The 576,716-nt window shown below is 45.5% G+C and overlaps 3 protein-coding genes across 19 annotated transcripts; all 3 read left to right on the top strand.

Moving 5' to 3' along the window:
• Positions 1 to 340: 340 nt before the first annotated feature.
• Positions 341 to 27,566, top strand: LOC143767873 (uncharacterized). Its single transcript, XM_077256396.1, has 4 exons — positions 341 to 361; positions 3,972 to 4,302; positions 4,556 to 4,798; positions 27,406 to 27,566. Exons 1-4 carry the CDS (start codon positions 341 to 343, stop codon positions 27,564 to 27,566), a joined length of 756 nt encoding a protein of 251 aa, XP_077112511.1.
• A 39,064-nt stretch (positions 27,567 to 66,630) lies between these two features.
• PHLDB1 (pleckstrin homology like domain family B member 1) lies at positions 66,631 to 348,840 on the top strand. 15 transcript variants are annotated; one of them, XM_077250609.1, is made up of 27 exons: positions 66,631 to 66,735; positions 125,772 to 125,939; positions 178,915 to 179,034; positions 181,642 to 181,765; positions 183,131 to 183,301; positions 222,775 to 222,897; positions 224,501 to 225,561; positions 251,354 to 251,632; positions 254,065 to 254,208; positions 256,702 to 256,839; positions 259,314 to 259,442; positions 292,020 to 292,175; positions 294,377 to 294,487; positions 296,410 to 296,499; positions 307,823 to 307,972; positions 310,908 to 311,060; positions 313,274 to 313,390; positions 313,486 to 313,588; positions 313,869 to 313,913; positions 315,887 to 316,163; positions 316,287 to 316,377; positions 316,500 to 316,646; positions 318,501 to 318,720; positions 320,897 to 320,982; positions 321,071 to 321,100; positions 346,314 to 346,352; positions 346,543 to 348,840. In XM_077250609.1, exons 3-27 carry the CDS (start codon positions 178,975 to 178,977, stop codon positions 346,681 to 346,683), a joined length of 4,185 nt encoding a protein of 1,394 aa, XP_077106724.1. In that variant the 5' UTR covers positions 66,631 to 66,735; positions 125,772 to 125,939; positions 178,915 to 178,974; the 3' UTR covers positions 346,684 to 348,840. The 15 variants fall into 15 exon arrangements, with proteins under 15 accessions (XP_077106724.1, XP_077106726.1, XP_077106718.1 ...); XM_077250611.1 differs by lacking the exon at positions 259,314 to 259,442; XM_077250603.1 differs by lacking the exons at positions 66,631 to 66,735; positions 125,772 to 125,939 and adding an exon at positions 166,834 to 166,953.
• Positions 348,841 to 397,653: 48,813 nt separating this feature from the next.
• Positions 397,654 to 428,416, top strand: LOC143764733 (uncharacterized). 3 transcript variants are annotated; one of them, XM_077250621.1, is made up of 4 exons: positions 397,654 to 397,734; positions 399,958 to 401,990; positions 426,034 to 426,236; positions 427,111 to 428,416. In XM_077250621.1, the coding sequence occupies exons 2-4, from the start codon at positions 401,909 to 401,911 to the stop codon at positions 427,222 to 427,224; spliced, it is 399 nt and encodes a 132-aa protein (XP_077106736.1). In that variant the 5' UTR covers positions 397,654 to 397,734; positions 399,958 to 401,908; the 3' UTR covers positions 427,225 to 428,416. The 3 variants fall into 3 exon arrangements, with proteins under 3 accessions (XP_077106736.1, XP_077106735.1, XP_077106734.1); XM_077250620.1 differs by having other exon boundaries at positions 426,034 to 426,162; XM_077250619.1 differs by lacking the exon at positions 427,111 to 428,416 and having other exon boundaries at positions 426,034 to 427,024.
• Positions 428,417 to 576,716: the final 148,300 nt, after the last annotated feature.

Consider the following 576,716-nt stretch of genomic DNA (forward strand, 5'->3'; position numbering starts at 1 on the left):
TCACACAATGAAGGTTCCAATAAAGAGATTTTATGGAGAATACCAAAAATTCTTCTTTTTGGAAAATAACATTTTTCATATTTACAGACTCTAATAAATTGAGCAAAACATCGCAGGGTAAAATTGCTTACTACACTTCTAAATATCTTCCCTGACAAATCTGTTTTTTAAAATGGGCTCTGTTCGGTACTGTTTCACATATTTTGGCAACTCTTAAAGTTGTTGTCCAGTCTAAAATGACAAGTCTGCAGTCACTCTGTGTGACTTGTGAATCCTCCCAGCGCACGCACTGTGCTCTGCAAGAATTTGGTGGTGTCTGTCCAATTAATGGCGGTCTAGTATGCAATATGCATACTCCCAGGTAGATGCTGTCTAGTGGGCGCAGCCTCTCTCCACACAACATCTTGAAGCACTTTTATTGATGTAGCTAGATCACTTGCAGCCAGACTCGCTGTCTCCTGTTAGCCTCAAAATGAAATCCCAGGTGCAATTATGAAGCAGTCAAAATATAGAAAATATTGTCAATGCAGTGGCTCAAACACGCATCCTGTAGAATGTGCATCCAGTTCACTTATTGTTAGGATGAAATTTAATATGAATAATTAAATACAATGCGTTTCGGCTTTACAAATCCTTTGTTGGGTAAACGCAATCTGCTGTAGATGATGAAAAATAGCTTGTATATTCTGTGCTCTTTGCCTAGGAAATCTACCACCTCCAATACACTACAGCTATGGCTGGTAAACTAGGCAACAGGCTATAGAATTAGTAAATCCCTCCGAGCAGTGACGGACTTGGAAACACAGGGCCCGCCAGAGAACATAATTCTGCCCACCATTCATTTACTATAGAAATAAGAAAGCTAAGGGTATGCGCACTATTTTTGCATTTCATGGCAGGAAAAACAGTGTATAATGCGTGTGTTTTTTATGCGGGGTTTTTTTAATGTCTTTTTGATACAGGCTTTTTCCCACTCATTAGTATGCGTATAATCTGCAGCAAAAATGCTGATAGAACTGACATGCTGCAGATTTAAATCTGCAAGTCACAAATAAGCAATGTGGGCATGAGACCTCAGGTCACAAATAAGCATTGTGAGCATGAGACCTCAGGTCACAAATAAGCAATGTGAGCGTGAGACCTCAGGTCACAAATAAGCAGTGTGGGCATGAGAGTTCAGGTCACAAATAAGCAATGTGAGCATGAGACCTCAGGTCACAAATAAGCAATGTTAGCGTGAGACCTCAGGTCACAAATAAGCAATGTGAGCGTAAGACCTCAGGTCACAAATAAGCAATGTGGGCATGAGACCTCAGGTCACAAATAAGCAATGTGAGCGTGAGACCTCAGGTCACAAATAAGCAGTGTGGGCATGAGAGTTCAGGTCACAAATAAGCAATGTGAGCGTAAGACCTCAGGTCACAAATAAGCAATGTGAGCGTAAGACCTCAGGTCACAAATAAGCAATGTGAGCGTAAGACCTCAGGTCACAAATAAGCAATGTGGGCATGAGACCTCAGGTCACAAATAAGCAATGTGAGCGTAAGACCTCAGGTCACAAATAAGCAATGTGGGCATGAGACCTCAGGTCACAAATAAGCAATGTGAGCGTAAGACCTCAGGTCACAAATAAGCAATGTGAGCGTAAGACCTCAGGTCACAAATAAGCAATGTGGGCATGAGACCTCAGGTCACAAATAAGCAATGTGGGCATGAGACCTCAGGTCACAAGCAGTGTGGGCATGAGAGTTCAGGTCACAAATAAGCAATGTGAGCATGAGACCTCAGGTCACAAATAAGCAATGTGAGCATGAGACCTCAGGTCGCAAATAAGCAATGTGGGCATGAGACCTCAGGTCTCAAATAAGCAGTATGGACATGAGACCTCAGGTCACAAATAAGCAATGTGAGCATGAGACATCAGGTCACAAATAAGCAATGTGGGCATGAGACCTCAGGTCACAAATAAGCAGTGTGGGCATGAGAGTTCAGGTCACAAATAAGCAATGTGAGCATGAGACCTCAGGTCACAAATAAGCAATGTGAGCGTGAGACCTCAGGTCACAAATAAGCAATGTGAGCGTGAGACCTCAGGTCACAAATAAGCAATGTGAGCGTGAGACCTCAGGTCACAAATAAGCAATGTGAGCGTGAGACCTCAGGTCACAAATAAGCAATGTGGGCATGAGACCTCAGGTCACAAATAAGCAATGTGGGCATGAGACCTCAGGTCACAAGCACTGTGGGCATGAGAGTTCAGGTCACAAATAAGCAATGTGAGCATGAGACCTCAGGTCACAAATAAGCAATGTGAGCATGAGATCTCCGGTCGCAAATAAGCAATGTGGGCATGAGACCTCAGGTCTCAAATAAGCAGTATGGACATGAGACCTCAGGTCACAAATAAGCAATGTGAGCATGAGACATCAGGTCACAACAAATAAGCAATGTGGGCATGATACCTCAGGTCACAAATAAGTAGTGTGGGCATGAGACCTCAGGTCACAAATAAGTAACGTGGGCATGAGACCTCAGGTCACAAGCAACGTGGGCATGAGACCTCAGGTCACAAATAAGCAACGTGGGCATGAGACCTCAGGTCACAAATAAGCAACGTGGGCATGAGACCTAAGGTCACAAATAAGCAATGTGGGCATGAGACCTCAGGTCACAAATAAGCAATGTGGGCATTAGACCTTAGAAATCTCTTCAGGTTTTGTGACAAATCTGAGCAGAAAAAAGCAACAAAACTGCAACATGTGCACAGGCATTTAAAGTCTGCAACAAAAAGGAGGATAGCTCTGTACATTAATATAAAGTGTGTGAAACTAAATATCAGAGATTTTTCATTTTTTTATCACTGTATAGACTAGATTGGATTTCATGGACTACATTGGACTAACATAAGATCTTGATCACTTTGTAAAAGCAAGAGGTGAAACGCATGTCAGTGTACGGGCTGGTGATCTGCGCCCCCACTATAGGTAAGTGATCTGCTCTACTTGGTGGTGTTTATACACATGCTCACATGGTTTAATTCCTTTTTCTCTGTGTGAACATTGTGAGCTTGGATCTACTGTATATCTGCAGGCCTGCGTTGGCATTTTCACAGACAAATGCATTATTCAGGCATCTTCCATATATCTTTTATGCACTTGGCTTCTCCTCTTATGATCAGTGATTCTGTATAGTTACCCCATGCATGACTTATATATGTCTCTATATAGGTTGCAGCAGATCTGTGTGTATTCATAGGGACTCTTTACATGTATTGATCCGTCCATGCTGTGTACACTAGGGTGACCACAAAAAATCGATGTTGGAATTTTGTCCGTCTGGACCCCACAAAACGATTCCCCTTTCCGGATATTGAGATAGCCAAAATTTGAGCTCGATCAAACGACGTTAACCCGTGCCGCTCGTCGCTCAAAGTTTGAAAAAATCCGAATTTTTGCCCAAAAAGCTGACATATGAAGCCATAACTCCAGAATGGTATATAATAAAAACACGCTTAATATCTCAAAAGAAAGCTAATGTTGTTCTTCAAAATTTATATTTTATACATAATTGTTATTTTAAGTCAAACTGAGTTAAAACATCTTTTAGCCCCAAGAACGTGACCTGGTACCACTAGGAGCATACTTCGTATATTTTGTTATTAAGTGATTCATTTTTTTTTTTTTTGGTATATTTTTGAGTTTAAAGTAGAAATATAATAAAAAAACAAGTAATACTGATAAGTCTAATGACTTTTTTTATTTTAAAATATAAAAATGAGGTATTTAATACATATTTAAATAATATAATATATATAATATAATATATATGATATATATATATATATTATATAATATAATATATATATATATATATATATATATATATATATATATATATATATATATATATATATATATATATATATATATAAAATATAATATATACACATGCATTTCTGTCGGATAACTTAGCATGAGCAAGATGCAATTACTAAGCTGGAAAAAGTTCACGCCGCGTGGAGAAGTCTTCAAAAAGACCGGAAGAAAACATCGGAAACGGCCAAGAACAAATTTAAACAGTTTGTTGAAAGGTTGGATGATCTCTTTGATATTGCTCAACAAGATGCCTTGGCTCTGTTGAAATCGGAAGAAGATAAGGCGTTTCTCGTGAAACAGAGGCAGAAGGGCCGCCCAGGTTCCATGGCTGGAGTGGACATCAAGTTGTGTCAAGCTGAAGAAATCAAGGCGCAAAAGGAACTTGCAAAAATGAACCGACAAATCCAAGAAGAAACTTTTGATATTGGTGAGTTTATTTTATTATTATTATTCTAAAAAGTAGATAAACAAATAAGTAAATAGTTTCAATATAATTGAAAGAAAATTGTACAATGCACATGAAAGTATCATTTGGCATCTTTATGATTGAGTTTATATTCTTAAAATAATACCTATTGATAATTAGAAGTAGGTAATTTAGTACCTATGTATTATTACTATTCTGCTAAAACGACAAGTTTTTATAGTCTTTTTTTTCTCTTTCTTTTGTTACTTCTTAGAGACGGATGATGAAGACAAGCTCGAAGAAGGAAAAGAAGAAGAAGATACTGAAGAGGACAACATCTACCAGGAACTTGAGAGCTTGGAGGAAATGGACAACATCCCTGAAGAAGCTGCAGAAGATCCAGGACCATCTGAGAGCAAGAGGATGAAACTTTCATTTGCAAGGGGCGTTAAAGAGATTTTAAACATGAAATTATCCATTGTGTTAGATCAATGTAAGCTATCCGACAGAAATGCATGTGCATATATTATATTATATATATATATATATATATATATATATATATATATATATATATATATATATTATATTATATTATATTATATTATATTATATTATATTATATATATATATATATATATATATATATATATTATATATAATATATATATTATATTATATATATATATATTATATATATTATATTATATATTATATTATTTAAATATGTATTAAATACCTCATTTTTATATTTTAAAATAAAAAAAGTCATTAGACTTATCAGTATTACTTGTTTTTTTATTATATTTCTACTTTAAACTCAAAAATATACCAAAAAAAAAAAAAAAGTATCACTTAATAACAAAATATACGAAGTATGCTCCTAGTGGTACCAGGTCACGTTCTTGGGGCTAAAAGATGTTTTAACTCAGTTTGACTTAAAATAACAATTATGTATAAAATATAAATTTTGAAGAACAACATTAGCTTTCTTTTGAGATATTAAGCGTGTTTTTATTATTTACCATTCTGGAGTTATGGCTTCATATGTCAGCTTTTTGGGCAAAAAAATCGATTTTTTCAAACTTTGAGCGACGAGCGGCACGGGTTAACGTCGTTTGATCGAGCTCAAATTTTGGCTATCTCAATATCCGGAAAGGGGAATCGTTTTGTGGGGTCCAGACGGACAAGATTCCCACATTTTTTCAAACCCATATAAGATCTGGTCACCCTAGTGTACACTACACTGTTGATGCTCACTTTTCTGTGTATATTAATATCCTAACTGTACCAATTACCACCACTTTATACAATCTCTTTTGGAGATCATACCCTTCAGGTTTTTTTCAACTTGTGTTATTTTTTTCTGACCTACAGAATTTTTTTTTTCGTGCATCAATAAAGCATTCTTATTTTTAATGTATTTTCATTGTTACTCTTGGTGTTTTCATTGTACTCCATTCCTTTTCCGTTTGTCTAATGATTACATAGGAGTACAAGATTACTACTACTACTACTACTATAATGATACATTGTGGGTGACACCATACTAGCCAGGTATGTTCCCAGCCCAACATAATACACTTGTTTGCTCTGGCTTTTTCTTGTTCGCAAGGGATCTAGTTGGTTAATAAAATGATCAGAGGGGATGATGTAGAGTAGTTGTTCTGTTTGCTTTTTGATAGTGTTTTTGTTTTTTTGTAACACTTTATTATAGCATTAGTAATGGAGGTAAATGATAGACAATTTTAACTTATTCTCTCTGTGGCTTAGTGTCAGCCAGCGTTTTGTTGTCTCAATAATGTACCCCTCCTCACTGCTTAATGCACCATCCCCCTGAAACAGAACATCCAATAGTTTGCGCATATGACGGCTGCAAGCCATTATTTGCAGATAAGGAAGGTCTGACCAGCATCTAAGGACCTTACCATCCCAAGAGGATCAGTTTGCCGGTGTTGGTTTTACATTGACTGGTTATGAAATGTTCGGACGCACACAAAAAATGAGCAAATAAATTAGGTTGTTTCACAAGCCAACATTGAAAATGTAACCAGGGGCTCCAGAAGGCAAAAATTACCTGCTTTGAGTCCAAACACATAGAAATAAATGACCTTAGTATAACAGAATACAGGCTGCTCAATGCTGCATAAATGAAGAGTTAGGCCGGGGTCACACATGCGTGTTTTACGGACGTAAGAGCGCAGAAACTACGTCCGTAAAACTCGCATTACATACGGCACAATGATTCTCTGATTCTCAATGGGTCTAGTCCTATCAGGCGTATATTACAGATCCGTAATATACGGTCTTGTACGGGCGTAGAAAATCGCAGCATGCTGCGTTTGTCAGCGTATTGCGCAACAAAAATCGCCAATGAAAGTCTATGGGGGCGAGAAAAATACGGATTCCACACGGACCAGCAGTGTGACTTGCGAGAAATACGCAGCGGTGTTAGTGAAAAGTCAGTAATTCAATTGCCGGCTTTTCATTTCTCCTGCACAAACCCGACAGGATATGAGACATGATTACATACAGTAAACCATCTCATATCCCCATTTTTTTTGCATATTCCACACTACTAATGTTAGTAGTGTGTATGTGCAAAATTTCAGCGCTGTAGCTGCTAAAATAAAGGGTTAAATGGCAGAAAAAATTGGCGTGGGCTCCCGCGCAATTTTCTCCGCCAGAATGGTAAAGCCAGTGACTGACGGCAGATATTAATAGCCTAGAGAGGGTCCATGGTTATTGGCCCCCCCCGTGGCTAAAAACATCTGCCCCCAGCCACCCCAGAAAAGGCACATCTGGAAGATGCGCCTATTCTGGCACTTGGCCACTCTCTTCCCACTCCCTGTAGAGGTGGGATATGGGGTAATGAAGGGTTAAATGCCACCTTGCTATTGTAAGGTGACATTAAGCCAGATTAATAATGGAGAAGCGTCAATTATGACACCTATCCATTATTAATCCAATTGTTTGAAAGGGTTAAAACACACACACACACACACACACACATGATTTAAAAGTATTTTAATGAAATAAACAAACAGGTTGTTTTAATAATTTATTGCTCTCTCAATCCATTTGCAGGCCCTCGCTTGGCAAAATAATAAACGCACAAGATACATACCTTCTGATGTCCTATCACGTCCAACGAGGTAATCCATCTGAAGGGGTTAACTAATATTACAGGCACGAGCTGCGATAAACCACTCGCTCATGCCTGTAATCCCCGGGTGCTGAAAGGAAAGCTGGATCTGTACTTACATTGAGTCGCGGTGATGCGCCCCTGCTGGATGTTCTCATGAACTGCAGCCTGGGAACTTTTTCCCACGCTCCAGGTCATATGAGGACATCCACCAGGGGGCGCATCACCGCGACTGAAGGAAATGTAGGTCAATGACCTACATTTCATTCATTCGCCGGGGAATTACAAGCACGAGCACACAGCTGCATTAGCAGGGCTCCTGCCTGTAAAATATTTTAACCCCTTCAGATGGATTACCTCGTGGGACGTGACGGTTCAGCTGAGGGTATGTATCTTGTGCGTTTATTATTTTGCCAAGCGAGGGCCTGCAAATGGATTGAGAGAGCAATAAATTATTAAAACAACCGCTGTGTTTATTTCATTAAAATACTTTTTAACCGTGTGTGTGTGTTTTTTAACCCTTTCAAACAATTGGATTAATAATGGATAGGTGTCATAATTGACGCTTCTCCATTATTAATCTGGCTTAATGTCACCTTACAATAGCAAGGTGGCATTAACCCTTCATTACCCCATATCCCACCGCTACAGGGAGTGGGAAGAGAGTGGCCAAGTGCCAGAATAGGCGCATCTTCCAGATGTGCCTTTTCTGGGGTGGCTGGGGGCAGATGTTTTTAGCCACGGGGGGGCCAATAACCATGGACCCTCTCCTGGCTATTAATATCTGCCGTCAGTCACTGACTTTACCATTCTGGCAGAGAAAATTGCGCGGGAGCCCACGCCAATTTTTTCCGCCATTTAACCCTTTATTTTAGCAGCTACAGCGCAGAAATTTTGCACATACACACTACTAACATTAGTAGTGTGGAATATGCAAAAAAAAATGGGGATATGAGATGGTTTACTATATGTAAACCATGTCTCATATCCTGTCGGGTTTGTGCAGGAGAAATGAAAAGCCGGCAATTGAATTACCGGCTGTTCACAGATATCGCGCTGAATGAAATCTAAATACAGAATATATATATATGTGTCTCAATGACATATATATATATATATATATATATATATATATATATATATATATATATATATATATATATATACTGTATATATGTTTTCCCGAACATTTGAGCACATAAATCCATTAGATGTCGGTTTTGCAAGCCTGCGCGAAAATCTCGCAGTACGGATGCCATACGGATTACATACGGAGGATGCCATGCGCAAAATACACTGACACACCCTGACTACGGATCAATATTTTTGGGAACATTTCTCCGTATTACGGCCCTAGTAGGGACGTATAATACGTGGCGTATTGTCTTACGCCAAGTGTGACCCCAGCCTTAGAGAAAAAAAATAACATGGAATCCGCTCATTCTACATAACAAAAATAGGTAAAAAATGACAGCAGCTAACTGATACTATCAGGCAAAGCTGGACTGGTCATCTGGCAATTCTGGCAAATGCCAGAAGGGCCTGTCTGGTTGTGGACTGCCTTGTCTGCTACATTATCAGATTCTGAATCCTAAAGACTGCCATACTGTTAACAGTTGTGGCAGAGCACAAAGTCACTGACTCTGTCACTTACCCCAGCAGGCCGTGGGTATCCCTTCTCTCTGTGACCTGCCGGAGGACAGCACCAACAGGGGATGTCGGTGGTACTTTGACATCATTGCATTGTGCCGCCAGCATCAACTGCGAGAACGGATAGAAGAGGAGTCAGACGCTGTGGAGGATGAGGTGTCTGATAGAGTTGAGCGAATTTGTTCTGGTCCTCGCTTATTCAGCGAGCTATAGAGCTTACCGAATAAGCTGCACAGGGAACCCAGATACATGGAGCTCTCCAGCTGATCAGCTGTTCGCCTCCACAGCTGCATGTGTCGCAGCTGTGTCACTGTCACATCACATGCATGGACAGCCCAACACACAGACTCTCCATGCATCTGCTGAGACAGTGACACAGCCGCAACACATGCAGCTGCGGAGGCGAACAGCTAATCAGCCGGCGCGCTCCATATATCCGGGTTCCCTCTGCAGCTTATTCGGTAAGGGCTATAGCTTGCCGAATAAGCAGGGACCTGAACAAATTCGCTCAACTGTAGTGTCTGGTTTAGGTGAGAATAGGGATTTTTTTTGTGAGGTTGTGGGTGACTATCACAGTATATAGGGCGCTCTGAGTTGGATCATCATAGTATATAAGGGGCTGTGGGGTGGACCACAATACTATATAGTGTATACTATATATAGTATACTGTTGGGGGGACCATCATCCTATATGGGGGACTCTGAGGTGGACAGTCATACTATATAGGGGGCTATGAGGTGAACCATCATACTATCTGTGGGGCTGTTGGGGGTACCATGCACCTAAATAGGAGCTGTGAGGTATACCATCATAATATATAAGGAGCTGTATCATATGTACCATCATACTATATTGGTGGGTTTGGGGGACCATCATAATATATTGGGGGCTGTGAGGTGGACCATCATACTATATAGGGGCTATGAGGTGATACATCATAATATAGGCATAGTTGTTGGGGGTACCATAATACTATATAGGGGCTGTGAGGTGTACCATCACAGTATATGGGTGTGTTTTGGGGGACCATCATACTATATAGGGGGCTGTTGGAGGGACCATCTTACTATATGGGGGCTGTGCATGGACAGTCACAGTATTTAGGCTGAGGGATCTTCATAGTGTATGGGGTTTTATTATACTGTGTGGAGACCATCTTACTGTGTAGGGTGGTTGCGGTGGACATTATACTGTCTGGAGGTTATGGGGTACATTATATTATAAATTATACTACGTTGGGGGCTGTGAAGACCACCATACTGTATGGCAGGAACCTTTTTCCGGCCGGGGGCCATTTGGAAATTTCTACCATCATCCGGGGGCCACATAAAAATGATCACCTTGAAAATTACCCCGGTATATTTAGTCAAGGAATTCATTACGATAACTCCCCCTTAATGTGACGGCTGGAGCTGCTTCTCTTTGGTGCAGCTGTGATGTTAGGTGATACTGATCACGTTGCTTCTCACAGCTGCTTTTCCAGGGGTGGCACAAATGTCACAGGGGGGGGCACAAAGATCAAAGGACGGCACATAGGTGGGGGACAGAGATCATGGTTGGGCACATAGCTGGGGGGCACATAGCTGGAGTGGACAGATCACAGGGGCACAGATCACATGGGAGCACAAATATCACACTGGGGTACATAGCTGGGGGGCACAGAAATCACGGGGCATATAGCTGGAGGGCACAGAAATCACGGGGGCATATAGCTGCGGGGGGGCAGAGAGATCGCAGGGGGAACGGATCACTGGGGGCACAGAAATCACAGGAGGGGCACAGATGACATGGGGCACATAGCTGGGAGGCACAGAGATCACGGGGGGCACATAGCTGGGGGCACAGAGATCACGGGGCTTATAGCTGGGGACACAGATCACAGGGGGCATATTGCTTGGGGGGCACAGAAATCACAGGGGCATACAGCTGTGGGGGGCAGAGAGATCACAGGGGGAACAGAGATCACTGAGGGGCACATAAATCACAGGGGGCACATAGCTGGGTTGACAGGGATCACAGGAGGGGCACACAGCTGGGAGTCACAGAGATCACAGAGGGCTTATAGTTGGGGGAGCAAAGAGATCATATTGGGGCACATAGCTGAGGGCAAAGGGATCACAGGAGAGGCACAGAGATGACATGGGGCACATAGCTGGGAGGCACAGAGATCACGGGGCTTATAGTTAGGGGAGTAAAGAGATCATATGGGGCACATAGCAGGGGGGCACAGAGATCACAATGGGCACATAGATTAGCTGAGGGACATAGATCACCCGCAGAGCTGCCAGCACAGAGAGCGAAGTGTACTCTCTGGCTGCAGCAGCTCCTCTTTCGGGATAGGAGATTGGGAGAGCATTTGGCACTAGCCCTGCTCTCCCGTCACTAACTCTGCCCACCCCGATGACACCATTCATGTGCAGGGCAGGCAGCGTTCTGTGATGAACGCTGCGTGCCGTGCACTTGGAGTTAAAGGGCCGGCAGCCAGCAGAATGCGGCTGCCACCCGGACATTGCGGACTCCGGGGACCTTCCCGCAGGCCGCATGAAAAGCCACCGCATGCAGCCTGCGGGACGGAGGTTCCCCACCCCTGCTGTATGTGATGGTTATAGGGTAAAGACAAAAAAAAAAAGGGAGAAGCCAGCACTGCTTAAGGTCAGGACACAATACATAAGGTGCACATGCACATACTAAATTCTATCTGTATTTCAAATATGAGACATTTAGCAAACAATTGATCAATTCTTTGAGCTACCCCGACACTTCACGGCATTCTCATAATGGGGCAGTCCTACTCTACGTGTTTTATTTACATTGTGCCATTACGGCCTCCTACATGTATTAAGAGTCAGAAAAAAAAGGAAAGACCACATTATATAACATACCATAACATGCAAGGTTATAGGGTACATCCTACTGTATGGGGCTGTGGGGTCCTCATATTGTATATTGGGGGCAGCGAAGAATACCATACTGTATGGGAGGCTCAAGGGAGGACAATCCTCCTGTGTGGGGTGCTGTGGGGCATCATACTTTAAGGTTTGTGGGGCAATCATATTGTGTGGGGACATGATACTTTGTTAGGGCTTTATACTCTACAGGGGTCATGAAAGGGGTATCAGTGAGTGAGACCACATTTCCTTCTACGTTTCTTAAAATCTTGGGAAATATGCTCTTCTTTGCCTGTGGGGTGGTAGGAGTTTTTCTATGGTACACCTGTTATTTCTATGTACGCCCCTGCTCAGGAGCATTATTACAATAAAGAGGCACTGAGGGTCATTATTATAACTAGGCACAATGGGGGGATTGTTATCATTTTAATGAAAGCAAAGAATTATTGTTATCTATCTATATAATCGTCTAAGGTCCACTTCCGTGTTTGTCTGTTTGTCTGTCATGGAAATCCTGCATCGCTGATTGGTCGTGGCCAGCTGGGCGCGACCAAAATCAGCGACAGGCACAGTCCGGCCCCTCCCTACTGCCCTCCAGTCAGTGCCCCTCCATACTCCCCTCCAGTCAGTGTCCACATAGCGTTTTAGCAGTCCATTAAACGGACTGCGTTTCACCGTAGCATAACACGGTGTAACACAGTCCATTAACGCTGCCATTAACTGTGTAAGTGTGACCAACTTTTTACTATTGATGCTGGGTATGCAGGTTAATAACGGCAGGTGAATTGCGATTTCACCCGCCGCTATTGCGCGCACATGTCAGCTGTACAAAACAGCTGATATGTCGCGACTTTTATGTGGGCTCACCGCCGGAGCCCACATCAAAGGGGGAGACACGACATGCGCTGTACTAGTACAGGGCATGTCGTGAAGGGGTTAATGACAGGCCAATTTTTCCAGTTCTGACCACTGTCCCTTTATGAGATAACTCTGGAACCCCTCAACGGATCCCGGTGATTCTGAGATTTTTTTTTTTCTCATGACATATTGTACTTCATGATAGTGGTAAAAATTTATTTGATTTGACCTGCGTTTATTTGTGAAAAAAAAAATTGGAAATTTGGCGAAAATTTTGCAATTTTGCAACTTTGAAATTTTGGAGCCCAATTTTTTTTGTTATAGGAAGTTATAAGTTGAACAGCTATTTCTCATTTTTACAACACCATTTTTTTTTTTTTTTGGGGAGGGGACCACATCACATTTGAAGTCACTTTGAGGGGTGTATGTGACATAAGATACCCAAAAGTGACACCATTCTAAAAACTTCACCCCTGGTGGTACTCAAAACCATATTCAAGAAGTTTATTAACCCTTCAGGTGCTTCACAGGAATTTTTTGAATGTTTAAAATTTAACTAAATTAAATTAATTTAATTTTTCTAAGGGCTAATAGGAATTTTTTTTACAACAAGCTGATGTCCATTTTTTTCCTGAGTGTGCCAATACCATACATGTAATCAGGAAATATTTTTCAGGCACAGTGCAAAGCTCAGAAGGCAAGCAGCGCCAAATTTTACTGTTATGGTTTGCAGGTGCCATGACCCACTGGAAGAGCCCATGAGGTGCCAGAACAGCAGAACCCTCATAAGTGACCCCACTTTACGAACAAAACCTCTCAATGAATTAATCTAGGGGTGCAGTGATCATATTGACACCATGGGTGTATCACAGAATTTTATAGCACTGGGCAGTGAAGACAAAATAACTACATTTTTACCAACAAAATTTTGTTTTAGCCAAAGATTTTACATTTTCACACAAGTGGATAAAAATGGCACCAAAATTTGTCTCACAATTTCTACTGAACATGGCAATACCCCATATGTGGCTGTACAGTATTACTTAGCCATACGAATAGACTCGGGAGGAACGGTGTGCTATTTGCCTATTCAAGTGAATGGGTCTGTGCACATGTCAGTGTGTTTTCACGGACCGTGCGTCTGTGGGCAAAACACACTGACATGTCCATTTTTTAATGTCAGCACGTGCCGCAAAACATCCCGCACACGTGCACATGCATAACACACATGAATGTCATCTGTGTCACACGCATCGGCGAGGGGGGAAGAAACGATAGAGTTCCCAGCGCTGGGTGCTGAACACGGCTCTCATCATTCTCCACTGCTCTGCCTGCAATCAGTGCGAGCAGGGGAGAATGATGAGTTATATTTAAGTGATAAAAGAAACAGCAGGTGGCGGCTGATGGGACTATTACTCCCATCAGCCTACCCCTGCTGCTGCTAATAACAGTGACAGCAGTAGCGGCTGATGGGGGTATTCATCAGTCGCCGCCTGCGCTATAAATAAATGAAAAAAACAGCGTGGGTTTCTCTGTATTTTCTATAACCAGCCATGCAAAACTCACAGCTGGGGGCTGTAACCCTCAGCTCTCTACTTCAACAAGGTTGGTTATCAAGAATAGAGCACTCCCTACGCTGTTTTTTTTTTTTTAATTGTTTAAATAAATAATTTAAAAAACGTCAAGGGGTCTAAACCATTTTTGACAGCCAGCCCTGCTAAAGCTACAGCTGGGGGCTGGTATACTCAGGCTGGTAAGGGGCCATGGATATTGACCCCCCAGGCTAAATATAGCAGCCTGCAGCCCCTCAGAAAAGGCACATCTATTAGATGCGCCAATTCTGGTGCTTTGCCCAGCTCTTCCTACTTGCCTTGTAGCCGTGGCAAGTGGGGTTCATATTTGTGGGGTTGATGTCACCTTTGTATTATCTTATGACAAGCCCACAGCTTAGTAATGGATAAGCGTCTATAAGACACTGTAGGGATTTCACTCACTCAGGTGCGACGGCTGACACGTAGGAGGCAGGTTCCAACAAAAGTTCAAAGGTTTATTACCTCATAAACCACATGGCAAAATAACAGCAAACAAAATAGCCTTTAGTTCAGGAAAAGAAAAACAATGTGTCCAGTCCTTCAGGCTCAGTCCTATAGCCTTAACACACACAGGAGGGTTTCACCTCCACACATATCCCCCTGTGTTAAGCATTAGCCTGTCTTATATAAAGCTAACCACACCCAGTAACCCATCACATGATTAGCCATGTGGTCTGACATCACCACAGGTACAGAACACGAATATATACATGGTTATATACAACAAAGAAATAGTCCAGGCTACATTACAGCAACAAGGCACTTATGTGGCACATCCCTCCCATCGACTACACACCCTTTAGCCATGCTACATACCTCCCCCCTCTGCCTAAAGCCGTGGGGCTTGGCACTTTTCCCCACTAAACAAGGGATTCTTGATAGGGCATCCGCATTACCGTGCAGCTTTCCGGCCCTATGTTCCACATGGAAACTGAAGTCCTGCAGGGCTAAGAACCAACGGGTGACCCTAGCATTTCTACCCTTTGTTTCCCTCATCCATCTTATTGGGGCATGGTCAGATATCAGTCTGAATTTACGACCCAGCAGATAGTACCGTAGCGTGTCCACCGCCCACTTTATGGCCAAACACTCTTTTTCCACGACTGAGTAGTTCTTCTCAGATGAGGACAGCTTTCTACTCAGATAGAGCACAGGATGCTCCTCCCCATGTAGCTCTTGGGAAAGAACTGCTCCTACCCCAACATTTGAGGCATCTGTCTGAAGAATAAATTCTTTATTAAAGTCTGGAGCCATCAGAACGGGCTGCTTACATAGAGCGCCTTTCAACTCTTGGAAGGCTGACCCTGTCTCTTCGGACCATTTAACCATCACCGATTTTGTCCCCTTTAACAGATCAGTCAGAGGCGCAGCCACTGTGGCGAAGTTCGGGATGAACCTCCTGTAGTATCCCACGATTCCCAGAAAGGCTTTAACTTGCTTCTTGGAGAGTGGTTTCGGCCATGTTTGGATTGCCTCCACTTTCCTGATTTGGGGCTTTATTTCTCCACGACCCACTATATAGCCTAGGTATTTAGCTTCTTCCTTACCCAAGGCACACTTCTTCGGGTTTATTGTAAACCCCGCCTCTCTTAGAGCATCAAACACCGCTTGGACTTTCTCCAGATGACTCTCCCAGTCCGGGCTATAGATGACGATATCATCTAGGTACGCAGCAGCGTAGGCCTTATGGGGTGCAAGGACTCTATCCATAGCCCTCTGGAAGGTCGCCGGAGCTCCCTGTAGGCCAAACGGCATCCGGACATACTGGAAGCATCCATCAGGTGTCGAAAAGGCCGTCTTTTCCTTGGCTTCCTGTGCCATGGGGATCTGCCAATACCCCTTTGTCAAGTCCAAGGTGGATGTATATCTAGCGTGCCCAAGCCTTTCGATGAGCTCATCAACGCGGGGCATGGGATAAGCGTCAAACTTGGAGACCTCATTCAACTTCCGATAGTCGTTGCAAAACCTCCATTCTCCATCAGGTTTTGGGACCAGGACAATTGGGCTCGACCAACCGCTCTTGGATTCCTCGATGACTCCAAGCTTCAACATACGCTCCACTTCCTTGGAGATAACTTCTCGACGAGCCTCAGGAATACGATAGGGCTTCACATTCACCCGCACATGTGGCTCTGTTAGGACCTCGTGCTCTATGACCTTCGTGTGTCCAGGCAACTCTGAAAACAGGTCCCTGTTTTTCTGGAGTAACTCCCGGCACTGCTGTTTCTGGGACTTCGATAGCATCTCCGCTATAGTAACCGCTCCAACCTCACCTTCTGGGTTGCTTAACAACGATGGAGATACTGTCGGCTCTCTATCTTGCCACAGCTTGATAAGGTTGACATGGTATACTTGGAATGGTTTCCGTCTTCCTGGTTGGTGAATTTTATAATTTACTTCACCAAGTTTCTCGACAACCTCATATGGCCCTTGCCATTTGGCCAAGAACGTGCTCTCCACCGTCGGAACTAACACAAGAACTCGGTCTCCCGGATTGAACTGCCTCACTCTTGCAGACCGGTTGTAGACTCTGGCCTGAGCTTCTTGTGCCTGGAGTAGGTGTTCTTTCACAATAGGCATCACCTCTGCAATCCTCTGCTGCATCAGGGCCACATGCTCAATGACGCTTCTGTGGGGCGTGACTTCGGCTTCCCAGGTTTCCTTGGCTATATCCAGGAGTCCTCGCGGATGTCGGCCATATAGAAGCTCAAACGGTGAGAATCCTGTGGAGGCCTGTGGAACTTCACGAATGGAAAACTGTTGTGATTTTGCTTTTTGCTCCCTCTAGTGGTCATTAGTGATTTGACTCTGGAGCGTCTGTCTTTTCCTATATCCTCACCTGGGCCGTTAGTTCAGGGGCGTTGCTATATAAGCTCCCTGGACCTTCAGTTCAATGCCTGGCATCGTTGAAATCAGAGCTAATCTGTTGTGCTCTTGTCCTCTGATCCTGGTTCCTGTTTTTCAAGCTAAGTCTGCTTTTTTGCTTTTTGCTTTTGTTTTGTTTGGTATTTTTGTCCAGCTTGTTCCTATCTGTATCCTGACCTTTGCTGGAAGCTCTAGGGGGCTGGTGTTCTCCCCCCGGACCGTTAGACGGTTCGGGGGTTCTTGAATCTCCAGCGTGGATTTTTATAGGGTTTTTGTTGACCAGATAAGTTATCTTGCTTTATTCTGCTATTAGTAAGCTGGCCTCTCTTTGCTGAACCTGGTTCATTTCTGTGTTTGTCATTTCCTCTTACCTCACCGTTATTATTTGTGGGGGGCTTGTATCTTGCTTTGGGGTCCCTTTCTCTGGAGGCAAGAGAGGTCTTTGTTTTCTTCTCCTAGGGGTAGTTAGATTCTCCGGCTGGCGCGAGTCATCTAGCGATCACCGTAGGCATGATCCCCGGCTACTTCTAGTGTTGGCGTTAGGAGTAGCTATTTGGTCAACCCAGTTACCACAGCCCTATGAGCTGGATTTTTGTATCTTGCAGACTTACACGTTCCTCTGAGACCCTGTCCACTGGGGTCATAACAGAAAACATCAGGTAGGGTAAGAGACAATCCCAGTCTCTACCATCTTTCTCTATAGCTTTTCTCAGCATGCTCTTCAGTGTCTTGTTAAATCTCTCAACAAGGCCATCTGATTGGGGATGGTACACCGAGGTCCTCAACTGGGAGATTTTCAGGGCTTTGCACAACTCCCTCATCACTTTGCTCATGAAAGGTGTCCCCTGGTCAGTCAGGATCTCCTTCGGCAGACCTGTCCGGGAAAAGACATGGACCAACTCGCGGGCTTTACTCTTTGAGGAGGAATTTCTCAGAGGAATTGCCTCAGGATAGCGTGTGGCATAGTCCAGGATGACTAATATATACTGATGGCCCCGGGCTGATTTAACTAAGGGTCCGACCAAGTCCATGGCAATTTTCTCGAACGGCACCTCAATAATGGGCAGGGGCACAAGGGGGTTCCGGAAATGAGGAGTGGGAGCAGTTAGCTGACATGTAGGGCAGGACCTGCAGTAGTTCACTATTTCCCTGTGACACCCAGGCCAATAGAACCTCTGCACAACCCGTTCCTGCGTTTTTTCCACCCCTAGGTGTCCACCCAAGATGTGTGAATGGGCCATGTCCAACACCTTCCGTCTATATGGACCCGGCACTAACAACTGCTCTACCAACTCCTCCCTTATTTTCGTGACCCGGTACAACAACTCCCCCCTCATCAGAAAATGGGGAAATCTTGTGTCTGCCCCCGGCTCCTGTACCACCCCGTCACTAACTGTGACATTATTAAAGGCTTCCCTCAGAGTGGGGTCCCTATGTTGGGCAGTACCAAAATTTTCACCGGTGACCTCTAACTCCAGAATGTCAGATGCAGGGGATACTTCCTCCTCATCCCCAACCAGCACACAAAAAGGAAACCTGTCTGTCTCTGGGTGTGGTGACACCCTTCCAGGGTTCACTGGTTCCCTACACTTGCTAGGGAGCTCAGAACCTTTTCCCCACAAATCCCAAAACAGACAGAAATCCCGGCCAATAATTATAGGGTGCAACAAGTCCTGCACGACGCCGACTATGTGGGACTCAGTGCCACATGCCGTTTCAATGTCCACCCTGGCCAAAGGGTAGTCCTTGGCATCACCATGTATGCACCGCACGCCGACCTTCTTTCCCGGGAGCAGGTGGAGAGGGAAAGTGGCCCTCACCAGGGTCACTAAGCTCCCTGAGTCTAACAGCGCCGTTGCTGCTCGACCGTTCACCCTTACGGGACACGCTTGAGGTCCCTCGTTGGGCGGAGAGTTCACACTGCAGGCTGGATACGCATAGTATGAACAACGGCGTCCCATGCTGCAGTCCATCTGCTCAGTGGTCTGGGAACAACGGGCAGCTATATGTCCTGGCCCGTGGCACCTCCAGCAAATAATATCACCCGTAGGGACCTTGGGCACCACCTCCCCCACCCTTTGTGACCTTGGACGCGCCACCCCTTTTTGGGCAGCTTTCTGGGACCCCCAGTACGGCACGGGCTGCCTCCCAAAGGAGCCTTCCATCCCTTGGTATCTCTCGACCAGTCCGATCAGTTCGTCGGCATTCTGGGGATCACCCTGGGCAACCCAAGTCTGTATGGACCTCGGGAGGGAATGCACAAACCGATCCATCATCACTCGTTCCACAATCTGTGCAGGTGTACATGACTCTGGCTGCAGCCATTTCTGGACCAGGTGCAACAGATCAAACATTTGAGAGCGAGGCGGTTTGTCCCGGTGATAGGCCCAGCTGTGAACTCGCTGTGCCCTGACAGTCAGTGTCACCCCCAAATGTGCGAGAATCTCGACTTTCAATTTGTGATACTCTTTGGCATCCTGCAAGGTCAAATCATAGTACGCCTTCTGGGGCTCTCCCGTCAGGTATGGCGCCAGTACCTCTGCCCACTGCTGTGGCGGGAGTTTTTCCCTCTCAGCGACCCTCTCAAATACCGTCAGGAAGGCCTCAACATCATCCCCGGGGGTCATTTTCTGCAATGCGCGTCTTACCGTCTTCCGGACGTGGGTGTCATCAGCCAGACCTGGGGTTGGGGCACTCGTCTTGCCCTGGATGGCGGTTGCCAGAAGCTGCATCTGCTCCCGTTGCTCCTGCTGGCTCTGTTGCATCTGCTGCCGTTGCTCCTGCTGGCTCTGTTGCACCTGCTGCATCAACAGCCTGTTGGTCTCTTGCTGCCGTTGCTCCTGCTGTGACTGCAACTGGACCAAGTGTTTCAGCAGGTCCTCCATTTTCCCCGGCTGGCTTACAACAGACTTGACCCAGGACATTCAACACAGACTTTCCTCTCCGCTGGGAACGCTGCCCGCACATCTACCACCAATTGTAGGGATTTCACTCACTCAGGTGCGACGGCTGACACATAGGAGGCAGGTTCCAACAAAAGTTCAAAGGTTTATTACCTCATAAACCACATGGCAAAATAACAGCGAACAAAATAGCCTTTAGTTCAGGAAATGAAAAACAACGTGTCCAGTCCTTCAGGCTCAGTCCTATAGCCTTAACACACACAGGAGGGTTTCACCTCCACACATATCCCCCTGTGTTAAGCATTAGCCTGTCTTATATAAAGCTAACCACACCCAGTAACCCATCACATGATTAGCCATGTGGTCTGACATCACCACAGGTCCTGAACACACATATATACATGGTTATATACAACAAAGAAATAGTCCAGGCTACATTACAGCAACAAGGCACTTATGTGGCACATACCTCCCATCGACTACACACCCTTTAGCCATGCTACAACACCTATCCATTACTAGTCCTATAGTTATATTGTAAATAAAGACACAGCCAGAATAAAATCTTTTATTAGAAATAAAACAAAACACACTTTTCCATTTTTATTTAAAAATAGCAAACAGTTATACTCACCTAATGCCTATTACACCAAAGCTCTCGTTCTCCTGTAATAAAACAAAAATAAAAAACAACCATGTCTCTCACCTGTCAGTCGTTCTGTCCCATGCCGTAATACATGTCTGGGGGATAATTTAGTTTTCAACTTGGACGGTGCCATGATGCGACTGTCCAGGCTGAGAACCACTGGTGAATGAGCTACTTCGAGTGCAGCGTCAATGACCTGCGGTGACGTCATAGAGGTTACCTCTGGTCACTGAGGCTGCATTCCCAGCCGGGCTGAACTACGGTGAGATCCCTGCTAGCACCGTGAGTTCTCACCGCGAGTGCTTACGGTGCTAGCGAGGATCTCACCGCAGTTCATAGGAGAATGATGAGAGCCGTGTTCAGCACCCAGCACCGGGGAACAGCGCTTACTATAATGCTTCTTCCCTGGTGCCCAACCATGTGGCACTGATGCGGTACACACATGCCACACGTGTGCCGCAAGTATCACACACATGGACACTGACATCTCCAGTACTGGAAATATCAGGACGTGTGAAAGAGGCCTTATAGCGGGTTTTTATTTTTGGCTGTTGTCACACTATAAAAGACGTTTTTTATGGAAAAAAATTTTTTTTGCATCACCATGTTTTGAGAGCTATAATTTTTCCATATTTTGGCCAACAGAGTCATGTGAGGTCTTGTTTTTTGCAGGACGAGTTGACGTTTTTATTGGTTCAATTTTCGGGCACATAACTTTATCGCTTTCTTTTCCGATTTTTGGGAGGCAGAATGAACAAAGACCAGCAACTCAGGAATTTTTTTGGGGTGGGGTGCGGTTTATGCTGTTCCGTGTGTGGTAAATTTGATAAGGCAATTTTATTCTACAGATCAGTGCGATTACAGCGATAACTCATTTATATTTTTTTATGTTTTGGCGCTTTTATACAATTAAAACTTTTATAGAAAAATTATTTTTGCATCGCTTTATCGCTTTATTCTGAGAGCTATAACTTTTTTATTTTTCTGCTGATGACGCTGTATTGCAGCTTGTTTTTTGCGGGACAAGATGACATTTACAGTGGTACCAAGTGTATTTATATCCGTCTTTTTGATTGCGTGTTATTCCACTTTTTGTTCGGCGGTATGATGATAAAGCATTGATTTTTGCCTCGTTTTTATATTTTTTTATGGTGCTCACTAAAGGGGTTAACTAGTGGCACAGTTTTATAGGTCGGGTTGCTGCGGACTCGGCGATACCAAATATGTGTACTTTTACTGTTTATATTTTTTTTTTTATTCAAATATTTATTTAGAGAGAATATATTTTTTTTTATTTTTTTACATATTTTTACAATAATTTAAAAAAAAAAGTTTTACCTTTTTTAAACTTTTCTTCTTTGTCCCATTATGGGACAATCATCTTTTGAAGACTGATTGCTTCTATAGCATGGAGATGAAACAGCATCGCCATGCCATAGAAGCTGTCAGCTCTGCACTGACAGAGAGACTTGCTGATCTTGCACTGGGCATGATCAGCAAGTTTGCTAGCTCTGGTGACTCGGATGTCGTCATGATGACATCGGGTCATCATGGCAATGATTGGGACCCCCCCGTCACGTCGCGGGGTCTCCGATTCAAAGGCAGAGGGGCTGTAATCGTGTTCGATCGCAGCATTTCGGGGGTTAAAGCCCCAGGAGCAGTCTGTGACCACTTCTGGCACCTAGTGCTGGGTGTCAGCTATCAGAATCAGCTGATACCCAGCAGCGATCGTCCGCACACCCCGTGTGTGTGGATGATCGCGATGACGTAATGATCCGTCGCTGGTCAAATAGGCCCAGGGCACATGGATGGATCATTACGTCTAATGTCAGAAAGGGGTAAATTAGATTGTAGGAGAAAAATGGTTTTCTAAACTGGATCTCAGGGGAGCGTATAATCTCATTTGTATTAAAGAGGGGATGAGTGGAAAACAGCCTTCAATACGCCTGAGGGACACCATGAGGATCTTGTGATGTCATTTGGGTTGACTTATGCTTCTGCCGACTTTCAGCACTTTGTAAATTACATCTGTAGTCACCTGGTAGGTAGATTTGTTATCTATCCTGATGACATATTAATTTATTCACATCACATACATGTCAGGCAGGTCTTACAGATACTCACAGAAAAATTATTTGCTAAACCAGAGTAATGTTTGTTCTCGGTTGAGGAGATCCCTTTTCTAGGATATGTTTTATCATCTACCGGTTTTCGCATGGATCCGGCGAAAGTCGGGGCAGTACTGGATTGGGATAGTCCTGAGAAATTGAAGGTGTTACAAAGGTTTTTTGTTTCGCTAACTACTACTGTAAGTTCATCAAAATCTTTTCGGTAGTGTCCAAACCTCTGACTGATATGACCAGGAAAGGGATAAACTTTTCCAAATGGTTAAGTCCAGCCAGGGAGGCATTTGAAACCTTGATGGAATGTTTTGCATCTGCACCGATTATCATACAGCTTGACATCACTCAGCCATTTATTGTAGAAGTTGATGCGTCTGAATTGTGGGTGGGGACTGTATTTTTGCAGGATGCGTCTTCTGGTAAATGGCGTCAATGGGCATACTTTTCTAAAAAAAAAACTGTCATCTGCGGAGAAAAATGATGACATTGGTAACAGGGAACTCTTTGTTATCAAGTGGGTCTTTGAAGAGTGGTGTAATTTTCTGGAGGGGGCAGTTCATCCGTTATGGTAATCACGGATCATAAAAATCTGCTATATCTCAAGTTTGCAAAACATCTAACTCCTAGACAGGCAAGATGGGCACTGTTCTTCACCAGATTTAACTTTTTTGTTACATATAGGCTGGGGAACAAGAACAAGGCGGGTGCCTTATATCGTTGTTTTCCTGGCAATGGAGATAATTGTGAACAGGTTCACATACTACTAAAAGGGGTGGTTATTGCGTCTATATGCTCTGATCTTGAGAAAGAGAGTGTTGAGGCTTAGGGGGAAGCCCCTACTGCCTGTCCGGTAGGTAAACTGTTTGTACCTGTGAATCTCCATCTGAGAGATCTTTGTGAACACCATGAGTCAGTCTTGGTTGGACATCCCAGTAATAAAGCCACCACAGATCTTCTTACTCAACGTTTTTGGTGGTCGGGTACATCAGGATGTTCAGGAGTATATAGCCGCCTGCAGTGTCTGTGCGCGTTATAACACCTCTCATACGCGTCGGTCTGGGTCTCTCCAACCATTGGCTATTCCCAATAGACCGTGGATTCATTTATTGATTTGATCACTGATCTACCCTGAAAGAGAGAGATTATTATCCCCAACTGTTGCTCCTCGGTTCCTGAAAAACAAGGACACAACCTGAAGTATAGCTTATATGCCTCAGTGCAAGCAACAAATTTGTCACCCTCCCCCCCCCCAGAGAACTTATCAGGCAAAGTGATCTTGGGCTCCACTAAAGGTTGCCTAGGAGTCATAGTCCCCAAACCTGATTTGTTAGGGTGCTGCAAAACGACAGTGCGTAGTTCTGCCACCTTCAGGATGAGTAGCTGCAGTTGCCCTGTTAAAGCAGATAGGATCCATAATGAACCAAAAAACAGTTTCAGCCAGAGGTAATGTCACGACTCTGTTATTGGGTATCCCCGTACCAGGGGCTCTTTCCCTGTCCCTAATGCTAGGGGTGCCCTAGCTCGCCCTGTTGCCCGGATTACTTCTGATGGAGAAGATGCTGGGGCCATGTACCTTGCCTTAGCTCCTGAATTATCCCTCAGTCTGTACCCTTCCACCACCAAGGGAAGAGGGGGAGTAGTAGTGTATGGTAATACACCAACCAGACTAATAAGGTAATACAAACAGGGTTAAAAGAAAATACCAATCATACAAATATACTCACACAAAAAACAGGCAAACTATGGGGTATCAGGACTCTGAACATTTTGATTACCTTTTGTGCATTACTGCCCTTTTCCAAGATGGCGTCTTTGGTCTCATGTGCACTGTGTCTTCCTGCTATATAACTCCACCCCAGCCTTTAGTCTGTGCTAGAGTATTCTGCCTTGCATCCAGCTCCACCCTGGCGACTCCCTGGCTTTGCATCTGCACCTGCTCCTGTGAACCTGTGTGGAGATCCTGCTACTCAGCTCTGAGTTTCTGCTGCATACATTGGTTTCCAGTAATCCTCCATCTGGCTGCTTGTGTTTGTGTCTGCATTTGCTGGACATGTAAGCTGTTGCTGCTCTGCTTAAACCTGAGACTTTTACCCAGGCCTCCCTGGTTGTGCTAAGATATTATTTGAACTGCCTTATAAGCATATCTATCTGTGTTTGGACTACCAAGGACTTATTTGTGTCAAGTATCCTCAAGAATAATTGTGCTTCATAGACTTTCTGCGTGATTGCACTTTCCTCTGAAGTTTCCTATAGACTGTTAAGCTGCGTTTATATTTACACTAAGTGTTGTGGACTTGAGTTTCTCTCTGCGCCTGTTTGAATCACCGTGTGATAATATAGACTTTACCACTTATAAAACTGTGTCCTGTAGTTGTCTTGTTCCATGCAAAGAGTCTCCTGAGTTATCCCTTATAATCATTACAGGATACTCTAGCCTCAAAAGAGGAGACTGCTGGAACAATGACTGCAGAAAGCAGACTAGAGCAGGTGTTCTCCATAATTAGATCACTGCAGAAAGATGTGGAAGGTCTGCAAAAGAAGTTTGGAAGCTTTGAACACAATCAACAAGTGTTTGGACAAACTTTGCAGTACTTAAGCACCCGCATGGCAGCCCAGGAAAACAAACTTGCTGGCATAGAGTCCCAGTATGGACGGGCTTTTCAGGACATAAGCAGGCAAATGGCTGCACAAGTGACTTTTCCATCTGGGCAACCGCCACCAGCTAGCCCACCTAAGTTGCCCCCATTCAGATTTAATGGTGATCGCGACAAATTTCGTGGCTTTGTGAATCAATGTATGCTATATTTTGATGTGCATGCTGACCGTTTTCCTAATGATAGATCCAAAGTATTGTGCATAATAATGCTGCTGACCGCACGAGCGCTCGCCTGGGCGAATCCGATGATTGAGTCTCGTGACCCACGGTTAAATGATTTGGACAATTTTTTGGCCGCTATGGCATTAATGTTTGATGACCCTAATCGCCGTGCAACCGCTGAATCCGCTTTATTGTCTTTACGCTAGGCTAAACGTTCTGTTATTGAGTATGCTACTGAATTCAGGAGATTAGCGGTAGATACTAACTGGGACAGTTATGCACAATTACCTATTTTTAAAAGGGGTCTGTCTAGCATTGTAAAGGATGAATTAGCTCACTCTGAATCACCACAAGAGCTAGAAACATTTATACAGCATTGTGTGCGCATTGACATTCGCCTTACTGAGCGTAGGCAGGAGACGTTTGCTGCATATAACCGTATTTCTAACTTTTCCCTTCCTTCCAAAGAGCCTGCAGGTAAAACATCGCGAGAGGTAGAGGAGTAGCGCATATAAATTGATTCTGTTCAGAGACGCGAGAGTAATGACCGCCGGGAGCATCGCCTTCGAGAAAGTCTATGTTTCTACTGTGGCCAGTCTGACCACTTTCTAATCAACTGTCCCAAGTGTCCCAAGCGGCCTAACAAGGTGCTAACAGCAGAAGGGGAGTATGACAACTATGATGATGAATCTGACATCTCTGAATGTAGCCTGCCTTTAAACGCTGTATTCCATTCACTTTCTATGACTTCACCAGCCAAGGAGCTAAATGAAAAGAACTCTCACTGTTCTCTCCCAATTAAGATCCTGTGTACAGGACAGTGGATTTCCAGTGCAGCTATGATTGACTCTGGTGCAGGTGGCAATTTCATGGATATCGCATTTGCCAAGGAACATGGTATTGAAATTCAGCAAAGAGCCTCTCCAATTACCATGGAAACAGTGGATGGGTCATCTTTAATCTCCGGGCCTGCGGATCAGGAGACCGCACCCCTTGAGATTTTGTTGGAGCCTAATCATCAAGAGCAACTCTCTTTCTTGTTAATTTCTTCTCCTCATTTTCCTGTGATTTTAGGCATCCCTTGGCTGCATTCTCAGAATACAACTATCAACTGGGAGACCAAGGAGATTATCTTTCCAACAAGGAGCAACTCAGCATTAGCTGAAGCTGTCCCCGAGTCCACATCTACGGAGCCACCCGTACAGGTATTTACTTTACCTTCAGCATATAAAGAGTTCTCTGACATCTGTGACAAGAAGAATGCAGATCAACTTCCTCCACACAGGCATTATGACTGTCCCATTGAGTTGCTTCCTGGGGCAACTATTCCTTTTGGTAACGTATATTCTTTGGCAGCACCTGAGCTTCAAGCCTTAAAGGAGTATATTGATGAAAATATGGCCAAAGGCTTCATATGTCCTTCTTCCTCACCAGCAGGGGCATCTATATTTTTCTTAAAGAAGAAGGATGGGTCCCTGAGACCCTGTGTGGACTATCGAGAGCTCAATAAGGTAACCGTATGGAATCGTTACCCTTTGCCTCTGATTCCCGAATTACTGGAAAGAGTCCGCCATGCTAAGGTGTTCTCTAAACTGGATCTTCGTGGGGCTTATAATTTGGTGCGTATTCATCCAGGGGATGAGTGGAAGACATGGAAGGCACAAAGCAAGAAACAAAGCTATGACTGCACAGCTGCTGCTGGACCACAAACAGTTAACAGTCACTACGACGCTGAACCAGGATCCAGGGTCACGGTCGAGGTGCTCACAGGAATGAGGATGAACAAGCAGCAATGAACAGAAGAATGCGGCACACTCACCGATCCAGATGCAACGCTTTATTGAAGATTCTTATACAGACATCTCAGACACGGTCCGGGACGGTGAAACAGGAAGGAGGTGAGCAGGATGTGACGATGACCGTTTCGCGCTTACGTCAGCGCTTCAATCTTCAATAAAGCGTTGCATCTGGATCGGTGAGTGTGCCGCATTGTTCTGTTCATTGATGAGTGGAAGACAGCATTCCGATGCCGGTATGGACACTTTGAATCTCTTGTGATGCCCTTCGGGCTTTGTAAGGCCCCTGCAACGTTTCAACACCTTGCTAATGACATTTTCAGAGATTTGTTGGACCAGTTTGTGGTGATCTATTTGGACGATATTCTAATCTTTTCTGACTCTCTAGCAGGGGTGGGGAACCTCGGCTCTCCAGCTGTTATAAAACTACAACTCCCAGCATGCCCTAGCAACTTGCAGCAGTTGAGGCATGCTGGGAATTGTAGTTCTCCCACAGCTGGAGGGCCAAGGTTCCTGACCCCTGCGACAGGAACATGAAGAACATGTCAAAGCTGTTTTAAGACGTCTGAAAGAGAACCATCTGTATATCAAGCCGGAGAAATGCGAGTTCCATCGTTCTGAGATACAGTTCTTAGGTTATATAATCTCTCCCCAGGGGCTGAACATGGAATCTGGTAAGATTCAGGCTATCCTTGACTGGCCGGTACCCAAGAACGTTGAGGTGCAACGTTTTATTGTTTTTTTCAAATTTCTACAGACGTTTTATTCAAAATTTTTCTGATATTGTCCGTCCCATTACTTCCTTGACAAAGAAGGAAAAGCCCTTTAAGTGGTCATCACAGGCTCAAGAAGCTTTTGATCGGCTTAAGATCTGTTTCACCTCAGCACCGCTGTTGATGCACCCAGATCCAACACTTTCTTTCATTGTGGAGGTGGACGCTTCTGATAATGCCTTGGGGGCTATTCTCTCCCAAAGAACTGGAGAGAAGGGTCTGCTACATCCTTGTGCTTTCTTTTCCTGTAGACTAACCTCAGCAGAGAAGAATTACGATGTGGGAGACAAGGAATTGCTGGCTATTATTGCGGCTTTCAAGGAATGGAGGCATCATCTGCAAGGAGCTGCACAACAGATCGCAGTGCTTACTGACCATCGCAATTTAGAGATCCTCAGATCCGCTAGATGTCTTTCTCCTCGTCAGGCTCGTTGGAATTTATTTTTAAATCAATTTAATTTTGTTATCTCGTACCGTTCAGGTTCTCATAATGGGAAGGCTGATGCTTTATCCCGAATCCATGCTGCGGGTTCCGTACCTGGAGCCCCGTCCAAGACCATTCTATCTGATGCCAATTTCATTGGAGTTATCCACGATCAGGACTTGTGGAAGAAGTGCAGGGAGGCTTATGACGGTGATGTATTTCTTGCCAACCCACCTGTGGATATTAATCTTGTCTTTAATGGTGGCATGTGGTTCAGAGATCGACGTATCTACGTTCCTGAGGTTGTCCGTCTGCAGATCCTCAAGTTGGTACATGACTCCAAGTTGGCTGGTCACAGGGGGGTACAGAAGACACAAGAGTTCCTAAGCCGATTTTTCTGGTGGCCAACTTGCCTGAAGGATACTAAGGACTATGTTCTCTCTTGCGAGGTATGTGCTCGTTACAAGACTCCTTGTATGGCACCTACGGGTCTCCTGCAACCATTACCTGTTCCGTCCCGACCTTGGGGGTCTATATCAATGGACTTTATTGTGGAGCTGCCTATATCGGTGGGCATGAATACGATCATGGTAGTAGTTGATCGCCTGACTAAAGCCGCTCATTTTGTTCCATGCACCGGCCTCCCCTCAGCTAAGGATACAGTGAACTTGGTTATTCAGAATGTCTTCCGGCTGCATGGGGTCCCGGATGAGATCATCTCTGACCGTGGAGTACAGTTCACTTCAAGATTCTGGAAGGGGTTTTGCTCTGCACTCAATATTAATGTCTGTCTCTCTTCTGCTTACCATCCCCAGACAAATGGTCAGACTGAGCGTACCAACCAGATGTTGGAACAATATCTAAGATGCTATGTTAGCCATCTCCAAGATGATTGGTTGGAATTACTGCCGTTAGCCGAATTTTCATACAACAATTCTCAGAGCGCCTCCACTAAGTTCACTCCTTTCTTTGCCAATCTGGGTTATCATCCATGTATCTTACCTAGGTCTCCGATTAATTCTCCGGTTCCAGCAGTCGAGGAAAGGCTGACTGAGATGAGGCAAAATCTGGAGGTTCTGAAGGAATCCCTGACCACGGCTCAAGAACGTTATAAGAGATCGGCTGATAGATTCCGTAACCCTGCACCCATGTTCAAGGTAGGAGATTCCGTGTGGTTATCAACTAAGAATCTGAAGTTAAACGTTCCTTCACAAAAACTTGGACAGAAATTCATTGGCCCTTTCAAGATCAACGGTATTGTGAGCTCTGTGGCCTGCCGTCTGAAGCTGCCTAGGACTATGAGGGTATGTGCACACGTTGCGGATTTCTTGCAGAAATTTCCTGAAGAAAACCGGAAATTTTCTGCAAGAAATCCGCATTTTTTTTTGCGTTTTTTTTTCCGTTTTTTTCGCGTTTTTTTAGCATTCTGCAAGCGTAATTAGCTTGCAGAATGCTAAAGTTTTCCAAGCGATCTGTAGCATCGCTTGGAAAACTGACTGACAAGTTGGTCACACTTGTCAAACATACTGTTTGACAAGTGTGACCAACTTTTTACTATAGATGCAGCTTATGCAGCATCTATAGTAAAAGATAGAATGTTTAAAAATAATAAAAAAAATAAAAAAAAATGCTTATACTCACCCAGACATCTCATCAGCGGCGTCCGTTCGTCTTCCTATAGCTGGTCTGTGCGCACAGGACCTTCCGTGACGTCACGGTCACGTGAGCGGTCACATGACCGCTCACGACCAATCACAGGACAGTGACGTCATCGGCAAGGTCCTTCGCCGCACATCAGCTACAGGAACCGAAGCGACAGCATGCAGTGGAGGCGGGAAGACATCGAGGGTGAGTATATCGCTATTTTTTATTTTAATTCTTATTTTTTGACCACTTATATGGTGCCCAGTGCGTGGAGGAGAGTCTCCTCTCCTCCACCCTGGGTACCAACCGCACATAATCTGCTTACTTCCCGCATGGTGTGCACAGCCCCGTGCGGGAAGTAAGCAGATCAATGGACCCCTAGGTGTGCGGAATCCCCTGCAATTCCGCATTTTAATGAACATGTTGCTTTTTTTTCCGCGATGCGATTTTTTTGCGGAAAAAAAGGCTACATTTGCACAAAAAATGCGGAATACACTTAAAATAATGGGAGGCATATGTAAGCGTTTTTTTCGCGTTTTTATCACGTTTTTATAGCGAAAAAACGCGAAAAAAACGCGAAAAATACTTAACGTGTGCACATGGCCTGAAGGTACACCCAGTTTTTCATGTATCTTTACTAAAGCCTGTATCTCCTAATACCTTCCAGGCACATGTTGTGCCACCTCCGCAGCCTGTGGTGATTGATGGGCAAGAACAATTTGTGGTGGAGGAAATTATTGATTCCAGGATTCGCAGGAATCGGCTCCAATATCTTATAAGATGGTAGGGTTATTCATCTGAGGAAGACTCTTGGGAACCTGTGGAAAACATCAATGTCCAACAGAAGATCTCTCGTTTTCATCAAAGATTCCCTGAGAAACCAGGTCCAGGATCATCCTGAGGCCGCTTTTAAGGAGGGAGTAATGTCAGGACTCTGAACATTTTGATTACCTTTTGTGCATCACTGCCCTTTTCCAAGATGGCGTCTTTGGTCTCATGTGCACTGTGTCTTCCTGCTATATAACTCCACCCCAGCCTTTAGTCTGTGCTAGAGTATTCTGCCTTGCATCCAGCTCCACCCTGGCGACTCCCTGGCTTTGCACCTGCACCTGCTCCTGTGAACCTGTGTGGAGATCCTGCTACTCAGCTCTGAGTTTCTGCTTCATACATCGGTTTCCAGTAATCCTCCATCTGGCTGCTTGTGTTTGTGTCTGCATTTGCTGGACATGTAAGCTGTTGCTGCTCTGCTTAAGCCTGAGACTTTTACCCAGGCCTCCCTTGTTGTGCTAAGATATTATTTTAACTGCCTTATAAGCATATCTATCTGTGTTTGGACTACCAAGGACTTATTCGTGTCAAGTATCCTCAAGAATAATTGTGCTTCATAGACTTTCTGCATGATTGCACTTTCCTCTGAAGTTTCCTATAGACTTTTAAGTTGCGTTTATTATTTACACCAAGTGTTGTGGACTTGAGTTTCTCTCTGCACCTGTTTGAATCACCGTGTGATAATATAGACTTTACCACTTATAAAACTGTGTCCTGTAGTTGTCTTGTTCCATGCAAAGAGTCTCCTGAGTTATCCCTTATAATCATTACACGGGGAGTGGAGGATGGTGTAAAACCAAAGTAGGAGAAGGGGATTAGCACACACCCAAAACCTAGCAACAGCCTCAGATAAATCCACCAAACGCCTTCTCAAACAACAACCACAAACCACCAACTCCTAACAATGCAAGCAGCATAAGCTAGCCCTGGCATTGAGTGCCAGCTAGGAAAGCTTCTAAGAACTCTCAACTTAGCTGTTAACCCCTGCACTGCTAAAAGAATCCTGCACTGTTTAATATGAAGGGATGAGGAGAAGGGAGCCCAACACTAGGGAAGGGGGAAGTGGGGACCCGTAGGCAAATAATCTATGTCCCTGTCTGCCCTAAATGTCCCTATATAGGTCCTGCACCTATCGCCGAACAGAAACCTAATCCCTGCCTGACCCTAGTGATAAGCCATACTTACAGAATGATGGGGTGTAACTAGTCAATCCCCACTACCACTAAAGACAGCTAGAATAGACGAACAAGGGGAACATGTATCTTGAGTAAACTCATAGATGTAACACAGATGTCCTCCAGCAACACCAAAGCTAAGATAGCTGACTGCTATAGCTGCAAGCCTCCACAGGGGGAATTGAAATATCACCGGCAACAACCAGCAGCAGGCTGGGAATCTATAAACACCCAGGTCCAGGTGTTCATTAGGGCCATAGATAGGTTGCCACTGGGTCAAAGAGTCAGAAGGGTTAAGAAGGTGTCTGCAAGGCCAAACACAGAGCCCTTCTGCAGCTAGATGCAGTGCAACTGTCTGCAGCCTCTGAAACACCCATGACCCACATGGAGAATATTATCAGAGTGGTTACAAAATGTTAGTAAGAGTCAATACTGATGCTATATGAAAGATGCAGCTTAATCCATATATTCACTGGTCACTTCTGAGCTGTGATAGAGGCTATACCAATAGCAGAGGCACCACATGATAACAGATTTAGACTGTTAATCTGTGAGGGCTGTGCTTCTACTTAACCATCTTAAATTTTATTTTTTTCTTAAATCATTGGCCTACCCTTATAACTAACCATCATTTTTAGACAGCTGATTCTCAGTACCCATGACGTTCAGTGGGTGATAGGGCCTTGGCTTCCAACCACCAATGTCTCCTTTATTTTTAACACTGCTTCTGTAGCACAGTGCCATCCATTTAGCAGTGGCTGTGCTTGGTATTGCAACTCAGTACCATTACAGTGGTATGTAAAAGATTGGGCATCCCTGGTCAAAATTACTGTTAGGCCATGTTCACATGTTCCTGATTTCCCTGCTGTTTTTTCTGCACTAAAAACCGCAGCTCTTGGCAGAAAACGCAGGTGCGGTTTTTTGGTGCGTTTTGGTGCGTTTTTTGGTGCGTTTTTTGATGCGGTTTTTAGTGCGGTTTTTTATGCAGTTTTCTCTGCAGATTGTCTGTTTGACACAAATAAAGCTTTAACTGCAGTGGGGAAAAAAAAAGAAAGAAAGGATGTCATTTCCTTGTCCAACCCTTTTCTTCTTCCATCCTCCATTTTGGGACTAAACACCAAAATGAGTGGACGTGTTTTGAATGACAGCGCTCCGCAGAGTGCTGAGCGTAGGCCAGATCACAGCCCGCGGATCCAGCTCTATCCAGCTATTTAAGTGCCACGTATTTAAGTGCCACGTATCACATATTTCAGTGCCACGTATTTAAGTGCAACGTATTTAAGTGCCACGTATCACGTATTTCAGTGCCACGTATTTCAGTGCCACGTATTTCAGTGCCACGTATTTCAGTGCCACGTATCACGTATTTAAGTGCCACGTATTTAAGTGCCACGTATCACGTATTTAAGTGCCACGTATCACGTATTTAAGTGCCACGTATTTAAGTGCCACGTATCACATATTTCAGTGCCACGTATTTAAGTGCAACATATTTAAGTGCCACGTATCACGTATTTCAGTGCCACGTATTTCAGTGCCACGTATTTCAGTGCCACGTATTTCAGTGCCACGTATTTAAGTGCCACGTATTTAAGTGCCACGTATTTAAGTGCCACGTATCACGTATTTAAGTGCCACGTATTTAAGTGCCACGTATTTAAGTGCCACGTATCACGTATTTAAGTGCCACGTATCACGTATTTAAGTGCCACGTATCACGTATTTAAGTGCCACGTATCACGTATTTAAGTGCCACGTATCACGTATTTAAGTGCCACGTATTTCAGTTGCACGTATTTTTGCTATTGTAAGGTGGCATTAATCCCGGTTAATAATGGAGAGGCGTCAATAAGACGCCTATCCATTATTAATGCTGATAAAAAAAAATATAGGGGGACCCCCCCCCCCAAAAAAAAAAAAAAAAAAAATGACATAGGGTCCCCCTATATTTTTAGGCCAGAAAGGCTAGGCAGACTGCTGCAGGCCAATATTTGTGGCCTGGGAAGGGGTTAAAATACCCATGGCTGTTCCCAGGCCATGAATATGAAGCCCACAGCTGTCTGCGTAGCCTTTCTGGCTCAGAAATAAAGGGAGAGGCCCCCCCCAAAAAAAAGTGTTGGGGTCCCCCTATATTTTTAGGCCAGAAAGGCTATGCAGACAGCCGTGGGCTTATATTCATAGCCTAGGAAAGGGGCCATGGATATTTGCCCCCCCCCCTGGCTACAAATATAAGCCCGCAGCCGCCCCAGAAAAGGCGCATCAAAATGATGTGCCAATTCCGGCACTTAGCCCCTCTCTTCCCACTCCCTGTAGCGGTGGGATATGGGGTAATGAGGGGTTAATGCCACCTTGCTATTGTAAGGTGGCATTAAGCCCGGTTAATAATGGAGAGGCGTCAATAAGACGCCTATCCATTATTAATCCAATGAAAGGGTTAAAAAAAAAAACACAAACACTAGAAAAAAAATATTTTGATGAAATAGACACCCACTTTTTGACCATATTTTATTGTACGCTCAATCCGTCCTGAAGACCCTCGACCTGAAAAAGACGCAAAATAAAAAAACAAATTCATACTCCCTGGCCCTGTCCGCAGAAATCCATCGAGGGTCCCACGAAGATCTTCCATGGAGAACAGACACATCCAGAGATATGTCTGCTCTCCACGGCTGCAGCAACACACTGACAGGAGCCATAGTTCCTGTCGGTGTGTCACTGCGCATGCGCGAGCGAGTTTACCAGCGGTCATTGACCCCGGCACTCTCGCTTAACGGCAGTGCTGCGTGGGAAAGTTCAATGCAGCTGTACTGCCGTTAACCGAGACGCCGGAGCCATTGAACTCCGGAACAGTACGCGATACACTGCTAGGAGCTTCGCTCCTGGCAGTGTATCGCCGGAGAGCAGCCGATCGGCGTGGGACACTCGTTTTATGGATTCTGCGGACAGGGAGTATGAATTTGATTTTTTATTTTGGGATTTTTTCTAGGGGATCGAGGGCTTCGCCTACCAGTGTGCTGTTGGTGAGTATATACTCTGTGTTATATGTTGTATGTACTGTGTGTCATGTATGTGTATTGTGTGTGTTTTGTGTAACTTTACAACTGTGCTAAGTCGCCGGACACAGGGACAACTCTCCCATCCTAATACCGGATGGGAGTAGTAGTCCCATACGGCGACTTAGCACAATGGTGGCACTAGCGTCGCATGGGGACACACACACATACACACACACACACACATACCAAATCTATCAATCGATCCCCATGCAAAGGTATGCCTCCATGTCTCTTCGGGATACAGGAACACACTCCGGCCAAGCACTTCCGCCCACGAACTTCCTCCCGCTTCCCCGCACGTCCTGCTGCAGCGGTTTCTCCACCCATAACCGCAATAAAACCTGCAGATATATTTTTGATCTGCGGGTTTTACTGCGGGTTTGACCTCACAATGGAGGTCTATGGGTGCAGAACCGCTGCAGTTCCACACAAAGAAGTGACATGGTCCTTCTTTTTTACCGTAGCTATTCAGCGCGGCTTTTTTAGTGAATTTCAGCATCATGTGCACAGCGTTTCCTGTTTTCCATAGGGTTACATTGTACTGTACCCTGCATGGAAAACAGCTGCGGACCCGCAGCGGCAAAATCGCGGCGGTTCCGCAGTAAAAAACCCATTGTGTGAACATGGCCTTAGGGTACGTTCACACAGGACTTTTTTGCTGTGTATTTTTGCTGCGTTTTTTTATGCTAATTTTCAGCTGCTTTTTACAGTACCAGCAAAGCCTATGAGATTCCAGAAATCTCATGCACACACATTGGGTTTTTGTTTGATCAGTATTTTCTGCTTTGCTGCGTTTTTGGGACATAGGGCATGTCACTTCTTTCAGCGTTTTTGCTGTGTTTTTGCAGCGTTTTTTCACCCATTGACATGAATGGGTGATGGAAAAAACGCTGAAAAAACGCATGTAGCATTATTTGCTGCATTTTTTGTACAGAAAAATCATGGCCAGCAGGAAGTGATCTCACAGCCAAGAGCTTAGGGGTGTGGTTAGTGAGGTGTGAAGAGCCATTCTGAGCCATTGTGAGGTGTGAAGAGCCATTGTGAGGTGTCCTGATTGTGATCTATTGTGAGGGAGTTCCTGGTAGTGAGGTGTGAAGAGCCATTGTAAGCCATTGTGAGGTGTGAAGAGCCATTGTGAGGTGTCCTGATTGTGATCTATTGTGAGGGAGTTTCTGGTAGTGAGGTGTTAGCCATGTCTTGGTATAGGAGGATGAGCATTAATGTTTCCCAACTGATCATGGAGGTAATATTTTTTTAATTTGTGATATATCTATCTATCCGATTGTTTGCAATGGTACACTTTGCGATGCTCATGTGCTGTTATGTACATGTTCATGTGTTCTGCATGTGTATGTTTGTATCTTCCTTGTCATGAATGTTGGCTTCATTTCATCTTGCATTTGGTAATTACTTTTTCATTTATTTTTCCAAGGTGGAAGCAATGCCTGTAATTTGGGATGTAGCTTGCCCAAACTACAGTGATCATCAAAAAAAGGCCGATGCATGGCATGTAATTCGCCGTAAATTGTTCCCCCGCTGGGATGAAGGTGATGCTAAGCTCCACTGGGGTCACTCAACTTTATTATCATGCACAAATAGACAAAAAAACGCACCAAAACCGCACAAAAAACACATCTATAAGCAGCTGAAAATTGGCATAAAAAACGCAGCAAAAATACGCAGCAAAAATACGCAGCAAAAAAGTCCTGTGTGAACTTACCCAAAAAACGCACCAAATACGCACCAAAAAACGCACCTAAATTAGCATAAAAAAACGCAGCAAAAATACGCAGCAAAAAAGTCCTGTGTGAACTTACCCTTATAGTGAGCAGTTAAGCAAGTTGAAGATGACACATTTCCTTTGTATTGTAGGCAAAAAAAAATGTATTTTTTTGTCATTTTTTACATTATAAGAATTATAAAAAGGAAAATGGGCACATTTTTTTAGGCAACACGGTGGCTCAGTGGATAGCATTGCAGCGCTGGGGTCCTGAGTTCTAATCCCACCTTGGACAACATCTGCAAGGATTTTGTATGTTCTCCCCGTGTTTGCGTGGGTTTCCTCCGGGTTCTCAGGTTTCCTCCCACATTCCAAAGACATACTGATAGGGAATTTAGATTGTGAGCCTCATCGGGGACAGCGATGACAATGTGTGCAAACTGTAAAGCGCTGCGGAATATGTTAGCGCTATATAAAAATAAAGATTATTATTAAATGGAAAAAATGACTTTTTTTTGCCTAAAATTAAAAATGAAATGTGTCATCTCTAACTTTAGCCCTTTTAGAGATCATTTCATTTTCAACTTGCTTAACTGTTCACAATAACAGTCATTTCAACCAGGGGTGCACAAACTTTTACATGCCACTGTAGCTTTAATGTTCTGAAACAATAATTCCTGGCACAGCTTCTACTGAAAGTTTGGTGCGGTGATTGGTCAATCATGAGGGGGTGAAGCACTCGACAATACTCCATAGATTCTCTATGGGGTTAAGGTCAGGCGAGTTTGCTGTCCATTCAAGCACCATGATATTGTTGTTTTTAAACCAGGTATTGGTACTTTTGGCAGTGTGGACAGGTGCCATGTCCTGCTAGAGAATAAAATTTCCAGCTCCAAAAAGCTTGTCGGCAGAGGGAAGCATGAAGTGCTCTAAAATTTCCTGGTAGACGGCTGCACTCACTTTGGTCTTGATAAAACACAGTGGACCTACCCCAGCAGATGACATGGCTCCCCAAACCATCACTGATTTTGGAAGCTTCACACTAGACATCAAGCAGCTTGGATTGTGGCCTCTCCACTCTTCCTTCAGACTCTGGGACCTTGATTTCCAAATAAAATGCAAAATTTACTTTCATCTGAAAACAACACCTTGGACCACTGACAACAGTCCAGTTCTTTTTCTCCTTGGCCCAGGTAAGACGCTTCTGGAGTTGTCTATTGGTCATGAGTGGCTTGACACAAGGAATGCAACACTTGTAGCCCATGTAACTCACAATTCGGTCTAACCTGACCAGGCAGCCGAAACAAAGCGATCCAGAAAAGAAGATAAAATTAAAGCTTTATTGTTAACAATATAAATCACATGGCTAAATGCCCAAAGCACCCTGACACCCTTACTTGTAGCCCATGGCCTTGATACATCTGTGCGTGGTGGCTCTTGAAGCAATGACTCCAGTAGCAGTCCACTCCTTGTGAATCTCCCCCAAAATTTTTAAAACGCCTTTTCTTAATAATCTTTTCAAGGTTGCGGTTATCCCGGTTGCTTACAGAATAATGGACCCCATATAATGCTCCGTACAGAATAATGGGCCCCATATATTGCTCCATACAGAATAGTGGCCCCACATAATGCTACATACAGAATAATGGGACAAAAACAAAGCACCAAAAGACAGGGGATGTCCCCTGAGGAAGGAATTCCGAAACGCGCGTCAGGGTGGGCTGTGGACGGCGCAGGGTTTGGAGTCTGTACTGACGGTATGTTTACTATTAATTCCTTTTAGTGATTTTTCTCTTACTGCTGTGTTAGCGCATATGTTCTGATGGTAGCCCATTGTAGGCTGCAATGTGTATTGACCATGTCTGATTTATATCATTATTGGTGGAATTATTTTGATACCTACAGTATTCCTAAGACTAACTTCCTGTGCTGTTAACTGCCCTTGTCTATATGAGCTGCTTTGCTGTGTGACTTTTTCCCGGTATGTCTTTTATCTGTTTGATATACAAATAAAAATAAATTCAATTTTATTCACTTTTTTGGACTATAAAAACTGTCTTTTGGTGCTTTGCTTTTGTCTTATTGAATTATGCAGTTAGTCCTGTATTTGTCCATATATGCACTGGGGACACCATCTAGTTATATCACTTGTTTGATTCCCCTGTGACTTACTATTTCCCAGTCTGCATATAATGTTATCCTTAACTGGTGTTCAATACAGAATAATGGTCCCCATGTAATGCTCCATACAGCATGGGCCCCATATAATGCTTCATACAAAATAATGGGTCCCATATAATGCTCCATACAGAATGGGACCCATATAATATTACATAGAGAATGGGCCCCATATATTTCTTCATACAGAATAATGGGCCCCATATATTGCTCCATACAGAATGTTCCATACAGAATAATGCCATACATATAATGCTCCATATCGAATGGGCTCCATATAATGCTCCATACAGAATGGACCCCATATAATGCGCCATACAGAATGGGCCCCAAATAATGCTCCATACAGAATGGTCCCATATAATGCTCCATATAGAATGGACCCCATATAATGCTCCATATACAATGAGCCCCATATATTGCCCCATACAGAATGGGCCCATATAACTCACCATACATAAAAAATAAATAATCAAATACTTACCTCTCCTCATTCCTTGGTGGCCGCAGCTTTGGTCTCCTCAGGTTCGGTGTCTTCAGCCTTCTGTGGTGATACGCTACCTGAGTGTGTTGGGGGACACTCGCTTGGCACGGGATTTAAGCACTCAGGCACGATTTCTCCACTTAAACAGTCTATTCTGGTTTATTAAACGTCATAAACCATAACACAAACAGTTCATTATTTACATCAACGGAACACATTAACCATCGATAGTCTGTTCCAATGGCAGATTCGTGTCTGCCCGTAACCCCTTGTTACCTGGAGTTACCTTACAGGAGCTCCGGCTCCATATACTGACTCCTGCCAGTGCTGGTTCACAGGGGAAAGCTGCCTCACTTGGATCACCGTCCTTGTGACCAGGGCACTTCAGATAGTCCAGACCCACAGTAGGAACTGTAGCCTCCCTTATACAGAAGCAATCACAGGTTCTGTAGTTGCAGCCTCTCCATGTGCTTTCAGGAAGTCCAAACAAAGGCACTTTCAACACACAGGCCATCAGTCCATGATCTTACCAGGTGCTTGCAGGACTCCAGTCCAACCCAGGACAATCCAACACCCTGACCATTCCAGGACTCTCACTCTTATCAGGTGCTTGCAGGACTCCAGTCCATACCAGGACAATCCAACACCTCGTCCACTAAGTCCACAGTCTCAGGTGCTTCCAGGAAGACTCCACTCACAGGAGCTTCCAACACTGACCGTCCAGGACCTTGCACAGGAACCATGTGACCCACACCCTGGTCACATTACATACCTGTAACCACTCCCCTGGGTGGGAGTGTGGGTGTGTGTGTGGCTAGTCTGACCCTCCCATCTCTCATAACTAGCCCTGCCAATCTCCCATTAAAACTAGACAATTACACGTGGGACTACAGGTCCCAGCACACCAACTTAACTTCAGACTGACAGCGCAGAGTGACCTCCTCTGCGACACACATACCGGCCATTTATAATCCTGCCGGACTTTCTCTCATCACCATTATGCCTCCAAGCGCATCTTGAAGCACACACACAGCGCCCCCTGGCTGTAACATTGGTCACTGCACCACACTTCTCTGTCTCTGCACTGTTGCTATAGTGACGTCTTTCTATAGTGACGTCTTTGCGTCCTCTGCCCTGAGACATCAGAGTCAGAAGATGCAGAAGAGACCGGATCTGTGGAGGAAAAAGGAGAGGTAAGTATTTCAAACAATTTAAAGTATGATGGAGGATGGGGTCATGCGCTCCTTCGATTCATTGGCCCTATAATGTGCCAGTGTCCCTAACGGCAAGTGCCCCCTTTTGCTCAGGGCCCCGGCACTTGTTTGGGTGTGCCGGGTGGTGACTCCGTCCCTGCCACCAATTCCCAGATTTGTCCAATAGGAAAAGACAAAGCTAATGGACAAACTACAGTATTTTGTCTTCACTATCATCTCTACGGTGATGACACCTGATTATAAACCTTTCCCGTGACATCACCCATTACATGGTGATGCTTTACTCCCCTATGTGGTACTGCCATAACTTGTAGGCAGAGTGCTGCTGTCCTGTGGTTATGTTTGACTCCCATCCTTCCGTCACTTACATATTCATGCCACCTGCACCTTACATGCATCTCTAGGACATCTCCTTCTCATACTGTGGAAACTGCCCAACCTCTTATTGTTGCCCCAATTCATTCCGGTCTTGATACTTCAGTTCATTACTAATTGGTCTTCCCCTTACTAAACTCTCCCCCTCTCCAATCCATCCACTATGTGGTCTGTCAGCTCGTTTTTCAATCCAACAGTCACAGAACAGTTTCTACTGTGTGGCCATAAGTCCTCTGCTTGCCCCTCCGCTATTAGTCTTAACCATGAAACTCTGCTTCGCCCTTCATCTCCTTCCTCTTCTCTGTCCATCACCCTACCGGTGCTTTTGCATCTGCATATTTCTATCTGTTCTTTAGCTATATTATAGCAGATCAGCTCCTAGTTTTGAATGGTTATACGTAGTGTTGCTCACCAACAGTTCCTTGCATTCTTTGATTAAGGATCCATCCAAATAATATTCATATATCTTCTTAATATACACTCACCGGCCACTTTATTAGGTACACCATGCTAGTAACGGGTTGGACCCCCTTTTGCCTTCAGAACTGCCTCAATTCTTCGTGGCATAGATTCAACAAGGTGCTGGAAGCATTCCTCAGAGATTTTGGTCCATATTGACATGATGGCATCACACAGTTGCCGCAGATTTGTCGGCTGCACATCCCAAAGATGCTCCATACAAGGCAGGATGGATCCATGCTTTCATGTTGTTTACGCCAAATTCTGACCCTACCATCCGAATGTCGCAGCAGAAATCGAGACTCATCAGACCAAGCAACGTTTTTCCAATCTTCTACTGTTCAATTTCGATGAGCTTGTACAAATTGTAGCCTCAGTTTCCTGTTCTTAGCTGAAAGGAGTGGTACCCGGTGTGGTCTTCTGCTGCTGTAGCCCATCTGCCTCAAAGTTCGACGCACTGTGCGTTCAGAGATGCTCTTAGGCCTACCTTGGTTGTAACGGGTGGCGATTTGAGTCACTGTTGCCTTTCTATCAGCTCGAACCAGTCTGCCCATTCTCCTCTGACCTCTGGCATCAACAAGGCATTTCCGCCCACAGAACTGCCGCTCACTGGATTTTTTTTCTTTTTCGGACCATTCTCTGTAAACCCTAGAGATGGTTGTGCGTGAAAATCCCAGTAGATCAGCAGTTTCTGAAATACTCAGACCAGCCCTTCTGGCACCAACAACCATGCCACGTTCAAAGGCACTCAAATCACCTTTCTTCCCCATACTGATGCTCGGTTTGAACTGCAGGAGATTGTCTTGACCATGTCTACATGCCTAAATGCACTGAGTTGCCGCCATGTGATTGGCTGATTAGAAATTAAGTGTTAACAAGAAGTTGGACAGGTGTACCTAATAAAGTGGCCAGTGAGTGTATACTTACCTTGTAATGTCTTCACAATCTGTTCCGTCCAGATGTGTCCGAATCCCAGAATTCTAAGCGGCAGAAGTTCACCGACCTCCATATTGGGACACCCAAGTGATGGGTGTCTCAATATGGAAACTGCTGGTGGTACCAGCCTCTTGCGCGGTACCACCAGTGGAACACCGTTGCACCACACACACACTATACGCCGTATGCACCACACACACACACACAAATGCACACTGTATATGCCGTACACACCACAGATACACACACACTGTATACGCCATATGCACCACACACACACACTGTATACGCCGTACGCAGCCTCTTGTGCAGTACCACCAGTGGAACACTGTCGCGAACACGCAGCCGCCGAGATCAGCCGAATGATTCACTGACCACCGCCATCTTTGTACAGGAGGAGCGCATGCACAGTTTTAATGTGATCGCTAGGGTTGAGCGACTTTCATTTTTTTAAGATCGAGTCGGGTTTTGTGAAACCCGACTTTGTCCAGAGTCGAGTCGAGTGCAGTCGGCCGATTATCGCTAAAAGTCGGGGATCGACCGAAACGCGAAACCCAATGCAAGTCAATGGGGAAGCATAGTCGGCAGTGAGTGGAGGCCAGGAAAACACCTACAGTGCCCATTTTAATGCCAAAAACATCCATTCTTGTTTCTGAAGCTTGTCAATCTTAATTAACTTTATAATAATAGTTGGGCATAGGAAATTGGGGGTCATTTGGCAAAAGTTGTGGGGGGAGTAGGGCTGGCTCAAGTTTTTCGTGGGCCCAGGAAATGCGGACTACGTCACGGCGGTGTTGCAGGGAGAGGTAAGTATTTCAACGTTGCAAGTGCTGTGATCCTGAGCAAGCAGGGGGGGCCCACTCGTTCGCATTGGCACTGGCACAGGGCCCCTCAAAGTACGGCGGTGTGTTTGCATGGCGGGGGCGCCTCCCACCAGCAGCGACACTTTTGCGTACTCTGAGGGGCCCTGTGCCAGTGACGTCGCCAACGAGTATGCCCCCCCACCTGATGAAGGAACCTGCACTTTCATCTGCACCTTCCTCTTTGTCCCTGTGTAAGGTGGTATAACATGCGGGAAGGGGAACCTTACTTTCAGCAGGGTCAGATTCTGGCTGTGTAGAGTACAAGGGGAATGTAGTGGTCTAGGTCAATGTACCAGCAGACTCATCTAGCAGTGGCTGGGCAATGGGCAGGATGAGGAGGAAACAGATATAGGGCCAAAGAATAAAGTAGGCTAAATGCAGTTCAAAATTGGTAGCAGGACTAAACAGGCGGCATTGCTTTGTTCAGTGGAGTAGCAAACCCAAGAGCAGCAGACACTGTTTCAAGGGCCTAACCACACTAGTAGGCCAAATGCAGTTTAATATCTGATAGTATAGGCCGAAAGCCAGAATGTGGAAGCTCAGCTTTGTTCAGTTGAGGACAACACCAGGCAGGGGCAGACACCTTTAGTAGGCCGGAACAGCCAATTTTTTAAAAAAACAGCAGTTAATAAGAGGCAGAAGGTAGAAGCTCAGCTTTATTCAGTTGAGGACAACACCAGGCAGGGGCAGACACCTTTAGTAGGCCGGAACAGCCAATTTCATTTTTAAAAATCGTAATTTGGAACAGAAGGTTGAAGCACAGCTTTATTCAGTTGAGGACAACACCAGGCAGGGGCAGACACCTTTAGTAGGCCGGAACAGCCAATTTCATTTTTAACAATCGTAATTTGGAACAGAAGGTTGAAGCACAGCTTTATTCAGTTGAGGACAACACCAGGCAGGGGCAGACACCTTTAGTAGGCCGGAACAGCCAATTTTTTTAAAAAACAGCAGTTAATAAGAGGCAGAAGGTAGAAGCTCAGCTTTATTCAGTTGAGGACAACACCAGGCAGGGGCAGACACCTTTAGTAGGCCGGAACAGCCAATTTCATTTTTAAAAATCGTAATTTGGAACAGAAGGTTGAAGCACAGCTTTATTCAGTTGAGGACAACACCAGGCAGGGGCAGACACCTTTAGTAGGCCGGAACAGCCAATTTCATTTTTAAAAATCGTAATTTGGAACAGAAGGTTGAAGCACAGCTTTATTCAGTTGAGGACAACACCAGGCAGGGGCAGACACCTTTAGTAGGCCGGAACAGCCAATTTAAAAAAAAAACAGCAGTTAATAAGAGGCATAAGGTAGAAGCTCAGCTTTATTCAGTTGAGGACAACACCAGGCTGGGGCAGACACCTTTAGTAGGCCGGAACAGCCAATTTTTTTAAAAAACAGCAGTTAATAAGAGGCCGCAGGTAGAAGCTCAGCTTTATTCAGTTGAGGACAACACCAGGCAGGGGCAGACACCTTTAGTAGGCCGGAACAGCCAATTTTTTAAAAAAACAGCAGTTAATAAGAGGCAGAAGGTAGAAGCTCAGCTTTATTCAGTTGCAGCTTCTTGGCAATAATATAAAGAAGACGCGACAGGACAACACTCGGTGGATGCCATATCTGTGTTTTCAATGGAAAAAAACCTTTCAGTTAACTACTTGCAGGAGAAAGTTTTTGTAGCTGGTGGCCAATTTTTTTTAAAAAAAGCAGTTAATAAGAGGCCGAAGGTAGAAGCTCAGCTTTATTCAGTTGCAGCTTCTTGGCAATAATATAAAGAAGACGCGACAGGACAATACTCGGTGGATGCCATATCTGTGTTTTCAATGGAAAAAAACCTTTCAGTTAACTACTTGCAGGAGAAAGTTTTTGTAGCTGGTGGCCAATTTTTTTAAAAAAAAGCAGTTAATAAGAAGCCGAAGGTAGAAGCTCAGCTTTATTCAGTTGCAGCTTCTTGGCAATAATATAAAGAAGACGCGACAGGACAACACTCGGTGGATGCCATATCTGTGTTTTCAATGGAAAAAAACCTTTCAGTTAACTACTTGCAGGAGAAAGTTTTTGTAGCTGGTGGCCAATTTTTTTTAAAAAAAGCAGTTAATAAGAGGCAGAAGGTAGAAGCTCAGCTTTATTCAGTTGCAGCTTCTTGGCAATAATATAAAGAAGACGCGACAGGACAACACTCGGTGGATGCCTTATCTGTGTTTTCAATGGAAAAAAACCTTTCAGTTAACTACTTGCAGGAGAAAGTTTTTGTAGCTGGTGGCCAATTTTTTTTTAAAAAAAAGCAGTTAATAAGAGGCAGAAGGTAGAAGCTCAGCTTTATTCAGTTGCAGCTTCTTGGCAATAATATAAAGAAGACGTGACAGGACAACACTCGGTGGATGCCATATCTGTGTTTTCAATGGAAAAAAACCTTTCAGTTAACTACTTGCAGGAGAAAGTTTTTGTAGCTGGTGGCCAATTTTTTTAAAAAAAAGCAGTTAATAAGAGGCCGAAGGTAGAAGCTCAGCTTTATTCAGTTGCAGCTTCTTGGCAATAATATAAAGAAGACGTGACAGGACAACACTCGGTGGATGCCATATCTGTGTTTTCAATGGAAAAAAACCTTTCAGTTAACTACTTGCAGGAGAAAGTTTTTGTAGCTGGTGGCCAATTTTTGTACCGTACCATTTTTTTGTTGTATGTGTTTTTGTTTTTAATGTTAAAATGTCTGCATTTGATATCTCTCCAGTATTTTCTTTTTTATAAGCAAAATACTGCAGTTTTACATCGGTTACATGGATACACAGGCAGCTTGGTGGTCAGTGGAGGAGTATTTAAAGTAGGGACCGCAGACAGGCTATCAAAGGCCTAAAATAACAAACAATAGGCTCATGGCAGTTTTACATCGGTTACATGGATACACGGGCAGGCAGCTTGGTGGTCAGTGGAGGAGTATTTAAAGTGGGAACGGAAAAAGGCTATCAAAGGCCTAAAATAACAAACAATAGGCTCATGGCAGTTTTACATCGGTTACATGGATACACAGGCAGCTTGGTGGTCAGTGGAGAAGTATTTAAAGTAGGGACCGCAGACAGGCTATCAAAGGCCTAAAATAACAAACAATAGGCTCATGGCAGTTTTACATCGGTTACATGGATACACAGGCAGCATTGTGGTCACTGGAGGAGTATTGCAAGGAGTGTCTGTCCCAGTACTCCCAAAATATAAATAGATGTTAATGTCTCGCAAAACAACCACAAAAAAAAAAAGGTGGCATACTTAGGTACAGGGGTGGGCTCATCTGCTGAGTTTCTGACATAGTAATTTGGCAGTAACTATTTAATGGTGCCAATATAGGACACAGACACAGACTACTTTAAGTTGCATCATAGATGTCTACAAATTTGTATTGTCAGTGCCAGACATTGAATGATGTCAGCGAATAGACTAAAGATTGGTGGAGCTGTGCGACATAATTTTGCACGTGGTAGAGCACAGTTTGAGCTGGGGGAGGGGGGAACTCTCTTGAGGCCGGCGGGACCGCACCAGGGCCCCTCATGTTACAACGGTGTGTCTGACGTTGGGTGCGCACCACCACCGCCAGAGACACTACATTGTACTATGAGGGACCCAGTAGCAATGCCGTCAACCAAAAGCGAGCACACCCACCTCTTCAGATAAACAGCAGTCTCACGGGTGCTTGCGCCAAGTCGCGATACCACGGCCCCGTGTGGGGAGTTTGGCCATTTAGGGAGGTGTAAACATGTCGTATGCTGTACAATCAGCTGCAGCAAATTAGACATTAGAAAAGTAATTCACAGGCAAGAGCTTTTCATAGGAAAGCTAGGTGTCGGTCGGGCAAGGTGGGGCAAAAGATTTTGAAATCCAGTTGTGGTTCATTTTAATGAATGTTAGATCGTCAACATTTTGGGTAGCCAGACGAGTCCTTTTTTCGGTTAATATTGAACCTGCAGCACTGAATACTCTTTCTGATAGGACACTTGCTGCTGGGCAAGCAAGCTCCTGCAATGCATATTCTGCCAATTCTGGCCAGGTGTCTAATTTTGATGCCCAGTAATCAAATGGGAATGACGATTGAGGGAGAACATCGATAAGGGATGAAAAATAGTTAGTAACCATACTGGACAAATGTTGTCTCCTGTCACTTTCAATTGATGCAGCAGTACCTGTCCTGTCTGCGGTCATAGCAAAATCACTCCACAACCTGGTCAGAAAACCACTCTGTCCAACGCCACTTCTGATGTGTGCACCCCTAACACTCCTAGTCTGCTGCCCCCTGGAGCTCGTGTGAGAACGATCATGTGCGCTGTGTGCTGGGAATGCCTGAAGCAAACGGTCAACAAGAGTTGATTGTTTGGTTGCTAATATTAGTTCCAAGTTCTCATGTGGCATAATATTTTGCAATTTGCCTTTATAGCGTGGATCAAGGAGGCAGGCCAACCAGTAATCGTCATTGTTCATCATTTTCGTAATGCGTGTGTCCCTTTTTAGGATACGTAAGGCATAATCCGCCATGTGGGCCAAAGTTCCAGTTGTCAAATCTCCGGTTGTGATTGGTTGAGGGGCAGTTTCAGGCAAATCTACGTCACTTGTGTCCCTCAAAAAACCAGAACCCGGCCTTGCCACGCAACCAATTTCCAGTGCCCCCGGGAAAGCTTCCGCATTAAAAATATACTCATCCCCATCATCCTCCTCGTCCTCCACCTCCTCTTCGCCCGCTACCTCGTCCTGTACACTGCCCTGACCAGACAATGGCTGACTGTCATCAAGGCTTTCCTCTTCCTCTGGTGCAGACGCCTGCTCCTTTATGTGCGTCAAACTTTGCATCAGCAGACGCATTAGGGGGATGCTCATGCTTATTACGGCGTTGTCTGCACTAACCAGCCGTGTGCATTCCTCAAAACACTGAAGGACTTGACACATGTCTTGTATCTTGGACCACTGCACACCTGACAACTCCATTTCTGCCATCCTACTGCCTGCCCGTGTATGTGTATCCTCCCACAAAAACATAACAGCCCGCCTCTGTTGGCACAGTCTCTGAAGCATGTGCAGTGTTGAGTTCCACCTTGTTGCAACGTCTATGATTAGGCGATGCTGGGGAAGGTTCAAAGACCGCTGATAGGTCTGCATACGGCTGGCGTGTACAGGCGAACGTCGGATATGTGAGCAAAGTCCACGCACTTTGAGGAGCAGGTCGGAGAACCCAGGATAAGTTTTCAATAAGCACTGCACCACCAGGTTTAAGGTGTGAGCCAGGCAAGGAATGTGTTTCAGTTGGGAAAGGGAGATGGCAGCCATGAAATTCCTTCCGTTATCACTCACTACCTTGCCTGCCTCAAGATCTACTGTGCCCAGCCACGACTGAGTTTCTTGTTGCAAGAACTCGGACAGAACTTCCGCGGTGTGTCTGTTGTCGCCCAAACACTTCATAGCCAATACAGCCTGCTGACGCTTGCCAGTAGCTGGCCCATAATGGGACAACTGGTGTGCAACAGTGTCATCTGCCGATGGAGTGGTTGGCCGACTGCGGTCTGTGGAAGAGCTGTAGCTTCTGCAGGAGGACGAGGAGGAGGAGGAGGAGGAGGGGGTGCGAACGCCTACAGCCAACTGTTTCCTAGACCGTGGGCTAGGCACAACTGTCCCGAAATTGATGTCCCCTGTGGACCCTGCATCCACCACATTCACCCAGTGTGCCGTGATGGACACATAACGTCCCTGGCCATGCCTACTGGTCCATGCATCTGTAGTCAGGTGCACCTTTGTACTCACAGATTGCCTGAGTGCATGGACGATGCGCTGTTTAACGTGCTGGTGCAGGGCTGGGATGGCTTTTCTTGAAAAAAAGTGTCGACTGGGTAGCTCGTATCGTGATTCAGCGTACTCCATCAGGGCTTTGAAAGCTTCGCTTTCAACTAACCGGTAGGGCATCATCTCTAACGAGATTAGTCTAGCTATGTGGGCGTTAAAACCCTGTGTACGCGGATGCGAGGATAAGTACTTCCTTTTTCTAACCAGAGTCTCATGTAGTGTGAGCTGAACTGGAGAGATGGAGATCGTGGAACTTGCGGGTGTGCCGGTGGACCTGGCAGACTGAGAGACGGTTGGAGACGGTATTGTTTCCGCCGGTGCCCTAGATGCAATATTTCCTCCTACAAAACTGGAGATTCCCTGACCCTGACTGCTTTTGGCTGTCAAAGAAACCTGCACAGATACTGCCGGTGGTGCGGAAAATGGTGGCCTTACAGTGCCGGAAGGGATGTTGCATTGCTGACTAGCTTCATTGGCCGAGGGTGCTACAACCTTAAGGGACGTTTGGTAGTTAGTCCAGGCTTGAAAATGCATGGTGGTTAAGTGTCTATGCATGCAACTAGTATTGAGACTTTTCAGATTCTGACCTCTGCTTAAGCTAGTTGAACATTTTTGACAGATGACTTTGCGCTGATCAATTGGATGTTGTTTAAAAAAATGCCAGACTGCACTCTTCCTAGCATCGGATCCCTTTTCAGGGATTGCAGACTGAGCTTTAACCGGATGGCCACGCTGTCCTCCAACAGGTTTTGGCTTTGACACGCGTTTTGGGCCAGATACGGGCCCGGCAGATGGAACCTGTTGCGATGTTGATGCCTGCTGCGGCCCCTCCTCCACCTCCGCTTCTGAACTACTGCCACCTGCACCCTGTTCCCCCAATGGCTGCCAATCGGGGTCAACAACTGGGTCATCTATTACCTCCTCTTCGAGCTCGTGTGCAACTTCGTCTGTGTCACTGTGTCGGTCGGTGGTATAGCGTTCGTGGCGGGGCAACATAGTCTCATCAGGGTCTGATTGCGGATCAGTACCCTGAGAGGGCAATGTTGTGGTCTCAGTCAATGGAGCAGCATAGTACTCTGGCTGTGGCTGTGCATCAGTGCACTCCATGTCAGAATCTACTTGTAATGGGCATGGCCTGTTAAGTGTTTCACTTTCTAAGCCAGGGACGGTATGTGTAAAGAGCTCCATGGAGTCACCCATTGTGTCGCCTGCTGCATCCTTCTCTCTTGTTGTTGTTTTTGCTGAGGAGGACAAGGAAGCGACTTGTCCCTGACCGTGAACATCCACAAGCGACGCGCTGCTTTTACATTTACCAGTTTCAGAAGAGGAGGCAAAAGAGCTAGAGGCTGAGTCTGCAATGTAAGCCAAAACTTGCTGTTGCTGCTCCGGCTTTAAAAGCGGTTTTCCTACTCCCAGAAAAGAAAGCTTTCGAGGCCTTGTGTAGCCAGACGACGAAACAGCCTCCACAGCTCCAGACTTAGGTGGAATATTTTTATCCCCACGACCACCTGATGCTCCACTACCACTACCATCATTACCAGCTGACAATGAACGCCCACGGCCACGACCTCTTGCACCAGACTTCCTCATTGTTTGAAAAACTTAACCAAATTAACTTTATTTGTTGCTGTCAAACAACTTACACGTTGAGCTATAACTTCAGTATGATTTCAATATCCCTTAACAGGTTGGTGAGACCACAAGGAAAATCAGGCACAATGTTACACACTCTGTTTTCTGTGGCACCAAATCACAGAGATGACACACACGCAGGACTGTCACTCAAGCACAAATGTCAATATTAATCTCCCACCTATTTTATTTTTTTTTTTTCCTCAGGGAGACTTTAGAAACCAAGTAAGATAAAATGTTTTTTTCAGGGAGACGTTAGAAACCAAATAATAAAATTAAATTAAAAAAAAGGCTTTCTATGGCCCACTGAATGAGAGATGGCACACACAGGAGTGGCACACAAGCCCTGACTGAGGCCAATATTTTTCTACCACTGATTGATGTAGTGGTTTTTTTTCAGGTAGATTTTCGAACCCAAATCAAGGAAAAAAATAAATAGGCTTTCTATGGCCCACTGAGTGAGAGATGGCACACACAGGAGTGACACACAAGCCCTGACTGAGGCCAATATTTTTCTCCCACTGATTGATGGAGTGTTTTTTTTTTAAGGTAGCTTTTCGAACCCAAATCAAGGAAAAAAATAAATAGGCTTTCTATGGCCCACAATTTGAGAGAAAGAGGTGGCACACCCAGGAGTCAAGACTGGCACACAAGCTGAAAGGGCAATATTAATCTCCCACTGTTTTTTTTTTTTATTTATTTTTTTTTCAGGGAGACTTTAGAAACCAAATAATAAAAAAAAAAAAAAAAAAAAGGCTTTCTATGGCCCACTGAGTGAGAGATGGCACACACAGGAGTCAGGAGTGGCACACAAGCCCTGACTGAGGCCAATATTTTTCTACCACTGATTGATGTAGTGATTTTTTTAAAGGTAGATTTTAGAACCCAAATCAAGCAAAAAATAAATAGGCTTTCTATGGCCCACTGAGTGAGAGATGGCACACACAGGAGTGGCACACAAGCCCTGACTGAGGCCAATATGTTTCTCCCACTGATTGATGTAGTGTTTTTTTTTAAGGTAGATTTTAGAACCCAAATCAAGCAAAAAAATAAATAGGCTTTCTATGGCCCACTGAGTGAGAGATGGCACACACAGGAGTGACACACAAGCCCTGACTGAGGCCAATATTTTTCTCCCACTGATTGATGGAGTGTTTTTTTTTTAGGTAGATTTTCGAACCCAAATCAAGGAAAAAAATAAATAGGCTTTCTATGGCCCACAATTTGAGAGAGAGAGGTGGCACACCCAGGAGTCAAGACTGGCACACAAGCTGAAAGGGCAATATTAATCTCCCACTGTTTTTTTTTTTATTTTATTTTTTTTTCAGGGAGACTTTAGAAACCAAATAATAATAATAAAAAAAAAAAAGGCTTTCTATGGCCCACTGAATGAGAGATGGCACACACAGGAGTGGCACACAAGCCCTGACTGAGGCCAATATTTTTCTACCACTGATTGATGTAGTGTTTTTTTTTCAGGTAGATTTTCGAACCCAAATCAAGGAAAAAAATAAATAGGCTTTCTATGGCCCACTGAGTGAGAGATGGCACACACAGGGATGGCACTCTAGCAGAAATGCCAATCTTAATCTCCCACAAAAAAAAAAAAAAAAAACAACCGGGACTGTCCTACAATTACTATCTCCCTGCAGTAATCTCAGCCAGGTATGGCAGGCAGCAATAGGAGTGGACTGATGCACAAATTAAATAAAAAGTGTGGAAAAACAAAAAAGATAGCTGTGCAGAAAGGAAGGAACAAGAGGATATGTGCTTTGAAAAAAGCAGTTGGTTTCCACAGTGGCGTACACACAGCAATACAGCTATCACGGAGCCTTCTAGGGCAGCCCAATGAGCTACAGCACTGAGAGAAAAAAAAAAAATTTAGCTTCCACTGTCCCTGCACACCGAAGGTGGTGTTGGACAGTGGAAATCGCTACAGCACAAGCGGTTTGGTGGTTTATGGACCCTGCCTAACGCTCTCCCTGCTTGTGACGAAGCGGCAGCAACCTCTCCCTAAGCTCAGATCAGCAGCAGTGAGATGGCGGTCGGCGGGAACGCCCCTTTATAGCCCCTGTGACGCCGCAGACAGCAAGCCAATCACTGCAATGCCCTTCTCTAAGATGGTGGGGACCAGGACCTATGTCATCACGCTGCCCACACTCTGCGTTCACCTTCATTGGCGCTTTTCGCGTCATTGAAACGCGACTTTGGCGCGAAAGTCGCGTACCGCATGGCCGACAAGCACAGGGGTCGGATCGGGTTTCATGAGACGCCGACTTAGCCAAAAGTCGGCGACTTTTGAAAATGAACGACCCGTTTCGCTCAACCCTAGTGATCGCTGCTATCTGTCTGCACAAAGATGGCGGCAGTCTGATTTACTGCGTGAATTCCGCACAGGTGCAGTGAATCATTTGGCTGATCCCGGCGGCAGATGCGTGACGTGTCTACAGGCAGAGGAAGCTGGTCACATTAAGGGTATGTGCACACGTTGCAGATTCTCTGCGGATCCGCAGCGTTTTTGCAGTGCAGAAACGCTGCAGATCCGCAATTGGTTTACAGTACAATGTAAATCAATGAGAAAAAAAAATGCTGTGCACACTTTGCGGAAAATCCGCTGCGGAAACGCTGCAGTTTAAAAGAAGTAGCATGTCACTTCTTTTTTGTGAATCTGCAGCGTTTTTGTACCCATTCCATTATAGAAAACCGCAGGGGTAAAAAATGCAGCAAATCCGCAAGAAAACCGCAGCAAAAACGCACAAAAAAACGCTGCGGAACCGCACAAAAAACCGCAGGTGCGTTTTCTGCCAGGAGAGACAGAATCCACACCAGAAATTCCTAAGCCTAATCCGCAACGTGTGCACATAGCCTAAAGGGGCTTTCTGACAAACAAAAGTTCATTTTAAAAATTGTCTGTGTCTGACCGTGTACGGAGCATTCCACATCTCCTGGGCAGGGGAGGAAGCAAAAGACAATACTGACATTACAGCAGGGGATCACAGTGGATTCATTTTTTGAGGTAAAATATTTAACTGACGGTTTTTAAAAAATATTTTACCTCACTGAAATGTATCCTCTGCGATCTGCTGTAATGTCAGTATTGTCTTTTGCTTCCTTCCCTGCCCAGGAGCTGTGTGTTCTGTACACGGTCAGACACAGGGGTGAGTGTGTATGACCATGTACGGAGCATTCCACATCTCCTGGGCAGGGGAGGAAGCAAAAGATAATACTGACATTACAGCAGGGCATCACAGAGGATTTCTTTTGTCAGATAAAATATTTCACTGACTGTTTTTAAACAATATTTCACCTCACAAAGTGTATCTTCTGCGATCTCCTTCTGTAATTTCAGTATTGTCTTTTGCTTCCTCCCCTGCCCAGGAGCTGTGGTATGATCTGTACACGGTTGTTGTGAACTCTGTTTTCAGGCTCCCTCTTGTGGTCACAGGTGGTATTGTGTGACTTTTGTTTTGGGCTCCCCCTGGTGGCTTTGTTTGTTATCCTGCAGGTCTGTGGCTGATCAGCTGCCTCGTTATTCACTTGGGAGTTTCCTATTTAGCTCTGTTTCACTTCCACTTGTTGCCGGCTGTCAATGTACTCAGTGCTATTCTGATTACTCCTGATTATCTTCGGTTTCAGTCTCTTCAGGAGAAGCTAAGTTCTGTTTAATTATTTTTTGCTCATCAGTCTGCAATATGATTTCTGTGTATGATGAGTTTAGTCCAGCTTGCTAATATGTGATTTCTTCTGCTGGTTTGCTCTGGGGTACAGAGTTGCTTCCCCGCACCGTTAGTTGGTGCGGGGGCTCGAGCGATCTCTGCGTGGATATTTTGAATAGGGTTTTTAATTGACCGCACAGTTCCCTTTCTATTTTCTGCTTTCTAGTGTTAGCGGGCTTCATTTGCTAAATCTAATTTCATCTCTGCGTTTGTGCTTTCCCCTTAACTCACCGTTAATATTTGTGGGGGGCTATTCTATATCTTTGGGGTCATTTCACTGAGGCAAGTGAGGACTTTCGTTCCCTCTAGGAATAGTCAGTTTCTCAGGCCGTGAAGAGACGTCTAGGATTTTCAGGTAACGTTCCACGGCTGCCTATAGTTGTTTGCGGATAGGATCAGGTTGCGGTCAATTCAGTTACCACTTCCCCAGAGTTTGTAGTCGGTTTAGTTACTTAGCTAGTCCTACTTGCGATCCTTGCCACTAGGATCATAACAGTACAGCCGGCCGGTAAAGTGTTAGTTGCATGGCAGAAGCAGGAGAAAAGAAGCCTTGAGAATTTTTTTTTTTTTTTTTGCCGTGTGTCTAGCTGCTGTGTGTCTAGCTTCTCTCCTCCTCTTAATCTTGGTGTGGCTCTGAACTCAGCTGCTGATATGGATATTCAGAGTTTGGCCTCCAGTGTAGATCATCTTGCTGCAAGGGTACAAAGTATTCAGGATTTTATTGTTCACAGTCCTATGTCAGAGCCTAGAATACCTATTCCGGAGTTGTTTTCTGGAGATAGATCTAGGTTCCTGAATTTTAAGAACAATTGTAAATTGTTTCTTTCTTTGAAACCTCGTTCCTCTGGTGATTCCGTTCAGCAAGTTAAAATTATAATTTCTTTCTTGCGTGGTGACCCTCAAGATTGGGCCTTCGCATTGGCGCCAGGGGATCCGGCATTGCTCAGTGTTGATGCGTTTTTTCTGGCCCTTGGATTGCTCTATGAGGAACCTAATCTTGAGAACCAGGCTGAAAAAGCGTTGTTGGCCCTCTCTCAGGGGCAAGATGAAGCAGAGGTGTACTGCCAGAAATTTCGGAAATGGTCGGTGCTTACTCAGTGGAATGAGTGTGCCCTGGCTGCAAATTTCAGAAAAGGTCTTTCTGAGGCCATTAAGAATGTCATGGTGGGGTTCCCTACGCCTGCAGGTCTGAATGAGTCAATGACTCTGGCCATTCAGATCGATCGGCGTTTGCGGGAGCGCAAACCTGCGCACTATTTGGCGGTGTCTTCTGAACAGACACCTGAGTCTATGCAATGTGATAGAATTCTGACCAGAAGTGAACGGCAAAATTATAGACGGCAAAATGGGTTGTGCTTTTACTGTGGTGACTCAGCTCATGTTATCTCAGCATGCTCTAAGCGCAAAAAAAAGGTTGATAAATCTGTCACCATTGGTACTTTACAGCCTAAGTTCATTTTGTCTGTTACCCTGATTTGTTCCTTGTCATCTTACCCGGTTATGGCTTTTGTAGATTCAGGTGCTGCCCTGAGTCTGATGGACTTGTCATTTGCCAGGCACTGTGGTTTTGTTTTCGAGCCTTTAAAATTCCCTATTCCACTAAGGGGAATTGATGCTACGCCATTGGCTACGAATAAACCTCAGTACTGGACACAAGTGACCATGTGCATGACTCCTGTTCATCAGGAGGTGATTCGCTTTCTTGTGCTGCATAATTTGCATGATGTTGTCGTGTTGGGTCTGCCATGGTTGCAGACTTATAATCCAGTCCTGGATTGGAAAGCAATGTCTGTGTCAAGTTGGGGTTGTCAGGGAATTCATGGCGATGCTCCTGTGGTGTCAATTGCTTCATCCACTCCTTCTGAAGTCCCTGCGTTTTTGTCAGACTACCAGGATGTATTTGATGAGCCCAAACTCAGTTCTCTACCTCCTCATAGGGATTGTGATTGTGCTATAAATTTGATTCCTGGTAGTAAGTTTCCTAAGGGACGACTTTTCAATTTGTCAGTGCCGGAGCATGCTGCCATGCGGAGTTATATAAAGGAGTCTTTGGAGAAAGGACTTATTCGCCCCTCCTCCTCCCCTCTTGGTGCGGGGTTCTTTTTTGTGGCTAAGAAGGATGGTTCTCTGAGACCTTGTATTGATTATCGCCTTCTAAATAAAATCACGGTCAAATTTCAGTATCCTTTGCCATTGTTATCTGATCTGTTTGCTCGCATTAAGGGGTCTAGTTGGTTCACCAAGATAGATCTTCGTGGTGCGTATAACCTTGTGCGTATTAAGCAGGGTGATGAATGGAATACTGCATTTAATACGCCCGAAGGCCATTTTGAGTACTTGGTGATGCCTTTTGGACTTTCTAACGCTCCTTCTGTCTTTCAGTCTTTTATGCACGACATCTTCCGCGAATATCTGGATAAATTTATGATTGTGTATCTGGATGATATTCTGTTTTTTTCTGATGAATGGGAGTCCCATGTTAAGCAGGTCAGGATGGTGTTTCAGGTCCTGCGTGCCAATGCTTTATTTGTGAAGGGCTCAAAATGTCTTTTTGGAGTCCAGAAGGTTTCTTTTTTGGGTTTCATTTTTTCTCCTTCTACTATTGAGATGGACCCAGTCAAGGTTCAGGCTATTCATGACTGGACGCAGCCTACATCTGTTAAGAGTCTTCAGAAGTTCTTGGGTTTTGCTAATTTTTACCGTCGCTTCATCGCTAATTTTTCTGGTGTTGTTAAGCCTTTGACGGATTTGACCAAGAAAGGTTCTGATGTTACTAACTGGTCTCCTGCGGCTGTGGAGGCCTTTCGGGAGCTGAAGCGCCGGTTTTCTTCGGCTCCGGTCTTATGTCAGCCAGATGTCTCTCTTCCTTTCCAGGTCGAGGTTGATGCTTCCGAGATTGGAGCGGGGGCTGTTTGGTCGCAGAGAAGCGCCGATGGCTCTGTGATGAAGCCATGTGCTTTCTTTTCAAGAAAGTTTTCGCCTGCCGAGCGGAATTATGATGTCGGTAATCGGGAGTTGTTGGCTATGAAGTGGGCATTTGAGGAGTGGCGACATTGGCTCGAGGGAGCTAAGCATCGTGTGGTGGTCTTGACTGATCACAAGAATCTGATTTATCTCGAGTCGGCCAAGCGGCTGAATCCTAGACAGGCTCGTTGGTCGTTGTTTTTCTCTCGTTTTGATTTCGTGGTCTCGTACCTGCCTGGTTCGAAGAATGTAAAGGCTGATGCTCTTTCTAGGAGTTTTGTGCCTGACTCTCCTGGAGATTCAGAGCCGGCTGGTATTCTCAGAGAAGGGGTGATTTTGTCTGCCATCTCCCCAGATTTGCGACGAGTGCTGCAGGAGTTTCAGGCGGATAGACCTGACCGTTGTCCACCGGAGAGACTGTTTGTCCCGGATAGATGGACCAGCAGAGTTATTTCCGAGGTTCATTCTTCGGTGTTGGCGGGCCATCCTGGAATATTTGGTACCAGAGATTTGGTGGCCAGGTCCTTTTGGTGGCCTTCCTTGTCGCGGGATGTGCGTTCCTTTGTGCAGTCTTGTGGAATTTGTGCTCGGGCTAAGCCTTGCTGTTCTCATGCCAGTGGTTTGCTGTTACCCTTGCCTGTCCCGAAGAGGCCTTGGATGCACATTTCCATGGATTTTATTTCAGATCTCCCTGTCTCTCAGAGAATGTCTGTCATCTGGGTGGTGTGTGATCATTTTTCTAAGATGGTCCATTTGGTGCCCTTGCCTAAGTTGCCTTCCTCCTCCGAGTTGGTTCCGCTGTTTTTTCAAAATGTGGTTCGTTTGCATGGGATCCCTGAAAATATTGTTTCCGACAGAGGATCCCAGTTTGTGTCTAGATTTTGGCGGACCTTTTGCGCTAAGATCGGCATTGATTTGTCTTTTTCGTCGGCCTTCCATCCTCAAACGAATGGCCAAACCGAACGAACTAATCAGACCTTGGAAACCTATTTGAGATGTTTTGTTTCTGCTGATCAGGACGACTGGGTGACTTTTTTGCCGTTGGCCGAGTTTGCCCTTAATAATCGGGCTAGTTCTGCTACTTTGGTTTCTCCTTTTTTTGTAATTCGGGGTTTCATCCTCGTTTTTCCTCGGGTCAGGTGGAGCCTTCTGACTGTCCTGGAGTGGATGTTGTGGTGGATAGGTTGCATCAGATTTGGAATCATGTTGTGGACAATTTGAAGCTGTCACAAGAGAAGGCTCAGCGCTTTGCCAACCGCCGTCGCTGTGTGGGTCCCCGACTTCGCGTTGGGGACTTGGTGTGGTTGTCTTCTCGCTTTGTTCCTATGAAGGTCTCCTCTCCTAAGTTCAAGCCTCGGTTTATCGGTCCTTATAAGATTTTGGAAGTCCTTAACCCTGTGTCATTTCGTTTGGACCTCCCAGCATCGTTTGCTATTCATAATGTGTTTCATCGGTCGTTGTTGCGGAGGTATGTGGTGCCTGTGGGTCCTCCGGTTGAGCCTCCTGCCCCTGTGCTGGTTGAGGGAGAATTGGAATATGTGGTGGAGAAGATCTTGGATTCTCGTATTTCTAGACGGAGGCTTCAGTATTTGGTTAAATGGAAGGGCTGTGGTCAGGAGGATAATTCCTGGGTTGTCGCCTCTGATGTTAATGCGGCCGATTTGGTTCGTGCCTTCCATGTGGCTCACCCTGATCGCCCTGGGGGTTTTGATGAGGGTTCGGTGACCCCTCCTCAAGGGGGGGGTACTGTTGTGAACTCTGTTTTCAGGCTCCCTCTTGTGGTCACAGGTGGTATTGTGTGACTTTTGTTTTGGGCTCCCCCTGGTGGCTTTGTTTGTTATCCTGCGGGTCTGTGGCTGATCAGCTGCCTCGTTATTCACTTGGGAGTTTCCTATTTAGCTCTGTTTCACTTCCACTTGTTGCCGGCTGTCAATGTACTCAGTGCTATTCTGATTACTCCTGATTATCTTCGGTTTCAGTCTCTTCAGGAGAAGCTAAGTTCTGTTTAATTATTTTTTGCTCATCAGTCTGCAATATGATTTCTGTGTATGATGAGTTTAGTCCAGCTTGCTAATATGTGATTTCTTCTGCTGGTTTGCTCTGGGGTACAGAGTTGCTTCCCCGCACCGTTAGTTGGTGCGGGGGCTCGAGCGATCTCTGCGTGGATATTTTGAATAGGGTTTTTAATTGACCGCACAGTTCCCTTTCTATTTTCTGCTTTCTAGTGTTAGCGGGCCTCATTTGCTAAATCTAATTTCATCTCTGCGTTTGTGCTTTCCCCTTAACTCACCGTTAATATTTGTGGGGGGCTATTCTATATCTTTGGGGTCATTTCACTGAGGCAAGTGAGGACTTTCGTTCCCTCTAGGAATAGTCAGTTTCTCAGGCCGTGAAGAGACGTCTAGGATTTTCAGGTAACGTTCCACGGCTGCCTATAGTTGTTTGCGGATAGGATCAGGTTGCGGTCAATTCAGTTACCACTTCCCCAGAGTTTGTAGTCGGTTTAGTTACTTAGCTAGTCCTACTTGCGATCCTTGCCACTAGGATCATAACACACGGTCAGACACAGCCAATTTTTAAAATTAACTTTCGTTTGAAGGAAAATCCCTTTAAAAAGCAAATATCAACACCATCATGGCTCCTCCTAAAAAGTACGCCAATGTCAAAGAAGAGAGCACAGACAGGAGAAGTGAGCACATGGGGAAAGAGAGAGTGGATAGGTGGGTGAGCACATGGGGGAGGGAGATTCTCAACGATGCAAAGCCTGTCCCCATCGTGACTTTACCGCCCTCCCGATGCGATAGCATCGGACTTCCATCTAGTTAATGCATAAACATATAACTAATAATGAATTGTCTTCTAAAACATGGTATTCAATATCCTGGCTACACACTTGTGTAGCATCAGCATTATTTGCACCATACAAGTTGTATAGTTTATAAGGTTGAAAAGAGACACAGGTTAATCAAATAATAAGGCATAAAAGGCAAATGCCAATTGCCACCATGAGAAACCAAAAAGCCTTTCAAAACCTAGTACCTATAACTTGTACAGTAATATTACATATTTGAAGGACAACATACAAATCCTCCTTGAACTTGATTGTGGCAGAGTTCCTTAGTCTAACTATTCTTACAGGAGAAATTCTTGTATGTGATCATGGAGAACGCTTCTTTCATCTAGGCTAGAGGTACAGGATTCTCCCATAGATATGTGCCTGGGTGTAAACTGTTGATCAATAGCTGTGTTTCCTCTTGTTCTATAAACCACACGCCTGAAGGCATATGCAGGGCTAGTTTTAGACAAAGTGGGGCCCTGGGCAAAAGTTTAAAGTGGGCCCCAAATGCTCACATATTGCACCATCACACAGAAACATTTTTGTTGTATTTACATGCGCTGAGTTCAGGCCGCTAAACCAGCGCGATCGACAATATTGAAGTCGTTGGACACTTGTTTCCCCGCCTCTTTACACAGGCTGATAAAGAATGATGGGTACAGATAGTCCTCGATACAGTATAATGCAGGTCCCATATAGTACATATAGTATAGTGCAGCCTGCCTCAGAGTATGCTGCAGCCCCCTCAGAGTATAATGTAGTACCCTCAGAGTATAATGCAGCCCCCCTCGCAGAGTATAATGCAGCCCCCCTCAGAGTACAATGTAGTCCCCTCAGAGCATAATGCAGCCCCCTCAGAGTACAATGCAGCCCCCTCAGAGTGTAATGCAGCCCCCTCATAGAGTATAATGTAGTCCCCTCATATAGTATAATTTAGTCCCCTCATAGAGTATAATGCAGCCCCACACACATTATAATGCAGTCCCCCCACACAAAGTATAATACAGCCCTCCACAGACACACAGTATAATGCTGCCCCCCACACACACCATATAATGCAGCCCCCTCCATTCACAGTATAATGCAGCCCCTACATACACAGTATAACACAGCTCCCCACACAAAGTGTAGTGCAGCAGACACACATATACACACACACTATAATGCATATACAACCCCTGGCAAAAATTATGGAATCACCGGCCTTGGAGGATGTTCAATCAGTTGTTTAATTTTGCAGAAATAAGCAGATCACAGACATGGCACAAAAGTAAAGTCATTTCAAATGGCAACTTTCTGGCTTTAAGAAACACTAAAAGAAACCAAGAACAAAAAAATGTGGTAATCAGTAAGGCTACGTTCACATTTGCGGCCAGCGCCGCAGCGTCGGGCGCCGCAGCGGCGCCGCATGCGTCATGCGCCCCTATATTTAACATGGGGGCGCATGGACATGCGGCGCACTTGCGTTTTGCGCCGCATGCGTCGCTGCGGCGCCCGCGTCGGGGCGCAGAGGACGCAGCAAGTTGCATTTTTGCTGCGTCCAAATTCAATGAAAAAAACGACGCATGCGGCGCAAAACGCAGCGTTGTGCATGCGTTTTGCTGCGTTTTTGTTTGTGTTGTGCGCTGCGGCGCCGACGCTGCGGCGCACAACGCAAATGTGAACGTAGCCTAATGGTTACTTTTTTAACCAAGCATAGGAGAAAAATTATGGAATCAGTCAATTCTGAGGAAAAAATTATGGATTCACCCTGTAAGTTTTCATACCCAAAAATAACATCTGCATCAAATTAGATCTGCTCGTTAGTCTTCACCTAAAAAGGAGTGATCACACCTTGGAGAGCTGTTGCACCAAGTGGACTGACATGAATCATGGCTCCAACACGAGACATGTCAATTGAAACAAAGGAGAGGATTATCAAACTCTTAAAAGACGGTAAATCATCACGCAATGTTGCAAAAGATGTTGTTTGTTCACAGTCAGCTGTGTCTAAAATCTGGACCAAATACAAACAACATGGGAAGGTTGTTAAAGGCAAACATTCTGGTAGACCAAGGAAGACAAAGCGTCAAGACCGGAAACTTAAAGCAATATGTCTCCAAAACAGGAAATGCACAACAAAACAAATGAGGAACGAATGGGTGGAAACTGGAGTCAACGTCTGTGACCAAACTGCAAGAAACTGCCTAAAGGAAATGGGATTTACATACAGAAAAGCTAAACGAAAGCCATCATTAACACCTAAACAGAAAAAAAACAAGGTTACAATGGGCTAAGGATAAGCAACCATGGACTGTGGATGACTGAATGAATGATGAATCGCGAATCTGCATTGGGCAAGGTGATGATGCTGGAACTTTTGTTTGGTGCCGTTCCAATGAGATTTATAAAGATGACTACATGAAGAGAACATGCAAATTTCCACAGTCATAGATGATATGGGGCTGCAGATCAGGTAAAGGCACTGGGGAGATGGCTGTCATTACATCTTCAAACGCACAAGTTTATGTTGATATTTTGGACACTTTTCTTATCCCATCAATTGAAAGGATGTTTGGGGATGATGAAATCATTTTTCAAGATGATAATGCATCCTGCCATAGAGCAAAAACTGTGAAAACATTCTTGAAAAAAGACACATAAGGTCAATGTCATGGCCTGCAAATAGTCCGGATCTCAATCCAATTAAAAATCTTTGGTGGAAGTTGAAGAAAATGGTCCATGACAAGGCTCCAACCTGCAAAGCTGATCTGGCAACAGCAATGAGAGAAAGTTGGAGCTAGATTGATGAAGAGTACTGTTTGACACTCATTAAGTCCATGCCTCAGAGACTGCAAGCTGTTATAAAAGCCAGAGGTGGTGCAGCAAAATACTAGTGATGTGTTGGAGTGTTTTTTTGTTTGTTTGTTTTTCATGATTCCATAATTTTTTCCTCAGAATTGAGTGATTCCATAATTTTTCCCCTATGCTTGGTTATAAAAAAGTAACCATTACTGACTTCCACATTTTTTTGTTCTTGATTTCTTTTAGTGTTTCTTAAAGCCAGAAAGTTGCCATTTGAAATGACTTTACTTTTGTGAAATGTCTCTGATCTGCTTTATTTCTACAAAATTAAACAACTGAATGAACCCCCTCCGAGGCCGGTGATTCCGTAATTTTTGCCAGGGGTTGTACACACACAAGGTTTACCTTTCCTTCTCGTTCCCCCCTGCTCTGGCTTCTGCAGAGCGTCTCAGCTCCCCTGGCACATGCTGAGTCAGAGGCAGAGGGGGGATGTGATAGGAGAGGGAGCATCATCTGACGCTCTCTACCCAATCATTACTTTCAACTATTTCAGCATGTATGATGCCGATAAGTTGAAAGCGGGTGAGGGGGTGGCGCCGGGCCCCTCTTACTCAAAGCCCCATTGCGGCTGCGTGGTGTGCCACTATTAGCGGGACACCACTGGCTGGGGGCCCCTAGGCAGCTGCCTGGTCTGCCTGCCCCAAACGCCGGCCCTGGCCATACGCTATGTGTAACAGGTGTCCAATCCGCCTGTATAAACAATTGGTGGTGGCAGCTAGTAGCCCCTTTTGTTATTGTGGAGCTGGCAGTGATCATACCAGGGTATATATATTTATTTATATTCCATGTGCTGGAATGGGAGTTGTATATATCACTCACTCACTATGAGTTCTCCAATAACTGGCCTAGTAGTGGAAGCAGCATTGGCCTTGTCCATCACTCAGACAATTGTGGAATTGCCCTGATGATTGGCGGCAGCGGAGTTGCATCCCCTGACACACTGGTGGCAGCGATGGGATCTGTGTGACCTCTCTCCGGTATTCTCCCTGATAAATTTTTTTTTACTTTTTTCTAAGGTGGAGAAACTTGTACAGATTATTATGACTAATTATCAGCACTCTAAGTTCGCAATGGAAGCAAGAAATGTCTTCATGTCAGAAGTATGGGCTGCAGACAGGTACCAGTAAATTTTCAATCATTTTTTATGATTATCCACGTTCTGTAAAAAAATATGTTGGCTGTCTGGGAATTTTTCTTATAAACAGTCCAGAAAAAAAATCTAATTGACAACTGTACTTTAGTGACTTGGAAATATCTTTCCCATTCCTTTCCTCTCCTGCATGTATGTACTTGTAGTGTTCTGACAGCTGACATATTTCTTGTGCATTTGTCTGGCATGCTTTAAACATTGTTTTTCAAAGTGGAACAGAGGAGAGTAAATGTCCCGATAACATCTGCAGACAACTTATTTAAATTCCATAGTAAGGTTGCTGGTTACCAATGTGCAGAATATGGTGACTTGCACAATGTTACAATTCATAGGGCACTGATTATCCTTTAGAAATGAACCATTGTTAGGTGAGTAAAATATACTGGATGATATGGTACTGGTATGTCTTTTGAGAGAACTATGTAGAAAAAGGTGGATCAGTCACCGGTGATGGATATCAGGTCTGAGGATGCACAGATGTCTCACCAACCATGAGAAACCTGCTGAGTATGGCTGGCGTCTGATAAAATATAGAAAGCATGCTACAGCTTAAAGAATAAAGGTCGGCTTAATTTTAATTTTATAAATCAATAATAGACATGAAAATAAGAAACATTGTAAAATATGTTATCAGAGAAATCTGCTTCTTTCTTCAGGACTGATCGGTCGTTCTCAATATTCTCAATTTTGAGGTGAAAGCTGTATTCCAAAAACGTCCCATGTAATTATAACAACAGACAGTTTTATCCACACTCTTTCTTTTATTGGATGGAGGTCGGTCACAGCCATAAAGACGAGCTCAGCATGTAGGTGCCATAACTCTCCAATAAGGCACGATTGGCCAGCTGAATGGGTACGAATCGTTATGTGACAGCCGGACTCCCACCCCAAGTCAGACTCCTACAGGAAAACCATCATGGTAGAACATTCACCACAGCCGTGACTTCAATGTACCAACAATAACAACCAAACACACTGTACACATAAGAAGGAAGGGAGCAAGGGTGGGACAGCGCAGCCTTGGGGTCTCACAGCTGTGAGGAGAGAGACAGGAAAAGGCAGGGCCTACGCTTATAAAGAGGGGAACAAGGGAGGAGAAAACGCACCATTGGGTGAAAAAACAAGAGGGGAGAACATGGGACACAAAACCTTAACCCCTTAAATGGGGCATACAATAAATGATTGACGTGTCCTCCATACTCTGGAGATGACAGTTACTACTGATAGGGTGCTATGTAGAAAGGAGAGAGGAGCTAGAGGCAAAGCTCCTACTTTACTCTCCTTTCTACATAGAATCTCATAAAAACCACCTGCAGACTCCTATTTTTTAATTTTTATTTATTTTACTCACTTCCACAGCACTTTACAGACATCATCACTGTCCCCGATGGGGCTCACAATCTGCATTCTCTATCAGTATGTCTTTGGAGTGTGTGAGGAAACCCACGCAAACACGGGGAGAACATACTTGCAGATGTTGTCCTTGGTGGGATTTGAACCCCAGCGCTGCAATGCTAACCACTGAGCCATCTGTCTGCCTCTTTATGCTATAACCAACCTCCATTCAATAAAAGAAATGAGTTTATGGTTATTTGTGTGTTATTTATTCATGGGAACCTTGTTGGTTTTGGTGTACCTGGGACTCATCAGTCATTACAATATAAACTAAATGAAGCATCCAGTATACGGTTTTCTACTTTCACACTGGGAACGGTCTGAGGATCCACTTTTGACCCCTCAATAAATGTATATTTCCATGTAGACCGTAGGCTACCAGACATGTAACATGTAGACTATGCGCCTGTATTTTCCATCTTCCAGCAGGAAGGACAGTGAATATTTATGTCCTGACTCCAGAATAAACTGCTCCTTGTTCTTGGACTGTGGAGGGCTGAGGGCGGCCTCATGGCCCAGGCTTCAGGCTTGTTATTGGTGAGGCGAGAGCAGCCAGCTGTAGGAGGGACGAGCCCCTCATCCCAGATGGGACAGTGAGTCTTCTGTCTGCACACAGCTGCCTGCATCCCACACTGCATTCTGTGTAGACGTGGTACAGGGAGGGGGAGAGCACAGGAAAGCTGCAAGGCTGAGGATCACAAGGTAAAGGGGAACGCGTCACCTTTGGGGTGCACCTACCATATGGGCATAACACCACATGTAGGACATATGATGGGGGTGAGCGGGATCTTCGCCTATTCACCACTGAGCCATATCTCTGTGGGTTTTCACCTCTTCACTGTTGTTAGAGTAACGTTAAACTTCTAAAGATCAAATCAGATAAAGATACAGGTGCCCACATCTCAGTGAGCCCTACGTGGCCCCCTACAGGTGGGGTGGGATAATGTCAGTGTTTGAAGGTCCTGTCTACTAGAGGGGCTCTCCCCACTAATTCCTCATTGTTAGGGGTGTATATAGGAACATGGGGGGCACCAGCAGCTCCAGGTAATGTGACTGATGAGATTCCAGCTTTTGTGATGGTACACCGTATAACTTTACGTTTCTTTGTACTTTGTGCCACGTTCGCTCTGCTTCATCCACCCAAATTCCTGCTAAACCTTTTTTCCCTGCAAAGTGTCATTAATCTAACGGGTTGGTTAATATTTTCAAGAGTAAATCTACCAAAAAAGAAGAACAGTCTAGCAAACAGTCATGTAACCTGAGATCCAACGCTCATGCTTTTGTCATTTTTTATAAGCAGCAAGTAATCCAGAAAGAATTTGGACTTTGTATTTTACATCTCAGTAACTTTATTGTGTTCTCTTTCTTATGAAGATCACTGAAGTCTAGCTCCAGGTAAAAGAAAATTCTTACTCCATTGTGGTCTTTGATCTTGTCCTCATCCTTTCAGACAATTATATAAACTGAAGGAAAGATCTAAGTAAATATATGTTCATCAAGAAGGCTGACTCCTTTGTCCAGAAAGTGCGGTCTTCTAATAGAGTCTTGTGTTTGTCAGCTCTTCAGATCTTTACCATAGACTTTTGGGGTGGAGTATGAGAGGGAGTTGTGCGGATGGGTCTCCTGTTGCTTCTTTCCATTTCGAGTTATTTCTTATTGATGTTTCTCCTTATTAGTGTTCCTCCTACACATGAAGAAATATGTGACGAGTATTGACCAAGCAGTGACGAAACAGGGAGGACATCTTAAATAAATGTTGTCTTCAGTAGGTTTTTATATCTGAAAGATGCTACAGAGAATAGTTGGTGTTTTTTTTATACGAATACATATTTTACAATTAGAAATGTCACAGCCTGGCTATTATATTTCATTTGGGCTCTTTCCCTGATTAAACTCTTTCCTGGACAATCTTTTGCCAATAACATTTATTTGCTTGGTTTCATGTTGGAGCAGGCGTGCGTCATGTTCTGATTTATTTTAGTTACAGTAATTTTTTTTTTTTTTAGGTAGTGAGGGCAAGTGGGACCTTTGCTATGGGACCCCTTAATTTCTATTTACACCCCCATCTGTTGGACGTTTTATATATTATAAATGTCAGAAATTTTATATTTTTTAAAACTATCATAAATAAGAAACATAACTGGTTTTCTACATTAATGATACAAGTATGCTATGTTTGGTCTTCGGGTGATCGACAGCATGTTCATGGGGGCTGATAATCGGGAACAAGTGTTATTATCAGCCAAAGAGTATGTGCACACAACCTGTTTTAGGTGGTCACTAACGTTCATTTTTAAGTTGAAGACAGCCCTGGAAACTTTTCTTTTCCTTTTTTTAAGTGTTTTCCAAAATTGTTTTTTTTTTACAGTTGTGCTCAAAAGTTTACATACCCCAGGAGAATATTTGTTTTCTTGGCCTTTTTTCAGTCAGAGAATATGAATGATAAAACCAAACTTTTTCTCCACTCATGGTTATTGGTTGGGTGCAGCCATTTATTGTCAAACTACTGTGTTTTCTCTTTTTAAATCATAATGACAACCCAAAACATCCAAATGACCCTGATCAAAAGTTCACATACCCTGGTGATTTTGGCCTGATAACATGCACAGAAGTTGACACAAATGGTTTTGAATGGCTACTAAATGTAACATCCTCACCTGTGACTTGTTTGCTTGTAATCAGTGTGTGTGCATAAAAGCTGAGTGAGTTTCTGGGATCCAGACAGACTCTTGCATCTTTCATCCAGCCACTGACATTTCTGGATTGTGAGTCATGGTGAAAGCAAAAGAATTGTCAACAGATCTATGGGAAAAGGTAGTTGAACTGTATATGGAGCGCCCCCACACCGCCGCAGGGCCGAGGGGTACCCGGAGCCGGGCCTCTGAGTTATCAGTTCTGGGGTTGTCACGGTGGCTAGACCCGGTCCGTGGCCCTGTCTGTCAGTGGGGGACGTCCGGTGCAATAAGTGGTGTTGTAACGGTGCAGTTGTGGGGTGCAGGTCGCGGTAAATAACGAGGACAACAGGTTGCAGTCTCTTTACCTCTTTACTGAAGATCTCTGGGTCCTCAGTCCAGAATACGGTTCACCAGGCTGCGCAAGTCCGGCCGGTCCAATGGCACCTCCAGAGTTCTCTTCACAGGTGGAAATCGGTGCCTTCCTTCTTAGCGCTATGTGTTGTAGTCCTTCCCTGCTATGCTTACGGAAAGTACCCCACAACTGTTGTGTCTGTTTCTTAAGTTCCCTCACAACAACTCAATTAACTGATCTTCTGCTAATCATCCGTCCCTTCCTGATGTCACAGTTAGAACGGCACCCGTTTGTCGGGTAGGCCTGGAGTTCTTCCGGGACCCTAGAGTCGCCCCTCTCCCGCAATTGCCTCCCAAGACTTCATAGGTGATTTAGGTGAGACAGCCCGCCTGAGACTGACTGCCCTGCTGCTGTTTGGAGTATTGCTTGAAGCTGAATGTTATTCCACTCCCTCGGCGTTCCGGCCACCGGTAATGCGCCTCAGTAGGGTGTTGCTCCAGTCTTACAGCATGACCCCTACTGGTATTCTCCTATTGCTTGATCTCGTTTCTCACTCAGCACAATCTATCTCGCTTCTAGTCCTTTCTTGGGTCCCGCCGCTTCCCGGAGCTGGCGCGGACCCGTTACGTTCTTTTTAATGCCAAGCCTCTGTCAGGATCCCACCCCTGACAGAGACCCTACTGTCTCTTCCTCCACAACACCCTCTGCCACCAGGTGTTGCTTCGTCCAATCCAGTCAGCTTTCTGATCTAACTTCCTGCCTGACCCCCAGTTTACCCACTATGGTGGGGAGTGGCCTAATGAATAGAACCCTTAGCTCCCCCCGGAGGCCCAGCTGTGAAATGTATTGGTGTCTGTGATACCTGATCAGATGAACTCCTTCAGTGCCATCGGACGCACCGTAGCTCCCCTTAGTGGCGGAGCCACAGTACTGCAACGACCAGGACTCTGGGGCGCTGCACTCCCCCCTGGTTAAACACAGTACTCCGGGACTGGGAAGAAAACAACAATACAAGTTTAGCAAAAAGACATACAGTTTGACTGAGTGCAATAACAATAAGTATACTTGAACAAGCTTCCCTTTATGGGAGGTGAGGACACTTGAACGTTACAAACATGGTTAACATTATAAATTACAGGCTATAAATAACTCCTGTTACCCAACCGGGTATTCTACTAAGTGCAAAATTGTTGGACAATAATTTAACATCGCCTTTAAGGACATACACTCTTAGTCCACTAAAGACCTTCCTATAATCACATTATAAGGTATTTTAACTTTTTCATTCTCCTTCTTTAAATCTGCAGGACCGCCTGTCCTATCGGCACCAGACCTACTGCCTCTCCTTTCAGTTACAGGACCGCCCCGTTCAGCCAGGGCCTACTGCCTTTTCAACTACTATACACAGTATAGAACATAACATTGCTTTCAGTTTAAGAGCACTGAGTCATCTCTACTTGACTCCTATCAGGACTCAGGGTTTACCTTCTATCCTAACTTTCTATCAGCATTATCAAAACATTTTCTATCAAACATTAAGCCTTCTCATTATCTTTCTTCCTTTCATGCATGCTGGACACCACGTCTATCCCTACGGGTCCACTGCATCCTTCTTCTATCTTTCAGTATTTCTTCACATTTAACTAATTAAACACATATAACTGTCTCGTACAAACATTATCATCATTTTTCTCTCATCAACATTATTGCTACTTGTCTTAAGCAATATCGGCAAATGAACATCCCCTTTAAGAGGGGACCAAGTCTCTGTGAGGTAGCGTATTTTCTCAAGCTACCAGTCCATACTCAGCAAAGGTTCCAGTACGGTATCTTCGCAAAGAGTCTTTCTTTAAGTAAAACCAGTAGGGAGCGCCTTTAATAAGGTGCAAACTATGTACAAGAAGTTCGGATCATGCACTGTTCATGATTTCAGCAGTTCTGTAAACTTTGTGCAAAAACTTGGAAAACAAACAAGAAAACAAAACAATAGGGATCCCAGGTCCATAGAAGGATCCCCTTAAAAGTTAACCCTGAACGGGTTTTGGCAGCAACATAAAAGCAATAAAACAGTAACTATATACATATTAATAAAGCAATTATGCTTACTCGTTCTTTGTGGAACCGGATGGTCTCCGATCTGGCCTCACCAGGCCAACGGATCGCACTGGTGAGCCAGGACGCGGTTCCGGTCCCAGCAGCAATAAGATCCCTCGCCGGGAGGCCCTTCTCACTGGCAGGTGCACACGTCCCTCCGGGGCACGGCGAGGCCGGGCTTCTCGAGGTTCCGCAGGGCCGGGCTCTGCTGCCTCCTTCACGGGATCTTCTTCTTCCGGTGTTCTGGCAGCAGCCTGGAGGGCAATGCATCGCTGTACGCCTCGGGCTATCCAGCCCGTCTCACCAGCTTCCCTCCTCCACCTCGTGTAGGTCACAGCGTCGCCCGGCTCCAGATCACGAGCGAACCTCATGCTGCAGGGCTCCACCTCCTCCCGATCGACACGGACCTGCAGCGGCTCTCCAATCTCCTGGATAACTCCTCTTCCGTGCCGGGAGTTAAAAGACACTACCACACCCCAGTGTGACGGCGGGATCTCTGGAGCTCTGACCAAGTCAATCGGCACTGCAGGCTGGGGCCGGCTCCGCCACGCTGCCATCAGACGCCGTAAATGTTCGGCGTCCGGCGTGATCTTCAGGTCCGGCGTCTGTAACGTACCTCCAGCCGCGGCCAGGTGGGAGGGAACAGGGGACACTGGGGACAACCGGACCTCCGTGGGCTGGCCCAGCCGAGTAAGCACGCGGGCATCAGCCTTCAGCCGGCGGGCTAGCTGTCGGGCCTCGGCTGCAGCCACACACTCCTCAGCCAGCGGAAAAGGGGGTCGGCCCATCGGTGGTTCCGTGAGGGTCAGACCCCGCAGCGTTGGCGCTTCTGGGGCTGTGTCAGGTTGTGCAGCCTCAGGCCGGATCGGGTCAGCCCCATGCGGTGCTCCTGGTGTCGCCATCTTTGCCTTTCCTCCAATGTCTTCTTCCCGCGGTCTCTTTCGTGGGCGGCCCCGTCTCCATGGTCTCCACCCTCCAAACAGGATCAGGAGGCGGACCTCAGCTGTTGACGGACACGTCCTCAGGACACAGAAATATTTGGACTGGGCGGCCATTGCTGTTCGCGCTCTCCAGCTCGCCTACGCCCACTTCACGCCCCTCTTCTCTTCCTGCGCTCTCCTCAGCGCTGCAATGGCGGCGGATTTTGGCGGCAAATGGCGCAGCACACAGTCTTTGCAATAAAATACAGTCCAAGCACAGTAAATCACAGTTCCAAGGCACACATGACCTGATTCTTCAGGCTTAAGTAGATCCTGTTCGTGACGCCAAGTTGGAGCGCCCCCACACCGCCGCAGGGCCGAGGGGTACCCGGAGCCGGGTCTCTGAGTTATCAGTTCTGGGGTTGTCACGGTGGCTAGACCCGGTCCGTGGCCCTGTCTGTCAGTGGGGGACGTCCGGTGCAATAAGTGGTGTTGTAACGGTGCAGTTGTGGGGTGCAGGTCGCGGTAAATAACGAGGACACCAGGTTGCAGTCTCTTTACCTCTTTACTGAAGATCTCTGGGTCCTCAGTCCAGAATACGGTTCACCAGGCTGCGCAAGTCCGGCCGGTCCAATGGCACCTCCAGAGTTCTCTTCACAGGTGGAAATCGGTGCCTTCCTTCTTAGCGCTATGTGTTGTAGTCCTTCCCTGCTATGCTTACGGAAAGTACCCCACAACTGTTGTGTCTGTTTCTTAAGTTCCCTCACAACAACTCAATTAACTGATCTTCTGCTAATCATCCGTCCCTTCCTGATGTCACAGTTAGAACGGCACCCGTTTGTCGGGTAGGCCTGGAGTTCTTCCGGGACCCTAGAGTCGCCCCTCTCCCGCAATTGCCTCCCAAGACTTCATAGGTGATTTAGGTGAGACAGCCCGCCTGAGACTGACTGCCCTGCCGCTGTTTGGAGTATTGCTTGAAGCTGAATGTTATTCCACTCCCTCGGCGTTCCGGCCACCGGTAATGCGCCTCAGTAGGGTGTTGCTCCGGTCTTACAGCATGACCCCTACTGGTATTCTCCTATTGCTTGATCTCGTTTCTCACTCAGCACAATCTATCTCGCTTCTAGTCCTTTCTTGGGTCCCGCCGCTTCCCGGAGCTGGCGCGGACCCGTTACGTTCTTTTTAATGCCAAGCCTCTGTCAGGATCCCACCCCTGACAGGGACCCTACTGTCTCTTCCTCCACAACACCCTCTGCCACCAGGTGTTGCTTCGTCTAATCCAGTCAGCTTTCTGATCTAACTTCCTGCCTGACCCCCAGTTTACCCACTATGGTGGGGAGTGGCCTAATGAATAGAACCCTTAGCTCCCCCCGGAGGCCCAGCTGTGAAATGTATTGGTGTCTGTGATACCTGATCAGATGAACTCCTTCAGTGCCATCGGACGCACCGTAGCTCCCCTTAGTGGCGGAGCCACAGTACTGCAACGACCAGGACTCTGGGGCGCTGCATATACAACAGGAAAGGGATACAAAAAGATATCCAAGGAATTGATAATGCCAGTCAGCAGCGTTCAAACTGTGTACTTGTCACGCTCAGGTACATTGCGGCCCTCGATAGGACCGATTTGCACGGATGTCTGCATGAGACCTTGGATTGAACTCCCTTTAAACCCACCTGATAAAACAAATGCATTTTGTGGGATAGATTGGTGCATAAAGTTAGAGACTTTCTTCTCTTAAACCCAATTAATAAATCAGGTGCAAAAACTGTCACATGCCAATAATAAATTTTGCACATTTTTACACTCACCGAATCCGCACCCACTTTTTTAGTCTCACACACAGGGCCGGTTTTAGGCAAAGTGGGGCCCTAGGCAAAGTTTAAAATGGGGCCCCAAATGCTAACATATTGCACATCACACAGCAGCATTTCGGTTGTATTTACATGCGCTGAGCTCAGGCCGCTAAATGAGTGTGATCGACAATATTGAAGTCGTTCAACGCTTGTTTCCCGGCCTCTTTACTCCGGCTGAAGAATAATGATGGGGGCAGAATGATCACTAGTAGATCACTAACAGATCACCAAACAGTATCATGTTATCAGCAGCACATCTACAGTTTACACCTGCGATGTGCTGCTGAGAACAATGATTTTTGTTCCGGCATAAACAATCCAATCACTCGATGAATATGCAGCATTTTACTTGTTTAGTATAATATACCCCATAGTTCTCCACATATTACAATGTGCCCTATAGTCTTCCATATAGTATAATACACTCATCATAGCCCTCTATATATTAAAATACACTGCTTAGTCCTCCACATAGTATAATACACTCCTCATAGTCCTCCATATAGCATAATACACTTCTCACAGTGCTCCATATAGTATAATGCACCGCCATAGTCATCCATGTAGTACAATTAATTTCCCATAGTATAATGCACCCCATAGTTTTTCATATAGTATAGTGTATTCTCCATAGTCCTCGATACAGTATAATGCAGTCCACATATAGTATAATGCAGCCAACACCCCACAGAGTATAATGCAGCCACCCCATAGAGTATAATGTAATCCCCCCATAGAATATAATGCAGCCCCCTCATATAGTATAATATAACCCCCTCATAGAGTATGATGCAATCACCCCTCATAGAATATAAATATAATACACCCCCATATAATATAATGTAGCCCCGAATAGAATATAATACAGCCCACCTCCCCATAAAATATAATGTAGCCCCATCAAAGAGTATGATGCAAACATCCCTCATAAAATCTAATACAGCCCCACTTAGAATATAATGTAGCCCACCATAGAATATAATACAGCCCACCTCCCCATAGTATATAATGTAGCCCCCATAGAATATAATGCAGCCCCCATAGTATATAACACAGCCTCCTCCATAGAATATAATTTATAATGTACCCCCCAAATATATAATGCAGAAACATAGTATATAACACAGCCTCCCTCATAGAATATAATATACCCCCAATAGTATATAACACAGCCACTTAGTATATAACACAGCCTCCGCCATAGAATATAATATACCCCCCATAGTATATAACACAGCTTCCCCCATAGAATATAATATACCTCCCAATAGTATATAACACAGCTACATAGTATATAACACAGCCTCCTCCTTATAATATAATATACCCCCATAGTATATAGCACAGCCCGCATAGTATATAACAGAGCCCGTATAGTATATAGCAGAGTCCGCATAGTATATAGCACAGCCCGCGTAGTATATAACAGAGCCCACGTAGTATATAACACAGCCCAGGTAGTATATAACACAGCCACATAGTATATAACACAGCCACATAGTATATAACACAGCCCACGTAGTATATAGCACAGCCACGTAGTATATAACACAGCCCACGTAGTATATAGCACAGCCACATAGTATATAGCACAGCCACATAGTATATAACACAGCCCACATAGTATATAACACAGCCCACATAGTATATAGCACAGCCACGTAGTATACAGTATAGCACAGCCATGTAGTATAACACAGCCCACGTAGTATATAACACAGCCACATAGTATATAGCACAGCCACATAGTATATAACAGCCACATAGTATATAACACAGCCCACGTAGTATACAGCACAGCCACGTAGTATAACACAGCCTGCGTAGTATATAGCACAGCCACGTAGTATATAACACAGCCCACGTAGTATATAGCATAGCCACGTAGCATATAACACAGCCCACATAGTATATAGCACAGCCATGTAGCATATAACACAGCCCACATAGTATATAACACAGCCCACATAGTTTATAACACAGCCTGCATCTCTCTCTCCCCCCCGAGAATGTCCCCACAGTCCAGTGAAAAAAAACAAAAAAAACACACTCCTCACCTCTCCTCGTGCCTGCTCTGCTCCCTGCTTCTGTCTCAGCGGCTGCACTGCCGGCTGGCACACAGTGAGTGCATGAGCACCCACAGTGTGTCAGAGGCAGAGCGGGCAATGATGGGAGAGGGAGCATTAGCTGACGCTCTCTCCTGCATCATTGCTTTGAACTGTACCAGCAGATGCCGTATAGTTCAATGCGGCGGGGGAGTCGGCGCTGGCGGCAGGCGGGCCCCCCTGCCTCACAGGGGCCCCATAGCGGCTGCATAATGTGCCACTAGCTGGGGGCCCATGGGTGAGCAGGGGCCCCAGGCAGCTGCCTGATCTGCCTGCCCCTAACGCCACCCCTGCTCACACATCTACTCTTCTTAACATAAATCAATAAGAAAATTTGGCTATAATGATTTGTATATAAAAAGCATCCAATTACCCCAGATTTCTAATGTAAAAGCAAATCTGGGCCTGTGACTAACCCACGGCTAGGCCGTGAATCAGTGCAGTCAGACGTGCAATACCAAAAGATCACATAGTAAACCAAGGAAAAATATGAAGTCGTAAGTCAGGTCACATGACAGGGTCAGAATACCAGAGAAATAGTGGATAAGCAAAGGGGTAATAACAAACGGGTAGTCTGAATACAGTCAAAAGGTCAGCAGCAGAATATCAGATGCAAAGGGGCAATAACAAATGGGTAGTTTGAACACAGTCCAAAGGTCAGCAGCAGAATATCAGATGCCAAGGGGCAATAACAAACGGGTAGTCTGAACACTGTCCAAAGGTCAGCAATGGAATATCAGATGCAAAGGGGCAAATAACAAACTGGTAATCTGAACATGGTCCAAAGGTCAGCAGCAGAAGAAGATCAGAACTTACAGTACAGGTACAGGCGAACACACCAGAGAGCACTAGCTTAGAACAAGCTTAACTAGCAACGATCTGGGCCAGACAGCCCACCTAAATAACAGGGGAATTACTAAGAACATGGAGTACCTGTGGAAATCTCTGCCCCTTCCAGTCAGACTGACAGCATGGTTGACCTATGAAAGCACCAACAGACCAGCACGCCCCAGCACAGGATAGGATGGTAGAGCTGTCCATCACAGAGTCCCAGACATGGTGAGCAGAGGAATCGTGACAGGGCCAATGTGCAATGCTGAGTACTAGACCTGAGCAGGGCTGCCACTAGGAATTTCAAGGCCCCATACTAGCAAAATCTTCAGCCTCCTTGAGATTTCGCCCAGGCTCCACCCCATCTCTGCCTCCACCCCTCGAAACTTCTACAGTCCCACCGCCCACTCTTGGGAAAAATCCTTTTCTGCATCACATCCTCACCAATCACTCATTAACGGTTACCATCAAGATTTTTTAAGCTGCCACCACCACGACAAGGTAGACTCTTTTAGCAGCACCCTACACTACTCTAACCTATTAAACATTTCTTAAAATATCCAATACTCTTTTTAGGTATTATTTTATTTATTTTTCTTTAAGGGAATGAGTCCCATACATTTCTTAAAGTGACCAATAATACCACATACAAGGGACAAATACCGTCACACCATGACCAGGCTATATATTACCACCACATAGTGACCAAATACTACCACATACAAGGGAGAAATACCTCCACACTATGACCAGACCACATATTACAACCACATAGTGACCAAATAATACCATGTACAAGGAACAAATACCATCACATAGTGACCGAACCACATGTTACCACCACATAGTGACCGAATAATATCACATACAATGGACGAATACCACCATAACATGACTAGACCATATATTACCGCCACATAGTGACCGAATAATACCACATACAAGGAACAAGTACCACCACACCATGACCAGACCACATGTTACCACCACATAGTGACTGAATAATACCACATACAAGGGACAAATACCATCATAACATGACCAGACCATATATTACAACCACAGTGACTGAAAAATACCACATACAAGGGACAAATACCGACACATCATGACCAGACCACATATTACCACCACATAGTGACCAAATGCTACAATACTGATCAGTAATAAAAAAAAACACATTACTGCTATTATACGCAGGAGCTCTGTATATACTGTCAGTGTACATGTAATACAGTGATCACCAGTGACATTATACACAGGAGCTATGTACATAGTGTCATTGTACAGATAACACAGTGATCACCAGAGGCATTATTCACAGGAGCTCTGTATATAGTGTCAGTGTACAGATAATACAGTGATCACCAGATACATTATACACAGAAGCTCTGTATATTATGTCAGTGTACACATAATACAGTGATCACTAGTGACACACACAGGAGCTCTGTATATAGTGTCTGTGTACTGGTAATACAGTGATCACCGGTGTCTTTATAAACAGGAGCTCGGTATACAGCGTCTGTGTACAGGTAATACAGTGATCACCAGAGACATTATACAGATAACACACTGACTTACCAGTGATGCCTCTTGTTGAAGTCCTTCATCTTTCTTTTCTTCTTCATCCAGAGCAGACCGCCATCACTTCTTCCAGCCAGGACTCGTCTCTTCATACAGTTATCTAGAGCACAACATCATACAGGGAGCAGGGAAAGGGATTAGTGGTGCCTCAGCGGAATCCAAATGATCACAGGTGCCAGAAACAAGTGGCTGGATACCAATAAGTAGCAATAGCAAAACAGTAAAAAAGTTCCAGCACCAGGCGTCTCTTCATAAAATCTTCAGTATTTTATTCCCATGTCAAGAAAGAAAACATTGTGTTTATATGCCTATAACAAAGAACTTTGTTTGAAACGCGTCAGCATTTAGGGGCTGCGTCCCCACATGATGTTTTCTTTCTTGACATGAGAATAAAATACTGAAGATTTTATGCAGAGACGCCTGGTGCTGGAACTTTTTTCCTTATTTGCTTATCTAGAGCACCACTTCTAGAGCACATTCCCCACTTTTTCCCTCTCTTCTTCTCTACACAGCATCCACAATTAATACATAATTAGCTATTATGCAACCCACCATTCCAAATATAAATTATAATCCTCCACTGTGCCCCCACTAACTATACATAGCCACTTTCCCCACCTAATAAATATATAAATTAAATAGCCCCTGTACTCTTTCCCTCAATTCAATACCAGTCACTACATCCTCAATGGCCCCCACTCTGTACCGCTCCTCCAATTCATTATAGTTATATGCCCCATCTGCCCCAATTCATTGTCATGGTCTTCTCTCTCCAACCCTCACCCTCTTTTCATTATCCACTTCTCTTCCCCACATTCAATACATCATTTACTCCCCCCACCCTCAATTTATCATTCTTTGCTGCCTCACCTCCATCTTCGATTCATCATTTGCAGTCCCTCACCCTCAGTTCATCATTTGCAGTCCCTCGTCCCCTCCTCCACTTCATCATTTGCAGACCCCTCCATCACTTCATCATTTTCAGTCCCCTCCATCACTTCATCATTTGCAGTCAGCCTCCACCTCCCCCATCATCCGCTTAATTCATTTTATAAAGAAAAGAAAAAGTTTTTCATACTTACCTCACTGATGATCCCCTGCAGGCGCAGCTCCTCTTCTGGTGTCCTCGTACAGGACGGCGCATCATCGCGGACGCGCCGTTACCTGACAGGAAGTCCAGAGGGTGGAGGGAGCAGGAGCTGCGCAGCCCGTTCAGGTTAGACGGCCATGGAACTCCAAGGAAGGTCCCACCGCTGAGGTGTGCGCCGCTCACATATCTTCATTGCACGATGGGGCCCGGTGAGCAGAAGCATAAGAGGTGGGGCCCAGGCCAACCTCCATACTGCTGCTCACAGGGCTCCATACAGCAGTAAGGGCAGTAATGCCCTGATGTCGGCCCTGGGCCTGAGCATGACACAGGGATTCAGAGAACTGTAACTAGAGACTCCCTCAGTCGTGCTCCATCCCTGACGTCATGCACAAGGCACAGCAGTGTATCGGCTAGTGTGTTTATTTAGGTAACGGGATCATACAAAGCCATAAAAAACAATTTGGCTCAATGATTGCATAGTCTGTTTATACAAGTGTTGTGGTTATGTGGTGTCATGGAGGTTCTGCCGCTCAAGCAGTCACATGGGAGGCCTGTAACACTACAGTACAGCGATTGTGTCTGCACAGCGCACCTGCAGAACGGTTTCTAATGACCGCAGCACTGTGCTATTTACACAAAGCCATATAGGAATGGGAGGAAGGGTCAGATAGGCTTTCTTTGCTTTGATGCTTGAATACAAAGTGGTCCACATATTTTTCTCATTGACATATTCTCTGCATCAAACAAGCTGCACACCCATAGTTAGATGCAGCTCTGATCTCTTCTGGTGAATGGCAGGACATAAAATGTGCTCGGTCTAGTTGTCACTTCCCGTCTCCCACACTGCCATGAAAAGGATTGGAATTTAGATGACCCATGAGGCGTTCCTGGGCTTTCATCCAGTGTTGTCCAGAGAACGGTCCCATTATCCATACCCATAACCTAGATGACAATTATGTCAGTTCTTGGTTATCTGTTTATTGTTCAGGAAGTTTAGACTGAGATTGAGGACACTAAATTCCATGATGTCTCTATGTTGGTCTCATCAAGTGATATATGTATTCTCTTCAAGAACAACTGTTTATATTTTATGGCCAGACGGATATTTTAATTGTTTCAGGAACATACACTGAGTATACATATGGTTTAGGGTAGACATATAGTTGCAACACTTCTTCAGCAAAGAGCCTTCAACAAAGTTCTTTTCTTGAACATGACATCCATGCTAAGATCTGCTTTCAAGAACTATGCAATGTGCAATAAGGTGAATTGCATTTTCTGATCTAGTCTTATAAGTGATCCAGAAATCTCAAATAAGTGGTCTTGTTCTAAGCCTGCCATACCCCTAATATAAAAGGTGGCTAAAGTCAGACATCCAGCATTTTAAAATTTTGCATGAACTATCATTCTTTGTAGTCAACGACAGTCTACTGTCTACCCAACTCTTGTCAGCTGAAACTAGACACAATCGGATGATCATAGCCATTCATTTACCACTTTGTGCAAGCACAACTTTTTTTTAAGATGTCCCTGATTTTCCAGCTTAGTCATAATTGTTGGACTCTTCACACAAGAACATGTGGCTGCATTCTGGCTTTAGAGGACTCACACAAACATTTAAGAGAATCTGTAATCAAAGCAATGTGGCGGCTCACAAGTTACGCTGCTTGTCAAGGGTTTGTCAGTTGATTTTGATATTGTGTATTGGGGCATCTGGACTATTCCAGAAGAGTCGTGAATGTTGTATGTTGGATACATCATTTCTGAGATGTGTGAGGCAGAAGCTTATTCTAATCTCTGCTAAACCCGGCATTCATGTGTAAGGGGGAAAATGTCAGAGGAATAGTTTTGACTGACAACTATCGAAGATAGATGGCCCTGTGAAGGGGTTTTCCAGTTTTGTTTAAAAAACAGATAAAATGATCTTTACTCACCCTCCCCAGGTCTGGTGCTGAATCTTTGGCACTTCTCCCAGTGTCTGTTATTGTCTGCAGCGCTGATGTCACGTCAACAGTGCTGCGGCCTATCCGTGGGTTTAATGGCTTTGAACTTGGGCAGAGCTGTTCAGTTATTAGATGCAGCACCTGTCGACATGATGTCAGCGCTGCAGACAATATCAGATGGGAGCAGTGGTGGAGACTCAGTGCTTATTCCAGGGAGGGTGAGTAAAGCGCAGTTTGTTTACTTTTTTAAAAAACAAACTACAGCTGAGGGACAGGGGTTTTCCGAAACCGGAAAAACTCATTAAGCGCCGTGCTCCTGAAAGATTTACTAAACGTGTGCAAAGATACACACCTGGTGGTCTCCGGCCTTCTGACCGGCAAACTCATTCTGGAATTACGGTACTAACACAAGCTAATAGAGAGTGGTGGGTACAAGTTTATTCACAGATTCTCTGATTTGGGATGGGGGATAATCTTGGAATAAAACATGCAAATTATGTAATCCAAGTGGAGTCATCTGGAGATTCCTTCTGCCCTGTAGATGACTGGCACATACCCATGAACAGACACATGGCTTGCACATTGCAAGACTGGAACAAAGGAAAGTTTAAAGAGAAAAAACGCAAAGAAAAAAATGAATTGCTGCTGCTTTTAGGTTACAAATATGAGGGATGTCAACCATAAATTAGCAGTGTATGAGACTAATGGACTCATAACCAGCGTCTGTGGTGTCCAGAACCTGTGATTTAAAATAAAGAGAAACTGTGGATGCTTTCAGCAAATCGACACACGGGGAGGGTTTTAGGTAAAATTACAGATTTCTGTAGAAACGCTGAGATAAGTGGTACTGTTATTATTATTATTATTATACTGCTCTGTCAGCATCGTTTTACAGGAACGACTTTTAGTACTCTGGCATATTTTGTGGCCATAAGCAATATCCTAGACTTTGTGTTTTAGTCTGTAAGTATATCTGTTTATGATCGTTGTCCCAATGAACCTAAAAACTTAGGATGGAAGAATGGGGTTAATTAAATAACAATTCTATGTGATTGTTCGGCCAAAATGTTTGTAAATATATATACTAAATATACTATAATTGTGTCTAGTAAAGACTTAGTAAGTCTGAAAGCACCACATTTCCTAATGGCGAATGACAATCTTTAGGTGCATTGATAGTCTACAGTCAGTTAACCCCTTAAGCCCCGAGGGTGGTTTGCACGTTAATGACCGGGCCAATTTTTACAATTCTGACCACTGTCCCTTTATGAGGTTATAACTCTGGAACGCTTCAACGGATCTTGGCGATTCTGACATTGTTTTCTCGTGACATATTGTACTTCATGATAGTGGTAAAATGTCTTTGATATTGCCTGCGTTTATTTGTGAAAAAAATGGAAATTTGGCGAAAAATTTTTTGTGTCACACAAAATACTTAATAATTAACATTTCCCACTTGTCTACTTTACATCAGCACAATTTTTGAAACAATTTTTTTTTTGTTAGGGAGTTATAAGGGTTAAAAGTTGACCAGCAATTTCTCATTTTTACAACAAAATTTACAAAACCATTTATTTTAGGGACCACCTCACATTTGAAGTCACATTTAGGGGTCTATATAGCAAAAAATACCCAAAAGTGACACCATTCTAAAAACTGCACCCCACAAGCTGATCAAAACCACATTCAAGAAGTTTATTAATCCTTCTGGAGCTTCATGAGAGCTAAAGCAATGTTGAAGGAAAAAATGAAAATTTAACTTTTTAGTCATGAAAACGATCTTTTAGCAACAATTTTTTTATTTTCCCAAAGGTAACAGGAGAAATTGGACTGCAAAAGTTGTAGTCCAATTTGTCCTGAGTACAAAAATACCCCATATGTGGGGGGGATCCATTGTTTGGGCGCATGGCAGGGCTCAGAAGGGAAGGAGCGCCATAAGACTTTTTCAAGCTAAAATTAGCTGGAATTGAGATCGGACACCATGTCGTGTTTGGTGAGCCCCTGATGTGCCTAAACAGTGGAAACCCCCCACAAGTGACCCCATTTTGGAAACTAGACCCCCTAAGGAACTTATCTAGATGTGTGGTGAGCACTTTTATCCCCCAAGTGCTTCACAGAAGTTTATACCGCCCATGCGTGAAAATAAAAAAACATATTTTTTCCACAAACATGATCGTTTAGTCCCCAATTTTTTATTTTCACAAGGGTAAATGAAGAAATTAGACCACAAAAGTTGTAGTCCAATTTGTCTTGAGTACGACAATACCCCATATATGGGAGGGAACCACTGTTTGGGCACATGGCAGGGCTCAGAAGGGAAGGAGCACCATAAGAGTTTTTCAAGCTAAAATTGGCTGGAATTGAGATTGGACGCCATGTCGCGTTTGGTGAGCCCCTGATGTGCCTAAACAGTGGAAACCCCCCACAAGTGACCCGATTTTGGAAACTAGACCCCCTAAGGAACTTATCTAGATGTGTGGTGAGCACTTTTATCCCCCAAGTGCTTCACAGAAGTTTATACCGCCCATGCGTGAAAATAAAAAAACGTATTTTTTCCACAAACATGATGGTTTAGTCCCCAATTTTTTATTTTCACAAGGGTAACTGAAGAAATTGGACCACAAAAGTTGTAGTCCAATTTGTCCTGAGTACGCCAATACCCCATATGTGGGGGGAACCACTGTTTAGGCGCATGGCAGGGCTCAGAAGGGAAGGAGCGCCATAAGACTTTTTCAAGCTAAAATTAGCTGGAATTGAGATTGGACGCCATGTCGCGTTTGGTGAGTCCCTGATGTGCCTAAACAGGGGAAACCCCCCACAAGTGACCCCAATTTGGAAACTAGACCCCCTAAGGAACTTGTCTAGATGTGTGGTGAGAACTTTGAACCCCCAAGTGTTTCACTAAAGTTTATAACACCCGGGCGTGAAAATAAAAAAAACTATTTTTTGCCCACAAAAATGATCTTTTAGTCCCCAATTTTTTAATTTCCCAAGGGTAACAGGAGAAATTGGACCACAAAAGTTTTTGTCCAATTTGTCCTGAGTAGGCTGGTACCCATATGTGGGAGAAAACTACTGTTTGGGCACATGTCAAGGCTCGGAAGGGAAGTAGTGACGTTTTGGAACGCAGGCTTTGATGGAATCGTCTGCGGCCGTCACGTTCCGTTTGACGAGCCCCTGATGTGCCTAAACAGTGGAAACCCCCAAGTGACCCCAATTTGGAAACTAGACCCCCTAAGGAACTTGTCTAGATGTGTGGTGAGCACTTTTATCCCCCAAGTGCTTCACAGAAGTTTATACCGCCCATGCGTGAAAATAAAAAAACGTATTTTTTCCACAAACATGATCGTTTAGTCCCCAATTTTTTATTTTCACAAGGGTAACTGAAGAAATTGGACCACAAACGTTGTAGTCCAATTTGTCCTGAGTACTCCAATACCCCATATGTGGGGCGGAACCACTGTTTGGGCGCATGGCAGGGCTCAGAAGGGAAGGAGCGCCATAAGACTTTTTCAAGCTAAAATTAGCTGGAATTGAGATTGGATGCCATGTCGCGTTTGGTGAGCCCCTGATGTGCCTAAACAGTGGAAACCCCCCACAAGTGACCCGATTTTGGAAACTAGACCCCCTAAGGAACTTATCTAGATGTGTGGTGAGCACTTTTATCCCCCAAGTGCTTCACAGAAGTTTATACCGCCCGTGCGTGAAAATAAAAAAAAACGTATTTTTTCCACAAACATGATCGTTTAGTCCCCAATTTTTTATTTTCACAAGGGTAACTGAAGAAATTGGACCACAAAAGTTGTAGTCCAATTTGTCCTGAGTACGCCAATACCCCATATGTGGGGGGGAACCACTGTTTAGGCGCATGGCAGGGCTCAGAAGGGAAGGAGCGCCATAAGACTTTTTCAAGCTAAAATTAGCTGGAATTGAGATTGGACGCCATGTCGCGTTTGGTGAGCCCCTGATGTGCCTAAACAGTGGAAACCCCACACAAGTGACCCCAATTTGGAAACTAGACCCCCTAAGGAACTTGTCTAGATGTGTGGTGAGAACTTTGAACCCCCAAGTGTTTCACTAAAGTTTATAACGCCCGGGCGTGAAAATAAAAAATCCTATTTTTTGCCCACAAAAATGATCTTTTAGTCCCCAATTTTTTAATTTCCCAAGGGTAACAGGAGAAATTGGACCACAAAAGTTTTTGTCCAATTTGTCCTGAGTAGGCTGGTACCCATATGTGGGAGAAAACTACTGTTTGGGCACACGTCAAGGCTCGGAAGGGAAGTAGTGACGTTTTGGAACGCAGGCTTTGATGGAATCGTCTGCGGCCGTCACGTTCCGTTTGACGAGCCCCTGATGTGCCTAAACAGTGGAAACCCCCCACAAGTGACCCCAATTTGGAAACTAGACCCCCTAAGGAACTTTTTTTCTATACGGCACCAGAAATTATTACGGACCCATGTAGGTACAATAACTCATAAATATATCATTTATCAGGAGGACAATGAGTAAATACCAAAAGCAAATGACTCAAGTATAACAATTGTTTTTATTTAATAACAAACTTGTTTACATTCAAAATAAATACATAGGTCTTAATAAAAAATTATGTGAATCACACCAAAGTGTTAGATGTGACACAGGGTGGAACATTCCAGACTAGGGTTACTACATAAATAATGAGGGATCCTTTATGCTTTTTGCTGGGTGCCAATGAGTCCACTGAAAAAGTGCATCACTAATTGTGATTGCACTCCCTCTTACTCATACCACAGTATTCACACCATATGCTGCAAATAACTAAAATAAGTGAATCGCCGGTTGCCAATGCAATCCCTCCTGTTTTTCACATATAACTTATACACCATATGCTGCGGTTAGCTAATCCCTCATCAGTATACAAAAGTAACAACTGTATTTACCCATGATAAAGTCCAATGTCCGACTCCAACCTGTGTCAGGAACCCCACGTTTGGTGAGCCCCTGATGTGCCTAAACAGTGGAAACCCCCCACAAGTGACCCCAATTTGGAAACTAGACCCCCTAAGGAACTTGTCTAGATGTGTGGTGAGAACTTTGAACCCCCAAGTGTTTCACTAAAGTTTATAACGCCCGGGCGTGAAAATAAAAAATCCTATTTTTTGCCCACAAAAATGATCTTTTAGTCCCCAATATTTTAATTTCCCAAGGGTAACAGGAGAAATTGGACCACAAAAGTTGTTGTCCAATTTGCCCTGAGTACGCTGGTACCCCACATGTGGAAAAAAACTGTTTGGGCACACGTTGGGGCTCGAAAGGGAAGTACTGATGTTTTTGAATGCAGACTTTGATGGAATCGTCTGCGGGCGTCATGTTCCGTTTGCAGAGCCCCTGATGTGCCTAAACAGGAAAAAAACCCACAAGTGACAACATTTTGGAAAGTAGACCCCCAGAGAACTTACGTAGATGTGCCAACTTTGGAATTATTCTATTTCCTGTAAAGTAAATTAGTAGTGCATGGAGGTGTGGTACAATTTAAAGCAATCCTTCATACACAGGCCAGGTTTGTCGGGGCAGGTGTCGCATTGATAGATGGTGTCCCTTCGAATTCCTCTTTTGTAGCACACTCGGCACCTTTTTTGCAGCTTACCTTTTTTTTCAGTTGGCGGGACCACCCCAGGAAAATGCTGGCCTGGTACGATACGTGCACCTTCAGTTCCAGAAGTACTGGGGCCCGCTCCTTCCCTCGTGCCAAACATCAGGGCCTTAACCATTACCTCCTGGAAATGAAGGTACGACGTATCGGTGTTGCGTGCACATCGTGACAGCAGGAAAGCGTTGAGCATTGCCATTTGTACGATGTGCACGGACAGCTTTTTGTACCACACCCTGGCCTTTCTCAAAGCACTGTACGGTTGGAGGAGTTGATCGGAGAGATCAACGCCCCCCATGTTTTTGTTGTACCCAAGTACACAGTCCTGTTTGAAGACCTGTGCAGAGGTACCCCGTACAGTGCTGAGGGCGCTGCCATCACCGTGTATGGTGGTCAACAGAAGGACATCCCTTTTGTCCTTGTACTTGACAACCAGCAGGTGGTCGCTACATTGGGCTTTTCTCTCGCCTTTTCTGAGAATCTGCCCAAGTAGCGTCTTCGGGAGGCCTCTCTGATTTTTGTGGACAGTACCGCAGGCTGCGGTACCTCACGCAAAGAGAGATTTGTAGAGTGGGATGCTGGAATAAAAGTTATCGGTATAGAGGTGATAACCTTTATCCAGCAGTGTGTGCACCAAATCCCACACAATTTTCCCACTCACTCCCAGGATAGAAGGACACTCAGGCGGTTCAATCCTGCTGTCCTTCCCTTCGTAGACTCTAAAGCTGTGGGTGTACCCTGAGGTACTCTCACACAGCTTGTAGAGTTTGATTCCGTACCTGGCCCTTTTGCTGGGCAGGTATTGACGGAATCTAAGCCGCCCCTTAAAATGAATTAAGGACTCATCCACGCAGATGTCCCTTTGAGGCACGTACACTTCTGCAAACTTTTTGTTGAAGTGTTCGATGACCGGCCGAACTTTGAACAGACGGTCAAAGTTGGGGTCATCTCGTGCGGGACACCGTGCATTATCGTTGTAATGCAGGAACTTATGGATGGCCTCAAAACGCGTCCGGGTCATGACCATTCTGAATACTGGAGTGTTATATAAAATATCCACACTCCAATATTGCCGAAGTTCAGGCTTCTTCAGGATCCCCATGTGGAGGACCAGGCCCCAAAACTGCATCATTTCAACTGCGTCTACAGGAGACCAGTTAGAATATGATGAACCCGAGTTTTGGTCCAAAAATTGCCGAGCATACAGATTAGTTTGCTCCACCATGAGGTTGACGAAAGCCTCAGAGAAAAAGACTTTGAAAAAGTCTAGTTCTGTGAGGCCGGTGGTGTCAAACTTGATTCCTGATTCTGCCACAAAATCAGGAATCAGTGGCTTGTAATTTTCGGGTGGCGATGTCCATATGGGGTCCGCAGTGGGGTGCGCTGGTTCGTCTTCAGCAATGGTGGGCGCTTCATCTTCATCTTCATCAACGATGGGCCTAGCCTCATCTTCTGTCCTGCGGCGTCTGCGTGGCGGTTCCGCAGGGCCGGAGGAGGAAGATGAGGAGTGGGAAGAGGATGAGGAAGAATCAGAAAAATAAAGAAAAGTGGGATCCTCTCCCTCGCTATCAGTGTCGGAGGCGAGGAAAGAATATGCCTCCTCCGCTGAATAGCGCTGTTGGGACGAACGGGACGAGCGGGACATTTTTTTTGTAAGTGTGGTGCTTGGGTGTACTTTATTGGTAACTATGGGTAAGTGTGGGGGGATAGTGCTTGGTGCAAACTACTCTGAAAAGAAAAAGCTAAAGGAAAAAAAAATACCTGTGAAAGAAAAGTATAAAACAGCAGGCCCTAGCTCTGATAAGTGAACCGCGTCACTTATCAAAGTTTGGCGACTCCTGGGTGTGTGAACGGGGATGTGAAAAAAAAACCGCAGGCACGAGAGCTCTGATAAATGAACCGCGTCACTTATCAAAGTTTAGTGGCTGCTGGGTGTGTGAACGGGGATGTGAAAAAAAAAAACCAGCAGGCACGAGAGCTCTGATAAATGAACCGCGTCACTTACCAAAGTTCAGTTGCTGCTGGGTGTGTGAACGGGGATGTGAAAAAAAAAACGCAGGCACGAGAGCTCTAATAAATGAACCGCGTCACTTATCAAAGTTCAGTGGCTGCTGGGTGTGCGAACGGGGATGTGAAAAAAAAACCGCAGGCACGAGAGCTCTGATAAATGAACCACGTCACTTATCAAAGTTCAGCGGCTGCTGGGTGCGTGCACAGGGATGTGAGAAAAAAAAAAGAAAAGGAAAGCACGGGTTAGACGCGGCGGGGTGAGCGCACGGAGATGTGGGGAAAAAAAAAAAGAAAAGGAAAGCACGGGTTAGACGTGGCGGGGTGAGCGCACGGAGATGTGGGGAAAAAAGAAAAGAAAAGGAAAGCACGGGTTAGACGCGGCGGGGTGAGCGCACGGAGATGTGGGGAAAAAAAAAGGAAAGCACGGGTTAGACGTGGCGGGGTGAGCGCACGGAGATGTGGGGGAAAAAAAAAAAAAAGGAAAGCACGGGTTAGACGCGGCGGGGTGAGCGCACGGAGATGTGGGGAAAAAAAAAAAAGAAAAGGAAAGCACGGGTTAGACGCGGCGGGGTGAGCGCACGGAGATGTGGGGGAAAAAAAAAAAAGGAAAGCACGTGTTAGACGCGGCGGGGTGAGCGCACGGAGATGTGGGGGAAAAAAAAAAAAAAGGAAAGCACGTGTTAGACGCGGCGGGGTGAGCGCACGGAGATGTGGGGAAAAAAAAAAGAAAAGGAGAGCATGGGTTAGACGTGGCGGGGTGAGCGCACGGAGATGTGGGGAAAAAAAAAAAGAAAAGGAAAGCACGGGTTAGACGCGGCGGGGTGAGCGCACGGAGATGTGGGGAAAAAAAAAAAGAAAAGGAAAGCACGGGTTAGACGCGGCGCGGTGAGCGCACGGAGATGTGGGGAAAAAAAAAAAAAGGAAAGCACGTGTTAGACACGGCGGGGTGAGCGCACGGAGATGTGGGGAAAAAAAAAAAGAAAAGGAAAGCATGGGTTAGACGTGGCGGGGTGAGCGCACGGAGATGTGGGGAAAAAAAAAAAGAAAAGGAAAGCACGGGTTAGACGCAGCGGGGTGAGCGCACGGAGATGTGGGGAAAAAAAAAGGAAAGCACGGGTTAGACGCGGCGCGGTGAGCGCACGGAGATGTGGGGAAAAAAAAAAAAAGGAAAGCACGGGTTAGATGCGGCGGGGTGAGCGCACGGAGATGTGGGGGAAAAAAAGAAAAGGAAGGCAAGGGTCAGATGCGGAGGCTGGGTGAGCGCACGGGGATGTGCGGGGGCTTGGTGACCATGGCAACTGCCTAGGATCCCTCCGATCCTAGGCAGGTCACTGCCAGGTCACCAGCAGGGCACACAGCGGTCACAACGTGACCGCCGCTGTGCCCTGTGATTGGCGCGATCGTCGATCGCATCGATCGCGCCAATCAGCTCCTGCAGGCCCTGCTGGGCCTGGACTAGTCACTGGCCTGTGATCGGTGCCATTGCAGCACCGATCCAGGCCGCTACAGCAGGGGACAGCAGGGAGCAAGGCGTACGGTACAGCCGGGCACAGCGCGGTAATACCGCCGCTGTGCCCTGTGATTGGCTTGATCGTCGATCGCATCGATCGCGCCAATCAGCTCCTGCAGGCCCTGCTGGGCCTGCACTAGGCTCTGGCCTACGATCGGTGCTATTGCAGCACCGATCCAGGCCAGTACAGCAGGGCACAGCGGCGGTAATACCGCCGCTGTGCCCTGCGATTGGCGCGATCGATACGATCGGCGATCGCGCCAATCCGGGGGGGTTTTGCCGGTGCCTGGTGTTGCCAGGCACCGGCCCTAGGATCGAGTACATCGGTACTCGATCCTAGCCTGCGACCTCTTTGTTTCAGCCGCTCCGATTGGCTGAAACAATGAGGAACGCTGTGATTGGCTGTTCAGAATTGAACAGCCAATCACAGCGATCCAGAGGCCGGGGGGCGGAGCCAGGCCCGGGGATGTCGGCGCCATCTTCATCCGGGTAAGATGGCGCCGGAAATTTAATGCGATCACTGCGACTTAAGTCGCGATGTCGCATTAAACAGTATGACGTACTATCCCGTCGGTGGGAATTAAGGCCCACCCCACCTCGACGGGATAGTACGTCATATGGGATTAAGGTGTTAACATGTAAATGAAAGATGCCCAAATATTTAACTCAGCGTGTCACGCTTTCATCATCTTCGGACTGTCTGGAAGTTTCATTGTATAGGCAGCAATAGTATAATAGGCCAAACTTACAAGTGTTCGATTACCCTACACTGACCTCAGCTTTATTTGCATTTTTTACAATGTAAGACCCTAAATGTAAGGGGAACACACACAGTGAATCACAGTGGCTGCACAATGCTTTGGCTAAAGGTTTGGCCGGCAACAATCTTTTCCTATGTTTACCCAGCAGAGCAATTCTGTCTTCTCCATCAGAGAGCCTGTGCCAGACTTCCCTGATAGCGGCCTATCTCCTGAAATAGAAAGGAGCGGTAGTTCAAAATTGGCCATGCTTAGGATATTAATGATCAACATGCACCGTTTGTTACCTTTGTAATATTCCAGACGTGATAATGTATAGTAATTATCTGTATTTTATGTTATATTGGATTACGATGGATACAAAGCAAATGTGTGTATGATTTATTCTGCAATTAATAAACGAATTAAAAAAAAAAATTGGCCGTGCTGGATTCTCATCTCCCCAGACATCATGTAGTGGAGACTTGGGAGACCCACACACACACATTAAATTGTTGGCCAGATCTATTGATGTGGACAAGGTTGTCTGACATTAGTCTCATGTGTAAGGGGGTCTTAAGAGACTGAGGTGTAACAATGATCATAGACCCCAATGCAAAAACTGCAATAGGGCCCCTAATTTTTTAACACTGAAGTCTTCGAGACCTGTGAGTGTATTTCACAAAGGTCCAGGAGGAGCAGTCAGTTTAGAAATTCATTCGGGGGGGTCGATCTGTTTCACGTCAGGATGTGCTTGTTTATTCCGCTGAGCTCTGACATGTATATACTGTATATTTTTACCAGGCCACTGGGCATAAATAATGAAAGGAACGTATCGTTCTAACAAATGCTGCTTTGTTACACGCTTGTCATTTTGCCATCTCTGATTCAGTTTTCCTGCAGGAGTGGTGGAAAGGCCGCATTCTAGTCATTTTACTGTCAAGAGGAGAGAATTAGTTTCTTGGATAAACTAAATTAACAGAAGATTACTACACCTAAAGAATTTAGGAATGATTATAGGAAAGAGGTTTTTTTTTACAGTTATCAATTTGGTATACCAAAAGGTGGTAACAGTAGATATAATGACAGGATTTAGAACAGGGGTTCACAACATTTTTTAGACAAGGGGCCACTTTGGTTCAGTATGACAATCCCAAGGGCCACATTATCCACTGTCAATACATTAATACATCACCACAACCAAGTTTTGATTATTTAAAGGGGCTGTCCAATACTAGGATAACCCCTTCTCAACCCTCATGTTTGACCCGTTAAAATGAAAGCTTATACTCACCTCTGGCGCTGGTGCCTTTCCAGCCGTATCGGTGCTCGCGTTCCTGGGGCACCCATGACGTTGCTATGTCGCATGAGCCCAATCATCACTAGTGTCACTGTCCCTGTCCATCACTGTCCTCGAAACTGAGCAGAAACTCGCCATATCCTCCTCATAATCTCTAAACTAATCTCTAAACTATGTCTTGATGATTTTTCAGTTTTTAACAAAGCCATGAAACACATTATAGGTTGCTACGTGTACAAAATCAGAACCACTGTCATTTCATGAATGCAATGCCAGAACCACCATGAGTATATGAAAGCAACACTAGATCAACTGTTAGTACATGAATGCCACTCCAGAACCACCGTCAATACATAAATACAGTGCCAGAACCACCATCTGTACATGAATACAGCACCAGAACCACCATCAGTACACGAATACAGCACCAAGCTTAGGACAGCGATCATTTTGGTCAGCTAAATATACACTTGTTTCACATGAATCTGCCACTCCAGCACGTCAATAATAATGGTAAGGAGATACTGGGAGTTGTTGTTACCAGCCATTATCAGACTGCGGACCATACAAGAACTACAGTAGTGAAGAGACACAGTCAATATCACAAATAATCATCTAAATCCATGTACATTATGGGTGATAGTATTAGATAACACTCTGTGTAACAGTGTCAGTCACAGTGCTCCATGTAGTAGTACCAGTCATAGTGCTCCACGCAATAATGCTGTTCACAGTGCGTCTTGTAATAGGGCCGGTCACAGTGCTTTGTGCAGTAGTGCCAATCACAGTGCACCATGTAATATTGTTGGTCACAGTGCTCCGCATAGTAGTGCCGGTCACTGTGCTCCACATAGTAGTGCCAGTCACAGTGCTCCATGTAGTAGTGCCGGTCATATTTCGGCGTGTAATAGTGACATTCACAGTGCATCTTGTAATAGGACTGGTCACAGAGCTTAGCGTAGTAGTGCCGATCACAGTGCTCCATGTAGTAGTGCCCTGTAGTGCACTGTATAGTAGTGTTGGTCACAGAGCTCCGTGTAGTAGTGCCAGTCACAATACTTTGTGTAGTACTGCCAGTCACAGTGCTTCGTGTCGTAGTTCTGGTCACAGTGCCCATGTAGTGTGGGTCGCAGTGCTCCGTGTAGTAGTGCAGGTCACAGTGCTCTGTGTAGTAGTTCTGGTCACAGTGCCCCATGTAGTAGTGTGGGTCATAGTGCTCTGTGTAGTACAGCTGGTCACAGTGCTCTGTGTAGTAGTGCAGGTCACAGTGCTCTGTGTAGTAGTATTGGTCACAGTGCTCTGTGAAGTTCTGGTCATAGTGCCCCATGTAGTAGTACTGGTCACAGTGCTCCATGTAGTAGTTGTCACAGCTCGTACCTTGCCTTAGCTCATAAATCTGCTCTCAGTCTGTACCCATACCCCACCCAGGGAAGAGAGGAGTAGTAGGGTACTATAATACACCACCCAGACTAACAAGGTAATACAAACAGGGGTAACGGAAAATACCAAACATACAAATATACACACATACAACAGAGGAATGCACCAGGGAGTGGAGGATGGGGTTGAACCAAAGTAGGAGAAGGAGTTATCACACACTCAAAACCAAGCAACTGTCATAGATAAATGCATCAACTGCCTTCTCCTATAATAACCACCAACAACCTCCAGCCATGCAGCATAAGCTATCTCTGACAATGTGTGTTAGTCAGGACCCAGATTATATAGGGGATGGGCGTTGCTAACAGTGCACAGCTAAGAGCCTTAGCTCCAGGAGCTCTCAACAGAGCATATTAACCCCTGCACTGACAAAAGAAATTTACACCGTTTAATAAGGTGAAGTGCTTCTCATCAGTGCAGGAGTAGGAGAAATCAGATGCTGCAGTCTTCTGGCTCCTCTCTGTCACAGTAACCCCGTGACAGTAGTGGGTCACAGTGCTCCGCATAGTAGTGCCGGTCACTGTGCTCCACGTAGTAGTGCCAGTCATAGTGCTCCGTGTAATAGTGCCGGTCATATTGCGCCATGTAAAAGTGACGTTCACAGTGCATCTTGTAATAGGACTGGTCACAGAGCTCCGTGTAGTAGTGCCAGTCACAGTGCTCCGTGTAGCAGTGCCAGTTACAGTGCTCTGTATAGTAGTGCCGGTCACAGAGCTTTGTGTAGTAGTGCTGATCACAGGGCTTTGTGTAGTAGTGCCAGTAACAGTGCTTTGTGTCGTAGTTCTAGTCACAGTGCCCCATGTAGTGTGGGTCGCAGTGCTCCGTGTAGTAGTGCGGGTCACAGTGCTCTGTGTAGTAGTGCCTGTCATAGTGCTCTATGTAGTAGTTCTGGTCACAGTGCCTATTCTGTCCCCGGGGCCTGTGGCTGCAAATATGGCTCTGTGAGCAGCTGAATCTCTTCACCCTACTTACAATTGGCGACGTTCGCAGATAGCTTAACTCAGCTGCAGGCACACATGTTATGGAGAATCCAGAAGAGACTTTGATTTCTTTAAGAATTCTTGTTGAATGCTTACAAACAGCAGCAATTAAAAAATACTTTCTTGAGACAAGCTGAAAGCACATGTGCCTCTAATGAAGCCAAGATGGATACTGAGACACAGGGAGAAGAAGAAGGAAGTGACATGACACCCAGCAGAGGGAGACAGTGAGACAGAAGGGACAAACTTCATGGAAAGGGAGGATATAAGCTATGCAAAACCCAGGAACACATAGCAACAATAAACAATATGAGAAACTGCAATACAGCATGTAAAATGTACAGGACAGTCTGTAAAATGTCTCATTCATGGGACATAACACTCCCAGTCTGAAATCTTTAGATTTCATAATTCTTATGATGTCCTCTGGGGATGTCACTGTAGACCTGAAAAACAAAAGGAAAACAAGCATGCAAGTAACAACAACTACAACAGTTGTAGTCCAATTGGCATGGTCCAATCTTCAGTTGGAGGCATGAAGTCCTCAACAGCGGGATAGTCCGAGTCCAAACGTAAACCCATCTTCGGATTGGGAAAGCTGCAATGTGCAAACACTTCCACCAACCCAACAATCCGCTGGAGAAAGTTCAAATGTTTGAATGTTCCAACACAGCTGGAGGAATATATGGCGGTAGGCTCCCCGCCGTGAGCTGTGTCCATAAACAACGACTTTATGTGATGTTCTCCTTTGGTAAAAGTAGCACAAGCTCAGTGACTGGATGGAAGAAAATACGAGTTGAACCGCCCTTCGTAACCTTGACTTCTACCTTAAAGGATCTTCCAGTCATTGCTTGGTGCAACCTTGGTGATAAGACCCATTGGCCAGTCGTTGCGATTAGCTTCTTTATCTTTAAGCAGGACGAGGTCTCCCTCTTGGAGATTAGGTTTTGCAGTCTGCCATTTATGACGGCTTTGGAGCAAGTGCAGGTATTCAGTTTTCTAGTGGTGCCAAAAGACATTGGACAAGTGTTGTACCTGTTTCCACTGACGTCTGTAAATGTCCCCATCTACAAATTTCCCTGGAGGGATTGCAGCAGCTCCAACCTTCTGAGTAAGAAGTGTAGCAGGAGTAAGGATCATTGGTGCATCAGGGTCTGATGTTACTGGTACCACTTTACTGTCTGTGTAGAAGGTAAATGAATCAATAGCAATGTCCATTTCGTCCTTTATAGCTTCAGCTAACTCCACTGCCAGAACGGCGGCACAAAGTTCGAGTCTTGGAACAGAGTGAGCAGGTTTTGGGTTTAGTTTTGCCTTACCAAGGATGAATCCACAATGCACCTTGTTGTTTTCTTCCAAGGTCTTCAGGTAGGCTACGGCAGCTATAGCCTCTATAGAAGCGTCGGAGAAAATGTGGACTTCTCTTCTGATGGTGGTTGAAAGGGTGCCTTGGGAATAACATTGTGGGACTTGGAAATGCTCTAAGACCTTCAGAGACTTCTTCCATGCCTCCCACCTTTGTTGTTTCTGGGATGGTAGCGCAGTGTCCCAATCCGTACTCTCGGTGGTCAACTGTCTCAACAGTATCTTGCCTTGAATGGTGATGGGTGCGATAAACCCGAGAGGATCATAGATGCTGTTCACAACAGATTGCACTCCTCGTTTAGTGAAAGGTTTATCACAAGCTGACACCTGGAACGTGAACGTGTCCTGCTTAATATCCCAAAGCAGACCGAGGCTGCGTTTCATGGGAGGAACGTTAGAACCCAGAACAAGATCCTTTACACCAGCAGCGTGATCCTCAGATGGAAATGCTTCCATTACGTTTTTACTGTTGGAGATGATCTTGTAGTCTATGACCTTGTTATGGACGTCGTTGTCTTTGTGCCATAGGAATCTGAGGTAGTTTCTGCTGTCTTCTCTCACGATAAAACAGTGAAACATTTGTTGAATGTCGGCCATTACTGCCACAGGTTCTTGCCTGAAACGAATCAGTACACCTATAAGGCTGTTGTTTAGATTAGGCCCAGTGAGCAGCAGTCTATTAAGGGAGATGGCTTCATACTGAGCACTGGAGTCAAACACCACTCTAATTTGGTCGGGTTTGCGAGGATGGTAGACACCAAAGGATGAGAGACACCAGCATTCTTCACCTTCTTTTAGGGGGGGTGCGTATTCTGTGTGACCTCTGTCGAAGATATTCTGCATGAAATCGACAAAATGTTTCCCCATCTCTGGCCTTCTCTTTAAGGTGCGTTTTAGGGATGAAAACCTTGCCGTTGCTTGTTTCAGATTATTAGGTAGCCTTGTTCTTGGAGAACAAAAAGGTAAAGGTGCTACCCAGCTATTTGAATCGTCTTGGGTGAATTCCTTTTCCATAATCTTTATGAACTCTTTGTCCTCCCTTACAGGTGCTAGGTGGTTGTCTTCTCTTGTAGAGTTGAACACTGTTGACCCGAGGTCATCATTGTGGGACAGGAATATGTTGGTGTCATCAGAGGTTTCTTTCTTCCACTTGTTATCGCTTATGTTCTCTTTCACCCAGTAATGATGTGGGCATGGTTAAAAGTAAGTGCTGCAACCATTTGGTAGGACGTGAGTCTTAAATGAGGAAATCTTCGTGGGTCTCTTCATCTTTCCTATACAGACATTGCCTACGATAACTCAGCCTAGGTCAAAGCATTGAGCAAATGGAGCGTCATGTGGCCCGTTGATTTGCTGACGTACCTTGTGTAGTTGCAGAATGTCTCTGCCAAGCAAGAACAGAATGTTTGTGCTGTTGTCGAGAGCTGGTATCTTGCCTGCAAAAGTCTTTAGATGAGGGTGATGGAGTGCAGCCTCTGGAGTTGGCATTTCGTCTCTGTTGGATGGTATCTGGTTGCTTTCAACCAGAGTTGGTAAGGGTATCTCCACATTGTTCTCAAGAGAAGACACCATGAGTCCATTGGCTCTTCTCCCAGAGACCTCCGTAACACCGCTGCAGATGCCCAGGGTGTAGGGGTGAGAGTTTCCCTTTAAGTCAAACATATCAAAGAGTTCTGACCTTGCAAGTGACCGGTTTCTCTGATTGTCCAGGATAACATACACCCTTGCGGTTTTGTCTGGTCGACCCTTGGGATACACATTCACCAGGCATATCTTCGTACACGACTTGTCCCAGAGTCCTTCTCCGCAGACTTCTGTGCATGAAGAAGATGATAGAACTCACTGTTTGAACAGCATCCTTCCCGCCTTGCCTTGTGGTGGGGGAAGGTGTAAGCTGTGCAGTGTTATATTGGGATGGATGGAGCGCTTGCACATGCTCCTCACTGTCGCACTCCAAACACTAAATAGATATTTTACAGTCCTTAGCAAAGCGTTCAGTAGAAGAGCAGCACCTGTACCATATCCCAAAGTTTTTCAGAAGCTCTTTGCGTTCCTGAAGTGATTTCTTTCTGAAGCCGATGCACTTCTTTAAGGGGTGAGGTTTCTTGTGAACGGGACATATATAATTAGGATTCTCAACCTTCTCACCTTTGTTGCTCTTATCTTGTGATACTGAAGGTGTGGGAAGAACATCAGTTTTCTTGACAGACATTGGAGCTCGGTGGTTCCTGTAGTTAAGACGTGGACTCTTGTGTTTAGAAGATGAAACAGGGTCGCTGTGTTCTCCATAGAAAAAACTTGGATCAGTCTTACACTCTGCAGTATTTTCGATGAACTCGCAGAAGTAGGAAAATTGAGGGAAGGAGACTTGGTTTTCCCTTTTGTATTTAGATTCAAGCATGGCCCACTTATTTTGGAAACTATTGGGGTTACCCCATGAGCAGTGTCCAGGTAGCTGAGGCCAGGCTGGTACAGGTCTGCTTTGGCCAGCTGAAGCTTTAACAGACGGTCGCTGAGCTCTTGGAACCTTGTACTGTCCTTACTAGATACCTTTGGAAAATCCTCTCGTCGCTTGAACAGGGCCTTTTCTATGGCCTCAGGACTGCCATAGCTTCTTTCTAGCCTCTTCCATGCAGCGGTGAGACCCTCGATAGGATAACTGATGTGGACGGATTTAAGTCTCTTGACCCGATCTGTGGATTGTGGCCCAAGCCACCTGATTATCAGGTCTAGCTCTTCAGCGGCAGTGATGCCGAGGTCACTGATTGTGGTTTTAAAGGTACACTTCCAACCCCTGTAGTTCTCAGGTTTATCATCAAACTTTATAAGACCAGTCTTAGTTAGATCCCGCCGAATCATGTACCTTGCAAAGCCAGTCATATCGGCATTCTCCGATTTTGGAAGAACCGTTGCTGGCTGGGTAGCATTGCTCATACAGTCTGTGCTTTGACCTCGGAATGCAGGAACATATGGGGCAGCGTAGGCGTTCAGTCCATTAACTTTCTTAATGAGCTTAGTTTCTGCCACACATGGGACTGGAATTGTGTAACTGACCGGAGTTTGGTGACTTGCCTGCATATTGGTCTGCATGTATGTTTCTGTGTATAAGGTTTGGTGCCGTGCAAGTTTCCGGTACATTCCGGTGCACAGAGGAGGATCAGGATGCAGGGTTGGCAGCGTATTGTACTGACCTTGGGTGCAGGATGTGGGTAAACATCCTGTGTCCTGTTGTCTCAGGGGAGCATCTGTGCGGTCAGGAAGGATTGCAGGAGCAGGGGGAGCGCTATATTGGCTTTGTACATAGTCTCTAGTACACTTAAGAGGGTCTTCACTATCAAAATCACTTAAACTGACACTATCTCTTTGGCTCCCACTGATGGCTTGTTCCAGGACCGTTAACCTTGCCATGGCTGTGGCGTGTTCGCATTCCTTCTCTAGGGCCTCTATTTCTGCCTTTCTTTTCTTTTCTAGGGCCTCTGTTTCTGCCTTTCTTTTCTTCTCTAGGGCGTCTGTTTATGCCTTTCTTTTCTTCTCTATGGCCTCTATTTCTGCATTTCTTTTCAACTCTAGGGTCTCTATTTCTGCATTTCTGCGCACTGCTTCAGCTGCCTCTATTTCCATCTTAGTTTTCTTTTGAGCGAAGGTAGCTTGTATTTTAGTGGCCTCAGCTTCTACACATGCTCTTACAAGCTGTTCGCTGAGGGTTGAGGATTTTGAAGAGCGTGACTTAGATGATCACTTTGACTGTCTGGCTGAGCTGGAAATACAAGATGACATCTCGGCTATTAGCGCGATTCTTGCCTCAGTCTTGGCTTTTATCTCACGCACCATGCATTCTCTCTCAGACTTAAGTTATTGGAAAGCTTGCACCTCTTTGCAGGGAGCTGATGGGTTAAGTCTCTGTAAGATGGAGATGTACTGATCTGCCTTTTCTGCATACAGTTGATAATCTGAACACAGTTGTGCGAGGGTTCCCTCTGGTGGTCGTGTGAGAGAAGCAGGCTGAGACAGGCTGTCTATGTGACTCAGCAGTTTTTGCCATAGCTCTGCTATAGCACAGAGAAGATCACGTTTACTAGATTCTAGATTCTCCCTTACTTTCCATGTGGGCTTTGTGGGACGTCTAGCCTTCTCACTAGATGGTGGATCAAGTTCTATGCACTCTTTCTCTAACAATGGGTCTGGCAGAGACCGTGTAGTCATTCCTTCAGCCATCCTGATTCACAGGGAGAAGGGGAGCTGTATAGTCTCTTATATGCTGAGAGCGGATGCTCTGCAGGAAGTTCTGTAGCTTTATAGAAGCTGTTGGTGGCTTTACAGATGAATCTGGTAAGTCTTTTCTACTATTCTGTCCCCGGGGCCTGTGGCTGCAAATATGGCTCTGTGAGATACTGAATCTCTTCACCCTACTTACAATTGGCGACGTTCGCAGATAGCTTATCTCAGCTGCAGGCACACATGTTATGAAGAATTCAGAAGAGACTTTGATTTCTTTAATAATTCATGTTGAATGCATACAAACCGCAGCAGGTAAAAAAGACTTTCTTGAGACAAGCTGAAAGCACATGTGCCTCTAATGAAGCCAAGATGGAGACTGAGACACAGGGAGAAGAAGAAGGAAGTGACATGACACCCAGCAGAGGGAGACAGAAGGGACAAACTTCATGGAAAGGGAGGATATAAGCTATGCAAAACCCAGGAACACATAGCAACAATAAACAATATGAGAAACTGCAATACAGCAAGTAAAATGTACAGGACAGTCTGTAAAATGTCTCAATCATGGGACATAACAGTGCCCCATTTAGTAGTGGTGGTCACAATGCTCTGTGTAGTAGTGTCGGTGACAGTGCTCTGTGTAGTACTGCGGGTCACAGTGCTCTGTGTAGTAGTGTCGGTCACAGTGCTCCGTGTAGTAGTGCCGGTCACAGTGCTCTGTGTAGTAGTGCCGGTCACAGTGCAGTGCTCCGTGTAGTAGTGCGGGTCACATTGCTCCGTGTAGTAGTGCCGGTCACAGTGCTCTATATAGTAGTGCGGGTCACAGTGCTCCGTGTAGTAGTGCGGGTCACAGTGCTCTGTGTAGTAGTGTCGGTCACAGTGCTCCGTGTAGTAGTGTGGGACACAGTGCTCCGTGTAGTACTGCGGGTCACAGTGCTCTGTGTAGTAGTGTCGGTCACAGTGCTCCGTTTAGTAGTGCCGGTCACAGTGCTCTGTGTAGTAGTGCCGGTCACAGTGCTCCGTGTAGTAGTGTGGGTCACATTGCTCCATGTAGTAGTGCCGCTCACAGTGCTCTATGTAGTAGTGCGGGTCACAGTGCTCCGTGTAGTAGTGCCGGTCACATTGCTCCGTGTAGTAGTGCGGGTCAGAGTGCTCTGTGTAGTAGTGCCGGTCACAGTGCTCCGTGTAGTAGTGCGGGTCACAGTGCTCTGTGTAGTAGTGTCGGTCACAGTGCTCCGTGTAGTAGTGCGGGTCACAGTGCTCTGTGTAGTAGTGTCGGTCACAGTGCTGTGTGTAGTAGTGCCGGTCACAGTGCTCCGTGTAGTAGTGCCAGTCACAGTGCTCTGTGTAGTAGTGCCGGTCACAGTGCTCCGTGTAGTAGTGCGGGTCAAAGTGCTCTATATAGTAGTGCCGGTCACAGTGCTCTGTGTAGTAGTGCCAGTCACAGTGCTCTGTGTAGTATTGGAGCGCCCCCGTGTAGGGCTATTGGGTACTCGATACCGGGTCCTTCGGTTCTCGGCAGGGATGTCACGGTGGCTGACCCGGTCCGTAGCCCTAGGGGCGTCCGTTGTAAAATGGGGGAAAGGTCTTTAAAGGGATAATGTTCGTGACGCCACCTGTGGTATTCGGTCAGGGTGACCGACGCTGCTTAGGGGTCCTCTGGGGTGTTGTGATGGCAGCTAGATGGTATACCTTCCCACAGGTGAAGTGTATCCCCAGGGCTTCCCAGAGTGTAGATGGTCGATGGTGTAAGGTGCAGTGAACAACGAGGACACAAGGTTGCAGTCTCTTTACCTTTACTGAAGGCTTGTCAGGACTCTGAACATTTTTTACCTTTTGTGCATTACTGCCCTTTTCCAAGATAGCATCTTTGGTCTCATGTGCACTGTGTCTCCTGCTATAAAACTCCACCACAGCCTTCAGTCTGTGCTAGAGTACTCTGCCTTGCATCCAGCTCCTGACCTCTGATTACTCCCTGGCTATACACCTGCTCCTGTGAACCTGTGTGGTGATCCTGCTACTCTGCTCTGAGTTCCTGCTGCATACACAAGTTTCCAGTAATCCTCCTTCATCTGCTGTTCGTGTTTACTTCCATCTGCATTTGCTGGTCATGTAAGCTGTTGCTGCTTTGCAATAAACTGAGACTATTAACCAGGCCTCCCTGGTTGAGCTAAGATGTGATTTGAACTGCCTAATAAGCATATCTATCTGTGCCTGGACTAAGACAAGGATTTATTCCTGTCAAGTATCCTCAAGAATAACTGTGCTTCATAGACTTTCTGCTTGATTGCATTTTCCTCTGAAGTTTCCTATAGACTGCTAAGCTGCGTTTATTATTTGCACCAAGTGTTGTGGACTTGAGTTTCTCTCTGCACCTGTTTGAATCACCGTGTCATAATATAGACTTTACCACTTATAAAACTGTGTCCTGTAGTTGTCTTGTTCCACGCAAAGAGTCTCCTGAGTTATCCCCTGTCTAATATTAAAAACCTTACCATGTGTCAGAGTTGACCTCAGTATGTGAATAAGGGCAGACAGAAGGAGCGGGTACCAATCTATGTACACCAGTCTGGGGAAGCTTTTAAATGTAATTACCAGCTCAGGAAAGGAAAGCCATACCCCTGCTTGCACAAAATGCAAAAATACAAAGAAAATTCACAACCGATCAGGGTCACCTTGTATTACTAAGAACCCTGAGAACAGTATTACTAAGAACCCTGAGTTATTTAAATGCACTTTTGCTTTTTACTTATTTAGTTACAGCAGGGTTTTTGCTCATTTTGTTTCTTGTAGGTTTTGAGGGCCTTATTACATGTACAGTACAGTTTTATAGTATGTTAACCATTGTGTGCATGTGCGATTGCTAAAAACAAGATGGTCAGATTGTGAGAGACACAGTGACTGGCGTGAGTGCTGCAATCGCTATACAACATCACTAAATATGCCTGTTCAATAAAGTTAATTTCCTCCTGCAGCAGGGCTCTAAGTGCCGATGCGGGGCAGGTTCAGAATGCTAGTAACCTGGAGATTAACCCCATATCTGCAAGTTTATGGCCTTTTTCAGTTGACACGTTCCCTTTAAAGCTTATTAACACATAATGAATACATCAATGAATATTGCATATCTCTTACTGCTCAGCGTCTTCTGTCTGCTCCCTTAGGTGAGGTATGTTTCCAGGTTTCACGCAGCATTCTTGTCTCTTTGCCCTGTTCCCTGGGTCTCACACTGGCTTCACTTTGTTATCTGCTCTCTGAAAATTCCAGACATTTTTTAAAGATTTTGTGATTTACTGAGCAAGAATCAAAGCCTGAAAAGTGGAGGCAGTGAGAATAGACATTGCAGCCGGTACTAGCATAGAGGAAATGTAAGAAAAAAGAAAAGAAAGATTAAAGGTGTAAAAATGCATAGGAGTAAAGGAGATAAAGGTAGGATCATCGCTCCTACACATCTACATGAGGATCTTTGTACCATGTTAGCCAGTAGATAGAGAAATATTTAGAATTGAGAGTCCTCAGTGGTTGATACCTTTTAATGGCTAACTGAAAAGATGGTAACAAATTGCAAGCTTTCCAGACTACTCGGGTCTCTTCATCGGGCATAGACTAATACAAAATGTGAAGAATCACATATTTATACACAACACAGCAGAAAAATAATGCAATAGATAAGACAAATGATGTGAAGCAGAACTATCATTGTGGGAGAGTGATAAACAGTTGTGTTCAAGATTTTTGTCTCCCTGATCACAGCACCATGGACATGAAATTACTTGTATTAAAAGGTAACTTCAAATCCCAGAGAGACAGAAGGGTCTAGCAGTATAAACTCAAGACAGCCTTTGACACACTCAGTGCAGGAATGAATGTGTCGCATGGATTTATGTCTTTTTGCATCAATTAAGGAATTTGCTCCTCAGACCTTGTTGGGGTATCACAACGCAGAACCAGACCCTAGTCAGAGGACAATAAAACTTTCACACTGCTTATCTATGAACTGTTCCAATATTTATGGACACAACTGTTTATTCCTCTCCCATAATGATAGTTCTGCTTTACGTCACTTGTCTTATCTATTGCATTATTTCAGTGCTGTGTTGTGTATAAATATGTGATTCTTCACATTTTGTATTGGTCTATGCCTGATGAAGAGACCTGAGTAGTCTGAGTAGCTTGCAATTTGTTACCATCTTTTCAGTTCAGTTCATTAAAAGATATCAACCACTGAGGACTCTCAATTCTAAATATTTTTCTACATGATGAGTATAATACAGTGAGAACTGTGATCTGATTACCTATTCCAGAGAAATCCACATTTTTCTTATATGTAAATGATCTGTTCGGGTCTATGGGCCAAAGAGAGATAAAGAAACGCTGACAAGGATAGTAGTCCACATATTATTCGACGGTTAATGTTTTTCGGTATGTTATTCTTCTTTCTTCTAGGTTAATTGTATGGAGATTTTCCAACAGTTTAGAAACTCTTTCTTCTTCATAACATATGAAAGACCCATAGGAAGACTTTCAAATAAACAGATTGAAAACATTCCCACATTCTCAGAAATTAATTTCCTTTTTTGTTCTTGGTGATAAGCCAAAATGATTGTCAACTTGATATTGAATTCATCCTGAACAGCTTATCCTAAAATCGCAGACAGCCAACATTTTTACAGACACATCAGCATACCATAATACCATAAATCATTAAGATTTTTAAGAAAAATGCCATATTTTTACAGATTGTCCAGAAATCTCTGAACAGTTGGCATGGAAGAAAAACATTCTATTCTTGGGCTAAGTTCACACTGGGCATTTTTGCTGCATTTTTTCTGCTGCATTTTTTCTGCAGTAAAACCTTAGTACTTGACAGGAAACAAGCTGTGGCAAAAATGCAGGTTTTGCTGTGTTTTCGGTGCGTTTTTTTCATGTGCTTTTTCCATTCAATTCAATTGGGTGAAAAACACTAAAAAACAGCTGAAAGAATTGACCTGCCCTATGTCCAGAAAATGCAGCAAAGCACAAAATACTGATAACAAAAACAAACTGTGTGCATGAGATTTCTGAAATCTCATAGACATAGCTGGTACTGTCAAATGCAGCTGAAAATTAGCATAAAAAAGCTGCAAAAACGCCCAGTGTGAATTTAGCCTAACAGGTCAAGAGGCAACATAATTGGTACATGATAAAGAAAAAATTTAAGTGTATTGACCTGCTGAAGTCTAATTGTAACTTATGGTCGTCCTTCTGTTTCTCACTCGATGACAGTCCCATTTCATCTTGTTTGCCTTGTTATTTTATTCTGCAGAGCACTTTATAATTATTACATTACTACTTCATCTGTGCAGATGTAACAAGGTGGCAGGGGATGGTAGTCATGGGCGAGTCCACTAAGTCACAGTCAGTGAGCACCCCAGCCCCTTGTACATGAAAAGACAAGTGAAGTCCCAGCGTGTGGTACAGTCAGTTACCTTCATTACATGTTCACTTCGGTTGTAGGGATCAGATCTCAGGAAAACACCACAAGCCATAGTCCTGTTCCAACAGTAATAACTTTACTGAACACAGTGCAAACGAGACAATATTTCCTGTACTTTCCCTGCAGCCTCTGTGTGTTACATGTCACCAGTACCTGTCCTGATCTCGAATCCTGTATTTTTTCCTGGGGTCGACCCCACAGAGCCAGTGTTTGTCCATGCTGCCCATCAGCCTAGGGCATCTGTTATTCCCTTGTCTGGGGAATCCTGTGTCCTTGCTATGGTGCATGTCTTGCCATGGACAAGCCTGCCCGGGCTCTGCTTTTAAAGCAGGAAATTCTTATCCTAAGTTTCTGAGGCTTTGCACCTTCCCCCGTTTAACTCCTCCCAACTGTTAACCCTTAATATTCTAGCCCTAAGCTAAGTAACACATTTAATATTAAGTAAATGTCACACCATAATACAGCACATTACACATTGCAGGAACATTAGATAAACCGCATATTACATTTACAGTAACAAATAATAAGATCGAGGGTCCCCACCACCTCCTTACGCTCCTCCCTCCAAAAATGTGGTCGTCCCCGACCATGACAGCACCTGTAACTAAAACTGTTAGAAATTTTAAAACATTTAACATTTTTACAGTTCATGCAGTCTTATAGGTCAACCGTGACCTCGGCTGGAGCCGCGGAACCAAAAAGTTCAATTTCCTTTTAAAGTGAGTCCGACTGACTTCAGTCCTGTGGCTCCTGGGACCTGTCTTCACACAGGTACCACCCATCAGCAGTTCAGAGATACCACATAACATCAGTTCAGGTCCGTAGTCCAGTCCTTTCCTACTCTGGGCATCCGAACATAGGAGTCCAATGATAAAACAAACACACTGGCCCCGTGGCCAATTCAGCAATAGTCCATATAGTCCTGAGCCAGCTCGTTCCTTTAGTCCTACTGCACAGATCTTTCCCTCTCCCTCCTTTTAGTAGCCTACGGGCCCAGTAAAGCACAAATGGGCTGCTTTTAACAGGGGACAGTTCAGGGTTAAAATGGGTAAAGTTCAAGGTTAAAACAATTCAGTTTTGAAAGCAGCCGCACACACAGTTCACATTGATTAACCCCTTTAGAGTCTTCGTCCTGTAATCCAGCAGGGGATGCACAACGGTGCGCAAAGAAAACGTGGATGAGGGGGGAAAAAACAAAACAGTCCTTTTCACGTGTGACCATCCGGGTCACCAATGACACTCAGTCCTGGTGTCACTCAGGGCCTCCGACCCTCGTAGAGACACAGAACAGTCTCTCGTATCCATCAAGTGCAACTGGCACAACATTTTTTTTCTATTGTATACAGAGCCACATCACTTAATGCAGTGTAACCAGGCAGCATAATGAGCTGCATTCGGGCCCTGCAACACAATATATGTGTGTCCTGAAGATCCGCTGGAAGATGATCCTCCACTGGTCCTCCTACTCCTCTTTCCCTCCAGCGGCAGATCCAGAGCAAACGGAGCTCCCAGCTCCCATGATTCGACTGCATCTACAGCCCCCTGGCTGGTCACAGGGTCAGCGACAGCGGCAGTCAGCTGCATATTAGATTGGGCTGCACGTGCCCGTCACTCCTCTGGGCTGGAGACCATCCTGACACCACTGCATATGGCCCCCGAGGTCCCGATTCTTTAATAAAAGTCACACAGTCCAATTCCTGGAGGGGACCCTTACAATCAATGGACCCAGCATTGACATTTACTTTCTCTCTAGTTTCGGCTTCCTGGATAAATCCGTACCTTTTTGAAACGTTAAAGTACTTGATGCGACCGTGGGCTACCCGACTGGACATGGCTCCCCCACCGGGGTGTTGTAACTCCAGCAGAATTCAGCGTTCCCGACGCTTTTTCTTGCTAATCTTTCCTCTAATCCACCGGACTTCCTCCACAGTGGGCACCCAGGATTCCTCCAGGTACGCGCCGATGGTGATGGGCAGGGCCGGTGCAGGCCGCAAGGCCGCAGAGGGTGACAGGACCGGAGAAGATGGTGGAGTCGGGAGAAGCGACAGAGCCGAAGAGGGGGTCGAAGTCGAAAAGGGTGACAAAGCCGAAGAGGGTGACAACACAGGAGTCGACACAGCCACCGAGAAGACCACAGACTCCACACTCACCGATGCCGCATCCGATGATGATCCCCTCACGCAGATGCGTGAGCCAGGGACGACAGTGGTGGTGACTCTTTTCAGCATGGCCTCCAGTGTCTTCCGTACCTCTTTCTGTTTCCCGGGTCGCGCGATACTCAGGCTCCCGGTAAGCTCCTTCTCCCACTGTCCGAAAGTGAACCATTCATCCTGCTCCCTCAGCTGCCAGCTTTTAAATCGTGGGCCCGTCTCTGACCGGGCCACAGGCCGCTCTCAGCCCTGGTGTCCTATCCCTCCTCTACAGTCATTCTCCTTCAGAACATCGCAACAGGTAATGGCGCATTCCCTTCAGATGAGCTGGTCAATCCTGCTGGGTTACACCCATTCATGGGTGGAGTCACGTCCGGAAGTTACACCCATTTTCTCACACTCTGCGGTAAAGGCTGAAACTTCTTCGCCCGCACCCATTTTAGGAGGGTATCAATCACAGTGAGATGTGGCCTCAACTCAGGCCACGGCTCCCTTCCTTTTGGCACCAGATGCTTTCCAGGATGCCCACGAAGGGCGGCACCACCCTACATTTTCGCTCCACCGTCTCCTTCTCGACAGTGTTTAGCACCATCTAGGATCACAACTCAATCATCAGTCCACAAGTCCCGGGAATGTTTTTCACCAGTCCTGTAGCTGCGGGGTTTCTAGATTCAATCATGCTGACTATGCCAAATGTAACAAGGTGGCACGGGGTGGTAGTCTTGGGCGAGTCCACTAAGTCACAGTCAGTGAGTACCCTGACCCCTTGTACATGAAAAGACAAGTGAAGTCCCAGTCCCGTGGTACAGTCAGTTACCTTCATCACACGTTCACTTGGGTTGTAGGGGATCAGATCTCAGGAAAACACCACAAGCCACAGTCCTGTTCCAATGGTAAAAACTTTACTGAATACGGTGCAAATGAGACAATGCTTCCTGTACTTTCCCTGCAGACTCTGTTACATGTGGAACGCACGCCAGGGCCGTGGGATACTCGGTACCGGGTCCTGTTATCGTTAAAGGGGTGGTCACGGTGGCAGCAACCCGGTCCGTGGCCCTGGGCGTCCAAATTAAAGGGAATGCCCTTAAAGGGGTTTTGTATAAAGTTTGTGTTCATGATGCCACCTGTGGATCCACTGGGGTGATGTTATGGCAGTTAAGATGGTATGACTTCAGACAGGTGAGGCTGTGTCCCCAAGGCTCCTGGTGTAGTTGGGGCAGGTGGTATGTGGTATATAAAGAAACGGAGGACACAGGGTTGCAGTCTCTTTAGCTCTTTACTGATGAATTCAGGCAGCCACAGTCCAGGGTACCGGATCACAGGTACAGGTATCGTCCGGCCGGCTAGGAATCGAATCTGGACTCCCCTTTACCAGGGGGGGTTGGAAGCCTTCCTACTAGCACTGTGGTGTAGTCCCTTGCTGCCTTAGGCCTCTCACAAGGTCCTCAGGTTTCTTCTCTGTCCCCCTTGTTAGTAGGACACTACCCGTACGACAGGTAGCTCGAGCCTTTTTACAGGATCTCTATCACCACCCGGGTTCTATCTGCTACTGTGTCCTCGGGTGTCAATGGTGGACAGGTAACTTGCAATCTGCTGTCCGCCAGTTTCTGTCATGGGGCATAGAGTTAATCCCGCAACCTCGGTCTTCCGGCTACCCGTATCTGCGCTCAGCGTGGAGGAAGCCCAGTCGCAGCTTCTCTCTCCAGCTCTTCACTCTCCAGCGCTCCACTTCCCCATTCAGTCTCTTTACAGACTGCTCTGCTTTCCTCTTTGCTCTTCCCAGGAGCTGCAGCACCTCACGTGGCAGCATGGCCCCCTCTTTCACTCTGACTCTCTGTCTGTCTCCTCTCACTCCACTCTCCTTTAACAGACTGGCTATTGATAACTCCTCCTCCATACCAGAATATATATCTATATCTAAGGAAGTTCCCCTGAAACTGGGTTCAGAACTCCCCCTTCTGGCCTGGAGTCAGTACAGTGTTGTATGTGCTCAATATCTGATAAAAGGGATCCTTCCTCACTTCCAAGCGTGACATCACTCTCCCTGTGAGGAGAGCAATGTTGCTGTAACCTGTTCCTGGGGGGTTACACATGTCACCAGCAAATGTCCTGGTCCCGAATTCCGTATTCCTCCTGGGGTTGATCCCATGGAGTCAGTGTTTGTCCACGCTGCCGTCAGCCTAGGGCAGCTGTTTTTCCCTCATCCATGGAATCCTCTGTCCTCACTATGGTGCATGTCTTGCCATGGGCAAGCCTGCCTGGGCTCTGCTTTAAGAGCAGGAAGTCCTTCTCCTAAGTTTCTGAGGCTTTGCACCATCCCCCCTTTAACTCCTCCCAACCGTCAACCCTTAATATGCTATCCGTAAGCTAAGTAACACATTTAATATTAAGTAAATGTCACACCATAATATAGCACATTACACATTACAGGAACATTAGTTAAACCACATATTACATTTACAGTAACAAATAATAAGGTGCCGCACGTGTTACATGTGTACAGTGCCCACAGGAGAGAGAAGGCAGTCGGGGGTCCCCACCACCTCCTTACACTGACATGAAGCTACAGAAGCTCAGCCAGCATCAAAAAATCACAAGTAAAGTTAAATAATATCACAAACAATTTCTTAAACAGGAAAAAAATTAAACCTTTTTTAAGGGGTCCTCTCAGGCTTGTACATTATTCCCTATCCATGGTATAAAGGGGAAATCTTCTCGATCACTGGGACCCAGACATGACCCTGTGGGTCCCAGTGATCGGGAAGATTGAACTGGGAAGGATGGAGGATGACTTGAGAATACCTCTTTAACTCAGAACTACTGGGACAGTAAAGCATGATATTTCCCATAATTATTAACCCTATTTAGTTGACTTATATGAGGGAATGAGAGGTATATATCATATCACCCGCCATCATCCCAAGATAAAACATAACTTTCCCCACTGTGACTCCATCTGTCCTCTTCAGGTATTTGGCATATCGCAGATTACAGGTTGTGGTTATTTATCATAGTTGGTTGAAATCTTCACGGAAGTCAGTAAATTTATGGCCATCAGTGGCAAAAATAACATACTACTATAATATTTCCTTTCAAGTGAAGACAAGAAAGGGAGAAATCTGTAAATAGTTATCTGCTTGCATGCTCGCTCATCTGACAAACATCTGCTGCTGACTGAGCCCCGTATACAGTCTGTAACTGCACAAATGTGTTGTATTCTGCAGGACAAAAATACAGTTTATTTTCCTTGTCAACAATTTTGTTTTTTTTGTGAGACGACGTAGAACAGTATGTAATAAGACCAGATGATGACTATCTAGAGATGCATGGCTGCGAGGAGGAATGCCTACATGTGTTATGTATGTATACATATTACTGATGGAGAGAATAATATGGATCACTGTGTCACTTTTTTAATGCCGAGACCATGAAGGCTTGTTGGATACAAATTACACTGCCATTATGTTTCCTAGAACTTTATTGTTGTGATATTCTTCTGAAATATACCATTAGAAATAATAAGTCAGGATAAGAAGCAAAGTAAATAATGCAGAAGAAGTCATAATTATGCAAAATAACATATAAAGGGGTCTTCAAATGGACAGATGTATATAACATATGAATAAGACATATAATAAATGTAATAATCTGGAGGCATCCAACCACTGAGATCCTCAGCAATATTAAAATCCAGCTGCCAAGTCTTCCTCCAGGTGTAGAGGTGAACATATTTGTTTTCAGATATGCCTGGAAAGAGAGATGAAAATAATGAGGGCATAAAAGACAACCCTGGTTTGTTTTGCTTGGGAAGTAATAGGTTCAGGGGTGGACATTAACAGCCTGGGGCCCAATGCGGAAATGTGTCTGGGCCCCCCTTCTTTTATGGCAACAAAGCTACAGATTATGTATATATATATATATATATATATATATATATATATATATATATATATATTGTAGCATAGCGCCTACTACGTGTCTTGGGGGACACTCGCTTGGCACGGGATTAACGCACTCGGGCACGGTTTTCTATCAAAACAGAGTCTTTTAGGTTTATTTCTCACTACATAAACCACATCCACAGGAACTTAGTAACAGCTTGAACAGTATCTGGACATATTCAACTTTACCACAGTTCGTTTCTCTCTTCCTTTCACTCTGTCCCTGGTCAGGACAACACGGATCTCCATCCGTTACCTGTTGGTGCTGCACAGGTTCTTAGATACCTCTCTTCCTCAGAGGCATCCTTCAAACATTCTCACTCTGTCTTTCCTTTTCTCTGACCCCGGTCAGTACAACACGAATCTCCATTCGTTACCTGCCATTGCTGCACAGGTTCTCGGATACCTCTCTTCATCAGAGGCATCCTTCCGACATTCTCACTCTGACCCCGTTCAGTACAACACGGATGTCCATCTGTTCCACAGCCTGGTCTGTGCGAGGTCCAGAGCCCCGCCATGTGCTCTTCAGGGAGCCGACACTCCCAACACATGGGGCTCTCTCCAGGACCTTCCAGCACAGACCATTCAGGTCCACACTCAGAGCCCATGTGACCATCCCTCAGTTACATTATATAGTACTAACCACTCCCACAGGTGGGAGTGTGGATGTGTGTGTGTGGCTAGTTTGATCCTCCCATCTCTCAGAACTAGCCCTGCCAATCTCCCTAGATAAACAACACCATTCACATGTAGGACTACAGGTCCCAGAACATCCTTGCTTCAGCCCAACAGTGCAGAGTGTCTCCCTCTGCGACACACATACCACCCATTCACCATAACGCCGGACTTTGACTCATCACCACACATATCTGTGGTTGCCATGCATTCCTATGGCCTCCATATGCCTCCATGCGCACTCTGGGAAGCTCATACAGCGCCCCCTACCTATAACATAGGTCACTATACTACAATATATATATATATATATATATATATATATATATATATATATATATATATATATATAGTATATATAGCGACACAAATACATATATATCTTACATAGTCTCCTTTATTATATATATTGCCTTCCCTTATTACACAGTGTGCTGTCTTGTTATGTACAGCTCTGTCCCTTACATATCTGATTAAATAGAGCCACGTTCTTTATTACATACCGCCCTGTCATGTTAGATATATAATGCAATGACTGCTGATGGAGCATGTGAAAGCTTCTTTTCTAATAGAGGAGTGGATGGACTGGTTGTCTGGTCATTGACTACTACATCAGCAGTCATTTTATATCTAAAAAAATAAGACTATGTAATAAAAGAGGGTACTGTGAATAACAAAAATAAGAAGAATACACTATGTAAGAGACAGTGCTGTATGTAACAGCAGAGAAAGCTATAAAATAAGGGACGGCACCATATATAACTAGAGAGGATGGCATGCAATAAGATACGGTGTTATACATAATAAAAGAGCAAACTATGTAACTAAGGATGGTGTTATACATAATAACATGTCTATACTATACATAAAAAGCGAATACACCATATTTTAAGGGACTGTGCTATACATAATAAGTGAGTACACTATATACTAAGGGACTGTGCTATACATAAGTGAGTATACTATATACTAAGGGACTGTGCTATACATAATAAGTGAGTACACTATATACTAAGGGACTGTGCTATACATAAGTGAGTGCACTATATACTAAGGGACTGTGCTATTCATAAAAACTGAGTACATTATATGCTAACCCTTTTCCCCAAAGGGTGGTTTGCACGTTAATGACTGGGCCAATCTTTACAATTCTGACCACTGTCCCTTTGTGAGGTAATAACTCTGGAGCACTTCAATGGATCCTGGTGATTCTGACTTCGTTTTCTCATGACATATTGTACTTCATGATAGTGGTAAAATTTCTTTGATATTTCTTGCGTTTATTTGTGAAAAAAATGGAAATTTGGGGAAAATTTTGCAATTTTCCAGCTTTGAATTTTCATGCCATTAAATCACAGAGATATGTTACACAACATACTTAATAAGTAACGTTTCCCACATGTCTACTTTACATCAGCACAATTTTGGAACCAAAATTATCACATTTGAAGTCACTTTGAGGGGTCTATATGATAGAAAATACCAAAAAGTGACACCATTCTAAAAACTACACCCCTCAAGGTGCTCAAAACCACATTTAAGAAGTTTATTAACCCTTCAGGTGCTTCACAGGAATTTTTGCAATGTTTAAAAAAAAATGAACATTTAACTTTTTTTCACAAAAAATCATTTCAGATCCAGTTTGTTTTATTTTACCAAGGGTAACAAAAGAAATTGGACCACAAAAGATGTTGTATAATTTATCCAGAGTACACCGATACCGCATATGTGGGGGTAAACCACTGTTTGGGCACATGGCAGAGCTCGGAAGGGAAGGAGCGCCATTTGACTTTTCAATGCAAAATTGGCTGGAATTGAGATAGAACGCCATGTCGTGTTTGGAGAGCCCCTGATGTGATTAAACAGTGAAAAGCCCCCACAAGTGACACCATTTTGGAAAGTAGACCAACTAAGGAACTTATCTAGATGTGTGGTGAGCAATTTGAACCCCCAAGTGCTTCACATTAGTTTATAATGTAGAGCCGTAAAAATAAAAAATCTTATTTTTTTCACAAAAATGATATTTCGCCCCCATTTTTTTATTTTCCCAAGGGTAACAGAAGAAATTGGACCCCAAAAGTTGTTGTTCAATTTGTCCTGAGTACGCTGATGTCCCATATGTGGGGGAAAACCACTGTTTGGGCACATGGCAGAGATCGGAAGGGAAGGATCACCATTTGACATTTTCAACTCAGAATTCGCTGGAATTGAGATCAGACACCATGTCGCGTTTGGAGAGCCCCATATGTGCCTAAAAAATGGAAACCACCCACAAGTGACCCCATTTTGGAAACTACACCACCTAAGGAACTTATATAGATGTGTGGTGGGCACTTTGAACCCCCAATTGTTTCACTAACGTATATAATGTAGAGCCGTGAAAATTAACAAATCATTTTTTTTCCTCAAAAATTGTCTTTTAGCCCCCAATTTTGTATTTTCCCAAGGGTATCCGGAAAAATTGAACCCCAAAAGTTGTTGTGCAATTTGTCCTGAGTACGCTGATACCCCTCAATTGGGAGAAAACAACTGTTTGGGCACACGGCGGGGTTCGGAAGGGAAGAAGTGGCGTTTTGGAATGCAGACTTTGATGGAATGGTCTGCGGGTGTCATGCTGTGTTTGCAGAGCCCCTGATGTACCTAAACAGTAGAAACCCCCCTCAAATGACCCCATATTGGAAACTAGACCCCCCAAGGTGTCCACAAAAGATTTTTTCCCACAAAAATGATATTTTAGAGACCAAATTTTTATTTTCCCAAGGGTAACAGGAGAAATTGGACCACAAAAATTGTTGTTCAATTTGTCCTGAGTACACTGATACCCCATATGTGGGGGTAAACCACTATTTGGGCGCATGGCAGAGCTCGGAAGGAGCACCGTTTTACTTTTTCAACACAGAATTGGATGGAATTGAGATCGGATGTCATGTTGCGTTTGCAGAGCCTCTGGTGTGCCTAAACAGTGGAAACACACCCCTAACCCTAATCCCAACCTTAACCATAACCCTAACCACATCCCTAACCCGAACACACCCCTAACCCTAATTCCAACCCCAACTCACCCCTAACCCTAAACACACCCCTAACCCTGACACACCCCTAACCCAACCGTAAGCATAATCCAAACCCTAACCCCAACCCTAACCCTATCTTTAGCCCCAAACCTAACCCTAACTTTAGCCCCAACCCTATCCCTAACTTTAGCCCCAACCCTAACACTAACTTTAGCCCCAACCCTAACCCTAACTTTAGCCCCAACACTAACCCTAACCCTAATGGGAAAATGGAAATAAATATATTTTTTGTATTTTATTATTTTTGCCTAAATTAAGGCGGTGAAAAGGGGGTTTTTTATTTACTATTTATAATGGGTTTTTATAGCGGGTTTTTATGTTTGGCAGCTGTCACACACTAAAAGACGCTTTTTATTGCAAAAAATAGTTTTTGCATCACCACATTTTGAGAGCTATAATTTTTCCATATTTTGGTCCACAGAGTCATATGAGGTCTTGTTTTTTGCGGGACGAGTTAACGTTTTTATTGGTACCATTTTTGGGCACATGACATTTTTTGATTGCTTTTTGTTCTGATTATTGTTGGGCAGAATGAACAAAATCCAGCAATTCATGAATTTCTTTTGGGGGGGCGTTTATACTGTTCCACATTTGGTGAAATTGATAAAGCAGTTTTATTATTTGGGTCAGTACGATTACAGCGATACCTCATTTATATTATTTTTTATGTTTTGGGGCTTTTATACAATAAAAACTATTTTATATAAAAAATAATTATTTTTGCATAGCTTTATTCTGGGGGCTATAACTTTTTTATTCTTTGCTGATGACGCTGTGCGGCTGCTCACTTTTTGCAGGACAAGATGAAGTTTTCAGCGGTACAATGTTTATTTATATCTACCGTCTTTTTGATCGCGTGTTATTCCAGCGATCTGACAGGCAGTGTAGGAGGCTTGCCGGCACCTGCTCTCAGCAGACACTGACAAGCTACCTCCCTGCAGGACCCGGAAGGACCCTGCGGCCATCTTGGATCCGGGGGCCTGTAGGGAGGAGACAAGAGGAGACCCTCGGAATAACGCGATCATATTGCGTTGTACTGAGGGTCTCAGGGAAGCATGCAGGGAGCCCCCTCCCTGCGCAATGCTTTCCTATGTTACCTGAACGCTGCAATCTTGTTTGATCGCAGTGTTCCGGGGTTACAGTGCCGGGAGCGGTCCGTGACTGCTACTGGCACATAGTGCCGGATATCAGCTGTGATAATCAGCTGACACCTGGCCACGATCGGCCGCTCTCACCTCGTGAGTCAGGCTGATCACATATGACGTACTATCTCGTCGATGGTCATAAGGGCCTGGGTCACCTCGACGGGATAGTACGTCTGATGTCAGAAAGGGGCTAAAGAACTGTGCTATACATAATAAGGCTACTTCCCTTTATCTGTGTGCAGTGTCAGTGTGCTGTCCGCGTTTACAGTTGCATTGAGCATGTCCTATTCTGATCCTCAAAATCGGATCAGAAGATGACATTCTCTGACCCTCACAGATCTCATTCGTAGATCAATGAATTTCATATACAGTGCCTTGGGAAAGTATTTGACCTGTTGTGAATTCTATTTTTGGGCTCCCTCTAGTGGTCACAAGCGGTACTGTGTAGTGTTGTCTTTCTGCAGGTTGGCTGCATCAGCTGGTTCGTTATCCTTGGTTGGTTTCCTATTTAGCTCACCTGGAGACTCAGTTCCTTGCCTGCTATCAATGTATTCAGTGCTCTTCAGATTCCTTGTGTCTACCTTGCTCCCAGTCTCTCCAAGACAAGCTAAGTTTTTGTTTGATCATTTTTTGATTATCAGTGTTCATTATGTTTTTTTGTCCAGCTCGCTAAAATGTGATTTCCTCGCTTGCTGGTTGCTCTAGGGGACTGAGTTTCTCCCCCCACACCGTTAGTTGGTGTGGAGGTTCTTGAAATCTCAGAGTGGATATTTTGTAAGGGTTTTTTACTGACCGCATAGATTCTCTTTTCTATTTTCTGCTATCTAGTATTAGTGGACCTCATTTGCTGAATCTGCTTTCACCCCTGTGTATGTGCCTTCCTCTTACCTCACCGTTATTATCTGTTGGGGGCTTCTATATCTTTGGGGATTATTTCTCTGGAGGCAAGAGAGGTCTTTCTTTCTCTCTAGGGGTAGTTAGTTGCTCAGGCTGGCTCGAGACGTCTAGGATTTTTAGGCACGTTCACCGGCTACTTCTAGTGTGTTTGGATAGGTTCAGATTTGCGGTCAGTCCAGTTTGCCACCTCCCTAGAGCTTGTCCTATGTTTGTTACTTAGCTGGAGTAATTTGTGATCCTCAACCACTAAGGAACTTTTCAACCTTTTCCCACATATCATGCTTCAAACATAAAGATACTAAATGTAAATTTTTGGTGAAGAATCAACAACAAGTGTAACACAATTGTGAAGTTGAACGAAATTTATTGCTTATTTAAAATTTTGTGGAAATTCAAAAACTGAGATGTGGGGCATACAATATTATTCGGCCCCTTTACTTTCACTGCAGCAAACTCACTCCAGAAGTTCATTGTGGATCTCTGAATGATCCAATGTTGTCCTAAATGCCTAATGATGATAAATTTAATCCACCTGTGTGTAATCAAGTCTTCGTATAAATGCACCTGCTCTGTGATAGTCTCAGGGTTCTGTTTGAAGCACAGAGCGCATCATGAAGACCAAGGAACACAACAGGCAGGTCCGTGATACTGTTGTGGAGAAGTTTAAAGCCGGATTTGTGTACAAAATGATTTCCAAAACTTTAAACATCCCAAGGAGCACTGTGCAAGCGATCATATTGAAATGGAAGGAGTATCATACCACTGCAAATCTACCAAGACCCGACCGTCTCTCTAAACTTTCATCTCAAACAAGGAGAAGACTGATCAGAGATGTAGCCAAGAGGCCCATGATCACTCTGGATGAACTGAGATCTACAGCTGACGTGGGACAGTCTGTCCATAAGACAATAATCAGTCGTACACTACACAAATCTGGCCTTTATGGAAGAGTGGCAAGAAGAAAACCATTTCTCAAAGATATCCATAAAAAGTGTCGTTTAAACCCTTAATCCCATATGACGTACTATCCCGTCAAGGTGACCTGGGACTTAATTCCCAGTGACGGGATAGTACGTCATATGCGATCGGCCGCGCTCACGGGGGGAGCGCGGCCGATCGCGGCCGGGTGTCAGCTGACTATCGCAGCTGACATCCGGCACTATGTGTCAGGAGCGGTCACGGACCGCCCCCGGCACATTAACCCCCGGCACACTGCGATCAAACATGATCGCAGTGTACCGGCGGTACAGGGAAGCATCGCGCAGGGAGGGGGCTCCCTGCGTGCTTCCCTGAGACGATCCGTACAAGGCGATGTACTTACCTTGTACTGAGCGTCTCCTCCCTGCAGTCCCCGGATCCAAAATGGCCGCGGGGCTGCATCCGGGTACTGCAGGGAGTACTTCCGGGTCCACAGCAGGCGCTGGTAAGCCTGCAGCTCTGTCAGTCAGATCGCTGATCTGACAGAGTGCTGTGCAAACTGCACGAAAATGTTACCAATAAAAACGTCAACTCGTCCCGCAAAAAACAAGACCTCACATGACTCTGTGGACCAAAATGTGGAAAAATTATAGGTCTCAAAATGTGGAGATGCAAAAACTTTTTTGCTATAAAAAGCGTCTTTCAGTGTGTGACAGCTGCCAATCATAAAAATCTGATATAAAAAAACGCTATAAAAGTAAATCAAACCTCCCTTCATCACCCCCTTAGTTAGGGAAAAATAATAAAATTAAAAAAATGTATTTATTTCCATTTTCCCATTAGGGTTAGGGTTAGGGCTAGGGTTAGGGCTAGGGTTAGGGCTAGGGTTAGGGCTAGGGTTGGAGCTAAAGTTAGGGTTAGGGTTGGGGCTAAAGTTAGGGTTAGGGTTGGGGCTAAAGTTAGGGTTAGGGTTTGGATTACATTTACGGTTGGGATTAGGGTTAGGGGTGTGTCAGTTAGGGTTATCATTGGGATTAGGGTTAGGGGTGTGTTTGGATTAGGGTTTCAGGTAGAATTGGGGAGTTTCCACTGTTCAGGCACATCAGTAGCTCTTCAAATGCGACATGGCGTCCGATCTCAATTTCAGCCAATTCTGCGTTGAAAAAGTAAAACAGTGCTCCTTCCCTTCCGAGCTCTCCCGTACGCCCAAACAGGGGTTTACCCCAACATTTGGGGTATTAGCGTACTCGGGACAAATTGGACAACAACTTTTGGGGTCCGAGTTTTCTTGTTATCCTTGGGAAAATAAAAATTTGGGGGGTTAAAAATCATTTTTGTGGGAAAAAAAAATATTTTTTATTTTCACGGCTCTGCGTTGTAAACTGTAGTGAAACACATGGGGGTTCAAAGCTCTCAAAACACATCTAGATAAGTTGCTTAGGGGGTCTACTTTCCAAAATGGTGTCACTTGTGGGGGTTTTTAATGTTTAGGCACATCAGGGGCTCTCCAAACGCGACATGGTGTCCCATCTCAATTCCAGTCAATTTTGCATTGAAAAGTCAAACGGCGCCCCTTCCCTTCCGAGCTCTGCCATGCGCCCAGTCATTTACCCCCACATATGGGGTATCAGCGTACTCAGGACAAATTGCACAACAACTTTGGGCATCCAATTTCTTCTCTTACCCTTGGGAAAATAAATAATTGGGGGCGAAAAGATCATTTTTGTGAAAAAATATGATTTTTTATTTTTACGGCTCTGCATTATAAACTTCTGTGAAGCACTTGGTGGGTCAAAGTGCTCACCACACATCTAGATAAGTTCCTTAGGGGGTCTACTTTCCAAAATGGTGTCACTTGTGGGGGGTTTCAATGTTTACGCACATCAGGGGCTCTCCAAACGCAACATGGCGTCCCATCTCAATTCCAGTCAATTTTGCATTGAAAAGTAAAATGGCACTCCTTTCATTCCGAGCTCTGCCATGCGCTCAAACAGTGGTTTACCCCCACATATGGGGTATCAGCGTACTCAGGACAAATTGTACAACAACTTTTTGGGTCCATTTTCTCCTGTTACCCTTGGTAAAATAAGACAAATTGGAGCTGAAATAAATTTTGTGTGAAAAAAAGTTAAATGTTAATTTTTATTTAAACATTCCAAAAATTCCTGTGAAACACCTGAAGGGTTAATAAACTTCTTGAATGTGGTTTTGAGCACCTTGAGGGGTGCAGTTTTTAGAATGGTGTCACACTTGGGTATTTTCTGTCATATAGACCCCTCAAAATGACTTCAAATGAGATGTGGTCCCTAAAAAAAAATGGTGTTGTAAAAATGAGAAATTGCTGGTCAACTTTTAACCCTTATAACTCCCTAACAAAAAAAAATGTTGGTTCCAAAATTGTGCTGATGTAAAGTAGACATGTGGGCAATGTTACTTATTAAGTATTTTGCATGACATATCTCTGTGATTTAAGGGCATAAAAATTCAAAGTTGGAAAATTGCGAAATTTTCTAAATTTTTGCCAAATTTCCATTTTTTTCACAAATAAACGCTAGTTATATCAAATAAACTTTACCACTATCATGAAGTACAATATGTCACGAGAAAACATTGTCAGAATTGCCAAAATCCGTTGAAGCATTCCAGAGTTATAACCTCATAAAGGGACAGTGGTCAGAATTGTAAAAATTGGCCCGGTCATTACCGTGCAAACCACCCTCGGGGCTTAAGGGGTTAAAGTTTGCAACAAGCCACCTGGGAGACACACCAAACATGTGGAAGGTGCTCTGGTCAGATGAAACTAAAATCGAACTTTTTGGCAACAATGCCAAATGATATGTTTGGTGTAAAGGCAACACAGCTCATCACCCTGAACACACCATCTCCACTGTCAAACATGGTGGTGGCACCATCATGGTTTGGGCCTGCTTGTCTTCAGCAGGGACAGGGAAGATGGTTAAATTAATGGAAATATGGATGGAGCCAAATACAGGACCATTCTTGAAGAAAACCTGTTTGTGTCTGCAAAAGACCTGAGACTGGGACGGAGATTTGTCTTCTAACAAGACAATGATCCCAAACATAAAGCAAAATCTACAATGGAATGGTTCACAAATAAACGTATCCAGGTGTTAGAATGGCCAAGTCAAAGTCCAGACCTCAATAAAATCGAGAATCTGTGGAAAGAGCTGAAAACTGCTGTTCACAAACGATCTCCATCAAACCTCACTGAGCTCGAGCTGTTTGCCAAGGAAGAATGGGCAAGAATTTTAGTCTCTCGATGTACAGAACTGATAGAAACATACCCCAAGCGACTTACAGCTGTAATCGCAGCAAAAGGTGGCGCAACAAAGTATTAAGTTAAAGGGGCCAAATAATATTGCACGCCCCACTTTTTAGTTTTGGAATTTCCACAAAAATTTAAAATAACCAATAAATTTAATTCAACATCACAATTGTGTTCCACTTGTTGCCAATTCTTCACCAAAAATTTACATTTGGTATCTTTATGTTTGAAGCATGATATGTGGGAAAAGGTTGAAAAGTTCCAGGGGGCCGAATACTTTCGCAAGGCACTGTATGTGTGAATGGACCTATAAAACGCTATGAGCCCGTGTGCTATCTGATAAAAAAACCTGGAAGCAGACTGACATGTCACGCAAATGTGACAATGTAGAAAAAGGGACTTTACTAAAAACATTATCACTCCACGTCACACAGTGTGGATACAGAATAATATCCACATCCAAGCACTTACCACTGACGTCTCGTCAGATTAGAGTCATTTTCTGCTGTTTCTTCTCCATCTGGTCAGAACTTCATGTCGACATCTCCCAGCCACGACTCGTTTTGTCACGATGATCATCGCAGCTCTGAAAATAACAAGGTCACATACATTGTATACATACATGTGTCACCCCCCTGAATACAGATATGTACCCGACCATTAATATACTATTAGCCATGCACCATTAAAAATATAAAGTGATAAGCAGCACTGTGACCCCCATTTACTATAATCTCCACCACCCAATAATATAAACTATTCAGTCTGGGACTCTCCCCTTTTGTAAGGAATATATGTAAAGTTTTACACTACAAGCAAAGTGAATGAGATCCCTGAAGTCTCATGCACACGTTGCTTATTTTTTCCTTGCAGATTTGCAGCAGATGAAAATCTGCATAATGTCAAGTCTTCCAGCATATTTCACCTATAGTATTGAGTGGGGAAAATACGTAACAAAAGCATGGGAAAAACGTTGCAAAAAAATAAATGTATTTTACGCAGCGTTCTTCCTGCCAACACATTAGGATATGCAGCAGAATTTTCTTCCGCAAATCCTGAACATGTGCAGATAGCCTTAGTCCCTGTCCTACGTCCCCATCATTCATTATAAGTACTTGATAGCATCATAATGAATTTGAGGGTGGGAGAAGACGCTATCAGGTACTGAGCATCCTCTGCCACCTCCCAATTCAATACAAGTCCCTGACAGCGTCTTCTCCCACCTTTCAATTAATCATAAAGTGTCCTATGCACCTTATCGCCTCCTCTGCCCCAATAAATTTTAAGACCCTGATAGTGTTCTCCTCCATCTCATAATATTATTGTGATGCTATCAGGGGCTTAGCACCCTCCTCCACCACCCTATTTATTTTACAGCCACATCTAAAGTCTTCCCCCTCCACCTGTTAATAAGTCCATTATAAGTCCCCCTTCCTCTCATCTCAATCCCCCAAATCCCTCATTTTCCTCCTCCCCTGTTTCCCATCATTGTCCTCTTCCCCACCTCCATCATTGCTCTCTTCCCCACCTCCATCATTGCCCTCTCCACCACCTCATTCATTGCCCTTTCCACCACTTCCATCATTGTTCTCCCCACCACCCCCATCATTGCCATCTCCACCACCTCCATCCACCACCTCCATCATTGCTCTCTCCACCACATCCATCATTACCCTCTCCCCACTTCCATCATTGCCCTCTCCATCACCCCAATCATTGTTCTCGTCCACCACCTCTATCAGTGCCCTCTCCACCACCCCAATCATTGTTCTCCCCATCACCTCTATAATTGTCCTCTCCACCACCTCTATAATTGCCCTCTCACCACATCCGTCATTGCCCTCTCCACCACCCCAATCATTGTTCTCCCCCACTACCCCAATCATTGTTCTCCCCCACCACCCCTATCATTGCCCTCTCTATCACTTCCATCATTTCCATCTCCACCACCTCCATCATTGCCCTCTCCACCACCTCCATCACTGCCCTCTCCACCATACTAATTATTGTTCTCCCACACCAGCCCTATCATTGCCCTGTCCATCACCTCCATCATTGTCCTCTCCACCACCTCCATCATTGCCCTCTCCACCACTCCAATCATTGGTCTCCCCATCATGCCCATTATTGCCCTCTCCATCAACTCCATCATTGTCCTCCTCGCCACCTTCATCATTGTCCTCTCCACCACCACAATCATTGTTCTAACCCTCTTCCCCCCAATGTATTGTAAAAAAACAAACACCACATGTTCCCCGCAACTGCAGCATCTTTGTCACCGGCAGCTTTCTATCTGATACATTCACGCGCTGAATGCTGATGTCGTCCAGCCGCACGCCTGTGTCATACAGAAAGTGCCTGGCAGGAAGCCGCTGACAGATCCCTGTGCTCCACTCTGCTGCCATTTCCTGCTGTAGGCAGGAGTAGTCTCGAAAGCATGAAATTTGTTACCATGTTTTAAGTTAGCCATCAAAAGATATCAACCACTGAGGACTCTCAAATTTTAATATTTTTTTAAAATGCTCAGCATTGATAATGCCTTTTATAATGTGAAAGCTGTCCATGCCGTAGGCGCTATTGCAACCCCATACCATCAGAGATGCAGGCACTGTGCTGAGAACAACCTGGATGATCCCTCTCCTCTTGAGTCCGCAGGACATCCCGTAAGGGGTTTCAATAAAGAATTTCACATTGTGATTCACCTGATCCAGAACAGGTTTTCATTTTGCCTCAATCCATTATAAATGAGCTTTGTCCCTGAGAATATGGTGTTTCTGGTTTGTGATGATATATGGCTTTTTCGTTGCATAGAGCTTTAACTTAAATTTGTGGATAGTACAGCAAACTATGCTCACAGAAAATAATTTCTGGGGATATTTGTAAGCCCATTAGTGTTTTGGAGGGTTATAGACTTCCTTTAAAAGGAACCTGTCAGTGGGTTCATGCTGCCCAACCCAGCATAAATCAGAGCCCGGCTACACGATTGCATCCCAGTATGTTTTTCTCTGAAACCCTCTGGAAGGGGACCAAATGGAAAGATGTTACTAGTCCAGCGCCCCCACCACATGGGAGAGACCTGTTAATCAACAAGAGCGGTGAGGTCAGAATCTGGCCCAAGGCAACGGCAGTTTAGTTACATCTTTCCCTATATTCCTCGGCCAATTCTTCCACCTATGTTTTCTCTGAAACGCAAGAGCAAACAAAATTCGCTGCAAATGTGCCATCAGTATCCGATTCACGCTGCCCAAGATCTGGGCAGCATGAATCGACTGACAGGTTCCCTTTAGGTAAACCTGGTTACACATGCCATTACCCACAAACTGAATACTCCTATACTATGATGCATCTGCATTTGCACTTCTCCACCAATAGAGGGCAGATAGCTAACATATAAACTTTTCATTACAAACAGACAAAAATGTGGACAAAGAGACGATGAAGGATCCAAAACTTAAAACAAATAAAACCCATTATAAAGAAAATAAAGTATGGACAAAATTCACTATTATTTTACTGTTTTTATTTTATTTTTGCAGGTATTTGGTTTGAGCCATGAGGACTAAACTAGCAGAATGTTTTCCAAGGAGCGTATGAGAAAACTTCCATCCATCCTTCTGGTCACAATCAGATGCCTCTGTCCTATAGAAATCAGAATATAACAATTGCCTGCCTAATGAATCACCTGTAGCTGCGCCAACTAACCTGTAAGTACAATTTCCTGAATAATATTTCTCTCTGCTAGTTTACTCTAATGTTATGTTATAGAGAATTTTCTATATTTTCTTATTATTTCTTATGAACAGTGAAGGTTTGATATTTAAACACTCAATGTCACAGCTACACAAAACTTACCAGAAGTATTTACATAGTCTTGATATTTGAATACACTCCAAAATGAGCTTCCACTCCGGTGCCACCTCTGCTTTCATCTCATTCCATTATGTTCATATGGTGTAATACATCTGAAGTAATAGTGATATATATGGTGTGACAATTGGGCTGATAATAGAGCGGTGCACTGTGGCCCATCAGCTCCATATGAGAAAATACTGAAAAATGAAGATTTATCAGAGGTTCAGACCTTGTTAATAGAATCATTCTCATGATCATACTCTATACACCTCCCTTTGCCAACGTCTGGTCTCTGTCTGCCCAATGAGACTAGCATCTCCTCATCTGCTGCTATAAATCATCTATGACAATAAGTGATCTCCAAGAGAGGCAGTGCCTACATTGCTGGAACGACAGTGGCACCAGAGTTGAGTATGAGTGTGACGAGTTTACCACGACAGAGAGGAGCCAGAATACTTCAGGGTTTGATTTCCCCTACTCCTGCACTGATTAGAAGCACTTTACCTTCATATTAAACTGTTCAGGTTTCCTTTAGCAGTGCAGGGGTTTATCTGCTCAGTGGAGAGCTCCTGGAAGCTTTCCTGCATTAAGGCTCTCATCTGTTCACTGTTATCCACTCCATCTCCTATATAATCTGGGCCCTGGCAAGCACTCATTGCCAGAGCTGATTTTTGCTACATAGCTGGAGGTTGTTGGTTGTTATTTGAGAAGGCGTTTGTGGATTTATCGGTGACAGTTGATAGGTTTTGGGTGTATGATAATTAATCTTCTTCTCCTACTTTGGTTTAACCCCCTCCTCCACTCGCCAGTGCATTCCTCTGTGATATGTGTGAGTATATTTGTATGATTGGTATTTTCCTTTATCCCTGTTCGTATTACCTTGTTAGTCTGATTAATGTATTATGGTACCCTACTACTCCCCTTTTCCCTGGGTGGAGGACCGGTACAGACTAAAGACGGATTCAGGACCTAAGGTGTCATGATTCCCAATGGCAGGGAAACATCAAAACACAAAGATAACGGACGAGCTCTGGGTGATGGAATCTCGAGCTGACCGTGAGCTAAATCTACCACACAACTAATAGTAGCCAGGGAGCATACCTGATTAACCCTAGATGCCACGCGCCAGCCGGAGGACTAACTACCCCTGGTAGAGGAAGGAACAGACCTGGCTTACCTCTAGGGAAATCCCCCAAAAGATGATAGCAGCCCCCCACATGTAATGACGGTGAGTTTAGGGGAAAAGACATACACAGTATGAAGGTAGATTTAGCAAAGAGAGGTCCACTTACTAGATAGCAGAAGGATACAAAAGAGGTCAACTGAAAACCCTATCAAAAAACCATCCTGAAATTACTTTAAGACTCCTGTGTCAACTCATGACACAGGAGTGGCAATTTCAGCCCACAAGAGCTTCCAGCTACAGAGAATAACAAAACTGCAAACTGGACAAAAGATACAAAACAAAAGGACAAAGTCCACTTAGCTGATCAGCAGACTAGTAGCAGGAACATGCAACCGAAGGCTCTGGTTACAATGATGACCGGCAAGGAAATGACTGGAGAGCAAGGCTAAATAGGAAACTCCCAAACACTGATGGGAGCAGGTGAACTGAGACAGCAAAGACACACAAGTCACCAGTACCACCAGCAACCACCAGGGGAGCCCAAAAGCGGATTCACAACAGTACCCCCCCCTTAAGGAGGGGGCACCGAACCCTCACGAGAACCACCAGGACGATCTGGATGAGCCCTATGAAAGGCACGAACCAAATCCGAGGCATGAACATCAGAGGCAGTTACCCAAGAATTATCTTCTTGACCATAGCCCTTCCATTTAACCAGATACTGAAGTCTCCGTCTGGAAATACGGGAGTCCAGGATCTTCTCCACAACGTACTCCAATTCACCCCCTACCAGCACAGGAACAGGAGGTTCAGTAGAAGGAACCACCGGTACCTCATACCTCCGCAACAACGACCGATGGAATACATTATGGATAGCGAAAGATGCCGGGAGGTCCAAACGAAAGGACACAGGGTTAAGAATCTCCAAAATCCCATAAGGACCGATGAACCGGGGCTTAAACTTAGGAGAAGAAACCCTCATAGGGACAAAACGGGAAGACAACCACACCAAGTCCCCAACACGAAGGCGAGGACCAACACGACGCCGGCGGTTAGCAAACTGCTGAGTCCTCTCCTGGGACAACTTCAAATTGTCCACCACTTGTCCCCAAATCCGATGCAACCGATCCACCACAACATCAACTCCCGGACAATCCGAAGATTCCACCTGACCAGATGAAAAACGAGGGTGAAACCCTGAATTGCAAAAGAAAGGGGAAACCAAAGTGGCAGAACTAGCCCGATTATTAAGAGCAAACTCTGCCAACGGCAAAAAGGCAACCCAGTCATCCTGATCCGCAGACACAAAACACCTCAAATAAGTCTCCAAAGTTTGATTAGCTCGCTCCGTCTGGCCATTAGTCTGAGGATGGAATGCAGACGAAAAAGACAAATCAATTCCCAACCTGGAACAGAATGTCCGCCAAAATCTAGACACGAACTGGGTTCCCCTGTCAGAAACGATGTTTTCCGGAATCCCATGCAGGCGAACCACATTTTGAAAAAACAGAGGGACCAATTCAGATGAGGAAGGCAACTTAGGCAATGGCACCAAATGGACCATCTTAGAAAAACGGTCACACACCACCCAGATGACAGACATCTTCTGAGAAACAGGGAGATCAGAAATAAAGTCCATAGAGATGTGCGTCCAAGGCCTCTTCGGAATAGGCAAGGGCAACAATAACCCACTAGCCCTAGAACAACAAGGCTTGGCCCGAGCACAAACATCACAAGACTGCACAAAAACACGCACATCTCGAGACAGGGAAGGCCACCAGAAGGACCTAGCCACCAAATCTCTAGTACCAAAAATTCCAGGATGACCTGCCAGAGTAGAAGAATGAACTTCCGAGATGACTCTACTGGTCCAATCATCAGGAACAAACAGTCTACCAGGTGGACAACGATCAGGTCTATCTGCCTGAAATTCTTGCAAAGCACGTCGCAAGTCTGGGGAGACAGCAGACAAAACCACCCCATCCTTAAGGATACCAGCAGGTTCAGAATCCCCAGGAGAGTCAGGCTCAAAACTCCTAGAAAGAGCATCTGCCTTCACATTTTTAGAACCCGGTAAGTATGAGACCACAAAATCAAACCGAGAAAAAAACAACGACCAGCGTGCCTGTCTAGGATTCAGGCGCCTGGCAGACTCCAGATAAATCAGATTCTTGTTATCAGTCAAAGCCACCACCTGATGTCTGGCACCCTCAAGCCAATGACGCCACTCCTCAAACGCCCACTTCATGGCCAAAAGCTCCCGATTACCAACATCATAGTTTCGCTCGGCGGCCGAAAATTTACGAGAAAAGAACGCACAAGGTCTCATCACTGAGCAATCGGAACTTTTCTGCGACAAAACCGCCCCTGCTCCGATCTCGGAAGCATCGACCTCAACCTGAAAGGGAAGAGAAACATCAGGCTGGCGCAACACAGGAGCAGACGAAAAGCGGCGCTTAAGCTCCCGAAAGGCCTCCACAGCAGCAGGGGACCAATCGGCAACATCAGCACCCTTTCTAGTCAAATCAGTCAAAGGTTTAGCAACGCCAGAAAACCCAGTTATAAATCGACGATAGAAATTAGCAAAGCCCAAGAATTTCTGAAGACTCTTAAGAGAAGTAGGCTGCGTCCAGTCACAAATAGCCCGAACCTTAAAAGGGTCCATCTCAACAGAAGAAGGGGAAAAAATGTACCCCAAAAAAGAAATCTTTTGAACCCCAAAAACACACTTTGAACCCTTTACACACAAAGAACTAGTCCGCAAAACCTGAAAAACCCTCCTGACCTGTTGAACATGAGACTCCCAGTCATCAGAAAAAATCAAAATATCGTCCAAATACACAATCATAAATTTATCCAAATATTCACGGAAAATATCATGCATAAAGGACTGAAAGACCGAAGGTGCATTTGAAAGGCCGAAAGGCATTACTAAATACTCAAAATGGCCCTCAGGCGTATTAAATGCGGTTTTCCACTCATCCCCCTGCTTAATTCGCACCAAATTATACGCCCCACGAAGATCAATCTTAGAGAACCACTTAGCCCCTCTTATGCGAGCAAACAAATCAGTCAACAAAGGCAACGGATACTGATATTTGACTGTAATTTTATTCAGGAGTCGATAATCAATACAAGGCCTCAGAGAGCCATCCTTCTTAGACACAAAGAAAAAACCAGCTCCTAAAGGAGATGAAGAAGGACGAATATGTCCCTTTTCCAGGGACTCCTTAATATACTCTCGCATAGCAGCATGTTCAGGCACAGATAAATTAAACAAACGACCCTTCGGAAATTTACTGCCAGGAATCAGACCTATGGCGCAATCACAATCTCTGTGGGGAGGGAGAGAACCAATCTTAGGCTCTTCAAAAACATCACGATAATCAGACAAAAATACTGGAATCTCAGAGGGAGTAGATGACGAAATGGAAACCAAAGGTACATCCCCATGAGCCCCCCGACATCCCCAGCTTATCACAGACATTGTTTTCCAGTCAAGGACTGGGTTATGAGATTGTAACCATGGTAATCCAAGCACTAAAACATCATGTAAATTGTACAACACAAGGAAGCGAATCACCTCCTGATGGTCTGGAGTCATACGCATAGTCACTTGCGTCCAGAATTGTGGTTTATTACTAGCCAAAGGGGTAGAATCAATACCCTTCAGAGGTATAGGGACTTCCAGTGGCTCTAAATCAAACCCACAGCGCCTGGCAAAGGACCAATCCATAAGACTCAGGGCGGCGCCAGAGTCCACATAGGCATCCACAGTAATAACTGATAATGAACAAATCAAGGTTACAGACAGAATAAATTTAGACTGTAAAGTGCAAATAGACTTGTCAGCCTTCTTTGTGCGTTTAGAGCATGCTGATATAACATGAGCAGAATCACCACAATAGAAACATAACCCATTTTTACACCTGTAATTCTGCCGCTCGCTTCTGGACAGAGTTCTGTCACATTGCATATTCTCTGGCGACTTTTCAGAAGATACCGCCAAATGGTGCACAGGCTTGCGCTCCCGCAAACGCCGATCAATCTGAATAGCCATTGTCATGGACTCATTCAGACCTGTAGGCGCAGGGAACCCGACCATAACATCCTTAACGGCATCAGAGAGGCCCTCTCTGAAATTTGCCGCTAGGGCGCACTCATTCCACTGAGTAAGCACAGACCATTTACGAAATTTTTGGCAGTATATCTCAGCTTCATCTTGCCCTTGAGATAGGGCTATCAAAGCTTTTTCAGCTTGAATCTCCAAATTAGGTTCCTCATAAAGCAAGCCTAAAGCCAGAAAAAAGGCATCCACATTGAGCAACGCAGGATCCCCTGGTGTCAATGAAAATGCCCAGTTTTGAGGGTCACCTCGCAGCAAAGAAATCACAATCTTAACCTGCTGGACAGGATCTCCAGAGGAGTGAGGTCTGAGAGAAAGGAATAATTTACAATTATATTTGAAATTCAGAAACCGAGATCTATCTCCGGAAAACACCTCTGGTGTAGGAATCTTAGGTTCAGACATCGGAGTATGTATAACAAATTCTTGTAAATTTTGAACCTTAGTAGCAAGATTATTTAAACCTGCAGCCAAGCTCTGAGGATCCATCTTTAAACAGGTGAGATCAGAGCCATTCAAGGATTAGAAGGAGAGAAAGGCAAAGGCTGTAATTAGAGCTGAAATACAACTGATCCAACTATGGAGCAAACATAGGAAAAAAAAAAAAAAAAAACTCTACAGACTTCTTTTTCTCTCCTTTCTTCTGCCAGTAACTTTAACACGGGCCGGTCATACTGTCATGATTCCCAATGGCAGGGAAACATCAAAACACAAAGATAACGGACGAGCTCTGGGTGATGGAATCTCGAGCTGACCGTGAGCTAAATCTACCACACAACTAATAGTAGCCAGGGAGCATACCTGATTAACCCTAGATGCCACGCGCCAGCCGGAGGACTAACTACCCCTGGTAGAGGAAGGAACAGACCTGGCTTACCTCTAGGGAAATCCCCCAAAAGATGATAGCAGCCCCCCACATGTAATGACGGTGAGTTTAGGGGAAAAGACATACACAGTATGAAGGTAGATTTAGCAAAGAGAGGTCCACTTACTAGATAGCAGAAGGATACAAAAGAGGACTTCACGGTCAACTGAAAACCCTATCAAAAAACCATCCTGAAATTACTTTAAGACTCCTGTGTCAACTCATGACACAGGAGTGGCAATTTCAGCCCACAAGAGCTTCCAGCTACAGAGAATAACAAAACTGCAAACTGGACAAAAGATACAAAACAAAAGGACAAAGTCCACTTAGCTGATCAGCAGACTAGTAGCAGGAACATGCAACCGAAGGCTCTGGTTACAATGATGACCGGCAGGGAAATGACTGGAGAGCAAGGCTAAATAGGAAACTCCCAAACACTGATGGGAGCAGGTGAACTGAGACAGCAAAGACACACAAGTCACCAGTACCACCAGCAACAACCAGGGGAGCCCAAAAGCGGATTCACAACACTAAGGCAAGGTACTGTATATGACCCCGGCATCTTCACCATAAAAAGTAATCCAGGAAACAGGGCAAATTAGGGCTCCCCTAGCGTTAGGGACACGGTAGGAGCCCCTGGCCCTGGGACACCCGACAACATAATCTTGACAATAGGTGTTATTATTTTACTGGAGGTGAAACTTGGACTTTGAGAAGGGCCTGTCTGAGAGGTGGACAAAACCCTTTCATTAGTCAGAGTACCATATACACTGCTCAAAAAAAATAAAGGGAACACTAAAATCCCACATCCTAGATATCACTGAATGAAATATTCCAGTTGTAAATCTTTATTCATTACATAGTGGAATGTGTTGAGAACAATCAAACCTAAAAATTAACAACGTAAATCACAACTAATATCTAGGGTTGAGCGAAACGGATCGGACAAATTCAAAAATTGCCGACTTTTGGCAAAGTCGGGTTTCATGAAACCCGACCCGATCTTAGTGTGGGATCGGCCATGAGGTCGTCGATCTGTGCGCAAAAGTCGCGTTTCATATGACGCTTTCAGCGCCATTTTTCAGCCAATGAAGGAGGACACAGAGGGTGGGCAGCGTGATGACATAGGTCTCGGTCCCCACCATCTTAGAGAAGGGCATGACAGTGATTGGCTTGCTTTTTGCGGCGTCACAGGGGCTATAAATGGGCGTGCACGCCGACCGCCATCTTACTTCTGCCGATCTTAGCATAGGGAGAGGTTGCTGCAGCTTCATCAGAAGAAGGGATATAGTTAGGGAGGGAAGATTAACCCCCAAACTGCTTGTGCTGTAGCGATTTCCACTGTCCAACACCACCTTTTTTTTTGCAGGGACAGTGGAGGCTATATTTTTGTGCATCAGCTCTGTAGCTTATAAGGCTCCCTGATAGCTGCATTGCTGTTTGCAGGCTGCTGTGCAAACCAACTGCTTTTTTAAAAGCAAAAATCTTGTTGCTCCTTTCTGCACAGTTATCTTGTTTATTTGTCCACACTTTTGTGTGCAGCAGTCCTTTTTATTGCTGCCATACTTGTCCTGAGATCATTGTAGGGAGATTGAAATTGTACTACAGTCCTTGTATTTTTTCATATATCTTCCAGCCACTTTCTGCCACTTACATTGTGTTTTTTTATACACTGGGCCTGAGTTTTGGTTCAGTCTCCCCAAAAAAAAGGGAGATTTAAATTCTCAACAAGTTTATATACACCTTCTACTAGGAAGTCTGGTGGAAGAGCCCATGGGCGGTGGATGCCAGCTGGTACTGATGGTGGTGGTGCATCTGGTGGTAGTGGCAAAAGCACAATAGCACCTAAGGCTGGAGGTGTTGAGCCAGCGTCATCGTCTGGCTGCACAAGGCCTCGAAGGCTCCTTTATCTGGGAGTAGGAAAACCGCTTTTAAAGCCGGAGCAGACAACTGGCCTGAATTGGCAGAATATGCATTACAGGAGCTCGCTTGCCCTGCTGCTAGTGTGCTATCAGTGCTGCTGGTTCAATATTGACCGAAAAAAGGACACGTCTGGCTACCCAAAATCTTGATGATCTAACCTTCATTAAAATGAACCAATCAGGGATTTCAAATTATTTTGCCCCACCTTCCCCTGCTGACACGTAGCTTGCCTGAAAAAGTCTTGCTTTTGGCCTCCTCTTACTGACTTCAATTCCTCCATTTGCGGCTGCTGAATGTCCACCATAGGCCATTTTTATACCTCCCTAAAAGGGCTGACTCCCCCCACAGGGCCATGGTCACCACCTGGCGCAAGCACCCGTGCGAGTGCCGTTTGCCTGGACAGGTGGGTGGGCCCACTCTTCGGCGACGGCACTGGCACAGGGTCCCTCATAGTACAATGAAGTGTCTCTGACGGTGGTGGTGCACAACCAACGTCAGACACACCATCGTAATATGAGGGGCCCTGTGCCAGTACCGCCGCCCACGAGAGAGTGTTCCCCCCAGCTCGAACAGTGCTCTACCACTTGCAATACTTACCTCTCCCTGCTCCGTGTAGTCTGTGCTGTAAAATCTTTCAATGGCACTGCCAATATAAATTTGTTGAAATGATAGATGATAGTTAAAATATACAGGGGCCCTGGCCTCCATTTAGACCAGTTAATACTTTGCGCCTACTACCACTGTCTGCTACTCAGCAGAGGAGCCCCTTGCACTCTACACAGCCAAAATCTGACCCTGCTGAAAATCAGGTTCCCCTTCCCGCATACTATACCACCTTACACGGGGACAAAGAGGAAGGTGCAGATGAAAGTGCAGGTTCCTTCATCAGGTGGGGGGATATTCGTTGGCGACGTCACTGGCACAGGGCCCCTCATAGTACGCAAAAGTGTCTCTGCCAGTGGGAGGCGCCACCCGCCGTCAAACACACCGCCGTACTATAAGGGGCCCTGTGCCAGTGCCAACGAGTGGACCCCCCCTGCTTGCTCAGGATCACAGCACTTGCAAAGTTGAAATACTTACATCTCCCTGCTCCACCGCCATGACTTAGTCCGCGTTTCCTGGGCCCATGAAAATCTTGAGCCAGCCCTACCCCCCACAACTTTAGCCAAATGACCCCCAGTTTTCAATGCCTAACTATTATTATAAAGTAAATTAAGATTGACAAGCTTAAGTAATAAGAATTGATGTTTTTGGCATTAAAATGGGCACTGTAGGTGTTTTTCTGTCATCCACTCACTGCCGACTTTGATTCCCCATTGACTTGCATTGGGTTTCATATTTCAGTCGGCCCCCAACTTTTCGCAATAATCGGCCGATTTCACACGACCCGACTTTTGACAAAGTCGGGTTTCGCGAAACCCGACTCGATCCGAAAAAAGTAAAAGTCGCTCAACTCTACTAATATCCCACGGAGGTCTGGAGTTGGAATGATGCTCAAAATCAAAGTGGAAAATGAAGTTACAGGCTGATCCAACTTCAGTGGAAATGCCTCAAGACAAGGAAATGATGCTCAGTAGTGTATGTGGCCTCCACGTGCCTGTATGACCTCCCTACAACGCCTGGGCATGCTCCTGATAAGGCGGCTGATGGTCTCCCGAGCGATCTCCTCCCAGACCTGGACTAAAGCATTCACCAACCCATGAACAGTATGTGGTGCAACGTGACATTGGTGGATGGTGCGAGACATGATGTCCCAGATGTGTTCAATTGGATTCAGGCCTGGGGAACGGGTGGGCCAGTCCATAGCTTCAATGCCTTCATCTGGCAGGAACTGCTGACACACTCCAGCCACATGCGGTCTGGCATTGTCGTGCATTAGGAGGAACCCAGGGCCAACCGCACCAGAATATGGTCTCACAAGGGGTCTGAGGATCTCATCTCGGTACCTAATGGCAGTCAGGCTACCTCTGGCGAGCACATGGAGGGCTGTGCGGCCCTCCAAAGAAATGCCACCCCACGCCATTACTGATCCACTGCCAAACCGGTCATGCTGAAGGATGTTGCAGGCAGATCGCTCTCCACGGTGTCTCCAGACTCTGTCACGTCTGTCACATGTGCTCAGTGTGAACCTGCTTTCATCTGTGAAGAGCACAGGGTGCCAGTGGCGAATTTGCCAATTCTGGTGTTCTGTGGCAAATGCCAAGCATCTTGCATGGTGTTGGGCTGTGAGCACAACCCCCATCTGTGGACATCGGGCACTCAGACCATCCTCATGGGGGTCAGTTTCTAACTGTTTGTGCAGACACATGCACATTTGTGGCCTGCTGGAGGTCATTTTGCAGGGCTCTGGCAGTACTTCTCTTGTTCCTCCTTGCACAAAGGCTCAGGTAGCGGTCCTGCTGCTGGGTTGTTGCCCTCCTACAGCCCCCTCCACCTCTCCTGGTGTACTGGCCTGTCTCCTGGTAGTGCCTCCAACCTCTGGACACTACGCTGACAGACACAGCAAACCTTCATGCCACAGCTCACATTGATAAGCCATCCTGGATGAGCTGCACTACCTGAGCCACTTGTGTGGTTGTAGAGTCCGTCTCATGCTACTACGAGTGTGAAAGCACAACCAACATTCAAAAGTGACCAAAACATTAGCCAGAAAGCATTGGTACTGAGATGTGGTTTGTGGTCCCCACCTGCAGAACCACTCCTTTATTGAGTGTGTCTTGATAATTGCCAATAATTTCCATCTGTTGTCTATTCCATTTGCACGACAGCATGTGAAATTGATTGTCAAACAGTGTTGCTTCCTAAGTGGACAGTTTGATTTCAGAGAAGTTTGATTTACTTGGAGTTATATTCTGTTGTTTAAGTGTTCCCTTTATTTTTTTGAGCAGTGTATGTTCCCAGCTCCTCATTTGTGCGTGTGCGCGCAGCAGTTTATCCGACTTGAGACTATATGAGATTCTTGAGATGGCACTTATAAGTGGAGTGGGTAGACACTGAGGATGTGAATGTGTGAGCTGTTGAACAGATACAATGCTCACAATTGGGACATGTAGTTTGGAGACGAAGAGGGAAACTCTTGCAGGAAGATAAGGATGAAAACTATGCACTTAGCCTAAGGGAGGTAAAGTACAAATATAAATGTAACAGATAGGTTTGGGGACTCATTTCAAGGACAATCATTTTTTTGTGCCCGCAATACACAAAAACCTGATTTATACAATAGACCATTTTTTGTTCACACTGTGGGCCTGATTCATTAGTACCAGTGTTATTCACGCTGGTCTAGATGTGATATGTTGGAGTCAGAGGCGCCTGATTCATGAAGAGGAGGGTTAGCCTAGTGGTGTGCACCTCAGTATGCATCACAAATCCTACTCCAGTACCTGCATGAATTTGAGGAGCAGCGATCACCACACCCAACTTTGTCGGTGTTGGGTGCAAATGGCATGAGAACGCCAAAAGTTGTAAAATTTTGTCACAGCCTTGAGTTGAGCCAACATCATGCAACGTTTTAATTTTTTTATGAATGAATTGGGCTCATTCTCTTTAAATATCATTATCAGTGATTGGTTAACCTCTTAAGGAGCAATCCAATTTTGGAAGCTTAAAGGGAATTTGTCAGTACGGTCAACTCTCCTAAGACATACACACGGGCATACAGGTAATAGGAAGTTGAAGGCGATGATACCTCGATATCTGTGATCCAATGTTTAATGTTTTTCCATTTTTGGATTTCTTTTATATTTTGAAAATTCTCGTAATTTCTTTTATTTCCCTTATAATTAAGGTTGAACTTAGTTTAGTGATAACATGGTTGCCCTTTCAGGGATGCTGCAAGAAGGAATTTGCCCACAGATGTTGTTTGAACAACTATTCTTACAAGGAGCCTCACATGGAGGTTAGATAGTTACAGAGTCTTACATGAAGACACAAATTGATGATTGCCTAGTCTTACATGGGGCAATGAGCTAGATGGTTTCAACAATATCACAAGATGCAACACCTTAATATGAAGAAAGGTTGACAATTGGATTGTACAACAGTGAGCAGACCCTTGCAACATTTACTGTCTTTTGCACAACACTCACCTGCTGGCAATACCTGCACAGCACCCTTTTATTACTCTGCAACTTTGCAGGATGTGTTTTTTCTCCAAAACGATGCATTGCGACGTTGGCCAAATGACGGAAGTGTGAAAGAGGCCTTAGCAGGCAATGCACTGACAGTAAATATGAGGCATGACAGAGCGTCACCAGCTGAAGATAAGGAAGACACAGTAGCTGCTCCTACGATCGTGACATCTTCTGATTTTCCACTCTATCTCATAATTTCTCTGTCACTAAACAAGAACAAGGTCTAATAAATATTTTAGCATTTCCTGAACCTAATTTATTCCAATTTTTTTTTACGTTTTATTTTTAGAGACATAAGTAGGAAGGAAAAAGAGAAATATTGTAGAATGCAAATCTTCAGAAATTCTCTGAGGATTTTTTTGTGGATTAGCCGGCAGATTTCACCTTCGGCACCAGAGAGTGAAACTCACCATAAAAACCAAGGCTTGCTGATACCTCTGAATAGATTTCCTCATCCTTTGGGGTTTAGAGACCGTCTCCACATGTACTGTAGTGTACTGTGTATTGGTGCAGACTTGTGGTTGAGAGTCCTCAGAGTAAATTCAGAGTAATTCTGCCCCTTCTGTTACTTTGAGGTTACAACACTGGAACATTTCAACGTATCCCACTGATTCCGAGACTGTTTTTTCATGACTTATTGTACTTCACAAAAGTGGTAAAATTTCTTCTATATAACCCGCATTTATTTTTGAAAATATCAGGAATTTGGCAAAAAATTAGAAAATGTTGGAATTTTCAAACTTTTAATTCTTATGCCCTTAAATCAGATGGCAAACAACATAGATAATAAATAACATTTACCACATGTCAACAACAGCACAATTTTTGAAACATAATTTTTTTTTGTTAGGAAGTTATAAGGATTAAAAGTATGACCAGTGATTTCTCCTTTTTCCAACAATTTTTGCAAAACCATTTTTTTAGGGAACACCTCACATTTAAAGGGAACCTGTCACCCCGTTTTTTCCGTATGAGATAAAAATACTGTTAAATAGGGCCTGAGCTGTGCATTACAATAGTGTATTTTGTGGACCCCGATTCCCCACCTATGCTGCCTTAATACGTTACCAAAGTAGCCGTTTTCGCCTGTCAATCAGGCTGGTCTGGTCAGATGGGCATGGTGTCTTCCCCCAGATCTTGCTTAGTTTTCCGTTGGTGGCGTAGTGGTTTGCGCATGCCCAAGTCCAGAATCCACTGCACAGGGGAGGGAAAAGAGCGGGATCTGCGCTATTCCCCTGGTGATCGGTGGGGGCGGCCATCTTCCTGTGGCCGCGCGTGCGCAGATGGAGCGCTCTGCTGCCCGGGACTTCAGGAAAATGGCCGCAGGATGCCGCGCGTGCGCAGATGGAGATCGCGGCGGCCATTTTCCTGAAGCAGAGATGCGAAGTCTGCTTCAGGAAAATGGCCGCCGCGATCTCTATCTGCGCACGCGCGGCATCCCGCGGCCATTTTCCTGAAGCCCCAGACAGCAGAGCGCTCAATCTGCGCACGCGCGGCCACAGGAAGATGGCCGCCCCCACCGATCACCAGGGGAATAGCGCAGATCGCGCTCTTTTCCCTCCCCTGTGCAGTGGATTCTGGACTTGGGCATGCGCAAACCACTATGCCACCAACGGAAAACTAAGCAAGATCTGGGGAAGACACCACGCCCATCTGACCAGACCAGCCTGATTGACAGGCAAAAACGGCTACTTTGGTAACGTATTTCGGCAGCATAGGTGGGGAATCGGGGTCCACAAAATACACTATTGTAATGCACAGCTCAGGCCCTATTTAACAGTATTTTTATCTCATACGGAAAAAACGGGGTGACAGATTCCCTTTAAAGTGACTTTGGGAGTTGGGTCTATATGACAAATTACCCAAAAGTGACACCATTCTAAAAACTCAAAACCACATTCAATAACTTTATTAACCCTTCTGGTGCTTCACAGGAGCTAAAGCAATGTGGAAGGACAAAATGAACATTTCACTTTTTTTTTTTTAATTTACTTTAACTCCAAATTTGTTATTTTCACAAGGGTATCAGGAGAAAATGGACCCTAAAATTTCTCCTTAGTATGCAGATATCCCATATGTGGGGGAGAACCACTGTTTGGGTGCACAGCAGAGCTCGGAAGGGAAGAAGCACTGTTTGACTTTTTGAACGCAAAAACATCTGGAATCGAGAGTGGACGCCATGTCGTGTTCGAAGAGCCCCTGATATGCCTAAACAGTGGAAACCCCCCACAAGTGACACCATTTTGGAAACTAGACTCCTTAGGCTACTTTCACACTTCCGTCTTTTATAAGACGTCGCAATGCGTCGTTCTGTGTAAAAAATGCATCCTGCAAAGTTGCCCACAGGATGCGTTTTTTGCACATAGACTTGTATTACCGATGCATCGCGACGTATGGACACACGTTCCATACGTCGTGCACTGGATGCGTCGGTATTTGGTGCGCCGTCATATCAAAAAAACGTTCAAGGGAACGTTTTTTCATATGTCGGGTCCTGCATTATAAACTGCGCAGGGGCGGCCGGAACTCCACCCCCTCCTCCCTGGGACTTCACAATGGGCAGCGGACGCGTTGCCCACGTTGTGCTAAAAAACTTCAACGTCCGTCGGTACGTGCCTTAGGGAACTTATCTAGATGTGTACTGAGCACATGGAACCCACAGGTGCTTCGCTTCACAGAAGTTTATAATGTAGAGCTGTGAAAATAAAAAAATCACATACTACCAACAAATATGTACTTTTAGGCCAACTTTTTTTAACATTTTTGCAATAGTAACAGGAGAAAATGGACCCCAAAATTTGTTGTATATTTTCTACTGAGTACGTCGCTACCACATATGTGGGGGAATACTACTATTTGGGCTCATGGCAGACCTCGGAAGGGTAGGAGCACCATTTGACTTTTTTAATGCAAAACGTCTGGAATTGAGAGCAGACACCATGTCACGTTTGGAGACCCCCTGATATAGGTAACAGGAGAAAACGGACCAAAAAATTTGTTGTGCAATTTTTCCTGAGTTAGCCAATAACCCATATGTGGAGGAAAACCACTGTTTGGGCGCACGGCAGGGCTCGGAAAGGAAGGAGTGAAGTTTTGGAATGCAGACTTTGATGGAATGGTCTGCATACGTTGTGTTGCGTTTGGAGAGCCCCTGATGTACCTAAACAGTTAAAACCCACCTCAAGTGACCCCATTTTGGAAACTACACCCCTCAAGGATTTTATCCAGGGGTACACTGAATATTTTTAACCCACAGATACTACACAGAATTTGATCAAATTAGCTTTTCATATTGAAAATTTTTATTTTTTTCATGAAAATGTTGTTTTAGCCCCAAATTTGTAATTTTCACAATGGATAATAGCAGAAAGCAGACCCCATAATTTGTTGCACAATTTGTCGCGAACATGATTATACCCCATATGAGGTCATAAACTTCTGTTTGGGCACATGGCAAGGCTAGAATAGGAAAGAGCGCTATTTGCCCGAGATAGATTGTGAATGCTATGTTGCAATTGAAGAGTCCCTGACATGTGAAAACAGCAGAAACCCTCCACAAGTGACCTCATTTTGGAAACTAGACCACTCAAGGAATTCATTTAATGGTTTAGTGAGTATTTTGAACCCATAGGTGCCTCACAAAATTTTAACACATTGAGACATACAACCCCTGGCATAAATTATGGAATCACCGGCCTTGGAGGATGTTCATTCAGTTGTTTAATTTTGTAGAAAAAAATCATATCACAGACATGGCACAAAACTGAAGTCATTTCAAATGGCAACTTTCTGGCTTTAAGAAACACTAAAAGAAATCAAGAAGAAAAAATGTGGTAATCAGTAATGGTTACTTTTTTTAACCAAGCATAGGGTAAAAATTATGGAATCACTCAATTCTGAGAAAAAAATTATGGAATCACTGTGTAAATTTTCCAACCCAAAAATAACACCTGCATCAAATTAGATCTGCTCGTTAGTCTGCATCTAAAAAGGAGTGATTACACCTTGGAGAGCTGTTGCACCAAGTGGACTGACATGAATCATGGCTCCAACATGAGAGATGTCAATTGAAACAAAGGAGAGGATTATCATACTCTTAAAGGGAACCTGTCACCTGAATTTGGTGGGACCTTTTTTCGGTCTGATGGGCGGTGTTTTCGGGTATTTTATTCACCCTTTCCTTTCCCGCTGGTCGCACGCTGGCCGCGATATTGTCTTGAAGTTGATTCGCTTTCCTCCATAGAACACGCCTGCGCAAACGCGCTGAATGCTTTGCCCAACTGCTGGCAAAGCCGAAAAGCATTAGTGTGCATGCGCCGGCGCGCTATGTCCCGGAACAGAGCAAAATACTTCCAGGACATAGTGCGCCGGCGCATGCGCACTAATGCTTTTCGTCTTTGCCCGTAGTTGGGCAAAGCATACTGTGTGTGCGCAAGGCCAGATTGCCTTGCGCAGGCATGTTCTACGGAGAAAAGCGAATCAACTTCAAGACAATATTGCGGCCAGCGTGCGGCCAGCGGGAAAGGAAGGGGTGAATAAAAGACCCGAAAACACCGCCCATCAGACCGAAAAAAGGGCCCGCCAAATTCAGTTGACAGATTCCCTTTAACCCCTTCACCCCCAAGAGTGGTTTGCACGTTATGGACCGGGCCAATTTTTACAATTCTGACCACTGTCCCTTTATGAGGTTATAACTCTGGAACGCTTCAACGGATCCTGGTGATTCTGACAATGTTTTCTAGTGACATATTGTACTTCATGATAGTGGTAAAATTTATTTTATATTACCTGCGTTTATTTGTGAAAAAAATGGAAATTTGGCGAAAATTTTGAAAATTTAGCAATTTTCCAAATTTGAATTTTTATGCAATTAAATCACAGTGATATGTCACACAAAATACTTAATAAGTAACATTTCCCACATGTCTACTTTACATCAGCACCATTTTGGAACCAAAATTTTTTTTTGTTAGGGAGTTATAAGGGTTAAAAGTTGACCATCAATTTCTCATTTTTACAGCACCATTTTTTTTTATGGACCACATCTCATTTGAAGTCATTTTGAGGGGTCTATATGATAGAAAATAACCAAGTGTGACACCATTCTAAAAACTGCACCCCTCAAGGTGCTCAAAACCACATTCAAAAAGTTTATTAACCCTTCAGGTGTTTCACAGGAATTTTTGGAATGTTTAAATAAAAATGAACATTTAACTTTTTTTCACACAAAATTTACTTCAGCTCCAATTTGTTTTATTTTACCAAGGGTAACAGGAAAAAATGGACCCCAAAAGATGTTATACAATTTGTCCTGAGTACGCCGATACTCCATATGTAGGGGTAAACTACTGTTTGGGCGCATGACAGAGCTCGGAAGCGAAGGAGCGCCATTTGACTTTTCAATGCAAAATTGACTGGAATTGAGATGGGACGCCATGTTGCGTTTGGAGAGCCACTGATGTGCCTAAACATTGAAACCCCCCACGGGTGACACGATTTTGGAAAGTAGACCCCCTAAGGAACTTATCTAGATGTGTTGTGAGCACTTTGACCCACCAAGTGCTTCACAGAAGTTTATAATGCAGAACCGTAAAAATAAAAAATCATATTTTTTCACAAAAATGATCTTTTCGCCCCCAATTTATTATTTTCCAAAGGGTAAGAAAAGAAATTGGACCCCAAAAGTTGTTGTACAATTTGTCCTGAGTACGCTGATACCCCATATGTGGGGGTAAACCACTGTTTGGGCGCATGGGAGAGCTCGGAAGGGAAGGAGCGCCGTTTGACTTTTCACTGCAAAATTGACAGGAATTGAGATGGGACGCCATGTTGCGTTTGGAGAGCCACTGATGTGCCTAAACATTGAAACCCCCCCCACAAGTGACACCATTTTGGAAAGTAGACCCCCTAAGGAACTTATCTAGAGGTGTGGTGAGCACTTTGACCCACCAAGTGCTTCACAGAAGTTTATAATGCAGAGCCGTAAAAATAAAACAAATTTTTTTTCCCACAAAAATTATTTTTTAGCCCCCAGTTTTGTATTTTCCCGAGGGTAACAGGAGAAATTGGACCCCAAAAGTTGTTGTCCAATTTGTCCTGAGTACGCTGATACCCCATATGTGGGGAGGAACCACCGTTTGGGCGCATGGGAGGGCTCGGAAGGGATGGCGCGCCATTTGGAATGCAGACTTAGATGGAATGGTCTGCAGGCGTCACATTGCATTTGCAGAGCCCCTAATGTACCTAATCAGTAAAACCCCCCCACAAGTGACACCATTTTGGAAAGTAGACCCCTTAAGGAACTCATCTAGATGTGTTGTGAGAGCTTTGAACCCCCAAGTGTTTCACTACAGTTTATAACGCAGAGCCGTGCAAATAAAAAATATTTTTTTTCCACAAAAATTATTTTTTAGCCCCCAGTTTTGTATTTTTCCAAGGGTAACAGGAGAAATTGGACCCTATATATTGTTGTCCAATTTGTCCTGAGTACGCTGATACCTGATATCTGGGGGGGAACCACCGTTTGAGCGCATGGCAGAGCTCGGAAGGGAAGGATCATCATTTGCAATGCAGACTTAGATGGATTGGTCTACAGGCGTCACATTGCGTTTGCAGAGCCCCTAATGTACCTAAACAGTAGAAACCCCCACAAGTGACCCAATATTGGAAACTAGACCCCCCAAGGAACTTATCTAGTTGTGTTGTGAGAACTTTGAACCCCCAAGTGTTTCACTACAGTTTATAGCGCAGAGCCGTGAAGATAAAAAAAATAAAAAATTTCCCCAAAAAATTATGTTTTAGCCCCCAGTTTTGTATTTTCCCAATGGTAACAGGAGAAATTGGACCCCAAAAGTTGTTGTCCAATTTGTCTTGAGTACGCTGATACCCCATATGTGGGGGGGAACCACCGTTTGGGCGCATGGGAGGGCTCGGAAGGGAAGGAGCGCCATTTGGAATGCAGACTTAGATGGAATGGTCTGCAGGCATCACATTGCGTTTGCAGAGTTCCTAATGTACCTAAACAGTAGAAACCCCCCACGAGTGACACTATTTTGGAAAGTAGAACCCCTAAGGAACTCATCTAGATGTGTTGTGAGAGCTTTGTACCCCCAAGTGTTTCACTACAGTTTATAACGCAGAGACATGCAAATAAAAAAAAAATTTTTTCCACAAAAATTATTTTTTAGCCCCTAGTTTTGTATTTTTCCAAGGGTAACAGGAGAAATTGGACCCCAAAAGTTGTTCTCCAATGTGTTCCGAGTACGCTGATACCCCATATGTTGGGGTAAACCCCTGTTTGGGCGCACGGGAGAGCATGGAAGGGAAGAAGCACTGTTTTACTTTTTCAACGCAGAATTGGCTGGAATTGAAATCGGACGCCATGTCACGTTTGGAGAGCCCCTGATGTGCCTAAACAGTGGAAACCCCCCAATTATAACTGAAACCCTAATCCAAACACACCCCTAACCCTAATCCCAACAGTAACCCTAACCACACCTCTAACCCAGACACACCCCTAACCCTAATCCCAACCCTATTCCCAACCGTAAATGTAATCCATACCCTAACTCTAATTTTAGCCCCAACCCTAGCCCTAACTCTAACCCTAGCCCTAACCCTAACCCTAGCCCTAACCCTAATGGGAAAATGGAAATAAATACATTTTTTACATTTTTTTAATTTTTCCCTAACTAAGCGGGTGATGAAGGGGGGTTTGATTTACTTTTATAGCGGGTTATTTAGCGGATTTTTATGATTGTCAGCCATCACACACTGAAAGACGCTTTTCATTGCAAAAAATATTTTTTGCGTTACCACATTTTGAGAGCTATAATTTTTCCATATTTGAGACCACAGAGTCATGTGAGGTCTTGTTTTTTTGTGGGACGAGTTGACGTTTTTATTGGTAACATGTTCGGGCACGGGATATTTTTTTGATCGCTTTTTATTCCGATTTTTGTGAGGCAGAATAACCAAAAACCAGCTATTCATGAATTTCTTTTGGGGGAGGCGTTTATACCGTTCCGCGTTTGGTAAAATTGATAAAGCAGTTTTATTCTTCGGGTCAGTACGATTACAGCAATACCTCATTTATATCATTTTTTTTTTGTTTTGGCGCTTTTATACAATAAAAGCTATTTTATAGAAAAAATAATTATTTTGGTATCGCTTTATTCTGAGGACTATAACTTTTTTATTTTTTTGCTCATGATGGTGTATGGCGGCTTGTTTTTTGCGGGACAAGATGACGTTTTCAGCGGTACCATGCTTATTTATATCCGTCTTTTTGATCGCGTGTTATTCCACTTTTTGTTTGGCGGTATGAGAATAAAGCGTTGTTTTTTTGCCTCGTTTTTTTTTTTTTTTTTTCGGGGTTCACTGAAGGGGTTAACTAGTGATATAGTTTTATAGGTGGGGTCGTTACGGACGCGGCGATACTAAATATGTGTACTTTTATTGTTTGATTTTTTTTTTATTTAGATAAAGAAATGTATTTATGGGAATAATTTTTTTTTTAAATTTATTTATTTAGGAATTTTTTTTAATTTTTTTTTTACACATGTGGACATTTTTTTTTACTTTTTTACTTTGTCCCAGGGGGGGACATTGCAGATCGATGATCTGATAGTGTGCACAGCACTCTATCAGATCACCGATCTCACTTACATCGGTGCAGGCTTACCAGTGCCTGCTCTGAGCAGGCACTCGGTAAGCCACCTCCCTCCCTGCAGGACCCGGATGCCGCGGCCATCTTGGATCCGGGACCTGCGGCGAGGAGGGAGGTAGGAGACCCTCGGAGCAACGCGATCACATCGCGTTGCTCCGGGGGTCTCAGGGAAGCCCGCAGGGAGCCCCCTCCCTGCGCGATGCTTCCCTATACCGCCGGCACACCGCGATCATGTTTGATCGTGGTGTGCCGGGGGTTAATGTGCCGGGGGCGATCCGTGACCGCTCCTGGCACATAGTGCCGGATGTCAGCTGCGATAGTCAGCTGACACCCGGCCGCGATCGGCCGCGCTCCCCCCGTGAGCGCGGCCGATCGCGTATGACGTACTATTCCGTCCTTGGGAAGTAGGGCCCACCCCACATGGACAGAATAGTACGTCTAATGACAGAAAGGGGTTAAAAGAGGGTAAGTCATCACACAATGTTGCAAAAGATGTTGGTTGTTCACAGTCAGTTGTGTCTAAAATCTGGACCAAATAGAAACAACATGGGAAGGTTGTTAAAGGCAAACATACTGGTAGACCAAGGAAGACATCAAAGGGTCAAGACCGGAAACTTAAAGCAATATGTCTCCAAAACAGGAAATGCACAACAAAACAAATGAGGAACGACTGGGTGGAAACTGGAGTCAATGTCTGTGACCGAACTGTAAGAAACCTGTTTTGAATTCTGTTGTGGGTTCTGCTCTTGGGCTCCCTCCGGTGGTTATAAGTGGTAGTGCTGCTGTTTGTCCTTCACAGCAGTCATCAGGTGCGTCCACGTCGGACGGGGCTATTTAGTCTGGCCTCACCCTTTGGCGAGTGCCAGTTGTTCATTGTTTCTGGAGGATTCACATTCCTTCCTGGTCGCCCCTGCTTGCAGTTCATTTCTTCAAGATAAGTTCTGCTTGTTTTTCTGCCCACATGTTGTGGGCCTCATTGTTCAGTGCATTGCATGTTTTTTCTTGTCCAGCTTAATCTGTGTAAGGATTTATGCAGCCGAGCTGGAATCTCTGGAGAGGCAGATTTACCCTCCAAGTCTTTAGTTAGATTTGGAGTTTTTTTTGTATTATCTGTGGTGGACATTTCTTAGTATTTTTAATACTGACCGCATAGTTCTCTGTCCTATCTTTTCTATCTAGCTAGATTGGCCTCCTTTGCTAAATTCTGTTTTCAGCCTGTGTATGTTCCTTCCTCTCCTCTCACAGTCAATATTTGTGGGGGGCTGCCTATCCTTTGGGAATTTTCTCTGAGGCAAGATAGTTTTCCCTTTTCTATCTATAGGGTTAATTAGTCCTCCGGCTGTGACGAGGTGTCTAGGATTGGTAGGTACATCCCACGGCTACTTCTAGTTGCGGTGTTAAGTCCAGGGTCTGCGGTCAGTACAGTTACCACATTCTCCAGAGTACGTCTCATGCCGCTCTTAGGCCACCAGATCATAACAGTACAACTGGCCAACAATGAGTTAACCGCATCTCAAAAGAAGGGAAAGAAAGTGCTGAGCCATTCTTTTTTCTGTACTCTGTGGTGTTTTTTTTCCCTCTTTACCTCTGGGTGGCTCAAGAGTTAGGCGCTGATATGGATGTTCAGGGACTTGCTTCTCGTGTGCATCAACTTGCTGCTAGAGTACATGGTATTTCTGATTATATCGTGCAGACTCCTGTTTTGGAGCCTAGAATTCCTACCCCTGATCTGTTTTTTGGGGACAGGTCCAAATTTCTGAGCTTTAAAAATAATTGTAAACTGTTTTTTGCTCTGAAGCCCCGTTCCTCTGGTGACCCTATCCAGCAGGTAAAAATTGTCATATCTCTGTTGCGTGGCGACCCTCAGGATTGGGCATTTTCCCTGGAATCTGGGAATCCGGCCTTGCTTAATGTAGACACCTTTTTTCAGGCGCTTGGGTTATTGTATGATGAACCTAATTCTGTGGATCATGCTGAGAAAACCTTGTTGGCCCTGTGTCAGGGTCAAGAAGCGGCAGAATCGTATTGCCAGAAATTTAGAAAATGGTCTGTGCTTCCTAAATGGAATGAGGATGCTTTAGCGGCAATTTTCAGAAAGGGTCTTTCTGAATCTGTTAAAGATGTTATGGTGGGGTTCCCCACGCCTGCAGGTCTGAGTGATTCTATGTCTCTGGCCATTCAAATTGATCGGCGCTTGCGTGAGCGCAGAGTTGTGCACACTATGGCGTTGTCTTCTGAGCGGAGTCCTGAGCCAATGCAGTGTGATAGGATTGTGTCTAGAGCTGAACGCCAAGGATTCAGACGTCAGAATAGGTTGTGCTTTTAGGCTACGTTCACATTTGCGGTCAGCGCCGCAGCGTCGGGCGCCGCAGCGGCGCCGCATGCGTCATGCGCCCCTATATTTAACATGGGGGCGCATGGACATGCGTTGTGCTGCATTTTGCGCCGCATGGCCGCAAGCGTTGGACGCAAGAAACGCATCAAGTTGCATTTTTTTTGCTTCCAACTTTCGGCCAAAAACGACGCATGCGGCGCAAAACGCAGCGTTTTAGCGTGCGTTTTGCCGCGTTTTTGTTTGCATTGTGTGCTGCGGCGCCGACGCTGCGGCGCACAACGCAAATGTGAACGTAGCCTTACTGCGGCGATTCTGCTCATGTTATTTCTGATTGCCCTAAGCGTGCCAAGAGAATCGCTAATTCCGTTACCATCAGTACTGTACAACCTAAATTTCTGTTATCTGTGACCCTGATCTGCTCATTATCGTCATTTTCTGTCATGGCATTTGTGGATTCAGGCGCCGCTTTAAATTTAATGGACTTAGAATTTGCCAGACGTTATGGTTTTCCCTTACAGCCATTGCAGAGTCCTATCCCTTTGAGGGGCATTGATGCTACACCATTGGCTAAAAATAAACCTCAGTTTTGGACACAGTTAACCACGTGCATGGCGCCAGCCCATCAGGAAGATTGTCGTTTCCTGGTGTTGCATAATTTGCATGATGCTATTGTGCTGGGGTTTCCATGGTTACAGGTACATAATCCGGTGTTGGATTGGAAATCTATGTCTGTGACTAGTTGGGGTTGTCAGGGGGTTCATGATGACGTTCCTCTGATGTCAATTTCCTCCTCCCCCTTTTCTGAAATTCCTGAGTTTCTGTCAGATTTCCAGGATGTTTTCGATGAGCCCAAGTCCAGTTCCCTTCCATCGCATAGGGACTGTGATTGTGCTATTGACTTGATTCCAGGCTGTAAGTTCCCTAAGGGCCGACTTTTCAACCTGTCTGTGCCTGAACATGCCGCCATGCGGAGCTATGTAAGGGAGTCTTTGGAGAAGGGGCATTTTCGGCCATCTTCTTCTGCATTGGGAGCAGGTTTTTTTTTTGTTGCCAAGAAGGATGGCTCCTTGAGACCCTGTATTGCTTATCGCCTCTTGAATAAGATCAAGGTCAAATTCCAATACCCTTTGCCTTTGCTTTCTGATTTGTTTGCCAGGATTAAGGGGGCTAGTTGGTTTACTAAGATTTACCTTCGAGGGGCATATAATCTTGTTCGTATTAAGCAGGGTGACGAATGGAAAACTGCGTTTAATACGCCCGAAGGCTATTTTGAATATCTTGTGATGCCATTTGGACTCTCTAATGCCCCATCTGTGTTTCAGTCCTTCATGCATGATATTTTTTGGAATTATCTTGATAAATTCATGATTGTATATTTGGATGATATTTTGATTTTTTCAGATGATTGGGAGTCTCATGTGAAAAAAATCAGGATGGTATTTCAGGTCCTTCGTGATAATGCCTTGTTTGTGAAGGGGTCTAAGTGCCCCTTTGGAGTACAGAAGGTTTCTTTTTTGGGCTTCATTTTTTCTCCATCATCTATAGAAACGGATCCGGTTAAGGTTCAGGCCATTCATGATTGGATCCAGCCCACATCCGTGAAGAGCCTTCAGAAATTTTTGGGCTTTGCTAATTTTTATCGCCGTTTCATTGCCAACTTCTCCAGTGTGGTTAAACCCCTGACCGATTTGACGAGGAAGGGCGCTGATGTAACGAATTGGTCCTCTGTGGCTGTTTCTGCCTTTCAGGAGCTTAAGCGCCGATTTACTTCTGCCCCTGTGTTGCGTCAGCCGGATGTTTCTCTTCCTTTTCAGGTTGAGGTTGACGCTTCTGAGATTGGGGCAGGGGCCGTTTTGTCTCAGAGGAATTCTGATGGTTCCTCGATGAAACCGTGTGCCTTTTTTTCTCGAAAGTTTTCGCCTGCGGAACGCAATTATGATGTCGGCAATCGTGAGTTGTTGGCTATGAAGTGGGCATTTGAGGAGTGGCGACATTGGCTTGAGGGGGCCAAGCACCGTATTGTGGTCTTGACCGATCATAAGAATCTGATTTACCTCGAGTCTGCCAAACGGCTGAATCCTAGACAGGCTCGATGGTCCCTGTTTTTCTCTCGTTTTGATTTTGTTGTCTCGTATCTTCCGGGTTCTAAGAATGTTAAGGCTGATGCCCTCTCTAGGAGTTTTTTGCCTGATTCCCCTGGGGTTCTTGAGCCGGTTGGTATTCTGAAGGAGGGGGTGATTCTTTCCACTATTTCCCCTGATTTGCGACGGGCTCTTCAGGAGTTTCAGGCTGATAAACCTGATCGCTGTCCAGCGGGGAAACTGTTTGTTCCTGACAGATTGACTAGTAAAGTGATTTCTGAGGTTCACTGTTCTGTGTTGCCTGGCCATCCTGGGATTTTTGGTACCAGAGATTTGGTTAGTAGGTCCTTTTGGTGGCCTTCTTTGTCACGGGATGTGCGTTCTTTTGTGCAGTCCTGTGGGACTTGTGCGCGGGCCAAACCTTGCTGCTCCCGCGCCAGTGGGTTGCTTTTGCCTTTGCCGGTCCCTGAGAGGCCTTGGACGCATATTTCTATGGATTTTATTTCGGATCTTCCTGTTTCCCAGAGGATGTCTGTTATCTGGGTGGTCTGTGACCGGTTTTCTAAGATGATTCATTTGGTACCTTTGCCTAAATTGCCTTCCTCTTCTGAGTTGGTTCCGTTGTTTTTTCAGCATGTGGTTCGTTTGCATGGCATTCCGGAGAATATTGTGTCCGATAGAGGTTCCCAGTTTGTTTCTAGGTTTTGGCGGTCCTTTTGTGCTAACCTGGCCATTGATTTGTCTTTTTCTTCCGCATTTCATCCTCAGACAAACGGTCAAACCGAGCGAACTAACCAGACTTTGGAGACTTATTTGAGATGCTTTGTGTCTGCCGATCAGGATGATTGGGTGGCTTTCTTGCCATTGGCCGAGTTTGCCCTTAATAATCGGGCTAGTTCTGCTACCTTGGTTTCACCCTTCTTTTGTAATTCTGGGTTTCATCCTCGTTTTTCTTCAGGGCAGGTTGAGTCTTCTGATTGTCCTGGGGTGGACTCTGTGGTTGACAGGTTGCAGCAAATTTGGGCTCATGTTGTGGACAATTTGGTGTTGTCTCAGGAGGAGGCTCAGCGTTTTGCCAACCGTCGTCGGCGTGTGGGTTCCCGGCTTCGGGTTGGGGATTTGGTCTGGTTGTCTTCCCGTCATGTTCCTATGAAGGTTTCTTCCCCGAAGTTCAAGCCTCGGTTTATTGGTCCTTATAGGATTTCTGAGATTATCAATCCAGTGTCTTTTCGTTTGGCCCTTCCAGCCTCTTTTTCCATCCATAATGTTTTTCATAGATCTTTGTTGCGGAAATATGTGGTGCCCGTGGTTCCCTCTGTTGATCCTCCTTCCCCGGTGTTGATTGGTGGGGAGTTGGAGTATGTGGTGGAGAAGATCTTGGATTCTCGTTTTTCAAGACGGAGGCTTCAGTATCTTGTCAAGTGGAAGGGTTATGGCCAGGAGGATAATTCTTGGGTTGTTGCCTCCGATGTTCATGCTGGCGATTTGGTTCGTGCCTTCCATTTGGCTCGCCTGATCGGCCTGGGGGCTCTGGTGAGGGTTCGGTGACCCCTCCTCAAGGGAGGGGTACTGTTGTGAATTCTGTTGTGGGTTCTGCTCTTGGGCTCCCTCTGGTGGTTATAAGTGGTAGTGCTACTGTTTGTCCTTCACAGCAGTCATCAGGTGCGTCCACGTCGGACGGGGCTATTTAGTCTGGCCTCACCCTTTGGTGAGTGCCAGTTGTTCATTGTTTCTGGAGGATTCACATTCCTTCCTGGTCACCCCTGCTTGCAGTTCATTTCTTCAAGATAAGTTCTGCTTGTTTTTCTGCCCACATGTTGTGGGCCTCATTGTTCAGTGCATTGCATGTTTTTTCTTGTCCAGCTTAATCTGTGTAAGGATTTATGCAGCCGAGCTGGAATCTCTGGAGAGGCAGATTTACCCTCCAAGTCTTTAGTTAGATTTGGAGTGTTTTTTGTATTATCTGTGGTGGACATTTCTTAGTATTTTTAATACTGACCGCATAGTTCTCTGTCCTATCTTTTCTATCTAGCTAGATTGGCCTCCTTTGCTAAATTCTGTTTTCAGCCTGTGTATGTTCCTTCCTCTCCTCTCACAGTCAATATTTGTGGGGGGCTGCCTATCCTTTGGGAATTTTCTCTGAGGCAAGATAGTTTTCCCTTTTCTATCTATAGGGTTAATTAGTCCTCCGGCTGTGACGAGGTGTCTAGGATTGGTAGGTACATCCCACAGCTACTTCTAGTTGCGGTGTTAAGTCCAGGGTCTGCGGTCAGTACAGTTACCACATTCTCCAGAGTACGTCTCATGCCGCTCTTAGGCCACCAGATCATAACAGAAACCGCCTAAAGGAAATGGGATTTACATACAGAAAAGTTAAATGAAAGCCATCATTAACACCTAAACAGAAAAAAACAAGGTTACAATGGGCTAAGGAAAAGCAATCGTGGACTGTGGATGACAGGATGAAAGTCATATTGAGTGATAAATCACGAATCTGCATTGGGCAAGGTGATGATGCTGGAACGTTTGCTTGGTGCCGTTCCAATGAGATTTATAAAGATGACTGCCTAAAGAGAACATGCAAATTTCCACAGTCATTGATGATATGGGGCTGCATGTCAGGTAAAGGCACTGGGGAGACGGCTGTCATTACATCTAATATATAAAGCTGAATGTGTGTGTGTGTATGTGTACATGTCCGGGATTGGCATCTGCACTGTTGCAGCTACAGCCACAAAATTTTGCACAGTCACACATCTGGCCCCCGAGAGCATCATAGGCTATGTTGTGAGGCGAAATTTTAATCGCACGCGTTCCAATTCACCAAACAATGTTGCCTCTACACAATGGGGAAAAAGTGAAAGGAAAAGTGTTGGAGGCAAATTGACAGCTGCCAGATGTGAACAAGGGGGACTTAAAGAAGGAGAGCGATGGCGCCAAAGCGTATATACCGTACAGTTGCTAAGGTGGGGCCCCGACATGGGATACTCACCACACGGGGATATGCACACGCACACAAAACGTGCCACACACTACCACGTGCTTGAACACATATACCACCCTCAGCACACATTTCACCACACATACACCAACCTCGCCACATAAAAGTCAAAACACAAAAGTTGCCGCTCAAAACTCGCCATGCGCAAAATTCACCACATGCAAAACTAGGCTCACACAAAACTAGTCACACGTGCAAAACTCACCTCATGGAAAACTCGCCACACGCAAAACTTGCACACGCGGAAAAATTGCCACATGCACAAAAGTTGCAACACATGCAAAAGTTGCCTCACACAAAACTTACACATACTCAAAATGCACCACACATAAAACTCGCCACGCGCAAAACTCACCATGCGCAAAACTTGCTGCACACAACTTGCTACACTAACTTGTCACATGCAACTTGACACACAAAAAGTTGCTACACGCATGTCGCCACATAAAACTCATCTCACAAAAGTCGCTACATGCATGTCGCCACACGCAACTCAACACACACAACTTGACACATGAAACTCGCCCTAAAACACACACAAGTCTGGTATTATCCTTCAAAAATAAAAATCTGATTAATAAGCAGACAAACTCCAAGGACAACAAATGTACCATATAGGAAATACGGCAGCTGTCAGTCACATGACCTGTCTATTATGTGTATGTGTGAGCTAATATATACTGCCAGGGGGACGGCTTCCTGTTGGCTGGGGATATATCAGGCTGCCAATTTTGCTTACAAATACTGAGGTAAAAATACTGACCAAATAACGTGTGAACGAGGTATAATACAGGAGATGACATACAGGTACTTACTATATACAAGGGAGATGACACACAGGTATATACTATATACAGGAGCAAATGACACAGGTATATACTACAGGTCATTCTCAAAAAATTAGCATATAGTGTTAAATTTCATTATTTACCATAATGTAATGATTACAATTAAACTTTCATATATTATAGATTCATTATCCACCAACTGAAATTTGTCAGGTCTTTTATTGTTTTAATACTGATGATTTTGGCCTACAACTCCTGATAACCCAAAAAAACTGTCTCAATAAATTAGCATATTTCACCCGTCCAATCAAATAAAAGTGTTTTTTAATAACAAACAAAAAAACCATCAAATAATAATGTTCAGTTATGCACTCAATACTTTGTCGGGAATCCTTTGGCAGAAATGACTGCTTCAATGCGGCGTGGCATGGAGGCAATCAGCCTGTGACACTGCTGAGATGTTATGGAGGCCCAGGATGCTTCAATAGCGGCCTTAAGCTCATCCAGAGTGTTGGGTCTTGCGTCTCTCAACTTTCTCTTCACAATATCCCACAGATTCTCTATGGGGTTCAGGTCAGGAGAGTTGGCTGGCCAATTGAGCACAGTAATACCATGGTCAGTAAACCATTTACCAGTGGTTTTGGCACTGTGAGCAGGTGCCAGGTCGTGCTGAAAAATGAAATCTTCATCTCCATAAAGCATTTCAGCCGATGGAAGCATGAAGTGCTCCAAAATCTCCTGATAGCTAGCTGCATTGACCCTGCCCTTGATGAAACACAGTGGACCAACACCAGCAGCTGACATGGCACCCCACACCATCACTGACTGTGGGTACTTGACACTGGACTTCAGGCATTTTGGCATTTCCTTCTCCCCAGTCTTCCTCCAGACTCTGGCACCTTGATTTCCGAATGACATGCAAAATTTGCTTTCATCAGAAAAAAGTACTTGGGACCACTTAGCAACAGTCCAGTGCTGCTTCTCTGTAGCCCAGGTCAGGCGCTTCTGCCGCTGTTTATGGTTCAAAAGTGGCTTTACCTGGGGAATGCGGCACCTGTAGCCCATTTCCTGCACACGCCTTTCCACACCAGACTCAGTCCACTGCTTCCTCAGGTTCCCCAAGGTCTGGAATCGGTCCTTCTCCACAATCTTCCTCAGGGTCCGGTCACCTCTTCTCGTTGTACAGCGTTTTCTGCCACATTGTTTCCTTCCAACAGACTTACCATTGAGGTGCCTTGATACAGCACTCTGGGAACAGCCTATTTGTTGAGAAATTTCTTTCTGGGTCTTACCCTCTTGCTTGAGGGTGTCAATGATGGCCTTCTTGACATCTGTCAGGTCGCTAGTCTTACCCATGATGGGGGTTTTGAGTAATGAACCAGGCAGGGAGTTTTTAAAAGCCTCAGGTATCTTTTGCATGTGTTTAGAGTTAATTAGTTGATTCAGAAGATTAGGGTAATAGGTCATTTAGAGAACCTTTTCTTGATATGCTAATTTATTGAGACAGGTTTTTTGGGTTATCAGGAGTTGTAGGCCAAAATCATCAGTATTAAAACAATAAAAGACCTGACAAATTTCAGTTGGTGGATAATGAATCTATAATATATGAAAGTTTAATTGTAATCATTACATTATGGTAAATAATGAAATTTAACACTATATGCAAATTTTTTGAGAAGGACCTGTATATACAGGAGGAGATGACACACAGGTATATACTATATACAGGAGATGACACACAGGTATATACTATATACAGGAGGAGATGACATACAGGTACATACTATATACAGGAGGAGATGACATACAGGTACATACTATATACAGGAGGAGATTTCATACAGGTATATACTATATAAAAGAGGAGATGACACATAGGTATATACAGGAGATGACATACAGCAGGTATATACTATATACAGGGGAGATGACATACAGGTATCTACTATATACAGGAGATGACATACAGGTATATACTATATATAGGAGGAGATGACATACAGGTATATACTATATACAGAAGAGATGACATACAGGTATATACTATATACAGGAGGAGATGACACATAGGTATATACAATATACAGGAGGAGATGACATACAGCAGGTATATACTATTTACAGGTGTATACTATATGTAAGGGAGATGACAAACATGTATATACTGAGGGGAAAATGAGAGGTGTGAGGTGAAAATGAAAGGTGTGAAGTGAAAATGAGAGGTGTAAGGTGAAAATGAGAGGTGTGAGGTGAAAATGAAAAGGTGTGAGTGCAAAATAAGAGGAGTGAGGGAAAATAGTGGAGTGATCAGAAAATGACAGATGTGAAGTCAAAATGACAAGTGTTAGCAGGGAATGAGAGGAGTGAGGGGGGAATGAGAGGAGTGAGGGGGAAAATAAGAGGAGTGAGGGGGAAAATGAGAGGTGTGATGGGAAAATAAGAGTGAGGTGCTATAACTAACCACAGATATTTACTATGCCCAGGAAATGCCGGGCTCTTCAGCTAGACTTCAATAAATGCACAAGTTTATGTTGATACTTTGGACACATTTCTTATCCCATCAATTGAAAGGATGTTTGGGGATGATGAAATCAATTTTCAAGATGATAATGCATCCTGCCATAGAGCGAAAACTATGAAAACAGTACTTATAAAAAGACACACAAGGTCAATGTCATGGCCTGCAAATTGTCCGGATCTCAATCCAATTGAAAATCTTTGGTGGAAGTTGAAGAAAATGGTCCGTGACAAGGCTCCAACCTGCAAAGCTGATCTGGCAGAGAAGGTTGGAGCCAGATTGATGAAGAGTACTGTGTGACACTCATTAAGTCCATGCCTCAGAGACTGCAAGCTGTTATAAAAGCCGGAGGTGGTGCAACAAAATACTAGTGATGTGTTGGAGTGTTTTTTTGTTTGTTTTTCATGATTCCATAATTTTTTCCTCAGAATTGAGTGATTCCATAATTTTTCCCTATGCTTGGTTAAAAAAAAGTACCGTAACCTTTACTGACTACCACATTTTTTGTTCTTGATTTCTTTTAGTGTTTCTTAAAGCCAGAAAGTTGCCATTTGAAATGACTTTAGTTTTGTGCCATGTCTGTGATCTGCTTTATTTCTACAAAATTAAACAACTGATTGAACATCCTCCAAGGCCGGTGATTCCATGATTTTTGCCAGGGGTTGTAGAAATATGACATTTTAGTAGTAAAACTGAGGTCTAAGGCTACTTTCACACTAGCGTCGTACGACGCACGGCGCAATGCGTCGTATTGGATAAAAAACGCATCGGGCAAAATTGCTTGCAGGATACGTTTTTTCTCCATAGACTAACATTTGTGTTGTGAATTTGGTTTTTGGGCTCCCCCGGTGGTCACTGGTGGTACTGGACTTGTGTGCTTCACTTTCTCTGTTCACCTGTTTCCATCAGGATATGGGAGTATCCTATTTAGCCTTGCTGCTCAGTTATTCTAGTGCCGGCCATCAATGTAACCAGAGCCTTTCTGTTGCATTTTCCTGCTTCTAGACTACTATCAGCTAAGTTGGACTCTTTGTCCTAAGTTTGTTTGCATTTTTGTTCCAGTTCACAGTTATGTTATGTTTCTGTAGCTGGAAGCTCTTGTGGGCCGAAATTACCACTCCGGTGTCATGAGTTGACACATGAGTCTTAAAGTAATTTCTGGATAGTATTTTAATAGGGTTTTCAGCTGACCGTGAAGTTCCCTATTGTATCTTCTTACTATCTAGTATGCGGACCTCGCTTTGCTGAACCTACCTTCATACTGCGTATGTCTTTTCCTCTGAACTCACCGTCAATATATGTGGGGGGCTTCTGTCTCCTTTTTGGGGGAATTTCCCTAGAGGTAAGCCAGGTCTGTTTTTTCCTCTATTAGGGTTAGTTAGTTCTCCGGCTGGCGCTGGGCGTCTAGGGATAAAACGTAGGTACGTCACCTGGCCACTGTTAGTTGTGTGGTAGGTTTAGCTCACGGTCAGCTCGAGATTCCATCACCCAAGAGCTAGTCTGTTATTTAAGTTCTCTGACGTTCCCTTGCCATTGGGAACCATGACAGTATGGCCGGCCAAGGGTTAAAACCGTTGGCAGAAGAAAGGAGAGAAAAAAGAAGTCTGCAGATTTTTTTTTTTTTCTTCTGAGCTTGCTCTATAGTTGACTCAGTTGCATTTCTGCACTAATTGCAGCCTTTGCCTCTCTCTCTCCTTCTAATCCTTGAATGGCTCTGATCTCACCTGATTAAAATGGATCCTCAGAGTTTGGCTACAGGTTTGAATAATCTTACTACGAAGGTTCAAAATTTACAGGATTTTGTTTTTCATGCTCCTATATCTGAACCTAGAATTCCTATACCAGAATTTTTCTCCGGGGATAGATCTCGTTTCCTGAATTTCAAATATAATTGTAAATTATTTCTTTCCCTGAGATCTCGCTCCGCTGGAGATCCCGCACAGCAGGTTAGGATAGTAATTTCCTTGCTGCGGGGTGACCCTCACAATTGGGCATTTGCGTTGGCACCCGGGGATCCTGCGTTGCTCAATGTGGATGCGTTTTTTCTGGCTTTGGGGTTGCTTTATGAGGAACCTAATTTAGAGATTCAGGCTGAAAAAACCTTGATGGCCCTATCTCAAGGGCAAGATGAAGCTGAAATATACTGCCAAAAATTTCGTAAATGGTCTGTGCTTACTCAGTGGAATGAGTGCGCCCTGGCGGCGAATTTCAGAGAGGGTCTCTCTGATGCCATTAAAGATGTTATGGTGGGGTTCCCTGCACCTACAGGTCTGAATGAGTCCATGACAATGGCTATTCAGATTGATCGGCGTTTGCGGGAGCGCAAACCTGTGCACCATTTGGCGGTGTCTTCTGAGAAGGCTCCAGAAAATATGCAATGTGATAGAATTCTGTCCAGAAGCGAACGGCAGAATTTTAGGCGAAAAAATGGGTTGTGCTTCTATTGTGGTGATTCAACTCATGTTATATCAGCATGCTCTAAACGTACAAAAAAGGTTGATAAGTCTATTTCAATTGGCACTTTACAGTCTAAGTTTATTCTGTCTGTGACCTTGATTTGTTCATTATCGTCAATTACCGCGGATGCCTATGTCGACTCTGGTGCCGCTTTGAGTCTTATGGATTGGTCCTTTGCCAGGCGCTGTGGGTTTGATCTAGAGCCTCTGGAAGTTCCTATACCTCTGAAGGGTATTGACTCTACACCATTGGCTAGTAATAAACCACAATACTGGACACAAGTGACTATGCGTATGAATCCAGACCACCAGGAGACGATTCGCTTCCTTGTGTTGTACAATCTACATGATGTTTTGGTGCTCGGATTGCCATGGTTACAATCTCATAACCCAGTTCTTGACTGGAAAGCAATGTCTGTGTTAAGCTGGGGATGTCAGGGGGCTCATGGGGACGTACCTTTGGTTTCCATTTCGTCATCTATTCCCTCTGAGATTCCGGAATTTTTATCTGATTATCGTGATGTTTTTGAGGAGCCTAAGCTTGGTTCACTACCTCCTCACAGAGATTGCGATTGTACCATAGATCTGATTCCGGGCAGTAAATTTCCAAAGGGTCGTTTATTTAATCTATCTGTACCTGAACATGCTGCTATGCGAGAATATATTAAAGAGTCCCTGGAAAAGGGACATATTCGTCCTTCTTCATCTCCCTTAGGAGCCGGTTTTTTCTTTGTATCTAAAAAAGATGGCTCTTTGAGGCCGTGTATTGATTATCGACTCTTGAATAAAATTACAGTCAGATATCAGTATCCTCTGCCACTGCTGACTGATTTGTTTGCTCGAATAAAAGGGGCTAAGTGGTTCTCTAAGACTGATCTCCGTGGGGCGTATAATTTGGTGCGAATTAAGCAGGGGGATGAGTGGAAAACCGCATTTAATACGCCCGAGGGCCATTTTGAGTATTTAGTAATGCCTTTTGGTCTTTCAAATGCCCCTTCAGTCTTTCAGTCCTTTATGCATGACATTTTCCGGGAATATTTGGATAAATTCATGATCGTGTATCTGGATGATATTTTGATTTTTTCGGATGACTGGGATTCTCATGTCCAACAGGTCAGGAGGGTTTTTCAGGTTTTGCGGGCTAATTCCTTGTGTGTGAAGGGTTCTAAGTGTATTTTTGGGGTTCAAAAGATTTCTTTTTTGGGGTACATTTTTTCCCCCTCTTCCATTGAGATGGATCCTGTCAAGGTTCGGGCTATTTGTGATTGGACGCAACCTTCTTCGCTTAAGAGCCTTCAGAAATTTTTGGGCTTTGCTAATTTTTATCGTCGATTTATAACTGGTTTTTCTGATGTTGCTAAACCTTTGACTGATTTGACCAAAAAGGGTGCTGATGTTGCTGATTGGTCCCCTGCTGCTGTGGAGGCCTTTCAGGAGCTTAAGCGCCGCGTTTCTTCCGCCCCTGTGTTGCGTCAGCCTGATGTTACTCTTCCTTTTCAGGTTGAGGTCGATGCTTCCGAGATCGGAGCTGGGGCGGTCTTGTCGCAGAAAAGTTCCGATTGCTCCGTGATGAGACCTTGTGCGTTCTTTTCTCGAAAATTTTCGCCCGCCGAGCGAAATTATGATATTGGTAATCGGGAGCTTTTGGCTATGAAGTGGGCTTTTGAGGAGTGGCGTCATTGGCTTGAGGGGGCTAGACATCAGGTGGTGGTATTGACCGATCACAAGAATTTGATTTATCTTGAGTCTGCCAGGCGCCTGAATCCTAGACAGGCGCGCTGGTCGTTGTTTTTCTCTCGGTTTAATTTTGTGGTCTCATACTTACCAGGTTCTAAAAATGTGAAGGCGGATGCCCTTTCTAGGAGTTTTGAGCCTGATTTCCCTGGTGATTCTGAACCTACAGGTATCCTTAAGGATGGGGTGATATTATCTGCTGTTTCCCCAGACCTGCGACGGGCTTTGCAGGAGTTTCAGGCGGATAGACCTGATCGTTGCCCGCCTGGTAGACTGTTTGTTCCTGATGATTGGACCAGTAGAGTCATCTCGGAGGTTCATTCTTCTGCGTTGGCAGGTCATCCCGGGATCTTTGGTACCAGGGATTTGGTGGCTAGGTCCTTCTGGTGGCCTTCTCTGTCTCGAGATGTACGAGTTTTTGTGCAGTCTTGTGATGTTTGTGCTCGGGCCAAACCTTGTTGTTCTCGGGCTAGCGGATTGTTGTTATCTTTGCCTATTCCAAAGAGGCCTTGGACTCACATCTCTATGGATTTTATTTCTGATCTCCCTGTTTCTCAGAAAATGTCTGTCATCTGGGTGGTGTGTGACCGTTTTTCAAAGATGGTTCATTTGATGCCCTTGCCTAAGTTGCCGTCCTCTTCCGAGTTGGTTCCTCTGTTTTTTCAAAATGTGGTTCGCTTGCATGGTATTCCGGAGAATATCGTTTCTGACAGGGGGACCCAGTTCGTGGCTAGATTTTGGCGGGCGTTCTGTGCTAGGATGGGCATTGATTTGTCTTTTTCGTCTGCGTTCCATCCTCAGACTAATGGCCAGACTGAGCAAACTAATCAGACCTTGGAGACTTATTTGAGGTGTTTTGTGTCTGCGGATCAGGATGACTGGGTTGCCTTTTTGCCGTTGGCGGAGTTTGCCCTCAATAATCGGGCTAGTTCTGCCACTTTGGTTTCTCCTTTCTTTTGCAATTCGGGGTTTCATCCTCGCTTTTCTTCTGGTCAGGTGGAGTCTTCGGATTGTCCTGGAGTGGATACTGTGGTGGATAGGTTGCATCGGATTTGGGGACAGGTGGTGGACAATTTGGAGTTGTCCCAGGAGAAGACTCGGCATTTTGCTAACCGCCGTCGTCGTGTTGGTCCTCGTCTTCATGTTGGGGACTTGGTGTGGTTGTCTTCTCGTTTTGTCCCTATGAGGGTTTCTTCTCCTAAGTTTAAGCCTCGGTTCATCGGCCCGTATAAGATTTTGGAGATTCTTAACCCTGTGTCCTTTCGATTGGACCTCCCGGCATCTTTTTCTATCCATAATGTCTTCCATCGGTCATTATTGCGCAGGTATGAGGTACCGGTTGTGCCTTCCGTTGAGCCTCCCGCTCCGGTGTTGGTGGAGGGTGAATTGGAGTACGTTGTGGAGAAGATCTTGGACTCCCGTGTTTCCAGACGGAAACTTCAGTATCTGGTCAAGTGGAAGGGCTACGGTCAGGAGGATAATTCTTGGGTGACAGCCTCTGATGTTTATGCCTCTGATTTGGTCTGTGCCTTTCATAGGGCTCATCCTGATCGCCCTGGTGGTTCTTGTGAGGGTTCGGTGCCCCCTCCTTGAGGGGGGGTACTGTTGTGAATTCGGTTTTTGGGCTCCCCCGGTGGTCACTGGTGGTACTGGACTTGTGTGCTTCACTTTCTCTGTTCACCTGTTTTCATCAGGATATGGGAGTATCCTATTTAGCCTTGCTGCTCAGTTATTCTAGTGCCGGCCATCAATGTAACCAGAGCCTTTCTGTTGCATTTTCCTGCTTCTAGACTACTATCAGCTAAGTTGGACTCTTTGTCCTAAGTTTGTTTGCATTTTTGTTCCAGTTCACAGTTATGTTATGTTTCTGTAGCTGGAAGCTCTTGTGGGCCGAAATTACTACTCCGGTGTCATGAGTTGACACATGAGTCTTAAAGTAATTTCTGGATGGTATTTTAATAGGGTTTTCAGCTGACCGTGAAGTTCCCTATTGTATCTTCTTACTATCTAGTAAGCGGACCTCGCTTTGCTGAACCTACCTTCATACTGCGTATGTCTTTTCCTCTGAACTCACCGTCAATATATGTGGGGGGCTTCTGTCTCCTTTTTGGGGGAATTTCCCTAGAGGTAAGCCAGGTCTGTTTTTTCCTCTATTAGGGTTAGTTAGTTCTCCGGCTGGCGCTGGGCGTCTAGGGATAAAACGTAGGTACGTCACCCGGCCACTGTTAGTTGTGTGGTAGGTTTAGCTCACGGTCAGCTCGAGATTCCATCACCCAAGAGCTAGTCTGTTATTTAAGTTCTCTGATGTTCCCTTGCCATTGGGAACCATGACACATTTGCAACGCATTTTGACGCATTGCCACACGTCGCAACCGTCGTGCGACGGTTGCGTCGTGTTGCGTTGCACCGTCGGCACAAAAAAACGTTGCATGTAACGTTTTTTGGTGCGTCGTGTCCAGCATTTCCGACCGCGCATGCGCGGCCGGAACTCCGCCCCCTCCTCCCCGGAGCTCACAATGGGGCAGCGGATGCGTTGAAAAACTGCATCCGCTGCCCCCGTTATGCGGCGCTTTCACAGTATGCGTCGGTACGTCGCCACGTCGCATTGCGACGTGCGTCGTACAACGCTAGTGTGAAAGTAGCCTTAGGGGTAAGTTTTCTCCTTGTGGAGAGTGACATACCAGCTCTGGCTTGTCAAGGTAACTACCGTGCAATGCTCCTCTGGGAAATGTAATATGCAGATTGCCTCTTCAGAGAAAAAGAGGACTTGAACTCTATAGCGCCACCTGTTAGAAGTAGCGATCCTACAAGTCCTACAAGGGTTGATTGTGACTTGTAGGATCGCTACTTCCAACAGGTGGCGCTATGGAGTTCAAGTCCTCTTTTTCTCTGAAGAGGCAATTTGCATAGTAGTAAAACTGCAATTTTTGCATTTGCTGCAAATTTGTCAGGTACACAAGGTTAATAGGTGAAACTAGACCCCACAATTTCTTGCACAATTTCTCCCGAATGCGGTGATGCCCCTTAAATTGCCAGAAATTACTTAGGCCACACGTCAGGGCTGAGAAGGAAGGGGCGCTATTTGGCTTTTGGAGCACAGATTTTGCTAGAATAGTTTGCGGGTGACATTTGCGGAGCCCCAAATGTGCCAAAACAGTAGAAAAAAAACAACAAAAGTGACTGCACCTCTCAATGAATTCCTCTACGGCTGAAGTGACCATTTTGTAGCATCCATGCTGTGCTTTATTCTGGAGAATTGCAAATCTGCTAGTCTAGTACCCATACATTGTGCCCCCATACAGTGTAGCGCCACATTGTACCCATCTCGTGCTTCTTGCGATACGCACCCGTAAGTTAAGTGCCTTCTCTCCATTACAGTAATGCCAAAAATATGGCCTCTTACTGTGGTTTAGGCATGGTGGGGCAGAGGAGGGGGCATTTGGACTTGGGAGCGAGAATTTACTGTATTTTATTTGAGGGGTGAGAGCCATGTCACTTTTCCATAGTCTTTGTTCTACCATTAAAGGGGGAACCCCCTGTATTTCTAGTGACGGATAACGGATTTGAGTGGGGGCTGGTTTTGTGCGGGATAAATTATGGATTTTATTGGTAACATTTTGGGGTACATAATATTATTCGATTGCTTCCAGAATAAGGCTGGGATCACTATCTTGTGTTCTATGCTGAGCACTTACGGGAGGTTTTCCACGTAAATCCCACAAAACTGCAATTCAGATGAAACCCTCGAGGGAACCACCCACTATCAGGCAGATGGAGAAGCTTGGTGTCTTCTCCAGTGCTCACCGCTGGAACACAGACCAGTCCAAAGTGACTCCATCTGCATCATAAGTGAGTGGTTCTGTCCGGGTTTTGTATGAATCGCGGTATTGGGGAATTTACATGGAAACCCCGACGTAAGTGATCAGCACAGGATAAATGTGAGCCGAGCCTTATTACGATTTTTGGGAGGTAGAATGAACAAATAGACAGCAGTACAAGAATAGTTCTTATTTTTATTTTTACGCAGCTCACCATGCAGTATAAGTGATGAGGCAGATTTATTCATCGGGTCGGTGCGATTACAGCAATACCAGATTTATATAGCTTTTTTAGGTTTTGCTGCTATCACATAATAAAAATGTTTTTTTTTTATCAAAAGTGGGGTGTTTTTGTCACCAAATTCTGAGAGCTGAAAATTTTTTTTTTTTTGGCAAACAGAGCTGTATGAGGGCTTATTTTTTGTGGGACAAGTTGCAGATTTTTTTTATATCAGTTTGGGGTACATAATATTTTTTTATCGCTTTTTATTCAAATTTTTCAGACACATAATAAACAAAACCAGTAATTCAGTTATTGTTTTTATTTCATTTTTTTTGCGCCGTTCACCATGCGGCAAAAGTGATAAGACCGATTTGTTCGTTAGGTTGCTACGATTACAGCAATAACAGATTTATATAGTTTTTATGATTTGCTATTTTTACACACTAAAAACAATATTTTAGCAAAATGTATTTGTTTTTGTATCTTCCTATTCTGAGAGCTGTTACTTTTTACATTTTTGCCAAATGAGCCATATTAGTGCTCGTTTTTTGTGGCACAGTTTGGCGTTTTCATTTATATCATAAAACAAAACGTGAAAATACAATAATTTTCTGGTAGAAATACTAAATTTTCTGGAACAATTTCAAGGATGCCAACACTTTCAGCCATGACTGTATGTTATTACGGTTTCTGAAGTAAAATACATGTATCATGTACCTCTCAAATCCTTTCCATTGCTTCATAATCTATTGCTTGTTTTTTTTCTCTTTCCTCTATTCTGCATTTCCTGGACATACAATGGACCTCTCCTCCCTCTCTTCCTTTATCCATATCCTGTACGAGTCACAGGGAGAGGCCTGCAGCCAGTCACTGCGGCCAGTCACTGCGGTCAGTCACTGCGGCACTGCGAGTTGTACTCAGATCCCTGGCTAAGGCCACAGGTATGCTGAGAGGCCCATTATCACTATACACCCCACTGGGGGAGATATGGAAAAGTGCTGTGGTTCATTGATTGAGCTATACCGTAGAGTTATTCCTTCCTGCTGGCATCAGGAGGACACCGGACATAAGGTGAGTAAAGTGCGCGGAACCCAAAATGAACTTCTTATAAATGTTATTTTTGGAGCGATAGTTTTACATTCTGTTGACTCATAACAGTTTAAGAAACTCTACAAGGAGATTTATTTAGATAGCACAATGATAGCTGCTGTGTTCAATATTCAGATGTAATATACTGCATCCATGATCACTGGTCCGCTGTGGAGGTTGAATGTAACAGAAGTATTGGAATACATCTACTTAGATCTATAGATTGGAGCTCCAGAGTGTCCAAAATCGCCATCAAGGCTTCTACCCGCCATCTGCAATTTCTTCTCTTCCTCTTAGGTGGATAAGAGTTTCAGGATGTAACTAGGTAAATACTTTTATGCCCAAACTAAGACAAAAGTATTCGAGGAATGTTGTAACTACAAATTGTATACTTCTTATAAGCAACTGATCCGGTTTCAGCCTTGATATGTTTTTCTTTATTCTGAAGATGTATATTTACTGGGGTTGTTAAGGATGAAAGAGGCAGATAAACATACAGTACATGTGAATTAATACTGTGTGATGAAGTGAAACCCTATACTTTGACACACTTAGTGAGAAGGGCTTCAGCTTCCTCCAATAAAAGAGTTGACTTGTGATACTAATTGCAGCCTAGCTGCAGATTGCTCTGTAATTAACTGTTAATTATGGGATAAAACTGGAATAGAGAATAAAAATCTGATTATATAAGTTCCTACGTGACATAATGTTACCTTTTTTAAGAAAGCTATTAAAAAGGGTTATTTGTGTGTATCATTCCTTCTTCTCTCCAGCCAGTTACTGGGGATCTCGGTAATATTATGGCTTATCCTAAGGACGAGCTATTTGCCTGGATAAACATTGAATTTGGAAACTTGCCTTATCTTTTACTTTACATACATAGAACAAATAAAATAAATATTTGTAACCATATACATACATCATTTTCCCTGTATCTATGCGTCATGCTGAGAGGTCAAGAAAGTAGACTGGTGTTCTGTACTCCAGTCTTACTGAATAGAGCAGGTCCTGAGCCCACGAGACCGGTGTTCTGTACTCCAGTCTTACTGAAGAGAGCAGGTCCTGAGCCCACAAGACTGGTGTTCTGTACTCCAGTCTTACCGAAGAGGGCAGGTCCTGAGTCCACAAGACTGGTGTTCTGTACTCCAGTCTTACTGAAGATAGCAGGTCCTGAGTCCACTAGACTGGTGTCCTGTACTCCAGTCTTAAGGTACCTTCACACGAAACGACATTATAACGATATCGCTAGCAATCCGTGACGTTGCAGCGTCCTCGCTAGCGATATCGTTTCGTTTGACACGCAGCAGCGATCAGGATCCTGCTGTGATGTCGCTGGTCGCTGAATAAAGTCCAGAACTTTATTTGGTCGTCCGATCGCTGTGTATCGTTGTGTTTGAAAGCAAAAGCAACGATACCAGCGATATTTTACACTGGTAACCAGGGTAAACATCGGGTTACTAAGCGCAGGGCCGCGCTTAGTTACCCGATGTTTACCCTGGTTACTAGCGTAAAATGTAAAAAAAACAAACAGCACATACTCACATTGCGTCCCCTGCAGTCTGCTTCCTCCTCTGACTCAGCGCCGCAAAGTGAAAGTGAAAGCAGCACAGCGGTGACGTCACCGCTCTGCTCTCACTGTACGGCGCTCAGTCAGTCAGGAAGTGGACGCAGGGGGACGTGAATGTAAGTATGTGCTGTTTGTTTTTTTTAGATTTTACGCTGGTAACCAGGGTAAACATCGGGTTACTAAGCGCGGCCCTGCGCTTAGTTACCCGATGTTTACCCTGGTTACCAGGGGACCTCGGCATAGTTGATCGCTGGAGAGCGGTCTGTGTGACAGCTCTCCAGCGACCAAACAGCGACGCTGCAGCGATCGACATCGTTGTCGCTATCGCTGCAGCGTCGCTTCGTGTGAAGGTACCTTTACTGAAGAGAGCAAGTCCTGAGTCAACAAGACCGGTGTTCTGTACACCAGTCTTACTGAAGAGAGCAAGTCCTGAGTCAACAAGACCGGTGTTCTGTACTCCAGTCTTACTGAAGAGAGGAGGTCCTGAGTCCACGAGACTGGTGTTCTGTACTTCAGTCTTACTGAAGAGAGCAGGTGCTGAGTCAACGAGACTGGTGTTCTGTACTCCAGTCTTACTGAAGATAGCAGGTCTTGAGTCCACAAGACTGGTGTTCTGTACTCCAGTCTTACTGAAGAGAGCAAGTCCTGAGTCCACAAGACCGGTGTTCTGTACTCCAGTCTTACTGAAGAGAGCAGGTCCTGAGTCCACGAGATCGGTGTTCTGTACTCCAGTCTTACTGAAGAGAGCAGGTCCTGAGTCCACGAGACTGGTGTTCTGTACTCCAGTATTACTGAAGAGAGCAGGTCCTGAGTCCACTACTGAAGAGAGCAAGTCCTGAGTCCACAAGACCAGGGTTCTGTACTCCAGTCTTACTGAAGAGAGCAGGTCCTGAGTCCACAAGACTGGTATTCTGTACTCCAGTCTTACTGAAGAGAGGAGGTCCTGAGTCCACGAGACTGGTGTTCTGTACTCTAGTTTTACTGAAGAAAGCAGGTGCTGAGTCAACGAGACTGGTGTTCTGTACTCCAGTTTTACTGAAGAGAGCAGGTCCTGAGTCCACAAGACCAGTGTCCTGTACTCTAGTCTTACTTAAGAATGGATGTATTACTTCAAGCATGTTCAGAGACGTACGCCATTCCTATTACGCCTCTCCTGTGATGTAAATTATGACGAGTTTGGCCACAGCCCTTCTTGTCCGAGCTCTGTCCACTTTTCAGAAAGTTGGTGGACCTGACCAGGGTTGACATAAAATGTTAGAATTCACAAGATTTTTAAGAAACTCTGAGTTGGGCAAATATTTTGCAACATTTTCAGCAATTTTATCCATGAAAATTGGCAAAAACTGCTTGATGAACCAAGGCCTAAGCATGATTTACTCAACAATTCTGATGTGTGAATACCCCAAAATAATCCATTAATTTAGTAGTTACAGGATCAAACACTTACTACAATATCTGAAATGTATCATCCATGGTGCAACAACCCTTAATAAGCATCGGCTTGCAAGTCATTTTTGTGACTACTGACTCACAGACCCATGACAAACAGTGGTCCAGGGTCGTAGGCTGAGACGAATCATGTGTTACCTCTGCCTTACAATATATTGTAGCTTCCCAACATTTTTTCCTATAATCTGAGCCTTCTTAAGAACTGATTTGTACAGAGATTGGGCTATGTAGAATTCAGCGTTAGCAAGTGCAGGTTGCTCACTACTTTAGCATTGATGGCCTATCCTTAGTATTGGTCATCAATATCTGATCTGTTGGGATCTGACACCCGGCACCCCTGCCAATCAGCTGCCGACCGGAAATACTCAGATGCGGAGCTTCTCCGTTTTCTTATAGCGGCCGAGGCTTGGGACTGCACATCAATTCAAATCAATAGGAGGCAGATGTGCGGTATGTATCCACAACCACTATCAGAAGGCAGAGCAGCTCCGCAAATGAACACCGGCCACCGACACCGCGAACAACTGATCGCCGGGGGTGTCGGGTGTCAGACCCCGAAAGATCAGACATTTGATTACCTATCCAAAAGGCAAGTCATCAAGGATAAAGTAGTGGACAACCGCTTTAGGTTTGTCACTTTAGATGTTTTCCGTTATTCCATGATAATATTATTCACAGATGACTGATTATTGTTGGGCAATAACGTATCCACATAAAGGAGCTGACAATTCTACAGGAAATATACATTCGAGTCACTCGGGTTACAGTTGCTTAAAAGTTTCTTTGTAAGCGAACTGTAGATGAACAGGGGGAGTAAGGAGAGAATGCTGTAATTTGGCAGAGGGTAACACAGACACAGTTTCAAGTGTTACAGTATATATAGTAACACAGAGGATGTCATTTGCATTCTGTGACATGTGGCAGGAAATCTGGCCTTGGAACCCGCTCATAGCACATTCCTGTGTTTACAAGGGTGAGATTTCCTCCCTGTGCTGCCTGCATTATACACTCACATACTTCTAGGATGCTATTATTAAAGTCCAACCAAGTCCAGCCTCACCTATTACTATTGCAAAGTTAGTAACACATTTAAAATATCAAGAAACCAGCAAAGCTCAATAAAAAAGTTAGCACAAATGCTTGATGTAAGTGAATTACTACTGAGCCCTGATAAAGGGTTATTCCCATTATTGCATTATTTTTCACAAAGCAAAGTAAATGTATACTTATTGTTAGTATATAGATAAATCCATAAAGTTTATTTTTTGTAACTTTGTGTTTTTTTATCTCTATCTTCTGTTGTGTAGATTCAGCTTCACATAGTGGAATGGGTGATCTTCTTCTCATCTGCTGCACCTACATTTTCCAGCAGCACACTGCTTCTCCTCAGTGCTGCAGACACCTTGCACCCTTCTGTGTGCTCCTGACTAGTTCACCTCTGTGAATGATCATGAAGCCAATCTAAGTGTAAATATCCCCCTATACTTCTGTGCCCTCTCTTATCCTGTGCTGTACCCTGCCTGACTGGTTATATCCCCTTCCATCTATAGTTGTCTTTGTATTTTTACATCATTGTTGGATGATATATATCTGAGTTCAACCCTCCTGCACTTTTCTACTATGTAGAGCCAGTGTCAGTCAGGGCCGGGAGCATGGGTACCGAGACCGCTCTGTATACTCAGAGTGGTGACTGAACCAGCACCACCTCCATGACTGAATACCGAATGCCAGCGGAGATAATGAAGATAATTTTTTCCCCGCTGCATTCGGCTGCGAGCAGGTGCCCAGACACCATCAACTCTGCTACACTAAAACACACACAACTCTGCTGCACGATAACACACCCACTCTTGCCTGTGTCCTGCTCTTCTCTGCTGCCTAGTCACATGACCTGAAAGGGTCACGTGACTTATACGTCCTGGCATTATCTTCAGTCCTGTGGACATAGATGCAGTTGACACTGGGACAGGCCTCGTGGGTCAGTGGGACAGGTCCCCAAAATCAGAAATGTCCCACTGGATCCAGAGAGGTTGAGCTATGTTTGTTGTAGTATTTCTATACTGCTGGGGGGAATATAGGAAGACAATTCTGTATAAATCCCTGTAGAAATTAATAGTAGTAAAAAAGATAGAGTGAACGGCGTGTGTCCAGTGGAATCCGAGGTGCCGACATGCTGTATACCGGCCTAATCCATGCCACATAGCAGGAAAACCCCAGGTGACCTCTGTGTAACACAATACTGCAGGCTTCCTCTCTTCTCCACCATTATTATCTTTTTGTTTTATGTTCTTTGTTTTCTGGTGTAGGAGAAGGATGGGCTAGGTTGGGTTGGATAGAAGTGGATGGAATATCATTTTGTATGTTGTTGGGTTTGTAGCTATAAACTTAGAGATCAGAAAATGCTCTAACCATGTAGAATGCAATGGGAGAATCAGGAATCAGGTCATCTATTGATCTCTACAGATCCCTACTTCTGCATGCCCATGATCAGTAATACTATCCCTTGTTCACCAATCTAATGAAAAAAAAATCAGATGCAGGTCCGAAGTAATCCCCCAAATCCGAATTAGTCCAGAAAACGATACCTGAAAAAAAAAAAAAAAAGACAGAAGAAAACACAAGAGACACTCCCATGATGCTCCGCCGTAGTCCACATTTCCCAAATCTGGCTCCACTAGCTGAGAATAACAGAATAGTGACCATTATTCACAGGTGCCAGGCAGAGCCGCCATCAGGGCACTACTGCCCTTACTGGTGTAAGGGGCCCGGTGAGCAGAAGCAAAGAGGAGGGCCGCAGACTGCCTCAGACCTGCTGCCCCCTTATTTTACTTCTGCTCACCATGCAGTTTAAAATATACACTGCTCAAAAAAATAAAGGGAACACTAAAATTCCACATCCTAGATATAACTTTAAAACCTAAAAATTATCAATGTAAATCACAACTAATATTCCATGGAGTATCCATATATACTGTAGATCAATTGGCCTATGTGTATGACACTTCCATTAATATAACAGAATCCAAAGAGCACCAAATACGGAAGTCCATGTCATATTTTTCCATAAAATAGTAAATTTTATTAGATATATCTTTTTTAAAAAAAATACCAAACAATTAAAACAAATAACTCAAACAATGGAGACAACACATGCAAGTACACCGCCTAGTAACAGTTTCAGCAGCACATATTATATAGGGGATAAGTAGTAAGCTAGTAAGGTGCAAAAGTAATATGCAGCTATATTGCTTAAGTTGTACATGTAGGGATAAATAGTTGACATATAAACACCTGTACCCTTTAGTGGGCCATGCTAAGTAACCCTACAGGAGTATATGTGGCAGTGTGTATGGCCTAATAAAGTGCATAGTGCATTGTGCTTAACTACCACCACCACATAGCCTCCATATAAGCAACCCAGCTGCCTTTGGTAAGCAAATTTTCAATTCATCAACAATCCTATAAATCCCATATATTAGTATGCATAAAGTGTAAAAATAAGTAGTGTTACATAACCTGTGTATGCGGTCCTAGGCTCCAACGCGCGTTTCGCGTTTAGCTTCGTCCGGACGAAGCTAAACGCGAAACGCGCGTTGGGGCTTAGGACCGCGTACACAGGTTATGTAACACTACTTATTTTTACACTTTATGCATACTAATATATGGGATTTATAGGATTGTTGATGAATTGAAAATTTGCTTACCAAAGGCAGCTGGGTTGCTTATATGGAGGCTATGTGGTGGTGGTAGTTAAGCACAATGCACTATGCACTTTATTAGGCCATACACACTGCCACATATACTCCTGTAGGGTTACTTAGCATGGCCCACTAAAGGGTACAGGTGTTTATATGTCAACTATTTATCCCTACATGTACAACTTAAGCAATATAGCTGCATATTACTTTTGCACCTTACTAGCTTACTACTTATCCCCTATATAATATGTGCTGCTGAAACTGTTACTAGGCGGTGTACTTGCATGTGTTGTCTCCATTGTTTGAGTTATTTGTTTTAATTGTTTGGTATTTTTTTTTAAAAGATATATCTAATAAAATTTACTATTTTATGGAAAAATATGACATGGACTTCCGTATTTGGTGCTCTTTGGACTCTAATATTCCATGGAGGTCTGGGGTTGGAATGATGCTCAAAATCAAAGTGGAAGATGAAGTTACAGGCTGATCCAACTTCAGTGGAAATGCCTCAAGACAAGGAAATGATGCTCAGTAGTGTGTGTGGCCTCCACGTGCCTGTATGACCTCCCTACAACGCCTGGGCATGCTCCTGATGAGGCGGCGGATGGTTTCCTGAGGGATCTCCTCCCAGACCTGGACTAAAGCATTCACCAACCCATGAACAGTATGTGGTGCAACGTGACATTGGTGGATGGTGCGAGACATGATGTCCCAGATGTGTTCAATTGGATTCAGGTCTGGGCAACGGGTGGGCCAGTCCATAGCTTCAATGCCTTCATCTTGTAGGAACTACAGCCACATAAGGTCTGGCATTGTCCTGCATTAGGAGGAACCCAGGGCCAACCACACCAGCATATGGTCTCACAAGGGGTCTGAGGATCTCATCTCGGTACCTAATGGCATTCAGGCTACCTCTGGTGAGCACATGCACTCCAAAGAAATGCCACCCCACACCATTGCTGACCCACTGCCAAACCGGTCATGCTGAAGGATGTTGCAGGCAGCAGATCGCTCTCCACGGCGTCTCCAGACTCTGTCACATCTGTCACATGTGCTCAGTGTGAACCTGCTTTCATCTGTGAAGAACACAGGGTGCCAGTGGCGAATTTGCCAATCCTGGTGTTCTGTGGCAAATGCCAAGCATCTTGCACGGTGTTGGGCTATGAGCACAACTCCCATCTATGGACATCGGGCACTCAGACCATCCTCATGGGGTCGGTTTCTAACTGTTTGTGCAGACACATGCACATTTGTGGCCTGCTGGAGGTCATTTTGCAGGTCTCTGGCAGTGCTCCTCCTGTTCCTTCTTGCACAAAGGCTGAGGTAGCGGTCCTGCTGCTGGGTTGTTGCCCTCCTATGGCCCCCACCACGTCTCCTGGTGTACTGGCCTGTCTCCTGGTAGCGCCTCCAGCCTCTGAACACTACGCTGACAGACACAGCAAACCTTTTTGCCACAGCTCGCATTGATGTGCCATCCTGGATGAGCTGCACTACCTGAGCCACTTGTGGATCGCCCCCATTAAGGCCCTGGGGTACTCGGCACCGGGTCCTTCGCTTTGGGGGATGTCACGGTGGCTGACCCGGCCCGTGGCCCTCAGGGGTGTCCAGTTAAAGAGTTCGTACATGGGAAAGGTCTTTAAAGGGGTAGTTTGTGACGCAACCTGTGGTATTCGGTCAGGGTGACCGACGCTGCTTAGGGGTCCGCTGGGGTGATGTTAAGGCAGCAAGATGGTATACCTTCCCACAGGTGAAGTGTATACCCAGGGCTTCCCAGAAGTGTAGATGATGATGTGAAGGTTGTAAGGCGCAGGGAATAACGAGGACACAAGGTTGCAGTCTCTTTACCTTTTACTGAAGGCTTCAGTGTCCACAGTCCAAGGCACTGGATCACAGGGTAGGCAGAGACCGGCCGGTATCAAGGCAAATCCAGAGTCTCCTTATTCAGGTGGAATGCAATAGCCTTCCTATGCGCACAGTAACACAGTAGGTCCTCACTTGGTTAAGCTCTAATGAAGTCCTCACTGTTATTACTCTTCTCTCTGTTCCCCGTGGTCGGATAGAACAAAACCCGTACGACTGATGGCCTGAGGCTTGTTTATAGGGACCCTAGAGACGCCCCGACCCCCACAAGTTGCCACCGTGTCTTCTTAGGTATTTTAGGTCGGGCAGCCAACTTGGAATTGACTGTCCTGCCAGTCTCTGAAGTAATGGCGTAGAGCACTTTACTCCCTCTGTATTCAGGCTACCGGAACACGCACCAGAAGGACGCAGCTCCTTTCGTCTACTATCCTCTCTGGTATCCACTTGTTGCTATGCCTTCGTTTCTCACTCACTAGAACACGCTTCCTTTTAATGTCTCTTTCTTTTGGATGCTGCCGCACATGGGGCAGGCGCAGCTCCGTGGACCCTCGTCCTCCTCAGACCTTAGTCTGGATCTGACTGGACCTTGCTCCAACCAGCTCAGTCTGGAGACCTTTCTCTCTCAGTCTTCAGCCAGGAAACTCTTTCTAACTCACTTTCCCTCCAACTACCAGTTTTACCTAACTGTGAGGAGTGGCCTAATAGATAGAACCTTTGCTCCCCCTGGTGGCTGGAGTGTGAAGTGTGTGGTGTGTTTGTGATATCTGAACAGGAGATCTCCTTTATTGCCATCAGACGTAATATCACTCCCCCTGGTGGGAGAATGACATTACTGCAACGACCAGGACTCTGGGGCGCTGCACTTGTGTGGGTTGTAGAGTCCGTCTCATGCTACTACGAGTGTGAAAGCACAACCAACATTCAAAACTGACCAAAACATCAGCCAGAAAGCATTGGTATTGAGATGTGGTCTGTGGTCCCCACCTGCAGAACCACTCCTTTATTGAGTGTGTCTTGATAATTGCCATTAATTTCCATCTGTTGTCTATTCCATTTGCACAACAGTATGTGAACTTGATTGTCAAACAGTGTTGCTTCCTAAGTGGACAGTTTGATTTCACAGAAGTTTGATTTACTTGGAGTTATATTCTGTTGTTTAAGTGTTTCCTTTATTTTTTTGAGCAGTGTACTTTATTTGTGTACAGCCGGGTACTCAAGACAACGCTCATCATTGAGACCCAGCAGCTCTGTACCAGGGCAATTGAAAAGAGCTGGGCAAAGCGTCAGGGGTGCATCTCATGTGATACGCCAATTGTGCCGGGGCAATCGTGGGATCCACTCGCAATGGGGCCCCCTCCCCATGCTTTAAACAGTTTGAAGTACTTACCTCTCCTCACTCCCCGCTACTCTAGCCACAGGTTCAGTCTCTTTCGCAATTTCTGACTGACATCTCAGGGCAGAGGGCATGATGAAGTCACTATAGCGCAACCTCTGCGCTGAGCAATGCAGCGAGTCATAACACATCTCTGAGGAGACTGGACCTGCATCCAGCAAGGAACGAGGCAAGGTGAGTATTTCATTATTTATTTTTTATATATGGAGCATTATATGGAAGCCATTCTGTGTGGAGCATTATGTGGGGCCCATTCTATATGGAGCATTAAATAGAGCCCTATATGGGGCCCATTCTATATGGAGCATTATATGGGGCCCATTCTGTATGTAGCATTATATGAGGCCCATTCTATATGGACCATTATATGGTGCCCATTCTGTATGTAGCATTATGTGGGGTCCATTCTGTATGGGGCATTATATGGGGTCCATTCTGTATGGAGCATTATGTGGGGTCCATTAGGAGAATTACATGGTTTACATTATTCTGTATGGAGTATTACTGTATATGAGGCCCAATATTCTGTATGGAGCAATATAATGGATCCATTATTCTGTATGGATCATTATATGGGTCCATTATTCTGTATGGAGCAATATATGGGGTTCATTATTCTGTATGAATCATTATATGGGTCCTTTATTTTGTATGGATCATTATATGGGGCCCATTATTCTGTATGGTGTAATATATGGGGCTCATTATACTGAATGAGCAATATATGGGGCCCTTTATACTGAATGGAGCAATATATGGGGCCCATTATTCTATATGGAGAAATATATGGGGCCCAGTATTCTGTATGGAGCAATATATGGGGCCCATCATTTTGTATGGAGCAATATATGGGACCCATTAAACTGTATTGAGCGTTATATGGGGCACATTATACTGAAATGAGCAATATATGGGGCTCATTATTCTGTATGAAGCATCATATGAGGCTCATGATTCTGTATGGAGCAATATATGAGACCCATTATACTGAATGGAGCAATATATGGAGCCCATTATACTGAATGAAGCAATATATGGGGGCCCATTATACTGAATGGAGCAATACATGGGGCCCATTATACTGAATGAAGCAATATATGGGGCTCATGATTCTGTATGAAGCATTATATGGGGCTCATGATTCTGTATGGAGCAATATATGAGACCCATTATACTGAATGGAGCAATATATGGGGCCCATTATGCTGAATGGAGCAATATATGGGGCCCATTATACTGAATGGAGCAATATATGGGGCCCATTATACTGAATGGAGCAATATATGGGGTCCATTATACTTTATGGAGGACTATACTGTTTGGTCTAAAATATAAACTTTTGAATACCCCCCAAGGCAGCACTGTGTATTGTGAGGATTCACCAGTTTCTGAGCTATTGTATAATTTACAATAAATATCACTCATGTAATGTAAGAAGTAAGTGAAATCTTTGGCAATGTACTATCCCTATAGTTCTCCGCCGTATCTGTGCATCATGAATTGTGGTATGTGTCAAAGGGGCCCACTGAGACTCTTTCCCCTGGGCTGACAAAAACCTGGAGTCGGCCCTGTATCAAGCCATGGGGTTGCTGATCTTCCTCTTTGCCTTGATCCTTCTATTCTTCCCACCATGATGTGCTTCTCCAGTGATTGCTCTCTTTGTATGATGTGTCCAAAGTGGGCAAGTCGCAGCTCGGGGATCCTTGCTTCGAGTGACATGTCTGGCTTGATTTGTTCCTTAATTGATTTGTTTGTTCTTCTTGCCATCCATGGTATTGGTGACATCCTTCTCCAGCACCACATTTTGAAGGTATCGATTCTTCTTCTGTCTTGTTTCCCTATACTGTAGTCCAAAAAGTAGAAACCAGTGGCAATGACAGTAACATCAGATGAGCGCATTTACCCGGACCAGAAATAAAGCAGTTATCCTTATGTTACTGACACTTAACTGAGCTTATTCTGGTATTTCTCATCAGAGTGACTTGGAAACAGAATCCCTTCCTGAGACTGAAGCAGAACTAGAATCTGAAGAGGCAATGAAGTCAGTGACAAGAGAGATGGCAAGTCCTTGCCGGAAAACACATGCCGTTGTGCAGGTAATTCAGCAATTTAGTCATAAACAGGTTCACGTGATACATTTAATTATTCAAGGGTCAACTAAACTTTCTTATAGAATGGTTTACTGATAACGATGAATATTTACCTATTATCTATGGAAAGAACAGAATACTAATGGCACCAGAATAAAGTCACCTGAGTCTGCTGATCTTGGCAGGACTGTCCAATGTGTACGGGGCCTCACAAATCTCCCATCTAAGGGCACGTCAACTAGAAGGGATGAGGAAAGCATTATTATAGGATTTGTCCAATAAGACCCAATGAAAACAACAGTATAGGACTGTGGGAAAGAGGAATTCTTAACAGCAATTGTAATGTGCTGTGGATTAATTATTAGAGCTAATTGGATTTATTCTAAGAATGATTTCTTGTAGCATTAAGCTAATCTTATAATTAGATAAGGAATGAGAGCTCAGGAGCAGACACTTGAGGCTTACGGCTTATTGAAGAACAAAACGGAAGACAAAACACAGATTCAAGCCATTCATCCAAAAAAAGGTTCATCCATTGTGTTCAATGTAATGTTAACCTTCAGAATGAATACGTCAGTGGCCAAACTGGGCAATCAGTGTAAAGGTACCGTCACACTCAGCGACGCTGCAGCCATATAGACAACGAGCCGATCGCTGCAGCGTCGCTGTTTAGGTCTCTGGGGAGCTGTCACACAGACAGCTCTCTCCAGCGACCAACGATCAGGGGAACGACTTCGGCATCGTTGAAACTGTCTTCAACGATGCCGAAGTCCCCCTGCAGCACCCGGGTAAATATCGGGTAACTAAGCGCAGGGCCGCGCTTAGTAACCCGATATTTACCCTGGTTACCATTGTAAAAGTAAAAAAAACCCACAACATTACTCACCTTCTGATGTCTGTCACGTCCTCCGGCGTCCACAGGGTTATGCGCTGCTGCTCAGAGCTTCCTGCACTGAATGTGTCAGCGCCGGCAGTAAAGTAGAGCACAGCGGTGATGTCACTGCTGTGCTCTGCTTTACTGCTGGCGCTGACACATTCAGTGCAGGAAGTTCTCGGCAGCAGCGCGTAACCCTGTGGACGCCGGGGGACGTGACAGACATCAGAAGGTGAGTATGTAGTGGTTTTTTTTTACTTTTACAATGGTAACCAGGGTAAATATCGGGTTACTAAGCGCGGCCCTGCGCTTAGTAACCCGATATTTACCCTGGTTACAAGTGAACACATCGCTGGATCGGTGTCACACACACCGATCCAGCAATGACAATGGGTGATCAGCGACGAAATACAGTTCTGGACTTCTAGCTCCGACCAACGATATCACAGCGGGATCCAGATCGCTGCTGCGTGTCAAACACAACGAGATCGCTATCCAGGACGCTGCAACGTCACGGATCGTCGTCATTCTCGCTGCAAAGTCGCTTAGTGTGAAGGTACCTTTAGACCTCAACACAATAGAACATTTGTGGGAAGAGTCGAAGAAAAGCTGTATACATACCCAAGTGAGGCGACCAGTATGATCCAACTCTGGGAACATGTAGGAGAGGCCTGGGACCAGATTTTGGTTGACACATGCTTGAATCTGATTGAAAGCATGCCCAGAAGGATTCAGGCAGTGTTGAAAGCCAGACGTGGATTTACGAAATACTAACAAAATATTACAAATTAAAATTTACAACTTTAGGAGCAAAACAGTGACAATGCAGGGACTTGATAAGAATCTGCATAACTGATCATATGCTAAATAGTTGCAAGTCAGATTTAAAGGGAACCTGTCACCAGGTTTGGCCGATATAATATACGGCTACTGCCTTTCAGGGCTATAATCTTCTATAATGCTGTAGATAAGCCCTCGATCTGACCTGCAAGAGAAGAAAAATAAGTTTTATTATACTCACCTGGGGGCGGTCCGGTCTCATGGGTGTCGCAGGTCCGGCGCCTCCCATCTTCTTATGATCCCTCCTGTTGCTTCATGGCTCCCCGACATTGCGCTCCTGCGCAGGCGTTCTCATCTGCGCTGCTGAGGGCAGAGAAAAGTACTGCAGTGCGCAGGCGCTGGGCCTCTCTGACCTTTCTCGGATCTCATTTCTTTGTATAAATACATGTGTGATCAATACAAAGGACCGGTACATGACTTATTGCTTCCAAAGACCTTACAAAAGACCCGGGGGCACTCATTACGTATGGAGGAAAAGCGATCTTGGCAATTAAGTAGGAAAGGATTCTTTACAGTAAGAGCAGTCAGACTGTGCAATGCCGACCACAAGAGGTAGTAATGACCGACACTGTAACAGCCTTTGTAAAGGGCTAGATGATTTTCGCACAACAAATGGCATTGTGAGTTATAAATACTTTAATCTAGCAATAGAGAATGTAGAACTGGTGGAGACAGATTTAATTTCATGGACTTATGGTTTTTAAACTTATATAACTATGTTGAGCATGGATTTGTATGTTTTAATTAATAATTATAAAAGCCTCATCCTAGCATCAAAGTATTAGTAGAGGAAAACAAGCCGACAATGCAGAATAGAAGTGAAAGCCTCCGATGTCTGCCTGTACCTGGATCCTTTCGTCTGCCTTATGGAATTGTCTGGACCATTTTCTTGCACACAGAGCACTCCTCTGGATCTGATAGACACAGGAAAGAGTCTGAAAGTGCAGGCCGAAAAGCCCCATCTTGTGAGTCTTGGCAGTGGGAGGCTGAGCACCGCCATCACTCTGCTGCCTCTGGAAGAAGGTACCGGCTGCAAATACTTAGCGCAATCCAACCATAATAATATTTATCTTATCTGCAACTTTTCTGTGAATGAACTTTCGTTATAGTTTAGCATTTTAGAATTGCTTCCCCATGACTAATGATAGTTTATCTCACTAAATACAGTGCACATTCCCATACTATTATATACTTCCATAACTTTATGTATTTATATAGTTCACCCATCTTCTGACTCATCTGTTTGCTTCTTTATACTTCATGAAGCGTATGGACCTGTAGCTGTAAGAAGCTGTCCGTGCACATAATTAGCAGACATATACCACAAAATACTGCACAATGTTTAGATGATAGTGTGAATCCAGTGAATGCCATACACACAGATTCATTCCCTATCGTAATGTAGACACACCAGATAAAGTTTTCACAGATTGCCAACACTTGGTTTTCAGGTTTTGGTAATACAGAAAAGACAGTAGAAAACTAATAAGCGATATTGTATCATTAGACCTACAGTATACTTAAATAACCAACCAATGACACACTTTGATAGAGTTCCCAAATACAGATATGACCCTATAAACAACTCATACAGATTTGTGCTGATAGAAAATATAAGAAAAACAATAAACATAAATAAATATAATTTTATTAATTACAATACATAAAGTGGAAGACACAAAAAAATAAAAACAACTCATAAAACAACAAAAAAAAGTATGGGCAATGGTAAATCACATCATGTCAAAAGACTATGATGAATTACAGACCTAATAGCTTAGTAAAAAAAGAAATGGGGAGGGGAAAGTGTAAAAAGTTGCACAAAGTGTAAGTATAATCAGGGAACCAAAGACGTGGCTATATGAAAATATAACACAATAATCAAGATAAAATTCCTAATTCATAGAACGACTAGACACAAAAACTCCAAATAATTAATTGGTATAAATTACAATAAATAAACATAAGGAACCCCTCACAGCTATTAAAGTGCAGTAGTGCAATGACCCCCATACCCACAAGCAAACGCCATCAGAAATGCGCCAGTTAACAGACCGCACTGCCCAGTACCCTGACGCGCGTTTCACATTAGCTTTGGCATGGGGTCTTTCATTTTTGTGTATTGTAATTAATAAAATTATATTTATTTATGCTTATCGTTTTTGGTTATTTTTTATTAGCATAAGTTTTGATGAGTTATTTATAGGTTAAAGACAATAGAAAAGCAGGAGAGACAGTAGAGATCTGTAGTTTTCTCAGACTCCATGCTTCTCATTTCTATGGCTAGCTTTATATGTGACATGTGTAGATGATAAGACAAGTTTGCTTCCAATGTTTGAGGCTATTTTGCTCTTCCTGACCTTTTTTTTTTTTCTTTTTTTACAATAGGAAGGACGACTTTGGGTCACGCATCCAAAGATATTTTCCTAAGGGGCCCGGGTATTGCAGCTGAGCACTGCTTTATTGAGAATACCCATGGCACGCTGACTCTTCATCCATGTGGGAATCCCTGTGCTATCGATGGACTTCCAATAGCTCAACCTACTCGCCTGACACAAGGTACAACATGAGGCCAATACCGTCTGTAACAAACTATGGTTTTATTAGCTAGAGCTCTAAATTCTGATAAGAAAACACTCATTACAGCTCAGACCGGCCCCATGTTACCGGCTGACAATGACATCTGGCTCCTACAAAATGGCCGACCTTGTCCTCCTCTAGTGTGCCAAGCTTTCCTATACAAAAGAGCAGACTGCACAGTGTTGTGCTCTACAATGGCAGCCAATGGGCGGCGTATGACACTATGTCTGTATAGGCTTCCCACCTGCGGTATACGGCAAGGATCATGCATATTATATATGTCTGGGTCGGCCTCTGTGGCTGGATGCATGCAGTGTTCAGAGCATGCACAACCCAGTTTCAGAGACTGTTGTGGCTGTTCTGCAGCTAAAATCCCTTCCACTTCAATCAAAACTGACCTGCAGTACCTGATAATAGCCACAACTCAATGAAAGGCGCTGTGCTGATTCGGCCCTATACACTGTGTACATCTCTGACTGCAGCAGGTGCTGCACACAGCTGATCACTGGAGGTGCTGGTTCTCGGACCCCCACCAATCTGATATTGACATGTCATCAAAGTATAATGTATGCCATGGATTACCCCCTTATTGGAGAGTCTGTGTGTAGGGGGAAAAAAACTGCTGCCTGGTATCTTTAATGACAGTTTATATCCCCTTGAATCCCATTGAAGGTCAGCATGCTGATTCTTTTCCCCCAATATGTCAGTGGAGACTCTGGGTCCCCAACATTGGCCTCTCCCCTTATCAACAATTTTCGTGTTATGTCTTTGGGTTGGGTTGTCGTAGGAGTTCACCCACACTGTATGGACCTGTAATAAGGCACACATACTGTATACATCTATAGGACTCCTTTTGATATTGTACAAAGCATGTATGCCTTTTGTCATTTTGTCATCTGATGGGGCATCATGGAGATATTGTTTTCTACAGTTATTGCACCTAGAGTAGGATATCTGTATGTATTGTACCATACTGAGGCGCATTATGGGAGCACACCGACCCATAGGGACTCCATGTGCCAGCTGCAAGCATTCATGCACACATCTCCTCCAATGGTTGTCCAGGACATTAACTCAATGTGCAGTACTCAGAAGCCGCCACTACGCAATGTATGGCGTTGGTGTGTTCCTCCCCATACATCATTCCATCTGCTTCCAGTACAGTTTTCAGCTTGCTGGTGGGGGTGCTGGGCGACGGACCACACTAGCTTCATATCCTGAAGTCATCAATTGTTAAAGGGGTTATCTAGGCTTGGGGTACAAGTCTGCAGTCACTGTATGTGACTGCAGACTTGTGAATCCTCACAAGCATGCTCACTGCGTGCTGTATTTTCCAGTGCTGGGAGCGGGCGGTCATGTGACAGCAAGTATGTGACTTGCATTCCAACTAGACGTGTCTGGCCTCACTTAGTACACTTGCATTGAGCATGGCCCCGCACGTCTAGTCTGCATGTGATCACATGTATGTACTGTATATCATGTATGCATGCACAATGAGGATTCACAAGTCTGCAGGTACATAGAGTGACAGTAGACTTGTACCCTAAGTCCGGACAACCATCTTAAAGGGATTGAAAACCATCTACTTTTTTTCCTCTTAATAACTGATGTAAACATTTCAAGTTTTTTTAGAGCCATGAAAATGGATGTGTGCCTAGAATAGATGATTACATATGTTTATATGGCTTATCTCTATGGGAATGTTAGAGCAAGAATACCTTTGCTGTGATCTCACCAGGAAAGTCATCATCGAAATTATGCAGAGCAAAGTATTAGCTAGTCTGGACAATTATCAAGACATTGTTTGGTGTGAACGGAAACAAAACATTCAGTCTCCATGTGCTTGTATGGAAAGAACTGCTGCAATAAGTGCAGGGATTGTGCCATGTTAGACATTTCTGACATATCTGCACCTTAGCAATAAATATAGCGTGCACTCTGTCCAATAGACGAGGTGCTGGTGCAACGGACCGAATGGTCACAAATATAAGACAAAATTTACATTCACCGCACTCTCTTGTGGATTATCATGCAAAAAATTATGAATTTACTACAACATAATCTGGGAGCGTAACAGAATGCTGAACAAAGCGACATACAAGAAAACGTTTCGGCTACATGATAATGGTGCAGTCTAAACACATGATCAGTGGGTGCCATGATGTTTTATGCTGCATAGAAGATCATTGTTCTCGGCAGCACATCGTCCTGAGTAAACAATCCTCATGCTGCCGAGAAGAATGGCAGAGTATGCACAGTGAATACTCTGCTGTAGATCTGTTACAGATCGCTCCCTGCACATCTAATATATAAAGCTGAATGTGTGTGTATGTGTGTATGTCGGGGATTGGCATCTGCACCATCGCAGCTACAGCCACAAAATTTTGCACAGTCACACGTCTGGACCCTGAGAGCGTCATAGGCTATGTTGTGAGGCAAAATTTTAACCCCGCGTGTTCCAATTCACCAAACAATTTTGCCCCTATCTACATAATGGGGAAAAAGTGAAAGGAAAAGTGTTGGAGGCGAATTGACAGCTGTCAGATGTGAACAAGGGGGACTTAATGAGTGAGAGCGCTGGCGCCAAAGAGTATATACCGTACAGTTGCTAAGGTGGGGCCCCGACATGGGATACTCACCACACACAGGGATATAAACACACACACAAAATGCGCCACACACTACCACGTGCTTGAACACATATATCACCCTCAGCACACATTTCACCACACATACACCAACCTCGCCACATAAAAGTCGAAACACAAAAGTCGCCGCTCAAAACTCGCCACGCGCAAAACTTGCCACATGCAAAACTAGGCTCACGCAAAACTCGCCACACGTGCAAAACTCACCTCATGGAAAACTCGCCACACGCAAAACTTGCACACGCGGATAAATTGCCACATGCACAAAAGTTGCAACACATGCAAAAGTTGCCTCACACAAAACTTGCACATACTCAAAAGGCACCACACATAAAACTCGCCACGCGCAAAACTCGCCATGCGCAAAACTTGCTGCACACAACTTGCTACACTAACCTGTCACATGCAACTTGACACACAAAAAGTTGCTACACGCATGTCGCCACACAAAACTCATCTCACAAAAGTCGCTACATGCATGTCGCCACACGCAACTCAACACACACAACTTGACACATGAAAGTCGCCCTAAAACACACACAAGTCTGGTATATCCTTCAAAAATAAAAATCTGATTAATAAGCAGACAAACTCCAAGGACAACAAATGTACCATATAGGAAATACGGCAGCTGTCAGTCACATGACCTGTCTATTATGTGTGTGTGTGAGCTAATATATACTGCCAGGGGGGAGGGCTTCCTGATTTATCAGGCTGCCAATTTAGCTTACAAATACTGAGGTAAAAATACTGAGCAAATAACGTGTGAACGAGGTCTCATACAGGAGGAGATGACACACAGATATATACTATATACAGGAGGAGATGACACACAGGTATATACTATATACAGGGGAGATGACACACACATATATACTATATACAGGGGAGATGACACACAGGTATATACTATATACAGGGGAGATGACACACACATGTATACTATATACAGGGGAGATGACACACAGGTATATACTATATACAGGAGGAGATGACATACAGGTATCTATATATATAATTGTCTAAGGGTTTTTCTGTCTGTCTGTCTGTCCTGGAAATCCCGCGTCTCTGATTGCGGCCTCGACCAATCAGCGACGGGCACAGTATCGACGTAGATGTCATAATGGTTGCCATGGCGACGATGATGTCATAAAGGTTGCCTCGACCAATCAGCGACGGGCATAGTCTGCCGCGAATTCTGGAATCATCATTGTCCATATACTACGGGGACATGCATATTCTAGAATACCCGATGCGTTAGAATCGGGCCACAGTCCGCACAGTCTGCCGCGAATTCTGGAATCATCATTGTCCATATACTACGGGGACATGCATAGTACCCCTCACCCATTGCCCATGCTTCGACTGGCACGATTGGTCTGGAGGCAGATAAAGGGAGTTGTTGGCTTTACAGATATTACAGTATAGCTGAAATGCCCCTATGGAAGAATAATGACTTTCCGGCGCTGCTAAATCACCCGTCCACTGATTTTTGGGTGCTACATGGTGTTATCTTGGTGGGAGATTTACATGACCAAGGGACCTTTATGTCCTTTGGACAGTTACAGTCTAAATACGATATTCCAAGATCCCAATTTTTTCGTTTTTTACAATTAAGATCAGCTTTCCAGTCATACATGAGGGGGGCAGGTACAGGCCACACAATTTCGTCTTTACCTCTGATAGGAATCCTCAAATCCCAGGGACCCCAGGGCCTTATTACGAGGGGCGGCCTCGACCAATCAGAGACGCGGGATTTCCATTATGACATCTACGTCGATACTGTGCCCGTCGCTGATTGGTCGAGGCCCAGGCGGCCTCGACCAATCAGAGACGCGGGATTTCCAGGACAGACAGAAAAACCCTTAGACAATTATATATATAGACTAGATTGTGGCCCGATTCTAACGCATCGGGTATTCTAGAATATGCATGTCCCCGTAGTATATGGACAATGATGATTCCAGAATTCGCGGCAGACTGTGCCCGTCGCTGATTGGTCGAGGTAACCTTTATGACATCATCGTCGCCATGGCAACCATTATGACATCTACGTCGATACTGTGCCCGTCGCTGATTGGTCGAGGCCCAGGCGGCCTCGACCAATCAGAGACGCGGGATTTCCAGGACAGACAGAAAAACCCTTAGACAATTATATATATAGATAATATATTGGTCCAAAAGTAGGTGGACAGAAAATAACATTTATTTTGAGTTATTATTTATTTTGAATTTTTATTCTGTAAACCAGAGAGTTATGTGACACAAAATAGTTAATGAATTACATTTCCCACATGTCTACTTTACATCCCTGGCGGCCTCGACCAATCAGCGACGGGCACAGTATCGATGTAGATGTCATAATGGTTGCCATGGCGACGATGATGTCATAAAGGTTGCCTCGACCAATCAGCGACGGGCACAGTCTGCCGCGAATTCTGGAATCATCATTGTCCATATACTACGGGGACATGCATATTCTAGAATACCCGATGCGTTAGAATCGGGCCACAATCTAGTCTATATATATAATTGTCTAAGGGTTTTTCTGTCTGTCCTGGAAATCCCGCGTCTCTGATTGGTCGAGGCCGCCTGGGCCTCGACCAATCAGCGACGGGCACAGTATCGACGTAGATGTCATAATGGAAATCCCGCGTCTCTGATTGGTCGAGGCCGCCAGGCCTCGACCAATCAGCGACGGGCACAGTATCGACGTAGATGTCAAAATGGTTGCCATGGCGACGATGATGTCATAATGGTTGCCTTGACCAATCAGCGACGGGCATAGTCTGCCGCGAATTCTGGAATGATCATTGTCCATATACTACGGGGACATGCATATTCTAGAATACCCGATGCGTTAGAATCGGGCCACAATCTAGTCTACTATATAATTGTCTAAGGGTCACTTCCGTCTTTCTGTCTGTCCTTCTGTCTGTCTGTCTTTCTGTCTGTCACAGATATTCATTGGTCGCGAGACCACTACGTCATCATCTCGCGAGACCGCAATGCACTCTTGGGACCGGAGCGCGCGAGGAGCGTCGGTAACCGCTTCGCCTGGATTCGGGGCCAACGGAAGGTGAGTATATAACTATTTTTTATTTTAATTCCTTTTTTTTAACAGGAATATGATGCCCACATTGCTATATACTGCGTGGGCTGTGCAATATACTACATGGGCTGTGCAATATAATACGTGGGCTGTGGAATATAATACGTGGGCTGTGCAATATACTATGTGGGCTGTGCAATATACTATGTGGGCTGTGCAGTATAATACGTGGGCTGTGCAATGTACTACGTGGGCTGTGCAGTATAATACGTGGGCTGTGCAATATACTACGTGGGCTGTGCAATATACTACGTGGGCTGTGCAGTATAGTACGTGGGCTGTGCAATGTACTACGTGGGCTGTGCAGTATAATATGTGGGCTGTGCAATGTACTACGTGGGCTGTGCAATATAATACGTGGGCTGTGCAATATAATACGTGGGCTGTGCAATATACTACGTGGGCTGTGCAATGTACTGCGTGGCCTGTGCCATGTACAGCGTGGGCTGTGCAATGTACTACGTGGGCTGTGCAATGTACTACGTGGGCTGTGCAATGTACTGCGTGGGCTGTGCAATATACTGCGTGGGCTGTGCAATATACTGCGTGGCTGTGCTATTTACTCCGTGGGCTGTGTTATATACTACGTGGCTGTGCTATGTACTCTGTGGGCTGTGCTATATACTCCGTGGGCTGTGCTATATACTACGTGGCTGTGCTATATACTAAGTGGCTGTGCTATATACTACGTGGCTGTGCTATTTACTACGTGGGCTGTTATATACTACATGGCCGGCCGCGAACAATCAGCAACAGGCGCAGTCCGGGCGCGAATTGGCGCGGGATTTGAATCACGCTTCGCTAATTGGTCGCGGCCTGCCGAATCCTGTGTATTCAATGTATTATTCTAAAATCTTCATAAATAAACTACATACATATTCTAGAATACCCGATGCGTTAGAATCGGGCTACCATCTAGTATACTATATACAGGAGGAGATGACACACACATATATACTATATACAGGGGAGATGACACACAGGTATATACTATATACAGGAGGAGATGACACAGTGGTATATACTATATACAGGGGAGATGACATACAGGTACATACTATATACAGGGGAGATGACACACGGGTATATACTATATACAGTGGAGATGACACACAGTTACTGTGTATACTATATACAGGGGAGATGACACACAGGTATATACTATATACAGGAGGAGATGACACACAGGTATATACTATACACAGGAGGAGATGACATACAGGTACATACTATATACAGGAGGATATGACATACAGGTACATACTATATACAAGGGAGATGACACACAGATATATACTATATACAGGAGGAGATGACACACAGGTATATACTATATACAGGAGGACATGACACACAGGTATATACTATATACAGGGGAGATGACACAAGTATATACTATATACAGGAGGAGATGACACACAGATATATACTATATACAGGAGCAGATGACACACAGGTATATACTATATACAGGAGGAGATGACACACAGGTCTATACTATATACAGGAGGAGATGACATACAGGTACATACTATATACAGGAGGAGATGACAAACAGGTATATACTGTATACAGGAGCAGATGACACACAGGTATATACTACATACAGGAGATGACTTACAGGTATATACTATATACAGGAGGAGATGACACACGTATATACTATATACAGGAGGAGATGACATACAGGTATATACTATATAAAAGAGGAGATGACACATAGGTATATGCTCTATACAGGGGAGATGACATACAGGTATATACTATATACAGGAGATGACATACAGATATATACTATATATAGGAGGAGATGACATCCAGGTATATAGTATATACAGAAGAGATGACATACAGGTATATACTATATACAGGAGGAGATGACACATAGGTATATACAATATACAGGAGGAGATGACATACAGGTATATACTATATACAGGAGATGACATACAGGTGTATACTATATATAAGGGAGATGGCAAACATGTATATACTGAGGGTAAAATGAGAGGTGTGAGGTGAAAATGAGGGGTGTGAGGTGAAAATGAAAAGGTGTGAGTGCAAAATGAGAGGAGTGAGGGAAAATAGTGGAGTGATTGGAAAATGACAGATGTGAGGTCGAAATGACAAGTGTTAGGGGGGAATGAGAGGAGTGAGGGGGAAAATGAGAGGTGTAAGGGAGAAAATGAGAGATGTGAGGGGGAAAATGAGAGGCGTGATGGGAAAATAAGAGAAGTGAGGTGCTATAACTAACCAAAGATATTTACTATGCCCAGGCAACGCCGGGCTCTTCAGCTAGTAGTTTATGAACAGGTTATTAAATGACCACTGACCCGTGACATGCTTGTTGGCAGACAGGGGAGAGCACTACCCAAAATTTCAGGCCGCTGTTCATACGGTGAGGCTGAGTACATCCCGCTTTAGGCATACGTCTTGATGTGGACATAAGGTGACATTAATGGATGGTTTAGAAACCCTCTGTGAAAACACATACAGCATGTTGAATGTCCACATTTTTTCCTTGATACCACTAGCAGCATCCAGTAAAATAAAATATGTGTACAAAAGATGAACTGTGCTAGCCGGGGGTCAGTGTATTGTAATTTGCCACCTGCAGAACTACATTGTGCATTATAAGTCCTACGCTGGTGCTACTGTATGTGTCTATGTACTGTATGAACAGTATGGCGAATGTTTATTCTTCTCGATCTGAGGGAAACATATAATAGGGGCAGAGACCCTGATACCAGCTCAACCACTTTCACCTGAGCCATCTCTGCAGACGTCTCCATATCAAGTGACAAGACGATGTCCCCGACACGGCCATCCTGGAATAAGCCGGGGTCTGCAGCGTCTACACCCTCCTGCTGAAAGCCCAAGCCAGGTGGCTGCACTTGTGGTCAGGAGGCCAGACAGCCATTGCCTAAACACCTGCTGTACAGAGAACTGTCAGGGAAAGTGAACAGTGTGGGGGCAGAGGAAATGGTACAAAGACAGCATCTCTCAAAATCCTGGAGGTCAACTAATGGGAGAAGCTTCCCCTGGACAGTCCAGCTTGGCGAGGCAGGATCACCTCAGGAGCACGTGTAGCTGAAGATAGGAGAGGCAAAAGGAAAGAGAGATGGGTGCAAGCACAAGAGGCATCTACTGTCCTGACCACATCTAGTCACTAATGTCCCTATGTGGGCGAGCCTTCAGGGCCAGGACTGGCCTTATCCATCACCTCAGGACCCTCAGTCACTGATCCTCCTCTAAACCCTGAAGTCATGGACTTCTTTGACTATGAAGGACAAACAACAACATGACTTACTGGGCTTCTTGCTGTAGTTTTGATAACTACCTTATATGCCAGCCTCTATAATGAAGAGCTCAGAGGACTCGCTCACACAAGTATATAACTGGGCCGAGTGTTTTATCACATAGCACATGGGCCAGTGTTATACTATGGGGCAGTGCAGGTCTGTGGTTATCTTCAATAGTAAAGCTGCATGTTTCGGCATGAGAAAACAATCGAAGCATGCTGTGAGTGAGCTGGCAGATCGGATCATGCACCCATACAAATCTATGTGTGTGTTATACATTGCACTGCACTCAGATGTTAACTGAGTGCAGTCCGATTTCTGTGGACAGAGACAGTGGAGAAAATGGAGAAATTAAGTTCCCCGTCTTCTCCGCACCTGTGCTGTGATTTTCTCATGCGACAGTGTATGTATTCAGCAAATCCACAGAAATGCCCAAGTCTAACATTGTGGATTGCGGACTCATTTGGGTTTAAAGGGATGTAACAAAAAAAACCATAACATCTCTTTCCGTGTCTGGCAGCCTGTCTACAGACCACATTTGCATCTTCCCCAACATAAGCTCCAGTAAACCCATCCACCATGGTCTAACCGGTCTCCATATCCTGTAAGACAATGGTGCTGATGTCCGGACGTCACGCTGCCAGCCCCCTGCTAAACATTGTGAATAGCAGGGAGACATCAGGCCACAGCTAACCCATCTGTCCTCTTTTATCATGATAATGGTACTTTAACATATGGATGACACTGTAATGCTCCGGAGTGGCGGGCAGACTGCCAGAAGAGAATCAAACAGAAAACCTCTGCCATTTTAGAAACACATGAAGCTAAATATCAAAGTGCAAATCATAATCAGGCCGGGGTCACACTTGCGAGTTTCTCGCCTCAATACCCGGCACTGCCGCCAGCACTCGGGACCGGAGTGTGCGGCTGCATGTATTTCTATGCAGCTGAATGCTGCGTTCCCGAGTGTTTCGGCGGCAGGGCCGTGTATTGAGGCGAGAGACTTGCGCGAGTTTCTCACATTGCACTTCCAAGTGTGGCCCCGGCCTAAGTGAGAGAGTTCTGGGAATCATTCTGAGCTGACAGGGTAATTAATCGCGATTACTCCCAACGGAAGACAAACAGGCGGAGCAACTCACCCTGTCTGTATGTGAGTGGCCACAACTAATGGTAATGCGGCATAGATATGGGGTCCAGCAGCCACCCCCAAATGGAGACCCCTTCATAGTGATGGCACCGACACGATGCGTGTAGTCACACTGATACAGGGCAGTTGATAAAAAATGGCTTAACAAATAATAAAAAAGAGTGAGCTCAGCCGCTTGGCATAAAAATGTTGCAAATTTGTCCAAAAAAATATGATGCATTCTGGGATCTAACCCCTTCCTTGAGTAAAGACAGACAGGAAACATATAGAATTGGAGCCAGAATATTAGGTTTACATTGGAGTGACATCCTCTCATGGTCCATAGTACATAGTGCTCAGAGTTACACATAAAACACACATATTCACGCCATAAGCTAAAGCAAACCACTGATATCATGCACACAATATATTAATAATGCTGTCAGAGTAGTCAGTGACTTTACCTGCTGTTAGGTGATAGGTGTCTCCCTTCCCACCAGTTACATAGGTCTGCTCCTTTTGCTAGGTGCGACATTCTGCCGTCTCGTTAGTGCATGTGCGCAGGGGGCTCATAGAGGAATGAAATGTGCTGACATATTTTTGCACATCTCAAAGTTCACTAAAGAGATGCTGTATACATCACATAGGATACACTGAGACTCTGCTGTATACATCACATAGGATACACTGAGACTGCTGTATACATCACATAGGATACACTGAGACTGCTGTATACATCCCATGAGATACACTGAGACTCTGCTGTATATATCACATAGGATACAGAGACTCTGCTGTATTCATCACATAGGATACACTGAGACTGCTGTATACATCACATAGGATACACTGAGACTGCTGTATACATCAAATAGGATACACTGAGACTCTGCTGTATACATCACATGGAATACACTGAGACTCTGCTGTATATATCACATAGGATACACTGAGACTCTGCTGTTTATATCGCATAGGCATACTTTACAATATTATGCCTGCGGTTCCCCACACAGTTTGATGTCCCAACACGCCTGCCCCCACATAGTATGATGATTTTAAACTACATAAACTATGAAGCCCTCGACATAGTATTCTCCCACAGCCCCCCGCAGTATGATGACACCAGATACAGTATATCCCCACAACCCCCACACACAGTGTGAAACCCTCATACACTAAATCACCCAATGTATAGTATGATACTCTCCACAGTCCATTACTCCACAGCCGTCAAACTTTATGATGGCCTCACAGCTCCCCCCACACAGTACGATATCTCATATAGTGCCCCACATAGAGTATGATGTCCCCATAATAACCCACACTACACAAAATGACTAAACAACCTCCGCATACAGTATGATACCCCCAAATTACACTCCAACACATAAAGTATGATGTCCCCCGCATAGCACATTCCTTCACAGCCCTCCACATACTGTATGATGCTACACACATAGCACTTTTCCATATAGTATATTTCCCCACATACATTATGATGCTTCACAGTGGCCCCCACAGCCACACAGTATGGTGCCACCTCAGTCCCTCCCACACAGTATGATGACTCCACAGGAGAACCACAACTACCTGTCACTTCCCTGCCTGCTGCTCCTATGTTACTGGTCTCTGCTACAGTCTAGTTTGGCACCTTGCTGGATCTTCAGGCTTTTCCTATATGGAATGGTGGGGCAAGGACCTGTTGGCTCCCTGCACCCCGTTATCTATGCCTCCACAGTTGTACATGTGTTCTGCAGACACAGATGCAGTTGTAGTTGTGACATAGCCCCAACATCCCGGGACAGCTAGCCAAATTGAAGACTGTCCCGCTGGATTCAGGATGGTTAGGATACACTGAGACTCTACATCGGGGCAGCAGCTCTTTGTCACTGATCTACCACTGGCTGCCATTAGATAGGAGTATGAGCAATATGCTGGGACTGGCATCATGGCACATGTAGTCTGTATGTAGTCTGCAGGAATGAAGATGGCGGACAGCCCATACATGATGCATCAACTGAGAGAGGTGTCCACACAATATAAACTACATTATTCTTTACCAATAGATTACACTGCATCATAAAACATTACTGGAGGGCATTTATAAAGACATAACGACAATATTATCCCCTGTGTCTTCACTCGTGAACGTTCTGTAGGCCTCACTCAGTCCAGTAAGGTCAGCGTGTGTAATCTGATAATCCAGGACAGATTCACAGTATTTGTACTGGACGTGGTGATTTCCTCTATGTGTGCAAATATAAACCCTGGAAAATCTCAGTTATGGCTGAGGTCGGGAAACATCACATCTTATGGAACTAGAAAATGTTAGTTTTCTGTGTTTTTCCACATGAGATCTATGTTTGCTGACTATTGTGCTGGGCCTGAGGACGGTGTGGCCGAGGTATTGCAGGCCCAGGGCCATTCTAGAAGGGAAATGATGTTTGCTCTACAGCTGAGGGATTTAGTGATGGTGATATGTTCCGGGTGGAATTACTTGGGAAATGACAGCAGTGATGTGGAATGGCTTGGCAGCTTTTGCATTGGCTTCTAAAACAGTTATAACTGCGGTTCAGGATGGGCAGAGCACGACTAGGACCTGTGGATCAAAATGGGCAGAGGCAACTAGGGCCTGCGCTTCAGGGTGGGCTGAGCACGACTAGGGCCTGCAGTTCAGGGTGGGCAGAGCTAAACTAGGGCCTGCGGATCAGGGTGGGCAGAGCATGACTAGGACCTGTGGATCAAGATGGGCAGAGGCGGACTAGGGCCTGCGCTTCAGGGTGGGCTGAGCACGACTAGGGCCTGCGGATCAGGGTGAGCAGAGCACGACTAGGACCTGTGGATCAAGATGGGCAGAGGCAACTAGGGCCTGCGCTTCAGGGTGGGCTGAGCACGACTAGGGCCTGCGGATCAGGATGGGCAGAGCGCAACTAGGGCCTGCAGTTCAGGGTGGGCAGAGAGCGACCTAAGGCCTGTGGATCAGGGTTGGCAGAGCTCAATTAGGGCCTGTGGATCAGGGTGGGCAGAGCACGACTAGGGCCTGCGGATCAGGGTGGGCAGAACGCGAGTAGGGCCTGTGGATCAGGGTGGGCAGAGCTCGACTAGGGCCTGCGGATCAGGATGGGTAGAACACCACTAGGGCCTGCGGATCAGGGTGGCCAGAGTGTGACTAGGGCCTGCGGATCAGGGTAAGCAGAGCTCGACTAGGGCCTGCGGATCAGGGTGAGCAGAACACGACTAGGGCCTGCGGATCAGGGTGGGCAGAGGCGACTAGGGCCTGTGGTTCAGGGTGGGCTGAGCACCACTAGGGCCTGCAGTTCAGGGTGGGCAGAGGCGACTAGGGCCTGCGGATCAGGGTAGGTAGAGCTCGACTAGGGCCTGCAGATCAGGGTGGCCAGAGCACGACTAGGGCCTGCGGATTAGGGTAAGCAGAGCTCGACTAGGGCTGCGGATTAGGGTGAGCAGAGCACAACTAGGGCCGGCGGGTCAGGGTGGGCAGAGCGCGACTGGGGCATGCAGATCAGGGTGGGCAGAGCTCGACTAGGGCCTGCGGATCAGGGTGGGCAGAGCGCGACTAGGGCCTACGGATCAGAGTGGGCAGAGCGCGACTAGGTCCTGCGGATCAGGGTGGGCAGAGCTCGACTAGGACCTGCGGATCAGGGTGGGCAGAGGCGACTAGGGCATGCGGATCAGGATGGGCAGAGCGCGACTAGGCCCTACGGATCAGGGTGGGCAGACGCGACTAGGGCCTGCGGATCAGGATGGGCAGAGCACGACTAGGACCTGCGGATCAGGGTGGGCAGACTCTTACTAGGACTCTGGGACTCTGACTTGGACTCTTATTGGGTCTCTTACTGGGACTCTTACTAGGACTCTGACTGGGACTCTTAGTGGGACTCTTAATGGGACTCTTATTAGGAGTCTTACTAGGACTCTGACTGGGACTCTTATTGAGACTCTTACTGGGACTCTTACTATGACTCTGACTGTGACTCTGACTGGGACTCTTACTGGGACTCTTAGTGTGACTCTGACTGGGACTCTTATTGGGAGTCTTACTAGGACTCTTACTGGGACTCTAGCTGGGACTCTTGCTGGGACTCTTACTAGGACTCTTACTGGGACTCTAGCTGGGACTCTTACTAGGACTTTTACTGGGACTCTAGCTGGGACTCTTGCTGGTACTCTTACTAGGACTCTGACTGGGACTCTTACTGGGACTCTGACTGGGACTCTTATTGGGACTCTTACTAGGACTCTTACTGGGACTCTAGCTGGGACTCTTACTAGGACTTTTACTGGGACTCTAGCTGGGACTCTTGCTGGTACTCTTACTAGGACTCTGACTGGGACCCTTACTGGGACTCTTAGTATGACTCTGACTGGGACTCTTACTATGACTCTTACTGGGACTCTTACTGGGATTCTTATTGGGACTCTTACATTAATGCAATATACATGACTACAAGGGAAACAATGCTACAACGTGACGTGGACTTTTATATCCTGTATAATAGTGATGTGTACAGGAGCATACATCGTGTCTGACTGTAACTTATACATGAGGCGACGCTGACTCGTCCATGTCTGGCTGTATACTCCACATCTGACTGTATACTCCATATCTGACTGTATACTACACATCTGTCTGTATACTCCACATCTAACTGTATACCGCACATCTGACTCTACCCTCCACACCTGACTGTGTATTCCACATCTGACTGTCTGTATACTCCACATCTGACTGTATACCGCACATCTGACTGTATACTACACATCTGTCTGTATACTCCACATCTGACTGTATACCGCACATCTGACTCTATACTACACATCTGACTCTATACTACACATCTGACTGTCCGTATACTACACATCTGACTGTCTGTATACTCCACATTTGACTGTATACCGCACATCTGACTCTATACTACACATCTGACTGTATACTCCACATCTGACTGTCTGTATACTCCACATCTGACTGTATACTGCACATCTGACTCTATACTACACATCTGACTGTATACTCCACATCTGACTGTATACTATACATCTGACTGTTTGTATACTACACATCTGACTGTCCGTATACTCCACATCTGAATGTATACTCCACATCTCACTGTATACTCCACATCTGTCTGTATATTACACATCTGACTGTATACTCCACATCTGACTCTATACTACACATCTGATCTGACTGTATACTGCACATCTGAATATACTCCACATCTGACTGTGTGTATACTCCACATCTGACAGTATATGCCACATCTGACTCTATACTGCACATCTGACTGTATACTCCACATCTGACTCTATACTGCACATCTGACTGTACCCTCCACATCTGACTGTATACTACACAACTGACTCTATACCACACATCTGACTGTATACTGCACATCTGACTGCATACTCTACATCTGAATATACTCCACATCTGACTGTATACTACACATGTAAATATACTCCACCTCTGACTGTTACTATGACTCTGACTGGGACTCTTACTGGCACTCTTACTAGGACTTTGACTGGGACTCTTACTGGGACTAATACGTCTCTCCTCTGTTAATGATTTCGCTGTAGGATTGACCTCAATGGCAGAGGCGAGGGTCTTCAGCAACTTCTGTCTGCAACCCGTGATCATGTCATGGGGTGGCTGATAGATGCTGGTGCATGTGCAGACACCCGATTACATCATTTAATGCCGCTATCAGGGATCTGACAGGTGAAAGACAGAGATTTTATGTTCACATAGGGCGGATGTGCTATGGATTTTCAATCTGGATTTTATAGATGGAAACAACGCAGCTTATTATTATATCAGCAAAGGGGATAAGATTTTACCAAAAATCTCACATGTCACAAGTCCCTATTTTTGCTGCAACTTCATCAAAAATTCTAAAGTGGGTTTCATCCAACTATATGAAAAGTGAATGTATGTAGTAGATCATATTGGTAATGTTTTGACCCTTGTTCCGGGTCTTTATCAAACCTCGCTTGTACAGTAGACAAAGGGGGGAAGATTCAAGTAAGTTGCAGAACTATAGGAGATGGAAGTCCCAGCCGGGGCTAAAATCCATGTAAGGGGAGCGCTGTCAGAGGTGGTGGACCACCACCTCTGACAGCGCTCCACTAACTCTGACCACCACCTCTGACGGCGCTCCCCTTACCCTGACCACCACCTCTGACGGCGCTCCCCTTACCCTGACCACCACCTCTGACGGCGCTCCCCTTACCCTGACCACCACCTCTGACGGCGCTCCCCTTACCCTGACCACCACCTCTGACGGCGCTACCCTTATCCTGACCACCACCTCTGACGGCGCTCCCCTTACCCTGACCACCACCTCTGACGGCGCTCCCCTTACCCTGACCACCACCTCTGACGGCGCTCCCCTTACCCTGACCACCACCTCTGATGGTGCTCCCCTTACCCTGACCACCTCCTCTGACGGCGCTCCCCTTACCCTGACCACGACCTCTGACAGCGCTCCCCTTACCCTGACCACCACCTCTGATGGCGCTCCCCTTACCCTGACCACCATTTCTGACGGCGCTCCTCATACCCTGACCACCACCTCTGACGGCGCTCCCCTTACCCTGACCACCACCTCTGACAGCTCCCCTTACCCTGACTACCCCCTCTGACAGCGCTCCCCTTACACGGATTTTAGCCCCGGCTGGGACTTCCATCTCCTATATTTCTGTAACTTACTTGAATCTTCCCCCCTTTGTCTACTGTACAAGCGAGGTTTGATAAAGACCCGGAACAAGGGTCGAAACGTTACCTCTGTACTTTTTTTCGGTGGTGTATTATGAATAAAATGTAAACACTTTTTTCAAAATTCAAAGACGTATTGAGTGCGGCTGTTACTTTGCTAGGATATGTTGTCTGGATTCATTCCAGGTCCAGCCTGCATGTAACTTTTCAGACTGAGTGCGCGCCATTTACTTTTTCTCATTGATCATATTGGGGCAGTCTATGATGTTTAAATGGCAATGATTTTCCAAACTAAAGGGCTCTATGGAAACTATAAAAGCTCTATGAAAACCTCAGCCCCTTTGGCACTGCTCAGAGATGTTTGACACTGAAAATCTGACATTCATGCAGAGGATCAATCACTTTTCAATGGCAGTGGTAGAAACCTCTGGCAGTCACATAGGGATGGGAGCGCTTTTTGTCCTGCAATTGGTGGTGTCTGATAGAAGACCCCCTATATGCGGGGGGGGGGGGGGGGCAACACCCTCCTATTCTTGGAATTAGTAGAAGTCTGACCACTGGGAACAATCAATATCCTATAAATATCCATAATGGGAAGCTGACGGCCTGAGACACTGCATTCTCGTGCTGTCAGACCCCGAGCAGGAATCTCGTAGCTGCCGACAAGGGATGTACTTAGTATTTGCTTATGGCTTATGATATGGACCGAATACATTAAACATATATATAGACCGGAGAGCGGTATACAACACCGCCCCAACCTTGTGTCCCCAAAATGTAAATGATCAGGGACAGACTTGCAAACTAACTCTGTTAGTTTTGTGTGTCTGTATTGATTTATGTGAATATATTATATAGATTTACATATTATGTACACACACAACTAATAGAGATGTGTGCGTGTTACTTTTTCTACCCAACTCCTTCCAGAGCTAAGAAAGGCATGTAAGAAATGGGAAGACTTGGGAGAGTGGGAGGAGGGGAAGAAGAAGGAATGTAGGGGGTGGGGGACATTAAAACATGAATGCAATATACATGACTACAGGGGAAACAATGCTACAACGTGACGTGGACTTTTATATCCTGTATAATAGTGATGTGTACAGGAGCATACAGCGTGTCTGACTGTAACTTATACATGAGGCGACGCTGACTCGTCCATGTCTGGCTGTATACTCCACATCTGACTGTATACTCCACATCTGACTGTATACTACACATCTGTCTGTATACTCCACATCTAACTGTATACCGCACATCTGACTCTATACTCCACATCTGACTGTATACTCCACATCTGACTGTATACTACACATCTGTCTGTATACTCCACATCTGACTGTATACCGCACATCTGACTCTATACTACACATCTGACTGTCCATATACTACACATCTGACTGTCCGTATACTCCACATCTGACTGTATACCGCACATCTGACTCTATACTACACATCTGACTGTCCGTATACTACACATCTGACTGTCCGTATACTACACATCTGACTGTCTGTATACTCCACATCTGACTGTATACCGCACATCTGACTCTATACTACACATCTGACTGTATACTCCACATCTGACTGTCTGTATACTCCACATCTGACTGTATACTGCACATCTGACTCTATACTACACATCTGACTGTATACTCCACATCTGACTGTATACTATACATCTGACTGTTTCTATACTACATATCTGACTGTATACCGCACATCTGACTCTATACTACACATCTGACTGTATACTCCACATCTGACTGTCTGTATACTCCACATCTGACTGTATACTATACATCTGACTGTTTCTATACTACACATCTGACTGTCCGTATACTCCACATCTGACTGTATACTCCACATCTGACTGTATACTACACATCTGTCTGTATACTCCACATCTAACTGTATACCGCACATCTGACTCTATACTCCACATCTGACTGTATAGCGCACATCTGACTGTATACTACACATCTGTCTGTATACTCCACATTTGACTGTATACCGCACATCTGACTCTATACTACACATCTGACTGTCCGTATACTACACATCTGACTGTCCATATACTACACATCTGACTGTCCGTATACTCCACATCTGACTCTATACTACACATCTGACTGTATACTCCACATCTGACTGTATACTCCACATCAGCATTACAATGAAACCCTGCAAAGTGCCCTGGAAGAAGCTGCACCTCCTATACATAGAACAACTCGGCACAGACGGCGACAACCGTGGCACACGCTGCAAACACGTTTCCTGCAGCGGTGCTCCAGGTGCGCCGAACGTCTGTGGAGAAAATCTAATCTGCCCGAAGATTTCATCCATTATAAGTTCATGTTAAAAACATACAACTCTGCCCTTCACCTCTCCAAACAAACCTATTTCAACACCCTCATCACCTCGCTGTCCAATAACCCTAAACGTCTCTTTGACACTTTCCGGTCCCTACTCAACCCAAGAGAGCAGGCCCCAACCACAGATCTCCACGCTGACGATCTGGCCAATTACTTCAAAGAAAAAATTGACCACATTCGACAGGAAATCATTTCCCAATCTCTTCATACCAAGCACTGTCCTCCCTCCCCCACTGCATCTAGTTCACTCTCTGACTTTGAACCAGTTACAGAAGAAGAAGTAAGCAGGCTCCTTGCATCTTCTCGCCCGACCACTTGCACCAGCGACCCCATTCCGTCGCATCTCCTCCAGTCCCTTTCCCCGGCTGTCACCTCTCACCTAACAAAAATATTCAACCTTTCCCTCACTTCCGGTATTTTTCCCTCCTCATTTAAGCATGCCATCATACATCCACTACTTAAAAAGCCCTCCCTCGATCAAAATTGTGCCGCTAATTATAGACCTGTCTCTAATCTTCCCTTCATCTCTAAACTCCTCGAACGCCTGGTCCACTCCCGTCTTACCCGCTATCTCTCAGATAATTCTCTTCTCGACCCTCTTCAATCTGGTTTCCGCTCTTTACACTCTACTGAAACTGCCCTCACTAAAGTCTCTAATGACCTACTAACAGCTAAATCTAATGGTCACTATTCCATGCTAATTCTCTTGGATCTCTCCGCAGCATTCGACACTGTGGATCATCAGCTCCTCCTCACTATGCTCCGCTCCATCGGCCTCAAGGACACCGTTCTCTCTTGGTTCTCCTCCTATCTCTCTGGCCGATCCTTCACTGTTTGTTTTGCTGGTTCCTCCTCCTCTCACCTTCCCCTTACTGTTGGGGTTCCTCAAGGATCAGTCCTAGGCCCCCTCCTCTTCTCTTTGTATACTGCCCCTATTGGACAAACAATCAGTAGATTTGGTTTCCAGTACCATCTCTATGCTGACGACACCCAATTATATACCTCTTCTCCTGTTATCACGCCGACCTTTTTAGAAAACACCAGTGATTGTCTTACCGCTGTCTCTAACATCATGTCCTCCCTCTATCTGAAACTGAACCTGTCAAAAACTGAACTCCTCGTGTTCTCTCCCTCTACAAACCTACCTTTGCCCGACATTGCCATCTCTGTGTGCGGTTCCACCATTACTCCAAAGCAACATGCCCGCTGCCTTGGAGTCATCCTTGATTCCGAGCTTTCTTTCACCCCCCACATCCGATCACTGGCTCGCTCTTCTTATCTGCATCTCAAAAACATTTCCAGAATTCGCCCTTTTCTTACTTTCGACTCTGCAAAAACTCTTACTGTCTCACTTATTCACTCTCGTCTGGACTATTGTAACTCTCTACTAATTGGCCTACCTTTTACCAGACTCTCCCCGCTCCAATCTGTCCTGAATGCTGCTGCCAGGATCATATTCCTCGCCAACCGTTACACCGATGCCTCTACCTTGTGCCAGTCATTACACTGGCTACCCATCCATTCCAGAATCCAGTACAAAACTACTACCCTCATCCACAAAGCACTCCATGGCTCAGCACCACCCTACATCTCCTCTCTGGTCTCAGTCTACCAACCTACCCGTGCCCTCCGCTCTGCTAATGACCTCAGGTTAGCATCCTCAATAATCAGAACCTCCCACTCCCGTCTCCAAGACTTTACACGTGCGGTGCCGATTCTTTGGAATGCATTACCTAGGTTAATACAATTAATCCCCAATCCCCACAGTTTTAAGCGTGCACTAAAAACTCATTTGTTCAGATTGGCCTACCGCCTCAACGCATTAACCTAATTATCCCTGTGTGGCCTATTAATAAAAAACAACAACATAATCACGTTCCTCCATCATGTTCTCATACACTTTACGCAGTTAATAGCCTCTGTGTCTGTACTGCTACATACTTAGGCAGTTAACTGGTTCATGCAGCTTTACATGAACACCCGAGCCTTACACTATGGCTGGTCCAAATAACTAAAGCAATTGTTACCATCCACCTCTCGTGTCTCCCCTTTTCCTCATAGATTGTAAGCTTGCGAGCAGCAGGGCCCTCATTCCTCCTGGTATCTGTTTTGAACTGTGATTTCTGTTATGCTGTAATGTCTGTTGTCTGTATAAGTCCCCTCTATAAGTTGTAAAGCGCTGCGGAATATGTTGGCGCTATATAAATAAAATTATTATTATTATTATTATTATCTGACTGTCTGTATACTCCACATCTGACTGTATACTCCACATCTGACTGTATACTATACATCTAACTGTTTCTATACTACACATCTGACTGTCCGTATACTCCACATCTGAATGTATACTGCACATCTGACTGTATACTCCACATCTGTCTGTATACTACACATCTGACTGTATACTCCACATCTGACTCTATACTACACATCTGATCTGACTGTATACTGCACATCTGAATATACTCCACATCTGACAGTATATGCCACATCTGACTCTATACTGCACATCTGACTGTATACTCCACATCTGACTCTATACTGCACATCTGACTGTACCCTCCACATCTGACTGTATACTACACAACTGACTCTATACCACACATCTGACTGTATACTGCACATCTGACTGTATACTCTACATCTGAATATACTCCACATCTGACTGTATACTACACATGTAAATATACTCCACCTCTGACTGTATATTCCACATCTGATTGTATACAACACATCTGAATGTAACCTCCACATCTGACTGTATACTCCACATCTGACTGTACTCTCCACATCTGACTGTGTATTCCACATCTGACTATATACTATAGATCTGGCTGTAGACTACACATCTGAATATACTCCACATCTGACTGTGTGCATACTCCACATCTGACTGTACCCTCCACATCTGACTATACCCTCCACATCTGACTCTATACTACACATCTGACTGTATACTCCACATCTGACTGTATACTCCACATCTGACTATACCCTCCACATCTGACTCTATACTACACATCTGACTCTATACTACACATCTGACTCTATACTACACATCTGGCTATACCCTCCACATCTGACTCTATACTACACATCTGACTCTATACTACACATCTGACTCTATACTACACATCTGACTCTATACTACACATCTGACTATACCCTCCACATCTGACTATACCCTCCACATCTGACTATACCCTCCACATCTGACTCTATACTACACATCTGACTCTATACTACACATCTGACTATACCCTCCACATCTGACTATACCCTCCACATCTGACTCTATACTACACATCTGACTCTAAGCTACACATCTGACGTGACTGTATACTCCATATCTGACTCTATACTACACATCTGGATCTGACTGTATACTGCACATCTGACTATTCTCCACATCTGACTGTGTGCATACTCCACATCTGACTGTATACTCCACATCTGACTGTACCCTCCAGATCTGACTATACCCTCCACATTTGACTGTATACTACACATCTGACTTTATACTACACATGTGACTGTATACTGCACATCTGACAGTATACTCTACATCTGAATATACTCCACATATGACTGTATACTACACATGTAAATATACTCCACATCTGACTGTATTTTACACATCTGATTGTACTCTCCACAACTGACTATATACTCCACATCTGACTGCATACTACACATCTGAATGTACCCTCCACATCTGACTGTATACTCCACACCTGTGTATTCCACATCTGACTGTATACTATAGATCTGGCTGTAGACTACAAATCTGAATATATTCCTCATCTGACTGTGTGCATACTCCACATCTGACTGTACCCTCCACATCTGACACTATACTACTCATCTGACTGTATACTGCACATCTGGCAGTATACTCTACATCTGAATATTCTCCACATCTGACTGTATACTGCACATCTGACTGTATACTACACATGTAAATATACGCCACATCTGACTGTATATTACACATCTGACTGTACCCTCAACTGACTGTATAAATAATAAATAATCTTTATTTTTATATAGTTTTATATAGCGCTAACATATTCTGCAGCGCATTACAGTTTGCACACATTATCATCGCTGTCCCTGATAAGGCTCACAATCTAAATTCCCTATCAGTATGTGTTTGGAATGTGGGAGGAAATCGGAGTGCCCCGGGGGAAACCCACGCAAACACGGGGAGAACATACAAACTCCTTGCAGATGTTGTCCTTGGTGGGATTTGAACCCAGGACTCCAGCGCTGCAATGCTAACCACTGAGCCACCGTGCTGCCCTGATTGTATACTCCACATCTGACTGTATACTACACATCTGAATGTACCTCCACATCTGACTGTACACTGTGTTCCAAATTATTATGCAAATAATATTTCCTCTTATTTTCTCTAAATTACCTACCTGAATTGCAGTCATTGTTATTTTCCAGTCATCTACTATTCTAGTATAATTGCCATGTTTTGGAACAAACTGCCTATGAAGACAGTATCTTTTTAAAAAAAATAAACACTCAAAATGCATGTTCCAAATTATTATGCACAGCAGAGTTTTCAACCTTTTTTATTTTATTTTGAACAAAAAAATGGTCAATTGTGAAGTTATAAGCATTATCAGCTTATTACAAAATGAAATCAAACAGTTTTCAAGTGAAAACTTTATTCTAGGTGATGTTACATTTGCACATAGGACCCTTTGTTCAAAAGAAGCTTCTGAACTCTCTCGTCCATTGAATTTGTCAGTTTTTGGATGGTTTCTGCTTCAATGGTTTTGCATGTGGACAGAATACCCTCCCAGAGCTGTTGCTTAGTTGTGAACTGCCTCCCGCCATCATAGACACTCCTTTTGATGATGCTCCAGAGGTTCTCAATGGGGTTGAGGTCAGGGGAAGATGGTGGCCACACCATAAGTTTGTCCTCTTTTATGCCCATAGCAGCCAGAGATGCAGATGTGTTTTTTGCAGCATGAGACGGGGCATTATCATGCATGAAAATGATCTTGCTGCGGAAAGCACGATTCTTCCTCTTGAACCATGGCAGTAAGTGTTGTTTTAGAAACTCCACATAGATTATGGAGTTCATCTTTACCCCTTCAGGGATCATAAAGGGACCGACAATCTCTCTCCCCATGATTCCAGCCCAAAACATTACTCCACCTCCTCCTTGTTGGCGCCTTAGCCGTGTTTTCATGGGGTGTCCATCAACCAGCCATCCTCCACTCCATCCATCTGGACCATCGAGCGTTGTACGGCACTCATCGGTGAACAAAACAGTTTGGAAGTCAGTCTTCATGTATCATTTTCCCACTGGAGCCGTTTCTGCTTGTGTGCAGTGGATAGAGGTGGTCGACAGGATGGCTTACGCACAGATGCAAACCTCTGAAGGACCCTGCATCTTGTTGTTCTGGGGACGTTGGAGGCACCAGCAGCTTCAACAACTTGTCTGCTGCTATGACAAGGCATTTTTGCAGCTGCTCTTTTAACCTTACGTAATTGCCTGTTGGAAAGAGTCCTCAATTTTTCCTTATCAGCACGCACACGTGTGTGCTGGGAATCAGCTACATACATCTTGATTGTGCGATGATCACGATGAAGTGTCTTGGCAATGTTGATTGTAGTCATGCCTTGACCTAAATACTCCACAATTTGTTGCTTATCAGCAACCGACACATCCTTTTTCTTTCCCATTTTGGCAAAAAATGTAGGCTGCTTAATAATGTGGAACAGCCTTCTTAAGTAGTCTTGCCTTTATTTGGACACACCTGCCAAACTAATGTGTACAGGTATCTGCAATTGCTTTCAGTGATATAAAGAGCCCTGACACACATCACCATCAATGAGTTTAAGGCTGGGGTCACACTTGGCGTAAGACAATACGCCACATATTATACGTCCGTACTACGGCCGTAATACGGAGAAATGTTCCCAAAATAGTGATCCGTAGGCAGGGTGTGTCAGCGTATTTTGCGCATGGCATCCTCCGTATGTAATCCGTATGGCATCCGTACTGCGAGATTTTCGCGCAGGCTTGCAAAACCGACATCTAATAGATTTATGTGCTCAAATGTTCATTAAAACATATATACAGTATATATATATATATATATATATATATATATATATATATATATATATATATGTCATTGAGACACATATATATATATTCTGTATTTAGATTTCATTCAGCGCGATATCTGTGAAAAGTCGGTAATTCAATTGCCGGCTTTTCATTTCTCCTGCACAAACCCGACAGGATATGAGACATGGTTTACATACAGTAAACCATCTCATATCCCCATTTTATTTGCATATTCCACACTACTAATGTTAGTAGTGTGTATGTGCAAAATTTCAGCGCTGTAGCTGCTAAAATAAAGGGTTAAATGGCGGAAAAAATTGGCGTGGGCTCCCGCGCAATTTTCTCCGCCAGAATGGTAAAGCCAGTGACTGAGGGCAGATATTAATAGCCAGGAGAGGGTCCATGGTTATTGGCCCCCCCGTGGCTAAAAACATCTGCCCCCAGCCACCCCAGAAAAGGCACATTTGGAAGATGCGCCTATTCTGGCACTTGGCCACTCTCTTCCCACTCCCCTGTAGTGGTGGGATATGGGGTAATGAAGGGTTAATGTCACCTTGCTATTGTAAGGTGACATTAAGCCAGATTAATAATGGAGAGGCGTCAATTATGACACCTATCCATTATTAATCCAATTGTATGAAAGGGTTAAAAAACACACACACACACACACACACACACACACACACACACACACACACACACACACACACACACACACATGATTTAAAAGTATTTTAATGAAATAAACACAGCGGTTGTTTTAATAATTTATTGCTCTCTCAATCCATCAGCAACACCCTCGCTTGGAAAAATAATAAACGCACAAGATACATACCCTCAGCTGAACCGTCACGTCCCACGAGGTAATCCATCTAAAGGGGTTAAAATATTTTACAGGCAGGAGCCCTGCTAATGCAGCTGTGCTCCGTGCCTGTAATCCCCGGCGAATGAATGAAATGTAGGTCATTGACCTACATTTCCTTCAGTCGCGGTGATGCGCCCCCTGGTGGATGTCCTTATATGACCTGGAGCGTGGGAAAAAGTTCCCAGGCTGCAGTTCATGAGAACATCCAGCAGGGGCGCATCACCGCGACTCAATGTAAGTATAGATCACTGCTTTCCTTTCAGCACCCGGGATTACAGGCACGAGCGAGTGGTTTATCGCAGCTCGTGCCTGTAATATTAGTTAACCCCTTCAGATGGATTACCTCGTTGGACGTGATAGGACATCAGAAGGTATGTATCTTGTGTGTTTATTATTTTTCCAAGCGAGGGTCTGCAAATGGATTGAGAGAGCAATAAATTATTAAAACAACCGCTGTGTTTATTTCATTAAAATACTTTTAAATAACGTGTGTGTTTTTTAACCCTTTCATACAATTGGATTAATAATGGATAGGTGTCATAATTGACGCCTCTCCATTATTAATCTGGCTTAATGTCACCTTACAATAGCAAGGTGGCATTAACCCTTCATTACCCCATATCCCACCGCTACACGGGAGTGGGAAGAGAGAGGCCAAGTGCCAGAATAGGCGCATCTTCCAGATGTGCCTTTTCTGGGGTGGCTGGGGGCAGATGTTTTTAGCCACGGTGGGGCCAATAACCATGGACCCTCTCCTGGCTATTAATATCTGCCCTCAGTCACTGGCTTTACCATTCTGGCGGAGAAAATTGCGCGGGAGCCCACGCCAATTTTTTCCGCCATTTAACCCTTTATTTTAGCAGCTAGAGCGCTGAACTTTTGCACATACACACTACTAACATTAGTAGCGTGGAATATGCAAAAAAAATGGGGATATGAGATGGTTTACTGTATGTAAACCATGTCTCATATCATGTCGGGTTTGTGCAGGAGAAATGAAAAGCCGGCAATTGAATTACCGACTTTTCACTAACAGCGCTGCGTATTTCTCGCAAGTCACACTGCAGGTCCGTGTGGAATCCATATTTTTCTCGCCCCCATAGACTTTCATTGGCGATTTTTTTGCGCAATACGCTGACAAACGCAGCATGCTGCGATTTTGTACGGCCGTAGAAAGACGTATATTACGGATCCGTAATATACGGCTGATAGGAGCAGCCCCATTGAGAATAATTGTGCCGTATGTAATGCGAGTTTTACGGACGTAGTTTCTGCGCTCTTACGTCCGTAAAACTCGCATGTGTGACCCCGGCCTTAATGACAAACAAAAAAATTCTAACCTTATCACTCCTAAACTCTTTGTGCATAATAATTTGGAACACAGTGTATATTCCACATCTGATTATATACTCCACATCTGACTGTGTAGTCCACATCTGACTGTATACTATAGATCTGGCTGTAGACTACACCGCTGAATATACTCCACATCTGACTGTACCCTCCACATCTAACTCTATACTGCAAATCTGACTCTACCCTCCACATCTGACTCTATTCTACACATCTGACAGTATACTCTACATCTGAATATACTGCACAGTTGATTGTGTATTACACATCTGACTGTATACTACACATGTAAATATACTCCACATCTGACTGTATATTACACATCTGAGTGTACCCTCCACAACTGACTGTATACTCCACATGTGACTGTATACTTCACATCTGAATGTACCCTCCACATAGAATCATAGAATGGTAGAGTTGGAAGGGACCTCCTGGGTCATCTGGTCCAACCCCCTGCTCAAAACAGGATTCACTAAATCATCCCAGACAGATGTCTGTCCAGTCTCTGGAGACTTTCATTGATTTCCATTGACATCTAACTGTATACTCCACATCTGACTGTGTATTCCACATCTGACTGTACTTTACATCTGAATATACTCCACATCTGTCTGTATACTGCACATGTGACTGTATACTGCACACATCTGATTGTATCCTCCACATCTGATTGTTCACTCCAAATCTGAGTGTACCCTCCACATCCGTCTGTACACACCCTGTCTGTATACACTCTGTACACACCCTGTCTGTATACACTGTCTGTATACACTGTCTGTATACACTGTCTGTATACACTCCTCGCACAGTCAGATACAGAGGAGGAGTGAGTGAGGTGAGCCGGTGACAGAGCTATGGGTGGGACGGAAGGGGGTAGTGGAGCTGGAGATAAATTATCCCTCCCTTTCCTGCCCCTTCCATGGATGGAAGTAAGCGCGGCTGTGATTGGGTCACCTCCCGGGTGTTACAGCCACAGCTGTGGGGAGGAAAGAAGAAAGAGAGAAGAATGGTGCTGGCACCGGTATGTGCTGTGTGAGCTGGCAGGACCCACTCGGTGCCACATAGCGGGGTGATGACAGCTGTGCTGTGACGTGGGCCAGGCTGCCGTGGACACAGGAAAGTTTGTGGAGTGTTTTCCTCCGGGTAAGTGTCGGCTCACAGAGGGCACAGGGCTAGGCACAGCTTGGCAGGGCAGGCGGGCACCCTGTGTTACATGCAGGCTCCCTGTGTTACATGCAGGCTATTGTTCTCTGTAATCAGGCAGGGAGATGGTGGAATGTGTGCCCTCGGGCACTGCCCTGCCTCCTGCCTGTGTGACTCTACGGAGTCCTGCAGCTTGTACACTGGGATTTACCCTTGTCTCCCTCCCCCATGCTGGCACCCCTCACTCCCCAGATGGGGGACACCCCAGTACACCCCGTCCAGTAAGACTATGGTTTATAATGATTTCTTGGAAGGGGCACATGACTCCCCCGCATATTTGCTGCCCGGGTGCTTCCTCTGGTATCTGCTTTCAGCCATGCCTAAATATACCGGCTCCAAGTATATATAAACTCCTAGAAATAATCGGTGGTCTGATTGGGTTGGCGCTGACTGTCCTGATGATTGATGTGACTGGTCCGGAGCCTGGCACAGCTGCCATAGGGGCGCTCCTTCTCATGGATGACCCCATTGTCCTGTATATGGGGCAGTGCGATGTGCTGCGTCATTATGGAAAGTGAGATAATGGGACGGAGAATCCGGGAGGAGCGTGCCCGCGCTGTAATGACCCGTTATTAGGACCGGCACAATGGGAACCACTGGTCCTATTACTGCACCTGTAGTACTATACCCACACGGGTATTCATGGCCGTCCTACAGAATGGGCATTAATGGAAGATGTCAGCCCTAATAATGAATGATCCTGGTCTGCAGGGGCACCGCTCACAGAATGGGCACTAATGAGCGATGTCAGCCCTCATAATGAATTATCTTGGTCTGTAGGGGCACCGCTCACAGAATGTGGGCACTAATTGAAGATGTCAGCCCTAATAATGAATGATCCTGGTCTGCAGGGGCACCGCTCACAGAATGGGCACTAATGGAAGATGTCAGCCCTCATAATGAATTATCCTGGTCTGTAGGGGCACCGCTCACAGAATGTGGGCACTAATTGAAGATGTCAGCCCTAATAATGAATGATCCTGGTCTGCAGGGGCACCGCTCACAGAATGGGCACTAATGAGCGATGTCAGCCCTCATAATGAATTATCCTGGTCTGTAGGGGCACCGCTCACAGAATGTGGGCACTAATTGAAGATGTCAGCCCTAATAACGAATGATCCTGGTCTGCAGGGGCACCGCTCACAGAATGGGCACTAATGAGCGATGTCAGCCCTCATAATGAATTATCCTGGTCTGTAGGGGCACCGCTCACAGAATGTGGGCACTAATTGAAGATGTCAGCCCTAATAATGAATGATCCTGGTCTGCAGGGGCACCGCTCACAGAATGGGCACTAATGGAAGATGTCAGCCCTAATAATGAATTATCCTGGTCTGCAGGGGCACCGCTCACAGAATGGGCACTAATGGAAGATGTCAGCCCTAATAATGAATTATCCTGGTCTGTAGGGCCACAGCTCACAGAATGGGCACTAATGAGCGATGTCAGCCCTAATAATGAATGATCCTGGTCTGTAGGGCCACAGAGTGGGCACTAATAACAAGCCGTGCCAGCTGAGAAGGCGACATAATGACACCGGTCTGCTGATGGGCCGCTCCGTGTCTGCAGTGGTCTGTGTGATAGGGGCAGCTGGGGCAGTCACCCCAATAATACCATTGTGTGGCTGTCTCTCACCGCCCTGATTATGTGTTCTCCAGATGTTTTCTGAATAGTGGCAAAGCTTTCTTGTCTGAATAGCTGGCAGATATTCTACCATTGTCACATTCCAAACTTGGAAACATTTCTAAAGCAAGTTTTGCAATTGTTCTCCTTCTCCCCAGTGGCTGAGATCCCTGCCCATGTTAAGTAAATAATGACATGGGAGAACCAGTGTGGGCAACGTGTGTGTGTGCAGCCAGTGTGTGTGTGCAGCCAGTGTGTGTGTGCAGCCAGTGTGTATGTGCAGCTAGTCTGTGCAGCCAGTGTGTGTGTGGGCAGCCAGTGTGTGTGGACAGCCAGTGTGTTTGTGCAGCTAGTCTGTGCAGCCAGTGTGTGTGTGGGCAGCTAGTCTGTGCAGCCAGTGTGTGTGTGGGCAGCTAGTCTGTGCAGCCAGTGTGTGTGTGGGCAGCTAGTCTGTGCAGCCAGTGTGTGTGTGGGCCGCCAGTGTGTGTGTGGGCCGCCAGTGTGTGTGTGGGCCGCCAGTGTGTGTGTGGGCCGCCAGTGTGTGTGTGGGCCGCCAGTGTGTGTGTGGGCCGCCAGTGTGTGTGTGGGCGGCCAGTGTGTGTGTGGGCGGCCAGTGTGTGTGTGGGCGGCCAGTGTGTGTGTGGGCGGCCAGTGTGTGTGTGGGCGGCCAGTGTGTGTGTGGGCGGCCAGTGTGTGTGTGTGCCGCCAGTGTGTGTGTGTGCCGCCAGTGTGTGTGTGTGCCGCCAGTGTGTGTGTGGGCAGCCAGTGTGTGTGTGGGCAGCCAGTGTGTGTGGGCAGCCAGTGTGTGTGGGCAGCCAGTGTGTGTGTGTGGGCAGCCAGTGTGTGTGTGTGTGTGTGTGTGTGCAGCCAGTGTGTGTGCAGCTAGTCTGTGCAGCCAGTGTGTGTGTGGGCAGCTAGTCTGTGCAGCCAGTGTGTGTGTGTGTGTGTGTGGGCAGCCAGTGTGTGTGTGTGTGTGTGTGGGCAGCCAGTGTGTGTGTGTGTGTGTGGGCAGCCAGTGTGTGTGTGTGTGTGTGTGTGTGTGTGTGCAGCCAGTGTGTGTGCAGCTAGTCTGTGCAGCCAGTGTGTGTGTGGGCAGCTAGTCTGTGCAGCCAGTGTGTGTGTGTGTGCGCAGCCAGTGTGTGTGCGCAGCCAGTGTGTGCAGCCGGAGGGACCTCCATTGTCCTGAAGCCACACATTTCGGAGGACTCCTGCCTACTAGATGACACTTCAAAGAAGGTAGATGCCAGAGCTGGTAATAAAAGGGAAGATCTCCAAGAGGAGGCAGAATTACTGTTGATTGTAGAAGAATCATAAAAGCAATGGTGAATCACTTCCTGCAGGACATGATGGGAGTTGTAGTTCCACAATAGCTGGAGAGCTGCGGTCGCCATTGAACTCTGGACATCTGTACGCGTTACAGATAATGCTGAGGAAATGAAACAAAATGTATTAGAAAGTTCTGTAGAATTTTACAGAAATGCATTTTCATTTGCATAAAGTCCTGCAGTTTCCACCCGTATGGCCGCGTCTCCCCCCACTCCTGTGTGCCCCCTAAATGCGGCTAGACTAGGGGATGGGATGGGGGGGGCGTCCGGTGTCCTCAGTAGAGTACTGGCATGGTACTTTTTGTGACTTGTGACCCGTTGATCGGGGCTTTATTATGATGTGACGACACCTCCATTCAGTGAGGCTGTACGCGCCATGCTCTCGCTCTTCTTGTCTGAGCAGACTTTTTTCATGGCCCCAGGACAAGGATTTGTTAGGAAATGTTTAAAATAAACAGCGCTGCTGCGGCTGGAAGAGAAGGCGAAGCCCGGCGCTGAGACTCATCTTATAATTATTTCTCACCAACACCCTGCAATCCTGTGTGACGGCCGGGAGGCTCACACCGCAGCCTCTGCTTCACTTACAGGGTTTCTCTACCATTAAATATTAATTTGCTGTGTTATGTCACCCGGATTGTTTGCAATTCCATTTAATTTGAAGAGGAAAGCTTCTTTGTGTAGATATTCCTGATACATGCTCGTTATGGGGTCCCCTAGTGTTCCTCCTAAACGCCCTTAGATTGCCCAGTGATGGAGAGAAGTCACCTTCTTGCTAGGTGGTCCGTACAATGGCAGAAATGTCTGCTGCTCAGAACTAGAGGATCCAGGAGGTTGTGACCACATATTGGGTGAAGGTAAAACCAGCAGACATGTCGCTCAAAGCAAGGGTCACCAAGCTACGACTTGCCTACTTTAGACATATCATACAAAGAGAGCGATCACTGGAGAAGGACATCATGGTGGGAAGAACAGAAGGAAGAAGGCGAAGAGGAAGACCAGCAACCTGATGGCTTGTTACAATCAAGATAGGTCCACCAGGGTCTTCTCCTCTGCTATCTGGGCTTGCACAAGATCGATCATCCGTCACGTCATCATTGCTCGAGATCGAGCTGAAAGTAGTTGAAATAAATAAGCTAAAAGCGAACCCAGAGCATCGGGGCACCATAACCGCTAAGGAATAACCATATCCAGACAAAGGAACGTTTCTCTGAAGTGATTGCAGTTGAAAACTTGTTCTAGTATTATTATTATTATTATTATTATTATTATTTATTTATATAGCACCATTGATTCCATGGTGCTGTACATGAGAAGGGGTTACATACAAGTTACAGATATCACTTACAGTAAACAAACTAACAATGACGGACTGATACAGAGGGGCGAGGACCCTGCCCTTGCGGGCTTACATTCTACAGGATTATGGGGAAGGAGACAGTAGGTTGGGGGTTGCAGGAGCTCCGGCGTTGGTGAGGCGGTAGCTTCGGTAGTGATGAGGAGGCAGCGGGGTCAGTGCAGGCTGTAGACTTCCCTGAAGAGATGAGTTTTCAGGTTCCGTCTGAAGGATCCGAATGTGGTTGATAGTTGGACGTGTTGGGGCAGAGAGTTCCAGAGGATGGGGGATATTCGGGAGAAGTCTTGGAGGCGATTGGATGAGGAGCGAATAAGTGTGGAGGAGAGAAGGAGGTCTTGGGAGGACCGGAGATTACATGAGGGAAGATATTGGGAGATTAGTTCAGAGATATATGGAGGAGACAGGTTATGGATGGCTTTGTAGGTCAGTATTAGTAATTTGAACTGGATACGCTGAGGGAATGGGAGCTAGTGAAGAGATTTGCAGAGGGGGGAAGCGGAGGAGTAGCGAGGAGAGAGATGGATTAGTCAGGCAGCAGAGTTAAGGATGGACTGGAGAGGTGCAAGGGTGTTAGCAGGGAGGCCGCAGAAAAGGATGTTGCAGTAGTCAAGGCGGGAGATGATGAGGGCATGCACAAGCATTTTAGTAGATTGAAGGTTGAGGAAAGGACGGATTCTGGAGATATTTTTGAGCTGGAGGCGACAGGAGGTGGAAAGAGCTTGGATGTGCGGTTTGAAGGACAGGGCAGAGTCGAAGGTTACTCCGAGGCAGCGGACTTCTGGTACGGGGGAAAGCATGATGTCATTGATTGCGATAGATAGGTCAGGTAAGGAAGATCTGTGGGATGGAGGAAAGATGATGAGTTCAGATTTGTCCACATTGAGTTTGAAGAAGCGAGAGGAGAAGGAGGATATGGCTGATAGGCATTCTGGACAGCAGAGCGGTGACGTCTGGGCCAGAGAGGTAGATCTGAGTGTCATCGGCATAGAGGTGGTACTGGAACCCATGGGACTTTGAGTTGTCCCAAGCCAAGTGTATAGATTGAGAAGAGTAGGGGTCCTAGAACAGAGCCTTGAGGGACTCCAACAGAGAGAGGGTGGGATGAGGAGGTAGTGTGGGAGTGGGAGACGCTGAATGTGCGGTTGGAAAGGTACGAGGCGATCCAGGATAGGGCGAGGTCTTTGATGCCAAAGGAGGAGAGGATCTGTAGTAGGAGGCAGTGGTCGACTGTGTCGAAAGCAGAGGACAGGTCTAGAAGGAGTAGTACAGAGTATTGTCCAGTAGCTTTGGCGGTAAGTAGGTCGTTAGTGATTTTGGTCAGGGCAGTCTCAGTTGAGTGATGGGGGCGGAAACCAGATTGTAGATTGTCGAACAACAAGTTAGATGAGAGGTGGGAGGAAAGTTCAGCATGGACGTGCTGCTCCAGGAGTTTGGAAGCGAATGGGAGCAGCGATATTGGGCGATAGCTGGACATAGCAGTTGGATCGAGGGTTGGCTTTTTAAGGATAGGCGTGATTGTGGCATGTTTGAACGCAGAGGGGAAGGTGCCAGAAGTTAGTGATAGGTTGAAGAGGTGGGTTAGGGATGGGATGAGTGTGGTGGTGTGGTTGGGGAGGAGGTGGGATGGGATGGGGTCGAGCGCACAGGTGGTGAGGTGCGATTTGGAGAGGAGACAATTAAGCCCCCCTTCAGTGATGTTGGATCTAGTAATAGATAATATAACATGGGTGGTCCAGGTGACCCCGCTTAGGTGATAACGTTTAGATCAGTGGGGGTCTGACTGCTGAGCCCCTACTGATTGCAGGGCCTTTTCCTGCACATTGTATGGAGTGTCGGTATGCCGCAGGCTGGACTGTTCCTCCATCCATTCCCTATGTGGCCCGCTGCCAGCAGTTCCATAGAGAATGACTGGAACATGGGCACTGCCACACCATCCTAATGTGGAGAAACGTGCCCAGCCCTGACATTTTGGTATTCGGACCCTACTGACCTAAACGCTATCTGCTATCATGTAAGTAGCTGATAATTTGTCCAAGCCTGACGACCCCTTAGGCTTCTTTCACACTACTGTCTTCTGGGGGCCGTTGCAATCCGTCGTTAAGGCAAAAAAACGGATCCTGCAAATGTGCCCGCAGGATCCGTTTTTTTGCCATTGACTTGAACTAACGACGGATTGCGATGGATGGACACACGTCGCATCCGTCGTGCGATGGATGCGCCGTGTTTTTGCGGTCCGTCGATACGAAAAAACGTTCAATGTAACGTTTTTTCGTCCGTCGAATCCGCCAGTTCCGACCGCGTATGTGTGGCTGGTACTCCGCCCCCTCCTCCCCGAAACTCACAATGGGCAGCGGATGCCCAATGGAACAAAAAAGCTGGCGCACCACCAGATAATAATCTAATACATTTCAGGGGGGTGCAGAGAAGTGGCTAATAAAGGACCATCAAAAAAAGAAGAAAAAAAGAGGCCACAACATGATCCGCACACCACCAATGCAATATATGAAAATGGGCAGCGGATGCGTCGTAAGACTGCATCCGCTGCCCATGTTGTGCGCAATTATGCACAACGTCCGTTGGTACATCGGGCCGACTGTTTGTGACGGCCCCGTGCCGATGGAAATGTGAAAGAAGCCTTATATTGGTGGGACCCCCTGTCATTTTATGGACGAAGAACAGATGTTTAAGGTGTATTTGGCCTTAATGGGCTTGAATCATTTAGGCAGGTTATTTGTACCCCAATTTCAATGAACAGGACCACTGGAGCAAGGCGATCCTGATTCATGAAGAGGCTTACCCCCTGTACTAGGTGCATCATAAATCTGGCGTGCGCCTCCCACAGAGGTTATCTTGGGCAGGGGCTGCAGGGCATTTCTGGGACAAGTGACACCATTAACGTAGTGTAACTACGGATGAGTTGGACAGGAGGGCATTGCCACGTCCCGTACCGCCCCAGTTGGGCACACGTTGGTGAAACTGGCTGATTTTGGGGTAAAAATGCCTAAAGCTGCAAAACATATGCACAACTACAAGTTGCACAAAATTCTCATCATATTTGAAGGTACCGGTATTAAATGCTAAAAAAACTGACAATATATATCTTCATAAATTGGGCCCAATGGGCCCCATGCATCAAGACTAGCGTTCATGATGAGGAGCCAGACTGGAGTTGGATGCTCGAGATTCATGAAGAGGCATATGTCTATGATTCAGGAGCGCTGGATGAAAGGCTTGCACCTCTCTGCTCCTCAGCACAAATCCTACTCCGGTCCATGCCGTAGTGAGATTTATGTCCGCTGATTGTAATGAATTTGACTAGTGTTGATCACTATGCCGCTTCCCAGCTCCGTCCATTTTGGCAGAGCTGGGAGACAGTGGCGTGAAGACCCCAGAAGTCACAAAATATAGGTGGAGCTCTGGGTTGTACCTACATTTTGTGACTTTTCAGAGCTTTCAGGCTAGAATTCTGGTGTAAAAGCTTTTGAGGCATTGGGCCCAATGTGTTTTATTCGTAAAAAAAATGACAGATTTAGCGTCTGATTTTGGAATAGATCTAAAGATAAAACTGTCTGCTTCTTCATTTCTAGAAAAAAAAAAGGTTAAAAAAACACCCATAATGCTAAGTGGTGGCAATGAGGCCACGGTAGACATCCAGAAGCTGCTGTCACATTTCTCTCCTGTATAATAATGGTGACACTGCAGATGGAGCGACCGGACATATAGGTGCTGCACTGACCATTAGTTGTTATTATTGGACATCTGAACTTTAGTTTTTGGTGCTGGTAGTGTTCTGTCCCTCTGTTCCTGTCAGTAAATAAGCCTCTGTGACTATGACTGGCGGATGTTGAATATGAACAGTGGAGTCCAGCACCCTATAAAGGCCACGGCGGCCGTGTAACACCCTGTAAACGACAGCTGTCCTTTTACTATTGCTGCTAATGATTTATTTTTAAGTACATTCATATGTTATAAATCTGAAGTAACTGAAATTTGATCTTTTAAGAGCTGTCAGACAACGCCGTTAGTATAAATTCTGTGGCATCTGTCATCTGGGTTGAGGGTAGAGCAGTTCTTGGCTGAGCGCACCTGCCCCTGGGTTTGATGAGGGTTTAACAGACCATCTATTGTGCCCCATAACTACGAGGGTGTCTACGCATGACCTCAAAATCCTAGGGACGCTCACAAAATTCTTCTGGCATGGTATGGTCTGTGAGCAGGGTTGTCCTGCAGCTTCTCTTGGCCCTTCTAAAGGCCCACAATGGTCTACTGTCCGCTGAATCTGCCGATACTGACGGGTTCAGCCTACAGTCTAATGTGTATCAAAGAGGATATCGGAAGAGACAAGGATCCAACATGTCAGATATTGGATTGCTGATCCGTTTGACCTGCAGATAAGCCACCACCAGGGATTCCTGCCAACAACTCTCTGATAGAGAGCACAGGAGCGCTCAGGTGAGACAGCTCAACCATCATTTGGCTGATGACTACCTAAAGTGTCTAGGGGCTAACTGTCCTTCAGGTGACAAATGATGAGTTGGACATGTTTGACTTCTTACGTATCTTGGTCGGGTGAATAGTACATGCCGTTTGACAGGTCGTAGAGATAGATGTGGTCAGCCACAAGACACAACTGGCCATGTATATTAGGTCACTGTGTCCTGAACGCTGTTTTCTCCCCCAAACTCACCGTAAATAAGCACACTTGTTTTATGTGTAAGAAAAATCATGGCTGTAAAGTGTTGTTCACATCTGCCCTAAGGTAGAATCATAAGTCTATAATCATAGAATGATAGAGTTGGAAGAGACCTCCAGGGTCATTGTGTCCAACCCCCTGCTCAAAGCAGGATTCACTAAACCATCTCAGAGAAATGTTTGTCCAGCCTCTGAAGACCTCAATTGAAGAATTCACCAGCTCTCGTGGCAGCCTGTTCCACTCATTGATCTCCCTGTCAGAAGTTTTTTTCTAATATCTAATCTGTATCTTCTCCCTTTCAGTTTCATTCCATTGCTTCTAGTATTTCCATGTACAAATGAGCATAATGATGACCCCCTACACTTTGACATCCCCTCAGATATTTGTAGACTGCTATAAAGTCTCCTCTTCACCTACTTTTTTGCAAGCTAAACATTGCCAGATCCTTTAACCGTTCCTGGTAGGACATAGTTTACTGTCTGCTCACCATCCTGGTGGCTCTTAACTTGCTCCAGTTTTTTTGTCTTTTTGGAAATGTGGTAATCCTGTTTTTTAATTTATATATTTATATTACTCATTTATATAGCATTTTACAGACATAATCACTGCCCCCATTTGGACTCACAATCTAAATTCCCTATCAGTATGTCTTTGGCATGTGAGAGCAAACCGGAGACCCGGAGGAAGCCCACGCAAACATGGGGAGAACCTACAGACTCCTTGCAGATGTTGTCCTTGGTGGAGTTACAATCCAGGACCCCAGCGCTCACGCTAGCACCTAGCTATTACACTGAAGGATGCTAATAGACTGGCCATTTAAACAGATAAGAAAAAAAGATACAAAAGATCTTATGAAGAGCTATCACTAGGACATTTTACTTCTTGCCTCTTCCCCTGGAGGTCCAGATCACCTACTTGGCAATATTTTTCAGTGTTGGGGTGCTTTCACATTGCCTTATGTGTCCCCATCGGGGCATACGTCCAAAATCTCCTGAAAAATGGGGTCCAGACACATGCACCGACAGGATCAATAGACTGTAATGGTGACGGCAGAGCGAGTGAGCTCTGCCGTGCACGGTTTTTGGGAGTGTACGCCTACAGGAGGTGGACACTCGGACTTGGTAGACTTCTCCTGAGTGTCCACCTCCAGTAGGCATGGCATACACTCACGTTTGTTTTTGTTTAATGCTGACAGCATTACAGTCTAGTGACTCCGTTGGTGTATGCGTCTGGACCCCATTTTTCGGGGGATTTTGGACTTATGCCCCAAAGGGGACACAAAATGCGATGTAAAAACACTCTTATTTTTGCAGTGGATGTCATCGGTTCGCCTTCTGTTCCTGTGCAGTGATCTGGGTTTCGGTACTGTGATCTTTTCAGTTGTTGGGAGTTTCTGTAAGGCCGGAGTAATGGCTGCTATTTCCATAATGCTATTCTCCTGTGTGTTGAGTCACAGAAATCCCTCCCTGCCTTTTAGCCAAATTCTGCCAAACTTCTAATGTAGAAAGCAGTCTTGCCTAGAGTCTGATAATCGTGCTGGCCACCGGGTGAGAAACAGTCGCATTGCCACACTTAGGAATAATCTGCAGGAATTGCAAAAAATAATATATAACGTTTCTTCACAGGTTGTATGATCTGCTTGGGCCAGTCGACATTTTTGCGATTTAATCACCCAGCTGAGGCTCTCTGGATGAAAACCATGATTCCTTCCACAGGGAGGAGCTCCTCATCAAGCTTACATGCTGTTGGTAAGAGCTGATCAGACCGCCTGCTGGGGGCTTACCTTGGGGGGCAGACACTTGGGTCCAGGGTTGTATCACTAGTACTTGGCAGTCTGAGAATTGACCTAATGGATTTTTTCTCTTAAAATATAAAAATGGACATGTATTAACAAATGAAAGTTTAGAATGATTGCCATACTTTGGCGGTATGATCTTTTTTGCATTGTTCGTTCTTTGTTAGCTTGGTGTTTTTTGCACAAGTGACACCAGGAATTGCAGCCATTTTTGATGTCCGCTATGATTTAGCTTCTCAAAAGCTAATTATAAATTGCAGGGGTACATTTTCAGGAGTTGAGACACTAGCGCTAGACACAATGAAAAACTACCCAGCTGCCTGCTTTGGTAAACCACTATCACCCATTGCTTGAAAAGTGTATAAAAAGTTAAGTCCAAACGGCGCTTCAGCAGATTCAGGTGTGCACATACAGTATAAGGTAAGACCGGTGATCAGATGAGGTCGCACAAGTAGATTGGTGTAACAGGTGTCATCCACACATAATATATGTAAATATGTTTCACAAGATGTTCTTGGGAAAGGAAGGTTTTTTTACCTGCTGTTTTGTGACTGTTGCGTGAAGTTCGCTGTTTTTGGTCCTTGGGAGCGGTGAAGGAAGTGCCGTGATGCACCAGACCTGCTGCTGTGTCACTCTGTGGGAGATGCGTGAAGTCCATTTTCTCTGATCATGGGAGAAGATCCCGTGGTGCACAGTTCCTAGGAGTTGTTGAATACCGACGGATCGCAGGGTATCAAACTGATCCAGGAGGTGAGAACTTGCTGTCTGGAGTAGATAAGGCGATGAAAGTGCAGCAGCGCAGCCCCGGCCGGTGGCGTGCGCTGAGGGATCACTGTCGGTTGACCTGAGTGGTGATGCACCGCTAACAGATCATGGACAGTGACGTCACTAAAGTCCTGACGCAAAGTCAGGCTGGAAAGAAAGCAATATCCAACGCATTTCAAAAGCTGTGGCTTTCTTCATCAGGATTACCGCTCGGGTCAACCGGCAGTGATCCCTTAGCGCACACCACCATCAGGGGCTTCACTTTGATCGTCTTACCTACTCAGAACAGCAAGTACTCACCTCCTGGACCAGCTTGATACCCTACGAGCCCTTGGTAGCCATCAACAGGATCTGGGCACCACGGCACCTTCTCCTATTGCTCCCAGGATCAGAGATAATGGACTTCATGATCCTCCCACAGAGTGACACAGCAGCAGGTCTGGTGCATCACGGCTCTCAAGAACCAAAGATGGCAAACTTCATACATCTTCTATGCAGTCACTTAACAGCAGGTAAAAAAACCTTCATTTCCCAAGAATATCTTGTGAAACATATTTACAAATATTATGCGTGAATGACACCAGTTATACCAAGCTACTGAGGAATTACTCACCTTATACTGTATGTGCACACCTTAATCTGCCCGAAGCGCTGTTAGGGATACATTTTTCCCAATGTTTTAGCTGATTATTTGGCCAATGTCTTTTGTTTTGTAAGACCCTTTAAATTAATACACAAGTCTTATTCCTAATCCTTATTATTTTCTATCTTTTTTACACTTTTCATTTTAGAAAACTCCACCGCCCTGTTAAATGGCTGCCACGATGGTGGATACCAGTCTAATGTCCCTTCACATACTTCATTGGTGAGCTCTATAGAGAAAAACCTTCAGGACATCATGGATTCTTTGGTTCTGGAAAGGTCCACATCACCAGTCAGGAAATTGTCCCAGTCATCTACTCACAGCCTTTTCTGTTTATCTAATGGAGGAAGCCGGCGCATGCTATCGCCACCTACCAGTCCGCTTTCCTCCAACTCTGGATATGAAAACGCCTTTACTTCTCCACTGTCTTCTCCTGGAAGCATTAGCCTCACGAGCCCTTCTGGCCAGGATGGTGTACCTTCATTAATACCTCCAGTTGTGCCACACCGAACGTCTAGTTTTAGTCACTCCTTGCCACGTCCAACGCCAATTTATGGAGGAAGCAGTTTGGATCTACGTTCCTCACGGGGAATGGGTGGAAATTCTCTTATAAGTCCTCCAAGTCCAGGAGCATCTACCCGAATGGGCGGTTTAAGTGTTCCAAGCAGTCCTCTCCTGGGAAGTAAGTTTCAGCATTCAATTATGGATCGACCTTCAAGTCCCTACAGGCAGCTGGTGGGTGTAGCAAGAAGTTTGCCTCCAGAAAGTCCTAGGCTGGAACGAAAAAATCCGGAGAGTATGAGAAATCTTCCACCTCTAAGTCCTTCTTTATCACGGAGGGCAATATCCGGTTCATCAAATGCTGTCTTAGAGAGTCCATCACGAGTTCCTGATAGTCCTCGAGCTCCAGCTCGCCGCAGGGTGGGCAGTGCAAGTTCTCCTGGTTCTGAAGATAATTTCTCCAGGCCCATAAGGGATCGCAGCCCTTCACCCTCTTCTTTTCAGGAAATTTCTCGACGATTAACTCCAGCCTACAGTCAAGGATCCTTGGTATCTCCAAATCAAAGCCCAAAATCTCAAAGGAAGGCACATATTCTCAGAGAGCGCAAAAATAGCATCAGTGACATCAGCGACAATCAGGAAGATTTACTGGATTACCACCGGAGACAACGGGAAGAGAGGCTAAGAGAACAAGAAATGGAGAGACTGGTAAGTCTGACACAAAACTTAAGCAAGGATGTAAATTGTTCTCCGGCTTAAGTTTTTTCTAAGCAAAAAAAAAAAAATTGCACTTTACTTAGCCTCTCCAAGTCCAGCACTGAGTTTCTGCTGCTGCGCAGAAAGAGTCCTAAAAGAAAAAACCCTTTATCTTTATCTCACAATGACAACACTATAAAGTGTTCTAAAGTCTTAGAATTTTGATTGTGAATGTTTTTTTTATTGTATTAATATTTATTTGCAGACCATTCCATATTTGTTAGGAAACCATTTGACTAATTTGAAGCGTTGTGTCCTGATGACAGGCCCTTGTGCCCTCTTATCTGCCCTGGTAGACTCGTCTGTCCATTCCTTCCATGGTTTCTTGTAATTTGCCTGTATGACACACTAGAAGACACGAGACGGCGTTCTCTCTGCGCTTGAGTTGACGAATAGTCAGGACAACTTGACCTCCTTATAACCTTTTGAAGGCTTCAGTACATTTGGGTTCATGGCTGTAGCTTTCCAGAGCGTTCCCAAGTGCAATCTACACATGGGCTCATAGAATTATCCAGGATAGGTGGAAGCTGAGAACATGGTGATAATTATTACTGTGCCCTTATTCTAGAGTTCTGTATATTATAAAAATAGACTTTTTACTTTCCATAACAATCATCTAACAGTATATAACAAGGTCCCCAGCAAATACAAGTCAATGAGGCGAAGTAAAATGGGAGAGGAGTCTGTCCCTGAGGGCTTACAGCCTCCTGGTCTGAGGTAGTGGCGAGGGCAGAAGCTGTGCTAGCAGCAGGGGATGGTAATAGTAGACTCTAGTGGGTTTCCAGGTGTTCGCCGATTGGTGAGAGAGAGAATGATTGTGGTATTGAACTCCATAGTCGGGGGCACGGCAGAACAGCGCTTAGAGACAGTTGTGACAGAGCAGAGGAGGAGGACCTGTGAGGACTGGAGATTACATGTGGGGAGGTAGCAGGAGGTTATGTGATCCTTCAGACGGAACCTGAAAACCCACCTCTTCAGGAAAGCCTGCAGCCTGTACTGACCCCGCTGCCTCCTCATCACTACCGGAGATACTGCCTCACCAACAGCGAAGCCCCTGCAACCCTCAACCTATTCTATCCATCCCCACCATCCTGTAGCATGTAAGCCCGCAAGGGCAGGTTCCTCGCCCCTCTGTATGTCTGTAATTGTTAGTTTGCTTACTGTTAGTGATATCTGTAATTTGTATGTAACCCCTTCTCATGTACAGCACCATGGAATCAATGGTGCTATATAAATAAATAATAATAATAATGTGACAGATGTATGAAGGAGACACATTTTGGGCACTCATGTCAGTGAATAATGGGTAGCTGAAGGATTTATAAGTAGGAAGTGGGAAGCAGGAGCATAATGTTGGGGTTGAAGGCAAGAGTAACGTGGAGAGGAGGCAGGAGCGTAACGTTGGTGTGGGAGGCAAGAGAGTAACGTTGGGGTGGGAGGCAGGAGCGTAATGGGGTGGGAGGCAAGAGAGTAACGTGGAGGGGAGGCAGGTGCGTAATGTTGGGGTGGGAGGCAGGTGCGTAATGTTGGGGTGGGAGGCAGGTGCGTAATTTTGGGGTGGGAGGCAGGAGCGTAATGTTGGGGTGGGAGGCAGGAGCGTAACGTTGGGGTGGGAGGAAAGAGAGTAACGTTGAGGTGGGAGGAAAGAGAGTAGCGTTGGGGTGGGAGGCAGGAGCGTAACGTTGGGTGGGAGGCAGGAGCGTAACGTTGGGTGGGAGGATAGGTTAACCCTCTCTAGTCCTGCAGGTCTCAAAATCTCAGGATTAAAATTATGAAAATCGTGTATCATGTATGTTTAATCAATATAGGACATGGATATCTAACGCAATACACAAAAGCCAAGATTAAAAGCTTGGACAGAGTCGCGGGCCAACCCCGATATGTATTAATACATGTCTACAATTGAGGATGTTTTTCCTGATCATCAAATATAAGGCTGTGTGCACACGTTGCGGATTTTTCGCGTTTTTTTCACTATAAAAACGCTATAAAATCGCATAAAAAACGCATACATATGCATCCAATCATTTAGAATGCATTCCGCAATTTTTGTGCACATGATACGTTTTTTTCCGTGAAAAAAACCGCAGCATGTTCATTAATTTTGCGGATTTTTTGCGTTTTTCCCGCTATTTAATGCATTGGGAAGCTCTGGAAAAAACGTGCAAAAAAACGCATGCGGATTTCTTGCAGAAAATGTCCTGTTTTGCTCAGGAAATTTCTGCAAGAAATCCTGAACATGTGCACATAGCCTTACAATGAACCTTTTCATATGGAAAGAAACTTAAAGGGGTTGGCCCACTAACAAGGTACATTTTAATTAATAGATCTTAGAAAAAAAATATTGGAATAATATAATGTTATATAAGAGCAGCAAAAAGCCTATAGCCCGATAGCCTAATTTACATATGTAGTTACAGAGGACAAAAACCCTCAAATGCAGATGGAGTATGATGCAAACAAAAGTCTCCCCAAACACCGTATAATTCCTCCATGGTACCCTCCACAGTATGAACCTCCTCCCCTCACCCACCCTCCGTTCCCCAAATGATGAATTGAATGGTGACCCCCCAACTACCAAAGAAGTGTAGACTGCGTCCAGTCCAGGGTGCTGGTAAAACACAAGCACCAGTCACCATACAGACCAAGCCCACCAGCATATAATGCTTACATATACTATCCATCCTCAGTCCCAATCATTACATAAGATGTGTAGCACATGCCAATATACAGCAGGGGAAGATCTCCCCACATACTGTAGAAAGCATGCTTGGTGTATGCCCAGTGTATAGAGCCACCAGTAATGCAGCGGTATCCTTGCCCGGGTTACCAAGGCCCAATCCCATTCTGTCAGGTTATTCTAAATTAATAACTTTGGCACCAAATTGCGCCAGCAGTAACATAAAGAAGGGTGTGTATCATCCCAACCAATCCTCAGAAGGCATCCGATCGCCAAGGCAACAGAAAGCCAATCGTCTTCCAAAACAGTAAGGTCAGCCAATCCTGGCTCAGGCCTTATCACTATGGCAGTGGCGGTGTCCTCACCTCCCATAGATCACACCGGATCAATACACACACTGCAAGAAAATGAAAAAATAAAGAAAAAACCAAGGGGAGGTACAAAAAGGGAGAAGAAAGAGGGAAAATAAAGGGGAACCAAAAACCTACATGGGGAGTTCTTCCCCTGCTGTATACTGGCAGATGTTATTGAGCTTGACTAATTTTTGTGACTGTTTGTGGATGGTTAATGTTTTTAAACATTATATTTTATGCTGGTGCTTGTTTATTAACTACATTATAGAAGTTCACCATGATTTTTTATTATGTGTACTTGAAAAAGACTCACTAGGTCGAAACGTTGAGCTTGATATGGCAAAATAAACTTCATCCTTTTTTCTTTTTTTTTGTATTTAACACCCTGGACTAGACTCTGTCTACACTTCTTTGGTTGCTGTGACATCTCTAGGTGGGTTCCTTTGGTAAATATGGGTGTGCGTCCCACACAGTGAGTGCCACTTTTTTGTTGAGAAGGAATGGTGACTCATCACAGTATGATTCTCCAACTGTAATCCCCACACAGCTCTCCATACAGTATAATGGCCACAAAAAGTGCTCCATACAGCATAATGGTCCCTGCATAGTTCTCCATACAGTATAATGGGGCCCTGCATTGCCTTCCATACAGTATAATGGCCCACATAGTGCTCCATTCAGAACAATGGTCCCTGCATAGTCTTCCATACAGTATAATGGGGCCCTGCATTGCCTACCATCTATATATCTAATTGTCTAAGGGGTACTTCCATCTTTCTGTCGGCAACTTCCGTCACGGATATTCATTCGCTGATTGGTCTCGCCAGCTGCCTGTCATGGCTGCCGCGACCAATCAGCGACGGGTACGGTCCGATTAGTCCCTCCCTACTCCCCTGCAGTCACTGCCCGGCGCCCGCTCCATACTCCCCGCAGTCACGGCTCACACAGGGTTAATGCCAGCGGTAACGGACCGCGTTATGCCGCGGGTAACTCACTCCGTTACCGCCGCTATTAACCCTGTGTGACCAAGTTTTTACTATTGAGGCTGCCTATGCAGCCTCAATAGTAAAAACATCTAATGTTAAAAATACTAAAAAAAAAACAAACAAATCATTATATACTCACCTTCCGCCACCTTTCTGACGCTACGGTGACCGGTCCATGCAAGCGGCAGGTTCCGGTGCTAAGTTTGGTGTGCGACAAGGACCTGCCATGATGTCACAGTCATGTGACCGCAACGTCATCACAGGCCCTGCGCGAGAACAACCTGCCATGACGTCACAGTCATGTGACCGCGACGTCATAGCAGGCCCTGCACGCCTGCGCGAGAAGGACCTGCCGTGCGCGACGTCATCACACCCTCGGACCGGAAGCTGCCGCCTGAACCGAACATAGGCCACAGAACTACAAGGGGCCCCTCGGAAGGTGAGTATATGTTTATTTTTTAACCTGTGACATACGTGGCTGGGCAATATATTACGTGGCTCTGTGCTGTATACTACGTGGCTCTGTGCTGTATACTATGTGGCTCTGTGCTGTATACTATGTCACTGGGCAATATACTACGTCACTGGCAATATACTACGAGGCTGGGCAATATACTACGTAACTGGGCAATATTCTACGTGGCTGTATACTACGTCGCTGTGCAATATACTACGTGGCTCTGTGCTGTATACTACGTAACTGAGCAATATACTACGTCACTGGGCAATATACTACGTCACTGGGCAATATACTACGTCACTGGGCAACATACTACGTCACTGGGCAACATACTACGTCACTGGGCAATATCCTACGTCACTGGGCAATATCCTACGTCACTGGGCAATATCCTACGTCACTGGGCAATATCCTACGTCACTGGGCAATATCCTACGTAACTGGGCAATATCCTACGTAACTGGGCAATATCCTACGTAACTGGGCAATATACTACATCACTGGGCAATATACTACATGGACATGCATATTCTAGAATACCCGATGCGTTAGAATCGGGCCACCATCTAGTACAGTATAATGGCCCACATAGTGCTCCATTCAGAACAATGGTCCCTGCACAGTCCTCCATACAGTATAATGGGGCCCTGCATTGCCTTCCATACAGTATAATGGGCCACATAGTGCTCCGTTCAGAACAATGGTCCCTGCATAGTCTTCCATACAGTATAATGGCCCACATAGTGCTCCATAAAGTATAATGGAGCCCTGCATTGCCTTCCATACAGTATAATGGCCCAGATAGTGCTCCATACAGTATAATGGCCCCCTAAAAAGGTTCCATATGGTATAATGGCCACAAAAAGTGTTCCATACAGTATAGTGGCCCCACATAGTGCTCCATACAGTATAATGGCTCCACATAGTGCTCCCTACTGAATGGGCACCATTTAGTGCTCCATACTGTATAATGGCCCCACATAGTGCTCCATATTGTGTAATGACCCCACATAGTGCTCCATACAGTATAATGGGCCCCACATAGTGCTTCCATACAGTATAATGGGCCCCACATAGTGCTCCATACAGTATAATGGGCCTCACCTCTTTACAAAAAGAACAACTCCCACGTTTAAAATTACCTACTGGCTTAGAGTTATTTAACCGATCACTAGAGACAGATTTAAAGTGCCTCTGTCAGCAGGATTGTGCACAGTAACCTACAGACAGTGTCTGGTTGGCGTCGTTATACTGAGTAAGGAGACCTGGTGATGAAATCCGTCTTGTGGTTGTTGTGTAATCTTTATTTTCAGTTTTGAGCTAATGATATGCTCGTGCTCCGGGCAGGCTTGTGGGGGTCTTCATGTGGTGCTCTGATTACAACCCCTGGCAAAAATGATGGAATCACCGTCCTTGGAGGATGTTCATTCAGTTGTTTAATTTTGTAGAAAAAAAGCAGATCGCAGACATGGCACAAAACTAAAGTCATTTCAAATGGCAACTTTCTGGCTTTAAGAAACACTAAAAGAAATTAAGAACAAAAAATGTGGCAGTCAGTAATGGTTACTTTTTTTTAACCAAGCATAGGGAAAAAATTATGGAATCACTCAATTCTGAGGAAAAAATTATGGAATCACCCTGTAAATTTTCATACCCAAAAATGACACCTGTATCAAATTAGATCTGCTCGTTATTCTGCATCTAACAAGGAGTGATCGCACCTTGGAGAGCTGTTGCATCAAGTGGATTGACATGAATCATGGCTCCAACACGAGAGATATCAATTGAAACAAAGGAGAGGATTATCAAACTCTTAAGAGTTTAAAATTAAAATTAAATTAAAATTAAAAGAAAATGTTTTGGTCAATGTTTCTGTGTGAGGGGTTGTTTCTTGCAATGCGAGACAGTGTTATTATTGATACCATTTTGGGATAGAAATTACATTTTGATTTCTACAGCATTGCGTTATTGCTGCAACCAAAGAATAAGAATGCAATTTTGGTTTGTTGAATTATTTTGTTTTCGGAGTTTACTGATTCGGTTAATTACTTTTACATTTTGATAGCAAGGGAGAATAATTAGATGAGGGTTCTTAAGGATGGGTGTGATATATATACAATATTGTGAAACTTTTAAGCACATGTGGAACAAATGATACAAACTAAGAATTCTTTAAAAAAATACCGGTAGGCGTGTCAATAGTTTGCATTTTGTTAACTGGTAATCCAAGCAGTGTTTGTGTGACTGCCCTTTACCTTCAGAAAGGATCAAAGCGTCACTTCTAGGTTAATTGACCACTGAGTGTGTAGGATCTCGGCACAGGGGTTGTTCTGAACATCTTGGAGAACCAACCACAGATCTGTGTATGAGGCCATGTGCAGACGTTCAGGATTTTTCGTGTTTTTTTCGCGTTTTTTCGCTATAAAAACGCGAAAAAAACGCTTACATATGCCTCCTATTATTTACAGGGTATTCCGCATTTTTTGTGCAAATGTTGCATTTTTTTCCGCGAAAAAATCGCAGCGCGGAAAAAAAAGCAACATGTTCATTAAAATTGCGGAATTGTGGGGATTCCGCACACCTAGGAGTGCATTGATCTGCTTACTTCCCGCACGGGGCTGTGCCCACCATGCGGGAAGTAAGCAGATTATGTGCGGTTGGTACCCAGGGTGAAGGAGAGGAGACTCTCCTCCACGGACTGGGCACCATATAATTGGTAAAAAAAATAGTGATATACTCACCCTCTGATGGCCCCAGGAGTGTTCCCGCCTCTCCGGTGCATGCTGCCGCTTCCGTTCCTATAGATGGTGTGGTGAAGGACCTGCGATGACGTCGCGGTCTTGTGATTGGTCACGTGACCGCTCACGCGACCAATCACAAGCCGCGATGTCATCGAAGGTCCTTCACACACAAACCATCTATAGGAACGGAGTTGTAAAGCGCTCTATAAGTTGTAAAGCGCTGCGGAATATGTTGGCGCTATATAAATAAAAATTATTATTATCGCCTGTCTGCAGGTGAGTATAACCATTTTTTAAAAATTTTTTTATTATTTTTAAACATTCTATATTTTACTATTGATGCTGCATAGGCAGCATCTATAGTAAAAAGTTGGTCACACTTGTCAAACACTATGTTTGACAAGTGTGACCAACCTGTCAATCAGTTTTCCAAGCGATGCTACAGATCGCTTGGAAAACTTTAGCATTCTGCAAGCTAATTACGCTTGCAGAATGCTAAAAAAAACGGAAAAAAAAACGCAAAAAAAAATGCGGATTTCTTGCAGAAAATTTCCGGTTTTCTTCAGGAAATTTCTGCAAGAAATCCGGACGTGTGCACATACCCTGAGGCTTGTGCAAATTATATCTGTTCATATAATCTCATACAGACGCAATGATCTTTGGATCAGGGCTGTGTGCGGCCATATCATCCCTTCCAGGTCTCTTTTTGTTCTTTACGCTTAATATACATCTTAATGACATTAGTTCCAGATTTATAATGCAGAAGGACAATGACCCCAAACATACAACCAATCAATGGCCTCCCTGTTGGATGAATGCTATGTGTAGCAATACAGTGGGGAAAATGACTATTTGATACACTGACGACTTTTGAAAATTTTCCCACCAACAAAGAATGGAGAGGTCTGTAATATTCATCATAGATACTCTACGATGCCATCATTACCTGTATTAATTGCACCTGTTTGAACTCAATCACACTCCAACCTCTCCACCATGGCCAAGACCAAAGAGCTGTCTAAGGACACCAGGGAAACAATTGTAGACATGCACAAGGCTGGGATGGGCTACATGACAATAGGCTAGCACCTTGGTGAGAAGGCAACAACTGTTGGCACAATCATTAGAAAATAGAATAAACACAAGATGACTGTCAATCTGCCTCGATCTGGGGCTTCATGCAGGGTCTAGCCCCATGGGGTAAGAATGCTTTTGAGAGAGTTCAGAAATCAGCTCTTAAGGTACCTTCACATTAAGCGACGCTGCAGCGATAGCGACAACGATGCTGATCGCTGCAGCGTCGCTGTTTGATCGCTGGAGAGCTGTCACATAGACCGCTCTCCAGCGACCAACGATGCCGAGGCCCCCGGGTAACCAGGGTAAACATCGGGTTGCTAAGCGCAGGGCCGCGCTTAGTAACCCGATGTTTACCCTGGTTACCAGCGTAAAATGTAAAAAAAACAAACCGTACATACTTACATTCTCGTCCCCCGGCGTCCGCTTCCTGCACTGACTGAGCGCCGGCCCTAACAGCAGAGCGGTGACGTCACCGCTGTGCTGTACTTTCACTTTCACTTTACGGCGCTCAGTCAGTGTGGGAAGCGGACGCCGGGGGATGCGAAGGTGAGTATGTACCGTTTGTTTTTTTTACATTTTACACTGGTAACCAGGGTAAACATCGGGTTACTAAGCGCGGCCCTGCGCTTAGTAACCCGATGTTTACCCTGGTTACCAGTGTAAAACATCGCTGGTATCGTTGCTTTTGGTGTCAAACACAACGATACACGGCGATCTGACGACCAAATAAAGTTCTGAACTTTGTTCAACGATCAGCGATATCACAGCAGGATCCTGATCGCTGCTGCGTGTCAAACTAAACGATATCGCTAGCCAGGACGCTTCAACGTCACGGATCGCTAGCGATATCGTTTAGTGTGAAGGTACCTTTAGCTACATATGAGGACCTGGTTAATGACCTGAAGAGATATGGACCACAGTCTCTAAACCTTACTGTTAAAGGGCCACTGTCACCCCCTCCAGCCATTATAAACTAAAAGATCCACCTTGTGCAGCAGTAATGCTGCATTCTAACAAGGTGGCTCTTTTAGTTTTTGATTCCGTTATTCCCTCAATAAAGCGTTTTAAAATTTGCCCTAACTACCTGTCTGTAGACCTGGAGGCGGTCCGAAGCCTCCTCTGTGAATCTCCCAACGGCCGTCACTCTTCTCTTCTGGGGATGTGGTCGCCGCCCCCTTCGCGCTGTTTCTTCTTAAATCCGGCGCCTGCGCTGTGCGTGCCTGCCTGTGACAGGCGCAGTCTTCATTGTCCGTCATAGGTCAGATCCAGGGTGCCTGACTGCGCCTGTGCGGGCAGTGCGGCCACCCTGTTGCTGAATCCCCGCCCCGCACTGTGTTATTCATTATGCACAGTGCGGGGCTGGGGTTCCTGGGCATGCGCACTGCGCTGTTCAGACGCTCCCCCGGTCCCCCACCTTCCAGCGTTGCCGTAATATACAGGTTTCCTTGCCAGCATTTGGAATGAAGCAGCCGCAAATAACAACGCTGGAAGGCGGGGGAGCTGGGGGAGCGTCTGAGCTGGGGGAGCGTCTGAACAGCGCAGTGCGCATGCCCAGGAACCCCAGCCCCGCACTGTGCATAATGAATAACACAGTGCGGGGCGGGGATTCAGCAACAGGGTGGCCGCACTGCCCGCACAGGCGCAGTCAGGCACCCTGCATCTGACCTATGACGGACAATGAAGACTGCGCCTGTCCCAGGCACGCACAGCGCAGGCGCCGGATTTAAGAAGAAACAGCGCGAAGGGGGCGGCGACCACATCCCCAGAAGAGAAGAGTGACGGCCTTTGGGAGATTCACAGAGGAGGCTTCGGACCGCCTCCAGGTCTACAGACAGGTAGTTAGGGCAAATTTTAAAACGCTTTATTGAGGGAATAACGGAATCAAAAACTAAAAGAGCCACCTTGTTAGACTGCAGCATTACTGCTGCACAAGGTGGCTCTTTTAGTTTATAACGGCTGGAGGGGGTGACAGTGGCCCTTTAATAACACACTACGCCATCACATGTCCAGGCCTGTTTGAAGTTCGCCAATGACCATCTGGATCATCCAGAGGAGGCATGGGAGAAGGTCATGTGGTCAGATGAGACCAAAATAGAACCTTTTGCTATCAACTCCACTCGCCGCATTTGGAGGAAGAAGGATGAGTACAACCCCAAGAACACTGTCCCAACCGTGATGCATGGTGGGGGAAACGTCATACTTTAGGGGTGCTTTTTCTACAAAGGGGACTGGAGGACTGTACTGTTTTGAAGCAAGGATGGATGGGGTAATGTATCGTGAGATTTTGGCCAACAACCTCCTTCCCTCAGTAAGTGCATTGAAGATGGTTTCACGGGAAGCCTAGGTAGGCAAGAGCTAATAACCAAGGCCCCTGTGATTTCCCTCAACTCTGGGAAACCCTGACTGACCCTTCTCCCAGAGTTTACACTGATGGTGTGCATGTCTGGGCCTCCACCCTCACCCTGTCTCCTGTCTTAACCCTAGGCTGAAACCACCACCCACCACCCAGTGAAGAGACCACACACCAATACCCACAGTTAGCACAGACAAGGATAACGGAAAATATTCACCACGCCGCAGTCACACAGGAATACACTATAAGTGCACAGGGCAAAACAATACAAATAAAGGAAGGAGAAAATATGACAAAGGGAAATACACCACCGAATACGAAACTCCTCCTAGACCACCACTCCAGACCGAGATAACCAAGCACACGACAGAAGCTATAATCGGCGACGCCCAAAGCCCAGCAAAACTATTTAACCCCTTCATGACCTTGGGATTTTCCGTTTTCCCGTGTTCGTTTTTCACTCCCCTCCTTCCCAGAGCCATAACTTTTTTATTTTTCCGTCAATTTGGCCATGTGATGGCTTATTTTTTGCGGGACGTGTTGTACTTTTGAACGACATCATTGGTTTTACCATGTCGTGTACTAGAAAACGGGATTTCACCCGCCGCTATTGTGGGCACATGTCAGCTGTTCAAAACAGCTGACATGTCCCGGCTTTAATGCGGGCTCACCGCGGAGCCCTGCATCAAAGCAGTGGAACTGACCTCGGACGTACTATCCCGTCCGAGGTCAGTAAGGGGTTAAAGGCAGTGGGCGTGACTCAGCCCTCAACCCGAGTACCAGCCAGATTAACCCCGGATAATCTGGATCGAATCTAACCGGCGCCACTGAGCATATAGTGGATGAATGAGGTATTACCGCTGTCTGTCGGACGCCCTAGTGTGAACAGCGTCCGACATGACAGATGGGTCATGGCTGGGTCTTCCATCATGAGAGTGACCCAAAACACAACACACAGCCAGGGCAACTAAGGAGTGGCTCCATAAGAAGCATTCCAAGGTCCTGGAGTGGCCTAGCCAGTCTCCACACCTGAACCTGAAAGAAAATCTTTGGAGGGAGCTGAAACTCAATGTTGTTCAGCGACTGAACCTAAACCTGAAAGATCTGGGGAAGATCTGTATGGAGGAGTGGGCCAAAATCCCTACTGCAGTCACTCAGTCAAGAACTACAGTTAACGCCTGACCTCTGTAATTTCCAACAAAAGTTTATGTACCAAATATTAGGTTCTGTTTTTCTATTACCTTATATCAGATACTTATTTAATGCATTAAAATGCAATTTAATTATTTAAAAATCATACAATGTGATTCTCATTTTTATAGATTCTGTCTGTCACAGTTGAAGTGTACCTACGATAAAAATTACAGACCTCTCCATTTTTTGTAGGTGGGGGAAACTTTCAAAATCATCAGTGCATCAAATTCTTATTTCACCCATGTACATTAAAATGATTGCAATCTGGACAGAGGCTTTAATATAATATTTATAATATATTCATAATACATTGTGCCATAAAGTATCACAAACGTACCATTCAGATGGTTCCCAAACACAAGACGTTCTTGTATCGAGGGCCTCATTGTCGCCTCTGTAGCAGACTTATAAAGCTACGTGGGAGCAATCTCTTCTGTGCTCATGCAGTGTTATCCGGGGTTATTAGGAGGGTCTTCCTGCTGGGACCCCCAGTGATATGAATCCATTATTGCCCTCCAGCTGTGCTCTTTCTACATTTGTAGGTTTATACTTGAACAGAAATTGTAAACCCTTCTTCCTGTGAATGTTTATAGGGTTAATTTCTCCATGACATGTTCTGCAGGGGCTTGTGAACCTATGATGGCTTGTCACACACCAAGCTTGGGGAGGGGTATAGGAAAGACCCCCGGGGCTTTCTTCTCACAGACTCCCAGCTGCTCACTTGTCAGAGCCACATTTAGTAGCATGGCTCTATGGCGGAGACGTTACTCGTGTCCGGTAGCTGCACCCCCGGAAAAACGGGATAATGTCTATTTCTACAGGTTCAGTTTAGAAGAGAGCAGGAGGGCATCGGACATCAGGAGGGAGGTACCGTATAATTCCTGCACTTTTTCATTTTACTGTTGCATCTGTGTTTTGCAGGGGTCGCTGTTTCCTCCTGTCGGACCCGCTTGTATATGTCGAAGCATTGTCCTGTGCCTGCTTTCAGCTACGGTGACTTGTGTGACTGGGCAAGGTGCTTGCTATTTCCCTAGTGGCTTAGTCATCTGCCTGGTGTAAATCTTCCCCTGGTGGGCTAGCACCGCCAATTAGAGGGAATTGGCTAATGCAAATATTGCAGTCGTCAATGCTTTCAGTGGAGTGCGACACATTGGATTACTCAACATATACTGAACATGGAGTCCATGCAATGTCCAACTGCCCAGCAATGAGTAGAGAACAGCTGGGCGCTGGCCTGTAAGGGGCATCCACTGTTCCCTCAGTCACATTACATTTGATCAAACATTTCCAATGATAAAAGTATAAATGATGTGCACTGGATATGGATGTCACGGTCGTGTGCAGCTTTCTGACGGGGGTTGACTTTTGATTAAAGGGAAACTGTCAGCAGGATTTTCTCCAACTAACCGCCTACCGCCATCTGTAACATGACTTAATCTTTCTAAAGTTATTTCCATTATTTAGCTGTAGCAACACTTCTAGCATAAGTACTACTTGGGGAAACTCCAGTTCAATACAAGGCTGTGGAGTCGGTAAGCCAAACCTCCATATCCACAACTCCGACTCCACAGCCCTGGTCATTACTGAGCATGTACATATAGTGCAGCACAGATTCATCTCAGCTAAAAGCCCAGATCCTGAGATCAGGTACAGAACAGACATTTATAGGACATTTCATAACTCCGACCCCACAACTCTGACTCCACAGCCCTGGTGCCATGTACAAATGAAGGCTGTAGCGATCACTGGGCATATACAGACCGCCTAAGCAAGGTTTGTGGAGTCAGTCGGTGTCCATTTTGGTGGAGTCTGACTTCTAAAATACATCATACATTGGGTGCAGTAGTACAATGCAGGATGTGCTGTAAGTGTTTTCATAATAATTTGGGAAAAGTTATGAAATGTCCTATAATTGTCTGTTCTGTTCCTGATCTAAGAATCTGGGCTTTTAGCTGAGATGAATCTGCGCTGCACTTTATCTACATGCTCAGTAGTGACCAGGTCTGTGGGGTCAGAGTTACAAAAATGTCCTATAAATGTCTGTTCTGTTCCTGATCTCAGGATCTGGGCTTTTAGCTGAGATGAACCTGTGCTGCACTTTATATACAGGGTTACTGCCAGCACTGCAGAGCATCTCCTATACTGCACAAGAAGCATATGGTATAGGATTATTTTACAATTGGTCCCTATGGTGTAAAGAGGTCAAGGATCCATCCTGACAGTGATCACTGTTGGGCATCTACCTCCTGAGTGCATGTGCAATGCCAGTGGGCTCAGACCATTGCATACCAAGTCTTAGTCTGCTCAAGTGCTGACCCAGAAGTGGGGGGTATCCCGAAACAGATTGCTCGGCTTCCAGAACAGCAAAAACTTTGTGCTTTTGCCAATTTCCAGTCCAATGTCAAGGATAACCGTATTGAAGCAGGACCCTTAGACGTGGAGTCGGTCAGTCAAATCTCCCACTCAGACTCCTCAATCTCTCTGACTCCAAAACACTCCCTCACTACTGAGCATGCACATAAACACACAGATTCATCTCCACTAAAAGCCGAGACCCTCAGATCAGGAACAGAACAGACATTTACAGGACATTTCATAACTTCGGCTCCACAGCCCTGGTCACTACTGAGCCGGAACATAAAGTGCAGCACAGATTCATCTCAGCTAAGCCAAGATCCTTATATCAGGAACAGAACAGACATTTATAGGACATTTCATACTCTTCTGTTACAAGGTAGCTTCAAATCTAACAGAGATAGAAGAGTATGGGAATATAAACTGATGACGACCTTTGACAGTCTTAGCGCAGAAATGAATGTGTCGCATGGATTTATGTCTTTTTACATCAACTAAGGAACTTGCCCCTCAGACTGAGGGGTCATCACAACAGAGCCATGCATGTAGAAAAGCCGCGGAGACACCATCACGTGTTTCTCAACGCAAGCAATGAATAGCCAGGTCTTTCACCGGGAAGGAACAACCACGGGAAGGGCAGCATCCAATAAAGGAAAACCACCTATGCCAAAACATGGTATCCATCCACAGACAGCTGTTTCGGGGTATTTGCCCCTCATCAGTGTGGAGTAGCAAACTGGCTATTAGGAGCAGTGCCTAGTGAAAAGGCTATGAACATAAGGATGAATGACCTCGGAGAGATCAAAACATCCAACACCGCGGAGACACCATCACGTGTTTCTCAACGCAGTCATCCAAAACACTGCCCCCATCCCTTATAGGAAATATGCAAATGCATGTAGAAAAGCCGCGGAGACACCATCACGCGTTTCTCAACGCAAGCAACGAATAGCCAGGTCTTTCACCGGGAAGGAACAACCACGGGAAGGGCAGCATCCAATAAAGGAAAACCAACTATGCCAAAACATGGTATCCATCCACAGACAGCTGTTTCGGGGACAGCTGTTTTCCTTTATTGGATGCTGCCCTTCCAGTGGTTGTTCCTTCCCGGTGAAAGACCTGGCTATTCATTGCTTGCGTTGAGAAACACGTGATGGTGTCTCCACGACTTTTCTACATGCATTTGCATATTTCCCATAAGGGATGGGGGCAGTGTTCTGGATCACTGCGATGAGAAACACGTGATGGTGTCTCCACGGTGTTGGATGTTTTGATCTCCCCGAGGTCATTCATCCTTATGTTCATCACAACAGAGCCAGACCCCATTCAGAGGACAATAAAACATTCCTTATCTAAGAACTGGTCCAAAATTTATGGACGTAACTGTATATCACTCATGGTAATTCTGCTTCATGTCACCTGTCTTATGCATCGTTTTTTTTTTTTTTGTTTTTTTTTTCTGTGCTATGTTGTGCATAAATATGTGATTCTTCAGAATTTATTTTAGTCTTTGCCTGATGAAACGACCTGTGTAGTCTCGAAAGCTTGCAATTTGTTACCATCTTTTTAGTTCGCCATTAAAAGGTATCAACCACCGAGGACTCAATTCTAAATATTTTTCTTCTTACTATACGGTGATTAACAACCCTAAAATAAACCCCCTTTAAATCAGTCTGTATTCCCAGTTACAGTACTGTAACCCTGCATGGAAGTTAATCCATTGCAAATCTTGCTTTAAGCCGCCGTACACTGTGGATAATTCTCAGTGATTTATTTTATCACATCCATTTTTTATTGACTTTTTTTATAACGTCAGAGATTTGATTTTGGATTTCAAGGCTGAACACCCCCCCCCCCAAAAAAAAAAGCTAGTAATAAATGTATAAAAGTAAAAGGCAAAACTGCGAGCATTGCAAGGGCTGTGCACAATACTTATGTGAGGCTACTTTTTTCTTTTTTTCTTTCCCCAAAATAATTTCTAAACGTCTATTTTTCTTAGAATATTTCATGTCCTGAAATATCCTGATTTAACTTGAAACCTTCCAGCCAGCATAATTCCGAATATTTAATGTTACTCCATATAACAGTCAATGGAGACCAATCCCTTTGTCAAACGTCTTCTTTCGATACATGGGTGTATGTGATGACTCTGGGTCTAATGTGCTGAGTTGTTGCTTTCTCCTGGCATTACAGGCCTGTTTGCTTTGGCCTGAAGGTAAAGATGACAGCAGCATCAGATAATATTGCGTGAGCCCTGAAGGAAGTATGCGAGCGAAACCCCATGTGTCATCCAACATGGAAAAGTGAAGTTGCATCCCATTAATTAAAATCTGTGCACACATATGTTTATCACTCACTAATAATATATCCCTGGAAAGTCCTCGCTCTTAGAAGAGCCTGGATAGCCAAAGGATTTCACATCACTCTCTCCAATTATTCCAGAGGTGTCCATTGTAGAGGCTGAAACTCTCCCTCTAGAGGTGATCCAGGAGGTGTGTTGCAATTTCGGTAGGTTTGTGATCGTTCACAAGCTTCTTTAACTATTGCTTGTGTCTGTGTTCTCCCTCCTTTTGACCTGGTAGTTTTGGACATTCTGGTGACTTTACTGTAGTCCTAGAACCTACTGTAGACCATACGCCCTCCACTGATGCCTGTACGTCATTATTAGCAGCATGGTGTTCTGCATATAACTACGTAGATATTTGGAGATCAAGGTTTCCAGTTGAAAGTCTTCTCCTACTACTCTGCCTCCAATAAATCTGTCTCGTATAGATATGTTCCTGGCCTCCCAAGACTTTCTTCCACTGATATCACATAGTCATGGCCGAAAGTGTTGGCACCCTTGAAATTGTTCCAGAAAATGAAGTATTTCTCCGGTGTTCAATGGGATTTAGCTCCAGACTCATTGCTGGCCACTTCAGAACTCTTCAGCGCTTTGTTTCCATCCGTTTTGGAGTGCTTCTTGAAGTGGGGTCATGGTCCTGCTGGAAGACTCGTGACTTAGGACACAAGCCCAGCTTTCTGACATAGAGCACTACATTGTGATCCAAAATTCTTTGGTAATCTTAAAATTTAATTGTGCATTACACACAATCAAGGCACCCAGTGCCAGAAGCAGCAAAACAACCCTAAAACATAGTTGAACCTCCACCATATTTGACTGTAGGTACTGTGTACTTTTTCTTTGTAGGCCTCATTCCGTTTTCAGCAAACATTAGAATGATGTGCTTTATCAAAAATCTCTGTCTTGGTCTCATCTGTCCACAAGACTATTTCTCAGAAGGATTTTGTCTTGCTCACATATATTTTGGCAAACTACAGTCTAGTTTTTTTTTTTATGTCTCTGTCAGCAGTGGGGTCCTACTGGGTCTCCTGCCATGTTGGTTAATTTTAATTAAATGGAGACAGTCTGCCTTGACACTGATGCACCCTGAGCCTGCAGGACAGCTTGAATTTCTTTGGAACATGATTGGGGCTGCTTATCCACCATCCTGACTGTCCTGCGTTGCTACCTTTTCATCAATTTTTCTCCGCCGTCCACGTCCAAGGATATTATCTAAAGTACTATGGATTGTAAATTTCTTGATTATGTTGCGCACTGTGGACAAAGGAACGTCAAGATCTCTGGAGATGGTCTTGTAACATTGAGATTGTTGATATTATTCCACAATTTTGGTTCTCAGTGCTTCAGAAAGCTCACTTCTCACTTCGTTTTCTCTTCTCCATACTACCCAGAAAACCTGAGATTGCCTTGTTGTTGGCTGCTGGGCATGCATGAATTGGCCAAATTATGTGCTAAGTATCTCCATTTTGTATTACTATCTAGAGCAGTATTGCTATTCATATTTCATATATTACATATTTACATGCTTTAGCACTACAGAGTGCAACTTTATTTGTTTGTTATGTATAGAGATGGCTTCTCGTAGTTTGGACCTTGTTCACACCAGTTTTCTGATTTGGAAGTGCCAGCCAGTCTTTTGTTATTTGTGACTTTTAATTCTAGTCATCCAGGTCCTCTATGATGGGATGCCTAGAAGGCAAATATAAGGGGTGCCTTTATTAATGGCTGCCTGCATAGGAGATGTAATACTGCAGAAACTTTATTTGACTTAACAAATGGAATCTGCTGAGCAGCCGCATATTGATGGTCCTACTGACCTACATGGGCATCTTTGGGTGCACGCTCAATGAGAGTTGTTGGAAAGGACTCTGAAACCTTTGCTACATAAGGAATCGCCAGTTTTGGAATGGGGGATATAAATGGGAGGCTTCTAGCCTTTCTAACTCATTTATAAAATCCCTGTTCCGATGTCCTGGGTCTGTGAAATTCAGAGGGTCTAAAAGGCAATACTCAACCATATGCACACCCATATGCAGATATTAATATTTTAATGTAAATTTAGCATGAAGAAAATACTGCACAACCATTTAAAAACTTGAGAAAAAATGACACAAGATAAATATACCGTAAGTAAGCTCGGTTGGAAGAATTATGACACACACTTATAAACCATATAGAGCAGCAATCCTTTAAGTCCATAGCATTAACAATGGAGAAGCCCAGGATAATTGGCAACACAGCACAAAATCCCGTGGGCATACCCCAACGGGATAGAACAGGAGCAATGATGCTCCAAATAGTGTAAAACATTTATTTATTCAAGACTATTACAAATGTAAACAGAGCAAAATATTCATAAAAGGCAATAAAATCTCAGGTGCACTGCTACGTCAGCTACATACAGTATATGAGGACACATCTCTACAACCTCATGAAGAGGGGTATACTAAGCTCATGACACCAGAAGTTACCATAGTTATCAATGATAATCTAGCAAATGTGAAAATCTGTCAAGAAAATAGACATAACACATAATGTGATGTCCAAAAACTCTGGGAGAGAATAAAAAAGTGAGCATCAAGGGTCAAGTTCCAAAGCCATAGGTGTAGCCTGCTAATGGCTTCATCATTGGCACACTTGTAGTAACTGTAAATCCTGCTTTACCCCTTGTTTACTTTGGTATCCTCATCCTTCCTGCATGATTTTGGGATGTATATTTATTCCATTGGTCTATAGCTTGCTGAGAAGGTCGAGTTCCCTTTACAATACTGGTAAAATCACAAAACCTTATTGTATATCTATATATATATATATGAGGCATCGTGATTTCTCACTAATCCCGCCCCTGCACAGTAGCTCCACCCCCACCACATCACCACACATAATCCCGCCCCCCACCACATCACCACACATAATCCCGCTCCCCACCACCACACATAATTCTCCCCACCACATCACCACACATAATCCCGCCCCCCCAACATACATAATCCCCCCCCACCATACATAATCCCGCCTCCACCACATCACCACACATAATCCCGCCCTTTCACCACTCATAATACTGCCCCCACCACACATAATCCCGCCCCCACCACATCACCACACAAAATCCCGCTCCCCACCACATTACCACACACAATCCCGCCCCCCGACCACATTACCACACATAATCCCGCCCCCCCACATCATCACACATAATCCCGCCCCTCCCACTACATCACTACACATAATCCCGCCCCCCCACCACATTACCACACATAATCTCCCCACCACATTACCACAGATAATCCCGCCCCCCCACCACATCACCACACATAATCCCGCCCCCCACCACATTAGATAGCAATGAGCGTGCCGAGCGTTAGCTGGCTGGAAACAGCTAGTTTATATTATAACGAATTTAAACTTTAAGACAAATATTTATATCCCAAAGTCTTATGTGGGACTACCCAGGCAACTATATAATCACTGGGGTAGATTTATGAAATGTTTTATATTATGCTGTTACATAGTAACATAGTTATTAAGGTTGAAGGAAGACTTTAACTCCATCTAGTTCAACCTTCTACTCTTCTTTTTTGCTTTCCTTATCTCCACCATGTAGGAGGAAGCCATGTAGTAGTGACAGATGTTGGGAACACCTTTTACTCTCCTTATCTCTACCTTGTGGGAGGAAGCCATGTAGTAGTGGCCAAATGTTGGGAACATCTTTACTCTCCTCTCCTTATCTCCACCTTGTTGGAGGAAGCCATGTAGTAGTGACAGATGTTGGGAACACCTTTTACTCTCCTTATCTCTACCTTGTGGGAGGAAGCCATGTAGTCGTGGCCAAATGTTGGGAACATCTTTACTCTCCTCTCCTTATCTCCACCTTGTTGGAGGAAGCCATGTAGTAGTGACAGATGTTGGGAATACCTTTTACTCTGCTTATCTCCACTGTTATGATCCTTAGTGGTTGAGGATCACAAATTACTCCAGCTAAGTAACAAACATAGGACAAGCTCTAGGGAGGTGGCAAACTGAACTGACCGCAAATCTGAACCTATCCAAACACACTAGAAGTAGCCGGTGAACGTGCCTAAAAATCCTAGACGTCTCGAGCCAGCCTGAGGAACTAACTACCCCTAGAGAGAAAGAAAGACCTAACTTGCCTCCAGAGAAATATCCCCAAAGATATAGAAGCCCCCAACAGATAATAACGGTGAGGTAAGAGGAAGGCACATACACAGGGGTGAAAGCAGATTCAGCAAATGAGGCCCACTAATACTAGATAGCAGAAAATAGAAAAGAGAATCTATGCGGTCAGTAAAAAACCCTTACCAAATATCCACTCTGAGATTTCAAGAACCCCCACACCAACTAACGGTGTGGGGGGAGAAACTCAGTCCCCTAGAGCAACCAGCAAGCGAGGAAATCACATTTTAGCCAGCTGGACAAAAAACATAATGAACACTGATAATCAAAAAATGATCAAACAAAAACTTAGCTTGTCTTGGAGAGACTGGGAGCAAGGTAGACACAAGGAATCTGAAGAGCACTGGATACATTGATAGCAGGCCAGGAACTGAGTATCCAGGTGGGCTAAATAGGAAACCAACCAAGGATAACGAACCAGCTGAAGCTGCAACCTGCAGAAAGACAACACTACACAGTACCGCTTGTGACCACTAGAGGGAACCCAAAAATAGAGTTCACAACACTCCACCTTGTGGGAGGAAGCCATGTAGTAGTGGCCAAATGTTGGGAACACCTTTAGGGTATGTGTCCACGTTCAGGATTGCTTCAGGATTTGGTCAGGATTTTATGCAGGTAAAATCCTGACCAAATCTGCACCTGAGGTCACTGGCAGGTCACCTGCGTTGTCCTTGAGTTTTTTCTGCTATGTAAGGACATGCTGCGTTCTTAAAAGACGCGCCGCATGTGAGTTTTCTCGGGTGTGCCGCCATGCGTCTTTTAGTGCATAGTGGAGACAGGATTTCATGAAATCCCCTCCACTATGCTGTAACATCTGGACGCTGCGTTTTTCATGCATGCTGCTCAACGCTGCTTCAAAAACGCAGCGTTTCCTGAACGTGGACACATACCCTTACTCCTCTCCTTATCTCCACCTTGTTGGAGGAAGCTATGTAGTAGTGGCCAGATGTTGGGAACACCTTTACTCGCCTCTCCTTTTCTCCACCTTGTGGGAGGAAGCTATGTAGTAGTGGCCAAATGTTGGGAATACCTTTACTCGCCTCTCCTTTTCTCCACCTTGTGGGAGGAAGCTATGTAGTAGTGGCCAAATGTTGGGAATACCTTTACTCTCCTCTCCTTATCTCCACCGTGTGGGAGGGAGCTATGTAGTAGTGTCCAGATGTTGGGAATACCTTTACTCTCCTCTCCTTATCTTCACCTTGTTGGAGGAAGCTATGTAGTAGTGACAGATGTTGGGAATACCTTTGCTCTCCTCTCCTTATCTCCACCTTGTGGGAGGAAGCTATGTAGTAGTGACAGATGTTGGGAATACCTTTTTACTTTCCTTATCTTAACCTCGTTGGAGGAAGCTATGTAGTAGTGGCCAGATGTTGGGAACACCTTTACTCGCCTCTCCTTTTCTCCACCTTGTGGGAGGAAGCTATGTAGTAGTGGCCAAATGTTGGGAATACCTTTACTCGCCTCTCCTTTTCTCCACCTTGTGGGAGGAAGCTATGTAGTAGTGGCCAAATGTTGGGAATACCTTTACTCTCCTCTCCTTGTGGGAGGAAGCTATGTAGTAGTGGATAAATGTTGGGAGAACCATTACTATCCCTTCTTTAGCTCTACCTTGTGGGAGGGAGCCATATAGTAGTGTCCAGAGGTTGGGAGAACCATTACTATCCACTGCTCATCTTTAAGATGCATATGGGAAAGCAACACTAAATTTTTCTTTTTATTCGCACCTATTACCACTTGTATACAATCCACTTGTATACAATCTGGCTTTCTGCCTTTTCCAACATTTTTGAAACAATGGGTTGTTTTGCAGCACTCACTGATACCAGCGCGGTCCTGGAATTGGAGCCACTATTGTGACATTTCATTTTACGAAATCCCTAAATATTCCCCCATCACCTGTGAGTGATATAATTAAAAATTGAAAGGAACTGCAGTAAATCAGCCACAATATGGAGACCATGTAAAGTTGCAAGTTCCTCATCGCTGAAAAACAAAAATTCTCTGATCTGCAAGTTACTGCGTAACAGCAGTGTGACACCCAATGATTTGATGGAAACTCCCTTTAAAGCTTTATTCATACAAAGCAGTTGAGTTTAGATTAACCCTAGTTTTATCAACATTTTCCGTCATGTAATTGGCGGAGTGAAGGTTAAAGGTGAAATAAATGCGTTTTACTGAAGAAAAATGTTATAAAACTGTGTTGTTTTTTTTTGTTTTTTTTAGATGTGGTTGTGATGTGGTTTTGATTAGTACTCTGCCTGTACATGTGAATAAATCATAGAAACTTGGTCACGCAGTTTCTCTAGACAAACATTGGTGGTAGTATGGGACACACTGAAGAGTTCCATTGTGGTAAAAACCCTCAGGGGGTCTCTGTGGCCACAAGTCCGTTTGCGACTATAGATGGACGGACCCCTGGATGTTTGGCCGAACAGTGGAAAAAAAAAAAAAAAAAGTTTTGGGTACCCAGACCAGTATCGAAACCCGTACTCCATTCACTTGAATGGGGGGGGGGGGGGCCCCTAACAACGGGTGTTTGTCGTGTTGTCATGTACATGACAACTCAGAAAACACTGCTTCTGATTGGCAGTAAAATCATTACCGCCGGTCAGAGAGACGCAATTCTGGCAGCGTGAGCCCGCAACTATGATTGAGATAGTTTACCTCTGGTCACTGGCATCGGCTGATGGAACTACTGCTCTCATCAGCCTACACCTGCTGCTGCTAATAACAGTGAGAGCAGGTAGCGGCCGATGGGAGTATTAATCAGCTGCCGCCTGCGCTCTAAATAAATAATTAAAACAAACAAAAAACTGATAGGTAAAACTCACAGCTGCGGGCTGCACCCCCTCATCTGTCAGCATTAGCAAGGCTGGTTACCAACAATAGAGGGTACCCACTCCATAAATTTTTAAAATTATATAAATAAATACATATTTTTTTTAAAAAAACAGCGTGGAGTCCCCCCCCCCTTCCCATTTTTGACATCCATCCAAGCTAAAGCAGACAGCTGGGGGCTGGATTTCTCAGGCTGGTAAGAGGCCATGGACATTGGCCCCTCCCAGCCTAAACATAGCAGCCCACAGCCACCCAGACTAAGCACATCTTTTAGATCCGCCAATTCTGGTGCTTCGCCCGGCTCTTCCCACTTGCCCTGTAGCAGTGGCAAGTGGGGTTCATATTTGTGGGGTAGTTGTCACCTTTGTGAAAAGTGAGAGAAACCAGCACCAAACAACTTACGGTAAAACATACCTTTTCAAGCTTGCTCGGCAGACCAGCAGTGTATGGCTTGCAAAATCCCAAGTGCAACACCTGAAATGATCAATGTCGTGCAAAGTCCAAGCCAAAAAGTAAAAAATAGGTGGCACTCTGTGATGCAGTAAAACAATCCTTTCTTTATTCAATGCAAGTAGTACATGGATGCAGGAGAGCAGGTGTAGTGAAGGACGACTGTCGTATCGCGTCGATCAGAAGCTTCAACGGGTTCAGCTATACCTGGTCCCGTTGAAGCTCTGATCGACACGAAACAGCCGTCGTCCTTCGCTACACCTGCTCTCCTGCATCCATGTACTACTTGCATTGAATAAGGAAAGGATTGTTTTACTGCATCACAGAGTGCCACCTATATTTTCCCCTTTGGCCTGGACTTCGTTGTCACCTTTGTATTGTCCGGTGGCATCATGCCCACAGCTTAGGAATGGAGAGGCGTCAATAAGACTCCTATCCACTATTAATCCTATAGTTGTATGTATAGTTGTATGGTAGATAAAGGCACAGCCAGAATAAAGTCTTTTATTTGGAATAAAACAAAACACACTTTGTCATTTTTAAATAAAAAAGTAAAGCACAGTTAGGTGAGTATAACGCTTATTCCACCGAAGCCCTTGTGTCCTGTAATTAAATAAATAAAAGCAACCATATCCCTCACCTGTCCGTCGTGCCGTACCCCAACAGTAACACTGACTTCCTGGTGAAGTCCGTGTTCGGTGGCCATGCCCGAACATTAGGTGTTCAGTATGGACGCCAAATTTTACTGTTCGGGTTCGCCCATCTCGATTTGTGACATTTCTGATCTGCTAAATCTTCTTTGGTTACGAGTGGATCGTTCTAAGGCCGGTGTCAAACTTGCAACTGCAATGTGAGAAACTCTCATCAATACCCAGCGCTGCCGCCGCCAGCTGTTTGGACCGGAGCGTTCAGTTGCATAAAAATACATGCAGCCGCAAACTCTAGTCCCGAGTGCTGGTGGCAGGGCCGGGTATTGAGGCGAGAGACTTGCGCGTGTTTCTTGCATTGCAGTTGCAAGTGAGACACCGGCCTAAGAGTAACCACAACTCTCCCTCCATAGCAACAGGTAAAAATGTCAACTGTCCCAACTCACCAAGGTGCCCTGGAGCATTCTACAAACAGCCGATCACCCATCGCTTCACTCCCCACAAAGCTCCAAAGTGAGCAAGAAAGGTGAAGTATTTTCATGGTCTTCAATGTTCACAAATTCCCACAGGCACACTCAAATCTTGGGAAAAGGCTGCTCTGGCCATACAATGAGCCCAGCTTTATAATGATCCCCATAAGTTTAGAGCGGGATGTCTAGTATTCTGTGGGTGTAAAGCTCGGGGGTCTGTGCACTTTTGGCTGTGGTCTATTAGGTGTGTGATAGCTTCTGTAAGCTCAATTTTGGTCTTATTTTGTTCTCTTGTCCTGACATGAATGCTAATAAATATAGCGTAATAAAGTGGAGTATAATAATGCCGTATGGTAACAAGCCTTTATTTTGCCATTTATTTTCTAGTTATTAGATATTCTGGATGATCAGACAGTTGTAGAAAAGCAGAGAGGGTAGGATGCCTTCAGAAGGAAAGTTCAAAGGTTCCTCATAAATCACAGGGTATTTTAGGTGATCTCCTCAGAGTCTCTGCTCCGTGTTTTGTTTCTGGTGTTGGGGTACCTTGTGACGCCTTACATTGGAAGCTCCATCTAATCCCATTATTTCTGTGTCCGCAGGAGCGGCAGAGACTGGAAACTATCCTTAATTTATGTGCTGAGTACAGTAAAACGGATGAATGCACCAGCCCGGCCCGGTTAGAGGAGTTACGGGCCTTCCCTTCTTTGGGTACTAAGCCAGACAGCCCTATATCTTTGGGTACGAGGAGGCCAACCTGGGACAGTGCTAAGGATCGCAGCCTGGAAAACAGCGCCAACCAAAGTAAAGCACAGCAAGAGCTTCATGACGAGGACACACAGAAGGAGGAGAACAGCAGCACTGAGAGCACCCAACATGAGGTAACCAAGGGCCAATATGGAGCCGCTGCCATCCTCCGCCATGTGCATAGAAAGCCACAAGATGTCCTACCAGGGGGCAGTCACATAGGCTCACAGGGTCATTTATACCAATTTCAGGTGTGGTTTTTTTAACTTTTCGGTGTTAGTGGTGCATTTTAGGGGTAAGTACAGTACAATACTATTCCTATATACAGTATATGTATATGGTAGATTTTTAGCTGAGGCTATTCATTTCTATGTCATGCCTATTAGTTTCAGATACACCATAGTTTTTTTGCAGACCTAAATATTTGTTGTATACCAGTGAGGATTAGGGGGCAGGTAACAGTTCGTGATTTTTAGCTTTCCTAGAAAGTGTGACTGCAGGATCAGACTACACCATGTCTGATTGTAGTCTGTTACCATGGCGACACAGTGCTTTTGCACAGGAGCTGTAGAGATTTTTTTTTATACCGTACATGTTATTTGCAAGATTGTTTTATTTTAAATACTCTAAAGCAAAAAAAAAGTAGTAAGGAATAATAGAGTAGCCTTTAAAGTAAGGAATAAATGAAACCTTTCAGAAAAGCGAATTTCAACACATGTAAATATAGGACAATTCATCCTGACCTATCCAGGGCTCGGCTCATTTACTCTAATGTGTTTCTATTTTGGGGGCTATTTTTCTTACTCTGTGGATAAAATAAAATCTATTGCACCTGTTGTCAGAATATAGATCTAGTGTTAAGGCATGGCCAAACCTGAAGCCTCCTCTCGAAGCGTCACTACCCCCGGGGAATGTCAGAACTTGTGTGGGAAAAACATGTTCTCAAGAATCTGAGGGTATTAAAATAAAAACATATAAAAATGCACAAAGTTATACACTTCCAACCATATGTCATACATGGATCCAGGACTGCTTAGGCCAGAGGGAGTCAGTCAAGCCCAATGTCCCAATGTATACAAGCATATAGGGGACTTGGACGCTATAATAATCACACTTGTGTAGATTTTAATTATTTTGTTTTATGCAAAAACAGTTTTATTAAAGATGCAGATAAGTGTTCTTCTACTCCCTCAGGCATGCAGGCTGTGGATTCATCATAGACAGCGCTCCTTTTAGCACTGTTAATCGGGGTGACAGACTCCCTATAAAATCATTTATTACAATTGTACTTGCTGTCCACAGTCCTCTTGGTCCCTCACTTTTCACTGTTGTGGTTGAATTACAGGATAATAATAATGTTTATTTAGTTAGTTTCTTCAAATTCTGCAGTGTATTGAGATTGGATTATGGTGACCATACACATATGATGTCTGTCAACCTGGCTGACCATCTAGTATGTATGGCGGTGACCATACACATATGGATGTCTGCCAACCTGGCCGACCATCTAGTATGTATGGCGGTGACCATACACATATGGATGTCTGCCAACCTGGCCGACCATCTAGTATGTATGGCGGTGACCATACACATATGGATGTCTGCTAACCTGGCCAACCATCTAGACACAGTCAGTGCAGGGAAGCTCTCGGCAGCAGCGCGTGCATTAGCAGCGCTCCTGCCGAAAGCAGTTTTAACCCTGTGGATGCCGGGGGACGTGACAGACATCAGAATGTGAGTATGTACTGTTTTTTTTTTTTTTACTTTTACAATGGTAACCAGGGTAAATATCGGGTTACTAAGCGCGGCCCTGCACTTAGTAACCCGATATTTACCCCGGTTACAAGTGAACACATCGCTGGATCGGCGTCACACACGCCGATCCAGCGATGACAGCGGGTGATCAGCGACCAAAAAATGGTCCTGAAGGTACCGTCACACTCAGCGAAGCTGCAGCGATATAGACAACGAGCCGATCGCTGCAGCGTCGCTGTTTAGGTCGCTGTAGAGACGTCAAACACAGCAGCTCCAGAACGATGCAGGAGCGATCCTGTGACGTAACGGTGACTCACTTATCGTTCTCACAGGTCGTTAGCTCCATATAAAACATTGCTGGCATCGTTGCTTTTGCTGTCAAACACGACGATACACGCCGACCTGACGACCAAATAAAGTTCTGGACTTCTAGCTCCGACCAGCGATATCACAGCGGGATACAGATCGCTGCTGCGTGTCAAACACAACGAGACGCTAACCAGGACGCTGCAACGTCACGGATTGTTGTCGTTCTCGTTGTAAAGTTGCTGAGTGTGAAGGTACCTTCATCATTCCCCAACGACCAGCGATCTCCCAGCAGGGGCCTGATCGTTGGTCGCTGTCACACATAACGAGATCGTTAGTGGGATCGTTGCTACGTCCCCAAAAGCGCGACGTTGCAACGATATCGTTAACGATATTGTTATGTGTGACTCAGCCTTAACACTTTTAGTAACGATCAGGTGAAATGGAGAGTGATCTAAACAGATAAACAAGTAGATAAGAAACCTTTTTTTTCTTTACTTTCCAGCAAGAAGACGCCGTGTCACCCGGAGATGTCACCGGTGAGTTGCTTGGTTTGGAAGACCAGCGCAGGATGACGTTAAGCCGCGTGGATCAGCTGAAGAACAAAGTGACAGAACTTGAACGGCAATTACAGGAGAGCGCACAAGAGGTTAGAGTCCTCCCATACATGCGGTTTACTCCTCAGTCACTCACATTAATAAGTTTATGAAACGGAGATCCTCTTTTTTTTTTTCGGTTTCGTTGTAGGAACGAGGGCAGGTTGTTCCCCATGTTCGGTGGACAAGAATGGTCCGGGCACTCATGTGGAATGAAATGATTTAATCCAGTACACACATGGTAATCCAGTTACAGATGTTTCAGCCCAGCCCAGGCTTTCCACTTCTGTAATTGGATTACCACGTACTGGATTAAATCATTTCATTCCATATGTAAGTGGCGGGACCATTTTAATGTCTCTCCACGAGCACCACAGACATGCGGAGTGCCCACCACCCTCTCTAAAGTTGGGTCTCCATAACCTCTCTCCACGAGCACCACAGCCATGCTGAGTGCCCACCACCTGCTCTAACGTTGGGTCTCCATAACCTCTCTCCACGAGCACCACAGCCATCGGAGAGCCCACCACCCTCTCTAACATTAGGTCTCTATAACCTCTCTCCACGAGCACCACAGCCAGCGGGGGTGCCCACATCCCACTTTAACATTGGGTCTCCATAGCCTCTCTCCACGAGCACCACAGCCATGCTGAGTGCCCACCACCCGCTCTAACGTTGGGACTCCATGCTCACCCTGGACTTTATATCTTACTTTATTATGTTTTCTATAACTTCAATAGTAGTGAATTTTGGGAAAACTTAAAAGGGCCACTGTCACCCCCTCCAGCCGTTATAAACTAAAAGAGCCACCTTGTGCAGCAGTAATGCTGCAGTCTAACAAGGTGGCTCTTTTAGTTTTTGATTCCGTTATTCCCTCAATAAAGCGTTTTAAAATTTGCCCTAACTACCTGTCTGTAGACCTGGAGGTGGTCCGAAACCTCCTCTGTGAATCTCCCAACGGCTGTCACTCTTCTCTTCTGGGGATGTGGTCGCCGCCCCCTTCGCGCTGTTTCTTCTTAAATCCGGTGCCTGCGCTGTGCGTGCCTGCCTGGGACAGGCGCAGTCTTCATTGTCGTCATAGGTCAGATGCAGGGTGCCTGACTGCGCGCCTGTGCGGGCAGTGCGGCCACCCTGTTGCTGAATCCCCGCCCCGCACTGTGTTATTCATTATGCACAGTGCGGGGCTGGGGTTCCTGGGCAGGCGCACTGCGCTGTTCAGACGCTCCCCCAGCTCAGACGCTCCCCCAGCTCCCCCGCCTTCCAGCGTTGTTATTTGCGGCTGCTTCATTCCAAACGCTGGCAAGGAAACCTGTATATTACGGCAACGCTGGAAGGCGGGGGACCGGGGGAGCGTCTGAACAGCACAGTGCGCATGCCCAGGAACCCCAGCCCCGCACTGTGCATAATGAATAACACAGTGCGGGGCGGGGATTCAGCAACAGGGTGGCCGCACTGCCCGCACAGGCGCAGTCAGGCACCCTGGATCTGACCTATGACGGACAATGAAGACTGCGCCTGTCACAGGCAGGCACGCACAGCGCAGGCGCCGGATTTAAGAAGAAACAGCGCGAAGGGGGCGGCGACCACATCCCCAGAAGAGAAGAGTGACGGCCGTTGGGAGATTCACAGAGGAGGCTTCGGACCGCCTCCAGGTCTGCAGACAGGTAGTTAGGGCAAATTTTAAAACGCTTTATTGAGGGAATAACGGAATCAAAAACTAAAAGAGCCACCTTGTTAGAATGCAGCATTACTGCTGCACAAGGTGGCTCTTTTAGTTTATAATGGCTGGAGGGGGTGACAGTGGCCCTTTAATACGTGCCCTAGGTTAGAGAGGCATGGCCGGAGGATTGAGAATTTTTTTTCCATTTGTCATCAATTTTCAATACCTTTTAAAGTATTTATTGGGGTGAAACAAAACTTTGCAGCAAACTAAAGCCAGTTATACTTACCTGCACCCATGTGGATTCAGCTCAGGCCGCTCCATGGTCTGCAGAGACAAAAAGTAGTTATGTCACTGTTCCACCATTGGCCAGACAGCTGATTTACTGCAGCAGTCAGGTGACTTGTGCAGCATGCTATTGGATGTTTTATGAAGTTTTGCTCAAAGTCGATCTCCGCCTGCAGCAGTCAGGCCTGGTGGTGGCACTGTGCCACCACTGCTTCCTGTGTCTGACCAGAACGTGGAGCGGCCAGGGCAGGGTCCACGTGGGTGTCGGGAGGTGAGTGTGACTGAGATATGGGTTTCGTCTCCTATCCTCTCTGTACAGTTTTGCTTTTCTCACACAGCTACTTTAGGGCTGGGGCTCAGCGCTAACATGGTGTTCCTTGTGGTAAAATTGTGCCATCACGGTGTCACTATGGAGAAAAATAAATCTGTAAGTCGCCTTGTAATTGTTTGTAATGCCGGGAAGGTTCTTTCCTTTTCGCAGTGAAGCCTTTTGGAAAGTAAGAACCGTAAATGTCATATTCATGGTATATTGTTAGTGGCGCTGGGCCGCTGTGACGGCACTGATGACGGACCCCTGTGCTTGTCCCCCTATACACAGGCAGAGGTGGAGCGGGCGCTGCTGCAGGGCGAGAAGGAGGCCGAGCTGGCTCAGATGCAGCAGGAGCAGAGGATGGTTCAGCAGCTTCAGGACAGTCTCGGCGCGCTGGAAAGTAACATCCACAAGGAGAAAGAAAAGGTACCAGAAATACCAGCGCAGTTCCCGCCCCTGTACAGTACTACCCTCCTCCTTCCCTCTCTGTCCCTATTTTTCCCACTGCTGATGGCTCTTTTACCTTTCTGACCTTTATGAGTGGGAAGAGAATCTATTATCGGATAAAATAAAGGGACCTTTTTAGTGATGCTGAATAGACGTATAGAGACGTCCCATTATTGGATTCTTCCATTGCCAGAGCGGCCTGACAACACCTCTATAACACTGTGTAGAATAAGCGGCTCCCTGTAGGACCACGGCCTCGTCCTGCTGCACATCTAACCCCATGCATGAAAGGATGACGTGCTCCTAGGGGCTCGCACAGCCCACCGTCCTGCTGGATCTGCTCCCGTATACATCACCATGCCATCCTCCGTGCCATGGAGGAGAGTTGCCAGCATCCGGTAGTGAGGCGCAGTGCTGTCCCGTGCTCACCACCGATGTACAAGAATAGGCAAGGATTGTACCCGCAGAATCTGCCCCTCTGGAGGGTCATCACATCGTGAAGGTGCGGGACATTCCAGAGAATAAATACCCATATATACTATATAGCCTCAGATGGGTCACGTTCCACCAGTTAGTGGATATCAGGTGGAAGGAGGGAAGTCATAAGGGAGGCCGCACATGCCACATACCCGTCATCCTCGGCTAGCGGCCATCACCGTCCTTCTCCACACATGTGGGGCCGAGCATGATGTGTTATCTGGTGGCAGCTGATCTCCAGTAAGGACCAAACGATTGGTATGTGCTCCAGCCTCCAGTCCCCCGACTCGAGACTCCCTTATGCCTCTTACATGGCTGGTCCCACTGACCATGAGGAATATTGCCAGTATAGGCTGAGCTCTCCCCATAGCGTCACATCTATGCTCTGCCATCAGGAATGACTGTGCACAATATACCTTGTGTGCAAGTCTTTAAGTAATAAATGTTCCCTGGTAAGTCTGCGTCCCCCTTCTGGTAGCAATATAGTATCTGTGGGGGCTGTGAATCTCTAGCGTTGGTCAGTGTCTCTGCTGCTTTTCTCCCCCGTGTTAGAATGGCATGGATTGCCAACATAACATCTACCAAGGTAAGGGGCAGCTGGTATGACGTGTGCTAGGGACAAACTACCGGGCACAGACAAGATGGATGCTTAGGCTTCAGTCAACCATTGGGGCCATTGTAAAAGATAATGTGCATCTTATATATTTTTGTGCTGACCCTCGTATATGGGGAGCGCAGTCTTCTACACTCTTCAGTTGCACACATGGTGCACAGACCTGTCACCCAGCGCACACTGGGCCTCCATCTGGTGAATGGAGCCTGTACACAGCACATACTTTGGGCTGATCGACAGCGCGTACACTTACCATAATCTCCTATAAGAACCTCACAGGGGAGACAGTCGCTTACTTTGGCTGCATACAGAAAGTGCTGCCTGATACGGTACATGGTGCCGCCATCAGTAGTTTCCTCTCTTCCTCTCTTGCTGCAATGCTTCATGTTTTTCTCTCTGCCATCTCATGGTTTAGCATTTTATCTGGAGTTTGTGTATTATTTCTCTGGTGACGTTTTTTTCTGAGTAGTGGGAACCACTCATAACTTCAATGTGAAATCTGCGGAGAAGTAAAAGGTTTAGGGTGCAATCAGACGGCCGTATAAATCGGAGTGAGATCAGTGTGCAGTGCCCGGACTGACTGGCAGCTCTCCCGAGCATGATGGCTACATGTATTTCGCTCAGGCCTGGAGAGCCGCCAGCCAGTCCGGACACTGAGTTTCGATCTCGCTCCCATTTATACGTCCGTCTGACTGCGCCCTTACTATGACACCTGTTAATGAGACGAGCTGGGACTTGTGTACAGCGTATACCAGCAGGTGTAAGGGTTAGTCCTGTACATGTGTGTAGTGGGTATGTGAATGTCGGCATATGTCTACTATGTCCAATGTCATCCTATTAACCCGGATTAATTCTACTAATATCCTTCTCACTCTGCATGCTGTAGTTGCTGTAGGTAAGTACTCCTGAGACTGACCGCCTGTATACCAGGAATGAGCATTTCCCAGTCATTCCCACCCACTCGTGTGAGCAGAGGCGAAGCTGTCATGCGCTGGAGGCTGGGAATTGCTGTGATCTCACACTGAAGCTCCGTGCAGCAGAGGTGTGTGTGTCGCTGGTTGTGTTGGCGTCAGTCTTGGGCACAGTCCGCACTTGTAGATGGTGTGCAGATGTGTCTAATCCATGGCAGAGAGCTGTTGCAGTGTCCTCTGGCAGTGAGTACCGAGATGCCCCGTCATCCACTCTTCCTACTTTATATATTGTCTTCTTCTCTTCATATTCCTGATGTTCGCCCTTTCATTCTCCAGTTTTCTGTCCCTCTGACCCTTTATTAAGTCCTACATCTCATGGCTGTGCATGGCTGAGATTACAGTGCAGTGTCCTGTTCCCCATTTTTGTCTTTTGGATAACCCTCGGGATTAAGGTGCGGGAGAAGCTGGAGCAGCAAAGGATGGAAATGCAGAGTGTCCAGCTTTCTCACCATGACCTCCAGAGACAACTCCATAATTGCCCCGAAGCTCTAAGGGAGCAGGTGCAGTGCCAGCTCACGCGGGTCAGTCTGCCGGTAGTGGGCCCTGCCGGCACCACTGTCTGTCTCATGCTGCAGTCTCTCACATGTCTCACCCTCTTGTGTTTGTTGCTGTGTGGACAGGTTTGTGTTGTGCTCCCCTCCCCTGGTCAGGACCGCTCTTACTGCTCGCTGGCTAATGTAGATGTGTCATTCTCTGGCTTATTTATCACAGCGCTGTCCCGCTTCTCTTCCACCATGTTTCCTTTTTTCCATATATCCATGATAATATTCATTCATTCATTCATTCATTCATTCATTCATTCATTGTAAATTAGTAATTTTACAAATACTCCAGATGCTCAGAAATACCTGAAATAACAAACACGCCATGTACTTACCCTCCCAGGCCCAGCATCGGGTCACCACTACTGCTCAGGTCTCAGTGTTGCATTGGTGATATCACATTGACAGCATGTGTCACCGCTGCAGACAATCACTGAGTTCAGCAGCCCTGTCGATGGCACAGTCTGCTGAGCTCAGTGACTGGCTGCGGTGACAATGGGAGCTGTCTAAGGGACGTCCTCACTGCAGCCTAAACACGGAGGCAGGAGCAGCAGTGGTCCTGGCCATGGGAGGGTGAGGACCTGCTTTGCTATTTTACAGCATTTGGATGCACTTTTCTGAAATTTCCACCTTTTTAAGCCCTTGTTACTTTTAGGTCCTATTTTCAGTCCTGATCAGTTTCCTAATGTATCTTGTTATCAATCAGAATTACTTTATTTTAATGCACAGCTCCAGATTCTCTGTGTAAATGGAGGTTTCAAACCTTGTGACTGGCTGCAGCCACCACTAGAGGGCGTGCTGGAGTGGCATGGAGTAGGCTGCTGTGGGCCTGATAGCGGCGGCTGCTGGTAGCCAAAATGTTAGGATTTAAAGGGAATATGTCACCAGGTGTTTGATACCCTATCTGAGAGCAACATGATATAGGGGCAGAGACCCTGAATCCAGTGATGACATTTGACTGGGCTGCTTGCTGTAGTTTTCATAAAAACCATCTCTTTTCTCTGCTCTAGATCTAGCAGCTCTCTGAATCCTGAGCTCTATATAACCCCGCCCACACCACTGATTGGCAGGCTTCTGTGTACACTGTGCATAGGCGGAAAAGTTGCCATCAGTGGTGGGGCATTGTTGGACTACACGCCTGCAGGCCAAGTAGTCGTCTAGTGGTAATCTCCTGCTGATAAAACAGTTGCTTCATAAAAACTGCACTTAGCAGCCCAGTAAGTGACACAGAGCTGGAATCAGTATATCTGCCACTACATTATGCTGCTCTGAGATTAGATAGCAAATACTTGCTGACAGATTATTATTACAAATGTGCCTTTTCAGGGAATTGGGAGGTCTGACCACTAGCCAGGTACATTACGATTTTTTTCAATGTGTTTCCCATTTAGTTGCACTACATGTACTGCACATGGAGTGTCTGCTTTGGCTTCTTACCCAAAACATGTTGCATGTTGAAGGGTCGAGCTGAGTTTTAGGATTGCTACCCCAATAGGTGGCGCTAGAGTTCACGCCCTCTTCCTCTGTGGAGGCATTTCCATATTTATAAGGCCCATGTGCCAATACAAGATGCCAGTCTTGATGAATCGGGGCCAAAGTCTGTTTAATTCATTACCTCGTTACTGTCTGTGCGAGATGGGGCTGAGGATGATACCAGAGCAGACACTGCCATGGGTGAAGGCTTCTAGCTTGGCCCTAAGTGTAGCATAATGTGAGCACGCTGGGCTAAACTGGTCTACAGCCCATAATATAACACGTCTACCTGGTGCAGCAAGTGAGGCATCGAGGCAGAGGAAGCAGCCCACCCCTGCCTTTACTTATGTGGGTGGTCTGGGTCGCAGGACCACCTGATGGCCCAGTTATGTTGTGCACCATTGTGGTGGATCTGTATGCATGAGAAACAATAGAATTGCTGGCACTAACACACCCTCCAGGAATGCATTTAGGCAAACATTCATGCGGATTGCCAGATACCGTACATGTGTCGTGTAAAAGGTTGTGCACCCCTGGTCAAAATTACTGTTATTGTGAACAGCTATGCAAATCAAAGAGTAAATGATGTCTAAAGTGGCTAAAGTTAAGGATGACACATTTCCTTTGTATTTTAGGCAAAAATATATATATTTTTTCATATTTTACATTTTAAAAATGACAAAAAAGAAAATGGGCCAATGCAAAGGTTTGCACACCCTACATGGTTAGTAGCACCCCCTTTTGCAAGTAACACAGCTTGTAAACACTTTTTGTAGTCAGTCAAGAGTCTTTCAATTTTTGAGGGATTTTCATCCATTCTTCCTTGGAAAATTCTTCCAGTCCTGTGAGATTCCTGGGTCGTCTTGCATGTACTGCTATTTTGATGTTTAACCACAGATTTTCAATGATGTTCTGATCAGGGAACTGTTAGGGCCATTGTACAACCTTCAGCTTGTGCCTTTTGAGGTCGTCTATTGTGGATTTTGACGTGTGTTTAGGATCATTATCATTTGTAGAAGCCATCCCCTTTTTCAACTTCAGCTTTTTTACAGATGGTGTTATGTTTGCATCAAGAATTTGTTGACATTTCATTGAATTCATTCTTCCCTCTACCCGTGAAATGTTCCCTGTGCCATTAGCTGCAGCACAACCCCAAAGCATGATTGATCTACCCCCATGCTTAACGGGTGGTGAGATGTTCTTCCTGAAATTCTGTGCCCATTTTTCTCCACACATACCTTTTGATCATTGTGGTCAAAGTGTTCTATATTCACCTCATCAGTCCTCAGGACTTGTTTCAGAAATGCATCAGGCATGTTTAGATCTTGTTTTGCATATGCTTCACACTGAATTTTATGGTGCGGCACATTAGAGGTTTTTTCTGATGGATCTTCCATGAAGGCCATATTTGTGCAGGTGTCTCTGAACAGTAGGTCAATGTACCTCAACTCCAGAGACTGATAAATCTTTCTGAAGTTCTTTTTCAGTCAAGCGGGAGTTCTGATTTGCCTCTCTAGCAATCCTATGAGCAGCTGTTACTGATATTTTGATTGGTCTTCCAAGCATTATCTTGACCTCCACTGTTCCTGTTAGGCTACTTTCACACTAGCGTCGTTTGGAATATGTCGCAATGCGTCGTTTAGGAGAAAAAAACGCATCCTGCAAAGTTGTCTGCAAGATGCGTTTTTTCCCCATAGACTTACATTAGCGACGCATTGCGACGTATGGCCACACGTCGCATCCGTCGTGCGACGGTTGCGTCGTGTTTTGGCGGACCATCAGCACAAAAAAACATTCCATGTAATGTTTTTTTGTGCGTCGAGTCCGCCATTTTCGACCGTGCATGCGCGGCCGAAACTCCGCCCCCTCCTCCCCGCTCATCACACTGGGCAGCGGATGCGTCGTAAGACTGCATCCGCTGCCCACGTTGTGGTTAATTAGCACACTGTCCATTGGTACTTCGTGCCGATGGTTTGCGACGGCCCGTACCGACGGACTAGTGTGAAAGTAGCCTTAACTGCCATTGCTTAATTACATTTTAGAACTAAGGAAAGGGCAACTTGAAAACGCTTTTCTATCTTCTTATAGCCTTCTCCTGTTTTGTGGGCCTCCACCACTTTCAGAGAGACAGGCAGCTGCTTAGAAGAACCCATGGCTGCTGGTTTTGGTACAAGATTAGGATGAGTTTTTATAAAGATATAAAGGATTAGGATTACCTGACCTTTCCTAACGATGATAGAGAACAAGCCATAAGCCTAACGGGCTTATTAAGGTCTGAAATCTTGGTCAAAGTTATCTTAGCACACAAATCTTGAAGTTTTTTGTTTGTTCTTTTTTTTGCGGGGGGGGGGGGGGGGGGGCGCAAGTTGGGCAAAAATGCAAAGGAGATGTGTCAGCTTTAAGTTTAGGCCTTTTAGGTCATTTCATCTTCAACTTGCATAACTGTTCACAATAACAGTAATTTTTACCGGGGGTGCCCAAACTTTTACATGCTACTGTATAGTGGTGCTCAGCATCAGATAATGCAGTACAATTGTGAAGAAAAAAGCATGAAAAGCTAAATGAGAGTGGCACTCACCACCATGACAAAAGCAGCACTATTGATACGTCGTGCACATTACAGTGCTGCCTTTTCTAGTAGTGGTGAGTGCCGCTCTCATTTAGCTTTCTATGCTCACAATTGTTTACATGAGAAAGGAGCTTTTTTGCTAGTGACCATAAATATAACTGTGGACACCCTGTTTTGCGTCTTTATACTTGTTGCATGCATAAACCTCTCTAAACACATTTCTATTAACACAATATTCTAATATGTTATCATCCAATGTATAATAATGTGGTTTAGTGTGAATACGTTATTGGCAATTCTCCTCTTAAGACAGCAGATTGCACCTGCCACGTACGGCGCTGACCTCCCCAGAGGTGCTCAGTCCTCCTCCCTAGAATTCAGACTGAACCAAGTGTGATCCGGATACTTGTACCCGTCATAATGTCCTACATGACGTCTTACTACTGAAATAAGAATAACCTCTTACAATAAAGTCTCGTCTGTCAGCCAAATAATGGCATATACCAATATTTTGCCATGTAGCGCACATTACAAGTATGAGCTCTAGTGATGGCGTGACGTTACAGGCACAATAATACTAAAGGGAATGTGTCAGCAAGATCATGCCCTTTATCTTTCACCGACCTACATGCCTTTAAAAAATTTTTTTTTAAACACATTGGTACCTTTCATATTTGTTGCCTCAATACAGAGAAATGCGTGCTTTTCACAATATGTAAATGAGGTGTTAAGTGCTTTTTCCCTCCCCAGAGCACTTGATGAAACTCTGCTTTCTTAGGTTTTTTCAGTCGTTAGCGCCTCCCTTTCTGATGGATATCTCAACATGTCTGATATGAGGCGCTGGGCAGGAAATCTAGTGCCTGCATGGATCACCGCTCGCCTCGTTCTGCACATGGAGGTGCCCAGCTGAGCGCACTGGCCTCAGCCCAACCACACTGTGCACCAGAAGAAGAGCAGTGAGGACACTTGCCATGTCCTGCTGTACGGCGCGGCAGAGTGGCGCATGCGCCAGTGTTCATGGCTGGGCACCATTGAGCGCGGAAGTGAAGACAGCTGTGACTTACACAGGCACTAGCTTTCGTGGCCGGTGCCTGATGTCACAGCACTTACTAATGGAGAGGGGGGGCGCTGAGGATGGAAGTAACCTGAGGAGGTACAGTTTTATTAAGTGCTCTGGGCAGGGAAAAGCACTTTACACGTTATTTGCATATTGCTGTAAACAGTTTAGTGGGGTTGATCTTACTTACTGATTCCCTTTATTAAAAGTACTAGTTTTACACAGAATATATAATACATAAATCTGCAGGGTTCAAGGATGTCTGTCTGGTTCTTAAGTTTGGATCTATTATATTCTCTTTCATGATAAAGTGTCACTTTGTTCCTTGGCTTGACCAATGCTTTCTGTGGGCCCTGTGGTCACATTTCAGTATGGGAGCCAGGCAGCTACATCTTAATAATGCTTTCTATAGAACAGGACGAGCCCTACTGTTTACAGATGTCTGCCATAAAAATAAGAGAAAACACCACAAAAAGAATCGGCATCCGAAGGAAAATTCTGTGCTCATCTGCTGTCTGTATGTCAGGGGTCCGGTATTCATGAGGAACCCCTCTGGTGGGCCAGCTTATGTATATATGTCTCCAGAAAATGGCCTGATGTGTAAAGCGCCTTTGTGTCCTCACCAATCTGCAAGATGTTTAGAGCGTAACCATCGCTTTCATGCTTATTTCATAAATCTATAGTAGGTAAGATATGTTACTAATTTACATATCAGAGGAGTCTGCTTCTATCTCCTTCAGGACTGATTGTTTTCTCTAGGCCACATTCACACATTCAGTATTTGGTCAGTTTTTTACCTCAGTATTTGTACGCCAAAATCAGGAGTGGAACAGTCAGAGGAAAACCCATAATAGAAACCCGTCACCACTTCTGTATTTATCACCCACTCCTGGTTCTGGCTTACAGATACTGATGTAAAATACTGAGCGTGTGAACATGGCCTAAGGTTACGGAGATCCGAGAAGAACTGTCCTATTATTCTGATCAGAGTGGCATCAGTTTTTCTCAGAGGTGGAAAAAGAGAAAAAAAATGCCTCCATTCTGTCAGTCCGTGAAAATCAAACTGCATGTCATCCCAGTGCCATATGAATTTTTTCACAGACCCATAGACTTGCAGTGCTGATCTGGACTCAACACTCGGATCAAAATCAGACGTGTCCTGTTCTTTCCTCTGACCACTCGGTCTGAGTCAAAAAATCAGATATGTGCACAGCCCACCTAATCAGTGCTGTGAAGTCAGTGAGCCAAACGTCTGAGTCCTCAATTTCCCTGACTCCTGCATGTACATAAAGTGCAGCACAGATTAATCTCGGCTAAAAGCTCAGATCCTGAGATCAGGAACAGACATTTATAGGACATTTCGTAACTCCGACCCCACAGCACTGGTCACTACTGAGCCTATACATAAAGTGCAGCACAGATTCATCTCAGCTAAAAGCTGAGATCCTTAGATCGGGAACAGAACAGACATTTATAGGACATTTCATAACTCAGACTCCACAGCCCTGGTAACTACTGAGCCTGTGCATAAAGTGCAGAACAGATTCATCTCCGCTAAAAGCCCAGATCCTGAGTTCAAGAACAGAACAGACATTTAGGCCAGTATCACATATCCGCGAGATACGTCCGAGTCTCGCAGGTGAAAACCCAGCTCTGGTGCCGGGACTCCGGAGCGGAGCGTGCAGCCGCACAGCAATACATGGAGCTGCACGCTCCACTCCGGAGTGCCGGCACCAGAGCTGGGTTTTCACCTGCGAGACTCAGCCATATCTCGCGTATGTGTGATCCCGGCCTTATAGGACATATCATAACTCCAACTCCACAGCCCTGGTAACTACTGAGCCTGTACATAAAGTGCAGCACAGATTCATCTCAGCTAAAAGCCCAGATCCTTAGATCAGGAACAGAACAGACATTTATAGGACACTAGATGGTGGCCCGATTCTAACGCATCTGGTATTCTAGAATATGCATGTCCACGTAGTATATTGCCCAGCCACGTAGTATATTGCCCAGTTACGTAGTATATTGCCCAGTTACGTAGTATATTGCCCAGTTACGTAGTATATTGCCCAGTGACGTAGTATATTGCCCAGCCACGTAGTATATTGCCCAGTCACGTAGTATATTGCCCAGCCACGTAGTATATTGCCCAGTGACGTAGTATATTGCCCAGTGACGTAGTATATTGCCCAGCCACGTAGTATATTGCCCAGTCACGTAGTATATTGCCCAGCCACGTAGTATATTGCCCAGTTACGTAGTATATTGCCCAGCCACGTAGTATATTGCCCAGTTACGTAGTATATTGCCCAGTGACGTAGTATATTGCCCAGTGACGTAGTATATTGCCCAGCCACGTAGTATATTGCCCAGTCACGTAGTATATTGCCCAGTCACGTAGTATATTGCCCAGCCACGTAGTATATTGCCCAGTTACGTAGTATATTGCCCAGCCACGTAGTATATTGCCCAGTCACGTAGTATATTGCCCAGCCACGTAGTATATTGCCCAGTTACGTAGTATATTGCCCAGCCACGTAGTATATTGCCCAGTTACGTAGTATATTGCCCAGTGACGTAGTATATTGCCCAGTGACGTAGTATATTGCCCAGCCACGTAGTATATTGCCCAGTCACGTAGTATATTGCCCAGCCACGTAGTATATTGCCCAGTTACGTAGTATATTGCCCAGCCACGTAGTATATTGCCCAGTTACGTAGTATATTGCCCAGTGACGTAGTATACAGCACAGAGCCACGTAGTATATTGCACAGCGACGTAGTATACAGCACAGAGCCACGTAGTATATTGCCCAGGCACGTAGTATATTGCCCAGTTACGTAGTATATTGCCCAGTTACGTTGTATATTGCCCAGTTACGTAGCATATTGCCCAGTGACGTAGCATATTGCCCAGTGACGTAGTATATTGCCCAGTTACGTAGTATACAGCACAGAGCCACGTAGTATATTGGCCAGTCACGTAGTATATTGCCCAGCTACGTAGTATATTGCCCAGCCACGTATGTCACAGGTTAAAAAATAAACATATACTCACCTTCCGAGGGTACCCTTGTAGTTCTGTCGCCTGTGTGCGGTGCAAGCGGCAGCTTCCGGTCCCAGGGTGTGATGACGTCGCACAGGCGCGCAGGGCCTGCGATGACGTCGCGGTCACATGACCGTGACGTCATGGAAGGTCCTTCTCGCGCAGGGCCTGTGATGACGTCGCGGTCACATGACCGTGACATCATGGAAGGTCCTTCTCGCAGACCATCCTTAGCACCGGAACCTGCCGCTTGCATGGACCGGTCACCGGAGCGTCGCGAGGAGCGGGAAAGGTGGCGGAAGGTGAGTATGTAATGATTTTTTTTTTATTATTATTATTTTTAACATTAGATGTTTTTACTATTGACGCCGCATAGGCAGCATCAATAGTAAAAAATTGGTCACACAGGGTTAATAGCGGCGGTAACGGAGTGAGTTACCCGCGGCATAACGCGGTCCATTACCGCTGGCATTAACCCTGTGTGAGCGGTGACTGCAGGGAGTGTGGAGCGGGGGCCGGGCACTGACTGCAAGGGAGTAGGGAGGGACTAATCGGACTGTTTCCGTCGCTGATTGGTCGAGGCAGCCATGACAGGCAGCTGGCGAGACCAATCAGAGGCCGCGACCAATGAATATCCGTGACAGACAGACAGAAAGACACAGACAGACAGAAAGACGGAAGTACCTCTTAGACAATTATATAGTAGATTTCATAACTTTCCCAAATTGTTGTGAGAATATTTACACAAGTTGGTCCATTTTATTCTGACTCCGCCATAATGAACACTAACTCCACAGCCCTGCCTATAATATCACATGAGTGCGAGAAAACCACGCATAGCACTCATCAGAGATAATCGGTCGTACGCACGAGCCTTAAGGCAGATTTTCCCATTACTGAAATGGAATTTTATGAGCAGCAACTATAATTTTCTATGGAGATGGAGGGAGGAGCTAGAGAGAGAGAGAGGTGCTAGAGGATGACGCCAGACACCCTGCTGCACGTTCACCTAAAAGGACAATTACACTTTAAAGTAATGAATATAATTTTTAAAAAATCTATTTAATGTTCCCTATCTGTATCTGTAATAGACCCTGAAATCTTGCAGATTACTTTTCAGCAGACATTGCCTATGTATGTATGTTAGTATGTATGTATATATATATATATATATATATATATATATATATATATATATATATATATATATATATATATATATATATATGTATATATATATATATATATATATATGTGTATATATATATATATATATGTATATATATATATATATATATATATATATATATATATATATATATATATATATATATATATAGCATCGTGATTACTCGCTAATCCCGCCCCCTGCACGGTAGCTCCGCCCCCACCACACAATCCCGCCCTCCATCCCATTACCACATACAATCCCACTCCCACCACATTACCACACACAATCCCGCCCCCCACCACATCACCACACACAATCCCGCCCCCACCACATTACCACACAATCCCGCCCCCCCACCCCATTACCACACACAATCCCGCCCCGACCACCACACACAATCCCGCCCCCCACCACATTACCACACACAATCCCGCCCCCCACCACATTACCACACACAATCTCGCCCCCCCACCCCATTACCACACACAATCCCGCCCCCACCACATTACCACACACAATCCTGCCCCCACCACCACACACAATCCCGCCCCCCACCACATGACCACACACAATCACGCCCCCCACCACATTACCACACACAATCGCGCCCCCACCCCATTACCACACACAATCCCGCCCCCCACACATAATGCCCCCCCACAAAACATAATGCCGCCTCCCCAACATCACCACACATAATCCCGCCCCCCCACCACATCACCACACATAGTCCCGCCCCCCCACCACATCACCACACATAATCCTGCCCCCGCACCACATTACCACAATTATTGTTATTAACTTCATTTTAAGTTAATTTACCACCTGTGTAAACGCTATTGAATGTTGTCATTATTTACTTTAGTTTAATCACCAGCAGCGTTAATTAGATTAGCAATGAGCGTGCCGAGCGTTAGCTGGCTGGAAACAGCTAGTGTAATATACAGTGCCTACAAGTAGTATTCAACCCCCTGCAGATTTAGCAGGTTTACACATTTGGAATTAACTTGGCATTGTGACATTTGGACTGTAGATCAGCCTGGAAGTGTGAAATGCACTGCAGCAAAAAAGAATGTTATTTCTTTGTTTATTTTTTTTTTAAATTGTGAAAAGTCTTTTCAGAGGGTCATTTATTATTCAACCCCTCAACCCACCAGAATTCTGTTTGGTTCCCCTAAAGTATTAAGAAGTAGTTCAGGCACAAAGAACAATGAGCTTCACATGTTTGGATTAATGATCTCTTTTTCCAGCCTTTTCTGACTATTTAAGACCCTCCCCAAACTTGTGAACAGCACTCATACATGGTCAACATGGGAAAGACAAAGGAGCATTCCAAGGCCATCAGAGACAAGATCGTGGAGGGTCACAAGGCTGGCAAGGGGTAGAAAACCTTTTCCAAGGAGTTGGGCCTACCTGTCTCCACTGTTGGGAGCATCATCCGGAAGTGGAAGGCTTATGGAACTACTGTTAGCCTTCCACGGCCTGGACAGCCTTTGAAAGTTTCCTCCCGTGCCGAGGCCAGGCTTGTCCGAAGAGTCAAGGCTAACCCAAGGACAACAAGGAAGGAGCTCCGGGAAGATCTCATGGCAGTGGGGACATTGGTTTCAGTCAATACCATAAGTAACGTACTCCACCGCAATGGTCTCCGTTCCAGACGAGCCCGTAAGGTACCTTTACTTTCAAAGCGTCATGTCAAGGCTCGTCTACAGTTTGCTCATGATCACTTGGAGGACTCTGAGACTGACTGGTGCAAGGTTCTCTGGTCTGATGAGACCAAGATCGAGATCTTTGGTGCCAACCACACACGTGACGTTTGGAGACTGGATGGCACTGCATACGACCCCAAGAATACCATCCCTACAGTCAAGCATGGTGGTGGCAGCATCATGCTGTGGGGCTGTTTCTCAGCCAAGGGGCCTGGCCATCTGGTCCGCATCCATGGGAAGATGGATAGCACGGCCTACCTGGAGATTTTGGCCAAGAACCTCCGCTCCTCCATCAAGGATCTTAAGATGGGTCGTCATTTCATCTTCCAACAAGACAACGACCCAAAGCACGCAGCCAAGAAAACCAAGGCCTGGTTCAGGGCCGGACTGGGACCAAAAAGCAGCCCTGGCACAAATAAAAATTCACCAGCCCACATACGAGTGTCGTAGAATCAAATCGTAAAGCACTGACAGGCTGTGCCGACTTTTTTGCTTTATTTGTTAAACCAATCAAATGTGTTATACCACTTTACAAATGTAACCTGCAGTGGCCATAGGGGGAATAGACATGAATTCAACACAGATGGCCTGCAGACTATTATCACATTGCAGAATATGCTAAAAAACACAGCACTGAGCACACACATAACACACACTACAGTGACCTCACACACATGTAACACACACTACAGATACCTCACACACATGTAACACACACTACAGATACCTCACACACATATGTCACACATACACACTACAGATACCGCACACACAAGTAACACACACTACAGTTACCGCACACACATGTAACACACACTACAGATACCTCACACACATGTAACACACACTACAGATACCGCACACACCAGTAACACACACTACAGTTACCGCACACACATGTAACACACACTACAGATACCTCACACACATGTAACACACACTACAGATACCTCACACACATGTAACACACAAACACTACAGATACCGCACACACAAGTAACACACACTACAGTTACCGCACACACATGTAACACACACTACAGATACCTCACACACATGTAACACACACTACAGATACGTCACACACATGTAACACACACTACAGTTACCGCACACACATGTAACACACACTAGTTACCTCACACACATGTAACACACACTACAGATAGAGCACACACATGTAACACACACTAGTTACCGCACACACATGTAACACACACTAGTTACCTCACACACACATGTAACACACACTACAGATACCGCACACACATGTAACACACACTACAGTTACCGCACACACATGTAACACACACTACAGATAGAGCACACACATGTAACACACACTACAGTTACCTCACACACATGTAACACACTACAGATACCTCACACACATGTAACACACACTACAGATACCTCACACACATGTAACACACACTACAGTTACCGCACACACATGTAACACACACTAGTTACCTCACACACATGTAACACACACTATAGATAGAGCACACACATGTAACACACACTAGTTACCGCACACACATGTAACACACACTAGTTACCTCACACACATGTAACACACACTACAGATACCGCACACACATGTAACACACACTACAGTTACCTCACACACATGTAACACACACTACAGATACCTCACACACATGTAACACACACTAAAGATACCTCACACACATGTAACACTACAGATACCTCACACACATGTAACACACACTACAGATACCTCACACACATGTAACACATACACTACAGTTACCGCACACACATGTAACACACACTAGTTACCTCACACACATGTAACACACACTACAGATACCTCACACACATGTAACACATACACTACAGTTACCGCACACACATGTAACACACACTAGTTACCTCACACACATGTAACACACACTACAGATACGTCACACACATGTAACACACACTACAGTTACCGCACACACATGTAACACACACTAGTTACCTCACACACATGTAACACACACTAGTTACTTCACACACATGTAACACACACTACAGTTACCTCACACACATGTAACACACACTACAGTTACCTCACACACATGTAACACAGACTACAGATACCTCACACACATGTAACACACACTACAGATACCGCACACACATGTAACACACACTACAGATACCTCACACACATGTAACACACACTACAGATACCTCACACACATGTAACACACACTACAGATACCTCACACACATGTAACACACACTACAGATACCTCACACACATGTAACACACTACAGTTACCTCACACACATGTAACACATACACACTACAGTTACCTCACACACATGTAACACACACTACAGATACCTCACGCACATGTAACATACACACACATGTGACACATACACACTACAGATAACACACACACACTCTGTGCTGCAGCAGAGGCTGATATACATGTGCATCTCCTTCTGCTCACAGCAAGCACTTTCTCAGCACCTCCCCCGCTCTCTCCTTCTCTGTCGGAGCTGTGGACCAGAGCAGGAGAAGATGTGATGGTGGGGAATTGAGCTGCTTCTCTATCCGTCCCTCGGAGCACACACAGGGAGATATTCCTGACCTTGCAGCTTGATTGCAGGCTCTCTCCCGCAGAGGCGCCCAGTGCAGGGGGACAGGAGCACTGGCCAATCAGCTCTTCTATCAATCTGATGCTCATTGGCCAGTGTTCTTCTCCAGCATGGCACGCCCCTTTTTTGAATGGCTGAACCCGGCGCAGCAAAAAAAAATAAATCAGTGCATAGAAAAATGTTTGCACCCCCTCATGCCCTGTCACCTCACTAGACAGGAAGAAGTGGGCGGTCTGATGTCCTGATCACAGCCTGCAGCGGGAGACATGGCCGGAGCAGCACAGCACAGCGCGGCCCCTCATCCTGTTTCTATGTTACCTCACTGCAGCGCTAGTGATCAGGACATCAGTCCGCCCACTTCCTCCTAATACGGCGCGATCAAGTGTGCAAGGAAAGCAAATGTTGCCCGGCGTGCTGGCTGCTGAAGTGAACTCTGGAACGCCCACTGACAACGCGGAGGGGGCGATATGTCTAGCGGCCCATTACAAGGCCCGGCCCTTCTGGCATTTGCCAGGAATACCCGATGGCCAGTCCGGCCCTGGCCTGGTTCAAGAGGCAAAAAATCAAGGTGTTGCAGTGGCCTAGTCAGTCTCCTGACCTTAACCCAATTGAAAACTTGTGGAAGGAGCTCAAGATTAAAGTCCACATGAGACACCCAAAGAACCTAGATAACTTGGAGAAGATCTGCATGGAGGAGTGGGCCAAGATAACTCCAGAGACCTGTGCCGGCCTGATCAGGTCTTATAAAAGACGATTATTAGCTGTAATTGCAAACAAAGGTTATTCCACAAAATATTAAACCTAGGGGTTGAATAATAATTGACCCACACTTTTATGTTTAAAATTTATAAAAATTGAACTGAGCAACAAAACTTTTTGGTTTGTAAGATTTATGCATCTGTTAATAAATCCTGTTCTTGTTTGAAGTTTGAAGGCTCTAACTTATTTGCATCTTATTAAACCTGCTAAATCTGCAGGGGGTTGAATACTACTTGTAGGCATTGTATATGTATACACTAGACCACTCCTTGGGGAATGGTAACCCCTTTCCCCCTCTCTGTGCACCGATCACAGGGCGTGCCCGGAGCACTCCTATAGGGGTCAGCCATCACCGGGCTGTTCTGCACTATGGCCCATATGTCTGTTGTAGAACATATCTCTATATGTTGACAGCCGCACAGGCAAGTGGGCCCCCTCCATATTCACAGAAATTGAGATAAAAAAAATCTACTATTAGGAAATTAAAAACAATTTGTTAAAACAGTATATGTGATACAAGGAAAGCATCAGAAATAAAGGAAGTCTGTTGGATCCTGTTATGTGTCAGTGAAGTATGTTATGATCTGGATCCAGTGTGAAGCGCGTCCAGCACAGCTTTCATGGTTTTGTTAAACCCTTCACAACATTTTATGTACACATAAATGTCTATATAGGGCTGGTGCCAGCTGTGTTATACAGCCAGCACCTGCCTACAAGTATCACATTCAGATCATTTTCACATTCCCACAGCACATTGAATGTTAAAAAAAAACCAAAAAAAACCCCATTATTGTTTAGATTTTTGGGATTTGGGGATTTTTTTTTTTGTTTTTTTAGTGCATTCTATTGTGAAACTACAACTCATCCCACAAAACAGAAGCCATCATATAGCTACAGTGGCATGTAAACATTTGGGCACCCCTGGTCAAAATTACTGTTATTGTGAACAGTTAAGCAACTTGAAAAGGAAATGTTCTCTAAAAAGCCTAAAGATGACACATTTCATTTGTATTTTAGACAAAAAATATATATAGTAAATATTTTACATTTTAAAAATTAAAAACATGGACATGAGCCAATGCAAAAGTTCAGGCACCCATGGAGATTTGTGTACTCCGATAACTTGGACCAAGGTTTCAGACCTTAATTATCCTGTTAGGGTTATGGATTGTTCACTATCATCGTTGGGAAAGGCCAGGAGATACAGATTTCCCAGCTTTATAAAAACCAAGCCTCCTCTAACCTTGTGCCAAAAAACAGCAGCCATGGGTTCTTCTAAGGAGCTCCCTAGCACTCTGAAAATGAAAATAGTGCAGGCCCAAATGTAATTAATAAATTACAGTTAAGAGGAACAGTGAAGGTCAAGATAGTCTGGAAGAAAAAGCAAAATTTCAGTCAGAGCTGCTCATAGGATTGCTAGAGAGGCAAATCAGAACTCCCGCTTGACTGCAAAAGACCTTCAGAAAGATTTAGCAAACTCTGGAGTTGAGGTACATTATTATTATTATTATTATTATTTATTGTTATAGCGCCATTTATTCCATGGCGCTTTACAAGTGAGGAGGGGTATACATAATAAAAACAAGTACAATAATCTTGAACAATACAAGTCGTAACTGGTACAGGAGGAGTGAGGACCCTGCCCGCGAGGGCTCACAATCTACAAGGGATGGGTGAGAATACAGTAGGTGAGTACATTGACCTACTGTTCAGAGACACCTGCACAAATATGGCCTTCATTGAAGAGTCATCAGAAGAATACCTCTCCTGCGTCCTCAAAAATTCAGTGTCAAAAGTATTCAAAAGAACATCTAAACAAGCCTGATACATTGTGGACAAAAGTCCTGTGGACTGATGAGGTTAAAATAGAACTCGTTGGCCACAATGATCAAAGGTATGTGTGGAGAAAAAAGGGCACAGAATTTCAGGAAAAGATCATCACTCAACCATTAACCCCTTAAGCCCCGAGGGTGGTTTGCACGTTAATGACCGGGCCAATTTTTACAATTCTGACCACTATAACTTGCATTTATTTGTGAAAAAAATGGGAAATTTGGCAAAAATTTTGAAAATGTCGCAATTTTCAAACTTTGAATTTTTATGCCCTTAAATCACAGGGATATGTCACCCAAAATACTTAATAAGTAACATTTCCCACATGTCTATTTTACATCAGCACAATTTTGGAACCAACATTTTTTTTTTGTTAGGGAGTTATAAGGGTTAAAAGTTGACCAGCAATTTCTCATTTTTACAACACCATTTTTTTTTAGGAACCACATCTCATTTGAAGTCATTTTGAGGGGTCTATATGATAGAAAATACCCAAGTGTGACACCATTCTAAAAACTGCACCCCTCAAGGTGCTCAAAACCACATTCAAGAAGTTTATTAACCCTTCAGGTGTTTCACAGGAATTTTTGGAATGTTTAAATAAAAATGAACATTTAACTTTTTTTCACACAAAATTTATTTCAGCTCCAATTTGTCTTATTTTACCAAGGGTAACAGGAGAAAATGGACCCCAAAAGTTGTTGTACAATTTGTCCTGAGTACGCTGATACCCCATATGTGGGGGTAAACGACTGTTTGGGCGCATGGCAGAGCTCGGAAGGAAAGGAGCGCCATTTTACTTTTCAATGCAAAATTGACTGGAATTGAGATGGGACGCCATGTTGCGTTTGGAGAGCCCCTGATGTGCGTAAACATTGAAACCCCCCACAAGTGACACCATTTTGGAAATTAGACTCCCTAAGGGACTTATGTAGATGTGTGGTGAGCACTATGACTCACCAAGTGCTTCACAGAAGTTTATAATGCAGAGCCGTAAAAATAAAAAATCATATTTTTTCACAAAAATGATCTTTTCGCCCCCATTTTTTATTTTCCCAAGGGTAAGAGAAGAAATTGGACCCCAAAAGTTGTTGTGCAATTTGTCCTGAGTACGATGATACCCAATATGTGGGGGTAAACGACTGTTTGGGCGCATGGCAGAGCTCGGAAGGGAAGGAGCGCCGATTGACTTTTCAATGTAAAATTGACTGGAATTGAGATGGGACACCATGTCGCGTTTGGAGAGCCCCTGATGTGCCTAAACATTAAAACCCCCCACAAGTGACACCATTTTGGAAAGTAGACCCCCTAAGGAACTTATCTAGATGTGTTTTGAGAGCTTTGAACCCCCAAGTGTTTCACTACAGTTTATAACGCAGAGCCGTGAAAATAATTTTTTTTTTCCCACAAAAATGATTTTTTAGCCCCCAGTTTTGTATTTTCCCAAGGGTAACAGGAGAAATTGGACCCAAAAAGTTGTTGTCCAATTTGTCCTGAGTACGCTGATACCCCGTATGTGGGGGGAACCACTGTTTGGGCGCATGGCAGAGCTCGGAAGGGAAGGAGCGCCATTTGGAATGCAGACTTAGATGGATTGGTCTGCAGGCGTCACGTTGCATTTGCAGAGCCCCTGATGTACCCAACAGTTGAAACCCCCCACAAGTGACCCCATATTGGAAACTAGACCTCCCAAGGAACTTATCTAGATGTGTTGTGAGAACTTTGAACCCCCAAGTGTTTCACTACAGTTTACAACGCAGAGCCATGAAAATAAAAAATCTTTTTTTCCCCACAAAAATGATTTTTAGCCCCCCAAATTCTTATTTTCCCAAGGATAACAAGAGAACTTGGAACCCAAAAGTTGTTGTCCATTGGGGTAAACCCCTGTTTGGGCGCACGGGAGAGCTCGGAAGGGAAGGAGCACTGTTTTACTTTTTCAACGCAGAATTGGCTGGAATTGAGATTGGACGCCATGTCGCGTTTGGAGAGCCCCTGATGTGCCTGAACAGTGGAAACTCCCCAATTCTACGTGAAACCCTAATCCAAACACACCCCTAACCCTAATCCCAACGGTAACCCTAACCACACCCCTAACCCTCGCCCCCTCTCTGTTGGAGTCCCACAAGGTTCAGTCCTTGGGCCCCTGCTCTTCTCCATTTACACCTTTTACACCTCTATGCTGATGACACACAGATCTACATCTCTGGACCAGATATCACCTCCCTACTAACCAGAATCCCTCAATGTCTGTCCACTATTTCATCCTTCTTCTCCGCTAAATTTCTGAAACTTAACATGGACAAAACAGAATTCATCATCTTTCCCCCATCTCACGTGACCCCCCCAACGAACCTATCCATTACAGTAAATGGCTGCCCACTCTCCCCAGTCCCACAAGCTCGCTGCCTCGGGGTTATCCTTGACGCTGATCTCTCCTTCAAACCACATATCCAAGCCCTTTCCACTTCCTGCCGACTTCAACTCAAAAATATTGCACGAATCCGTTCATTCCTCAACCAAGAATCTGCAAAAACCCTAGTCCATGCCCTCATCATCTCTCGTCTTGACTACTGCAACCTCCTGCTCTGTGGCCTCCCCTCAAACACTCTCGCACCCCTCCAATCTATTCTAAACTCTGCTGCCCGACTAATCCACCTGTCCCCCCGCTATTCTCCGGCCTCTCCCCTCTGTCAATCCCTTCACTGGCTCCCCATTGCCCAGAGACTCCAGTACAAAACCCTAACCATGACGTACAAAGCCATCCACAACCTGTCTCCTCCTTACATCTGTGACCTCATCTCCCGGTACTTTCCTACACGCAACCTCCGATCCTCACAAGATCTCCTTCTCTACTCCCCTCTTATCTCCTCTTCCCACAATCGTATACAAGATTTCTCTCGCGTATCACCCCTACTCTGGAACCCTCTACCACAACACATCAGACTCTCGCCCACCATCGAAACCTTCAAAAAGAATCTGAAGACCCACCTCTTCCGACAAGCCTACAACCTGCAGTAACCACCGATCAACCAACCGCTGCACGATTATTAGGGTTGAACAATTAATAATAATGTTCAATTCTCTAGTTGCCTACTCCTGGCCTAATGGATATTGATCATGTGCACTAAAGAAATACACCAGACACAGTCAGCTGTAACTCTCCCTGATCAATGTGTGGCTCAGCTCCAAGAAGGGAAGTTTATTAGTCAAACACAATGTTATATATCTCCTGTAAGGGGGCTCGGTTAGCTCTAAAATGGGAGTGATCGGATGTATTCCATTGGTTAGTGGGTTGGGCATGAGCAAGTCCATGGGCGGATCCATGAGGTCATCAAGGTGGGTTGGTCCGTGAGGTCATCAAGGTGGGCGTCACTGTGGGTGGATCCATGAGGTCATCAAGGTGGGCGTCACTGTGGATACCAGACCGCACGGCATGCAGATACAGGAAATGGTGGCCATCTTCAGTGTCTTCATTGTTCATCTTGGATACCAGAGCACATGGCTCTGGTAGAGGAGATGGCAGCCATCTTAAGTGTCTTACTTTGTCTGAGGAAAACTTATGTAAGGTTAAACAATACATGTTATAGGTCGCTTCCCTCAATTACCTTATGTGTTGAGGTTAATTAAGTATTTGATCTTATGGCTCTCCTCAACAGTCCCCCCTAAATACTTTATTAACCTTTTCTTTTATCTTGATCCCACCGTGGTTCCCTAACCCACCGATGTTAAGTGTTATTATGACATCAGAGGCTTCATGACAATATGGATGCTATAGACACCAGAAAATGTGTGACCGATTATGGGTATACTGCGGAGGTATATCGGAGCGTGTTACCAGTGTCCTCGGGACTTCCCTACCTGCTGGATCTATTACTCTCCAATCTCCCATCTCCATGGTTACTTAGAGTAAATACACATGTGACTAACCCTGATGTACACATCCTAGATCGGACCGTCTTGCCCGGGAGGGGGAATTGGAGTTTTCACCAGTTTGAGACAAGTTTTCCCTTGTGGAAAACCTCCCTTTGTAGCTGGACTTTGACAAGCAGGTCAGATCCTACTCTGTCCCTAACTGTCTAAACAAGTTTATAATGTGAGAGATGGATCCAGGAGGCGCTCAGCAACCCTGACTGAAGTAGGAGTAGTCAGGAGCACTTGGGTAGGGACCCTTAAATCTCGACTCCAGGAATGTCTTTTCGGATGGACTTCTTTACTAGCATGTAGTCACCAGGTTAGAAAGTATGGGTACCGTCACTGGAATCTGGACCTGGAATGGATGATAAAACTTGTACATGTGTTATTGACAGTTCTTTAGTAACAACAATTGCATAATTTACAAGAGTATCACTTCCTAAGGCTAGCTGTTGTGGAAAATATTGACCCAATCTTGGAGGCCCCCCAATAAGAATCTCGTATGGTGTGAGTTTAGTGGGACCCCTTGGAGTGTTTCTGACTGAGTATAAGGCAATGGGCAAAATGTCTGTCCAAGTCTGACCTCCTAACTGGCTTTCAGTATTTTATTTTTCAAGGTGCCATTCAGTGTTTCTACTTTCCCACTGCTCTGTGGGTGATATGGAGTATGTAAACCCAAATCCGCTCCCACCAATGTCCATAGTTCCTTAGTCAGAGCAGCAGTGAATGCGGGTACTTGGTCACCCTCAATTACCTCTGGGACCCCATATCTGCATACTGCTTCAGTCACCAGTCTCTTAACAGTCACTCTGGCAGTCATGTTGGTTACTGGATAGGCTTCGGGCCATCCTGAGAACATGTCAGTCACTACCAGTACATACTCGTACTTCCCTACTTTTGGCATTCGAATGTGGTCAATCATAAAGGGATAAAGTGGTTTAGCCAAATGTTTCTGAGTAACTTTCTGAGGTGGTGCTGGATTGCATGCTGCACACACAAGGCAGGACTTGCAATATTTTTGGGTAACAGTAGAGATTCCAGGTGCCATATAAATCTTCCAAATCAGGTCATTCATCCGATTCTTGCCTCTGTGGGTGATACCGTGTGCCCATTCTGTCACTGAGGGGTACAGATTACGGGGTAGACAGACCTTTTTGTTCATCCTCCAGACTCCAGCTTCATCCTTTTTAGCTCCTCCTTCTTGCCATGACTTCTTTTCATCATCTGATGTCTTGTCTTGATGTAGATGGATAATCCTCATAAGAGAGGCTTTAGTCCCTTCTTAAGTGTCTTGTGACACGTACACCGCTGCTTTCTCTTTCCTAAATGGATTCGCAGCATAGGTCTTTGCTGTTTTGTCAGCAAAGAAGTTCCCCCTTGCTTCTGGAGAATCCAGTCTCCTGTGAGCTTTGATCTCGATCACTGCAACCTCTGAAGGTAGATTCAGAGCGACCACAAGTTCTTGCATCGTAGCAGCATATTTTACAGGAGTTCCACTGGACGTTAGGTATCCTCTGGCTGCCCAGATGCTGCCGAAGTCATGAGCCACTCCAAAAGCGTATCTTGAATCCGTGTAGATGTTGACCACCTTCTCCGTCGCTTCCTGACAAGCCAACGTCAAAGCCTTAAGTTCCGCTTCTTGTGCAGACGTGCGGTGGTAGGGATCCGGCTGAGATGATCTGGTCATGTGTAACCATGGCATATCCCATGTGGAACCTTCCTGTTTCATCTGCAAATCTGGAACCATCAGTGAAGAACGTCACGTCAGCATGTGGGAGTGGGTCTTCAGACACGTTTTTCTGGGAGGCTACTTCTTCATGCATTTGTTCAAGACAGTCATGATCCTCTGAGTGTGTAGAGACATCTTCTCCGAGAGCATCAGTATCATCCACATCCCCCCTGGAAAGAGGAAGCAGCGTGGACAGTTTGAAGATGCTGCAGCGGACAAGAGTGGCATTATCCGGAACCAAGAGCCAACATTGGAGTCTCATATGATGCTGCACCAACAGATGTTTAGGTTCCAACAATAGCAATTATGTCGTGTGGAGCCATTAAGAGAACTGGATGTCCTGAGATGATATCAGGATTTGGGATTCAAAGAGCTGGTGCAGACTGTATGGCCTGTTTGAGAGCGTAGAAAGCTTCCACGGATTTAGTACATAGTGGAAACGCTGACGTCTTGAGGTCATCGTACAATGGCTGCATCAGCTTTGAGGCATCTGGAAACCTTTGGCAACAATTATAATTGATAGGTCAGCCAACTCATCTGAGGCCCTTGTCTTAGGTTCTTGGCAGAACTCAACACCAGAGTCCCATGTCTCGTCATGCCCCTGTAGAAAGGCATCGGCTGTTTTTCTGGATCTAGAACTTGGTTCAACAGAGTAGCAGCTTGCTGGGGTGTAAACTTGACATAGATGGTGGGCTCCTCAGACATGAGCATTGGCACTGTTGGTGGTGGCACCTGAGGCGGGAGTAGAGATGGCACCGTGAGTGCAGATGTAGTCCCTTGTGTATGAGGAGCCGGAGGAGGTAACAGTCCTGGAATGAGGGGCTCTATTTGGGCAGCTCCAGTATCATGGTGTGGGCTCCAGGTGACGCAGGCAGTCTTAAAAGCTTTAACAGTCCTGTCCTCATTACTAATTAACCTGACTTCAGAATAGGGTCATAAGTAGGGGTCACAGCGTGTATGATCATTCTACACAGGAGACTGCCAGCTTTAGTCACCGCTATGTCCCCAACAGCTATCTGACCACGTGACTCAACAATGATATGACTGTCAGCTTGAATAGTCGCCCCTCCTGCTTCCACTATAGCTCTAGCTACACCTCCATTGTGCTCTAACCGAGAATTGGCAGCATTAACAATAGCGTCTGTCTCCATTGTTATTATGTCACCCTTTCCCACCACTAACAAGGGTCCCTCAGGAAGTTCTTTTTCAAAAATAGGTTGCCAACATTCCCTCCCCTTTGTGCTTCCTGTGCTATTGGTATCCCCCTCCCAGATTGAGCCCCCCCTTGATACAGTCGCCACCGTCCCATACAGGTGTGCGCTTGGCTGCGAGACAGCCTGTGAGGTACTGGGCATAGGGTTATGTAGGCTGCGTGAGAGTGCTGTTGTGGAAGCATTGGGAGGAGAGGCCGCTGCTTGGAGCATCTCATGTGGGTGTGCGGCTAAATTGGCAGTGGAAGTGACAGTAGAAAGGGTAGGTGCTGGGGACGATCCAGGTGGGAGGACTGCTGGATTCACAACAGGAGTGATAGAGGAAAGGGTTGGTGCCCCATTGGAAACAACAGAGATAGGAAACATGGGTAAAGCCTGTTCACTTCCCGAAGGAATATAGTATTGGCCGTTAGTGGTCATTACTGGGTAACAAGGATTTAGCGAAGTGGTGTGTAGCCTTAGTCTGAGATGTTCACCACCAGAACCAGCACATTCGCCATCCACAACATGGCCGCCGTCAGAATTATATTTACCACCAACAAGATGGCCGCCATCAGAATTATATTTACCACCAACAAGATGGCCGCCATCAGAATTATATTTACCACCAACAAAATGGCTGCCGTCAGAATTGTATTTACCACCAACAAGATGGCTGCCATTACATTTACCACATGGCTCTGGGCCACCATTTTGGCTGCTATCACATTTAACACATTCGCCATTAACAAAATGGCTGCCATTACATTTACCACATGGCTCTGGGCCACCATTTTGGCTGCTATCACATTTAACACATTCGCCATTAACAAAATGGCCGCCATTACATTTACCACATGGCTCTGGGCCACCATTTTGGCTGCTATTACATTTAACACATTCACATCAACAAAATGGCCGCCATTACATTTACCACATGGCTCTGGGCCACCATTATACGGTGGTGGCCGCTGACAGGATATATTTTTGTAATACACAACTCAAAACTCTATTCTTTCTATTCCTTTTCTCTTCTACCCAATTTCCATTTTTTTTTTTTTTTTTTTTTATACAGACTTTCAGAGACTCTTTCTCCTGCCCTAGCAATAGACAACAATCCATTATCTTCTAGGATACCTTTTCTTTCTTTCCTTTTTTTTTTTTTTTTTTCTAAGACAAGCTTCCACTCCAGGGGCTGTAACCATCCCCCCTTCTGGCATTCCACACAATTTCCACTAGTGTGCATGAGTCTAACTTGCCATCTGAATTTGGCTTAGTGCCTATACGGCAGAACTGCATTAATTTCTCCATCTTTCTATAGATACACAGTATATATATATCTATCTATCAAGATAACAAACACCAAACAGACAATAAGACGGGGGAGATGACTCAAACCTGAGATTCTAAAGGGAACTGAGTCTGCAGTACTCAGTTCCCATTGCTTCTTGTCACGTGGTCCCTGTCTGACTTCCGTGCTCCGTACTTTACAAACCAATTATTCCCTACTTTGTCAAATTGCTCCCTAACTTACCGGTCCCCGTGCAGAGTCAACTCACTCGATGTCACGGGGCAAAAAAAATAAAAACTATAAATTTAATTGGCCCAAACTGAGCCAATTCGCTCCAAGTTTCAATGAGCCGCTACACAATTTATTATGCCCGAACTGAGCCAATTTGCTCCAAGATTTACCGGGCCCCCCTAGGCCGAGTCAATTCACTCCAGGTCCTAGTCTCTCTTGTACAGAACTGAAAATCTTATCACAGGCGACAACCGTATACCACAGACAAAAATTATTTTATTTTTTCTACACTTGCTTGCTTTCCTAGAAACCCGTCCTGTTCCAAACACAATGCTTCTCTTTAACTAAAAACAAACCTGTTTTTCCTGTTTTTCACTTGCCTCTAGCCCTCTGTAGAGAAAAAAAAAAAACTTGCTTGCTTTTATCTTTTAGTCATCTCCCCTCTTCACAACATGTAACAGGCAGTAGGCAACTAAAACATGTGACGGTTCTTGCAATTAAATGACCAGCAGCGGAGATACCCTTTCTGCCGTCTTTCAGATACCAAGAAAACCGGACACGGTCAGGCAATCTGCACAGGATACCCCGAAGGACACAGGTAAAGACTACAGATTATAACAAATCAGCAGACTTACCGTGCTCTGTTAAGGAGGTGATCAGTCTCCAGATTCGGGGTACTCAGTGCATCCAGCCGTTCCACTCGCCGGTTTTCAGGGTTCAGGGCTCTCCTCTGCTGGCCCCAGGTTGGGCGGCCAAATATTAGGGTTGAACAATTAATAATAATGTTCAATTCTCTAGTTGCCTACTCCTGGCCTAATGGATATTGATCATGTGCACTAAAGAAATACACCAGACACAGTCAGCTGTAACTCTCCCTGATCAATGTGTGGCTCAGCTCCAAGAAGGGAAGTTTATTAGTCAAACACAATGTTATATATCTCCTGTAAGGGGGCTCGGTTAGCTCTAAAATGGGAGTGATCGGATGTATTCCATTGGTTAGTGGGTTGGGCATGAGCAAGTCCATGGGCGGATCCATGAGGTCATCAAGGTGGGTTGGTCCGTGAGGTCATCAAGGTGGGCGTCACTGTGGGTGGATCCATGAGGTCATCAAGGTGGGCGTCACTGTGGATACCAGACCGCACGGCATGCAGATACAGGAAATGGTGGCCATCTTCAGTGTCTTCATTGTTCATCTTGGATACCAGAGCACATGGCTCTGGTAGAGGAGATGGCAGCCATCTTAAGTGTCTTACTTTGTCTGAGGAAAACTTATGTAAGGTTAAACAATACATGTTATAGGTCGCTTCCCTCAATTACCTTATGTGTTGAGGTTAATTAAGTATTTGATCTTATGGCTCTCCTCAACACGATCAGCTCTATCCTCACCTACTGTATTCTCACCCATCCCTTGTAGATTGTGAGCCCTCGCGGGCAGGGTCCTCACTCCTCCTGTACCAGTTATGACTTGTATTGTTCAAGATTATTGTACTTGTTTTTATTATGTATACCCCTCCTCACTTGTAAAGCGCCATGGAATAAATGGCGCTATAACAATAAATAATAATAATAATAATAATAATAACCCTGACACACCCCTAACTCTAATTCCAACCGTAAATGTAATCCGAACCATAACTTTAGCCCTAACCCTAACTTTAGCCCCAACCCTAACTTTAGCCCCAACCCTAACCCTAAGGCTAGGTTCACATTGCGTTAATGTGTGCACGCTAACGGACAGCGTTGCACGGCGAAAATGTCGCAATTAACGCCGTGCAACGGGTCCGTTAGCGCACCCATTGACAGCAATGTGAAATTTCCCTGTAGCGCATCGCTAGCGCGTGCCTTTTTCGGCTCGCGCTAGCGATGTGCCGTTCTTCTGTGGCGCGCCTCGGACGCGACCCCTAACGCGGCCCCTAAATAAACATTGCGTTAGCGCAATCCGCTAGCGCTAAACGGATTGCCCTAACGCAATGTGAACCTAGCCTAACTTTAGCCCCAACCCTAACCCTAACTTTAGCTCCAACCCTTGCCCCAACCCTAACCCTAGCCCAACCCTAGCCTAACCCTAGCCCTAGCCCTAACCCTAGCCCTAATGGGAAAATGGAAGTAAATACATTTTTTAATTTTTTAATTTTTCGCTAACTAAGGGGGTGATGAAGGGGTGTTTGATTTACTTTTATAGCGGGTTTTTTAGCGGATTTTTATGATTGGCAGCCGTCACACACTGAAAGACGCTTTTTATTGCAAAAAATATTTTTTGCGTTACCACATTTTGAGAGCTATAATTTTTCCATATTTTGGTCCACAGAGTCATGTGAGGTCTTGGTTTTTGTGGGACGAGTTGACGTTTTTATTTGTAACATTTTCGGGCGCATGACATTTTTTGATCGCTTTTTATTCCGATTTTTGTGAGGCAGAATGACCAAAAACCAGCTATTCATGAATTTCTTTTGGGGAAGGCGTTTATACCTTTCCACGTTTGGTAAAATGGATAAAGCAGTTTTATTCTTCGGGTTAGTACGATTACAGCGATACCTCATTTATATCATTTTTTTATGTTTTGGTGCTTTTATACGATAAAAAACTATTTTATAGAAAAAATAATTATTTTTGCATCGCTTTATTCTGAGGACTATAACTTTTTTATTTTTTCTTTGATGACGCTGTGTGGTGGCTCGTTTTTTGCGGGACAAGATGACGTTTTCAGCGGTACCATGGTTATTTATACCCGTCTTTTTGATCGCGTGTTATTCCACTTTTGTATTTGGCGGTATGATAATAAAGCGTTGTTTTTTGCCTCGTTTTTTTTTTTTTTTTACGGTGTTCACTGAAGGGGTTAAGTAGTGGGACAGTTTTATAGGTCGGGTCGCTACGGACGCGGCGATACTAAATATGTGTACTTTTTTTTTATTTAGATAAAGAAATGTATTTATAGGAACAATATATATATTTTTTTTTTGCATTTTTTTGGGAATTTATTTATTTTTTTTCATACTATAACATTGCCCCAGGGGGGGGGGCATGATGTTATAGTGTAAGATCACCGATCTGACACTTTGCTGTGCACACGCATCGGCGATCTGACATGCACAGCTCCTGGAGGCTTCCCGGCGCCTGCTCTGAGCAGGCGCAGTGAAGCCACCTCCCTACAGGACCCGGATGCCGCGGCCATCTTGGATCCGGGCCTGCTGCAGGGAGGAGGAGGTAAGAGACCCTCGGAGCAACGCGATTACATCGCGTTGCTCCGGGGGTCTCAGGGAAGCACGCAGGGAGCCCCCTCCCTGCGCGATGCTTCCCTATACCGCCGGAACACTGTGATCATGTTTGATCGCAGTGTGCCTGGGGTTAATGTGCCGGGGGCGGTCCGTGACCGCTCCTGACACATAGTGCCGGATGTCAGCTGCGATAGTCAGCTGACACCCGGCCGCGATCGGCCGCGCTCCCCCCCCGACACAGGCGACAGAACTACAAGGGGCCCTTGGAAGGTGAGTATATGTTTATTTTTTATTTTTTAACCTGTGACATACGTAGCAGGGCAATATACTACGTGGCTCTGTGCTGTATACTACGTCGCTGTGCAATATACTACGTGGCTCTGTGCTGTATACTATGTCGCTGTGCAATATACTACGTGGCTCTGTGCTGTATACTACGTAACTGGGCAATATACTACGTGGCTGGGCAATATGCTACGTCACTGGGCAATATACTTCATGGCTGGGCAATATAGTACGTGGACATGCATATTCTAGAATACCCGATGCGTTAGAATCGGGCCACCATCTAGTATATATATATATATATATATATATATATATATATATATATATATATATATATCATATGAAGCAAGCACACCATCATTTTCTTGCAAAAAAAGCTACCGTAATTTAATAGCCCATTTGTGCGTGACGTTTCGGCTCTGTGTGAGAGCCTTTTTCAAGCCTAGAAAATGGCTCACACGGAGAGCCGAACCGTTGCGCACAAATGGGCTGTTAAAATAGCTTTGATTTTTTTTCTACTATAAGGACTGTCATGTACCTGTGAAGCCCTGTACCCAACTGCTGCCATTGTTCAGGTCCTGCTCTCTGCTATATATATATATATATATATATATATATCTCCTCGTATATACAGTACAGACCAAAAGTTTGGACACACCTTCTCACTTAAAGATTTTTTTTGTATTTTAATGACTATGAAAATTGTACATTCACGCAGAAGGCATCAAAACTATGAATAAACACATGTGGAATTATATACTTAACAAAAAAGTGTGAAACAACTGAAATTATGTGTTATATTCTAGGTTCTTCAAAGTAGCCACTTTTTGCTTTGATGACTGCTTTGCACACTCTTGGCATTCTCTTGATGAGCTTCAAGAGGTAGTCACCGGGAATGGTCTTCCAACAATCTTGAAGGAGTTCCCAGAGATGATTAGCACTTGTTGGCCCTTTTGCCTTCAGTCTGCGGTCAAGCTCACCCCAAACAATCTCGATTGGGTTCAGGTCTGGTGACTGTGGAGGCCTGGTCATATGGCGTAGCACCCCCATCACTCTCCTTCTTGGTCAAATAGCCCTTACGCATCCTGGAGGTGTGTTTGGGTGATTGTCATGTTGAAAAATAAATGATGGTCCAACTAAACACAAACCGCATGGAATAACATGCCGCTGCAAGATGCTGGGGTAGCCATGCTGGTTCAGTATGCCTTCAATTTTGAATAAATCCCCAACAGTGTCACCAGCAAAGCACCATCACACCTCCTCCTCCATGCTTCACGGTGGGAACCAGGCATGTAGAGTCCATCCGTTCACCTTTTCTGCGTAGCACAAAGACACGGTGGTTGGAACCAAAGATCTCAAATTTGGACTCATCAGACCAAAGCACAGATTTCCACTGGTCTAATGTCCATTCCTTGTGTTCTTTAGCCCAAACAAGTCTCTTCTGCTTGTTACCTGTCCTTAGCAGTGGTTTCCTAGCAGCTCTTTTACCATGAAAGCCTGCTGCACAAAGTCTCCTCTTAACAGTTGTTGTAGAGATGTGTCTGCTGCTAGAACTCTGTGTGGCTTTGATCTGGTCTCTAATCTGAGCTGCTGTTAACCTGCGATTTCTGAGGCTGGTGACTCGGATAAACTTATCCTCAGAAGCAGAGGTGGCTCTTGATCTTCCTTTCCTGGGGCGGTCCTCATGTGAGCCAGTTTCTTTGTAGCGTTTGATGGTTTTTGCCACTGCACTTGGGGACACTTTCAAAGTTTGCCCAATTTTTCGGACTGACTGACCTTCATTTCTTAAAGTAATGATGGCCACTCGTTTTTCTTCACTTACCTGCTTTTTTCTTGCCATAATACAAATTCTAACAGTCTATTCAGTAGGACTATCAGCTGTGTATCCACCAGACATCTGCACAACACAACTGATGGTCCCAACCCCATTTATAGGGCAAGAAGTCCCACTTATTAAACCTGACAGGGCACACCTGTGAAGTGAAAACCATTCCCGGTGACTACCTCTTGAAGCTCATCAAGAAAATGCCAAGAGTATGCAAATCAGTCATCAAAGCAAAAGGTGGCTACTTTGAAAACCTAGAATATAAGACATTATTTCAGTTGTTTCACACTTTTTTGTTAAGTATATAATTACACATGTGCTAATTCATAGTTTTGATGCCTTCAGTGTGAATGAACAATTTTAATAGTCATGAAAATACAGAAAAATCTTTAAATGAGAAGGTGTGTCCAAACATTTGCTCTGTACTGTGTGTGTATAATATATATATATATAGCTCTGGCAAAAATGAAGAAACCTCCACATTGAGGTTGAGGTCACAAAAGAATCCACACTTGTATTGTTTGTGTGTGTGTGTGTGTGTGTGTGTATATATGTGTATGTATATATATATATATATATATATATATATATATATATATATATATATATATATATATATATATATATACAATCATATACAGTACAAGTGTGGATTCTTTTTGCAACAGATGATAAGCTGACGGAATTGAGATAGTGATCCCCAATAGTGATGTCTGGAGAGCGCAGCTGAATTACTGGCACTGTGTAGGTGAATTATATATATTATTATATAATATTATTCACTTCTATAGCGTCATTAATTCTGCAGCGCTTTCCAGACATCACTATTGGGGCTCACAACCTAAATTCCTTGTCAGCATATCATCTGTGGGAAAGAGAATCCACACTTGTATTTGAAGGCTCATTCTTTTTTGTTTTGTTTTTAATCCACAGCTTTTGCAGAGTTCTTCCCCTGTCTTTTGAGGATTCCAATTGCTATATAAAGTGTGATATCCTCTGCAAAAAGCTGACAAAACCAATCTTTTCAAATCTTACAACATTTTTCATTTTTACAAATCAAATAAACAAAACCATACTCTCCCTCCTACTGTAAAAGGGGCTTAATATTAGTCTGTGTGAGAAACCGTGGTTTAAAACTTTTTAAAATAATCATTAGCCAATGAAAATGAAAATAATGAGACAGACATTTCTATCCAGACTGTGGGCCAAACTCTGACATTAACAAGAAATCTTACAAAGAAAGGATCATCAATAATTGTATTGCCTTAGAAAAAGTATGTCTTCATTCCTATATAGCTTGTAGTAGCTAGGCACAGTACAGCTTAGCTGTTTTATGCCTGCAGCTGAAAGATCAGTGATGTGAAGCTGCAAATTCCACTCTATTGATGCATATGGCAGAAGGTAATCCAGATAATCCTCTGCCATATGAATCAACAGATCAGCATTTGCAGTTTTGCATCATTGATCTTGAAAGCAGCAGGCAACAAGCACAGCTCAGCCCTGCTTGTCTCAGCTGTGCTGTGCCCAGATATTGAAAGATGCACAGACAGAGCAGAATGAAGTTCAGGACGCTTCCTGCTGCACACCAGCTAACAGAGAAATGGTGTAAAAAGACGCATGATAATGTAGAAGATAAAATAGGACAGGTGTACAGGACCATTCCATGCACAGACTAGAGGGTATTTTAAACATAGATTTAGCTTGTCGAAGTGTCAAACTGTGGTGGATGCAGCTGAGCAGAGCATAGCAGAGCCAACACAGCTCTGAGTCTTCAAGGTGGGCTAGTCAGGAGCACACAGGAAAGGGAGAGAGGGGTCTGTAGCACTGAGGAGAAGCAGGGTGCTGCTGGTAACTGTAGTGTTAGAATAGGACCACTATTCAGCTATATAAAGCTGGATGTACAGAGATGAAAGACACAAAGGTAGAAGAATCTTTTGTGTTGGGCTCAGTCTATATATTAACAATAAGTACGGTATACATTTACTGTGTTTTGTGAAAAATAATATGCATGAGGCCTTTTCAACGGTCATTCCCAAGATCACAAGTGCACAGTGACTGTACGGATGCACTCAGTGCCTGCACCTCACGTGGCCCCATGTGGAGCCCGACATAACGAATGTTTGGAGATATTCTTCCCCAGTTGTAATGCTCAGTAATGCAGTATGTATTGGAGAATGACCCCATCCCCTCTGAGATGTACGGCACAATAGTCGGGCCCTATAACAGCCTTTCAGTGCCACATTATGGCTCCAGCTAAGATTGTAAGGAGCTGTAATGTGCTTCTGTGCATGAGCCTTATGACAATCTTCTATGTAGTGTTTCTTTTTTCTTTATCGCTCGCCTCAATCCTCATCTTTGACTTCCTTTAGTTGGCAGCAAGCATGCGGCCACCTTGTGCTTTGTCTTTCGTTTCTTGTGTCTTTTAGATGTCTGTGGTGTGTTTGCATGGATGTGGTGGTATTGTTGTGTAGCCAGCGTCCTGTGCGCTTAGGACCTTTTCATATAATTTACTTTTATGCATTTTTCATTCTGCTCCATGACTGCTTCCTATGACGCTTTCCTTGCTGGGAATCTAGTGCACTTTCAGTACTAAACAACAGTTTGATTAATATCAGCCACTTACGTCCGTTATGTAGGAATCTGAGCACCTCGAGACACAGATGAAACTGTTTGAAGATCTTGAGTTCCAGCAGCTGGAGAAGGAGAGTCGTCTGGAAGAAGAACGAGAAACTACAAGCCAGCAACTACTGAAGAATAAAGGGGACTGCCAGAGGAGTATCGCTCACAGGAAAGTAAGTGCCTGGCATGTATGTGTGTGTGTATTTAGTGCCCAGCAGAAATCAGTACACCCCCTCTGAAAAGTATGATTTTAAGGCCACGTTCACACGGTCAGTATTTTACCTCAGTATTTGTAAGCCAAGATCAGGAGTGGTATAATCAGAGGGAAAGTATAATAGAAACACGTCACCACTTCTGTATTTATCACCCACTCCTGGTTTTGGTTTACAGATACTGAGGTAAAATACTGACCAGATACTGAATGTGTGACCGTGGCCTTATCCACTTCTCACTGAACACAACAACAATTTCCAATATTTTTTAAAGATTGAGTTTCATAGAACATTTTTTTTTTAACTTATAACATGACCTTAACGTTAATAATGTAACTTTCATTACAAAATCTTCAGTTGTACTCAAATTAGTTGAAGCAAAAATGAGTACACTCACATCAAAAACTACTACATCTAGCAATATGTGTGACCCCATGATTTTTAAGGACTGCACCAATTCTTCTTGGCATAAAATGAACAAGTCGAAGATGTGCGCTTTGATCGTCAGGTTAGATAAGAGCACGTTTACCAATGGCGTGGAGTGATTGCCACAAAAGAGGACTAAAAATCCTCTAAAAAAATCAAAAATACAGCTGAAAAAGGGCATGCCCAGGTCTCTGAACAAATGCACTACAGGATGCAGCCAACCCATGTAGCAAAAATGTTGGCAACAGGGTGCAGCCCGGCATGTTGGGCCTTGTATTCAGGGTTGTTTCCATGGGAAGCTTTGGGAGTGTGCTGGCCAGTCCACCTAATTGAATAGTAAGGGTGTGACTAATAGTCTGTGAACCAGACACTATGCATTATCTGCATGTGAACAGCACCCTATACAGGCCTCTATTGTGCAAATGTATACTAAGCAGTCACCCCCTCAATGAATGGGCAGGTGGTGAGTGGATGTCTATTTAGTGTTTTGCACTTGTGTTTTGCAACATCCTTACTATGGGCTGGCTGCATCCTGTAGTGCATTTGTTCAGAGACTTGGGCAGGTAAGCGGTGCTGCCCTTTTTCAGCTGCATGGAGTTATGGTTGCATCTTCTCTTTCAATATTTGGCAGTAGATCTGAAAATTCATGATCCCGTCAATGAAATGTAGCTCCCAACACGAGCATCGCTCGTGCAGCCCCACATAAGGACGCTGCCTCCACCATGCTTCACTGTATGCAACATGCTTGTCTTTTCTACTCCTCATCTTTGTGACACCATTCAGTTTTGAAGTCATCAGTTCAAAAAACCTTTATCTTGGTCTCATCTCTTCAGAGCAGGAGCAGATAGATGATTGGTGCAATCACAGGGGCCCAAAAGGTAAGGGGGCCACTTCAATCTCCCAAGCAGGTGGAGTTGTGCATTATGATGAGCTATTGGATTGCAAAGAACCCTTATATTGTGCATTGTTCTTGCCTCAGGGCTGCCCCACTTCTCAGTGTGTCTGTCCCTGTTGCAGAATATTGTCCCAGTTGTCTTCACTCTCTCCATTTGCCTTTCTTCTTCTTTAGCTAACTGCAGTGAGGTTGTATATCAATTATTTTTTTTTTTCAAGTCTTCTCATCAGAAGATTCTCCTGTCGGCCTGGATGTCCCTGTGAGATGGTTGCATTACCATTTTCATACCTGTGAGATGGTTGCAGTACCATCTTGATTAAATGTTTGTATCACGTTTTCTACAGTATTCTGACTGATGAGTTAAGCTTTCATGATAATCTCGTAACCTTCACCTTTCTTGTGTAAAGAAATTATTTTATTTCTCAGGTCTTGTAACATTTCTCTTCCATGTGGTGCCATTGCTGACAGCCTGAAATGGGAAGGGGTTTTCTTTTTGTAACGCCCTATATAGTCAACTGTCTGCTAGACACCTGTTTAGTCAATTAGACTTCCATGTGATTGAATTCTTGTTAATTGCATTTTTGTAGTCTAAACTTTTAGCTTGGTGCCCAAGACTTTCATTGGGGTGTACTCCTTTTTACAACATGGTCTTGAATTAATTTTATTAAAAATTTACGTTTTGGGGGTGTACTCATTTATGCTGAGCAGTGTGTGTGTGTGTGTGTGTGTGTGTGTGTGTGTGTGTGTGTGTGTGTGTGTGTGTATATAATTTTTAGTATAAAGTGAATACATGGTATGTCGAACGCCACCCATGTCTGATGTGTATCACTACATCTCTCAGGAACGTCTTGCTGCGTTGGAGCATCAGGCCAATCAGATCCGTCTCCAGGCCGCACAGGATGCGGACCATCTTGGTCAGGAGAGAAGTGCTGCGTTGCTGCAGCTACACAAGGTAACCCGGACACATTGTAATGCTTGTGCCATTTGTATTGTAATGCTAATAAAGAGAAGTGGCTTTATTACAACCCAGATAACGCAGCGTTATGGCTAGAGATTGCTTTTTTCATGGAAAAGAATCAGTTATATATGTTAGTTGTTATCTTCAGTTAATAACCTTGCATTGTGTTTCAGTCTGCAATCTTCATTCCGTCAGTAATTTTCAGTCCCCTTAATATTCAGTTTGCAGCATGATCCAAGTTTCCTACTTCTCCTGTGAGCATGTCTCTCTGTAATACAGGCTGGATGTGAGCTCTGTGTATTCAGGGGGCTGAGGTTTTCAGCTGCTAATATATTATCAATTTCCTCCTTTTCTATAGATGGTTTCTTTGCTCTCCTTGAGATACTTTCCTCACTCTCCATGCTGTTGATATGTGTACAGCCCCTTCTGGGCTTCTGTCTCTGGCTGTATTCACACAATGCTTTTTTTTTGTTGCCATTTTCCAAACACAAGATAAAATTATAGTGATTTCAACATGTTTCTGGAAAATCAAGACAAAAACCAACTCCTGTCCACAGCCTTGCACTGAGAAAATGGCGGGGAGAGCTGTCAGGACTGAGCAGGAGCTCTGTAAGACTTGTAATGTTTTTGCAGAGCGCTCAGCTAGATGAAGGACTTGCAGACACTGCAGCAGCAAAATGGTAGAAAAGGGTTAATGACAACTATTTATAAAGATGCTTAACTTTTCATTTAGGAATCACATGAAGAATAAAATTAATTGTGTGAAGGTGTGCATAGCCTTTAACCCAACACCCACAGTACAAGTATGGTGTATGGAGCGGGCGTACTGGATGAGCTCGGCTCATACCTGGCAGGTAATGTCTGTGTGCTACAGCCAGCACCTGCCTCTGACACGTGGATCGCTGCTCTACCTGTGACTGTTAACCTGTTAAATGCCGCTGTCAAACTCTGACATCGGCAGTAATACATGCAGGGTGTGTCATTCTATGTGCCTGTTGCAGTGATGCGATGGCGGGTCACCGATGGGCTGCTATGACAGGCGGGCGTCTGTCATCACAGAGCTCCCCTGAAACACAGCCTGTGGCCTTCACAGGAGACTTTGGCGTTTATTACGAGCAGCAATACTGTGGTATTGCTTTATATACAGTAGTACAAGCGATCAGACGATCACAGGTTCAAGTCCCCTGTGCAGACTAATGAAGACAGTGAATAGTAAAAAAAATTAAATAGAAAGTTTTAAAAAAATTTTTGTAAACAGCATAAAAGTTAAAATCTCCCACCCAAAAATGACCACACATATGTGGTATTGTCACGTCCAGAAAAGTCCAATCTACCAAAGTGTAAAAATAATAGACCCGACCTGAGAAATCAGCCACTCTGGGACTGCAGAGATGGCCGGTAACCTAAGCAACGAGCTAGAAAATTAAATCTCTCCATTTAAGAAAACAAAGGATTAATAATCAGGGGTAAATTGCACAGTTGATTGTTTAGACAAGCACTTTGCATTTTACTCATTTATGAACATGAGAATTACCCTTGTAACACAGGAAAGAGCTTTAATCGCATCCAATTAGCACCGATGTCACAAACACAGGTCTGGGCTGCGACATAACGATTGTGTGAGGCATCTAAGGATGTCCAACCACCACATAATCGGCACAAAAAAAATCGGCTCCGTTGGATCTTTGTAAGTCCCTCCGAACCTTGCCCCGGCGGAGAGTATCAGAGTCCCAGACCATTGGCCGATGTGTACCCTCAGGGGTGGCGTATCCTCCCAGTGGCAGCGTGTGAGGGCAGCAGCATGGCGAGCCTGTGACATGGGCGCCCAGCTATTGATTGGACAAACCTTCCCTGAAATGAAATGTTCGGTTTGCAGATTATTGCAGGATACATTCACACATTCTGTTTATACACAGGAAAAAGAAAAGTTGGTTCAATTAGATCGGAAATACCAAGCGTTATCGGGACGGCGAGGTTTCCTAACGGGATCATCAGCTCTGCGAGAGGTAAGCGGTATTATCCACGTGTCCGTACTCCAAGGGCATGATGGAGAGCAATTCTCATTGGGTGGGATCTGTGAGCTGGGACCCCTCTCAATACCATCCTGATTTCAGTAGTGGGGGTCTCGTCAACTCTGGCTCTGTCATCCTCTGATACAGACGGATCTTGTTAGAGGAACATAAACCAAAAGAGTGCCAGTGTCTGCTCATTCTAGCAGCTTGCCACAGGGCGCTATGCCCCACAGATCAACACTGCGCTTCATAGGGTATAGGTCACTGAGTTTTGGCATCTAACCTGAGAGCAACATGATGCAGAGACACAGACCCTGATCCAAGCGATGTGTAACTTACTGCGCTGTATTCTGCAGTTATCATGCAATCACTGTTTTATCAGCAGGAGATTATCACTAAAGGACTAGTAAAACTGCTGCTATGTAGTCCTTCATATTTATGAGTTCTGTATAATCCAAGCCCCACCACCGATTGGTGTGGGTGGGATTATACAGAGCTCAGCATCCAGAGAACTGCAGGGAAGCAGCCCAGTAAGGCTACGTTCACATTTGCGTTGTGCGCCGCAGCGCACAACGCAAACAAAAACGCAGCAAAACGCATGCACAACGCTGCGTTTTGCGCCGCATGCGTCCTTTTTTTAATTGAATTTGGACGCAGCAAAAATGCAACTTGCTGCGTCCTCTGCGCCCAGACGCGGGCGCCGCAGCGACGCATGCGGCGCAAAACGCAAGTGCAACGCATGTCCATGCGCCCCCATGTTAAATATAGGGGCGCATGACGCATGCGGCGCCGCTGCGGCGCCCGACGCTGCGGCACCCGCCGCTAATGTGAACGTAGCCTAAGTGACACATCGCTGGAATCCAGGGATTTCCCCTACATCATGCTGCTCTCAGATGGGGTAGCGAAAACCTGGTGGCAGGTTTCCTATAAAGTAATAAGTTAGTTAATTCCTGTGACTGAGTGTGTCTTTTACACTGATGAGTATGGCTGGAGGGAATACAGCAGTTACACCCTGAGATGAAGGAGGTACACTGTGCACATACAGGAGGACCTTGCCATAAATGCTCATGGCTGCCAAATCACCCACACTGCTGCTAGCCATGCTCCCCCTCCTCTGTCATACATTCCCTGCGCTTCTCCTACTTCATGCCACTATGATGCCGGCTTGTCCAAATTCTCCGTACACTTGGTGACACATCAGACCTTGGACCGTGCATCCTGCTGAAATAGAAGTAATGCTCCCTTTACCTCCACATGTAATAACCAGCTGCTAAAAGATGGCAGCGGACCCCTGGGAATGTAGTAACCAGTGAGTGTGCTGTCCGGGAAACATCCTTTCTTCTCTCATACTGACATATTGGGCTGTATTCACACATTGGTATTACCGATCAGTATTTCTGTGCCAAAGCCAGGAGCGTCTCCAAAAAACAGGACGGGTCACCTTCCAATGATGTTATGCAAAAGCCAGGAGCGTCTCCAAAACACAGGATAGGGGTCACCTTCCAATGATTGTATGCCAAAGCCAAGAACATCTCCAAAACACAGGATGGGTCGCCTTCCAATGATTGTATGCCAAAGCCAAGAACATCTCCAAAACACAGGATGGGTCGCCTTCCAATGATTGTATGCCAAAGCCAGGAGAGTCTCCAAAACACAGGACAGGGGTCACCTTTCAATGATGGTATGCGAAAGCCAGGAGCGTCTCCAAAACACAGGACGGGGGTCACCTTCCAATAATGGTATGCCAAAGCCAAGAGCATCTCCAAAACACCGGACAGGGGTCACCTTCCACTGATGGCATACCAAAGCCAAGAGCATCTCCAAAACACAGGACAGGGGTCACCTTCCAATGATGGTATGCCAAAGCCAAGAGCGTCTCCAAAACACTGGACAGGGGTCGCCTTCCAATGATAGTATGCCAAAGCCAAGAGCGTCTCCAAAACACAGGACAGGGGTCGCCTTCAAATGATGGTATGCCAAAGCCAGGAGCGTCTCCAAAACACAGGACAGGGGTTGCCTTCCAACGATGGCATACCAAAGCCAAGAGCATCTCCAAAACACAGGACAGGGGTCACTTTCCAATGATTGTATGCCAAAGCCAGGAGTGTCTCCAAAACACAAGACAGGGGTCACCTTCCAATGATGGTATACCAAAGCCAAGAGCGTCTCCAAAACACAGGACAGGGGTCACCTTCCAATGATGGCATACCAAAGCCAGGAGCGTCTCCAAAACACAGGACAGGGGTTGCCTTCCAATGATGGCATACCAAAGCCAAGAGCATCTACAAAACATAGGACAGGGGTCGCCTTCCAATGATTGTATGCCAAAGCCAGGAGCGTCTCCAAAACACAGGACAGGGGTCACCTTCCAATGATTGCTCCACTCCTGTCACACAAACTCTGATACAGAATGCTGACCCAATATTTGTATGAACGCGGCCTTTCATGTGTTTCCATGTGGCCGCCTGGCCTAGAGGATTGGGAAGCTTATTGTATATAGTAGTGCCTTATTTTGTCCTCTGCTCTCTGCACCTTTTTGTTGTTGTTTGGGTCCTCTTCCGGCTTTTTCCCTTCTCCTGCTTTACTTGCTTTTAGGAATACCTGTGTCTGGCTGATGCTCTCTGCTTGTGCCGCCATCCTCGTCCCTTCCCCTCTCTCACACCGCTCCATGCTGATCCGGAGGTACTCCATTACACCACTGCCGTTATCATTACTGTAGCTGGACAATATACGTGCTGCACCTTATCCAATCACTGATTACCAATTACTGGGCTAAGGTTTATATAATCCCAACCATTGTGCCCAAAACAACCCCTGGCCAAAATCTCCAATAATTGCAACCAGTGAATGATGAACATTGAAGAATTCATAATGATCAGAAGTTTTTTTATATATGAAAGATACATTTTTTTTTTTTTTAATTCGTTTATTGATTACAGCATGAACCATACATACATTTGCTTATATTCATTATTATCCATTAGATACATAGAATTACCACACATAGCCATGTCTGGAATATTGTAAAAGGTTACAAGCAATGCATGTCAATCATTTGTTCATATCCTATTCAAACTTTAACTACATTAACTTCTAATAAAACCTCTAAAACTAACATGCTGCCGCTTAAAGGAGAGTTCTAGATAGATTCTACCCTGTGAGTAGACAATGTCCGCAATCTTACACCTTTTCCTTGTATATTTGTTAAGTTATTTAACCTAAACAGTATGACAGGAGGAGTTCCATCTTCCCCATATCTTCTCAAATTTAGCTGGATTACCTCTATTCTGGTACAGTGTCCGCTCATACGGAATAATGGAATTTACCAAGTCTACCCATGCTCTAAGAGTTGGACAAGAACCACCCATCCATCTCAGAGCCAACACCTTTCGTGCCAAAAACAGCGTCTCCCTCAGAAAAATTCCCGTATGACGATCCCAAGTCTCTGCCTCCCATACTCCAAATAAGCACACCAGGGGTTCAAGTGGGACAGGGATCGACACCAGTGATGCCAATAATGTCGTTACTTCATTCCAATATTGGAAGACAATAGGACATTTCCATATCATGTGGATAAAATCTGCATTGTTAGAATGGCATCTCAAGCAGTCTGATGAGTGTAGATGACCCATTTTAAAAAGACGAATCGGGGTCAAATAGGATTGATATATGATATATAGTTGGGTCATCCTATTATTAACTGATGGGGAGACTTTAGTTGGGGATTCCAAGATTTCATCCCATTCCTCTCCCAGTGTGCCTGGGAGAAGCCGTTCCCATTTCCCCTTAATTGAATCTATGGTAGATCCCTCACCCATGGATAACAGATAGGTATACAAAGAGGAGATAAGTCCCTGGGGACCCTGCGAATTAGGGATACCTATTAACGGTAAATCTGAGATAGCTCGACCCGTACCCACATTCCGCATATGTGACTGGAAGGCTGACCTTAGTTGCAAGTAACGGAAAAATTGAGATTTCGGTATGTTGTAGGTATTTTGTAACTGTTCGAAGGAAACAAAAATCCCCTGATTATATAGATTTCTTACAGTAAGGACACCATACGATATCCAGAATTCAGTGGACGGATGACCTAGTAATACCGGAAAATAACTATTATTCCACAATGGCATTTCAGCTGCTATATCAGCAAATCCCGTTACCTTTTTAATTTGCCTCCATATTGATCGTGCCAACCGAAGCAAAGGTAGTAAATGAGGAACAGTAGTTCTCTCCATCTCCAAAAATCCCAGTGGACAATCAATTTTGGCTGAGTACAGAATATGGTTTTCAGAGTTAGGAAGAGTTTTCCCGGGCATCCACATATTCAACATTTTAGCCTGACCAGCAAGGTAATATAGGTAGAAGTCTGGCAGGGCCGCCCCACCCCCTTGTTTGGGTCTTTGCAGGGTGGATAACTTAAGTTTAGGCCTAGCCTTTCCCCATATGAAAGATGTAGTAAGGGAATTTAAGGTTGTAAAAAAAAATGTAGGTATTATAACCGCACTATGTTGAAAACAGTAGCTCAGCTTTGGGAGCAATATCATCTTTATGAGATTAATACGTCCAGCCACAGATAATGGTAGTTTGTCCCAGGTAGCAAATTTGGATTTAACCACATCTAGTAACGGAAATATATTAAGATGCAAGTCTAGGTGACTACTCTGGGACATATGTATTCCTAGATATTTAAACTTGGAGACAATGGGTAGCAGTGAGAGGGTTTCAAGGCAGGACATTGGAGCATAGGAGAGAGGCATCAGGGCAGATTTTTCCCAATTTATATAAAGGCCAGAAAATTTACTGAATCTATCTATCATCGTTATTACTTTTGGTAATGTGTCCTCCGTTTGATCCATAAACACCACCATATCATCAGCATATAGACCGATGACATCCACCCTATCAGCGATATGTATCCCTTTAATATCTACAGAAGACCTCATTCGTATTGCCAAGGCCTCTATCGCCAAGGCGAATAAAGCTGGGGAGAGAGGGCACCCCTGTCGAGTTCCTCTGTGCAAAGAAAACGGTGCAGACATTAAGCCATTCACCACCATTCGTGCCCTAGGTTTCGCATATAATGTACCTATCCCTCTCAAAAATTTATTCCCAAACCCATATTTCCGTAAACATGCAATCAAGAAGGGCCATTCGAGGGAGTCAAAAGCCTTGGCTGCATCCAGCGAAGCCAATGCCCACTTGTTGTCTGGTTCCAGAGAACTATATTGTATGACCGACTGTACCCGTTTGATGTTGATAGAAGTATTTTTCCCAGGCATAAAACCGGTTTGATCCGGGTGTGTGAGATCTAATATGATCTTATTCAATCTAGTGGCTAGGATTTTAGTGAAAATTTTATAATCTACGTTCACCAAAGAGATTGGTCTATATGATCCACAATCCAGAGGATCCTTCCCCTCCTTCCTGAGTACAACAATATTAGCATCATAAAACGTTTCGGGTACAGATTCCCCCTCCCATATTCCCTTGAGTACCTTCAGCAGTATAGGTGCCAGTTTGTCACGGTATTTCCTATAGAACTCAATGGGAAACCCATCAGGTCCCGGGGCCTTTCCAGCTGCCATATCTGTTATAGCGTGTTCTACCTCCTCCAGGGTAAATTCAGCCTCCATAAGGGCTTGTTGGGATGGGCTCAGTGAGGGGAATGTTATATCCGATAAATAATCTAAGCATTCATCAATACCAGAACCACTGCTAGATTTATATAACGAGGTATAATAGTCATAGAAGACCTGAAGTATTCCTTCAGTAGAGGATACTTAAAAAGCCATCGGACACCCGGATCTGCAATATTGTATTGGAGGTATTGTGTTGGCGTACCAAGAAGGCCAAAAGTGTACTAGCCTGATTTCCCAGTTCAAAATAGGCTTGGTGAGTAAAAAATAATTTGCGCTTTGACTTAACATCTGCATGTTGGGTATATAGTCTCTGGGAAGTAAGCCATTCAATTCTATTACTGCTGGACTGGTTGGCTATGTAAGTGGCCTCTGAGTCTTTTAATCTTTGTTCCATCTCCTCATCCTCTTTCGCCGTTACCCTCTTAATATAGGAGATAGTAGAGGACAGACATCCCCTCAGATATGCCTTCAGGGTGTCCCAAAATAAACCGAGGTTTTGGAGTTCCGAGTGTGTTAGAATGAAACTATTCAGCTGATCAATCGTCCTATCGCTAGCGTCTATTAATTTTAACCAGAAGGGGTTCAATTTCCAGGACTTACTATTATTATTGGATTGTCCAAATTTGAATTTAAGAATAATTGGGCTGTGATCTGAGATCCCCCGACTACCATGTTCAATACTATCCATCCATAATGCCAATCCACTCGACCCAAATATATAGTCTATTCGAGATAGTGACTGTCTAGTAGATGAGTGACAAGTGTACCCTCTGACCCCCGGGTGACCCATTCTCCACAAATCCAGCCATAAACAGTGCCAATTGAGAGGGGGGTTGAGGTAAAGTGTCTCCTGATGCTACGTCATCCAATCTCAATCTATCCATAGATTGATCCATAACTAAGTTAAAGTCTCCCATGCAGATAACATTTGCTTCCGGATATTTTAAGGAGAAGCCTAGAGCCATACGAAGAATTGACGTGTTGGCAGGGGGGGGATTATAGATACATAACAACACATACTCTCGTGAGTTGATGAATGCATGCACAAAGACAAAGCGACCCTCGGGATCACGTCTCGCCTTCTTGGCCTCCCATCTGACCTCCCTGTGTATCAGTAAAGAGACCCCTCTGGAATAACTGGTGTGGAAGGCATGCAAGGCCCATTGTACCCATGGTTTTTGCACACATCTAGCCGTATCTCTTGTTAAATGTGTTTCTATTAGAGCTACAATGTGGGGATGGCACCTTTTTATCTGAGAAAATACCTTAATTTTCTTTCTAGGGGTTTTGATACCTCGTATATTCAATGTCATACATATAATTTCAGCCCCCATGTTTACTTTTAAAGAAAAAGTTAATGCATAACATTATTATTCGGGTGCATTCCAGCAGTATCATACAGGGCAAAGAGTTAGTATCAGCGGCAGTCTTACTTAATAAACAATCAAAACTGGTACATAAAACCAAAAGAAACAAAAAAACTTGAACAGTAGGGGAGAGTATTTCCATTCTCCCACAGTCAGATTGAAAAGGGGATACCCTCACTGGATACAGTGTCCGGTATTGTTGACTTTTTTCCCGCACCCCTACGGAAAGCTCTAGGTGTGTTGCCTTTGATCAAGGAGTCCAGGTTAGGGATCTTCCACATTCGGACCCCCGCGAGACCGCATCCATTCAACTGCCTCCGCTGGGTCCGTGAAGAATAAGGAAGAGCCATTGTGGACGACACGGAGCCGGGCTGGATAGAGCATAGAGTAGACGATGTTCTTATCCCTGAGTTGTTTCTTAACATCCACAAATCGTGCCCGCTGCTTTTGAAGTTCCATGGAAAAATCTGGAAAGATTGATATGGTGGCATTATTGAATTTGATAAGGCCCTTCTGCCGCGCCAAGCGGAGGATGGCATCTCTGTCTCTGCAATTAAGGAGGCGTGCCAGGAGAGGTCGCGGCGGGGCCCCGGGAGGCAAAGACCTCGTCGGTACCCTATGGGCCCTCTCTACCGAAAATGTTGAGGAGAATTCATCCCCCAATGAAGATTTAAGCCATTCCTCTAAGAACTGTTCAGGTCTCTGACCCTCCGACCGCTCCGGAAGACCTATAATTCGGATATTGTTGCGGCGTAGCCTATTTTCCAAATCATCTGCCTTTTGCTTCCATGCATTTACGGATCCAGTAGCTTTAGCCAGTTTAGCCTCCATAGGAGTGATAGTGTCTTCTATGTGGGATACCCTTGTTTCAACCTCAGAAATACGTCCCCTCATAGTTTGCATGTCATGCCGCAGGCGGCCCACCTCCGTATGTACATCCTCTATTTTCTCGGTAAGAGATGATCTAGTGAGGGAGATGGCCTGCATCAATTGCTCCGATGCCTGTTTAAGAGTCAGTTCTTCCTCCTCCCCCTCCCCAGTACCATCAGAGGGGCGACCCCTGCGTTGAGATGATGTAGGGTTGTTTCTAAGGTTGCGTACATTATCATGGGAGTCATCTTTGGCATATTTTTTAAGCTTTTCAGCCGCTGTCGCTCCTCTAGGATGCTGCATGGCGGGTATACGCAAGGGAGGATCCCACAAAGCAACCTCAAAAGTAATTGTAGATAAGCTGTGCTCTAATGTTATGGTGTTAGATGGATCGAACTCCGACCCCAGATCCTATATATATAGTGCTGGACTGCGCTCCAAGTCTCCGTAAACTTGACAAATAATGAAAATCACAGGGTGGTTGTCTGGGTGATTACTTAGGTCCAATATGGCTGAGCAGGCACTCAGTTTATGGATAAAGGGGGAACAGCGGTGAGGGGGTTAATTCCCAATGTTATGGTGCTGTCAATGAGGCGGCTGTATGACGGGGGGCACAGGGCGCAATATTTCAGGGCGCACACCGCGCCACCCCTCTAATTTTTGAATGTTTAATTATCCCCTAAACAGCACCGCAGGTTTGAAATGCACCACTCCCTTTGCTGTTAGGGAGCGCGCTATATTAATGGCCACTGCTCCCCGTGTGCACCGTTATCTCCCTCAGGTCTTCCAGTCTCTGCATACCGGCCCACGTTCTCACCACTGCGGTCCTGTCTCCGTCGGCCCCAGCGAGAGGAAAGTCTGGTCCCAGCAGAAAATGATAGCGCCGCGTCCTGTATTCCGGAACGCGCGCGCCGAAGATGGCCGCCGCTGCACGTGGGCCCTCCTGGTGTCTCTGTCTCCGCAGCTCCCGCCGCTTCAGATTATCGCTGCAGCCGTCCGGAGCGTCAGCCCCCACAGCCCCTGTATGTAGGTACCTCACCGCACCCACTGGTACCGTCCACCGCTGCCTCCTCCGGAATGAGAGGGACCCAGCTCCGGCAAGGAGCAGCGCCGCGCTCCGTATACCCTCCTCGCTCCCGCGTGCAGGTATCTCGCTGCTCTCACCAGCGAGGCCGGTCACCGCCGCTTCTAAGGTGACAGAGGGTCCGGGGCTCCAGCTGGAAGTAGCGCCGCGCTCTGTGTCTCCCGGCGCGCGCTCCAGAAATGGCCGCCGTTACACGCGGGGGGCCTCCTGCCCGCTTCAGCTCCCGCTGCTCCCGGCTCCACAAATATCCGCAGCGGTCTCACGGGAGGTCCACAGGGCTCTCCAATGTATGGGGCTCAGGTTTGGTTTATTTTCGCTCAGCTACGTTCACTATTTTATGGCAAAATCAGTTCAGGATACTTGGAGCTCTCCTTAGGTGCTTCCTGCTTCTTCAGCTACATAGCCACGCCCCCAAAGATACATTTTAATTAGTCATTTATTGTTACTATGTGTTTTTGTATATTGCAATGATTGAAAGCAGCGGCGTTAGAAAAATATGTAATGTGTGTAAATGAGATTTACCAATACCAATGATCACTGCTTGTCATTGTCGTTTTTAGGTGTAAAATTCAGCCTGGATCGATTTTTGTATATATCTTTATAGGAGTTAGAGGTCCATTCTTTGTGGTGGACCCCCCCCCCCCCCCCCAAAAAAAAAAAAAAAAAAAAAGCAAAAAAAACCCCCACAGCTATACCATTATTGTTTTTTTTGGGGGGATGTCATTCGTTGTGCAGTAAAAAAGACTTTGAAATATGTTTTTCCAGGACAGTACAATATGGCAATGTTAAACTTATATAGTTTTTTTAATAGGTTTTTGAATTATTGTTTTATTTTAGTGGTGAAAGACAAATTATGAAACTTTAAAAAGGAAAAAAAATAGTTTTATGCCATCATGTCCTGAGACACCTGTAAAGTTTTTTTCCCTTTCCTGTATGAGGAGTTATTTTTTGGCTCAAGTTTTTATTGGTAACATTTTTGGGTATACACAGTGTTTTGATCCTATTTAATGCATTTTATGTGGATGTACACAGATAAAAAAGGCAATTCTGGTAATGTTTTATATATATATATATATATATATATATATATATATATATATATATATAGTAGTAAAAAGGGAACAGCACTTAGTATAAGTTACTTATCTTCGGGTGCAAGGCCCCAGGCAACCAGTCCAGTGATTACTCCAGGTATATAAAAATGAAAAAAGAGGCAGCACTCCATTGATTCAGTGAAAAGATGTGGAAGGTTTTAATCGACCCACATAGCCGGGCGACGTTTCAGCTCTAACTGAGCCTTTATCAAGCCTTGATAAAGGCTCAGTTAGAGCTGAAACGTCGCCCGGCTATGTGGGTCGATTAAAACCTTCCACATCTTTTCACTGAATCAATGGAGTGCTGCCTCTTTTTTCATTTTACATATATATATATATATATATATATATACGTATTTTTTTTTTTTTTTTCACAAAAGCAGGCAGCACTCCATGATTTTTGAGACAGTGTGTAGGTGTTTATTGAACCCACATCTTCATGCATGAAGATGTGGGTTCAATAAACACCTACACACTGTCTCAAAAATCATGGAGTGCTGCCTGCTTTTGTGAAAAATATCGACAGGAAACAACCAAGGACAGGTTGTCTGGGCTCTGCACCCGAAGATAAGTAGTGAATTTGTGCTGTTCCAATTTTTTTCTTCATTATATATATATATATATATATATATATATATATATATATATATATATATATATTATATATGTGTGTGTATATATACATTTTTTTTTAGAACTTCTATTTTGTAGTCCTCTTAAGACACAAAGTCTCCTATGCCTGGTTTTGACAGGATTGCTAAGATGGCAGCCATGTGAATTGGGCTTCCATCTAGAAAGGGTTAACAGCAGGAGGTCGGCTACAGTCACTGCTGTAAGAGGTGGATCTGGCAGCTGACCTTGGACAGACCAGTTCGTCCTTTGTTGGTAGGAGGGTAACAGACAAGGTGCTGCCTTCAGCCACCAGAGGAGGGCGCTCAGGAGCTGGCTGAATACTGGATTCCTAAGGAGGGCACAGTGTATGACAGTATGCCGCTCTGGGCTCCCGGTAGCCGCTGTGTGCAGCTATTACTAGGCCCAGCATTGGTAGGGGACTCTGTATGTTCCCGTTATTACATGACGTCCGGATACGTTCCTGGATCCTAGTACCTTGTGTGTGGTGTCCCGTTCTTCCTTCCCAGTGTTACATGCAGTGTACTCCTATAAGGTGTCTTGCGTTCTAGGCTTGTGAATGATGGCGTCTTCTCTGCCTGCGCTGTGGAGATTGCGCCGTCGTGTGACGTGTTTGCTGTGTTTCTTCAGTACATCACTTTAGATCAGCTCCATGACTTACTTGAGAACATGACTCCAGCCCCCACTGCCACCCATCCTGCAAACTGTGGAGCTAAGCCTGCCTCTCCTGCTCATCTCTGCTCTTCATCATCCTCCTCTTCTCCCTCCATCTCTCCGGAGGTTTGTTAACCCCATATACGTTGTGTGTGATCTCACTGACTGTATCGGATACACTTGTTAGTCACTGTCTGCAGTCCAGACACAGAGGTGCTCTGTCAGTGCATGTACTCGCCCCATCACGTCGGCCCTCCTTTAGGCATAATAATGGGTATCTTCCCCAGTAGCATGTCCATAATCTCCCAGCTTTTCTTGACGGCTGTGATTTGTCCTCTTGGTGTTTGCATATACAGCTGTGACCTTATATAGTTATAAATGTCATCACATAGTATTACAGAAAATCTCCAGACACATCCAATATCCTCCTAATAAGCCTGAGATCTGAATCTGGTCATACACCATAGCCCTGTCCCCAGCCATATGTGTGCCGTGTTCCCCTTAGCCCTGTCCCCAGCCATATGTGTGCCATGTTCCCCATGGCAATGTCCCCAGCCATATGTGTGCCGTGTTCCCCTTAGCCCTGTGTCCAGCCATATGTGTGCCATGTTCCCCATGCCAATGTCCCTAGCCATATGTGTGCCATGTTCCCTGTAGCTCTGTCCCCAGCCATGTGTGCCGTGTTCCCTCTAGTTGTCCCCAGCCTTATTTGTGCTATCTCCGTAGCCCACAGCCATATGTGTGCCGTGTTCCCCGTAGCCCTGTCCCCAGTCATATGTGTACCGTGTTTTCCGTAGCCCTGTACCCAGCCATATGCGTGCCGTGTTTTCCGTAGCCCTGTACCCAGCCATATGCGTGCCGTGTTTTCCGTTGCCCTGTACCCAGTCATATGTTTTCCATGTTTTCCGTAGCCCTGTACCAAGCCCTATGTCTGCCTTGTTCCCAATGGCCATGTCCCCAGCCACATATGTGCTGTGTTCCCTGTAGCCCTGTCCACAGCCATGTGTGCCGTGTTTCCCTAGTTGTCCCCAGCCTTATTTGTGCCATCATCTCCGTAGCCCACAGCCATATGTGCGCTGTGTTTTCCGTAGCCCTGTACCCAGCCAAATGTGTGCCATGTCCCCTATGGCCATGTCCCCAGCCACATATGTGCCGTGTTCCCTGTAGCTCTGTCCCCAGCCATGTGTGCCGTGTTCTTCCTAGTTGTCCACAGCCATATTTGTGCCTTGTTCTCCGTAGCCCCCAGCCATATGTGTGCCTTATTCCCCGTAGCCTGTCACCAGCCATATGTGTGCCGTATTCGCCGTAGCCCTGTCCCCAGCCACATATGTGCCGTGTTGCCCGTAGCCCTGTTCCCAGCCATATGTGTGCCATGTTCTCCGTAGCCCCCAGCCATATGTGTCCGTTTTCTCCTTAGCCTTGTCCACAGCCATATGTGCCGTGTTCCCCGTAGCCCTGTCCCCAGCCATTTGTGTGCCGTGTTCTATATAGCCCTGTCCCAGCCATATGTGTGCCGTGTTCCCCATGGCCATGTCCCCAGCCACATATGTGCCGTGTTGCCCGTGGCCCTGTTCCCAGCCATATGTGTGCCGTGTTCTCCTTAGCCCTGTCCCCAGCCATATGTGTGCCGTGTTCCCTGTAGCCCTGTTCCCAGCCATATGTGTGCCGTGTTCTCCATAGCCCTGTCCCAGCCATATGTGTGCCGTGTTTCCCGTAGCCCTGTCACCAGCCATTTGTGTGTGGTGTTCCCTGTAGCCCTGTTCCCAGCCATATGTGTGCCGTGTTCCCCATGGCCATGTCCCCAGCCACATATGTGCTGTGTTCCCTGTAGCCTTGTTCCCAGCTATATGTGTGCCGTGTTCTCCGTAGCCCCCAGCCTTGTGTGTCCGTTTTCTCCTTAGCCCTGTCCCCAGCCATATGTGTGCCGTGTTCCCTGTAGCCCTGTCCCCAGCCACATGTGTCGTATTCCCAGTAGTTGTATCCCCAGCCACATGTGTGCCCTGTTCCCAGTAGTTGTCCACAACCACATGTGCCGTATTCCCAGTAGTTGTGTCCCCAAACACGTGTGCCGCGTTCCCCCGTAGTTGTCCCCAGCCACGTGTACCATGTTCCCCGTAGTTGTGTCCCCAGCCACATGTGTGCTGTATTCCCTGTAGTTATCCCCAGCTGCATGTTTGCCGTGTTCCCCGTATGTGTCCCCAGCCACATGTGCCGTATTCCCTGTAGTTGACCTCAGCCACGTGTGCCGTATTCCCAGTAGTTGTGTCTCCAGCCACATGTGTGCCATATTCCCAGTAGTTGTCCCCAGCCATATGTGTGCCGTATTCCCAGTAGTTGTCTCCAGCCACATGTGGGCCGTATTCCCAGTAGTTGTCTCCAGCCATATGTGTGCCGTATTCCCAGTAGTTGTCTCCAGCCACATGTGGGCCGTATTCCCAGTAGTTGTCTCCAGCCACATGTGGGCCGTATTCCCAGTAGTTGTCTCCAGCCATATGTGGGCCGTATTCCCAGTAGTTGTCTCCAGCCATATGTGTGCCGTATTCCCAGTAGTTGTCTCCAGCCATATGTGTGCCGTATTCCCAGTAGTTGTCTCCAGCCACATGTGGGCCGTATTCCCAGTAGTTGTCTCCAGCCACATGTGTGCCCTGTTCGCCGTAGTTGCCCCCAGCCACATGTTCCTCAAACTGTAAAGCCATATAGGGGCACACAGCGCCATTGCACACTATGGAATTTTTCCCTTAGTGGCAGACTTTTACTACACTGCTGGGTGACTAGAGCGCTATGGAAATTTCCATTCAGATAAATCTAACATGTTGGCTATGCAGCCATTCTGGTTTGGAGGTTTGACATAAGTACACCAATATCTTTGGGTCCAAGAGTGCTGTATAATAATGTAAAATCTATTGACTGGACTGCAGTAAAGTTCCCATTTTCCTTTCCTACCCCTCATGTATGGGATTTCCATGTATGTTCCTTTTTCATTCCTCTGGGTAGTCTCTCTGCGTTCTCATCACTTCCCGCCTCCCATGGTCTCCTCATTTCTCCTGCACTCCTTTCTTAGGTGGACGCTCTTTCTGGTGAGGTTCCCTCTGCCGCAGCTGCTTCTGACTTGGAAGAGCGGTACCAGACAGTCTCCTGTGACCCTTCTAGCATTCCTCATCCTTCCCCTCCTCCCCTTCCTGCTAAATGTCACACTTCTCGTAAATCCCAGCAGGTAATCTCTGTCCTGGTGTTAGATGCTTGCAGTTGGGGTCTTCACTCGTGAAGCGCTGAGTGCTTTGCTCTAGATGTGCTGTGTTGTGGTGGTGTCACGCTGCTCCTCTCTGACACATTGGCTGTAAAGTCACCAAATGTCCATTCTGGAGCCATTGTAGGGATTTATTCACATGTGTGCCGAGTCCTCAGCTTCTAACGGTGTGCCGAGTCCATGGTATGACTTGTGTTGGGTTTTGGCATGGTTTTCATCATTTCTGTGCTGCATGCTGCACTTTTCTTTCAATCAAATGGCGCTGCTGACAAAGGCTGGATGGGGAGGTGGTGTGAGCATAGGCTGGAGCTTAGGCTGGGGCTACTATGGCCACCGCACAGGTGAGAAGCCACACATCTGCACATCACGGTGTAATATCAGTGAATGGGGTTGCATCGCGGTTTTCTTTTTGGTGACTGACTTGCTTGTACCCTCAAGGTGGCAATGTGATCCCACTCACTTGTATGGTGCCGCTATGTAGCAGCAACACATGGCGATCTTCATTACACAGGTTGTGCAGCCCCAGTGGCTCTCTAGCCCTAGTTTAATTTAATACTCCACTTCTGGTGCTCCGTAACAGTATGCACAGAGGCTAAAACATTTTTATTATGTTTTTTTTCCATTTCATTTATTTATTTTTATGTAAAGATAAACAATCCTGTAAGCCACCAACAAGCCGATGCTGATGCATCTGTTCTGTAGGATGGTTTATTATGCAGGGATTTAGTAATACTGTCCTGGGACTTCCTCCTGATCGCTTCATTATAGGAAATGTCTAGTTCAATTGATCCAATTAATTGTGATACATCAATATTGGTGAAGAAAGCAGAGTCTCCCCGGGCACAGATGAAGGCTGCCATTCCCATCAATCCATAACCACTGACATACAAAATGGTGTGCTGTCCCATTCCAGAACAGTTCTAGTATCTGAGCTCATGACTAGTGTTGAGCATTCCAATACCGCAAGTATCGGGTATCGGCCGATATTCGCGGTATCGAAATTGCGATACCGAGTTCCGATACTTTCAGTATATCGGATACCGGAATCGGAAGTTCCCATAATTCAAAGAGCCAGAATTCAGCCAATGAGGAATAATTAGAAGTGTGGGCACATCCTGTTCAGCACTTTAGGCATGTAACCACTGGCATGGCTGTGATTGGCTGCTGAAATGATGTCATGATGCACTATAAAAGTTGCCGCCGCCATTTTGGATTCACTCTGCTGTGAATTCAGTTAGGGACAGGATGCTGTGTTCTGACTGAGGGCCAGTTTAGAGATAGCGATTTGCTTCATTGTGCTTTACCCAGGCTAATTTAGCAACTGCTGTGTGAGAACCTTGTTTTTGCTGTTCACAGCTGTTCACAGCTGTCTGCAAGGTCTCTGTGTGGGTGCACATCGCTCTGTAGTCTGTGTGCAGCCACAGCCGGTTGTAGTCAGCTTAAGGTGCGTCACTGCCTCATACTGTTCCATTGTCCGCTTTTCAATTAGTGCAGCCTGCTGCACATTTTTTTAAATGTATCCTATTAGTGGCTTTCCATCCGTATCCTGCTAGATTGTGGAAAAACACTATATAGGAGTACATAGAGGAGCTTTTTTTGGCCTTGCAGCACCGTTCACGGCTGTCCACACGGTCTCTGTGTCTCTGTATGCCTCTCCACCTCCCCCAATACATTCTACATTATTCTTAGTTGTTTTCCTTCATGTAGAATTAACCTACAAGGAAAGAAAGAGTTTATTTTAATTCCGATATTTTTGTCCCATTGACTTGCATTGGTATCAGGTATCGGTATCGGCAATATCCGATATTTTTCGGCCGATCCAATCCGATACGATACTTCTGGATATCGGAAGGTATCGCTCAACACTAATCATGACATGTTCAGACGTAGACACTGTATGTGAAACGGTCAGTGAGCCATAATAAGTTCTGTTACCTGCAAATCAGCTGCTTGTTGATGATTTCCAGGTTTTTTTTCCTTTAAATATATAGTCAATCATTTACGTTTGATTTTTACTTAAGAGCACACAAAGATGGAAGAAGTTGCATTGGCCGTCTGTACAGCCACCATTGGTCAGAGATGGACCTTCTCTTTGATTTGGCATGATAGCATGGCTGACTGTTTTCTCTCCAGTCGTCTGTTCATACAAGTCACGTACACTTACCTTCCTGCCCTTACAGATGTCTCGTTCTCGGACAGAAATTGATGGTGGTGCTACCCTTCCTCGGATGAAGACTGTCTCTCCGTCGTCTTCCCAGTTCTCCATTGCCACCCTGGGCCGCAGTGTTTCTCCTAAGGTAAGTGGCCGCGATGGCGCTCTGCCCTGATCTCTGCTCCTCACCTGATGAGAAGCACATTGTGTGGCTAATATACCAAGCTCTTCCTCTCTTAGAATACAATATTGACACAGAATGGCTCAGGCAGCCTTTCCCACGGATTGGCAATCACACTGCAGGACATCCAGAGCAAGAGGCAACTAGCCCTTCAACAAAAAGGTGACAGACCCTGAGCCACATCGTATAGTAATACTAATCCACCTAAGTGCACCTACTACTCTCCTGCGGCACTCGCCGGTGTGCCTCTTTACCGCTGTGCATCTCGTCTTACCTTACACACTTACAATTCTCCACTGTGATTTACACATTAACCTTGTTACAATTACATGTTCCTGAATGAAATCTTAGGACGCTGGTCCTCCTGTCTCTTCTGTGCACCCCTCTCGCTCATTATGTCTCATCGTTTCAGATTCATGTTCCAATCTGTATGTCTTTTTAGCCGATGACTTGAACGTAGAGAAGCCTTTCCTGTCTGAAGTCGCAGGTAGCCAAGACGTTTGTTGTGTGTCGTCACTGCCTGTGTAGACTGTGACTTGTGTGCTTTGTGCAGACCTTGCACCTGGTGTCACGTACAGTTTAGAGTTTCTTATTTTTTTGTTGTGTCCAGGTAGACGGTAGAGTTTTGGGTAGCAGTGCCCCGATTGTAGCTTTACCTCTTGCATCTTCGAGGACTATCACCTACTGATGTATCTAGGATGACCACATGATTAGTGTACCCCCCAGGACGTCTCCCATGGTACCACTGTGATGGTCTCCTGGCCATACAGTGATCGTTTTCCGTTCTGGTGATCCCACTGGTCATGTTTCTTCTATCAGCAATTCCACTTGTTTGCCATCAGGAGTCGTTCAGATCATAGGGATGATAAGAAATTAGGAATGAAACCTTGCACCTGACCAACCCAGCTCTGTAAGCTCTCTGGACTGGAGCGATTTGCTGTCCGCCCTGATGGCCAACCCTCTGCTCCAACCTGTGAATGGCGCGTGCATCCTGTAGACAGATACCAGTAGAGTGATTGAGGTGAATGGTCTGTGGCCACTTTCTCTTTACCCTCAATGGCCCGACTGGTAGAGAGTTTTCTTACGATTTTCTGAAGAACAAAGCAGTTTGACAACAAAACGTGATTGCTAACATCTTGGTAATAGACCTTTATTATGGGATTGCTACAAGGGATCTTCCCACCTTGGCCGGTGATGGCATATTGCCAGGGTAGGCCTTTACTTAGAGGGGTCATGCACTACTGGACAGCCCCTTCTTAATTCCTACAGTGAAAAGAATAACACACTCCCCTCCTGGACCAGCCATGTTGGCACTGTGACTCCTGGCGCTCAGGGAACATTATGTCACGTGAGTGCTGTAGCCTGTCAGCGGCTCTGATTGGCCTTCACACTCCCGTCAGATGGATCTGTTCTGTGTGACGGAACTGAGGAGGCTGCAGCCCATCAGAAGCTGTTGATAGGCTGCAGCGCTCAATGTTATGGGAGCTCTGGGAGACACAGCGCCAATATCGTTATAATGGCATGGGCCCTGGGTTGGGTGTATGTTGTTTATTGTTTTCTAGGAGCAGCATTTAAGACGGGGGTTGTCCAGGGGTGGTCTGAAATCTTACCAAGGGCGGAAGCAAATGAGCATATGAGCTCTCATCCGAGAGAATAGGGCCGTTTATGCCAATCACACTCTGAACAGACGGTGGTAAGAGTGAGATCACAGTGTGATCTGATTCTCTCGGAAGAGGAGTAGGTAAGGAAGTAAATGTTTGCATCTTCTCCATTTTGTCAATCTGTGGAAATTGGTCTGCACTCAGCTGTCACCCAAGTGCAGTCTGATGTTTTCCACCAACTCATTCACTTGCATGGCTCAGTGCGATCTTAATTTGGGTCAAACGCATGCATGCTGTGATTTTTTTCCTATGACCGATACGGTCCAAGGAAAAAAAACAGACAAGCGCACGGCCCTATAGACTAATATTGGTCTGATTGTGATTTGATGTTTTGTCGGTTCACACTCAGACATTAAATACAGTCATCTGTACCTGCCCTAATCCTAACAATGAAGCTGGAGCGACGTTGCAGTGGAGACCCTGCGGAAGGGATGCAGGCCGTGCCCCGTTCACTCTCGGATTATTCCATTAGAGCATATCCTGACCATATACCATTACTTACTGGAATAGTAGTTCCCCTTTATTTGTAATTGTCTCATATACACCTTTGCTGGAAAGGGAAGATTTCTAATTCAACATCTGGCAATTCATAGCAGACAGCTTCTCCTTTCAGAAGGTATGGCTGTATACCTCAGACTTTTAGGAGGACACTTATGGATTTCTTTTGTGCTATGACACCAAACCTTACTGGATATCCTGTCTTGTAATTGTGTAAGTCACTGTGTACGGTTTGCAGTGAATATTTATGGTTGGTTCTCCACTTGCTCTTGGTCTTTTACATCAGTCCTTTTCTTTGCAGGTCAACAAGTGATAGATGAACAACGCAAACGCCTTGCGGAGCTGAAGCAGAAAGCTGTAGTCGAGGCTCAATCACAATGGCAGTCTCTCCATGGGGCAGCTTCTCAAGGCTACCTTCCAATCATGCACCACTCCATCCTGCACCATCAGAGACCTCTGCACTCTCGGGACGATGACCCTTCACATGGATATGACACACTGAGCCTGGAGAGTTCTGATAGTCTGGACACCAGCGTGTCCACCGGGAATTCCGCCTGCTCCCCGGACAACATGTCCAGGTGGGTTCATCTGCCTGCTCTGTTCACTTTCTTCTTGTACTTGGACTATCCACTTCTTGTTCCTGGATTATTCATTTACTTCTGGTACTCTGCTTTTTCTCATACTCTTATTTTTTCCATTAGTGCCAGTGGCCTAGACATGCTGAAGATTGAGGAAATGGAGAGGATGCTTCTAGAGGCCCATGCAGAGAGAGCGAGACTTGTAGAGTCCAGGGTGAGCCCGTCTACTGCTTCCTAAGATGTGTCCTCCATAAACTCGTGTGACGGGGCACAGAGCAATGGTGCCTCAGTCTGTATATGTATTATTATTTTTCACTGATGCTAACACTATTGCAGGAGCGTGAAGTTGAGGCACGAAAAAGAGCACTGGAAGATGAGAGGAGGAGAAGGAAAGAATTGGAGAAACGTCTTCAGGATGAAACTTCTCATAGGCAAAGGCTGATTGAGAAAGAGGTGAAAATGAGAGAGAAACATTTCTCACAGGTGAGAGCTTCAGCCTTTCTGTTGTCCATACTGTAGCACTTATCTAGAATGGATGCAAAAAGTGTACACCCCTGTTTAAAATGACAGGTTTTTGTCCTCCTGTTAAAAAAAAAAAAAAAATCCATTGAGCAAAAAACTGAAATAATTTTGAAGGGAAAAATTAAAAATAAAACTAAAATGTGGTTAAAAAAGTGTGAACACCCTCTTATGTTCGGGGATGTGGCTGTGTTCAGAATTAGCCAAAACAACGAACATGACAAAATAACTGAAATCTTCAGTGTGCATAACTACTCACACCCCTAAAGTCAGTACTTTGTAGAGCCTCCTTTTGTTGCAATTACAGCTGCAAGTTGCGTTGGATAATTCTGTATGAGTTTTCCACATCTTGCCACCTTGGATTTTTGCCCATTCCTTAAGACAAAACTTCTCCAGCTCCTTCAAGTTAGATGATTTACTGAACCGCAATCTTCAAATCTGACCTCAGATCCTCAATTGGATCAAGGTCTGTGCTTTGACTAGGCCTCTCCAAAACATTTACACGTTTCCCCTTAAACAACTTGAGTGTTGCTTTAGCTGTATGTTTTGGGCAGTGTCTTGTTGGAAGGTGAACGTCTGTCCTAGTCTCAAATTACTGACAGACTGAAACAGGTTTTGCTCAAGAATATCCCTGTATTTCTCACCATCCATTTCCCCTTGACTCAGAACATTTTCCCTGTCCCTGCTGCCGAAAAACATCCCCACAGCATAATGCTGCCACCATCATGTTTCACTGTGGGGTTGGTGTTCTTGGGGTAATGAGCTGTGTTTGGCCCCAGATCTAGTGTTTACCCTGGTAGCCCAAAAGTTTAATTTTAGTCTCCTCTGACCACAGCACATTCCTCCATACATTTTGGAAGTCTCCCACATGTCTTTTGGCAAACTCAAAACGAACCTTACAATTTTTGTGTGTAAGTAAAGGCTTTTTTCTGCCCACTCTTTATTAAAGCCCATCACTATGGAGTGTATGACTTATTGTGATTGTATGGATAGGTACTTCAGTCTCTGCTAGGGAACTCTGCAGCTCCTTTAGGGTTATTTTTGGCCTCTATGCTGCCTCTCTGAATAATGCTTAATTTGTCGGGGCTAAGAGTTTTGGTGGGCGGCCTTCTCTTGGCAGGTTTGTTATGGTACCATGTTTTTTCCATTTGATGATAATGGATATGATGGTGCTTCCGGGGGGTCATCAGAAATTTGGATATTTTTTATAACCCAACCCTCACTTGTATTTCTTAAATACTTTGTCCCTGACTTGTTTGGAGATCTCCTTGGTCTCTTCATGGTGTTGTTTGGATAGTGGTGAATACTTTTGCAAGCCACTGTACCTTCACTCCAGCAAAAGAATTTACTTCACCAGAAGATCAAAGTTTTGGAATGGCCAGACCTGAATCCAAGTGAAAATCTATGGGTTGACCTCGAGAGGGCGCTGTACACAGGAGACACGCTCCTAATCTGACAGATTTTGAGCTACTGTAAGGTAGAATGGGCCTATTCTAGTTTTGCCAAGATGATAGACTTCTACACAAAAATACTGACTGCTGTCATAAATTCAATTGGCACGTGTGTAAGGGTGTGCATATTTGTGAAACCACAGTATTTCAGTTCTTTATTTTTATTTTTGCACCCAAAAAGTTTTGCTGTTTCTCAATAAAGGTGGAAAAAGTTATGAAATGATTCTTCCTGGTTTGATTATTTTTTTTTGCATGACCTAGTAACTTAACTTAACATGGGTGTAGAGACTTTTTTTTAAATCGTCTGTATGAGTTGTGTTTCTGTAGCCATTGCTTTATTAACCTTTACCCCCCATTTGCTTTAAAGGCCCGACCTCTTACCCGTTACCTACCTATTCGAAAAGAGGATTTTGACCTGCGCACTCACGTGGAGTCTTCAGGCCATGTCATTGATGCTTGTTCTCACATCATTCTAACTGAAAAAATGTGTCGAGGCTTTCTCACCAAGATGGGGGGTAAAATCAAGTCCTGGAAGAAGCGCTGGTTTGTGTTTGATCGCCTGAAACGCACACTGTCCTATTATGTGGGTAAGTGGCCTCTTGTAGACGATCTTATGGAAAAATGCCGAATTGTCTACGCAACTCCAAGAAATGATTAACGGGAATAGTGTGGAGACGTATGGCGTCATAAGTAACTCATTCCTGGCCATAAATGATCCCTTCACACCTGACCCCTTTTGTCATCCATTTCCCTCCTATGTTTGGTGTGTATAACACAAAGGGCCAAGCACCTGTGACAGGTCCTTAAATATTAGTAAGTGTAACCCGCCTAGGTCTGGTGCATATATCCATATATACCTGCACTGATGATTACTGGTGGTGACTATGCCTGCTGCCTCTCCTGCCCGACCACAAGCATCCCAGACATGTCCTTCTGGCCACAGTCTATGCGGTACTGACCATGCGCACGTGTTCAGCTGCTTTCCTGGATTATGGTGCACAGAATTAGGTCCCCTGGTTTGTCGCCCTAGAGATACTTTTTCGCACCCGGCCAGGTGCTGTATTTAGCGACTCAGCTGTCTATCCGGATTGCTCATAGCTTATTTAGGATGTCCGTCAAACAACTGGTGTCCTGCCACACGCAGAGGGGCATGCGTGCCAGTCCGGAACCGGGCATTTCTGCTAGTAGAGCGAGTGTCCATGCTGACTTCCACCATTGGGGCTCACTCACACGACCGTACAAACCTGAAGAGTGCAATCCAATAAAAAGGTATTACACCCTGACCAATGTTCTTCAGTGAGGCAGTGCAGGTCTGCGTATTGTTTCTCGGCTCTATTCGGCACGAGAAAAAAATTGCAGCATGCTGAGATTTCAGATGGCATCCAATTTTTACAGATTCATTGCAATTCTGTAAGATGGGAAACTGTAAATGGTCCTGTAAAATATTAATGGCTGCTGAGTAAAAAAAAAAAAAAAAGATTGCATTCGGAATTGTCCAACTTTTCTGGATGAAAATCAGACTGATTTTTAGTTTTTTAACGCTCGTGTGATGTCAGCCTTAGATTGTGACTCTGACCCACTCTGCATAGAAAAGAAAGTTTACTCTGTTAACTTATTCTAAACCAATGATTAACCTAATTCCAACAACATAGATTATAAACGTTAGTCGTTAGTAAAATTTCTCATGTGGACAGGATGAATACTGATTTTATACAAGCAGAAAAAAGACACAAACACAACCTTATCCAGTGTTGGGGCATACAGACATTATGTAGGGGTTCCTCTGCTTGGGACACCGACTCCTTTCAATGAGTCAGAACAGAGCTGCTAACAAAGACTTATGCAGACTCGATTCATCCATCTTTTGTACAATCGGCCATTGATGGTACATGTTCAATTTTGTTGAAGTGCATTGCAGTTTGACAGGGCAGCAGACAGGTAAGCTATGTAAGATATTCAAGCAAGCTTCTTGTTCAGAGAGTCGCTTTGTTTTCTGGTGTCATTTGTAAGGTCCCCTTATTCTTTGGTGTAATTTTTAGGGTTGTCTTGTTCTCTGGTGTCATTTGTGGGGTTGTCCTGTTCTCTGGTGTCATTTGTAGAGGGTCGCTGTGTTCTCTGGTGTCATTTGTAGAGGGTCGCTGTGTTCTCTGGTGTCATTTGTAGAGGGTTGCTGTGTTCTCTGGTGTTATTTGTAGAGGGTCGCTGTGTTCTCTGGTGTCATTTCTACAGGGTCGCTGTGTTATCTGCTGTCATTTGTAGAGGGTCGCTGTATTATCTGGTGTCATTTGTAGAGGTTGGCCATGTTCTCTGTTTTCATTTGTAGGGTCGCTGCGTTCTCTGGTGTCATTTGTAGAGGGTTGCTTTGCTCTTTGGTGTCATTTGTAGATGTTGGCAATGTTCTCTGGTGTCATTTGTGGGGTTGCCGGGTTATCTGAACTCTTAGTGTTGTCTCGTAGTGAATAATAATGTTAGAGCTTATCTTGCAAAATGGGCACAGATTGGAGAGATATGTGAATCTATGATACACCAGTCTCGCCAATCTGTGCACATTTTCCATTGACAGCAGTCTACCATTGAAGCCATTGTATTATGTGGCATACCCTCACCCCCCCGCAAGGTAGCTATCGTTCATAGAAGTGACCAGTCAACGGTGAATATGAAGAAATCGCAATCTACCGTATAATTTCTTTAGTGTGTCTTGCATTTGCTCTGACAGCTCGCTCCTTATTTTTTTTGCTAACCTTACTATTACTCTCCTTGCAGACAAACATGAAGCAAAGCTGAAAGGAGTCATCTACTTCCAGGCTATAGAAGAAGTTTATTATGACCATCTCAGAAGTGCAGCCAAGGTAATGGGGACTGTTCACACTCCGCCATGCTCTCCACTCCGTTGGGCATGAATATAGGGTATAAGTAATGTCTTCTCTATTCCTACAGAAAAGAATTTTTAACCTCAGTCTGGCCTCTGTACGTATACTGCATCCCAAGCCATTCCTGTACTTGTCCACCTGACTGTGCTCCGATAATCCCAATGACAAGTGCACCCTAGAAATAACTCTGACCAGGACTTGTGTTGTTTGTGATGAGGCTTTATAAGCACCTCGCCTTCAGTTCTTAATATTAACCGCATGTGAATTGTTCTGATCACTTGCAGACACTTGTATGTGAGTTGCAGGCTTGTCCTCCGTGCTGCTGACGCTTGCTGCACACACTATATGTATTTCTATGGCACCAGCGATGCATGGATCTGCGGTGTGCTCTAAATGCTGATCTGACCCACGACTCATCGGGGACAAACAACGAATGAATACCCTCTCTTACTGACCTTGGGCTATCGTTATCTGTTAACGTCACATGTCTCTGCAGCCATTTCGGCTACAAGCCCCAGAGCCTTCTCAATGTTAAGTGCCCAATAAGCACTTTTTATGCTATAGGGGAACTTTTGGGGGAAATAAAGTGAAATAACAGGAAAATAATATTTCTGCAATACTAACTGTACTTACCAAGATCCCCCAGATGAATTTCCCCACATAGGACAAATCATAAATAAATATATATATATATATATATATATATATATATATATATATATACATACATACTATATGGTGGCCCGATTCTAACGCATCGGGTATTCTAGAACATGTATGTAGTTTATTTATGAGGTTTTCAGAATAATGCAATTTATACACCGGATTCGGCTGGCTGGGCGTGACCAATTAGCGAAGCGTGGTTCAAATTCCGCGCCAATTCAAGTCCGGACTGCGCCTGTCGCTGATTGGTCATGTCCAGCCGGCCGCGAACAATCAGTGAAGCCAGGGCCGGCTCCAGGTTTTTGAGGGCCCCGGGTGAAAAAGTCTCAGTGGGCCCCCCTCTTTAACACATACCACGATTCATGATGCACAGATACAGCAGAGAAATATACCACAGCCCACGTAGCATATAACACAGCCCACGTAGCATATAGCACAGGCCACGTAGTATATAGCACAGGCCACGCAGTATATAGCACAGCCCACGTAGCATATAGCACAGCCCCCGTAGCATATAGCACAGCCCACGTAGCATATAGCACAGCCCACGTAGTATATAGCACAGCCACGTAGTATGTAGCACAACCACGTAGTATATAGCACAGCCCACGTAGTATATAGCACAGCCGCGTAGCATATAGCACAGCCCACTTAGTATATAGCACAGCCCACTTAGTATATAGCACAGCCCACTTAGTATATAGCACAGCCCACTTAGTATATAGCACAGCCCACGCAGTGTATACCACAGCCCACGCAGTGTATACCACAGGCCACGTGGTATATAACACAGGCCACGTGGTATGTAACACAGGCCACGTGGTATATAACACAGGCCACGTGGTATATAACACAGGCCACTTAGTATATAACACAGCCCACGTAGTATATAGCACAGCCCACGTAGTATATTGCCCAGCCATGTATATTGCACAGCTACGTAGTATATAGCACAGCCACGTAGTATATAGCACAGCCCACACAGTGTATAACACAGCCCACGTAGTATATAGCACAGCCCACGTAGTATATAACACAGGCCGCGCAGTGTATAACACAGCCCACACAGTATATAGCACAGCCCACGCAGTGTATAACAGCCCACGTAGTATATAGCACAGCCCACATAGTGTATAACACAGCCCACGTAGTATATAGCACAGCCCACGTAGTATATAGCACAGCCCACGTAGTATATAGCACAGCCCACGTAGTATATAGCACAGCCCACGTAGTATATAACACAGCCATGTAGTATATAACAGCCACGTAGTATATTGCCCAGCCATGTATATTGCACAGCTACATAGTATATAGCACAGCCCACCTAGTATATAACACAGCCACTTAGTATATAGCACAGCTCACGCAGTATATAACACAGCCCACGTAGTATATAACACAGCCACGTAGTTTATAAAACAGCCACGTAGTATATAACACAGCCCATGTATTATATAGAACAGCTCACGGAGTATATAACACAGCCACGTAGTATATTGCCCAGCCGCGTAATATTTTGCACAGCTACGTAGTATATAGCACAGCCCACGTAGTATATAGCAATGTGGGCACCATATCCCTGTTAAAAAAAGAATTAAATTAAAAAATAGTTATATACTCACCTTCCATCGGCCCCCCCCGGATCCAGCCCAGGCCGTTAGTGATGCTCCTCGTGACGCTCCGGTCCCAAGAATGCATTTTGGTCTCGCAAGATGATGACGTAGCGGTCTCGCGAGACCGCTACGTCATCATCTCACGAGACCGCAATGCATTCTTGGGAGCGGAGCGTCGCGAAGAGCGGGAAAGGCGCCGGAAGGCGAGTATATCATGATTTTTTACTTTTTAAATTATTTTTAACATTAGATCTTTTTACTATTGATGCAGCATAGGCAGCATCACTAGTAAAAAGTTGGTCACACAGGGTTAATAGCAGCGTTAACGGACTGCGTTACACCATGGTGTAATGCGGTGTAACGCAGCCAATAACCCTGTGTGAGCGCTGACTGGAGGGGAGTATGGAGCGGGCACTGACAGAGTAGGAAGGGGCGAATTCGCGGCCGGACTGTGCCCGTCGCTGATTGGTCGCGGCCTGCCGGCCGTGAACAATCAGCGACGCGGGATTTCCGTGACAAACAGACAGGCAAACAGACGGAAGTGCCCCTTAGACGATTATAGGCCCTGCGAGAAGGGCCTTCCATGACGTCACGGTCATGTGACAGCGACGTCATGGAAGGTCCTTCTCGCAGGGCCGGTGATCACGTCGCGGTCACATGACCGTGACGTCATGGAAGGTCCTTCTGGCATACCATCCTGGGACCTGAACCTGCCGCTTGCATGAAGCGGTCACCGTAGCATCGCTAGGAGCTCGAAAGGATGGTGAGTATAGGAGGTGTTTTTTTTATTATTATTTTTAGCATGACATTTTTACTATTGATTCTGCATAGGCAGCATCAATAGTAAATAGTTGGGGACACACAGGGTTAATAGCAGCGGTAATGGAGTGCGTTACACCGCGGCCCGTTACCGCTGCCATTAACCCTGTGTGAGCGGTGACTGGAGGGGAAGGGGATTATGGAGCGGGCGCCGGGCAGTGACTGCAGGGGAGTAGGGAGGGACTATTTGGACTGTGGCCGTCGCTGATTGGTCGCGGCAGCCATGACAGGCAGCTGGCGCGACCAATCAGCGACTTGGATTCCATGACAGACAGAGGCCGCGACCAATGAATATCTGGGACAGACAGACGGAAATACCCCTTAGACAATTATATATATAGATAACAATGCAGACAATAACTCCGCTTTAATATGGTGCCATACGTACGGAAAAATCTGTTAACCGCACATGCATAGAAACATTTGATAGTCTTGTCCCCTTATAGCTAAAAAATATCATGGTCATCAAGTGGCTAGGTTACATTTTACTGACTAGCTCTGTTATAAATTACTTTTATATTCATTTTTTACTTGATATGATATGGAAATTGGCTCTCATCCAGAGGGAAGGAAGATCTCTCCAGTGTCATGGACTGGAGGTTGTCCAAACCTTGAATAAGTGTTGGTATATGACTAATTGATTACAACTCGGTGACGCGCCCTAATACTGGAGGACAACCTCAGCAGATGACCGCACTGTTACTGAAGATAATCTCTATATAACGACCAACATGGATATTACCGCCATATGGTCAGTGGTAGATACCAGCCCTACAGAACATATAAGAGATCACAGCACAGTTACAAATAATGACTTACCGCTGACGTTCTTTCTGATGGAATCATTCATTTTTCCCGTCTTTTCCATCTGGCCCAGACCGACATGACAACTTCTTCCAGCTACAACTCATCTGCAGAGAATACAGCAAAGACACATTTCACTTCTCATATTCCAGCCCCATCACCATCTATTCCCAACCTGCACAAACCCCTCATCCTGCTGATACCCCAAATACTGAGCCGCTGCTACCGTATGTGTCCCTATTACTGCCCCTGATACCCCAATACTGAGCCGCTGCTGCCGTATGTGTCCCTATTACTGCCCCTGATACCCCAATACTGAGCCGCTGCTGCCGTATGTGTCCCTATTACTCCACCTGATACCCCAATACTGAGCCGCTACTGCCGTATGTGTCCCAATTACTGCACCTGATACCCCAATACTGAGCCGCTGCTGCCGTATGTGACCCTATTACTGCACCTGATACCCCAATACTGAGCTGCTTCTGCCGTATGTGTCCCTATTACTGCCCCTGATACCCCAATACTGAGCCGCTGCTGCCGTATGTGTCCCTATTACTGCACCTGATACCACAATACTGAGCCGCTGCTGCCGTATGTGTCCCTATTACTGCACCTGATACCCCAATACTGAGCCGCTGCTGCCATATGTGTCCCTATTACTGCCCCTGATACCCCAATACTGAGCCGTTGCTGCCGTATGTGTCCCTATTACTGCCCCTGATACCCCAATACTGAGCCGCTGCTGCCGTATGTGTCCCTATTACTGCACCTGATACCCCGATACTGAGACGCTGCTGCCGTATGTGTCCCCATTACTGCCCCTGATACCCCAATACTGAGCTGCTGCTGCCGTATGTGTCCCTATTACTGCCCCTGATACCCCAATACTGAGCCACTGCTGCCATATGTGTCCCTATTACTGCCCCTGATACCCCAATACTGAGCCGCTGATGCCGTATGTGTCCCTATTACTGCCCCTGATACCCCAATACTGAGCCGCTGCTGCCATATGTGTCCCTATTACTGCCCCTGATACCCCGATACTGAGCCGCTGCTGCCGTATGTGTCCCTATTACTGCACCTGATACCCCGATACTGAGACGCTGCTGCCGTATGTGTCCCCATTACTGCCCCTGATACCCCAATACTGAGCTGCTGCTGCTGTATGTGTCCCTATTACTGCCCCTGATACCCCAATACTGAGCCACTGCTGCCATATGTGTCCCTATTACTGCCCCTGATACCCCAATACTGAGCCGCTGATGCCGTATGTGTCCCTATTACTGCACCTGCTGTGTGGTTCTCTGTGCCCTCTAAATTCTAAAGCACTCCTCTATAATATAGTAATACTGGGTGCAAGTGCCCTAGAAAACAGTGCCCATATTTTGCCCCCTAGAAAGTAATATTGCCCTGTGTGCCCCCTTTGATAGCCACAGTAACCTGAGTTCCCCTATAACAATAAGGGCCCACTTTACATTTAATAATGTCCCGAGTCTCCCCCTGTACAGCTCCCCTATACACAGTATGATGCTCTCTTATACACAGTATAATGCACCCACACACTATACTGATTCCTTAGTAGCCCCCAAACTGTGTGATGGCTCCAACAATGTATAATGACCCCCACACTGTAATCTCCATACTGTATGATGGCCCCCTAGATAGCCTCCATATACAGTAGCATAATGCACTAAATAGTCCACAATATAGTATAATGCACTCCCCATAGGCAGACTCTATAGCATACGGCAGCCACCATAGGCAGACACTGTAATAAGGCAGTACCCCCATAGTCAGACCCTGTAATAAGGCAGCACCCCTATAGGCAGACCCTGTAATAAGGCAGCACCCCCATAGTCAGACCCTGTAATAAGGCAGCCCCCCCATAGGCAGACCCTGTAATAAGGCAGCCCCCCCATAGGCAGACACTGTAATAAGGCAGCCCCCCATAGGCAGACCCTGTAATAAGGCAGCAGCACCCATTAAAATAAATCAATAGATACTCACCTCTCTTCTTCCTGGTTCCTGCGCTGCTCCCGCTGATCTGGCGCCGGGCAGTGACGTCATCGCGCCCGTGGTCAGTGTCGGCGACGTCAGATGCCGACACTGACAGGGGAATGATGGGAGAAGGAGCGCAGCGCTCCTCCCATCAATGCCATCAGCTGTATCGGCTAAATGCCGGCTGATCTTCCGATGATGGCGGGGGGGCCCACTGCTGGCACCGGGGCCCCCCGCCTGCTCAGTGGCCCCATAGCGGCCGGGCAGCAGAGCAGTGAGATCGATTCTCCCTGCTCTGCCGCAGAAAGTAACTGTAACGGGGTGCTGCGCGCGCCGATACAGTTTACAGTAGCGTAGCTCCGGGTGGGCCCCCTCAGAGCACCGGGCCCTTGGCGCCCGCACCATCTGCCCCCCCGGTAGCTACACTACTGGCGAGGGGCCTTTGATGTTTGTCTATTGGGTTAGTGCGTCCCCTTCTTCCAAGGAACACTCGTTTCCTGATAGTCGTGCAGTGTAAACGGGCTTCCAATCACCAGATGAATGAACAAACGCTTGTTTGTCAGGTGAAATTATTTTTAAGCTGACTTAAACATTATTGCTCTCAGCAGCACTCATCTGTCACAAGAGTGTCACCGATCAGCAAATAAGTCGCCAATCGGCGTTGTTCAATGCCAAAAGTCAGGTGATGTAAACCCTGTGCTTATAGACACCACAGATGCAGCTTTATTTCTTCTGGAGGAAAACCAATTTGCTTATCTATTCTTCCAAGGGAGCATTGTTTAGTCTCAAGTAGATGAAACCGGCACCAAACTTTTAGAATTTCAGCCCACAGAATGTTTTACATTTTTCCTTCAAAGTAGCTGTATGAAATGTTGTATTTTGCAGTGTGAGCTGTAGTTTTTATAGCAGCCGTATTAATCACATAGGCTGTGTGCACACGGTGCGGATTTAGTGCGGATCCGCAGCGGATTTTTCCGCGCAGAAACGCTGCAGATCCGCACTGTGATGTACAGTACAATGTAAAGCAATAGCGAAAAAAAAGCTGTGCACATGGTGCGGAAAAGCTGCGGATTTAAAAGAAGTGCATATTTAGAATTGAGAGTCCTCAGTGGTTGATACCTTTTAATGGCTAACTGAAAAGATGGTAACAAATTGCAAGCTTTTGAGACTACATACGTCTCTTCATCAGGCAAAGACTAAAATGAATTCTGAAGAATCACATATTTATGCACAACATAGTATAGTATACTATGTTGTGCATAAATATGTGATTCTTCAGAATTTGTTTTAGTCTTTGCCTGATGAAGAGACGTATGTAGTCTCGAAAGCTTGCAATTTGTTACCATCTTTTCAGTTAGAAAAATATTTAGAACTAGCTGTACTACCCGGCTTCGCCCGGGTTAATGACTGCTGTTAGCAAAATAGAATGTGTTAACAAAAATTTATTCTGCACACAAAAACCACAAAACAAATAGATAGAAATGTAATTATTAAAAGGCAAAAACTAAGCAAATAGAAGCATTTCACAACATATATTAGCTTTGTTATACTGAGAATGTCTTTGTTGCCTATATTAACCAATCAGAGCTCAGGTTAATTAACTGTAGCAAAATAGAAGCTGAGCTGTGATTGGTTGCTATTGGCAGCCTGATAAATCCCCAGCCAACAGGAAGCCCTCCCCCCTGGCAGTATATATTAGCTCACACATACACATAATAGACAGGTCATGTGACTGACAGCTGCCGTATTTCCTATATGGTACATTTGTTGCTCTTGTAGTTTGCTTATTAATCAGATTTTTATTTTTGAAGGACAATACCAGACTTGTGTGTGTTTTAGGGCGAGTTTTATGTGTCAAGTTGTGTGTGTTGAGTTGCGTGTGGCGACATGCATGTAGCGACTTTTGTGAGATGAGTTTTGTGTGGCGACATGCGTGTAGCAACATTTTGTGTGTTGAGTTGCATGTGACAGGTTAGTGTAGCAAGTTGTGTGCAGCAAGATTTGTGCATGGCGAGTTTTGCGCGTGGCGAGTTTTATGTGTGGTGCATTTTGAGTATGTGCAAGTTTTGTGTGAGGCAACTTTTGCATGTGGTGCAACTTTTGTACATGTGGCAATTTTTCTGTGTGTGCAAGTTTTGCATGAGGTGAGTTTTCCATGAGGTGAGTTTTGCACGTGTGGCGAGTTTTGCGTGAGCCTAGTTTTGCATATGGCGAGTTTTGCATGTAGCGAGTTTTGAGTGGTGACTTTTGTGTTTCGACTTTTATGTGGCGAGGTTGGTGTGTGTGTGTGGTGAAATGTGTGCTGAGGGTGGTATATGTGTTCAAGCACGTGGTAGTGTGTGGCGCATTTTGTGTTTGTGTTCATATCCCCGTGTGTGGTGAGTATCCCATGTCGGGGCCCCACCTTAGCAACTGTACGGTATATACTCTTTGTCGCCATCGCTCTCATTCTTTAAGTCCTCATTGTTCACATCTGGCAGCTGTCAATTTTCCTCCAACACTTTTCCCTTCACTTTTTCCCCATTATGTAGATAGGAGCAAAATTGTTTGGTGAATTGGAACGCGCGGGGTTAAAATTTCACCTCACAACATAGCCTATGACGCTCTCGGGGTCCAGACGTGTGACTGTGCAAAATTTTGTGGCTGTAGCTGCGACGGTACAGATGCCAATCCCGGACATACACACATACATACATACACACATTCAGCTTTATATATTAGATATACCTGTATGTAATCTCCTGTATATAGTATATACCTGTGTGTCATCTCACCTATATATAGTATATATCTGTGTGTCATCTCCTGTATATAGTATATACCTGTATGTCATCTCCTCCTATACATAGCATATACCTGTGTCATCTCCTCCTGTATATACTATATACCTGTAGGTAATCTGCTCCTGTATATAGTATATACCTGTGTGTCATCTCCTCCTGTATATAGTATATACCTGTATGTCATCTCCTCCTGTATGTAGTATGTACCTGTATGTCATCTCCTCCTCTATATAGTATATACCTGTGTGTCATCTCTCCTGTATATAGTATATATCTGTGTGTCATCTCCTCCTGTATATAGTATATACCTGTGTCATCTCCCCTGTAAATAGTATATACCTGTGTGTCATCTCCTGTATATAGTATATAGCTGTATGCCATCTCCTCCTGTATTAGCCCTCGTTCACACGTTATTTGGTCAGTATTTTTACCTCAGTATTTGTAAGCTAAAATGGCAGCCTGATAAATCCCCAGCCAACAGTAAGCCCACCCCCTGGCAGTATATATTAGCTCACACATACACATAATAGACTGGTCATGTGACTGACAGCTGCCGGATTCCTATATGGTACATTTGTTGCTCTTGTAGTTTGTCTGCTTATTAATCAGATTTTTATTTTTGAAGGATACCAGACTTGTGTGTGTTTTAGGGCGAGTTTCGTGTGTCAAGTTGTGTGTGTTGAGTTGCGTGTGGCGACATGCATGTAGGGACTTTTGTGAGATGAGTTTTGTGTGGCGACATGCGTGTAGCAACTTTTTGTGTGTCGAGTTGCATGTGACAGGTTAGTGTAGCAAGTTGTGTGCAGCAAGTTTTGCGCATGGCGAGTTTTGCGCGTGGCGAGTTTTATGTGTGGTGCCTTTTGAGTATGTGCAAGTTTTGTGTGAGGCAACTTTTGCATGTGTTGCAACTTTTGTGCATGTGGCAATTTTTCTGCGTGTGGCAATTTTTCTGCGTGTGCAAGTTTTGCGTGTGGCGAGTTTTGCACGTGTGGCGAGTTTTGCATGTGGAGAGTTTTGCGCGTGGCGAGTTTTGAGCGGCGACTTTTGTGTTTCTACTTTTATGTGGCGAGGTTGGTGTATGTGTGGTGAAATGTGCACTGAGGGTGGTATATGTGTTCGAGCACGTGGTAGTGTGTGGCGCATTTTGTGTGTGTGTTCATATCCCCGTGGTGGTGTGATTATCCCATGTTGGGGCCCCACCTTAGCAACTGTACAGTATATACTCTTTGGTGCCATCGCTGTCATTCTTTAAGTCCCCCTTGTTCACATCTGGCAGCTGTTAATTTGCCTCCAACACTTTTCCTTTCATTTTTTCCCCATTATGTAGATAGGGGCAAAATTGTTTGGTGACTTGGAAAGCGCGGGGTTAAAATTTCACCTCACAATATAGCTTTGACGCTCTCAGGGTCCAGACGTGTGACTGTGCAAAATTTTGTGCCTGTAGCTGCGACGCCTCCAACACTTTTCCTTTCACTTTTTCCCCATTATGTAGATAGGGGCAAAATTGTTTGGTGAATTGGAAAGCGCGGGGTTAAAATTTCACCTCACAACATAGCCTATGACGCTCTCGGGGTCCAGACGTGTGACTGTGCAAAATTTTGTGGCTGTAGCTGCTACGGTTCAGATGCCAATCCCGGACATACATACATACATACATACATACACACACACACACATTCAGCTTTATATATTAGACTAGCTGTACTACCCGGCTTCGCCCGGGTTAATGACTGCTGTTAGCAAAATAGAATGTGTTAACAAAAATTTATTCTGCACACAAAAACCACAAAACAAATAGATAGAAATGTAATTATTAAAAGGCAAAAACTAAGCAAATAGAAGCATTTCACAACATATATTAGCTTTGTTATACTGAGAATGTCTTTGTTGCCTATATTAACCAATCAGAGCTCAGGTTAATTAACTGTAGCAAAATAGAAGCTGAGCTGTGATTGGTTGCTATTGGCAGCCTGATAAATCCCCAGCCAACAGGAAGCCCTCCCCCCTGGCAGTATATATTAGCTCACACATACACATAATAGACAGGTCATGTGACTGACAGCTGCCGTATTTCCTATATGGTACATTTGTTGCTCTTGTAGTTTGCTTATTAATCAGATTTTTATTTTTGAAGGACAATACCAGACTTGTGTGTGTTTTAGGGCGAGTTTTATGTGTCAAGTTGTGTGTGTTGAGTTGCGTGTGGCGACATGCATGTAGCGACTTTTGTGAGATGAGTTTTGTGTGGCGACATGCGTGTAGCAACATTTTGTGTGTTGAGTTGCATGTGACAGGTTAGTGTAGCAAGTTGTGTGCAGCAAGATTTGTGCATGGCGAGTTTTGCGCGTGGCGAGTTTTATGTGTGGTGCATTTTGAGTATGTGCAAGTTTTGTGTGAGGCAACTTTTGCATGTGGTGCAACTTTTGTACATGTGGCAATTTTTCTGTGTGTGCAAGTTTTGCATGAGGTGAGTTTTCCATGAGGTGAGTTTTGCACGTGTGGCGAGTTTTGCGTGAGCCTAGTTTTGCATATGGCGAGTTTTGCATGTAGCGAGTTTTGAGTGGTGACTTTTGTGTTTCGACTTTTATGTGGCGAGGTTGGTGTGTGTGTGTGGTGAAATGTGTGCTGAGGGTGGTATATGTGTTCAAGCACGTGGTAGTGTGTGGCGCATTTTGTGTTTGTGTTCATATCCCCGTGTGTGGTGAGTATCCCATGTCGGGGCCCCACCTTAGCAACTGTACGGTATATACTCTTTGTCGCCATCGCTCTCATTCTTTAAGTCCTCATTGTTCACATCTGGCAGCTGTCAATTTTCCTCCAACACTTTTCCCTTCACTTTTTCCCCATTATGTAGATAGGAGCAAAATTGTTTGGTGAATTGGAACGCGCGGGGTTAAAATTTCACCTCACAACATAGCCTATGACGCTCTCGGGGTCCAGACGTGTGACTGTGCAAAATTTTGTGGCTGTAGCTGCGACGGTACAGATGCCAATCCCGGACATACACACATACATACATACACACATTCAGCTTTATATATTAGATATACCTGTATGTAATCTCCTGTATATAGTATATACCTGTGTGTCATCTCACCTATATATAGTATATATCTGTGTGTCATCTCCTGTATATAGTATATACCTGTATGTCATCTCCTCCTATACATAGCATATACCTGTGTCATCTCCTCCTGTATATACTATATACCTGTAGGTAATCTGCTCCTGTATATAGTATATACCTGTGTGTCATCTCCTCCTGTATATAGTATATACCTGTATGTCATCTCCTCCTGTATGTAGTATGTACCTGTATGTCATCTCCTCCTCTATATAGTATATACCTGTGTGTCATCTCTCCTGTATATAGTATATATCTGTGTGTCATCTCCTCCTGTATATAGTATATACCTGTGTGTCATCTCCCCTGTAAATAGTATATACCTGTGTGTCATCTCCTGTATATAGTATATAGCTGTATGCCATCTCCTCCTGTATTAGCCCTCGTTCACACGTTATTTGGTCAGTATTTTTACCTCAGTATTTGTAAGCTAAAATGGCAGCCTGATAAATCCCCAGCCAACAGTAAGCCCACCCCCTGGCAGTATATATTAGCTCACACATACACATAATAGACTGGTCATGTGACTGACAGCTGCCGGATTCCTATATGGTACATTTGTTGCTCTTGTAGTTTGTCTGCTTATTAATCAGATTTTTATTTTTGAAGGATACCAGACTTGTGTGTGTTTTAGGGCGAGTTTCGTGTGTCAAGTTGTGTGTGTTGAGTTGCGTGTGGCGACATGCATGTAGGGACTTTTGTGAGATGAGTTTTGTGTGGCGACATGCGTGTAGCAACTTTTTGTGTGTCGAGTTGCATGTGACAGGTTAGTGTAGCAAGTTGTGTGCAGCAAGTTTTGCGCATGGCGAGTTTTGCGCGTGGCGAGTTTTATGTGTGGTGCCTTTTGAGTATGTGCAAGTTTTGTGTGAGGCAACTTTTGCATGTGTTGCAACTTTTGTGCATGTGGCAATTTTTCTGCGTGTGGCAATTTTTCTGCGTGTGCAAGTTTTGCGTGTGGCGAGTTTTGCACGTGTGGCGAGTTTTGCATGTGGAGAGTTTTGCGCGTGGCGAGTTTTGAGCGGCGACTTTTGTGTTTCTACTTTTATGTGGCGAGGTTGGTGTATGTGTGGTGAAATGTGCACTGAGGGTGGTATATGTGTTCGAGCACGTGGTAGTGTGTGGCGCATTTTGTGTGTGTGTTCATATCCCCGTGGTGGTGTGATTATCCCATGTTGGGGCCCCACCTTAGCAACTGTACAGTATATACTCTTTGGTGCCATCGCTGTCATTCTTTAAGTCCCCCTTGTTCACATCTGGCAGCTGTTAATTTGCCTCCAACACTTTTCCTTTCATTTTTTCCCCATTATGTAGATAGGGGCAAAATTGTTTGGTGACTTGGAAAGCGCGGGGTTAAAATTTCACCTCACAATATAGCTTTGACGCTCTCAGGGTCCAGACGTGTGACTGTGCAAAATTTTGTGCCTGTAGCTGCGACGCCTCCAACACTTTTCCTTTCACTTTTTCCCCATTATGTAGATAGGGGCAAAATTGTTTGGTGAATTGGAAAGCGCGGGGTTAAAATTTCACCTCACAACATAGCCTATGACGCTCTCGGGGTCCAGACGTGTGACTGTGCAAAATTTTGTGGCTGTAGCTGCGACGGTTCAGATGCCAATCCCGGACATACATACATACATACATACATACACACACACACACATTCAGCTTTATATATTAGATTGAGAGTCCTCAGTGGTTGATACCTTTTAATGGCTAACTGAAAAGATGGTAACAAATTGCAAGCTTTTGAGACTACATACGTCTCTTCATCAGGCAAAGACTAAAATGAATTCTGAAGAATCACATATTTATGCACAACATAGTATAGTATACTATGTTGTGCATAAATATGTGATTCTTCAGAATTTGTTTTAGTCTTTGCCTGATGAAGAGACGTATGTAGTCTCGAAAGCTTGCAATTTGTTACCATCTTTTCAGTTAGCCATTAAAAGGTATCAACCACTGAGGACTCTCAATTCTAAATATTTTTCTATCTACTGGCTAAAACGGTACCAAGATATATTTCTTTCCTGTATCAAAGAAGTGCATGTCACTTCTTTTGTGCGGATCTGCAGCGTTTATGCACCCCTCCATTATAGAAATCCGCAGTGGTAAAAAACGCACAAATTCCGCGGCAAATCTGCACCTGCGGTTTCTGCCAGGAGATGCAGATTTTGTGCAGAAAATTCTGCTCCCCATTCCGCAACGTGTGCACATAGCCATACAGTTAGGTCCAAAATTATTTGGATGTGAGCGAATCTCCATGATTTGGGCTCTGCAGGCCACAACAACTGAGAAGCAATTGAAGTGGAGACTTTCAGGTTTAAGTAAAGGCGTTAACCAAAAATATCCTGTGAAAGGTTTAGGCATTGCAGCCATTTTTCTACAAAGCCTCTTCATTTCATGAGCTCAAAAGTAATTGGCCAATTAATTTTACCACAAATACAATGTTCATTTTACTACTTTGAAGAGAATCCTTTGCAGGCAATGACAGACTGAAGTCTGGAAACCACGCACGTCACTAAACGCCCTGATTCCTTCCTTGTGATGGTTTGCCAGGGCTTTACTACACCTGACTTCTGGTGTTTCTTGTTTGTGGGTCTTCCTGCTTTAAAGGGCCACTGTCACCCCCCCAGCCATTATAAACTAAAAGAGCCACCTTGTGCAGCAGTAATGCTGCAGTCTAACAAGGTGGCTCTTTTAGTTTTTGATTCATTTATTACCTCAAAAAAGCGTTTTAAAAATTGGCCACACATACCAGATATTGTACCAGGAGGCGGTCCGAAGCGTCCTGTATGAATCCCCCAACTGCCGTCACTCTTCTCTTCAGGGGCGATGGTACCCGCCCCCTGAGCGCTGTTATCTTCTGAAATCCGGCGCCTGCGCTGTGCGTGCCTGCCTGGGGCCTGCGCAGTGTTCATTGTCAGTGCGGCCACACTGTTGCTGAATCCCCCGCCCCGCACTGTTATTCATTATGCACAGTGCGGGGCTGGGGTTCCTGGGCATGCGCACTGCGCTGTTTAGACGCTCCCCAGCTCCCCCGCCTTCCCAGGAACCCCAGCCCCGCACTGTGCATAATGAATAACAGTGCGGGGCGGGGGATTCAGCAACAGTGTGGCCGCACTGACAATGAACACTGCGCAGGCCCCAGGCAGGCACGCACAGCGCAGGCGCCGGATTTCAGAAGATAACAGCACTCAGGGGGGCGGGTACCATCGCCCCTGAAGAGAAGAGTGACGGCAGTTGGGGGATTCATACAGGACGCTTCGGACCGCCTCCTGGTACAATATCTGGTATGTGTGGCCAATTTTTAAAACGCTTTTATGAGGTAATAAATGAATCAAAAACTAAAAGAGCCACCTTGTTAGACTGCAGCATTACTGCTGCACAAGGTGGCTCTTTTAGTTTATAACGGCTGGGGGGGGGTGACAGTGGCCCTTTAACTTTTCTTAGATACTGAAACACCTACTTCTTGGAGACTGTTTTTCACTTGGGTGGATGTTGTGATGGGGTTTTTCATCACCGTGGGAAGTATTCTGTGATCATCCAACACTGTTGTCTTCTGTGGATGTTCAGACCTTTTTGAGTTCCCAAGCTCACTAGTTCGCTCGTCGTCTTCTTTTTCTTTTCTTTTTTTTTTTTGCAGAATGTACCATACTGTTGATTTGGCTCTTGTAACATTTCTGCTCTCTCTGTGTTGGATTACTTTTATGGTCTGTTTCTCTTCCATTGAGAGCTCCTTTGATCACATGTTGTGGGTTCACATCAACAGCTTCCATATGCAAATACTACACCTGGAATCGGCTCCAGACCTTTTACCTGCTTAAGTGATGATAGATTATTGGGTTGCATGGGCTATTGCCTCATTAAAGAGCTTTTGAAATAATTGTCCAATTACTTTCACTTCCGTTAAAAAGAGGAAGCTACATATTAAAGAGCTATAATTCCTAAACCTTTTCTCCAATTAGGATGTGAATACCCTCAAATTAAGGCCACGTTCACACGCTCAGTATTTCATCAATATTTTGCATCAGTATTTGTAAGCCAAAATCAGGAGTGGAACAATCAGCGGAAAAGTATAATAGAAACACGTCACCACTTCTGTATTTATCGCCCACTCCTGGTTTTAGCTTACAGATACTGAGGTAAAATACTGGTAAAACCAGGAGTGGGTGATAAATGCAGAAGTGGTGCATATGTTTCTATTATACTTTTCCTCTGATTGTTCCACTCCTGGTTTTAGCTTATAAGTACTGAGGTAAAATACTGACCAAATACTGAGTGTGTGAACATGGCTAAACACTGAGAGTCTGCACTTTAACCCCTTCGCGACATGCGCCGTACTAGAACTGCGCTGCCGGCACTGCATTTGTGCCAGCCGCAGTACTAGTACGGCGCACTGATCACCGCGGTCTCACGCTGAGCGCCGCGGTAATCGGGTGCGGGTGTCAGCTGTATATGACAGCTGACACCCCGCAGCAATGCCCACGATAGGTGCTAGCGCCTATCGCGGGCATTTAACGGGGGCTCCCTGCGCTCTCCCACCGGAGCAACGCGATGAGATCGCATTGCTCCGGTGATCCGGAAGGAGTCCCCGGATCCAAGATGGCCGCGGGACTCCTTCCGGGTCATGAGATGACCTGGCTAGCCGGCGCCTGCTGAGAGCTGCTGAGAGCAGGCGCCGGAAAGCCTCCTAAACTTGCCTGTCAGATCGTTGATCTGACAGAGTGCTATGCACACTGTCAGATCAACGATCTGATCTAATACAGTGATGTCCCACCCTGGGACAATAGTAGAAAGTAAAAAAAAAAAATGTATAAAAAAATAAAATTAAAAATCCCCAAATAAAGGAAAAAAAAAACATTTCCCAGTAATTCCATTTATTTATGTAAATTAAAAAAAAACAATAAAAGTACACATATTTGGTATCGCCGCGTCCGTAACGACCCGCTCTATAAAACTATCCCACTAGTTAACCGCAAAAAAAAAGCCACCATACAGCATCATCAGCAGAAAAATAAAAAAGTTATAGCTCTCAGAATAAAGCGATGCAAAAACAATTATTTGTTTATATAAAAGTTTTTATTGTGTAAAAGCGCCAAAACATAAAAAATTTATATAAATGAGGTATCGCTGTAATCGTACTGACATGAAGAATAAAGCTGCTTTATCAATTTTACCACACGTGGAACGCTATAAACGTCCCCCTAAAAGAATTTCAGGAATTGCTGTTTTTTGTTCATTCCGCCTCCCAAAAATCGGAATAAAAAGCGATCAAAAAAGTCATGTACCCGAAAATGGTACCAATAAAAACGTCGACTCGTCCCGCAAAAAACAAGATCTCACATGACTCTGTGGGCCAAAATATGGATAAATTATAGCTCTCAAAATGTGGTGATGCAAAAACTATTTTTTCCAATAAAAAGCATCTTTTAGTGTGTGACGGCTGCCAATCATAAAAATCCGCCAAAAAAAATGCTATAAAAGTAAATAAAACCCCCCATTCATCACCCCCTTAGTTAGGGAAAAATAATAAAATTTAAAAAAATGTATTTATTTCCATTTTACCGTTAGGGTTGGGGTTAGGGCTAGGGTTAGGGCTGGGGTTAGGGTTTCAGTTAGAATTGGGGGGTTTCCACTGTTTAGGCACATCAGGGGCTCTCCAAACGCGACATGGCGTCCGATCTCAATTCCAGCCAATTCTGCTTTGAACAAGTAAAACAGTGCTCCTTCCCTTCCGATCTCTGCCGTGCGCCCAAACAGTGGTTCCCCCCCATATACGGGGTATCAGCGTACTCGGCACAAATTGGACAACGACTTTTGTTGTCCAATTTCTCCCGTTACCCTTGGGAAAAAAAATGTGAAGGCTAAAATATCATTTTCGTGGAAAAAAAAATATTTTTTATTTTCACGGCTCTGCGTTATAAACTGTAGTGAAACACTTGTTGGTTCAAAGTTCTCACAACACATCTAGATGAGTTCCTTGGGGGGTCTAGTTTCCAATATGGGGTCACTTGTGGGGGGTTTCTACTGTTTAGGTACATCAGGGACTCTGCAAATGCAACATGACACCTGCAGACCAATCCATCTAAAGGTACCTTCACACGAAACGACATCGCTAGCGATCCGTGACGTTGCAGCGTCCTCGCTAGCGATATCGTTTCGTTTGACACGCAGCAGCGATCAGGATCCTGCTGTGATGTCGTTGGTCGCTGAATAAAGTCCAGAACTTTATTTGGTCGTCCGATCGCTGTGCATCGTTGTGTTTGAAAGCAAAAGCAACGATGCCAGCGATGTTTTACACTGGTAACCAGGGTAAACATCGGGTTACCAAGCGCAGGGCCGCGCTTAGTAACCCGATGTTTACCCTGGTTACCAGCGTAAAAGTAAAAAAAACAAACAGTACATGCTCACCTGCGCGTCCCCCAGCCTCTGCTTCCTGACACTGACTGAGCGCCGGCCCTAAAGTGAAAGTGAAAGCACAGCGGTGACGTCACCGCTCTGCTGTTAGGGCCGGAGCTCAGTCAGTGTCAGGAAGCGGACGCTGGGGGACGCGCAGGTGAGCATGTACTGTTTGTTTTTTTTACTTTTACGCTGGTAACCAGGGTAAACATCGGGTTACTAAGCGCGGCCCTGCGCTTAGCAACCCGATGTTTACCCTGGTTACCCGGGGGCCTCGGCATCGTTGGTCGCTGGAGAGCGGTCTGTGTGACAGCTCCCCAGCGATCAAAAAGCGACGCTGCAGCGATCGGGATCGTTGTCGCTATCGCTGCAGCGTCGCTTCGTGTGAAGGTACCTCAAGTCTGCATTTCAATCGGCGCTCCTTCCCTTCCGAGCTCTGCCGTGCGCCTAAACAGTGGTTTCCTCCCATGTATGGGGTATCAGCGTACTCAGGACAAATTGGACAATAACTTTTGTAGTCTAATTTCTCCTGTTACCCTTGGGAAAAAAAATTTGCGGGCTAAAACATCATTTTGTGGAAAGAAAAAATGATTTTTTAATTTTCACGGCGCTACATTCTAAACTTTAGTGAAACAATTGGGGGTTAAAAGTGCTCACCACACATCTAGATAAGTTCCTTAGGGGGTCTTCTTTCCAAAATGGGGTCACTTGTGGGGGGTTTCTACTGTTTAGGCACGTCAGGGGCTCTCCAAACGCGACATGGGTTCCGATCTCAATTCCAGCCAATTTTGCATTGAAAAGTCAAACGGTGCTCCTTCCCTTCCGAGCTCTGCCATGCGCTCAAACAGTGGTTTAACCCCATATATGAAATATCAGCGTACTCAGGACAAATTGCACAACAACTTTTGGGGTCCAATTTATCCTGTTACCCTTGGGAAAATAAAAAATTTGGGGCGAAAAGATCATTTTTGTGAAAATTAATATGACATTTTTTTACGGCTCTACATTATAAACTTCTGTGAAGCACTTGGCGGTTCAAAGTGCTCACCACACATCTAGATAAGTTCCTTAGGGGGTCTACTTTCCAAAATGGTGTCACTTGTGGGGGTTTCCACTGTTTAGGCACGTCAGGGGCTCTCCAATCGCGACATGGGTTCCGATCTCAATTCCAGCAAATCTTGCATTGAAAAGTCAAATGGCGCTCCTTCCCTTCCGAGCTCTGCCATATGCCCAAACATTGGTTTACCCCAACATGTGGGGTATCGGCGTACTCAGGACAAATTGTACAACGACTTTTGTGGTCCAATTTCTCCTGTTACCCTTGGTAAGATAAAACAAATTGGATCTGAAGTTAAAATTTTGTGAAAAAAAAGTTAAATGTTCAATTTTTTTTAAACATTCCAAAAATTCCTCTGAAGCACCTGAAGGGTTAATAAAATTTTTGAATGTGGTTTTGAGTACCTTGAGGGGTGCAGTTTTTAGAATGGTGTCACTTTTGGATATTTTCTGTCATCTAGACCCCTCAAAGTCACTTCAAGTGTGAGGTGGTCCGTTAAAAAAATGGTTTTGCAAATTTTGTTGCAAAAATGAGAAATCGCTGGTCAACTTTTAACCCTTATAACTCCCTAACAAAAAAAATTATGTTTCCAAAATTGTGCTGATGTAAAGCAGACATGTGGGAAATGTTGTTTATTAACTATATTATGTGATATAACTCTCTAATTTAAGGGCATAAAAACGAAAAATTTGAAAATTGCAAAATTTTCATAATTTTCGACAAATTTCTATTTTTTTCACAAATAAATGCAAGTCATATCGAAGAAGTTTTACCACTATCATAAAGTACAATATGTCACGAGAAAACAATGTCAGAATCACCAGGATCCGTTGAAGCGTTTCTGAGTTATGACCTCATAAAGTGACAGTGGTCAGAATAGTAAAAATTGGCCCTGTCACTTAGGTGAAAACAGGCTTCAGGGTGAAGGGGTTAAGCCCACATTGATTATATATCTGTACCTTGAATTTGTTTTGGTAATCGGCTAAAATGCCCAAACTTATGTCAGTGTCCAAATACTTCTGGAGCTAGCTGTACAATGTGCTGAGTGTGTTATGCTAATATGTAAACTTCTACTATACAGTCAAGATAATGTCAAAACTAGTGTTTAATACTCGTATATCTGTAGTATTAACACAAATATAGGTCTCCAATAGTGATGAGCGAATATACTCGTTACTCGAGATTTCCCGAGCACGCTCGGGGGTCCTCCGAGTATTTTTAGTGCTCGGACATTTAGTTTTTGTTGCAGCAGCTGAATGATTTACATCTGTTAGCCAGCTTGATTACATGTGGGGATTCCCTAGCAACCAGGCAACCCCCACATGTACTTATGCTGGCTAACAGATGTAAATCATTCAGCTGCGGCAACAAAAACTAAATGTCCGAGCACTAAAAAATACTCGGAGGACCCCCGAGCATGCTCGAGAAATCTCGAGTAACAAGTATATTCGCTCATCACTAGTCTCCAACATACGTGTGTTTGTCTGTATATATTGTAACTTTGCTCAATATAAACTTATTATATATATAGCAGCATTACAATACCCATAGTATTTTTATTCTACAGTAAACCTAGTTGTATGGGGACTCGTGTTTGGGGGGGATTGAGTAATTTGCTCCATTTTTTGGCACATAGGACTTTTTGTCACTTCTTATTACTGCTTTTGATGAGAGTTGAGGTCCATATGCACAGATATATTGACTTCTAGAAGCATTGTTTCTCTGTACCTGACACATCTGATACAGTATACCACCACTTTTTTTTTAGTTTGAACAAAATTGGAGGCATGAAGAGGTACTGTACAGTAGAGGGACCCTGTGCCAGAATGGGAACCCGGTGCCAGAATGGGAACCCTGCTAAAGCTTCATACTAAACACAAGGTCAATTCTGCCATGTGCCCGAGAATATTAATGTTCTATAAAGCAGTCAGCCTTATACATAAAGTGACTGCGGGCTGTGTACTAATGATTCTGTACCTACATATACATGTCACTTCATGTTGATTCATATTTATCAGTGCACTATTAGCAAGTGTAGGAAGAGGCCATATATTTGCCCTGCAGAATTAGTGTCTGCAGCATTTTCTTGCGGAGGATAGCCGCTCGTTCACAGGACACCTTCACTTGCTGTGTACCAGTGTGAATTTGTCTCCTATACCCCTATTATTATATTCTGCATATGGCTGAACAGAATATACAGTCATGGCCAAAAGTATTCACACCCCTGCAATTCTGTCAGATCATTCTCAGTTTCTTCCTGAAAATGATTGCAAACACAAATTCTTTGGTATTATTATCTTCATTTAATTTGTCTTAAATGAAAAAAACACAAAAAGAATTGTCCTAAAGCCAAAATGGATATAATTCCACACCAAACATAAAAAAGGGGTGGACAAAAGTATTGGCACTGTTCGAAAAATCATGTGATGTTTCACTAATTTGTGTAATTAACAGCACCTGTAACTTACCTGTGGCACCTAACAGGTGTTGGCAATAACTAAATCACACTTGCAGCCAGTTGACATGGATTAAAGTTGACTCAACCTCTGTCCTGTGTCCTTGTGTGTACCACATTGAGCATGGAGAAAAGAAAGAAGACCAAAGAACTGTCTGAGGACTTGAGAAACCAAATTGTGAGGAAGCATGAGCAATGTCAAGGCTACAAGTCCATCTCCAAAGACCTGAATGTTCCTGTGTCTACCGTGCGCAGTGTCAAGAATTTTAAAACCCATGGCACTGTGGCTAACCTCCCTAGATGTGGATGGAAAGGAAAAATTGACAAGAGATTTCAATGCAAGATTGTGCAGATGTTGGATATAGAACCTCGACTAACATCCAAACAAGTTCAAGCTGCCCTCCAGTCCGAGGGTACAACAGTGTCAACCCGTACTATCCGTCGGCATCTGAATGAAAAGGGACTGTATGGTAGGAGACCCAGGAAGACCCCAATTCTTACCCCGAGACATAAAAAAAACCAGGCTGGAGTTTGCCAAAATTTACCTGAAAAAGCCTAAAACGTTTTGGAAGAATGTTCTCTGGTCAGATGAGACAAAAGTAGAGCTTTTTGGGCAAAGGCATCAACATTGAGTTTACAGGAGAAAAAAGAGGCATTCAAAGAAAAGAACACGGTCCCTACAGTCAAATATGGCGGAGGTTCCCTGATGTTTTGGGGTTGCTTTGCTGCCTCTGGCACTGGACTACTTGACCGTGTGCATGGCATTATGAAGTCTGAAGACTACCAACAAATTTTACAGCATAATGTAGGGCCCAGTGTGAGAAAGTTGGGTCTCCCTCAGAGGTCATGGGTCTTCCAGCAGGACAATGACCCAAAACACACTTCAAAAAGCACTAGAAAATGGTTTGAGAGAAAGCACTGGAGACTTCGAAGGTGGCCAGCAATGAGTCCAGACCTGAATCCCATAGAACACCTGTGGAGAGATCTAAAAATGGCATGTTGGAGAAGGCACCCTTCAAATACCAGGGACTTGGAGCAGTTTGCCAAAGAAGAATGGTCTAAAATTCCATAAGAGCATTGTAAGAAACTCATTGATGGTTACCGGAAGCGGTTGGTCGCAGTTATTTTGGCTAAAGGTTGTGCAACCAAGTATTAGGCTGAGGGTGCCAATACTTTTGTCTGGCCCATTTGTGGAGTTTTGTGTGAAATGATCAATGTTTTGCTTTTTGCTTCATTCTCTTTTGTGTTTTTATATTTAAGACAAATTAAATGAAGATAATAATACCAAAGAATTTGTGTTTGCAATCATTTTCAGAAAGAAACTGAGTATTATCTGACAGAATTGCAGGGGTGTGAATACTTTTGGCCATGACTGTATGTAAAGGGCAGGTAGATATCCTGAAAGTCCTTGTATGTAAACCTTTCATCATAAATCTTGATAACTGAATATTGCCTTGACTCTTATATGAACTTTTATTGGTCATCATGTGAAGGCCTGATTTCCTGGTTCCAGGAGGTAGAGGTCGGCAGAGTAAAACCCGCTGTTAGTCCAATTGTTTGACATTGCCTCTTGTCTCAATGAACATTTTTAAGATGCAATGTCACATGTGTGAGTCTGCTGTCATTGATCATCAGACTAGATGTGGGTGTGTTGTTTTGGTGACTGTCACAAGTGGAGTCATTTATGAACCAGACCCTGATGACATTTCTACCTTATTGTTAGAAAAATCTCTAACATTTCATTTGTAGGGTGCACATTTAGCAGGGGCAATAATGCAATTCTCTTTAGATTGTGGTTGGTTGTATTTACTAGTAGGCACACAGGTTACTTTACCAACGTTTTCTGATAACTACGGTTGCGTAGACATAGAAGTCAAGAGAAGACCCTGGTGGACCTACCTAGGCTTGGACGAGATCGATCTTCCTACAGATCGTTCATCCATCAGGTCGCTATTGCTCGAGATCAAGCAGAAGGCCATTAAAAAGAGCACAACAATGCCTAGAAGTCAGTAACTTTTATGGATTTTTTTCTGTTATTCAGTCCTTCCATATCTACCGTGTCTTTTGGACTATAAGACGCAGCGGACCATAAGGCGCACTCCAAATTTTGGGGTGGAAAATAGCAGAAAAAAGAATGGGGGTCCGTCTTATTGTCGAAATTTAAGGTATCTTACCTGAGAGCCGGCGGTGGTACAGCGGGGTCACAGAAGGCATGGTCCCTTCCTCAGGAAGCCGGCGTCGGCAGAAATAGAGCAATGCTGTAGTCCCGGGGTGCGATACTGCGGCCCGGTGTCGGCGGTGAGGCAGAGCTGGAGCAGGGTACCATCCTCAAGATGCCGACAACAGCAGAGGTGTGGCGATGCTGCGGCAGGTGCACCTGAGCAGGGTCTATTTTTCAGGATGCTTGCGGCAGAAATGTGGGGCGCTGCGGCCTGGTGAGCAGAGTGCATCACCGGTTTCCCTGCGGCCATCTTCCTGAAGCTGTGGGCCGCCGGAGGCTTCAGGAAAATGGCCACAGGAGGCTGCGTGTGCACAGATTGAGATCTCGGCGGCCATTTTCCTGAAGCCGAATGCCACCGAGATTTTAATCTGCGCACGCGCGGCCTTTGGAGGCCATTTTCCTGAAGCCTCCGGTGGCCCACAAATTAACCTACCCTTAAGATTATAGACTGTTCATGTCTTTGTCAGTGGGCAAACTTACAAAATCAGCAAGGGATCAAATACTAATTTCCTTCACTGTATCTTCACTACTGGCTTTGAAATGACTTGGGCTCATTTGATGATGTGAAGTATTATTACAGTTACATAGCGAATACGGTTGAAAAAAGACTAAAGATCATCAAGTTCAACCGAGTGATGGGAAATAATAAAGGGACGGCATATAGGTACAATCATAATGCATGATCCAGTCCACCCAACAGTTCTTCTGCCCCTCCTTACTCCAATTGTCAATCCATTGGACCAAACATTCAGAGCTTTACACATTTACATACCGTAATTATTTTTCTTCTAAGAAAATAAGATCTAAGGCCTTTTTTGGAACCATGAATGGTTCCCACTGTGACCAGCTCCTGATGTAGACTCTTCCACAGAATGGTTCTCCTGGTAAAGAAGGCCGGGTCTCCTCTGGAGATTGAACCTTTTTCCATCTCGAGATGGCTTTTGACCATAATTCTTGTACGGACGATTTATGTGCTTGTACAGATTAATCTTCTGCCCCATTACCCATGTTGTTGTAAATGCAAACTGCACATATCAGCATGTACAGTAGCGTTACCAGTACCCGGTGTTGTTGACACCTGTCCATCTGGGCACCAGCAGAGCATGTATGGTTTACTGGACACTATACCGGCTAACACACGCATCCTGAATTCTGCATGTACTGACTGCACTGGGTGTGAGTAACACGAGCACGGTGTATGACACGGGCTGAGCACGGTGCATGATGCGGGCTGAGTCCGGGATGGTTTCATTGTGCTCTGTAGCTTGCATACAGAGGACGTTTCCATGCATTCAGCCTGGTGTGTGACTGTGAAGCATTGGCTCCATACCATTTCTATGCACTGAACTCCTCTCTTGTCCTCTGTAGCAGATATCCGATTTTCTCTCTGTACCCCTGTTGAAGGAGGTGGGTGCGAGTGTGTTCACCGTGTTCTTTGTAGCTTACTGATTCACATTTACAGCTGGATTCTTGTGCAGAACCTTTTATTTCTATTATTACTATTTTTACCATTAACACAATTTGTTTTATCAAGCAATAAAATGTTACAATTTAACACCATAAAATGTAATACGTGTCATTTTTGTTTTTCTTTCAGAGTCCAAACCCAGCTTTAACCTTTTGTGTCAAAACTCATGATCGCCTATATTACATGGTGGCTCCTTCACCGGAGGCCATGCGGATTTGGATGGACGTCATTGTGACGGGAGCGGAGGGATACACACAATTCATGAACTAATTCAGAGAACAGCTTCAGCCTCATTACTGTTACGCTTCTCAGGAACCACAGTGGAATCGAGAAAAAAAAGTAGACAATGTATTGTATTATTAAATGGACTATATATAATAAAACGATTACTTTTTATTGGTTTGTACATTCTTAAAGGAAGGTATTATTCATATTGTCATATATCAGGATGTATCGTCTCACAGCTTGTCTGGAGAATTGTGTGCAGGTGCAGATATATATATATATATATATATATATATATATATATATATATATATATATATATATATATATATATATATATATATATATAATATAATGTGTATATATGTATCTCACAAATGGAAATCTGTTGAGCAAATTTCACAAGACGATGCCAGATTGACTTTCAGGCATGGAACGTTGCAGAGACTTGAGCACAATATACGTGTTACTATTGTATATGATGTGTTGATTTTCTGAAAATGAAGTATTCTTTTTGTGAACTCCATCTCACCGTGGAGTAACGTGGAATCTAGAAATGTATCCCATGTAATATGTAAATGGAAAACTGTTCCTGATCACTTGTATGTGCTAGGATGTGCCAAGGACAGAACGGATGGGCATCCTTCTGTAGATGGTAAAGATCCCCATGGATGTGCCTCTCCGCTGTAAACGGGCAACAAAACGAGCTCTCGTATTGGCTCTGTGGTCCGTTTATACACACTTTGCCATTCTCCTTATTTCAGCTTTTGCCATTTGTTATTATGAAATGAAAAGCAGGGTACAAATATAATGATGTGCCTTCAAGGTAGCAAGGGGAAAAGCCTCAATCAGGACGTGACGGTACCAGCGCTATTCTGTTTCCGTATCAGTGCAGCTGTAGACTGTGTGGTTACTTTTCAGTTGGTTTTATTAATAGAAAAATAGTTTTGATTTTTTTTTTAGGCTTGTACCAATTTAAAGATCTGAATGGGGTTAAAATGACATTTTATATCTGTATATTTTTAATACCTAATTATTTTTTAATCTGAATTCCTGTGTTACAGTAATACAGTCTCTTATATGACAAGCAGACCATGTGGATGACTCATGGCAGCAACAGATGCATATATATATTATATTATTACCAAGGACACCTTTTGTTGTGTTAAACCTTTATACCACTTGTGCCTTTATCTTGTATTCAGTTAAACAGAAACCTTTCAATGTTCTTTGCATATGTAGCATCCAAATCACTAATCACCTGAAAGGGAACCGCTCGCCAGGCTTTTCTGCCCTTTCTGAGGATAACCTAAAGTTGTGCCACACACCCTGAGCCCAGCGCTGGGAGCTTTACAATACTCAGTGGGTGATATGGAATCCCTGATTATCTCCTGCTGCACTAGTCCAGACTTCCCCATTAGGGCTCATTCACACTTCAGATCAGAGTTTGATATACTATGTGAAGAAATTAAAAAAGAAAAAAAAAAGTTTCTCCATTCTGTCAGTTCATGAAAATTGGACTGTACTGTGATGTCATCTGAGTGCAGTCCATGTTCTTTTCATGGGTCCATTGACTTGCATTGATAATGTTGATCTGACCCTCACATGTCAATGCAATTTTCTTTTTGTAAAGAATCACAGACATGTCAATGGCTGCACAGACTATCACAGGTATGAGTGCAATCTGTGAAAATCAGATGGTGCTTGTACATGAAAATCGGACGTCTGAGTGAGCTCTTGGGTGTGTGCACTGTGCAGTCCCCAATATCTATGAGTTTTTTCCCTGTGCAAAGTATAGGAAGAAAGCTGTCAATCAGCAGCGGGAGGTTGGTGGTGTCACACATTGCTCAGCCCCCTCTACAGTAGATAACTGGATTTGTGAATAGTACCACGTTACTGCTTTCTGCCGCCCTCGGATAAGGCAGCGTAACCTGGGGCAGATTTGTTTATCGAGCAAGGCAATATTGCTTTTTTTTGCTTCCTTTTTTTTGTTTATTTTTCTGGTTAGTGTTGGCTCCCTGGTGGGCCGGAGTGATCACAGAATGTCGATACGCAGTATGATGTGTATCGGAGGATGGATATGTGAACACCTGTATCATATTGACAAGTCATCTTCAAAGTGGAATCATTGTATCCCATATTTATGCCCCATCCTAATTATAATCACATTTATTCCTAAATAAAGGGAGGTGACCAAAAGCCTATTGTGATTCGTCATTTTTCTATGTGATAAAAGCAGTCAGCATGTTGTCGCCTTGCTCTTGTGTGTGCCGTCCGCTGTGCCCCATTAACCCCGCATTGCAGCCCCCATTGTAGAGTTTGATAAATGGAGCAGTGAGCAGTGCTAGTATTGCTGATAAACGATGGACTCCCATTCATAGGTCAGTAGGGGTGTATCGTGTAGCTAATCCAACATTGCACTGCAAAAAGAAAGCTGCATTGCAGATGTGAGTAGAGCAGAAAATGTTGCCACGACCTGGCGGTGCGGCCGACTCCAGCGTGCAAGCAAATTGCCACCAACAAATTTCTAGCACAAGATGGAATAAAGCCTATTTACCACCATATTTACCTGCCTTACGTCCGCACTGAATATTATCACCTTGTTCTTTAATCCTTTACAGACAAGGACATTTTTTGTTTTTACATTCACCCTCTTTTAAGAGCCATTACTTTTGTCATTTTTTTCCATCCACATAGATGTGCGGGATTGTTTTTGTGGGACAAATAGCAGTTTTATATGGCACCATTCATTTTGCCATATAATGTATTGTAATACTGGAAAACAATCGAAGGGTGAAAAAATGCAATTCCGCCATTGTCCTTTAGGATTTGTTTTTACAGTGTTCATTCTGCTGTAAGGGACCTGGTAACATGATTGTCCAGGTCAGTCCCATTACATCAGGACCAAGCAGGCATCAACTTTTGTTTCTCTGTTTAAAGAAGCACAAAGTAATTATCCTCTTAACATATTGAAGTCATATTATATGGCACTGCGTACTGTAGCAGAGCCGGGTAAGATTTTATTTATATGCTCCTACCTAGCTTTTTACTAGAACAAAGGCCTATGTTCACTAGGTGTGTCAGTCTGCTGGTTGGAGCCGTGTCGAAGGGGACTGCTGGTGAGTAACCTGAATGGAGGCTGCATGGGTCAGCTAGGAAAGCTGAGCAGTCTGTGTGATGGAGCTGCAGAGGACCATGTGGAAGGTGCAGCCTGTTCACTTCTGCTTGATGCTAGGAGCTGCTCAAGCTCAGGCTGAAGGGGATATTGATACTGGTGGGATTGTGCTTCTATGTATGCGGTTTGGAGTCCATTATGGGAGAATGGACTGTAATCTGTTGGGTGAGCCCACACTGACATATGTGCCCTGCTAAATGAACTGTCTTTTTTTCTGTTATACCTTTGTGCCCAGAAGAGGCTGTGTTTGGTTTTGAATTCCTTGGAGTTTTATGAAAGCTATAAAACGTCACCTGTTTTGACTAAACCACATTGCCTGTGTTAACACTACCTAATGCCTACCTGAGAACGCGAATCCCTACAGTACTTACAATTGCTCATTTTGCCTTTCTACCCAGCTAATTCTTCTATTTTTCCTGCTCTATATAGAAACAGGAAGTCTCTTGTCCCTGCATTTATCATTCCCCTCTTCACCTCCTGACCCAGCTGCTCCCTCCGCCCCTGCCAGGGAGTTTTGCAGTGACTCAGGAGCCATACAGAGAAAATGGACCTCCTGTTTCTACATAGAGCTTAGGACTGAGCTTGTCAGTTATTAATCACGTGATGTCATAGAAATGGAAAAGGGTAGAGTTAGCTGGGTAGTAAGGCAAAATGACCAATTGTAAGTACACAGTGCTATATAATATTAAGATTGCAATATAGTAAGAGGATAAAAAAAATCTGTTAAAAAAATACTTTATTTTTTTGCTTTGTGTCGCTATTTTCGGACACCTGTAACATTTTTATTTTTCTGTTGACTGTACTGAGTGAGGGCTTGCCTTTTGCACAGTGATTTGTCATTTTTATTTTGTGTACATGCAAAGGTTTAATTTCTTATAACATTTTTTTGTGCTGACTTAAAAAACAAGCAATTCTGGCATTTAGATTTTTTTTCTCTTTGTTGCATTAATTCCATCTTTTAATAGATTGGGCTTTTACAAATGTGGCAATAGCAAATATATTTTTTCCCTTACTTTTTAGCAGGGGTAAAGTGGAGAGATTTGAACATTTATTCTTGTTTATTTCTTAGAATATTTTTAAACTTCTTGTACGTGTCAAGAAATGGCAAACACATGTCTATTTCACAGGTTTTTTTATTGCTATTTTTTTTTTATGATCACAGAGGCCTGCTTAAATAAAAAACAAAGAAAAACATTTTAAATTATGTTTATTTTTTCGACTGGGACAGGACTAGAAACAGCAATTTGGTCTGGCATTTTTGTTATTGCTTTTTCTATTTATTTATTTCTTCATTTATTTTTTCACACTGTTCCACCATAAGATCTTTAAAAAAAATTGAAGGGCTTTCTATTAATACAAGATTTTAATTACTGATTGTCCTGTAACTGGGGCAGGTATATTAGCCCCTGTTAGGCTAGGGTCACACCAGCATATATTCTCTCATCTGAGAGCATTAGGTCGATTATGCTAATCACTCTCTGATCACAGTTTGACTATAGTGTGCTGCGATTCTCTCGGAAGAGAAGATGGAGAATTTTTTTTTTTTTACATCTTCATTCTGTCAAAATCGGATGGCACTCAGTCATCTGTCTTCCACAGGCTCGTTGATTTGCATAGCCGAGTGCGATCCAAATATCTATCTGTTTTGTCAGATCACATGCACCAAATATATGGCCATGTGCACAAGCCCTTAGGATGGTAATTCAGCCCCCTGGGTGCATAAGGGTATGTGTCCACGTTCAGGAAACACTGCGTTTTTGACGCAGCGCTGAGCTGCAGCGTCAAAAACGCAGCGTCCAGATGTTACAGCATAGTGGAGGGGATTTAATGAAATCCCGTCTCCACTGTGCATTAAAAAACGCATGCGTTTTTCCTGCAAAAACGCACATGCGTTGCGTTTTTTCAGAACGCAGCATGTTGCTACAATGAGCAAAACACGCAGGAACACCGCAGGTGACCTGCCAGTGACCTCAGGTGCATTTTTGGTCAGGATTTTATCTGCATAAAATCCTGACCAAAGCCTGAAGCAAATCTGAACGTGGACACATACCCTAACAGCTGACTGGGTCTCCTAGAAAGCAGCAGCTCATGATCCCCTCCACACCCTGCGATCACATAATCTCTGGGTCTAGATGAGGAGGCACTATCAGTGTTTTCCAATCTGTATACGATGTGAATACTTTTCTGCCCAATAATGACAGAAGTATTCTAGGAGTGATACCTTTATTGGCTAACCAGAAAATAAAGGTATCACTCCTAGAATACTTCTGTCATCATTGGGCAGAAAAGTATTCACATCGATTTTTCTGGCTAACACGGTACCACAATACAATTTGTTATTGTACATCAATCTGTATACACAATGCTTGTTCAACCTTGTGAACTCAGCAGTTGGGAAGTCAAACATGATAATCATTTCTGTCTTCACTGTGATGAGTCTGGCTGTGTCTGACTGGCTACCCACCTCCACAATCCCTTGCAAGCTGCTTAAAGGGACTCTGTCACCTGAATTTGGCGGGCTATGTAAATGCCCTGTGTCCGGTCCAATGGGCGGTGTTTCCTCTTCTTTCATTCACCCCTTCCTTTCCCGCTGGCCGCAATATTTTCTTGAATTTCAGTAGGTTTCCTCCGTAGATCACGCGTGCGCAATGCAATCTTGCCTTGCGCATGCGCAGTATGCTTTGCCCAACTGCGGGCAAAGCCAAAAAGCATTAGTGCGCATGCGCCGCCACACTATGTCCCGGAAGTATTTTGCTGTGTTCCGGGACATAGTGCGGCGGTGCATGCGCACTAATGCTTTTCGGCTTTGCCTGCAGTTGGGCAAAGCATACTGCGCGTGCGCAAGGCAAGATTGCATTGCGCACACGTGAACTACGGTGGAAACCTACTGAAATTCAAGAAAATATTGCGACCAGCGGGAAAGGAAGGGGTGAATGAAAGAAGAGGAAACACCGCCCATCGGACCGGACACAGGACATTTACATAGCCCGCCAAATTCAGGTGACAGAGTCCCTTGAAAACGTCAGTGCAGAATAAAGTGTGGACAGCCCAGACATTTATCGTTTGTGAGTGGTCTTGAAGTAGTTAAACTCAAGGAACAAGAGTGAAACCCTGTGTCATTCAGCTAGAGTAAAGTGCATCTAGAAGGCAACACCCATTTTATTGCCAAAAAGGAAAATGAACATTATGAATTTAGTAAATATGTGCAAATGAGCGTCCCAATTATATACATTAAATGAAATAAGTATTTTATCCCTTGCTGATTTTGTAAGTTTGCCCACTGATAAAGACATGAAAAGTCTATAATTTTAAGGGTAGGTTAATTTTATCCTTGAGAGATAGAATATCAAAAATAAAATCCAGAAAATCACATTGTATAAATTTTATATAAATTTTGCAGTGAGAAATAAGTATTTGATCCCCTACTAACCATAAAGAGTTCTGGCTCCTAAAGACAAATTAGATGCTCATAATCAACTCGTTACCTGCATTAAAGACAGCTGTCTTACATAATCACCTTTATAAAAGACTCCGATCCACAGACTCAAATCAGTCAGACTCTAACCTCTTTCCCATGTTGTAGACCAAAGAGCTTTATAAGGATGTCAGGGACAAGATCATAGACCTGCACAAAGCTGGAATGAGCTACAAAACCAGAAGTAAGACATTGGGTGAGAAGGAGACAACTGTTGGTGCAATAGTAAGAAAATGGAAGAAATACTAAATGACTCAATCAACATCGATCTGGGGCACCATGCGAAATCTCACCTCGTGGGGTATCCTTGATCATGAGGAAGGTGAGAGATCAGCCTAAAACTACACGGTGGGAACTTGTTAATGATCTCAAGGCAGCTGGGACCGCAGTCAGCAAGAAAACCATTGGTAACACATTACGCCTAAAGGTTTAAAATTCTGCAGTGCCCGCAAGGTCCCCATGCTCAAGAAGGCACATGTGCCAGCCCATCTGAAGTTTGCCAATTAACACCTGGATGATTCTGTGAGTGATTGGGAGAAGGTGCTGTGGTCAGATGAGACAAAAATTGAGGTCTTTGGCATTATCTCAACTCGCCGTGTTTGGAGGAAAAGAAATGCTGCCTATGACCCAAAGAACACCGTCCCCAATGTCGAGCATGGAGGTGCAAACATTATGTTTTGGGGGTGTTTCTCTTCTTAGAGCAGACTACTTCACCGCATCAATGGGAGAATGGATGGAGCCATGTACCGTACAATCCTTAGCGACAACCTCCTTCCCTCCACCAGGACATTAAAAATAGGTCATGGCTCGTTTTTTTAGCAACACAATAACCCAAAACATACAGCCAAGGCAACAAAGGAGTGGCTCAAAAAGAAGCACATTAAGGTCATGGAGTGGCCTAGCCGGTCTCCAGACCTTCATCCCATGCAAAACTTATGGAGGGAGTTGAAGCTCCGAGTTGTCAAGCGACAGCCTCAAAATCTTAATGATTAAGAGATGATCTGCAAAGAGGAGTGGACCAAAATTCCTCCTGACATGTGCGCAAACATCATCAACTATAAAAAACGTCTGACTGCTGTTCTTTCCAACAAGGGTTTTGCCACCAAGTATTAAGTCTTGTTTGCCAGAGAGATCAAATACTTATTTCTCACTGCAAAGATGCAAATAAATTTATATAATTTATACAGTGTGATTTTTCTGGATTTTATTTTTGATATTCTATAAACCTACCCTTAAAATTATAGTCTGTTCATGCCTTTGTCAGTGGGCAAACTTACAAAATCAGCAAAGGATCAAATAATTATTTAATTCACGGTAGAAATATACAATTTTCAGTGTAATAGTGTCCACATGTTATATGACAATAGTTTGAGGTTTCATGGATCACTATAATTTCAGTCTCTTCCTGATTTTCAAGCCGATTAGACCATTTCCACCCAGGGTCGAGACAGCTGAAAGCATCTTAAAGAAAACACAGATAAACAAGTGTTATCAAGGGATGGCAAGTGATTACAATTCTAGTTATGGAAATCTATCAATTTTCTGAAAAATAACAATGATTATTTCTGCAGATCCTCGAAGAATCATATTTTTTTTACATTCTTGGCATCTGACGCAGCCTCATTTTTCATGAAAAGGGTCGGTAAGTTTATGACTAATGAGCAACTTACTAGTGTCCAGAATGACACTCCATCTAAGTTTTTCCAAATCTGGGACTCATGGATAGCACATGCTCATCTGCAGTTGTCAAATACAAGTCTTTATTTTGGCTAATTATATAGCATAAGCCCGCCCAGACATTAGACTAATGACGGCTGAACTCTCTGACTTTGACGGGTTTGGCAGACAGTCTAATCTGTATGGAGGTCTCGGATAACTGATCAGGGGTGATGTCTATTGGGCATCTCTGATTTTGACTTTGTTCACCTGGAGATGAGCCATCGCCAGACGTATCCTGTGATGACTTTCTCGTAGAGAACAGAGGAGTGCTTGCCCGAATGAGATAAGTGCCAGATGAAAGATTGGCTAAAGCATCATTCAGGTGATTTCCGTCTGGGTGTGACTGGCTATAATATATCACAGCTCTATCTACCTCTGGTTTATTTTATTTTCCTCTTTCTTTCTCCTCTCTCACCCTCCTTACAACGTTTCATACATTTTTTTCAGTTATTTTCTTCCACTACCTCCTTATCTATATATATATATATATATATATATATATATATATATATATATATATAATTGTCTAAGGGTCTGTTTGTCAGTAACCGAAATCCCACGTCGCTGATTAGTCGCGCCCGACCGGCCTCGACCAATCAGCGTTCATAAGTAAACTACATACATACACTAGAACGAGAATAAAATGAAGGACAGTCTGTGAGGGAGAGAATAACATCGAGGACAGTCTGTGAGGGCGAAAATAACATGGAGCACAGTCTGTGAGGGAGAGAATAACATGGAGGACAGTCTGTGATGGAGAAAATAACATGGAGGACAGTGTGTGTTTGAGAGAATAACATGGAGGACAGTCTGTGAGGGAGAGAATAACATGGAGGACAGTCTGTGAGGGAGAGAATAACATGGAGGTCAGTCTGTGAGGGCGAGAATAACATGAAGGACAGTCTGTTAGGGAGAAAATAACATGGAGAACAGTCTGAGGGAGAGAATAACATGGAGAACAGTATGTGAGGGAGAGAATAACATGGAGAACAGTGTGAGGGAGAGAATAACATGGAGGTCAGTCTGTGAGGGCGAGAATAACATGGACAAGTCTGTGAGGGAGAAAATAACATGGAGGACAGTGTGTGAGGGAGAGAATAACATGGAGGACAGTCTGTGAGGGAGAGAATAACATGGAGGACAGTCTGTGAGGGAGAATATCATGGAGGACAGTCTGTGAGGGAGAATAACATGGAGGACAGTCTGTGAGGGAGAAAAACATGGAGGACAGTCTGTGAGGGAGAGAATAACATGGAGAATAGTGTGTGAGGGAGAGAATAACATGGAGGACAGTCTGTGAGGGAGAATATCATGGAGGGCAGTCTGTGAGGGAGAATAACATGGAGGACAGTCTGTGAGGGAGAATAACATGGAGGACAGTCTGTGAGGGAGAGAATAACATGGAGGACAGTGTGAGGGAGAGAATAACATGGAGGACAGTCTGAGGGAAAGAATAACATGGAGGACAGTCTGAGGGAGAGAATAACATGGAGGACAGTGTGTGAGGGAGAATAACATGGAGGACAGTCTGTGAGGGAGAGAATAACCTGGAGGACAGTCTGTGAGGGAGAGAATAACCTGGAGGACAGTGTGTGAGGGAGAGAATAACATGGAGGACAGTGTGTGAGGGAGAGAATAACATGGAGGACAGTGTGAGGGAGAGAATAACATGGAGGACAGTCTATGAGGGAGAATAACATGGAGGACAGTCTGTGAGGGAGAATAACATGGAGGACAGTCTGTGAGGGAGAATGACATGGAGGACAGTCTGTGAGGGTGAGAATAACATGGAGGACAGTCTGAGGGAAAGAATAACATGGAGGACAGTCTGAGGGAGAGAATAACATGGAGGACAGTGTGTGAGGGAGAGAATAACATGGAGGACAGTCTGTGAGGGAGAGAATAACACGGAGGACAGTCTGTGAGGAAGAGAATAACATGGAGGATAGTATGTGAGGGAGAGAACAACAAGGAGGACAGTGTGTAAGGGAGAGAATAAAAATTTTCCCCGTTTTTAAGTTTATCATTTGGTAAAATAAATGGTGTCTTTGAAAACTATAAGTCATATTATTATATTATATATTATTATTATATTATTATTATCCTGTAGAAAACAAGCTGTCATACAGCGATAGATGACTAAGGCTACGTTCACATTTGCGGTGTGCGCCGCAGCGTTGTCGCCGCAACGCACAACGCAACAAAAACGCAATAGAAACGCATTGTTTTTTCGACGCATGCGTTCAACGCATGCGTCGAAAAACACTGCGTTTTTTGGAAACGCAGTTGCGTTTTGACCAAAAAACGCTGCGTTTTTCGACGCTTGCGTTTTCCTACAGTGAGTCATTCTTCATCACCCAAAAAAAAAAAAAAAGTGTCTACACACTAGATAAGGACCACCAATGGCTAGAAGAGGGTTGGTGTAATGTAATTGTGTATATATACCCTGGCAGAGATGAATTCCTCCCATTTTGCTGGTATTCATGATGGAGCGTCCCATGGACAGTATCTACATGGATATGGAGATGGAATTTTCCTTGGCTAATGCCTATGCTGTCGCCTGTTTTCATCAAAGGGAAAGGGAAAAACGGAGATGGAGTCGTCGCCGCTTTTGGATACACCCTATCGTGGAAGTCCGGGAGAGCCGTGGAGCATACCATTGCTTGTTTGGCGAACTGAATGACAACCTGGAGAAATATTTCGAATATACCAGGATGTCTCAGGACAGCTTCCACTATCTTCTGCGTCGGGTGGAAGGATCCATTAGCAGGCAGAACACGCAGCTCCGGAGAGCTATTTCCGCAGAGGAACGGCTGCTGGTGACTCTACGGTACGTAGCTGTTTGAATGACTGTGATATGTTCTTCCCTTTTTTTTTTTTTAAATTTTTTTTGGGTTTGGTATGGTCAATGTACTTTTATAAATTGCAATGTACTTTAATGTAATTTCTTTATCTTCTTGGCAGTTTCCTGGCTACCGGAGAGACCTTGAGATCACTTCATTTTCAATTCCGGATTGGAGTCTCCACTCTTTCCGGAATTATTGCTGAGACATGCCGCGCTTTGTGGGATAATCTCCGGGAGGAATTTTTACCCGTCCCTACAAGTGAAATCTGGGAGGCCAAAGCACAGAAATTTGAGCAAGTGTGTTCTTTTCCAAACTGTATTGGCGCAGTGGATGGAAAGCACATTCGGATTACCAAGCCTGCGAAAAGTGGATCCCTTTTCTACAATTATAAAAAATACTTTTCAACTGTGCTCATGGCAATTGCCGGTGCGGACTGCCGTTTTCTCGCAGTGGACATTGGTGCGTTTGGCCGTGCAAATGACTCACGCACATTTAAAGAGTCGGATATGGGCCAAAAATTATATGGCAACAATTTTAATTTCCCCCAGCCACGACCTCTTCCCCACACCGAAGGCCCTGCGATGCCATTTGTTGTGGTTGGGGATGAGGCATTCCAAATGTCTGCCAACCTATTGAAACCCTACTCCAGTCGGGGCTTGGACCATACAAAAAGGGTTTTCAATTACAGACTGTCCAGGGCCAGAAGGACTGTGGAGTGCGCCTTTGGCATCCTTGTCTCCAAATGGCGTATATTAGGATCCGCCATTAATCTTAAAATTGAAACAGTGGATGAGGTGGTGAAGGCTTGTGTGGTTCTCCACAATTACATTATGGCCAAAGAGAGACTGAATGTGGAACTCGATGAACCCATAGCCAACCCATTGCCCGATTACCATGATCATCCTCTGAGGACAAGTGTGGAATTTGCGCAGATGAGGGATCGTTTTGCGGCCTATTTTGTGTCAGATGTTGGCCGTGTGTCATGGCAAGATCAAATGGTGTAGTGTTATGTTACTGTTGGACTGTATTCTGGTTTTAACTACACCAATAAATACCTCTACTGTGACTGTGCTAAAAATATAATATAATAATAAACTAATTCTCCAGTATTATGTGCAATAAATGTAATCCGTTTAGGTTGGTTTGGTTATTTCAAATTTTGCATCTACCTATACTTCACAAATGTAATGTGCCTTATCTAAAAAATTGGAACCCTTTGTTTTTAAAATGTTGTTGTTTAATAAAAAATGTTTCTAAGTTTTCTACCCTGCTTCAAAGAACAAATTTATACCATACCATATAACATATTTATTTGGTTGTCAGATCGCCGTGTATCGTTGTGTTTGACAGCAAAAGCAACGATACCAGTGATGTTTTACAATGGTAACCAGGGTAAATATCGGGTTACTAAGCGTAGTAACCTGATATTTACCCTGGTTACCAGTGTTAAATGTAAAAAAAAAAAACAGTACATATACTCATCTTCGCGTCCCCCGGCGTCCGCTTCCTGCACTGACTGAGCGCCGGCCGTAAAGTGAATGCACAGCACAGCGGTGATGTGACCGCTCTGCTGTTAGGGCCGTCACTCAGTCAGTGCAGGGAAGCGGACGCCGGGGGACGCGAGTGTGAGTATATGTACTGTTGTTTTTTTTTACATTTAACACTGGTAACCAGGGTAAACATCGGAAGCGCGGCCCTGCGCTTAGCAACCCGATGTTTACCCTGGTTACCCGGGGACCTCGGCATCGTTGGTCGCTGGAGAGCTGTCACACAGACAGCTCTCCAGCGACCAAATAGCGATGCTGCAGTGATCTGCATCATTGTCTGTTTCGCTGCAGCATTGTTAAGTGTGAAGGTACCTTTACGGTATGTGTCCACGTTCAGGATTGCATCAGGATTTTGTCAGGATTTTTCATCAGTATTTGTAAGCCAAAACCAGGAGTGGAACAATTAGAGGAAAAGTAGAATAGAAACATATACTCCACTTCTGTATTTATCACCCACTCCTGGTTTTGGGTTACAAATACTGATGTAAAATCCTGACCAAATCCTGATGCAATCCTGAAAGTGGACACATACCCTTAGGGTATGTGTCCACGTTCAGGATTGCATCAGGATTTGGTCAGGATTTTCCATCAGTATTTGTAAGCCAAAACCAGGAGTGGAACAATTAGAGGAAAAGTATAATAGAAACACATGCACCAGTTCTGCATTTATCACCCACTCCTGGTTTTGGCTTACAAATACTGATGTAAAATACTGACCAAATCCTGATGCAATCCTGAACGTGGACACATACCCTTAGTGTTTGTAAACACCTCATACAGCAATGAGAGACACCCAAAAAAAGGCAAAATAAAAATTGTAAAAATACTGTCTGACATTGCATATATGAGGTGTTTGAAGCGCAAAATATGTGTAGACGGCGCACGGCGTGAATTGCCGAGAAGTATACTGGAAAATAAGAACAAATATTGTTGTTTTAAAATGAACTATTTTTATTGGGGGGAAACAGAAAAAAAAAAAGGGGAAATAAACTTAGGGGGTATCAACCTCTGCCACCATGGGGGAATGGTATGTCTCTGGTTGGGAATGGGGAGAGGAAGAGGAGTATGATGAGCCAGAGTCCAGGAGGCTGGATGGCAGGTCCAAACCCTCCGCAGGGTAGACTGGGGAAGAAACCGCCAACTCTGTAGGGGAGGGAGGAGGCAGCACTAGTCTTGGCCTGGTTCTTGAAGGGCCCTGGCTGCTCCTGCTGCGGCTAGAGCCCCGACGCGAGCTTGGTGTCTGTATTGGAGCAGCCAGAGCCTCAGTGTGTGTCCTCCTTTTTCTTTTTTTCTGTCCCGCGGCAGCTCCCACATGACGGCTACGGGAGGATGAGGGCCTGGCAGGAGCAGGAGTCGGCGGCACACTGCTATGGTGCCTGTGGTGGCGTCGCTCCGCACGTGGACCTGGGTGGGTTGGCTGGAGTGGCTCTGCAGCAGGAGTCGGAGTCATGCTAGCCAGCGACGGCACTACGGGCATTGTCGCTGACTGCATGACCCGAGCCTGCTGCAGAGCCCTCACGTAGGCAGTGTTGCAGGCCTGCATCACCGAAATCTGGAGTTCCGGCGTAAGGTGTTCCACCATGCCCTTAGCAATGGTACTAAAAAAATGTTTGGCCGGACTCGAGAGCTCGGATTCCATATTTTCAAGGCGCTGGTCGATATTGGACAGACGACTGTCCATTTTATCGCCCAACGCCTTGAAACAGTTCTGGAAAACCGTGCTCAAATGCAAAAATTTGGGCATGGCTGGCCTGTCCGAGGCCCGCTGGCGCTGTCGGGAACTCCCGAACGAAGGAGCGCCAGAGACCTCGGGCAGGGGAACACCTGATGGACCGGCTGCCGGTTCTCCAGATGGTGGTGCAAGCCTGCTGTCGCTGTGGGAGGGCTGTGACGGGTCAGATGGCGATTCATGAAGGTCCGCTCCTGCGGGGCGAGCTCGCTCGAGGGTGCTGCTGTGTGTCCTGTGAAAAGATAAGGGAAAAATTAGTCTTCAATTAATAACCTATCACATACGCCAACTCCTGTAATAAAATTAACATTACATTACACAACAATACAAATCCTCTGTCTCTCAGTCTGTGTGGCATATAATAAATTGCTGATTGTTATCGCCAGCTGACCGTTATGGCTGACGATAACAATCATGGACATGCCAACGGCAGAAAATGACTGTTCATTTTGACCGCATACCACTGTCATTGGTAAAAAAAAATTTTGTCTAAAACTCTTTCTTGACGCTGCCTATGCCGCAAAAATAGTATAAAATTTAAAGTCAAGATAAAAATAAAATAAAAAAAATAAAAAAAGTGACTTTGCTGATCTGATCGCAGGAACGGCCATGACGTTAGGATCATGTGATCCAGACGTCATCATTATTCCTGCAATCAGAACTACCCTGACTCAGAACGTAACCTGTCATGGACTACAAGGACTCACGCTTAGCCAAAAAAAATTACTAATGGGCTATATACCATTCCACTAGGGAAAAAGTTACGTGGATGGCCAATATGCTACGCTGACTACATGGATGGCCAATACACTATGTGCCTGGGAAATATACTATGTGGATACGTGGCTAGAACGTGTACTATGTGGCTGCGATATAGTGGCCTGGCAATATACTATGTGGATGCACAATGTACGTGGCTGGGCAATGTACTATGTGGCTGTGCAATATGCTATGTGGCTGGGCAATGTACAATGTGGCTGTGCAATATGGTATGTGGACAAAATACTTACTGTCGGCGGCCAAGGATCGGTCTTTGGAACTGTAGTGCCCTGTTATATTTATAGGGCACCGACTTGGCCGCAGCAGCACCACTCCGAGCTTGCTCCTCCTCAGCACGGATCCCCTTATTGAAACGGTCCTTCATGGATCGCCATCTGGTCCGCAACTTTTTAACTGTGAATGCAAAGAAAAAAAAAGGTTACATATTTAGCATTTTAAAAGGATAAAACAACCGTGTGCGATGCAAAGTTTAGGCGTTGATCGCATCACACACGGTTGTGTTTATCCTGGCAAGATGGGTCATAGCAGCGTATCAGCAGGGCGTATCAGCAATACTCACCAAAGTTGCTTTTGTCACTGCTTGAAGCGCTTTCAAAGCCATCCCACAGCGATTTTGCCACCTCAACCCACAAACGCCTCAACACCACCTGGTCCATGTGCCGGGGGTCACGGCTGTCCCACAACGGGCCACGCTCCTGGATGCTGGAGATTAGGAGGTCCACATCTATCCCACGATCTCCTTGGTCCCGTTGTGAAACCTAGAAAAATTAGAAAACATTAAGGTTACAAATATGCAAATATTAACAACCACCAGCACCTGTCATGATATGTACCTTTGCCCTATCCTGTCTGTATGTATATTTCTGGTTTCTACACCTGTATTTAGGAATGTTTTTGTGCAGGGAGTTCAACTATATGTTACCTTCCCCCAATACTTGCTGCCCTTAAAAGCTATAATGTAATTAAGCTTAGAAAACATCCCTAGTGAAAGCAGGATGCTACTCAAATGTAATGTTACTCACAGCAGGATGCTAGTCAAGAAAAAAAATTTAAAAAAAAAAAAAAAATACTCACTTGCCGTCCTGACGCCACACCTTGGCCCCGAGCTCTCTGCTCCCGCTGACTGCCTTCCCCCTCACTTGAAGAAGCCTGTAAAAATTGTATACAAAAATTATTGCCAATGCTACAAATGGCTGCGAAAAATAAGCAACTGGCCATAGTTACTCACCGCACTCCCCCGCGCCGATTGGCTATGTTCAGAGTCACTCGCCATTCTTGCAAGTTTGTTCTGCAATGAAAAAATGAGCAAAAAATCACATCCAAAGCTAACAATGCCACATACAATAAAATAGCCAAAAAAAAAAAAAAACACAATTGACTGTTGACTGATAGGACAATGCAAACTCAACAAGCGACACCACAACGCCATACATTGCAAGAGAATACAATAGAAGATACAACACAAGAATAGACCCAAACAAAATAGACACCTATGTCCAAATTTTTAAAAATAAAAAGTTACAAAAAAAAACCTTTATTTATACAGGAAAAAAAAAGGCACAATGAAATAGCAAACTAATGAACGCCATACTTTACAATTACAACAAGACATGATCCAAAACAACACCATCTGGTGACTTATAACCACAGAAATACATCAGAAAAAGGCGATAAATACCATTCTAGATAATAAGCAATAAACATTACGGGACAACCGCTGCTGTTACAGCAACCCAAAAGATAAACCATAGTCAAATAGAAAAAAAAAACCATGAAACTAAAAAAAAAGGGCCCCACCAAAAAAAAAAAAAAAAAACATCCATTATACTACACACTTGGCAATGCAAACAGACAAGGAAGGAGATATATGCCATACGGAAAACGACGTTAAACCATCAGAGATAAAAAAAATAAAAAAATAAAAAAAATGGAAATAGAATGGCATATAGCCGCACGGAACAATACATGAAACATCATAAATGTAGCCCCCCCACCAGCAAGAAAAGACACTCAAGGAAAGAAAAAAAAATGCCAACAGCATAATAAAACACAGCAAGACATGAGCCAATAAAACGCCATACGGTTACCCCCAACAATAGAAACCAGAAAAAGACATGCACCAGAAATTTAACAATAAAAAATCAGCCAAAAAAAAGACATTAAACAACCGCATGACACCAGAACAACCCAAAATCCATTAAAACCAATCCAAAACCAAGCAAGGCCGGTGACAAGAAACGACATCATATAACGCCAGAAGTACATCAGAACCAGATTAAAAAAAACAATTTTTCAATAACAACCCACAGTGCCATAACCGTACAATAGCACAGATCAAACATTGCACAAATTAAATAAAAATCAAGAAATAAAACACAGAATAAAAAATATGCAAAGAGAAATATATACTTACAGGTTTGGAAAGCAGATTCTCCTCTCAGTCTTGTCTTGTGTGAAAGACAATGCCAACCCCCTTTTTTTTTTTTATATGTATAGTGTTTTTTTAGTGTCTAGACAAAGTCTAGACAATGTTTTGCATTCTTTATTGGAAAACGCATGCGTCGTACAACGCACCACGACGCAAGTACTTGCGTCGTCTGCGTTGTCAATACAAGTCAATGGGGAATAAGGCGCATCGACGACGCAAACACGACGCATGCGTTTTTTAAAAGGTCGGCGCCGCCCGAAAAATGCAACATGTTGCGTTTGCCGCGCCCTGACAGGTGCGCCCTAACGCCGCATGCGGCGTACAACGCAACACAATGCATGACAACGCATGTACATGCGGCCCCATGCGGCGCCAATGTTAAAGATAGGGCCGCACGACGCATGCGTTTTGTTGCGGCGACGACGCTGCGGCGCACACCGCAAATGTGAACGTAGCCTAATAAAGGTTTGACTCTTAAAATAAAGACAGGAGAAAAACAATGGCAGTGTCCAATGGGTTAAAACATAAATGTAAGCACCAATGTTTATATGAATACTAGATGGTGGCCCGATTTTAACGCATCGGGTATCTACTATATAATCGTCTAATTCTGTCTGTTTGTCTATAACGGAAATCCCGCGTCGCTGATTGGTCTCGCCAGCTGCCCACGACCAATCTGCGACAGGCGCAGTCCGGCCGCGAATTGGCCCGGGATTTGAACCACGCTTCGCTGATTGGTCGCGGCCGGCCGGGCGCAACCAATCAGCGATATTGGCGTGGGATTTAAACCCCGCTGCGCTGATTGGTCGCATCCGGCCGTGACCATTCAGCGATATTGGCACGGCATTTAAACACCGCTAAACTGATAATGTATATATTTTACCTGGAAAATCCTGTGTATTCATTGCATTATTCTTAAATCTTCATAAATAAACGACATACATATTCTAGAATACCCGATGCGTTAGAATCGGGCCACCATCTAGTTAATGATAAATGCCATTGTCTTCTCTGTACTTGCTGTAACATGATTTGTGTTAATTGAAGTCATATGTTTTGTATATCAAACTTGAATGTACTCTACTCGTAAAACGAAAAATATTTTAAAGCTCAAAGGCCCGTACTGATAAGAACAGTGAGTCTACATGTAAAATTGAATATCTTAAATGGTAAGGGACATACAACCTGTGTTTAATTATTTTTGTAATCTGATTTGTGTGTGATGCATCAGCACAAAATAGTCTAAATTAAATTTATGGGCTCAAATACAGTAACTAAAAATTGGCAAATACATATGTATTCACCCATTTTGCCATGAAGCCCCTGAAATATTCTGATGCAAGCAAGTGCCTTCATAAGTCACATGCTTAGTGAAAGCAAGTCCACCTGTATGCAATCTAAGTGACCCATGGTCTGTCAGCATATATACTTTACCTTTTCTGAAAGGACACAGAGATTGCAACACCATTAACAAGAGGCACCACTAACTAAACAACATGAAGACCAAGGAGATCTCCAAACAAGTCAGGGACAAAATTGTTCAGAAGTCAGGGCTGGATTATTATAGAAACATACTAATCTCTCTCTCTGATGATCCCCCGGAGCACCATCAAATCTATTATCATCAAATGGAAAAAACATGGTACCAAGACAAACCTACCAAGAGAGAGCTGCCCACCAAAACTCTCAGCCTGAGCAAGAAGGGCATTAATCAGAGAGGCAGCACAGAGAACAAAGGTAACCCTGGAGGAGCTGCAGTGTTCCCAAGCAGAGACTGGAGTATCTGTCCATACGACCACAATAAGCCGCTCATTAGAAGTGGTCTTTATGGAAGAGTGGGCAGAAAAAAGTGTAAGGCTGGTTTTGAGTTTGCCAAAATACATGTTTGAGACCCCCCAAATGCATGCAGGAAGGTGATCAGATGAGACTAAGGCTATGTGCACACGTCCGGAATTGCCGCGGAAATTTCCGCTGCAATTCCTGAACTCCCTGCTGCGGGAAATACGCATACGGAATTGGCATGCGGTTTCCCGCTAAACACTAGTGTTTTGCAAGCGTAACTAGCTTGCAGAATGCTAGCGTTTTCCTAGCGATCTGTAGCATCGCTTGGAAAAACTGATTGACAGGTTGGTCACACTTGTCAAACATAGTGTTTGACAAGTGTGACCAACTTTTTACTATTGATGCTGCCTATGCAGCATCAATAGTAAAAATATCTAATGTTAAAAAAATTAAAAAATGGTTATTCTCACCTTCCGACGGCCCCCGATGATCTCAGCGGTGCACACGGCGGCTTCCATTCCCAGGGGTGCTTTGCGCGAAGGACCTTTGTGACGTCACGGTCGCGTGACCGCGACGTCATCCCAGGTCCTTCGCGCAATGCATCCCTGGGAACGGAAGCCGCCACGTGCACCGCTGAGAGGCGGGAGAACTCCGGGGGCCATCGGAAGGTAAGTATATCACTATTTTTTATTTTAATTATTTTTTTTAACAGGGATATGGTGCCCAGTCCGTGGAGGAGAGTCTCCTCTCCTCCACCCTGGGTACCAACCGCACATGATCCGCTTACTTCCTGCATGGTGGGCATAGCCCCATGCGGAAAGTAGGCGGATCAATGCATTTCTATATGTGCGGAATCGCCGCGTTTCCGTAAAATTAGTGAACATGCGTTTTTTCCGCTCCGGAAAAAATGCAGCATGTGCATAAAAAATGCGGAATGCATTCTAATAATAGGATGCTTAATGTAAGCGTTTTTTTAGCGGTTTTATCTCGTTTTTATAGCGGAAAAGGGCCTAAAAAACGTGGAAAATCCTGAACCTGTGCACACAGCCTAAAATTGGACTTTTTAGCCACCAAAGTATACACTATGTCAAACCAACACTGCTCATGACACCAAAGAACACCATCCCTACAGTGAAATATGGTGGTGCAGCATCATGTTGTGGGGATTTTTTTCAGCTACAGGGACAAGGAAAATGGTCCAAGTCAAGGGGAAGATGCATGGTGCGAAATACAGGGATAATCTTGAGTAAAACCTGTTTCAATCTGTAGGTGATTTGAGACTGGGACGGAGGTTCACCTTCCAACAAGACAATGACCCAAAGCATACTGTTAAAGCAATACTAGAGTATTGCTTTAAACATGTAAATGTTTTAGAGTGGCCTAGTCAAAGCCCAGACCTTAATCCATTGAGAATTGGTGGTCTGACTTGAAGATTGCTGTTCACCAAAGGAAACCATCTAAGGCTACTGTCACACTAGCGTCGTACGACGAATTGCGAAGTACCGACGCAAGCAGTGAAAGCGCCGCACAACGGGGGCAGCGGATGCTGTTTTTCAACGCATCCGCTGCCCCATTGTGAGGTGCGGGGAGGAGGGGGCGGAGTTCCGGCCACGCATGCGCGGTCGGAAATGGCGGACACAACGCACCAAAAGACGTTACATGCAACGTTTTTTGGTGCCGACGGTCCGACGCAACACGACACAACCGTCGCACGACGGTTGCGACGTGTGGCAATGCGTCACAATGCGTCGCTAATGTTAGTCTATGGACAAAAAATGCATGCTGCAAGCAATTTTGCAGGATGCGTTTTTTAGCCACAACGACGCATTGTGACGTGCAGTGCACGACGCAAGTGTGAAAGTAGCCTAACTTGAAAGAGCTGGAGCAGTTTGACTTGAGAAATGGGCAAAAAACCCAGTGGCAAGATGTGAAAAGCTCATAGAGACTTATCCAAAGCAAATTGCAGGTTGCGAGATATCAAAACACGAAAAATCCCAATGGGGTGAATACTTTTCCAAGTCACTGTACATATTAGAAGGTTTCACTCCACTGTCTGAACTTACACCAGACTATACTGTGGTTTTACTGCTATTTAATTTTCAGATGTTCCTAGTACTGTTTCCTTGGAAAACCACATCTTGGTGTTGCGTGTAATGCAGCTCTGATGTAGGGATCTAAGCTCCTGCATGAGTTAGTGTGGGTGAAGGGGTAGTGCACTTTACAAAGCTGAGTGCATACCCTTCTATCAGCTCACCTCCTTTAATAGCACCGATCCTTCTGCTGTACTGCTCCTCCTTCCACACTGTTCATAGATGTGTTCTTGTAAGAAAGTGGACAAGAGAGTAGTAAGTATAGTCGATGCCTTGCTGAGTAACTGCAAAGGAACACAGTCAACTGGTGGTCAAAGGCAAAAGTCAAGGTACAGAAAGAATTACAGTAGTAGGGACGTATTTGTGGGAACCTATGTTCCCAGTGGAACAGATTAAAAATTACACCAGGTCAGGTGACACCTGTGTTGCAGTCATTAATTATGAAAAGCCGGGCCGAAAAAAGCAGTTGGCACCAGAAGCTGTGCCAGGACTGGTTGTGAGGTTTCTAAGTGGGCTTACAGCGAGCAACACCACAGAAAGGTCTGAGAGTGATCAGATGCTGAAGAAGGCCTGAATTGTGAGGATGGTTCATAACCCATGCCATTAGAAGATCCATAATCAGTGCCAGAAGATCATTAAGCAGCGCTAGTAAAAGATCTGTAAGCAGTGCCAGTAGATCAGTAAGCAGTGCCAGTAGAAGATCCATAAACACTGCCAGTAGATCAGTAAGCAGAGCCAATAGAAGATCCGTAACCAAAGCCAGTCGAAGATCCGTAATCAGTGTCAGTAGAAGATCCGTAAGCAGTGCCAGTCGAAGATCAGTAAGCAGCGCCAATAGAAGATCCGTAAGCAGTGCCAGTAGAAGATAAGTAAGCAGTAGGGTTGAGCGAAACGGATCGTTCATTTTCATAAGTCGCTGACTTTTGGCAAAGTCGGCGTCTCATGAAACCGAGCCGATCCCTGTGTGGGGTCTGCCATGCGGTACGCGATTTCGCGCCAAAGTCGCGTTTCAATGACGCTAAAAGCGCCATTTCTCAGCCAATGAAGGTGGACGCAGAGTGTGGGCAGCGTGATGACATAGATCTCAGTCCCCACCATCTTAGAGAAGGGCATTGCAGTGATTGGCTTGCTTTCTGCGGCGTCACAGGGGCTATAAAGGGGCGTTCCCGCCGACCGCCATCTTACTGCTGCTGATCTGAGCGTAGGGAGAGGTTGCTGCCGCTTCTTCAGAAGCAGGGATAGTGATAGGCAGGGTACATAAAGCTACAAACTGCTTGTGCTGTAGCGATTTCCACTGTACAACACCACCTTTTGTTTGCAGGGACAGTGGAAGCTACATTTTTTTTTCCTCAGCGCTGTAGCTCATTGGGCTGCACTAGAAGGCTCCCTGACCCTGATAGCTGCGTTGCTGTGCCTGTGTGTGTACGCCGCTGTGCAAACCAACTGCTTTTTTCAAAGCACAAATCCTGTTTTTCCTTCCTTTCTGCACAGCTATCTTGTGTGTTTGTCCACACTTTTGTGTGCAGCAGTCCTTTTTATAGCTGCCTGCCATACTTTTCTGAGATAACTGCAGGGAGATAAATATTGGCAAGTCTGCCTCCGTGCCATTGCTGTGTGTGGCATCTGTCTCTCATTGTGTGGCACCGAAAACCACTGTGTAATACTTGGCCATTTTTTTTTTTTTTTGGGTACATTCTCCCTTTTAAAAAAAAAATTAGTGGGAGATAAATATTGGCAAGTCTGCCTCCGTGCCATTGCTGTGGGTGGCATCTGTCTCTCATTGTGTGGCACCGAAAACCACTGTGTAATACTTGGCCATTTTTTTGGGGGGGGGGTACATTCTCCCTTTTCAAAAAAAAAATTAGTGGGAGATAAATATTGGCAAGTCTGCCTCCGTGCCATTGCTGTGTGTGGCATCTGTCTCTCATTGTGTGCCACCAAAAACCACTGTGTAATACTTGGCCATTTTTTTTTTTTGGGTACATTCTCCCTTTTCAAAAAAAAATATTAGTGGGAGATAAATATTGGCAAGTCTGCCTCCGTGCCATTGCTGTGGGTGGCATCTGTCTCTCATTGTGTGGCACCGAAAACCACTGTGTAATACTTGGCCATTTTTTTATTTTTGGGTACATTCTCCCTTTTCAAAAAAAAATTAGTGGGAGATAAATATTGGCAAGTCTGCCTCCGTGCCATTGCTGTTGGTGGCATCTGTCTCTCATTGTGTGGCACCGAAAACCACTGTGTAATACTTGGCCATTTTTTTTGGGGGGGGGTACATTCTCCCTTTTCAAAAAAAAAAATTAGTGGGAGATAAATATTGGCAAGTCTGCCTCCGTGCCATTGCTGTGTGTGGCATCTGTCTCTCATTGTGTGCCACCAAAAACCACTGTGTAATACTTGGCCATTTTTTTTTTTTTGGGTACATTCTCCCTTTTCAAAAAAAAATATTAGTGGGAGATAAATATTGGCAAGTCTGCCTCCGTGCCATTGCTGTGGGTGGCATCTGTCTCTCATTGTGTGGCACCGAAAACCACTGTGTAATACTTGGCCATTTTTTTATTTTTGGGTACATTCTCCCTTTTCAAAAAAAAAATAATTAGTGGGAGATAAATATTGGCAACTCTGCCTCTGTGCCAGTCCTGTGTGTGGCATCTGTCTCTCATTGTGTGCCACCGAAAACCACGGTGTAATACTTGGCCATTTTGTTTTTTTGGGTACATTCTCCCTTTTCAAAAAAAAATAATTAGTGGGAGATAAATATTGGCAAGTCTGCCTCCGTGCCATTGTTGTGGGTGGCATCTGTCTCTCATTGTGTGGCACCGAAAACCACTGTGTAATACTTGGCCTTTTTTTTTTTTTTTGGGTACATTCTCCCTTTTCAAAAAAAAAAATTAGTGTGAGATAAATATTGGCAAGTCTGCCTCCGTGCCATTGCTGTGGGTGGCATCTGTCTCTCATTGTGTGGCACCGAAAACCACTGTGTAATACTTGGCAATTTTTTTATTTTTGGGTACATTCTCCCTTTTCAAAAAAAAATAATTAGTGGGAGATAAATATTGGCAACTCTGCCTCTGTGCCAGTCCTGTGTGTGGCATCTGTCTCTCATTGTGTGCCACCGAAAACCACTGTGTAATACTTGGCCATTTTTTTTTTTTTTGTTACATTCTCCCTTTTCAAAAAAAAATAATTAGTGGGAGATAAATATAGGCAAGTCTGCCTCCGTGCCATTGTTGTGGGTGGCATCTGTCTCTCATTGTGTGGCACCGAAAACCACTGTGTAATACTTGGCAATTTTTTTTTTTGGGGGGGGTACATTCTCCCTTTTCAAAAAAAAAAAATTAGTGTGAGATAAATATTGGCAAGTCTGCCTCCATGCCATTGCTGTGTGTGGCGTCTGTCTCTCATTGTGTGCCACCGAAAACCACTGTGTAATACTTGGCCATTTTTTTTTTTTGGGGTACATTCTCCCTTTTCAAAAAAAAATAATTAGTGGGAGATAAATATTGGCAACTCTGCCTCTGTGCCAGTCCTGTGTGTGGCATCTGTCTCTCATTGTGTGCCACCGAAAACCACTGTGTAATACTTGGCCATTTTTTTTTTTGGGTACATTCTCCCTTTTCAAAAAAAAAAATTAGTGGGAGATAAATATTGGCAAGTCTGCCTCCGTGCCATTGCTGTGGGTGGCATCTGTCTCTCATTGTGTGGCACCGAAAACCACTGTGTAATACTTGGCAATTTTTTTATTTTTGGGTACATTCTCCCTTTTCAAAAAAAAATTATTAGTGGGAGATAAATATTGGCAACTCTGCCTCTGTGCCAGTCCTGTGTGTGGCATCTGTCTCTCATTGTGTGCCACCGAAAACCACTGTGTAATACTTGGCCATTTTTTTTTTTTTGGGGTACATTCTCCCTTTTCAAAAAAAAAAATTAGTGGGAGATTAAGATTGGCATTTCTGCTTGAGTGCTGGTCCTGTGTGTGCCATCTGTCTCAAATTATTGGGGCACAGAAAACCTAGTGTGTAACATTGGGCCTGATTTTCCTTTCAGTGTCAGGCACCTATAAAGGTATATATAAATCCTACAGAAGTTTGAGTTCACCTTATAAGTTGTTTTACAGTAACAAATAGCGTTACTTTGGTTACGTTTTGCAAACAATGAGGAAGTCTAGTGGAAGAGGTCGTGGCCGTGGGCGGTCATTGTCAGCTGGTAATGATGGTAGTGGTGGTGGAGCATCAGGTGGTCGTGGTAAAAGCAGTACAGCACCTAAGTCTCGAGTTGTTGAGCCAGGTTCGTTGTCTGGCTACACAAGGCCTCGAACGCTATCTTTTCTGGGAGTAGGAAAACCACTTTTGAAGCCGGAGCAGGAGGAACAAGTATTGGCTTTCATTGCTGACTCTGCCTCTAGCTCTTTCGCCTCCTCCTCGGAAAGTGCCAAATGTCAGAGCAGTGCATCGTCAGTGGATGCTCCCGGTCAGGAACAAGTCGCTTCCTTGTGTCCTTCACCCAGAACAACAGTGAAGGATGCGTCAGTCGACAGAACAGGTTACTCCATGGAGCTCTTTACACATACCGTTCCTGGGTTAGACAGTGAAACAGTTAACAGGCCATGCCCATTCGAAGTTGAATCGGACATGGAGTGCACAGATGCACAGCCACAGCCAGATTACTATGCTGTTCCTTTGACTCAGACCAGAACATTGCCCTCGCAGTGTACTGAGGCAGAATCAAACCCAGCGGAGACTATGGTGCCCCGTCACGAACGCAATACCACCGGCTTACACGGTGACACAGACGAAGTTGCACACGACATAGAAGAGGAGGTCATAGATGACCCAGTTGTTGACCCCGATTGGCAGCCATTGGGGGAACAGGGTGCAGGCGGCAGTAGTTCTGAAGCGGAGGAGGAGGAGCCGCAGCAGGCATCAACATCACAACAGGTTCCATCTGCTGGGCCCGTATCTGGCAAAAAACGCGTGGCAAAACCAAAAGCAGTTGGAGGACAGCGTGGCCATCCGGTTAAAGAAGCTCAGTCTGCAATGCCTGAAAAGGTATCCGATAGTAGAAAGAGTGCAGTCTGGCATTTTTTTAAACAACATCCAAATGATCAGCGCAAAGTCATCTGTCAAAAATGTTCAACTACCTTAAGCAGAGGTCAGAATCTTAAAAGTCTAAATACAAGTTGCATGCATAGACACTTATCCACCATGCATTTGCAAGCCTGGACTAACTACGAAACGTCCCTAAAGGTTGCAACACCCTCGGCCAATGAAGCTAGTCAGCAACGCTACATCCCTTCCGTCACTGTCAACCCACCATTTCCCGCACCACCTGCAGTATCTGTGCAGCTTTCATCGCCAGGCCAAAGCAGTCAGGGAATCACCAGGTTTGCAGTAGGAAACACTGCATGTAGGGCACCGGCAAGAATACCATCTCCAACCCTCTCTCAGTCACCCATGTCCACCGGCACCACCGCTAGTTCCACGATCTCCAGCTCTCCAGTCCAGCTCACCCTACATGAGACTCTTGTTAGGAAAAGGAAGTACTCATCCTCGCATCCGCGTACACAGGGTTTGAACGCCCACATTGCTAGACTAATCTCATTAGAGATGATGCCCTACCGGTTAGTTGAAAGCGAAGCTTTCAAAGCGCTGATGGACTACGCTGTACCACGCTACGAGCTACCCAGTCGGCACTTCTTTTCTAGAAAAGCCATCCCAGCCCTCCAACAGCATGTTAAAGACCGCATCATCCATGCACTCAGGCAGTCTGTGACTACAAAGGTGCACCTGACAACAGATGCATGGATGTTATGACCCCAATGACAGAGGGTCTCAGAAATAATTACTAAGTCTGCAAACACAAAAAACCAGCTCATAGGGCAGTGGTAACTGAGCTGACCATATATCTAAACCTAGCACCACAAATAGCAGCAGCCGGGGAACGTGCCTACGTTGGTTCTAGACGTCTCGCGCCAGCCGGAGAACTAACTAACCCTAGAAGGGAAAAGAAAGACCTTTCTTGCCTCCAGAGAAAAGACCCCAAAAGTTGGATACAAGCCCCCAACAAATAATAACGGTGAGGTAAGAGGAAAAGACAAACGTAGGAATGAGCTAGGTATTTAGCAAAGAGAGGCCCACTAGCTAATAGCAGAATAAGTAAGATGACTTATATGGTCAGCAAAAACCCTATCAAAATATCCACGCTGGATATTCAAGAACCCCCGAACCGTCTAACGGCCCGGGGGAGAACACCAGCCCCCTAGAGCTTCCAGCAAAGTCAGGAATCACATTTAGTACAAGCTGGACAAAAATAAGAGCAAAGCAAATAACCAAAAAACAAGAAGCAGGACTTAGCTTAATTTAGCACGAACCAAGACCAGCAGACAGGAGCAAACAGAAAGGATCTGATTACAACGATGCCAGGCACTGGACTAAGGATCCAGGAAGCTTATATAGCAACACCCCTGGACTAACGACCCAGGTGGGTGCTAAACTGAGGAAAGACAATCCCAGAGTCATATCACAAGTAACCACAAGAGGGAGCCAAAAAGTCTAATTCACAACAGTACCCCCCCTTAAGGAGGGGTCACCGAACCCTCACCAAGACCACCAGGGCGATCAGGATGAGCAGCGTGAAAGGCACGAACTAAATCGGCCGCATGCACATCAGAAGCAACCACCCAGGAATTATCTTCCTGACCATAGCCCTTCCACTTGACCAGATACTGAAGCCTCCGTCTGGAGAGACGAGAATCCAAGATCTTCTCCACCACGTACTCCAACTCGCCCTCAACCAACACCGGAGCAGGAGGCTCAACAGAAGGAACCACAGGTACAACGTACCGCCGCAACAAAGACCTATGGAACACGTTGTGAATGGCAAACGACACCGGAAGATCCAAGCGAAAGGACACAGGATTAAGGATTTCCAATATCTTGTAAGGACCGATGAAGCGAGGCTTAAATTTAGGAGAGGAGACCTTCATAGGAACAAATCGAGAAGACAGCCATACCAAATCCCCAACACGAAATCGGGGACCCACACCGCGGCGGCGGTTGGCAAAACGCTGAGCCTTCTCCTGTGACAACTTTAAGTTGTCCACCACATGATTCCAGATCTGCTGCAACCTATCCACCACAGAATCTACCCCAGGACAGTCAGAAGGCTCCACATGTCCCGAGGAAAAACGAGGATGGAAACCAGAGTTGCAGAAAAATGGCGAAACCAAAGTAGCGGAACTAGCCCGATTATTAAGGGCAAACTCAGCCAACGGCAAGAAGGTCACCCAATCATCCTGATCTGCTGAAACAAAACACCTCAAATAAGCCTCCAGAGTCTGATTAGTTCGCTCCGTTTGTCCATTAGTCTGAGGATGAAAGGCAGACGAAAACGACAAATCAATGCCCATCCTAGCACAAAAGGATCGCCAGAACCTGGAAACAAACTGGGATCCTCTGTCAGACACAATATTCTCAGGAATGCCGTGTAAACGAACCACATTCTGAAAGAACACAGGAACCAGATCGGAAGAGGAAGGCAGCTTAGGCAAAGGCACCAAATGGACCATTTTAGAAAAGCGATCACATACCACCCAGATGACAGACATGCCCTGAGACACCGGGAGATCTGAAATGAAATCCATGGAAATGTGTGTCCAAGGCCTCTTCGGGACAGGCAAGGGCAAGAGCAACCCGCTGGCACGAGAACAGCAAGGCTTAGCCCGAGCACAAGTCCCACAGGACTGCACAAATGACCGCACATCCCGTGACAAGGAAGGCCACGAAAAGGACCTAGCCACCAGATCTCTGGTGCCAAAAATTCCCGGATGCCCTGCCAACACCGAGGAATGAACCTCGGAAATGACTCTGCTGGTCCACTTATCAGGAACAAACAGTCTGTCAGGTGGACAAGAGTCAGGTCTACCAGCCTGAAATCTCTGCAAAACACATCACAGATCAGGAGAAATGGCCGACAAGATAACTCCCTCTTTAAGAATACCAACTGGTTCTGCGACTCCAGGAGAGTCAGGCACAAAGCTCCTTGAAAGAGCATCAGCCTTCACATTCTTTGAACCTGGTAAATACGAGACCACAAAGTCAAAACGGGAGAAAAACAATGACCAGCGGACCTGTCTAGGATTCAGGCGTTTAGCAGACTCGAGATACGTCAAATTTTTGTGATCAGTCAAGACCACCACACGATGCTTAGCACCCTCGAGCCAATGACGCCACTCCTCAAATGCCCACTTCATGGCCAGCAACTCCCGATTGCCAACATCATAATTCCGCTCAGCAGGCGAAAACTTCCTAAAGAAGAAAGCACATGGTCTCATTACCGAGCAACCAGGGCCTCTCTGCGACAAAACGGCCCCTGCCCCAATCTCAGAAGCATCCACTTCGACCTGAAAGGGAAGTGAATAGTGTTGAGCATTCCGATACCGCAAGTATCGGGTATCGGCCGATACTTGCGGGTATCGGAATTCCGATACTGAGATCCGATACTTTTGTGGTATCGGGTATCGGTATCGAAACAACATTAATGTGTAAAAGAAAGAATTAAAATAAAAAATATTGCTATACTCACCTCTCCGACGCAGCCTGCACCTTACCGAGGGAACCGGCAGCGTTCTTTGCTGAAAATTCGCGCTTTTCCTTCCTTCCATGACGTCACGGCTTCTGATTGGTCGCGTGCCGCCCATGTGGCCGCGACGCAACCAATCACAGCAAGCCGTGACGTAATTTTAGGTCCTTCAGTATTTTAAAATTACGTTCCGGCTTTGTGATTGGTCGCGTCGCGGTCACATGGGCGACGCGACCAATCACAAGCCGTGACGTCACGGGAGGCAGGAGACGCGCGCATTTTAAAATGCGCGCGTGTCCAGCCTCCCGTGACGTCACGGCTTGTGATTGGTCGCGTCGCCCATGTGACCGCGACGCGACCAATCACAACGCCGGAATGTAATTTTAAAATACTGAAGGACCTAAAATTACGTCACGGCTTGCTGTGATTGGTCGCGTCGCGGCCACATGGGCGGCGCGCGACCAATCACAAGCCGGGACTTCACGTAAGGAAGTTAAAGCGCGAATTTTAAGCAAACAACGCTGCCGGTTCCCTCGGTAAGGTGCAGGCTGCATCGGAGAGGTGAGTATAGCAATATTTTTTATTTTAATTCTTTATTTTACACATTAATATGGTTCCCAGGGCCTGAAGGAGAGTTTCCTCTCCTTCAGACCCTGGGAACCATCAGGAATACCGTCCGATACATGAGTCCCATTGACTTGTATTGGTATCGGGTATCGGTATCGGATTAGATCCGATACTTTGCCGGTATCGGTCGATACTTTCCGATACCGATACTTTCAAGTATCGGACGGTATCGCTCAACACTAGAAGTGAGACATCAGGCTGGCACAAAACAGGCGCCGAAGTAAACCGGCGCTTCAACTCTTGGAACGCCTCCACTGCTGCAGGAGCCCAGTTAGCAACATCAGAACCTTTCTTGGTCATATCCGTCAAAGGTTTAACAACGCTAGAAAAATTAGCGATAAAACGACGGTAGAAGTTAGCAAAACCCAAGAACTTCTGAAGACTCTTAACTGACGTGGGTTGAGTCCAATTATGAATAGCTCGGACCTTGACTGGGTCCATCTCCACAGCAGAAGGGGAAAAAATAAACCCCAAAAAGGGAACCTTCTGTACTCCAAAGAGACACTTTGAGCCCTTAACAAACAAAGCATTCTCATGCAAAACCTGAAACACCATCCTGACCTGCTCCACATGTGAGACCCAATCTTCAGAGAAAACCAGAATATCATCCAGATAAACAATCATAAATTTATCCAGATACTTCCGGAAAATATCATGCATAAAGGACTGAAACACTGAGGGAGCATTAGAGAGCCCAAAAGGCATCACCAAGTACTCAAAATGACCTTCGGGCGTATTAAATGCTGTCTTCCATTCATCTCCTTGCTTACTGCGCACAAGGTTGTACGCACCACGAAGATCTATCTTGGTGAACCACTTGGCACCTTTAATCTGGGCAAACAAGTCCGACAACAGAGGCAAAGGATACTGAAATTTAACAGTGATTTTATTCAGAAGCCGATAGTCAATACAAGGTCTCAAAGATCCGTCCTTCTTGGCCACAAAAAAGAATCCCGCACCAAGAGGGGAAGAGGATGGACGGATATGCCCCTTCTCCAGAGACTCCTTGATATACGAACGCATTGCGGCATGCTCAGGTACAGACAGATTAAACAGTCTTCCCTTAGGAAATTTACTACCTGGAATCAAATCTATGGCGCAGTCACAGTCCCTATGAGGAGGCAGAGCACTGGACCTGGACTCGCTGAATACATCCTGATAATCAGACAAATACTCAGGAACTTCCGAAGGAGTAGAGGAAGCAATAGACACCGGCGGGGAATCAGCATGAATTCCCTGACAGCCCCAACTTGACACAGACATTGCCTTCCAATCCAAGACTGGATTGTGGGTCTGTAACCATGGCAGACCCAAAACGACCAAATCATGCATTTTATGCAGAACAAGAAAACGAATCACCTCCCGATGTTCAGGAGTCATGCACATGGTTACCTGCGTCCAAAACTGCGGTTTATTTTCCGCCAATGGCGTAGCATCAATACCTCTAAGAGGAATAGGATTTACCAACGGTTCAAGAACAAAACCACAGCGCTTGGCAAATGACAGATCCATAAGACTCAGGGCCGCACCTGAATCCACAAACGCTATAACAGGGTAAGAAGACAATGAGCAAATTAAAGTCACAGACAAAATAAATTTAGGTTGCAAATTACCAATGGCGACAGGACTAACAACCCTTGTTAGGCGTTTAGAGCATGCTGATATAACATGTGTAGAATCACCACAGTAAAAACCCATTCTGACGTCTATGATTTTTCCGCTCATTTCTAGTCTGAATTCTATCACATTGCATTAAATCAGGTGTTTGTTCAGACAACACCACCAGAGGATTAGCGGCTCTGCGCTCCCGCAAACGCCGGTCAATTTGAATAGCCAGCGCCATGGAATCATTCAGACTTGTAGGAATGGGGAAACCCACCATCACATTCTTAATGGCTTCCGAAAGGCCATTTCTGAAATTTGCGGCCAGAGCACACTCATTCCACTGAGTAAGCACGGACCATTTCCGAAATTTTTGGCAATACACTTCAGCTTCATCCTGGCCCTGAGAAATAGCCAGCAAGGCTTTTTCTGCCTGAACTTCAAGATTGGGTTCCTCGTAAAGCAATCCGAGCGCCAGAAAAAACGCATCAATATTTGCCAATGCCGGATCTCCTGGCGCTAGCGAGAAAGCCCAATCCCAAGGGTCGCCCCGTAAAAAAGAGATAACAATTTTAACTTGCTGAGCTGAATCTCCAGATGAACGGGGTCTCAGAGATAGAAACAATTTACAATTATTCCTAAAATTCCTAAACTTAAATCGGTCTCCAGAAAACAGTTCAGGAATAGGTATTTTAGGTTCAGACATTGGACTACTGGTAACAAAATCTTGTATGCCCTGCACACGAGCAGCAAGCTGGTCTACACTTGTAATCAAGGTCTGGACATTCATGTCTGCAGCAAGCACAAGCCACTCAGAGGTAAAGGGGAGGAAGAGAGGAAAAAAAAAAACAAAACTCAGAATTTCCTTTCTTATTATCCCACTTCTGCAATGCATTAAACATTCAATGTTGGCCTGGCATACTGTTATGACCCCAATGGCAGAGGGTCTCAGAAATAATTACTAAGTCTGCAAACACAAAAAACCAGCTCATAGGGCAGTGGTAACTGAGCTGACCATATATCTAAACCTAGCACCACAAATAGCAGCAGCCGGGGAACGTGCCTACGTTGGTTCTAGACGTCTCGCGCCAGCCGGAGAACTAACTAACCCTAGAAGGGAAAAGAAAGACCTTTCTTGCCTCCAGAGAAAAGACCCCAAAAGTTGGATACAAGCCCCCAACAAATAATAACGGTGAGGTAAGAGGAAAAGACAAACGTAGGAATGAGCTAGGTATTTAGCAAAGAGAGGCCCACTAGCTAATAGCAGAATAAGTAAGATGACTTATATGGTCAGCAAAAACCCTATCAAAATATCCACGCTGGATATTCAAGAACCCCCGAACCGTCTAACGGCCCGGGGGGAGAACACCAGCCCCCTAGAGCTTCCAGCAAAGTCAGGAATCACATTTAGTACAAGCTGGACAAAAATAAGAGCAAAGCAAATAACCAAAAAACAAGAAGCAGGACTTAGCTTAATTTAGCACGAACCAAGACCAGCAGACAGGAGCAAACAGAAAGGATCTGATTACAACGATGCCAGGCACTGGACTAAGGATCCAGGAAGCTTATATAGCAACACCCCTGGACTAACGACCCAGGTGGGTGCCAAACTGAGGAAAGACAATCCCAGAGTCATATCACAAGTAACCACAAGAGGGAGCCAAAAAGTCTAATTCACAACACATGGACCAGTAGGCATAGCCAGGGACGTTACGTGTTCATCACGGCACACTGGGTGAATGTGGTGGATGCAGGCTCCACAGGGGACAGCAATATTGGGACAGTTCTGCCTAGCCCACGGTCAAGGAAAGAGTTGGCTGTAGGCGTTCGCCCCCCCTCCTCCTCTTCCTCCTCCTCATGCAGAAGCGAGAGCTCGTCCACAGACCGCAGTCGCACATCCTCTCCATCTGCAGCTGCCACTGTTGCACACCAGGTGTGCCATTATGGGACAGCTAGTGGCAAGCGTCAGCAGGCTGTATTGGCAATGAAGTGTTTGGGCGACAACAGACACACCGCGGAAGTTCTGTCCGAGTTCTTGTAGAATGAAACTCAGTCATGGCTGGGCACTGTACATCTTGAGGCAGGCAAGGTAGTGAGTGATAACGGAAGGAATTTCATGGCTGCCATAGCCCTTTCCCAACTGAAACACATTCCTTGCCTGGCTCACACCTTAAACCTGGTGGTGCAGTGCTTCCTGAAAAGTTACTCGGGGTTACCCGACCTGCTCCTCAAAGTGCGCAGACTTTGCTCGCATATCCGCCGTTCGCCCGTTCACTCCAGCCGTATGCAGAACTATCAGCGGTCTTTGAACCTTCCCCAGCATCGCCTAATCATCGACGTTGCAACAAGGTGGAACTCCACACTGCACATGCTTCAGAGACTGTGCGAACAGAGGCGTGCTGTTATGTTTTTGTGGGAGGATACACATACACGGGCAGGCAGTTGGATGGCAGACATGGAGTTGTCAGGTGTGCAGTGGTCGAAGCTACAAGACCTGTGTCAAGTCCTTCAGTGTTTTGAGGAATGCACACGGCTGGTTAGTGCAGACAACGCCATAATAAGCATGAGCATCCCCCTAATGCGTCTGCTGATGCAAAGTTTGACGCACATAAAGGAGCAGGTGTCTGCAGCCGAGGAAGAGGAAAGCCTTGATGACAGTCAGCCATTGTCTGGTCAGGGCCGTGTAGAGGACGCGGTAGCGGGCAAAGAGGAGGAGGAGGAGGACGAGGAGGATGATGGGGATGAGTACTTTTTGAATGAGGAAGCTTCTCCTGGGCCAACAGAAATTAGTGGCATTGCAAGGCCGGGTTCTGTTTTTTTAAGCGAGACAAGTGACGTAGATTTGCCTGTAACTGCCCCTCCAACCAGCACAACCGCAGATTTGACAACTGGAACTTTGGCCCACATGGCGGATTATGCCTTACGTATCCTCAAAAGGGACACACGCATTATAAAAATGATGAGCGATGATGATTACTGGTTGGCCTGCATCCTTGACCCTCGCTATAAAGGCAAATTGCAAAATATTATGCCACATGAGAACCTCGAACAAATATTAGCAACCAAACAAGCTACTCTTGTAGACCGTTTGATTCAGGCATTCCCAGCACACAGCGCCGGTGATGGTTCTCACACAAGCTGCAGGGGGCTACATGGCAGAGGTGTTAGAGGTGCACAGATCAGAAGTGGCGTTGGACAGAGGGGTTTTCTGACCAGGTTGTGGAGTGATTTCGCAATGACCGCAGACAGGACAGGTACTGCAGCATCTATTCAAAGTGACAGGAGACAACATTTGTCCAGTATGGTTACTAACTATTTTTCATCCCTTATCGATGTTCTCCCTCAACCGTCATTCCCATTTGATTACTGGGCATCCAAATTAGACACCTGGCCTGAATTGGCAGAATATACATTGCAGGAGCTTGCTTGCCCAGCAGCTAGTGTGCTATCAGAAAGAGTATTCAGTGCTGCTGGTTCAATATTAACCGAAAAAAGGACTCGTCTGGCTACCCAAAATGTGGATGATCTCACCTTCATTAAAATGAACCACTCCTGGATTTCAAATTATTTTGCCCCACCTTTCCCGGCTGACACCTAGCTTTCCTATAAAAATTGCTTGCTTGTGGACTGGTCTTACTGAGTGTTCCAATCTCTTAATTTGCAGCAGCTGTTTGTCCAGCATACGACATGTTTACACCTCCCCCAATGGGAGAACTCCCCCCACGGGGCCGTGGTCTCGCCACTTGGCGCAAGCACCCGTTACAGTGCTGTTTGTCTGAAGAGGTGGGTGTGCCCGCTTTTGGTCGACGGCACTGCCACTGGGTCCCTCATAGTACAATGTAGTGTCTCTGGCGGTGGTGGTGCGCACCCAACGTCAGACACACTGTTGTAACATGAGGGGCCCTGGGGCGGTACCGCCGGCCACAAGAGAGTTCCCCCCCCCCCAGCTCAAACTGTGCTCTACCACGTTCAAAATTATCTCGCATAGCTCCACCAATGTTTAGTCTATGCGCTGACATCATTCAATGCCTGGCCCTGACAAACAATACCAATTTGTTGACATCGATGATGCTAGTTAAAGTAGTCTGGGTCAGTGTCCTATATTGACACCAGTAAATAGTAATTTACTGCCAAATTACTTTGTCATAAACTCTGCAGATGAGCCCACCCCTGTACCTAAGCATGCCACCCTTTTTTAATTTATTGTTGTTTTGCGAGACATTAACATCTATTTATTTTTTGGGAGTACTAACTGTGTCAGACACTCCTTGCAATACTCCTCCTCCGCGGACCACAATGCTGCCTGTGTATCCATGTAACCGATTTAAAACTGCCATGAGCCTATTGTTTGTTATTTTAGGCCTTTGATAGCCTGTCTGCGGTCCCTTCTTGCAATACTCCTCCACTGACCACAATGCTGCCTGGAGTGCCTGCCTGTGTATCCATGTAACCAATTTAAAACTGCCATGAGCCTATTGTTTGTTATTTTAGGCCTTTGTTAGCCTGTCTGTGGTCCCTTCTTGCAATACTCCTCCACTGACCACAATGCTGCCTGGAGTGCCTGCCTGTGTATCCATGTAACCAATTTAAAACTGCCATGAGCCTATTGTTTGTTATGTTAGGCCTTCGTTAGCCTGTCTGCGGTCCCTTCTTGCAATACTCCTCCTCCGCTGAACACAAAGCTGCCTGTGTATCCATGTAACCGATTTAAAACTGCCATGAGCCTATTGTTTGTTATTTTAGGCCTTTGTTAGCCTGTCTGCGGTCCCTACTTGCAATACTCCTCCACTAACCACAATGCTGCCTGGAGTGCCTGCCTGTGTATCCATGTAACCAATTTAAAACTGCCATGAGCCTATTGTTTGTTATTTTAGGCCTTTGTTAGCCTGTCTGCGGTCCCTACTTGCAATACTCCTCCACTGACCACAATGCTGCCTGGAGTGCCTGCCTGTGTATCCATGTAACCAATTTAAAACTGCCATGAGCCTATTGTTTGTTATTTTAGGCCTTTGTTAACCTGTCTGCGGTCCCTACTTGCAATACTCCTCCACTGACCACAATGCTGCCTGGAGTGCCTGCCTGTGTATCCATGTAACCGATTTAAAACTGCCATGAGCCTATTGTTTGTTATGTTAGGCCTTCGTTAGCCTGTCTGCGGTCCCTTCTTGCAATACTCCTCCTCCGCTGACCACAAAGCTGCCTGTGTATCCATGTAACCGATTTAAAACTGCCATGAGCCTATTGTTTGTTATGTTAGGCCTTCGTTAGCTTGTCTGCGGTCCCTTCTTGCAATACTCCTTCACTGACCACACCAATGCTGCCCGTGTACCCCTGGAACCTATTTAAAAGTTCATAGAGCCTAGTTATATATTTTATTTACTATTAATAAGGCCATGATGGACTCTGCTGTACCACGCTACAAGCTAACCAGTCGACACTTCTTTTGCGAGAAAAGCCATCCCAACCCTCCACCAGCATGTAAAAGACCGCATTGTCCATGCACTCTGGCAATCTGTGAGTACAAAGGTGCACCTGACAACAGACGCATGGACCTGTAGGCATGGCCACGGAAGATTACGTGTCCATTACGGCGCAATGGGTTAATGTGGTGGATGCATGGTCCACAGGGGACAGCCTACTAAGTCTGTCTGCAGTCCCTAATTCAAATTGTCCTCCACTGTCTAAATCGGAGCTTCAACCTTCTGGCTTTCGGCCTATAGTATCAGAAATTAAACTGCATTTGGCCTTCAACTTTGGTTACGGCCTACTAACGGTGTCTGCCGCTCCCTGGTGTTGTTCTCCACTGTATAAAGCTGAGCTTCAACCTTCTGGCTCTAATTTTTTTTTTTTTTTTAAAGTGCTGGTTGGGGCATAATACCTCTGTTTGCTGCTCCCTGGTGTTGACCTCAACTGAATAAAGCTGAGCTTCAACCTTCTGGCTCTCATTAAGTGCTGTTTTTTAAAAACTTGGTGGTTAGGGCCTACTAACGGTGTCTGCCGCTCCCTGGTGTTTGTCCTCAACTGAATAAAGCTGAGCTTCAACCTTCTGGCTTTCGGCCTATAGTATCAGATATTGAACTGCATTTGGCCTTCAAATTTGGTTACGGCCTACTAACGGTGTCTGCCCCTCCCTGGTGTTGACCTCCACTGTATAAAGCTGAGCTTCAACCTTCTGGCTCTCATTAAGTGCTGTTTTTTAAAAAACTTGGTGGTTACAGCCTACTAACGGTGTCTGCCCCTCCCTGGTGTTTGTCCTCAACTGAATAAAGCTGTGCTTCAACCTTCTGGCTTTCGGCCTATAGTATCAGATATTAAACTGCATTTGGCCTTCAACTTTGGTTACGGCCTACTAACGGTGTCTGCCACTCCCTGGTGTTGTTCTCCACTCTCTAAATCGGAGCTTCAACCTTCTGGCTTTCGGCCTATAGTATCAGATATTAAACTGCATTTGGCCTTCAACTTTGGTTACGGCCTACTAACGGTGTCTGCCGCTCCCTGGTGTTTGTCCTCAACTGAATAAAGCTGAGCTTCAACCTTCTGGCTTTCGGCCTATAGTATCAGATATTAAACTGCATTTGGCCTTCAACTTTGGTTACGGCCTACTAAGGGTGTCTGCCGCTCCCTGGTGTTGTTCTCCACTGTATAAAGCTGAGCTTCAACCTTCTGGCTTTTGGCCTAAAGTATCAGATATTAAACTGCATTTGGCCTATTAGTGTGTTTGGGCCCTTAAAACAGTGTCTGCTCTCCTGGGTTTGCTACTCCACTGAACAAAGCAATGCCGCCTGTTTAGTCCTGTTACCAATTTTGAACTGCATTTAGCCTACTTTATTCTTTGGCCCTATATCTGTTTCCTCCTCATCCTGCCCATTGCCCAGCCACTGCTAGATGAGTCTGCTGGTACATTGACCTAGACCACTACATTCCCCTTGCACTCTACACAGCCAGAATCTGACCCTGCTGAAAGTAAGGTTCCCCTTCCCGCATGTTATACCACCTTACACAGGGACAAAGAGGAAGGTGCAGATGAAAGTGCAGGTTCCTTCATCAGGTGGGGGGGCATACTCGTTGGCGACGTCACTGGCACAGGGCCCCTCAGAGTACGCAAAAGTGTCGCTGCTGGTGGGAGGCGCCCCCGCCATGCAAACACACCGCTGTACTTTGAGGGGCCCTGTGCCAGTGCCAATGCGAACGAGTGGGCCCCCCCTGCTTGCTCAGGATCACAGCACTTGCAGCACTTGCAACGTTGAAATACTTACCTCTCCCTGCTCCACCGCCGTGACGTAGTCCACGATTCCTGGGCCCACTAAAACCTTGAACCAGCCCTAACCCCCACAACTTTAGCCAAATGACCCCCAAGTTCCAATGAACAACTATTATTATAAAGTTAATTAAGATTGACAAGCTTCAGAAACAAGAATGGATGTTTTTGGCATTAAAATGGGCACTATAGGTGTTTTCCTGGCCTCCACTCACTGCCGACTATGCTTCCCCATTGACTTGCATTGGGTTTCGTGTTTCGGTCGATCCCCGACTTTTAGCGATAATCGGCCGACTGCACTCGACTCGACTCTGGGCAAAGTCGGGTTTCACAAAACCCGACTCGATCTTTAAAAAATGAAAGTCGCTCAACCCTAGTAAGCAGCGTCAATAGAAGATCTGTAATCAGTGCCAGTAGAAGATCCGCTCATGTGGGCCATTATTTCCAGCGTAGACGTACTGTACACAGTGTGGGTTGGGTTTATGCTTCAGGGAATGGAGCCAGCCAGTGCAACAAGCACACTGTATACCCAGTGACTCACATATCTAGGACATGCGGACTAGCGGGAAATACTGGTTACCCCCACTAGGGCCAGTGTAACGAAAAGAGCTGTTTATAGAAACAAGGAGACAGCAGCGACTGGCTGGTAAACCAACGCGCCCTGCGGTCAGTGAGCACACCTCAGGGCTAGATCCCACCAGACAGAGAACTGGAGACTCCAACTACTTAGTTCCTGACAGTCCCACTATGTGGGCTGAGTTAAATGAACAAAGGATTTGTTGCTTAATAGATGCCAGAAGTATGTTTCCATCAGTACTTTCCAACTGTTGCCCAATCCAAGGGGGGCCGGATTATATGACTAACGGCAGCCAACCAGCTACCCATCCCAGTAGTTGGGGTGGTATGCATAGAGATACGGGTCTGAGAGCGAAACTTAGGAAAGAAGGGGATCGTTCTTGTGAAAGGCCCTGTCTGGGGTAGACCCATCATGACTTTGGCAATGAATGTGTAGCGCCCCAGAGTCCTGGTCGTTGCAGTATTGTCGCTCTGCCGCTAAGGGGAGTGATGGTACGTCTGATGGCACTTAAGGAGTTCACCTGACCAGGTATCACAGTCACACATTACACTTCACACTCTGGCCACCAGGGGGAGCAAAAGGTTCTATGTATTAGGCCACTCCTCACACTCTGGTAAAACTGGGGGTTGGATAGGAAGTGAGGGAGAAGCTGACTGAGTTTTGCCCAGGTAACATCTAGTGAGAGAAGAGGTTGCTTGGGAAGATTCAGGGGGGTCCCTGTCAGTGGTGGGATCCTGACAGTGGCCTAGCACAGGACAGATCGTTACAGAGCCGTGCCTGCACCTCATTGCGGCGGCATCTTAAGAAAGGACACGAAGCGAAGTATATTGTGGAGAAGTGAGAAACGAGATCACAACACAAAGGCGATAGAACCAGAAGGAGTCGTGCCCCGAGATCGACAACATCCTTCTGAGGCGCGTAGTCGGCGGCCTCGGAACGCCGAGGAAGTAATAGACTCTACGCATTACTTTAAACTACTGCAGGGCAGTTAACTCTAGGTTGGCTGCCTCACCTTTACACCTAATGAAGACAACGGAGGCAATTGTGGGAGAGTGGCGTCTCTAGGGTCCCTATAAAATAACTCCAGGCCTACCCCGTCATACGGGTGCGTCCTATCCAAACCATCTGGGGGACAGAGAGAAAGAACAGAAACATACACGACAGTTGTGAGGACTATCCCGTGGTGCTCAGCAGGGAGGTACTACAACACCCAGGCGCTAGTAGGAAGGCTACTGATTTCCACCTGCAAAGGGAACTCTGGATGTGCCTTCGGACCGGCCGGTCTCAGCCAGCCCTGTTAGCAGTGCTCTGGATTGCGGATGCCAAAGCCTTCAGTAAAGAGGTAAAGAGACTGCAACCCTGTGTCCTCGTCATTTACTGCGACCTACACCATCACCATCTACTCATCAAGGGAAGCCCTGGGGACATACTTCACCTGTGGGAAGTTACAACATCTAGCTACCATTCCATCACCCCAGCGGACCCCTTGCAGCGTCGGTCACCCTGACCGAATACCACAGGTGGCGTCACGAACACTTGACAAACCGTCACCTACATCTTTAATTGGGCGCCCCTTAGCAGGGCCACGGACCGGGTCAGGCCACCGTGACATCCCCAGCACCGAGGGACCCGGTACCGAGTACCCCACTGCCCTGCGTTTGGGGGCCGCTCTAAACTTGGCGTCACGAACAGGATCTACTTAAGCCTGAGAATCAGGTCATGTGTGCCTTGGAACTGTGACTGAATTGTGCTTGAATCGTGATTTATTGCAAAGACTGTATATTGCTATTTGCCGCCAAAAATTCCCGCCAACACCGCTGCCATTACAGCGCAACGAGGAGCGCAGGAGAAGAAGGGCATGGATTTGTGGGCGTGGACAAGCTGAAGAGCGCGAAGAGCAATGGCCTCCCAGTCTAAATATTGCTGTATCCTGAGGACATGTCTGTCAGCAGCCGAGGTCCACCTTCTCATCCTCTATGGAGGGTGGAGACGGGGCCACCCCCGAAAGAGAGTGCGGGGAGAAGATCCAGAGGAGGGGACAAACATGGCGACTTCCAAGCAGCCACGTGGGGACATCCCGGCCCGGCCCGGCGCAGGGCCTCATCTCCGGAAGCGAGCCTGGATCCACCGTTGCTGAGGGGATTGACCGCCGCAGAGCTGCCCCCGGGGAGGCCCAGCAGCCAGTCACCAGATGACTGGGTGGCTGTGGCCGAAGCCCGACAGCTGGCACGCTGCTGAGAAGCCCACCTTCATGTGGGTTCCCGGCTTGGCCACCCTGCGGAGATCCGCCTGTCCCCCGCGTTCTCCTCTTCACCCACTCCGACCGCGGAGGACTCAAGGACCCCACCGCCGGGTCGTGAGCCGTGGGAACGGGATCTGAAGATCCTGCCCTGGATGGAACACCGGCGGCGCCTGGTGGCTGTGTGGAGGGAAGAGACCTGACCCGCCGCCACGATTGATCTGAAGGGCGACGTGGACGCCCCCTCACCGAAATGGGGAGTCGTTGTGGCCTTCAATCCCCGGGAAGGAAAAGGATTGGTGCAAGAGATTGGATTGCTCATGAGTAGTGTTGAGCATTCCGATACCGCAAGTATCGGGTATCGGCCGATACTTGCGGGTATCGGAATTCCGATACCGAGATCCGATACTTTTGTGGTATCGGGTATCGGTATCGAAACAACATTAATGTGTAAAATAAAGAATTAAAATAAAAAATATTGCTATACTCACCTCTCCGACGCAGCCTGGTCCTCACCGAGGGAACCGGCAGCGTTCTTTGCTTAAAATGCGCGCTTTTCCTTCCTTCTGTGACGTCACGGCTTCTGATTGGTCGCGTGCCGCCCATGTGGCCGCGACGCGACCAATCACAGCAAGCCGTGACGTAATTTTCAGGTCCTTCTAGGCATTCAGTATTTTTAAATTAAGTTCCGGCTTTGTGATTGGTCGCGTCGCGGTCACATGGGCAACGCGACCAATCACAAGCCGTGACGTCACGGGAGGCAGGAAACGCGCGCATTTTTAAAATTACGTCACGGCTTGTGATTGGTTGCGTGCCGCCCATGTGACCGCGACGCGACCAATCACAGCAAGCCGTGACGTAATTTCAGGTCCTGAATGCCTATTTCTGCATTCAGGACCTGAAATTACGTCACGGCTTGCTGTGATTGGTCGCGTCGCGGTCACATGGGCGGCACGCAACCAATCACAAGCCGTGACGTAATTTTAAAATGCGCGCGTTTCCTGCCTCCCATGACGTCACGGCTTGTGATTGGTCGCGTCGCCCATGTGACCGCGACGCGACCAATCACAAAGCCGGAACGTAATTTTAAAATACTGAATGCCTAGAAGGACCTGAAAATTACGTCACGGCTTGCTGTGATTGGTCGCGTCGCGGCCACATGGGCGGCACGCGACCAATCAGAAGCCGTGACGTCACGGAAGGAAGGAAAAGCGCGCATTTTAAGCAAAGAACGCTGCCGGTTCCCTCGGTGAGGTCCAGGCTGCATCGGAGAGGTGAGTATAGCAATATTTTTTATTTTAACTCTTTATTTTACACATTAATATGGTTCCCAGGGCCTGAAGGAGAGTTTCCTCTCCTTCAGACCCTGGGAACCATCAGGGATACCGTCCGATACTTGAGTCCCATTGACTTGTATTGGTATCGGGTATCGGTATCGGATTAGATCCGATACTTTGCCGGTATCGGCCGATACTTTCCGATACCGATACTTTCAAGTATCGGACGGTATCGCTCAACACTACTCATGAGAGTCCACGTCGATGGAGACGAGGTGGAACCCTGCTACGGACAGGATGATGCTGACCGCGATCTGCGCCCTGGAGATGCCGTGATCTATGATCGGTATCAGAAGGGGGCTAGCTGGTGGGCTCGGAATGTTCAGCGGTGTGCCGCTCTCCTAGCGATGCCGGAAGCCCAGGAGACCGGGCCTGCAACTGAAGCGACCGCTGTTCCTGACCAAGCTGTGCAGACCCCTGTGCGGAACTCGGACTCCACCCTTTCCCGGCCAGGGAGGATGGTGTGCAGGGTAAGACCTTTGCTATCCCCAGAACAAGAGTAAACCTCGGAACCCCGAGCCATGTAAATAGTTAACTGTTTGCTTTCCTGCTGTTTTGCTGCTTTAAACCCGACCAGGGTTTGTTCTTAAAGGGATCCCTTTGTTGACCCGGGATCCCTATTGTTTTATGTTTTTGCACAAGTTCATCATTGTTCTAAAAGACTGCTGAATCATGGACGGTGAATGATTCACAAACTGTTGCTGTATATAGTTTGCACCTTCTTAAGGGTGCCCCCTACTGGTTTTACAACAAGAAGAGCTTTTTGAAGAGACTGTTCCTGATTACAGCGCAGAAGTTCTTGCTTTAAACAGACTTGCAACTTGAGAGTTTGCACTACCTCAGAAGAGACTTGGTTTCCCTCTTAAAGGGAATGTCTAATTGTTGCACTTAGCTTAACCCATAACGTGCCTTAAATAGTTAGACCGTAATAATGTTTTACATAGTAGTAGTATGTAGTTAGAAAGATAGTGATACGGAATAGAAATGTTGATAATGTTGTTTGAATAAAACTGAAGTTAAAGTGATTACTAGAACTGATGTTAGAAAGCCAAGGAAAGATGCAGTAGGCCCGTGGGGGTAGACAAGAGAGTCCTGCATATGAAGAAGAGAACTAAAGAAAAACGTTGATTTGCACTTTTAGTCGTATAATATACCTTTAGTGGGTACCTGCCCTTATGCCCTTAAAGGAAAAGTTAAATTATTGTTCCAGAAAAGTTTGCACTTAGTAGATAGTAGATAGTAGATAGTAGATAGTATGCCCAGCTGGGTAATGATAGTTATTTATAGCTAGATATTTAATAAGTGTTATTTAAAATCTTCAACACAATGTAAATATGTTTCTGTTTGTAACGTTCAAGTGTTCTCACCTCCCATAAAGGGAAGCACTGTTAAATTTACTTGTTTACAGCATTCTAAAATTTTGTATGTCTTTTGCTAACATGTATTGTTGTTCTTCTTTTCCCAGTCCGGGAGTACTGGATTTAACGGGGGGGAGTGCAGCGCCTCAGAGTCCTGGTCGTTGCAGTATTGTCGCTCTGCCGCTAAGGGGAGTGATGGTATGTCTGGTGGCACTAAAGGAGTTCACCTGACCAGGTATCACAGTCACACATTACATTTCACACTCTGGCCACCAGGGGGAGCAAAAGGTTCTATGTATTAGGCCACTCCTCACACTTTGGTAAAACTGGGGTTTGGATAGGAAGTGAGGGAGAAGCTGACTGGGTTTTGCCCAGGTAACATCTAGTGAGAGAAGAGGTTGCTTGGGAAGATTCAGAGGGATCCCTGTCAGGGGTGGGATCCTGACAGTGGCCTAGCACAGGACAGATCGTTACGGAGCCATGCCTGCACCTCATTGCGGCGGCATCTTAAGAAAGGACACGAAGCGAAGTATATTGTGGAGAAGTGAGAAACGAGATCACAACACAAAGGCGATAGAACCAGAAGGAGTCGTGCCCCGAGATCGACAACATCCTTCTGAGGCGGGTAGCCGGCGGCCGGAACGCCGAGGAAGTAATAGACTCTACGCATTACTTTAAACTACGGCAGGGCAGTTAACTCTAGGTTGGCTGCCTCACCTTTACACCTAATGAAGACAACGGAGGCAATTGTGGGAGAGGGGCGTCTCTAGAGTCCCTATAAAATAACTCCAGGCCTACCCCGTCATACGGGTGCGTCCTATCCAAACCATCTGGGGGACGGAGAGAAAGAACAGAAACATAAAATACAGTTGTGAGGACTATCCCGTGGTGCTCAGCAGGGAGGTACTACAACACCCAGGCGCTAGTAGGAAGGCTACTGATTTCCACCTGCAAAGGGAACTCTGGATGTGCCTTCGGACCGGCCGGTCTCAGCCAGTCCTGTTAGCAGTGCTCTGGATTGCGGATGCCAAAGCCTTCAGTAAAGAGGTAAAGAGACTGCAACCCTGTGTCCTCGTCATTTACTGCAACCTACACCATCACCATCTACTCATCAAGGGAAGCCCTGGGGACATACTTCACCTGTGGGAAGTTACAACATCTAGCTGCCATTCCATCACCCCAGCGGACCCCTAGCAGCGTCGGTCACCCTGACCGAATACCACAGGTGGCGTCACGAACACTTGACAAACCGTCACCTACATCTTTAATTGGGCGCCCCTTAGCAGGGCCACGGACCGGGTCAGGCCACCGTGACATCCCCAGAACCGAGGGACCCGGTACCGAGTACCCCGCTGCCCTACGTTTGGGGGCCGCTCCAAATGTCTGAAGTAAGTAGGAGAATTTCTGGCAATTTCTGGCCATCAAAGGAGCAACTGGAGGTGGATGACATGACAGCTCCCCAGTGGAAGGGCATTCTAATAGCTGATTCAGGCTAGTAAAATCCAAAGGTCGCCAGGCATCTCTAAACTCCTGGAAAAAGTGGTGGTACCCCCTACTACCGCCCAGACTTTTCCACATGGACAGGCAGTGCTCACTTTGCCTGTCCCCTGGAAGAAATGGAAGTGCAAACTGAACCCCAGGGAATGGGAGAAGTAGTAGTGGGGCTGCTGGTCGCACGCACCCTGGTGACTGTGCGGCAGGGACGTGCGTTGGTGAGATGCATTAATTTCAGCAGGGAAAGCATAGGGCTGACTCCCAGGATGGAAGTGGATCGAGTCTATGTGTTCCAGAAAATCTCACCAGACTGGATGCCGTGAACTTACCTCTGTGAATGGAGATCCGTGGACCCAGAAGTGTCATCTGTTCCAAAAAGAAATCAAGTACTTGGGGGCATACTGTCTCCAGTGAAGGTGTGTGCCCGACAAAGGAGAAAGTAGCTGCCTTTCAGAAGTGGCCTACAACCACACCGCTTAGAGAGATAAGGGCATTCCTGGGCCTGTCAGTATATTATAGAAGATTTATCAAGGATTTAGCAAAAACTGCAGCACAACTACATGACCTACTAAGGGAAACGGTAGGAGGCTTCATGAGTCAACCGAATTGAGTGGGGGCCAAGACAAGAAAAGGCCTTTTAGGCGCTGAAGTTCGCATTGACAAATGCCTCTATCCTGGCTTATGCTGGCTTCTCTCAACCCTTTGTGTTATACATGGATGGAAGTCTCTACGGGCTAGGCTCAGTGCTGACGCAGGTTCAAGAAGGACAAGAACGGGTGGTTGCCTACTCTGGTAGATTTCTACAGGATACGGAGAGAAATCCTTAGAGCTATAGCTAATTTGAACTAGAATTATTGGCTTTGCCATAACCAAAAAGTTTACTGAGTATTTGTCGAGGTCTGAAGCCCACGTGCCCACTTAGAAAATGCAAAACAGGCAGCATTGGAGCAATGGGGAGTTGCGAGGATGTTCAAATATTGGTATAAGATGACCTATCGAGCAAAGGCTGAAAACACCCACGCTGACGCACACTACAGAGTGACTCATGAACAACCAGCCCAGGATGTGAACGAAGAGTTGGAAGGTGATCTTCCTCCCCACCATCGCTGAAGGAGAGCTCACTCATCTCTCCAAATTGCACCTCACCACTTGTGCACTTGACCACATCCAATCCCACCTCCTCTCCAACCTTGTCAACACACTTATCTTAGCCCTAACCCATCTTTTCAACCTATTGCTAACAACTGGTACTTTCCCTTCTGCTTTTAAATATGCCACGATCAGATTATCCTAAAGAAGCCATTCCTCAACCTGACCTCTACGTCCAGCTATCCCCCATATCGCTGCTCGGTTTCGCCTCCAAACTCCTTAAACAGCATGTCCATGTTGAATCTTCCTCCCATCTCTCATCTAACTCACTATCTGACAACCTACAATCCAGCTTCCATCCCCACCACTCCATCAAAACTGCTCTGACCAAAATTACTAAAGACTTACTGCCAAAGCTAACAGACATACTCTGCGTTCCTCCTTCAAGACCTGTCCTCTGCCTTTTACACAGTTGACCACTCCTTCCTACTACAAATCTTCTTTTCCCATGGTGTCAAAGACATTACCTTCTCCTGCATTTCCTAACACCTCTGTAACCACACATTTAGCACTCCCATACTGCCTCCTCATGCCACCCTCCCATAGTTGGTGTCTTTCATAACTCATAAAATCCCATGGCTTCCAGTACCACCTATATGCTGATGACACTCAGATCTGTACGTGATCTATCCCAATAAGTGATATCACACTAATATCAGGTCTCAGAGTAACCTTCGACTCTGGCATGTCCTTCAGACAGCACATTCAAGCTTTTGCCGCCTCCAACTCAAAAATATTTCCAGAATCCGTCCTTTCCTCAATTTTACTAAAATTTTAGTGAATGTTCTTATCATCTCCCGCCTTGACTACTGAAATGTCCTCCTATGTGGCCTCATACCTACCAACCGTCCCGGATCCCGCGGGACTGTCCTGATTTTGACAGTCAGCCCCGGGATCCCGGGCGGGACACTAATGTCCCGCACTACGTGCCTAGGGCGGGGACAATGCAGGAGGCGGCACCTGAGTAGCTTAGGTTTGTGGCTGTTTTTTTTTTTCTTATACATGCTGGGTCATTATACAGTATGGAGCATCATGTGCAGTCATTATACAGTATGCAGCATCATGTGCGGTCATTATACAGTATGAAGCATCATGTGCAGCCAGCATACAGTATGGAGCATTATGTGCGGTCATTATACAGTATGGAGCATCATGTGCGGTCATTATACAGTATGGAGCGTCATGTGTGGCCATTATACAGTATGGGGCATCATGTGTGGTCATTATACAGTATGGAGCACTGTGTGGCCATATTTTTTTGTTTATAACTATTGTATATGAAACAGTGTGATCAGCAGTGCTAAATGGGTGTGGTTGGGACGTGGATATGGGTGTGACTAATTATGAATGGGTGTGGTCAGAGGCGTGGCCTAAAATTTGCCGCGGCGCGCAAAGCGCGCCGCAAACTTTGTCCCTCCTTCCCATCTTCAAAAGTTGGGAGGTATGCCTCCCTGCTGACACTATTGCACCTCTCCCGTCTGTCCTTAACTCTGCTGCATGACGAATCCATCTCTTGCCTTGCTAATCCTCTGCTTTTCACCTCTGTAAATCCCTTAATTGGCTCCCAATTCCTCAACGTATCCAGTTCAAACTATTGCCGTTGACCTACAAAGTTGTCCATTGTCTCCATATATCTCTGAACTAATCTCCCATTACCTTCCAACACGTAATCTCTGGTCCTTGCAAGATCTTCTTCACCCCTCCACACTTATACGTTCCTCATCCAGTTGTTTCCAAGACTTCTCCCGAGTATTCTCCATATTCTGGAATTCAGTGCCCAACACGTCTGATTATCCACCAGTTTTGGAACTTTTAGACCAAACTTGAAAACGCATCTCTTCAAGAAAGTTTGCAGCCTGCACTGACCTCACTGCCACCTCACCACCATCGGAGCTGCTGCAAACCCCCCATCCTACTGTTTCTTTCTTGATTATACGGTAGACTGTAAGCCCGGAAGGGCAGGGCCATCTCCCCTCTGTATCAGTCTGTCATTGTTAGTTTGTTCTCTGTAATTAATACTTGTATTTTGTATGTAACTCTCTCTCATGTACAGTCCCATGGAATCAATTGTGCTCTAAAAATAAATAATAATTATCTAGTGTAGATAGAAAAAAATATATTTATTGCCAGTGACAAATCTTTAAGTATTTGGTCATTTTCTGATGGCACATTCCCTTGAGAAAGATTGCTTTTAGTGATGAGCGAGTATACTCGTTGCTCGGGTTTTCCCGAGAAAGCTCAGTGGTCTCAGAGTATTTTGGAGTGCTCGGAGATTTAGTTCTCATCGCCTCAGCTGCATGATTTGTGACTGCTAGACAGGCTGAATACATGTGGGAATTCCCTAACAAACAGGCAACCCCCACATGTATTCAGCCTGTCTAGCAGTCACAAATCATGCAGCTGTGGCGACGAAAACTAAATCTCCGAGCACTGACAAATACTCGGAGACCACCCGAGCATGCTTGGGGATACCCGAGCAACGAGTATACTCCCTCATCACGAATTGCGTTCTTATCTCTGAAAAATAGCTCTAAAGTGCTGTCTGCTAGGGGCCAATACATCAAATTGTTCACTATTTGTGCCAGAAAACTGGTGTAAAACACTTAGAACAGTTACCAAATTTTAGCACAATGCTGAGTTGTGCAAAAAAAAACAAAGAATTTTTGTCATTTTCAGGCCAGTTTCATTCTGCTCTGCCAAAATTGATGTAGCTGGGGAGGGGAGAGGGCATGGCTACACCATTCAAATTTATGGAAAGTTCCAACATTTCTTACCCAAAAAATTTTACTTCAGTCCCGGACTGGAGTAACATTTCTGGTGAGGTGCATAAAGGCGCACAGCACTGAACAAATCCACTGAATACATTAAATGGCGTTGGCTTCTTGATAAATTCACTGCATCTTATTACTGCATGCCCTAATTAAGATTGGAGTGCGAAACTCAGTCTTAATGAATCAGGGCCTAGCTATCTGCCTTCTCTCTAACTTGCTCTCCACTGCCTGTTGTCAGTGTAATCTTTCTTTAACAGCAGAGCCAAGAAGTGTGTAAGTACCACAACTGGAAATCATAAGCCCCATTGAGAACGATGACTGATGTAGACAGCGACAATATCTGTATATTTCTGCTATGTTACAGCTACTTAAATGGGAAATAAATAGTTAACAGAGAGGCAGAAGCAATGCATGGTGGGAAGTGGCGGAAAGGAAGTTCTTCCTAAAGTGCTGGCAGAATGCTAAAGAGAAACAGCGTGGACAGCACGTTACAGAGCATGATCATCTGGACAGCTCCTGGACATACATGATTAGTAAGTGCAAAAAAAAGCAGTTTTCTTTGTTGTTGTGAGGGATTAGGGCAGCAAGATCATACTTTCGTAGGCAAAAGCAGAGGTATGCTTTACATTTTTCCTATACTAAATATTAATTTATGGTTTATATTAATAGCGTCTCTAAGAAAGCATTTCATATATTACATCTTGAATGCACAGCAAAACTAGTGTTATTGTGTTTACTAGTAAAAAATGTGATGCTAAAAAAGATTTGTCACCAGATTTCACAATAAAAAAAGGCACTCATGATTAAATATATACTGAAAGACCTGATGAAGCCAATATATTTACTTTGAAAATCCATGTGAGGCTGCCGTCACACTAGCAGTATTTGGTCAGTATTTTACATCAGTATTTGTAAGCCAAAACCAGGAGTGGAACAATTAGAGGAAAAGTGTAATAGAAACATATGCACCACTTCTGGATTTATCACCCACTCCTGGTTTTGGCTTATAAATACTGACCAAATACTGCTAGTGTGACGGCAGCCTGAGTGTAGCTGTATAATCTTTTTTTGAAGGTTTGAACTAAATTTCTGCCCACTAGGCCTGATTCATAAGCTGCTTAGTGTAAAAAAAACACATACGGTATCTAAATTAGGCTTGTTCCCTAAGGCTTCGTGAAAAAAAAGTTGTGCTTCCTCCTGAGCATAAATATCCACAAAAATTGCATAATTCACCAGCTTCAGTTGGGTTATTTTATGCCGGACCGACACATAAACATCAGGTATATCTCACATTGCTCAGTACAAGTTGCAGCTGTCAGTCAAAACCTGTGGGCAAAGACTGAATACACTTGGAAAAGACAATTAAATAAAAAAAATCATAAAATATTGCAATGTTCTTTTTAGCCACTAAACCTAGTAGGCTGACTTGGCTTTAGCTGGACCCATAAAATGCGTATATAACAAGGCGGGAAAATGTTTAAAAAAGGATTATATGGTCCTTCTGACATTTATTTTTAAAGTGAGTACACCAGCTTCATCAGATCTATTTATGAATGCACTAGAAATAGGCCCAGTGCTATAGAATTCCTCTTCCTCTCTGAAGAGGCAACTTTAGATATTATTACTAAAAGAATTTTAGCTTTATTTTTTTTACATAAAAGTAATTAATATGACATTATGTATTAAAAAAGCACAAATTGAATGCTAATTGCTAAAAGAAAACTTAAAGGACTTTTCCACTTTTAGCCAAGCTCAGCTGAGCATACGTGTGTTCCCAATGGGCAGAGGGAAATTTGGACTCAGATTATCTACCTTTGGAACAAAGGATCTGGCATTAAAACTCACAATCCTGTTTTTTTCCAACATCTGCCAAACACACATAGTTAGAACATTTAATACATGCAGTCGGGATTTTGCTTGACATTAGTGTAAAGTGCAGGCCTTTATATAAGAATTCTGAGTAAAGTGATTAGAATATAAAAATACTAAGGTGGAGCAAAAAGAGTGGCAGAAGCCTGGACTACCAATGTGCTGGACCAGAGCCCTGTGAACCCACCTGAAGGGCCCCCAAGGCCTCTTCTGCTGAGTAGACCTCATGTTGCAGTGTGATACTCTACCTGGCTGCCCCTCAAGAGGTGTTGGGGATATCAGCAGGGAGTAGGAGGTTCGCAGGGCTCTGGTCTGGAAGCCATAGACTACCGATATGACCACTGGACCAGGGTCCTGTGAACCCACCTGAAGGGACCCCAAGGCCTCTTCTGATGAGTAGACCTCATGTTGCAGCGTGATGCTGTACCTGGCTGCACGAGGTGCTGGGGATACTAGCAGGTAGTAGGAGGTTCTCAGGGCTCTGATCTGGAAGCCATAGACTACCCATATGGCCACTCCTGCAAAAAAATAGCTCTCACTCTTATTTCTGAAACAGCGTAAAACTGAATTTAGGTTGCAGGAGCAGGTGATATACTTACTGCTTTCTCTAATAGAGTATTATTAAGACCTTCCAGGGCAGTATGTGACTCAACAGACATTTGGACTTTCCATATCTTCTGGAGTCCTTAGAGATAAGATAAATGAAATAAGATGTGTATTATTCTCAGCTGCTGTGTCCGTCCATGTTGTGACTGTTAATAATGACAATAATTACTTCTAGGCCACAGTTGTCGCATTGCTCTCTTATGTACTCTATGTCCGCACACATGAGCCTCTGTTAGTTTGCTCTTATCTTGCAGACTGATAGAAGTATATTCTGATTGCAGAACGATAACACCATGGAGGAACGGCTTCATCATTCTGGATGACTGGTTCGGCACTCCACCATGTGTTACATACCTGTGCACTTGACTCCAGAATCAGACAGATAAACGTGGCTGTGTGGCAGAACGGTGAAAGGGCAAGCCAGAAGATCTTTTTCAATACCAGTACATTGGAAATACGTTAGACCACTATATGGAGGACCTTGCCCATATTTTCCATTTGTCGATATTTCAATCGCTGTTCCACAGTTCAGCTGTTTGCACACTACGTCACCATCCAGTAAATCCCACATGCCTGCACAGACTGTTCCCCATGCATTGCCATAGAAGATCTCTACACGACCCTCACAAACATCTGGTCCAACCAGGCGCACGGCTGCCTCTGAAAAACACATACATGTAAGCAATCTGATGCATTCTGGAAAAGACTTACATGTCCTAAATACAAAGAAACTGCAACGGAACAAACTCGGGGAACCTGTCAGATGCTTTCACACATAGAGCACTGGGATAGCCATGGAGGTGGCTTGTCCCCAATAAGAATGATAAACTTTTTGTAGAGATACGATGTGTAAGGCTATGTGCACATGTTGCGGATTTTGCTGAGGATCTGCAGCTGCGGGTCCGCAGCAGCTTTCCATGCATTTACAGTACAATGTAAACCTATGGAAAACGCAATCTGCAGTGCCCATGCTGCGGAAAAAAACACGCGGAAACGCTGAGGGTTACATTCCGCAGCATGTCAATTCTTTGTGCGGATTCCGCAGTGGTTCACACCTGCTCCATAATAGGAATCTGCAGGTGTAAAACCGCAGGTGGGATCCGCACAAAATCCGCATAAAAACCGCGGTAAATCCGCAGGTAAAACGCAGTGCCTTTTACTTGCGTATTTCTCAAATCCGCTGCAGAAAAATCTGCAGAGCTCCTTTCTACGTGTGCACATACCCTTAGTCAGGAGAAATTTAGAACAGAAGCTGGATGCTTATCAACACACTTGGACGGCTTCTTCCAATGCTTTGTATATGGCATCTATACTAGATTTGTTATATAAGCTGAATATTGCTCGCATCACTCCAATATGGACACTAAGCCCACATGTAGACGCACCGTCAGAGAAAGCCCAAGGAGTCCACTTGGTAAAATACATTAATAAATCAAATAGACAGTGTCCAAAATTAGGTGAAAAAATCCCCAAAACTTATTTTATTCTGCCATAGATACAATGTTTCGACCTGCTACAGGTCTTTTCCTCAAGCAACTAGATTTCTTATGACTACCACATCAGATCTCTACAAAATGCATCATGTCATTGGGTAACCAGCATCTATCTACACAGCCACCATATTGCTCTTACATGTAAAACTGGCTGAGAGGTTCCCATCAAAGACTACATTCACCTTCTCATCAAGTTTTTTCAATGTAAATGCAACATGAATCTGCAATGCAAAAGTTCTTCACAAAATATTATCATTTTGTTTCTACAGATCACAAACCACAAACATTCTGCTATTTTGTGCCTCTAAAAACTGCACCAAGCAGAATGCCCCCTAGAATAATAATAATGCCCAGATAGTGTTCCAAAAATGTTTCAGTTATGTAGATTCTCTATAAGGTTAAGGTCAGACGAGTTTTCTGCCAATCAAGTACAGTGATACTGTTGTTTGTAAACCAGGTATTGGTACTTTTGGCAGTGTGGACAGGTGCCAAGTCCTGCTGGAGAATGAAATTTCCAACTCCAAAAAGCTTGTCGGCAGAGGGAAGTATGAAGTGCTCTAAAATTTCCTGGTAGATGGCTGCGCTGACTTTGGTCTTGATAAAACACAGTGGACCTACACCAGCAGATGACATGGCTCCCCAAACCATCACTGATTGTGGAAACTTCACACTAGACCTCAAGTAGCTTGGATTGTGGCCTCTCCACTGTTCCTCCAGACTCTGGGACCATGATTTCCAAATGAAATGCAAAATTTACTTTCATCTGAAAACAACACCTTGGACCACTGACAACAGTCCAGTTCTTTTTCTCCTTGGCCCAGGTAAGACGCTTCTGGCGTTGTCTATTGGTCATGAGTGGCTCAACACAAGGAATGCGACACTTGTTTCCCATGTCCTGGATACGTCTGTGTGTGGTGGCTCTTGAAGCAATGACTCCAGCAGCAGTCCACTTCTTGTGAATCTCCCCCAAATTTTTGAATGGGCTTTTCTTAACAATCCTTTCAAGGCTGCGGTTATCCCGGTCGGTTGCTTGTGCACCTTTTTCTACCACACTTTTTCCTTCCACTTGACTTTCCATTAATATGCTTGGATACAGCACTCTGTGAACAGCCAGCTTCTTTAGCAATGACCTTTTGTGGCTTACCCTCTATGTGGAGTGTGTCAATGACTGCCTTCTGGACATCTGTCAAGTCAGCAGTCTTCCCCATGATTGTGGCGCCTACTGAAACAGACTAAGGGACTTTTTGAAAGCTTAGGAAGCCTTTCCATGTGTTATTTGTTAATTATTGTAATTTACTGAGATAATGACTTTTGGGTTTTCATTCGCTGTAAGCCATAATCAGCAACATTAACAGAAATAAACACTTGAAATACAATGAAAGAAAAAATAGGAATGCACTCACCGGTCTGTTGAAGCAAAAAAATTCCTTTTATTGGGACATGTGCAGGAGACGACAAGGAGAACGTGGACAAAACAGGACGACGATCGTTTTGCGCTGCTGCGCTTCTACGGGTCCTATTTATTTTTTCTTTCATTGGATTTCACATTATCTCTGGATCATTGCACCCGAGGGTCTTGATTGTTTAGGCATTTGTGGCAACAGCAGCGACATTAAAGGGCCACTGTCACCCCCTCCAGCCGTTATAAACTAAAAGAGCCACCTTGTGCAGCAGTAATGCTGCAGTCTAACAAGGTGGCTCTTTTAGTTTTTGATTCATTTATTACCTCAATAAAGCGTTTTAAAAATTGGCCACACATACCAGATATTGTACCAGGAGGCGGTCCGAAGCGTCCTGTATGAATCCCCCAACTGCCGTCACTCTTCTCTTCAGGGCCGATGGTACCCGCCCCCTTCGCGTTGTTGCTTCTTAAATCCGGCGCCTGCGCTGTGCGTGCCTGCCTGGGGCCTGCGCAGTGTTCTTTGTCAGTCACATCTCAGATGCCAGGTGCCTGACTGCGCCTGTGCGGGCAGTACGGCCGCCCTGTTACTGAATCCCCGCCCCGCACTATGTTATTCATTATGCACAGTGCGGGGCTGGCATTCCTGGGCATGCGCACTGCGCTGTTCAGGCGCTCCCCCATCTCGGACGCTCTCCCATCTCTGACGCTCCCCCGCCTTCCCAGGAACCCCAGCCCCGCACTGTGCATAATGAATAACAGTGTGGGGCGGGGATTCAGTAACAGGGCGCAGTCAGGCACCCGGCATCTGAGATGTGACTGACAAAGAACACTGCGCCTAGGCCCCAGGCAGGCACGCACAGCGCAGGCGCCGGATTTAAGAAGCAACAACGCGAAGGGGGCGGGTACCATCGGCCCTGAAGAGAAGAGTGACGGCAGTTGGGGGATTCATACAGGACGCTTCGGACCGCCTCCTGGTACAATATCTGGTATGTGTGGCCAATTTTTAAAACGCTTTATTGAGGTAATAAATGAATCAAAAACTAAAAGAGCCACCTTGTTAGACTGCAGCATTACTGCTGCACAAGGTGGCTCTTTTAGTTTATAACGGCTGGAGGGGGTGACAGTGGCCCTTTAAGCGATGGAGGTACTGACCCTGGGTTTCAGCAGTGCCGATTTTTTCTTCTATTAAACACTTGAAATAGATCTCTCTGTTTGTTATGACTGTATATAATATACGAGTTTCACTTTTTGTATTGAAGAACTGAACTAAATTAACTTTTTGATGATATTCTAATTTATTGAGAAGCACTTGTACATGAGCAGATAATGTTGATAGTGGGGGTCTCCCATGTCTGTATAGTTTATGGATGTTTTAGGAGGTGTAATAGAGTTTGCACCATACACAACACAACATGCTTCTCTATACAGATCGGTCACAAGAAATGTTACTAAATGTTTAGCCAGTTACATGATTCCTCATGATTATCCAAGAAAGACTTGCTGTTTCTCCAACCATCTCTTGTGGGCTTGCATTCCTTTAAGAGGTTAATATCCCTGATGTGATGAATACTTGGTTATTTCTAAGGCTACATGTACATATGACTCAGACATCTTCATACTTCCTGACTTATGCAACTCTGCAGAACAAAATGCTCTGTAACACAATTTCAACTGATTTCTTGCACCCGGGCCCATGAGACTCTAGTTACACCACTGTATGCAGTGTCAATATTTCACCAAAAACTCACTAGGGGAACCTTAACCTAACACTATCTGACACCAGAGATATGTGCAGAAATACATATCAAAAAAATCTTTTTTGGACACCTTGTCTCCAGGATTTGTAATTGATATGTGATATGTAAAATCTTACCTATGTTATGCAAAAACATTGCCCATAAAATAGAATCCACAATCATTATGGTTGCTTCTTATTTACAGTTGTTCGCTTTCTGAAATAGAAAATGTACTGTAATGCTCTTCTTCAAATCCTTCTGGTCTTGGAGTGGACCCTGAAACTTTAAAGACACAAAATTATATAAATCATTAGACATACAAAAAGAATGACACCACTAGTCATACTAACACTCTGTGTAATGTTCATTGTACCCAGGGCTATCAACTACATACAAAACCTATAACTGCCTCATAAGGTTAAGTTCCCATGAAGAGTTATGCTGCACATATTTCCTACACGCAGCATCTTACGGTTCCACCAAAGTATATCGGATTTATAGAACTCTCACTCCCTCTGTGCATTTTTTTAAGCTGCATATACTGAGCTGCGGTACGAGTTTGTAATTCACAAGGCTACATTGCCACAGGGAATATCTGGGGAGTTTTTGATGTTGATTTCCTGCACTTTTTAGGTAAATTTAGTTACTTGCATTTTTTTCATTATGTTTTTGAGTGCATTCTTTACTCGCAAGAGAAATTGGCATGTTGGGTTAAGTTCCCATGATGAGTTTTCGACTGTTGCAAACTTGCATTAGATGTGAAAAATGCAAAATGCAAATTTGCAGCATCAAAAATACATTGTGGGAACTTAACCCAACATGTCAATTTCCCTTGTGAGTATGCTGATTTTTTATGATGATTTCCCCCATAGAATTCCATTAAATGCAGAAAATCAGCAGGTAAAAAACACATATGCTGAGGAAGTGCACTAAAAACGAATGTAATTCACACATGGCTACATCAAAAAAGTTTTGTCAAAGCCAAATACCAGGAAGTATTAAAAACAAATCAGCTTTATTTAAAACATGACATTCCAAAAAGAGATAAAAACCACAAATTCAAAAACTCAATAAAAATATGTGTAAACAAGAGCACTCAAAAACGTAATGAAAAACCACAAGTAATCTAATTTACATAACAGGTGCAGAAATACTAGCGGAAATCTGCAACATCAAAAAATCACTCATCGTGAGTACCAAAGGCGTAGCAAGGGGTACACCAAAGGCGTAGCAAGGGGTACAGCTCTGGGGGGTGGGAGGGAGTGGAAACTTCTAAGGCTACGTTCACATTTGCGTTGTGCGCCGCAGCGTCGGCGCCGCAGCGCACAACGCAAACAAAAACGCAGCAAAACGCATGTACAACGCTGCGTTTTGCGCCGCATGCGTCGTTTTTTTCATTGAATTTGGACGCAGCAAAAATGCAACTTGCTGCGTCCTCTGCGCACCGACGCGGGCGCCGCAGCGACGCATGCGGCGCAAAACGCAAGTGCGCCGCATGTCCATGCGCCCCCATGTTAAATATAGGGGCGCATGACGCATGCGGCGCCGCTGCGGCGCCCGACGCTGCGGCGCTGGCCGCAAATGTGAACGTAGCCTAAGAGGTACTTTAACCCAGATAACCATGTTTAAAACTAGGGTTGAGCACCCTAATCGTAAGCATATGGGAACCTCAACAGAATACCATGCTGTTACTAAAATAAGTCTTTATACAAAGACCAAAACTGATATTATCACCATATGTTGACCATATATTAGTAGATACCAGTCCTGAAGAACATATAAGAGATTATATTACAGTTGTAACAGTTGTGTGGAAAAGTGTTTGCCACCTCCCTGATTTCTTATTCTTTTACATATTTGTCACACTTAAATGTTTCAGATTACTAAAATAAATTGAAATATTAGACACAAATAAACACAAAATGCAGTTACATGAAGGTATTTATTATTAAAAGAAAAAGAGATCCAAACCTACAGGGCCCTGTATGAAAAGTGTCCCCCCTTAGAACATAAATTAACTGTGGTTTATCACATCTTTGGGAAGCTGACTTCAAATTCTCTAGCCACAACAAGGACTGATTACTACCTCAACTGTTCTAAATCAAGAAATCACTTAAATAGGCCCTGCCTGACAAAGTGAAGTAGAACAAACCATCCTCAAAAGCTAAACATCATGCCATGATCCAAATAAATTCTAGAACAAGTGAGACAAATTAATTGAGATCTATCAGTTCGGGACTCCAGCAAACAACAGTGAGAGCCATTATCCACAAATGTCGTAAGCATGGAACAGTAGTGAACCTTTCCAGGAGTGTCCGGCCTATCAAAATTACCCCAAGAGCACAGGGGCTACTCATCTAGGAGGTCACAAAAGACCCCACAACAACATCCAAAGAACTGCAGGCTTCAATTGCCTCAGTGAAGGTCAGTGTTTATGACTCCACCATCAGAAAGACTCTGGGCAAAAAATGGCCTCCATCGCAGAGTTCAAAGATGAAAACCACTGCTGGAGGGTCCTCCCTCCTTCTGTACCTGTTAGTGCCTTGTTTTTTGCTCATTTTTTTAAATTTGTCTCTATTTGCCCCCTTTGTCAAATGTAAAGCGCCATGGAATAAATGGCGCTATAAAAAATGTATAATAATAATAAATAATAATAATTATTTCAGAAAAGGAACATCATACTAACAGTAAAATATGGTGGTGGTAGTGTGATGATCTGGAACTGTTTTGCTGCTTCAGAATCTGGAAGACTTACTGTGGTAAATGGAACCATGAATTCAGCTGTCTACCCAAAAATCCTGAAGGAGACTGTCCGGCCATCTGTTTGTGACCTCAAACTGAAGTGCAGTAGTGTTATGCAGCAGGACACTGATCCAAAACACACCAGCAAGTTCACCTCTGAATGGCTTTAGAAAAACAAAATTAAGACTTTTGAGTAGAAGTCCTGACCGTAATCCGACTTTCATGCTGTGGTATGACCTTAAAAAGGCGGTTCATGCTCGGAAACCCTCCAATGTGGCTGAATTGTAGCAATTCTGCAAAGATGAATGGGCCAAAATTCCTCTAGAGCATTGTAAAAGACTCATTGCCAGTTATCGCAAACGCTTGATTGCAGTTGCTGCTGCTCAGGGTGGCTCAACGAGTTATTAGGTTTAGGAGGCAGTCACTTTCTCACACAGGGCCCTGTAGGTTTGGATTTCTTTTTCCCTTAATAAAAAAGACCTTCATTTTGTGTTTACTTATGTTATCTTTGTCTAACACTTAAAGGTTTTAGATCACCAAATAAATTTAAGTGTGACAAACATGCAAAAGAATTTGAAATCAGGAAGGGGCAAACGCTTTTTCACACAACTGTATAGTGACTTCCAAGTAACATTTCTGATGTAGTCATTCTGTTTTCCATCAGTGCCAGACAGCCATGACAACTTCCTCCCAGCCATGTCTCGTCTGCAGAGTTTGCAACAAAGACACACAAGTGTCCTAGAAAACAATGCCCACATTTTGCCCTCTAGACAGAAATAACGCCCCGTATAAGTACCTTTGATAGTCACAATACCCTCAGTGCTCTTATATAAATAATATTTAGTAATGTTCCCTGACTCACCTCACAGCTCCCCTATGCACAGTATGATTGGCCCACAGCTCCACTGTACACAGTATAATGCTCACACAGCTCACTTATACAAAGCATGATGGCCGCACAGTAGTTGCCACACTACGTTTGCCACCTGAGCTGTCACCACACTGGATAATGGCACCAACACTGTATTATGGCGCCCGAACTAACCCCACACACATTCTGTATGCTGGCCTCCTTAGTACTAGGATATCCCTCACTGAATGATGACCCCCAAAGTAGCTCCCAGTCTGCATGATGCCCCCCACAGTAACCCCCACTGTGTATAGTGCCCCTCACACTGTACGATGGCCCCTAAAGTAGCCCCCAAATCTGTATGATGTCTCACTTAGTGGCCGAATTCTGAAAGATGAAAAAACAAAAAAATAATAATAATAAAAAATAAACATCATATATTTGCTTAACCCCAGTGAGTCTATTGGCAGGCAGATATAAAGAGCGGGCAGGCCAAGATGGTGATTTCATTGCGTGGGGGCATGCACATGACGTCAGTGTCCCATTATGATGACGCCATCAAGTTGCAAAGAGAGGGGCTCATCCTGTGCGTCCCCCTGACATTCTGCAGGCCACAGGCATAAAGCAACCTGCAGCCTACAGAATGGAGAGCAGTAGTGCATGAAAATAAAATTAAGGGTGGTGGTGGTTTTGGGTAGGTTGCTCTGGGTGGGCCCCTCCGAGTCAGGAGTTCTGGGAAACTGATGGCAATGCTTACGCTTTTGGTAGGAAGGCAGCTTTAATCTTACAGAATGCAATCCCAAATGCTACATGCTACGTGGACCCGGATTGAGCAATGTGTGTGAGTACTGTGAAAAGGTCACTGGTAAAATACTGAAGGGAAGATATGTGCGTCTCAGGCTGTTAGTCTCAGTGACAGAGGCATATCGAGAAGTGGGCAGCTGGGGCATGTGCGGCGATCCGAAGTGTCTTCCCCGGTGACTGCATTTTGCTTTCCTCCCCAGAATCGGAGTCGTCCGTTCTCTGAGCCGGCTGTCAAGTTGACAGCTATCTCACAGAAGGTGCAGCCCGCAGACTCCCAGTGATCAATTGTAATCGAGTGCGAGTACAATTGAAGCAATGTCAGCAGCGTGATCAGGTCATGTGATCATGCTGCTGACATAATTCACCAGTGCTCAGAAGCGCAAAGAACATTGGCGGTACGTGGAGACGAAGACACCAAAGAATAAATGTAATGGGGGGTGATTTAGAGTGGGAGATATTTACTGTGTGTGGGGGAGATTTAATGTAAGGAGGCTGGGGGAGATTTACTGTGAGTGAGGAGATTTACTGTCTGGGGGTATTTACTGTTTAGTTCATGGAAGTATTTACTGCGTGGGGATATTTACTGTGTGTGTGGGGGAGCTACTATTTAGGGGAGATTTACTATGTGGGAAGATTTAGTGTAACAGGACTCGGAGAGAGTTACTGTGTGTGAGTATTTACTGTGTGTGGGGGTATTTTCTGTGTTGGAGAGATTCAGTGTAACCAGGTCAGGGAGATTTACTGTGTGTGAGGGAGATTTACTGTGTATGAGGGTGATTTACTGTGTAGGGGAGATATAATGTGGTTGGGGGATATTTAGTGTAAGGAGGGGATGATTTGAGGACAAAATTGGTGAGCAAGCATGGGACAGGTGCAGATACAATATGGGGAGCGGGAGAAATTTGAAGACACAATATGAGGAGCATGAGGTGAGATAGGGCATGTATGAGAAATCAGTCAGGGAATGGGTGCAGACACAGTACGGTGAGTGGAAGGATGGGTGCTGACACAGTATGAGGAGCGAGGGGAAAATGTATGAGGACACAGTATGGGGAGAGAGGGTGATGGGATGGGTGTGGACACAGTATGAGGAATCGGGGGATGTGTGAGGAGTCAGTATGGAAAGGTAGAGGCTAAATGTATGAGCAGGGAGGGAAAACGTGTGAGGAGACTATTGAGGGAAATAGTGCAAGGAGACAGTATGGGGGAGAAAAGTGTGAGTGGGCATAGAAAAAAGACTAGTGTGGGAGGGGTAGCATGGGGGGTAGTGTAAGGGCACAGCCACGAAGGGATAGTAAGCCAAAGAGGTGGAGTGTGGAGAGGGGCCATAGTAAAGAGACCGGGCCCTATAGGGGGACACAGTATGACAGGACAGTGTGAAGAGGGGGCCTAATATGGAAAGGAGAGGGCAGTGTGGAGAGCATGTACCATAAGATGAGAGGGACAGTGTGTAGGTCATTTTTTGTGCAGGGAATATATTGAGGGGCAATAATTTATTCAGGGACTCTGCATAGGGCAGATATTTTTATTCAGGAGCATTAGAATGGCACTGCTATTTTTAAGGACATCGTGTGGGATGTAGTTCGCAAAACTAGAGAAAATGAAAGTCTGCAGAAATGAGCTGTGGCTGTAAAAAGTCATAATGGAGTCTGGACAAGATGAAGATGAAAAGACAGAAAATGACCCCAATCAGAGACAGTCATCTTTCAGGTACCTTAGTTACATAGTTACATAGTTATTAAGGTTGAAGGAAGACTTTAAGTCCATCTAGTTCAACCCATAGCCTAACATGCCCTAACATGTTGATCCAGGGGAAGGCAAAAAAACCCCATGTGGTAAGAGTAAGCTCCATCATGGGGAAAAAAATTCCTTCCCGACCCCACATACGGCAATCAGACTAGTTCCCTGGATCAACGCCTTATCAAGGAATCTAATATATATACCCTGTAATATTATACTTTTCCAGAAAGGTATCCAGTCCCCTCTTAAATTGAAGCAATGAGTCACTCATTACAACATCATACGGCAGAGAGTTCCATAGTCTCACTGCTCTTACAGTAAAGAATCCGCGTCTGTTATTATGCTTAAACCTTTTTTCCTCCAGACGTAGAGGATGCCCCCTTATCCCTGTCACCGGTCTATGATTAAAAAGATCAGCAGAAAGGTCTTTGTACTGTCCCCTCATATATTTATACATTAACATAAGATCACCCCTTAGCCTTCGTTTTTCCAAACTAAATAGCCCCAAGTGTAATAACCTATCTTGGTATTGCAGACCCCCCAGTCCTCTAATAACCTTGGTTGCTCTTCTCTGCACCCGCTCCAGTTCAGCTATGTCTTTCTTATACACCGGAGACCAGAACTGTGCACAGTATTCTAAGTGTGGTCGCACTAGTGACTTGTATAGAGGTAAAATTATGTTCTCCTCATGAGTATCTATGCCTCTTTTAATGCATCCCATTATTTTATTTGCCTTTGTAGCAGCTGCCTGACACTGGCCACTGAATATGAGTTTGTCATCCACCCATACACCCAGGTCTTTTTCATTGACGGTTTTGCCCAGAGTTTTAGAATTAAGCACATAGTTATACATCCTATTACTTCTACCCAAGTGCATGACCTTACATTTATCCCCATTAAAGCTCATTTGCCATTTATCAGCCCAAGCTTCTAGCTTACATAAATCAGCCTGTAATATAAAATTGTCCTCCCCTGTATTGATTACCCTGCAGAGTTTAGTGTCATCTGCAAATATTGAAATTCTACTCTGAATGCCCCCTACAAGGTCATTAATAAATATGTTAAAAAGAAGAGGGCCCAATACTGACCCCTGTGGTACCCCACTACTAACCGTGACCCAGTCCGAGTGTGCTCCATTAATAACCACCCTTTGTTTCCTATCCCTGAGCCAACTCTCAACCCACTTGCACATATTTTCCCCTATCCCCATTATTCTCATTTTATGTATCAACCTTTTGTGTGGCACCGTATCAAAAGCTTTTGAAAAGTCCATATACACTACATCCACTGGGCTCCCTTGGTCCAGTCCGGAACTTACCTCTTCATAGAAGCTGATCAAATTAGTCTGACATGATCGGTCCCTAGTAAACCCGCGCTGATACTGGGTCATGAGGTTATTCCTCTTCAGATACTCCAGTATAGCATCCCTTAGAATGCCCTCCAGGATTTTACCCACAGTAGAGGTTAAACTTACTGGCCTATAATTTCCGAGTTCAGTTTTTGTCCCCTTTTTGAATATTGGCACCACATTTGCTATACGCCAGTCCTGTGGTACAGACCCTGTTATTATGGACTCTTTAAAGATTAAAAATAATGGTCTATCAATGACTGTACTTAATTCCTGCAGTACTCGGGGGTGTATCCCATCCGGGCCCGGAGATTTGTCAATTTTTGTGATTTTTAGACGCCACCGTACTTCCTGCTGGGTTGAGCAGGTAACATTAAATTCGGAATTATTATCACTAGTCATATTGGCTGCCATGGGATTTTCTTTTGTAAATACTGATGGAAAAAAGTCATTTAGCATATTGGCTTTTTCCTCATCCTCATCCACCATTTCACCCAGACTATTTTTAAGGGGGCCAACACTATCATTTTTTAGTTTCTTACTATTTATGTAGTTAAAGAATATTTTGGGGTTATTTTTGCTCTCCCTAGCAATGAGTCTCTCTGTCTCAATCTTTGCTGCCTTGATTTGCTTTTTACATAATTTATTTAATTTTCTGTATTTATTTAATGCCTCCTCACTACCTACTTCCTTTAATTCTCTAAATGCTTTCTTTTTGTCACTTATTGCGCCCCTTACAGCTTTATTTAGCCATATTGGTTTCCTCCTATTTCTAGTATGTTTATTCCCATACGGTATATACTGTGCACAGGTCCTATCCAGGATGCTAATAAATGTCTCCCATTTTCTTTGTGCACTTTTATGTCTCAGGATATCGTCCCAGTTAATTCCACCAAGATCCTCTCTCATCCGTTGGAAATTTGCCCTCCTGAAGTTTAGTGTCCTTGTCACCCCTCTACTACACATCTTATTAAAGGAGACATGAAAACTTATTATTTTGTGATCACTATTCCCCAAGTGACCCCCAACCCTTATATTTGATATGCGGTCTGGACTGTTGGTTAATATTAGGTCTAGCAGTGCCCCCCTTCTTGTTGGGTCCTGAACCAGTTGTGAAAGGTAATTGTCTCTCATAGTTGTCAAAAAACGATTACCTTTACTGGAACTGCAGGTTTCTGTTCCCAATCTATTTCAGGGTAGTTGAAGTCCCCCATAATAATGACTTCTCCTTGAGTCGCAGCTTCATCTATTTGCTTTACAAGGATATTCTCCATTGCTTCCATTATTTTTGGATGTAATTTTTTTGTGATACTGACTATATCTCATTCTTTTATTTAAGGCTTCTTTCACACTAGCGTCGGGCTCGGCCCGTCGCGGTGTGTCGGGCCGAGGTCCCCGATGCTAGCGTTGTCTCCGCCGCACAACGGGGGCAGCGGATGCATTTTTCCAGCGCATCCGCTGCCCCATTGTGAGGTGCGGGGAAGTGCGTAGAGGTGGGGGCGGAGTTCCGGCCGCGCATGCGCGGTTGGAAAAAGCGGACCGTCGGGAGCAAAAAACGTTACATGTAACGTTTTTTGGTCCCGACGGTCCACCACAGCACGGTGCAACCGTCGCACGACGGTTGCGACGTGTGTCATTGCGTCGCAAATGCGTCGCTAATGTTAGTCAATGCAGAAAAAATGCATCCTGCAAGCACTTTTGCAGGATGCGTTTTTTCGGCAAAACGACGCATTTGCGACGTAATGCAGTTAACGCTAGTGTAACAGTAGCCTAACTTAGGAGCATTAAAGGGGGTGTGTGTGCTTCCCTCTGCCCCAATGTACGTTTCGTGTATAATTCCTCAGGGGGCTGAAGATTAAGACTGAAAAAAATCATTATAGAAAATCTCTCTGGACTCTATTATATTGAAGAAATAACTGCATTCACCTACTTTTCACAAGAAAAATTCCTCACAACATGGGCCCCCTGGAAATCTTTCCGAACTAGCAGCGAGTACCTGGATGATATAAACAATCTAAATCCTTGCTGAACATAGTAGCTCTCAGACATATCAAAACTAAGGTACTGGAGGTCTCCAGATCTTACCCGTTTACTCTGCAATGACAAGCCGGTTGCCACTCTCCTTCCGCGAGGAGAAATACTCCCTCCCCCGCTACCTCCCAATCTTTTCCTTTCTTTCCTCTTCCTCTGACTGTCCTACAGGCAATAGTTATTTAAAAATCTAGTAACCTCTCTCCCGACCTAGCTGCAATCTTTCGAATACCACTACTGTACTAGAGGAGAGTTTATGTTCGCATCAATAACCTTGTCTGTATTCTTTTGATTGTTTATGTGTTGACTGTTCTATTTGTACGAAATCCAATAAAAAGATGTTTAAAAAAAAAAAAAAATCTCTCTGGAGTGCTGATATTACTCTAATCTAAAATTTTCCTATGATTGCACTTAGGACTGTTTGCTTCTGGCAACAAGGGGACAATAATGGAAATCTCCTCAGTATTGGTTACTAAGTTGCCCTTTGTGGGAATTGTGATACCAATATATATATGGAATTGATTAATCTGTATTCTGTTTTACATTGTAAAGATAAGTATCTAAAGGTGATAATGTATGCCCTCATAGCCTCTTTTTTTCCTGTCTCACCATAGCACATGTCACTTTAACAAGTTTTTATTTATGTGATTTCTTCGTGGTTATAACAAATAAACAAGTAAACACTTATACTTAACTTTATAGATACACCATTTTTTCAGCCATAATCTTTAGTTTTTTGCCTCGCATTAGTCACTTCACAGCACATACCAACGTCACGTCACTTAACAATTATATATTTACACAGTATCCCACACACCTATACACGCAACATTGCAAATTATTTTTTGCACATATTCCCCATTTTTCATACATATATATATACACTCATCTTTATTTCATACACTTTTCTCACAAATCTAGCTGTACGGTAATATATCTGATTTTCTTACTGGATGCGCGATTTGCATGGGTGATGTGCACTCTACCTCTGAGCATGTCCCAGGACTCGGTCGGCTTCCAGTGCAGGGACCCTGCTGGAAGACAATGCTGTCATGGCAATGACTGCACTGCGAGCTTGCGGCCAACTACAGAAGCCGTGAGTCACGTGGCTGTGATGTACCAGTACGATGGCGTGCCAAGATACACTCATTCAAAACCCAGCAACACAGCGTTACCTAATCTCATCACATGATAGGATACCTGGGATCTCATTGGCCAACATGATATTTAAAATACTTGCAATTTCCCCTCTCTAAACACACCCCCTGAGGAAGTGTATACTAAACGTGCATTGGGGCAAAGGGAAGCACAGCCAGACTTGGCTGCAGCTCACCTAACATTCGTTATTATAGACATCAACAGGTAAAATGCTTTTTACAGGGTTAGTTGGGTGTATGTAGTATCTTGCATAGAAACCCTATTTGAAGCCACTTGGTGTCACGATTAGTGTTGAGCATTCCGATACCGCAAGTATCGGGTATCGGCCGATATTTGCTGTATCGGAATTCCGATACCGAGATCCGATACTTTTGTGGTATCGGGTATCGGTATCGAAACAACATTAATGTGTAAAATACAACATTAATGTGTAAAATAAAGAATTAAAATAAAAAATATTGCTATACTCACCTCTCCGACGCAGCCTGGACCTCACCGAGGGAACCGGCAGCGTTCTTTGCTTAAAATGCGCGCTTTTCCTTCCTTCCGTGACGTCACGGCTTCTGATTGGTCCTGATTGGTTGCAGAAATAGGCATCAGGACCTGAAATTACGTCACGGCTTGCAGTGATTGGTCGCGTCGCGGTCACATGGGCGGCACGCAACCAATCACAAGCCGTGACGTAATTTTAAAAATGCGCACGTCTCCTGCCTCCCGTGACGTCACGGCTTGTGATTGGTCGCGTCGCCCATGTGACCGCGACGCGACCAATCACAAAGCCGGAACGTAATTTTAAAATACTGAATGCCTAGAAGGACCTGAAAATTACGTCACGGCTTGCTGTGATTGGTCGCGTCGCGGCCACATGGGCGGCACGCGACCAATCAGAAGCCGTGACGTCACGGAAGGAAGGAAAAGCGCGCATTTTAAGCAAAGAACGCTGCCGGTTCCCTTGGTGAGGTCCATGCTGCGTCGGAGAGGTGAGTATAGCAATATTTTTTATTTTAATTCTTTATTTTACACATTAATATGGTTCCCAGGGCCTGAAGGAGAGTTTCCTCTCCTTCAGACCCTGGGAACCATCAGGAATACCGTCCGATACATGAGTCCCATTGACTTGTATTGGTATCGGGTATCGGTATCGGATTAGATCCGATACTTTGCCGGTATCGGCCGATACTTTCCGATACCGATACTTTCAAGTATCGGACGGTATCGCTCAACACTAGTCACGATAGATGAAGGGTAATGCAATTTATTGGGGTAGCTCAGCTACCATAGACTTGGTTATGTCGTGAGATGAGCGAATTTCTTCGTCTCCCTCCTTATTCAGCAAGCTATAGCACTTACCCAATAAGCTGCAGAAGGAACCCGGCTTCCTGGAGTGCGCCGACTGATCAGCTGTTCGGCTCCGCAGCTGTATGTGTCGCGTCTGTGTGACAGGCACAACACATACATGGACAGCCTGTTTGTTGGGCTCTCCATGCATGTGTCGTGACTGTCACACAACTTAACCCCTTCATGACCTTGCCGTTTTTTGCAATTCTGACCAGTGTCCCTTTATGAGGTAATAACTCAGGAACGCTTCAACGGATCCTAGCGATTCTGAGATTGTTTTTTCGTGACATATTGGGCTTCATGTTAGTGGTAAATTTAGGTCGATAATTTCTGAGTTTATTTGTGAAAAAAACGGAAATTTGGCAAAAATTTTGAAAATTTCGCAATTTTCACATTTTGAATTTTTATTCTGTTAAACCAGAGAGTTATGTGACACAAAATAGTTAATAAATAACATTTCCCACATGTCTACTTTACATCAGCACAATTTTGGAAACAAATTTTTTTTTTGCTAGGAAGTTATAAGGGTTAAAATTTGACCAGTGATTTCTCATTTTTACAACAAAATTTACAAAACCATTTTTTTTAGGGACCACCTCACATTTGAAGTCAGTTTGAGGGTTCTATATGGCTGAAAATACCCAAAAGTGACACCATTCTAAAAACTGCACCCCTCAAGGTGCTCAAAACCACATTCAAGAAGTTTATTAACCCTTCAGGTGTTTCACAGCAGCAGAAGTCACAAAAATGATATTTTAGCGAAAAAATTTTTATTTTCCCAAGGGTAAAAGGAGAAACTGGACCACGGACGTTGTTGTCCAATTTGTCCTGAGTACGCTGATACCTCATATGTGGGGGTAAACCACTGTTTGGGCGCACGGCAGGGCTCGGAAGGGAAGGAGCGCCATTTGACTTTTTCAATGAAAAATTGGCTCCAATCTTTAGCGGACACCATGTCGCGTTTGGAGAGCCCCCGTGTGCCTAAACATTGGAGCTCCCCCACAAGTGACCCCATTTTGGAAACTAGACCCCCCAAGGAACTTATCTAGAAGCATAGTGAGCACTTTAAACCCCCAGGTGCTTCACAAATTGATCCGTAAAAATGAAAAAGTACTTTTTTTTTCACAAAAAAATTATTTTAGCCTCAATTTTTTCATTTTCACATGGGCAACAGGATAAAATGGATCCTAAATTTTGTTGGGCAATTTCTCCTGAGTACACCAATACCTCACATGTGGGGGTAAACCACTGTTTGGGCACATGGTAAGGCTCGGAAGGGAAGGAGCGCCATTTGACTTTTTGAATGAAAAATTATCTCCATCGTTAGCGGACACCATGTCGCGTTTAGAAAGCCCCTGTGTGCCTAAACATTGGAGCTCCTCCACAAGTGACCCCATTTTGGAAACTAGACCCCCCAAGGAACTCATCTAGAGGCATAGTGAGCACTTTAAACCCCCAGGTGCTTCACAAATTGATCCGTAAAAATGAAAAAGTACTTTTTTTTCACACAAAATTTCTTTTAGCCTCAATTCTTTCATTTTCACATGGGCAACAGGATAAAATGGATCCTAAAATTTGTTGGGCAATTTCTCCTGAGTATGCCGATACCTCATATGTGGGAGTAAACCACTGTTTGGGTGCACGGCAAGGCTCGGAAGGGGAGGCGTGCCATTTGACTTTTTGAATGGAAAATTAGCTCCAATCGTTAGCGGACACCATGTTGCGTTTGGAGAGCCCCTGTGTGCCTAAACATTGGAGCTCCCCTACAAGTGACCCCATTTTGGAAACTAGACCCCCCAAGGAACTTATCTAGATGCATAGTGAGCACTTACAACCCCCAGGTGCTTCACAGAAGTTTATAACGCAGAGCCGTGAAAATAAAAAAATAATTTTTCTTTCCTCAAAAATGATTTTTAGCCCAGAATTTTTTATTTTCCCAAGGGTAATAGGAGAAATTGGACCCCAAATGTTGTTGTCCAGTTTGTCCTGAGTACGATGATACCCCATATGTGGGGGTAAACCACTGTTTGGGCGCACGGCAGGGCTCGGAAGGGAAGGCACGCCATTTGGCTTTTTGAATGGAAAATTAGCTCCAATCATTAGCGGACACCATGTCGCGTTTGGAGAGCCCCTGTGTGCCTAAACATTGGAGCTCCCGCACAAGTGACCCCATTTTGGAAACTAGACCTCCCAAGGAACTAATCTAGATGTGTGGTGAGCACTTTGAACCCCCAAGTGCTTCACAGAAGTTTATAACGCAGAGCCATGAAAATAAAAAATAATTTTTCTTTTCTCAAAAATGATTTTTTAGCCCACAATTTTTTATTTTCCCAAGGGTAATAGGAGAAATTGGACCCCAAAAGTTGTTTTCCAGTTTCTCCTGAGTACGATGATACCCCATATGTGGGGGTAAACCACTGTTTTGGCACACGTCGGGGTTCGGAAGGGAAGTAGTGACGTTTTGAAATGCAAACTTTGATGGAATGCTCTGCGGGCATCAGGTTGCGTTTGCAGAGCCCCTGATGTGCCTAAACAGTATGAACTCCCCACAAGTGACTCCATTTTGGAAACTAGACCCCCAAGGGAACTTATCTAGATGTGTGATGAGCACTTTGAACCCCCAAGTGCTTCACAGAAGTTTATAACGCAGAGCCGTGAAAATAATAAATGTGTTTCCTTTCCTCAAAAATATTTTTTTAGCCCAGAATTTTTTATTTTTGCAAGAGTAACAGGAGAAATTGGACCCCAAAAGTTGTTGTCCAGTTTCTCCTGAGTACGCTGATACCCCATATGTGGGGGTAAACCACTGTTTTGGCACACGTCGGGGTTCGGAAGGGAAGTAGTGGCGTTTTGGAATGCAGACTTTGATGGAATGGTCTGCGGGCATCATGTTACGTTTACAGAGCCCCTGATATGCCTAAACAGTAGAAACCCCCCACAAGTGACCCCATTTTGGAAACTAGACCCCCCAAGGAACTTATCTAGATGTGTGGTGAGCACGTTCAACCCCCAAGTGCTTCACAGAAGTTTACAACGCAGAGCCGTGAAAATAAAAAATCATTTTTCTTTCCTCAAAAAAGATGTTTTAGCAAGCAATTTTTTATTTTCACAAGGGTAACAGGAGAATTTGGACCCCAATATTTGTTGCCCAGTTTGTTGTGAGTACGCTGATACCCCATATGTGGGGGTAAACCACTGTTTGGGCACACGTCAGGGCTCGGAAGGGAAGTAGTGACATTTGAAATGCAGACTTTGATGGAATGGTCTGCGGGCGTCACATTGCATTTGCAGAGCCCCTGATGTGCCTAAACAGTAGAAACACCCCACAAGTGACCCCATTTTGGAAACTAGACCCCCGAAGGAACTTATCTAGATGTGTGGTGAGCACTTTCAACCCCCAAGTGCTTCACAGAAGTTTATAACGCAGAGCCGTGAAAATAAAAAATAATTGTTCTTTCCTCAAAAATTATGTTTTAGCAAGTAATTTTTTATTTTTGCAAGGGTAACAGGAGAAATTGGACCCCAACAGTTGTTTCCCAGTTTGTCCTGAGTACGCTGGTACCCCAAATGTGGGGGTAAACCACTGTTTGGGTGCACGTCGGGGCTTGGAAGGGCGGGAGCACCATTTGACTTTTTGAACGCAAGATTGGCTGGAATCAATGGTGGCGCCATGTTGCGTTTGGAGACCCCTGATGTGCCTAAACAGTGGAAACCCCTCAATTCTAACTTCAACACTAACCCCAACACACCCCTAATCCTAATCCCAACTGTAGCCATAACCCCAATCACAACCCTAACCCCAACACACCCCTAACCACAACCCTACCCGCAACACAACCGTAACCCTAATTCCAACCCTAATCCTAACCCTAATCCCAACCGTAACCCTAATCCCAACCCTAACCACAACTGTAACCCCAACACACCCCTAACCCTATCCGTAACCCTAACCACAAGCCTATTCTTAACCCTATTTCCAACCCTAGCCCTAATTCCAACCCTAACCCTAAGGGTATGTGCCCACGTTGCGGATTCGTGTGAGATTTTTCCGCACGATTTTTGAAAAATCTGCAGGTAAAAGGCACTGCGTTTTGCCTGCGGATTTACAGCAGATTTCCAGTGTTTTTTTGTGCGGATTTCACATGCGGATTCCTATTGAGGAACAGGTGTAAAACGCTGCGGAATCCGCACAAAGAATTGACATGCTGCGGAAAATACAATGCAGCGTTTCTGCACGGAATTTTCCGCACCATGGGCACAGCGGATTTGGTTTTCCTTAGGTGTACATGGTACTGTAAACCTGATGGAAAACTGCTTCGAATTCGCAGCGGCCAATCCGCTGCGGATCCGCTGCCGATCCGCTGCGGATCCGCTGCCGATCCGCTGCGGATCCGCGGCCGATCCGCTGCGGATCCGCTGCCGATCCGCGGCCAATCCGCTGCCAATCCGCTGCAGATCCGCGGCCAATCCGCTGCGGATCCGCTGCCGATCCGCTGCGGATCCGCGGCCGATCCGCTGCCAATCCGCTGCAGATCCGCTGCGGATCCGCGGCCGATCCGCTGCCGATCCGCGGCCGATCCGCTGCGGATCCGCGGCCGATCCGCTCTGTGTGCACATGCCATAACCCTACCCCTAACCCTAACCCTACCCGTAACCCTAACCCTACCCCTAACCCTACCCCTAGTTCTAACCCTAACCCTAGTGGAAAAAGAAAAAAAAATATTTTCTTTATTTTATTATTGTCCCTACCTATGGGGGTGATAAAGGGGGGGGTTTATTTATTATTTTTTTATTTTGATCGCTGTGGTAGAACCTACCACAGCGATCAAAATGTACCTGTAACGAATCTGCCAGCCAGCAGATTCGGCGGGCGTACTGAGCATGCGCCCGCCATTTTCCAAGATGGCGGCGCCCAGCGAGGAGACGGCCGGACACCGGGAGGATCGGTAAGTATGAGGGGGTGGTGGGGGGGTGGATCGGAGCACAGGGGGGGGATCGGAGGACGGGGGAGCGGACAGGAGCACGGGGGAGCGGGCAGGAGGACGGGGAAGCGGACAGGAGGACGGAGAGGACCGGGGCACATAACGGACGACTGGGGAGGAGATCGGGGGCGGTGGGGGGGGCCAGAACATGATTTCCAGCCATGGCAGATGCTATTGCAGCATCGGCCATGGCTGGATTGCAATATTTCACCATTTTCATAGGTGAAATATTGCAAATTGCTCTGATTGGCTGTTGCACTTTCAACAGCCAATCAGAGCGATCGTAGCCACGTGGGGGCAAAGCCACCCCCCCTAGGCTGAAGTACAACTCCCCCTCTCCCTGCAGATCGGGTAAAATAGGAATTAACCCTTTCACCCGATCTGCAGGGATGCGATCATTCCATGACGCCGCATAGGCGTCATGGGTCGGGAAGGGGTTAAGGAGGGAACTGAAGATATTTGCTCATCTCTAGTTATGGCTACTTTCACACTAGCGTCGTGCACTGCACGTCGCAATGCGACATGCTGACGCAGCGACGCTAGCGTTGAAAGCGCCGCACAACGGGGGCAGCGGATGCAGTTTTTCAACGCATCCGCTGCCCCATTGTAAGGTCCGGGGAGGAGGGGGCGGAGTTCCGGCCGCGCATGCACGGTCGGAAATGGTGGACACGCCGCACAAAAAAAGTTACATGTAGCGTTTTTTTGTGCTGACGGTCCAACGCAACACGACGCATCCATCGCACGACAGATGCGACATGTGGCAATCCATCGCAATGCGTTGCTAATGCAAGTCAATGGAGAAAAAACACATCCAGCAAGCACTTTTGCAGGATGCGTTTTTTCTCCAAAACGACGCATTGCGACAGAGGCCAAACGACGCTAGTGTGAAAGTAGCCTATGTCCAGTGATATTTAAGCTGTTTATCAGGATGACAGATGAGTATTGATCTGGTAAAATATAAGATTTGCTTAAGAGTCTGCAAGAATAAAAGAAAATTCATAGTTATTCCTGGAAAGAATTCACCAGCTAACAGCTGGAGGGTTAATCATTGAGAGTTTGGGACACTGCGGCTTACGCCGCTGTCCCCTGACTGCTGCGCCTTCCCCCTGTGTTAGAAACAGATCTCCCATCCAGTGAGACCAAAATGGAATATGGGGTTAACTCCCCGTGGAGGGGGCGGAGCTTATCTCCTGCTCTTGGCGCCGGGAAGTGCTGAAGCACATCCGATCCCTGGACCCGGACCTGTTGGGCTGCCGGATCATGGACCCGCTGGAGCATGCGGTGAGGGATAGGATCGGCAGGGAAGGAAGCGCTTGGTTAGCAGCTTTGCTGACTGGGAGCGACTCCTTCCCTGTTATGGTGCAGGCGATGCCGCTGGAGGGTCGGCGCTCTCGCAGAGCCACCCGGCCTCTGACACGGCTGAGCCCGCCATTATATTCAAAGAAGAGCGCGCGCAATTCGCGTGCGCGCGCTTCTTCTGATTCGGGCGCCAGGCGCAGTAGTACGGCGGGAAGCAGCGTCGTACCTCAGGTGGTGGAGGATCAGGGATCGGCGCTGCGCGACACGTGCATTAGTACAGCCCCTGGTGCCCCAGTGACAGGAAGAAGGAGTGCAGGTCTGCAAGTGCCAGCGTTATTACCTGGCTCTGCAATCTTATTTGGAAACAGCATGGGGGGAGCCCAGGGAACGTCTGCTTCCTCACAGGATGCAGGCTCTGCAGAAAAGGAGACTGAGGCTCCGCAGGGGGGCATCCCACCACTTTCTAGGAACATGGGGGAAGTTATGGCCAATACTGACAGGAGCAGGGGTACGGCAGCCCCAGTGCAACATAATGTGGGTTCACCTCACATAATATCAGCGCCCGGACAGCATAGCGCATACTCCCAGTCTAGTATAGGAGGAGAGTCGCAGTTTCCATCCTACCCACTCATCTTTAGTACCCCGTATTCGCAAATACCAGGTGGGCAATTAGCTCCTTCTCAGGCGGCGGTAGCCGAACATCAGAACGCCCCAGCGTCGCTATCGCTGATGGCAACTGGTGTTCATCCCCCAATTCAGGGTGCTGGCACCCCGGCTCTGGATAACAGACAGAGTGCGGGTATCCGCTCCGCGCGCAGATCATCATCGTCATCATCGTCATCCCCCAGAGGGCACCGCAGGAATAGACATAGGAAGCGCGGTCATTCTGACAGCAAGCGGCGTTCGTATCGATCCAGGTCCAGCCAGCGCAGTAGGCGTTCTAGAGCGTCGCGTTGGGGCTCGCCTTCATCATCAGGGAGTTCTTCAAGCAGGTCGCACAGGCAGGAGTCTTCTCGTCGTAGGTCCATACATCGCACGGAGCGTCAAGGTTCGATGAATCCCCGTGGCACGGGACGCAAGCCGTCCGGATGTTGGTGCACCAATTGGTGAGTACCCCTTTGTTGGGGCTTGGGGGGGGGGAAAGAACCAACACCATCCTTTCAGACACTGTAGCCAATGCGGCCACAGGGAATAGGATTTATGTTAACCCAAAAATACTACAATCGTCAGGATCGTGCAGGCAGCCCCTCCCTCCTCGCCCGGACGTTTATAAGGATGGTCTGTTTTGTGGTGTCCCTACGTTAGGGGCTCACTTGGACAGCGCCATCAAGGAACAAATCTGGGCCAATGAGTTCGTCGATATATGGTCCCTGGTTTCCACGGACCAACACTCAATTGATAGAGAGAGACGTTTGGGCGACAAGACATACGAACGAAAACCTAAAGTTGCCAAAACCATTAATAACTGGTTGCAAGCTTTTGCGGTTCTAGGATGTGTTATGGGAGAGAAGCACCCGGAGAGGTGCTCTGAGCTATTTATATACCTGGACAGCATCTATAATTCCTATAAGGCCCACGGGGGATCAGCATGGTGGAAATATGATGAAGATTTCCGCCGTCGTCTGTCCATCAATCCCCAATTAGGCTGGGGTGTGAAAGCCACGGATTCGTGGCTTCGCCTGATGATGGCCAAAAAAACGTCTCAATCCTTTCATGGTCCCGCTGCCGGGTCCAATAGCAACACGGCAGCAGCATCTATTCGTAGGCCAGGTTCGTGCTGGTTATTTAATGAAGGACACTGTAAGTTCTACGGGCTCTGCAAATATAAGCACGAGTGTTCAGCGTGCGGTGGACCCCACTCCGTGGCTAAATGCACACGGCCGCCCCAAAAAGCTAACCCCAGAAAAACCCCTCTACAGGTGAGGTTACCGACGCCAGTGAGCGTAGAAAGAATGGGGCCGTGGCTGGACAAATACCCCAATAAGTCGGCTGCGGCGCAACTGCGGTTCGGTTTTTCCTATGGTTTTTTCATCCCGTTTAATCGGTCCCTCGAGTCGCAGTCAGCCCCAAATTTACAATCAGCTAGGGAGTTACCCAACGTGTTAGCAGAGAAATTGGGCAAGGAAATCGGGTCGGGTCACTTCCGTGGCCCTTTTAAGACACCCCCTTTCCCTAATTTGCATGTTTCACCCCTAGGTATAGTTCCCAAAAAAGAGACAGGCAAGTACCGGTTGATTCACCACCTGTCCTACTCCAAGGGGACGTCGGTCAACGACGGTATACCCAGTGAGGACTCAGCCGTTACTTATATATCCTTCGATAAAGCGGTGGATTTAGTCAGAAATGCCGGTCCGGGGGCCCTTATGGCCAAGTCAGACATAGAATCCGCTTTCCGTCTACTTCCGGTTCACCCGGATTGCTACCACTTACTGGGAGCCAAATTTGAGGATTTTTACTGTTACGACACATGTCTTCCCATGGGGTGCTCAATTTCCTGTTTTTATTTTGAATTATTCAGCACATTTTTAGAATGGGTTGCCCGCGAGATCACCCGGCTAACCGCCATTACTCATTATCTTGATGACTTTTTGATAGTTGGCCCAGCTGATTCAGATGTCTGTTCCACAGCGCTGGCACAATTCAAAGAGGCCATGACATATTTTGGGGTTCCACTTTCCCCCGAGAAGACGACAGGGCCAGTATCAGTGATCACATTCCTTGGGATTGAAATCGACACGGTCGCCATGGAATTTAGATTGCCGAAAGGCAAAATCAACAAATTGCTGGACCTCATTAATGGATGCATTTCGGTTGGCAAAGTCACTTTGACGCAAATGCAGTCACTTCTTGGCTCACTAAATTTTGCATGCAGGATCATGCCAGCGGGCAGGATATTTTCTCGCAGATTGACGATTGCCACTAGAGGAGTGAAACAACGTCATCACAGAATCAGGATCACAGCTCAGTTACGTTCTGATTTAAACACATGGAAGATGTTTCTCAGCAATTACAATGGTAGGACTTGCTTTCAGGAGACGGAATGTTCAAACGTTGATATGGGTTTGTTGTTTGCGGCGTCAGGCCACACGGGTTTCAGTGTTCGTTTCGGCAGCCAAATATGCTCTGCCCTATGGCCCGCTTCCTGGATTGCCAGGGAGTGGAATGGTGATCCAACCTTGATTGACCTTTTTCCCGTTGTGGTTGCCATGGAAATATGGGGCCCACTATTGGCCAACAAGCGAATTCGCTTACACCTTGAAACCGTTGGCGGGGCGCATGCCATCAACTACCTAGCATCTCCTTCTCTTTTGGTTCTGGACCTGATCAGATTCATAGTATTAAAATGTTTGATGTTTAATGTTTGGTTTAAAGCTAATACATCACCTGATAACAATGAGACTGTTCCAGAGTCAGTAACTGGGATTTATTCACAGGACCTACGGGATTTGCGTCTTCAGGAGCGTTTGGAGGAGGTGGATTGCCCACATTCGATCTGGGATGTCCTGGGGACCTGATGCCGTTAATACGCTCATCGGTAGCTCCGTCGACCTGGAGAGCCTATGGTAAGGCGTGGGAGGAGTGGTGTCTTTTAGCAGACGGAAAGCCGGTGGGGTCTTCGGATGATGTTCGGATGCAGGTGACCATGGCATTTCTATCCAAAATGCATGCCAAGGGAGTATCAGGTGCGGTAGCGCGCAACCGTGTGTCTGCGTTAGCATTCCATTTTAAATTGCGAGGGTGGTCAGATTCCACGAAACATTTTTTAGTTAGTCAGCTACTGAAAGGTTGGCGCCGAGTGGATAAGCACTGTGACAACAGGCGTCCTATCTCCTTTGACTTGCTAGTTAGCTTGGTTAAGTCTGCGGTATCAGTTTGCGATTCTAACTATGAAGCTGCACTTACATCAGCGGCTTTTGGCCTGGCGTTTTTTGGGGCTATGCGGGTCAGTGAGATCTTACCCACAGCCCTAAATAAACCGGGTGGACTTAGGCGAGACGATGTTTTAATTTGTGACGATGGTCTCAGGATCAGAATATGTAAATCTAAAACTGATCAGGAGGGCAGGGGGATTTGGTTCCCAATATTTGCCATCAACAAGGATGTTTGCCCATTAACGTTAATTAAGAACTTCATGCGGGTGAGAAAGGATGGTGACCAATTTTTCATGCATGAGAATGGCCTTCCTCTAGTGTCGGGTCAATTCTTAGCCATTTTGAGACGCGCGTTGTCGTTTTTGGGAATGCCCGCAACAGAATTCGGGACTCATTCTTTTCGAATAGGCGCAGCAACTGAAGCCTCCAGGGCGGGTTTATTTGATTCAGAGATTCAAAGGGTGGGTAGATGGAAATCCCGTTGTTTTGCTAGATATATCAGGCCTGACTTATTGTTATAAAAAAAATTTTGGTTGTTTTGTCAAAACAATAATAGAAGCAGCTCCAGGGATGAATCGGAGAAGTTATCGTTAGTGTTTGATTATTGTATGTTGATTAATTGTATTCTTTAATTCCTAGATGGAGTGCGACCCAGCGTCTGGATTGTGGGTCACTCATACATCTATTGGGCAGCTCGTCGTGCTGAATTGTGCCCAGGAGGGCGATCCTTGGGTTTTGATGATGTCGACGTGATATGGCGTGGTATGAGAGGTCTGACGTGGTCCCAAGTGCTGCCAGAGGTCGTTCACATTGCACGGGTGTCTTCATCTCCCGCCATTGTGGTTATCCATGCCGGAGGAAATGACCTGGCTTCGTCTCCACTTGCCGAGCTGCTCACACTTATCAGATCTGATATGGACAAATTCCCGAGTTTTTTCCCGCTGATGCGACTAGTCTGGTCTGAGGTTATCCCAAGACTGGTGTGGCGGGGTGCCAGGGAATTGGATGCTATGGAGAGATCCATACGTACTTTGAACCAGAGGATATCGCGCTTCGTGAGATTTAAGAATGGTGTAGTGGTAAGGCACCACCGTCTGGTGGGAGACAATTCCGGTTTTCTTCTTCCTGACGGAGTTCATTTGAACGAGGCAGGTTTGGATATTTTCCTCAATGGGCTTCGTGAAGGCGTGGTACAGGCTATGCATTCGTTGGGGGGGTCGTAGCTCTCCGTATTCGCTCCTCCTTGGCGGAAGGGTGGAGTTTTTTTGGTGGTGAAGATACCTGCCCGGGAGTCCGGAAGGCAGTTAATCTCCCTACACCCCAATTTGTTCGCAGATATTGCCTGTTTTTCTAAGCTGCGACCAAAATATTTTACCCAAAGTTAAAAGATGGAAATTTTATGTGTAGATTTCCCAATAAAAGTTTTCAATTTTTATATTTGTTTGTGTCACTTAATGGGAGAAAACGGTAATGGGTCGTAGCAGTCTTTGGGACACTGCGGCTTACGCCGCTGTCCCCTGACTGCTGCGCCTTCCCCCTGTGTTAGAAACAGATCTCCCATCCAGTGAGACCAAAATGGAATATGGGGTTAACTCCCCGTGGAGGGGGCGGAGCTTATCTCCTGCTCTTAGCGCCGGGAAGTGCTAAAGCACATCCGATCCCTGGACCCGGACCTGTTTCCCACCCTCCCTCCCTCTTGTATGGTTTGTTTCAGTCGCAGCTGCGGAAGGGTGGAGTTTTGTTGGTGGTGAAGATACCTGCCCGGGAGTCCGGAAGGCAGTTAATCTCCCTACACCCCAATTTGTTGGCAGATATTGCCTGTTTTTCTAAGCTGCGACCAAAATATTTTACCCAAAGTTAAAAGATGGAAATTTTATGTGTAGATTTCCCAATAAAAGTTTTCAATTTTTATATTTGTTTGTGTCACTTAATGGGAGAAAACGGTAATGGGTCGTAGCAGTCTAGCACAATGAGTTGTATAAACCAGCATGGCCTGACAGATGCACAGTGAGTCATATTAAAGGGTCTCCTCATTATTTTAATATTGATGACCTATTGTTATCCTTAGGGTAGGTCATCAATATCAGATCACTCAGAGCACCCCACCTATTAACTGTTATCAACTCCGGCAGTGATTTCAGGCAAACAGTGTATGGAGCCAGAACATCACCGCTCTGTACACTGTTTAGTTGCCAAGAAAAGCAGCTCAGCCCCTAGTCAATCAAGGGTCTATTTTGATGTCATGTCAACGTACATTATGGGGGCAGAAGCAGCTCAGAAATACACTGAAAATGTGCGGGTTCAAACCCACTAAGCTTGCTGAATGCATGCTCTATCTACTGTCACCACTGACCATGAGCGAAGCCACTGGAACTGTTCTGCTATTATAACGACTGCCAGGCCAGGAGGATGTTGTACAGGAAGCCTGGGCAGATAAAGATGCAATAGATTACAGCTATACTGGAAGGATCTGGAGCTAGCTGAGATACCAGCACTACGGAAGCTGGGAGATGTAGTCTATCAATACAAGAAGAATGGACCAATAGTGTAGCATGTCAAAAATGGCCCACATAGCAAAATTGGGCTCCTCTGAGATTAAACAATATTAAAAAGAGAAGGCTTTAGAAGGCTTTATTTCACCATTTCAACCATTGAGGTCAGTGAGTCGTTTAACTTGACAAAACTTTAACATCTCCACTTTTTTTTACCTTGGATGCAATATTTACATTTTGGTGAAGGAAATATAAGCTCCAAATATATTAGACTAACATCATCTGTCTTTTGACCCAATACACTGACTGTTGACCAAACCCATTGATTTTCGTAGATTTTCGTAGATTGCCACTGAAGTATTTTAAAGTAGATAGATTGATGAAAAGCCGGCAATTCAGCATCCACGTAGAGTAAAATCACAGAACATTCTTGTGAATGCTGCGGGGGAGTCAATAGCACCAACAACGGCTGGCACGGTGCTGGTACAAGAAGGTTCAGCTGGACCGGGTGAGGAACAGATGAGCACGGGCAGGTGCGAAATGGACCGTCAGATATACAGATGGGCGCTGGCAGGTGCGACTGAACCGGGTGATGAACAGGAAAGCACTGGCAGATGCAGACTGGACCGGTTGATGTACTGATGAACTGGCACGTCTAATAGACAGGCAGGTGGGCACGGCTGATAGAAAGGCAGGCGGACATGGCTTATAGACAGGCAGGTATACGGAAATACGAGTCCTGGGACCTGAGAACTAACAAGACTGTTTTAGGAACAAACTTACAGCATTGCTCAGGCACCGCCATGCTGCAGGAGGTGATTTAAATAGTGTGAGATCTTCTGGAACACCTGGAGTGGACCCGCAGATCCACGACAACGAACCTCCCAAGGGTGAGCTGACCAGGTAGACCGCCCCCTATACAGGGAGCGTTAGGGGCAGACCCAAAGGAGACTATTGCCGCAGAAGCTGGAACCCGGAGACAGGTAGTACGAGGTACAAAATAGAGAAGCTGGGTGTAGGACGGACAGAGCGGGGTAAGATGAAGAACAGTTTGGTAAGAGCTGAGAACAGGCGAGACCAAAGGAGCACTGGGAAGGGGAAGACACAAAGGTAGCAGGACAGGACAGAGACACCAGACTAACAGAGTATGGAGCGGACACTGGGAAGGCTGGACTGGACGAGGAGACAAGGAAGCCTGGGAAAGGCAGAGGAGCTGAACTGGCTGGACAGAGTGGAGACTCAGAACAGGCAGTGCAAAGACTAAAGTGGACCTGAGTCACAGAAGCACAAATGACAGACAGGCAAGGAGCAGAGGAAGGAATTGCCTTAAATACATGGAGTGCTGAAGGACTTCCGGGTCACGGTCCTCCAGTATCACAGAGAGGAGATATAGAGTGCCTGTAAATCAGAAAGAGGAAGTGCTGGAGTGGGCGGTGCGCACTCGCACCTGATGAGAACCAGGGAGCGGAGAAGAATGAAGGAGAGGACGCGCGCCTGCTGGAGGAGCGCGCCGCAGTATGAGCGGGGGGAGCGGCGGTGGTCCCGGCAGCAGGCACGGCACGGCCGCAGAAGGAGTGACTGTGACAAATAGTTAGTATTCTCCAGCTATTGGCTGGGGACACTTTTAAGAGGACGAACGTGGCCCCTTTAAGAAAGTGGAACAGTGCCCCGCACCCTAAGCACAGTGCCTGGGAACTGCGCACATTGCGTGCACCCCAGGCACCTACAGATCCAGAAAGAGAAAACAGAGCAGGACGGGGTCCACGGTGGTGAGTACGCTGGCGTTTCTGCTGGGGGAGAGGGGCAGAAAGCACAGACGATGGCACTACACTGCATCTAGTGTGTGTCTCCCTTGTCTCTACTCATTGGTTGTCCAAGGAACTGTGATCTCTGCCTCCAGCATTATCAGAAGGGTTATCTTGCTCCATCTCAACTTGCTCCACCTGTAAAGCTTCCTTTATAATTATGAGCAGCAAGCATTTCAGTAGACAGAGAAGCAGGATGGTTACGCTGATTGTGGCATCATCGCCTCTCACCATCTTGGTAGAGTCCTCAGAGTTTTGGAGAACCGCACAGATGTCAGACATCCATGCCCAGTCATCAGCTCTTATGTGCAGAGGCTGACCAGAATATTGATGGGCATGTTGTAGCTGGTATTCAACTACTGCCCTCTGCTGCTCACAAAGCCTTGCCAACATATGTAACGTTGAGTTTCAACATGTGGTGACATTGCACACCAGTCGGTAAGCTGGAAATTGCAAACACTGGTGCAGCACTGCCAGAGTAGCGGCAGCTGTAGCCAACTTGTGGAAATGGGAACACACAAGGAGCACTTTAACAAGTAACTCAGGCAGATCTATGTAGGTTTTGAGAAACTGCTGAACCACTAAGTTGAGAAATTGGGCCAGGCATGGAATGTGTGCAAGGTTGCCAACCTTCAGAGCTGCTACCAGGTTACGGCCATTGTCATGCACGAACATGCTTGGTTGTAGGTTCAGGGGCAAGAGTCACAGATCAGTCTGGTCTGTTAGACTTTTCAACAACTCTGTGGTGGTGTGTGGTTTGTCACCTAAGCAGATTAGCTTCAGCAGAGCCTGTTGCCGCTTGGCTGAGGCAGTGCTACAGTGCTTCCAGCTTGTGACTGATCTTCTTGACATTTCAGAGATAGAGGGTGAGGATGATGTGCAGTAACTGCTGTAGAAGCTAGGGAAAACCCCAATTGAGCCAGGGCCCGCAATCCGCAGTGTGTGCCAATTTGACATGTCACCATCAAACCAGTAAAGGAAAATCTAAACTCCAATACGGTGCTCCTTCCCTTCTGACCTTTGCACTGTGCCTCAAAAGTAGTTTGCGGCCACATATAGGGTATCGGTGTAATCAGGAGACATTGCACAAAAAAATTGGGGGTCCATTAACTCCTGCTATCTTTGTAAAAATGAAAAAAAAATGGGGCTTAAGCAACATTTTTGTGGGATTTTTTTTTTTAATTTTCACAGATCAAAGTTGTAAAATTCTTTGAAGAACCTTTGGGTTCAAGGTGCTCATCACACATCTAAATAATTTCCTTAAGGGTTCTAGTTTCCAAAATGAGGGCACTTGTGTGGGGTTTCCACTGTTTAGGCACATCAGGTGCTCTCGAAACTCAACATGACACTAGCAGACCATTCCATCAAAATGTGTGTTCCAAAACATCACTCCTTTCTTTCTGAGCCGTACTGTGCACCCATACAGTATTTTCCCCCACATATAGGTTATCGATGAACTCAGGAGCAATTGAACAACAGATTTTAGGGTCCATTTTTTACTGTTACCCTTGTGAATATGTAAGGTACTAGTAGGTACGCGGGATGCAGTGACAAGCAGTAGACCGAGCAAGAGTTAGAGGGATTTTTATATAAAGTTATCACAGCAGTAAATACTCCACACAGGGAGTATGGGGATGAAAGTAGATAAAAAACAGAAAGTGTTAACGGTAACAGAGTAATAACAGAGGGTCAAATAATGAGTTAACTTATCAGTCTCTGGTTCCTGGATGGTGGAGGCTGGAAAATCCCACTATGGTGCCGTAGGTGACGAGAGAAGTCTCTGAGCCGGTCCTGGAGAAAAGTGCAGCACTGTCTCTGCACGGCGGCGAAGTATCCTGGCCTTCCTACACATGGTCTTTTGGTCCTGGAACGAGGTGCTGCCCGAAGGGAGGTCTAAAGCACTGCAAGTGGTGTACAAAGTCTCGGCGTGGAGGCCGCAGTCTCACTACTACAATCAGTACCGAAGGATCGGTACTGCGTTGCGTGTCTGAAGTTGTCAGCGGTACAGACCGGTTAGTACTGTTGAGGTCAGAGGGTAGCGTGGAAATGTCCCCTTGAGGTACACAGTCTGTATGCACGGGGACCGGAATGGAATCACGCGGCCCTGCAGGTTAGCGTCGGTCAGCAGAGAGGGAGTCATCTTTCTCTTGTCACACACGCTGGGTACCTGCCAAAAGCCCCATTTTCGTGCGTCAGTTCCTTTTATATCAAATCCGCCACCAACACACAGGTGGAAAGGTCTTCTCCGGTCAGAAAGTCTTTCCCCTGGCAACGATGGTGACAGTGTGAGATCTTTTGGAACTCCTAAAGTGAACCCACAGATCCACGACAATGAACCTCCCAAGGGTGAGCTGACCTGGTGGACCACCCCCAATACAGGGAGCGTTAGGGGCAGGCCCAAGGGAGACTATTGCCGCAGAAGCTGATACCCGGCGACAGAAAGTGGGAGCGGGAAAGAAGCTGGACCGGTTGGGTAAAGAGAGGACACAGAGCAAGCTGGGTATGGTGGGGACACAGGACAGGCAGACTAAGGCGGAGGCACAGAGCAGAATGGCTATGGTGGAGACACCGGGCAGACTGGCTATGGCGGAGACACAGGACAGACTGGCTAAGGCGGAGATACAGGACAGACTGGTTATGGCGGAGACACAGGACAGACTGGTTATGGCGGAGACACAGGACAGACTGGCTATGGCGGAGGCACAGAGCAAGGAGGGACCTGGGTCACATGAAAAGGCAAATGACAATCAGGCATGGAGCAGAGGAAGGAGTCACCTTAAATAGACCGAGTGCTCCAGGACTTCTGGGTCAGGATCCTCCAGAGTCATAGAGTGGAGGAATGGAGCGTCTGCAGACCAGCGAGAGGAAGTGCGACTGCGCAGAAGGAGTAGGAGAGAGAGGTGTGCACGCGCACTCGACGAGAGCCAGGGACCGGCGGCGAGTCTGGAGGAGAAGAGACCGGAATGTGCGCGCACACCGCAGGAGCGCTCCGGGATGGGTAAGTATGTCGGCGAGCAGTGGAGTGAGCGGCAGGCACGGCGGCACGAAAAACGTGTTGTTCCGGGATACATCTGACGAGCTAGAGTTAAAATTTGTAATTTATCTCGGGGGTTATTAAAAAGCCCCATGTACTTGGTGTTTAAATTTATCGTGCGGCTTTTCTTACCCTGACAAAATATGTTTTGTACCAGGTAGAAAATGCTGAGATTTCTGTGGTGCACATACTTGGTAAAGGCTTTTTCTATCTCACAATTTTCACTAGCACTCTCCATGAGATCGTCAACAATAGCCAAATTCACCTTCTCCGGCAGGAATAATTCGTCATCTACGAATGTATTCGGCAGACACTCCACAAATCTGGCGTTGGGAAAAGAGAGAGAGATTTCATCATATAGTTTTTGCCAACACGAATAAAACCAAACAATATTATCAGGTTTCTGAGAAAAATTAGTTTCAATATTATATAGCAGTTGTTTTACAAAATAGCTCTTTCCAGAATTAGACGGTCCTGCTAGAATGCATGAGAATGGGTGTTGCAGGCATGTATCCATCACCATAATATTCAATTAATACCCAAAAGGTAAGGTTGTGAAATCGTCTAATAGTCGTCGCTTTGTATAAACACACTTTTGTGTTTTGCGTAATGGCCTTGTTTCAATATCCCAACACTTTTTATTTCTCACAATGGACGGTTGTTGTACGACAATACGTTTCTGAGTTTCTGTGGCAGAATTGCGCGGGTAGTCCAGAACTAGATCTTTTAGACTGTTGAAATTAATAGATTGAGAGTTACCGACATTTAGTGTTATCCCCTTAACTTTTAAGACAGTTTTACCGGTGTTGAGTTTGTATCCGTAAGATTTGGGCCCCGCGGATACAAATTCTGTGATGTGTGTACCATCGGGTATTTCACTGGTCAGTTCCCCCAGGTAATCGCCTAAAGGCGGCTGCCGCTCACCATCTCGCTGTACAAAAATAACTGAATCTGTGTCGTGATAAAGGCACCTCTCCTGCAGACGGCCCAGCAGCGAATAGAGCTCTAACCGGGCATACGCCGTTGTAAAACACGCTATAAAAATGTTTGTGTTTTTGTTGAGAGTGTGGTGGCCTTTTGCGTATTTCCAATTAATGGTTGCGGTGTCATCATCAAGGAAATGTAACATCGAAATGTCATAGTAAGGCAGGAACAAATACTTAAAAAGCTCATCTTGATCCCTAACAATGCTGGTACATGATAGATTAGATCTCTGAGCAAACTTTCCCCATAAAGAATTTAAGAAAAGCTTGGAGATCTGTCTCTTAGCAGGATTGACAGCTATATTTTCAGGTCGTAATTGGACACCTTCTTTTTCAAGAAAAGAGTCAATGTACTGCCTTTTCTTGTCGTCATCAGTGCACCAGCTAGGATAACCAGAGGCTTCCTGCTTATCCCTAAGATGTAAATTAATGTAGCGAGCAAACAGATCATCAGTGGTTTTAGGAAAATGCCGTATTTCATACCTCGAGCTCTATAGTGCACCAGGTGCCTGTCAGGGCACGTTCTTCATCACTATGAGCACAAATATCTGCCTGGGAATTTACAGCGCATGTGTAGCAAAGGGGAAACATAAATTTTTTGTTGAGTTTTACCATGATGTCTGTTGTGAATTTACCTTTTGGCTCCCTCTAGTGGCTTCTAGTGATTTGACTCTGGGTATGTCATTCATCCCTTGTATGCTCACCTGGGTCGTTAGGTTAGGGGTGTTGCTATATAAGCTCCCTGGACCTTCAGTTCAATGCCTGGCAACGTTGATATCAGAGCTAATCTGTAGTGCTCTTGTCTACTGATCCTGGTTCCTGTTTTATTAAGCTAAGTCTGCTCTCTTGCTTTTTGCTATTTGTTTTTGTTTGCATTTTTGTCCAGCTTGTACATAATCTGTATCCTATCCTTGCTGGAAGCTCTAGGGAGGCTGGAGTTCTCCCCCCGGGCCGTTAGACGGTTCGGGGGTTCTTGAATCTCCAGTGTGGTTTTGTGATAGGGTTTTTGTTGACCATATAAGTTATCTTACTACATTCTGCTATTAGTAAGTGGGCCTCTCTTTGCTAAACCTAGTTCATCTCTGTGTTTGTCATTTCCTCTTGCCTCACCGTTATTATTTGTGGGGGGCTTGTATCCAACTTTTGGGGTCTTTTCTCTGGAGGCAAGAGAGGTCTTTGTTTTCCTCTTCTAGGGGTAGTTAGCTCTCCGGCTGGCGCGAGACATCTAGCGACCAACGTAGGCATGTTCCCCGGCTACTTCTAGTGTTGGCGTTAGGAGTAGATATATGGTCAACCCAGTTACCACTGCCCTATGAGCTGGATTTTTGTACTTCGCAGACTTGCTGATATCTCTGAGACCCTCGCCATTGGGGTCATAACAGTTTGCCAGGCCAGTATTAAATGTTAAATGCATTGCAGAAGCGGGATTATAAGAAAGAAAATTCTGAGGTTTTTTTTCTCTCTCTCATTTTTTTTTCTTTTCCCCTTTACCTCTGAGTGGCTTGTGTTTGCTGCAGACATGAATGTTCAGACCTTGATTACAAGTGTGGACCAGCTTGCTGCTCGTGTGCAGGGCATACAAGATTATGTTACCAGAAATCCTATGTCAGAACCTAAGATACCGATTCCTGAACTGTTTTCCGGAGACCGATTTAAATTTAGAAATTTCAGGAATAATTGTAAATTGTTTTTGTCTCTGAGACCCTGTTCATCTGGAGACTCCGCTCAGCAAGTAAAAATTGTTATTTCTTTTTTACGGGGCGACCCTCAGGATTGGGCCTTCTCGCTGGCGCCAGGAGATCCGGCATTGGCTAACATTGATGCGTTTTTTCTGGCGCTCGGTTTGCTTTATGAGGAACCCAATCTTGAGATTCAGGCAGAAAAAGCCTTGCTGGCTATGTCTCAGGGCCAGGACGAGGCTGAAGTGTATTGCCAAAAATTTCGGAAATGGTCCGTGCTGACCCAGTGGAACGAGTGTGCTTTGGCTGCAAATTTTAGAAATGGCCTTTCTGAAGCCATTAAGAATGTGATGGTGGGTTTTCCCATTCCCACAAGTCTGAATGATTCTATGGCCCTGGCTATTCAAATCGACCGGCGGTTGCGGGAGCGCAAAACCGCAAAGTCCCTCATGGTGTTGTCTGAACAGGCACCTGATTTAATGCAATGTGATAGAATCCTGACTAGAAATGAGCGGAAAATTCATAGACGCCAGAATGGCTTGTGTTACTACTGTGGTGATTCTACACATGTTATCTCAGCATGCTCTAAACGTCTTACTAAGGTTGTTAGTCCGGTCACCATTGGTAATTTGCAACCTAAATTTATTCTATCTGTAACTTTGATTTGCTCACTGTCATCGTATCCTGTCATGGCGTTTGTGGACTCAGGTGCTGCCCTGAGCCTTATGGATCTGTCATTTGCCAAGCGCTGCGGATTTGTTCTTGAGCCATTGGAGAATCCTATCCCTCTTAGGGGTATTGATTCTACGCCGTTGGCAAAAAATAAACCGCAGTTTTGGACACAGGTTACCATGTGCATGACTCCCGAACATCGGGAGGTAATACGTTTTCTTGTTCTGCATAAAATGCATGATTTGGTTGTTTTGGGTTTGCCATGGTTACAGACCCATAATCCAGTCTTGGACTGGAAGGCTATGTCAGTGTCAAGTTGGGGCTGCCATGGAATTCATGGAGATTCCCTGCCCTTGTCTATTGCTTCTTCTACGCCTTTGGAAGTTCCGGCGTATTTGTCTGATTATCAGGATGTCTTCAGCGAGTCTAAGTCCAGTGCACTGCCTCCTCATAGGGAATGTGACTGTGCAATAGATTTGATTCCTGGCAGTAAGTTTCCTAAGGGGAGACTGTTTAATCTGTCGGTACCTGAACATACCGCGATGCGTTCATATATCAAGGAGTCTCTTGAGAAGGGGCATATCCGTCCTTCTTCTTCCCCTCTTGGTGCGGGATTCTTTTTTGTGGCCAAAAAGGACGGATCTTTGAGGCCTTGTATTGACTATCGGCTTTTAAATAAGATCACTGTCAAATTTCAGTATCCTTTGCCGCTGTTGTCAGATTTGTTTGCCCGGATTAAAGGTGCCAAGTGGTTCATCAAGATAGACCTTCGTGGTGCGTACAACCTTGTGCGCATTAGGCAGGGCGATGAATGGAAAACCGCATTCAATACGCCCGAAGGTCATTTTGAGTACTTGGTGATGCCATTTGGGCTCTCTAATGCACCTTCAGTTTTTCAGTCCTTCATGCATGACATTTTCCGGAAGTATCTGGATAAATTTTTGATTGTTTATCTGGATGATATTCTGGTTTTTTCTGATGATTGGGACTCGCATGTGGAGCAGGTCAGGATGGTTTTTGAGATTTTGCGTGAAAATTCTTTGTTTGTAAAAGGCTCAAAGTGTCTCTTTGGTGTACAGAAGGTTCCCTTTTTGGGGTTCATTTTTTCCCCTTCTGCTGTGGAGATGGATCCAGTCAAGGTCCGAGCTATTCATGATTGGACTCAACCCTCGTCAGTTAAGAGTCTTCAGAAATTCTTGGGTTTTGCTAACTTCTACCGTCGTTTTATCGCAAAATTTCTCTAGCGTTGTTAAACCGCTGACGGATATGACCAAGAAAGGCTCTGATGTAGCTAACTGGGCTCCTGCTGCCGTGGAGGCTTTCCAGGAGTTGAAACGCCGGTTTACTTCGGCGCCTGTTTTGTGCCAGCCTGACGTCTCACTTCCCTTTCAGGTTGAGGTGGATGCTTCGGAGATTGGGGCAGGGGCCGTTTTGTCGCAGAGAGGCCCTGGTTGCTCTACTATGAGACCTTGTGCCTTCTTCTCTAGGAAGTTTTCGCCGGCAGAGCGAAATTATGATGTGGGCAATCGGGAGTTGTTGGCCATGAAGTGGGCATTTGAGGAGTGGCGTCATTGGCTCGAGGGTGCTAAGCATCGTGTGGTGGTCTTGACTGATCACAAAAATCTGATGTATCTCGAGTCTGCTAAACGCCTGAATCCTAGACAGGCCCGCTGGTCATTGTTTTTCTCCCGTTTTGACTTTGTGGTCTCGTATTTACCAGGTTCTAAGAATGTGAAGGCCGATGCTCTGTCTAGGAGCTTTGTGCCTGATGCTCCTGGAGTCGCTGAACCTGTGGGTATTCTTAAGGAAGGAGTTATCTTGTCTGCTATTTCTCCAGATCTGCGACGTGTGTTGCAGAGATTTCAGGCTGGTAGGCCTGACTCTTGTCCACCTGACAGATTGTTTGTGCCTGCTAAATGGACCAGCAGAGTCATTTCTGAGGTTCATTCCTCAGTGTTGGCAGGTCACCCGGGAATTTTTGGCACCAGAGATCTGGTGGCCAGGTCCTTTTGGTGGCCTTCCTTGTCAAGGGATGTGCGGTCATTTGTGCAGTCCTGTGGTACTTGTGCTCGAGCTAAGCCTTGCTGTTCTCGTGCCAGCGGGTTGCTTTTGCCCTTGCCTGTCCCGAAGAGACCTTGGACACACATCTCTATGGATTTCATTTCGGATCTTCCGGTGTCTCAGGGCATGTCTGTCATCTGGGTGATATGTGATCGTTTCTCCAAGATGGTCCATCTGGTTCCTTTGCCTAAGCTGCCTTCCTCTTCTGATCTGGTTCCTGTGTTCTTCCAGAACGTGGTTCGTTTGCACGGCATTCCTGAGAATATTGTGTTGGACAGAGGATCCCAGTTTGTTTCCAGGTTCTGGCGATCCTTTTGTGGTAGGATGGGCATTGATTTGTCGTTTTCGTCCGCTTTCCATCCCCAGACTAACGGACAAACGGAGCGAACTAATCAGACTCTGGAGGCTTATTTGAGGTGTTTTGTCTCTTCTGATCAGGATGATTGGGTGACCTTCTTGCCGTTGGCTGAATTTGCCCTTAATAATCGGGCTAGTTCTGCCACCTTGGTTTCGCCATTTTTCTGCAACTCTGGTTTCCATCCTCGTTTTTCCTCGGGACATGTGGAGCCTTCTGACTGTCCTGGGGTGGATTCCGTGGTGGATAGGTTGCAGCGGATCTGGAGTCATGTGGTGGACAACTTGAAGTTGTCACAGGAGAAGGCTCAGCGTTTTGCCAACCGCCGCCGCGGTGTGGGTCCCCGACTTCGCGTTGGGGATTTGGTATGGCTGTCTTCTCGATTTGTTCCTATGAAGGTCTCCTCTCCCAAATTTAAGCCTCGCTTCATTGGTCCTTACAAGATATTGGAAATCATTAATCCTGTATCCTTTCGCCTGGATCTTCCGGTGTCGTTTGCCATTCACAACGTATTTCATAGGTCCTTGTTGCGGCGGTACGTTGTGCCTGTGGTTCCTTCTGCTGAGCCTCCTGCTCCGGTGTTGGTTGAGGGCGAGTTGGAGTACGTGGTGGAGAAGATCTTAGATTCTCGTCTCTCCAGGCGGAGGCTTCAGTACCTGGTCAAGTGGAAGGGCTATGGTCAGGAGGATAATTCCTGGGTGGTTGCCTCTGATGTGCATGCAGCCGATTTAGTTCGTGCCTTTCACGCCGCTCATCCTGATCGCCCTGGTGGTCTTGGTGAGGGTTCGGTGACCCCTCACTAAGGGGGGGGTACTGTTGTGAATTTACCTTTTGGCTCCCTCTAGTGGCTACTAGTGATTTGACTCTGGGTATGTCATTCATCCCTTGTATGCTCACCTGGGTCGTTGGGTCAGGGGTGTTGCTATATAAGCTCCCTGGACCTTCAGTTCAATGCCTGGCAACGTTGATATCAGAGCTAATCTGTAGTGCTCTTGTCTACTGATCCTGGTTCCTGTTTTATTAAGCTAAGTCTGCTCTCTTGCTTTTTGCTATTTGTTTTTGTTTGCATTTTTGTCCAGCTTGTACATAATCTGTATCCTATCCTTGCTGGAAGCTCTAGGGAGGCTGGAGTTCTCCCCCCGGGCCGTTAGACGGTTCGGGGGTTCTTGAATCTCCAGTGTGGTTTTGTGATAGGGTTTTTGTTGACCATATAAGTTATCTTACTACATTCTGCTATTAGTAAGTGGGCCTCTCTTTGCTAAACCTAGTTCATCTCTGTGTTTGTCATTTCCTCTTGCCTCACCGTTATTATTTGTGGGGGGCTTGTATCCAACTTTTGGGGTCTTTTCTCTGGAGGCAAGAGAGGTCTTTGTTTTCCTCTTCTAGGGGTAGTTAGCTCTCCGGCTGGCGCGAGACATCTAGCGACCAACGTAGGCATGTTCCCCGGCTACTTCTAGTGTTGGCGTTAGGAGTAGATATATGGTCAACCCAGTTACCACTGCCCTATGAGCTGGATTTTTGTACTTCGCAGACTTGCTGATATCTCTGAGACCCTCGCCATTGGGGTCATAACAGATGTCTGGATGACCTACAGGGTATGTTTTAGTTTTGTTTACAAAGGGGTACAGACTGGTGAAATCGTAGTAGTGTAAAGTCTCCCCTTCTTCCAGATGGTGATAGAGCTTAATGGCGTTAGTTCGACCACCATAAAGCGCATCACGGGGGTCTAAAGGAACGGGAAATTCCATCTGGCGGAGAAATGTTTGAAGGTTAGAATCATTTTCAACCATTTCATTCCACTCATGCTCCCACATCACCCTTATTGTGTACCCGCAACACTGTAAGTAGCGCTTTTTAGCTAAAAAGGTATAATATAACTGACCGTAGGACGTGTTTGTGACCTTATTCGTGTCATTTTCATTATAGCACACGGGACATCCGTGGTAAAAACAACCCTGAAATTGAAAGGCTATGTGTTGGCCGTTAACATAGGCATAACCATCTAGAAAATATTTCCCGACTTGTTTTTCACCGCCTCTCAAAGCGTGCTGAATGTCGATGTTCTCGGAGTGGGCTACATACATGAGCCATTGTATAGCGGGTGTCGAGTAGCGCTTTTTTGCCTTGTGATAATTATCACCAGGTAAAATGGCGATTGTCTTTTTTGGAAGAAATTTAAACCTGTACATTGCCATACACACCGAGGCCAGGGTGATGAGCTGAAAAGGATCAACACATCTGCTCACTACAATCGTCTGCTTCTGACGCTTACAGTATTTTTTGACATTTTTCTGTGTCATCTGCATAATACGCTCTTTATAGATCTCACAGGCGTGTCTCAAAATGTCAACATCCTGTTTGCAATAAGATTTTAGTTCAGCCTTGAAGTCAAAAGTTGTATTTACCAGTGTCTCATACCACTCCAGGAACTCTGACTTCTCACCAGGTGACATGTACTCTACCCCATAATATTTTACATCAGGTATGGGGCCTACATAGTTTTGGTTTTCTCTGGTCTTAAAAAAGTGTGGAAAATGTCCTTTGCCACCCGAAAAGCCCATGGCCTGTGGTAATTTACTGAGTTTCATGGGGATAAAATTTAGAGAGTCTATGAACCTTATAGACAAATCGGGTAGCGTCACACATAAGAGACGGCCACCTTGGGTTATCAACTGTACTTGTAGTTTTTCAGAAATCAGTTCCTTAACAATAAAGTATGAGTCGTATCTTCCACCATTGTGGGCAATAAATGTATGATCTGAAAATTTACCGCTTGTAAAGAACTGTACAAAGTCATGTGTACAGGTATCACCCTCATACTCCCAGGAGGGGTGACCATACAGCGTTGTAGCATAAATGTAATTCGGGATGTGCGTTCCTGTCTCCTGCATACATTCAAAATCATAAAAGATATAGCAATCTGACTCATCCTGTGCTACATACTTCCGCATGTAACAAAGATGGGCATCGAATTTATTTATATGTCTGCGACATACAGGACAGCGCAAACCATTACATTTATGCTCTGTTTCGCTATTTCTGAAAACAAAACGGTTGCATTTATCACAAAATGTTTTAAGCCTGCAGAATGCTGGGTCGCCTACAGCCAATTGTGTGTGATAATCTAAGCACTCGCTCGAGCGGCAATAAACTCTGCAAACAGGGCACCTGGGCTGCTGGTCGGCAGTGCTTTCTACACAACCCTCTCTCTGACAGGCTTTACAAAAATACTGACAGGAATGATTGTTCTTGTGATGAAACACTGAATTGCAGAGCTCACAAAAGTGCTTAGCACCGATAAAACCCTTCATATTTTTGATACCATAGTAGTGATTATCATGGAACAATATGAATACGGTTTTACCATTAGCTGTATTGCCACTCTGAAAGTAGCGCCAATCACCCTGACTATAGTACAGTACTTTAATGGTGACCCCCAAATATTTTTCAAATGCCGGGATGTCGCTAAAACTCACTAACTGATCATCAGGGATGCCCAGTGCTGTGTGTATGTTTTTAGAACGGCTCAGTAAAACGGCATCAGCGAGATCCGTGTCTGCCATCAGGGCGCACACACTACCAGCCAAACACAGATTTGTCGTGTAATTGTTAAAATCATACAACCATTGCCTCTTTTGTTTAATGATCTGACTGCTCGCTATAGCTTTCAAGCGCCTTTTTACACCGCCGCGTCGGTTTTTAATGATGGTGACGACTAGCTTTAGCGAATTGGATGATATGCATTCAGCGTTACTTTGAAGTGTGCTGGCAACGGCATTTAAAAAAGATTCAGAATTAAAATCTTCCCTGGTTTGTTTTGTAGTGAAAATAGGGTCTAAAGTATCGCTATCTTCAAACCTTAACTGTACAAAGTCGCCAGGTTCAATGTCCCTGATGATTCTATCCAGTAATGCCTGAATACCGTCATGAACAATATTCACACCCTCTTCAAATGATCGTACACGCTCCAAATTTACAAATCTAAAATGATTTGTATGTATATGACCGTTGAAATTGCGGAGGGCCCTTTGATGATGATGGATGCGCTGCAAAATTACTGCATGATCGGGGTACAACACATCACCATCAGCGGCTTTGTCAACGTCTGAGGCTTGTGAATTTTGTGTAGATGTATGCAGGGCATCTGCAGAGTTATCTCGGCTATGTGAATGGTGATCTGACTCTTGTGACGATAACTGTGGAGTCTGTAGAGATATTTCGGGACACGTGCCACCACGACGTCTCCTAGCGCATAGCGAGCGTTTAGCGCTGACCAACAATTTCAGAGCCCTCTTTATAACTCTAGCGCTATTATACCTGGGTAGTGTTGGTTTAGGTGGTTTATGCAGGCCGTAGCCGACCATATTCAGTCATAATGGGCTAGCTGCAGATGTTGTCTCCCCATCCAGCTGCAGATTCCAGAGTGCATATAGTTCGGCCTTATTAGCATGTGTAGGGATTAGTGTTGATAATAATTTTTCAAAAGTATCACAAAAAAACATTATTTTGGGGACCCAGAGATTGTAGTGTAAGTAACGGCTGAACTGTTCCTGAAACACCGCCATTTCAGCGGTGCCCCAGCCGATGGATTCATGCAGCAGATTTGTAGATGCCGCTTGAATCCTTGGCTTTTTACACACCTTAACAGCCGAAGGTAACGACCTCTTTAAACGTTTCTTAACATTAACAGAGTTAGATACACAGACATGAGATGTGCCACCCAAATTAGAGGCTCCTGAGGGGCCGGCCCCAGAGGAATTAGCAGGGACAGTTAGACATGTCACTGACGGTTCCATAGTGTGGGCCACGCGTATAATGAGCGGTTCTACGGATGATTGCTTATCATCAGCGAGCTGATCAATCGCGCGATCAAGCGCTTCACCAGCCATCGGAGCTGCGGTACCCACGGCGCTGGATGTGGTCGGTGGCTCTGTAATATGCTTTGTTTTTCGCTTATGTTTTCAGGGTGGCTCTACCACTTCTGGGCACAGTTGCGGTGGGTCGTTCACACGGCTGATCGATGGCTGTCCAGCACTTGAATGGAGTATTTCACGATGGTCCGCCGGTACAGGGTTTCCTGTGCCCTGCACCACACAGTTCGGTGATAGCGGGGATGTTCTAACAACTCCATTAGCCGACTGTATTGCCGTCCACACTGGTACTGCGCCATTCTCGGCGAGCTGTAGCGGCTGTAGAGGTGCTGGAGGTGTTTTTCTCATGACTTTGCTTTTAGCTGCAGGAAAGATTATACATGTGTCAGATATGTGCGAGAACGTCACATGTCGCTGCGCTTAGCTGCGGGAAAGATTATACATGTGTCAGATATGTGCGAGACCGCCGCATGTCGCTGCGCTTAGCTGCGGGAAAGATTATACATGTGCCAGATATGTGTGGTACCAGGATCTCATTGGAGAAGCACGTGTATCATTGATTGTACAGAGACTGTGCATGTATTTCAAAATATACACTTACGGACTAGCGATGTGGGGTGGATGATTGCCGTGGCGGCTTCTGGAGCTTCTGTGAGGTTCTCCATTAGCAGGTGTATATTCTCTTTTGTGAAAATTCTTCTAGGCTTCAGTTTACAAGCTATAAATAAAGATATAGGACTGAGTAGAGGCGTGGTGGATTTTCTCAGAGCGGTTGTGCAAAAACGCGTTTTCATACGATTGCTACCTTTTCCTTTCTTGCTCGCTGGCCCTCGCGGTTTTTTAGGGGTTCTAGAAACAGGGCTGTTTCTCGGTGTGGGGGCCTGGTACAACAGGTCTTCAGTGGACATCTGATTGTGTTCCGAGGTAACTGGTTCTGGAATCAGGTCCATATCTGTAAAGAATTAATATATATTTACACGTCTAAATACTTAAAAGATATTCAGGCCGACATCTGTAAAGAATTAATATATATTTTCACGTCTAAATACTTAAAAGATATATATATATATATATATATATATATATATACACGCAGACACACAACGCACCAATGATGTCTTGCGCAAAATCCCACACAGCGGCATCAGCTTCATTAGTGTTGCTATACTATCCGGCTGTATCACACCCCAGAGCAGGCACGCTGAAGCTGTTTAAAAAAATCATCGGGCATGGTCCTGATAAATTCATCTTAAACAGGAAAGAATAAAACAATATAAAAATAATATACAAAACAGCCCTTACTTAGAATGGCACACTAACAGATGCATTTATATAAAGCTTGAAACATACCTAATACCGAATCCTCAACTTGGTCGGAAAAATCCAAAAAATTTTGGGATTCCATCTAAAATAAATTATCTGTGTAAATTTTTGTGCTATCTATATTAATTTTGCAACACAGACAAACTCATTTATATACCCCAACAAATAAAATTGTGCCCAGTGTATAAATATGTTTATACTAAGCAAATCATAGGTAATACGGAAAAGTCTTTCTATATTAATTTTACTATAAATACTGGTTATACAGTTAAACTATAATATACAGCGCAACTAAATTTGCACCACTGTATAAATATGTCTGTCATGCAAAACATAGGTAATGAGTAAGAACGCTAGTTAGGGTGTATTAACAGCTATTAACTACTGTATTACACAAATTATGTCATAATAAATGGGCGGTTAAATTATTAAAACAAATAATGCAGCTAACTATCAGTATAATACTAACTTATTAAACAAATAACATCCTTAATTATGGTTTTAGAGATGCATAGTTAAATATAATTAGCCACATGCGAATAATAAGACAAAATAGAATAATGCCGCACTCTGTATATACTTACAATTAGAATAGCTCTGCTGTTAGTCTAGCCTGACTTCTGGTAGATGTCTGGTGTAGGGCAGTGGTACAGACAGCTGTATTTATTCCGAGTGTCAGAAATCAGCCCTTCTGTTATCCCCCAGAAACACACCCAGTTACGCCCTGCCACACGTCTTCTGTTAACACCCAGAACACACCTATACAGACAATTATTACTTGTATTAACTCAAGCATAATATAGCCGGATTAAAACAGGAAATTTTATACATTGAATTTCTGAAAGAAGCAGGCTGTTGATTATCGAGACACAATCATTTATTCAATCATGACGCCTAAAGCGTATGATGACATATTAGAAAGACAATATTTTACAGCTAAGGAGCCCGGATCATTCTGCGGAATTGACAAATTATTTAGAGAGACGAGAGACCGCGGAATAAAGAAATCTGATGTGTCTGTCTGGCTGAATAAGCAAGATGCCTACACTCTACACAAACCTGTTAGAAAACGCTTTTTGACAAATAAAATTTACGTATCGGACATTGATGCGCAGTGGAAAGCGGATCTCGTAAGTTTAATTGACTATTCAAGGGAAAATGATAATGTCAAATACATCCTGACGGTGATTGATACTCTTTCGAGATACGCATGGTGCGTGGCCTTGTGAAACAAGACCGGCGCAAGTGTAGCCAGATCATTCGAATTAATATTTCAAAATGATAAGCGCATACCGAAGAAATTGCAGACGGATCGCGACAAAGAATTTATAAATTCACAACTCAAGCAACTATGTAATATGCATAATATTCACCACTTTTTTTACCAATAATGATCTGAAGGCATCTATGGTAGAGCGCTTTAATCGCACATTAAAAACCCGTATGTGGCGCTATCTTATGCAGCATAATACCTTTAGGTACATTGATATCTTACCGGATTTGGTGCATAGCTACAATCATACTTATCAGTCAACCATACGCTGTAGCCCGGCTGAAGTGAGTTCGCAAAACGCTCTGGAAATCTGGCTAAATATTTACAGTTCTACTATTACTAATAAACCGATTAAACCGTCTTTAAAGGTTGGAGATCATGTCAGAATATCGCGCTATAAGGGAACATTCTGTAAGAGCTATGAGAAAACGTACAGCGAAAAGATTTTTTTAATTACCGCAGTCTCCAATAAATTTCACAAACCTCTTTATAAAATTAGTGATTTAGCCGGCGAGGCTGTAGAGGGGTCATTTTATAAGGAAGAGCTGCAAAAAATACCTATGGATGAGAATCGTGTCTACAGAGTAGAAAAGATTTTGAGAAAAAAACGTGTCGGGGTGTGAGACACTGCTTCGTCAAATGGCTGGGGTACCCCGAAAAATTCAATAGATGGATCCCGGCTTCGGAGTTGACAGATATATAGCCATGGAAGCGGGTTCATTTTTCGTCACATTACCCAGCAATTCCTAAATTAAAATCTACCCCGACAACACCATATCGAATTACAATACCAAGTTAGCGAGGGCCGTTCATCTTTCAGACGCTTATGAAGTGGCGTTAACGGAAATACAGTACCCCCATACGTGGAACACGTTTGAGGCTTTTGAAGGGAACTTCTATGCTGCAAAACACAACGATCCGTTAGAACATTATCACATAAAATCAGGATTTTACTCGAACATTCATAAGCTGGTTGGCGCGGTCAATGCCCGAATAGAGGCGCTGAATTTATCCACGCCTGCCTACAGAATACGGTATGATGAGCTACGCCGAGAGGTGATCCTGCCCGACCCAGCCCCTATACAGTTTGCTGTGGGTACTAAGCTAAAATTTATTTTCGGCCTACAGACCGTCGATGCCTCCCCCGTTGCTTTAATGCCATGGAATCGCCGCTTTTACCCCAATTCAAAGGCTGGTTTTTATTCGCTTTTTGTATACACTGATATAATTCAACATCAGCTTGTAGGCGACAGTTACGTTCAACTGTTGCGAACCGTAGAAGTTAGTGGCGTTGATAATGATATTGTCACGGTGCGCTACACGCGTCCCGATTACATACCGCTGTGCAAACAACACTTTGACTCCATAAACATTACAGTCATGTCGGACCAGGCTACGCCGGTTAAATTCAGATACGGCAAGTGTATAGTGTGATTACATTTTAGACCGCGACAGCATTGACACGATAAAATGGTGTCTCAAAGGGTGTGTGGAGATCCCGCTGTTTATGCCTGCTACTATACAGCCCAGTCGGGGCACGGGCTAGAGGGATTCCGCGGGAGCGAGTACATGTATGGCTCTGGCCTGGCCCGGATATTTAAAGGCTTATTTCGTCGCGCCGTGCCGCTTTTCAGAAAAGGCTTAGAATTAGTAAAACCGCACATAAAGACGGCGGTCCGGAACATCGCGACGGACGCCGTCACGACCGCCTCAACGGCCCTTATGAAACAGATAAATACACAACCACAGCAAGACGGATCTGGGATAATTTATGTCGCTAAAAAAGCACAAAAAAGAAAGAGGCGCGCTTGCCCCCCTTTACCGCCGATGCTCATGAATAAAACTACCACCAAGAGACGCCAACGTCAGAAACGAGTAAGACGCTCTGCGGACGACATCTTCTAATCAGTTATCATGGCTTTCCTGCATGACGCTTCTGTAGAGTGCGCAAAATCTGAACTGGATATTTTTTACGTACCCCCGACACAAACAAGTATAGAGAAATCTCTATTTGTAGAAGTACAACCGGTTGCGGCTCTGTCAGACAATGGACCGTTGGAATTTTTCATAGCTGGGAGCGGCGATTATTATTATGATCTGAACAACACGCTGTTGTACATAAGCTGTCGCATCGTGAAGCATGATGATACGGCTATCGCCGATGGTGCCCGCGTGGCCCTCATAAATTACCCTCTAGCCACTCTTTTTAACCAGGTCGATATTACTCTGGGAGATCGACTTATCTCACAATCGGACAATCTCTACAGCTATAGAGCGTACATAGAGACCCTTTTAAATTACAGCTCGCAGACGCTGTCATCAAAATTTACAGCCGGTTTGTTCTATAAAGACACTGCGGGCCATCATAATGACCGGAGCTTGAATGGCGCAAATGCAGGGTTTATCAAAAGAGCCAATGCAGCTTCTCGCTCAAAGCCCATCGACCTCTTGGGGCCCATTTTTGGGGATATATTTAATCAACCAAAGTTAATATTGAATGGTCTTGACCTTAAGGTTAAGTTAACAAGAAATAAGGATGCTTTCTGCCTCATGTCCGCAGAAGCCGAGCCGCTGAAGGTGCAAATCACGCAAGCGGCTCTCTATGTGAAGAGAGTGCAGGTGTCTCCGGGTGTCCGAATCGGCCACAGCCAGGCCCTCCTATCCACAACCGCCAAGTACGCTATTGACCAAACATGTCTGAAAGTGTACAGCATTGCCGCAGGGACACGGATCACGAACCACGAGAACCTCTTCCTAGGCCAGATACCAAAAACTGTTATATTGGGGTTTGTAGATAATGACGCCTTCAGCGGTTCATACTCGAAAAATTCGTTGCACTTCCACCACTACCACATCAACCACGCCGCTTTATATCTGGATGGCCAGCAGATACCCGCGAGACCATATAATCCTAATTTTAATGATGATTTAGCCATCAGAGAGTATATGGCGCTTGCCCATATATCTGGCAAGCAAAAGGCTGATTGTGCCATGGCGATAGATCGTGAAGAATTTATGGCCGGATTCACTCTATTTGCTTTTGATTTATCGCCTGATCAAGAACCTGGAGGCCATTTCTCGCTCATTAAAACAGGCAACCTACGTGCTGAAGTTCGCTTTGCACTAGCGACACCCCACACGATAAATATGATTGTTTTTGCAGTCAACCACACCATTCTGGAAATTAATAATAGGCGTGAGATCTTGTACGATTTTAATTAAGTAACGATGGACAGTCTGCAGCTTACAGCGATAATGAAGGCCGATAATTATACAGACCGCATATTCGCCGGTGTGTTTCGCTTCCGGAAGAAAGAGTGACTCAGAGACCCGCGGCATATATCGTGAATACAGACCCGGCGAATCAAGCTGGACGCCACTGGGTATTAATCGTACTCTGCGATGATAAGACGGGCATATTTTTGGATAGTTATGGGCTTCGTGCGGACAATATTATCTTCCCACGTGATTTTGTGGCATTCCTGAACAAGAATTGTGACTCGTATTGTTATCAAGACGCCCAAATCCAAGATATGTATAGTCGTGTATGCGGACATTATTGCATATATGTTCTACACCATTTAGCGCTCGGGTTACCATTCAAGAATCTTTTACAACATTTCACTCCTGACTTGCAAAGAAATGATAGAGTCGTATCAGAGTTTGTGGAATCAAAATTAGCAACTTTAAAGAACCGTTATAACACTCGTCATCTTTTTCATCAAAAATGTATGTGTCTTTGTGCGCAGTTGTATTGAGATTTAGCCAACAGTTGTGCACAGCTGTATTGAGATTTAGCTAACTTTGCAGAATCGTATCAATTTAATAAAGCCTTTTAAAACCCATTCAATGATTGTCATCTTTTCATAATATTGAGAATTATACTATCATGCAATGATGAGAAGAGAATTATACTATCATGCAATGATGAGAATTAGCTAACATTGCAAAGTGTTAAGCCGCGTGACTGTGGTTAGCTGTCCGCGCTCTGCATGGGGCATTATCTGTACAGGGTGGGGCGTTATCACACCTAACACAACCCTGGACACTCTGAAATGCTGACGGTGCTTTCATTCTAAATATGTAGCAGTCAGCGGAATTGACAACGAATCTCAGCTAAAACCATACAATGATTGTCATTTTTTCATAATATTGAGAATTATACCGTGGACATTATCTGTACAGGGTGGGGCGTCTCTGTGCTTGTTTATCTGTTAACCGGTGAGATTGTGGTTAGCTCCCCGCGCTTTGCAAGGCCATTATCTGTACAGGGTGGGGTGTTATCACACCTAACACAACCCTGGACATGCTGAAATGCTGGCGCTGCTTTCATTCTGAATATGTCACGGTCAGCGATTACAGAAGCCACAAACAACTGTTTGTGTTAATCTCGCAGCACTTGCAAATAAGAGCAAACTTAATACAATACATATTACAGAGGCCACAAACAAAGGGTCTGATGTGTTATAAAATTCATATAAAACAAATAAATACAATATGTGCTCATTGGTAATAAAAACACAGTGCGCTGATTACAGAATAATCGCATAGCAGCTACATATGAAAATCTAATATAAAAAACAATACTGGGATAATAAGCACTGTATCAAACTATATCAAAGTGTATCAAAAGCGGACAGCCAGACAAGGAGGGACAGCTGGCTGACAGGGAGGGGAGGGGTTACACCCTTTTGATACATCTTGATAGGGGCGGGGCACCTGTCAGATTGAGTTTGATGAGTGGTAGCTCTGATACACTACTCGCGTCTTTCCAGACTGCAGCATGTCAATTTATATATGCAATATCAACCAAACCAAAAACAAAGAATTAAAGACACACTGTAGTGTCATTGTATTGGACAAAAAAACGGACACTCTACCAAAACCTACAACCTATAATAGACATAGAGTGCAAAGTCCAAATATGTAAAAATATATATACATTTTTATTACAAAATTACAAGTAATAACTCACATATGATAAGAAAAGGCGATGGAAAAACTGGCGCACAGTGTCAACAAATTCCCACTGCACAAATCCATACATAACGTATCAGGTATGGGGTAAGAGCCATAAAAACAATATACATAATCAATGATGGTATGATATATAACAGTGCAGATAATGCATATTGATCCACTGCCAATAATCAAGAAATCAGAGTCCTTTATACAACAGACTGCGAAGTATCCACATCATCATAAAGTTATATTGTCACATGTTATAAGTAAAAAAAGGACAGCAAACCCAGAAATATCCACATCATGGAATCAGATCATGGTAGGGATAGTTAACCAAATAAGGGCATCTCACCCATTATAACCTGGGTATGGAAGTGCCAATGGAACCAGCCCCGATGCGCGTTTCGCGTGGGCTTCCTCAGGGGCTGGTTCTATTGGCTCTGATTTCTTGATTATTGGCAGTGGATCAATATGCATTATCTGCACTGTTATATATCATACCATCATTGATTATGTATATTGTTTTTATGGCTCTTACCCCATACCTGATACATTATGTATGGATTTGTGCAGTGGGAATTTGTTGACACTGTGCGCCAGTTTTTCCATCGCCTTTTCTTATCATATGTGAGTTATTACTTGTAATTTTGTAATAAAAATTGATATATATTTTTACATATTTGGACTTTGTACTCTATGTCTAGTATAGGTTGTAGCATGTCAATTTATGTAGCGGAGACGCTCAGTCTCCATTGTGTAAATTACCCATTCACTTTGATTAGATGCGGTAAAACTGCATTATCTTTCTAGTCACATGCGCATTAAGGTTGGGAAGCTTACTAAGCAAGTGTACTAATTTAAGTAAAGGTGTACTTTGTTTTATCCAGAAGTACACCTACACTGCAGTTCTCATGATGAGCTGAGTTGATCACGAGAACTGTAGTGCATGTGACCGCCAGGGATGGGGTTATCTCCGGTCACTAGCCAAGTTCTCACGATAAGCTGAGATTGAGAACTGCAGTGAACATGACCGCCGGGGACCGAGCTATTGCCGATCCACAGCTTCAAGCTCAGCTGTGTTCTGGATGTCAGGCTGAAAGGTGGCATAATGACACTGTTCAGCCAAAGTCGTCCAGATATAACAGAGCTGGACTTGTCGTGGGACAGTATGTACACTGTGTTCCAAATTATTATGCAAATTGGATTTAAGTGTCATAAAGATTTAATTGTTTTGTTTTTCAAATAAACTCATGGATGGTATTGTGTCTCAGGGCTCAATGGATCACTGAAATCAATCTTAAACACATGTGATAATTAGTGTTGAGCGATACCTTCCGATATCGGAAAGTATCGGTATCGGAAAGTATCGGCCGATACCGTCAAAGTATCGCATCTAATCCGATACCGATACCCGATCCCAATGCAAGTCAATGGGACGAAAATATCGGAATTAAAATAAACCCTTTCTTTCCTTGTAGGTTCATTCTACATGAAGGAAAACAACTAAGAATAATGTAGGATGTATTGCGGGAGGTGGCGGAGACATTAAAGGCACAGAGGTTTAGCCCAATCAAATAGAATAGCAGGATTTTTTTTTTTTTATGATGTTCGGCGTTAGAAAGATTTTGACTATCTTAATTTTTTTTTTATTTTGTCAGATATTGATGTTTCACTACTTCCACGCCCTTAACCTTCTTTTTTACTTCTCCCACACTTTCTTCTTCATTATCCTCATCATCAGCTTCTTTGACATCAACTTCTTCACCTTATTCATCTTCTTCTTCATCTTCTACCTATTATTTTTTTTGTTACATTGTTCATATTCTTTTTATTTTACTATTATCTGCTTCATATTCAACTTCTTCATCATATTCTTATTTGTGACAGGCATTCCCGTAGTTGTTATCTATAAAAGTTTGAAGATTACACCTTCCGTTCTGCCTGTCACAAAAGAGTTACATTTGTCCGCGTTCAGTTTGGCCTGCAGCATCAGGCTTTATCCAGGGGCACCACGAGGAGGAACGGACTCACCCCCATACACTGCTTAGTCTTCTTCTGCTTATAATTTATATAATATCTTTTGCTCTGATATTTAGTCTTATGCTTAATGTTCTTCTGCTCTTTGTTCTGCAGCCTCTTGTTCTTCTGCTTCTCGGTCTTCCAGGTCGTCGTCGTCTCCAGGGTCGTCGTCTCCGGGGTCGTCGTCATCGGGGTGGTCTTCAGGGTCATCGTCTCCAGGGTCGTCGTCATCTCAGTGGTTGTCGTCTCTGGTGTCGTCGTCATCTTAGGGGTGGTCTTCCGGGTCATCGTCTTTAGTCTCTTGAACTTGGAAATGTAGCAGAAGGTACAAGAAGGCTGAGAAAATGCCGAGAAACAGCTGATGGAACTGGAACTTGGATGGCTACCCAAATGTCCAAGAGCCAATGGAACTACCGAGGACCAGCTGACATTGCTGGAACCCGGTTACTAAGCAGGAGGTACCCGTGCCTGAAAGCACTACCAAGGACCACCTGACGTTGGTGGAACTCGGATACCCAGAGGGAGGCACCTAAGTCAAAGGCTCTGCCCGTAACCAGCTGACGGTACTGGAACCAGGATGGGGAGCAGAAGGTACAAGAGCAAAAGACACTGCCGAGAACCAGCTGACGGTACTGGAACCCGGATGGGTAGCCGAAGGTCCAAGAGCCAATGGAACTACCGAGGACCAGCTGACGTTACTGGAACCCGGTTACTAAGCAGGAGGTACCCGTGCCTGAAAGCACTACCAAGGACCACCTGACGTTGGTGGAACTCGGATACCCAGAGGGAGGCACCTAAGCCAAAGGCTCTGCCCAGAACCAGCTGACGGTACTGGAACCAGGATGGGGAGCAGAAGGTACAAGAGCAAAAGACACTGCCGAGAACCAGCTGACGGTACTGGAACCCGGATGGGTAGCCGAAGGTCCAAGAGCCAATGGAACTACCGAGGACCAGCTGACGTTACTGGAACCCGGTTACTAAGCAGGAGGTACCCGTGCCTGAAAGCACTACCAAGGACCACCTGACGTTGGTGGAACTCGGATACCCAGAAGGAGGCACCTAAGCCAAAGGCTCTGCCCGGAACCAGCTGACGGTGCTGGAACCAGGATGGGGACCTATTCAAGCTTGTCTTCCTAGAGCCCCAACTAGCAGTGTTGGAGCAAAGGGTCAGCAGGGGGAGCAGAGTGTAGGCCGAAGCCTGCACTGGCGTCAGCTTTGGGTCTGTTGTGTCTGCGTGGCGTTTGCAGGACACGTTGCCGGCTACACAGCAGGGGAACAGCTGGCGGTGCTGAACCCCACTGACAGAGTGGCGTGTGTTTTGCTCTGTGCAGCCAGCACTTCCGGACAGCAACTAGCGGTGTTGGAGCCCGGGCTCTGCAGGTGGAGCAGAGTGTAGGCCGAAGCCTAATTGAACCGATTTTAAAGGTAACCTTTAACCCCCCTCAGGGGTTACAAACTACAAGAGCCACAGCTTGGGCAGCAGTAATGCTGCACAAGTCAAAGGTTGCTCTTTTAATTTTGCTCCTTGCACACGCAGAAAGAAACACGTATAACATTTAGGCCCTTAAGCAGTCAAACTGTTTTGGAGGCGTGAGTTCCCTTTGTAATGAGACGCAGCACAGCTGTCAAAAATCCCACCTTGGTGCTGGGCGCGGCCTCCTGAGCGTCGTTATTTGCTGCACAGGAGTCTGCGCTGTCGTGTTATCCCTTGGCCTTGCGCTGTTAGCGCTGCCCATCTTCTGACATCATTTAATGTTGGCCGGTGCGGTTCGCGATGACCATGAATCCCAGCCCCGCAGTGTCTTTACATTGTTAAAACACTGCGGGGCTGGGATTCATGGCCTGGCGCAGTACATATGTTCGCCTCTCACACTCGGGTCCTTACACCTGCTTCAGACTGTGCGGCGTCAGCTGATCCCTTGTCGCATGCCACGGCCATGAAGCCGCACAGTCTGAAGAAGGCCGAAGGAGATGAGGGACAGGCGAACATATGCACTGCTCATGCCCATCAATCACACCCTCGCAGTCAAAATAAATAAGACACCGAGGGGCGTTGTGTGGGCCAGGGCGGCCGCAGAGGCGCAGCCAGCCAAACAATGATGCCAGAAGACAGGCAGCTCTACCAAGGGGGTTGCAGCGTGTCATTACAAAGGAAAGTCACACCTCAGGGACGGTTTAATGGTCACAGAGGACACATTTTAGACGTGTTCAGTTCCACGTGTGCAAGGGGAATAAGTTTCTGAGCCACCTTGCACACATGCAGCATTACTGCTGTACAAGGTGGCTATGAAACATACAAATGCCTGGGGGAGGGGGGACAGGTTCCCTTCAATTTCAGTTCTTGTGTCTGCGTGGCTGTTGCAGGACACGATGCCGGCTACACAGCAGGGGAACAGCTGGCGGTGCTGAACCCCACTGACACATTGGCGAGGTGTTTGGCTCTGTGCAGCCAGCACTTCTGGGCCCCAACTGGCGTTGTTAGAGCCCAGGGTCAGCAGGAGGAGGAGAGGGAGCGGAGTGTAGGCCGAAGCCTGCACTGGTGGCAGCTTTGTGTCTGCGTGGCTGTTGCAGGACACGATGCCGGCTACACAGCAGGGGAACAGCTGGCGGTGCTGAACCCCACTGACAGAGTGGCGTGTGTTTTGCTCTGTGCAGCCAGCACTTCCGGACAGCAACTAGCAGTGTTGGAGCCCGGGCTCTGCAGGTGGAGCAGAGTGTAGGCCGAAGCCTAATTGAACCTATTTTAAAGGTAACCTTTAACCCCCCCCTCAGGGGTTACAAACTACAAGAGCCACAGCTTGGGCAGCAGTAATGCTGCACAAGTCAAAGGTTGCTCTTTTAATTTTCTTCCTTGCACAAGCTGAATGAAACACGTACAACATTTTGGCCCTTATACAGTCAATCTGTCTTTGAGGCGGGAGTTCCCTTTGTAATGAGACGCAGCACAGCTGGCAAAAATACCACCTTGGTGCTTGGCGCGGCCTCATGAGCATCGCATTTTGATGTACAGGAGTCTGCGTTGTTGCGTTATCCCTTGGCCATGCGCTGCCCGTCTTCTGACATCATTTCATGTCGGCTGGTGCGGTTCGCGATGCCCATGAATCCCAGCCCCGCAGTGTCTTTACAGTGTTTCACACTGCGGGGCTGGGATTCATGGCCTGGCGCAGTACATATGTTCGCCTCTCGCTCGTGTCCTTACACCTGCTACAGACTGTGTGGCGTCAGCTGTTTCCTTATCGCATGCCACGGCCATGAAGCCGCACAGTCTGAAGAAGGCGGAAGGAGCAGAGTGACAGCCTGGTGAAGATATGCACTGCTCATGCCCGTCAATCACACCCTCGCAGTCAAAATAAATAAGACACCGAGGGGCGTTGTGTGGGCCAGGGCGGCCGCAGAGGCGCAGCCAGCCAAACAATGATGCCAGAAGACAGGCAGCTCTACCAAGGGGGTTGCAGCGTGTCATTACAAAGGAAAGTCACACCTCAGGGACGGTTTAATGGTCACAGAGGACACATTTTAGACGTGTTCAGTTCCACGTGTGCAAGGGGAATAAGTTTCTGAGCCACCTTGCACACATGCAGCATTACTGCTGTACAAGGTGGCTATGAAACATACAAATGCCTGGGGGAGGGGGGACAGGTTCCCTTCAATTTCAGTTCTTGTGTCTGCGTGGCTGTTGCAGGACACGATGCCGGCTACACAGCAGGGGAACAGCTGGCGGTGCTGAACCCCACTGACACATTGGCGAGGTGTTTGGCTCTGTGCAGCCAGCACTTCTGGGCCCCAACTGGCGTTGTTAGAGCCCAGGGTCAGCAGGAGGAGGAGAGGGAGCGGAGTGTAGGCCGAAGCCTGCACTGGTGGCAGCTTTGTGTCTGCGTGGCTGTTGCAGGACACGATGCCGGCTACACAGCAGGGGAACAGCTGGCGGTGCTGAACCCCACTGACAGAGTGGCGTGTGTTTTGCTCTGTGCAGCCAGCACTTCCGGACAGCAACTAGCAGTGTTGGAGCCCGGGCTCTGCAGGTGGAGCAGAGTGTAGGCCGAAGCCTAATTGAACCTATTTTAAAGGTAACCTTTAACCCCCCCCTCAGGGGTTACAAACTACAAGAGCCACAGCTTGGGCAGCAGTAATGCTGCACAAGTCAAAGGTTGCTCTTTTAATTTTCTTCCTTGCACAAGCTGAATGAAACACGTACAACATTTTGGCCCTTATACAGTCAATCTGTCTTTGAGGCGGGAGTTCCCTTTGTAATGAGACGCAGCACAGCTGGCAAAAATACCACCTTGGTGCTTGGCGCGGCCTCATGAGCATCGCATTTTGATGTACAGGAGTCTGCGTTGTTGCGTTATCCCTTGGCCATGCGCTGCCCGTCTTCTGACATCATTTCATGTCGGCTGGTGCGGTTCGCGATGCCCATGAATCCCAGCCCCGCAGTGTCTTTACAGTGTTTCACACTGCGGGGCTGGGATTCATGGCCTGGCGCAGTACATATGTTCGCCTCTCGCTCGTGTCCTTACACCTGCTACAGACTGTGTGGCGTCAGCTGTTTCCTTATCGCATGCCACGGCCATGAAGCCGCACAGTCTGAAGAAGGCGGAAGGAGCAGAGTGACAGCCTGGCGAAGATATGCACTGCTCATGCCCGTCAATCACACCCTCGCAGTCAAAATAAATAAGACATCGAGGGGCGTTGTGTCGGGCAGGGCGGCCGCAGAGGCTCAGCCAGCCAAACAATGATGTCAGAAGAAGGGCTTTGCTACCAAGGGGGTTGTTGCGTGTCATTACAAAGGAAAGTCACACCTCAGGGACGTTTTAATGGTCTCAGGGGACACATTGTAGACGTGTTCCGTTCCACGTGTGCAAGGAGAATAAGTTTATGAGCCACCTTGCACACATGCAGCATTACTGCTGTACAAGGTGGCTGTAAAACATACAAACACCTGGGGGAGGGGCGACAGGTTCCCTTCAATTTCAGTTCTTGTGTCTGCGTGGCTTTTGCAGGACACGATGCCGGCTACACAGCGGGGGAACAGCTGGCGGTGCTGAACCCCACTGACACATTGGCTGGTGTTTTTCTCTGTGCAGCTAGCAGTACCGGGCCCCAACTGGCGGTGTTAGAGCCCAGGGTCAGCAGGAGGAGTAGAGGGAGCAGAGTGTAGGCTGAAGCCTGCACTGACGGCAGCTTTAGGTCTGTTGTGTCTGCGTGGCTGTTGCAGGACACGTTGCCGGCTACACAGCAGGGGATACAGCTGGCATTGCTGAACCCCACTGACACATTGGCTGGTGTTTTTCTCTGTGCAGCTAGCACATCTGGGCGCCAACTGGCGGTGTTAGAGCCCAGGGTCAGCAGGAGGAGCATAGTGTAGGCCGAAGCCTGCACTGGAGCAAGTTGAAAGAGAACCTTTAACCCCCCCCCAGGGGTTTGTAGCTGAAAGAGCCATGTTGTACAGCACTAATGCTGGAAAAGGTAAACTTAGCTCTTTTAATTATGGTCCTTGCAAACGCTGAACTTGACACTTATGAAATGTGTCCCCTCACACCGTTAAACCGTCCGGTCGGAGGGACTTTCCTTTGTCATGTGACGCAGCACAGCTGTCATTCTTACCCCCTTGGCACCGTGCGCCGCCTCCTCAGCGTTGTTTGAATCTGTCCCGGAGCCTGCGCTGTTATGTTAGCCCTTGTCCATGCACACAGTTTGCGCAGCCCATCTTCTGACATCATTTGGTGTCAGGCTGGCTGCGCTTGTGCGGCTGCGCTGGCCAAGATCCCGCCTCGCTGTGTCATCTAATGTAATCACTCTGCGGACCTGTGATCCATGGGCATGCGCAGTGCATATCCTTGCCTCTCACTCCCCTCCTTCCAGCTTCTTCAGACTGTGCGGCGTCATGGCCGTGGCATGCTATTAGGGATCAGCTGACGGCGCACAGTCTGAAGAAGGCTGAGGGAGATGAGAGAGAGGCGGAGGTTAAGATATGCACTCCGCATGTCCATGGATCACAGGCCCGCAGTGGGATTAAATCAGAAGACACTACGAGGCGGGATCTCGTCAAGCGCGGCCGCACAGGCGCAGCCAGCCTGACACCAAATGATGTCAGAAGATGGGCAGCGCAAACTGTGTGCATGGACAAGGGCTAACATAACAGCGCAGGCTCCGGGACAGATTCAAACAACGCTGAGGAGGCGGCGCACGGCGCCAAGGGGGTAAGAATGACAGCTGTGCTGCGTCACATGACAATGGAAAGTCCCTCCTACCGGATGGTTTAACGGTGTGAGGGGACACATTTCATTAGTGTCAAGTTCAGCGTGTGCAAGGAGCACCACAAAAAGAGCCACTTTTTCCTTTTGCATCATTATTACTGCTGCACAAGGTGACTCTTTCAGTAACAAACGCCTGGGGGGGGGGTGGCTTCCAGGTTCCCTTAAATTTCAGTTGTTGTGTCTGCGTGGCTTTTGCAGGACACGTTGCCGGCTACACAGCAGGGGAGCAGCAGGCATTACTGAACCCCACTAACACATTGGCGAGGTGTTTGGCTCTGTGCGGACAGCACTTCCGGACAACAACTAGCGGTGTTGGAGCCCAGGGACAGCAGGATGAGGAGGAGGAGGAGGTGGAGGAGATAGGAGGGATTGCCACACACACAGCTGGGGAACAGCTGACGTTACTGAACCCCAATAACAGAGGAGCGACTGTTGACTGTGCGGACAGCACTTCTGGACAACAACTAGCGGTGTTGGAGCCCAGGGACAGCAGGATGAGGAGGAGGAGGTGGAGGAGATAGGAGGGATTGCCACACACACACAGCTGGGGAACAGCTGACGTTACTGAACCCCAATAACAGAGGAGCGACTGTTGACTGTGCGGACAGCACTTCCGGACAACAACTAGCGGTGTTGGAGCCCAGGGACAGCAGGATGAGGAGGAGGAGTTGGAGGAGATAGGAGGGATTGCCACACACACAGCTGGGGAACAGCTGACGTTACTGAACCCCAATAACAGAGGAGCGACTGTTGACTGTGCGGACAGCACTTCTGGACAACAACTAGCGGTGTTGGAGCCCAGGGACAGCAGGATGAGGAGGAGGAGGTGGAGGAGATAGGAGGGATTGCCACACACACACAGCTGGGGAACAGCTGACGTTACTGAACCCCAATAACAGAGGAGCAACTGTTGACTGTGCGGACAGCACTTCTGGACAACTAGCGGTGTTGGAGCCCAGGGACAGCAGGATGAGGAGGAGGAGGTGGAGGAGATAGGAGGGATTGCCACACACACAGCTGGGGAACAGCTGACGTTACTGAACCCCAATAACAGAGGAGCGACTGTTGACTGTGTGGACAGCACTTCCGGACAACAACTAGCGGTGTTGGAGCCCAGGGACAGCAGGATGAGGAGGAGGAGGTGGAGGAGATAGGAGGGATTGCCACACACACAGCTGGGGAACAGCTGACGTTGCTGAACCCCAATAACAGAGGAGCGACTGTTGACTGTGCGGACAGCACTTCCGGACAACTAGCGGTGTTGGAGCCCAGGGACAGCAGGATGAGGAGGAGGAGGTGGAGGAGTTAGGAGGGATTGCCACACAACCAGCTGGGGAACAGCTGACGTTGCTGAACCCCAATAACAGAGGAGCGACTGTTGACTGTGCGGACAGCACTTCCGGACAACTAGCGGTGTTGGAGCCCAGGGACAGCAGGATGAGGTGGAGGAGTTAGGAGGGATTGCCACACAACCAGCTGGGGAACAGCTGACGTTACTGAACCCCAATAACAGAGGAGCGACTGTTGACTGTGCGGACAGCACTTTTGGACAACAACTAGAGGTGTTGGAGCCCAGGGACAGCAGGATGAGGAGGAGGAGGTGGAGGAGATAGGAGGGATTGCCACACACACAGCTGGGGAACAGCTGACGTTACTGAACCCCAATAACAGAGGAGCGACTGTTGACTGTGCGGACAGCACTTCCGGACAACAACTAGCGGTGTTGGAGCCCAGGGACAGCAGGATGAGGAGGAGGAGGTGGAGGAGATAGGAGGGATTGCCACACACACAGCTGGGGAACACCTGAAGTTACTGAACCCCAATAACAGAGGAGCGACTGTTGACTGTGCGGACAGCACTTCTGGACAACAACTAGCGGTGTTGGAGCCCAGGGACAGCAGGATGAGGAGGAGGAGGTGGAGGAGATAGGAGGGATTGCCTCACACACAGCTGGGGAACAGCTGACGTTACTGAACTCCAATAACAGAGGAGCGACTGTTGACTGTGCGGACAGCACTTCTGGACAACAACTAGCGGTGTTGGAGCCCAGGGACAGCAGGATGAGGAGGAGGAGGAGGAGATAGGAGGGATTGCCACACACACAGCTGGGGAACAGCTGACGTTACTGAACCCCAATAACAGAGGAGCGACTGTTGACTGTGCGGACAGCACTTCCGGACAACAACTAGCAGTGTTGGAGCCCAGGTACAGCAGGATGAGGAGGAGGAGGTGGAGGAGATAGGAGGGATTGCCACACACACAGCGGGGGAATAGCTGACGTTACTGAACCCCAATAACAGAGGAGCGACTGTTGACTGTGCGGACAGCACTTCCGGACAACAACTAGCGGTGTTGGAGCCCAGGGACAGCAGGATGAGGAGGAGGAGGTGGAGGAGATAGGAGGGATTGCCACACACACAGCTGGGGAACAGCTGACGTTACTAAACCCCAATAACAGAGGAGCGACTGTTGACTGTGCGGACAGCACTTCTGGACAACAACTAGCGGTGTTGGAGCCCAGGGACAGCAGGATGAGGAGGAGGAGGTGGAGGAGATAGGAGGGATTGCCACACACACAGCTGGGGAACAGCTGACGTTACTGAACCCCAATAACAGAGGAGCGACTGTTGACTGTGCGGACAGCACTTCCGGACAACAACTAGCGGTGTTGGAGCCCAGGGACAGCAGGATGAGGAGGAGGAGGTGGAGGAGATAGGAGGGATTGCCACACATACAGCTGGGGAACAGCTGATGTTACTGAACCCCAATAACAGAGGAGCGACTGTTGACTGTGCGGACAGCACTTCTGGACAACAACTAGCGGTGTTGGAGCCCAGGGACAGCAGGATGAGGAGGAGGAGGTGGAGGAGATAGGAGGGATTGCCACACACACAGCTGGGGAACAGCTGACGTTACTGAACCCCAATAACAGAGGAGCGACTGTTGACTGTGCGGACAGCACTTTTGGACAACAACTAGCGGTGTTGGAGCCCAGGGACAGCAGGATGAGGAGGAGGAGGTGGAGGAGATAGGAGGGATTGCCACACACACAGCTGGGGAACAGCTGACATTACTGAACCCCAATAACAGAGGAGCGACTGTTGACTGTGCGGACAGCACTTCCGGACAACAACTAGCGGTGTTGGAGCCCAGGGACAGCAGGATGAGGAGGAGGAGGTGGAGGAGATAGGAGGGATTGCCACACACACAGCTGGGGAACAGCTGACATTACTGAACCCCAATAACAGAGGAGCGACTGTTGACTGTGCGGACAGCACTTCCGGACAACAACTAGCGGTGTTGGAGCCCAGGGACAGCAGGATGAGGAGGAGGAGGTGGAGGAGATAGGAGGGATTGCCACACACACAGCTGGGGAACAGCTAACGTTACTGAACCCCAATAACAGAGGAGCGACTGTTGACTGTGCGGACAGCACTTTTGGACAACAACTAGCGGTGTTGGAGCCCAGGGACAGCAGGATGAGGAGGAGGAGGTGGAGGAGATAGGAGGGATTGCCACACACACAGCTGGGGAACAGCTGACGTTACTGAACCCCAATAACAGAGGAGCGACTGTTAACTGTGCGGACAGCACTTCCCGGACAACAACTAGCGGTGTTGGAGCCCAGGGACAGCAGGATGAGGAGGAGGAGGTGGAGGAGATAGGAGGGATTGCCACACACACAGCTGGGGAACAGCTGACGTTACTGAACCCCAATAACAGAGGAGCAACTGTTGACTGTGCGGACAGCACTTCTGGACAACAACTAGCGGTGTTGGAGCCCAGGGACAGCAGGATGAGGAGGAGGAGGAGGAGATAGGAGGGATTGCCACACACACAGCTGGGGAACAGCTGACGTTACTGAACCCCAATAACAGAGGAGCGACTGTTGACTGTGCGTACAGCACTTCCGGACAACAACTAGCAGTGTTGGAGCCCAGGGACAGCAGGATGAGGAGGAGGAGGTGGAGGAGATAGGAGGGATTGCCACACACACAGCTGGGGAACAGCTGATGTTACTGAACCACAATAACAGAGGAGCGACTGTTGACTGTGCGGACAGCACTTCCAGACATCAACTAGCGGTGTTGGAGCCCAGGGACAGCAGGATGAGGAGGAGGAGGTGGAGGAGATAGGAGGGATTGCCACACACACAGCTGGGGAACAGCTGACGTTACTAAACCCCAATAACAGAGGAGTGACTGTTGACTGTGCGGACAGCACTTCTGGACAACAACTAGCGGTGTTGGAGCCCAGGGACAGCAGGATGAGGAGGAGGAGGTGGAGGAGATAGGAGGGATTGCCACACACACAGCTGGGGAACAGCTGACATTACTGAACCCCAATAACAGAGGAGCGACTGTTGACTGTGCGGACAGCACTTCCGGACAACTAGCGATGTTGGAGCCCAGGGACAGCAGGATGAGGAGGAGGAGGTGGAGGAGATAGGAGGGATTGCCACACACACAGCTGGGGAACAGCTGATGTTACTGAACCCCAATAACAGAGGAGCGACTGTTGACTGTGCGGACAGCAGTTCTGGACAACAACTAGCGGTGTTGGAGCCCAGGGACAGCAGGAGGAGGAGGTGGAGGAGATAGGAGGGATTGCCACACACACAGCTGGGGAACAGCTGACGTTACTGAACCCCAATAACAGAGGAGTGACTGTTGACTGTGCGGACAGCACTTCCGGACAACAACTAGCGGTGTTGGAGCCCAGGGACAGCAGGATGAGGAGGAGGTGGAGGAGATAGGAGGGATTGCCACACACACAGCTGGGGAACAGCTGACATTACTGAACCCCAATAACAGAGGAGCGACTGTTGACTGTGCGGACAGCACTTCTGGACAACAACTAGCGGTGTTGGAGCCCAGGGACAGCAGGAGGAGCACAGGGACACAGTGTAGGCCGAAGCCCAATTGGAGAAAGTCGAAAGGGAACCTTTACCCCCCCAAGGCGTTTGTAGCTGAAAGAGCCAGCTTGTGCAGCACAAAGGATGCAAAAGGAAAAGGTTGCTCTTTTCATTATGCTCCTTGCAAACACAGAACTAAACACATTATAAAATGTGTCCCCTGATACCGTGAGACTGTCCCGGAGGTGGGACTTTCCTTCGTAATATAACGCAGCACAGCCGTCATTCCTACCCCCTTGGCGCCGTGCGTCGGCTCCTCAGAGTTGTTTAATTCCGTCCCGGAGCCTGCGCTGTTATGTTATCCCTTGGCCAGGCACACTTAGCGCTGCCCATCTTCTGACATCATTTGGTGTCAGTCTGGCTGCGCCTGTGCGGACGCGCTGGCCGAGAGCCCGCCTTGCAGTGTCATCTAATGTAATCCAACCGCGGGCCTGGGATCCGTGGCCATGCGCAGTGCATATCCTCGCCTCTCACTCCCCTCCCTACGGCTTCTTCAGACTGTGCGGCGTCACGGCCGTGGCATGCTATTAGGGATCAGCTGACGGCGCACAGTCTGAAGAAGGCGTAGGGAGATGAGTGAGAGGCGGAGGTTCAGATATGCACTGCGCATGTCCATGGATCTCAGGCCTGCAGTGGGATTAAATCAGAAGACACTGCGAGGCGGGATCTCTGCCAGCGCGGCCGCACAGGCGCAGCCAGCCTGACACCAAATGATGTCAGAAGACGGGCAGCGCTAAGTGTGCCTGGCCAAGGGATAACATAACAGCGCAGGCTTCGAGACAGAATCAAACAACGCTGAGGAGCCGGCGCACGTCGCCGGGGGGGTAAGAATGACGGCTGTGCTGCGTCACATTACGAAGGAAAGTTCCACCTCCGGGACGGTTTTACGGTATCAGTGGACACATTTTATAAGTGTTAAGTTCTGCGCGTGCAAGGAGCAAAACAAAAATAGCTACCTTTTCCTTGTGCAGCATTACTGCTGCACAAGGCGGCTCTTTCAGTAACAAACGCCTTGAGGGGGGGGGACAGGTTCCCTTACATTTAAGTTGTTGTGTCAGCGTGGCGGTCGCAGGACACATTGCCGGCTACACAGCTGGGGATCAGCTGACGTTACTGAAACCCAATAACACTGGGTCGTATGTTTTGACTGTGCAGACGGCACTTCTGAGCCTCAACTGGCGGTGTTGGAGCCCAGGAATTTAAGTTCAGGTGGTAGAAAGATGAACACAACAGGAGACCTGGATACTGTAGACAGTCACCTAATTATTTAATCAGGAAGAGGAGTGGCAAATTCCTGCGAGATCCAGGCCTTGTTCATTTGCAGGAAAGTAAGCCGGTCAACGTTATCGGAGGATAGTCGCATGCGACGGTCAGTTAGTACACCACCTGCAGCACTAAAAATGCGTTCCGATAGTACACTAGCCGCAGGGCAAGCCAGCACCTCCAATGCATACTGGCTTAGCTCTGGCCATGTATCCAGCTTTGAGACCCAAAACTTGAAAGGGGAAGAGCCGTCTGGGAGTACAGCAAGAGGGCAAGACATGTAGTCTGTCACCATCTGACGGAACCGTTGCCTCCTGCTGACTGGAGCCATCTGTGATGGTGTAGACTTTTGTGGCGGGCACACAAAACTGTGCCACAGTTGGGCCATACTGGTCTTGCCTTGGGCAGAGGCACTGCTTCTGCTCCCTCTTTGTGCAGAGCCTCCTCCACTGCCTGGACGCACTGAGCTGCTTTGTAATGCACTAGCAGCACTTCTCTCAGTTGGAATGGAGAAGATGATGGAATTCACCAGTGTCTCTTGGTACTTCAGCATTTTTCGCTCCCGGTTCAACGGTGTGATGAGGCTTTCTACGTTGTCCCGGTAGCGAGGATCGAGGAGGGTGAACACCCAATAATCAGACATGTTGAGAATGTGGGCGATGCGGCGGTCGTTTCTCAGGCACTGTAGCATGTAATCCACCATGTGCTGCAGACTGCCAACTGGCCAAGAAACGCTGTCCCCTGCTGGAGGCGTGATCTCTGCCCGCTCGTCATCACCCCACCCTCGCTGTACACACTGAGTACTGGACAATTGTGTAACTCCCTCCTCTGGACGGATGTCTTCCTCCTCCATTGACTCCTCCTCATCCTCCTCACAAAGTGTCCCCTGCCTACGCGTTTGTGAGGAACCACGTGGTGCTGACTGTCCAGAAGATGATGGAAATGGTGAATCCTCATCCTCCACCTCTTCCACAACATCATCCCTTAGCGCTTGCAGTGATTTTTCAAGCAGGCAGATAAGGGGGACAGTCATGCTGACTAGTGCATCATCTGCACTCGCCATCCGCGTGGAATAATCGAAGGGACGCAAAACCTGGCAGACGTCCTTCCTAGTGGCCCACTCTGTGGTTGTGAAGTCTGAACGGCGCGGAGTGCGACTTCTTTGCGCCTGATGCAGCTGGTACTCCATTACAGCTTGCTGCTGCTCACACAACCGCTCCAACATATGTAACGTGGAATTCCACCTGGTAGGTAGGTCACATATGATGCGATGTTCCGGCAGGCGGTGTCGGCGCTGCAGAGCCGCAATGCGCGATTTTGCCGTGCTGGAACGCTGCAAGTGAGCACACTCTAGGCGGACCTTGTGCAGCAGTGCATCAAGATCCGGATAGTCCCTCAAAAAACTCTGCATGACCAAATTGAGCACATGTGCCAGACATGGGATGTGAGTGAGGTTGCCGAGGCCCAGAGCTGCCACCAGATTTCGGCCATTATCACACACTACCATGCCTGGCTGGAGATTCGCTGGCACAAACCACACATCGCTCTCCTGCTTGATGGCATTCCAGAGCTCCTGCGCTGTGTGGCTTCGATTCCCCAAAGAAATTAATTTCAAGACGGCCTGTTGACGTTTGGCCACGGCTGTGCTCATGTCGGTCGTAACAGGTAAACGTTCATCACGGGTCCATGTGGAGGTGGACTGTGACAGCTCCTGCAGCGATGATTCTGAGGAACTGGTGTAAGAGGAGGAGTCAATGCGTACAGAATGGATTCCTGCAATCCTTGGAGTGGGCAGGACACGTCCTGCGCCACTCGCACGATCTGTACCCGGCTCAACAACATTAACCCAATGGGCAGTGAGGGAAAGGTATCGCCCCTGTCCATGTGGACTGGTCCACGCATCGGTGGTGAGGTGGACCTTGCTACTGACGGCGTTCAGTAGCGCGTGTTTTATGTGTCCCTCCACATGCTTGTGCAGGGCAGGGACGGCTTGCCTGCTGAAGTAAAAGCGGCTGGGCACATTGTTCTGTGGGACTGCCAATGACATCAAGTCACGGAAGCTGTCAGTCTCCACCAGCCTGAATGACAGCATTTCCAGTGACAGAAGTTTGGCAATGCCTGCAGTCAGAGCCTGTGCTCGTGGGTGGTTTGACGAGAAAGGCCGCCTTTTCTCCCATGTCTGTACTACCGATGGCTGTAGACTGGGCTGGGAGTGTGTGGATGACTGGGAACGTGGTGCTGCGGGTGGAATTACAGTGGGTCTCTGGACAACAGGGCCAGAGGTTCTTCCACGGCGATCCTGGGAGGAAGCCGAACCAGCTGTGTGTGAGCTGGAGGAAGAGGCAACACGAGCTGAAGAGGTGGTAGCTGCCGCTGTTGGTTGGCCTAGCTCTTCAGTGTGTTTTTCGAACTCCGCCGCGTGCCTGGTGCGCACATGTTTCCACATGTTGAAGGTATTGAGGTTGCTGACATTTCGACCTCTTTTGACTTTGTGATGACACACCTTGCATTTGACATAGCAAATGTCATCTGCAACTGTGTCAAAAAAGGACCAGGCACTGCAAGTCTTGGGAGCGCCCTTTTTGGCTTTTGGAAGAGACATGCTCCTAACGGGTGCCAAAGCGGAGGCTGCAGGATCCTCAGTCTTCCCCCTCCCTCTCCCTCTTTGGCCCGTTCGGGGAATCTCTTCCTCAGAGCTGCTCCCACCACCTTCCTGTCCCTCACGCCAAGATGGATCAAGGACCTCATCATCTACACTACCCTCTGCCATCAACTGCTCCTCCTGGGTAGTCTCAGCAGCAGAGCATGCACCAGAAAGTGGCACCTGAGTGTCATCAGCGGATGCGTCCTGCGATGTGGTGACCGGAGGCACTGGCCCACCCGCCTCTTCAGACTCAGAGAGAAAAAGCTGTTGGGCATCACTGCACCCTGCCTCTTCTTCCATTTCTCCAATGCTGCTTGGCTGGCCCCCTGTTTCCAAGCCAAGAGATTCAGAGAACAGAAGTAGAGACGGCTCCTGTCCTGGGCTCTCTGTCTGCCTGGGCAATTTGGCAGGTGGTGAAGAGACAGATGGGTGCTCTCCAGTGCTCTGTGTCTGAGAGGATGTGGCACTAATTGAAGTCGATGCATTAGCTGCCATCCATCCGACAACGGCTTCAATTTGTTCTTCACGCAGCAGCGGTGTACGGCGCTCTGCAACAAAGCTGCGCATGAAGGACTGTTCCCTGGTGAAACTGGGTGCTGAGGAGTCACCGGTGTCCACAGCAGGCACAGAATCCCCACGTCCTCTCCCTGCTCCGCGCCCACGTGCCTTACTCCCTGCCTTCTTCATCTTGGTTGACTGATAAAGATAAGCAGAAAAGTACTAACGGCTTTGTGTGCTTATTCCTGAACAGCTCCGAGTCCTAACAGGTATAAGAAACAATAATTTTCTAAAGTGTGGACTAGACTTTAATATGAGCTAATGTGGCCTACAGAAATGTAAAGTGGTGTGTTTGGTGAACGTTATTATTTATTTATTTTTGGGGGGCTGAACTGACAACAGAGAGAGCTGCACTCACACGGAGACCGTGCAGACAGCTGTAAACGGCGCTGCAAGGCCCAAAAACCCTCCTGTACGTTATCCTATGTAGTGTTTTTCCACAAGTTAGCTGGATACGGGTGGAAAGACACTAATAGGAATTTTTTGGAAAAATGTGCAGCAGCCTGCACTACTTAAAACAAAAGGAAAATTGATTTTACGGTATGACGCAGTGAAGAACCCTGAGCTGGATACAACCAGGCTATGGCTGCTCACAGACTACAGGGCGAGCTGCAGTCACACGGAGACCGTGCAGACAGCCGTAAACGGCGCTGCAAGGCCCAAAAACCCTCCTCTACTTTATCCTATGTAGTGTTTTTCCACAAGTTAGCTGGATACGGGAGGAAAGACACTAATAGGAATTTTTTGAAAAAATTTGCAGCAGCCTGCACTACTTAAAACAAAAGGAAAATTGATTTTACGGTATGACGCAGTGAAGAACCCTGAGCTGGATACAACCAGGCTATGGCTGCTCACAGACTACAGGGCGAGCTGCAGTCACACGGAGACCGTGCAGACAGCCGTAAACGGCGCTGCAAGGCCCAAAAACCCTCCTCTACTTTATCCTATGTAGTGTTTTTCCACAAGTTAGCTGGATACGGGTGGAAAGACACTAATAGGAATTTTTTGAAAAAATGTGCAGCAGCCTGCACTACTTAAAACAAAAGGAAAATTGATTTTACGGTATGACGCAGTGAAGAACCCTGAGCTGGATACAACCAGGCTATGGCTGCTCACAGACTACAGGGCGAGCTGCAGTCACACGGAGACCGTGCAGACAGCCGTAAATGGCGCTGCAAGGCCCAAAAAACCTCCTCTACTTTATCCTATGTAGTGTTTTTCCACAAGTTAGCTGGATACGGGTGGAAAGTCACTAATAGGAATTATTAGAAAAAATGAGCAGCAGACTACACTACTTGAAAAAAAAAAAAATAGAACAGTATGAGGCAATGAACCATCCTCCCTGAACTGAATACAACCAGCTATGGCCTATTGGCTGCACACAGACTAGAGAGTGGGCTGCACTCACACACACACACACACACAGACCTTGCAGATCGCTGTGAAAACAGCGCTGCAAGGCAAAAGCAAGGTGATTAGTAGGTGAACACAGCGGTTGCTAAATTAGCCTTGGAAAAGAACAATGAAGCAAATCGCTATCTCTAAACTGGCCCTCAGTCAGCAAACAGCGTCCTGTCACTAACTGAATTCACAGCAGAGTGAGCGCAAAATGGCGCCAGAGACTTTTAAACTGCAGCATGACATCATTTCAGCAGCCAATCACAGCCTTGCCAGTAGTTTCATGCCCTCCATGCTGAACAGGATGTGCCCACACTTGGAATCATTCTCATTGGCTGAATTCGTGCAAATTTGTGCAGTTTGAATCCTGGGAACTTCCGATTCCGGTATCTGATACGCGGCAAGTATCGGATCTCGGTATCGGAATTCCGATACCGCTAAGTATCGGCCGATACCCGATACTTGCGGTATCAGAATGCTCAATACTAGTGATAATTAGTTTTCCAGGTGATTCTAATTAAAGGAAAACTACTTAAAAATTGATGTTCCACATTATTAAGCAGGCCACAGGTTTCAAGCAATATGGGAAATAAAAAGGATCTCTCTGCTGCTGAAAAGCTTCAAATAGTGCAATACCTTGGACAAGGTATGAAAACATTAGATATTTCACTAAAACTTAAGAGTGATCATCATACTATGAAGAGATTTGTGACTGAAACAGAGCACAGACAGAGTTCATGCAGATAAAGGCATAATGAGGAAGGTTTCTGCCAGACAAAATCATTGGATTAAAGGTACCTTCACACTAAGCGACTTTGCAGCGAGAACGTTGACGATCCGTGACGTTGCAGCGTCCTGGATAGCGATCTCGTTGTGTTTGACACGCAGCAGCGATCTGGATCTCGCTGTCATATCGCTGGTCGGAGCTAGAAGTCCAGAACTTTATTTCGTCACTGATCACCCGCTGTCATCACTGGATCGGCGTGCGTGATGCGATCCAGCAATGTGTTCACTTGTAACCAGGGTGAATATCGGCTTACTAAGCGCAGGGCCGCGCTTAGTAACCCGATATTTACCCTGGTTACCATTGTAAAAGTAAAAAAAAAAACAGTACATACTCACATTCTGATGTCTGTCACATCCCCCAGCGTCCACAGGGTTACGCGCTGCTGCCGAGAGCTTCCTGCACTTACTGTGTCAGCGCCGGCCGTAAAGCAGAGCACAGCGGTGACGTCACCGCTGTGCTCTGCTTTACTGCCGGCGCTGACACGTTCAGTGCAGGAAGCTCTGAGTAGCAGCGCGTAACCCTGTGGACGCCGGGGGACGTGACAGACATCAGAATGTGAGTATGTACTGTGTTTTTTTTTTTTTTTACTTTTACAATGGTAACCAGGGTAAATATCGGGTTACTAAGTGCGGCCCTGCACTTAGTAACCCGATGTTTACCCTGGTTACACGAGTGCTGCAGGCGGACTTCGGCATCGTTGAAGACAGTTTCAACGATGCCGAAGTCGTTCCCCTGATCGTTGGTCGCTGGAGAGAGCTGTCTGTGTGACAGCTCCCCAGCGACCACACAATGACTTACCAACGATCACGGCCAGGTCGTATCGCTGGTCGTGATCGTTGGTAAGTCGTTTAGTGTAACGGTACCTTAAGAGAGCAACTGCCAAAATACCATTACAAAGCAGCAGTTATTTGAAACTGCTGGTGCCTCTTGAGTCCCTCGGACCTCAAGGTGTAGGATCCTTCAAAGGCTTGCTGTGGTGCATAAACCTACTATTTGGCCACCTCTAAACAGTGTTCACAAGCAGAAACGGTTGCAGTGAGCCCTGATATACATGAAGACTAATTTTCAAACAGTCTTATTTACTGATGAGTGTCGAGGTGGATGGCCACCATGTCCCAACAAGGCTGCAACATCAAGGAGGTGAAGGAGTCATCCTTTGGGCCGGCATCATGAGGAACAGTTGGTAGGGCCCTTTAAGGTTCCTAAAGGTGTGAAAATGACCTCTGCAAAGTATATAGAGTTTCTGGCTGACAACTTTCTTCCATGGTGTAAAAAGCAGAAACATGCCTTCTGGAGCAAAATCATCTTCATGCTGACAATGCACCATGTCATGCTGCAAAGAATACCTCCGAGTCATTGGCTGTTATGGGCATTAAAGGAGATAAACTCATGGTGTGGCCACCATCTTCCCCTGATCTCAACCCTATAGAGAACCTTTGGAGTATCATCAAGCAAAAGATCTATGAGGGTGGGAGGCAGTTCACATCAAAACAGCAGCTCTGGGAGGCTATTCTGACTTCATGCAAATAAATGCAAGCAGAAACTCTCCAAAAACTCACAAGTTCAATGGATGCAAGAATTGTGAAGGTGATATCAAAGAAGGGTTCTTATGTTAACATGTAACTTGGCCTGTTAGGATGTTTTGGAGTTAAATACAGGGCCGTATTTAGAGTTTCTGCTGCCCTAGGCACTTTTAGTGCTGCCTCCCCCATTGGTGAGTATGACACTATCGCCAGTGACTTTGGCAAGAATCACTGTTGTGAAAATAGCCTTTTGCAGCAGATCGGGCAGTTTTTTAGCATCTGCCGCGTAACAGATCACTTACGGCAACACTGCGTTTGGCTTCATTCATTCCCTATGGGATTTGCGGCACTTGCTGTGATCTGGCAAATGCGGTACCATACCTACCAACTCTTGAAGGGAAAGAGTGCGCCGCGGCAAATTTTATGCCACGCCTCTGACCACACCCATTTCACAACTAGTCACACCCATATCCAAGTCCCAACCACACCCATTTAGCACTGCTGATCACACTGTTTCATATACAATAATTATAACCAAAAAAATATGGCCACACAATGCTCCATACTGTATAATGGCCCCACATGATGCTCAATACTGTATAATTGCCACACATGATGCTCAATACTGTATAATGGCCACACACGATGCTCCATACTTTATAATGGCCACACATGATGCTCCATACTGTATAATGGCCACACAGTGCTCCATATTGTATAATGGCCACACATGATGCTCCATACTGTATAATGACCCCACATGATGTTCAATACTGTATAATGGCCCCACATGATGCTCAATACTGTATAATGACCGCACATGATTCTCCATACTGTATAATGACCACACAGTGCTCCATACTGTATAATGACCACACATGATGCTCCATACTGTATAATGGCCACACATGATGCTCCATACTGTATAATGGCCCCACATGATGTTCAATACTGTATAATGGCCCCACATGATGCTCAATACTGTATAATATGGAAAAACACCGTGTGCACTACTATCAAGTGGTGCAGAGACTAGGTACCCAAATCCTTCTATGAACAGTAAAGAAAGTCTCGCACTCAACTTAAATATTCTTGCAGATTTATTAGTACTGGAGTAGCACTGGAAACGTTTCATGTGCCAACCTTATAATAATGGTCATCTATATATGCCCCCACATTAGCCATTAGGTCCCACAACAGATCAGCGACACTGTGTCTAATTCTTAGTTAGACACCTGACATCGCCGCTATGGTGGAACGCACAGTCTCCCAGTGACACGCACGGCCATTCACTTCCGCCCTGGCCGCAGCTGCGCAACGTCACTCCCGGTCACAGCGCCCTTTCATGACGCATACCTGGCCGCTTATAAACACCGCTCACACTCTCATCCCCCACAAGCGGTGGACACCGCTCCAGAGAGGACCATACACCACAGCGGTTCCCTCCAGGTATGCCAGGACTCAATGGACACTTTACATCAAGCCCAGGAACGGGACATATAACTTTTGATTCTTTACTTAGCCGCCAAATCACATGCCTAGCCGCCCTTGGAGGCCATCACCTCTAAACCCTTGACATTATTAATTAAGGTAAATGGCTCCATACTGGGTTATTTCCATTGCATTTATGTTTAGCTACACAGACAAATATGGGCTTGCACTCCTTCCTTATGGTCCCCATACCTCTATTATTCCACAGTGATAGCATTACCAGCTTCATAGTCATCCTATGCTTCCACAAGACGGCCATTCACTGTGAGTATCACCATTCCTATCTATATCTGCGACACCTATGTCCTAATCGGTATTTGTTTGGAAACCATTACCCTCTTTCTCACACCACCTCAGGTCACACGCACGAACTGCGTTCTAGTGCTAACTGTTGTCGATATACTTCGAAAGACATAACACGGTATGTGTTGTTCACAATATATGTCCTTCCCAATCTTGTGGTCACTTGATAGATAACTTTGGGCGTTGATATTCTACGTGGTATCACTGCAATAAGAGCTTCTATATGAGTTTTCAAGTATGGCTCCCAATGTAAAATTGTATATACTTTTGTTCTTATGATTTTTTAATGTATTTTTTTATGTACTTTTGTTTACACACTGTTTTGGCTCTCCTTTTGGATATTGTAGTGACTGATGAAAGCCTAATTAAGGCTGAAACGTTTCCAGTGCTACTCCAGTACTAATAAATCTGCAAGAATATTTAAGTTGAGTGCGAGACTTTCTTTACTGTCAATACTGTATAATGACCGCACATGATGCTCAGTACTGTATAATGACCACACAGTGCTCCATACTGTATAATTACCACACATGATGCTCCATACTGTATAATGGCCACATGATGCTCCATACTGTATAATGGCCACACAGTGCTCCATACTGTATAATGACCCCACATGATGTTCAATACTGTATAATGGCCCCACATGATGCTCAATACTGTATAATGGCCACACATGATGCTCCATACTGTATAATGGCCACACATGATGCTCCATACTATATAATGACCCCACATGATGTTCAATACTGTATAATGACCCCATATGATGCTCAATAGTGTATAATGCCCCCCTCCCATCTTGTATGCATGGCTCATCTTCCTACCATCCCATATGCATGACTCATATCCCCCCGCGTATGCATGGCTCATAATTCCCCCCCCCGTATGCATGGCTCATATCCCCCTATGCATGGCTAATAATTCCCCCCCACCTCCTGTATGCATGGCTCATAATTCCCCCCGTATGCATGGCTCATATCCACCCCCCCGCCACCCTGTATGCATGGCTCATAACCCCCCCACCTCCTGTATGCATGGCTCATAATTCCCCCCTGTATGCATGGCTCATATCCACCACCCCCTGCCCCCCTGTATGCATGGCTCATATCCACCCCCCCCCCCGCCCCCCTGTATGCATGGCTCATATCCCCCTATGCATGGCTCATAATTCCCCCCCACCTCCTGTATGCATGGCTCATAATTCCACCCCTGTATGCATGGCTCATATCCACCCCCCCCGCCACCCTGTATGCATGGCTCATAAGCCCCCCACCTCTTGTATGCATGACTCATATTCCCCCCTATGCACCTATGCATGGCTCATCACTCCACCCCCCCCATGCATGGCTGATCACTCCACCACTTCCCTCCGCTCTCCGCTCCTTCTCCCATGGCACGGGCGGCTTACCGTCCTCCTTCATCCCCCCTGCCCCTCATACTTACCTGTCAGCTGTCTCACACCGAGCGGGCGCGCCGACATCCCTCCGGCTCTGTCCCGACTCCCGGCGCACAGGCGCAGGCTCGCAGCACCTTCTTCCTGCGTCAGCGGTCACGTGATACCGCTCATTAAGGCTCATGAATGTGCGTATATTCATGAGCCTTAATGAGCGGTACCACGTGACCGCTCACTCAGGATGCGCTACAGAAGCTGAGACCAGGCATCGCTGGAGCAGGGTGAGTATCGTCTTCAAGGAGGGCGGGGGGCGGCGGTCGGAGAGTGGGTGGGAGGCTGGGCCCGGGGGGGGCGCGGGGGGGGCGCGGGGGTTGGGGCGGTCGGGAGGTGAAAAAAAAACAAAAAAAAAACCTTGCTCACTTGCTCAGGTGCCGCCCCCCGCATCGTCCCCGCCCTAGGCACGTGCCCTCGAGTGCCTAGTGGCAAATACGGCCCTGGGTATAGGGTATATTTGTAAGACAATAATGTAATGCTATATATCAAAATAAATGCAATAGGAATTATCACCGCCAAACCTGTAGCAAAGAGGGCAGATGGTTACTGGGTACCATAGAAAATTATGTTAAATACAATGGAATGCATATTCTAAAACAAAATAGGTCATATAAGGGTAAAAAATTCCAAGTATCACAGAAAAAGAGAAAGGAATGCATGTGGTATCCCAAGACAACAACCCTTAAATACAGCCCATACAATTTGAGATGAATACTAATCATAGCCAAGTGTTATATACCATGGAATATAAGGTAATCGCTCTCCACACTGTCCCAACGCTCGTTTTGCCTTGTTGCTTTCTCAAGGGAATGTGCTTAACACAACACTTCTTGTTCCTTAAGTCTTTAGCACAACACAACTTTAGCTCTACCATTTGTTCCTCCTGGACTATCCTTATGCCCACTGGCTCCGTCAGCCCCAGGGATTTCCTGTCCAGTTCCGCAGTGCACCAGGGATCCGCTACCTTCCCTTCACATGGTTCCATGTCCATCCACCTGTGTGCGCCAAAAGACACTGTGCTCCCTTTTAGCCCCCATTCTGGGTCTTCAGCTCCTGATGTTACTGGACTGCCTTAAACGATAGGCACATACTTGCCCTTGACCTTGTTACTGTACTTCCCTATCTGACATCCATCAGGAAATGAGTCCCTTTTCTAACGTTGCTGTCCACCTCCCACTGTGGGCTATTCCTAAATATTAACTATCTTATACCTTGAGCTAATTACAGTTTCTATCCTATAATTGTATGTATTCAGTCTATTCTTATCGTATGCCTTATACCTTATACTTGCACTATCAACATGTCCTATACTGCTTCCATGTCATATAGTATATTAACAGTCTAGTTACAAAATACGTTTTATATATTACACGTTACCATATCACCATATATAAAGACTCCTAACATTGTTCACATTGCACAATAGTGACAAGATTGGTGTCTTCAAGGGTAGGAACACAGCAGGACAGTCCACCAATCTTACATATTCATAAACTAGGGTTTGGGGGCTTTTAGTGTGTATGATCAAAGAGTGTATGAGATATGCTGAGAGGGTTTAGTTAACCAATAAGGAGCACATCAGTAAGCTGAGGAAGGTACACTAATATCAGTTAATGTCCACTCTCTCATCTTTCAGATTGGTGTAGTATTGTATGTCCTTCAGCTGTCTGTGTGATTCTATAATGTAGTCAGTGTTACGCTCACGCCCTGACTGGGTGGCGAGAGCGAGGGGATTGTGGCCCCACTGTGCCACAAACCAGACTACCCTGAAATGGACGTGACAAAGCAGCTACCTTGGTGTTCACTGGAGCCTCTGATGGTGAGGTCAGGCTTGTGCGGCAGGTAGCTGCCAGGTACTGTGGCATCCCAGGAGTCTGGATTGCCACAATGGCATTGCCCTCCTCACGGGGGGTGATGCAAGGAGGGATTCCCTAATCAGGTAACAATTACATACAACACCTTCCTAACTCCAGTCCAGAAGGGGGAGTTCTAAGCCCGGTTTCAGGGTAGCTTTCCTATAAGTTCTGGTCTGGAGGCAGGTTTAGCGAGTTTAGTGTGAGACACTGAAGGGAAAGGAAACAAGAGAGAGGAACCTGGGGTCTGGAGCTGCGATCGATTGGGATCACCCCAAGATAAAGCGCAAAGAGGCCGGACACCGGAGTCCGTGGCAGTAAGAGGATTGCATACCCAGCCACCGAATCCGGAGGGCAGGAGATTCCAAGTCTCCTGGCCCCAACTGACATCCGGAGGCCACACAACAAGTCAGGAGCCTGGGGCTGCCAGTGAGAAGGCAGTGCCCAGTACAGGCTCAGGCTGTCAGCCATGCGGGTGGGAGTACAGACACTGAGAGGACTTGTGCAGAGCTTCAGGCAGCAAGGGTCAGAGAACAAAGTGCAGAAGGAAGGCCTCCGAACCCACCTGGTTAGGTGGATCCCAAGCTGTTTCCAGGCCGCCCGGACCCCATCACCACCTGCTACCTGTACCCTGGACTGTACCTGCATTTCCTCAGTAAAAGGTAAAGGAAACTGCTACCCCTGTGTCCTTTAATTATTTCCTACACCCTTAGTCCTGCCAATACCACCATATTACAATCTAAGTGCCCTGGGACTAAAGCTATGCCTGTGGGGAGCTGTACCAACTCTGCTGCATCACCATCAGCTCCAGCAGTCTCTTCAAGCAGCATCAGCTAACATCTCCTATTTGCCGAATACCACAGGTGGCGTCACAAATTCTCCTTTATAGACTATTCTCCACTTCCACTCATCCCCTTTTACTGGATGCCCAGGGCCACGGACCGGGTCACTGCCACTGTGACCACCCCTTTAAGAACCGCCGGACCCGGTCCAAGTACACCACGGCCCTAGCGAGCGCTCTAGTACCACTCCAGGGTGGTGTCTTGCTGTGGCAGCTGATCCCACTGAGGGATTGAACATTAAGAACAAATGTAGGCAAGTTCAGACGAGCATGACTGGTACTCTGGTGGGCACTGCTGGCACTCTTGGCAGGCAGGCGGGCACAGCTGGCACTCTAGGCAGGTACAGCTGGCACTCAGGCAGGCAGGCACGGCTGGCACTCAAGCAGGCTGGCACTCTTGGCAAGCAGACAGGAATGGCTGGCACTCTTGGCAGGCAGGTGGGCACGGCTGACACTCTTGGCAGGCGGGCACGGCTGGCACTCTAGGCAGGCAGGCGGGCACGACTGGCACCCTAGACAGGCGGGCACAGCTGGAACTGGTTCAGGTAGGACAGGAACATAGGCTGGTACGAGTGGGAAAAGGGAACAGGTAGGTACCAGTTCAGACTGGTGGGACAGGAACTGTTAGGAACCAGTTCAGACTGGAGGGACAGGAACTGTTACAGGAGACACGGGAACACAGGCAAGAATGAGTAGGATAAGGGAGCAGGTAGGAACCAGTTCAGACTAAAGGGGCAGAAACCACAGGGAGTGAAGCGGGAGCAGAGCAGAATCGGAGGATGCGGAGCAAAGCAGAACCGCGGGATGCAGAGTAGAGCAGAACCGCAGGATGCGGTGCAGAGCAGAACCACAGGATGCTGTGCAGAGCAGAACCACAGGATATGGAGCAGAGCAAAGCTGCAGAGTGCGGAGCAGAGAGCAGAGCAAAGCCGCAGAATGTGGAGTAGAGGACAGAGCAGAGCTGCAGGTTGCGGAGCAGTGAGAAGAGCAGAGCCGCAGGTTGCAGAGCAAAGAGCAGAGCCGCAGGTTGCAGAGCAGAGCCGCAGAGTGTGGAGCAGAGAGCAGAGCCGCTGAGGCTAAGAGAGAGCTGCAGGATGCGGAGCAAACAGCAGAGCCGCAGGATGCGGAGCAAAGAGCAGAGCCGCAGGTGGCAAGACGAGAGTGAACACAAGGAAACACACAGCGGGATAGGGAAGAGTACAGATAGGGATACAAACAGATACAGGCACTGTATCAGACTGGGGTGCCAAAGGTTCAACAGGAACATTGACTTTTGGGGTCCACGTTTCACCTGCATACAAATATTACACTACCCTTGTTCTCAAATTTACCTATATCTCTATATAATAATAAACTGGGCAGTTTGGTTAATGAATGATGAGATGCTGCTTTTTCTGTACAGAGTAAATCATGTGAATTATGACATGTACAACCCATATATTGGGGTTGGGGGCCTGTGTCTGCACAGGGGCCCACCGGGGGATTCCCCTGTTCCCCTATGGGCCAGTCCGAGCCTGGATACAGGTATAGGACATAGTTCAGACAGGGCCAGGTACGGGACAAGGCACAGAAACAAGGAATCAGACCAGGGTATGCAGTCCCCCTGGAAGGCAGAAACGAGAGACACAAGACACAGGTACAGGCCAGGTTGCGAAGCCCCCTGGGTGACAGACATGAGAGCTCAAGCAAGACAGGACCTGGCAACTCAGCGGCAAGACACTAACTTAGCAAGTACGCTGCTCAGGCATCGCCCTAGGGGTAGGGAAGCCTTAAGTATCTGAGGCATCTTGGCAATTGGTTGGGGACACCTTAGGAAGGTGCACACAGTCACTATAAGAAACAGGAAGTGCTGGGGCCGCCGCCCTAAGCATACAGCCAGGAAGTATGCAGCTAGCAAGGACATGAGGCCCAGAGCATGTGCAGCGCCCCAGAGTCCTGGTCGTTGCAGTACTGATGCTCCACCGCTAAGGGGGGCTATGGTGCGTCTGATGGCACTGAAGGAGTTCACCTGACCAGGTATCACAGACACCAATACACTTCACAGTCTGGCCTCCAGGGGGAGCTAAGGGTGCTATGTATTAGGCCACTCCTCACAATCTGGTAAAACTGGGGGTTGGATAGGAAGTTAGAGAGAAGCTGACTGGGAATTGAACAGGCAACATCCTGTGGCAGAGGGTGTTGTGGGGAGAGACTCAGGGGGGTCCCTGTCAGGGGTGGGATCCTGACAGAGGCCTAGCGAACAGAGAGAACGTTACGGGACCGCGCCTGCACGAGATAGCGGCGGTGCCCTAAGAAAGGACAAGAAGCGAGGTTTATTGTGCTGAGTGAGAAACGAGATCAACGCAACAAGGAGAAATACCAGTAGGAGTCGTGCTGTAAGACGAGGCAACATCCTACTGAGGCGCGTACCCGGTGGCCGGAACGCCGAGGAAGTACTAGGCTCCAAGCAATACTTCAAACCTACGGCAGGACAGTCAGCTATAGGCGGGCTGTCTCACACAAATCACCTACGAAGACACGGGGGACAACAACAGGAGAAGGGCGACACTAGGGTCCAGGAAGAGCTCTGAGCCTACCCGTCATACGGGTGCATCCTAGCCATATCATCTGGGGGACGAAGAAGAACATCAGAATCGAGTTGTGAGGGAACACGAGAAACAGACACAACAGTTGTGGGGACTATCCCATAAGCACAGCAGGGGAGGATCACAACACACAAGCGCTAGAAGGTAGGCACAGATTTCCACCTGCAAAGGGAACTCTGGAGGTGCCATCGGACCGGCCGGACTTGCGCAGCCTGGTTAACCGTATTCCGGACTGAGGATCCTGAAGCCTTCAGTAAAGAGGTAAAGAGACTGCAACCTGGTGTCCTTGTTATTTACTGCGACCGGCATTGCACCACATCATAACATCGTCACCATCCCTCCACCTTCATTGTACGCCCCTCAGCAGGTTCACGGACCGGGTCTAGCCACCGTGACAACCCCAGAGCAGAGACTCAGAGGCCCGGTACCGGGTACCCCTCGGCCCTGCGGCAGTGGGGGGGGGGGGGGCGCTTCAACTTGGCGTCACGAACAGGATCTACTTAAGCCTGAAGAATCAGGTCATGTGTGCCTTGGAACTGTGATTTATTGTGCTTGGACTGTGACTTATTGCAAAGACTGTGTATTGCCACTTGCCGCCAGAAGTTCCCGCCAAAACCGCCGCCATTACAGCGCTAAGGAGAGCGCAGGAGAAGAAGAAGGGCGTGGAGTGGGCGTAAAGACAATGGCCGCCCAGTCTAAATATTTCCGTACCTTGAGGACGTGTCCGTCAGCAGCCGAGATCCGCCTCCTGATTCTCAATGGTGGGCGGAGACAGAGAAAACGAAACCGCCCATGAAGGAGAGAGCGGGAAAAGGACCAGGAAGAAGAAGTCAGCGACATGGAGGACGCCATGGCCAGCCACCAGGGGCCGGAGCGTGGGGTCGGAGCCGAGGACTCCCCCAGCTACCCGGAGAGGCACCGCAGCCAGACCTCCACAGTTGACGGTGACCTCCTGCAGACCGGAGCGGATGAGCTGATCCACCAACTCCTGCAGACGCAGCTGAGCACTGAGGCCGGGTGGAAGAAGACCAACATCGGGAGCCTCACCAGACATCTGTCGGCAGCCTCATCTGGTCCGGAGCAAGAAAGAAGTTCCAGCGCTTCGAAGCCAGAAAGCGAGGCCCTACCGGAAAGCGAGGTGCTGCAAACGGAGAGGACAGCGCCGCAGCGCAAGGCCCAGCAACTAGCGTTCCAGACCCCAGCGGAGACGGAGCAGATCGGCACCGGAGGGACCGCATCTGAAGCAGGTATGAAGAACGACCCTGCCTCACCAGCAGAGGACTTGCTGATAGGCCCCGTCGCGGTACCCCCTCTCCCTGGGACCTATAGACTCCGGCGCCTTACACCCTGGGATAGTGTAGCGCCCCCACTGCCGCAGTGCCGAGGGGTACCCGGTACCGGGCCTCTGAGTCTCTGCTCTGGGGTTGTCACGGTGGCTAGGCCCGGTCCGTGACCCTGCTGAGGGGCGCCCAAATAATAGGTGTGGATGATGGGGGTAGTGTAGTGCCGGTCGCAGTCAATAACGAGGACACCAGGTTGCAGTCTCTTTACCTCTTTACTGAAGGTCTCACAGTCCTCAATCCGGAATACGGTTAATCAGGCTGCGCAAGTCCGGCCGGTCCAATGGCACCTCCAGAGTTCCCTTTGCAGGTGGAAATCTGTGCCTTCCTGCTAGCGCTATGTGTTGTGGTCCTCCCCTGCTGTGCTTACGGGATAGTCCCCACAACTGTTGTGTCTGTTTCTCGTGTTCCCTCACAACTCGATTAGATGATCTTCTGCTAATCTTCCGTCCCTCCCAGGTGTTATGGTTGGGACGCACCCGTATGACGGGTAGGCTCGGAGCTCTTCCGGGACCCTAGAGTCGCCCCTCTCCACAGGTTGCCCCCTATGTCTGCGTAGGTGATTTAAGTGAGACAGCCCGCCTGTGACTGACTGTCCTGCCGTTGGTTTGAAGTATGGCTTAGAGCTCTGTACCTCCTTGGCGTTCCGGCCGCCGGTTGTTACGCCTCAGTAGGATGTTGCCTCGATCTTACAGCACGACTCCCACTGGTATTCTCCTTCTTGCTTTGATGTCGTTTCTCACTCAGCACAATAAATCTCGCTTCTTGTCCTTTCTTAGGGCACCGCCGCTATGAAGTGCAGGCGCGGTCCCGTAGCTTTCTCTCTGTTTGCCAGGCCTCTGTCAGGATCCCACCCCTGACAGGGACCCTACCGAATCTTCCCCTGCAACACCCTCTGCCACAAGGTGTTGCCTGGTTCCAACCCAGTCAGCGTTCTCTCTAACTTCCTGCCTGACCCCCAGTTTTACCAGTATGTGAGGAGTGGCCTAATGAATAGTACCCTTAGCTCCCCCTGGAGGCCCGACTGTGAAATGTATTGGTGTATGTGATACCTGGTCAGATGAACTCCTTCAGTGCCATCAGACGTACCATAACCCCCCTTAGCGGCGGAGCCACAGTACTGCAACGACCAGGACTCTGGGGCGCTGCAATAGGATCACGGGTATGGAGCACTTCTTAAAGGCCCCGATCTCGCCGATCACCTTGCCGAGCGAGGTCTATGCGGAGCTACGGCCGCCAGAGCGAGAGTAAACCTCGATGCCATGGATATGTAAATAGTTAACTGTTTGTTTCCCTGCTCTTTGCTGCTTTAAACCCGACTAGGGTTATTCTTAAAGGGATCCCTTTGTTTACCCGGGATCCCTATTGCTTTTATTTTTGTTTTTGTTTTCCCTTTCTGCTCTTTTTAACCCCCTATTTGGAAAAGAACTGCTGGATCATGAACACTGCATGATTACAAACTCCTTGTAAATAGTTTGCACCTTCTTAAAGGTGCCCTCTACTGGTTTTATAAAAGAAAGGACTCTTTGCGAAGAAACTGTTCCTGGAAGCAGTACAGGAGTCCTTGCTGCGTACGGACTTGCAGCTTGAGAAGTTGCACTACCTCATAGAGACTTGGTTCCTTCTTAAAGGGAACATTCATCGATAGCACTTAAAGAATGATGATGCTTTAAAAGAAAGTACTAATAATGCTTACGTATAAAAAGTTATATGTAGTGAGCTAGTTAATTGTGAGAAATGTTTAATGATGTTGCTAGAAGAATGAGGACAGGAAGTGAACCCATATGGGGTTAATCGGTGAGTCCTCCTAGGAGCCATACAGAGATGGCTCGGTGATCCTGAACTGAGAGATGGATGATACGTTCTATACTGTGTATAGTAGCAGAAAGGCAGTAGGCCCGGGCAGAAAGGGGTGGTCCTGCAACAGAACGAGAGGCAGTAGGCCTGGGGCAGATAGACAGGCGGTCCTGCAGATGTAAAGGTGGAAAATGAAGAAAAAGTTGATTAACCTTATAATGTTTTATAAGAAGTTCTTTAGTGGATTCGGTGTGTACGTCCTTAAAGGCAAGGTTAAATTATTGTTCAGAAATTTGCACTAAGTAGAATACCCGGTTGGGTAAGAAAAGTTATTTATAGTATGTTATTTAAAGTATTTAACCAGGTTTGTAACGTTCAAGTGTCCTCACCTCCCATAAAGGGAAGCTCTGTTCAAATTTACTTATTGTTATTGCATTTCAAAATTGTATGTCTTTTTGCTGACATGTATTGTTGTTTTCTTCCCAGTCCAGGAGTACTGGATTTAACCGGGGGGGGAGTGCAGCGCCCCAGAGTCCTGGTCGTTGCAGTACTGATGGTCCGCCGCTAAGGGGGGCTATGGTACGTCTTATGGCACTGAACCCCCTGACGAAGGACTTGATCCGAAACGCGCGTCGGGGCGCACGTACTACTGGACCTATTAACCCCTGTAAGGTACATACCACCTTTATTAGCGCATTTTTTTTGCTTTGTTTACATGCACTTGCTCACTTTATCCTTTGGAGGGTGTTATCCCTGCAAGGTATATATCAATTTACTGTGTTGGAAAATATTTTTTCTTTGATTACATGCACCTGTTCACTTTATTCTATGAAGAGTGTTATTTTGGGGTCAGAGGTACCCTCACTTTATATTATACTATTAAGTATTTGGCACTATGCACTTTTTTTGAGGCTGATTTTAGTCCTCAACTTTTCCTTTTTATGAAATCACATTTTATTTATTCTTTCTCCCACTTGTTGGTTTTTAACACAGTATAATTTTATGAAAGATAGTGTATCTATTTTACCTCAGGGGTTATCTAATATTTTATTCTTTTTTGCCTATATATATTATTGATATATGTTTTTTTGGTCCAGTTTTCGTGCGTTTTTGTGTATATATATATATGAATTTTTATTATGTGGAGTATTGTTTATTACATTATAATAAAATTTAATTTTAAGAAATTTTCCTATTTTCTTGTCCGGGTCCCTTGTTTATCCATTGCCTAGAATTGTTGTTTCACAATTAATTTGAGTGGGTTCCACTTTTTCTTTTTTCTCTCTTTCACTGGCACGACAGAGGAGATATATATACATATTTTATATACTTAAAAATAATTTATATTTGTGCAGTTTAGAGTGTTCTTTCTAAGGAGAAATACCAGTAGGAGTCGTGCTGTAAGACGAGGCAACATCCTACTGAGGCGCGTACCCGGTGGCCGGAACGCCGAGGAAGTACTAGGCTCCAAGCAATACTTCAAACCTACGGCAGGACAGTCAGCTATAGGCGGGCTGTCTCACACAATTCACCTACGAAGACACAGGGGGCAACAACAGGAGAAGGGCGACACTAGGGTCCAGGAAGAGCTCCGAGCCTACCCGTCATATGGGTGCGTCCTAGCCATATCATCTGGGGGACGAAGAAGAACATCAGAATCGAGTTGTGAGGGAACACGAGAAACAGAAACAATAGTTGTGGGGACTATCCCGTAAGCACAGCAGGGGAGGACCACAACACACAAGCGCTAGAAGGTAGGCACAGATTTCCACCTGCAAAGGGAACTCTGGAGGTGCCATCGGACCGGCCGGACTTGCGCAGCCTGGTTAACCGTATTCCGGACTGAGGATCCTGAAGCCTTCAGTAAAGAGGTAAAGAGACTGCAACCTGGTGTCCTTGTTATTTACTGCGACCGGCACTGCACCACATCATAACATCGTCACCATCCCTCCACCTTCATTGTACGCCCCTCAGCAGGGTCACGGACCGGGTCTAGCCACCGTGACAACCCCAGAGCAGAGACTCAGAGGCCCGGTACCGGGTACCCCTCGGCCCTGCGGCAGTGGGGGGGGCGCTACACATGGAGCTGGCAGAGGACAGAACTCACAGCATGGCCCTGAGTGGTGAGTAAGAGGCAAGATGGGAAGCCATGCAATGATGCCGGCAGGGATGTTACAATATCCCCTCTTTACGCCCCCTCTTCTTCAAGCCTGCTAGAAGGATCTGCAGAAGAAGTATAGGGCCACACACAGTCCAGCCCACCATGACATCCTTAGGGTAGAAAGAGGCAGGTGTGACATCAGGAATCTCAGAATGCCAAGTCTCTCTGTGCCCGATGAAGTCAGCTCTCACCACAGAAGATACAATGACCTGGACTTGTTCCAGGTTGATGGAAAGCAGGGACATGGAGGCTTCCGATTTGACATGTACATCAATCGGCCACCTGGAAATTGAAGACACCCTCACTGGGTCCAACTTCTGCCCGTTATCCTGAGAAAACAGGACCTCTTCCTCCAGTTGGTGGAAAACCACTTTTTCAGGTTTATCATCATTAGGCATTTAGGACAACATTGGATCATTCAGAGATCCACAATGAACTTCTGGGGTGAGTTTGCTGCACTGAAAGTAAAGGGGCCGAATAATGTAATATTGCACGCCCCACTTTTCAGTTTTTGAATTTCCACAAAAATTTAAAATAACCAATAAATTTCGTTCAACTTCACAATTGTGTTCCACTAGTTGTTGATTCTTCACCAAAAATGTAAATTTGGTATCTTTATGTTTGAAGCATGATATGTGGGAAAAGGTTGAAAAGTTCCAGGGACCAAATACTTTCGCAAAGCACTGTAAGTTGGGCTAGGCCATCTCCAAACCACACCCGTGCCGGACTTTGGAGCTGAAGAACAGAGCTCACCCACCGGCTCCATATGGTTGGTGGCTTTATTACACCAAAGCTCCCAGAAGGCAATGAAACAGTCATAGATCTAGGTGGGGAGGAGGCACTCTCGCCAAGGGCGACCTCTCCTACTGGCCCAAAGTTCTGGAGTATAAGCTTCTTAGGGCAGGAACCGTCTGGATATCTCACACAACCGCAGCGACACTGTGTTTCCCCTTCATGACTGGATTCAGATTGCTGCTCTGCCAGCCCACACTCATCAGCCTTTTTGGGATTTCCTCGGGTGGCTGTTTTAACTGGTGGGCAAACAGATGGGTTTTGAAAGGTCGAGGTCTGACGTGGCATTTTTTTCACTGGTTTCGCCCATCTGGACCACCTCTGGGATCTAGAAAGGGAAGATGTTGCTGCAGAAGCTGGACTAAGCACATCGAAGGCTTTACAAAAGGCCACCAGGAAGGCCTCTATGTCCCAGATAATGGGATATCCTTTTTCCAAGAGGGGGTTGAGCCATTCCAAGGCATCTCCAACTAGGAAGGACATTAGAAATCCCACATATATCCGATCAGTGGTGAAAAAGGGAGAATACTCTTCGAAGTATCGCAAGCACAGTTCCACAAACATACGGCACTGCTTTGGATTCCCATCGAACTCAGTCAGAGCCACCGGGACAGATGACGGTTGAGTAACTACATAAGAAGGGACTATAATTGTGGGTGGTGCCATGAAGGTCTGGATTTCTGATCGGGTAAAGAAATTATCCAGTTGTCCTCCTGGCAGGGAAAAAGTTCAGCTTGCTCTGAGAGTGAAGGACCATGGGACTCAGTGGGGACCATGTCCTGAGCAAACTGTTACGCACACGCATAGCTCCCAACCGTCCCTCATACGGTGGGACAGTCCCGATTGTGAGGCTGTGCCCCGCAGTCCCGCACAGACTCTGCTTCTCCCACACAGCCAGCAGGAAAAGCAGCTGACACGCCCCCTTGATTAGGCCACGCTCCCTCCATATCTTCTCCAGTGGTTCAGAGAGAGATAGAGGACATTTTGCGGCACGTGTGTGAGTGTATGTATGTGTGTGTGTGTGTGTGTGCGTGCGCGTGTGTATGTGCGTGTGTGTATGATGGTGACTGTAGTGTTAGAGCAATCCAGTGCAGCCTGTTAGCCAGAGCAATCCATTGCAGCCTGTTAGCCAGAGCAATCCAGTGCAGCCTGTTAGCCAGAGCAATCGAGCGGAGCCTGTTAGCCAGAGCAATCCGCTGCAGCCTATTAGCCAGAGCAATCCAGTGCAGCCTGTTAGCCAGAGCAATCCACTTCAGCCTGTTAGTCATAGTCACAGTATATATATATATATATATATATATATATATATATATATATATATATATATATATATATGTATCCTTTATATACTACAGCAGTTATGGAGTGGAGCCAGTAGATAGTAGTGTTGTCCGAGTGCATGCAGCGTTCGCAGAGCTGGGCTACATTGCAATGTGTAAGATCTGTGAGGCAGCAGTGTGGACAGCGACAGGTGGTGAAATCTTTGCCTGCATTGTAAGCAGAGCTGCTGGGACACATCTACAGCCCCGACTGTAAACTGGCATCGTCATGTGTGGCCATTATACAGTATGGAGCACTGTGTGGCCATTATACAGTATTGAGCATCATGTAGGGCCATTATACAGTATGGAGCACTGTGTGGCTATTATACAGTATGGAGCATCATGTGAGGCCATTATACAGTATGGAGTACTGTGTGGCCATTATACAGTATTGAGCATCATGTGGGGCCATTATACAGTATGGAGCATCATGTGTGGCCAGTATATAGTATGAAGCACTGTGTGGCCATTATACAGTATGGAGCACTGTGTGGCCATTATGCAGTATTGAACATTATGTGTGGCCATTATACAGTATTGAGCATCATGTGTGGCTATTATACAGTATGGAGCATCATGTGAGGCCATTATACAGTATGGAGCACTGTGTGGCCATTATACAGTATAGAGCACTGTGTGACCATTATGCAGTATGGAGCACTGTGTGGCTATTATGCAGTATTGAACATTATGTGTGGCCATTATACAGTATTGTGCATCATGTGTGGCTATTATACAGTATGGAGCATCATGTGAGGTCATTATACAGTATGGAGCACTGTGTGGCCATTATACAGTATTGCGCTTCATGTGTGGCCATTATACGGTATGGAGAATCATGTGGGGCCATTATACAGTATGGAGGACTGTGTGAACATTATACAGTGTGGAGCACTGTGTGGCCATTATACAGTTTTGAGCATGTGTGGCCATTATAGAGTATGGAGCACTGTGTGGCCATTACACAGTATGGAGTATCATATGGGGCCATTATACATTATGGAGCACTGTGTGACCATTATACAGTATGGAGCACTGTGTGGCCATTATGCAGTATTGAGCATCATGTGTGGCCATTATACAGTATGTGGAGCACTGTGTGGCCATTATACAGTATTGAGCATCATGTGTGGCCATTATACAGCATTGAGCATAATGTGTGGCCATTATACAGTATGGAGCATCATGTGTGGCCATTATTTAGTATTGAGCATAATGTGTGGCCATTATATAGTGTGGAGCATCATGTGTGCCCATTATACAGTATGGAGCACTGTGTGGCCATATTTTTTTCTGTTTATAATTATTGTTTATGAAACAGTGTGATCAGTAGTGCTAAATGGGTGTGGTTGGGGCGTGGATATGGGTATGACTAGTTGTGAAATGGGTGTGTTCCGGGGCATGGCCTAAAATTTGCCGCAGTGCTCTGCACGCACAGGATACGGAGCAAAGATCAGAGCCGCGGGATGCGGAGAAAGAGCAGAGCCGCAGGTGGCTAGACGCGAGTGAACACAAGGAAACACACAGCATGATAGGGAAGGCTACAGACAGGGATACAAATGGACACAGATATAGGATTTAGTTAAGACAGGGTCAGGTATGGGACAAGGCACAGAAACAAGGATTCAGACCAGGGTATGCAGGCCCCCTCGAAGACTTAAACGAGAGACGCAAGACACAGGTACTGGCCAGGGTATGAAGCACTCAGGGTGACAGACACGAGAGATCAAGCAAGACAGGACCTGGCAACTCAGCAGCAAGACACTAACTGAGAAAGTACGTGGCTCAGGCATCCAACTAGAGGTGGGGAAGCCTTAAGTGCCTGAGGCCTCTTGGCAATTGGTTGGGAACACCTTAGGAAGGTGTACACTGTCATTATAAGAAACAGGAAGTGCAGGAGCCGCCACCCTAAGCATACAGTCAGAAAGTATGCAGCAAGTAAGGACATGAGGCCCAGAGCATGGAGCCAGCAGAGGACACAACTCACAGCATGGCCCAGAGTGGTGAGTAAGAGGGGAGATGGAAAGTTATGCAGTGATGCCGGCAGGGATGTTACAGTCAGTTGTATTCATGAGGACTATGGCACCACCGTTATCCGCAGGCTTAACAGTGATCTCCTTGTTGTTCTTCAGTCTGTGAATTACCCTTCTCTCCTGCACACTAATTTTAGGTGTTTCCTTTCTTTTTTTTTCTACAATACTGCTATGGACAGTAAAATGGCATCTCAGTATGCCAACTGTTATGACTGTGACCGCAGACGCGGCCCAGTCAACGCCTCCACGTCCCCAGACCATGATGATGTGTGCGGGCGTCCCAAGTGGGAATGGAATGTGGACCCACTGGACCACATAGAGTAACCTGGACCTACCCAGACTAGGGAAGGGCAGCGAGCAGGGTCTGTGGCAGCTGAGCAGATGGCAATATGTGGAACTAGATTACACCACACAACTTCAGGTATGAAGAAACAAAGTTTACTTAAATGAAAGCACAGTACATACACAAAACATAATGATGCCAGGATCCCGATTCCACACATCAGGGAAGGGGGTACACGTCTCAGGATAACAGACGAAGGCGGGAGGACATCACAGGTTGATGCAGTCCAGGGTTATCTGGCACGGGCATACTAGGACATCCTCTCTCTCAGGCCTCAGATGCAGCACAGAATTGGAATACATTAAAACTTACTGTTATTAACTAGATTCCAGATGATTGGCCTGACCGGTATAATAATCTAATAAGAAGGGAGAGTTTTGGGATTTTTAAGGTCAGCACACTGGCCCCTGAAGTGTTAAACCTCACTATTGAGAAAATTATGTAATATATGTGCAGCGCCCCCACCGCCGCAGGGCCGAGGGGTACCCGGTACCGGGCCTCTGAGTCTCTGCTCTGGGGTTGTCACGGTGGCTAGACCCGGTCCGTGACCCTGCTGAGGGGCGCACAGTGATAGATGTGGATGATGGTGGTAGTGTAGTGCCGGTCGCAGCCAATAACGAGGACACCAGGTTGCAGTCTCTTTACCTCTTTACTGAAGGTCTCAAAGTCCTCAATCCGGAATACGGTTAACCGGGCTGCGCAGGTCCGGCCGGTCCGATGGCACCTCCAGAGTTCCCTTTGCAGGTGGAAATCTGTGCCTTCCTGCTAGCGCTATGTGTTGTGGTCCTCCCCTGCTGAGCTTACGGGATAGTCCCCACAACTGTTGTGTCTGTTTCTCGTGTTCCCTCACAACTCGATTAGATGATCTTCTGCTAATCTTCCGTCCCTCCCAGGTGTTATGGTTGGGACGCACCCGTATGACGGGTAGGCTCGGAGCTCTTCCGGGACCCTAGAGTCGCCCCTCTCCAAAGGTTGCCCCCTATGTCTGCGTAGGTGATTTAGATGAGAGAGCCCGCCTGTGACTGACTGTCCTGCTGTTGGTTTGAAGTATGGCTTAGAGCTCTGTACCTCCTCGGCGTTCCGGCCGCCGGTTGTTTACGCCTCAGTAGGATGTTGCCTCGATCTTACAGCACGACTCCTACTGGTATTCTCCTTCTTGCTTTGATCTCGTTTCTCACTCAGCACAATAAATCTCGCTTCTTGTCCTTTCTTAGGGCACCACCGCTATGAAGTGCAGGCGCGGTCCCGTAGCTTTCTCTCTGTTTGCCAGGCCTCTGTCAGGATCCCACCCCTGACAGGGACCCTACCGAATCTTCCCCTGCAACACCCTCTGCCACAAGGTGTTGCCTGGTTCCAACCCAGTCAGCGTTCTCTCTAACTTCCTGCCTAACCCTCAGTTTTACCAGACTGTGAGGAGTGGCCTAATGAATAGTACCCTTAGCTCCCCCTGGAGGCCAGACTGTGAAATGTATTGGTGTATGTGATACCTGGTCAGATGAACTCCTTCAGTGCCATCAGACGTACCATAGCCCCCCTTAGCGGCGGAGCCACAGTACTGCAACAACCAGGACTCTGGGGCGCTGCATTCCCCCCCGGTTAAATCCAGTACTCCTGGACTGGGAAGAAAACAACAATACATGTCAGCAAAAAGACATACAATTTTTAAAATGCAAGTACAAGTCAACTTTTTAACAGAGCTTCCCTTTATGGGAGGTGAGGACACTTGAACGTTACAAACATAGTTAAATACTTTAACTAACTTACTATGAATAACTTTTCTTACCCAACCGGGTATTCTACTAAGTGCAAAATCTGAACAATAATTTAACATTGCCTTTAAGGACGTACTCGCTAAATCCACTAAAGACCTTCTTATATCACATATAAGGCTAATTAACTTTTATGCATTCTCCTACTTTACGTCTGCAGGACCGCCTGTCCTAACCGCTCCAGACCTACTGCCTCTCCTTTCTGTTACAGGACCGCTCCTTTCCGCCTGAGCCTACTGTCCTTCCACTACTATACACAGTATAGAACATATTTTTCTTTCAGTTTGAGATCACTGAGCCATCTCTATATGGCTCCTAAGAGGACTCACCACTAACCCCTACGGGTTTTAGCAGCAAAACAGTAAAAAACGGTTAACTTATTTACATATCCATGGCATCGAGGTTTACTCTCTCGCTCTGGCGGCCGTAGCTCCGCATAGACCTCGCTCGGCAAGGTGTTCGGCGAGATCGGGGCCTTTAAGAAGTGCTCCATACCCAGGGCCTGATCCCAAGGTGTAAGGCGCTGGAGTCTATAGGTCCCAGGGAGAGGGGGTGCCGTGACGGGGCCTATCAGCAGGTCCTCTGCTGGCGGGGCAGGGTCGTTCCTCATACCTGCTTCAGATGCGGTCCCTCCGGTGCTGATCTGCTCTGTCTCCGCTGGGATCTGGAGCGCTGGTTGCAGGGCCCTGCGCTGCGGCGTTGTCATCTCCGTTTGCAGCATCTCGCTTTCCGGCAGAGCCTTGCTTTCTGGCTTCGGAGTGCTGGAACTTCTTTCCTGCTCCGGACCAGACGAGGCTGCCGACAGACGCCTGGTGAGGCTCCCGATGAAGGTCTTCTTCCACCCGGCCTCAGTGCTCAGCTGCGTCCGCAGGAGTTGGTGGATCAGCTCGTCCGCTTCGGTCTGCAGGAGATCAGCGTCAGTGTCAACTGTGGAGGTCTGGCTGCGGTGCCTCTCTGGGTAGCTGGGGAGTCCTCGGCTCCGACCCCACGCTCCGGCTCCGGGCGGCTGGCCATGGTGTCCTCCATGTCGCTGACATCCTCTTCCTGGTCCTTTTCCCGCTCTCTCCTCCGTGGGCGGTTTCGTTTTCTTTGTCTCTGCCCACCATTGAGGATCAGGAGGCGGATCTCAGCTGCTGACGGACACGTCCTCAAGGGGCCGAAATATTTAGACTGGGCGGCCATTGTCTTTCGCGCTCTTCAGCTTGTTCACGCCCACTTCCACGCCCTTCTTCTTCTCCTGCGCTCTCCTTAGCGCTGTAATGGCGGCGGTTTTGGCGGGAACTTTTGGCGGCTAGTGGCAATCCACAGTCTTTGCAATAAGTCACAGTCCAAGTACAATAAATCACAGTTCCAAGGCACACATGACCTGATTCTTCAGGCTTAAGTAGATCCTGTTCGTGACGCCAAGTTTTGCAGCGCCCCCACCGCCGCAGGGCCGAGGGGTACCTGGTACCGGGCCTCTGAGTCTCTGCTCTGGGGTTGTCACGGTGGCTAGACCCGGTCCGTGACCCTGCTGAGGGGCGCACAGTGATAGATGTGGATGATGGTGGTAGTGTAGTGCCGGTCGCAGCCAATAACGAGGACACCAGGTTGCAGTCTCTTTACCTCTTTACTGAAGGTCTCAAAGTCCTCAATCCGGAATACGGTTAACCGGGCTGCGCAAGTCCGGCCGGTCCGATGGCACCTCCAGAGTTCCCTTTGCAGGTGGAAATCTGTGCCTTCCTGCTAGCGCTATGTGTTGTGGTCCTCCTCTGCTGAGCTTACGGGATAGTCCCCACAACTGTTGTGTCTGTTTCTCGTGTTCCCTCACAACTCGATTAGATGATCTTCTGCTAATCTTCCGTCCCTCCCAGGTGTTATGGTTGGGACGCACCCGTATGACGGGTAGGCTCGGAGCTCTTCCGGGACCCTAGAGTCGCCCCTCTAACTTCCTGCCTAACCCCCAGTTTTACCAGACTGTGAGGAGTGGCCTAATGAATAGTACCCTTAGCTCCCCCTGGAGGCCAGACCGTGAAATGTATTGGTGTATGTGATACCTGGTCAGATGAACTCCTTCAGTGCCATCAGACGTACCATAGCCCCCCTTAGCGGCGGAGCCACAGTACTGCAACGACCAGGACTCTGGGGCGCTGCATATGCATGCTACTATTTATATATTAATTATGTGTATATTTTATGTGCACTGTTCTTATTTGTCTTTTAATTTTAGATTGTTTTTAAATTATATGTTTCATTTTGTATCACCCCTGTTATCATGTATCACCCCTGTTGACATCTGGGACACTGGCGTAGCAGCCCAGGTCATCGGCTGGGACACGGATGGCACAGGACCAGGCAGCGGTGGTCATCAGGCTCCTAGCTACGGCCGTCAGGCTCCAGGCATCTGACCTAGGAAGGAACTCAAGCAGGATGGTGCCAGCACCGCCGGACTGGACTTGGGCCGGTCGGAGTTAGCACCGCATAGCAGACTGAGCACAGCATAGTAAACGCTCAGCAAAAACACCAGACTCCATCTTTAAAAGATGAGCCCAGGAAGTTCATAGTCACTGGGTATGGGGTGCCAGACACAAAAGGACTTCAGGAACATAACACAGAGGACACAGTTCAGAGAGAGTCAGGTACTGGATATGCAGCCTCCAGGATAGGCGATAAAAGCAAGATAAAAATGGATCTGGGTATTCTACCCCCAGAGCAGGCGGGATCTGGGTACTCTGCCCCCAGAACAGGCAGAAAACTGAGACACAAACAGATCTGAGTATTCTGCCCCCAGAACAGGCGGGATCTGGGTACTCTGCCCCAAAAAAAACATGCAGAAAAATGAGATATTAACGGATCTGGGTACTCTGCCCCAGAACAGGCGGGAGACAGGTATCAGCTGTCCCAGAACAGACTGCAGAGAACGGGAGCTGGGTACCTAACACACAAGGCAAGACTGAAACACAATGCAATGTTCTGGCAATGCCCAACAGGGAAGAGAGAGTTTTTATAGGAGCTGCCCTTCAGCGATAGGCTGAGGAAAGCAACACAGGTGCACACACAAACCCTAATAAAAGCAGGGTAGGTGTGGCGGCGTGCACCCTAAGCACAAACAGAAACCATTACAGCACAGGAACTGTGGCTAAGGGCACCTGGCAGTGATTGCTAGCCTGAACACACGTGGAAAGTCATGCACCAGCAGCAGAGGACCTTGCAGCCCACGGATAGCTTCTACAGCGGCAGCCAGGGACCGCACATGCGGGTGGTCATGCAACAGAGCAAAGATATCACAGCACATGTACATCTACGCAGCGGCACAGGGAACTGAGCGGCATCCATACAGGTAACAAACTACAGTATCCCTGCAAGTTAGGGGGAGAGGCACAAAGGGTTAAAGCAGAGACATGCAGAGTAACGCCGAAGAAACAAGGTATAAACCCACCGGCGCTACACCAACTTTTTCATGGCTAAACTGAAAAGTGACATTTTAGCACCCTGCTCCATTAAACTCTTGGCCTATTTCTCTTACATCAATGACATCTTAATAATCTGGACTGAGTCTGAACAAAACCTTCTAAATTCAATTACAAATTCAATACTTTCATTCTACCATTAAACTTGACATTGGACCACTCACAAACAGCAATCAACTTCCTGGGTACCACCATAAAAATTCAAATGGTTAAAAACAGTTCAATCCAGACATCGGTGTATCGGAAACCATTTGACTTTCCCTCATACCTCACATCGGCCAACTTCTATCCAAAACACTTTAAAAAGTCTGTCACCTACAGCCAGGCCCTTAGATATACTGTAATTGTATCTGTTCCAGCCGAACGGATCGGGATGAACACTTAACCCATCTTAAAAAGACATTTTTAAAGGGAACCTGTCACCTGAATTTGGCGGGACCAGTTTTGGGTCATATGGGCGGGGTTTTCAGGTGTTTGATTCACCCTTTCCTTACCCGCTGGCTACATGCTGGCCGCAATATTGGATTGAAGTTCATTCTCTGTCCTCCGGAGTACACGCCAGCGCAAGGCACAATATTGGATTGAAGTTCATTCTCTGTCCTCCGGAGTACACGCCTGCGCAAGGCAATATTGCCTTGCGCTGGCGTGTACTCCGGAGGACAGAGAATGAACTTCAATCCAATATTGCGGCCAGCATGCAGCCAGCGGGTAAGGAAAGGGTGAATCAAACATCCGAAAACCCCGCCCATATGACCCAAAACTGGTCCCACCAAATTCAGGTGACAGGTTCCCTTTAAATCAAGGCTACCACCGCTATTGATGATCAGATTATTAGTGCCACAAGGATCCCTAGAAGTCAATTACTTCAATACGGAGAAAAAGAGGAAAATATCTGTGTACCTCTAGTGGTGACCTACAACCCACAGCTTGTGGTACTGAGAAAAATTACTAATAAACTTCACCACATCCTAAACAAGGATGATCGGCTAAAGACATCATATTCAAAGATCCTCCCTTGCTGTGCTACAGGCAACCTCCTAATTTAACCCCTTTCTGCCATTGGACGTACTATTCCGTCCATGTGGGGTGGGCCCTAATTCCCAAGGACGAAATAGTACGTCCAGCACGATCGGCCGCGCTCAAGGGGGGAGCGCGGCCGATCGCGGCTGGGTGTCAGCTGCCTATCGCAGCTGACATCCGGCACTATGTGCCAGGAGCGGTCACGGATCGCCCCCGGCACATTAACCCCCGGCACACCGCGATCAAACATGATCGCGGTGTGCCGGCGGTACAGGGAAGCATCGCGCAGGGAGGGGGCTCCCTGCGGGCTTCCCTGAGACCCCGGAGCAACGCGATCTGATTGCGTTGCTGCGAGGGTCTCTTACCTCCTATCCCTGCAGGCCCCAGATCCAAAATGGCCGCGGGGCTGCATCCGGGTCCTGCAGGGATTACTTCCGGGTGCAGACCAGGCTCTGGTAAGCCTGCAGCACTAGAACTCAGATCGGTGATCTGACAGAGTGCTGTGCAAACTGTCAGATCAGCGATCTGTGATGTCCCCCCCGGGACAAAGTAAAAAAGTTTAAAAAAAATTTCCCACATGTGTAAAAAAAAAAAAGAAAAAAGAAATTCCTAAATAAAGAAAAAAAATATATATTATTCCCATAAATACATTTCTATATCTAAATTAAAAAAAATCAAACAATAAAAGTACACATATTTAGTATTGCCGTGTCCGTAACGACCCCACCTATAAAACTATATCACTAGTTAACCCCTTCAGTGAACACCGTAAAAAAAATAAATAAATAAAAACGAGGCAAAAAACAACGCTTTATTCCCATACCGCCAAAGAGTAGAATAACACGTGATCAAAAAGACGGATATGAATAACCATGGTACCGCTGCAAACGTCATCTTGTCCCGCAAAAAACGAGCCACCATACAGCATCATCAGAGAAAAAATAAAAAAGTTATAGTCCTCAGCTATGCCAAAATAATTTTTTTTTCTATAAAATAGTTTTTATCGTATAAAAGCACCAAAACATAAAAAAATGATATAAATGAGGTATCGCTGTAATCGTACTGACCCGAAGAATGAAACTGCTTTATCAATTTTACCAAACGCGGAACGGTATAAACGCCTCCCCCAAAAGAATTTCATGAATAGCTGGTTTTTGGTCATTCTGCCTCACAAAAATCGGAATAAAAAGTGATCAAAAAATCTCCCATGCCCGAACATGTTACCAATAAAAACGTCAACTCGTCCCGCAAAAAACAAGATCTCACATGACTCTGTGGACTCAAATATGGAAAAATTATAGCTCTCAAAATGTGGTAACGCAAAAAATATTTTTTGCAATAAAAAGCGTCTTTCAGTGTGTGACGGCTGCCAATCATAAAAATCCGCTAAAAAACCCGCTATAAAAGTAAATCAAACCCCCCTTCATCACCTGCTTAATTAGGGAAAAATTAAAAAATTTAAAAAATGTATTTATTTCCATTTTCCCATTAGGGTTAGGGTTAGGGTTAGGGCTAGGGTTAGGGCTAGGGTTAGGGTTAGGGCTAGGGTTAGGGCTAGGGTTTAGGGCTAGGGTTAGGGCTAGGGTTAGGGTTGGGGCTAGGGTTGGGGCTAGGGTTAAGGCTACAGTTAGGGTTGGGGCTAAAGTTAGGGTTATGGTTGGGGCTAAAGTTAGGGTTAGGGTTTGGATTACATTTACGGTTGGGAATAGGGTTGGGATTAGGGTTAGGGGTGTGTCTGGGTTAGAGCTGTGGTTAGGGTTACCGTTGGGATTAGGGTTAGGGGTGTGTTTGGATTAGGGTTTCAGTTATAATTGGGGGGTTTCCACTGTTTAGGCACATCAGGGGCTCTCCAAACGCGACATGGCGTCCGATCTCAATTTCAGCCAATTCTGCGTTAAAAAGGAAAACAGTGCTCCTTTCCTTCCGAGCTCTCCTGTGCGCCCAAACAGGGGTTTACCCCAACATATGGGGTATCAGCGTACTCGGAACACATTGGAGAACAACTTTTGGGGTCCAATTTCTCCTGCTGCCCTTGGGAAAATACAAAACTGGGGACTAAAAAATAATTTTTGTGGAAAAAAATATTTTTTATTTGCACGGCTCTGCGTTATAAATGTAGTGAAACACTTGGGGGTTCAAAGCTCTCACAACACATCTAGATGAGTTCCTTAGGGGGTCTACTTTCCAAAATGGTGTCACTTGTGGGGGGTTTCTACTGTTTAGGTACATTAGGGGTTCTGCAAACACAATGTGACACCTGCAGACCATTCCATCTAAGCCTGCATTCCAAATGGCACTCCTTCCCTTCCGAGCCCTCCCATGCACCCAAACAGTGGTTCCCCCCCACATATGGGGTATCAGCGTACTCAGGACAAATTGGACAACAACTTTTGGGGTCCAATTTCTCCTGTTACCCTTGGGAAAATACAAAACTGGGGACTAAAAAATAATTTTTGTGGAAAAAAAATATTTTTTATTTGCACGGCTCTGCGTTATAAACTGTAGTGAAACACTTGAGGGTTCAAAGCTCTCACAACACATCTAGATGAGTTCCCTAGGGGGTCTACTTTCCAAAAAGGTGTCACTTGTGGGGGGTTTCTACTGTTTAGGTACATTAGGGGCTCTGCAAACGCAATGTGACGCCTGCAGACCATTCCATCTAAGCCTGCATTCCAAATGGCACTCCTTCCCTTCCGAGCCCTCCCATGCGCCCAAACAGTGGTTCCCCCCACATATGGGGTATCAGCATGCTCAGGACAAATTGGACAACAACTTTTGGGGTCCAATTTTTCCTGTTACCCTCGGGAAAATACAAAACTGGGGGCTAAAAAATAATTTTTGTGGGAAAAAATGTTTGTTTTATTTTAAGTTCCTTAGGGGGGTCTACTTTCCAAAATGGTGTCACTTGTGGGGCGGTTTCAATGTTTAGGCACATCAGTGGCTCTCCAAACGCAACATGGAGTCCCATCTCAATTCCTGTCAATTTTGCAGTGAAAAGTCAAACGGCGCTCCTTCCCTTCCGAGCTCTCCCATGCGCCCAAACAGTGGTTTACCCCCACATATGAGGTATCAGCGTACTCAGGACAAATTGTACAACAACTTTTGGGGTCCAATTTCTTCTCTTACCCTTGGGAAAAAAAATCTGATGGTGAAAAGATAATTTTTGTGAAAAAATATGATTTTTTATTTTTACGGTTCTGCATTATAAACTTCTGTGAAGCACTTGGTGGGTCAAAGTGCTCACCACACCTCTATATAAGTTCCTTAGGGGGTCTACTTTCCAAAATGGTGTCACTTGTGGGGGGTTTCAATGTTTAGGCACATCAGGGGCTCTCTAAACGCAACATGGTGTCCCATCTCAATTCCTGTCAATTTTGCAGTGAAAAGTCAAATGGCGCTCCTTCCCTTCCGAGCTCTCCCATGCGCCCAAACAGTGGTTTACCCCCACATATGGGGTATCAGCGTACTCAGGACAAATTGGACAACAACTTTTGGGGTCCAATTTCTTCTCTTACCCTTGGGAAAATAAAAAATTGGGGGTGAAAAGATAATTTTTGTGAAAAAATATGATTTTTTATTTTTACGGTTCTGCATTATAAACTTCTGTGAAGCACTTGGTGGGTCAAAGTGCTCACCACACCTCTAGATAAGTTCCTTAGGGGGTCTACTTTCCAAAATGGTGTCACTTGTGGGAGGTTTCAATGTTTAGGCACATCAGGGGCTCTCCAAATGCAACATGGCGTCCCATCTCAATTCCAGTCAATTTTGCATTGAAAAGTCAAATGGCGCTCCTTCACTTCCGAGCTCTGTCATGTGCCCAAACAGTGGTTTACCCCCACAAATGGGGTATCGGCGTACTCAGGACAAATTGTACAACATCTTTTGGGGTCCATTTTCTCCTGTTACCCTTGGTAAAATAAAACAAATTGGAGCTGAAGTAAATTTTGTGTGAAAAAAAGTTAAATGTTCATTTTTATTTAAACATTCCATAAATTCCTGTGAAACACCTGAAGGGTTAATAAACTTCTTGAATGTGGTTTTGAGCACCTTGAGGGGTGCAGTTTTTAGAATGGTGTCACACTTGGGTATTTTCTATCATATAGACCCCTCAAAATGTCTTCAAATGAGATGTGGTCCCTAAAAAAAATGGTGTTGTAAAAATGAGAAATTGCTGGTCAACTTTTAACCCTTATAACTCCCTAACAAAAAAAAATTTTGGTTCCAAAATGGTGCTGATGTAAAGTAGACATGTGGGAAATGTTACTTATTAAGTATTTTGTGTGACATATCACTATGATTTAATTGCATAAAAATTCAAAGTTGGAATATTGCGAAATTTTCAAAATTTTCGCCAAATTTACGTTTTTTTCACAAATAAACACAGGTAATATCAAAGAAATTTTACCACTATCATGAAGTACAATATGTCATGAGAAAACATTGTCAGAATCAGTAGGATCCGTTGATGCATTCCAGAGTTATAACCTCATAAAGGGACAGTGGTCAGAATTGTAAAAATTGGCCTGGTCATTAACGTGCAAACCACCCTTGGGGGTGAAGGGTTAAGAAACATCATGATCCAAAGTTCAATACCCTCTGATACACCAAGAGGAACTTATCCTTGCAATGTTAAGAACTGCAAAAACTGCACTCATATAAACGAGTGGTGACATGGTGCTGCTCATGGGTGACATGTGCTGCACGTGGGGGGTGACATACTGCTGCACATGGTGCTACACATGGGGGTGACATGGTGCTGGACATGGGGGTGACATGGTGCTGCACATGGTGCTGCACATGGGGGGGTGACATGGTGCTGCACATGGGGGTGACATGCTGCTGTACATGGGGGTGACATGGTGCTGCATATGGGGGTGACATGCTGCACATGGTGCTGCATATGGGGGCGACATGCTGCATATGGGGGTGACATGCTACACATGGTGCTGCATATAGGGGCAACATGCTGCATGTGGGGAGGCTATGGGGCTCATGCAGTATATATAGGGAGGCTGTGTGGGGCTTATGCTGTGTATGTAGGGAGACTGTGTGAGGCTCATGCCGTATATGGGGAGGCTGTGTGGGGCTCATGATGCATATGGGGGAGGCTGTGTGGTGCTCATGCCACATATAAGGGGCTTTTGGGGGGCTTATACGATATACAAAAGGGGCTGTACTTGGGTTCCAACGATATATAGGGGGATCTCAGCATATTTAATTCTGCTCAATATTAGTGATACAATTAATATTAATAAAATTATTAATAATATAATAATTATAATATATCAATATTAATATTGAGCATAATTAATTTCGGCCTATTGGTTTGGCCCTCCACAACAGTCACAGTCTCTCATGTGGCTCCTCTGGAAAATTAATTGCCCACCCCTGGTCTATGGCATCCGATAAGAGAGATATGTTAATGACACTCGTCTCCAACTCTGCTGTGAGGGTGAGCCGAGTGTAGGTGCTCTGTGCTCCAATTCTCAGCCATGAGAGAATCAGAGCACAGGTGCGGAAGAGATGGAGAAATTAATTTTGCCATCTTCTCCATTGCCAGCGTCCGTGGGAATCGCAATACACTCAGGAGATATCTGAGTGCAGTGCGATATTTCACATGCACCATAGATTATGAGTGCATGCAATCCGATTCATGGATTCAATCATTGCATGCTTATTTTTGCATGCTGAATCGGCATGAGAAAATAATCAGATATGATCTGCCCTATAGTTTAACATTGTGCCAAGTGCAATTCGATTTTTTATCGGATTGCACTCGTCCTATTCCATTGCAAGTGTGAGCGAGCCCTAACAGTACACCAATAAATTGATTCACTAAGGGGTACCATTTGTTAAATAGGGTAACTTTTCAGGGGTTGTTACTAGAGATGAGCGAATATTTCAGTGTTTGGTTCGGATTATGATCGCCAAATTTTCCATGTTCGCGGATTTATTCGTCAAATATTCGCCGAACACAGCTGAACGCTATTCAAGTCAATGCGAGGCAAAAACAAATGCATAGACAGCACCTTCAAACAGGCCCAAAAGCTGCCAAAACACATCAAATGAGAGACAGACACCACCTCAATTCACCCACAGTACAAACTGAAGCATGGCACGGCAGCAAGAAGCCATGCGTGAGTGTGTGGGCCAGCATATACAGCTTTGCATTTGAATGTCAAAGTAAGACGAGGTGGATGAGGGATCGGTGTAGGCCTGCTGTGCTGGGAGCCCTGATACCACATGCAACAGCTCAACCTGCTTTCATGCTCGGCTACACTCAGGTGGCACAAATATCAGTTTTGTAGACTACTATTGTCAGAAAAATATAAGGATAGTAGTAACACGGGTAGTTGACTCCAAGGAAGTGGAGACCTAATGGTCTCGAAGGCCTACTGCTACAGGCGACCCAACCAGAATTCTCCACATTTCCAAACATTATTGGCAGACACCACCAAAGTGGCATCAATTTCAGAAGAGTAGAAATAGTATAATGGAGAATGATATCTCTTTCACTACAGCCAACCCAGCAGATGGACACCCAACCAGGAGTGCTGACACTTCCACAAATTAGGACCTGACACCACTAAAATGGTATCAATTTCCAGAGTAGAAATAGTATAATAGGGACTGACACGTCTTCCACTACAGCCAACCCAGCGGATGCAGACCCTAGCCGAAGTCTTTAAATTTTAAAAACTGAGGGCCTGACACCAACGAAGTGGCATCAATTTCAAAAAAGCAGAAATAATATAATAGGGACCAACATTTCTTCCACTACAGCCAACCCAGCAGATGTAGACCAACCATGACCGTTCACATTTCCACAAATTTGTGTTTTCCACAAATTTGTGTTAACATCATCAGCAGCAGGCACAGAAGCCACACTTAAGATATCACAGAGTGAAGTTACGCAAAATTAATGCAGCACGCTAAAAAATGCAACTTTGCCTAGTCTGTACAGTCTGTGATTGAGGTGCAAAAGTCCTTGGAGATCCATGACTTCATCACATCTTGATGAAAGTTAGGCTGTCTACACTTTCAGAGGACAGCCAGCTGCGCTTATCTGTCAGGAAACCACCAGCAGCTGCCGGGCATGATAAAAACTCCAAGGCGTGTTAGGCGAGCTCAGGCCACTCATCCTTTTTTGAAGACAAAAATGTGAAAGGGTCCAAACCCTCCCTGATTGTATTGATATTAATTTCTAGATATTCCTGCACCATCCTCTCCATTCATTCACCACGTGTCAGACATGAAATCTGTTGTACTGGTGCATGAGCTGTTCTAAAAAAATGTGTCAAAGGACTCACAGAAATTGCTTCTTCCACTTACACTACTGCAGCTGCTGCTGCTGCTAATGTTTTGGCGTTGACGAATTGATGTGCCGGAGGATGGAAGTCTAGAGCTCGATGCACACTGTGTGCCTCACTGCTGTCTTGGATAAACCTTTCTTAGGGTATTGAAAAGTTCAAAGAGACGAATGGCACCAGGATTCAACAATGCAGTATTGGGAGCGCTGAATCACATACACCTCTTTAGACCCACAGCGTGCGGTATCCATGCAGTACTGGAGCGTGGTGCTTAGCATCAATAGCCATAACAGCACAGTAAAACTTTGCGCAAGAAAGTAAAAAAATGCGGCACTCACCCAGGTTGCGAAGTGATTATCTTTAATCTGTCTTTAATCCATGTACAGACTTTGCATAGAAGACAAGCGGAGACGACGAGGGTGCGGGGAGAGTGAGCTGGACGACAGCCGTTTTGCACAATTAGTGCTTCCACGGGTCCATGTGAGCTAAAACCTAAGTCACTTCTTTATAAAGGGAACAGACTTAACCTCAATTACTAACATGATTGTTACATTTGAGAAAATGTTGTCTCCGCTTGTCTTCTATGCAAAGTCTGTACATGGATTAAAGACAGATTAAAGATATTCACTTCACAACCTGGGTGAGTGCCGCAAGTGGTAGTGTATCTTACATATTACTCGTCAAACTCAATTTGACAGGTGGACCCGCCCCTATCAAAGTGTATCAAAGTGTGTAACCCCTCCCCTCCCTGTCAGCCAGCTGTCCCTCCGTCTGGCTGGTTTTCCCTTTTGATACAGTTTGATATTGTTATCACAGTATTTGATACAGTGATTATCATCACAGTATTTGACTGTTTTTATATTAGATTTTTATATTATATGTAGCTGCTGTGAGCTTGCTTCTGTAAGATGTATTTTAGAAGCAGTGTTTCTGCCGGCAGTCCATAATGCACAGCATATGGTCATCTCATTTACACAGAGTCGTCTATTCCTTACTTAACTACAAACAGATGTGTCTCTGCAAGAGATGCACCAAATGGTTCTCTGTGTAGCTGAGATTAGTTGTCTATTCCCACCAACAACAAAAACAGAGAAAGATATTCTCCTGTTATGTGAAAAAATTCAGCAAATGGTTATCTCATCTAAACAGAGTAGCTGTCTATTCCCAACCGTGACCGGAGCAGCAAAAACAGATGTAGAAGTACACAGAGAACAGCTTAAAAAATGTATTGTCTCATACCACAAATGCAGGAAAAACACATTCTAAGACAGGTTTAACTAATTGCTAGCAGATGCTAGCTAACAGTGTGAAGCTGACAAGTACATTTTTGATTAAATTGGTAATTTCTGACAGAACAACGGGTTAAACTTGAAAATTTTGATGACACAAAATCTGATACGATTCTATCATTACTCTGCAAGTCAGAAGTGAAACGCTGTAAAAGCTTCTTGAATGGTAACACGCGCGCTAAATGGTGTAATACTATAATTGCTAGCAGCTGCTAAAATGTGTCTCTACTGACCATTAACTAAATGCCAGAGTTTCTGTGTTGGAGATATACAAACATTCCATACAAACAGAAACTCTCTTTTATATTGTTGTAAACAAATACAACTCAAAGACATTTCAATACTATAATTGCTATCAGATGCTAGCTATCAGTGTGAAACTGAAGTCTCATTGTGTTTAATAACACTCTACTGACCATTAACTAAATGCTAGAGTTTCTGTGATGTGTTTTATAAAACTCTACTTACCATTAACTAAATGGCGGTTATACAAAAGAAAAGACACGATATTGTAAAAGTTTAAAAGATTTTATTGTAGTAAATTAAATACAGCTCAAATACATTTCAATACTATACATTAACTAAATGCTAGAGTTTCTGTGATGTGTTTTATAACACTTTACTGACCATTAACTAGTTGCTAGCAGATGCTAGCTATCAGTGTGAAGTTGACTTTTTGCGAGTTTGTTTGTAGCGAAAATAGGGTCTATACAGTGATTATTATCACAGTATTTGATTGTTTTTATAGCCTATTAGATTTTCATGTCATTTTTCACGTGGTTTATAACACCAGTCTCATTGTATTTTATTACCAATGGATTTAGATTTATTTAAATTCACAGGTGGTGTATGTACACATGCATGATTTAGTTTAAAATCATATAGTTCAGCGATAATGTCATGTGTTGGACAGGCATTTATCAGTCTTTCATACGTATCACAGAAAGATTTTAGTTTGATCTGTGCGAGGACTCACGGTGTAAGATGAATGTTCAGCAACTTTCTGTTGCTTTCCATGGCTGTCAGCTTTTGATACACTTTGATATTGTTAATTTGATACAGTGATTATTATCACAGTATTTGATTGTTTTAGCTGAGATTTCTGTGGTGCACATACTTAGTAAAGGCTTTTTCTATCTCACAATTTTCACTAGCACTCTCCATGAGATCGTCAACAATAGCCAGGATTAAACATGCCCATTAACTAGTTGTTAGCAGATGTTAGCTAGCAGTGTGAAGCTGATAGACAAGCACATTTTTTATTAAATTGATAATTTCTGACAGAACAACGGATTAAACTTGAAAATTTTGCGAGTTTGTTTGTAGCGAAAATAGGGTCTATACAGTGATTATTATTATGATTATTATTATTTATTTATAAAGCACCATTGATTCCATGGTGCTGTACATGAGAAGGAGTTACATACAAGTTAGAGATATCACTTACAGTAGACAGACTTACAATGACAGTCTGATACAGAGGGGCGAGGACCCTGCCCTTGCGGGCTTACATTCTACAGGATTATGGGATTATTATCACAGTATTTGATTGTTTTTATATCCTATTAGATTTTCATGTCATTTTTCATGTGGTTTATAACACCAGGCTCATAGTATTTTATTACCAATGGATTTAGATTTATTTAAATTCACAGGTGGTGTATGTACACATGCATGATTTAGTTTAAAATCATATAGTTCAGCGATAATGGCAGGTGTTGCAGTGTGAAGCTGATAGACAAGCACATTTTTGATTAAATTGATAATTTCGTCAGCTTTTGATACACTTTGATATTGTTAATTTGATACAGTGATTATTATACCAGTATTTGTTTTTATATCCTATTAGATTTTCATTTTATATGTAGTTGCTATGAGTTTGAATGAGGCTGTGTTTCTGCCGGCAGTCCTGCATCTGGATTCTCATTTTTACAAGTGGCTTACAAAGACATTTCAGTACTATAATTGCTATCAGATGCTAGCGGGCATATTATGTATATTTTGTGTTTTTTATATCAGTTTTATAACACATCACACTCATTTTACGGGCATATTATGTATATTCTGTGTTTTGTATCATTATTTGATGTGATTCTCATTTTATATCAGTTTTATAACACATCAGACTCATTTTACGGGCATATTATGTATATTCTGTGTTTTTGCAGCATTATCTGATACTGTGATTCTCATTTTATATCAGTGTGTGTACCAACGGGTATTTCCCTGTTCAGCTTTTGATACACTTTGATATTGTTAATTCACCATCTCTCTGTACAAAAATATCTGAATCTGTGTCGTGATAAAGCCAACTCTCCTGCAACCGGTCCAGCAGCGAATAGAGCTCTAACCGAGCATACGCTGTTGCAAAACATGCTATAAAAATGTTTGTGTTTTTGATGTGCTAAAAACATACAGACACTGCCTCTTTTGTTTAATGAACTGACTGTTCGCTATAGATTTCAAGTGCCTTTTTTTATACCACCGCATTTTTAATGATGGTGACGACTAGCTTTAACGAATTGGATGGTAGATATTCAACGTTACTGTGAAGTGTGCGAGCAACAGCATTTAAAAAAGGTTCAGAATTAAAATCTTCCCGAGTTTGTTTTGTAGCGAAAATAGGGTCTAAAGTATCGCCACCTTCAAGCCTTAACTGTACAAAGTCACCAGGTTCAATGTCCCTGATGCTTCTATCCAGTAATGACTGAATACCGTCATGAACAATATTAACGGCCTCTACAAATGATTGTACACACTCCAAATTTACAAATCTAAAATGGTCTGTATGTATATGCGCGTTTAAATTGCGGAGCGGCTTTTGATGATGATAAAAATGCTGTAAAACGTCTGAACGATCTGCGACCATTTCATTATTAGTCAATATTTTCAACCCATAGTCAACCAAGCTTAGTCAGGTGGATTTAGATTTATTTAAATTCACAGGGGGTGTAGGTACACATGCATGATTTAGTTTAAAATCATATAGCTCAGCGAAAATGTCAGGTGTTGGACATGCATTTATCAGTCTTTCATACGTATCACAGAAAGATTTTAGTTTGATCTGTGAGAGTTTGGTATGGACGTACTGTGTAGACATGGCAATAAACATTTTGACATGTTCATCATCCCACACTGGGCTCCCGGTGTAAGATGAATGTTCAGCAACTTTATGTTTTTTACTTACACGACGGCGTGATACTGATCGTTTCTTTAGAGGTAATACAATGTCGAAATCGCTAGAAGAGCCTGCAAAGTGCAGTATCTGCAGATTGTACCTTTTGACACGACCGTATAATGCCCCGGTTATTACTCTTCTTACCCTCGACGAGCTGCGCAATTTCTCTGTTTTCAGGAGTAACTTGTGGAATGCTGATTGTGCTATTGGCTTCCTGAGTTATGCTGGGGCTATCGTTCTGTGATGCAAATCTCTCTCTTGAAACATTCTTATATTTTTTATGTGAAATCTTGGGGCTTGGATCCCCGGAGTGTTTGGGTGCCGCGTAGGTTTCCTCACGATCCACAACACAGATGGGCGAAAGAGGAGTTATTCTCACAGCCACAGTAGCTCTTTGGGGGTGATTCTGGGCACATCCATAATTACGCCGATGAAAAACTCGTGGATGAAGATCTAACAGAAAAGATACAAGTGTCAGTTATCCGCGAAACTGGTGTAAAATTGGAAAAGCGTAATATTTTAAAAGTTAACTATGACAGCTATCCGTGAAATCATTGTAACAATGTTTGCATAAATTCAGTATAGAGTAGACCAGATATATACTTACAAGTATGAACTGGGGATTGAACCGCCGCAGCTCCCGGTTTAATGGACATCGCATTGTTCGAACTCGGTGAGACGGGGATATTCTCTTTTTCAAATTGCATTTTTCTGGCAACTAGTTTAGCAGATGTAAATAAAATATAACTATTATTTAACACAGAATTGATTTTCTACACAAAACTGTCTCGTTGGGATGGGGGTATTCTTTTTCAAAATGAATTTTTCTGACAACTAGTTTAGCAGATGTGAATAAAATATAACTAGTAATTAACACAGAATTGATTTTCTACACAAACGTGAGAATCGTATGTATTTCAAGTGAACCGGTACCTTTTCTTTTCTTGAGACACCTGCTTAACGAATTTCCACGTCTTTTAGGCGCGGCGGGTAGCGGCGAAATTACAATGTTCTTGACATCTATGATCTCGACGTCTGAATCCAGATTTTCACGTGGTTCGCGAACATACCGGTTTTCAGGCATATAGACCGATGGATGCGTGTCAGTATCTGTATGAGAAATTGCACTTAGTTCGTGTTTACATACAAAGGATTAAATCAGCGGACATAGTATAATATAGTTTTACTGTATAAGACATATTTGTGGTGTAAAATTAATATAGCAAGACATCCCGTATTACCTATGTTTTTCTTAGTATAAACATATTTATGCAGTAGACGTAAATTTAGTTGTTGTGGTGTATAAAACGTGTTTGTCTGTGGTATAGAATTAACATAGATAATATATATATATATATAAATATATATATATAGGTTTCTTACATGTGATACAGGAAAGATAAATATCTTGGTACCGTGTTACAACGACATTTCTCCCTATCTAAATGCAAAAAGGAGAATCTAATTACCTGTGATAGGGTGATGAGCAGACGCATTATCTTCTAATGGTCCCACAGCTACGGGTTCAATGACGCCATAATTCTGCGTGACAAAATTATTGCCATAATCAGGAGACATGCACACATTATCGCTGAGCTATATGATTTTAAACTAAATCATGCTCTGTTCGCTGCTGGACCGGTTGCAGGAGAGTTGGCTTTATCACGACACAGATTCAGATATTTTTGTACAGAGAGATGGTGAATTAACAATATCAAAGTGTATCAAAAGCTGAACAGGGAAATACCCGTTGGTACACACACTGATATAAAATGAGAATCACAGTATCAGATAATGCTGCAAAAACACAGAATATACATAATATGCCCGTAAAATGAGTCTGATGTGTTATAAAACTGATATAAAATGAGAATCACATCAAATAATGATACAAAACACAGAATATACATAATATGCCCGTAAAATTAGTGTGATGTGTTATAAAACTGATATAAAAAACACAAAATATACATAATATGCCCGCTAGCATCTGATAGCAATTATAGTATTGAAATGTCTTTGTAAGCCACGTGTAAAAATGAGAATCCAGATGCAGGACTGCCGGCAGAAACACAGCCTCATTCAAACTCATAGCAACTACATATAAAATGAAAATCTAATAGGATATAAAAACAAATACTGGTATAATAATCACTGTATCAAATTAACAATATCAAAGTGTATCAAAAGCTGATGAAATTATCAATTTAATCAAAAATGTGCTTGTCTATCAGCTTCACACTGCAACACCTGCCATTATCGCTGAACTATATGATTTTAAACTAAATCATGCATGTGTACATACACCACCTGTGAATTTAAATAAATCTAAATCCATTGGTAATAAAATACTATGAGCCTGGTGTTATAAACCACGTGAAAAATGACATGAAAATCTAATAGGATATAAAAACAATCAAATACTGTGATAATAATCACTGTATAGACCCTATTTTCGCTACAAACAAACTCGCAAAATTTTCAAGTTTAATCCATTGTTCTGTCAGAAATTATCAATTTAATAAAAAATTTGCTTGTCTATCAGCTTCACACTGCTAGCTAACATCTGCTAACAACTAGTTAATGGGCATGTTTAATCCTGGCTATTGTTGACGATCTCATGGAGAGTGCTAGTGAAAATTGTGAGATAGAAAAAGCCTTTACTAAGTATGTGCACCACAGAAATCTCAGCTAAAACAATCAAATACTGTGATAATAATCACTGTATCAAATTAACAATATCAAAGTGTATCAAAAGCTGACAGCCATGGAAAGCAACAGAAAGTTGCTGAACATTCATCTTACACCGTGAGTCCTCGCACAGATCAAACTAAAATCTTTCTGTGATACGTATGAAAGACTGATAAATGCCTGTCCAACACCTGACATTATCGCTGAACTATATGATTTTAAACTAAATCATGCATGTGTACATACACCACCTGTGAATTTAAATAAATCTAAATCCATTGGTAATAAAATACAATGAGACTGGTGTTATAAACCACATGAAAAATGACATGAAAATCTAATAGGATATAAAAACAATCAAATACTGTGATAATAATCACTGTATAGACCCTATTTTCGCTACAAACAAACTCGCAAAAAGTCAACTTCACACTGATAGCTAGCATCTGCTAGCAACTAGTTAATGGCCAATAGAGTGTTATAAAACACATCACAGAAACTCTAGCATTTAGTTAATGTATAGTATTGAAATGTCTTTGAGCTGTATTTATTTTACTACAATAAAATCTTTTAAACTTTTACAATATCGTGTCTTTTCTTTTGTATAACCGCCATTTAGTTAATGGTAAGTAGAGTGTTATAAAACACATCACAGAAACTCTAGCATTTAGTTAATGGTCAGTAGAGTGTTATTAAACACAATGAGACATCAGTTTCACACTGATAGCTAGCATCTGATAGCAATTACAGTATTGAAATGTCTTTGAGTTGTATTTATTTACAACAATAAAAAAGAGGGTTTCTGTTTGTATGGAATGTTTGTATATCTCCAACACAGAAACTCTGGCATTTAGTTAATGGTCAGTAGAGACACATTTTAGCAGCTGCTAACAATTATAGTATTACACCATTTAGCGTGCGGGTTACCATTCAAGACGCTTTTACAGCGTTTCACTTCTGATTTGCAGAGTAATGATAGAATCGTATCAGATTTTGTGTCATCAAAATTTTCAAGTTTAACCCGTTGTTCTGTCAGAAATTACCAATTTAATCAAAAATGTACTTGTCAGCTTCACACTGTTAGCTAACATCTGCTAGCAATTAGTTAAACCTGTCTTAGAATGTGTTTTTCCTGCATTTGTGGTATGTGACAATACATTTTTTAAGCTGTTCTCTGTGTACTTCTACATCTGTTTTTGCTGCTCCGGTCACGGTTGGGAATAGACAGCTACTCTGTTTAGATGAGATAACCATTTGCTGAATTTTTTCACATAACAGGAGAATATCTTTCTCTGTTTTTGTTGTCGGTGGGAATAGACAACTAATCTCAGCTACACAGAGAACCATTTGGTGCATCTCTTGCAGAGACACATCTGTTTGTAGTTAAGTAAGGAATAGACGACTCTGAGTAAATGAGATGACCATATGCTGTGCATTATGGACTGCCGGCAGAAACACTGCTTCTAAAATACATCTTACAGAAGCAAGCTCACAGCAGCTACATATAATATGAAAATCTAATATAAAAACAATCAAATACTGTGATAATAATCACTGTATCAAATACTGTGATAACAATATCAAACTGTATCAAAAGGGAAAACCAGCCAGACGGAGGGACAGCTGGCTGACAGGGAGGGGAGGGGTTACACACTTTGATACACTTTGATAGGGGCGGGTCCACCTGTCAAATTGAGTTTGACGAGTAATATGTAAGATACACTACTGCCGCATTTTTCTACTTTCTTGCGCAAACTTTCTTAGGGTATGTGCACATGATCAGGAATGGCTCAGTGTTTGGACAGGATTTGACGCAGGTGAAATCTGCACCAAATCTGCATCTGAGGTTTTTGGCAGGTCACCTGCGTTTTTGATGTGCTTTTTCTGCATGTGTTTTTTATGCATTTTTTCATTGCATGCGTTTTTTTTGTCACTTGAAATAAAGCTAATTGAAAGTTGGCTTCTGCGAAGGAAAAAAAGCGATTTCCTGTTTGAAGATATATTGGGGTATGTTCCCACGGTCAGTAAAGGCTGTGGGTTGGACGCTGCATACATCCACAGCGTCCAACCTGCAGCGTCCAGCTGTTACAGCATAGTGGATGGGATTTCCAGAAATCCCATCACCACTATGCATGCACCAATGCCCTCGGCTCATCCACAGAGATGGACATGCAGCGCGTCTTTCCAGACAACAGCATGCCAATTTATGTAGCGGAGACGCTCAGTCTCTGCTGCATAAATTGCCTGTAGACTTTCGTTAGGGTACCGTCACACAGTGCCATTTTCATTGCTACGACGGCACGATTCGTGACGTTCTAGCGATATCGTTACGATATCGTTGTGTCTGACACGCTACTGCGATCCGGATCCCCGCTGAGAATCGTACGTCGTAGCAGATCGTTTGAAACTTTCTTTCGTCGTCTAGTGTCCCGCTGTGGCGGCATGATTGCATCGTGTGACACAGGTTGTATACGATGTGCGCACAGTAACCAACGGCTTCTACATCGCAAATACGTCATGAAATTATCGCTCCAGCGCCGTGTATTGCAACGTGTGACCGCAGTCTACGATGCTGGAGCGATAATCATACGACGCTGCAACGTCACGAATCGTGCCGTCGTAGCGATGAAAATGGCACTGTGTGACGGTACCCGAAGATGCGGTATTATCTTCCTAATCACATGCGAATTAAGTGCGGGAACGCAGCTTACAATGCATTTGTGCTAATTTAAATAATAGTGAATCTTATGACACAGCTAGAAGTACATGACACAGGAAGTGGAGAAAAGCACAGAGAGGTCCCCTCCTTTTTCAGTAAATAAATAACAATAAAAATATATATATATTTGTTAACCAGCCAGAGTAAACAGAGTAAAGCAGACTACTGGGACTAGTATTTCAGGCTGGTAAGGATCCAATATCCATGAACCTTACCAGCCTGATAATACCAAGCCGCAGCAGTCTGTTTACCTTGGATGGTTAGCAAAAATAGTGGAATCCCCTCCAAAAAAAATAGCGTAGGGTCCCCCTATTTTTGTTAACCAGTCAAGGAAAAAGCAGACAGCTGCGGCCTGGTATTTCAGGCTGGTAAGGATCCAATATCCCATGAACCTTACCAGCCTGATAATACCAGGCTGCAGCAGTCTGCTTACCTTGGATGGTTTTTCAAATGGAGAGATTGGTGGATATTACCCGCTCTGCTGCATAAAGGAATGTCCAGGCGTATTGGAGATATAAATGGTGGTTTTATTCCCAACGCGTTTCAAAGTCACTAAAGTATTTAGACTTCAGAGTCCTCAGTGGTTGATACCTTTTAATGGTTAACTGAAAAGATGGTAACAAATTGCAAGCTTTCGAGACTACGCAGGTCTCTTCATCAGGCAAAGACTAATGCAAAATCTGATGAATCACATACTTATACACAACACAGCAAAGAGAGAAAGAAGGCAATAGATAAGACAAGTGACGTGAAGCAGAATTATCATGTGAGATGGATAGATATCGATATTGGAACAGTTCATAGATAAGGAAGTCTTAATGTTTTATGGTCCTCTGAATGGGTCCGGCTCTGTGTTGACCCCAGAAGGTCTGAAGAGCATTAAGACTTCCTTATCTATGAACTGTTCCAATATCTATGTCTATTCCTCTCACATGATAATTCTGCTTCACGTCACTTGTCTTATCTATTGCCTTCTTTCTCTCTGTGCTGTGTTGTGTCTAAGTATGTGATTCTTCAGATTTTGCATTAGTCTTTTCCTGATGAAGAGACCTGCGTAGTCTTGAAAGCTTGCAATTTGTTACCATCTTTTCAGTTAGCCATTAAAAGGTATCAACCACTGAGTGCTCTCACGTCAAAATATTTTTCTATCTACTGGCTAACACGGTACAAAGATATATATCTTTCCTGTATCAAAGTCACTAGGACTTCTTCAGGGGATGATACAAATGTACAATACCATTAAATGCTGTTTTTATAGAGTCCACATTTAAAATCCAAATCCAAAGATGCGCCAATTGTGGCACTTTACCCGCTCTTCCCACTTGCCCTGTAGCCATGGCAAGTGGGGTAATATGGTTGATGTCACCTCTGTATTGTCAGTTGACATCAAGCCCACGGTAAGCAATGGAGAAGCGTCTGTAAGACACCTATCCATTACTAATCCTATAGTTACAGAGTAAATAAAGAGACAGCCAGAATAAAGTCTTTAATTGAAATAATGACACAGACTCCTTTAATAGATCTTAATTAAACCATATTTACTGCATCGCCTATTCCACCAATGCCCTTGTCTCCTGGAAGAGAATTAAAATAAAAAAGCAACAATATTCTTACCTGTCCACCGAGAAGATATACACTATGTTCCAAATTATTATGCAAATGAGATTTTTCTAGGATTTTCTTAAATGGTCGGTGCAAATGACAAATGACAATCGGTCCAATAAAAGTCATTACCCGTTAGAGTATGCATCAAATGTTATTGAAGAAACCACCCAATGATAACAGTATAATCTCCAAAATGAACAAAAACTCAAAATGCACTGTTCCAAATTATTAGGTACAGCAGAATTTCTAAACATTTGATATGTTTTAAAGAACTGAAAATGCTCATTTGTGGAATTTGCATTATTGAGAGGTCACATTCACTGAACAAAAAAGCTATTTAACCAGGGCCGTATTTGCCACTAGGCACTCGAGGGCACGTGCCTAGGGTGGGGACGATGCGGGGGGCGGCACCTGAGCAAGTGAGTAAGGTTTTTTTTTTTTTTGTTTGTTTTTTCACCTCCCGACCGCCCCAACCCCCGCCCCCCCCCCCCCCGGGCCCAGCCTTCTACCCACCCTCCGACCACCGCCCCCCGCCCTCCTTGAAGACGATACTCACCCTGCTCCAGCGATGCCTGGTCTCAGCTTCTGTAGCGCGTCCTGAGTGAGCGGTCACGTGGTACCGCTCATTAAGGCTCATGAATATGCGCATATTCATGAGCCTTAATGAGCGGTATCACGTGACCGCTCACGCAGGAAGAAGGTGCTGCGAGCCTGCGCCTGTGCGCCGGGAGTCGGGACAGAGCCGGAGGGATGTCGGCGCGCCCGCTCGGTGTGAGACAGCTGACAGGTGAGTATGAGGGACAGGGGGATGAAGGAGGACGGTAAGCCGCCCGCACCATGGGAGAAGGAGCGGAGAGCGGAGGGGGGTGGTGGAGTGATCAGCCATGCATGGGGGGGGGGTGGAGTGATGAGCCATGCATAGGTGCATAGGGGGGAATATGAGTCATGCATACAAGAGGTGGGGGGGTTATGAGCCATGCATACAGGGTGGCGGGGGGGGTGGATATTAGCCATGCATACAGGGGGGGAATTATGAGCCATGCATACAGGAGGTGGAAGGGAATTATTAGCCATGCATAGGGGGATATGAGCCATGCATACAGGGGGGCGGGGGGGTGGATATGAGCCATGCATACAGGGGGGGAATTATGAGCCATGCATACAGGAGGTGGGGGGGAATTATGAGCCATGCATAGGGGGATATGAGCCATGCATACAGGGGGGCGGGGGGGTGGATATGGGCCATGCATACAGGGGGGCAGGGGGGGTGGATATGAGCCATGCATACAGGGGGGGAATTATGAGCCATGCATACAGGGTGGCGGGGGGGTGGATATGAGCCATGCATACAGGGGGGAATTATGAGCCATGCATACAGGAGGTGGGGGGGAATTATTAGCCATGCATAGGGGGATATGAGCCATGCATACAGGGGGGCGGGGGGGGGGTGGATATGAGCCATGCATACAGGGGGGGAATTATGAGCCATGCATACAGGAGGTGGGGGGGAATTATGAGCCATGCATAGGGGGATATGAGCCATGCATACAGGGGGGGAATTATGAGCCATGCATATGCGGGGGGATATGAGCCATGCATATGGGATGGGAGGAAGATGAGCCATGCATACAAGATGGGAGGGGGGCATTATACACTATTGAGCATCATATGGGGTCATTATACAGTATTGAACATCATGTGGGGTCATTATACAGTATGGAGCATCATGTGTGGCCATTATACAGTATGGAGCATCATGTGTGGCTATTATACAGTATGGAGCACTGTGTGGCCATTATACAGTGTGGAGCATCATGTGTGGCCATTATACAGTATTGAGCATCATGTGGGGCCATTATACAGTATTGAACATCATGTGGGGTCATTATACAGTATGGAGCACTGTGTGGCCATTATACAGTATGGAGCATCATGTGGCCATTATACAGTATGGAGCATCATGTGTGGTCATTATACAGTATGGAGCACTGTGTGGTCATTATACATTATGGAGAATCATGTGCGGTCATTATACAGTATTGAGCATCATGCGGGGCCATTATACAGTATTGAACATCATGTGGGGTCATTATACAGTATGGAGCATCATGTGTGGCCATTATACAGTATGGAGCACTGTGTGGTCATTATACAGTATGGAGAATCATGTGCGGTCATTATACAGTATTGAGCATCATGTGGGGCCATTATACAGTATTGAACATCATGTGGGGTCATTATACAGTATGGAGCATCATGTGTGGCCATTATACAGTATGGAGCATCATGTGTGATCATTATACAGTATGGAGCACTGTGTGGTCATTATATAGTATGGAGAATCATGTGCGGTCATTATACAGTATTGAGCATCATGTGGGGCCATTATACAGTATGGAGCATCATGTGTGGCCATTATACAATATGGAGCACTGTGTGGCCATTATACAGTATGGAGCATCATGTGTGGCCATTATAAAGTATGGAGCATCGTGTGTGGCCATTATACAGTATTGAGCATCATGTGTGGCAATTATACAGTATTGAGCATCATGTGGGGCCATTATACAGTATTGAGCATCATGTGGGGTCATTATACAGTATGGAGCATCATGTGTGGCCATTATACAGTATGGAGCATTGTGTGGCCATATTTTTTTTGGTTATAATTATTGTATATGAAACAGTGTGATCAGCAGTGCTAAATGGGTGTGGTTGGGACTTGGATATGTGTGTGACTAGTTGTGAAATGGGTGTGGTCAGAGGCGTGGCATAAAATTTGCCGCGGCGCAACCTTTATACCTCTTTCCCTTCAAGAGTTGGGAGGTATGGTACCACATTTGCCAGATCACAGCAAGTGCCGCAAATCCCATAGGGAATGAATGAAGCCAAATGCAGTGTTGCTGTAAGTGATCTGTTACGCGGCAGATGCGAAAAAACTGCCCGATCTGCTGCAAAAGGCTATTTTCACAATAGCGATTCTTGCCAAAGTCACTGGCGATAGTGTCATACTCACCAATGGGGGAGGCAGCACTAAAAGTGCCTAGGGCAGCAGAAACTCTAAATACGGCCCTGCCTATACCTAGCTTTACAAATGTCCAGTAAACGTTTTCTTGTTAAAATAAACTTGGGGGGGCGTGGCTTCGGTCTCTGGCTATGTGAGACGTGCGATCAGGGAGCTCCTGAGGTAAAAACCTCTAATCCTACTATAATCCCTACTTTTACAAACCATCCACACAATTTCATATGGGTGAGTGATTCAGCCTTTCCCCAGGCTTATTTCAGGCCAAAAAGAACAAAAATTGGCCCTTCACCCAGGAAGATTTATTCACCTCATGACAATTTGAGGCCTACTAAGGTCTTAAGTGAGGCCTTCCTCCTGAAGACTGGGCCTTATCCCGCCCCCTCCTCCTCCCCCTTCATATTCTCAAACAGAAGACTTAAATCATTTATTTTATTTTATTTAACTTAATTAATTTTGGCCATCACCAGACTGGTCTCCTTGAGCACAGAGGCTCTAGTGCGCTCTTCATCACGTCAGGAGAGACAGGAGGCTCAGCACAGCTTTGGGACCGGCATCGGTGCTGCAGCTCTGAAGAGATGCCTCCCATCCACACCTGCAGCCGCTGAGGTCAGATTGCTGTAATTACAGCAGCCGCCTATTCCCAGCCCCGGATTCTCCAGTCGGCGTACTGGGAGCAACGACGTGACACCGGCGTTGTTGAGGAGGAGGATCGGGTGAGAAGCGAAAGGTCGCACGAGGATGATCGCGAGAGTTGGCGCCTGCACGGGATCTGAGTCGCCCGCTGGCAACACAGTTACAGGCCACGACACGACTACGCTGCAGAGGCACCCGGAGAAGGACACAGGAGCGCGCGAAAACAGCCACTGCCGCCATCAACAAAAGCGTCTTCAACCCCGGAGCACCTTCCTGCCCGCAGCACAGACCCGGAAGCCGACGCCGCTGCAGAGGACCCGAAGAGAACACATCGAGACAGCTGCGACTATCGACACGACCACCGGACCTGGAAAAACTACCCCCTGAAGAGCCGCCCCAACGCCACGGGACCCTAAAACGGAGCCATCGCTGTTCCCGACCGCCGGACCCGGTGTCTTCACCGGACCACGACCGGAAAGGACGCTCCGGACACCGGACATCGAAGCTGCGGTGAGTACTTGCAACGGTTCTCCAGCCGCTATCGGTGGAGCACAAAAAAACAGCACTAACATATACTAAAAGGATCCTCCACGGTTTCCCGCCTTTTTTGTCAACCCAGAGGTGCCCGGCCGCACTGAGGTTCTATTATTACTGCGGCTGTACTTTGCTCACCATAACCGGATTAACTCTTCATACCCCCCTGGGGCTGTGGGATATCAAATCTGCCAAAGAAGGCATACTATATACATTTTTTGTACTACAACAGCAACACTTTTAAGGGCATGCTGTGCCTTATGGTCCCCCCTCTTCGTCCCTTCAGCCTCAGCTTGCTCTAACTCTACCTTTACAGCATATTAACCCAAAAAGAGTTGCTATATTACAGCAGCGTCTCTTGGGGCTCGCTGCGCCCTGTGGTACCCCTCCTAACAAAGGATCTGAACATTTGCTGGGCATATGCTGTATTAAACCTCTGTGGCTGTGCTGTGGAAAAACAATTACCCTTTCACCCCTGATACAGGAGCATTATAAGCAGTTCTTGGCAAGGCATTTGACATCATGCCACACATTTAATCTACAGTAGTGTTTCTCAAGGCTTGCTGCGCCCTGTGGTACCCCTTACTCCACAATCTACATTTTGGACATCTGCTATGCTAAACCTCCATGGGGCTGTGGTTAACAATTACCCTCTCACACCTGTTACAGGAACACTATAAACAGACCTTGGCAAGGCCTTTAGTATCAGGCCACATGTTTATACTACAGCAACGTTTGTTAGAGCTTGCTGTGCCTTGTGGTACCCCTTCTTCCACAGTTTTCTCAGTCTAGAGAATTCTTTTACACCTACTCTCTCTACAAGCTCCTGACCCTAACCTCTGGAGCGGAAGATTACTGCTGGATACACCTGCTTAAAATTTTGTTTCATTTGCTGCATTATTATAGTGCTTTGGAACATATTGTAATCCGAACGTGGTTTACTTCTTCTTCTTATTATTCAGTTTTTTCCGCAATTAATGCAGCCCGAACCGCTGCACGCACAGACTCCAGTGAGGCGTAATTTCGAAGCCAGCGTCCACGAGAGTTGTGCTAAGTATTTTTCGTGTCGATCCGATTAGTATTTTTTAAAAAAATTGCATTTTTTTTTTTAAAAAAAATTTCCCATAGAAAATAATGGCGAACTTTCCATTACCCCCAACTTGACCTTCCAAAGATGGCAGCTATGCAAATATACGGTGTCCATTTTAGGACATGATCATTTATCAAAGTCAAACATCAGAATAAAGTGACTATGACACCCTCTCGTCCCGTGTGTGAAAAGTAAGTGCACCAAGTGGCCCCGCCCCCCAAATCGGACCCCAAGTGGCCCCGCCCCCCAAACCGGGCCCCGCCCACCAAATCAGACCCCGAGGGGCCCCGCCCACCAAATCATACCCCGAGGGGCCCCGCCCACCAAATCAGACCCCGAGGGGCCCCGCCCACCAAATCCTCAACCTTGAGGGGCTACAACTACCAAACCAGCGCCTGAGGGGCACCCAAGTGTGAAAGTCTTGCAGGGGCAGCCCAGGCACCATTCCAAAGCACTATCTGTAGTTCCTTCAGGAAATACCCATCTAGTATTCTCTTTTCTTCTCTCCTGACAGGATTTGATAAGAACTAATTGTCATAATATACTATCGGTACTCTGCTTTTTCTCAACAGGTTTAAATATCTGTGTATGTTTTATAAGCATATTTGATAGTTATTATTGACGAATATACTCTGCATAATATCATCACCATGGGAAAAAAGAGGGAACCATTCCTAAATCTAACATTCCCCAATTCTCCAAGCAAACCAAAACGCAAGGAGGGGAAAGAATACATTACCACTGCTACCCTCCAGGGGACAAGATTAACACCTTGAGCCCTGAAAAATCTAGATCCCCCATAAAAGATGAGAGGAAAACCTATAATACCCCTCAAAAATCAAAAAATTGAATCCTCCAAAGTTTCCTCAGATGGAGGACCAACCTGAAAATATGGACTCATCTCAGTCCAACAAAAGAAAAGATCGAGAGGAGGAGAGACAAAAACTCTCTACTCCATCTCAGGGATCAGAACAAGAAGAAGATTTCTCCAGTTCCAGCTTCAGTGATTCTTCTCCTAACACAAGTCCACTAAAAAATAAGCTCAAATTAGACAATGACCATGATACAAACCCACCAAATTTATTGGATACTAATCCTAGTCAAATCCCCTCTCTCAGCAACAACACTAGTACTGAGGCATTTATGCTTAATCTAGCTAACAAAATAAACGAAAACATGTTAAAAAACTTCAAACATTCAAGCCAAACGGTTTGAAGTCACTTTTGAACAACTTAACTTAAAAATCTCAGACCATGAAACAAGAATTGGGGTAGTAGAAAAAATTACTACAAAATCTTCCAATACTATTCAAGATCTGGCTTCAGAGGTCAAAAGGCTAAAAAACAAACTGGCTGACATAGAAGACCGTAATCATAGGAATAACTTAAAAATCCGAGGTATCCCGGAAAATATCCACACGGATAACCTCTCAAACCATGTAAAATCCATCTTTAGGAAAGCTATTCCTACTCTCTCAGAATCAGACCTAATCATAGGCTCCCAAAACCCCCCAAAATTTCACCAGATGTTCCCAGGGACGTAATTCTTAGAATCCATTTCTACAACACCAAGGACAGAATACTGCAATACTTAAAAAAACAAAAAAACTTTTCTAGAACCTTATAACAACCTCAAAATATTTGCTGACCTGTCCAAGGAGACACTGGACTCCAGGAAAACTTTCAAAACTGTTACCTCATCACTCAGGGATAACAACATCCCATATAGATGGGGATTTCCTCTCAAACTCTTAATTTTCTTAGACGGAAAAACCATCCCAAACTTCACACCTGAAGAAGGGCAAAAATGTATTGCCTCATTAAAAGACAACCCCTCACATAGAGGATACCTTTGAAAATACATAGGTCATGATCATGACTTTCGGTTTAGATCATTCATTCATTATAAGGTGCTATTACTGGTTTGTTTCCCGATACAAGAGGTTAATTTTCTTCTTCCTCAGTTCCCGTTTAGTTCATACCCCCAGGAAAAAGATATAACCCACTGTGAGTGGGTTCTATCTATTAAACAAATTTCTCAATTGTTGGTGTATTCTATACTCCCCATTTTTGAATATTTGTAAATATTTAATTCATTTATAGGTGTACCATATATACCTTAATTCTTGATCAATAGAGGTACGTTTTAGTATTGACCAGTGAGACTTTTATTTGTACTTTAACTTCCACTTTCCCCAACTCTTTTTATACAAGACACTATAAACATGAACCTTAAAATCATGACATACAATATTAAAGGACTCAATAGTCCAAGGAAAAGATTTTCCCTATGGAGAGAACTTGACAACTCTAAAACAGACATGATGTTTCCAAGAGACCAAATTTAAAAATTAAGATCACCCAAAATTTGAACACAAAAATATCCCACATATATACCAATCTAACAATTCAAAAAAGAAAGCTGGGGTAATGACAATAATAAAAAACTCGATCCCATTTGAATTTATTGAAGAAGTCAGGGACAATAACGGCAGATACCACATCCTAATTTGCCGTATTAACTACATAACCTATACAATTGCCAACATCTATGCCCCTAATAAAAAACAAAAAAGATTTATAAATGGGTTTGTTAAAAAATTCGACCAAAACAAAAAAGGTATACCCATTATATTGGGAGACTTTAACTCCACCCCAGACCGCCTCCTTGACTCCTCTTCCAAAAATAGACCACAAACAGATGATCTCAATCCTTGGCTGTTCCAGAATGAGCTCTATGATACATTTCGATGTATCAACGCATCTTCCATTGAATACTCTTTCTTCTCAGAGACTCATCAATTAGCGTCCAGAAAATACCTAATTATCGCGGACGTCTTTACTTTGGCGAGGTTTACAAAAATTTATATAAAAGACAGAACAATTTCAGACCATTCCCCGGTGGTTGGAGAGCTTGTTCTGGGACCCCCAATAAACAGCAAAACTTTGTGGAAATGTAACTCTAATATAATCAACAATCCCATACATAAATCCTCAATAGAATCTTCGATTAAACTGTACTTTAAAGAAAATTGCTCTGACTCCACTAACCCCATCATTAGATGGTGTGCCCACAAGGCAGTGATTAGAGGTTTGCTGATCCAGATCTCTTCCAGAGAAAAGAAAGAAAAAAGGGCGGAAACAGAAATAATCCAATCTCTTCTAAAAAATAAAATTATTGAGCAAATTGCACTCCCCTCCCCTTCTTCTACGTTACAGACTGAGATATCGAAATTGACATAAGACCTAAAGTTAATATTATTCTCCCCTTATGAAACAGCAGTCAAAACCACCAAATATAAATTGTATACATCTTTAAACAAACCCACTAAATTTATGTACAATCGCATTAAAAAAAGAAGGCTCCATAACAGAATTGACAAAATAAAAAATTCAAAAGGAACAACACTATCTCACCCCCAAGACATAGTAAATGAATTTGCGAAATTCTACGAGACGCTATATAACATTAACCCCCCCAAAAAACCCTCCCAACTCCACCAAGATGCCATAACCTCATTCCTTTCTTCAATCAACCTCCCAAAAATAGCAACGGAAGACAAGTCAATCCTATCAGCTCCCTTTGATTTAGAGGAGATAGAGGATTGTATTAAGCAACTAAAGCCATCAAAATCCCCCGGTCCCGATGGCTTTGGCAACGATTATTACAGAACTTTCTACAAAACTCTCTCCCCCATCTCTTGGAAACATTTAACATGGCCTCATCCTCGGGTACCTTCCCTACTGAAATGCTCGAAGCTTCTATTGTTTTAATTCCCAAACTCAAAGATAATCCTGAAGACATTGCCAATTTTAGACCTATTTCCCTAATCAATTGCGACATCAAAATATACGCCAAAATTCTAGGTAATAGGCTTAATCTGATACTTCCCACCTTAATAAATAATGACCAGATCAGGTTTGTTATGGGTCGCCGCGCTTCAGACGGTACCAGGAGAATCATCAACGCCATCAAAATAGCTAATCAAACAAAACAAAGCACCCTGATCGTCTCTCTAGACGCAGAAAAAGCATTTGACCGTCTGGAGTGGGGCTTCCTACGGCAGACCCTGATCAAATTAGGTTTTGATAATTCCTTTATTACTACAATTATGGCCCTCTACTCCAACCCTAGAGCAAAAATCGTTGCTAACAATCATGTATCTCCCTCCTTTGCAAATATACAATGCAAATACAAATGGTACAAGACAGGGATGCCCCTTATCCCCACTCCTTTTTATCTTAGCCATGGAGCCCCTTGCACAAATGGTCAGACAAAATAATAAAATCAAGGGATTGGAAACCCCCTCTTGCCAATATAAATTAAGTATGTTTGCTGATTACATCATTCTCACCCTAAGGGTACTGTCACACAGTACCATTTTGATCGCTACGACGGTACGATTCGTGACGTTCTAGCGATATCATTACGATATCGCAGTGTCTGACACGCAGCAGCGATCAGGGACCCTGCTGAGAATCGTACGTCGTAGCAGATCGTTTGGAATTTTCTTTGGTCGCTTGATCACCCGCTGACATCGCTGGATCGTTGTGTGTGACAGCAATCCAGCGATGTGTTCGCTTGTAACCAGGGTAAACATCGGGTTACTAAGCGCAGGGCCGCGCTTAGTAACCCGATGTTTACCGTGGTTACCAGCGTAAAAGTAAAAAAAAACAAACAGTACATACTCACAATCCGGTGTCTGTCCTCCGGCGTCTCAGCTTCTCTGCACTGTGAGCGCCTGCCGGCCGGAAAGCGAGCACAGCGGTGACGCGGTGACGTCACCGCTCTGCTTTCCGGCTATGGTGCTTACACAGTGGAGAGAAGCAGAACGCCGGGGGACAGACACCGGAATGTAAGTATGTACTGTTTGTTTTTTTTACGTTTACGCTGGTAACCAGGGTAAACATCGGGTTACTAAGCGCGGCCCTGCGCTTAGTTACCCGATGTTTACCCTGGTTACCCGGGGACTTCGGCATCGCTCCAGCGCCGTGATTGCAAAGTGTGACCACAGTCTACGACGCTGGAGCGATAATCATACGACGCTGCAACGTCACGGATCGTGCCGTCGTAGCGATGAAAATGGCACTGTGTGACAGTACCCTAACAGATCCTTTCAAATCCATGACAGAACTTCACAGGATATTGGATTGTTTCTCAAATGTCTCCCATTTCAAAATTAACGCAATAAGATAAAAAATCCTACCTCTAAATGTAGAGGAAGAGAAAATTAAGCAAATCAAGGATTTCTCCTCATTACCTGGACTAATAAAGAAATTACCTATTTAGGGATTAAGATCACTAAAAATCTAAACAACATAGTAACAACTAATATTAATTCCTTAATTAAAACTATAAATAACGACACTACCACCTTTGGGGATAAATATCTCTCCTGGTGGGGCAAAGTCCTTACAATAAAAATCTTTACGTTGCCTAAGATTTTATACACTCTGAGTTCCATTCCTCTTCCTATTTCGGTATCATACCTTACATCTCTCCAAACCATCATTAACAAATGTATTTGGAATAATAAAAAGCCCAGGACATCTTCAAGTATCATTTATAAAAAAAAGGGCTTATGGGGGCTTGGGGATTCCCAATATAGCTGCCCATTATTATACATCTTTGATAAAACAAAGTAGATTATGGCTAACAATATCAAAACCCAGAGCATGGGTAGATATGGAAACCCTTCTAAACAAAAACAATCACCCCAGAGATTTAATTATAAAAACACTAACTGGTCACCAACTTAATTCAGTGACTCATCCAATATTTCAGGCCACTATGTGCTTGGGAAAAATTGTCTAAATCAAGAAAGGATACATCTAAAAAATCTATCTTGTTTAAAATTCCTCTCTCCACCATTTATACATGTAACAATATCACTCCTTCAACCCTCTGGGAGGAAAAGGAATCACGAAATTGGGAGACATCTATGACGGCAGCTCTTTCATAAAATTTAGCAACCTAAAAGATAAGCTTAAGCTCCCGTCGTCGATGTTCTTACAATTTGTATTGCAAAAAGAACAAGTCATGAAGTTTCTCCAGAAGGGTTCTAAATTCTCTGAAGCATCCTTAAACTTAGTAAGTAACACAGAACACGGAGTCTTTTGGAGTCACAAATACATTTATGACTGGTTTAATCATGATTGGGAAATGCCTAAACACCTATATATACGTAAATGGGAAAATGATCTGCAGTCTACCTTTACCAGAGAAGATTGGGAGGACGCTCTGTCTTCCACATATGACTCCACATTATCTATGTCTCTTCAAGAATGTCATTTCAAAATAAATACCCGCTGGTACTATACTCCAACAAGATTAGATCATATTAACCAAGATGGATCTGCCGCCTGCTGGAGAAAATGCGGCATTAAAGGGGACCTCTTTCACATGCTTTGGCATTGCCCAAAACGAAAACCTCTCTGGACACAAATATCCACCCTTATAGACAAAATGTATGGCAAAGCACTAAATTTAACACCCCAAATAGCTTTGCTCTCCCTAGACCTCGAGGACCTTAATCCAGATAAAAGAAATATGATCATTAGTGTTGAGCGATACCTTCCGATACTCAAAGGTATCGGTATCGGATGGTATCGGCCGATATCCAAAAAATATCGGATATCGCCGATACCGATACCCAATACCAATGCAAGTCAATGGGACACAAGTATCGGAAGGTATCCTGGATGGTTCCCAGGGTCTGAAGGAGAGGAAACTCTCCTTCAGGCCCTGGGATCCATATTCATGTAAAAAATAGGTATTAAGCTTACCGTTAATTATGTTTCCAGGAGTCCATCCTGACAGCACTATGGAGGACGTCCTCCTCCCCCTTGCTGGGACAGGAAACACACGAGAGTTTAAAAGGTCCGGTCCCACCCCCATTCCTCAGTGTTGTAACAAGAACCGCCTCAAGGGAGATGCAAAAAATAATATTTAATAGTAAAGAACATAACCACATATATTATGAACATATTACATCATATGTTAGGAACATACTACGGACATGTCAGGCTCATGTTATCAAACATAGTTATATTAACAGGGAGGGAATTACCTGTGCTGTCAGGATGGACTCCTGGAAACATAATTAACGGTAAGCTTAATACCTATTTTCCAGGACGTCATCCTGACAGCACTATGGAGAGTACCAAAGCACCTCCTCAGGGTGGGATTACCGCTTGGAGAACTTTTCTCCCGAATGCAGTATGTTGACCGGACAAAACATCGAGTTTATAATGTTTGCAAAAGGTATTCGCACTAGCCCATGTAGCGGCCTTACAAATCTGCTCTAGAGAGGCGCCCGCCCTCTCGGCCCAAGAAGTAGCCATCCCTCTAGTGGAGTGCGCATGAAGACCTTTTGGAGGAGGGATGCCCTCCGACTGATAAGCCTCAGAGATCACAGAAGTGATCCAGCGAGCAATGGAGGCCTTAGAGGCCTTTTTTCCCTTATTTTTACCGGCGAACAAAATAAACAGGTTTGGGTCGATGCGCCATGGGTTGGTGGCTGACAGGTAGTCGATGACTGCCTGTCTGACATCCAAGGAATGCAGAGCTTCCTCTTTAGAATTGGAAGGGTTACAGCAAAAGGATGGAAGCACTATCTCATGATTCCTATTTTTTAGAGTACCCACTTTTGGAACAAATGAAGGATCTAGTTTGAGGACCACACTATCATCTCTAATTTGAAGGTACGGGTCCCGAGTGCACAGGGCTTGAATTTCCCCCACTCTCTTAGCCGTGGTGATCGCCACTAGGAATGCCGTTTTACGTGTCAGGGTTGAAATGGACATGTTATCTGCCGAGGCGTAATTATTTTTGCAGAGGAATCTCAGGACAAGGTTAAGGTCCCAAGGAGGAGATAATTGTCTGATAGTGGGACGCAACCTCTGGGTGGCTCTGATAAACCTAACTATCCAAGGGTGTGTTGCCAGGGGATAGTCTAGAAAGGAGCTAAGTGCTGAGATCTGCACCTTCAATGTACTCGGTCTAAGCCCTTTATCAAACCCAGCTTGCAGAAAATCCAGAATTCTGGGTAAGTCGGGAGTGCCTGCCGCAACCTCGGACCTGCCGCCCTCTAGACAGAAACGCCTCCAAATCTTCAGGTAGATTGCTGACGTGACTGGCTTCCTGCTAGCCTTGATAGTGGATATGACCTGGTCAGACAAGCCTCTTGCCTTCAAGATGTTCCTTTCAGGATCCAGGCTGAGAGATGTAGCTTCTCTGGGTCCGGATGGTACACTGGGCCCTGGTGGATTACATCTGGTCTGTGAGGGAGCTCCACTGGACTTTCTATCGCCAGGTCTACCAGCAGGGAGAACCAACTCCTTCTTGGCCAGTATGGAACTATCAACATCACTCGGGCCTGTTCTTCCTTGATTTTCCTGAGAACAGCCGGGATTAGAGCTAGAGGAGGGAAAGCATACGAGAGGGGCTCCGTCCACCTCTGGCTTAGACCATCTATCCCTTCCGGCAGATCTTGAGGGTTCAGCGAGAAGAACCTTGAGACCTTCGAGTTTCTCCTGTTTGCGAAGAGGTCTATACTGGGAGTGCCCCAACGCCGGCACAGCTCCTGAAAGATGTCCTGGTTGAGTTCCCACTCTGTTGCAAACACTCTTCTTCTGCTCAGGTAATCCGCTACAACGTTCTGGGAGCCCTCTAGGTGGATTGCCGAGATGGAAAGGATCGACCTCTCTGCCCAGCGAAATATTCTCCCTGCCAGCTCTTGGAGAAGATGATGTCTTGGGCCTCCTTGGTGTTTTAGGAAGGAGACAGTTGTCACGTTGTCGGACAATACTCTGACGTGACGATTCTCCAGAATGCAACGATTCCTTCTCAGGGCTTCCCAGACGGCATACAGCTCTCTGAAGTTGGATGAGTTGCGAGCGACGTCTGGAGGCCACCTTCCCTGGAGGATCCTTCGTTCTAAGTGAGCTCCCCAGCCCCAGGCGCTGGCGTCTGTAGTAACTACTACGTAAGGGTCGGTAGTCCATAGAACTCCTGTTCTTAGCTTCTCCGGGTCTGTCCACCACAGGAGGGAACTTCGTACCGGATCTGGTAGATGTAAAGTATTGTCTAGAGAAGACTGACGACGGTCCCACTTGGAGAGGATTAGGCTCTGTAGAGATCTTGAGTGGAACTGTGCCCATCTTACGCATGGTATGCATGCCGTCATTAGGCCAAGCACTCTCATAGCCATCCTTATCGAGACTCTGCGTTCTAGTAGGAGTCTGATCTGAATCTGAATTGCCTCCAGCTTGGATTCGGGTAGTAAGGATATTCTGTTTGCAGAATCTAGACAGACACCCAGGAAGACCTTCTTGTGCTCTGGAATTAGGTCTGATTTTTGCCAGTTTATAATCCATCCCAACTGCTCCAATACCGCGATGGTTCGGTTCCTGTGGTCCAACAGGATATCTGGTGTTCTTGCTATCAGGAGAAAGTCGTCGAGATACGGGACTATAACAATCCCCTGATTTCTTAGGAACGCTACAATCTCCGACACCAGTTTTGTAAATACACGAGGTGCTGAGGCAAGACCAAACGGCAGGCACTGAAACTGGTAGTGACAGGTCCCGGACGGCAGGACTACCGCGAACCTCAGAAGCCTCTGAGATAGATGGTGGACAGGGACCTGATAATAGGCACTCTTCAAATCGAGAGTGCACATTACCGCGTTCTGATCTATAAGGAGGATTGCAGAACGGATGGACTCCATACGAAACCTCTTGTACCTGACCCAGGCATTTAGAGGTTTCAGGTTTACGATTGTGCGTGAGTCGCCGGACGGTTTTGTTATGGAGAACAGGGAAGAGTAGTGTCCCTGGCCTAGCTCTAGCGGTGGTACTGGAATTATGACTCTTGAGGACAGCATGTCCATTAAGTCTTCTAGCATGAGAGAGTCCTGCATAACCACCGTGGGTACGATATACCTGTCTGGAGGAGGGGAGTAGAACTCTATGCTGTAGCCCTCTGATATAGTGCGGAGAACCCATTGATTCTGCGTGACTCTGCTCCAGTTTACCGCGAAATGGCGAAGCCTTCCCCCTATAAGAGTGGCGTCATTGTGATTTGGACTTAGAGGAGGGGCTGAAGAAGAAGCTCCTGTTCTTACTGCTGTGACCGCGGGAACCCCTATTAAAGCCTCTATTGGACCTTCCCCCTCGGAAGTCGGACCTGTAGTCGGACTGTCTCCTAAAGGGAAACCCTCTCCGAAAGGACTGAGGCCTTTTAGGCTTGTCCTCTGGGAACCCTTTTTTCTTGTCTGAAGCCGACTCTAATATAGTGTCGAGGGAAGGACCGAACACCCTTGCACCTGAGAAGGGGATTGAACACAATTTTGTCTTGGACGCATTATCACCCGACCAAGACCTTAGCCAGACTGCCCTTCTTGCCGCATTAGACAATGAACCGTTTCTGGCTGAAAATCTTACAGACTCAGCCGTCATGTCAGATAGAAAGGCAGTAGCCGATCTCATTATTGGGAGAGAGTTTAGGATCTCTGATCTTGGGGTCTTATTAGAGAGGTGCTCCTCTAATTGACCCATCCAGAGGTGCATAGACCTGGCAACTGAGGTAGCTGCGATGTTGGTCTTAATTAGAGCCGCAGAAGACTCCCAGGCTCTTTTTAGCAATATATCCGCCTTTCTGTCCATCGGATCGCGCAAGCTTGATGAGTCCTCGAAAGGGATAGCAGTCTTTTTTGCGACCTTCGCCACCGGGACATCCACCTTGGGTATCTCGTCCCAAAGTTTCACGTCATCCGGCTCAAAGGGTAGGCGTGCCTTAAATTCTTTAGACAGAGTCAGCCGACGTTCTGCCTCCTTCCATTCTTCAAGCACCATAGCCTTGATATGTTCACTAACTGGGAAGACGGTCTGCCGACGCGACATAAGTCCCCCAAACATCAGGTCCTGCCTGGACTGCGGCTTAGATGCCTCCTCCACTTGCATGGTGCACCTTACAGCCTGCACCAGCTCGTTTGTGTCCTCCGCCTGGAAAAGGTACTTCCTTTGATGGTCCTGGCTTCCAGATGGAAGCTCGCCCTCTTCCTCAGAGATAGGCTCTTCAGAATCGGACCTGTCGTCCGAACTATAATCCACCTCCCGTCTGGCCCTTTTCCTGCTGGGCATAGGGCTGGACTTTTCCGTCAAGGTGGCCAGAGATGCTTGGACCTCTTCTCTTATTAAGGACCTCATCTCGGACAATAGGGAGGGCTGCTCGTCTCTCATAACCTTAGATGTGCAGTCTGCACATAAGGTTTTGCCATGAGTGTCCGGAAGCTTTGTACTGCATATCGGACATCTACTGGACTTTGCTGAAGCCTTCCCAGATTTCTTAGCTTGACCAGGGGGGACCGCTGAAGTTCCCTTATCCTTAAACAATATAAGATAGGGAAGATAACAGGGAGGCTCTCACTACCAGGGTGCCGGGGGAGTTTGCGCTCTGCGCACTTACCCCATCCTCAGGTGGCATGCTTTCCATAGCTCCGGAGTACTGGTGCTCCCTGCGGCTTGTCGGCGTCTGGGCGCTGTAGTTCCTGAGCTGTTGGCTGGAGCGCACGCCTCCCCTGTATTCTCCGGCGTTACCGGAAGTGCCGGCAACGAATGGCGCAAACCGGAAGTGACGCGGTCCCCGGAACTTCCGTTGGAAGAGTCAGAGCCCGGCGTTCACGCCGCATGGAGGCTGCTGACCTCGGGGACCGCGTCCGCAGCCGAGAGCCCCCCCACCGGGAGGAGCGGCCGCTGGTCTTTGGGACCGAGGGACCCCCCTCTGGAGGGTTTCGGCCCTGAGCCTCTTGACAGGGGGAAGGATCTGGCCGAGCCGCACGATCCCCCTGAGCTCCGGTAAGCAGCGCAGCTTTCTCTCATGTGTCCCTTGCAGGGACAGGAAAAACACTGAGGAATGGGGGTGGGACCGGACCTTTTAAACTCTCGTGTGTTTCCTGTCCCAGCAAGGGGGAGGAGGACGTCCTCCATAGTGCTGTCAGGATGACGTCCTGGAAAATAAAGAATTAAAATAAAAAATATGGATATACTCACCCGTCCGGCGGCCCCTGGACCTTACCGATGTAACCGGCAGCCTCCGTTCCTAAGAATGAGGAGTTTAGGACCTTCGATGACGTCGCGGCTTGTGATTGGTCGCGTGACCGCTCACGCGACCAATCACAAGCTGCGACGTCATCGCAGGTCCTAAACTCCTCATTCTTAGGAACGGAGGCTGCCGGTTACATCAGTAAGGTCCAGGGGCCGCCGGACGGGTGAGTATATCCATATTTTTTATTTTAGTTCTTTATTTTTTACATGAATATGGATCCCAGGGCCTGAAGGAGAGTCTCCTCTCCTCCAGACCCTGGGAACCATACACTGGGAACTTCCGATTCCGATATCACAAAAATATCGGAACTCGGTATCGGAATTCCGATACAGCAAATATCGGCCGATACCCGATACTTGCAGTATCGGAATGCTCAACACTAATGATCATACAAATATTACTGGTAGTAAAAAACAGCATAGCTTTTCACTGGAAACATCATCTCCCTCCTTCATTTTCAGACATAATAGAAAAACTATCTCTCCATAGGACATATGAATTATCCTTTGCCTTAGCGAACAACCAACTAGTGAAATTTACAAATAAATGGTCTCACTGGGACAATATATATCCCTAACTTCTATCCTGAAAGGTATAAATCCAATATACGTACCTTAAAAATTGTTTGATAAAGTTTATTTTATTCTATCTTTGTACATTTCAGTTTATTTTTATTGTTTATCTCTAAAGTGATATAAAGCGTTTAAAGCCCCTAAAATTGATAACAAAACACAATAAAGCTTTATAGAGAATGTTTATATGTCAAATATAATACTAAATATAAAAATATTATACGGTATGTTATATGTTATATAGCGCCCCCCACTGCCGCAGGGCCGAGGGGTACCCAGTACCGGGCCTCTGAGTCTCTGTCCTGGGGTTGTCACGGTGGCTAGACCCGGTCCGTGACCCTGCTGGGGGGCGCCCAATGAAAGGTGTGGGTGGTGATGATGTTATGGTGCGGTGCAGGTCGCAGTAAATAACGAGGACACCAGGTTGCAGTCTCTTTACCTCTTTACTGAAGGCTTCAGGATCCTCAGTCCGGAATACGGTTAACCGGGCTGCGCAAGTCCGGCCGGTCTAATGGCACCTCCAGAGTTCCCTTTGCAGGTGGAAATCTGTGCCTACCTTCTAGCGCTTGTGTGTTGTGGTCCTCCCCTGCTTTGCTTACGGGATAGTCCCCACAACTGTTGTGTCTGTTTCTGAAGTTCCCTCAAAACTCGATTATGATGTTCTTCTTCGTCCCCCCAGATGATATGGCTAGGACGCACCCGTATGACGGGTAGGCTCGGAGCTCTTCCTGGACCCTAGTGTCGCCCCTCTCCTGTTGTTGCCCCCTATGTCTTCTTAGGTGATTTGGGTGAGTCAGGCCGCCTATAACTGACTGTCCTGCCGTAGGTTTGAAGTTAGGCCTGGAGCTCTATACTTCCTCGGCGTTCCGGCCACCGGCTGCGCGCCTCAGTAGGATGTTGCCTCGTCTTACAGCACGACTCCTACTGGTGTTTCTCCTTGTTGTGTTGATCTCGTTTCTCACTCAGCACAATAAACCTCGCTTCTTGTCCTTTCTTAGGGTACCGCCGCGATCAGGTGCAGGCGCGGTCCCGTAACGTTCTCTCTGTTTGCTAGGCCTCTGTCAGGATCCCACCCCTGACAGGGACCCCCCTGAATCTTCCCCTGCAACACCCTCTGCCACAGGATGTTGCCTGGTTCCATCCCAGTCAGCTTTCTCTCTAACTTCCTATCCAACCCCCAGTTTTACCAGACTGTGAGGAGTGTCATGGTTCTCAATGGCAAGAGAACGTAGTAAAGCATACAAAAAGGACTAGCTCTTGGAAGATGGGAACTCGAGCTGACTGTGAGCTAAACCTACCGCACAAATAACAGTGGCCGGGTAGCGTGCCTACGTTTTATCCCTAGACGCCCAGCGCCAGCCGGAGAACTGACTGACCCTAGCAGAGGAAAATACAGACCTGGCTTACCTCTAGAGAAATTTTCCCCAAAAGGCAGACAGTAGCCCCCACATATATTGTCGGTGATTTTAGAGGAAATTGACATACGAAGTATGAAGATAGGTTTAGCAAATTGAGGTCCGCTTACTAGATAGTAGGAAGACAGAAAAGGGAACTTCACAGTCAGCTGAAAACCCTTTCAAACACCATCCTGAAATTACTTTAAGACTCTAATATCAACTCATGACACCAGAGTGGCAATTTCAGTTCACAAGAGCTTCCAGCCTCAGAAATTAACAATCACAGAGAACTGGAACAAAAATGCAAAACAAACTTAGGACTACAAGTCCAACTTAGCTGATAGTAGTCTAGGAGCAGGAACATGCAACAGAAAGGCTTCTGGTAACATTGTTGGCCGGCATAGAAATGACTGAGGAGCAAGGCTAAATAGACAACTCCCACATCCTGATGGAAACAGGTGAACAGAGGCGATGAAGCACACAAGTTCAGTACCACCAGTGACCACCGGGGGAGCCCAGAAACCAAATTCACAACAGAGGAGTGGCCTAATACATAGCGCCCTTAACTCCCCCTGGAGGCCAGACTGTGAAGTGTATTGGTGTCTGTGATACCTGGTCAGGTGGACTCCTTCAGTGCCATCAGACGTACCATAGCCCCCCTTAGCGGCGGAGCATCAGTACTGCAACGACCAGGACTCTGGGGCGCTGCACTCCCCCCCGGTTAAATCCAGTACTCCTGGACTGGGAAGAAAACAACAATACATGTCAGCAAAAAGATATACAATTTTGAAATGCAGTAACAATAAGCAAATTTGAACAGAGCTTTCCTTTATGGGAGGTGAGGACACTTGAACGTTACAAACATGGTTAAATACTTTAAATAACATACTATAAATAACTTCTCTTACCCAACCGGGTATTCTACTAAGTGCAAGTTTCTGAACAATAATTTAACATTGCCTTTAAGGACGTACACACTGAATCCACTAAAGACCTTCTTATAAAACACTATAAGGCTAATCAACTTTTCTTCATTTTCCACCTTTACATCTGCAGGACCGCCTGTCTATCTGCCCCAGGCCTACTGTCTCTCGTTCTGTTGCAGGACCGCCCCTTTCCGCCCGGGCCTTCTGCCTTTCTGCTACTATACACAGTATAGAACGTATCATCCATCTCTCAGTTCAAGATCACTGAGCCATCTCTGTATGGCTCCTAGGAGGACTCACCGACTAACCCCGTACGGGTTCACTTCCTGTCCTCATTTTCTAACACATTATTAAACATCTCTTACAATTAACTAGCTAACTACATATAACTTTTACATGTAAGCATTATTACTTCTTCTGTTAAAGTATCATCATTCTCTAAGTGCTATCGATGAACGTCCCCTTTAAGAAGGGACCAAGTCTCTATGAGGTAGTGCAACTTCTCAAGCTGCAGTGCTGTTTCCAGGAACAGTTTCTTCGCAAAGAGTCCTTTCTTTTGTAAAACCACTAGAGGGCACCTTTAAGAAGGTGCAAACTATTTACAATGAGTTTGTAATCATGCAGTGTTCATGATCCAGCAGTTCTTTCAGCAATGATAAAACGAGAAACAAAAACAAAAGCAGCAGAAGGGATCCCGGGTAAACAAAGGGATCCCTTTAAGAGTAACCCTGGTCGGGTTATAGCAGCAAAACAGCAAAAAGGCAAACAGTCAACTATTTACATATCCATGGCATCGAGGTTTACTCTCGCTCTGGCGGCCGTAGATCCACATAGACCTCGCTCGGCAAGGTGATCGGCGAGATCGGGGCCTTTAAGAAGTGCTCCATACCCGTGGCCCGATCCCAGGGTGTAAGGCGCCGGAGTCTATAGGTCCCAGGGAGAGGGGGTACCGCAACGGGGCCTATCAGCAAGTCCTCTGCTGGCGAGGCAGGGTTGTTCTTCATACCTGCTTCAGATGCGGTCCCTCTGGTGTCGATCTGCTCCGTCTCCGCTGGGGTCTGGAATGCTAGTTGCAGGGCCTTGCGCTGCGGCGTTGTCATCTCCGTTTGCAGCACCTCGCTTTCTGGCAGGCCTTGCTTTCTGGCTTCGGAGCGCTGGAACTTCTTTCTTGCTCCGGACCAGACGAGGCTGCCAACAGACGTCGTATGAGGCTCCCGATGAAGGTCTTCTTCCACCCGGCCTCAGTGCTCAGCTGCGTCCGCCGGAGTTGGTCGCCGAGCTCATCCACTCCGGCCTGCAGGAAGTCAATATCAGCGGTTGAGGCCTGGTTGCGGTGCCCCTCCGGGTAGCTGGGGGGAGTCCTCTGCTCCTACCCCACGCTCCGGCTCCGGGTGGCTCGCCATGGCGTCCTCCATGTCGCTGACTTCTTCTTCCTGGTCCTTTTCCCGCTCTCTCCTTCGTGGGCGGTTCCGCTTTCGTTGTCTCCGCCCCCCATTGAGGATCAGTAGGCGGATCTCGGCTGCTGACGGACACGTCCTCAAGGGGCAGAAATATTTAGACTGGGCGGCCATTGTCTTTCGCGCTCTCCAGCTTGTCTACGCCTACTCCACGCCCCTCTTCTCCTCCTGCGCTCTCCTCAGCGCTGTAATGGCGGCGGTTTTTGGCGGGAACTTTTGGCGGCAAGTGGCAATGCACAGTCTTTGCAATAAGTCACAGTCCAAGTACAATAAATCACAGTTCCAAGGCACACATGACCTGATTCTTCAGGCTTAAGTAGATCCTGTTCGTGACGCCAAGTTGTAGCGCCCCCCACTGCCGCAGGGCCGAGGGGTACCCGGTACCGGGCCTCTGAGTCTCTGTCCTGGGGTTGTCACGGTGGCTAGACCCGGTCCGTGACCCTGCTGGGGGGCGCCCAATGAAAGGTGTGGGTGGTGATGATGTTATGGTGCGGTGCAGGTCGCAGTAAATAACGAGGACACCAGGTTGCAGTCTCTTTACCTCTTCACTGAAGGCTTCAGGATCCTCAGTCCGGAATACGGTTAACCGGGCTGCGCAACCGATGGCACCTCCAGAGTTCCCTTTGCAGGTGGAAATCTGTGCCTACCTTCTAGCGCTTGTGTGTTGTGGTCCTCCCCTGCTGTGCTTACGGGATAGTCCCCACAACTGTTGTGTCTGTTTCTGAAGTTCCCTCACAACTCGATTATGATGTTCTTCTTCGTCCCCCCAGATGATATGGCTAGGACGCATCCGTATGACGGGTAGGCTCGGAGCTCTTCCTGGACCCTAGTTTCGCCCCTCTCCTGTTGTTGCCCCCTATGTCTTCTTAGGTGATTTGGGTGAGACAGCCCGCCTATAACTGACTGTCCTGCCGTAGGTTTGAAGTTAGGCCTGGAGCTCTATAATTCTTCGGCGTTCCGGCCACCGGCTGGGCACCTCAGTAGGATGTTGCCTCGTCTTACAGCACGACTCCTACTGGTGTTTCTCCTTGTTGCGTTGATCTCGTTTCTCACTCAGCACAATAAACCTCGCTTCTTGTCCTTTCTTAGGGTACCGCCGCGATCAGGTGCAGACGCGGTCCCGTAACGTTCTCTCTGTTCGCTAGGCCTCTGTCAGGATCCCACCCCTGACAGGGACCCCCCTGAATCTTCCCCTGCAACATCCTCTGCCACAGGATGTTGCCTGGTTCCAACCCAGTCAGCTTTCTCTCTAACTTCCTATCCAACCCCCAGTTTTACCAGACTGTGAGGAGTGGCCTAATACATAGCGCCCTTAACTCCCCCTGGAGGCCAGACTGTGAAGTGTATTGGTGTCTGTGATACCTGGTCAGGTGGACTCCTTCAGTGCCATAAGACGTACCATAGCCCCCCTTAGCGGCGGAGCATCAGTACTGCAACGACCAGGACTCTGGGGCGCTGCATGTTACATAATGGCAAACAATGCCTATAAAATGAATGAATCCTGTTTTGTTACTAAAATGAAAATAGAAATATTGGAATGTACTTTTTCTATATCTTTAAAACGATATGAAGCGTCTGATACGCTTAAAATTGTTAATGAAACAATACAAAGACTTTTAGACAACCATTTTATGTCAAATGTCAATTATAATATGGAATATTATATGTGATATGTTACCTAATGGCAAACAATGCCTATAAACTTGAATCTTGTTATGTTGCTAAAATGAAAATAAAAACATTGGAAAAGAAAATAAACTTTGTGTCCCCTGAGTTGTGTGCAATGGCTCCTGAAGATGGAGGCCTGGAGGCAGCAGAGGCTGCTGCCTACAAGTGAGTGTGATGCCCCCCACAGCTGACTGCACACTGGGACTGAGACACTGTTTTCCTGTAAAGCACCAGAGCGTAACCGGACAGCAGCTTGGTCATGACTGCCGCTCTTGGCCACTTTACAAGTGTACCCCACCTGGAGGTGCTGTGGCAAAACGCTTCTTGCACCACAACATCCACCGACAAGTTGGACACAGACATGCACAAGTAATGGTCAATTCTGACTGACATATCCTCCTGCAGGGTGACATCTAGAGACACTGTGTTAGGGCTAGCGGAACGCACCGAGTAAATATAGATGTTATTATTGGTGCGTTCGCAGCCCGGGGTCCACCGTGCAGGAGGAACCTGCTGCTAGCAAATGACGGCAGTATATGGCGCTTTAAGTGACCTCTGTTACTTCACAGAGTCCCACGGAAACAAGACGCTGTGCCCTGTTAACCCCACAGGAGTTCACAGCTAACTGCCGAGCTGAAGGCAGTCTGTGGTCACACACACATACAATCTCCTCACCGGAGAAGCCGGTATTCTAGGGGCTTATTTCAGCCGGGGCCCTAGATCCACACACACAATCTTCTCGCCGGAGGTGCTGGCATTCTAGGGGCTTATTTCAGCCGAGTCCCTTAACACACACATAAATGTGACCACACTGGCGCATGCACAAAACTGATTCAATACTAGTGCATGGCCGTGCGGTCATGAGAACCTTATATAGCTGCAGCAACAACAGGACCTTCCTAGAAGGACCAATGAGAGGTTGCTACAGAGCCTGAGCACCTTCAGGACCTTCCTGGAGGACCAATGGATTTAGCTGCAGTATCTGAACATATGACCCTCGATCTCCACTGAGAGATCTTACTCTGGGCATGCTCAGAACGAGAAAAGCAGGACTTAGTCCCAGAAGCGTCTGCTTGCCGCTGCCCAGTACTGGCTTTAATGGCAGAAGCTGGAAAAGCAGCAGTAACCCTTTGGACAGAGTCAGACTGAGCAAGACGCTGGGACCGACGTCTCCGCTGAGCAGGCTCCACTGCGGATGGAGAAGGATGGGAGACCGCAGCGGAGATGGCTCGAGATTCCCCCTGTGCAGAGGCGGGCTCTCAACCCCCCCCTAGGGCCCCCCTCCTTGGACCTCGCTACGTTCAAAGGCAGCAATGAGCTGCGGAGCTTGAATATGCTCAGCAGGCTCCCAGGACCTGTCCTCTGGGCCATAACCCCTCCAATCCACCAAATAAATTTTTTTGCCACGTACTACCTTGCACCCCAAGATAGCATTCACCTCGTAATCATCTGAAGATGAACTCGATGTCCCGGCAGATGACTCGGAAAACCGGGACATGAATTCGGGCTTCAAGAGGGACATATGAAAGGTGTCGGTGATACCCAGGCGTGGCGGAAGGGCTAAACGGTAGATCACAGGGTTAATCTGTTCGAGGACCTTGAAAGGACCCAAGTAGCGAGGTGCAAACTTAGTGGACTCAACTCGCAGCCTGATGTTACGGGTGGAGAGCCACACTAAATCGCCAGGAGCAAAGGTCGGAGCGGGGCGCCGATGTGTATTGGCGGAGGACCTCCTTCTCTCCTTGGAGGCCCGAATGGCATCCTGAGTGCGGTCCCAAATGTCCCGTGCCTCCACAGCCCAGTCTGCCACCCTGGAGTCGGCGGAAGACACGGGCATAGGCACAGGTACCCGCGGATGCTGACCATAGTTAAGGAGGAATGGAGTCTGTCCAGTGGAGTCAGCTACAGCATTGTTCAGTGCAAACTCTGCCCACGATAGCAAAGATGCCCAGTCATCCTGCCTGGCTGAGAGAAAATGTCACAGATATGTGACCAAGGTCTAGTTGGCCCTCTCTACCAACCCATTCGTCTCGGGATGATACGCAGAAGAGAGATTCAACTCAATGCTGAGATGACAAAGCTCTCTCCAGAACCGAGATGCAAACTGGGGACCCCGGTCACTGACAATTTTGTCCGGCATACCGTGTAGACGGAAGATGTGTTTTATAAACAACGCTGCCAAGGCCCGTGCAGAAGGTAGCCGGGGAAGCGGCACGAAGTGCACCATCTTAGAAAAATGATCGGTGATAACCCAAATGATGTTACAGCCACGAGACTTGGGCAAACCCACCACAAAGTCCATCCCGACCATCTCCCAGGGCCTGTCTGCCACCGGCAGGGGATATGATAATTCAGCTGGCCGTTGTCGAGAAGACTTAATTTGGCGCAGGAGACACACGCCCGAATATAGTCTCCGACGTCACGAACCATATGTGGCCATCAGTACGTTCTCGCCAGCAGCTCAGATGTCCTTTTAGTCCCAAAGTGCCCACCCATTCTGGACGAATGAGCCCAAGAGAGAACCTCCGGTCGCAAATTTGCTGGCACAAAAGTCCTACCCGGGGGCACAGACTCAAGCGAAACCGGAGCCACGGTCCTCAGACTCTCAGAAGGGACAATAAGCCGAGGTTCCTCCTCCTCCGCTGATGACACTACGGAGCGGGAGAGAGCATTGGCACGAATGTTCTTCTCCTCGGAGAGAAAATAGAGGGTGAAATGGAACCGGGAGAAGAACAGGGACCATCTGGCCTGGCGAGAATTTAGCCGCTGGGCAGTCTGAATATAGACCAAATTCTTGTGGTCGGTGAAAACTTGGAAGGGAAAACGAGCCCCCTCCAAGAGATGTCTCCACTCCGAGAAGGCCAACTTCATATCTAGCAACTCCCTGTCCCTGATGGAATAATTCCTCTCTGCCAGTGTGAAGGTCTTAGAGAAAAAGAAGCAGGGATGCTTCCGACCTTGAGCATCCTTTTGGAATAGGACTGCTCCAGCACCGACAGATGAGGCATCCACCTCCATTATGAAAGGTTTATCTACATTGGGGCGATGTAGAATGGGAGCGCTAGCAAAGTGGGACTTAATAGAGAGGAAGGCCTTGGAGACCTCTTCTGACCACAATTTGGGATTTGCTCCCTTTTTGGTGAGGGCAACCAAAGGAGCTACCAAAGTTGAGAAGTGGGGAATGAACTGGCGATAGTAGTTAATGAACCCCATAAAGCGCTGCACCGCTTTGAGAGAATGGGGTTCCTGCCAGTCCATCACAGCCTGTAGCTTGGCAGGATCCATAGCCAATCCTTGGGCCGAGATGATATAGCCCAGGAAAGGCAAAGACTCCTGCTCAAACACACAGTTCTCCAACTTGGCATAGAGAGAATTTGCCCGTAGGAGGTTGAAGACTTTGCACACATCTCTCCGGTGGGAGTCTATATCTGGAGAGTAGATGAGAATATCATCCAGGTAGACTACCACCGAGGTGGAGAGCATATCCCGGAAGATATCATTTACAAAGTCTTGGAAAACGGCTGGGGCATTTCAGAGCCCAAAGGGCATCACCAGATACTCATAGTGCCCATCCCTGGTGTTAAAAGCCGTCTTCCATTCGTCCCCCTCATGGATGTGAATCAGGTTGTAAGCACCCCGCAGATCTAGTTTAGTAAACACTCTTGCTTCCCGAAGCCTGTCAAATAGCTCAGATATCAGGGGCAGAGGGTACTTGTTCTTAACGGTGATGGCGTTAAGACCCCTGTAATCAATGCATGGACGTAATTCTCCGTTCTTCTTCTGCACAAAGAAGAACCCAGCCCCTGCAGGTGACACAGACTTCCTAATGAATCCCCTTGCCAAATTCTCCTGGATGTACTGAGACATAGCCTCCGTCTCTGGGAGAGACAATGGGTAGACTCGACCCCGGGGAGGCTCAGCACCAGGCAAGAGGTCAATAGGACAGTCATAGGGGCGGTGAGGCGGAAGAGTCTCCGCAGCCCTTTTGGAGAACACGTCCGCATAGGGCTAATATCGCTTGGGGAGAGAGGAGAGATCTGCGGGTACCTCAGTTGTAGCAACCTGAATGCATTCCCTCTGACATCTACCCCCACAAGATTTACTCCATCCCAAAATCCTGCCTGTGGACCACTCAATATGAGGAGAGTGGTACCGTAGCCAAGGTATCCCTAACAGGACCTCATCAATTCCCTCAGGAATGACGAGCAGAGATATTATCTCCTGATGAGATGGCGACATGGATAGAGTAGATGGGATGGTCTGGTGTGTAATCTGTGAGGGCAGTGTCGACCCATTCACCACTCGTACAGTCACTGGTTGGGCGAGCATCACCAGAGGTATTGCGTGTCGTTGGCGAAGGCAAAAGACATAAAATTGCCCTCCGCCCCGGAGTCCATGCAAAGCTCTACCGAATGAGTGGATTGTCCCCTTAAAGGACAATTTGGAGGCAAACGTCGCCGTGTCTAGTGAACCTCCACCCACTACCACTAGACGCTGACGTTTCCCCGACCGCTGAGGACATCTGGTGGCAAAATGTCCTGACTGCCGGCAAACATGACAGACCCTAAGTGCACGAGCGTTCCGGGACTTAGGTGCCGCTCGTGGCAACTCCATGCCTCATGTGACTCAGTTGCCTGAACCGGAGATTCCAAAGGTTTGGCGAAGGTGGGAGCCAGCCGAAACCTCTGCCTATACTGGGCTCGCTGTAACCTCCGCTCGTGAAAACGGAGGTCAATACGAGTAGTTACAGCTATTAACTCCTCCAGTGTGGTGGGAATCTCCCTAGTGGCCAGAGCGTCCTTAACATGGTCAGCCAGCCCCCACCAAAATATAGGGATGAGGGCTTTATCCGACCACTCCAGCTCAGATGCTAAGGTGCGGAAATGGACGGCAAAATGGCTGACCAAGGACGAACCCTGAGTCAATGCCAACAGTTGGAGCGCCGTATCATGGGTGACTCGAGGTCCTAAAAAGACCTGTTTCAGAATGCTCAAAAACAACGGAGCACTCTGCACCACATGATCACCACGCTCCCACAGCGGCGTAGCCCACTCCAACGCCCTGTCCAACAGGAGGGACATAATGAATCCCACCTTTGCCCGCTCTATAGGGAAACGTGCAGCCAGAAGCTCGAGGTGTATTGAGCACTGACTCACGAAACCCCTACAAGATTTGCCATCACCAGAGAATTTTTCTGGCAGCGGGAGGCGAGATAGGGTCAGAACAGGAGTGGCAGTGGACAAAGTTGCTGCAGCCACGCTAGCAGCCTGAACAGCTACTGCGGTAACATCCACAGCTGAGGTTGTGCGCTCGAGAGCTGCCAACCTACCCTCCAGCTGCTGGATGTACCGCAAAGATTGCTGTTTGTCCGCCATTGCTAGCCAGACCCTGGCACTAGTATTATGTTAGGGCTAGCGGAACGCACCGAGTAAATATAGATGTTATTATTGGTGCGTTCGCAGCCTGGGGTCCACCGTGCAGGAGGAACCTGCTGCTAGCAAATGACAGCACTATATGGCGGTTTAAGCGACCTCTGTTACTTCACAGAGTCTCACGGAAACAAGACACTGTGCCCTGTTAACCCCACAGGAGTTCACAGCTAACTGCCGAGCTGAAGGCAGTCTGTGGTCACACACACATACAATCTCCTCACCGGAGAAGCCGGTATTCTAGGGGCTAATTTCAGCCGGGGTCCTAGATTCACACACACAATCTCCTCGCCGGAGGTGCCGGCATTCTAGGGGCTTATTTCAGCCGAGTCCCTGAACACACACATAAATGTGACCACACTGGCGCATGCACAAAACTGATTCAATACTAGCGCATGGCCGTGCGGTCATGAGAACCTTAAATAGCTGCAGCAAGAACAGGACCTTCCTAGAAGGACCAATGAGAGGTTGCTACAGAGCCTGAGCACCTTCAGGACCTTCCTGGAGGACCAATGGATTTAGCTGCAGTATCTGAACATGTGACCCTCAATCTCCACTGAGAGATCTTACTCTGGGCATGCTCAGAACGAGAAAAGCAGGACTTAGTCCCAGAAGCGTCTGCTCGCCGCTGCTCAGTACTGGCTTTAATGGCAGAAGCTGGAAAAGCAGCAGTAACCCTTTGGACAGAGTCAGACTGAGCAAGTCGCTGGGACCGACGTCTCCACTGAGCAGGCTCCTCTGCGGCAGGAGAAGGATGGGAGACCGCAGTGGAGATGGCTCGTGATTCCCCCTGTGCAGAGGCGGGATCTTGAGCCCTACACACTGTTGTTGGTGTCATCACCTAACATACAAATAGTGATACAGTTTAGACACCGGTTCACAGGCCCCTACTCCACCTGTTAGGCTACAATGGCATAAGTGAAAAAATACAGTATGAAAATATTCTAAAATATGACACTTAAGTCACCGTAACATCGTCTTAGTGGTGTACTATCACACAAGACTACATTCTAATTTTGTCAGGCGGTGCACATGACAGCAAAATGATGTAGGGGTAGAGACGCTGATTTGAGTGAGGTGTCAGTTCACTGGGTGTGGCAGTTGTTATAAAATCACAGTTTTTCTGCTCAGAATGCCACACTGTGTATAACCCCGCACATATCGCTGATTGGTAGCTTTCTGTATACAGTGTACACTGACAAAAAACTGTTAATCAGTGATGGGAATGAGGTGATAACGAGCAGATAACTAAAAGGTATGAGACACCTAGTCCTGTACTGATAATCTCCTGTTTATAAAACACTGATTATTGAAACAGTGAACACAGCCCTGTAACTGACACACTGGAATCAGGGTTTCAGCCCCTACATCATGCTTCTCTCAGATTACTATTCAAATTCATAAGGAAAAGGCAAGATAAATAGACAGACGAACAGATACACATAGATGCTGATTCATCAAAGATTTTACACCAGATGACTGGCATTCAAAACTTTGGAAAAACACATTTTTGTGCAACACGAAGCAGCACAAACATTTCACACCATTTTCACCAGGCTCTAACAAAGTGGACAGACCTGGGGCATTACAGGGGGTAACAAGGTGTGGCGACCCCTGCTTTTCAAATTCATGATGGAGAGGCACCTGGAGGTGCTGGCCACTTCTCTCCTGGTTCATTGAGTCATGTGGGCCTCTTAATGAATCAGATGCCTCACACTCCACCCTGCCCCTCATCAAGACTGGAGTGAAAAATGGTCTTGATGACTTGTGGCCATTGTTTTTAAATGAGTCTCACCTTGTTGTAAAGTGATGGCATAGCGTTCAGACGTGTTGTCATTTTATGGCCATTAGGGGTCCAATGTCTGCAACCCCCACAGATCCTGAGAGAATAAGATCCACAGAACTAGTATAGAGCTATGTCCCCTTTTACAAGGAATTTAATTGCCCTATCTTCAGGAGTGCTCCACTCTGACTGTTTAGACAAGCACCATGGTTGCCCCGCGGGTCCGATCTGTGTGCTCTCCCAGGTTGCCAGCTGTTGGAATATGTTTGGTGCAAAAACTCCATTCCTGTCAATGAGTGTTTAGTTGCTCGATTAGTAGATCTGTATGCTGTTTATAAAGTTAGAACAAAAAGAACTCCAAGAGGTTCACACAGGAAGAGCATGTGTGATGTGACTGTATTTCCTGTGTCTGTGTATGTCTGTATGACAGAAGAAGCAGCGTGCTGTAGATGCTGCACAGATAGAGACACACAATGATTTATTCCTGGTCTATTAAGCTTATCATATATTGCTCCTGAATAAAGAAGCTCTGTTGTCACACGCTTGGAGAGTATCCTGAATAATCCACTTAACACCAGCACAGGCATCTTTGTCTCTGCAGCATAGGAGAAGTGCAGGGAAATTGAGTTTAGTTAGATCCAGCAATCCGGCCAGCTTCAAAGAGCCTTCTCTAAAACATACAGCACTGTTGTTTCTCCAGTTTCAGGAGGAATTTGCTACTTTTTAGTGTCTTTACTATTTGTACCTTATGCTTCATATGTTTTGTGCCACTTTGTAAGTTGTCTTTGTTTTAAGTCTTTTTTTTATTTCCTCTTTTTGTGTTCTATCCCCACCTTCTATTTAAATGTTTTTTGTCTTTACATTTAATTTACAATAACTCTATTCACATATTCACATACAGAACATCACATTCTATCTCTCCACACACCTTTTTCTATATTTCTTTCATGCATTCACATATCTCACACAATTCTCCTTTTCTTTATTCACACCTAGGGGCGTCTCTATATCCCTTGGCGCCAGTTTTAAAATAATTTAAACACCTATTAATCTTTTTGCTTCTCCATTGTGGTTTTTAACCTATGGAAGGAGTCTGTCCAAGTCAGAAACATGTAGAGAAATAAACTGCAAGATCTTCACCTCTTTATCTCCATAATACATCTTTCTTTACCAGCAGCGCTGCAGATACATCTGAGTTATCCTCTACTTTACATGTCAATTTACACTGTGGTGCAGCTGAACATGCGGAGCAGTGGCAGCGGGTTATCTATGGCTACATACAACCCCTGGCAAAAATGATGGAATCACCGTCCTCGGAGGATGTTCATTCAGTTGTTAAATTTTGTAGAAAAAAAGCAGATCACAGACATGGCACAAAACTAAAGTCATTTCAAATGGCAACTTTCTGGCTTTAAGAAACACTAAAAGAAATCAAGAACAAAAAATGTGGTAGTCAGTAATGGTTACTTTTTTAACCAAGCATAGGGAAAAAAATTATGGAATCACTGAATTCTGAGGAAAAAATTATGGAATCATGAAAAACAAACAAAAAAACACTCCAACACATCACTAGTATTTTGTTGCACCACCTCTGGCTTTTATAACAGCTTGTCGTCTCTGAGGCATGGACTTAATGAGTGTCAAACAGTACTCTTCATCAATCTGGCTCCAACTTTCTCTGATTGCTGTTGCCAGATCAGCTTTGCAGGTTGGAGCCTTGTCATGGACCATTTTCTTCAACTTCCACCTAAGATTTTCAATTGGATTGAGATCCAAACTATTTGCAGGCCATGACATTGACCTTATGTGTCTTTTTTCAAGGAATGTTGGCACAGTTTTTGCTCTATGGCAGAATGCATTATCATCTTGAAAAATGATTTCATCATCCCCAAACATCCTTTCAATTGATGGGATAAGAAAAGTGTCCAAAATATCAACATATACTTGTGCATTTATTGAAGATGTAATGACAGCCATCTCCCCTGTGCCTTTACCTGACATGCAGCCTGTCAGGATCACACTCAGTCGGAGCAGCCTTTGAAAGTGGGGAATCACCAGAAATAATACACAAGACACGTCTTGTATAGTGTATCACTGGGAAGTCTCTGAAGCACGCCTGCCTTCAAGGTGCTATCCCTTCTTTATATAGTTGTATCGGTAGGTTCAGTGGTTATACAAGTTTTGCATGTTTAAACAAAGAGACAAAACAGGAAAGAAAGAAAAAAACAGTTTCGTGGGCGGCAGTTTCACAACAAACAGTACAAAGGCAATTCCACAGACAAGAAAAACAGGATTTCATACTATAGCTAAAATGTCTTTGAATGGACAGGTCAATATTTATCACAAATTCTTTTTAAAATGGTTCATTGAGGTAACCATTTTTGTTCTGCTCTTCACAAGCCCCATATCATCAATGACTGTGGAAATTTGCATGTTCTCTTCAGGCAGTCATCTTTATAAATCTCATTGGAACGGCACCAAACAAAAGTTCCAGCATCATCACCTTGCCCAATGCAAATTCGCGATTCATCACTGAATATGACTTTCATCCAGTCATCCACAGTCCACGATTGCTTTTCCTTAGCCCATTTTAACCTTACTTTTTTTCTGTTTAGATGTTAATGATGGCTTTCGCTTAGCTTTTCTGTATGTAAATCCAATTTCCTTTAGGTGGTTTCTTACAGTTCGGTCACAGACGTTGACTCCAGTTTCCACCCATTCGTTCCTCATTTGTTTTGTTGTGCATTTCCTGTTTTGGAGACATAGTGCTTGAAGTTTCTGGTCTTGACGCTTTGATGTCTTCCTTGGTCTACCAGTATGTTTGCCTTAAACAACCTTCTCATGTTGTTTGTATTTGGTCCAGATTTTAAACACAACTGACTGTGAACAACCAACATCTTTTGCAACATTGCGTGATGATTTACCCTCAAGAGTTTGATAATTCTCTCCTTTGTTTCAATTGACATCTCTCGTGTTGGAGCCATAATTCATGTCAGTCCACTTGGTGCAACAGCTCTCCAAGGTGTGATCACCCCTTTTAGATGCAGACTAACGAGCAGATCTAATTTGATGCAGGTGTTATTTTTGGGTATGAAAATTTACAGGGTGATTCCATAATTTTTTCCTCAGAATTGAGTGATTCCATAATTTTTCCCCTATGCTTGGTTAAAAAAAAGTAACCATTACTGACTACCACATTTTTTGTTCTTGATTTCTCTTAGTGTTTCTTAAAGCCAGAAAGTTGCCATTTGAAATAACTTTAGTTTTGTGCCATGTCTATGATCTGCTTTTTTTCTACAAAATTAAACAACAGAATGAACATCCTCCAAGGCCGGTGATTCCATAATTTTTGCCAGGGGTTGTAGTAGTTGTGCCTGACACAACTGAGCAAGATGAGCAATACCACATTGCAAACGCCTAAGTCCACCCAAGTAATGCCCTTTGTGCACTTTTTATCACCCTCTAGTTACCCATCAGAGTTTTTATTTTGGTACAATTTTATGACTTTTCATAGGATTTGCGACTTTCGGTGATAAAAAGTGACAAAAACTGGTTATAGAAAAAATAAAGATAATTTTTTATTTTGTCCTAAATTTTTGTATAGCATGCTTCAACCCAATACAGCGCAAGTGGAAAATAAAACATAACTTTTACTAGAATTGGATAAAAGTCAAAACAAAGTCACCCAAAAGTGATATAAAAACACATGGGGTAAGGTCTCAACTATGAAACGCAAAACAACCCCTTAGAGGATTCAAAAACACTCCGCCTGCAGAGGCACTTGCGGATGAAAAGCAGACCAACGTATGAGTTAAACACTAGCTACCAGAGACAAATACATATGAATCACAGAGCAATGTTTCATACAGTTGGTTGCATGTGAAAATTATCACAGAATGAAAAAAACATGACACCTATAATACGGTGTCACCAGTAAGAATAATAATAGGAAAACGGAACAATCTCACCAGTTCCATGATGAATGAGCAGGAGTGCCGGAAAGCTTCTGGTCAGGAAATGCTCCGGAGTTTGCTGGAGAGAGATGACAATACCCTGTCATTCCCTATGGGGCTAACAATAATCTGACCCCAGAGCTCCTGCCCTTACAAGGGCAGTCCACAGCTACCCCTGTAATAACATGCCCTGCACTCTCCCTGTAGTCAGTCCCGATGCGTTTCATCCAAGCCAATCATCAGGGGACCTGCTTGTTTGAAGAGATAAGTGCCTACGTGCTCAGAAAGGGAGACATTAATTACTGCCACCCCCTATGCTGTCTTGCAGAGGGTGGACAGGGTGTGGGGCTGGTGCTTAAATAGGAAGTGGTTCATTACGATGTTTAACCACTAAATGAGGGGCAAAATTAGTCATATGTGTGGCGGCTAGGGGTCACATATAACGCACATTGTGATAGGCTGATACGTTATATCGCCACTTAACTGGCTACTAAGGTGGACCCTGTTGTCCAATACATAGGACGCTGTCGGCGTCATAAAAAGCGGTAAATGTACTAACCTATGTGATGGCGTCACACGCCATAAGCCACGAGATATCCGGATCCATTTGTAAGATGGACCAATATTTTTTAAAAATATCCCTTACATGAGTGGCACCATTGTCAAAGGTGGTAATAAATCATACTGCTTCGTCATTTTGTGTCCCACGAGTAGAATTAAGTAAGGTGGTTCTATCTCTACTTTTTGCTTCGTGATACGCTTTTTTAAGGACTCTAGATGGATAGCCTCTGTCTTGGAAATTCCTTCTCAGTTCTTTGGCTTGAGATTCAAAAGTATCCTCATTAGAGCAATTCCTCCGAATTCTGAGGTATTGCCCTTTGGGAATCCCTCTCTTGAGATACTCAGGGTGGTGACTGTCATGATCTCAATGGCAAGAGATCATAGCATCAGCATATATAGGAACTAGCTCTTGGAAGATGGAAACTGAGCTGACCATGAACTAAACCTAACGCACAACTAGCAGTGGCCGGGTAGCATGCCTACGTTGATTCTAGATGCCCAGCACCAGCCGGAGGACTAAATAAAGCTAGCAGAGGAAAATATTAGTCCTAGCTCACCTCTAGAGAAATACCCCGAAAGGAGACAGAGGCCCCCCACATGTATTGGCGGTGAATCAAGATGAAATAACAAACGTAGTATGAAAATAGGTTTAGCAAATTTGAGGTCCACTTACTACATAGCAGAAGACAGAAAGGACACTTTCATGGTCAGCTAAAAACCCTATCAAAACACCATCCAGAAATTACTTTAAAACTCTGGCATTAACTCATAACACCAGAGTGGCAATTCCTGTTCACAAGAGCTTTCCAGACACAGTAACGAAACTACAGCTGTGAACTGGAACAAAAATGCAAAAACAAACATGGACAAGAGTCCAACTTATCTAGTAGTTGTCTAGGAGCAGGAACAAGCACAGAGAGGCTTCTGATAACATTGTTGACCGGCAAGCAACTAACAGAGCAGCAAGGTTATATAGCGACTCCCACATCTTGATGGGAACAGGTGAACAGAGAAGATGAAGACACCAGTTCAATTCCACCAGTAGCCACCGGGGGAGCCCAGAATCCAAATTCACAACAGTACCCCCCCCTCAAGGAGGGGGCACCGAACCCTCACCCGAACCACCAGGGCGATCAGGATGGGCCCTATGAAAGGCACGAACCAGATCAGAGGCATGAACATCAGATGCATTCACCCAAGAATTATCCTCCTGGCCGTATCCCTTCCACTTGACCAGATACTGGAGTCTCCGTCTGGAAACACGAGAGTCTAAGATTTTCTCCACAACGTACTCCAACTCACCCTCAACCAACACCGGAGCAGGAGGCTCAACGGAAGGCACAACCGGTACCTCATACCTGCGCAATAATGACCGATGAAAAACGTTATGAATAGAAAAGGATGCAGGGAGGTCCAAACGGAAGGAAACAGGGTTAAGAATCTCCAATATCTTATACGGGCCGATGAACCGAGGCTTAAACTTAGGAGAAGAGACCCTCATAGGGACAAAACGAGAAGACAACCACACCAAGTCCCCAACATGAAGACGAGGACCAACACGACGACGGCGGTTAGCAAAAAGCTGAGTCTTCTCCTGGGACAACCTCAAATTGTCCACCACCTGCCCCCAGATCTGATGCAATCTCTCCACCACAGCATCCACTCCAGGACAATCCGAAGATTCCACATGACCAGAGGAAAATCGAGGATGAAACCCCGAATTACAGAAAAACGGGGACACCAAAGTGGCAGAGCTGGCCCGATTATTGAGAGCGAACTCCGCCAATGGCAAAAAAGCAACCCAATCATCCTGGTCAGCAGACACAAAACACCTCAGATATGTCTCCAGGGTCTGATTAATCCGCTCAGTCTGGCCATTCGTCTGAGGATGGAAAGCGGACGAAAAAGATAAATCTATGCCCATCCTAGCACAGAATGCCCGCCAAAATCTAGACACGAATTGGGTCCCTCTGTCAGAAACGATATTCTCAGGAATACCATGCAAACGAACAACATTTTGAAAAAACAGAGGAACCAACTCGGAAGAAGAAGGCAACTTGGGCAGAGGAACCAAATGGACCATCTTAGAGAAACGGTCACACACCACCCAGATGACAGACATCTTCTGAGAAACAGGCAGATCTGAAATAAAATCCATCGAGATGTGCGTCCAAGGCCTCTTAGGAATAGGCAAGGGCAACAACAATCCACTAGCCCGAGAACAACAAGGCTTGGCCCGAGCACAAACGTCACAAGACTGCACAAAGCCTCGCACATCTCGTGACAGGGAAGGCCACCAGAAGGACCTTGCCACCAAATCCCTGGTACCAAAAATGCCAGGATGACCTGCCAACGCAGAAGAATGAACCTCAGAGATGACTCTACTGGTCCAATCATCAGGAACAAACAGTTTATCAGGTGGGCAACGATCAGGTCTATCCGCCTGAAACTCCTGCAAGGCCCGCCGCAGATCTGGAGAAACGGCTGACAATACCACTCCATCCTTAAGGATACCTGTGGGCTCAGAGTTACCAGGCGAGTCAGGCTCAAAACTCCTAGAAAGGGCATCCGCCTTAACATTCTTAGAACCCGGTAGGTATGACACCACAAAATTAAACCGAGAGAAAAATAATGACCAGCGCGCCTGTCTAGGATTCAGGCGCCTGGCAGTCTCAAGATAAACCAAATTTTTGTGGTCAGTCAATACCACCACCTGATGTCTGGCCCCCTCAAGCCAATGGCGCCACTCCTCAAAAGCCCACTTCATGGCCAAAAGCTCCCGATTCCCAACATCATAATTCCGCTCAGCGGGCGAAAATTTACGGGAAAAGAAGGCACAAGGCCTCATCACGGAGCAGTCAGAACTTTTCTGCGACAACACTGCCCCAGCTCCGATCTCAGAAGCGTCGACCTCAACCTGAAAAGGTAGAGCAACATCAGGCTGACGCAACACAGGGGCAGAGGAAAAACGGCGCTTAAGCTCCCGAAAGGCCTCCACAGCATCAGGGGACCAATCAGCAACATCAGCACCCTTCTTAGTCAAATCGGTCAATGGCTTAGCAATATCCGAAAAACCAGCAATAAATCGACGATAAAAGTTAGCAAAGCCCAAAAATTTCTGAAGACTCTTAAGAGAAGAGGGCTGCGTCCAATCACAAATAGCTTGAACCTTGACAGGATCCATTTCAATGGAAGAGGGGGAAAAAATATATCCCAAAAAGGAAATCCTCTGTACCCCAAAAACACACTTAGAACCCTTCACACACAAAGAATTAGACCGCAAAACCTGAAAAACCCTCCTGACTTGCTGGACATGAGAGTCCCAGTCATCCGAAAAAATCAGAATATCATCCAGATACACAATCATAAATTTATCCAAATAATCGCGAAAAATATCATGCATAAAGGACTGGAAAACTGACGGAGCATTTGAAAGACCAAAAGGCATCACTAAATACTCAAAGTGGCCCTCGGGCGTATTAAATGCGGTTTTCCACTCATCCCCCTGCCTGATTCGCACCAAATTATACGCCCCACGAAGGTCAATCTTAGAGAACCACTTGGCCCCCTTTATGCGAGCAAACAAATCAGTCAGCAACGGCAATGGGTATTGATATTTAACAGTGATTTTATTCAAAAGCCGATAATCAATACATGGTCTCAAAGAGCCGTCTTTTTTTGACACGAAGAAAAAACCGGCTCCTAAGGGAGATGACGATGGACGAATATGTCCCTTTTCCAAGGACTCCTTTATATATTCACGCATAGCAGCATGTTCAGGCACAGACAGATTAAATAAACGACCCTTTGGGTATTTACTACCCGGGATTAAATCTATGGCACAATCGCACTCTCGGTGCGGAGGTAACGAATCAAGCTTGGATTCTTCAAAGACGTCACGATAGTCAGACAGGAACTCAGGAATTTCAGAGGGAATAGATGATGAAATGGAAACCACAGGTACATCCCCATGAGCCCCCTTACATCCCCAGCTCAACACAGACATAGCTTTCCAGTCGAGGACTGGGTTGTGAGATTGCAGCCAAGGCAATCCTAGCACCAAATCATCATGTAGATTATACAGCACCAGAAAGCGAATAATCTCCTGGTGATCCGGATTAATACGCATAGTTACTTGTGTCCAGTATTGTGGTTTATTATTAGCCAATGGGGTGGAGTCAATCCCCTTCAGAGGAATAGGAGTCTCCAAAGGCTCTAAATCATACCCACAGCGTTTGGCAAAGGACCAATCCATAAGACTCAAAGCGGCGCCAGAGTCGACATAGGCGTCCGTGGTAATAGATGACAAAGAGCAAATCAGGGTCACAGATAGAATAAACTTAGACGGTAAGGTGCAAATGGAAACAGATTTACCAAGCTTTTTAGTACGCTTAGAGCATGCTGATATAACATGAGTAGAATCACCACAATAGAAACACAACCCATTTTTCCGTCTAAAATTCTGCCGCTCGCTTCGGGACAGAATTCTATCACACTGCATACTCTCTGGCGATTTCTCAGTGGACACCGCCAGATGGTGCACTGGTTTGCGCTCCCGCAAACGCCTATCGATCTGAATAGCCATTGTCATGGACTCATTCAGACCCGCAGGCACAGGGAACCCCACCATAACATCCTTAATGGCATCAGAGAGACCCTCTCTGAAAGTCGCCGCCAGGGCGCACTCATTCCACTGAGTAAGCACAGACCATTTACGGAATCTTTGGCAGTAAATTTCCGCTTCATCTTGCCCCTGAGATAGGGACATCAAAGTTTTTTCTGCCTGAAGCTCCAAATGAGGTTCGTCATAAAGCAACCCCAAGGCCAGAAAAAACGCATCCACATTGAGCAACGCAGGATCCCCTGGTGTCAATGAAAAAGCCCAGTCTTGAGGGTCGCCCCGGAGCAAGGAAATCACAATCCTGACCTGCTGTGCAGGATCTCCGGCAGAGCGAGATTTCAGGGACAAAAATAATTTGCAATTATTTCGAAAATTCTGAAACCCAGATCTATTCCCCGAGAAAAATTCCGGCAAAGGAATTCTCGGCTCAGATACAGGTGCATGACAAACAAAATCTTGCAAATTTTGTACCTTCGTGGCGAGATTATTCAAACCTGCAGTTACACTCTGAAGATCCATTGCAAACAGGTGAACACAGAGCCATTCAAAGGAGAGAAAAAAAAAAAATAAAATTTCAGCAGACTACTTATTTCTCTCCTTTCTCAGCCAAGGATTTTAACCCTTTAGATGGCCGGTCAAACTGTCATGATCTCAATGGCAAGAGATCATAGCATCAGCATATATAGGAACTAGCTCTTGGAAGATGGAAACTGAGCTGACCATGAACTAAACCTAACGCACAACTAGCAGTGGCCGGGTAGCATGCCTACGTTGATTCTAGATGCCCAGCACCAGCCGGAGGACTAAATAAAGCTAGCAGAGGAAAATATTAGTCCTAGCTCACCTCTAGAGAAATACCCCGAAAGGAGACAGAGGCCCCCCACATGTATTGGCGGTGAATCAAGATGAAATAACAAACGTAGTATGAAAATAGGTTTAGCAAATTTGAGGTCCACTTACTACATAGCAGAAGACAGAAAGGACACTTTCATGGTCAGCTAAAAACCCTATCAAAACACCATCCAGAAATTACTTTAAAACTCTGGCATTAACTCATAACACCAGAGTGGCAATTCCTGTTCACAAGAGCTTTCCAGACACAGTAACGAAACTACAGCTGTGAACTGGAACAAAAATGCAAAAACAAACATGGACAAGAGTCCAACTTATCTAGTAGTTGTCTAGGAGCAGGAACAAGCACAGAGAGGCTTCTGATAACATTGTTGACCGGCAAGCAACTAACAGAGCAGCAAGGTTATATAGCGACTCCCACATCTTGATGGGAACAGGTGAACAGAGAAGATGAAGACACCAGTTCAATTCCACCAGTAGCCACCGGGGGAGCCCAGAATCCAAATTCACAACAGGTGACTGCCCCAATGAAGCAGAGCGTTGGTAGCCGTAGGTTTTTTAAAATTAGACGTGACCAACTCACCACCCATCCCTTTCGAGATGAGGATATCCAAAAAGGGTAGTGACGTAAATTCAATCACAGATGTAAAAAAGAGCCCAATGGTATTATGATTGAGTCTGTCTACAAAACCCTCAAAGTCATCTCTAGAGCCTGTCCAAATCAAAAAAATATCATCTATGTAACGTGTCCACATTTCTGTGACACGATACATAGAACACTCACCCTCTTCAGGGTCACCATTCCAAATCGTGGTCTCCTCCCACCAGCCGAGGAAGAGGTTAGCATAAGCCGGGGCGCAGGGGCTGTCCCCCTCAGCTAGTGGTAGACACGACGGTTGAACGTGAAATAATTATGAGTTAATAAAAAACGGAGTAGCTTAAGAATGAATTGGTTATGTTTCTTGAAATGCTGACCTCTCGTTTGGAGAAAAAATCCTACAGCCTCCAAGCCCTTTTCATGGGGGATGGAGGAATGTTGTGAAATTGGATTTTGGGCTCCCCCGGTGGCCACTGGTGGAATTGAACTGGTGTGCATCATCCCCTCTGTTCACCTGTTTCCATCAGGATGTGGGAGTCGCTATTTAGCCTTGCTCCTCTGTCACTTCCATGCCGGTCAACATTGTAATCAGAAGCCTTCTGTGCATGTTCCTGCTGCTAGACAACTCCCAGCTAAGTTGGACTTTAGTCCTCGTTTGTTTTTGCATTTTGTTCCAGTTCACAGCTGTAGTTTCGTTTCTGTGTCTGGAAAGCTCTTGTGATCTGAAATTGCCACTCTGATGTTATGAGTTAATACTAGAGTCTTAAAGTAATTTCAGGATGGTGTTTTGATAGGGTTTTCAGCTGACCATGAAAGTGCCCTTTCTGTCTTCCTGCTATCTAGTAAGCGGACCTCAATTTTGCTAAACCTATTTTCATACTACGTTTGTCATTTCATCTAAAATCACCGCCAATATATGTGGGGGCCTCTGTCTGCCTTTCGGGGAAATTTCTCTAGAGGTGAGCCAGGACTATATTTTCCTCTGCCAGGATTAGTTAGTCCTCCGGCCGGCGCTGGGCGTCTAGGGATAAAACGCAGGCAACGCTACCCGGCTACTGTTAGTTGTGCGACAGGTTTAGTTCATGGTCAGTTTAGTTTCCATCCTTCCAAGAGCTAGTTCTTATGTTTGCTGGGCTATGTTCTCTTGCCATTGAGAACCATAACAGTTTGACCGGCCAAAAAGGGTTAAATTAATTGACAGAGAAAGGAGAGAATAGAGAAGTCTGCTGAAGATTTTTTTTTTTTTTCCCTTCAGTTCTGAGTGTGCTTGTAATTGAATCTCTTGCAAGTCTGCCTATATTGCAGCCTTTCTCTCTCTCTCTCCTTCTAATCCTGGAATGGCTCTGTGTTCTCCTGTTTAAAATGGATATTCAGAGTTTAGCTGCAGGTTTGAATAATCTCACCACGAAAGTTCAAAATTTACAAGATTTTGTTGTTCAGGTTCCTATATCTGAACCTAGAATTCCTTTGCCTGAATTTTTCTCGGGGAATAGATCTTGCTTTCAAAATTTCAAAAATAATTGCAAGTTGTTTTTGTCCCTGAAATCTCGCTCTGCTGGAGATCCTGCTCAGCAGGTCAGGATTGTGATTTCCTTGCTCCGGGGCGACCCTCAGGATTGGGCTTTTGCATTGGCTCCAGGGGATCCTGCGTTGCTCAATGTGGATGCGTTTTTTCTGGCCTTGGGGTTGCTTTATGAGGAACCTCAGTTAGAACTTCAGGCGGAAAAGGCCTTGATGTCCCTATCTCAGGGGCAAGACGAAGCTGAAATATACTGCCAGAAATTTCGTAAATGGGCTGTGCTTACTCAGTGGAATGAGTGCGCCCTGGCGGCGAATTTCAGAGAGGGTCTCTCTGATGCCATTAAGGATGTTATGGTGGGGTTCCCTGTGCCTGCGGGTCTGAATGAGTCCATGACAATGGCTATCCAGATCGATAGGCGTCTGCGGGAGCGCAAACCTGTGCACCATTTGGCGGTGTCTACTGAGAAGACGCCAGAGAATATGCAATGTGATAGAATTCTGTCCAGAAGTGAACGGCAGAATTTTAGACGAAAAAATGGGTTGTGCTTCTATTGCGGTGATTCAACTCATGTTATATCAGCATGCTCTAAGCGTACTAAGAAGCTTGATAAGTCTGTTTCAATTGGCACTTTACAGTCTAAGTTTATTCTATCTGTGACCCTGATTTGTTCTTTATCATCTATTACCGCGGATGCCTATGTCGACTCTGGCGCCGCTTTGAGTCTTATGGATTGGTCCTTTGCCAAACGCTGTGGGTATGATTTGGAGCCTCTTGAAACTCCTATACCCCTGAAGGGGATTGACTCCACCCCATTGGCTAGCAATAAACCACAATACTGGACACAAGTAACTATGCGGATTAATCCGGATCATCAGGAGATTATTCGCTTTCTTGTGCTGTATAACCTGCATGATGTGTTGGTGCTTGGATTGCCATGGCTGCAATCTCATAACCCAGTCCTTGACTGGAAGGCTATGTCTGTGTTAAGCTGGGGATGTAAGGGGACGCATGGGGACGTACCTGTGGTTTCCATTTCATCATCTATTCCCTCTGAGATTCCTGAATTCTTGACTGAATATCGTGACGTTTTTGAAGAACCTAAGCTTGGTTCATTACCTCCGCACCGGGAGTGCGATTGTGCCATAGATTTGATTCCGGGTAGTAAATACCCTAAGGGTCGTTTATTTAATCTGTCTGTGCCTGAACATGCTGCTATGCGAGAATATATAAAGGAGTCCTTGGAAAAGGGACATATTCGTCCTTCGTCATCTCCCTTAGGAGCCGGTTTTTTCTTTGTGGCTAAGAAAGATGGCTCTTTGAGGCCGTGTATTGATTATCGGCTTTTGAATAAAATCACGGTTAAATATCAATATCCGTTGCCACTGCTGACTGATTTGTTTGCTCGCATAAAGGGGGCCAAGTGGTTCTCTAAGATAGATCTCCGTGGGGCGTATAATTTGGTGCGAATTAAGCAGGGGGATGAGTGGAAAACCGCATTTAATACGCCCGAGGGCCACTTTGAGTATTTGGTGATGCCTTTTGGTCTTTCAAATGCCCCTTCAGTCTTTCAGTCCTTTATGCATGACATTTTCCGTGATTATTTGGATAAATTTATGATTGTGTATCTGGATGATATTTTGATTTTTTCGGATGACTGGGACTCTCATGTCCAGCAGGTCAGGAGGGTTTTTCAGGTTTTGCGGTCTAATTCCTTGTGTGTGAAGGGTTCTAAGTGCGTTTTTGGGGTTCAAAAGATTTCCTTTTTGGGATATATTTTTTCCCCCTCTTCCATCGAGATGGATCCTGTCAAGGTTCAGGCTATTTGTGATTGGACGCAACCCTCTTCTCTTAAGAGTCTTCAGAAATTTTTGGGCTTTGCTAACTTTTATCGTCGATTTATTGCTGGTTTTTCTGATGTTGTTAAACCATTGACTGATTTGACTAAGAAGGGTGCTGATGTTGCTGATTGGTCCCCTGCTGCTGTGGAGGCCTTTCGGGAGCTTAAGCGCCGCTTTTCTTCCGCCCCTGTGTTGCGTCAGCCTGATGTTGCTCTTCCTTTTCAGGTTGAGGTCGACGCTTCTGAAATCGGAGCTGGGGCGGTTTTGTCGCAGAGAAGTTCCGATTGCTCCGTGATGAGACCTTGTGCTTTTTTCTCGCGTAAATTTTCGCCCGCCGAGCGGAATTATGATGTTGGGAATCGGGAGCTTTTGGCCATGAAGTGGGCTTTTGAGGAGTGGCGTCATTGGCTTGAGGGGGCTAGACATCAGGTGGTGGTATTGACTGACCACAAAAATCTAATTTATCTTGAGTCCGCCAGACGCCTGAATCCTAGACAGGCGCGCTGGTCGTTGTTTTTCTCTCAGTTTAATTTTGTGGTGTCCTACCTGCCGGGTTCTAAGAATGTTAAGGCGGATGCCCTTTGTAGGAGTTTTGAGCCTGACTCCCCTGGTAATTCTGAACCTACAGGTATCCTTAAGGATGGAGTGATATTGTCTGCCGTTTCTCCAGACCTGCGGCGGGCCTTGCAGGAGTTTCAGGCGGATAGACCTGATCGTTGCCCACCTGGTAGACTGTTTGTTCCTGATGATTGGACCAGTAGAGTCATTTCTGAGGTTCATTCTTCTGCGTTGGCAGGTCATCCTGGAATCTTTGGTACCAGGGATTTGGTGGCAAGGTCCTTCTGGTGGCCTTCCCTGTCTCGAGATGTGCGAGGCTTCGTGCAGTCTTGTGACGTTTGTGCTCGGGCCAAGCCTTGTTGTTCTCGGGCTAGTGGATTGTTGTTGCCCTTGCCTATCCCGAAGAGGCCCTGGACGCACATCTCGATGGATTTTATTTCGGATCTTCCTGTTTCTCAGAAGATGTCTGTCATCTGGGTGGTGTGTGACCGTTTCTCTAAGATGGTCCATTTGGTTCCCCTGCCTAAGTTGCCTTCTTCTTCCGAGTTGGTTCCTCTGTTTTTTCAAAATGTGGTCCGTTTGCATGGTATTCCGGAGAATATCGTTTCTGACAGAGGAACCCAATTCGTGTCTAGATTTTGGCGAGCATTCTGTGCTAGGATGGGCATAGATTTGTCTTTCTCGTCTGCTTTCCATCCTCAGACTAATGGCCAGACCGAGCGGACGAATCAGACCTTGGAGACATATTTGAGGTGTTTTGTGTCTGCAGATCAGGATGATTGGGTTGCTTTTTTGCCTTTAGCGGAGTTTGCCCTCAATAATCGGGCCAGCTCTGCCACCTTGGTGTCTCCCTTTTTCTGTAATTCGGGGTTTCATCCTCGATTTTCTTCTGGTCAGGTGGAATCTTCGGATTGTCCTGGAGTGGATGCTGTGGTGGAGAGGTTGCATCAGATTTGGGGGCAGGTAGTGGACAATTTGAAGTTGTCCCAGGAGAAGACTCAGCTTTTTGCCAACCGCCGGCGTCGGGTTGGTCCTCGGCTTTGTGTTGGGGACTTGGTGTGGTTGTCTTCTCGTTTTGTCCCTATGAGGGTTTCTTCTCCCAAGTTTAAGCCTCGGTTCATCGGCCCGTACAAGATATTGGAGATTCTTAACCCTGTGTCCTTCCGTTTGGACCTGCCTGCATCTTTTTCTATTCATAATGTTTTTCATCGGTCATTATTGCGCAGGTATGAGGTACCGGTTGTGCCTTCCGTTGAGCCTCCTGCTCCGGTGTTGGTTGAGGGCGAGTTGGAGTACGTTGTGGAAAAAATCTTGGACTCCCGTGTTTCCAGATGGAAACTCCAGTATCTGGTCAAATGGAAGGGATACGGTCAGGAGGATAATTCTTGGGTGACTGCCTCTGATGTTCATGCCTCCGATCTGGTCCGTGCCTTTCATAGGGCTCATCCTGATCGCCCTGGTGGTTCTGGTGAGGGTTCGGTGCCCCCTCCTTGAGGGGGGGGTACTGTTGTGAAATTGGATTTTGGGCTCCCCCGGTGGCCACTGGTGGAATTGAACTGGTGTGCATCATCCCCTCTGTTCACCTGTTTCCATCAGGATGTGGGAGTCGCTATTTAGCCTTGCTCCTCTGTCACTTCCATGCCGGTCAACATTGTAATCAGAAGCCTTCTGTGCATGTTCCTGCTGCTAGACAACTCCCAGCTAAGTTGGACTTTAGTCCTCGTTTGTTTTTGCATTTTGTTCCAGTTCACAGCTGTAGTTTCGTTTCTGTGTCTGGAAAGCTCTTGTGATCTGAAATTGCCACTCTGATGTTATGAGTTAATACTAGAGTCTTAAAGTAATTTCAGGATGGTGTTTTGATAGGGTTTTCAGCTGACCATGAAAGTGCCCTTTCTGTCTTCCTGCTATCTAGTAAGCGGACCTCAATTTTGCTAAACCTATTTTCATACTACGTTTGTCATTTCATCTAAAATCACCGCCAATATATGTGGGGGCCTCTGTCTGCCTTTCGGGGAAATTTCTCTAGAGGTGAGCCAGGACTATATTTTCCTCTGCCAGGATTAGTTAGTCCTCCGGCCGGCGCTGGGCGTCTAGGGATAAAACGCAGGCAACGCTACCCGGCTACTGTTAGTTGTGCGACAGGTTTAGTTCATGGTCAGTTTAGTTTCCATCCTTCCAAGAGCTAGTTCTTATGTTTGCTGGGCTATGTTCTCTTGCCATTGAGAACCATAACAGAGGAATAAAGGGCCTCCACATCAATGCTTGCAAGATGTGCCTTGGGATCAATAGTGAGGCCATCAAGTCGACGAAGCAGATCAGGGGTGTCCTTTACATATGATTGCAGAGAGGACACAAATGGAGACAACACACGGTCAAGGTAAATACCTGCATTCTGACACAAACTACCCCAGAGACAATGGGCCTACCCTTAAGAGGGTTCAGCCCCTTGTGAACCTTGGGGAGGCAGTAGAAAGTAGCTGTTACAGGGTGGCAAGGAAAGACAAAATCGAATTCCGTCTTATTTAAGACCCCTTCTTCCAAACCCTCCTGTAAAATTTGGCCTAGCTCCTCACAGTATTCTTTAGTCGGATGACGTGCGAGGATCTCATAAGAATTTCTGTCAGCGAGTATGGAATCACAAATCTGCTGATAATGTGTGGTATCAAGGATGACAACATTGCCACCCTTGTCCGAAGGCTTAATTACAATGGTGTCATCACATTCCAGACGCTTAATTGCCTCTATTTCTTTTCTAGAGCAATTATATTTGCATGGTATATGAGACTGAGATAGACCTATAAGTTCGGACGTGACCAAGTTAGAAAAAATGTCTATAGCTGAAAGATCGCCGGAAGGTGGTGGCATTCTATGACTTTTCGCTTTCAATTTCGTAAAAGGACCCATACACCGTTGATTGGGATCTATCTCCCCAATGCTATGTAATAGTCTAACATCATGTAACATGTCCACTGGAATACCGAGATCAGCACATGTACGGGAGTCCTGTTTGTAAAAGAACTTTTTCCACCTGATTTTACGCAGGAACAGGTTAAGATCTTTAACAGTTCTAAAGAGATCAAAGTCACTATTGGGAACGAAGGAGAGACCCTTTTTTAATACCAACATTTCGTCATAATCAATATTCCTGGCAGAGAGATTAATGATTTGAATACTCTGTTCAGTTGTCAATTCTGAGGAGCAATTGAATGGTTCCTCAGTAGGACACTCCTCTCCCATCATTTCCTCACTGAAAACGGTCAGTTGCGTAAAGCATAGACCTGGTCCAAAAAACCTCCCCCTGAGCTATTATCTGGTCTCTCGGGGGGGCCCCGTGTACCTTTACCCCTCCCTTTACCTCTATTACGCCCCTTTGAGGGTCTACTTCTGTTCTCTGATTCCGAAAAGTCAGTGTCAGATGAGGATAACTCTGTATCCCTATCAAAAGGGGTGGGTCTAGGGGTAAGTACAAGGTAGGCCTTATTGTCCTTAAAGTCCTGTATATCACGCATATACTGGCGATGTTTCCTTTCCTTTAAATGGTATTGGAAACGTTCAATGTGTGTCTGCAACTTAGTCTCTTTTGCCACAAAATCTGTTTCAGCAGAAAATTATTTTTGGTGCTTTACTATAACAAATGTGCGATACCGGTCCGATTCTACTAATAGTGGTGCCACACATATTGGTTGCTTTACAGGCACTTCCAATGGGTACACCGCTTATTTTGTGGCTGTTGCCACGGGATTCATACTGTGCATCTTTCAATCGCGGGGTAAATACGGGATCCGGCACTTGCTGTGTATTCTGACGGATTATGGCTTTTTTTATTACCCATTCAGGCGATTCACTTGGACGGGCAGGTGCGCGTCCTTGCGCACCTAGCAACCACAACATCCGGCTCTAGATGCGCATGTCGGTAGTTGCCGCTTTGAGCACCGAGGAACTACAACTTCCGGTTCTCTCTGCGCATGTCGGCGGTCCCCTTCTCTTGCTATAACTCACGCCGCCGCTTTGTCCCTCGTGGCTTATGGCGTTTGACGCCATCACATAGGTTAGTACATTTACCGCTTTTTATGACGCCGACAGCGTCCTATGTATTGGACAACAGGGTCCACCTTAGTAGCCAGTTAAGTGGCGATATAACGTATCAGCCTATCACAATGTGCGTTATATGTGACCCCTAGCCGCCACACATATGACTCATTTTGCCCCTCATTTAGTGGTTAAACATCGTAATGAACCACTTCCTATTTAAGCACCGGCCCCACACCCTGTCCACCCTCTGCAAGACAGCATAGGGGGTGGCAGTAATTAATGTCTCCCTTTCTGAGCACGTAGGCACTTATCTCTTCAAACAAGCAGGTCCCCTGATGATTGGCTTGGATGAAACGCGTCGGGACTGACTACAGGGAGAGTGCAGGGCATGTTATTACAGGGGTAGCTGTGGACTGCCCTTGTAAGGGCAGGAGCTCTGGGGTCAGATTATTGTTAGCCCCATAGGGAATGACAGGGTATTGTCATCTCTCTCCAGCAAACTCCGGAGCATTTCCTGACCAGAAGCTTTCCGGCACTCCTGCTCATTCATCATGGAACTGGTGAGATTGTTCCGTTTTCCTATTATTATTCTTACTGGTGACACCGTATTATAGGTGTCATGTTTTTTTCATTCTGTGATAATTTTCACATGCAACCAACTGTATGAAACATTGCTCTGTGATTCATATGTATTTGTCTCTGGTAGCTAGTGTCTAACTCATACGTTGGTCTGCTTTTCATCCGCAAGTGCCTCTGCAGGCGGAGTGTTTTTGAATCCTCTAAGGGGTTGTTTTGCGTTTCATAGTTGAGACCTTACCCCATGTGTTTTTATATCACTTTTGGGTGACTTTGTTTTGACTTTTATCCAATTCTAGTAAAAGTTATGTTTTATTTTCCACTTGCGCTGTATTTGGTATTTTCTATATTTAGTGGACTCATCTGTTTAATATAACTGATATACAGATTTTGCTCTTTTTGTATAGCATGCTTCACCTTTAAGAAATTGGCACAGAAAACATTAATGAATATCACAAGACAAAAAAAGTGGAGTTCAATAAATCGTAAATGATGAATTGGGCACCATGACTGCAAGTGATGCATGTTCCTTACCTAATAATTTAGCAGGGACATCGGCGCTCCTGGCGCTCCAGCTCTACAGAGAACTGCTGTCAGCCACATTCACGTGAACAGCTTTGTGCTGCATTTATCCTCTTCATTCTCAGGACCCTCTTCATGTCCAGAATGACAGAGCCCAACCATCATAAAGTGATATCATATGCATGCAATATGCCATTACTTTGGATGAGGAGTACCCCTCGGGATCTCCTTACAGGATATTTAATGTAATAGCTGCCACCTTACCTGTAACAGCTGCTCTGTGATGCACTATGTGCGTGTTCCCTGTGAGGTTATGTAGCATGTAAGAATCGTTTGCATATAACTTTCCATAGCAGCTGCCAGTAATATACAGCTTATATTTGTTGTCAACCTAGAACATTAATATGACATGCAAATGATCGAACAACTTGAATGCTTCGTTTAGCAGGTATAATGTGTGTCATTTTTTCTTTGTAGACAGCTGTAGACAATTCAGACTATATTTCCACCTACCGTCACATTCACACAAACTGTAACGAATCTGTTGTCGGGTATCTCTGGACCAAGGGCTCCTTCCCTGTCCCTAACACTAGAGGTGCCCTAGCTGTTCCCTGGACTACTGTAATACTGTTGTAGGAACTCAAGGATTCTGATAGCATGGGGCAATGAACAGACAGAGATGGGTTTCTTTAGTGCAAATAGTGTATTTGTACAACAGCAATAACACCCAAAACAATATACTGATAACCCACAGTGTCTTAGAATGAAACGAGTCCTTGAAATATATACAGTAAATCGGCAGAGTTCTTAAAGGGAACCTGTCACCCCGTTTTTTCCGTATGAGATAAAAATGCCGTTAAATAGGGCCTGAGCTGTGCATTACAATAGTGTACAGTATTTTGTGGACCCTGATTCCCCACCTATGCTGCCGAAATACGTTACCAAAGTCGCCGTTTTCGCCTGTCAATCAGGCTGGTCTGGTCAGATGGGCATGGTGACATCGCTGTTTCTTCCCCCAGATCTTGCTTATTTTTCCGTTGGTAGCATAGTGGTTTGCGCATGCCCAAGTCCCGAATCCACTGCACAGGGGAGGAAAAAGAGCGCGATCTGCGCTATTCCCCTGGTGATCGGTGGGGGCGGCCACCTTCCTGTGGCCGCGCATGCGCAGATGGAGCGCTCTGCTGCCTGGGGCTTCAGGAAAATGGCCACGGGATGCCGCGCGTGCGCAGATGGAGATCGCGGCGGCCATTTTCCTGAAGCCGAGATGCGAACTCTGCTTCAGGAAAATGGCCGCCGCGATCTCCATCTGCGCACGAGCGGCATCCCGCGGCCATTTTCCTGAAGCCCCAGGCAGCAGAGCGCTCCATCTGCGCACGCGCGGCCACAGGAAGATGGCCGCCCCCACCGATCACCAGGGGAATAGCGCAGATCGCGCTCTTTTTCCTCCCCTGTGCAGTGGATTCGGGACTTGGGCATGCGCAAACCACTACGCCACCAACGGAAAAATAAGCAAGATCTGGGGGAAGAAACAGCGATGTCACCATGCCCATCTGACCAGACCAGCCTGATTGACAGGCGAAAACGGCGACTTTGGTAACGTATTTTAGCAGCATAGGTGGGGAATCAGGGTCCACAAAATACACTATTGTAATGCACAGCTCAGGCCCTATTTAACGCTATTTTTATCTCATACGGAAAAAACGGGGTGACAGGTTCCCTTTAAGGCAGAGTCCTCAGCAAGGTGAGTGTGATGGGTGACGTGGTGCAGATCCAAACACTGTCGGCACAGAAAGAGTCAAATCCAGGTATGTAGTAAACGCAGGGAAGTCCAGAACAAGTCCACAAGTTCATTCCAGGTGTGGCATGAACACGGGTAAGTCCAGAAACTAGTTCACAAGTTGATCCCAGATGTGGCATAAACACGGGTAGGTTCAGAAACAGGTTCACATTGAAGTATTATACTGGTGTTGTTTCCAACAGCTCCCACCAGGGGGAGTAAATGAAGGATTAAGTAGCAACACACAGTCCCGAAACAAAGTTCCAAAAACACAGTTCTTACCAGAAGGAGTGAACCGAGGGTTAAGTTCCAAGTCAGCAGACTAATGATAACCTAGAGAGTGTACCTTACAAATGCAGGAAATGTTCAGAGCCAGAGGTAGAGACACACTCAGAAACAGCAGCTGAGCTGATGGAGAACAGAATAAGAATACTCCAGCAAAGAGGCTGACACCTGACCCGGGATTTAAACAAACAAACAGGAAGTAGGGCAGACAAAAACAGCAAACTCCATCTTAACAAAGGGCAAAATCATTCACAATGTGACTTAGAAAACTCGGAATACTGACATTACTCCCCCCCTAGAAACGGCCTCAGGACGAACCTGGACCAGGCTTGTCTGGGTATCTACGATGAAATTGAGCAACCTTCAGGGGAGCATTGATGTTACTTACTGGTTCCCAAGAATCGTTTTCAGGAGAGTAACCTTGCCATCTAACTAGATACTGAAGCCGGTTCCTATGAAGTCTTGAATCGATAATGTCCTGTACCACAAATTGTTCTTCGCCATCAACCAACACTGGTGGAGGAGGAGGTACGATACGTCCCTGAAATGTGTTAAGAGAGACCGGTTTTAATAAAGAAACATGAAATACTGGGTGTACCTTTAGAGTTTGTGGCAGCTTCAGCCGACAAGCAACAGAGCTCACAATCCCGGTGATCTTGAATGGACCGATGAACTTCTGTCCCAGTTTCTGCGAAGGAACACCCAATTTTAGATTCTTGGTGGACAACCAAACCGAGTCTCCTACCTTATACATGGATGCCGGTTTCCGGAATCTATTGGCCGACTTCTTGTAACGCTCCTGTGCTGCGGTCAGGGAGTCTTTCAAAACTTCAAGATTACGTTGCAACACCGCCACTCTGTCTTGAACTGCCGGTACCGAAGTAGCCACCGGAGACCTAGGCAAAATATTTGGATGATATCCCAGATTGGCGAAAAAAGGCGTTACCTTTGTGGAACTGCTCTGTGAGTTGTTATACGAAAATTCCGCTAGTGGAAGTAGCTTCAGCCAATCATCCTGCAAATGACTGACGTAACAGCGTAGATATTGCTTCAAGGTTTGATTGGTCCGTTCAGTCTGCCCGTTGGTCTGAGGGTGGTATGCAGAAGACAAGCAAACATTAATGTGGAGCGCAGAACAAAATCATTTCCAAAACCTGGAGGTAAATTGTATTCCCCGGTCAGAGATGATCTCATCTGGTACCCCATGCAGCCGGAAAACGTTCTGGATAACCAGATCCACTGTCTCTGTAGCTGAGGGAAGACCGGTGCAAGGAATAAAATGAGCAGCCTTCGTTAAACTGTCCACTACCACCAAAATAGTATTTTTACCGCCAGAGGTGGGTAACTCCACAATAAAGTCCATCGAAATAGACCCCCAAGGGTGAGATGGTACGGGTAGTGGCTTAAGAAAGCCAGTAGGTGAAACACGAGGAACCTTGTACTGGGCACAAACCTCACAAGAGCGGTCATTCACATCCTTCAAGCAGGTAGGCCACCAGAAAAAACGACTTAAAAATTCCTGCGTCTTCTGTACCCCCCGATGACCAACCAATACGGAGTCATGGACCAATTTGAGAATTCGAAGTCTCACAGCCTCAGGGACATAAGTACAGCGATCTCTAAGCCATACACCATTCTGAAAGACAAGATTCACATTGTCAGGTGGAGCAGCAAGAAATACGTCACCATCATAGGCCAGCTTGATCTCCTCCCACAAGTCCCGGTCCTGGAGCACTCCTATGAAATTAGCATCAGACAAGATGGTCTTAGACGGGGTCCCAGGCACGGAGTCCATCATGTGGATTCGGGATAGTGCATCGGCTTTCCCATTACGTGAACCTGCGCGGTACGAGATGATAAAATCAAACTGGTTCAAGAACAAACTCCACCTAGCTTGTCGAGGAGAAAGACATCTGGTGGACTTAAGGAATTCCAAATTACGGTGATCTGTGAGCACCACTACCTGTTGAGTTGCTCCCTGCAAATGGTGTCTCCATTCCTTAAAGGCGGAAATGATTGCCAAAAGTTCCTTATCTGCAATATCATAGTTCAGTTCAGCAGATGATAACCTGCGAGAAAAGAAGGCACACGGGTGCAACAAACCTTTGTCTCCGGTTCGTTGTGAGAGGATTGCTCCCAGTGCACAGTCAGAAGCATCCACCTCCACGACAAAAGGCAGTGCAGGATCCGGGTGCATCAAAATCGGAGCCGTGGTAAAACAAACTTTGAGGCGATCAAAGGCTTCCTGGGCTTGCGAAGACCATTGTTGTGAATTCCGTTCTCGGGCCCCCTCCGGTGGTCATGAGTGGTACTTTGTGAGTTCTGTTCTTGAGCTCCCTCTGGTGGCTTTGAGTGTTACGGCTGGTCTGTAGCTGGACTCCAGCTGCCTCGTTTCCTGCTAGGCTTGCTGCCTATTTAACTCCACTTGGACCTTTACTTGTTGCCTGCTGTCGTTGTATTCAGTACTGGTTCAGATCTCTCTGGGACTTCCCTTGTGACCTGTCTCCTCGTGGAGAAGCTAAGTTCATGCTAGTCTATTTTTTCTCATTGCTATTTGAAAATGTTTCTCAGTATATGATGAGTTCAGTCCAGCTTGCTTATATGCTATTTGATTGCTAGCTGGAAGCTCTGGGGTGCGGAATTGCGCCTCTCACATCGTGAGTTGGTGTGGGGGTCTTTTTGTATTCTCTGCGTGGATAATTTTTGTAGTATTTTATACTGACCGCACAGATTCCTTGCTATCTTCTGACTATTTAGTTTTTAGCGGGCATCATTTGCTAAAACCTGTTTTCATTTCTAATGTTTGTGTTTTCCTCTTAACTCACCGTTATTATTTGTGGGGGCTGCTCTCACTTTGGGGAAAATTTCTCTGAGGCAAGTGAGGCTTTGTTTCTATCTAGGGGTAGCTAGTTTCTCAGGCTGTGCAGAGGCGTCTAGGCTGAGTTAGGAACGCTCCACGGCTGCCTATAGTGTTTGTTGATAGGATCAGAATTGCGGTCAGTAAAGTTCCCACATCCCCAGAGCTTGTCCTATGTTTTGGTTTACCTATCAGGTCAGTTCATGTGTTCCTACCAACAGGACCATAACAGACCATACAAACTTCTTCCCCTTCTTAGTGAGGAGAGTGATGGGACGGACAATTTCTGAAAAATTCTGGATAAAACGTCAGGGCCGGCTCCAGGTTTTTGAGGGCCCCGGGCGAAAGAGTCTCAGTGGGCCCCCCCCCCCTTTAACACATACCACGATTCATGATGCTCAGATACAGCAGAGAAATATAGGTATAGTACAATGCCAGATTTCACTTCTTACATGAGTGATAGCTATTGTAAATTCTGCAGTGTATATATACAGGACAGGAGGAGTGGTACTGTACAGTGTATATGTACAGGGGAGAGGTACTGTACAGTGTATATATACAGGGGAGAGGTACTGTGCGGTGTATATATACAGGGGAGAGGTACTGTGCGGTGTATATATACAGGGGAGAGGTACTGTGCAGTGTATATATACAGGGGAGAGGTACTGTGCGGTGTATATATACAGGGGAGAGGTACTGTGCGGTGTATATATACAGGGGAGAGGTACTGTGCGGTGTATATATACAGGGGAGAGGTACTGTGCAGTGTATATATACAGGGGAGAGGTACTGTGCGGTGTATATATACAGGGGAGAGGTACTGTGCGGTGTATATATACAGGGGAGAGGTACTGTGCGGTGTATATACAGTTAGGTCCATATATATTTGGACAGAGACAACATTTTTCTCATTTTGGTTATAGACATTACCACAATGAATTTTAAACAAAACAATTCAGATGCAGTTGAAGTTCAGACTTTCAGCTTTCATTTGAGGGTATCCACATTAAAATTGGATGAAGGGTTTAGGAGATTCAGCTCCTTAATATGTGCCACCCTATTTTTAAAGGGACCAAAAGTAATTGGACAGATTCAATAATTTTAAATAAAATGTTTATTTTTAATACTTGGCTGAAAACCCTTCGTTGGGAATGACTGCCTGAAGTCTTGAACTCATGGACATCACCAGACGCTGTGTTTCCTCCTTTTTGATGCTCTGCCAGGCCTTGACTGCGGTGGTTTTCAGTTGCTGTTTGTTTGTGGGCCTTTCTGTCTGAAGTTTAGTCTTTAACAAGTAAAATGCATGCTCAATTGGGTTGAGATCAGGTGACTGACTTGGCCATTCAATAATATTCCACTTTTTGCTTTAATAAACTCCTGGGTTGCTTTGGCTTTATGTTTTGGGCCATTGTCCATCTGTAGTATGAAATGACGACCAATCAGTTTGGCTGCATTTGGCTGGATCTGAGCACACAGTATGTCTCGGAATACCTCAGAATTCATTTGGCTGCTTCTGTCATGTGTCACATCATCAATAAACACTAGTGACCCAGTGCCACTGGCAGCCATGCATGCCCAAGCCATCACACTGCCTCCGCCGTGTTTTACAGATGAAGTGGTGTGCTTTGGATCATGAGCTGTACCACGCCTTCAACATACTTTTCTCTTTCCATCATTCTGGTAGAGGTTGATCTTGGTTTCATCTGTCCATAGAATGTTCTTCCAGAACTGTGCTGGCTTTTTTAGATGTTTTATAGCAAAGTCCAGTCTAGCCTTTTTATTCTTGACACTTATGAGTGGCTTGCACCGTGCAGTGAACCCTCTGTATTTACTTCCATGCAGTCTTCTCTTTATGGTAGATTTGGATATTGATACTCCTACCTCCTGGAGAGTGCTGTTCACTTGGTTGGCTGCTGTGAAGGGGTTTCTCTTCACCATGGAGATAATTCTGCGAACATCCACTACTGTTGTCTTCCGTGGGCGCCCAGGTCTTTTTGCATTGATGAGTTCACCAGTGCTTTCTTTCTTTCTCAGGATGTACCAAACTGTACATTTTGCCACTCCTAATATTGTAGCAATTTCTCGGATGGGTTTTTTTCTGTTTTCAGAGCTTAAGGATGGCTTGTTTCACCTGCATGGAGAGCGCTTTTGACCGCAAGTTTACTTCATAGGAAAACCTTCCAAATGCAAGCACCACACCTCAAATCAACTCCAGGCCTTTTATCTGCTTAATTGAGAATGACATAATGAAGGGATTGCCCACACCTGTCCATGAAATAGCCTTGGAGTCAATTGTCCAATTACTTTTGGTCCCTTTAAAAACAGGGTGGCACAGGTTAAGGAGCTGAAACTCCTAAACTCTTCATCCAATTTTAATATGGATACCCTCAAATGAAAGCTAAAAGTCTGAACTTCAACTGCATCTGAATTGTTTTGTTTAAAATTAATTGTGGTAATGTCTATAACCAAAATGAGAAAAATGTTGTCTCTGTCCAAATATATATGGACCTAACTGTATACAGGGGAGTGGTACTGTGCAGTGTATATACTTCAACAGCCGCCCAGCCCAGGCCCCCAGCACCTGTCCTGTATATATATTATATACACTGTATCTATACAGGCTGTGCTGGGGGCCTGGGCTGGGCGGCTGCTGTAGTATATATATATATATATATATATATGTCAGCTGCAGCCACCCAGCCCATGGCCGCCCCAGGTCACCCAGACTGTCAGAACATACAACGATAGCATGGCACTCACTCAGGCGCCGGTAGGAGCTCCTCCAGTCCGGAATCTGCCCGTGCCTGATAAGTTCAGCACTGCACGCAGCCAGGAGAGCACAGAGCAGGAGAACTCTCCGCCCACAATGTCACGCTGGCTGTGTCCTTAACCCCGATGTGCCTGGCCCTGCACTGACTGAGAAGATGCTTGTGCCAGGCAGCGCAAATTGAAAGGGTAGAAAGGGTTAAAGAGGCCAGATGGATCTATGACTGCGTGAGTGGGCCCCCCTGTCTTGTCAGGGCCCCGGCACTTGCCCAGGTGCGCCGGGTGCTGACGCCGGCCCTGTAAAACGTCTATAAAAGTTAGCAAAACCAATGAATCGTTGTACCTCTTTGATGTTTCCTTGTACCGGCCAATCTATGATCGCCTGGATCTTGCTGTACTCCATATTCAATCCCTGGGGAGAAATAACATAGCCTAATAATTGAATCTTGGAGCAATGAAATTCACACTTTTCGAGCTTGATGTACAAATGATTATCTCTCAAACGTCTGAGCACGGTCTTGACATGTTCCTGATGTTCCTGTAGTGAATCAGAGAAAATCAAGATGTCATCCAGGTAAATTACTACATAATGATCCAGTAAATCCCTGAAGATATCGTTGGCTAAGTGTTGGAAAGCAGCAGGAGTGTTACAGAGTCCGAATGGCATCACTAAATATTCAAAATGTCCATACCGACATCTGAAAGCTGTCTTCCATTCGTCTCCGGGACATATACGGAGTAAATTATATGCCCCGCGAAGATCTAATTTGGTAAATATTTTAGCTTGGCAAACTCTCTCCAACAATTCAGGAATTAAAGGCAATGGGTACCTGTTACGAATGGTTACCTTGTTTAGCTCCCGGTAGTCAATACAAGGTCTTAGAGTGCCATCTTTCTTCTTTACAAAGAATATGGGGGCTCCCGCTGGTGAAGAGGATGGTCGGATAAACCCCTTGGCTAAATTCTCATCTATGTATTCACGTAATGTCTTTAATTCTGGAGCTGACAACGGGTAAACATGGCCGAAAGGAATCGCTGCCCCAGGAAGCAGCTCTATGGGGCAGTCATAAGGTCTATGTGGAGGGAGTTGGTCTGCCTTCCTCTTGTCACAAATGTCCGAGAATTCCTGGTAAACCAGAGGGAGAGTAGATACCTGTTTTGTTTCCTCCAAGTTCTGGGTAACTGGAGCCATTACCGGTGGACTGATGGTAGGGCTGCACTTCGGAAGGAAGGATATCTCCTTGGTTTCCCAATTGATGTTTGGATTCTGTGACCGTAACCAGGGAATTCCTAAAATTACAGGAAAATGAGGAGAAGATATTAACATAAAGGAAAGTGTTTCCTGATAGTCTGGTTCCATCTTACACTTCAGAAGCACCGTCTCCCGGTCTACTGGTCCGGAAACTAGTGGAGAACCATCCACCGTTTCCATGGTGACTGGTGAGGCTCTTAGTTGTGTCATAATACCATGTTCCCTGGCAAAAGAAGAATCCATGAAATTTCCACCTGCTCCTCAGTCTATCATAGCAGAACTTGGTATCCACTGTCCCTCCCACCGAATCTGAATAGGAAGAGAACAATGTGAGTATTTCTCCCCTTGATCTTTAGGGGAGGTCGGCATCACTGTTAGGGAAACCACAGCATCTAGATGTAAACTGGTCTCCGAAACTTCTGACTCAGTGTCCGTATTGTCATAGTCCCCTACTGCCGCCAACACTTTGTTAGGTCGCCTGGGACATTTAGGACAATTAATGAGGAAATGATCCATTTGACCGCAGTAAAAACATAAGCGCTCACGAAACCGATATTCACGGCGTTCGTTCCTCTCACATTTTTGTAGTGAGTCCACTTGCATAGGCACCTCCTCAGCTTCCCGTGGGTTCTTGCTGGTAGTTTCCCTAGACGGAAGAGTAAAATTAGTGATGCGATTTGAAGCCGCCCATTTTTCTTGTCTGCATTCAGTTGGGCGGACATCAATATGCACACAGTGTTGTAAAAATAACTCAAACTCCTGTGGAGAATCTGAGTGAGCTAGCTCATCCTTGATTGTACTGGACAACCCTTTCCTAAAAATTGGCTATAAAGCATTG

Source organism: Ranitomeya variabilis, chromosome 4 (assembly GCF_051348905.1).
Source record: "Ranitomeya variabilis isolate aRanVar5 chromosome 4, aRanVar5.hap1, whole genome shotgun sequence".
NCBI lineage: Eukaryota > Metazoa > Chordata > Amphibia > Anura > Dendrobatidae > Ranitomeya > Ranitomeya variabilis.

Coding starts and splice junctions, on each gene's coding strand:
- LOC143764733 (XM_077250619.1), top strand. CDS start 401,909: ATGAAATGCAAAATTTACTTTCATCTGAAAACAACACCTTGGACCACT. Junction 401,991..426,033: donor TCTTTTTCTCCTTGGCCCAG/GTAAGACGCTTC, acceptor ATTTATTCACAG/GACCTACGGGATTTGCGTCT.
- PHLDB1 (XM_077250603.1), top strand. CDS start 166,870: ATGGAAAAGTGCTGTGGTTCATTGATTGAGCTATACCGTAGAGTTATT. Junction 179,035..181,641: donor AAACACATGCCGTTGTGCAG/GTAATTCAGCAA, acceptor TCTTGCACACAG/AGCACTCCTCTGGATCTGAT. Junction 259,443..292,019: donor TGCAGTGCCAGCTCACGCGG/GTCAGTCTGCCG, acceptor TCCGTTATGTAG/GAATCTGAGCACCTCGAGAC.
- LOC143767873 (XM_077256396.1), top strand. CDS start 341: ATGCAATATGCATACTCCCAG. Junction 362..3,971: donor TGCAATATGCATACTCCCAG/GTAGATGCTGTC, acceptor CGGATAACTTAG/CATGAGCAAGATGCAATTAC. Junction 4,799..27,405: donor GCTATCCGACAGAAATGCAT/GTGCATATATTA, acceptor GTATTCATCCAG/GGGATGAGTGGAAGACATGG.